Source organism: Rhineura floridana, chromosome 6 (genome assembly GCF_030035675.1).
Source record: "Rhineura floridana isolate rRhiFlo1 chromosome 6, rRhiFlo1.hap2, whole genome shotgun sequence".
NCBI classification, from domain to species: Eukaryota; Metazoa; Chordata; class Lepidosauria; order Squamata; family Rhineuridae; genus Rhineura; species Rhineura floridana.
This window is the reverse complement of record NC_084485.1, coordinates 97,951,473-98,523,630: the sequence shown is the minus strand read 5'-3', so window position 1 is coordinate 98,523,630 and position 572,158 is coordinate 97,951,473. Positions and strand designations below refer to the sequence as shown.

At 41.7% G+C, this 572,158-nt stretch overlaps 8 protein-coding genes, 1 long non-coding RNA gene and 1 pseudogene across 30 annotated transcripts; 6 read left to right on the top strand and 4 right to left on the bottom strand.

Annotated features, from left to right (window-relative positions):
- The first annotated feature begins 14,670 nt into the window (after positions 1 to 14,670).
- Positions 14,671 to 44,053, top strand: LOC133387763 (cytochrome P450 2J2-like). 2 transcript variants are annotated; one of them, XR_009763553.1, is made up of 10 exons: positions 14,671 to 14,934; positions 22,067 to 22,229; positions 28,326 to 28,475; positions 32,168 to 32,328; positions 33,536 to 33,712; positions 35,317 to 35,452; positions 37,940 to 38,127; positions 39,055 to 39,193; positions 40,837 to 42,226; positions 42,940 to 44,053. XR_009763553.1 is itself a non-coding variant. In XM_061633223.1 (9 exons), the coding sequence occupies exons 1-9, from the start codon at positions 14,734 to 14,736 to the stop codon at positions 41,010 to 41,012; spliced, it is 1,491 nt and encodes a 496-aa protein (XP_061489207.1). In that variant the 5' UTR covers positions 14,671 to 14,733; the 3' UTR covers positions 41,013 to 42,501. The 2 variants fall into 2 exon arrangements, 1 of the variants encoding a protein (XP_061489207.1); XM_061633223.1 differs by lacking the exon at positions 42,940 to 44,053 and having other exon boundaries at positions 40,837 to 42,501.
- A 31,339-nt stretch (positions 44,054 to 75,392) lies between these two features.
- Positions 75,393 to 107,284, top strand: LOC133387760 (cytochrome P450 2J2-like). The gene is made up of 9 exons (XM_061633218.1): positions 75,393 to 75,706; positions 84,067 to 84,229; positions 91,486 to 91,635; positions 95,321 to 95,481; positions 96,695 to 96,871; positions 98,460 to 98,595; positions 100,857 to 101,044; positions 101,972 to 102,110; positions 103,754 to 107,284. Exons 1-9 carry the CDS (start codon positions 75,506 to 75,508, stop codon positions 103,927 to 103,929), a joined length of 1,491 nt encoding a protein of 496 aa, XP_061489202.1. The 5' UTR covers positions 75,393 to 75,505; the 3' UTR covers positions 103,930 to 107,284.
- A 7,094-nt stretch (positions 107,285 to 114,378) lies between these two features.
- Positions 114,379 to 145,215, bottom strand: LOC133387762 (protein Hook homolog 1-like). Its single transcript, XM_061633221.1, has 19 exons — positions 145,195 to 145,215; positions 143,234 to 143,289; positions 142,631 to 142,690; positions 142,054 to 142,137; positions 138,740 to 138,906; positions 137,639 to 137,779; positions 123,854 to 124,055; positions 122,929 to 123,039; positions 121,832 to 121,919; positions 121,693 to 121,753; positions 121,155 to 121,295; positions 120,784 to 120,877; positions 120,231 to 120,265; positions 119,189 to 119,271; positions 117,986 to 117,995; positions 116,354 to 116,444; positions 115,817 to 115,918; positions 115,463 to 115,531; positions 114,379 to 114,755 (listed from the first exon to the last, which is right to left on the bottom strand). Exons 2-19 carry the CDS (start codon positions 143,282 to 143,284, stop codon positions 114,585 to 114,587), a joined length of 1,761 nt encoding a protein of 586 aa, XP_061489205.1. The 5' UTR covers positions 143,285 to 143,289; positions 145,195 to 145,215; the 3' UTR covers positions 114,379 to 114,584.
- Positions 127,363 to 178,535, top strand: LOC133387761 (cytochrome P450 2J2-like). 2 transcript variants are annotated; one of them, XM_061633220.1, is made up of 9 exons: positions 149,652 to 149,983; positions 154,502 to 154,664; positions 159,969 to 160,118; positions 161,544 to 161,704; positions 168,447 to 168,623; positions 172,110 to 172,245; positions 174,730 to 174,917; positions 175,845 to 175,983; positions 177,627 to 178,535. In XM_061633220.1, exons 1-9 carry the CDS (start codon positions 149,783 to 149,785, stop codon positions 177,800 to 177,802), a joined length of 1,491 nt encoding a protein of 496 aa, XP_061489204.1. In that variant the 5' UTR covers positions 149,652 to 149,782; the 3' UTR covers positions 177,803 to 178,535. The 2 variants fall into 2 exon arrangements, with proteins under 2 accessions (XP_061489203.1, XP_061489204.1); XM_061633219.1 differs by lacking the exons at positions 149,652 to 149,983; positions 154,502 to 154,664 and adding an exon at positions 127,363 to 127,767.
- A 2,302-nt stretch (positions 178,536 to 180,837) lies between these two features.
- LOC133387755 (protein Hook homolog 1-like) lies at positions 180,838 to 225,554 on the bottom strand. 2 transcript variants are annotated; one of them, XM_061633200.1, is made up of 22 exons: positions 225,216 to 225,554; positions 212,433 to 212,518; positions 211,850 to 211,922; positions 210,679 to 210,729; positions 208,695 to 208,827; positions 201,209 to 201,276; positions 200,607 to 200,666; positions 200,030 to 200,113; positions 197,336 to 197,502; positions 196,235 to 196,375; positions 195,249 to 195,450; positions 194,324 to 194,434; positions 193,227 to 193,314; positions 193,088 to 193,148; positions 192,550 to 192,690; positions 192,179 to 192,272; positions 191,626 to 191,660; positions 190,584 to 190,666; positions 187,748 to 187,848; positions 187,211 to 187,312; positions 186,858 to 186,926; positions 180,838 to 186,150 (listed from the first exon to the last, which is right to left on the bottom strand). In XM_061633200.1, the coding sequence occupies exons 1-22, from the start codon at positions 225,264 to 225,266 to the stop codon at positions 185,980 to 185,982; spliced, it is 2,172 nt and encodes a 723-aa protein (XP_061489184.1). In that variant the 5' UTR covers positions 225,267 to 225,554; the 3' UTR covers positions 180,838 to 185,979. The 2 variants fall into 2 exon arrangements, with proteins under 2 accessions (XP_061489184.1, XP_061489185.1); XM_061633201.1 differs by lacking the exons at positions 212,433 to 212,518; positions 225,216 to 225,554 and having other exon boundaries at positions 208,695 to 210,285; positions 211,850 to 211,886.
- On the top strand, positions 225,053 to 270,111 carry LOC133387758 (E3 ubiquitin-protein ligase RNF170-like). 2 transcript variants are annotated; one of them, XM_061633215.1, is made up of 6 exons: positions 225,421 to 225,486; positions 256,704 to 256,776; positions 258,203 to 258,311; positions 265,247 to 265,320; positions 265,810 to 265,920; positions 266,460 to 270,111. In XM_061633215.1, exons 2-6 carry the CDS (start codon positions 256,726 to 256,728, stop codon positions 266,763 to 266,765), a joined length of 651 nt encoding a protein of 216 aa, XP_061489199.1. In that variant the 5' UTR covers positions 225,421 to 225,486; positions 256,704 to 256,725; the 3' UTR covers positions 266,766 to 270,111. The 2 variants fall into 2 exon arrangements, with proteins under 2 accessions (XP_061489200.1, XP_061489199.1); XM_061633216.1 differs by lacking the exon at positions 256,704 to 256,776 and having other exon boundaries at positions 225,053 to 225,486.
- Positions 226,906 to 267,866, bottom strand: LOC133387759 (uncharacterized). Of its 6 annotated transcripts, XR_009763551.1 has the most exons (11): positions 266,442 to 267,866; positions 256,066 to 256,221; positions 253,556 to 253,733; positions 250,223 to 250,282; positions 248,002 to 248,388; positions 241,880 to 242,037; positions 237,708 to 237,899; positions 236,410 to 236,564; positions 230,169 to 230,279; positions 228,394 to 228,796; positions 226,906 to 227,529 (listed from the first exon to the last, which is right to left on the bottom strand). It is a non-coding gene; the product is annotated as an uncharacterized LOC133387759 (long non-coding RNA). The 6 variants fall into 6 exon arrangements; XR_009763547.1 differs by having other exon boundaries at positions 226,906 to 228,796; XR_009763549.1 differs by having other exon boundaries at positions 226,906 to 228,541.
- A 1,068-nt stretch (positions 270,112 to 271,179) lies between the features above and the next one.
- On the bottom strand, positions 271,180 to 545,399 carry FGGY (FGGY carbohydrate kinase domain containing). 12 transcript variants are annotated; one of them, XM_061633206.1, is made up of 16 exons: positions 545,062 to 545,395; positions 529,690 to 529,901; positions 524,510 to 524,621; positions 523,710 to 523,861; positions 505,279 to 505,367; positions 454,965 to 455,080; positions 434,176 to 434,304; positions 421,738 to 421,841; positions 377,297 to 377,404; positions 375,873 to 375,934; positions 365,371 to 365,518; positions 354,299 to 354,373; positions 340,685 to 340,805; positions 333,786 to 333,880; positions 275,858 to 275,919; positions 271,180 to 271,401 (listed from the first exon to the last, which is right to left on the bottom strand). In XM_061633206.1, the coding sequence occupies exons 2-16, from the start codon at positions 529,888 to 529,890 to the stop codon at positions 271,320 to 271,322; spliced, it is 1,656 nt and encodes a 551-aa protein (XP_061489190.1). In that variant the 5' UTR covers positions 529,891 to 529,901; positions 545,062 to 545,395; the 3' UTR covers positions 271,180 to 271,319. The 12 variants fall into 12 exon arrangements, with proteins under 12 accessions (XP_061489190.1, XP_061489191.1, XP_061489187.1 ...); XM_061633207.1 differs by lacking the exon at positions 545,062 to 545,395 and adding an exon at positions 544,899 to 545,055; XM_061633203.1 differs by lacking the exon at positions 545,062 to 545,395 and adding an exon at positions 544,575 to 544,868.
- LOC133386738 (uncharacterized) lies at positions 359,782 to 364,093 on the top strand. Of its 2 annotated transcripts, none has more exons than XM_061630493.1 (2): positions 359,782 to 359,964; positions 361,151 to 364,093. In XM_061630493.1, the coding sequence occupies exon 2, from the start codon at positions 361,499 to 361,501 to the stop codon at positions 363,329 to 363,331; it is 1,833 nt and encodes a 610-aa protein (XP_061486477.1). In that variant the 5' UTR covers positions 359,782 to 359,964; positions 361,151 to 361,498; the 3' UTR covers positions 363,332 to 364,093. The 2 variants fall into 2 exon arrangements, with proteins under 2 accessions (XP_061486477.1, XP_061486478.1); XM_061630494.1 differs by having other exon boundaries at positions 359,782 to 360,645.
- On the top strand, positions 509,938 to 510,662 carry LOC133386737 (ceramide synthase 5-like; annotated as a pseudogene).
- Positions 545,400 to 572,158: the final 26,759 nt, after the last annotated feature.

Below are 572,158 nucleotides of genomic sequence, written 5' to 3'. Positions count from 1 at the left end.
TGCTGGCATTATCGACAATTCCTCTTCCTCCATTTTTTGCAATTCAAAGGTAGCTTTTAAGCATGCGGTTACCAAAAGGCCCGCTTTCTGCTCCCCCTTTTTCAATGCATATTATTCATTAGAAGCCTAATATGAGTTTCAGCCTGCACTGGGTGTCTTTGCCAGAAGGGCATATGTGCCTGGCCATGTGCTTGAGGCAGAGAATTACATAAACAGCATATTGGCACCAGACAGACATCTGTGCCTGGAAAAAATGCTTGTGATATGTACATGGATGACATTTTAGCTTTAATTAAATCCATATAGCACTGAAAGAAAGGCTTGACTGTTCCCTTATCACGTAAATATCAGGAAGGTGGAGTGTTTTTGGGGGGGCGGCGGCAGCAATATTTTAGTACCTGTGCCATAATATAAACAAAGGACTTGCAATATACAGCACAGTACTAATTAAATGCCTGCCATTGCGTGCCATGTGGGGACTGTAATGGCAAGTATATTATGTGGGGACAGCTGGGTGCTAACGGGGTTGGGGGTGGATCTACATTAGCAAAGGCAGGTAGACTGCCCTGTGTCAAGGGATGTAAGACAGATGGGATCAAGTCCCCTCCTGAAGCTTGTCCCTCCTGACTTCCCTTTCTCAGCCATGGGAGGTAGGTGTCATGCAGAGTTGCCACAGGAGAGAGAATGGCAGTGATTTCCCAAAAAGAGCAGCATCTCTGGAGAATCCATTAACACAACCTAGTCTCGTGCATATCTTATTCACATATTGATATTCTAGCTGCTCAGGGTGAAGGGTATCCTGAAGCATGTTGTCAGATCTTGTTAATCTGTTCTATCGTCGCTCACGTAGCCATGAACATGTATTTGTTCTACTTCTGTCACAGTGCCCGTTATTCACAGTAATCAGACTGTGGTCATTTTACCCTTAATATTGGGAAAATTTAACACAAGTGGAGGCATGAGTAACTGCTTCCTTGTCATGAGATGAGAAACAGCTAATAATATTCCAAATCAGGCCTGGGGCTAGAGGGTGGGCAGGTTGGGCCCTGACTAAGGGCCTCTGCAGCCCAGAGGTGCCCCTGAAGGGCCCCACCTTAGGGTAGGAGGGTGGTGCTCTCGTTCTGTGATCCGCAGCAGTATCGGTCCTGCAACTTGATCTTGGAGTGGGAGCTCCCAGACACCCTCCCCCATACAGGCAGCGCAGGCTTCAAAAAGTCTGCCCGTGCAACCTACCTACCTCTTCCATCAGTGTGCACGCTGTGTGTGCATGCCTGTATCAGGATGGGGTGCTGGACGACAGTGCCACAGGCTTGGGGCAGGCTGGTGCCCAAATGCATAGTCATGCCTGGTGCCTGCCCTGTTCCAAATGATAGTGAATTTCAAAAATATCTTGCACAGAGCAAAGAATGTCCTGTGAAATACTAAACTCCCTATCAGGGGACTCAGGGCTCCTCCTGACAATCTGTTTATTGGACTTTCATCCTGATTCACTTACACAAAGATTATGGGGAGGCTAGATGATATCTTAACTTTAATGATTATTCATTCTGATTTGTTTGTGAGGAGGTTATAGGAGCATTCATCCTGAACTCATCCTGATTTGCTTGTGTGATGGTTACACATCTTCCCATTAATCATTCATTCAGCCCATACTTTTCAGTGCATTTTCCATCACTTTCCTAACTGCAAAAAGTCTGTGGGTTTTTTTAAATTGTTGTGCCAGAGCAAAAAAAGCACTTTAATCCACTTTCATTGGGGAAACGTACATTTCAGGTGTGAACTTGAATTCCTCCCACAAAATACTGACAGTCTGGAGGGAAACTAAGTTTGGCTGGGAATCTCATTTGTGGCTCACTTCACAAAATGGTTGAGCTTTCTGTTGGAATCTGACTTTTATCTTCAGTTGTTATCTCTGGAGAGGAGCATCTCCAAACCTCTTTCAGTGGGTTGTTGTTCAGTGGCTTTGGTGTTTCATCATCCAGATTTCTGCATTCCTTTTTATTCTCCTTTCCCCATTCCTTAATTTTATTTTCTTGTATTGTATTGTCGCTAGGAGTTGCTGTCAGCCCGCCCATGATTAAACTGCTCCTGATGTTCCTTGGGGTAATTAAGATATAAACAGCTTACTGCGGGTCAGAGCAAGCTTGCTAGAAAGCACCTGCAGATTATCCTCAGCTCCTTTCAACAAGCACAGGCTTTCCCATATGCACTATATTTGCAAGGACATTATTCTGTTCCAACAGATGCAAATCAAGAGGAAGGTGAAGCAAGAGAGAACAGTTAGGGTGCTCAGCAGAACTGAAATTAAAAACAACTGCCATAATCACAAACTCTACTTTTAAAGAAAAAGGAAGCTTTGAAACAATGTATTTTGTATATTGCCTTCATTTTATGAATGTAAGAAGAGCTCTGCTGGATCACACCCAAGGTCTATCTAGTCTAGCATCCGTTTCCCACAGCAGCCAACCAGATGCCTGTGGGAAATCCACAAGCAGGACACCAGCACAATAGCACTCTCCCACGCGTGATCTCCTGCAGCTGGTCTTCAGTGACATGGTCCCCATTTGAACCTGGAAGTTGCATGTAGCCATCATAACCCAGTGGAGGCTCATCTACTAGGGCTACTGGGGCACAGTCCTCCCAATTAGAATATCAAAACAATTTTGAAAAACATCCCACCTCCAAATAAATGTCAAAGCTGGACACTCTTTCAGGTCCTACACACAATTTTATCATTTCTTGAACTTACACAAGCTTGTGAAGGCATTTATGTCAATCTCCTGTTCTCTGGCCAATCAGCTCTCTGCACCACTCAGCCAATCCTAATCCAAAAGTGCAGCTACGGCAAAGAGACCCCTCCTTGAATTGCCTGCTTGTCAGCTATACTAGGAAGGCTCCTATTCCACAGGTTGTTATGAAGGTTATCTAGCACAGCCAGCAGCCCTGTAGCCAGCCTTCCTTGTTAGGTGGGGCAGCTACATTTCTAGGTGGGGCATTTGAGCGGGAGAGGAGCATCGCACCAGTCACTCCCCCCCCCCACTGGTGGAGAGGGCATGAGGGCCAGGTCAGGGGAAGGGAAAGGATCTTCCCTGTCACGCCTTCTCCATCCAGCCAATTTACATGCATGATGTTTAACCTGTTGGATTTGTCTCACCCTTCTTTTAGAGATCCTCAGGAATACCAGACACAAAAACTTGACTTTGCCTATAACAACAGGCCCCTTTCACCTGTGGCTTGTCCCTGTGTTCTGATTCTCCTTGAACTGAACTACCTTGGTAAAGACAGTGAGCTCCTGAGCCTGGCTTTAATGCTGCATTAGATATCTCTGTTTTAAATTCCACCCAAAAAACAAACTTGTCCGTGTTACAAATTTAGGGAAGGGCAGAGAGAAAATAAATACTTTAGGGTATGTTTGTTAACTCCTCCTTGAGAGTCCCTTCTGTCCCTTTTACGAAAGAGAAAAGAATATGCTTTCTTCACAGAAAAACTTAAACAATGTAAAATTCAATTTAGATGGGATGTTCCAGAGGGAGTGATTTTTATATTCAGACAACAGAAGTATCGATTAAATACTGTTCAAAAAGCAAGGGATTTCTTGAGAAAAGCTTCAAAAGATATGGAAGAAGATAAACTCAAAGACATGGATACAATTCCTGGGAAACAAAGTCAACAGAAACAGGTAGAAGAAGAAAAGGATGATGATGAATCAAAGGGAGCAACAGGTACAGACTTTTCCAAAATACATGCTTAAAAATGGATTACAAATATTTGACTTGGAATATAAATGGAGCTAATTCGGCGCAGAAGAGAAAGTATTTCATTATTTGAAAAAATTAAAATTGGATATAATTTGTTTACAAGAAACTCATATTAAGAAGAAAGACTCCAAATATTTAATCTGTAAAAATTTGGGTGAAGAATTTATTTCAGCAGGATCAAAAAAAAAAATGGTGTGGTCCTTTATATTAATTCACAATTGTCTCCTAAACTGATATTATTGGATGATAGTGGTAGATTTGTGGGAGTTGAAATTACCATACAGGGTACAAAAATTTTGATAGTGGGCATTTATGCTCCCAATGAAGATAAAACAAGGTTTTATACTGGACTTACGGAAAAATTATCAGAGTTTGTATATGATCATTGGTGTGTCATGGGTGATTGGAATGGGGTAATTTCACCAAAACTGGATAGACTTTCTGAGAAAAATATTAAAGAGACACAGGGCAAATTGCCGAAGATTTGTTTTGAATTGATGGAAAATTTGGAATTGGTGGACGCTTGGAGACATATAAATAATAATGCAAAGGAATTTACCTATTTTTCAGAAAGGCATAAAACATTTTCGAGGATTGATATGATTTGGATGTCTAAAAGTTCAGTGAAAGATATTTTCAAGATGGATGTACTACCAAAAACTTTTTTGGATCACAATCCAGTGATACTGACTTTAAAAAAAAAAATCTTGGATTTAGATGGAGACTAAATGAATCTTTATTACAGAATGATAAAATAGTGCAGGAATGTAAGAAGAAATTAAAAGAGTTTTTTGAACACAATTTATATAAAGGAACAGATGAAAATATTGTTTGGGATACAAGTAAAGCATTTATGAGGGGATATTTTATTAAATGTAACTCTGAATTAAAAAAGAAGAAACAACAGAAAATGCAATTAATTTTGGAAGAAATAAAACAAAAAGAGGAAGAATTGAAAAAGAATCCAACTAAAGCTTCTACTGTAAATCAAATTAAAATGTTACAGAAACAAGTGTCAATGTTGACAGTTAGAGAAATTGAAAGGAAATTAAATTTTGCTAAACAAAGGACTTTTGAATTTGCAAATAAACCGGGGAAATTGTTAGCATATAAATTAAGAAAAGAATGACAAAAAAATCTTATTTTAAAGATACAAGAAGGAGATGAGATGTTGACAGACAATGTAAAAATCCAAAGGGTTTTCCATCAATATTATTCAACTTTGTACAAGTGTCAGGAAATTCCCTCTGAAAAAATAGAAGATTATATATCTAAACAGAATTTGCTGAAAATTACAGATTTTCAGAGACAAGCTATTAATGGTCCTATTACATCAAGAGAAATATCTGAGGCTATAAGTAAAATTAAACTAGGAAAGGCGCCAGGACCGGATGGACTATCAGCTATGTATTACAAATGCTTGGAGGATGAACTTTTATTACCTTTACAGTATACAATGAACTCTATTTTACAAGAGGGGAAGATACCGGATAGTTGGAAAAATGCCAATATAACATTAATACCTAAAGAGGAGCAGGATCTAACCAAAACAAAAAATTATCGGCCAATATCTTTATTGAATAATGATTACAAAATTTTTACAATGATTTTGGCTGAAAGAATGAAAATAATATTGCAACAATTTATTCAGGAAGATCAAGCGGGGTTTTTACCTAAAAGACAATTACGTGATAATGTCAGGAATGTTTTGAATGTGTTGGAATATCTAGAACAACGAAATGACATACAAGCTGCTTTGATTGTTTTGGACACTGAGAAAGCATTTGATAATTTGAATTGGAAATTTATGTTTAAGGTTTTAGAGCAAATGGATTTTGGAGATAATTTTATAAAATGGATCAGATCGATTTATACATCACAGAAGGCACAGATAATTGTCAATGGGGATCTAATGGATTCATGTGAAATACAAAAGGGTACAAGACAGGGATGTCCATTGTCCCCTCTTTTATTTATTTTGGTTCTAGAAGTGCTGCTTAGAGACATAAGGCAAGACAAAAGGATTTCGGGAATAAAGATAAAAAAGAGGAATATAAATTGAGAGCTTTTGCTGACGACTTGATAATTGTATTAGAAAATCCCTTGAAAGGAATCAAAGTATTGATGGATAAACTAGAAGAATTTGGATCATTAACAGGATTTAAGATCAATAATCAAAAAACGAAGATGTTGGTGAAAAATTTATCTTTAAGAGATCAAAAAGAGTTAATGGAGAAGAAATAGAAAAGGTGAAATATTTAGGTATCATTATGACAAATAAAAATTCAAAGTTGTTTCATAATAATTATGAAAAATTATGGACAGAAATTAAGAAAGGTTTGTTAAAATGGAATAAATTACAGTTGTCATTAATGGGTAGAATATCTGTAATAAAAATGAATGTATTGCCGAGAATGATGTTTCTATTTCAAACAATACCTGTAATATCCTCTGATTTACTTTTTAAACAATGGCAAAAAGATATTTCTAAATTTGTTTGGCAGGGGAAAAAACCAAGAGTTAAATTTAAATTATTACAAGACGCCAAAGAAAGAGGAGGACTGGGATTACCAAATTTGAGACTTTATTTTGCTGCTTGTTGCTTAGTCTGGATAAAGGAATGGATTGTATTGAGAAACAAAAGATTATTGGATTTGGAGGGCCACAACCTGAAGTGGGGATGGCATGGATATCTATGGTATGACAAAGTAAAAGTTAATGTGGATTTTAATAATCATTTTATAAGACGTCCTTTGTTGAAAATATGGAATAAATACAAAACAAGGCTTTTTTCGAAAATACCACTATGTGTTTCAAGTCAAGAAGCATTTTATAGAAGAGAAATGGCTGGAAAAGAGAAATGGTTAACTTACCAAGAACTATTAGAAAATGTGCATGGAGAATATATAATGAAAGAGAGAGAACAACTAATAAAGGAAGGATATAGTTCTCAATGGTTTGCCTATTTACAATTGTTAGAAAGATACAAAATGGATAAGAAAATGTATGGATTTGAAATAAATAAATCTGAATTTGAAATAGGTTTGTGTACAAATGATGAATGTATAATTGCAAAAATGTATAAACTTTTATTGAAAATGGATATGGAAGAAGAACAAGTAAAAGAGTGTATGGTTAAGTGGGCAAAAAATTTTGGTTATAATATACAAATGGATCAATGGGAAAATATGTGGAAAAAAGGCTTGAAATTTACATTATGCTATAATCTTAAAGAAAATTTTTATAAAATGATGTATCGTTGGTACATGACTCCAGAAAAGTTGTCAAAAATGTATAGTAATGTTTCTAATGTATGTTGGAAATGTAAGCAACAAGAAGGATCTTTTTATCATATGTGGTGGTCGTGTAAACAGGCAAAATTATTTTGGGCACAGATAGGTAGGATGATGCAAAAAATCTTAAAGATAAATATTCAGTCAAAGCCAGAATTCTTTTTATTGGGTTTTATGGATAAACAAAAGGAAAAGAAATATGGAAGAATAATATTATATATGATCACGGCAGCAAGATTATTATATGCTCAAAAGTGGAAAATGGAATCAATACCAACAATGGAAGAATGGCTATTGAAATTAATGGATTTAGTTGAGATGGACAAATTGACATGCCTTATCAGAGAAAAAATGACAGATACATTTCTTAAGGAATGGAAGCCTCTTTTGGACTTTTTGTTGAAAGAAAAAAATGAAATGATGACAATGGGATTTGACAATTAATTAAGATAGACTATGGGAAAAAGTGAATTTTGTATGTTTCAGGAGACAGGTTTGATATATATTATATACTTATAGCTGATCTGTAACAAATCGGAAATCAAGTTCTTCTTTTTATTTTTTATTTTTTGTATTTGTATTTTGTTTTATAAAAATTTGAATAATAAAAATTATTATAAAAAAAAAGAGAGTCCCTTCTGTCTAAGTCTTGTTCCTGGCCTTTAGATTTTCATTCCTGTTGGACAATCAAGGGAAAACAGCAGATTAGGGAGGTATCAGGCCTGCTTCAAGAACAGTCCTATATGGTAGCCTCTGCCTGATTCTGAGCATGCTCAGAGCTGTCTCCCTGAAGACCAGATCTCCTCATTGGTAGTTAGTCAACCAGCAGGGAATGTTGACTACTTTGAGGAGCTTTTTTGTTTGTTTAGTTTAATATTCTTTGTATGTGTCCTTGTGTGTGTGTGTGAGTGAGAGAGAGAGAGAGCAAGCAAGCAAGCAAACAAACAGTGAGTCTCTTTCTATAATCAATATATATTTGTTACAGTGAGTCTCTTTCTATAATCAATATATATTTGTTACTTAATCATTTTGCATTTAATTCTGTCAGTTGGGGAGTTGGGAAAAGATATTGTGGATGCCTTGTGCATGTATTATAACAAACACTGTATTAACCATTTCCCTGCATTCATTCATTAAAAGCTGGGTGGAGCAGGGCTGTTGATCTGAGCTACTTGCAATGCCAGAGTATTGTTCAGAGTATTTCCAGAAAAGTTGTGAAGATCCGGTTTCAACAAGCCCCTCCCCTAGCTTACATTCAGAATATTTGCAATGCAGAGGAATGGAGGGAAATGATGGTGCTATTATTTCTAGCTTTATGAGTTTTGTCAGTTTTGACGAAGCAAATGTTCCTCATATTTTAAAATATTACCAGCCACCACTATCATAACTGGTAGCCATTTGATAGAATTACCTGTCATGAATTTGTCTAATCCACTTTAAAAGTAATCTCAGTTAGTGGCTTTACTATTACTTTTTAAAACAAACTGGAAGCTGATCGTGGTTGTATTGGAAGGTCAGCAAATTGTTTGTTTTATAAGTTATTGTTGTCCTTATTGCCTGGGAGGGGAAACAGATAGTTGTGGGGTTTTCAGCCTCAGGTGTCAAAATACCAGCTTGGCTGGCGTTGGGGCCTATGCCCTTTGACTTGGGGAAGGGGCACAATTTGCTCCTATGCTTCAAGCAGCAAGTGCCTTGGGCTCGCCCTTAAAATTTTGGAGCATATGGGCCATTTCACACATCATGCAATGGCAAATCTGGCTTATCAATTCTGCACTCAGCAAGGAGTTGCAGTAAGCAGGGCTGTGGAGTTGGAGTCAGAGTCGGAAGCAATTTTGGGTGGCGTCGGAGTCGGTAGAAATGTACTGACTCCAACTCTGGCTTCAAAATAAAAGCAATATTTTAATAGTAATATTAATAATTTATTAATATTAATAAATTAATATACATTTGCCATTTATGAAGGAGTCAGAGTCAGACAGTAGAAAAATAGAATCGGAGTCGAAGGTTTGACGTACCGACTCCACAGCCCTGGCAGTAAGTCATGGTTCCCTGACTGGTACACTTGTACAGCAAGATTGGATACTTTTTCTCAATCTGGCCCTTACATCTGGAGGGACTGAGGGCACTCCTGCGCTTCACATCCATCTATTACTTAGCCCCATCTCTGATGTACCCATTCAAATGCAGCATATGAGTGCAAACATTCAAGCTGTGTAGGTGCACATTCTGCAGTCAACAAGATTTTTATCCTGAGCAACTGTGTGAAGCTTGCCAACACACTTTGGATTGTGTATCAGTTATGTGCTTTCAAGTTGATTATGACTTATGGCGACTATGAATCAGCAATCTCCAATAGCATTTGTTATAAACTACCCTGTTCAGATCTGGTAACTTCAAGCATATGTTTATAAAATTAGAATATTTTGCAAGACACATTATGTTTTGTAAACATCTTGCAAAGAGTTGAATATGTTAACTGCATCAGCATATCTGAATGAACATACATGCACCTTTTCTTGTATGAAACCAATTGTATGTTGGCATGTATTTTCACATTTTAATGGCAGAAAAACTAAAGAAAACTAGATTTAAACTAGAATTGCAAGCTGAAGATTTTGGCCATTTGCTAAGCCAACATTTGCTATATAAACATAACTTGCTGTTCTGTACTGTTGGCCCCAATCCTAACACAGTGTAAATGCGCTTATAAATGTTCTAATATCAATGGGCTTACGCAGACAGCTCTGAGTTGAATTGTGGCCAGTGAATTTTCCATAGGTTTTCTTATTTCCCCAAATCACTCTTATTGTGATTTAATAGACATACCGGATTACAAACTGAAAACTGAGTTAAAAATGTAAATGTACTGCCTTCAAGTTGATTCCGACTTATGGCAACCCTATGAATAGGGTTTTCATGAGGCTGAGAGGCAGTGACTGGCCCAAGGTCACCAAGTGAGCTTCATGGCTATGTGGGGATTCGAACCCCGGTCTCACAGGTCATACTCCAACACCTTAACCACTACACCACACTGGCTCTCATCAAAAATGAGTTAGCAATACCGATTTCCATGAAAATAGTTAAAAGTAATAATTTGGGAATCACTGTGCAATTGCAAACTTAAACCACAAGGCAGCAACCTTTCCACATTCTATTGCAACATCTTACATTTAAGCATAGGAATTGCTAAGGACTAACTGATCATTTGTAGCTCTGTTTCATTCCTAATGAATGAATGGTGCTTTAACGTGCCAATGTAAATCTATCAAGTTAAAAGGATACAAACAAGATGAGATGAACCATTCATTGGAACTACTGGCTTTAGAGAATAGAAAATTTCCCAATTTTCAGGGAGATTTAGATAGAAATAACTTGTAGCCTCAGCTATGAAATATCCTAACATGTAAGGATCAGGACTCTGAAATATTTTTTCTTTCTTGATCTTCCTCCTTGCTTTAGGGCAGAGCCCTTCAACTTTGCATCCTCAAATGTTGTTGGACTACAACTCCCATCATCCACAACCAGTTTAGCCAATGGCCAGGGATGATGGGAAGTGTAATCCAACAACTTCTCACATTCACTGGGAGGGCTGAAGTGAATGCATCTCAAAGAGACATCTCCCCTTTCCATCAGTACTGGTGTGTGCAGCTTTTAAAACTCTGATTTAAAAAGTTTGGGTTGCATTCAACTATGTCCTACTCAGAGCAGACTCACTGAAATTAATGATCCAAAGTTTGCCATGTCTATTAACTTCAAAGGGTCTACTCTGAGTAGGGCTTATCTGAATATTACCCATAAGCAGAAGTATTTGGGAGGCTAATCTCAGTTGTAATGTTCTTATATACTCAAAAGCAAACTTTAGTTCCTCCTTGGGACAATCTCATCAGGCCAGCAGATGCAAAATCTCCCTGACAACATGTTCCCATAACCATAACTATCAACCCTTTGGCAACAAACAATTCAAAATGTAAAAAAATCCAACAATGCATATGATGTGTAGGTGTTTTGTCTGTTTTTTGGGGAAGGGGTTTATTCTGAGCACCACCAGTTTTTTCTTCTGTGAAATGGGTATTTTGTGGTATCCACAACAGTTTCTTTGATTTCCAAATGTGCCCCCAGGTCCAAAAAGGTTGGGGACCTCTGGTTTACACAGCTGCTTCCAGTTTACACTGGATCATTACAGCCATTGACCTCTCCTGATGTGCTGTTCCACTTCTCACCTGCATTGCACGTCAAAGTAACGGTGGAATGAACATGATTGATGCAACCCAGATGCAACCCAGACTCAGGCTGCAATCCAGAACATGTCTATTCAGAAGTGTTGTGAGAAAATAATGTTTGTTTCTCTCTCTGGCCAAAGAAGACACTAACAGCAGTTGAGGATAAAAACTTTGAAAAATAGTTTATTAAAAAGGAAGCACTCACACCAGCAATTCACAGTGAGTGCGGTCGACCCAGACTGTTTTGTTCCCCCGATATTTATACCCCTCAGTAGTAAACAACTTACAGGAAGCTTACAGTAGGAACTCCATATATGGTAATATTACAGTGTGTTACATTGAACTGGTTCCACCAGTGTATTCCCTGAGTCATGCTTCCGGCCATAGTACATGAACAGCTTATATTACTAAGATGGCGGATATAGACATCCGTTGTAAGATGGCGGTGCTTAATCAAAACAGTAGATAACTCTCAAGGATGGCCCTCAAGGAGGTGCTTTAGTGTGTCAGAGGAATTAACCCTTAACAAGAAGTAAGCTCCTTTGGGTTCAATGGGTCTTACTCCTAGGTAAGTGTGTATTGGACTGCAGCCAGACTTGGCTAAGACCAGTACAGATGGTGTGATGGGGTGGTGGCACTCGCTGCTGCTACCAGAAGAGGGGAGAGGGGCTGGGGAGGTTGGTGTAGTGCAAACACACCAGCAGAGCCAATCTGGTGCTTCTGGTGATGCCACCTTCCCCACTGCCCTAGCAGTGACTCAGCTATCAGGAGGTCAGGAGAGTGTCACCGCCTCACCACTCTTTCTGCTACTGGTGAGACCATCTAGTGCTAGAGAGCTCTGCCTCTGGCTTTCTTAATGATGCCAGACTCCAATTCCCCTCACTATTATTATTATTATTATTATTATTATTTATTAAGCTTATATACCGCCCGACTAGCAATAGCTCTCTGGGCGGTGAACAGCAGAAAAATACAATAAATACAACAAGATATAATAAGACAGCAATACAGTGCAATAAGAATAAAGAATCTCAAATCTAATTAAATTATATTAAGTTAAAAAGGCAACCGTTAAAATGCTTTGGGAAAGAGGAAGGTTTTAACTTGGCGCCGAAAGGATGACAATGTCGGCGCCAAGCGGACCTCCTCGGGGAGACTATTCCACAATTTGGGGGCCACCACTGAGAAGGCCCTAGATCTTGTCACAACCCTCCGGGCCTCAGTATGAGTCGGAACCTGGAGGAGGGCCTTCGTAGCAGAACATAGTGTACGGGCCGGTTCATAGCGGGAGAGGCGTTCCGACAGGTATCGTGGTCCCGCGCCGTACAGGGCTTTATAAGTCAATACCAGCACTTTGAATCTGGCCCGGAAGCATATTGGTAGCCAGTGCAAGCGGGCCAGAACAGGTGTTATATGCTCGGACCATTTGGTCCTTGTCAACAGTCTGGCCGCCGCATTTTGCACTAGCTGTAGCTTCCGGACTGTCTTCAAAGGCAGCCCAACGTAGAGCGCATTACAGTAATCCAAACGTGAGGTTACCAGAGCGTGTACAACTGATGTAAGGTCCTCCTTACTCAGATACGGGCGTAGCTGGGCTACCAACCGAAGTTGGTAGAACGCATTCCGAGCCACCGAGGCTACTTGAGCCTCAAGTGAAAGGGAAGAGTCTAGAATGACTCCCAAGCTACGAACCTGCTCCTTTAGGGGGAGTGTAACCCCATCCAGGATAGGGTATATATCCATCGTCCGATCAGAGAAACCGTTCACCAACAGCATCTCAGTCTTGTCAGGATTGAGCCTCAGTTTGTCAGCTCTCATCCAGTCCATTGTCGCGGCCAGGCAACGGTTCAGCACATCGACAGCCTCACCTGAAGAAGATGAAAAGGAGAAGTAGAGCTGCGTGTCATCAGCATACTGATGACAACGCACTCCAAAACTCCTGATGACCGCCCCCAGCGGCTTCATATAGATGTTAAAAAGCATGGGAGACAGAACCGACCCCTGCGGGACCCCACATTGGAGAGCCCATGGTGCCGAACAGTGTTCCCCAAGCACTACCTTCTGGAGACGGCCCACCAAGTAGGAGCGGAACCACTGCCAGGCAGTACCTCCAACTCCCAGCTCTGCCAGCCTCTCCAGAAGGATACCATGGTCAATGGTATCGAAAGCCGCTGAGAGGTCAAGGAGAATCAACAGAGTTACACTCCCTCTGTCTCTCTCCCGACATAGGTCATCATGCAGGGCGACCAAGGCTGTCTCGGTGCCAAAACCGGGCCTAAAGCCCAACTGAAATGGATCTAGATAATCGGTTTCATCCAATAGCGCCTGGAGTTGGCCAGCAACCACTCGTTCCAAGATCTTGCCCAGGAATGGGACATTTGCTACTGGTCTGCAGCTGCTGAAATCTTCTGGGTCCAAGGAAGGCTTCTTCAGGAGTGGTCTCACCGCCGCCTCTTTCAGACGGCTGGGGACCACTCCCTCTCGCAAAGAAGAATTTATCACCTCCTTGGCAACTGTCCCATCCCTGCTGGCTTTCACAAGCCAAGAGGGGCACGGATCCAGTACTGAAGTGGTTGCACGTACCAGTCCAAGCACCTTGTCCACGTCCTCAAGCTGAACCAACTGAAACTCATCCAATAAAACATGACAAGACATAACTATTGGCCATTCTGGCTGGGGCTGCTGGGAGTTGGAGTCCAAAAACATCTGGAGAGCCACAGGCTTGTCATCCCTGATCTGACAAGTTTGTGGCCAAGGCAGCATTTAAACCAGGTTTCCCTTTCGCTTCCCAGATTAGGGCCCTCTTTATCCATGCCCAAGCTGTTTGTTGTTGTTTTTAAAAAATAAAATGGGTTATTTCTACTCTAGAAAATAGGGTAGAATTAATTGCAGGATATCATTCTTGCACTGCTGGAAACAATCTTTCTTGAGTTGCAATCCAACCTAAGTCTCTGTTTCTAATCTGCACAGTACTGAGTAAAGCAGGGAGACTCCTTTGTCACCATAGCAAGAGGGCAGAGCTGCTGAACCTGTTCCCGCTCCAAAGGTCCCACAGGCACAGGAGTAGAAGAGTAGAAGTTAACAATTTCTTTACAGCCTGCGTATTCATTTGAAGTTGCAGAGAATCCTTATTAGAAATGTCAAGGAAGGGGGTTAACCTTTAGTCTACATTAAAAAGTGGGGGGAAAGGGAAGGAAATATTCTAATTAAGAAAGCTACTCTTCCCGTCCTTCCACTTCCTCTTAAACTTACTAACAAAATCTCCTTAGACTTAGTCATAGTCATCTCCATTATGCCTCTTAGTGGGTGTGGTATAAAACGACATGTAGCTTGCAAACTTTGTCCTTGTTTCTTACAGGAGCATTAGCCAAGAGGCTAGGCGTGGTTGTTTTAGGTGGATCAGATTTGGGTTTCCCACAATAGACAGCAGTCAGTACTTAGCAAAGGTGGAGGGGTTGAAAGATGTTGCTCCAGTCCCTCTCTGTCCTCTGGGAGACCTTGTCTCTGTGGGTGTTCCTAGTGTTCCTGGCTATATTTCTGCTCATTGCTGATTACAAGAAACGGATTCGTCCAAGGGATTTTCCACCAGGGCCCTTGCCTCTTCCTTTCCTGGGTAATATTCTTGATGTGGATCCCAAAAAGTCTCATTTTGCTATAAGAAAGGTAAGGACAGAAGAATCGGTAGGAGGAGCACACAGGTGGCATGAGTTCAGCACAACATTGCACTAGATAAGAGCCTTGCTGTAAGATCAGTCTAAGATGCCATCTAGTCTAGCAGTTAGATTTTTGAGAGTGGCCAGCCAGATGTCTCTGGGAAGCCCACAAATGGGGCATGAAGGTAAAATCCTCTCCTATTGTTTGTTCCCAACAACTGATATCTAGAGATATATTGCCTCTGAACTTGGAGGATCTATTTTACCTAACAGTCATTTGTAACAAATCTGCATCCACAACCAAGGTAGACCAGTTGTTTGCATGCTGTCTATTTTGTTAGTATTGTGCCACCACCTCTGCCTTTTCCCTCTAACTCTGCCCCAAACGTCTGAGCCAAATATCTGCTTGGGCAAGGTAGTGCCCAGCTAGATCGCTCCCATTGCCTCAGGCCTGGGGAGCAGTTCGTCTTCCTTGTATTTCCCCCAAGGCACAAGTAGATAGCATAATGCCAAGCAGTTTATCAGGTATGGGCTGGGGCTGGGAGGTGGTTCCCTTGCCCTTCTTAACAATCCAATCCAAAACTTCAGGTCTACATTAAGAAAGAGGCTTTTTAAAAGAAGAAAATAGCAATAAGAAAAATCCAATAGGTACTTTAAGGAAAATAAACAAGCATTAAGAAGCTTCCTGCCCTATATTGGGGTTCTTAGAAGAGTCCGAACGGCCAACACACCCTTAAGAAGACATGTGAGAAAGAGTAATGGTGTGGAACGGTCATTTTTGTTCAAATATAACAATACCGTAGAAGATGCGTTGAACAATAATCAAATTACGTAAGTGTGGGCAGGTGGGTATGATATTCATTATACAGCCACGAGAGTGGCTGTATACTATAGCCAGCATGGATTTTTCACCTTCCGCAATGTTAAATGGACAATACCCCCACATGCCATTCTGATGCTTCCCATAAGCTCATTTCCAAACAAAACCTTACAAAACTTACAGTTCTGAACTCAGAAACGCTTGCTTAACAACCCTGTCAATTTTCATGGTGATACACAAAACAGTCAGAGAGAATCAAGAGTTCAAAGTCTAAAAAGAGAGAGAAAAACCTCAGAGCCCTTTTGGACTTTTTTCTGCCAGAGTTCTCATAATCTGTTGAAATTCATTAAAAATCAGCCATGTTCACAGAGTACATGTAATCCTAATACTGACCTTGCCCCATACTCTGACCTTCATCTACTGCAGTTTAAAAGTTAAAAAAAAATCCTGGTTGATTTTTAATTAATTTAAGAAATTTTGGCTGGAAGCCTATTATAACGCGGGGCATGCTCAGTAAGGACTATCTTAGAACTATCAGTGTTCTAAAAGCCTCACAGCTGCTGGGCTTGGCTAATCAGAGGGCCACACCCACACCAGACTTGATTTCACTTGAGACAGTCATGGCTTCCCTCAAAGAATCCTGGGAAGTGTAGTTTGTGAAGGGTGCTGAAAGGAGACACCTATTCCCTTGAGAGAATGGTTAACAGTCAGCCACTCTGATTGAAGGTCTGTGAGAGGAACAGGGCGTCTCCTAGCAACTCTCAGCACCCTTCACTAACTACACTTCCCAGGTTTCTTTCAGAGAAGCCATGATTGGCTTTGAGCCATGGCTTTGAGAGAAGCCATGATAAATTCTTTTAAATTGTTTTTAAAAGATGTATTTTTAAATTTGTATATTTGTTTTTAATGTTTTTAGTTATTTAAAGCGCCCAGAGAGCTTCGGCTATGGGGTGGTATATAAATACACTAAATAAATAGATAAATAAATAATGATTGACCAAAGTGTAACAGAGGCCTGGTATGGATGTGGCCAGGGACAGCTTTGTTTTAAATTTGGGCGGGAGGTAGGGTTGCCAGGTTCAGGACCTGAGACTGATCCTGTATCTTTAGGAGAAGAGAAAGTCAGCCAAGTGCAGGTGTTCTTGCAACAATGTAATGGGAAAAACCACAAGGTAGAATTCTCCCTTCCCCCTGCCCAACTCTGAAAGATACAGAAGACATCTTGGTTGCCAGGCCCAGCCTGGTCAGTTTTACCTATCCTAATCATGATTGCATAGGAGTATATCCGATTCAACTCAATAATCATACAAATGATCAGACCTACCTTTTCCCTCCTTCCCCTTTCCTCTCCCTTTCTCCTCCCCTGCCCTCTTCCTTCTTCTGCCTCCCCTGCCCACTCCATCCCTCCATCCCCCCCCAGTCAGTTTTACCTATCCTAAGCATGATTGCACGGGAGTAAATCCCACTGAACTCAATAAACATGCAAATGACCACATCTGTCCTTCTTCTCCCCTCCCCCTCCTGCCTGCCCCCATCCCAGTCCTCCCCTCTGCCTTTCCACCCCTCCCTCCTCCCCCTCCTCCCTTCCCCATCCCCTGTGGTCAGTTTCACCTATCCTAAGCATGATTGCCGTGTGTGTGTGTGTAAATCCCACTTAACTCAATAAGCATGCAAATGATCAATCCATTCTCAGCAAACTTGCGCAGGATCCCATTTCTTACCTCCCGGATTAAAAGGAAGGAAATTCACTAATACGCAAAAAACCTTGCGGTTTAAGAATGTACTTATAGCCCACAGATATTTCTACCAAACTTTAAAAAGCAGGGAAATTGGGCAGCTATAGTGAATGCACCAGGGGAGCAGGAGACCTGACCTCCTCTCTGAGATATTGTACTGCCCTACAAAGTTGTCAAAATGCAAACACAATTTGGGTTGGTCTTTCACAGTCCAATCCACTTGCTGTGTAGCTTAGAAGAATTTGGTAACGTGCCTCTGAGCATATGGTAAGTGGTGGCAACACCTGCCATCTCCAAAGATGAAGAATTATATTTTTGTATGTTGGTTGGTGTTCTTCTTACTTTGCTTCTTTCCTGTGTTACTAATGTAGGGCAGTACAATATCTCAGAGAGGAGGTCAGGTCTCCTGCTCCCCTGGTGCATTCACTATAGCTGCCCAATTTCCCTGCTTTTTAAAGTTTGGTGGAAATATCTGTGGGCTATAGGTACATTCTTAAACCGCAAGGTTTTTTGCGTATTAGTGATTTATATATGAGGGAAGCATCCCTCCACTCTCCTGGGCATGTAAACCAGCCAGATTTCATCCCTGCTAAGTGAGCCTTGGGTATGCAAACTCAATATGCTCACCTGAGCCCTGCTGTCCAGCATTCACCGAGATATGTACACCAGTCCTAAAGGACAGCCTCAAGGACACCCCCCCAAAGCCAAAGGCTGTGGAGTGCCCTTAACCCAATGACACCCTTACCTACTCACCCTGAACGCCCAACAGACCAAAGAAGTATATCATCGAGAGCAAATAAAAAAACCCTACAGTGAGGAGCAGGCAAAAAAGACAAGCCCCAATGGCCAGTCAGGTTCCCCAAAAAATTCCTACTTAGCCCCTGGAAAAGATGACTGGCAAAACCCACACTGTAGAGGGAGGGAGAGCACTGCAAAAGAGAAGAAAGTGGAGTAGTCAAAGCAGCCTTAAATAGCAGCCGGATTGCAGCTTTCCAATTGGGCATTCCAGCCCATGAGATTCCCAAGATCCTTTCCCCCTGGGAGAGACCAACTGGTGCCTTCTCTCAAAACGGTGTGCGTGTGTGTGGATATGGCAAATTCACCTCTGCTAAAGGGCAGAAGTGGCATTCTCACACAGTAGTGGTCACCCAGTGTAGAATCAGCTTCCTGTAATCCTTGGAAGGTCAAAGGTGGTGGCAAAGGAATTGGGAAAACCATATTCCATGTTTGTTCTGTTTTAGCCTGAGCGATTTTGAATGACAGACCATCAGGCTCCACAAAACAGCTGAATTTAAGAGAGCCAGGAAGGTGCTCTTAACATTGTTTGAAGCTGGGAAATGAGGGTGAAAAAGTATTAAGGGTTGCTCAGACTTTTACTGGTAGACTTGATGCAACAAGGGAGTTCCCAGTGTGTGTATTTGAACATGGCAAGAGTTGCATGCCTTGCTCTGCTTGGAAGAATGGAGGCTAGCTAAGTTTGAAGGACAGGCTCATTCTACACCATTGATATTTATATCCTATATATTTGGCTATCCAGGCCTGGCCCTGCTTAGCTTCCGAGATCAGACGAGATCGGGCATGTTCAGGGTAGTATGGCCGTAGACTATATGTTAACAACTGCTGCATTACGTTCTGAGATAATTAAGTTCGAGATTGGCAATAGGGTGGAAAATGATCACTTCCCCCTTTTATTATTCTTGCATCTCCCGCACTCTCCACCGTCTCAACCTTTAACTATTTTGGATGAGACTCAACTCAGAGAATGGAGGAAACGCTGGTCAAATGAACTGTATTCTTCTGCCTCACATCTTCTATCTAATAACATCCTTCAAAATCTCCGGTGTAGAATTATTGAAGCAAAATCTGAACCTTTGTCTGCTTTCCAACAAATCACGAACCACCTAAGACCACTGATGGTCCAAAAATTCCAACAAATGAATAATCGACAACTGGGGAAAGGATGGTTTGACCATGAGTGCAGATCAGCCAGAAAGCTGACGATGAATTATGCAAGACAGGCCATTAAGAACCCAACGATGTACTCATACGAACGCCTAAGACAAATGAGAACTGCATATAAGTCTCTCTTAAAATTAAAGAAGGAGTCATAGGCTGTGGCATACACATGTCCCTGTGGCAGCAACTAGGGTTAGCGGTAACTGAGAAAAAGGATGACCAGTTTTGGAATCTTGTTAACAAAGGTATGGGCCATGCTAGACCCAGTGTCACTAACCAAATAACGTCGTCAGCCTGGCATTCGCACTTTAGTAGCTTTTATGGGTCTCCATCAACTAATAATAAGATGATGCCCAGGATAGAATTAACAGGTTTACCGCAATGGCCGTTAATTACACCCTCAGAAATAAAATCTTTCATTATTGCTCTCAGATTGGGCAAAGCCCCAGGGGAAGATATGCTTCCCCCAGAAATCTTCAAATATTTTCCGGATTGGTGGGCGCCTATACTAGCCAAGGTATTTAACCAATTAAATAATACTGGTATTTTTCCGGAGGGTTGGAAACTTGGTATAGTTGCTCCCATATACAAAAAAGGGGATAAACAAGATCCAAACAACTACAGGCCAATTAGCCTTTTAGACATCAGCTCTAAGCTGTATGGCAGATCTCTTCTTCATAAACCCGAGGACTCGGAAGCAGCAAATTCTATTATTTACCCAGAACAAGTGGGCTTTAGAAAGGGCCAAAGCACCATCGACCACTGTTTGACTCTTTATGCTCTGGCGAAACAGAGTATAGCAGGCCCTACAAAACGTCTTTTTGTGGCCTTTGTGGATCTGGCTACTGCCTTCGATTCAGTTGATAGACATCTCTTATGGGCTAAATTGGCCGACTTGAAAATTGACAGCCGGCTGCTTTTTTTAATCAGAGAATTGTATACCAACACACTGGCACGTATAAGGGTAGGGACATCAGGAGCCCTAACAGACCTCATTAAAATAAACAAGGGGGTCAAACAGGGCTGCCTTTTGGCCCCTCTACTTTTTAACCTTTATTTAAATAACATAGTCCCGGAACTATCTGGTCCAACCTTCTTTCCCCCTTCATGTGGAAATAAGAAAATATCAATCTTGCTCTATGCGGATGATATGGTCCTCATGTCCATCACCCGCATAGGCCACAGATTTTGTATGGGGCGGCAATTTGGGGATGGGAGGATACCCAAGTGAGGACTTTGGAGGTAATCCAAAACAACTTTATTAAAAGACTCCTGTCCCTACTGCCTGGCACTCCTGCTGCCCTGCTCCGTTCAGAGGTCGGCCTCCCTTCAATTAAAGCGCGAGTCCATGTTGCCCTAGTAAGTTTTTGGAAATTACTGATAGCCGCCCCTTCTAAGACAATAGTTAAGGCATGTTTGGAACCAGCTAAAGTGGGTAATTATTGGTCCAGCAGAATAGAAAGTGTTTTCCACCTATACCACGTTTCTCCACAGAAGTCTAAGACCCTAAACTCAAGATCCAAGCTACGTGATACATTCTTCCAATATAGCACCAGTTTAGACAGGCTAGCTATTAATAATTCCAGATTTACTCCATGGTATAGGCTCTATAAAGTAGACAATCACAAAGCTTCCTATTTGACCCAGTCGCTTCCATTAAAATTTAGACAGGCCTTCGCAGCATTGTGATTCCAAACTATGCCAAATGCTGTCATGGATGGCCGCTACACCCAAACGCCATGGGGTGAGCGTGTTTGTATCTGTGGTTCCAAGGAAACTGAGGATTTACCCCATTATCTCCTACTCTGTCCTTTGTATTCTCACCCCCGGGATAAGTTTCTGAGGACCCTGTTGGCTAACCCGCTTTTAACAACTCTTGATCAAAAAATCTTTTACCTTATGTCCGATTTAGACCCTTCAATAACATACAGGGTCTCTCTTTTTACTCTGGCAGCCCGGAAAATACGTGCTAGAGTTGTCTCTGACCTGGGGACTGATTGCTGAGGGGGTGGTTCCCTATGAATATTTTATTCCTATTGTAATAGATTGTATAAGTCTGTTTCTCTTTTTCTTAAAAATGTTTTAATATTTTAGCGAATTTTAATGGTATCTGCCTAATGGTTGTAGACGTTTTGCAGATGCTTGTTGTGCAATGGCCTACGGCCACGCAATAAACTGAACTGAACCTTAGTATATTTGGCTACTCTTTTTTTAAAAAAGCCATCTAAGCATGTGCTAGTGAATTCCTTAAGTAAATTATGCATTATGTAAATAGCTTTCTTTAATGTGTTTTAATAGTGCTGCTGATGACGTTTTGCCAGGACATTGGCATTATAGCATCCTTAAGCCTTGGTGTCATGGTTTTTCTTCAGACCATTTATTTCAGGAGTAGCCACTTCGGTGCCCTTCAGATATTGTAGGCTATAACTCCCATCGTCCCTATCATTGGCCAGGCTCACCAGGTCTGATGGAAATTATCCATCAGATATGGAAGGCGAACCCTGTTGGTGAACCCTGATACATTTGATGGCAACCGAAGTTTCCTTCTTCCATACAGGCATTTTATAAGCATCAGTCAGACAAATTAATACAAAATATATCCTCTCTTTCATTCCCCCTTCTCCCTCTAGCTTGCAGAAGAATACGGCAATGTTTTCAGCATGCAGTTTGGAAACAAGTGGCTTGTGACTGTAAATGGATTGTCTCTGGTAAAGGAAGGTCTTATCCAACAGGGTGAAAACTTCATAGATCGTCCCCAATTTCCTCTTTCCCATGAAATGTTTGGGCCGTTTGGTGAGTTTCTTTTAATATGGTCAATTATTTCAATTTCTAAAGTTTGATTATTATTATTTTTTAAAAAAAGGTCTGTACTAATTGTGCAAGCCTTTAGGTTGTTTTGTAATTGGGTGGAACATGAAATCTGGAATGAACATGAAAAAAAATATGAAAATATAAATGGGTTAGGCATAGAATTAGGCATTGGGAGTGCAGGGGCATAGAATCATAGAATAGTAGAGTTGGAAGGGGCCTATAAGGCCATCAAGTCCAAGCACAGGCACAGGATAGCAATTCTGTTTTGGCCTGCAGTGCTTTGGCTTCTCTGAAGTGCCAAAGACACTTGAAGAGAGACACAGTATATAAGTGTTTATATGCTAATGCAAGCCAAGATGGGTGAACTGGAATGCTTGGTCTTAGAGGACAGCATTCACATAGTGAGCATAACGGAAACCTGGTGTAACAGAGAACCAATGGAACACAGTTATCTCTGGCTATGAACTCTTTAGGAAGGGCAGGGAAGGATGTCCTGGAGGTGGTGTCACTCTGACCATCAAAGAGGACATTTAGTTCAGTACAGGAATACCCCGCTATACGGACCTTCACTTTACGGACACTCACGAGTATGGACATATTTACAGTAGCACCATTCTCGTTTACGTACGCTCGCTTCGCAAGAACGGACACTTAACGGCATGACGCCACCACCCTTTTTCTTAAAATAAGGCCTACTGTCTTTATTTTAGTTATAAATGCGTTATTTACATCAGTTATGCCCGTATATGACGATTGCAGTGCAGTACATGCATCGACAAGTGAAAAAATGTAGTGCTTCACTTTAAGTACATTTTCGGTTTACGTACTCGCTCTGGACACATTACGTACATTAATGCGGGGTATTCCTGTATGCTAGAAGTCTCAAAAGAGGCAGATTCCTCCACAGAGGAATAAACTATATAAATTCCATATATAAACTCCATAAACTATGGAATTTGCTCCCACAAGATGCAGTAATGGCCACCAGCTTGGATGGCTTTAAAAGAAGATTAGACAAATTCATGGAGGACAGGGCTATCAATGGCTACTAGCCGTGATGGCTGTGCTCTGCCACCCTAGTCAGAGGCAGCATGCTTCTGAAACCCAGTTGCTGGAAGCCTCAGGAGGGGAGAGTGTTCTTGCACTCGGGTCCTGCTTGCGGGCTTCCCCCAGGCACCTGGTTGGCCACCGTGAGAACAGGATGCTGGACTAGATGGGCCACTGGCCTGATCCAGCATGCTCTTCTTATGTTCTTATGAGTCAGTGGTGGTGGTGATACCGGGCCCCATGAATAATTTAGTGCTGAGGACGTGCTATTGTCCCCTTGAGCAAATGCTCAGAAAGATGAAGAATGAAATTAAGGAAGCATCCAAACAAGGAAATGTTCTAGTAATGGGTGACTTCAACTACCCTGGCACGGCTACATGTGTGTTCCAGTCATGACAAAGAGGTAAACTTTCTAGATACCCTAAATGACTGTGCCTCAGAACAGTTGGTCATGGAACCAACCAGAGGGATGGTGACCCTGGACTTAATTTTAAGTGGTGCCCAGGATCTGGTGCTCCCTGGTTCAACAACACTTACATCCTGCATCAGGCTCTGGGCACCACTTAAGGTTTAGTCAGGGTAGTTGAAGTCACTCATTACTTTATAAATTAAATTTATATGTAAATGGTCAATTGCCAAGAAAATCCAGCAGTCACATTTGACTTCAAAAGAGAAAACATCCCTAAAAGGAGGGGATTGGTAAAAAGGAAGGTGAAAAGCAAGGTCAAGAGGGCCAAATCACTCCAAAACGTCCTCTCCCCCTGAATAGAACTCAGACTGCACCCTGGTATACACCACGGTTGCGGGGTCTGAGACAGGAGGTGAGACGACTAGAGCGCCGGTGGTGGAAATCTCGCTCCGATGACGATCGGACACTGGTGAGAGCAGCAATAGCTGCCTACCAAGTGGCAACAAGGGCAGCAAAGAGGGATTTCTTTGCTGCCTCTATTGCATCCGCAGAGTGTTGTCCAAGGAGGCTGTTCCAAGTGGTCTGTAGCCTGGTCGGTCCAGTTGCACAGGAACCCATGGAACATTCTAAAGCCTCCTGTGACATATTTGCTAAACACTTTGCTGATAAAATCGAGCGTCTGAAGAGCACAATTCCGCACGCCGTGGATACAGGAAGTGGGCCAGAGTCGGCCAGTTGCGTTCTGGTCTGGTGGGATCGGTTTCAGCCTCTTCCCTCTGAGGAAGTGGACAAGGTGCTCTCGACTGTGAAGCCAACCACTTGTCTCCATTATCCTTGCCCCACGTGGCTCATTATGAGCTGCAAAGAGAGACTGGGAGAAGGGATCAAGGTAGTGGTGAATGCCTCCTTGGGAGAAGGTGTAATGCCTTCAGCTCTCAAGGAGGCGATTATAAAGCCCATTCTGAAAAAGCCCACCTTGGATCCCCAAGAATTGAACAACTTTCGCCCAGTCTCTAATTTACCGTTCTTGGGCAAGGTGATTGAGAGAGTGGTGGCCAAACAATTACAGACACACTTGGATGAAGCAGATTATCTAGATCCATTCCAATCGGGCTTCAGGACTGGACATGGAACTGAAACAGCCTTGGTCGCTCTGGTGGATGATTTGAGGAGGGCGTTGGATAGGGGAGAACATGCATTCCTTGTCCTCCTGGATCTCTCAGCGGCTTTCGATACCGTCGACCACGGTATCTTGTTAGATCGCCTAGAGGGAATGGGAATACGGGGCACTGTTTTACGGTGGTTCCGTTCCAATCTCTCTGACAGGCATCAACGGGTAGCATTGGGAGATGAGGTTTCAGACCCTTGGCCTCTCAATTGTGGTGTGCTACAGGGTTCTATCCTCTCCCCCATGCTATTTAACATCTATGTAAAGCCGCTGGGTGCCATCATCAGGAGATTTGGGCTGCAGTGTCACCAATATGCGGATGACACTCAGCTCTATCTCTCGTTTAAATCCTCACCAGAGTTGGCTGTGGATACCATTTCCAAGTGCCTGGAGTCCGTAAGTGAATGGATGGGAGGTAATAGGCTGAAACTAAACCCCGACAAGACCGAGGTGCTGCTCGTGGGAGACAAGAGAAGGTTAGGAGATATAGACCTGGTGTTTAATGGGGTAAGACTGCCCCTGAAGGACCAGGTCCGCAGCCTCGGGGTCATTCTTGACTCCCAGCTGTCCATGGAGGCTTAGATTTTGGCAGTGAGTCAGGCAGCTTGGTATCAATTACATCTAATACAGAGGCTGCGACCCTACCTTACTGTCCATCTGCTCCCCCGGGTGGTACATGCCCTGGTCTCCTCTCGCTTAGACTACTGTAATGCGCTCTACGTTGGGTTACCCTTGAAAATGGTCCGGAAATTACAGCTGGTACAGAACGCAGCAGCACGTTTGATTAAGAACAGCCGTCGCCGTGATCACATCACGCCGGTGTTAGAAGATCTACACTGGCTACCAGTTGTGTACCGGGCCCAATTCAAGGTGTTGCTATTACCCTTTAAAGCCCTTTACGGTTTCGGCCCAGTTTATCTGAAGGAGTGCCTCCAACATCACCAAATATGCCACCCGATGAGATCAGCCTCACAAGACCTTCTCTCGGTCCCACCAGTTAAAACAGCTAGGCTGGTGCGGACCAAAGAGAGGGCGTTCTCGATTGTGGCCCCCACCCTCTGGAACTCTTTGTCCTATGATCTTCGACATTCCCCCTACCTGCCAAGTTTCTGCCAAGCCCTGAAAACCTGGTTATTCAGACGGGCTTACAAGATTCCTGGGGCGGACTAGTTTTTATCTTGTCGCAGTGGTGGGCGGTTTTTAGATTAATTCAGCTGATGTTTTATGTTTATATGTTGTATTTTATATTGTACTTTCTTATCTTTTATGTACGCCGCCTAGAGTGGCCGTTAATTCGGCCAGATAGGCGGCTTAGAAATAATTTTTTATTATTATTATTATAAAATGTTTGGGAGTTGTTTAAAAACACAGTATTAGAGGTCAAGTGGAATGTATGCCACACATCAGGAAAGGTACCACCAAGGCAAGAAGATGCCAGTGTGGTTAACAAGCAGAGTCCAAGACGCTATGAGAAGCAAGAAAAAAGCAAGTCTTGCCCACATCAAGAGTACGAAAAGGAATACAAACTGTGGCAAAAGAAATACAAGGAGACAATGAGGAATGTTTAAAAATGAATTTGAGGAGCACATTGCTAAAGACAAAGACCACCAACAAAAAATTCCCTACATTCGTAGCAGGAGAACATCTAGGAGGTGGTTGGACCCTTGGATGACAAGAGTGTCAAAGGTATGCTAAAGGAGGATAAGGAGATTGCAGAGAAGCTAATTGAATTCTTTGCATCTGTCTTCACAGTGGAAGATATAGGGCAATTCCCTGTACCTGCATTATTTTTTGTAGGAAGGGAGTCTGAGGAACTGATGCAATAGATGAGAGACAAAGTTCTAGGCCAAACAGACAAAATAAAAATGGACAAATCAGGGTCCAGATGGCATCAATCGGACACAGAGGTAATCCAGATGACTGCGTATTGGACTTTCAAAAAGCTCTCGACAATGTACCTCACCAAAGACTCCTCAGTCAGCTTAGCAGACATGGAATATAAGGGGCAGTCCTCTTGTGGATCAGGAACTGGTTAAGTAATAGGAAGCAGAAAGTTGTAATAAATGGACAGTTGTCTCGATGGGGGGATATAGAAAGTAGAGTCCCCAAGAATCAGCATTGGGACCTGTGATTTTTAATTTGTTCATAAACAATCTAGAGTTAGAAGTGGGCAATGAGGTGGCCACATTTGCTGCTGATACTAAACTGTTCAGGGTCATTACAGCTCCGAAAGGACCTCTCCAAACTCATTCCACAGGAGTTTATGGTAGGGACTCTGATAGAAACAGTTAGATACAGCGGCAGAAAATGGCCTTGAAGATACATCCGAGCCTTCTACAAAAGGGCAGGCTGGAGTCCCTAGATGTTGTGGGACTACAACTCCCATCATCCATGGTCATTGGCTAAGCTGGCTGGAGTTGATGGGAATTGTATTCTGACAACATCTGGGGAAACAAGGTTGAAAAACAGTGGGCTAGCCTATCAAAGTAGAGAAAGATGGAGAGAACTCCTGGTGGAGGAACCCACTTGCCCAGTGAGTTGCAGTCCTTGTGTGAGGAAAGGAGCTGCCACGAGACCTTGAAAGGGGCGGGTGCAGACAGGGAAGCAGACCTCATTCAGTGATCTCCTTTACCTCAGTGTGTGCTTACTTGAAAATGTGGGAAGTTCCTGAAAGGGAATGGCAAGAGGGTTTCCCCCTTCTTCATACCTGGCCCAGAAACAGAGTCAGAGCTGCCAGGAAAGGAATGGCTTTGCTTGGAAAGGAAAGGCACATTTAGAGTGTGCAGTAACACGAATGCCTAATGAAAGCTGTTGGGGTGAGCATTCTCTGTGTCCAATTCTATAAAGGAAGAGGAGAGCAGTGGGAATGGAAGCAGGGCCCTTTGATGTGCCCCTGCCCTTGGGTGCCCAACACCTTCTGATAGCAAAAGAGCTATGCCAACTGAATGAAAAGAGAAATCTATTAACAGTGAGCAAACAACGGATGCAAATAATTCCAGAGAAAAGGTTAGAGACAAGCCTCTATTTATTTCTACTGCCAGGTAATTGCAAGAAAGCAGTGGCCCAGCAGCCTTAAAAAGGGCTTCATTGTGGAAGGAGCAATAGTTAAAGGAGATTAACTATATGGCTTTTTTACCTGTTCCCATTTATTTATTTATTATGTTGTTATTTATTATTTATTTTTAAATCTACGTGTTGCCTTTCTGCTCTATCAGAGTTGCTTCACAGAACAAAATAAAGTTAGTATTAAAACTACAATCCAAACAGTAAAACACGCAAAAAGCAACAATAGAACATCAGTAGCAAAAGTCAGCTTCATAACAACAGAATTAAAAGCAAGCAACCAGATAAAATCCACCAGCACACCTTAATGACTTCCAAATGCTGTGCAATCTTTCTAGTGCATCATAAGTAGGTACATATCCAGTATATGATGTTACTCCTTCCTATCTAGGACTGGTCTTCTCTAATGGTCTTATCTGGAAACAACAAAGACGATTTGCCTTATCAACTCTCAGAAACTTTGGTTTGGGCAAAAGATCTTTGGAAGAACGGATACAGGAGGAGAGCAGATATCTAACTGATGCAATTGAAGCTGAGAAAGGTGAGAACCAGGGCCAACAATCAGCGGCATCGTCTATAATTTTTAGACTGCTACTTTGTATGCACAAGGTCGAAATATTGTTGTGAATCACCCCAATCTCCAAGTGGTGCAAGACTTCCAGGGGTTCCAGTGCTTACCCAGGGTTTGGTTTCCCTGGAAAGAAGGTCAGCAAAGACTGTGGTGCCTTTATGGTATATGGTTTATTTTATATATGCACAACCTGAGCTTAAGATGGCAGGGTTCAGAGCATTTACAGGCCATCAGATATTGCTCCCCAAGCCCACAGCTTTGGGGTACATACACAGAGGACAGGCCTCTATCTGTGGCTTTTCTGCTTCACCCCCAAGATGGGGCTAAAAGACACAAGCCTTCCTGACTCCAGGATGGGGGTGGGGGAGGAGGGCCTCTCCCTTGAAAAGAGTTGTAATAGCACTAGGATCTCTCTTGGCCACGGTGACATCCTTCCCTGGTTCTCCCTGTCAGTTTTCCACCTGCTTGTGGCTACTGCCTTTCACTAGGCACCACCAGGGACACCACCAGTCAGGACCGTCTTTTATATGGTTTCTCACTCCGCTCTAGCACAGATCTCACTAGATCCCACTGCTAGGCAGCACCACCAGTCACTTTCTGTAACCAATATTCCCAGAGACCTTGCCTCAGTCTCTCTATAGCTTGTTACTTTGTGACTGTGTGCCTATGCTGTTCCCAACCCCCTTGTATCTTTATATATAAAGCATACAACTCTGGGTTGCTCTGGATACTTGACTTGTTACAATCTCTCCCTTCACCGCTGCCACCATTAGATGCAGTTTCTGTTCAGCCTTGGTAATTACCTTGCCCTCCCTTCTGGTCTGTATATTCCCCCAGCCAAGGATCAGGCCTTAGGTAAACCAAATAAGTATTTATTTACTAACAACAGGAAATAACAAGATTACTTTAGGAATGTTTCACAAGCGTATGGTTTCATATGTGGTTACTCTTTAGGTTTCTGTTCATATATATCCTCTTTAAATATCAGCCACATCCAATCCAAACTTCCCTCAGAACTCTGCCAACCAATCCTCACCAAACGACCTCACTCCAACCAACTCAACAACTTCTCCCCCTTAACCGACTCCCCCTCTCATCACTCACAAACCTCCATTTATACCTTCAGCCAGCCAGCCACTCAGCCAATCATCATCCAGCATACTTCAGCTTCTCACCCATGTACTCCCCCTTTCTCTCTCAGTCAATTACCATACATCACCTAATAGACCCGCACTTACCATATTTACAGATGCTTAACCTAATAATAATAATAATAATAATAATAATAATAATAATAATAATAATTAATTTGTGTGTCGCCTATCTGGCAATTAGCCACTCTAGGCGACATACATTAAAATGAAATAAAATACAATAATATCAAATGCAGTCACATTAATAACAGTAGATAAAATAAATACTGGACAGTCATCAATACATATATAAAACAATTATTTTAGCAGCATACGATAGATGACAAAATCATGGAGATTTACCCATCCCAAGGACCTCAAAGGCCTGTTGGAATAGCCACGTCTTCAGGGCCTTGCGGAATACATCTACGGAAGGGGCATGTCGAAGATCACATGGGAGGGAGTTCCAGAGAGTGGGGGCCACCACAGAAAAGGGTCTCTCCCTAGTACCCACCAACCTAGCTGTTTTGGTTGGCGGGATTGAGAGAAAGCCTTGTGTGGCTGATCTAGTTGGGCGGCATAATTGGTGGCGGTGGAGGCGCTCTTTCAGGTAAACTGGGCCGAAACCGTACAGGGTTTTAAAGGTTAATACAAACACCTTGAATTGGGCCCGGAAAACAACCGGCAGCCAGTGAAGATCAAATAATACTGGCGTAATGTGGTCCCGGCGGCGGCTGTTGGTAAGTAAGCGTGCCGCTGCATTCTGTATAAGTTGTAATTTCCGGGTCGTTTTCAAGGGTAACCCCACGTAGACCGCATTACAGTAGTCCAATCGAGAGGTGACCAGGGCATGTACCACGAGCGGGAGCTGTTGAACAGGGAGGTAGGGTTGCAGCCTACGTATAAGGTGTAATTGATACCAAGCTGCCTGGCTCACGGCCGAAATCTGAGCCTCCATGGACAGCCTGGAATCAACAACAACCCTGAGGCTACGGACCTGGTCCTGTAGGGGCAACTTCACCCCACCAAACACCAGGTCAACATCTCCTAACCTTCCCTTGTCTCCCACAAGTAGTACCTCGGTCTTATCAGGGTTCAACTTCAACCTGTCCCTGCCCATCCATCCACTCACGGATTCCAGGCACTTGGACATGGTCTCCACAGCCCTCTCCGGTGAAGATTTAAATGAGAGATAGAGCTGAGTGTCATCCGCATATTGGTGACACTGCAGCCCAAATCTCCTGATGATCGCTCCCAGTGGCTTTACATAGATGTTAAATAGCATGGGAGAGAGGATAGAACCCTGTGGCACACCACAATTGAGAGGCGAAGGGTCTGAAACCTCATCACCCAATGCTACCTATTGGTGCCTATCAGAGAGAAAGGAATGGAACCACCATAAAACTGTGCCTCCCAATCCCAAACTCTCCAGGCAATCTAAAAGGATACCGTGCTCTACGGTATCAAAAGCCGCTGAGAGATCCAGGAGGACAAGGAAGGTGAATTCTCCCCTATCCAATGCCCTCCTCATATCACCTACAGGAACATCACAGACACATCCTTTTGGATATGCAGATTGACCACTCAAAAAACCCACTCACAGGCTGACTTGGCTAAACTATTAGATTAATGGAGGAAACTAGTCAGAGCAGCTTTCTTCTTTTGCAGACCCCAAGTTCCAGAAACATGATCACTGACTTGGAGGGGACCAAAATAAATAATCTATCTCAACCCCCAATCCCATAACAATATGTTAACCATGGTCCAAAACTATATAGCACTCCTCTGCACAAATGTAGCTCTGCTTGAGCTGAGACAAACCTATGATTAGGGGGATGTCAACAGAAAGCTCTACACATGTGCATATGCATTGTGGTGCATAGGGCTTCTGCTAGTGTGAGCCTCTGTGCACACCGAAACCCACAGGTGCAGTCCAAAGCCACTGAACTGGGATTGCACTAGGACAGAAGAGTTTGGTGGAGTGTTTGGAATTCACAAAAGGAATATGGGTTTGAAGTACAATAGCTTCAGTATATTAGTGCATCTCTATTCTGTCTCTGATAAAGATAGTCCTTGCCATTTTTGCAAGCCATACTTGTAGAAATGCCCCTTCTCAACCTCCTGCCTTGGCAAAATATTAACTGATAATCTTGCTGAGCAATATGCTAGAAAGTTATACCTACAGCTGTGCAGCTTTCATTAAAATGATAAAATTTCACCAGTGCGCCATCACATTCAAGACATCCTCCATCTGTAGAATTTCAGCTCTCCCCCCTGCTGCAAAATAATTCCTGCCCAAAGTGTAAAGAAGGCAGATGTTCACTTGTAAATATAAATGTCCTTAGTGCCATCTGCATAACTCTATTCCACAGAGTTTAGATTACGGGATATAATTTTCATACCAAATGTTTTCTTCTATGCAAAAATTCTACTCTGCCCAAATCCACCCTCTTTCCCTATCTTCTGTTTTTGTTATATGAATGCCATGGACAGTTTAATTCCTCCTCCACCACCTTTTTCTCTTTCCAGGCCAGCCGTTCAACCCTCACTTTCAGATCAATAATGCTGTTTCAAATATCATTTGCTCCATCACTTTTGGGGACCGCTTTGATTACCATGACAATCATTTCCAGAAGTTATTGCAGTTGCTCGATGAGACATTACACCTTATGGGAAGTGTTTGGGCCCAGGTAGGTCTTCTGTGAGATCTTGTGGGTGACCTGACCGCAACAGAATCACTCTAGTCCCGGACACATTCCCAAATTCTTGTTGACCATTCATTTGCTTTGAGTCCTCTTATTTGTTCCAGTTCTGTTTCCCTTTCCTTTTCCATGAGTTGTCATTCAAGCACCACATGCCATCCGTATTTTTTTACCGTCTTCTCTTGATTTAGCATTTTTATTATAATACTGAAGACTATAGGTTCGGGAGGGTGTCTTCGGTATTGTATATTAGTATTAGAGTTGAGTGCTCACAGAAGCTGAACTGTAACAAAATCCCTGTTGAAGGTGCACACTTTCCCCTGGATACAATCACATTGGCTTGAAGAAAACAATAAACTGGCATTTATTAAATGAATTACATGTTCGATAGGAAAGATCTCCAGTTCCAGCTAACTAAGCTGGTAATGCAACAAGACATGTTTGTTCCTGCATCTCAAGAGAAGGTAGATCCAAACTGTCTCCTCTCTAAAGGAGGAGTGGAAGGAGGGAAAGAGAGGAAGTACAAGAGAAGGCTAAGCTAGAACCCTACTCTAGCTTTCTGCTAGCTTTTCGCAGGAAGGCAGTTAGTTTTATTTCCGATACAGGGAACATTCAAACATTATATTAGAACCATAACTAAATATTGGATATTTGACCATGTTTGTTAGCAGGACTCAACAGCCAGAGGATGTGTTGCATTGAAGACAATGAAGTGTTCACAAATGACACACACAGGTTAATTCTACACACACATACCTGAGAAATGATACCCCATACAGATGGGCATCATCAAACAGAAAAACTACATGACCACCATATTCCTGACATCAGCAGGCAAGATGTGTGGCCCTTCTTAAAGGGGTCATGCTGGTCCTGCAGACCTTTACACAAGGTGCATGAATTTTTGAAACAATGGTAGCCATCTTCATGGAAAGTCATTCTGAGCATTACAAGTTGTATGCAGAACTCCCCACAGAGATGCTATTTGATTTGCAGTTCGTACATTAAGACCAAGGAGAGTTTCCCATGGGGATACCATCATATACAGCATCCCAGTGATGAGTGCAATATGTGCTCTGGTCCTAAGAGGATATGCACTGTTAGAGCCAGTGGCGCAATCCTTCACTACTTTTTTCTGTAAACCCGCTGAACTGCCTTTTCTGCACATGCGTAATGTTAGCGTTTGTTTCCTCAGGTGTACAATTCCTTTCCAACTCTCATGAAGCACTTGCCAGGGCCTCATCAAACTCTTTTGAAAAACTGGAGACAGATGCAATCCTTTGTGAGAGAAATCATTGGAAAACACAAAAAAGACTGGAACCCATCTGAACCAAAAGACTTCATTGATGCTTACCTAAATGAAATGGCCAAGGTAAGAGACAAAATAAAAATGACTAGAAAAAGACAGACGCACACTTTAAAAGACCAGAACTTATGAAAGGAAATGGGGAATTCCTTGTTCAGTTATCCCATTGGAGAAGCTGTGACTATCGCGATGAGATAAGGAGAGAGCATCGGCTATTTATGAAATGCTCATTGACCACCATTATCAGGATAAAGGTGATTTGAAACATATCTGGGAACTGGATATAAAAGGTGAGATATCAGAGGTAGATTGGAGAAAAATGTGGCAAACTCCTTCCTTTAAGTCAGTCTCCGCAAGAATGTGAGAGCAAGGCCTTAAGGTTATCCATCAGTGGTATCTAACACCTATCAGGTTACATCACATTTGTAACACCGTATTGCTTCTCTTTTGGAGAGACTGCTCCCAACGTGGCACTTACCTACATCTCTGGATGGATCAGTATGTATATAATTTTTGGAATGATGTCTTTAGGGTTATTTCAGCTATATTGCAATCTGATGTTGTGATGGACCCGGGTTTAGCCTTGATATCTTTTGTTTTGGGGAACAAACAAGAGAATTTTGTACAAACCGCTAAGAGCACATTTTCTTACTGCAGCCAAATGGAGTTAGCATTTTTAAGGAAGAGCGATCGTTTACCCACCATTTCAAGGTGATTTGACAGAATATGGAATGTGGCTCTTGCAGAAAAACTCACCCAGCAATGTAAAGTGGCTAGAAGGGAAAGTAAAAAAGACAATATTTAAACAATCTCTATATCTTTCATATATTTACTCCAGATCCAGTGATCCCAGACCTCCCTCCCCCCATAGGTCATTTTGGAGAGGTGTGCTTTTAGGACTTTGATTACATCAGCCTTTTTTGATATATTGGGTTCTTTTATTCCCCCTTGTCATCTCATGCTGATTGTACTCTTTTCTCTGGATGATGTTTTGTGATCTAGATTACATATGTATATTTTTGCTTCATTGAGTTTCTAATTCTGTTTATTGGGCAGATATATTGTTGTAAGTGTCCTTTTATTGTAGATGTCTGCTTAAATAAAATTAAAGTAATAAAAAAGACCAGAAGTAGCCAACTGATTTGTCGAAATGACTTTTAGCAACGTACCACATTCTTTCCATTGACTCTGTATGAATTCAGACAAACAGATGAGGTATGTGTGAGCAGTGCACACAAGTACATATATATGAATATGAAATCATGTATTTCAGGTGGTGGCACTTCACCACTTCACCACTTGTCCACTATCTACATTTTACTGCTTCTCTGTGATGTGTCAGAGCAAACATCTGATGTAATAAAAAACATCACTGGAGAAGCATCACATGATCTGCCATTATCTCAGCTGTCTGTCTGAATATAGCTTCACCAGGGCTGTGGAGTCCAAACCAGGAATGATTGGAAGTCTTTCCTTGACAAGCCCAAGCCCATACTTTATCCTAGCTTCAGTGAATCACAAGGCTGTTGATTTGATCCTGCTAGGTCCTCGACATTCTTCAGGAATAGAGATCTTTAATTCTATTGTGATCACTCGACAAGTAGGACTAATACAGGGACAATGTTTTTAATGACGGGTTAATACACCGGGGCATTTTCTTTGTTTTTAAGGAGTCTGTGGCTTCCAGTTTCCATGAGGAAAACCTCCTGTATTCAACACTGGATCTGTTTTTTGCTGGAACAGAAACCACTTCTACAACCCTGCGCTGGGCTTTGCTGTACATGGCCATTAATCCAGAAGTTCAAGGTGGAACTGTAATTTGTTCTTTAATTACTTAATTTTTTGATGAGTTCCCAATGCCATACTGCTATGTTGCTTTGTTAACATAACTCTTTGCCTCTAACTTTAGGTCCAATAATATCGGCGAGAAGGTAATTCCACAGTAGAGTATAGAAATGTGTTCTAGGGACGCAAGAGTAGAACTGGGAGCTCAAGATATTTTCATATTGTGTGTGTGTGTGTGTTGAGTGGAAGTGCACTTAGTTTCCTGTAGAGGAATCTGGCCTTGGGGTCAAGTGTGGATTATCAGGTCACATATGCAGATGACAGTAATAAATTGGATCTTCTCCCTCACTGTAGAGCTCAGGTAGCTCCCTGGTATACATGGTGGTAGTGGAACAGGCAGGGAGACAACTAAAATGCAGATGGCACAAGTCTTGCATTGAATATGGCTGCACATGTAAGTATTTTAGGAAGGTTCTTAATGTTCTTCCATATAATCTTTATTCAGGGTCTCTGAAGGGACTCACAACAAAGGCAGTGACAGAGATAAATAAAATATAATTTCTTGACCATAAAACATTAACAATGTTTTATCTAAATCACCTATACAAGGATTTCTCATACATATCTATAAATTTATTTATCAGTAACACAAAAAATAGAAATAAAACAGTAAATACAAAATTATACTTTTCCCCAAAGTTCTTAGCTTGTTCCGCTGCACATTCTTTCACTCTCAAGCTGGGACTTGCTGATCTAACTGACAGCCACAAGGGAGAATTACTTCCTCTCTTCCAGCTCAGCTTCTTCAGATGGATACCGGCAAAACAATTACATACATTAAAAAAAATAGACAGAAACTTAAAATGTTGAGGAACTTCACAAATCGGTTTAAATATAGATACATATTTAAATTATTCACTGCCTCTGCATTTTGGTCTACTTATTATTTATTTATTTATTTTATTACATTTTTAGACCGCCCTATAGCAATAAGCTCCCAGGGCGGTGTACAGCATAATAAAACAGGTTAAAATACAGGTGGATGTAAATACAATACACAATAAAACATAATTAAAAAATTACAAATTTAAATTCAAGTTTTAAAATTTTTTAAATGCCTGGGCAAAGAGGTAGGTCTTTACCTGGCGCCGAAAAGATAACAGAGAAGGCGCCCTGGTGGATAAACTTAAGCAGTAAAGTTTGCCATCTTCTTAATTTCTCTGGTGAAATAACAGTTGGTATAGTTCTGAAAAATACAAGAAATTTCAGCCAGATCATCATTTTGATTATCGCTACTTGTCCTAACCATGTTGAGGGCAGCTAAGTTTCCATTCAGTTCTATTGTAGCCTTGAATAACAGTCTGGCAGAGCTTTTCTAGGTGGTGAAGAGGCTATTACATCAAGACCTTGGAGTGGTAGTGGAACTCCTAAGATGTATGCTGTGATACATTTGCCTGACATTTTGAGCATAATGTTGCTTATATCTGCTCTGACCCTGATGCAAGTATTAGTAAAGTTCTGGTGGAGGTAGCAAGTACAACCTGTAGTCTGAGTTTGTGGGATCAGTTTCAGTTGGTATGGCCTGAGGATGTGAACAAGGTGCTTGGAGAGGTTTGGCCAACCACCTGAATTCTTTGCCCTTGCACATTTTGGCTAATTACATGTAGCCAGAGTGGGTTGGTGGGGTGGATAAGAGGGAGTGGTACTGGCTGCCTTGTAAGATATGATTGTACATCCATTCCTGAAGAAACCCTCTCAGTCTAGAAGATGGTAGCTGGGCAATAATTGTAACAAATTGCCTTCTTGGGCAAGGTGCTCAAGAAGTTGGTGGTTCAAGAAGGTTATCTAGACCCATTTCAATGTTTGAGGGTTTGGTACTGCAACAGCCTCGGTCACCCTGATGGATGGTCTCTATCAGAATAGAAACAAGGAGAGTGTGACTCTTTTGATTCTGCTTGATCCCTCAGTAGTCTTTGATAGCACTGACCATGGGATCCTACTGGACAAGATATATGGGCAGGGGGAGAGGTTCATAGTGGTATGGTGGTTCTGTTGCTGCCTTCGGTGTCAGATTTATGGAGTAGCCCTAAGGACTGTTGATGTTGTTTTCTTTGATTGGGCCATCCATCTGCGTGTCTGAATAGCCACCGAGTTCTTTACTCTCCATGATTGGGGGGAGGGGTTATTCTAAACGAGGGTTTTAATGAGGTCTGAATCATCCTCCAATATGGGGATTCTAAAGGCATTCTAACTGCCTGAGAAAGGGTAGATGCCAGCAGCTGTTAAGAACTTTGGGCATGGTCACTGTCCCCCCTTCTTTGAACTGATCTTTCACAAAGTTGTTAACACTTATCCCGGCAGCACGTTCTTCTCAAGCAATGAAAATAGTGTGTGTTGCCAACTGCACATTCATCATTCTTGACATTGCCCCATATTTCTCACAGAAACCCTGCCTGTCAGGTTTTTTCTTAGATTGATAGCAAAAATTCTTTTTTCTTTTTTTTGTAGCGAGAGTCCAAGCTGAAATAGACTCTGTGATTGGTCAGTCTCGTCTGCCAGCGATGGATGACAGGGACAGAATGCCCTATACCAATGCAGTTGTTCATGAAGTTCAAAGAATAAGCAACATTTTGCCTCTGAATGTTCCCCGGATGACAACTACTGGTACAACACTGGCTGGGTTTCATTTGCCCAAAGTAAATGTTAAGAAAATATACCTTTCTTGTATTTCTTTATTCTTCCTTAAAGTTTTGGCATCTTAAAGTCAAGATTCTAAATTGGGGATATCCAATATGGTGTCCTCCAGGTGTTGTTGGACTCAACTCCCATCAGCACCAGCCAGCAGGGCCAACAGTCAAGGATGATGGGAGTTGTAGCCCAAAACATCTGGAGGGCACCTTGTTGGCTATCTGTGGTCTAAACACTGAGCTGCACCATACCATTAAGTTGTCATCAGTTGGTCTGGCCCCTCCTGCCATGGTGTTTTGATATGCCCATTATTTTCCTCTTCTGCTTCTATGGAATTCTAGACGTGATGGGTATAGGTGCCTACACAAGGACATCGGAGACCAAGAAGGCTAGCATATGCCAACCATATGCAAACACGTTCTGAGAATTATGAAAAAAATCTAAGTTCCTTTGGCTAGTACTCCTGGGAGAATTTTTTGCCAAACTTCCTTGCATGAGTTATCAGGACTTACTGCTTTGTAAGCAGCTTTGGGGGTATTCTGGGGTGGGGGGGCACACCATAATCTGGAGAGGATGGAGTGATTAGGTTTCCAACTCCTCTGCAAAACTGGACTCCAACCACTGTCTCAGTTTGAACAGATAATAAGTGGGTTGGAAATCTGCCAGTACCTGGTGTTTCTAAACCTACTTCTAAAGAGTCTGGCATGCCAAGTATGTATTTTAAAAGCCATGCAGAAACCTGTGCTTTTGTGGAATGTGGTTTAATGAATTTCTTAATAATGAATAACGAATTTCTTGGTCAGAACATATCCTTTCTCTATATGTTGGCAGATAAGAGTTGCTCTTGGATCTAAGAGGCTAAGTACTGTTGTAGGTGCATCGCTTAATATACTCTAAGAGCTCTCTGTCATTTTCATCTGCTTTTTCTTTGTCAGGGAACCGTTTTGGTCTTCAACTTGACATCAGTGCTGTTTGACAAGGATGAGTGGGAAACACCCGATGTGTTTAATCCTGGCCATTTCCTGGAGAATGGTCAGTTCAGGAAAAGGGAAGCATTCCTGCCATTCTCTGCAGGTAACAAAAGTGGATGGACTTCTCATAAGTGTTGCAACGGTGTCTATTTGGTGGAGGTTTGGATGCTGGAAGCCTGGTGTATTATTAACAGTTTTGTGTATTGCAGGGGATTTTGAGAAAGCGCTATGGTGCCAGCCACAAAATGGCTGCCATAGGGTGTGTGTCCATACTCTCCCCCCTCTCACGTAGCATGGATTTTTGAGGGGATGTCTGCTGAGACCTTTCACAGGTGCCGGAGGTGGCAGTGGTGGCCCACAGGTGCTGGGTTGGCAATCTCTGGTGTATTGTTACAAACCTGGTTCCACCTGGAACATCTCCTTGCCATGCTCTGAGCCAAGCTATTTGTAAATGCACAGGAAGAGAGGGTAAAAATACAAGCTCTAAATTTGGCTGCAAGTTTCCTCTTGAGGTTATCCTCTGTGTTCCAAATCAGAAGAGCTAAGCACAAAGAAAGGTGTTCTAAGGGATTTCACAACGGAGACAGAAATGATTCCCTTTCTACATGGCCAGATGGCAACATTCGCAGTCTGCCCTCTCCATGGCCACATAGTCGTTTTCTGTGCTGCACAGTGGGAAAGGGAGCCCCCTCTTCAACACACAGCTCAGAAAGTCAGCATTTGCCTTCCCTCTCCCACCCATTCACCTTGTGATTTCTTCCTCCTTCCAGCTACCTTTGAGTGCCTCCCACACCTCTTAACCTTGCTCTCCATCTCCCCTCCCAGCTGCTATTATTGTTGTTATTGTTATTATTGTTTACTATAATTTTTCTGTTTCAAAGCAACTTAAGAGTCATGCTCTCTCTGTATGTTTGTGTATGAGATTATGTCTACCCACTGCTGGAAAGTGGCCCCCAACAGCTTTCCACTGGATTAATGTGGCCCTTGGCCTGAAAAGAAATCCCCCACCACTGCCACACATCATCATGGGATTTCCTCTCCCTAGAAACATCTATATTTTCCTAAAGCTTTTTTCCCCTATTGCCCGGGGTGGGGGTTGGCTGGATCTGTTTTGTGTTTGTGAAATCTGTTGTTAACCTCTCCAAGTCTTTCAGATGGGAGTGGGAATCTAGAAGATAGAACTTCATGTAATGGAAACATTTGGGGTAGTATTCAATGCTAGTGCTACTCGAGGTAGACCCACTGTAGTTAACAGATATGACTAACTAACTAATTTCAAAGGGTCTACTCTGGCGGCCAATGGCTCCATGTCAGTGGGGCAGTGGAATCCATTCTGGATTTTAGTCCAAACTTTCAAGGAAGTGTCCAAGACGCTGAACTCCTTGAAAGTTTGGACTGAAACCAAGAGTGGATTCCACTGTCCCACTGACATGGAACTACCAGCTGCCAGTGCTTCGAATAGGACTTAACTGAGTGCAACCCATATGTTCCAAAGTTCTAGAAACCCTGATCAAAGCAGTTCAGTGCACTGCTTCCATTTGCCTGAATATGAAATGGATCAGGCAGACCTGCAAATTTATTGTGTAATGACTGTGACTTTTAAAGGCATTTGGTTTCCTGGTCAGTCAGTGTTCTGTTGAGCTACATTCCTGCTTCTGTTGTTGTAGCAATGACTTGTTACAAAAACACAGTTCACTTTCATAGACGGTCTCCACTAAGATGGGTCTTGTTCTCCTTCTCTTCTAGGAAAACGAGTTTGTCTTGGAGAGCAGTTGGCTAGGGTGGAGCTTTTTCTTTTCTTCACTGCCCTACTTCAGAAGTTCACTTTCCAGGCTCCAAAGGATGTGACGTTAAACCTTGACTTTAGGATGGGTCTTACAGTGAGCCCCCAGCCATACCGAATATGTGCATTCTGTCGCTAAGGGAACCCATTTTATGGCATTGCTATTAAAAAAAAAAAGATAAGCAGCTAGCATCGCCTCTGTTTCTGTTCTTCTTGTCGCTTGGTTCCACAGTTAACAATGTCCTGTTGTTATGTCTTGCCCCCTTAATGCCAGTAGTTGTTCAAAGTGACCTTGGTTAGTACATGGGATGGAAACGGACCTACAGTGTAATCCCAACCAGGTTTACCCAGACGTAAGTCCTAATGAATTCAATAGGACTTGTCTCAGGTAACTAGAGTTAGGATTGCAGCCTTAGTTCAGTAAGACTTTTATACCTCTTGTTCCCAGTCTTTTACTTTCACCCCCCTCTCTTTCCTTACCCATACAGGCTTGAAAAGGTCACGTCTAGCCTGTCTAAGACATATATTAATGACTTGTAATGTATTTAAAGTACAAAGCAGAAATAATGTCCCCTATTTTACTGAGAGGATAGTTATAGGACAGTTCTACAGATGGTCAAATTGTTAGCAAGACTCCTCTGTAGACGTGTGTTTCACATTCACGTCTTGTGAATTAGGATCTTAGACATCTTGTCAATTAGGATCTTTAGACATTGGCAATAGTGCGTCTTGGCAGATTTACCCAGTAACTTACACTCATACAGATCTTAAACATGGGGATATTTTTTGAGCATACACACACAGAATCAATATACACATTTAACACTCCAATGGGGAATAGCTCAGTAACAGTGTAGATCTACTGACATCACTGGGGATAGCTCAGTAAAAACATGTGTGAGGGAATAAGCTGAATAAATCTAATTATAACTAAACTCTCACACACACACATATGAAGGAGCAAGCACAAAAGGCATAAGAGGAGATGGGAAGGGTTCAGCACAGCTGAGGAAGGCACACTAGCTTGCCCTTTTCTCTCCCTCTCTCTAGGCTGACTTTGCAGACCGGGCGTCAGTCAATCACAGCTGGGCAGAGAGGACCAGAATATGGCTTCTGAAACACAGTCATACCCACAAGCAAAGATAGGCAAAGGGAGCACATGCGGAGGCTACAATTTGTAGGGAACGGACCTCCAGAAGACAGGCTAGAAGGCGACATACCTTTCCCAACCCTGCTGGGCAATCTGGAAGTAGAACTGGAGCACAATGAACCTCCTGGGTCAGGCAGCAAAACAGCAAATGCAGCAGGCAGGCTCTGAAATGGCTTCTTGGATCTCTGCTTTGGCTAGCGAAGGTCAGAGGAAAGCAGGAAAAGTAGTGGAGCCCTGAAAAGGGCTTTTGAAGCAGTTTTGGCAAGCAGGGACTTCTGTTTCAGCAGGTGGATGTCCACAGATAGTGAAAGAAAGGCAGGGGAGTCAGATCCCCGGGTTCTGGATGGTTACCAAACACTGCCTCCACAGGTGCATCACTTTCAGCTAGCTTACAGCCCTCCACACATTTGAGGGTTGAAGGGAGATTTTTTTACTACTTGTGGATGCTCCCTACATGGTTTAGAATTCAGATTGTGCAGGATTCTAGAAAAGATCTAATATATCCTATTGTGCAGTCTTTCCCAGGCTGCCCTTCTGAGTTTCTTCTGACTGTTTTACGTGAGGGTTCTGATAAGGCAACCACTGTGCAAGTGGCCAAAGTTTTGAACTTGGCCATTTTGACCAGACCCTGTAAGATTGTGAATGGCAATTAATTCCACTGAACTGCTTTGCTGTCTGCCATAGCTTCTGATACCAAGTAGTCTTATTTTTAATACTGTGGTTGGTTGACTGAAAATAAAGATTGACTTGACGTGCAGGATTCTAAATTGCATGGGGAGTACACAAGCAGAGGAGGGCCCATGCTTCATACCTTTGTCTCCAAACTGGGGGAAGGCTGTAAACTGGGTGAAAGTAATGTGGCTGAGGGGTGGAGCTTGGCAATTTATGCCTCTCTCCCTTGTGTGTTTGCTTGTAGATCCGTAAAATGCATGCCTGAATAAGGCTAAGTTTCAAAGATGTGGTTACAGACTCTAGGGAAGACCTGCACCATGTGGCTGGATACGGCTCTCCAGGTATCTCTATGCAGTCCTTGGTTTTTGCCTACACTGCTCACTGGCCCTGCTCTCTAGACTTGAAGTGCTTTTCCCTAACTGTAATGTGTCTTTCGACTATGATAATTCCTCTTTCTTGCCTGAAGAATGAAGGAAATGTTTGTGTGCAGAAACCCGACAATTTGGCATAGCTGGAATGCAGTCTACAGTGCAAAGGTAACAGTGGCAGTTACACCTATTCCTCCATTCATTTGCAAGCTTCCACATGCCTCCTATAGCACTGACTGGGAAGTGGCAAGTTCTGCCCTGCCCAACAGAACTGCATCTTTAGTAACAGTAGCTTTCTCATTGCAGTGAGTTGCTCCCCAATGGTTTTAGTGCAACGTATTCAAGGCAGTGCCAAGCTAGTCAGGTTCAAGAGCAAAAGTTTTACTGCAATCAGATTCTGAGTCATGGTGACTTAATGAAGAGGATCAGTAGCTACAAGTTGCTGGCTATTTACAAGCTTCCCTTTCACCAGTTGAACTATATTTAACCTTTTTAGATTGTTGTTTAACCAGCCATCCACATTTCAGATTGGGGAGGAAGGGTTCATTGGCTACGTCAAACTTGTAGAGGCCTAGGTCACATAGCATTGATGAAGGTGCATGTACACACTCAAGCCATAGGTCCAATGACCTCATGCATGCATCATCCAGTGGCAGAGTTCCCATAAATCCATCTTGTTTGATTCAGGAACAAGAAAACATCCCTTCTTTATTATCTGCTTAGTTAATCTGTAAAAGCTTCTGAAGAAACTGAATCCATGAATCAAACAAAAAGGAAGCAGGTTTTACAGTTAATGATACATTGCTGGTCTATGAGGCTCTAACTAGTATTTATTTTCCTTAGTTCTCACTAATTAGTCTGTTGTGTACTTTTGGGGGTGTGGTAAACATGAGGCTGTAACTCTTAGGTGTACACACTGGGTTTGACAAGGCTACAGCTCAAACCACTAGTTCAATATATAAAATAATGAGACCCCACAAAATTAATGTCAAAAGTTTTTTATGTGAATATAAAAGAATATTTCTTGAAGAAAGAGTAAAACCATTTTTACAAATTAGTGCAATTTCCCCCCTCTTTCTAGACAGCATTTGCTTTGCACAGGTACATTTACACATTAAATAGATTAGACCCTGACAAGTCTAACTGAAAAACCAAAGTCAGACCTACGTATCCTCAGTAAAGCAAAACATTACTATTGCTTACAAGTATGTGATTCCAAGCAAATGGTTACTGAAGAAAACAGAATACTTTTACTTTATATTAGTGTTAAAATGAAACATTTCATTAATTCTACAAAATGTTTTAGTCTGATCACTGAGAAATATTAAAACATTTATAAATATATTCATGATTTTTTTAAATAAGTGAAATCACATATTCCACAATTCTGGTGATATTGTCTCTTAAGTATTTTAATCTTTTATACTGTATGTTTTTTCATATGTGGTCTGTGACAGTAATAAAATGATTCATATTCATATTCCACAATAAATCATGGTGTCAATTCATAAGTTGTTATACAAGCTTAAGTGCTTTTGAATCGAATGAAAATAGCCATGCAATCGATACAGAGCACAAGCTGTTTAAGAACCACTTGCGATTTTACACAATCTCCACTGAAATGAATGGAAGTTGTGTAGAAGGAGGGGTAGATTTTGCCGATGATTACCAAACACTGTACAACTTACCAAGTGATATTCCAGTCAAAATCTAATTAAACTATGAATATAAGGTTTTCAAGGAGCAACACTTGGTGGACTAGGTACTATTTCTGTGTTACATTTTTCATTAATGAAACAGTTCTTTAAACTCACAGATGAAGGACAATTGCATTTTTCATCTCTTTAACCTTTAATTGGAAGGACATATTTAACATAAGTCGGTTTCTGACAATGAATCAATAAGCATCAGTTTGAGAAAAAAGAACTTTCCAATAATGTTCACCCCATCTAAATACAATTTTATAGACTTTGCAGAGATAATTAATTCCTCTGCATTATATTCAAATCAATTAAATATTCCATACCAAGGCTACAATCCTATACACACTTACACGAGAGTAAGTACAACTGAACTCAATTCAACTTACTTTTGAGTAGACATGTATAGGATTGCATTGTAAGTGAAATGCAAGAGAGACACACTCAGTTCATAATTAAAATCAAGAGGGGCAAAATTCTGAATTCAACTGCTGGTGAGCAAATATTTGAATTCTGTTACTCAAAGGAGGTAGTTTAAGTTTAGAAACTAATGCTAAACACAAAGTAGTCCACCACAAATTCAGCTGCAAACAACTACGACATAAAATCGCTACAGCTTACAATTTTACATGTGCACTGAACGAGATGCCATGCCTCTAGCGACACTTTGCAATCCAGCAGCAGGAGAATATGCACACACATTTTTCCAGGCCAAACAGCCAAGTCTATGATCTGGGGCTATGTATAGCCTGTGCATAGTATGGTTGCACATGTGGTAATAGATACAGCCTAGCAAGTATTCTACTATTATAGCTGAAAACCTCACTCTCTGCTTTTAGATTAATCCTTGTGAAGTTCAGTATTCTAAAGACAGAGCTGGACAGCCATCGGTCGGGAATGCTTTGATTTGGATTCCTGCACTGAGCAGGGGGTTGGACTCGATGGCCTTGTAGGCCCCTTCCAACTCTACTATTCTATGATTCTATGAAATGGTAATTTTTTATTAAACCAAGCTGGGACTAAAAAGAACAATTCCAAAAAAGAAAAGAAAAAGCATCTAATCTGTTCCTTCTATAGATGTCGAATTGAATTGATCTTCTATTATTGCATTCTGAGTTTTCTCAGTTGAGTAGGATAAGTAAAGTCCTACAATGTATTACAGGAAAAGAGAAGGCACTAAATTATGTTCAGTGATAGTGTGTTTACTGACACATCTGGTTTTTCCCTTACTTTTGTTAAAGACCTCAAACTTTCCCTAAAATTGCAAAGGATGTGCCCCTCTGCTGATGGCTCTTTGATCCAGAGGAGCCTTTTGTGAGCTGAAAGTGGGGAAAAGTGATTCCCACAGATCCCCCCTTCACTCTGCAGCCTCCTCCACCCCTCCACAGGGTTGGGGGATCCTTGAACCAGCACTTGAAGGCAGCATGGGGTGCTGTAGAGAGAAAGGACAATCAGTGAAAATAACCTCCCACCCCCTTCTACTCACAGAAGCTTTTGCAGGATCAAATACCTTTTCATCAGTGGAGAGACATGACTTGATACAACCCACGGAATTTTTAATTAAAAATAATTTTATGTCCATCATTCTCTTGGATCAAATAGAGCAATGCCAAACTTCCATGGAAGAGTAATTTAAGATAGATAAAGCAAGTCCATATTTTTCTGGCCCTTTGCTATGGAGGTAGACAATACTGAGATATTTATGCAGCTGAGTTGCATCAGCCACCATCCAAAACGGCCAGCTCAAGTTAATTGAGATCAAGTCCTGATGAAACTAGTCAATCAAGACTATTTTTAAAATTCCATTGTTTACAATAGGACTTAAAGCACAATCCTAGCTATGTCTACTCAGAATGGGGCTTACTCCCAGGTAAGTGGGAATAGGATTGCAGGTAAATTGAGCTAGATTGGGGTCTTGATATTGACTTTCCCATACTAGTAGGAGATGTTATACAGAATGTATTATAAATTAAGGCTACTGAAATAGCCTACTGTGCTTGTGAATCTTTTATTTGTGGAGACTACTCATTGCAACTGCAGCCATATTTGATTATAATAATATACTAAAGTATGAAAACATTAAGCATCATGCTACAGACATTGTATTAGCCATTTCTCCCCACAAATTCAAACCAGGGAAAAAACTACTAAAAACACAAGATAGCAAGTTGAGCAGAACAGTAAGAACTTAAAACCCAAGAGGTAGTCAACTCACACGAAATCTTGAAAATCAGAGCTTGAAAGACTGTGAAGGCTTAGACAGTAGTACACTACAACTTTACTGCTGGCATGAAGTAAAACACATCATTAGATTTAAAATCATCATCATCAAAGTAATAGCTAGACACACTTGTAGTATTAATATCTACACAAAAGCATGTAATACTGAAATACCATCATCATATATTTTAGGCCAGGATTAATACAGTGCAAAAATTAGTAAAGTCTACATTGTCGTTCCAGATTGTGTTAGGGTTCTGTTATCACCCCCCCAAAAAACAACAACTACAGCTCAGATTACAGACCTCATTTTATTCATAATATTGTTCAAGGCTGCTTTACATTTCATTTAACATAAACCTGGCCCATTCTATTTAGTTTAGTTTGGATGTGTAACTCTCTTTTTAAACAAAAAGTCCACCTTGAAAAATTAACATGCATTCCAGCCTGTAACCATGCACTCACACATGCTTTTTGTGTCTGAAATTGGTGTAATCAACCTGAATAACGTTGTGCCTTGATTTTAAAAAGTGCAGTGGAATCACAGAAACAGAATGGTTTATTGCAGCACAAGTTTGTCTGTGCAACAGCCTACTTCATCAGGGTGTACAAGGTAGATAGCATGCACAAACAACTGTGAGGATCTCTTCTACTGCTTTTGTTCTCTGACATGATAATAATTATAGAAAAATCTTAATAATATTTTATATTAAGAAGCATTTTAGAAGGCTTTAAAAGCAACCCTAGGGGCTTCTTACTAGGTTACTTATTCCAGATACTCTATTGTAAGAAGATGTTAATCTGAACAAGATACAAAAACAAAACGGTAACTACCTAATATAAAGATTTTCATGCCCTCAAGTTACTTCCCTGGAGCTCATCCAAGTACCTGGCCATAGCACAATAACATCCCTGGGGATAGATACACAAGTGCCTGGGACGTTTGCATCCAGTCCTCAGGAGAAGCATATGTCCAGAGGCTTCACTGTACCACAGCTGAACACACTGCAACCCTGAATGACAAAGACACACACACACTGCCCACACACAGACAGGAATCCAGTAGCCTGGGCTCAAAACCTATAAGGAGCCTTAAAATTAATATTGCAACTTTTGAAAATGCTGTGATTTTACATAAGATTTTTTAATTAAGACATAGCTAATTGAGTGCAAATACATAAACATTTTGGCTTTGCTGAATCTTCTTCATTTACATAAAATGGTGATTAAGGCTGCAATCAAAAACCTGGCCAGGGAACGTCAGGGCCGCTGCCACGTCTGCCGAACTGTTGCTCATGCCAGCGGGGACAGAAGGAGGGGGGTCGGCTTGGAGCTGCTGCAGTGACTGAGCCCAAATTAGGCCCAATGCTGCCACATGAAGGCAATGTGGCCAGCTTGGGATCCAGTTAATTCTGGGCCAGCTCAGCCCCTCCCTGCAACTCCCTGTTTCAGGGCCTTCTGTGTGCCAGGGATCCCATTGATGACACTTCTGTCCACCTGCATGTTCAGCCGGTGGAATAGGGAATTCCACACCAGCACTTCCCAGTGGAACCAGTGGAACCCAGTTCAGCCGGTGGAAATGAGAGTTCCACACTCAATCGAGGGATACCTCCATTCAATACATCCCCCCCAGCCCAGCTCAATGGGGGTTTGCATTGCAGCCAAATAGTTATTACAGAATTGACTACTCTTCCTGCTGAATGGGAGCTCAACACAGCTTGGACTTCAATGGGACTGCAGCCTTAGGTGGAAAGTTTTGTTCAGTGAATCATTTTAGTTAAATCTGCTTACAGTTAAAAATCCCTCATGCCATGAACTCTGAGCAATAATTATGGATTTCTAGTTTTCATACAGTAGCAGAAGGTATCTGGGGGGGAAAATTACTTTTGTTAATAGAGAAGACTTTCACAACAATTTACTCCCATTAAAATCACTAATCATGGGACTTCCAGGAAGGATTGCTTAGCTTGTGCCTGCCTCTGAGACGAGCTCTCGTCTCAGAGGAAGCTTTTTCAGTTTTAAAACCAGTCAAAAGGTTTTTTTTACTGGTAAAAACTTTCTCCCAGGTAAGGGAGAAACGAAGAGATTATCCACAAGCTTCGTTGTGTTTGTTGGGGGACTTGAATTCATTAGGAACGAAGGACCTGCCAGCAACGTCGGACGGAGCCAGGGAATTTCAAGCAAGCTCAAACTGATTAAGCAAGACTTTTTTTTCTTTAAAGAAAAACGTATTCTAACAGGCAAGCATTCTTCTATCTACTCTTATCATTTTGTTATCGTTACAGTAAAAGAGATTTGTTAAAGGATCAGCAACAAAGAATCCCTGGGTGAGTTATAACTTTCTCTCATATACACGGAATTAAGGAGGAAGAAAATCAAAATAGCCTATCTTTGTTTTTTATTGCAAAAAGCTGGCATGGAATTGAGCATTTTAAAGATATAAACGGATGAGGGGCAACTAATCTAAAGAGGAAATCTGATTTTATGACATTTGAGACTATTTTTTCTGGTCTACTTTTTTTTTTTTTTTGACGAATCTGCTTACTTTTTATGCCACTAATTTTTTGGATGCTGTGAAATAAATTTGTTTTGCACTTTTGGACACATAAGAGATAAGGCGGTTTGTGCTGTCTAGAGGGTGATGTCAGCAGGCTTGGAGGATTAACTCCTTTGTGACTGGAAAAAGAAATAAACTGTTCTTTGCTTGGGAATAGTTAAGAATGACAATCAAGAAGGTGGCTGAGACCCTGGATGTACAGGAAGGGGTTCTCTATCTAGATATGTTTCAGAAAATAATGAATGAGATTAAGCTGGTGAGACAGGAGCTGAGACAGAGCAGACAAGAGATGAAAAGTGAATTTGGCAAAATGAGACAGGAGCTGAAGGAAATTCAGGATTCTGTGAGAGGGGAGGTGGATGAGACCAAAGATATGGCTGGACAAATAAAAGAAGATGAAAGAAAAATTAGAGGAAAGGTTCAAGCCCTGGAGATTGGAATAGATATATCAAATATGGACTTGGAAAAAGATTTGGATTTTATGGCTGTGATGGATCCTGGAGACAAATATCACTGTTTGGAATTCAGCGCTGTCCTTGAAGGAATTGGTGAAGACATTAGAGATAAAGATATCAACGGTTCAAAAAAATTCCTGGATTGGAAGGATTTGATGGAACTTGAAATGGAGAAAGTTTACAGAATTAATTCCAGATGTGTGACAATGGAAAAACTCTCGGGAGATGTGATGGTGCATTCTGTGGAAAGGAGGAGCAGAGATGCAGCTTTACAACAACATTTCAGTGGTACATTCGGAATTGATGGCAAGGAAATATTTGTGATGAAAGAAATTCCTATCAGACTTTTATTATATGACTATGACTATGACAGCAAGATTATTATGGGTGCAAGGATGGAGATGGAAGATGGAATTAACACTGAGAATGGCTATTGAAACTACTGGACGTAGCAGACTTGATGAGATGGATTAATTGACATGTTTATTTGGAGAAAAATCGATGGATATATTTCTCAAGGAGTGGAAGCCTCTCTTTGACTTTTTGCGGAAAGAATAAAGTAATGTTAATGAGATTTGATGATTAATTAAGATAACTACTGGAGGAAAGTGATTTTGTAATATATTAAGAGACAGGTTTGTTATATATTATAGATCTATAACTGATCTGCGACAAATCGGAAGTCAACATTTTATTTTATTGTATTAGTTATTAATTTGTTTTGTTTTGTTTTGTTTTGTTCTGTTTTGTTTTTTGAAACTTTGAATAAAAATTAATGATAAAAAAATCACTAATCATGCTAGACTAAAACATTAAATAGAATTTTAAATATGATGCCAATTTTGGTATTTATATGTACATTATATAAATTATGAAGACAAATATAAACCCTTTAGAGTTGTGCTTATTTTTTCCTTTTTCTTACATATCTGCAGCTGTTCTGTGGCATTAAAAAAAATTGGCAAATTGTAACAATTGAATTTAGCCAGCCTTCTGATAAGGTCGTGGGTTATATCCAAAGTTGCATGCATACCCACCAGGATTTATCCTTCCTCTCCTTTCGGCATGAAGCCCCAAAATCTCCGGAGGGTCCCTCAACCCTTTGAAGCAGATTTTGATGGTATGTGTGTTACAATTTGCCAATTTTTTTTTAATGCCACAGAACAGCTGCAGATATGTAAGAAAAAGGAAAAAATAAGTTTTCATATAGTATCTAGCACACTACTGGTGCTAAATACATGTTAAATAGTGGTTACAGTACCACTAGTGATGTGGACCATCTTCAGTCCTCTAAACTTATAAAACAATCTATCATTTGAAGGAGTGAACATTTCTTCAATTTCAAATTTCAGTAATTCGTTTCTGACTAGTTTGGCTCCTGAAAACTGTTAATAGTCACTCTCTCTCACGTGCTCTCTCTCACTCACACAGGCACACTTTAACTCACCTTGTTGTACCATGCAGACACAATTAACTTCTCTTCATGGTCATGTAGCTTGGCCAATTTACACTCTTCCTAAAAAGAATTTACAAATGTAAGATTACAAGGAAAGGCAATTATATTGGCCCTAACGTTCAAACCTAACCACCTAAGTGATCAAAGTTTACATTATTTTGTAAAATGTTCCAAACTTCTCATTGAATACTGGAGTTATGTGTTGAATTCCCTATTTCTTCTCACTGTACTTCTCTATGGTTATAAACACTTGCATTTCTTGACTGTCCTCCTGGCTATCCTGTGTTCCTATGATCAAACTGGACAAAACTTCGAGAAGTAGAAGAGGTTACTAATGCTTTTTACCTCAAGTGCTTCAATTCTTTTATCTTTCTCTGTCAGCTGTTTTCTCAGCAACATGATTTTAGCAGATGCAGGATTTAATTTGGGGTCCAAAGTTTTTATCACCTGCACAAAGATGAACATACAATGTCTTTGGCAAACCTACCTCTTAACCCAGTTAGAAAATAATTCAGTATTAAGATATGTAACACTGCATCAAAACAAACAGCACAATGGGTTGTATCCAACTAAGATATTCAGAGGAGACCCACTGAAACTAATGGGCCTAAGTTAGTCATGTTTATTCATTTCAGTGGGCCTACTCAAACATTTGTCACAACCCAACATCTGCCGGTTTGGCTAAAAATGGCAAGCACATAAAAGCATGTGTAAGCATTTTGTGTAGTACTGCTGGATGAAAACTGAAATGAGGAAACCAGGGAAGCTGAGCACAAAATATAGAATTAATCCTCCCTTAAACATGCTGGGAGTTGACATGAGATAGGGCCTTCCAGTTCCAGATTTATAAAATAAATCACTGACAGTATAGAAAATACTCACACTTCTTGCTTTTTCCAAGTACATCTTATACCTCTCCTCCATTGACTTCATATCTTCATCTTTCTTATGTAAAGCTGCTTCCAATTCTTCAATTTTTGTGCTATTTAATAGAAAACCAAATGTAATGATTAATGGAGACCAATATGTCTTATCTAAGCCTGAAACAATTAATGAGCTTGAGTTGGGATACAGTGGGCTCTGGAGGAGTTCAAGACTGTATTAAGTGATATCCATAAAAGGTACATGTTGGACTTCTTGGCTACAACTATCAAACAACAGCCAAGGAAATCTAGTTTGTGGGGGTTTTCTACTTACCCTCATCTGGAGTTCCACTGCGGTACTCAGGAAACACAACACTACACCATCTCCTGTACAACAACTACATCATTATACAGCCACGAGAGTCGCTGTATACTATAGCCAGTATGGATTTTTCACATTCTGCAATGTTAATCTGGAAATTCTGATGCTTCCCATAAGCTCATTTCAAAACAAAACCTTACAAAACTTACAGTCCTGAACTCAGAAACGCTTGCTTAACAACCCTCTCAATTTCCATGGCGATACACAAAACAGTCAGAGAGAATAGAGAGTTCAAAGTGTGAAAAGAGAGAGAAAATCTGACCCCTTGTGGACTTTTTTATCATAATTTGTTGAAATTCATTAAAAATCAGCCATGTTCACAGAGTGCCTGTAGTCCTATTACTGACTTTGCCCCATACTCAGACCTTCACCTTCTGCAGTTTAAAAGTTAAAAAAAATGCCTGGCTGATTTTTAATTAATTTAAAAAATTTAGCATTGAACTCAATGATAAGGGTGGGCATGCTGAGTAAGAACCAACTGTCAGTGTTCTAAAAGCCAGACTCATAGCAGCTTGGTTGCCTAATCACGGGGCCACACCCACACCAGACTTTGATTTCATGTGAGACAGTCATGGCTTCCCCCAGAGAATCCTGGGAAGTGTAGTTTGTGAAGGGTGCTGAGAGGAGACTCCTATTCCCCTGACAAAGCTTCAGTGGCCAGAGTGGTTTAACTCACTAACTGAAGGTCTGTGAGGGGAACAGGGCATCTCCTAGCAACTCTCAGCACCTGTCACCAACTACACTTCCCAGGATTCTTTGGGAGAAGCCATGACTACCTAAAGTGAAATAAAGTTCTGGTGTGGATGTGGCCAGGGACAGCTTTGGTTTAAATTTGGGTGGGAGACAGCATGTGTCTGCTGTAGAATAAAATGGTGGGGGAAATCCTGAAAAAGAATGATACTGTTCCCAATGTTTTCCTTTTGGAAAGGAAAGGGGCTTCCCCTCTGCTCAGCACCCACCCATCCAATCTCCTCCCCTCCCCCTTCCCCTCCTCTTCCCCTCCCTGCCCTTCCCCCAGGTCAGTTTCATCTATCCTAAGCATGACTGCACAGGAGTAAATCCCACTGAACTCAAAAAGCATGCAAATGATGAAACCTGCCCTCCCCTCCCTCCTATCCCCTCCCTCTTGCCCCTTCCCTCCCCCTTCCTTCACCCCTCCTTTCTCCTCCCCTCCCCTCTGCCCTGCTTCCCCCTCCTCCCCCTCCTCCCCCTCCCCTCCGCCCTGCAATCATCCCAAATAACAGAAACAAGACATGTGCTGTGCTGATCTTGTTTTAGCAGGGAGGAAGCAATAATATTAAGCGGTTGATATACTTCAGATAGTCACTATAAATATGTTGATTTACTTTGCAATTTTAGTGAAGTTTCCTATAGGAAATCATTTTCTTTTGCTTCTGTTTCTGTGAAGTACAGCAACACTTTCCAACACTAAAAACCCCCTCCAAAAACAATTGTGGAATAATGGCACTGACTATTCTGCAGAATAGTTTCCAATGGACATAAGGAGTGCCTCAGTTTGCACCAGATAAAACAGTGGGAGGTGTCATGGCCCTGTCAGAGGACTCATCAGACGAGGATGACTCGGGAGTAACAGCAGCAGACCCAGAAGGAGAAATGGAGGAAACTCCTGAGAATCCAGCTCCTTCTCCCCCTCAGCTGCAGAGCACCCCAGACACAGCTGAAGCCCTTCACCCAGACGCAGACAGTGAACAGGATACTCCCCCCTCACCTGCAGAACGTAGACAACAGAAGGGCAGGCAGAAGAGGGGCAGGCCTGTCCACTTAAGGCCAAAACGCTGATGGCTCACCCCTGCTGACAAACCTGCTCCTTAAAAGTCAAACCTTGGCTTCAGCTTGTTGCTGACTACAACGTCAGGCGTGACCACTGTGTGTCTTCCTATCCCCTGAACCTTGACTTGGACTGATCTCTCGGCAAACTAGACCCAGACCTTCACTGATGTCTCTTCTGGATTTCTGGCTTGGCATGTAAGCTTTGAACGGCATCTGCTCTTATCTTGCTTCCTTCTTGCTAGCCTGGCAGATTTATAGCCAAGCTGCCGGCTGAGGACTTACGGCCTGGCAATTACCAAGGAATCTCCAGCCCTGCCTGCACCCCCACCGACACTGCTGTCTCAGTGAAGAGCTGACAGGAGGTGAAATATATTCTAGCAAAATTCTAGGTGTGCCCACCTTTCCGTAAGCTGAAAACATGCATATTGGGCAGGCCAAGTTTGTTTTTTCCAACAGCTAGAGTCATTGCTTAAGTAGCAACATATTGTAGTCTGATTTTACATCAAACTACAGTTTCAGATTCAACTATTAATGTGCCCAAAATAGAAATAGAGCTTAACCTCCAATTTGAAACACAAAGGGCTGTCTTCACCATCATATGACATTGTCCAATAAAAAGGCTATGAAATTAATAAAAAAAATTGACACAGATTTCTAGGATGAATAATGAGAGAAATATAATTTTATAGGTTAGATTCTCTGTAGAAACATTAGTAACACAGAAAAGCAAAGTAAGAAGAATACCAACAAACATACAAAAATGTAATTCTCCATCTTTGGAGGTGGCAGGTGTTGCCACCACTCACCATACGCTTAGAGGCACGTTACCAATTTCTTCCAAACTACACAGCAAGTGGATTGGACTGTGAAAGACCAACCCAAATTGTGTTTGCATTTTGACAAATTTGTAGAGCAGTACAATATCTCAGAGACGAGGTCTCCTGCTCCCCTGGTGCATTCACTATAGCTGCACAATTTCCCTGCTTTTTAAAGTTTGATAGAAATATCTGTGGGCTATAGGTACGTTCTTAAACTGCAAGGTTTTTTGCCTATTAGTGAATTTAATATTATGAGAACAAAGAGGAAAGGACACTTTCTTCCAATTGACAAGGTACCCTATTGCAGTGTTTTACAGATTTATTTATTTATTTATTTATTAAATTTATATACCGCCCCATAGCCGAAGCTCTCTGGGCAGTGTACAACAGATAAAAAACACATTTTACATACAATTAAAACATCATATTAAGCAGTTTAAAAATAAATAGTGATATCAAAATTTAAAACATAATTAAACACCAAGTAAAATGCATATTAAATATTAAATATTAAAATGCTGGAAATGCCTGGGAGAAGAGGAAGGTTTTTACCTGGCACCGAAAAGATAGTAATGTTGGCGCCAGGCGTACCTCGTCAGGAAGACTATTCCATAATTCGGGGGTCACCACTGACAAGGCCCTTTTTCTTGTTGTCACCTTCCGGGCTTCTCTCTGAGTAGGCACCCGGAGGAGGGCCTTCGATGTTGAACGCAGTGTACGGGTAGGTTCATATCGGGAGAGGCGTTCCATCAGGTATTGTGGCCCCATGCCGTGCAAGGCTTTATAGGTTAAAACCAGCACCGTGAATCGGGCCCGGAAACATATAGGCAACCAGTGCAAGCGGGCCAGAATCGGTGTTATATGTTCGGACCGCCTGGTCCCAGTTATCAATTTGGCCGCCGCATTTTGCACGAGCTGCAATTTCTGAACCGTCTTCAAGGGCAGCCCCACGTAGAGTGCATTGCAGTAATCCAATTTAGAGGTTACCAGAGCATGGACAACTGAAGCAAGGTTTTCCCTGTCCAGATAGTGGCATAGCTGGGCCACCAGCCGAAGCTGGTAGAAAGCACTCCGTGGCACCGAGGCTACCTGAGCCTCCAATGACAGGGATGGTTCTAAAAGAACTCCCAGACTACAAACCTGCTCTTTCAGGGGGAGTGCAACCCCATCCAGGACAGGTTGAACATCCACCATCCGGTCAAGGGAACCACCTACTAACAGCATCTCAGTCTTGTCTGGATTGAGCTTCAATTTATTCGCTCTCATCCAGTCCATTATCGCAGCCAGGCATCGGTTTAGCACCTTGACAGCCTCACCTGACGAAGATGAAAAGGAGAAGTAGAGCTGCGTGTCATCAGCATACTGGTGACAACGCACTCCAAAACTCCTGATGACAGCGCCCAGCGGCTTCATATAGATGTTAAAGAGCATGGGGGACAGAACTGACCCCTGTGGAACTCCATATTGGAGAGCCCAGGGTGCCGAGCAATGCTCCCCAAGCACTACCTTCTGGAGACGACCCGCCAAGTAGGAGCAGAACCACTGCCAAGCAGTACCTCCAACTCCCAAATCCGCAAGTCTCCCCAGAAGAATACCATGGTCGATGGTATCAAAAGCCGCTGAGAGATCAAGGAGAATCAACAGAGTTGCACTCCCCCGTCCCTCTCCCGACAAAGGTCATCATACAGGGCGACCAAGGCCGTCTCCATGCCAAAAACAGGCCTGAAACCCAATTGAAATGGATCCAGATAATCGGTCTCATCCAAGAGTGTCTGGAGCTGGTCCGCAACCACTCTTTCTAGAACCTTGCCCAGGAATGAGACATTCGCTACCGGCCTATAGTTATTGAGATTTTCTGGGTCCAGGGAAGATTTCTTCAAAAGTGGTCTCACTACCGCCGCCTGCAGGCAGCCAGGGACCACTCCCTCACGCAATGAGGCATTAATCACTTCCCTGGCCCAGCCGGCTGTTCCATCCCTGCTAGCTTTTATTAGCCAAGAGGGGCAAGGATCCAGAACAGAAGAGGTTGCACGCGCCTGTCCAAGCACCTTGTCAACGTCCTCAAGCTGCACCAATTGAAACTCATGCAAAAAATCATGACCAGGCTGTGCTCCGGATACCTCATTTGATTCAACTGCTATAACACTGGAGTCCAAGTCCTGACAGATGCAAGAGATTTTATCCTGGAATACATTACAACGTGCTTCGGATGGTTCTACCGTGTCCTTAGGGCCAGAATGTAATAGCCCTCTAACAACTTTAAAAAGCTCCGTCGGACGGCAGATAGAAGATTTAATAGAGGCAACAAAATATTGTTTTTTTGCTGCCCGTATTGCCTCTAAGTACAACCTGGTATAGGCACTTACAAGTGCAAAATTGCATCCATCAGGAGTTCGTCTCCATCTGCACTCAAGCCGTCTCCTATTCTGTTTCATCGCTCTCAGCTCTGGAGTATACCATGGAGCTGTATGAGCTCTACATAGGAGAGGGTGCACAGGAGCGATCATGTCAACTGCCCGGGTCATTTCAGCATTCCACAGATCGACCAGGGTTTCGACAGGATTATTGGTACAAGATACCAAACTCATAGCCTAGTCAGGAATTCACTCAACTTCTCCCTGTAAGATTCAGCTCAGAGGTCAGCTCACATTAGTATTTCATATTCTCATGAACCAAAAATAACAGAATGAAGTCACTTTATAGTAGAACTTTATTATATTTAAAAAGATGAACCGAAAGCAAGACTCACTAACAAATCAGTGGTAAGGCAAATTATTCCAAATCATATACATTTTCAGAGCAGACACTGAAGATACTCAATGTTTTTTCTAAGCAGGGAGGCTTCTGTGACAAGGTACAGAATCCTAAAGTCAGTGCAGCTACACCAAAATTGATGCAATGCCTTTGCTTTACTTCTACAAAGAACAACCTGGTTGTAGGTTCGGAACTGTTTTCAAGGGCAACACCACAGACTGCATTTTAATAGTCCATTTAAGAGTTTACTGGGATTAATGGGGCTATTAAATGATAATAATCCATACCTGAAATTTTCTTCTTGTAGTTGTTCTAGTTGCATCTGTGCATTGAAATACTTCTTTGCAACTGCAGTATTTGTAACATCAAGAGAACCATCCAACTGGTCCAATCTGTCATTCATGATCTCATTTTCAGACATCAAACTACTCTTTTCTTCTTGAAGGGCAGCCACCTATAGATGCAGAACCCACTTCAAGATTCTAGCTTTATTAAGGCACCTGCTAAAAATGTATAACTACTTAACTACTGATTTTGGAGAATTTATCCAGAGAAGTAGATGACTGACACCAGCCAAAATATGTTTCATAGACAATGCGTAGTTTGGGGGGGGATTTTTTCAGTGGTTGCTTTTGCTAAAGTTCAAGAATCCTTGTTATCTTATATTAAATGACAACATGCTTGTGTTTATGTACATAATCAAATTATTTAGAACCAGGCCACACTGATTTTATTTCTGTGGATTTGTTTTCAAGTGTGTGCTGAGGACTTCAGGCTAATGATGATCTTCAAGTCATAAGGCAGCTTTTCCTGCCTCCCTCTTAATCAGACAGTCTGTAGTAAAACCTTTCATGAGACAAAAAGCCTCATCACTCATGCAGAAACTTCCATGTGCCTACTTGTGCTTATGAGTGGCAGTTCTACTGCCTTATATGGCTTGAGTTCTTGGGTTATTGTTTGCAGATCCAAACATGGAACTGCCAAGTGGCTATTTTCTTTTCCACTTGCCACTCTTTAGATCCAGCCCAGAGACACCTTCACCTCTATTATATGCAAGTTCTATCAGCTATGCTAGCAAAATAGATCCTGTATGGAAAGGGGCACTGCACGTCTGCGTATTAAATGCTGGGATAACCATCAAGGTGAGGCTTTCACCACCACGCCCTGCTTTTAAACGTTGAACTAGATGGACTCTGATCTGATCCAATAAAACAGTTTTGTCTCATCTTGCATAAGAATGCAAGAATTGCCTTGCTGGATCAGGTCAGAGTCCATCTAGATAAAGTTTCCAGGTCACTACAGAAACAGAAATAAAACACAATGGGAAAGTCATAGGGAGAAAAATATTCCCCAGTTTGTAAACTGAAAACACAAAAGCAGCATGGTACTAATGCTCAGTAATAAACGGTTATGGCAAAAAGGAATTCCAGGAGCCATAAGCCAGGAGCATTACAAATTCTAGACTGCATAATATATAAGAACATGCATTTTGCAATTATTTCTGAAAATGTGACTAGCTAAGAAATGGGAACACAACAGTAAGTATATTAACAGTCATAAAGGAGCCACGGATTAAAAGAACAAAGCCCTTAAGCTTTTTCTAGTGAAAGCCACTGTGTTAATTTTAAAATATCAAACATCAGAGCAAGTCACATGTTAGTTCATTGGTACTTAGAATGCATTGTGCTCTTTGGGTTACTTTTCCCTGAAACAAAAAGAAACCTACCTTTCTTAAATTCTTGTAAAGTATCATGGGAGACTGAGACCTTATAAGTGAATTTATTAACAATTAGTTTAAGCAAGAAGCATCTTTTTTCTTGATTTTCAAATAAACATATATTCAGTATATCATTGTGGCATTAATGAGTTGAGTCAGGCTAGCCAAAAGATGTTTTACATTTCTTAGACTGGAGACAAGCAAGGTCAGGGTCAGGATACATTCAAGACTATTATTTAGATTTCTATTCTACACTTTCCTAAAAACCTAAGGTGGACTATTCAGGCTTGGTGGTTTTCCTTCTTTAAACACTCAGTTGATACCCTTATTTCTCCTACATCAGAGAGGAAGGAACTTGTAGCCCAATGCTATGCATGTTTGTGCAGAAGAAAGTCTTACTGAATCAGCGGGACTAATTCCCAAGTAAATGTGAATTGCAATCCCAGTCATTTGTTCCCTTTGCCAATCTAAAGAACAGGAAGCCTGTTCCTTTTGTGATGTTGGGCCAGCTAGCCTTTGTGGCCAGAATTCGGGCAGAAATAGCACCTTACAAAAGCATCTAGTGCTTATAATGCAAATTTTTAAAGTTTTAAGTCTGCCTTTCAGAGAAGCACTTCAAGCAGCTTACACTAAATTCCTAATTAAAAATGCAATCAAACAACACTATTAATCATAAAACAAGACAGAATCAAATAGCAGTATTACACGGTAAATAAGGCACATCAAACAATAGTAGTGAGGAGTACATCTGGACATGTCTGGTTATCAGACACCATCAGAAACCTAATGGAATTAATAGCTCTTCACAATTCTCCTAAAACAATGGAGAGAATCTCTAAGCAGAGCATTATATAACCCCAGAGTACTCCTACAACTGATAGTCATGTGAACCACTGTACCACCAGATCAAAACATGAGAGAATAGTCCTTCTGCTGGCATAAAGTCAGATTGTGGCCATCTACCAGACCCCAGAACTGCAGCTACATGGAATGCTGCCCCATTACATATATTATCCAAAGCTTCAAGAATTCAAGCAGAACCTGATGTACAATCTTTTTCTGTAGAAGCAAAGATATGGCATTGCATGATGAACAGCACATTTCCTCCCTCATAAAAACAGTAGAACAAAAGCATACACACAGTGTGAACACTGGGAGCAGGGTGGTGGTGGTGGACAGAAATATGATCTCGGCAACTTAAGGATTTTACAAGATTAATCAGTTTATTAAAAGCACTTGGGAGCAAAATAGGTGCTTACCTGTAGGTCTAGTTCTTGACATCTTTGCTTCAGTTCTTCTTTTTCTGCTAGCACTTCATTAAGTTCTTCTGATGCTCTTTTCAGCTTTAAAATGTTGAAGAGTTTTTGTTTTCAATTATTTAGCAACATATATTTCTTGACTATATACCCAGCAGCTCTCCTATTGTGGAAACTATAGCCAGGCCTCAAATATATATTTATATATCTATACTGGGTAAATAGAAATCAAATCTAAGGAAATGTGACTCCCTCCCTTCTAGATTTGGTTCTACACATATACAGTAATCAAATCTATCTCCTCTGAAGGTATTAGCCTGAATTTCACCTATCCTCAAAATCTGGTGTTTTCAGTTATGCTACAAATGCAGTATTAATACACAGGCCTTCAAGCTGTGAGAAATCTGAGAAAGGGCCATGCCTCCCTGATTGACCATGGTTCTGCGCAATTCCTGTTGCAGAGCTGAAAGACCATTTCCTTCAGTTACCGCTTCATTGTGCGGATCCGAGGCCAGCCAGAAATGCCTGGGTGCACACAATGATAAATTCACTTACTAGATCCACCAGGTGGCAATCATTGGAGCAACAGGGTAAGCTGTGAGCTCTGCTAACCCTGCAGCCCTTTCTTTGAAAAAAGCCTTGACAAAAACTCCAAAAATCCTATTAAAAATATCTGACAGAACCAGGAAAACCTCCTGCAGAGTTAGATCAAGAGCAACACTCCTTATTTTGACAAAATAATCTCTCGCTGGACACATTGTGAATCAACTCGACCCGAAGACCTTAAAATGGTGGCGAAAACATCAACATCATCAAAAAGTGAGTCAATACAGTCCTTAACCAGAACAAGACCCAGTTACAAATCTCCTGTCTACGCAAATTGCCTCCCTGCAAAGTTTCCTGTTTCAAAAATGGGACGATAGTTTTAAGATTTTAGATGAAAAAATCTCATCCCTAGCAACCAAAATGGCTGACGTTGCTAAAACGGCAGATGAGGCCTTAGATCTAGGCATTCAACACACGGAGGTGATCAAACACATTATCCTCAATCAAAAAGAAATATTAACCTGCGTCAATGACCAGGAAAATCGGGGCCGTTGCCAGAATTTAAGAGTGCGTGGGATCAAGGAATGGACTGAAAATAAAAATATTATTTAGGTTTTAATATCTTGATGGTCATCAACCATGCCGGAAGCAGGCATTATCGCATCAGACATAGAACGCGCACACAGAAGTCTGGGTCCTCGCCCAAAAAATAATGCTCCTCCTAGAGACATTATAACTGCATTTTATAATTTTGCAAAAAAAGAAGAACTGCTTAAAATTGCACATACAAAAAACCAAATCGAATTTGAAGGCAGCCCTGTCTTATTTCTACAAGACCTGAGCACTGCAACATTGCAAAAACATAAAGCATTTTGCCCTGCTACAGAACTACTAAGACAAGAAGGCATCAAATATCGTTGGGGCTTCCCATTTGCTCTAATAACAGAAATTGATGGTATCCAACACAAAGCATCAACTAAGAAAGACATGCTAAATCTACTGGCACTATACAACATAAACTCCCCGTGGGACGAAGAAGAAACAGAATCAGATGATCTGCTCAATATGTTATTTGACTGTGAAAACTGGAAATCCTTCCCTCAAACTACGAGACGCAGAAGACGTCCAAGAATGGATATAATCAGCAACCCAATTACTATTCAAAGAGCACTGAGGTCCACATCCACAAGAAAAAAATGAACATTAACGGATGGAATACTATATGAATCAACACACAAACAGATCTATCAAGGCCTAAATCACAAATTTCTAATACACACAAAGGCTAAGTTGGTGCAATTTATTACAGGCTGGGGTTAGCAGAAACCTAACGAGTTATCTAGTTAAACGTTTTCTCTATTTGCTACTATTCAAGCTTATACCATTCTATTCTTCTCAGAGGTAATAAACCTCAGAAATTCGACCGACTAATACAGGGCTGTCAACAACAACACCTGTAAGCAGAGTAAGTTTACTCTGTCTTTTATTAGTCAGGTACAGGGGTTACATGTGTTGACCCATAGGCATTACTGTCTGGAGTTTTTTCCATTAAGACTGTGGCAGAGCAAGGCAGAGAACGGGTTAATCTGCTTGCAGAGGCTTGCCAAGGCTGCCAAGGCCAGCACCTGTCATTAGCAAGGGCAACCATCTCGATAAAGGCTGGGAAAGCGAAACCAGCATTGTTGGGGGAAAAGTCTATGGAGAGGAAAGAGAAGCTGGATTGTATGTGTCTGAGACTTGTGTCTGAACCAAGTAAAAGACTCTTAAAACTTTCAGAAGTCTGTTCTTATCTATTTTCTCTGGTTCACTTACTGCTGGGTAACACCGGAACTGGGCACGCGCTTTTCACAGGACAACAACATGTTGGGGGGGAAGTTATGTTTTACTTGGGGCTTCCAGAGCTATACATTCAATATATGTCATTATATATGGTTAAATGTAGAAATGTTACAATGGAAATGGTACAGAACTAAAGGATATTGGTATATTCAGGTGATCGAAACAATCAATTTACTTGCTTCTAATGGCTGAACTTAAACTGTTAACACTAAATGTGAGGGGCCTGGGAGATGTCATCAAAAGACGGAGAGTTTCAGATTATATTAAAAGTCAACAACCTTCAATTATTTTCCTTCAAGAAATCTATAAACCAAAACCTAACTATCATCTTCTTCCACACAAATACTTTGGTAAACAATTTTTAGCTATGGGAGGAAATCACTCAAGGGGAGTAGGAATTATTTTAGCTAAAACATTAGATTTTCAGGTTCCAAAACAACAAATAGATTCAGAGGGCAGATATATATTCCTTTCAGGATTACTACAAAATCGTAATTTCACCCTAACTTCAATTTACTCCCCTAATACTAATCAACTAAATTTTCTATCCAAAACACTTAAAAAACTTCAGAAATTTGCTTCAGGAGAAGTTCTTATAGGTGGGGATTTAAATATGAGCAGTGACCCTATACTAGACAAAAGCACAAGACTACCAATATCGCTTACAAAAACATCATCTCCCATGCAGTCTCTATTACAAAAACACGGGTTAATAGATGCATGGCATCACATGAATACCAGCATCAAAGATTACACATATCAATCACCCAGGTTTAAAACTAGATTATATTTAAAGCTAGATTATATCCTAGTATCTTTAAAACTCCTCACTAATATTACCAAAGCGGAAATATATCCCAGAATAGTATCAGATCATGCTGCAGTAGGAGTAAATTTAAACACCCTACAATATACTCCATACAACTCAATATGGAGATTTGACTCCTTCCCTCTCACTGACCGGTCAGTCACTAACACACTACAGGAAAAGTTAAAAGAATATTTTGAGTTTAACACTACCCCTGACATTACTATGAATGTTTTATGGGACGCTATGAAAGCAACAATGGAAGATGGAACTAATAGGGATAATGGAATAATGGCTATTGAAATTATTGGACCTAACAGATTCTGATGAGATGGATTAATCGAAATGTTTATTTGGACTATGATTATGACAATAAGATTATTATAATTATTAACGAGATGGATTAATTGACATGTTTATTTGGAGAAAAATTGATAGATATATTTCTTAAAGAATTGAAACCTCTCTTTGACTTTTTGTGGAAAGAATAAAGTAATGTTTATGAGATTTGATGATTAATTAAGATAACTACTGGAGGAAAGTGATTTTATAATATGATTTAAGAGACAGGATTGTTATATATTGTAGACCTATAACTGATTTGATATGTGACAAATGGGAAGTCAACATTTTATTTTTTTTTGTTTAATTATTTTTGTTTTGTTTTGTTTTTTGTCTTTGAATGTTTTATGATTTTGTTTTCTATGTTTTATGAAAATTTGAATAAAAATTATTGTAAAAAAAGAAAAGAAAATAAAACTGTCAATATCATAATGGCATTATACGAAAAAAAAAGAAAGAAAGCAACAATGAGAGGTCACTGTATAAACGAAATGGCCAAGAAGAAATGTCACACTAACCCGATTAAAACTCAAATATTAAAAGAGGTGGATAAACTAGAATCTCAATATAAACAAAATAATTCAGATATTATATTAGAAGAACTACAACAAAAAAAGAAAGAACTAGAAGCTATAGATTCTGTGAAAATAGCTAAATCTCTCTGGTACACTTAACAAAAATACTATGAATGGGGAAATAAACACTCTAGATTATTAGCTCATACCCTAAAATCACGATATATCGCCACTACAATTACAGCAATTTCACATCAAGAGCACATAACTTCTGATAATAAAGAAATCAATAAATGTTGTATGGATTTCTACAATAAACTATATAGTACTACACCTATCAAAACAGAGGAACTTCAAAAATATCTCCTTGATTTTTCCCCATCCACTCTTTCAGATGATCAAAAAGCACTTTTAAACCAAGACATAACAACAGAAGAGGTACCTGCTGCAATCAAGAACCTCAAACACAATAAGGCACCTGGACCAGATGGCTTCAATAGTACATTTTATAAAGTCTTCAAGGACATGATAACTCCACATCTAACACAACTATTTAATTATATTTGGTCAGGTGGAATTATTCCAGAAACCTGGAAAACATCCCGTATAATAGTTATACCCAAACCAAATAAAGACAAAACAAAAGTGGAATCCTACCGCCCAATAAATCTTCTTAACCAGGATCAAAAATTATTTACTTCTATATTAGCATGTAGAATTAATTCAATGATAACTGATCTTGTTCATGCAGATCAAACAGGCTTCATTAAAGGAAGACATATATCGGATCCCATCAGAAGATTGCTTAACATCATATTTCACGCCAAAACAAACAAAAACCACTAGGTATCTTATCTTTAGATATATACAAAGCCTTTGACTGTTTAAACTGGAATTACTTAAATAAAGTACTAGATAAATATAAATTAGGAAATAGGATATTAAATATGATAAATTGATTATATGACATCACTTCTGCAGTAATTCGCACTAATAATCTGGATTCTGACCCCATAATAATACAAAGAGGCACGAAGCAAGGTTGTCCTCTCTCCCCATTGCTATTTGCTCTTGCTGTGGAACCTCTAACCATGAAATTATGCTCACATGACCAAATACAGGGATACAAAACTATAGGACTGACGACGAATATCTATTAAATTTATATGCAGATGATATGACATTAATGTTAGGAAATCCATCACAATCAGCCCCAGTACTTAAATTGATGCTTGAAACATTTACAGAAATATCTGGCCTTAAAATAAATTTCAACAAATCCTCCATAATGTTTTTTCATGTTGGTCCTCGAGACCAATTGATCACCCGCAAAATACTGGGAATTAATATATGTAACTCTGCTTTTAGATACCTAGGTTGATTCCAAAAAAGACATTGTTACAAAAGGGCCAGACCTTAAATGCTGGCCTGCCTATTATGGCCTTCAATGCCTTAGGTAGCCGATCAGGAATTGAAGACGAGACCTGTTATATTTCAAACAGTAGCCTTTATTCCTTTACAAAGGGAGAGATCACCATATAGATGGGCTCTCCCCAAAAACAGACAATCATTACATTTATAGGCAGTTATACGTCACATACACAATCATCGAAGCATCACAGTATCAAAGTGCATTGCTAATCAGAATAAATCATCCGGAACTTTCCTATCTATCTTTAGTTCCCCCAGCATCTGTTTCCCATGGCTTACTTCCCTGTTCTCTATCCCAGGTTGCTCTCACCATGACCTTGTTCCCTGATTAGCCATGTGGGAGAACATCTCAGACTGCTGAGAAAGCATAGAAGCATTTTTGACTTTTGTACTCATTAAGCATATGTTTCATTTTGCACATATTGATTTCATTTCATTGTTACAACATCAAAACTGTTTTATATTAATTATTACCCTCTAATACGAAAAATGAAATTAGAACTAAATAAATGGAAAAAACTCAATCTAACCATATTAGGTCGAATAGCGACCATTCGCATGAAAATAATCCCCAGATTTCTTTACCTATTTCAGGTACTCCCTCTTCTTATCACACATAACACTATTAGCAAATGGCAAACCATGATAAATAACTTTATTTTTCAAAATAAAAGACCGAGACTAGCAATGACATCATTTTACACACACACAAACTCTAGAGGTTGGGGACTTCCAAATTTATATTTCTATTACATAGCATTCCAACTTCACCAACTTAGCTTCATCATAATGAAATCAAAAAAATCTTGGATTGGATTAGAGGAAAATATGTTATCAAAAGGCAAGATTTGGAAACTACCTTTCTTACCAATTACTCACACCTGGATTAAATCTATTAATAATCCATATACAAAATCCACATTTTCCATCTGGAAACAATGGCAATTAAAACTATCCTCAATATACTCCCCATTAACTCCCCTACCTGCATATCCGAAAGCAGGAGACGACTTCTTGAAAAAACATATAGGAATAGGGGAGGAGAAAAACTATTTTAGATTGAGAGATTTTTTCCCACAGGGTAACCCAATCACTATTCAACAACTAAAAAATGATATCCCATCTTGGAAATTAGATTGGTTACATACACATCAATTACAAACTATTCTAAAGAACCCTCAAATCAAAACATACGCTACTAAAAACATCACACAATTTGAAAAAGTATTATTAGATAATGGTTACTCTGGTAAAGGAATAGTTTCTAACCTATATAAAATATTACTAGAAATTGATATGGGGAAACTGACAGGTCTAAAACATCAATGGGAAAAAGATCTGGGATATCAACTGGAAATATCTGAATGGTCTTCAATCTGTCAATCAAAACATAACAAAACAATATCTGTAGTACATAAAGAAACTATGCTGAAAACAATTCATAGATGGTACTATACACCAGTACAACTTTCTCACATATCTTCATCAGTATCTCCCTTGTGTTGGAGAGGATGTAATAAAAAAGGAACATATTTTCACCTATGGTGGAGTTGCCCACAGATCACCAAATTTTGGACTTCAATACAGACTGAACTCAACAACATCACGAAAGAAAAGATACACTTAACACCGGAACTATTCTTATTATCTTTATTCAAACATGAAAACAAATCATTAAAATCAAAACATTTGATATGTAAACTACTTTTGGCAGCAAGACTCACAATATTACAGCACTGGAAAAATCAAGATGGACTAAACTTGCAGACCTGGTTCAATAAAAGCTATATTGGACAAAATCACACTGCATCTTCGATTTCTAAGAGGTGTTGCAAAACCGGAAATGTTCACGTCAATATGGTGGAACTATATGGAATACACCTCACAACGAGACCTACATAACCAGCTTTCTTCATCTGCAAAAACTATCTGGTTTTCATAAATAAATAATAATATCCTTACAACTTGAAACTATTACATGTTTATATTGTACTCCATTTTTACTCACTAAAATAATCACTTGTGTATCGATACTTACCTGTACATTTTCCATAACATAGCATATATACTGAATCAAAACAAGAATTAGCTCTAAAGAGGGGGGAGGGGGAGGGAGGAGAGATTTAAAGTTAACCTGCTGTATTTTTGCATTATTACATTACCCATGTTAAATTATTGTAAAATCAATAAAAACAATTTTTAAAAAAATAAATTCACTTACTAGAAACATTATGTATCATAATTACCTGTTGTTCCAGATCACCAGGCAAGTCACTTACAAAGCCTGTTAAAATTTAGAAAAGTCAGCTTTTTTATAATGATACATCCTAAAGATCCTGAAAAAGGAAATTATACATTTCACATGGATGGAGATCTCTGCTCTGTGATTAATTTTGGATACCTTACCTCTGGCCAAATATTAACATGTTTTGTAGTATTAATTATGGAAAATACTGTGGCAGTCTAAATGTTATTACTAATATTTTCTCCAGACTCCAGTTCTTTAATTATAGCCCTATTAATCCCCTCTAAAATGCAGAGATACGAATCCCAGAACATGTAGCTGAGGGCTGCATTAAGCTATATGGCATTCAAAGTTCTTCAGTCATCAGAATTTTCTGCCATTCTATTTCAGGGTCAAATGATGAAACAGATTAACAAGTTGTGAAGTTATTTACAGCCTTGGTCCTAAACTCATTTACTTGTACGTTACTCAAACATCAAAGAACAACTACAAGCCTTTCAACAAGCCTTTTAAGTTGAGACCTATCCCAGTCTGCATCTGTCTTAGAATTGCTTTTAATATCTTTTCTTTAATAATATGTTTTAACCCTTTTTTAAAAAAAAAAACATGTTTTTAAAGCTTTTTAAAAAAATGTTTTTATCGTTTTGTTTTAGTGAATTTTAAGGTCTTTTTATGATGTTTTAAAGTGTTTTTAGTTTTTCTGTTTGCCGCCCTGGGCTCCTGCTGGGAGGAAGGGTGGGATATAAATCAAATAATAAATAAATAAATAAGTAAATGCTTTTTTGATTGCAACCCTTGAACAGCAAGAAGGTTCTTCCTGGGTCAGTAAGAAATTTGAAAACAAAGGTTAACAGCATTATATATATATATATTTAGTCTCACACTTAATTATATTATTTAAATGGTTATTTATTTATAAATAGCATCCATTCTGTTAACCAAAAGTTTTAAAACATGCTTGAGAACTCAGATGCAGAGTCTTTCCAGCTTTTAAACAATGAAAAACTTTTAAACCAAGTTTTGCTGCTGAATGTACGATATTTCATATGGGACAGAGGCAGTAAACACTTTCAGTTTCATCCTTGCAAGCTATTCTACACTTCTCTGTGCAAGCTAGCAGTCACTATGATCTATAAAACTCAGCAGAGAGTGGCTGATTCACAGGAAAGCATTTACCTTGTTTCTTTTCACAGTTGACTGCACAGCCTAAAATGAGCTGCAGTAACCTACCCAGTTCTACTGGATCAGAATGTTCAGATATCCAACTCAAATCAGGAAGGAGATCTTCTGAAATCTGCTGACCCAAAAACTGTAGAATTGAAACCAAAGGAAATCTGGCATTATAATTTCATAACGACAGGAAGGCAGACATTTGTCAGATTATTGGTAAGAAGACAGAAGTTAAAATATTCTAGCTCTTTTTAGAGTAAGAGACACTGTTTTTGGTCCTGCACACATTACATAAATTTTAGAGGATCTGCTGCAATTCATTACTAATAAAGTTCACAATAATATTAGAGTAAGTCAAATCTAGAATAAAATTACAACAAAACACACACAAAACAAGTTGGAGAGTGATCCATATTTGTTTGATGACTAAGGGTGAGCTGGGAGGTGAGAAAGCAATTGAGGCCAACCCTCAAGAGATACCAGTAACTAACATGTCCCTGAACCAATGACATCATGTCAAGCTCGATGCTGTACACTCTGTTGAAGATGCAGCAGTGCACATTTTGCTGTGGGCTAGCAACCATTATAATATTGATCAGAGACTATTTTCCCCATCAGAGTTCCACAAATGTTTCAGAAAAAGTCTCAGAATTTCAAGAATTTCACTTTGTCCAATTTTCTTTCTCTTTCAGTTTAACTGTATAGTTTTTTTTAATTCAATTCTGGAAAGTCATCCAAACTCCCAGGCATATAACATCCATAGAGATAAAAAGGCTGATGAAAATAGTTAAAAGTAATAATTTGGGAATCACTGTGCAATTGCAAACTTAAACCACAAGGGAGCAACCTTTCCACATTCTATTGCAACATCTTACATTTAAGCATAGGAATTGCTAAGGACTATGATCATTTGTAGCTCTGTTTCATTCCTAATGAATGAATGGTGCTTTAACGTGAAATTGCCAGTGTTAATCTATCAAGTTAAAAGGATACAAGCAAGGTGAGATGCACCATTTATTGGAACTACTGGCTTTAGAGAATAGAAAAATTCCCAATTTTCAGGGAGATTTGGATAGAAATAACTTGTAGCCTCAGCTATGAAATATCCTAACATGTAAGGATCAGGACTCTGAAATATTTTTTCTTTCTTGATCTTTCTCCTTGCTTTAGGGCAGAGCCCTTCAACTTTGCATTCTCAAATGTTGTTGGACTACAACTCCCATCATCCACAACCAGCTTAGCCAATGGCCAGGGATGATGGGAGTTGTAATCCAACTGTTCGCATTCACTGGGAGGGCTGAAGTGAATGCATCTCAAAGAGACATCTCCCCTTTCCATCAGTACTGTCGTGTGCAGCTTTTAAAACTGATTTTAAAAGTTTGGGTTGCATTCAACTATGTCCTACTCAGAGCAGACTCATTAAAATTAATCATCCAAAGTTTGCCATGTCTATTAACTTCAAAGGGTCTACTCTGAGTAGGGCTTATCTGAATATTACCCATAAGCAGAAGTATTTGGGAGGCTAATCTCAGTTGTAATGTTCTTATATACTCAAAAGCAAACTTTAGTTCCTCCTTGGGACAATCTCATCAGGCCAGCAGATGCAAAATCTCCCTGACAACATGTTCCCATAACCATAACTATCAACCCTTTGGCAACAAACAATTCAAAATGTAAAAAAATCCAACAATGCATATGATGTGTAGGTGTTTTGTCTGTTTTTTGGGGAAGGGGTTTATTCTGAGCACCACCAGTTTTTTCTTCTGTGAAATGGGTATTTTGTGGTATCCACAACAGTTTCTTTGATTTCCAAATGTGCCCCCAGGTCCAAAAAGGTTGGGGACCTCTGGTTTACACAGCTGCTTCCAGTTTACACTGGATCATTACAGCCATTGACCTCTCCCGATGTGCTGTTCCACTTCTCACCTGCATTGCACGTCAAAGTAACGGTGGAATGAACATGATTGATGCAACCCAGACGCAACCCAGACTCAGGCTGCAATCCAGAACATGTCTATTCAGAAGTGTTGTGAGAAAATAATGTTCGTTTCTCTCTCTGGCCAAAGAAGACACTAACAGCAGTAGAGGATAAAAACTTTGAAAAATAGTTTATTAAAAAGGAAGCACTCACACCAGCAATTCAGAGTGAGTGCGGTCGACCCAGACTGTCTCGTTCCCCCGATATTTATACCCCTCAGTAAACAACTTACAGGAACCTTATAGTAGGAACTCCATATATGGTAATATTACAGTGTGTTACATTGAACTGGTTCCACCAGTGTATTCCCTGAGTCATGCTTCCGGCCATAGTACATGAACAGCTTATATTACTAAAAAGCCCACGGGAGCTTTTTAAAGTGGTTCGTGGCCTACTCCATCAAGGCCTACAAGATACGGCAGATACATCAGTAGCTCGATGTAATAAATTTGCTGAACACTTCCAGCATAAGATCTCATGCATTCGCCGGGACTTAGACTCCTATTTAATAGCAGTTAATCCTACTGAGGTGTCCGGAGCACAGTCTTGTCATGTTTTGTTGGATGAGTTTCAGTTGGTTCAGTTCGAGGACGTGGACAAGGTGCTTGGACAGGTTCGTGCGACCACTTCGGTACTGGATCCTTGCCCCTCTTGGCTAATTAAAACTAGCAAGGAAGGAACAGTTGGCTGGGCCAAGGAAGTGATTAATGCCTCTTTACGAGAGGGAGTGGTCCCTGGCTGTCTGAAAGAGGCGGAAGTGAGACCACTCCTGAAAAAACCTTCCTTGGACCCAGAGGATTTCAGCAGCTACAGACCAGTAGCCAATGTTCTGTTCCTGGGCAAGATCCTGGAACGTGTGGTTGCTGACCAGCTCCAGGCGCTATTGGATGAAACCGATTATCTAGATCCATTTCAATCGGGGTTCAGGCCTGGTTTTGGCACTGAGACTGCCTTGGTCGCCCTGTTTGATGACCTATGTCGGGAGAGAGACAGAGGGAGTGTAACTCTGTTGATTCTCCTTGACCTCTCAGCGGCTTTTGATACCATCGACCATGGTATCCTTCTGGAGAGGCTTGCGGAGTTGGGAGTTGGAGGCACTGCTTGGCAGTGGTTCCACTCCTACTTAGCGGGTCGTCTCCAGAAGATAGTGCTTGGGGAACATTGCTCGACACCGTGGGTTCTCCAATGTGGGGTCCCACAGGGTTCGGTTCTGTCTCCCATGCTTTTTAACATTTATATGAAGCCGCTGGGGGCGGTCATCAGGAGTTTTGGAGTGCGTTGTCATCAGTATGCTGATGACACGCAGCTCTACTTCTCCTTTACATCTTCTTCAGGTGAGGCAGTCGACGTGCTGAACCGTTGCCTGGCCGCGACAATGGACTGGATGAGAACTAACAAACTGAGACTCAATCCTGACAAGACTGAGATGCTGTTGGTGGATGGTTTCTCTGATCGGATGGTGGATATATACCCTGTCCTGGATGGGGTTACACTCCCCCTAAAGGAACAGGTGTGTAGTCTGGGAGTCAACTTAGACTCTTCCCTCACACTTGAGGCTCATGTAGCCTCGGTGGCCCGGAATGCGTTCTACCAACTTCGGTTGGTAGCCCAGCTACGTCCCTATCTGAGTAAGGAGGACCTCACATCAGTGGTACATGCTATGGTAACCTCACGTCTGGACTACTGCAATGCGCTCTACGTAGGGCTACCTTTGAAGACGATTCGGAAGCTACAGCTAGTGCAAAATGCGGCGGCCAGACTGCTAACAAGAACGAAGCGGTCTGAGCATATAACACCTATGCTAGCCCGTTTGCACTGGCTTCCAATATGCTTCCAGGCCAGATTCAAAGTGTTGGTACTTACCTATAAAGCCTTATATGGCGCGGGACCACGATATCTGTCGGAACGCCTCTCCCGATATGAACCGGCCCGTACACTACGGTCTACTACGAAGGCTCTCCTCCGGGTTCCGACTCATAGGGAAGCCCGGAGAGTGGTGACAAGATCTAGGGCCTTCTCAGTGGTGGCCCCCGAACTATGGAATGGTCTCCCCGAGGAGGTGCACCTGGCGCCGACACTATCATCTTTTCGGCGCCAGGTTAAAACCTTTCTCTTCTCTGAGGCATTTTAATTCCTGTTAATTTTAAATTATTATAATTTGATTTTAGACTGTACAGTTTTTTGTACAGTTTTGTATTGTGATATTCTGTATTGTGTTATTTTTATTGTATTTTTAATGTTCACCGCCCAGAGAGCTGCTGCTAGTCGGGCGGTATATAAGCTTAATTAAATAAAATAAATAAAAAATAAAATAAACTAAGATGGCAGATATAGACATCCGTTGTAAGATGGCGGTGCTTAATCAAAACAGTAGATAACTCTCAAGGATGGCCCTCAAGGAGGTGCTTTAGTGTGACAGAGGAATTAACCCTTAACAAGAAGTAAGCTCCTTTGGGTTCAATGGGTCTTACTTCTAGGTAAGTGTGTATTGGACTGCAGCCAGACTTGGCTAAGACCAGTACAGATGGTGTGATGGGGTGGTGGCACTCGCTGCTGCTACCAGAAGAGGGGAGAGGGGCTGGGGAGGTTGGTGTAGTGCAAACACACCAGCAGAGCCAATCTGGTGCTTCTGGTGATGCCACCTTCCCCACTGCCCTAGCAGTGACTCAGCTATCAGGAGGTCAGGAGAGTGTCACCGCCTCACCACTCTTTCTGCTATTGGTGAGACCATCTAGTGCTAGAGAGCTCTGCCTCCGGCTTTCTTAATGATGCCAGACTCCAATTCCCCTCATTCCTAACTATTGGCCATGCTGGCTGGGGCTGCTGGGAGTTGGAGTCCAAAAACATCTGGAGAGCCACAGGCTCGTCATCCCTGATCTGGCAAGTTTGTGGCCAAGGCATCATTTAAACCAGGTTTCCCTTTCGCTTCCCAGATTAGGGCCCTCTTTATCCATGCCCAAGCTGTTTGTTGTTGTTTTTAAAAAATAAAATGGGTTATTTCTACTCTAGAAAATAGGGTAGAATTGCAGGATATCTTTCTTGCACTGCTGGAAACAATCTTTCTTGAGTTGCAATCCAACCTAAGTCTCTGTTTCTAATCTGCACAGTACTGAGTAAAGCAGGGAGACTCCTTTGTCACCATAGCAAGAGGGCAATGCTGCTGAACCTGTTCCCGCTCCAAAGGTCTCACAAGCACAGGAGTAGAAGAGTAGAAGTTAATAATTTCTTTACAGCCTGCGTATTCATTTGCAGTTGCAGAGGATCCTTATTAGAAATGTCAAGGAAGGGCGTTAACCTTTAGTCTACATTAAAAAGTGGGGGGGAAAGGAAGGAAATATTCTAATTAAGAAAGCTACTCTTCCCATCCTTCCACTTCCTCTTAAACTTACTAACAAAATCTCCTTAGACTTAGTCATAGTCATCTCCATTATGCCTCTTAGTGGTTGTGGTATAAAACGACATGTAGCTTGCAAACTTTGTCCTTGTTTCTTACGGGAGCATTAGCCGAGAGGCTAGGCGTGGTTGTTCTAGGTGGATCAGATTTGGGTTTCCCACAATAGACAGCAGTCAGTACTTAGCAAAGGTGGAGGGGTTCAAAGATGTTGCTCCAGTTCCTCTCTGTCCTCTGGGAGACCTTGTCTCTGTGGGTGTTCCTAGTGTTCCTGGCTATACTTCTGCTCATTGCTGATTACAAGAAATGGATTCGTCCAAGGGATTTTCCACCAGGGCCCTTGCCTCTTCCTTTCCTGGGTAATATTCTTGATGTGGATCCCAAAAAGCCTCATTTTGCTATAAGAAAGGTAAGGACAGAAGAATCAGTAGGAGAAGCACACAGGTGGCATGAGTTCAGCACAACATTGCACTAGATAAGAGCCTTGCTGTAGGATCAGTCTAAGATGCCATCTTGTCTAGCAGTTAGATTTTTGAGAGTGGCCAGCCAGATGTCTCTGGGAAGCCCACAAATGGGGCATGAAGGTAAAATCCTCTCCTATTGTTTGTTACCAACAACTGATATCTAGAGATATATTGCCTCTGAACTTGGAGGATCTATTTTACCTAACAGTCATTTGTAACAAATCTGCATCCACAACCAAGGTAGACCAGTTGTTTGCATGCTGTCTATTTTGTTAGTATTGTGCCACCACCTCTGCCTTTTCCCTCTAACTCTGCCCCAAACGTCTGAGCCAAATATCTGCTTGGGCAAGGTAGTGCCCAGCTAGATCGCTCCCATTGCCTCAGGCCTGGGGAGCAGATCGTCTTCTTTGTATTTCCCCCAAGGCACAAGTAGATAGCATAATGCCAAGCAGTTTATCAGGTATGGGCTGGGGCTGGGAGGTGGTTCCCTTGCCCTTCTTAACAATCCAATCCAAAACTTCAGGTCTACATTAAGAAAGAGGCTTTTTAAAAGAAGAAAATAGCAATAAGAAAAATCCAATAGGTACTTTAAGGAAAATAAACAAGCATTAAGAAGCTTCCTGCCCTATATTGGGGTTCTTAGAAGAGTCCGAACGGCCAACACACCCTTAAGAAGACATGTGAGAAAGAGTAATGGTGTGGAACGGTCATTTTTGTTCAAATATAACAATACCGTAGAAGATGCGTTGAACAATAATCAAATTACGTAAGTGTGGGCAGGTGGGTATGGTATTCATTATACAGCCACGAGAGTGGCTGTATACTATAGCCAGCATGGATTTTTCACATTCCGCAATGTTAAATGGAAAATACCCCCACATGCCATTCTGATGCTTCCCATAAGCTCATTTCCAAACAAAACCTTACAAAACTTACAGTTCTGAACTCAGAAACGCTTGCTTAACAACCCTGTCAATTTTCATGGCGATACACAAAACAGTCAGAGAGAATCAAGAGTTCAAAGTCTAAAAAGAGAGAGAAAAACCTCAGAGCCCTTTTGGACTTTTTTCTGCCAGAGTTCTCATAATCTGTTGAAATTCATTAAAAATCAGCCATGTTCACAGAGTACCTGTAATCCTAATACTGATGTTGCCCCATACACTGACCTTCATCTACTGCAGTTTAAAAGTTAAAAAGATGCCTGGTTGATTTTTAATTAATTTAAGAAAGTTTGGCTGGAAGCCTATTATAATGTGGGGCATGCTCAGTAAGGACCAACTGTCAGTGTTCTAAAAGCCTCACAGCTGCTGGGCTTGGCTAATCAGAGGGCCACACCCACACCAGACTTGATTTCACTTGAGACAGTCATGGCTTCCCTCAAAGAATCCTGGGAAGTGTAGTTTGTGAAGGGTGCTGACAGGAGACTCTTATTCCCTTGAGAGAATGGTTAACAGTCAGCCACTCTGATTGAAAGTCTGTGAGAGGAACAGGGCATCTCCTAGCAACTCTCAGCACCCTTCACTAACTACACTTCCCAGGATTCTTTGAGAGAAGCCATGATTGGCTTTGAGCCATGGCTTTGAGAGAAGCCATGATAAATTCTTTTAAATTGTTTTTAAAAGATGTGTTTTTAAATTTGTATATTTGTTTTTAATATTTTTAGTTATTTAAAGCGCCCAGAGAGCTTTGGCTATGGGGTGGTATATAAATACACTAAATAAATAGGTAAATAAATAATGATTGACCAAAGTGTAATAGAGGCCTGGTGTGGATGTGGCCAGGGACAGCTTTGTTTTAAATGTGGGTGGGAGGTAGGGTTGCCAGGTTCAGGATCTGAGACTGATCCTGTATCTTTAGGAGAAGAGAAAGTCAGCCAAGTGCAGGTGTTCTTGCAACAATGTAATGGGAAAAACCACAAGGTAGAATTCTCCCTTCCCCCTGCCCAACTCTGAAAGATACAGAAGACATCTTGGTTGCCAGGCCCAGCCTGGTCAGTTTTACCTATCCTAATCATGATTGCATAGGAGTATATCCGATTCAACTCAATAATCATACAAATGATCAGACCTACCTTTTCCCTCCTTCCCCTTTCCTCTCCCTTTCTCCTCCCCTGCCCTCTTCCTTCTTCTGCCTCCCCTGCCCACTCCATCCCTCCATCCCCCCCCAGTCAGTTTTACCTATCCTAAGCATGATTGCACGGGAGTAAATCCCACTGAACTCAATAAACATGCAAATGACCACATCTGTCCTTCTTCTCCCCTCCCCCTCCTGCCTGCCCCCATCCCAGTCCTCCCCTCTGCCTTTCCACCCCTCCCTCCTCCCCCTCCTCCCTTCCCCATCCCCTGTGGTCAGTTTCACCTATCCTAAGCATGATTGCCGTGTGTGTGTGTGTAAATCCCACTTAATTCAATAAGCATGCAAATGATCAATCCATTCTCAGCAAACTTGTGCAGGATCCCATTTCTTACCTCCCGGATTAAAAGGAAGGAAATTCACTAATACGCAAAAAACCTTGCGGTTTAAGAATGTACTTATAGCCCACAGATATTTCTACCAAACTTTAAAAAGCAGGGAAATTGGGCAGCTATAGTGAATGCACCAGGGGAGCAGGAGACCTGACCTCCTCTCTGAGATATTGTACTGCCCTACAAAGTTGTCAAAATGCAAACACAATTTCGGTTGGTCTTTCACAGTCCAATCCACTTGCTGTGTAGCTTGGAAGAATTTGGTAACGTGCCTCTGAGCATATGGTAAGTGGTGGCAACACCTGCCATCTCCAAAGATGGAGAATTATATTTTTGTATGTTTGTTGGTGTTCTTCTTACTTTGCTTCTTTCCTGTGTTACTAATGTAGGGCAGTACAATATCTCAGAGAGGAGGTCAGGTCTCCTGCTCCCCTGGTGCATTCACTATAGCTGCCCAATTTCCCTGCTTTTTAAAGTTTGGTAGAAATATCTGTGGGCTACAGGTACATTCTTAAACCGCAAGGTTTTTTGCGTATTAGTGATTTATATATGAGGGAAGCATCCCTCCACTCTCCTGGGCATGTAAACCAGCCAGATTTCATCCCTGCTAAGTGAGCCTTGGGTATGCAAACTCAATATGCTCACCTGAGCCCTGCTGTCCAGCATTCACCGAGATATGTACACCAGTCCTAAAGGACAGCCTCAAGGACACTCCCCCCAAAGCCAAAGGCTGTGGAGTGCCCTTAACCCAATGACACCCTTACCTACTCACCCTGAATGCCCAACAGACCAAAGAAGTACATCATCGAGAGCAAATAAAAAAACCCTACAGTGAGGAGCAGGCAAAAAAGACAAGCCCCAATGGCCAGTCAGGTTCCCCCCAAATTCCTACTCAGCCCCTGGAAAAGATGACTGGCAAAACCCACACTGTAGAGGGAGGGAGGGCACTGCAAAAGAGAAGAAAGTGGAGTAGTCAAAGCAGCCTTAAATAGCAGCCGGATTGCAGCTTTCCAACTGGGCATTCCAGCCCATGAGATTCCCAAGATCCTTTCCCCCTGGGAGAGACCAACTGGTGCCTTCTCTCAAAACGGTGTGCGTGTGTGTGGATATGGCAAATTCACCTCTGCTAAAGGGCAGAAGTGGCATTCTCACACAGTAGTGGTCACCCAATGTAGAATCAGCTTCCTGTAACCCTTGGAAGGTCAAAGGTGGTGGCAAAGGAATTGGGAAAACCATATTCCATGTTTGTTCTGTTTTAGCTTGAGCGATTTTGAATGACAGACCATCAGGCTCCACAAAACAGCTGAATTTAAGAGAGCCAGGAAGGTGCTCTTAACATTGTTTGAAGCTGGGAAATGAGGGTGAAAAAGTATTAAGGGTTGCTCAGACTTTTACTGGTAGACTTGATGCAACAAGGGAGTTCCCAGTGTGTGTATTTGAACATGGCAAGAGTTGCATGCCTTGCTCTGCTTGGAAGAATGGAGGCTAGCTAAGTTTGAAGGACAGGCTCATTCTACACCATTGATATTTATATCCTATATATTTGGCTATCCAGGCCTGGCCCTGCTTAGCTTCCGAGATCAGACGAGATCGGGCATGTTCAGGGTAGTATGGCCGTAGACTATATGTTAACAACTGCTGCATTACGTTCTGAGATAATTAAGTTCGAGATTGGCAATAGGGTGGAAAATGATCACTTCCCCCTTTTATTATTCTTGCATCTCCCGCACTCTCCACCGTCTCAACCTTTAACTATTTTGGATGAGACTCAACTCAGAGAATGGAGGAAACGCTGGTCAAATGAACTGTATTCTTCTGCCTCACATCTTCTATCTAATAACATCCTTCAAAATCTCCGGTGTAGAATTATTGAAGCAAAATCTGAACCTTTGTCTGCTTTCCAACAAATCACGAACCACCTAAGACCACTGATGGTCCAAAAATTCCAACAAATGAATAATCGACAACTGGGGAAAGGATGGTTTGACCATGAGTGCAGATCAGCCAGAAAGCTGACGATGAATTATGCAAGACAGGCCATTAAGAACCCAACGATGTACTCATACGAACGCCTAAGACAAATGAGAACTGCATATAAGTCTCTCTTAAAATTAAGAAGGAGTCATACGCTAAGTCCCTGTGGCAGCAACTAGGGTTAGCGGTAACTGAGGAAAAGGATGACCAGTTTTGGAATCTTGTTAACAAAGGTATGGGCCATGTGTTACGACATGTGCTCTTGGGAACCTGAGTGTGTGCATTTGCCACCCTCATGTCCCATGAAACACACCTCCTTGAGAGGAGGGGATCTTTTGCTAGGGATAAAAACAAGCGCTTTGCCCTGAAATGTGCTTAAATGGTGTATATATTTAACCCAAGAAATGCAGGTTCAAACCAAAATAAAGCAAAGCTTGATTTTATTGAGAGAAAGAGTAGGAAAGCATTACAGAATTACTTGGGTGCATGGCAGCATTAATCATTAATATCCTAACCCATTCATAACTTTAAACTAAAGAAATCAAAGGACCCTATTACTATAAGAGGTGAAAGGTAGGAGAGATTACCTATCCTATGCCCGGAATGGGCGGTTGAATACAGCTGAAGCTATGTGGAAGAGCTCTGATCCAAAACCAGGAAGGAATCTTTTGGTCTCAAGGTTTTGCACCGAGACCCAGAGTCTCCCCGGTTCTGTCCCTGCAGTCCTTGATGCGTTCCTTGAGAGCGTAGTACATGTGTGTCGGAGCTCTGGTGTTCCTCAGCCCCCCTTCCTCTTTCTTCCTCTCCTCTCTTTTTTTTACCTTCAAGCCTTGGTTTTAAAAATACTTTTTTTCTCTCTCTCCCCCTCCTGCCAAGGAGGGTATGAAAGTCTGGTGATGTTGTGTATGTGTGTGTGTATCTCTAACTGACCCTGAAAACTAAGGCTCCTAACAAACAATGGGATTCACTGTGGGTGAGGGAAATTTGCCAAAGAACAAGATAACAATTATGCAGAACATTTATGCCGTAGCTTTAGTTTTGTATCTTAATTTCTGCCCTTGTTACTCTTCGCACAAAACCTCGTGGGAAAGCATAACCAGCCATACCATTAGGTGGGGGTGTGGGGTGGGAATTGTAGTTTAGCAGGCTCCATGGCCCTGCCTCGTAACACATGCTAGACTCAGTGTCACTGACCAAATAACGTCGTCAGCCTGGCATTCGCACTTTAGTAGCTTTTACGGGTCCCCATCAACTAATAATAAGATCATGCCCAGAATAGAATTAACAGGTTTACCGCAATGGCCGTTAATTACACCCTCAGAAATAAAATATCTCATTATTGCTCTCAGATTGGGCAAAGCCCCAGGGGAAGATATGCTTCCCCCAGAAATCTTCAAATATTTTCCGGATTGGTGGGCGCCTATACTAGCCAAGGTATTTAACCAAATAAATAATACTGGTATTTTTCCGGAGGGTTGGAAACTTGGTATAGTTGCTCCCATATACAAAAAAGGGGATAAACAAGATCCAAACAACTACAGGCCAATTAGCCTTTTAGACATCAGCTCTAAACTGTATGGCAGATCTCTTCTTCATAAACCCGAGGACTGGGAAGCAGCAAATTCTATTATTTACCCAGAACAAGTGGGCTTTAGAAAGGGCCAAAGCACCATTGACCACTGTTTGACTCTTTATGCTCTGGCAAAACAGAGTATAGCAGGCCCTACAAAACGTCTTTTTGTGGCCTTTGTGGATCTGGCTACTGCCTTCGATTCAGTTGATAGACATCTCTTATGGGCTAAATTGGCCGACTTGAAAATTGACAGCCGGTTGCTTTTTTTAATCAGAGAATTGTATACCAACACACTGGCACGTATAAGGGTAGGGACATCAGGAGCCCTAACAGACCTCATTAAAATAAACAAGGGGGTCAAACAGGGCTGCCTTTTGGCCCCTCTACTTTTTAACCTTTATTTAAATAACATAGTCCCGGAACTATCTGGTCCAACCTTCTTTCCCCCTTCATGTGGAAATAAGAAAATATCAATCTTGCTCTATGCGGATGATATGGTCCTCATGTCCATCACCCGCATAGGCCTGAAGAGACTTCTTTCAAGGCTGGCTGACTTTTGTTTAAAAGAAATGTTGCAAATTAATTATATTAAAACAAAAGTGATGGTGTTCGCCAAAAAGCACACCAACTATAAATGGTCAATTGGCGGACACAATATCGAACAATGTCGAGAGTTTAAGTACCTGGGAGTCTATTTCTCAGAAAATCTTTCCTGGAAACAACACAACTATATGACCAAAATAATTGCCCTAAGGTCCAGTGGAGCCATTCTTAAATTTTGCCGCACAACAGGCGGCAATCTGATTGATCCAGCATTAAAAATCTTCCAAAGCAAAATTCTCCCACAGATTTTGTATGGGGCGGCAGTTTGGGGATGGGAGGATACCCAAGTGAGGACTTTGGAGGTAATCCAAAACAACTTTATTAAAAGACTCCTGTCCCTACCGCCTGGCACTCCTGCCGCCCTGCTCCGTTCAGAGGTCAGCCTCCCTTCAATTAAAGCGCGAGTCCATGTTGCCCTAGTATGTTTTTGGAAATTACTGATAGCTGCCCCTTCTAAGACAATAGTTAAGGCATGTTTGGAACCAGCTAAAGCGGGTAATTATTGGTCCGGCAGAATAGAAAGTGTTTTCCACCTATACCACGTTTCTCCACAGAAGTCTAAGACCCTAAACTCAAGATCCAAGCTACGTGATACATTCTTCCAATATAGCGCCAGTTTAGACAGGCTAGCTATTAATAATTCCAGACTTACTCCATGGTATAGGCTCTATAAAGTAGACAATCACAAAGCTTCCTATTTGACCCAGTCGCTTCCATTAAAATTTAGACAGGCCTTCGCAGCATTGTGATTCCAAACTATGCCAAATGCTGTCATGGATGGCCGCTACACCCAAACGCCATGGGGTGAGCATGTTTGTATCTGTGGTTCCAAGGAAACTGAGGATTTACCCCATTATCTCCTACTCTGTCCTTTGTATTCTCACCCCCGGGATAAGTTTCTGAGGACCCTGTTGGCTAACCCGCTTTTAACAACTCTTGATCAAAAAATCTTTTACCTTATGTCCGATTTAGACCCTTCAATAACATACAGGGTCTCTCTTTTCACTCTGGCAGCCCAGAAAATACATGCTAGAGTTGTCTCTGACCTGGGGACTGATTGCTGAGGGGGTGGTTCCCTATGAATATTTTATTCCTATTGTAATAGATTGTATAAGTCTGTTTCTCTTTTTCTTAAAAATGTTTTAATATTTTAGCGAATTTTAATTGTATCTGCCTAATGGTTGTAGACGTTTTGCAGATGCTTGTTGTGCAATGGCCTACGGCCACGCAATAAACTGAACTGAACCTTAATATATTTGGCTACTCTTTTTTTAAAAAAGCCATCTAAGCATGTGCTAGTGAATTCCTTAAGTAAATTATGCATTATGTAAATAGCTTTCTTTAATGTGTTTTAATAGTGCTGCTGATGACGTTTTGCCAGGACATTGGCATTATAGCATCCTTAAGCCTTGGTGTCATGGTTTTTCTTCAGACCATTTATTTCAGGAGTAGCCACTTCGGTGCCCTTCAGATATTGTAGGCTATAACTCCCATCGTCCCTATCATTGGCCAGGCTCACCAGGTCTGATGGAAATTATCCATCAGATATGGAAGGCGAACCCTGTTGGTGAACCTTGATACATTTGATGGCAACCAAAGTTTCCTTCTTCCATACAGGCATTTTATAAGCATCAGTCAGACAAATTAATACAAAATATATCCTCTCTTTCATTCCCCCTTCTCCCTCTAGCTTGCACAAAAATACGGCAATGTTTTCAGCATTCAGTTTGGAAACAAGTGGCATGTGATTGTAAATGGATTGTCTCTGGTAAAGGAAGGTCTTATCCAACAGGGTGAAAACTTCGTAGATCGTCCCAAATTTCCTCTTACCTATGAAATTTTTGGGCCGTTTGGTGAGTTTCTTTAAATATATTCAATTATTTCAATTTCTAAAGTTTGATTATTATTATTATTATTTTAAAAAAGGTCTGTTCTAATTGTGGAAGCCTTTAGGTTGTTTTGTAATTGGGTGGAACATGAAATCTGGAATGAAGATGAAAAAAATTATGAAAATATAAATGGGTTAGGCATAGAATTAGACATTGGGAGTGCAGGGGCATAGAATCATAGAATAGTAGATTTGGAAGGGGCCTATAAGGCCATCAAGTCCAACCACAGGCATAGGATAGCAATTCTGTTTTGGCCTGCAGTGCTTTGGCTTCTCTGAAGTGCCAAAGACACTTGAAGAGAGACACAGTATATAAGTGTTTATATGCTAATGCAAGCCAAGATGGGTGAACTGGAATGCTTGGTCTTAGAGGACAGCATTCACATAGTGAGCATAACGGAAACCTGGTGTAACAGAGAACCAATGGAACACAGTTATCTCTGGCTATGAACTCTTTAGGAAGGGCAGGGAAGGATGTCCTGGAGGTGGTGTCACTCTGACTATCAAAGAGGACATTTAGTTCAGTACAGGAATACCCCGCTATACGGACCTTCACTTTACGGACACTCACGAGTACGGACATATTTACAGTAGCACCATTCCCGTTTACGTACGCTCGCTTTGCAAAAACAGACACTTAATGGCATGATGCCACCGCCCTTTTTCTTAAAATAAGGCCTACTGTGTTTATTTTAGTTATAAATGCGTTATTTACATCAGTTATGCCCGCATATGACGATTGCAGTGCAGTACATGCATCGATAAGTGAAAAAATGTAGTGCTTCACTTTAAGTACATTTTCGGTTTACGTACTTGCTCTGGACCCATTACGTACATTAATGTGGGGTATTCCTGTATGCTAGAAGTCTCAAAAGAGGCAGATTCCTCCACAGAGGAATAAACTATGGAATAAACTATATAAATTCCATATATAAATTCCATAAACTATGGAATTTGCTCCCACAAGATGCAGTAATGGCCACCAGCTTGGATGGCTTTAAAAGAAGATTAGACAAATTCATGGAGGACAGGGCTATCAATGGCTACTAGCCGTGATGGCTGTGCTCTGCCACCCTAGTCAGAGGCAGCATGCTTCTGAAACCCAGTTGCCGGAAGCCTCAGGAGGGGAGAGTGTTCTTGCACTCGGGTCCTGCTTTCGGGCTTCCCCCAGGCACCTGGTTGGCCACCGTGAGAACAGGATGCTGGACTAGATGGGCCACTGGCCTGATCCAGCAGGCTCTTCTTATGTTCTTATGAGTCAGTGGTGGTGGTGATACCGGGCCCCATGAATAATTTAGTGCTGAGGACATGCTATTGTCCCCTTGAGCAAATGCTCAGAAAGATGAAGAATGAAATTAAGGAAGCATCCAAACAAGGAAATGTTCTAGTAATGGGTGACTTCAACTACCCTGGCACGGCTACATGTGTGTTCCAGTCATGACAAAGAGGTAAACTTTCTAGATACCCTAAATGACTGTGCCTCAGAACAGTTGGTCATGGAACCAACCAGAGGGATGGTGACCCTGGACTTAATTTTAAGTGGTGCCCAGGATCTGGTGCTCCCTGGTTCAACAACACTTACATCCTGCATCAGGCTCTGGGCACCACTTAAGGTTTAGTCAGGGTAGTTGAAGTCACTCATTACTTTATAAATTAAATTTATATGTAAATGGTTATTTGCCAAGAAAATCCAGCAGTCACATTTGACTTCAAAAGAGAAAACATCCCTAAAAGGAGGGGATTGGTAAAAAGGAAGGTGAAAAGCAAGGTCAAGAGGGCCAAATCACTCCAAAATGTTTGGGAGTTGTTTAAAAACACAGTATTAGAGCTCAAGTGGAATGTATGCCACACATCAGGAAAGGTGCCACCAAGGCAAGAAGATGCCAGTGTGGTTAACAAGCAGAGTCCAAGACGCTATGAGAAGCAAGAAAAAAGCAAGTCTTGCCCACATCAAGAGTACAAAAAGGAATACAAACTGTGGAAAAAGAAATACAAGGAGACAATGAGGAATGTTTAAAAATGAATTTGAGAAGCACATTGCTAAAGACAAAGACCACCAACAAAAAATTCCCTACATTCGTAGCAGGAGAACATCTAGGAGGTGGTTGGACCCTTGGATGACAAGAGTGTCAAAGGTATGCTAAAGGAGGATAAGGAGATTGCAGAGAAGCTGATTGAATTCTTTGCATCCGTCTTCACAGTGGAAGATATAGGGCAATTCCCTGTACCTGCATTATTTTTTGTAGGAAGGGAGTCTGAGGAACTGATGCAATAAATGAGAGACAAAGTTCTAGGCCAAACAGACAAAATAAAAATGGACAAATCAGGGTCCAGATGGCATCAATCCGACACAGAGGTAATCCAGATGACAGCGTATTGGACTTTCAAAAAGCTCTCGACAAAGTACCTCACCAAAGACTCCTCAGTCAGCTTAGCAGACATGGAATATAAGGGGCGGTCCTCTTGTGGATCAGGAACTGGTTAAGTAATAGGAAGCAGAAAGTTGTAATAAATGGACAGTTGTCTCGATGGGGGGATATAGAAAGTAGAGTCCCCAAGAATCAGCATTGGGACCTGTGATTTTTAATTTGTTCATAAACAATCTAGAGTTAGAAGTGGGCAATGAGGTGGCCACATTTGCTGCTGATATTAAACTGTTCAGGGTCATTACAGCTCCAAAAGGACCTCTCCAAACTGAGCAAATGGGTGGTAAAATGGCAAATGTAATTCAGTGTAAACAAGAGTAAACTGATGCATGTTGGGTCAAAAAACCCCATAATTTCACATATATGCTTATTGTGTCTGAAGTGGCAATAACTGACCAGGATGAAGATGGTAACCTAGTGTACGCAGCTGTGAAAAATGCAAATTCCATGCTAGGGTTTGTTAAGAAAAGAATTGAAAATAAAACAGCTGATGTCATAATGCTGTTGTACAAATCTGTGGTGCAGCTGCATTTGGAATTCTTTGTACAGTTCTGATCACCTCACCACAAAAAGGTAGAGTTGGATAAGGTTCAGAAAAGGGCAACTAAAATGATCCAGGGGATGGAATAACTCCCCTATGAGGAAAGGTTGCAGCATTTGGGGCTTTTTAGTTTAGAGAAAAGGCAAGTAAGAGATGACATGGTAGAGGTGTATAAATGTATGCATGGCATGGAGAAAGTGGATAAAGAATTTTTTTCTCCCTCTGTCATAACACTAGACATCCAATGAAGCTGAATGTTGGAAGATTCAGGACAGACCAAAGAAAATACTGCTTCACACAGCACATAGTTAAACTATGGAATTCACTCCCGCAAGAGGCAGTGATGACCACAAACTTGGATGGCTTTAAAAAAAGGATTAGACAAATTCATGGAGGATAAAGCTCTCACTGGCTACTAGCCATAATGGCTAAGCTATGATGTCTGACCCCTTGGATGGAGGCAGGATGCTCTGAATACCAGTGGCTGCTAATCACAAGTGGGAATAGGCTGCTGTGCTCAGGTCCTGCATGTGGGCTTCCCATAGGCATCTGGCCACTGTGAGTACAGGATGCTGGACTAGATGGGCCATTGGCCAGATCCAGCAGGCTCTTCTTATGTAAGATGGCATTTTCATGTTTCTGTTTGTATCTGCATTTCCTGCACCTTTAAACCAAATGAAAACCTTAGTGTTAATGTGTATCATAGAAGTATACCTACCAAAGCTCTTGGATTGACTGTGGCTCACAGCTCAGTCATTTTATGGCAATCCCAGATTTTTGTTGTGTAATGTGTCAAATAGCTCATAATGATTGGCCTGTAGCGATTAGGGATGGATGCATCTCTCAGTTTCAGTTTCTCTCCATTTCTCCTTTTTTCCCAATCTTCAGTTTGCCACATGTCCACATCAGTTCATAATTTTTAAAAAAGTCCTTGCAAAAATTCCTCAGCATGAATGTGTATTTTTCCTAATACACTCACTTTTGCAAGCAATTGTCTCTACTATAATGCATTCTTGTATGGTGTTTTTATTAATATATGCATTCTAATGCACACTTCCCCTAATGTATGTATGTTTGTACACGCTCTTTAGTTGGAGAACTGCCCTGCAAAATTCCAAGGCTAGTTGCATTTTGGATCATGTATTGTTCCGGGAAGGGAGAATTAGGTGGTAGGTTTGCATTAAAATGCAAACTGAACCTGATTGCTCCCCCATCACTAGTAGTGATGGAATAATATGTCTATAATAGTGGTGGAGCATTGCACTAAAGCAGCAGGTAATATCTTCTTCCTAACCATTTATCTGCTAATGCAGTAAGTCCTGGAAATAGGGCATTTGACTACAGTTCACAAGCCAACCCAATAAGGAATATTGCAGTTGAGGGGTGAAATAAAACACAGAGATGTCAGCTTGTGTTGAACAAGGGCCACTTTATTTAAATTATAGTAAACAAAACCCAATTTAAAGTGACCTGCAGAGGGAAACCTAGGTGCGGGAACTGTCTATAAGCAAGTAGCTTGCCACACAGCTCTCGGGCGACCAGCCCCTGCTGGGGCAAGGGCAAGCCCATCTGCTTACCCTTTACCCCAGCCACACCTTGCAGGTGAGTTGGGGGGCCTTCCCACATCATCCCCACCCAGGGCTGTATAACCCCTGGGTAGATGAGGATAAGTTGGCCCCAGAAGCAGCCCATAACCTGCCCTCGAGCAGTAAAGCCCTGAGAGACAGGCCTCCGGAACCGCCAATCACCTCCAAAGGTGCCTAAGGGGGCCACCTAGCTGTTCTTACCTATTTACCTTCCCGTACAAGTGCTAAATACATTGTCCTGTGAGGCATGACCTTTTGAATACTTCAATTAGCCAAATAAGCCAAATCTGCCTATTGAAAACAGCACCACCTAACACGATTCCCTCCCAGTCCTATAGTGTGGAGCAGGCAAAAAACCTGCCCTCCAACGAGGGTGGGCAGGATAAAAATTCCTACTCGGCCCCAAAGCGACCCCATAGGCACACCATAAAAGAGGGAGGGTGGGGTGGTCATCGTGCAGCAGAAGAGGAAGGTAGGAGGGGCGGCTGGACTTAAATAGTCCTATAGTCTCCACCCCTTATGCTGCGCGTCACGCTCACATCACAGGTGCGACACGCGACGTTGCCCCATTTAAAGAAGGAGGCAGCGTCTTCACCCCCACCTGCAATCCTGTTCTGCTCGTCAGCTGCGCGGCGAGCGGAGCGTCATATCTCCTTGAAGTCTATACCAGCAGCCTTGGAAATAGATCCAGATAAACATTTTTGCTGTTCTATGTGTCTACACATACCTATATTTGTGACACATTGATGCCCTGAAAGAAGCAGAAAACCAGATCACTTCCAGTTTACAAAAACTTTCTTACCTGAATGTTTGATTTTTACTCAGCCACAGGCGATCGGGCTACTTGCTGCATACAGACCTGATCCATGTAGCTTTCTGGATTAAGAACCAATTCAGATGACCATTAGGTACATGACAGACTGTTTTTTTGTGTGTTTAACAGCTGTGATTTAGATGAATTTGTGACAAAGGCATCACAAAGTCCAGTTCAGCAGTTTACCACTGTACCAGCTTTGGGAGTGTTTTTAAACTCTCTTCACGCATAATATCCCACCAGCAATGGAGAGGGGACACCCACACACCCCATCTCCTCTGTTCTATCAACATGCCTGCTCCACCTGCCCTCCATGCTTTGGAGGACAAGCATCTGCAGCAGAAAGCCTGCTGTACTCGTGTAGGTTCTCTGTGCAGTTTAGAACACCACACGATCTAAATTGACAGGGAGCCTTTAGAAGTACACCAGGATCCCTGCAGCAGATGCTTGCCCTCCAACACATAGTGGTCGCTAGTTTCTTAATTGCGCCAACATCAGTTTCTTTTCCCATTGGATTGGGGGAGGCTTTAACTACTGGTTTTCCTCCCGTTATTAATTTTCTTGTACATTCTGTGAAGGAACACTAGGGAACACCCTGCTGCACCTTATGTTTCCTGCCTACTTGGATACAGAATCAGGGCATCATTCCACAGGAGTTTATGGTAGGGACTCTGATAGAAACAGTTAGATACAGCGGCAGAAAATGGCCTTGAAGATACATCCGAGCCTTCTACAAAGGGGCAGGCTGGAGTCCCTAGATGTTGTGGGACTACAACTCCCATCATCCATGGTCATTGGCTAAGCTGGCTGGAGTTGATGGGAATTGTATTCTGACAACATCTGGGGAAACAAGGTTGAAAAACAGTGGGCTAGCCTATCAAGGTAGAGAAAGATGGAGAAAACTCCTGGTGGAGGAACCCACTTGCCCAGTGAGTTGCAGTCCTTGTGTGAGGAAAGGAGCTGCCCCAAGACCTTGAAGGGGGCGGGTGCAGACAGGGAAGCAGACCTCATTCAGTGATCTCCTTTACCTCAGTGTGTGCTTACTTGAAAATGTGGGAAGTTCCTGAAAGGGAATGGCAAGAGGGTTTCCCCCTTCTTCATACCTGCCCCAGAAACAGGCTGAGTCAGAGCTGCCAGGAAAGGAATGGCTTTGCTTGGAAAGGAAAGGCACATTTAGAGTGTGCAGTAACACGAATGCCTAATGAAAGCTGTTGGGGTGAGCATTCTCTGTGTCCAATTCTATAAAGGAAGAGGAGAGCAGTGGGAATGGAAGCAGGGCCCTTTGATGTGCCCCTGCCCTTGGGTGCCCAACACCTTCTGATAGCAAAAGAGCTATGCCAACTGAATGAAAAGAGAAATCTATTAACAGTGAGCAAACAACAGATGCAAATAATTCCAGAGAAAAGGTTAGAGACAAGCCTCTATTTATTTCTACTGCCAGGTAATTGCAAGAAAGCAGTGGCCCAGCAGCCTTAAAAAGGGCTTCATTGTGGAAGGAGCAATAGTTAAAGGAGATTAACTATATGGCTTTTTTACCTGTTCCCATTTATTTATTTATTATGTTGTTATTTATTATTTATTTTTAAATCTACGTGTTGCCTTTCTGCTCTATCAGAGTTGCTTCACAGAACAAAATTAAGTTAGTATTAAAACTACAATCCAAACAGTAAAACACGCAAAAAGCAACAATAAAACATCAGTGGCAAAAGTCAGCTTCATAACAACAGAATTAAAAGCAAGCAACCAGGTAAAATCCACCAGCACACCTTAATGACTTCCAAATGCCGTGCAATCTTTCTAGTGCATCATAAGTAGGTACATATCCAGTATATGATGTTACTCCTTCCTATCTAGGACTGGTCTCCTCTAATGGTCTTATCTGGAAACAACAAAGACGATTTGCCTTATCAACTCTCAGAAACTTTGGTTTGGGCAAAAGATCTTTGGAAGAACGGATACAGGAGGAGAGCAGATATCTAACTGATGCAATTGAAGCTGAGAAAGGTGAGAACCAGGGCCAACAATCAGTGGCATCATCTATAATTTTTAGACTGCTACTTTGTATGCACAAGGTCAAAATATTGTTGTGCATCACCCCAATCTCCAAGTGGTGCAAGACTTCCAGGGGTTCCAGTGCTTACCCAGGGTTTGGTTTCCTTGGAAAGAAGGTCAGCAAAGACTGTGGTGCCTTTATGGTATATGGTTTATTTTTATATATGCACAACCTGAGCTTAAGATGGCAGGGTTCAGAGCATTAACAGGCCATCAGATCTTGCTCCCCAAGCCCACAGCTTTGGGGTACATACACAGAGGACAGGCCTCTATCTGTGGCTTTTCTGCTTCACCCCCAAGACAGGACTAAAAGACACAAGCCTTCCTGACTCCAGGATGGGGGTGGGGGAGCAGGGCCTCTCCCTTGAAAAGAGTTGTAATAGCACTAGGATCTCTCTTGGCCACTGTAACGTCCTTCCCTGGTTCTCCCTGTCAGGTTCCCACCTGCTTGTGGCTACTGCCTTTCACTAGGCACCACCAGGGACACCACCAGTCAGGACCGTCCTTTATATGGTTTCTCACTCTGCTCTAGCACAGATCTCACTAGATCCCACTGCTAGGCAGCACCACCAGTCACTTTCTGTAACCAATATTCCCAGAGACCTTGCCTCAGTCTCTCTATAGCTTGTTACTTTGTGACTGTGTGCCTATGCTGTTCCCAACCCCCTTGTATCTTTATATATAAAGCATACTACTCTGGGTTGCTCTGGATACTTGACTTGTTACAATCTCTCCCTTCACCGCTACCACCATTAGATGCAGTTTCTGTTCAGCCTTGGTAATTACCTTGCCCTCCCTTCTGGTCTGTATATTCCCCCAGCCAAGGATCAGGCCTTAGGTAAACCAAATAAGTATTTATTCACTAACAACAGGAAATAACAAGATTACTTTAGGAATGTTTCACAAGCGTATGGTTTCATATGTGGTTACTCTTTAGGTTTCTGTTCATATATATCCTCTTTAAATATCAGCCACATCCAATCCAAACTTCCCTCAGAACTCTGCCAACCAATCCTCACCAAACGACCTCACTCCAACCAACTCAACAACTTCTCCCCCTTAACCAACTCCCCCTCTCATCACTCACAAACCTCCATTTATACCTTCAGCCAGCCAGCCACTCAGCCAATCATCATCCAGCATACTTCAGCTTCTCACCCATGTACTCCCCCTTTCTCTCTCAGTCAATTACCATACATCACCTAATAGACCCGCACTTACCATATTTACAGATGCTTAACCTAATAATAATAATAATAATAATAATAATAATAATTAATTAATTTGTGTGTCGCCTATCTGGCAATTAGCCACTCTAGGCGACATACATTAAAATGAAATAAAATACAATAATATCAAATGCAGTCACATTAATAACAGTAGATAAAATAAATACTGGACAGTCATCAATACATATATAAAACAATTATTTTAGCAGCATACGATAGATGACAAAATCATGGAGATTTACCCATCCCAAGGACCTCAAAGGCCTGTTGGAATAGCCACGTCTTCAGGGCCTTGCGGAATACATCTAGGGAAGGGGCATGTCGAAGATCACATGGGAGGGAGTTCCAGAGAGTGGGGGCCACCACAGAAAAGGGTCTCTCCCTAGTACCCACCAACCTAGCTGTTTTGGTTGGCGGGATTGAGAGAAAGCCTTGTGTGGCTGATCTAGTTGGGCGGCATAATTGGTGGCGGTGGAGGCGCTCTTTCAGGTAAACTGGGCCGAAACCGTACAGGGTTTTAAAGGTTAATACCAACACCTTGAATTGGGCCCGGAAAACAACCGGCAGCCAGTGAAGATCAAATAATACTGGCGTAATGTGGTCCCGGCGGCGGCTGTTGGTAAGTAAGCGTGCCGCTGCATTCTGTATAAGTTGTAATTTCCGGGTCGTTTTCAAGGGAAACCCCACGTAGACCGCATTACAGTAGTCCAATCGAGAGGTGACCAGGGCATGTACCACGAGCGGGAGCTGTTGAACAGGGAGGTAGGGTTGCAGCCTACGTATAAGGTGTAATTGATACCAAGCTGCCTGGCTCACGGCCGAAATCTGAGCCTCCATGGACAGCCTGGAATCAAGAACAACCCCGAGGCTGTGGACCTGGTCCTGTAGGGGCAACTTCACCCCACCAAACACCAGGTCAACATCTCCTAACCTTCCCTTGTCTCCCACAAGTAGTACCTCAGTCTTATCAGGGTTCAACTTCAACCTGTTCCTGCCCATCCATCCACTCACGGATTCCAGGCACTTGGACATGGTCTCCACAGCCCTCTCCGGTGAAGATTTAAATGAGAGATAGAGCTGAGTGTCATCCGCATATTGGTGACACTGCAGCCCAAATCTCCTGATGATCGCTCCCAGTGGCTTTACATAGATGTTAAATAGCATGGGAGAGAGGATAGAACCCTGTGGCACACCACAATTGAGAGGCGAAGGGTCTGAAACCTCATCACCCAATGCTACCTATTGGTGCCTATCAGAGAGAAAGGAATGGAACCACCATAAAACCGTGCCTCCCAATCCCAAACTCTCCAGGCAATCTAAAAGGATACCGTGCTCTACGGTATCAAAAGCCGCTGAGAGATCCAGGAGGACAAGGAAGGTGAATTCTCCCCTATCCAATGCCCTCCTCATATCACCTACAGGAACATCACAGACACATCCTTTTGGATATGCAGATTGACCACTCAAAAAACCCACTCACAGGCTGACTTGGCTAAACTATTAGATTAATGGAGGAAACTAGTCAGAGCAGCTTTCTTCCTTTGCAGACCCCAAGTTCCAGAAACATGATCACTGACTTGGAGGGGACCAAAATAAATAATCTATCTCAACCCCCAGTCCCATAACAATATGTTAACCATGGTCCAAAACTATATAGCACTCCTCTGCACAAATGTAGCTCTGCTTGAGCTGAGACAAACCTATGATTAGGGGGATGTCAACAGAAAGCTCTACACATGTGCATATGCATTGTGGTGCATAGGGCTTCTGCTAGTGTGAGCCTCTGTGCACACCGAAACCCACAGGTGCAGTCCAAAGCCACTGAACTGGGATTGCACTAGGACAGAAGAGTTTGGTGGAGTGTTTGGAATTCACAAAAGGAATATGGGTTTGAAGTACAATAGCTTCAGTATATTAGTGCATCTCTATTCTGTCTCTGATAAAGATAGTCCTTGCCATTTTTGCAAGCCATACTTGTAGAAATGCCCCTTCTCAACCTCCTGCCTTGGCAAAATATTAACTGATAATCTTGCTGAGCAATATGCTAGAAAGTTATACCTACAGCTGTGCAGCTTTCATTAAAATGATAAAATTTCACCAGTGCGCCATCACATTCAAGACATCCTCCATCTGTAGAATTTCAGCTCTCCCCCCTGCTGCAAAATAATTCCTGCCCAAAGTGTAAAGAAGGCAGATGTTCACTTGTAAATATAAATGTCCTTAGTGCCATCTGCATAACTCTATTCCACAGAGTTTAGATTACGGGATATAATTTTCATACCAAATGTTTTCTTCTATGCAAAAATTCTACTCTGCCCAAATCCACCCTCTTTCCCTATCTTCTGTTTTTGTTATATGAATGCCATGGACAGTTTAATTCCTCCTCCACCACCTTTTTCTCTTTCCAGGCCAGCCGTTCAACCCTCACTTTCAGATCAATAATGCTGTTTCAAATATCATTTGCTCCATCACTTTTGGGGACCGCTTTGATTACCACGACAATCATTTCCAGAAGTTATTGCAGTTGCTTGATGAGACATTACACCTTATGGGAAGTGTTTGGGGCCAGGTAGGTCTTCTGTGAGATCTTGTGGGTGACCTGACCGCAACAGAATCACTCTAGTCCCGGACACATTCCCAAATTCTTGTTGACCATTCATTTGCTTTGAGTCCTCTTATTTGTTCCAGTTCTGTTTCCCTTTCCTTTTCCATGAGTTGTCATTCAAGCACCACATGCCATCCGTATTTTTTTACCGTCTTCTCTTGATTTAGCATTTTTATTATAATACTGAAGACTATAGGTTCGGGAGGGTGTCTTCGGTATTGTATATTAGTATTAGAGTTGAGTGCTCACAGAAGCTGAACTGTAACAAAATCCCTGTTGAAGGAGCACACTTTCCCCTGGATACAATCACATTGGCTTGAAGAAAACAATAAACTGGCATTTATTAAATGAATTACATGTTCGATAGGAAAGATCTCCAGTTCCAGCTAACTAAGCTGGTGATGCAACAAGACATGTTTGTTCCTGCATCTCAAGAGAAGGTAGATCCAAACTGTCTCCTCTCTAAAGGAGGAGTGGAAGGAGGGAAAGAGAGGAAGTACAAGAGAAGGCTAAGCTAGAACCCTACTCTAGCTTTCTGCTAGCTTTTCGCAGGAAGGCAGTTAGTTTTATTTCCGATACAGGGAACATTCAAACATTATATTAGAACCATAACTAAATATTGGATATTTGACCATGTTTGTTAGCAGGACTCAACAGCCAGAGGATATGTTGCATTGAAGACAATGAAGTGATCACAAATGACACACACAGGTTAATTCTACACACACATACCTGAGAAATGATACCCCATACAGATGGGCATCATCAAACAGAAAAACTACATGACCACCATATTCCTGACATCAGCAGGCAAGATGTGTGGCCCTTCTTAAAGGGGTCATGCTGGTGAGCCCCTGCAGACCTTTACACAAGGTGCATGAATTTTTGAAACAATGGTAGCCATCTTCATGGAAAGTCATTCTGAGCATTACAAGTTGTATGCAGAACTCCCCACAGAGATGCTATTTGATTTGCAGTTCGTACATTAAGACCAAGGAGAGTTTCCCATGGGGATACCATCATATACAGCATCCCAGTGATGAGTGCAATATGTGCTCTGGTTCTAAGAGGATATGCACTGTTAGAGCCAGTGCGCACAAGCCTTCACTACTTTTTTCTGTAAACCCGCTGAACTGCCTTTTCTGCACATATGTAATGTTAGCATTTGTTTCCTCAGGTGTACAATTCCTTTCCAACTCTCATGAAGCACTTGCCAGGGCCTCATCAAACTCTTTTGAAAAACTGGAGACAGTTGCAATCCTTTGTGAGAGAAATCATTGGAAAACACAAAAAAGACTGGAACCCATCTGAACCAAAAGACTTCATTGATGCTTACCTAAATGAAATGGCCAAGGTAAGAGACAAAATAAAAATGACTAGAAAAAGACAGACGCACACTTTAAAAGACCAGAACTTATGAAAGGAAATGGGGAATTCCTTGTTCAGTTATCCCATTGGAGAAGCTGTGTCTATCGCGATAAGGAGAGAGCATCGGCTATTTATGAAATGCTCATTGACCACCATTATCAGGATAAAGGTGATCTGAAACATATCTGGGAACTGGATATAAAAGGTGAGATATCAGAGGTGGATTGGAGAAACTCCTTCCTTTAAGTCAGTCTCCGCAAGAATGTGAGAGCAAGGCCTTAAGGTTATCCATCAGTGGTATCTAACACCTATCAGGTTACATCACATTTGTAACACCGTATTGCTTCTCTTTTGGAGAGACTGCTCCCAACGTGGCACTTACCTACATCTCTGGATGGATCAGTATGTATATAATTTTTGGAATGATGTCTTTAGGGTTATTTCAGCTATATTGCAATCTGATGTTGTGATGGACCCGGGTTTAGCCTTGATATCTTTTGTTTTGGGGAACAAACAAGAGAATTTTGTACAAACCGCTAAGAGCACATTTTCTTACTGCAGCCAAATGGAGTTAGCATTTTTAAGGAAGAGCGATCGTTTACCCACCATTTCAAGGTGATTTGACAGAATATGGAATGTGGCTCTTGCAGAAAAACTCACCCAGCAATGTAAAGTGGCTAGAAGGGAAAGTAAAAAAGACAATATTTAAACAATCTCTATATCTTTCATATATTTACTCCAGATCCAGTGATCCCAGACCTCCCTCCCCCCATAGGTCATTTTGGAGAGGTGTGCTTTTAGGACTTTGATTACATCAGCCTTTTTTGATATATTGGGTTCTTTTATTCCCCCTTGTCATCTCATGCTGATTGTACTCTTTTCTCTGGATGATGTTTTGTGATCTAGATTACATATGTATATTTTTGCTTCATTGAGTTTCTAATTCTGTTTATTGGGCAGATATATTGTTGTAAGTGTCCTTTTATTGTAGATGTCTGCTTAAATAAAATTAAAGTAATAAAAAAGACCAGAAGTAGCCAACTGATTTGTCGAAATGACTTTTAGCAACGTACCACATTCTTTCCATTGACTCTGTATGAATTCAGACAAACAGATGAGGTATGTGTGAGCAGTGCACACAAGTACATATATATGAATATGAAATCATGTATTTCAGGTGGTGGCACTTCACCACTTCACCACTTGTCCACTATCTACATTTTACTGCTTCTCTGTGATGTGTCAGAGCAAACATCTGATGTAATAAAAAACATCACTGGAGAAGCATCACATGATCTGCCATTATCTCAGCTGTCTGTCTGAATATAGCTTCGCCAGGGCTGTGGAGTCCAAACCAGGAATGATTGGAAGTCTTTCCTTGACAAGCCCAAGCCCATACTTTATCCTAGCTTCAGTGAATCACAAGGCTGTTGTTTTGATCCTGCTAGGTCCTCGACATTCTTCAGGAATAGAGATCTTTAATTCTATTGTGATCACTCGACAAGTAGGACTAATACAGGGACAATGTTTTTAATGACGAGTTAATACACCGGGGCATTTCCTTTGTTTTTAAGGAGTCTGTGGCTTCCAGTTTCCATGAAGAAAACCTCCTGTATTCAACACTGGATCTGTTTTTTGCTGGAACAGAAACCACTTCTACAACCCTGCGCTGGGCTTTGCTGTACATGGCCATTTATCCAGAAGTTCAAGGTGGAACTGTAATTTGTTCTTTAATTACTTAATTTTTTGATGAGTTCCCAAAGCCATACTGCTATGTTGCTTTGTTAACGTAACTCTTTGCCTCTAACTTTAGGTCCAATAATATCGGCGAGAAGGTAATTCCACAGTAGAGTATAGAAATGTGTTCTAGGGACGCAAGAGTAGAACTGGGAGCTCAAGATATTTTCATATTGTGTGTGTGTGTGTTGAGTGGAAGTGCACTTAGTTTCCTGTAGAGGAATCTGGCCTTGGGGTCAAGTGTGGATTATCAGGTCACATATGCAGATGACAGTAATAAATTGGATCTTCTCCCTCACTGTAGAGCTCAGGTAGCTCCCTGGTATACATGGTGGTAGTGGAACAGGCAGGGAGACAACTAAAATGCAGATGGCACAAGTCTTGCATTGAATATGGCTGCACATGTAAGTATTTTAGGAAGGTTCTTAATGTTCTTCCATATAATCTTTATTCAGGGTCTCTGAAGGGACTCACAACAAAGGCAGTGACAGAGACAAATAAAATATAATTTCTTGACCATAAAACATTAACAATGTTTTTTCTAAATCACCTATACAAGGATTTCTCATACATATCTATAAATTTATTTTTTAGTAACACAAAAAATAGAAATAAAACAGTAAATACAAAATTATACTTTTCCCCAAAGTTCTTAGCTTGTTCCGCTGCACATTCTTTCACTCTCAAGCTGGGACTTGCTGATCTAACTGACAGCCACAAGGGAGAATTACTTCCTCTCTTCCAGCTCAGCTTCTTCAGATGGATACCGGCAAAACAATTACATACATTAAAAAAAATAGACAGAAACTAAAATGTTGAGGAACTTCACAAATCGGTTTAAATATAGATACATATTTAAATTATTCACTGCCTCTGCATTTTGGTCTACGTCTTTTACTCTGGTGGATAAATTTAAGCAGTAAAGTTTGCCATCTTCTTAATTTCTCTGGTGAAATAACAGTTGGTATAGTTCTGAAAAATACAAGAAATTTCAGCCAGATCATCATTTTGATTATCGCTACTTGTCCTAACCATGTTGAGGGCAGCTTAGTTTCCATTCAGTTCTATTGTAGCCTTGAATAGCAGTCTGGCAGAGCTTTTCTAGGTGGTGAAGAGGCTATTACATCAAGACCTTGGAGTGGTAGTGGAACTCCTAAGATGTATGCTGTGATACATTTGCCTGACATTTTGAGCATAAGGTTGCTTATATCTGCTCTGACCCTGATGCCAGTATTAGTAAAGTTCTGGTGGAGGTAGCAAGTACAACCTGTAGTCTGAGTTTGTGGGATCAGTTTCAGTTGGTATGGCCTGAGGAGGTGAACAAGGTGCTTGGAGAGGTTTGGCCAGCCACCTGAATTCTTTGCCCTTGCACATTTTGGCTAACTACATGTAGCCAGAGTGGGTTGGTGGGGTGGATAAGAGGGAGTGGTACTGGCTGCCTTGTAAGATATGATTGTACATCCATTCCTGAAGAAACCCTCTCAGTCTAGAAGATGGTAGCTGGGCAATAATTGTAACAAATTGCCTTCTTGGGCAAGGTGCTCAAGAAGTTGGTGGTTCAAGAAGGTTATCTAGACCCATTTCAATGTTTGAGGGTTTGGTACTGCAACAGCCTCGGTCACCCTGATGGATGGTCTCTATCACAATAGAAACAAGGAGAGTGTGACTCTTTTGATTCTGCTTGATCCCTCAGTAGTTTTTGATAGCATTGACCATGGGATCCTACTGGACAAGATATATGGGCAGGGGGAGAGGTTCATAGTAGTATGGTGGTTCTGTTGCTGCCTTCAGTGTCAGATTTAAGGAGTAGCCCTAAGGACTGTTGATGCTGTTTTCTTTGATTGGGCCATCCATCTGCGTGTCTGAATAGCCACCGAGTTCTTTACTCTCCATGATTGGGGGGAGGGGTTATTCTAAACGAGGGTTTTAATGAGGTCTGAATCATCCTTCAATATGGGGATTCTAAAGGCATTCTAACTGCCTGAGAAAGGGTAGATGCCAGCAGCTGTTAAGAACTTTGGGCATGGTCACTGTCCCCCCTTCTTTGAACTGATCTTTCACAAAGTTGTTAACACTTATCCTGGCAGCACGTTCTTCTCAAGCAATGAAAATAGTGTGTGTTGCCAACTGCACATTCATCATTCTTGACATTGCCCCATATTTCTCACAGAAACCCTGCCTGTCAGGTTTTTTCTTAGATTGATAGCAAAAATTCTTTTTTCTTTTTTTTGTAGCGAGAGTCCAAGCTGAAATAGACTCTGTGATTGGTCAGTCTCGTCTGCCAGCGATGGAAGACAGGGACAGAATGCCCTATACCAATGCAGTTGTTCATGAAATTCAAAGAATAAGCAACATTTTCCCTGTGAATGCTCCCCGGATGGCAACTACTGGTACAACACTGGCTGGGTTTCATTTGCCCAAAGTAAATGTTAAGAAAATATACCTTTCTTGTATTTCTTTATTCTTCCTTAAAGTTTTGGCATCTTAAAGTCAAGATTCTAAATTGGGGATATCCAATATGGTGTCCTCCAGGTGTTGTTGGACTCAACTCCCATCAGCACCAGCCAGCAGGGCCAACAGTCAAGGATGATGGGAGTTGTAGCCCAAAACATCTGGAGGGCACCTTGTTGGCTATCTGTGGTCTAAACACTGAGCTGCACCATACCATTAAGTTGTCATCAGTTGGTCTGGCCCCTCCTGCCATGGTGTTTTGATATGCCCATTATTTTCCTCTTCTGCTTCTATGGAATTCTAGACGTGATGGTTATAGGTGCCTACACAAGGACATCAGAGACCAAGAAGGCTAGCATATGCCAACCATATGCAAACACGTTCTGAGAATTATGAAAAAAATCTAAGTTCCTTTGGCTAGTACTCCTGGGAGAATTTTTTGCCAAACTTCCTTGCATGAGTTATCAGGACTTACTGCTTTGTAAGCAGCTTTGGGGGTATTCTGGGGTGGGGGGGCACACCATAATCTGGAGAGGATGGAGTGATTAGGTTTCCAACTCCTCTGCAAAACTGGACTCCAACCACTGTCTCAGTTTGAACAGATAATAAGTGGGTTGGAAATCTGCCAGTACCTGGTGTTTCTAAACCTACTTCTAAAGAGTCTGGCATGCCAAGTATGTATTTTAAAAGCCATGCAGAAACCTGTGCTTTTGTGGAATGTGGTTTAATGAATTTCTTAATAATGAATAACGAATTTCTTGGTCAGAACATATCCTTTCTCTATATGTTGGCAGATAAGAGTTGCTCTTGGATCTAAGAGGCTAAGTACTGTTGTAGGTGCATCGCTTAATATACTCTAAGAGCTCTCTGTCATTTTCATCTGCTTTTTCTTTGTCAGGGAACCGTTTTGGTCTTCAACTTGACATCAGTGCTGTTTGACAAGGATGAGTGGGAAACACCCGATGTGTTTAATCCTGGCCATTTCCTGGAGAATGGTCAGTTCAGGAAAAGGGAAGCATTCCTGCCATTCTCTGCAGGTAACAAAAGTGGATGGACTTCTCATAAGTGTTGCAACGGTGTCTATTTGGTGGAGGTTTGGATGCTGGAAGCCTGGTGTATTATTAACAGTTTTGTGTATTGCAGGGGATTTTGAGAAAGCGCTATGGTGCCAGCCACAAAATGGCTGCCATAGGGTGTGTGTCCATACTCTCCCCCCTCTCACGTAGCATGGATTTTTGAGGGGATGTCTGCTGAGACCTTTCACAGGTGCCGGAGGTGGCAGTGGTGGCCCACAGGTGCTGGGTTGGCAATCTCTGGTGTATTGTTACAAACCTGGTTCCACCTGGAACATCTCCTTGCCATGCTCTGAGCCAAGCTATTTGTAAATGCACAGGAAGAGAGGGTAAAAATACAAGCTCTAAATTTGGCTGCAAGTTTCCTCTTGAGGTTATCCTCTGTGTTCCAAATCAGAAGAGCTAAGCACAAAGAAAGGTGTTCTAAGGGATTTCACAACGGAGACAGAAATGATTCCCTTTCTACATGGCCAGATGGCAACATTCGCAGTCTGCCCTCTCCATGGCCACATAGTCGTTTTCTGTGCTGCACAGTGGGAAAGGGAGCCCCCTCTTCAACACACAGCTCAGAAAGTCAGCATTTGCCTTCCCTCTCCCACCCTTTCACCTTGTGATTTCTTCCTCCTTCCAGCTACCTTTGGGTGCCTCCCACACCTCTTAACCTTGCTCTCCATCTCCCCTCCCAGCTGCTATTATTGTTGTTATTGTTATTATTGTTTACTATAATTTTTCTGTTTCAAAGCAACTTAAGAGTCATGCTCTCTCTGTATGTTTGTGTATGAGATTATGTCTACCCACTGCTGGAAAGTGGCCCCCAACAGCTTTCCACTGGATTAATGTGGCCCTTGGCCTGAAAAGAAATCCCCCACCACTGCCACACATCATCATGGGATTTCCTCTCCCTAGAAACATCTATATTTTCCTAAAGCTTTTTTCCCCTATTGCCCGGGGTGGGGGTTGGCTGGATCTTTTTTGTGTTTGTGAAATCTGTTGTTAACCTCTCCAAGTCTTTCAGATGGGAGTGGGAATCTAGAAGATAGAACTTCATGTAATGGAAACATTTGGGGTAGTATTCAATGCTAGTGCTACTCGAGGTAGACCCACTGTAGTTAACAGATATGACTAACTAACTAATTTCAAAGGGTCTACTCTGGCGGCCAATGGCTCCATGTCAGTGGGGCAGTGGAATCCATTCTGGATTTTAGTCCAAACTTTCAAGGAAGTGTCCAAGACGCTGAGCTCCTTGAAAGTTTGGACTGAAACCAAGAGTGGATTCCACTGTCCCACTGACATGGAACTACCAGCTGCCAGTGCTTCGAATAGGACTTAACTGAGTGCAACCCATATGTTCCAAAGTTCTAGAAACCCTGATCAAAGCAGTTCAGTGCACTGCTTCCATTTGCCTGAATATGAAATGGATCAGGCAGACCTGCAAATTTATTGTGTAATGACTGTGACTTTTAAAGGCATTTGGTTTCCTGGTCAGTCAGTGTTCTGTTGAGCTACATTCCTGCTTCTGTTGTTGTAGCAATGACTTGTTACAAAATCACAGTTCACTTTCATAGACGGTCTCCACTAAGATGGGTCTTGTTCTCCTTCTCTTCTAGGAAAACGAGTTTGTCTTGGAGAGCAGTTGGCTAGGGTGGAGCTTTTTCTTTTCTTCACTGCCCTACTTCAGAAGTTCACTTTCCAGGCTCCAAAGGATGTGACGTTAAACCTTGACTTTAGGATGGGTCTTACAGTGAGCCCCCAGCCATACCGAATATGTGCATTCTGTCGCTAAGGGAACCCATTTTATGGCATTGCTATTAAAAAAAAAGATAAGCAGCTAGCATCGCCTCTCAGTTTCTGTTCTTCTTGTTGCTTGGTTCCACAGTTAACAATGTCCTGTTGTTATGTCTTGCCCCCTTAATGCCAGTAGTTGTTCAAAGTGACCTTGGTTAGTACATGGGATGGAAACGGACCTACAGTGTAATCCCAACCAGGTTTACCCAGAAGTAAGTCCTAATGAATTCAATAGGACTTGTCTCAGGTAACTAGAGTTAGGATTGCAGCCTTAGTTCAGTAAGACTTTTATACCTCTTGTTCCCAGTCTTTTACTTTCACCCCCCTCTCTTTCCTTACCCATACAGGCTTGAAAAGGTCACGTCTAGCCTGTCTAAGACATATATTAATGACTTGTAATGTATTTAAAGTACAAAGCAGAAATAATGTCCCCTATTTTACTGAGAGGATAGTTATAGGACAGTTCTACAGACGGTCAAATTGTTAGCAAGACTCCTCTGTAGACGTGTGTTTCACATTCACGTCTTGTGAATTAGGATCTTAGACATCTTGTCAATTAGGATCTTTAGACATTGGCAATAGTGCGTCTTGGCAGATTTACCCAGTAACTTACACTCATACAGATCTTAAACATGGGGATATTTTTTGAGCATACACACACAGAATCAATATACACATTTAACACTCCAATGGGGAATAGCTCAGTAACAGTGTAGATCTACTGACATCACTGGGGATAGCTCAGTAAAAACATGTGTGAGGGAATAAGCTGAATAAATCTAATTATAACTAAACTCTCTCTCACACACACACATATGAAGGAGCAAGCACAAAAGGCATAAGAGGAGATGGGAAGGGTTCAGCACAGCTGAGGAAGGCACACTAGCTTGCCCTTTTCTCTCCCTCTCTCTAGGCTGACTTTGCAGACCGGGCGTCAGTCAATCACAGCTGGGCAGAGAGGACCAGAATATGGCTTCTGAAACACAGTCATACCCACAAGCAAAGATAGGCAAAGGGAGCACATGCGGAGGCTACAATTTGTAGGGAACGGACCTCCAGAAGACAGGCTAGAAGGCGACATACCTTTCCCAACCCTGCTGGGCAATCTGGAAGTAGAACTGGAGCACAATGAACCTCCTGGGTCAGGCAGCAAAACAGCAAATGCAGCAGGCAGGCTCTGAAATGGCTTCTTGGATCTCTGCTTTGGCTAGCGAAGGTCAGAGGAAAGCAGGAAAAGTAGTGGAGCCCTGAAAAGGGCTTTTGAAGCAGTTTTGGCAAGCAGGGACTTCTGTTTCAGCAGGTGGATGTCCACAGATAGTGAAAGAAAGGCAGGGGAGTCAGATCCCCGGGTTCTGGATGGTTACCAAACACTGCCTCCACAGGTGCATCACTTTCAGCTAGCTTACAGCCCTCCACACATTTGAGGGTTGAAGGGAGATTTTTTTACTACTTGTGGATGCTCCCTACATGGTTTAGAATTCAGATTGTGCAGGATTGTAGAAAAGATCTAATATATCCTATTGTGCAGTCTTTCCCAGGCTGCCCTTCTGAGTTTCTTCTGACTGTTTTACGTGAGGGTTCTGATAAGGCAACCACTGTGCAAGTGGCCAAAGTTTTGAACTTGGCCATTTTGACCAGACCCTGTAAGATTGTGAATGGCAATTAATTCCACTGAACTGCTTTGCTGTCTGCCATAGCTTCTGATACCAAGTAGTCTTATTTTTAATACTGTGGTTGGTTGACTGAAAATAAAGATTGACTTGACATGCAGGATTCTAAATTGCATGGGGAGTACACAAGCAGAGGAGGGCCCATGCTTCATACCTTTGTCTCCAAACTGGGGGAAGGCTGTAAACTGGGTGAAAGTAATGTGGCTGAGGGGTGGAGCTTGGCAATTTATGCCTCTCTCCCTTGTGTGTTTGCTTGTAGATCCGTAAAATGCATGCCTGAATAAGGCTAAGTTTCAAAGATGTGGTTACAGACTCTAGGGAAGACCTGCACCATGTGGCTGGATACGGCTCTCCAGGTATCTCTATGCAGTCCTTGGTTTTTGCCTACACTGCTCACTGGCCCTGCTCTCTAGACTTGAAGTGCTTTTCCCTAACTGTAATGTGTCTTTCGACTATGATAATTCCTCTTTCTTGCCTGAAGAATGAAGGAAATGTTTGTGTGCAGAAACCCGACAATTTGGCATAGCTGGAATGCAGTCTACAGTGCAAAGGTAACAGTGGCAGTTACACCTATTCCTCCATTCATTTGCAAGCTTCCACATGCCTCCTATAGCACTGACTGGGAAGTGGCAAGTTCTGCCCTGCCCAACAGAACTGCATCTTTAGTAACAGTAGCTTTCTCATTGCAGTGAGTTGCTCCCCAATGGTTTTAGTGCAACGTATTCAAGGCAGTGCCAAGCTAGTCAGGTTCAAGAGCAAAAGTTTTACTGCAATCAGATTCTGAGTCATGGTGACTTAATGAAGAGGATCAGTAGCTACAAGTTGCTGGCTATTTACAAGCTTCCCTTTCACCAGTTGAACTATATTTAACCTTTTTAGATTGTTGTTTAACCAGCCATCCACATTTCAGATTGGGGAGGAAGGGTTCATTGGCTACGTCAAACTTGTAGAGGCCTAGGTCACATAGCATTGATGAAGGTGCATGTACACACTCAAGCCATAGGTCCAATAACCTCATGCATGCATCATCCAGTGGCAGAGTTCCCATAAATCCATCTTGTTTGATTCAGGAACAAGAAAACATCCCTTCTTTATTATCTGCTTAGTTAATCTGTAAAAGCTTCTGAAGAAACTGAATCCATGAATCAAACACAAAGGAAGCAGGTTTTACAGTTAATGATACATTGCTGGTCTATGAGGCTCTAACTAGTATTTATTTTCCTTAGTTCTCACTAATTAGTCTGTTGTGTACTTTTGGGGGTGTGGTAAACATGAGGCTGTAACTCTTAGGTGTACACACTGGGTTTGACAAGGCTACAGCTCAAACCACTAGTTCAATATATAAAATAATGAGACCCCACAAAATTGATGTCAAAAGTTTTTTATGTGAATATAAAAGAATATTTCTTGAAGAAAGAGTAAAACCATTTTTACAAATTAGTGCAATTTCCCCTCTCTTTCTAGACAGCATTTGCTTTGCACAGGTACATTTACACATTAAATAGATTAGACCCTGACAAGTCTAACTGAAAAACCAAAGTCAGACCTACGTATCCTCAGTAAAGCAAAACATTACTATTGCTTACAAGTATGTGATTCCAAGCAAATGGTTACTGAAGAAAACAGAATACTTTTACTTTATATTAGTGTTAAAATGAAACATTTCATTAATTCTACAAAATGTTTTAGTCTGATCACTGAGAAATATTAAAACATTTATAAATATATTCATGATTTTTTTAAATAAGTGAAATCACATATTCCACAATTCTGGTGATATTGTCTCTTAAGTATTTAATCTTTTATACTGTATGTTTTTTTCATATGTGGTCTGTGACAGTAATAAAATGATTCATATTCATATTCCACAATAAATCATGGTGCCAATTCATAAGTTGTTATACAAGCTTAAGTGCTTTTGAATCTAATGAAAATAGCCATGCAATCGATACAGAGCACAAGCTGTTTAAGAACCACTTGCGATTTTACACAATCTCCACTGAAATGAATGGAAGTTGTGTAGAAGGAGGGGTAGATTTTGCCAATGATTACCAAACACTGTACAACTTACCAAGTGATATTCCAGTCAAAATCTAATTAAACTATGAATATAAGGTTTTGCAGGAGCAACACTTGGTGAACCAGGTACTATTTCTGTGTTACATTTTTCATTAATGAAACAGTTCTTTAAACTCACAGATGAAGGACAATTGCATTTTTCATCTCTTTAACCTTTAATTGGAAGGACATATTTAACATAAGTCGGTTTCTGACAATGAATCAATAAGCATCAGTTTGAGAAAAAAGAACTTTCCAATAATGTTCATCCCATCTAAATACAATTTTATAGACTTTGCAGAGATAATTAATTCCTCTGCATTATATTCAAATCAATTAAATATTCCATACCAAGGCTACAATCCTATACACACTTACACGAGAGTAAGTACAACTGAACTCAATTCAACTTACTTTTGAGTAGACATGTATAGGATTGCATTGTAAGTGAAATGCAAGAGAGACACACTCTGTTCATAATTAAAATCAAGAGGGGCAAAATTCTGAATTCAACTGCTGGTGAGCAAATATTTGAATTCTGTTACTCAAAGGAGGTAGTTTAAGTTTAGAAACTAATGCTAAACACAAAGTAGTCCACCACAAATTCAGCTGCAAACAACTACGACATAAAATCGCTACAGCTTACAATTTTACATGTGCACTGAACGAGATGCTATGCCTCTAGCGACACTTTGCAATCCAGGAGCAGGAGAATATGCACACACATTTTTCCAGGCCAAACAGCCAAGTCTATGATCTGGGGCTATGTATAGCCTGTGCATAGTATGGTTGCACATGTGGTAATAGATACAGCCTAGCAAGTATTCTACTATTATAGCTGAAAACCTCACTCTCTGCTTTTAGATTAATCCTTGTGAAGCTCAGTATTCTAAAGACAGAGCTGGACAGCCATCGGTCGGGAATGCTTTGATTTGGATTCCTGCACTGAGCAGGGGGTTGGACTCGATGGCCTTCCAACTCTACTATTCTATGATTCTATGAAATGGTATTTTTTTATTAAACCAAGCTGGGACTAAAAAGAACACGTCAATAAATATGCTGCAATTCCAAAAAAGAAAAGAAAAAGCATCTAATCTGTTCCCCTTCTATAGACGTCGAATTGAATTGATCTTCTATTATTGCATTCTGAGTTTTCTCAGTTGAGTAGGATAAGTAAAGTCCTACAATGTATTACAGGAAAAGAGAAGGCACTAAATTATGTTCAGTGATAGTGTGTTTACTGACACATCTGGTTTTTCCCTTACTTTTGTTAAAGACCTCAAACTTTCCCTAAAATTGCAAAGGATGTGCCCCTCTGCTGATGGCTCTTTGATCCAGAGGAGCCTTTTGTGAGCTGAAAGTGGGGAAAAGTGATTCCCACAGATCCCCCCTTCACTCTGCAGCCTCCTCCACCCCTCCACAGGGTTGGGAGATCCTTGAACCAGCACTTGAAGGCAGCATGGGGTGCTGTAGAGAGAAAGGACAATCAGTGAAAATAACCTCCCACCCCCTTCTACTCACAGAAGCTTTTGCAGGATCAAATACCTTTTCATCAGTGGAGAGACATGACTTGATACAACCCACGGAATTTTTAATTAAAAATAATTTTATGTCCATCATTCTCTTGGATCAAATAGAGCAATGCCAAACTTCCATGGAAGAGTAATTTAAGATAGATAAAGCAAGTCCATATTTTTCTGGCCCTTTGCTATGGAGGTAGACAATACTGAGATATTTATGCAGCAGAGTTGCATCAGCCACCATCCAAAACGGCCAGCTCAAGTTAATTGAGATCAAGTCCTGATGAAACTAGTCAATCAAGACTATTTTTAAAATTCCATTGTTTACAATAGGACTTAAAGCACAATCCTAGCTATGTCTACTCAGAATGGGGCTTACTCCCAGGTAAGTGGGAATAGGATTGCAGGTAAATTGAGCTAGATTGGGGTCTTGATATTGACTTTCCCATACTAGTAGGAGATGTTATACAGAATGTATTATAAATTAAGGCTACTGAAATAGCCTACTGTGCTTGTGAATCTTTTATTTGTGGAGACTACTCATTGCAACTGCAGCCATATTTGATTATAATAATATACTAAAGTATGAAAACATTAAGCATCATGCTACAGACATTGTATTAGCCATTTCTCCCCACAAATTCAAACCAGGGAAAAAACTACTAAAAACACAAGATAGCAAGTTGAGCAGAACAGTAAGAACTTAAAACCCAAGAGGTAGTCAACTCACACGAAATCTTGAAAATCAGAGCTTGAAAGACTGTGAAGGCTTAGACAGTAGTACACTACAACTTTACTGCTGGCATGAAGTAAAACACATCATTAGATTTAAAATCATCATCATCAAAGTAATAGCTAGACACACTTGTAGTATTAATATCTACACAAAAGCATGTAATACTGAAATACCATCATCATATATTTTAGGCCAGGATTAATACAGTGCAAAAATTAGTAAAGTCTACATTGTCGTTCCAGATTGTGTTAGGGTTCTATTATCACCCCCCCAAAAAAACAACAACTATAGCTCAGATTACAGACCTCATTTTATTCATAATATTGTTCAAGGCTGCTTTACATTTCATTTAACATAAACCTGGCCCATTCTATTTAGTTTAGTTTGGATGTGTAACTCTCTTTTTAAACAAAAAGTCCACCTTGAAAAATTAACATGCATTCCAGCCTGTAACCATGCACTCACACATGCTTTTTGTGTCTGAAATTGGTGTAATCAACCTGAATAACGTTGTGCCTTGATTTTAAAAAGTGCAGTGGAATCACAGAAACAGAATGGTTTATTGCAGCACAAGTTTGTCTGTGCAACAGCCTACTTCATCAGGGTGTACAAAGTAGATAGCATGCACCAACAACTGTGAGGATCTCTTCTACTGCTTTTGTTCTCTGACATGATAATAATTATAGAAAAATCTTAATAATATTTTATATTAAGAAGCATTTTAGAAGGCTTTAAAAGCAACCCTAGGGGCTTCTTACTAGGTTACTTATTCCAGATACTCTATTGTAAGAAGATGTTAATCTGAACAAGATACAAAAAACAAAACGGTAACTACCTAATATAAAGATTTCCATGCCCTCAAGTTACTTCCCTGGAGCTCATCCAAGTACCTGGCCATAGCACAATAACATCCCTGGGGATAGATACACAAGTGCCTGGGACGTTTGCATCCAGTCCTCAGGAGGAGCATATGTCCAGAGGCTTCACTGTACCACAGCTGAACACACTGCAACCCTGAATGACAAAGACACACACACACTGCCCACACACAGACAGGAATCCAGTAGCCTGGGCTCAAAACCTATAAGGAGCCTTAAAATTAATATTGCAACTTTTGAAAATGCTGTGATTTTACATAAGATTTTTTAATTAAGACATAGCTAATTGAGTGCAAATACATAAACATTTTGGCTTTGCTGAATCTTCTTCATTTACATAAAATGGTGATTAAGGCTGCAATCAAAAACCTGGCCAGGGAACATCAGGGCCGCTGCCACGTCTGCCGAACTGTTGCTCATGCCAGCCGGGACAGAAGGAGGGGGGTCGGCTTGGAGCTGCTGCAGTGACTGAGCCCAGATTAGGCCCAATGCTGCCACATGAAGGCAATGTGGCCAGTTCGGGATCCAGTTAATTCTGGGCCAGCTCAGCCCCTCCCTGCAACTCCCTGTTTCAGGGCCTTCTGTGTGCCAGGGATCCCACTGATGACACTTCTGTCCACCTGCATGTTCAGCCGGTGGAATAGGGAATTCCACACTCAATCAAGGGATACCTCCATTCAATACATCCCCCCCAGCCCAGCTCAATGGGGGTTTGCATTGCAGCCAAATAGTTATTACAGAATTGACTACTCTTCCTGCTGAATGGGAGCTCAACACAGCTTGGACTTCAATGGGACTGCAGCCTTAGGTGGAAAGTTTTGTTCAGTGAATCATTTTAGTTAAATCTGCTTACAGTTAAAAATCCCTCATGCCATGAACTCTGAGCAATAATTATGGTTTTCTAGTTTTCATACAGTAGCAGAAGGTATCCGGGGGGGGTGGAATTACTTTTGTTAATAGAGAAGACTTTCACAACAATTTACTCCCATTAAAATCAGTAATCATGCTAGACTATGTTAGGTGCTGTGAAGTGAAAATGTTCCAAACAGACATGGACAGGGTTAAAAGCACACTTTAGAGCCCAAGGCCACGAACCAAGGCTGCAGCTGGCAGGACTGCTGCCAACTCTATAAAGATTCTTGGGAAACTTCTCTGAGTGTGGGGGGTGCATTTTGAAAGTGAAGGCATAGAGAACTTGTGTAGCTGTTTGTTTGATCTCTTGAATCAGTAAAGGATTCATCTTACAAGACTCCAAGTGTGTTGTCTCTATTCTATTCTGTCCTGGACTTATACTGAGGCACACTGGCGCACGCATAGCCTTAACAGGCAATTCGCAATTCCAACAAAGGGTTATGGGCCCAGATTGCCCAGTTACAACCAGTAAAATCCAGTGACAGGACGTCCAGTGGAAGTGGACCGGTGTGCGGAGTGACAGCGAGCGGCTGCGGCACAGCTGAAGGAGTTTTTCGGTGAGACACAGTGTAGCAGCACCTGTGAAAAATGGCAGTTTCACTTTTTCAAGGAATACCAACTCAGGTTAACAGATGATGTCACGATGTCTGAACATTTGTTATGCATTTCAAGGCTTTTTGCTAAGTTGCAGGAAAGAGATGTGATATATACGGAAATACAGAAAATATATATAATCTTATCAACTCTGAATTCTTCATGGGACAATCTAATCAGCTTCCTGGAAGCACTGCCTGATACGGATCTATCACTCCCTTACGTGTCTGGAAAATTAATGCAGCAGTGGGAGAGACGTCAGGAGTCCATCGAACAGGAGAAAAAGGAAAAGCCAGAAAGGAGAACTGACAGGACTGAGTTAAATGTCAGGTCGTTTGGAACAAAGGCATGTTATCGATGTGGGTCATTAACCCATCTTCAAAGAGACTGTGAGTTGCGGCAGAACAGGCAAAGGAGAAAACCATTGCAAGTGCAGCTGGTGAATGCTGACGGAGGCGACAGTAAAGAAAGAGACTGTGAAAAATCACACAACAGTACTTGGATAATTGATTCAGGAGCTTCACACATAAATAAAATAAAATAAATAATCAACCAGAAGGGAAGCTGAAAAAGTTCATAAATAAAGTGGAGGTGCAACATGGTATGCGCATACAACAAATCAGATCAGACCAAGGGGGTGAGTTTACCAGTAAGTCCTTGGCACAATATTTAGAAAGAAATGGAATTAAACATGCTTTAACTGCTCCATTGTCCCCATTTCAAAATGGGCTGGCAGAGAGAAAAAACAGGTCTTTACAAGACGCCATAACAGCCATGATAAAAGATGCTAATCTAACAAATGCTTTTTGGAGGAAATGCATATTGTATGCTACACACATTCAAAACAGATTGATACACAGTGCTATTAACATGACGCCATATGAGAAACTATATGGAAAGAAACCTAAGCTCCAACACATTCTCAAGTTTGGTGCGAAATGCTGGGTTCATGTCCCTAAAGGAAAGCATAGGGGGAAGTTAGCACCCAGGGCACAAAAGGGAATCATCATGGGATTCCAGAACGCCTATTATCGCATCTGGCTTCCACAAGAGAGAAGGGTGATATTTAGCAGAAGTGTGAAAGCCCAAGAGCAGGACTGGGATGAATCTGTGTCAGTCGAGCTGGAACACACACATAATAACACTGAACAAGAGGAGCAAACTATTAAACAAGAAGAAGAGGAACATGCTCATGTTAGTCCAGAAACACACAGCAGCCCCAAACCAGAAGTTGTTTTAAGAAGGTCTGAGAGATCTACTCTGGGGAAACCGCCAGACCGGTTTCAAGTCAGTTTCCTAAAAACACAAAACATGCAAGGGTATACAGGGTATACAGAAATACCAGAAAACAGGACAGATGGGGAAACATTATATCTAACATGTTTCAAACCAAAAAGGAAATGATAGCTGATGTGTTAACAAAACCATTGAATGAAGACAAACATAACAGATTGATAAACGAAATGTGTATGGCAAATTCATAAAAATTGTGTAAATGTATCAATAAAATGAGAATGAAGAAAAATGAACTGTAAACTGTAAAATGAAAAGATGTAACATGTGAAATGTAAATGTGAAACAAAACATATGTATGGATGTAGTCATGTCTATTTGGAAGGTGGGGGATTGTTAGGTGCTGTGAAGTGAAAATGTTCCAAACAGACATGGACAGGGTTAAAAGCACACTTTAGAGCCCAAGGCCACAAACCAAGGCTGCAGCTGGCAGGACTGCTGCCAACTCCATAAAGATTCTTGGGAAACTTCTCTGAGTGTGGGGGGTGCATTTTGAAAGTGAAGGCGTAGAGAACTGGTGTAGCTGTTTGTTTGATCTCTTGAATCAGTAAAGGATTCATCTTACAAGACTCCAAGTGTGTTGTCTCTATTCTATTCTATTCTGTCCTGGACTTATACTGAGGCACACTGGCGCACGCATAGCCTTAACAGGCAATTCGCAATTCCAACAGACTAAAACATTAAATAGAATTTTAAATATGATGCCAATTTTGGTATTTATATGTACATTATATAAATTATGAAGACAAATATAAACCCTTTAGAGTTGTGCTTATCAACACATACCTTAAGTCTTATTTAGAATCAAGAAAAGTAATTAGATACACATTGCTTCTTATAATCAGCTGGCCAAATTGAATTTACCAGCATAGGAGTCCCATACGTAAAATAGCTGATGCACAGCATCACAATCTCATTCTTTGTCAGGTAGTTTAAAACAAAAGTTACAAAATAAGTTCAGGACACTTTAGTGCACGAATATCCTCTGTGGTTTAATCTGATGTTGCAGGAGGTACTTTAACAGAGACATTCCTTCGGGTATTGGTCACATGCCGTTGCTGTGCAAGGAAAGAGCGACCAGGTAGGCAGGAACCAGCGTCTTTGTAGGCAGTGCTCCCACTTAGGAGTCTGGATTCCATGCCCAGTTTATGAAACGCTAAACTCTGGAACGAAGCAAGATAAAGTACTTAAATGCACGATTCCCTGCATTCCTTCTTGAAAACTTTTAGAGATTGTGGCAGCTATTATATCTACTATTACTCAAAATCAGTATTAATTTATATACCATTTTCTGAAAGAAATCATACAGAGTAAATTTTGTAATGTGCTACAAAATTAATAGAAAATATTATTCACTTGCACAATGGAATGTTCCTCTCCTCTCACTAGTAGACCCACACATACCATCAAAATCTGTTTCAAAGGGTTGAGGGACCCTCCGGAGATTTTGGGGCTTCATGGCGAAAGGAGAGGAAGGATAAATCCTGGTGTGTACGCATGCAACTTTGGATATAACCCATGACCTTATCAGAAGGCTGGCTAAATTCAATTGTTACAACTTGCCAATTTTTTTTTAATGCCACAGAACAGCTGCAGATATGTAAGAAAAAGGAAAAAATAAGTTTTCACATAGTATCTAGCACACTACTGGTGCTAAATACATGTTAAATACTGGTTACAGTATCACTAGTGATGTGGACCATCTTCAGTCCTCTAAACTTATAAAACAATCTATCATTTGAAGGAGTGGACATTTCTTCAATTTCAAATTTCAGTAATTCGTTTCTGACTAATTTGGCTCCTGAAAACTGTTAATAGTCACTCTCTCTCACACGCTCTCTCTCACTCACACAGGCACACTTTAACTCACCTTGTTGTACCATGCAGACACAATTAACTTCTCTTCATGGTCATGTAGCTTGGCCAATTTACACTCTCCCTAAAAAGAATTTACAAATGTAAGATTACAAGGAAAGGCAATTATATTGGCCCTAACGTTCAAACCTAACCACCTAAGTGATCAAAGTTTACATCATTTTGAAAAATGTTCCAAAATTCTCATTGAATACTGGAGTTATGTGTTGAATTCCCTATTTCTTCTCACTGTACGTCTCTATGGTTATAAACACTTGCATTTCTTGACTGTCCTCCTGGCTATCCTGTGTTCCTATGATCAAACTGGACAAAACTTCGAGAAGTAGAAGAGGTTACTAATGCTTTTTACCTCAAGTGCTTCAATTCTTTTATCCTTCTCTGTCAGCTGTTTTCTCAGCAACATGATTTCAGCAGATGCAGGATTTAATTTGGGGTCCAAAGTTTTTATCACCTGCACAAAGATGAACATACAATGTCTTTGGCAAACCTACCTCTTAACCCAGTTAGAAAATAATTCAGTATTAAGATATGTAACACTGCATCAAAACAAACAGCACAATGGGTTGTATCCAACTAAGATATTCAGAGGAGACCCACTGAAACTAATGGGCCTAAGTTAGTCATGTTTATTCATTTCAGTGGGCCTACTCAAACATTTGTCACAACCCAACATTTGCCAATTTGGCTAAAAATGGCAAGCACATAAAAGCATGTGTAAGCATTTTGTGTAGTACTACTGGATGAAAACTGAAATGAGGAAACTAGGGAAGCTGAGCACAAAATATAGAATTAATCCTCCCTTAAACATGCTGGGAGTTGACATGAGATAGGGGCTTCCAGTTCCAGATTTATAAAATAAATCACTGACAGTATAGAAAATATTCACACTTCTTGCTTTTTCCAAGTACATCTTATACCTCTCCTCCATTGACTTCATATCTTCATCTTTCTTATGTAAAGCTGCTTCCAATTCTTCACTTTTTGTGCTATTTAATAGAAAACCAAATGTAATGATTAATGGAGACCAATTTATCTAAGCCTGAAACAATTAATGAGCTTGAGTTGGGATACAGTGGGCTCTGGAGGAGTTCCAGACTATATTAAGTGATATCCATAAAGGGTACATGTTGGACTTTCTGGCTACAACTATCAAACAACAGCCAAGGAAATCTAGTTTGTGGGGGTTTTCTACTTACTCTCATCTGGAGTTCCACTGCGGTACTCAGGAAACACAACACTACACCATCTCCTGTACAACAACTACATCATTATACAGCCATAAGAGTCGCTGTATACTATAGTCAGCATGGATTTTTCACATTCTGCAGTGTTAAGCTGGAAATTCTGATGCTTCCCATAAGCTCATTTCAAAACAAAACCTTACAAAACTTACAGTCCTGAACTCAGAAACGGTTGCTTAACAACCCTCTCAATTTTCATGGTGATACACAAAACAGTCAGAGAGAATAGAGAGTTCAAAGTGTGAAAAGAGAGAGAAAAATCTGACCCCTTGTGGACTTTTTTCTCATAATTTGTTGAAATTCATTAAAAATCAGCCATGTTCACAGAGTACCTGTAATCCTATTACTGACCTTGCCCCATACTCTGACCTTCATCTTCTGCAGTTTAAAAGTTAAAAATAATGCCTGGCCATTTTTTAATTAATTTAAAAAATGTAGCATTGAATTCAATGATAAGGCTGGGCATGCTGAGTAAGAACCAACTGTCAGTGTTCTAAAAGCCAGACTCATAGCAGCTTGGTTGCCTAATCAGGGGGCCACACCCACACCAGACTTTGATTTCACTTGAGACAGTCATGGCTTCCCCCAAAGAATCCTGGGAAGTGTAGTTTATGAAGGGTGCTGAGAGGAGACTCCTATTCCCCTGACGGAGCTCTAGTGGCCAGACTGGTTTAACTCTCTAATTGAAGGTCTGTGAGGAGAACAGGGCATCTCCTAGCAACTCTCAGCACCCGTCACTAACTACACTACCCAGGATTCTCTGGGAGAAGCCATGACTATCTAAAGTGAAATAAAGTTCTGGTGTGGATGTGGCCAGGGACAGCTTTGGTTTAAATTTGGGTGGGAGACAACATGTACCTGCTGTAGAATAAAATGGTGGGGAAAATCCTGAAAAAGAATGATACTGTTCCCAATGTTCTCCTTTTGGAAAGGAAAGGGGCTTCCCCTCTGCCCAGCACCCACCCATCCAATCTCCTCCCCTTCCCCTTCCCCTCCTCCCTTCCTCCTCCCCTCCCTGCCCTTCCCCCAGGTCAGTTTCATCTATCCTAAGCATGACTGCACAGGAGTAAATCCCACTGAACTCAAAAAGCATGCAAATGATGAAACCTGCCCTCCCCTCCTCCTCCCTCCTATCCCCTCCCTCTTGCCCCTTCCCTCCCCCTTCCTTCACTCCTCCTTTCTCCTCCCCTCCCCTCCCCTCTCCCCTTCCAATGCCCTGCTTCCCCCTCCCCCCCTCCCCTCCGCCCTGCAATCAGCCCAAATAACAGAAACAAGACATGTGCTGTGCTGATCATGTTTTAGCAGGGAGGAAGCAATAATATTAAGCGGTTGATATACTTCAGATAGTCACTATAAATATGTTGCTTTACTTTGCAATTTTAGTGAAGTTTCCTATAGGAAATCATTTTCTTTTGCTTCTGTTTCTGTGAAGTACAGCAACACTTTCCAACACTAAAAACCCCCTCCAAAAACAATTGTGGAATAATGGCACTGACTATTCTGCAGAATAGTTTCCAACGGGCATGAGGAGTGTCTCAGGTTGCACCAGATAAAACAGTGGGAGGTGAAATATATTCTAGCAAAATTCTAGGTGTGCTCTATGTTTTTAATTGACCATGCCCACCTTTCCGTAAGCTGAAAACATGCATATTGGGCAGGCCAAGTTTGTTTTTTCCAACAGCTAGAGTCATTGCTTAAGTAGCAACATATGGTAATCAGTCTGATTTTACATCAAACTGCAGTTTCAGATTCAATTGTTAATGTGCCCAAAATAGAAATAGAGCTTAACCTCCGTTTTGAAACACAAAAGGCTGTCTTCACTATCATATGACATTGACCAATGAAAAGGCTTTGAAATTAATTAAAAAAACTGACACAGATTTCTAGGATGAATAATGAGAGAAATATAATTTTATAGGTTAGATTCTCTGTAGAAACATTGGTAACACAGAAAAGCAAAGTAAGAAGAATACCAACAAACATACAAAAATGTAATTCTCCATCTTTGGAGGTGGCAGGTGTTGCCACCACTCACCATATGCTCAGAGGCACATTACCAAATTCTTCCAAGCTACACAACAAGTGGATTGTACTGTGAAAGACGAACCCAAATTGTGTTTGCATTTTGACAAATTTGTAGGGCAATACAGTATCTCAAAGAGGAGGTCAGGTCTCCTGCTCCCCTGGTGCATTCACTATAGCTGCACAATTTCTCTGCTTTTTAAAGTTTGATAGAAATATCTGTGGGCTATAGGTACATTCTTAAACTGCAAGGTTTTTTTGCCTATTAGTTAATTTAATATTATGAGAGCAAAGAGGAAAGGACACTTTCTTCCAATTTACAAGGGTACCCTATTGCAGTGTTTTACAGATTATTGGTGCAAGATACCAAACTCATAGCCTAGTCAGGAATTAATGGGGACCAACTATAATGAAACAATATCTGTGATCAAAAGTAACAGTTACATCGAATCACTTACCATTTTGATTTAGATCTGGCTGGAGGTCTGCAAGAAGAGCCTCCTTCTTCTGCAACTCATCATGGACTTCACTCAACTTCTCCCTGTAAGATTCAGGTCAGAGGTCAGCTCACATTAGTATTTCATATTCTCATGAACCAAAAATAACAGAATGAAGTCACTTTATAGTAGAACTTTATTATATTTAAAAAGATGAACCGAAAGCAAGACTCACTAACAAATCAGTGGTAAGGCAAATTATCCCAAATCATATACATTTTCAGAGCAGACACTGAAGATACTCAATGTTTTTTCTAAGCAGGGAGGCTTCTATGACAAATATTTTAGGCCTTGTCCACACAGAAAACTGCAAAACGTTAATGAAAGAGGTGAGGATGAAAAAATAATGTTGCTGGTATATCCAAAGTTGATTTGGGACAACTACTACACTTCTGGGTGACTACAGAATATTTCAGATATGATGCTGGGTTATGGGCAGATGCAGGGAAACACATGTAACTGAATGAAATCATCAATGGGGCAGAAGTGGCCTGCTATATGCAGGCAACCTCCTGGCAGTAGCATTGTTGTGCTTAATGGGCTAGTGTGGAGGTGGGGCAGGGCAGCAGCGAGGTCTGGACAGTGTGGTCACACTGGCAAAGCTCATCTGGAACTCGTGTCCATCCTGACCTCACTCTTGCCCTGCCCCCCTCCCTGTCATGGTAAGCAGGAGTGACACAGCAGCTGGCATGCCAGCTCTGTGGTACCACCCTGCTGGCTACTCCTGCAATGGGAATTGAGTTGTCTGCTTGCATCAAGAATGTAGAGAAATGCAAGGAGAGTTGATTGGGGTTGGAAGAACCTCTCTACTGTTGATGACACCATTATTTCCTCTCCTTTCACATTAGAATGGCAAGGCACAGAAGACATGAGGCAATTTGTTTTCCAAAATACATATAGACATAAGAATCTCCCTCTTTTTTTGTTCTCTCTCTCTCTCTCACACACACACACACACAGACACACACAGTATGCTAAAATAGACATTAATATTGTAACTTACATCTGAGCTGCTATCTTCTGCTTCCATTTGCTGGACTATAAAAATAAGTAAAACTGGTAAGAAGCTAATATCAGTCACATATACGTTGGTATTTAATTTCCAACGGTTCTAGATGCTGAAGATGAAGCATATGAAATATTACTGAATACTAGTTTAGTACTTAATGTTCACTTCCAATAGTGTAAGGTTGAGAGACCTCTCTGCACATATGACTTAGGCAAGAGAAGCTGTACACAAAATGTTTTATATTTTCTCTCACATTTATTCTCTTCATTACTCTGGAGAAATAAGCATTGACTTGAATTTGAGCTTCACATGCAAATCAATCTTGTATCAAGTTCACCACCCCAACTCCCTTTTTCAAAACATTTTTCTAATAATTCCAAAATGAATGCTTTTTTGTTGATAGCCAAGTGTCATGTTTTTGCTTCTACATTTTCCAGGGCAAAAGGCACATTTTAAATGAAAACCAAGTCTTTGGTAACAAAATCATATCTCTAAGAAAAGAAACAGTAAGTAGTTCCACTCTGAAAAATATCACTCTAATACCTACCCCTTCCCCTTCTGTCCTGGATTCTTGCTCCTGCAAGGTCTTCTGGAGGTCCTCAATCTGCTGCTGCAGCTCTCCATTACGCTCCTTGCTCAGCCTATTGGGAAGCATTTTTTTTAAAAAAAAATTACACGTTCATCTAACATTTAATCCAAGTGATAGTCAGCCGGATTCAAGTATAAGAAAGTCAACTGTTCTTGCAGATTGACAGTTGCTTTCTTGATCTTCTTTATTTTGTGTTTTTTTGCACTGTTTCTCAGTATTTATCATCTACTGCTTGTACTCTACATGCTTTAGAACCCATTGTATTGTAGGTTTCCAAAGATATTGGTCAATAAATTTTATGTTAAGTGGGGTGGGTGGGTAGAGATCACCTGTTTTCAGTCTCTAATTCATTTATTGTCCGATGCTTTTGTTCTAGTTTCTCCTGAAGCTCTACAATCCGTTCATTTTCTGATCCCTCTTGCTGCAAGTGGAGCATCTTGTTTTCATGCTGTAGCCGAATGAACATTTCTCTGAGGTTCAAACACAAATTTTGTAAACAAAAATGCTTTGCAAAACGTGTGACATATATCAGTAATATTTTCCCACAAAAGATATGGAACGCGACATTTAATGTTACAATGTACAATTATCAAGTATCCTTGTAGAAATGGACAGATAATATTATTTCAGTTTCACTCCAACACAAAGGCCTTGAACCAGAAAACCAAAGTTGCAATCCTATACATTTACTTAGGAGTAAGTCCCACTGAGGTCAATGAAAAATCCAGAAAATGAATACTAAGATACATAATTTTAAAATTATCTTTAGAACATTTGCTTTTTCCATTTATGGGACGTCTTTTTTAATTATTCGATCACAGCATATTCATACCCACATCCTCCAAATATTCTAGGTTCATTTCTTACCTGTATTCCACTGGCAGAATTTCGGCAGCAAGATTTTCATGACTTTTCACTGCAGATGCATCTGAAAATGTGAAAAGAAGAATAAAGCTATGTACAGTTTAGGCAATAAAATTATTTTACAGAAATAAAACAAATGTACCTGTTTGGTTCAGGTGATCCTGCTGCATTTGTGAACACCTAAGCTCTTCATTTGTCTCTTTCAGTGCATCACGCTGAACTATCAATCGCTGAAAATAAAATCATGTTTAAAGATAGTAAATGTAAGCCATTTCTTCTTTGTGAATGTGAGCTTTGCTTCCCTCCAGCAAATGTCACTCCAGCGTAACTCTAGGTCATGGATGGTAACCTGTAGTCCTTGGCTTAATTTCCTATGGTGTTTGGTCTAATTTCATACCCCATGGAATGATATGGAGGTAACTACCAACAACTGCCAGCCTGAGATACAAAACACCTTACATGCACACAGTTTTCTTCATTTCTTTTTGCTGAAGCTCCTTGCACTGTAATGAGAACCACTCCATAGAAACCCTCCAACCTTCAGGGTAGGTTTTCAGATGTTTGAGGGGTCATAGTGGACAAGAAGGCCTAAAAACCTTGAGGGTTGCTGCTGGATCCCAGCCAATGCGGATTAAGACAATGTTATAAGCATTTTGTTCTATAAATTGGAGCCTACAGCCAGTGTGGTGTAGTGGTTAAGGTGTTGGACTATGACTAGGGTTCAAATCCCCACATAGCCATGAAGGTCACTGGGTGACCTTGGGCCAGTCACTGCCTCTCAGCCTCATGAATACCCTATTCATAGGGTCGCCATAAGTCGGAATCGACTTGAAGGCAGTACATTTTTTACATAGCAGGTAAAAAGGCGGCAACATTTAGGACCACTTTTAGTAGATTGGCCTAAATATAAACATTGACTTTTTCTGGCTAAACTGCTGTTAAAACAACAGACTGATGTTTAAGAGCTCATAAATCAATATACAATCTGCTTCAAGCAAAGTAAGTATTTGCTGGATTTAGCAACCTTCATTTTAATGCTATTAAAGAACTACTTAAAATTACAGCAGTGCAACCTCCTGCTTTGCAATCTCTTCAGTTAATTCCCTTCAGACTCAGAGGCTTACATTCCTTAGCAATTGTGGAAAATGGTCCATTAACATGGCATCCTCCTATCTTGCATCCCAAGTATTTTGAGAAAAAAATACTAATAGATTTCTATTACACTCTTAGAAGCTGTACCTCTTTCTCTTTGATTAATGCTTCATGCTTCTCTTCAAGTCTCTTCTGTTCAAACGCCAGTGTGTCAGCTCTTTTGGATTCTTCAGAGAGTTTGTTATGAAGTTCTTGGACCTTGTTTGAAAAGGCAAACACGTGGCCTTGTTAAAGGGCTTCAAAACATGTGTATTTAAAACTAGTTCTTGCGGTAGGAGCGGGGAAGAGAATATCACCACCAGAATTCCATTGTCTTTTAACAAGAATGTCTTCATGAGTTTTAAATAGCAGCTTTGTACTCACCTTCAGCAACCTTTTGAATGCTATGTTTTTAATCTAATAATTAGTTTATGGCCAATACTTAACTATTCTTTAAAAAATTTCAGATGACCCTTCAACATCAGGTCACCAGATTCAGCTGGTATAGTTTGAATAGTGTAGTGGAACACTCTACAAAACAACAACAACAATACATTAATTTCCATGGAATTAACCCTGATCCAGCTGCTGGCCGTAGATATGAAAACTTCAGTGTGCACAATGAGCTCGCTCACATATAGGGGTTGCCTCATTCACTTTAACATAACACTCGACAGCGCCTATCTGCGGTGGAGTATACTTCTAGGATACAAAAGAAAAGAGGCCCAGCAACAATGTATTTGGATGTGAATTTACCTCATGGAAACTACTTCCCTGTGTTGCCCCTTTAAGGATATGAGATTAAATTTTGGACCTACTGTGCACTAACAAGTATGCCATTTGGCAGAAATAACATGTCATACAAATGTGTGGCAGGAATGGAAGCAGCCTCAAATTCAGGGTTGGGCATGAGGGAGGCTAAAGTGTGTACGTTTGAATCAACTCTGATCCAAAACACCCCAATTTTTGAGAACCAAAATAATAAGGAAAAACACAAGTACAAACAATATGCGAAGCAGAGCTTATTTCTTACCTGCCTTTTGTAAGTTTCTAGCTGTGCACGGGCTGCGTTGGCTTTCTTTAGCTCTTCTTCCAGGCTAACGGTATTATGCATATACATCATGTTTGTTTCCTGAAGAGATTTCACCTGTCTGCGAAAGTCATTCAGATCTTCCAGTTTTTTACGATAAACCTCAACAGTCGATTCCAGCTTGTTTGTCTTGTCAGCAACTGTCCTGTAGTGGCACAGCATGGATTGGTTGGGGGCCTATTACTCAGAAACCAAATGAACATCAGACAAAGGAAGTTCTCTGTCCAGAATCATGGCTCTAACTGCTTTCAGCTTGGAGAGGAAGAGACTTTGAGTCCCCCTTTCCAAAACAGTCACTGAGAGAGGGATTTCCTCTGCATCTCCGTCTCTCTCTCGTGCACACACACATACTTTATGGGGTCCCCACATACTTTTACTGCATCAGGATATAAGAAGCCTTGACAGCTAAGGCCTTAATGCAATATGGAAATGGAATTAGTAGGCATATCTAACCTACTAAAGGCTGGAAAAAATGGCCGTGAGACAGTAAGGACGCTGTAATTGGCACTCTGTTGCTATTAATAGAAGCCCTAATAACTTTTTTCAGAAGACAAGTAAGTCCAACAGCTTTCTCATTCTGCTATCTTTGATGAAAATACAGTAGAACATTACCAGAGCTGGAATGTAAATCCCACGAACTTGTTGAAAATTGAGAGCGGATTGTTTGTTATACAGCTGCCCGGAAATCAGCCTAGAATGTAAACTAAGAGATGATATGCAGCTTATTCTCTTGTAGCTTGTAACATACAGATAAACTTAAAAATTAAGCTATTAAGCTGCTTTAGATTTCTGTGTATCAAAAGGAAAAGGAAACGGCTATTAATATGGTTCTAACAAGACAAAGCTACAAAGACTTAGGTATCCCGCTGAAAATGGAAGAACTGCCGCTTACCAAAAGAGGGAAGCAAGCTAAAATAACACAGTATTACCATCCAAATGAGTTTGGCAATGAGTCTAACAACAAATCAGAGATAAAAGGTAGCCAGCAATGTGATAAACTAACTAACAATGGGACGCGAAATAACTATCCCTCCTGGTTGCTAATCAATGAAGAATTTGATTCATTAAGTTTAGCCCAAGAAGCCGAAGAGGCTACGGAGGGAAGAGATCTACTACAATCTATGCTAGAGTTTAATATCTCAGCAATAAGCACAGCCAGTTCTATGCCACCACTTGAATCTTTTGACTCATCTGAGGCAACCCGATATAGTTCACCGTTATCCCTCTTGCACCAAAATGTGGCAAAAGCCGCTGTGTCATCTAATACACGAACAGCAATGATGAACGAAAGCTGGTGTCAGGAAATGTCCAATTCATTAATTCAAATTTCTTCATTTGTGGCTGAATCGAATATGCTGCTCACAACACTGACTAAACTCATTGCAACCAAAGAATTTCATCCTGTTGCTGAGTCTCTGACAACAGAGACAACCTCAAAGGCTTGCCAAACCTCACTGCTGATAATTCGCCCTTCAACGATTAATAATAAGAAGCCTAGTAAATCATCAGCTCAATGCATTAAAAAGAGCAAAAACATCAAAGTGAGTGGATCCCACCGTAGATGCCATATGAACTTTAAAAAGTTATTCAAGTTATTAGATAATCCTAAGACGTCTATTAAGAAAAAGACTAAGAAGAAAAAGAAAAAGAAAAAGAAGACAAAGTGTAAACTTCTTATTGGACAAGAACTTAACCATCCAAATTCAGCTGAGACCATTCAAGATCCAATAATTCCATTAACTCCAGAAGCTCAAATTGAAGAGCTAAAATCTCCGTCGTGTGACGTGGCTGTATTACAACTGGAAAAATCTACCAAGAATATAAACAATATAAACTCTTCACCTCCCATGCTAAATGTCAGAAATTGGAAACTAGTATTAAACACCAAACAGTTGGCTCTAATAAACTACCCCAAAATGAAAGGATATTTAACACAGGAAGAAAGGACACATCATCTTATAAAGATCGTCAACGAAATATCCCCCGGTGTTATATGTAAGAAAGATGTTGTAAATATTGAATATCTTTTTTATAATTATTCTAATGCCAGAGCCATGATAACTTTCCATGGGGTAGATAAGGCTAAACGTTTCTATGATAAGAAAGATTCATTTTTAAAAAATAATCTAGGCATTTCTCGGGTTTATGATAATTTGGTTAAACCTCAGAGCATTATTGCATTTAACCATAGTAATTCAAATGTGTCGCTTGTAATGCAAAACTTATCTGTAATGGAAAATCTATGTACTGTTAATAATGAAAAGGAAGGATCCCCAGTAGTGCTACAGCCAAATACACCTGAGGAAGATATATTAACACATCCCCCTGTTACACTGTATATGGAGCCAAACCAGACGTTGGAAACATATGGTCCTTCTACATCACCATCTAGACAATCTGTCTTGGTCTTGAGCGGTGCCCAGATACAGAGGGACGCAAATGATCCGCCAATTGTATATGAAAATTTTACCTCAGAAGAATTAATACTTCTGGAATCCTATTCTACCTTACCACTAGAGGCTAAACTTGATATTATGAATAGCCTTGAAAATCTTATGCTGGCACTAAAAAGATTAAGTCCCACCGAGTGCCATGTTTCTCCAAATAATGCTCAATTAACTACTGTTAACAACGGAGAAAAGGACCCCGCTCCTAGAATGTTAAATTGACTAAGTGAAGGGAAGTCCACCCACAATTTAAAAATTATATCTTGGAATATTGCTGGGTGGATTAATAAAGTCCAACTCCCGACGTTCTTAAGTACTATTTCACAACATGATGTTATTTTAGTCCAAGAAACATGGATGGCTGATCTCTTGCACCTCGATGGTTACTCAACAGCCATATTGGATGCTGCCCCAAGTAAAAAAGGGGGGAGACATAAAGGGCGTATTTGTGTATTTGTTACAACCAAAATCAAGGCCAAGTTTATTCATTTAAAACCCCTGCCTGATTTAGCATTGGCCGTAATATTAAAGTTTCCACATATTTCTTTGCTTCTTATTAATGCCTATATTCCACCTAGTCAAGATAAAAGCTTTGTCGATAAAAAACTCAAAAAATTAGAAGCCTATTTAAATGATTTAATAAAATCCCATCCTCAAGCCATGCTAATTTTAGCTGGCGATTTTAATGCTAGGATGGGTATATCCGACCATGCATTGTTTGCTAAATTTAAATCGGAGGTTCCAATATTTGATGGCCCTATGTCTATTCCTTCCAGACAATCTATAGATAAGGGTATAAATTATGCTGGACTTTGTTTAATGCAATTAACATCAAAACAGAACTTAGTGCTTCTAAATGGACGTGCGCGAGGCGACTCGGTAGGTGAAACGACCTATCTATCAACTAGAGGAGCATCTCTAATAGATTCCCGTTCCGTGCCCGGTACCTGCCGGGCAAAAGGGGCGTGTTTGCGGCTGCTGCCGAAGCCAGGCCGCCATCAAGGGTGTGTGCGTGCGCACGTGGCGCGCCAGCGCGCCGTCGTGACGCACAGTAAGGAGGCGGGGCAGCTGAAGGCCATTTAAGGCCACTCCACCAGCCTCCCGCCCTCCTTTGAATTTTGGCGGCGGAGGCCTTGTGGCGGCGGCTGCTGCGCGCCGCGGGGAGCCTTCCGGCCGCGGCGGGCCCTTTGGTGCGCCGGCCTAGCGGGGGCAGCGGCGGCAGCGGGACGCGAGGGGCCTTGGGGCCGCGGCGAGGCTCGGGAGGCCTTCCGGCCACGGCGAGGCCTTTGATGGGCCGGCCTCGCGGCTGCGACGAGGCACATGGGGACTTCCAGCGGCGGCGAGGCACGGGAGGACTTTCAGCTGCGGTGAGGCCTCTGATGGGCCGGCCTTGCGGCTGCGACGAGACGCGTAAGGACTTTCAGCCGCAGCGGGGCACGGGTGGCTTTCCAGTTACGGTTTCAGTTTCAGTTACCCCTGAGGAAGAATCTTTAATTCAGAACATGTCAGGCCTAAACAAACTGCACTGCTATGGGGGCACCTTTGATGCTCTTCTGCTCTCTCCTGTTTCTTTCCTTCAAACTATCACCTTCTGATTCCATCATTTATCATAGAAATAATGTTTGGGATTAAGGGAAACACAACAACCTACTTCTAGTTAAATAGTACCCTAGACTTTCTATCATAAACCTGGAATATGTGGAGTAGGGGGAGAGACAATGTTTAAAATTTAATTCTATGCTGATAGTAAAAGAGAGATTGAAAAGGCCAAATATGTCTTGCAACCCAGGGCATGTGTGTCTGTGTTTTAAGTATGCAGAGAGAAATGTTTACTTTAGCTGAAGGTGAATTACAGTCAGCATTTTTATGGATTAAATATAATTTGAAAAGAACAGTAGGGGAAAAGGTTATGTTAAGGATTTTCTATTTAAACTAAACAAAATATTTATGCAGGCAGGCTTCTGTGCAGAACATAGAGGCAAGTATTCATGGAGAGCTCCTGTCTGTTTCTCTAAGCATAGTAATGCAGCAGGTAAAGGGATGATGCATAGACGAAGAGCTGTCTCTCTCCTCTCCTATGTATTTAGGTCCAGTTCCACACTTTATGTGGCAATTGACATTGCCACTTGCTCACTACATGTCTCTCACAATGCTGTAATGGGTGGCAAACCTCCAGTTAGGGCCAGGAGATACTTCTATTGGGGTCCCCTGCCCATTACAGAAAGCAAAATAGGAATAGACTCCTTTTCTTGATACTGAAGTGTATTTTTAGTTTAAACTAAATGTTACTTTTCAGTTACCAATTACCTAGAGAGGTAGTGGGCTATCTGACACTGGGGGCATTCCAGGGGCAGCTGGAGAGGGGATGCTTTTATTAAGGGATGTACTGAGAAGGCCATCCCACTTCCTCACTGTTTTGCAAACCAGGAAAGTTCAGAGAAGGGGTTAGTCAATTAGGGAGAACTTGAGATGAGAGCCCCCCCCCCCAAAAAAAAAATTGCCTGCACTCCCACACCCTCCTGCTGCCTGTGGCCGCCACTTCTTTTGCAGAATAACCTAGAAAGATGCTCTGTCATAACGTAGCGGCCATTTGAATTGGAGCAATGCAATGTAATTACAAAGAGCAGAGGCTTTCTGATGAGGGTGGGGGGCAGCTGGAGACAGAAAGGAGGCTGCAGGAGCCAGTAGGGACCCCCAGTTAGTGCTGCAACCTCACCTCCAAAACTACTTCAACTCCAAATGCAAAGGGAACTCATCCCCCCTTTTTTCACTGTCAAGCTTCTCCCCCCCCCAAATATGTTCTTCAAAACCCAGGTAAAAATATATGAACCTTTCCATCAGTTAAGTCCCATAAACCTCTGTCCTAAGACCCATTTAATCTGTGGTATTCTGAGTAAACACACATAGGATTCTGCTGTATGTGTGCAATCACATGCACCCTTCCGGGGGAAGAAGTAACGATACACTCGGGGATTTTCTCATAAGTAAGTATGCATAGAATTGGTCCAATTCATATTTCTCTGAGTAAATTATTTAAACATAATGGAATTAATCACGTGCAGGCTGCACATTTGCTTGCATCTTCTCTTTAGCTAGTTTACAAACTGGTCTGTAGATAAGGTGCCCACCTTTTTTACAGGCCTCTAGTCCTGTGCTTTTAAGAGTCATCTGATCTGCAGACATTAGAAGATGACATTGCTTAACTCCATGCCATCTAATAACTGCTGAATACGAACCTGCTATTAAAGGCACAACAACAAGCCAGAAGGATATGTGGGGCCAGGGCCCCCCAAAGGAGTGGGAAGCAGCCCCCAGCAGAGGCTGCTTGAGAAAAGTGTCCCTTCCCAGCTACGCTCGAGGGCTATGGACCTTGCTTACAGACTGCCCAGTTATGGGGAGACTCATTTTATGATGTGGTTTTTCTTTATTATGCGGTTTTCCGGATCCTATGGACGCACTGGTCCAGGGGACAATTGATGAAGACACACAGTTGGGCAGGGTTATTGGCCCCTTCCCATCATCCCCTACCTCTGCTCTCTCAGTGCCCCCCCTGTATAGTGCCCAAAGTGGCAGTGGGCAAAGTCTACCTGATTCACCATCCGTCATACAAGTGGGGTCAGTCAGTGATGGCTTCATACCAGATAGTCTATGCACAGTGCACTACACTTCATTCAATATAGTGCGCACCTGTGGCAGAGATGCCTTATGGGCAAGTGTGGCAGCTAATCTGCCTGCGTTGCCAGCTGTTACACATGGTGGATTTTGAGCTGCTGAGTTTTGCCTTTTAGGTCAACTATGCAGCAGAGCATTACCTATGGGCTGCTGTATTCTTGCATGGAGCACTTCAGCCCCTTCTGGGAAGGGACAGCCAGGAGACGAGAGGCCCCAGAAGCGGTGGGGCACTATTTTCATGATGTCCAGTTCTCGGGTAGGGCAGACTTTGGGTGCATGTTAGCGCTTGATGGCACAGTTTATAGCGTAGCTATGAACTGGGGAGTTCTTTTGGCAGCTGGGAAAGTGGAGGATCCTGCCCCAGTGTTCACCTTCCAGGGTATTAAAATCGACTTTTGGACCCAGGGCTGCAGGCTGCCTGGGAAAAGCTTGAATTGTTGCAGATCAAGATCCTGAAGTTTTCAGGGGCTGGGAAAGTGTTTGCTTTCTGCCCTTCAGGTATTGGGGGCCTTCTGCGGTGGGGTTTATAGTGCCATAACAGGGATTTCACAGCCTCACCACAGGTTCAGGGTTTTGGCTGCCTTATGCGCCAACCTGCGGTGTGGCCCCCTCCGTTCCTGCAGTGCGTCAATGGTGTTCCAGTTAGAGGAAGGACCGACTCTGCTAGTCCCATACCGCATACTGGGAGATGGGGGAGGGGAGTCAGAGATGGTCAGGGCAGGAGGGGACTCCTGGGAGTTGGGGGATGGCAGGGGCTATGCAAAGCGTGGCCTATTCCTAGGAATCTCGTCCTGGAATTCATCACAGATGGTAGGAGTAAAGCTTGTCTGCCAGTGTGTCGCAAGGTAGGCTTGCAGGGGGCCTTTAGGACCATTCACATGTCTTGGGATATGTCATGTGCTGGCCAGCTGGCCCATGCACATCCCCATACCCCTTATCCTCACCCTCCATGTTCACCTGACCCGCCAGGGATTGTTGATCAGGGAGGTGCCCTGTGACCATCATGCTTCAAAGCTCAGCGGTTACATGTAGCACCCCTCACACTTAATTTTGGAGCCTTCCGGATGGGGGGTGGGGGTGTTTGGGGCCAGGTCAGACTTCCCTTCGAGCCATCCTGGGGTCCAAGGTTTGTTTCCAGGCAGACCAGGGGTACAAGAGTCATTCCACATTATTTTACCCTCCCCTGGACTGGACACTTCCCCATGACGGCGACATAGTGTTTTTGGCCGGAAGCTATAGGCCTGGCTGCCTGATATTCAGGGGGAGGGATCTTCCCTCATAAAGTTTCGGTCTAGTGTCGCGATGCCTGGGAGCGGACCCATGGGGGTTTGAGGGCCATGCCCCTCCGGAATTGGGGTTGCCTACCCGGCAGTGGAATTGCCTACCTGGGACGGTCTATTTGGTTTTTGTATATGCAGGTGCAGGCCGCTAGGAGGTGGAAGTAGGGGGCGCATGGAATACATTCACCCCAGGGGCGAGTCTGAAGGTCTGGGACCCAACTGTTCACGATTGTTTCTGTTTTTGGCAGGTTGCTGGACGGGGATGGAGCAGATGCGCAGTCTACTCTGCAGCCATGGCATGAGCTCATAGGCTGGCCTTGGGGCCGCAAACGCACATTGGTTCACAGCTGGGCCTCTGATGGTGGGCCATGGTTTGGTGACTGGGTCGACAGAGTATGCGCTGGAATGGTCTCCTACCCATGTCGTTCCAGCAGGGTTCAGGGCAGAAGGTTACTGAAGGGCAAGACATGTGAGAACATGCAGTTGAGGCCACAATAGCCTCTGGTCGTCTGCTATGGTCAGACAGGAAGGGCAAGGCCCTCAGGGGCAGGCATGTGAGGACATGCAGCTGAGGCCTTGGTAGCCTCGGGTCGTCTGCTGTGGTCAGACATGGAGGGCAAGGCCCTCAGTGGCAGGCATGTGAGGACATGCAGTTGAGGCCACGGTAGCCTTGGGTCGTCTGCTGTGGTCAGACATGGAGGGCAAGGCCCTCAGTGGCAGGCATGTGAGGACATGCAGTCGAGGCCTCGGTAGCCTTGGGTTGTCTGCTGTGGTCGGACATGGAGGGCAAGGCCCTCAGTGGCAGACATGCTTGGACATGCAGTTCGGGAGGCAACGATGCCATCCTCCTGATGGACCTGCAGAGGGGTCTGCATGAGATTCTTATCGGGTGTGGGGTAAAGGGAGACTAAGCAGAGGCTTGTCCCCCTTTTGTGGCAAAGAAGTGCGGGAAAAGGTTTAAAGGGAAAGGGCAGCTAGGTGACACCTTTAGGCACCTTTGGGGGCGATTGGCGGTCCGGGGGCCTGCAGCTCAGGGCTATACGGCCCGGGGGGCAGAACACGGGCCGCCTTTGGGGCCAACGTGCCTCATCCGCTCGGAGTTTCACGGCTCCGGGGGGCGGTGATGCGGGTTGGACCCCCTACACATCTTCAGGGTGTGGCTTGAGCTGGGGTCTGGCATAGGGCAGCCCCGGGCTCAGGCAAGGTTTAGTCGCCCTATGGCTGCAAGCAGGCTTTGCCTGGATCATCAGAATGCTCCCGCACTTGATTTCCCCTCTGCAGGTTCATTATTCTAATTGATTCCGTTTAATAAAGTGGCCCATGATTTAACCCAATGAATGGTGTTTGTGTTTTATTTCGGCAATAGGCCGCAATCCCGTTCCGTGCCCGGTACCTGCCGGGCAAAAGGGGCGTGTTTGCGGCTGCTGCCGAAGCCAGGCCGCCATCAAGGGTGTGTGCGTGCGCACGTGGCGCGCCAGCGCGCCGTCGTGACGCACAGTAAGGAGGCGGGGCAGCTGAAGGCCATTTAAGGCCACTCCACCAGCCTCCCGCCCTCCTTTGAATTTTGGCGGCGCCCGCCCGACCCTCCCTCTACTGCAGTGTGATTCATTTGGTCGCTACGGGGCCGACTAGGAATTTTTGGCCTGCCTGCCTCGCTTTGCTGGCAGGTTTCTTTTGCCTACTCCACACTGTGGTTGGGGGGACGGGTCAAGGGTTAGCACGGGTGCCTTTGGGGTTAATAGGCTGATTGGTGTGTTTTTAGCTTCAATATGTCAACGGTCACTTGTGGCAAAGAAGTGCGGGAAAAGGTTTAAAGGGAAAGGGCAGCTAGGTGACACCTTTAGGCACCTTTGGGGGCGATTGGCGGTCCGGGGGCCTGCAGCTCAGGGCTATACGGCCCGGGGGGCAGAACACGGGCCGCCTTTGGGGCCAACGTGCCTCATCCGCTCGGAGTTTCATGGCTCCGGGGGGCGGTGATGCGGGTTGGACCCCCTACACATCTTCAGGGTGTGGCTTGAGCTGGGGTCTGGCATAGGGCAGCCCCGGGCTCAGGCAAGGTTTAGTCGCCCTATGGCTGCAAGCAGGCTTTGCCTGGATCATCAGAATGCTCCCGCACTTGATTTCCCCTCTGCAGGTTCATTATTCTAATTGATTCCGTTTAATAAAGTGGCCCATGATTTAACCCAATGAATGGTGTTTGTGTTTTATTTCGGCAATAGGCCGCAATCCCGTTCCGTGCCCGGTACCTGCCGGGCAAAAGGGGCGTGTTTGCGGCTGCTGCCGAAGCCAGGCCGCCATCAAGGGTGTGTGCGTGCGCACGTGGCGCGCCAGCGCGCCGTCGTGACGCACAGTAAGGAGGCGGGGCAGCTGAAGGCCATTTAAGGCCACTCCACCAGCCTCCCGCCCTCCTTTGAATTTTGGCGGCGCCCGCCCGACCCTCCCTCTACTGCAGTGTGATTCATTTGGTCGCTACGGGGCCGACTAGGAATTTTTGGCCTGCCTGCCTCGCTTTGCTGGCAGGTTTCTTTTGCCTACTCCACACTGTGGTTGGGGGGACGGGTCAAGGGTTAGCACGGGTGCCTTTGGGGTTAATAGGCTGATTGGTGTGTTTTTAGCTTCAATATGTCAACGGTCACTTGTGGCAAAGAAGTGCGGGAAAAGGTTTAAAGGGAAAGGGCAGCTAGGTGACACCTTTAGGCACCTTTGGGGGCGATTGGCGGTCCGGGGGCCTGCAGCTCAGGGCTATACGGCCCGGGGGGCAGAACACGGGCCGCCTTTGGGGCCAACGTGCCTCATCCGCTCGGAGTTTCATGGCTCCGGGGGGCGGTGATGCGGGTTGGACCCCCTACACATCTTCAGGGTGTGGCTTGAGCTGGGGTCTGGCATAGGGCAGCCCCGGGCTCAGGCAAGGTTTAGTCGCCCTATGGCTGCAAGCAGGCTTTGCCTGGATCATCAGAATGCTCCCGCACTTGATTTCCCCTCTGCAGGTTCATTATTCTAATTGATTCCGTTTAATAAAGTGGCCCATGATTTAACCCAATGAATGGTGTTTGTGTTTTATTTCGGCAATAGGCCGCAAATGATATTTGTCTCTCAAGAACTGTTCCCTCTGGTTGATAGTTTTAAGGTCATGCCTCGACCCGAAAGTGACCATTACCCACTTATTCTAACGCTTGCTTTGAATCAGGGGCCTTTACTCTTAGATCAACAAGCCTTTGATATAGATGATGTAATAATACACCCAGCATGGATAAAGTGGCTACCTAAGTTGGAGGAAAAGATTTTGAATAGACTAACTTCTACAGAATTACTAACCATAAAAACTCAATTAATGTCTACACCTCAAACTTTGGAGGTTTATAACTGCTTTAACCTTTTGTTGACCAAAGTTCATGAATTGCTTGTTGTTAAATCCACGTTCAAAATGAGCGGCAGATTCCCTAAGTCGAAGCCCTGGTTTGATCAAAAATGCCTGACATATAAAAGACAACTAAATGCCAAACATCTAATTTATAAGAATTCTAGAACTCAGCAAAATTTGGTCAATTTTTGTGAAACTAGAAGGCAATTTAAATCTTTAATAAAAAAGAAAAAACGCCTAGCCTTAAAACAATCCTGGCAAAGCCTCTTGCAAGCTTCCAAATTAAAAAATTTGGCTATTTTTTGGCAGCAATTAGCCCTTCAATGGCCTAAATCATCTTTCAAGTTTGAGTGTACAATTGCCCCAATTGTATGGGAAGATTACTATGGTAATCTGTTCCAAGCGACTAGTTCTGGATTCTCGCAACCATTGCAATTACCATCTGAAATTCCTCTTTGGCCGCCTGTTACAATTGTCGAAGTGATGGAACTTATAGAAGATCTGAAGCCAAATAAGGCCCCTGGTCCGGACAGTATACCTCCGGAAGTCTTTAAGGCCAATGCTGAGTGGTGGGCCCCAATCCTAGCAGTATTGTTTACCACAATAAACTCTACATTACAAATTCCTGAGGGTTGGGGAACTGCAATTATTGTACCCATTTATAAGAAAGGCTCTACTTTAGATCCGGCAAATTATAGGCCTATAAGCTTACTTAATATAATAAGTAAATTATACTCAAGTTATCTGTATAAAAAATTATCATATTGGATAAATCAAAATGAAATTTTAGCCCCAGAACAGGCTGGGTTTCGTTTAGGGCGTTCAACTCTTGATCACGCCCTCGTTTTGCAACATTTGGTAATTAAGTATGCTTGTAAAAAAAAAGGAGCCTTGTTTGCTGCTTTTATCGACCTTAAATCGGCATTTGACCTGATATCGAGAACAAGATTATGGTCCAAGCTATTAGACCTGGACATAGATAGGCGCCTATTGATATTAATACAGGGTCTTTATGATGATACGTACCTACAAATTCGTTGTAATAACAAGGGGCACCTAACAAATCCAATTCCTACCTTTAAAGGGGTAAAGCAGGGATGTATATTGGCACCCCTGCTGTTTAATATTTATATTAATGCAGTGGTGGAAAAGCTTGCTTTTATTCCCTCTCATCCTCCGAATTTAGTGGGCTCACCGAGATTCTGCCTCTTATATGCGGATGACATAGTATTGTTATCCCAATCTCTGATTGGTTTGAAAAGACTTTTGAGGGCTTTTGCTTCTTTTTGCTTGAAAGAAGAACTTATTATAAACTATGAGAAAACGAAAGTCCTAATTTTCACAAGGAGAAAAATAAATCACGTATGGAGAATTAATAACTATTGTATAAACCAAGTTAAATCCTTCAGATATTTAGGAATTGTTCTTCAATCAACAGGCTCATTGCAATTGCATCTTAAATACTCTATGCTAAATGCCAAGCGTACAACTAAGGCTCTATTATCATTCTTTTATAATAAGGGTGGACAACTTGTTCCACCCATTATAAAAATATTTGTAGCAAAAGTTGTCCCTCAATTACTTTATGGCTCACAAATAACTACAAGTGAGAACATTGTAGTTTTAGAATCTATCCAAAACTCATTTCTCAGAGCTATTCTTGGAGTAACTACATGTGTGCCTAGTTTTATACTGAGGTTGGAAGTTGGTTTACAATCCATTGAATCCCTTGTTTGGAAAATGAAACTATTGTTCTGGCTCAAATTGCTATTCAATCCGATTGGTCTGGCCCCGCAAGTCTTATTGGATTCTTTTGGTTCCCCTTGGGTTAAAACTGTCCTCGCTAAAATATCTAATTTGGGATTTTCCCTTCCCAATATTTTACAGATGGGTTTTAATTTGGCTAGCGCAATGATTAAAAAGCGTCTTAGTGATATTGATTTTCAAGAGCATTTAATGCAAATTAGGAATCAAAGACATAACCCTAAATTTTGCACTTTAATGTCTTATTTATCGGCTTTGGATTTACCCAATTATAGGAGAGCTTTTACATTAATTAGACTAAATATACTCCCCTCTGCTGTCCTTGAGGGCAGGTATAATAAAATACCTTACTTAAAAAGGCTATGTCCTTGTGGATATGACGAGATAGAAACTAGCGAGCATGTGCTTCTTCGTTGCTCCTTTTATCAAGACTTAAGACAACAACTAATTGTGCCCATTTTAAAGTCATTACCCGGTAGATCAGAAAGATTTTATGTGGATTATTTACTTGGGGATTGTTCTCCCCAAGTTACTCTTGTAGTTGCCAAATACACAGTTGCTGCAATCCGTTGGAGAAAAATATGTATCCCTGATTGTTAAATGTGTGCCTTTTAATTTTTAAATTTTTAAAAAAACTTTTATACCTCTTCGCGAATTAATCTTTTGAAATTGTTGTTAATATTTTATTGTATCTGGTTTTTGACTGTAATAAAGTGATTGATTGAAACCTACTAAAGAAAAAAATCAGTACTCCTAATGCATGGTATAACACTAAACAATGCACCTTTACTTTGAGTGGAGTTCCATATGTTTGTGTGATATTGCTTTAACAGCATATATGGTAATGGGTGTCCTATTATTTTGGGTTGTCAGTTACATGCACGAAAACATACCAATAAAAATCCATGACACTACCTCTGATTTCTTGGGACGTTTTGCATTTTTAGTAGTAGTAGGACATCAAGTATTACTTTAGAACAGTTTTGTCAGTTTCAGTGACACAAAGACTTATACCTTTCAGCTCATGTGCTTTATTACAGTATTGGTCTCTACTCATCCCTCCAGGATTTTAAACATTTACTCATTTACATAGGATTGATTATTGGGAAATAGGGTATTGTATATTTTGTAAGAAATTCCAAGCTTTAAAACTGTAGAATTGCCACAGCCTTCAGTAGGAGTAGGAACTCGGTTCGTGTCATACCTAAGAACATCAATTTCATCTTTTAGAGCCCTAGATTCTTCTGCTAGAGAGGTCAATTCATCATTTCGATGTTGAAGTTCAACCAGTTGTTTTTCAAGTTCTTCACAGTGAACACGATAATCATCTTTTGCAGTTTCAAGCCTTTACATAAACAAAATGAGATTAATGAAAATGGTTTCTTATTATTCACTCCTTTCAATGCTAGTCTTGTGTATGCTTTTACAGTTTGCCACATTTAATTTACATGTGCAGTGGTAGCACAAGAATATCCAAGACCACTTTAGCACAAAAAGGATATTTGCACAATTCCTTACATGCATGAATACAAAGGACAAGTTAAATGTAGAGACTGGCTGCTCTGTCTGAATAACTACATTTTAAAAATGTTCTCTTGCATCATGCTGGTTTCTAGTCTGTTCATAATCAATTTTTAAGATAATGGATAAAGAGAAAGTCATTAAAGAGTCTCTCAACATTATCAAACATGAGAAGCATATGGCAATGAATGTAGCAAACAAATGTAGCAAACAAATGTAGCAAACTAAGCCTCATTTTGCAAATCTAAAGAAATTATTGTTATTTAAATGTTTATATCATGTTTCCAATAGTACACAAGGCCACATGCAAACTAAAGCCATTAAGATCTAAAATAAAAGCAAGCAAGAAGAAACAATTACAATAATTAAAAGCAGCAGAATTATGGTAGAGAGAGCCACAACAGGAGGAAAAATGTTCCTTTGCCAACAGCCTGGTAGAAAATGAAGATTTTACACAACACAACTAAAGGAAAGAAAAGGAAAGAGAAAGAACAACACAGTAATCTTGCAAGCTCTTCTAGGGATTGCATATCAAGGTTTAGGTAGAAACCACTGAACCGGGTTATTATGAATCCCTAAAGTGTGAACTGCACTTAGGTACAGAATCCTAAAGTCAGTGCAGCTACACCAAAATTGATGCAATGCCTTTGCTTTACTTCTACAAAGAACCACCTGGTTGTAGGTTCGGAACTGTTTTCAAGGGCAACACCACAGACTGCATTTTAATAGTCCATTTAAGAGTTTACTGGGATTAATGGGGCTATTAAATGATAATAATCCATACCTGAAATTTTCTTCTTGTAGTTGTTCTAGTTGCATCTGTGCATTGAAATACTTCTTTGCAACTGCAGTATTTGTATCATCAAGAGAACCATCCAACTGGTCCAATCTGTCATTCATGATCTCATTTTCAGACATCAAACTGCTCTTTTCTTCTTGAAGGGCGGCCACCTATAGATGCAGAACCCACTTCAAGATTCTAGCTTTATTAAGGCACCTGCTAAAAATGTATAACTACTTAACTACTGATTTTGGAGAATTTATCCAGAGAAGTAGATGACTGACACCAGCCAAAATATGTTTCATAGACAATGAGTAGTTTAGAGGGGAAAAAGATTTTTTCAGTTGTTGCTTTTGCTAAAGTTCAAGAATCCTTGTTATCTTATATTAAATGACAACATGCTTGTGTTTATGTACGTAATCAAATTATTTAGAACCAGGCCATACTGATTTTATTTCTGTGGATTTGTTTTCAAGTGTATGCTGAGGACTTCAGGCTAATGATGATCTTCAAGTCATAAGGCAGCTTTTCCTGCCTCCCTCTTAATCAGACAGTCTGTAGTAAAACCTTTCATGAGACAAAAAGCCTCATCACTCATGCAGAAACTTCCATGTGCCTACTTGTGCTTATGAGTGGCAGTTCTACTGCCTTATATGGCTTGAGTTCTTGGGTTATTGTTTGCAAATCCAAACATGGAACTGCCAAGTGGCTATTTTCTCTTCCACTTGCCATTCTTTAGTTACAGCCCAGAGACACCTTCACCTCTATTATATGCAAGTCACATGTTAGTTCATTGGTACTTAGAATGCATTGTGCTCTTTGGGTTACTTTTCCCTGAAACAAAAAGAAACCTACCTTTCTTAAATTCTTGTAAAGTATCATGGGAGACTGAGACCTTATAAGTGAATTTATTAACAATTAGTTTAAGCAAGAAGCATCATTTTTCTTGATTTTCAAATAAACATATATTCAGTATATCATTGTGGCATTAATGAGTTGTGTCAGGCTAGCCAAAAGATGTTTTACATTTCTTAGACTGGAGACAAGCAAGGCCAGGGTCAGGATACATTCAAGACTATTATTTAGATTTCTATTCTACACTTTCCTAAAAACCTAAGGTGGACTATTCAGGCTTGGTGGTTTTCCTTCTTTAAACACTCAGTTGATACCCTTATTTCTCCTACATCAGAGAGGAAGGAACTTGTAGCCCAATGCTATGCATGTTTGTGCAGAAGAAAGTCTTACTGAATCAGCGGGACTAATTCCCAAGTAAATGTGAATTGCAATCCCAGTCATTTGTTCCCTTTGCCAATCTAAAGAACAGGAAGCCTGTTCCTTTTGTGATGTTGGGCCAGCTAGCCTTTGTGGCCAGAATTCGGGCAGAAATAGCACCTTACAAAAGCATCTAGTGCTTATAATGCAAATTTTTAATGTTTTAAAGGAGGCACTGTCTTGCAGTGGTTCCGTTCCTATCTCTCGGATAGGCAGCAATGGGTGGCATTGGGAGATGAGGTTTCAGACACTTGGCCTCTTCATTGTGGAGTGCCACAGGGTTCTATCCTCTCTCCCATGCTATTCAACATCTATGTGAAACCGCTGGGAGCAATCATCAGGAGTTTTGGATTGCAGTGCCATCAGTACGCAGATGACACTCAGCTCTATCTCTCATTTAAGTCCTCACCGGAGTTGGCTGTGAATACCATGTCCAAGTGCCTAGAATCCGTAAGTGGATGGATGGGAGAGAATAGGCTGAAGCTGAACCCGGACAAGACTGAAGTATTATTTGTGGGAGATAAAATGAAGTTAGGAATTACTGACCTGATGCTTGATGGGGTAAGTTTACCCCTGAAGGACCAGGTCCGCAGTCTTGGGGTCATACTTGACTCCCAGCTGTCCATGGAGGCTCAGATTACAGCAGTGAGCCGGGCAGCTTGGTATCAATTACATCTGATACGGAGGCTGCGTCCCTATCTTCCTGTTCACCTGCTCCCTCAGGTGATACATGCCCTGGTCTCCTCTCGCTTAGACTACTGCAATGCGCTCTACGTGGGGTTACCCTTGAAAACGGTCCAGAAATTACAGCTGGTACAGAACGCGGCAGCACGCTTGATTACGCATAGCCATCGCTGGGATCATATCACCCCAGTGTTATTAGATCTTCACTGGCTACCAGTTGTCTACCGGGCCCAATTCAAGGTATTGGTGTTGACCTTTAAAACCCTATACGGTTTCGGCCCAGTATATCTGAAGGAACACCTCCAGAATCACTGATTGTGCCGCCTGACGAGATCAGCCTCGCAAGACCTTCTCTCGGTCCCACCGGTGAGAACAGCTAGGCTGGTACGGACCAGAGAGAGGGCATTCTCTGTTGTGGCCCCCACCCTCTGGAACTCTCTCCCGTTCGATCTCAGACATGCTCCCTCCCTGTCCAGCTATCGCCGAGCCTTGAAGACCTGGCTGTTCAGGCAGGCCTACAAGATTGGGACAGATTAATTTATGTTACAACTGAATTAATGAATGGTTTTTTAGCTTATAATTTGATTATGTTGATCTATATGTATTGTTTTTATTCTTGTTGTTCGTCGCCTAGAGTGTCCCTAACCCGGACAGATAGGCGGCTGAAAAATAAAATTTATTATTATTATTATTAAGTCTGCCTGTCAGAGAAGCACTTCAAGCAGCTTACACTAAATTCGCAATTAAAAATACAATCAAACAACACTATTAATCATAAAACAAGACAGAATCAAATAGCAGTATTGCACGGTAAATAAGGCACATCAAACAATAGTAGTGAGGAGTACATCTGGACATGTCTGGTTATCAGACACCATCAGAAACCTAATGGAATTAATAGCTCTTCACAATTCTCCTAAAACAATGGAGAGAATCTCTAAGCAGAGCATTATATAACCCCAGAGTACTCCTACAACTGATAGTCATGTGAACCACTGTACCACCAGATCAAAACATGAGAGAATAGTCCTTCTGCTGGCATAAAGTCAGATTGTGGCCATCTACCAGACCCCAGAACTGCAGCTACATGGAATGCTGCCCCATTACATATATTATCCAAAGCTTCAAGAATTCAAGCAGAACCTGATGTACAATCTTTTTCTGTAGAAGCAAAGATATGGCATTGCATGATGAACAGCACATTTCCTCCCTCATAAAAACAGTAGAACAAAAGCATACACACAGTGTGAACACTGGGAGCAGGGTGGTGGTGGTGGACAGAAATATGATCTCGGCAACTTAAGGATTTTACAAGATTAATCAGTTTATTAAAAGCACTTGGGAGCAAAATAGGTGCTTACCTGTAGGTCTAGTTCTTGACATCTTTGCTTCAGTTCTTCTTTTTCTGCTAGCACTTCATTAAGTTCTTCTGATGCTCTTTTCAGCTTTAAAATGTTGAAGAGTTTTTGTTTTCAATTATTTAGCAACATATATTTCTTGACTATATACCCAGCAGCTCTCCTATTGTGGAAACTATAGCCAGGCCTCAAATATATATATATATATATATACTGGGTAAATAGAAAGCAAATCTAAGGAAATGTGACTCCCTCCCTTCTAGATTTGGTTCTACACATATACAGTAATCAAATCTATCTCCTCTGAAGGTATTAGCCTGAATTTCACCTATCCTCAAAATCTGGTGTTTTCAGTTATGCTACAAATGCAGTATTAATACACAGGCCTTCAAGCTGTGAGAAATCTGAGAAAGGGCCATGCCTCCCTGATTGACCATGGTTCTGGGCAATTCCTGTTGCAGAACTGAAAGACCATTTCCTTCAGTTACCACTTCATTGTGTGGATCCGAGGCCAGCCAGAAATGCCTGGGTGCACACAATGATAAATTCACTTACTAGAAACATTATGTATCGTAATTACCTGTTGTTCCAGATCACCAGGCAAGTCGCTTACAAAGCCCGTTATTTCTTTGCTCATTAGCTGCAACATTTAAAAAATAGAACATAATTATTTATGTTTTAAACTGTTTGTCTAAAACCTTGAATATAGCTAAGAGTGTCCAGCAAAGAAGTCTTTCTGGGTTTCTAGGCTAGAATCAGTTCCAGTTAGTGTTCTGAAAACAGTATTTTAAATCTTCTCAAATAAAAATGACCCTTTTGCTATTGATCATAGATGATAAACTATATTCTGACCTACGGCACTTGAACACAGGAAAGAAAATTAGTCATCAATAATTTCTACTTGACTTGTAGCATTCTTAAGTCTCTGAGATGCCAAACTGGCACAAGCAATCTGAATCAGTCCAGTACAAGGATCAAATTGTAATTAACACTTTGAGAGATTTTTATTAAAATCAAAACATATGGCATATACTACCATATTTAGAAATGTATTATGTTTAAAAATTGCAATACTCACAAAAACTGGATACATTTATGCATATATGTACTCCTTTTAAACCAAATCAATCAAAATAGCACCTATACACAAACCACAAAATATATGTTTTGTCTTCTTCTTTACCTCTTGAATAGCAGCCATGACAACGTGCTGGACAGACTCCTCTAGTGTCATTATGACTTGTATATGTTTTACAAGGGAAAATTTAGAAAAGTCAGCTTTTTTATAATGATACATCCTAAAGATCCTGAAAAAGGAAATTATACATTTCACATGGATGGAGATCTCTGCTCTGTGATTAATTTTGGAAACCTTACCTCTGGCCAAATATTAACATGTTTTGTAGTATTAATTATGGAAAATACTGTGGCAGTCTAAATGTTATTACTAATATTTTCTCCAGACTCCAGTTCTTTAATTATAGCCCTATTAATCCCCTCTAAAATGCAGAGATATGAATCCCAGAACATGTAGCTGAGGGCTGCATTAAGCTATATGGCATTCAAAGTTCTTCAGTCATCAGAATTTCCTGCCATTCTATTTCAGGGTCAAATGATGAAACAGATTAACAAGTTGTGAAGTTATTTACAGCCTTGGTCCTAAACTCATTTACTTGTACGTTACTCAAACATCAAAGAACAACTACAAGCCTTTCAACAAGCCTTTTAAGTTGAGACCTATCCCAGTCTGCATCTGTTAGAATTGCTTTTAGTATCTTTTCTTTAATAATATGTTTTAACCTTTTTTTAAAAAAAAACATGTTTTTAAAGCTTTTTAAAAAAATGTTTTTATCGTTTTGTTTTAATGAATTTTAAGGTCTTTTTATGATGTTTTAAAGTGTTTTTAGTTTTTCTGTTTGCCGCCCTGGGCTCCTGCTGGGAGGAAGGGTGGGATATAAATCAAATAATAAATAAATAAATAAGTAAATGCTTTTTTGATTGCAACCCTTGAACAGCAAGAAGGTTCTTCCTGGGTCAGTAAGAAATTTGAAAACAAAGGTTAACAGCATTATATATATATATATTTAGTCTCACACTTAATTATGTTATTTAAATGGTTATTTATTTAAAAATAGCATCCATTCTGTTAACCAAAAGTTTTAAAACATGCTTGAGAACTCAGATGCAGAGTCTTTCCAGCTTTTAAACAATGAAAAACTTTTAAACCAAGTTTTGCTGCTTAATGTACGATATTTCATATGGGACAGAGGCAGTAAACACTTTCAGTTTCATCCTTGCAAGCTATTCTACACTTCTCTGTGCAAGCTAGCAGTCACTATGATCTATAAAACTCAGCAGAGAGTGGCTGATTCACAGGAAAGCATTTACCTTGTTTCTTTTCACAGTTGACTGCACAGCCTAAAATGAGCTGCAGTAACCTGTCCAGTTCTACTGGATCAGAATGCAATTCATTACTAATAAAGTTCACAATAATATTAGAGTAAGTCAAATCTAGAATAAAATTACAACAAAACACACACAAAACAAGTTGGAGAGTGACCCATATTTGTTTGATGACTAAGGGTGAGCTGGGAGGTAAGAAAGCAATTGAGGCCAACCCTCAAGAGATACCAGTAACTAACATGTCCCTGAACCAATGACATCATGTCAAGCTCGATGCTGTACACTCTGTTGAAGATGCAGCAGTGCACATTTTGCTGTGGGCTAGCAACCATTATAATATTGATCAGACTATTTTCCCCATCAGAGTTCCACAAATGTTTCAGAAAAAGTCTCAGAATTTCAAGAATTTCACTTTGTCCAATTTTCTCTCTCTTCCAGTTTAACTGTATAGTTTTTTTTAATTCAATTCTGGAAAGTCATCCAAGCTCCCAGGCATATAACATCCATAGAGATAAAAAGGCTGATGAAAATAGTTAAAAGTAATAATTTGGGAATCACTGTGCAATTGCAAACTTAAACCACAAGGGAGCAACCTTTCCACATTCTATTGCAACATCTTACATTTAAGCATAGGAATTGCTAAGGACTAACTGATCATTTGTAGCTCTGTTTCATTCCTAATGAATGAATGGTGCTTTAACGTGAAATTGCCAATGTTAATCTACCAAGTTAAAAGGATACAAGCAAGGTGAGATGCACCATTTATTGGAACTACTGGCTTTAGAGAATAGAAAAAATCCCAATTTTCAGGGAGATTTGGATAGAAATAACTTGTAGCCTCAGCTATGAAATATCCTAACATGTAAGGATCAGGACTCTGAAATATTTTTTCTTTCTTGATCTTCCTCCTTGCTTTAGGGCAGAGCCCTTCAACTTTGCATCCTCAAATGTTGTTGGACTACAACTCCCATCATCCACAACCAGCTTAGCCAATGGCCAGGGATGATGGGAGTTGTAATCCAACTGCTCGCATTCACTGGGAGGGCTGAAGTGAATGCATCTCAAAGAGACATCTCCCCTTTCCATCAGTACTGTTGTGTGCAGCTTTTAAAACTGATTTAAAAAGTTTGGGTTGCATTCAACTATGTCCTACTCAGAGCAGACTCACTGAAATTAATGATCCAAAGTTTGCCATGTCTATTAACTTCAAAGGGTCTACTCTGAGTAGGGCTTATCTGAATATTACCCATAAGCAGAAGTATTTGGGAGGCTAATCTCAGTTGTAATGTTCTTATATACTCAAAAGCAAACTTTAGTTCCTCCTTGGGACAATCTCATCAGGCCAGCAGATGCAAAATCTCCCTGACAACATGTTCCCATAACCATAACTATCAACCCTTTGGCAACAAACAATTCAAAATGTAAAAACATCCAACAATGCATATGATGTGTAGGTGTTTTGTCTGTTTTTTGGGGAAGGGGTTTATTCTGAGCACCACCAGTTTTTTCTTCTGTGAAATGGGTATTTTGTGGTATCCACAACAGTTTCTTTGATTTCCAAATGTGCCCCCAGGTCCAAAAAGGTTGGGGACCTCTGGTTTACACAGCTGCTTCCAGTTTACACTGGATCATTACAGCCATTGACCTCTCCCGATGTGCTGTTCCACTTCTCACCTGCATTGCACGTCAAAGTAACGGTGGAATGAACATGATTGATGCAACCCAGATGCAACCCAGACTCAGGCTGCAATCCAGAACATGTCTATTCAGAAGTGTTGTGAGAAAATAATGTTCATTTCTCGCTCTGGCCAAACAAGATGCTAACAGCAGTTGAGGATAAAAACTTTGAAAAATAGTTTATTAAAAAGGAAGCACTCACACCAGCAATTCAGAGTGAGTGCGGTCGACCCAGACTGTCTCGTTCCCCCGATATTTATACCCCTCAGTAAACAACTTACAGGAACCTTATAGTAGGAACTCCATATATGGTAATATTACAGTGTGTTACATTGAACTGGTTCCACCAGTGTATTCCCTGAGTCATGCTTCCGGCCATAGTACATGAACAGCTTATATTACTAAAAAGCCCACGGGAGCTTTTTAAAGTGGTTCGTGGCCTACTCCATCAAGGCCTACAAGATACGGCAGATACATCAGTAGCTCGATGTAATAAATTTGCTGAACACTTCCAGCATAAGATCTCATGCATTCGCCGGGACTTAGACTCCTATTTAATAGCAGTTAATCCTACTGAGGTGTCCGGAGCACAGTCTTGTCATGTTTTGTTGGATGAGTTTCAGTTGGTTCAGTTCGAGGACGTGGACAAGGTGCTTGGACAGGTTCGTGCGACCACTTCGGTACTGGATCCTTGCCCCTCTTGGCTAATTAAAACTAGCAAGGAAGGAACAGTTGGCTGGGCCAAGGAAGTGATTAATGCCTCTTTACGAGAGGGAGTGGTCCCTGGCTGTCTGAAAGAGGCGGAAGTGAGACCACTCCTGAAAAAACCTTCCTTGGACCCAGAGGATTTCAGCAGCTACAGACCAGTAGCCAATGTTCTGTTCCTGGGCAAGATCCTGGAACGTGTGGTTGCTGACCAGCTCCAGGCGCTATTGGATGAAACCGATTATCTAGATCCATTTCAATCGGGGTTCAGGCCTGGTTTTGGCACTGAGACTGCCTTGGTCGCCCTGTTTGATGACCTATGTCGGGAAAGAGACAGAGGGAGTGTAACTCTGTTGATTCTCCTTGACCTCTCAGCGGCTTTTGATACCATCGACCATGGTATCCTTCTGGAGAGGCTTGCGGAGTTGGGAGTTGGAGGCACTGCTTGGCAGTGGTTCCACTCCTACTTAGCGGGTCGTCTCCAGAAGATAGTGCTTGGGGAACATTGCTCGACACCGTGGGTTCTCCAATGTGGGGTCCCACAGGGTTCGGTTCTGTCTCCCATGCTTTTTAACATTTATATGAAGCCGCTGGGGGCGGTCATCAGGAGTTTTGGAGTGCGTTGTCATCAGTATGCTGATGACACGCAGCTCTACTTCTCCTTTACATCTTCTTCAGGTGAGGCAGTCGACGTGCTGAACCGTTGCCTGGCCGCGACAATGGACTGGATGAGAACTAACAAACTGAGACTCAATCCTGACAAGACTGAGATGCTGTTGGTGGATGGTTTCTCTGATCGGATGGTGGATATATACCCTGTCCTGGATGGGGTTACACTCCCCCTAAAGGAACAGGTGTGTAGTCTGGGAGTCAACTTAGACTCTTCCCTCACACTTGAGGCTCATGTAGCCTCGGTGGCCCGGAATGCGTTCTACCAACTTCGGTTGGTAGCCCAGCTACGTCCCTATCTGAGTAAGGAGGACCTCACATCAGTGGTACATGCTATGGTAACCTCACGTCTGGACTACTGCAATGCGCTCTACGTAGGGCTACCTTTGAAGACGATTCGGAAGCTACAGCTAGTGCAAAATGCGGCGGCCAGACTGCTAACAAGAACGAAGCGGTCTGAGCATATAACACCTATGCTAGCCCGTTTGCACTGGCTTCCAATATGCTTCCAGGCCAGATTCAAAGTGTTGGTACTTACCTATAAAGCCTTATATGGCGCGGGACCACGATATCTGTCGGAACGCCTCTCCCGATATGAACCGGCCCGTACACTACGGTCTACTACGAAGGCCCTCCTCCGGGTTCCGACTCATAGGGAAGCCCGGAGAGTGGTGACAAGATCTAGGGCCTTCTCAGTGGTGGCCCCCGAACTATGGAATGGTCTCCCCGAGGAGGTGCACCTGGCGCCGACACTATCATCTTTTCGGCGCCAGGTTAAAACCTTTCTCTTCTCTGAGGCATTTTAATTCCTGTTAATTTTAAATTATTATAATTTGATTTTAGACTGTACAGTTTTTTGTACAGTTTTGTATTGTGATATTCTGTATTGTGTTATTTTTATTGTATTTTTAATGTTCACCGCCCAGAGAGCTGCTGCTAGTCGGGCGGTATATAAGCTTAATTAAATAAAATAAATAAAAAATAAAATAAACTAAGATGGCAGATATAGACATCCGTTGTAAGATGGCGGTGCTTAATCAAAACAGTAGATAACTCTCAAGGATGGCCCTCAAGGAGGTGCTTTAGTGTGACAGAGGAATTAACCCTTAACAAGAAGTAAGCTCCTTTGGGTTCAATGGGTCTTACTTCTAGGTAAGTGTGTATTGGACTGCAGCCAGACTTGGCTAAGACCAGTACAGATGGTGTGATGGGGTGGTGGCACTCGCTGCTGCTACCAGAAGAGGGGAGAGGGGCTGGGGAGGTTGGTGTAGTGCAAACACACCAGCAGAGCCAATCTGGTGCTTCTGGTGATGCCACCTTCCCCACTGCCCTAGCAGTGACTCAGCTATCAGGAGGTCAGGAGAGTGTCACCGCCTCACCACTCTTTCTGCTATTGGTGAGACCATCTAGTGCTAGAGAGCTCTGCCTCTGGCTTTCTTAATGATGCCAGACTCCAATTCCCCTCATTCCTAACTATTGGCCATGCTGGCTGGGGCTGCTGGGAGTTGGAGTCCAAAAACATCTGGAGAGCCACAGGCTCGTCATCCCTGATCTGGCAAGTTTGTGGCCAAGGCATCATTTAAACCAGGTTTCCCTTTCGCTTCCCAGATTAGGGCCCTCTTTATCCATGCCCAAGCTGTTTGTTGTTGTTTTTAAAAAATAAAATGGGTTATTTCTACTCTAGAAAATAGGGTAGAATTAATTGCAGGATATCATTCTTGCACTGCTGGAAACAATCTTTCTTGAGTTGCAATCCAACCTAAGTCTCTGTTTCTAATCTGCACAGTACTGAGTAAAGCAGGGAGACTCCTTTGTCACCATAGCAAGAGGGCAGAGCTGCTGAACCTGTTCCCGCTCCAAAGGTCCCACAGGCACAGGAGTAGAAGAGTAGAAGTTAACAATTTCTTTACAGCCTGCGTATTCATTTGAAGTTGCAGAGAATCCTTATTAGAAATGTCAAGGAAGGGGGTTAACCTTTAGTCTACATTAAAAAGTGGGGGGAAAGGGAAGGAAATATTCTAATTAAGAAAGCTACTCTTCCCGTCCTTCCACTTCCTCTTAAACTTACTAACAAAATCTCCTTAGACTTAGTCATTGTCATCTCCATTATGCCTCTTAGTGGTTGTGGTATAAAACGACATGTAGCTTGCAAACTTTGTCCTTGTTTCTTACGGGAGCATTAGCCGAGAGGCTAGGCGTGGTTGTTCTAGGTGGATCAGATTTGGGTTTCCCACAATAGACAGCAGTCAGTACTTAGCAAAGGTGGAGGGGTTCAAAGATGTTGCTCCAGTTCCTCTCTGTCCTCTGGGAGACCTTGTCTCTGTGGGTGTTCCTAGTGTTCCTGGCTATACTTCTGCTCATTGCTGATTACAAGAAACGGATTCGTCCAAGGGATTTTCCACCAGGGCCCTTGCCTCTTCCTTTCCTGGGTAATATTCTTGATGTGGATTCCAAAAATCCTCATTTTGCTGTAAGAAAGGTAAGGACAGAAGAATCGGTAGGAGGAGCACACAGGTGGCATGAGTTCAGCACAACATTGCACTAGATAAGAGCCTTGCTGTAGGATCAGTCTAAGATGCCATCTTGTCTAGCAGTTAGATTTTTGAGAGTGGCCAGCCAGATGTCTCTGGGAAGCCCACAAATGGGGCATGAAGGTAAAATCCTCTCCTATTGTTTGTTCCCAACAACTGATATCTAGAGATATATTGCCTCTGAACTTGGAGGATCTATTTTACCTAACAGTCATTTGTAACAAATCTGCATCCACAACTAAGGTAGACCAGTTGTTTGCATGCTGTCTATTTTGTTAGTATTGTGCCACCACCTCTGCCTTTTCCCTCTAACTCTGCCCCAAACGTCTGAGCCAAATATCTGCTTGGGCAAGGTAGTGCCCAGCTAGATCGCTCCCATTGCCTCAGGTCTGGGGAGCAGATCGTCTTCTTTGTATTTCCCCCAAGGCACAAGTAGATAGCATAATGCCAAGCAGTTTATCAGGTATGGGCTGGGGCTGGGAGGTGGTTCCCTTGCCCTTCTTAACAATCCAATCCAAAACTTCAGGTCTACATTAAGAAAGAGGCTTTTTAAAAGAAGAAAATAGCAATAAGAAAAATCCAATAGGTACTTTAAGGAAAATAAACAAGCATTAAGAAGCTTCCTGCCCTATATTGGGGTTCTTAGAAGAGTCCGAACGGCCAACACACCCTTAAGAAGACATGTGAGAAAGAGTAATGGTGTGGAACGGTCATTTTTGTTCAAATATATATTAATACCGTTGAACAATAATCAAATTACGTAAGTGTGGGCAGGTGGGTATGGTATTCATTATACAGCCACGAGAGTGGCTGTATACTATAGCCAGCATTTTTCACATTCCGCAATGTTAAATGGAAAATACCCCCACATGCCATTCTGATGCTTCCCATAAGCTCATTTCCAAACAAAACCTTACAAAACTCAGAAACGTTTGCTTAACAACCCTCTCAATTTTCATGGCGATACACAAAACAGTCAGAGAGAATCGACAGTTCAAAGTCTAAAAAGAGAGAGAAAAACCTCAGAGCCCTTTTAGACTTTTTTCTGCCAGAGTTCTCATAATCTGTTGAAATTCATTAAAAATCAGCCACGTTCACAGAGTACATGTAATCCTAATACTCACCTTGCCCCATACTCTGACCTTCATCTACTGCAGTTTAAAAGTTAAAAAAATGCCTGGTTGATTTTTAATTAATTTAAGAAATTTTGGCTGGAAGCCTATTATAACGCGGGACATGCTAGTAAGGACCAACTGTCAGTGTTCTAAAAGCCTCACAGCTGCTGGGCTTGGCTAATCAGAGGGCCACACCCACACCAGACTTGATTTCACTTGAGACAGTCATGGCTTCCCTCAAAGAATCCTGGGAAGTGTAGTTTGTGAAGGGTGCTGACAGGAGACTCCTATTCCCCTGAGAGAATGGTTAACAGTCAGCCACTCTGATTGAAGGTCTGTGAGAGAAACAGGGCATCTCCTAGCAACTCTCAGCACCCTTCACTAACTACACTTCCCAGGATTCTTTGAGAGAAGCCATGATTGGCTTTGAGCCATGGCTTTGAGAGAAGCCATGATAAATTCTTTTAAATTGTTTTTAAAAGATGTGTTTTTAAATTTGTATATTTGTTTTTAATGTTTTTAGTTATTTTAAAGCACCCAGAGAGCTTTGGCTATGGGGCGGTATATAAATACACTAAATAAATAGATAAATAAAAAATGATTGTCCAAAATGTAATAGAGGCCTGGTGTGGATGTGGCCAGGGACAGCTTTGTTTTAAATGTGGGTGGGAGGTAGGGTTGCCAGATTCAGGGCCTGAGACTGATCCTGTATCTTTAGGAGAAGAGAAAGTCAGCCAAGTGCAGGTGTTCTTGCAACAATGTAATGGGAAAAACCACAAGGTAGAATTCTCCCTTCCCCCTGCCCAACTCTGAAAGATACAGAAGACATCTTGGTTGCCAGGCCCAGGCTGGTCAGTTTTACCTATCCTAATCATGATTGCATAGGAGTATATCTGATTCAACTCAATAATCATACAAACGATCAGACCTACCTTTTCCCTCCTTCCCCTTTCCTCTCCCTTTCTCCTCCCCTGCCCTCTTCCTTCTTCTGCCTCCCCTGCCCACTCCATCCCTCCATCCCCCCCCCAGTCAGTTTTACCTATCCTAAGCATGATTGCACAGGAGTAAATCCCACTGAACTCAATAAACATGCAAATGACCACATCTGTCCTTCTTCTCCCCTCCCCCTCCTGCCTGCCCCCATCCCAGTCCTCCCCTCTGCCTTTCCACCCCTCCCTCCTCCCCCTCCTCCCTTCCCCATCCCCTGTGGTCAGTTTCACCTATCCTAAGCATGATTGCCGTGTGTGTGTGTGTGTGTGTGTGTGTGTGTGTGTGTGTGTGTGTGTGTGTGTGTGTGTGTGTGTAAATCCCACTTAACTCAATAAGCATGCAAATGATCAATCCATTCTCAGCAAACTTGTGCAGGATCCCATTTCTTACCTCCCGGATTAAAAAGCAAGGAAATTCACTAATACGCAAAAAACCTTGCGGTGTAAGAATGTACCTATAGCCCACAGATATTTCTACCAAACTTTAAAAAGCAGCGAAATTGGGCAGCTATAGTGAATGCACCAGGGGAGCAGGAGACCTGAACTCCTCTCTGAGATATTGTACTGCCCTACAAAGTTGTCAAAATGCAAACACAATTTGGGTTGGTCTTTCACAGTCCAATCCACTTGCTGTGTAGCTTAGAAGAATTTGGTAACATGTGCCTCTGAGCATATGGTAAGTGGTGGCAACACCTGCCATCTCCAAAGATGGAGAATTATATTTTTGTATGTTGGTTGGTGTTCTTCTTACTTTGCTTCTTTCCTGTGTTACTAATGTAGGGCAGTACAATATCTCAGAGAGGAGGTCAGGTCTCCTGCTCCCCTGGTGCATTCACTATAGCTGCCCAATTTCCCTGCTTTTTAAAGTTTGGTAGAAATATCTGTGGGCTATAGGTACATTCTTAAACCACAAGGTTTTTTGCGTATTAGTGAATTATATATGAGGGAAGCATCCCTCCACTCTCCTGGGCATGTAAACCAGCCAGATTTCATCCCTGCTAAGTAAGCCTTGGGTATGCAAACTCAATATGCTCATCTGAGCCCTGCTGTCCAGCATTCACCGAGATATGTACACCAGTCCTAAAGGACAGCCTCAAGGACACCCCCCCAAAGCCAAAGGCTGTGGAGTGCCCTTAACCCAATGACACCCTTACCTACTCACCCTGAACGCCCAACTGACCAAAGAACTACATCATCGAGAGCAAATAAAAAAACCCTACAGTGAGGAGCAGGCAAAAAAGACAAGCGCCAATGGCCCCCAAAATTCCTACTCAGCCCCTGGAAAAGATGACTGGCAAAACCCACACTGTAGAGGGAGGGAGAGCACTGCAAAAGAGAAGAAAGTGGAGTAGTCAAAGCAGCCTTAAATAGCAGCCGGATTGCAGCTTTCCAATTGGGCATTCCAGCCCATGAGATTCCCAAGATCCTTTCCCCCTGGGAGAGACCAACTGGTGCCTTCTCTCAAAACGGTGTGCATGTGTGTGGACATGGCAAATTCACCTCTGCTAAAGGGCAGAAGTGGCATTCTCACACAGTAGTGGTCACCCAATGTAGAATCAGCTTCCTGTAATCCTTGGAAGGTCAAAGGTGGTGGCAAAGGAATTGGGAAAACCATATTCCATGTTTGTTCTGTTTTAGCTTGAGCGATTTTGAATGACAGACCATCAGGCTCCACAAAACAGCTGAATTTAAGAGAGCCAGGAAGGTGCTCTTAACATTGTTTGAAGCTGGGAAATGAGGGTGAAAAAGTATTAAGGATTGCTCAGACTTTTACTGGTAGACTTGATACAACAAGGGAGTTCCCAGTGTGTGTATTTGAACATGGCAAGAGTTGCATGCCTTGCTCTGCTTGGAAGAATGGAGGTGCAGGCTAGCTAAGTTTGAAGGACAGGCTCATTCTACACCATTGATATTTATATCCTATATATTTGGCTTCTCTTTTTTTAAAAAAGCCATCTAAGCATGTGCTAGTGAATTCCTTAAGTAAATTATGCATTATGTAAATAGCTTTCTTTAATGTGTTTTAATAGTGCTCCTGATGACGTTTTGCCAGGACATTGGCATTATAGCATCCTTAAGCCTTGGTGTCATGGTTTTTCTTCAGACCATTTATTTCAAGAGTAGCCACTTCAGTGCCCTTCAGATATTGTGGGCTATAACTCCCATCGTCCCTATCATTGGCCAGGCTCACCAGGTCTGATGGAAATTATCCATCAGATATGGAAGGCGAACCCTGTTGGTGAACCCTGATACATTTGATGGCAACCGAAGTTTCCTTCTTCCATACAGGCATTTTATAAGCATCAGTCAGACAAATTAATACAAAATATATCCTCTCTTTCATTCCCCCCTCTCCCTCTAGCTTGCACAAAAACACGGCAATGTTTTCAGCATGCAGTTTGGAAACATGTGGCTTGTGATTGTAAATGGATTGTCTCTGGTAAAGGAAGGTCTTATCCAACAGGGTGAAAACTTTGTAGATCGTCCCAAATTTCCTCTTACCTATGAAATTTTTGGGCCGTTTGGTGAGTTTCTTTTAATATATTCAATTATTTCAATTTCTAAAGTTTGATTATTTTTATTTTTTTTAAAAAAAGTCTGTTCTAATTGTGGAAGCCTTTAGGTTGTTTTGTAATTGGGTGGAACATGAAATCTGGAATGAAGATGAAAAAGATTATGAAAATATAAATGGGTTAGGCATAGAATTAGACATTGGGAGTGCAGGGGCATAGAATCATAGAATAGTAGATTTGGAAGGGGCCTATAAGGCCATCAAGTCCAACCACAGGCATAGGATAGCAATTCTGTTTTGGCCTGCAGTGCTTTGGCTTCTCTGAAGTGCCAAAGACACTTGAAGAGAGACACAGTATATAAGTGTTTATATGCTAATGCAAGCCAAGATAGGTGGACTGGAATGCTTGGTCTTAGAGGACAGCATTCATATAGTGAGCATAACGGAAACCTGGTGTAACAGAGAACCAATGGAACACAGTTATCTCTGGCTATGAACTCTTTAGGAAGGGCAGGGAAGGATGTCCTGGAGGTGGTGTCACTCTGACTATCAAAGAGGACATTTAGTTCAGTACAGGAATACCCCGCTATACGGACCTTCACTTTACGGACACTCACGAGTACGGACATATTTACAGTAGCACCATTCCCCTGTTTACGTACGCTTGCTTTGCAAGAGCGGACACTTAACGGCATGACGCCACCGTCCTTTTTCTTAAAATAAGGCCTACTGTGTTTATTTTAGTTATAAATGCGTTATTTACATCAGTTATGCCCGTATATGACGATTGCAGTGCAGTACATGCATCGATAAGTGAAAAAATGTAGTGCTTCACTTTAAGTACATTTTCGGTTTACGTACTCGCTCTGGACCCATTGCGTACATTAATGTGGGGTATTTCTGTATGCTAGAAGTCTCAAAAGAGGCAGATTCCTCCACAGAGGAATAAACTATGGAATAAACTATATAAATTCCATATATAAATTCCATAAACTATGGAATTTGCTCCCACAAGATGCAGTAATGGCCACCAGCTTGGATGGCTTTAAAAGAAGATTAGACAAATTCATGGAGGACAGGGCTATCAATGGCTACTAGCCGTGATGGCTGTGCTCTGCCACCCTAGTCAGAGGCAGCATGCTTCTGAAACCCAGTTGCCGGAAGCCTCAGGAGGGGAGAGTGTTCTTGCACTCGGGTCCTGCTTTCGGGCTTCCCCCAGGCACCTGGTTGGCCACCGTGAGAACAGGATGCTGAACTAGATGGGCCACTGGCCTGATCCAGCAGGCTCTTCTTATGTTCTTATGAGTCAGTGGTGGTGGTGATACCGGGCCCCATGAATAATTTAGTGCTGAGGACATGCTATTGTCCCCTTGAGCAAATGCTCAGAAAGATGAAGAATGAAATTAAGGAAGCATCCAAACAAGGAAATGTTCTAGTAATGGGTGACTTCAACTACCCTGGCACGGCTACATGTGTGTTCCAGTCATGACAAAGAGGTAAACTTTCTAGATACCCTAAATGACTGTGCCTCAGAACAGTTGGTCATGGAACCAACCAGAGGGATGGTGACCCTGGACTTAATTTTAAGTGGTACCCAGGATCTGGTGCTCCCTGGTTCAACAACACTTACATCCTGCATCAGGCTATGGGCACCACTTAAGGTTTAGTCAGGGTAGTTGAAGTCACTCATTACTTTATAAATTAAATTTATATGTAAATGGTTATTTGCCAAGAAAATCCAGCAGTCACATTTGACTTCAAAAGAGAAAACATCCCTAAAAGGAGGGGATTGGTAAAAAGGAAGGTGAAAAGCAAGGTCAAGAGGGCCAAATCACTCCAAAATGTTTGGGAGTTGTTTAAAAACACAGTATTAGAGCTCAAGTGGAATGTATGCCACACATCAGGAAAGGTGCCACCAAGGCAAGAAGATGCCAGTGTGGTTAACAAGCAGAGTCCAAGACGCTATGAGAAGCAAGAAAAAAGCAAGTCTTGCCCACATCAAGAGTACAAAAAGGAATACAAACTGTGGCAAAAGAAATACAAGGAGACAATGAGGAATATTTAAAAATGAATTTGAGGAGCACATTGCTAAAGACAAAGACCACCAACAAAAAATTCCCTACATTCATAGCAGGAGAACATCTAGGAGGTGGTTGGACCCTTGGATGACAAGAGTGTCAAAGGTATGCTAAAGGAGGATAAGGAGATTGCAGAGAAGCTGATTGAATTCTTTGCATCTGTCTTCACAGTGGAAGATATAGGGCAATTCCCTGTACCTGCATTATTTTTTGTAGGAAGGGAGTCTGAGGAACTGATGCAATAGATGAGAGACAAAGTTCTAGGCCAAACAGACAAAATAAAAATGGACAAATCAGGGTCCAGATGGCATCAATCCGACACAGAGGTAATCCAGATGACAGTGTATTGAACTTTCAAAAAGCTCTCGACAAAGTACCTCACCAAAGACTCCTCAGTCAGCTTAGCAGACATGGAATATAAGGGGCGGTCCTCTTGTGGATCAGGAACTGGATAAGTAATAGGAAGCAGAAAGTTGTAATAAATGGACAGTTGTCTCGATGGGGGGATATAGAAAGTAGAGTCCCCAAGAATCAGCATTGGGACCTGTGATTTATAATTTGTTCATAAACAATCTAGAGTTAGAAATGGGCAATGAGGTGGCCACATTTGCTGCTGATATTAAACTGTTCAGGGTCATTACAGCTCCGAAAGGACCTCTCCAAACTGAGCAAATGGGTGGTAAAATGGCAAATGCAATTCAGTGTAAACAAGAGTAAACTGATGCATGTTGGGTCAAAAAAACCCATAATTTCACATATATGCTCATTGTGTCTGAAGTGGCAATAACTGACCAGGATGAAGATGGTAACCTAGTGTGCGCAGCTGTGAAAAATGCAAATTCCATGCTAGGGTTTGTTAAGAAAAGAAATGAAAATAAAACAGCTGATGTCATAATGCTGTTGTACAAATCTGTGGTGCAGCTGCATTTGGAATTCTTTGTACAGTTCTGATCACCTCACCACAAAAAGGATATTGTAGAGTTGGATAAGGTTCAGAAAAGGGCAACTAAAATGATCCAGGGGATGGAATAACTCCCCTATGAGGAAAGGTTGCAGCATTTGGGGCTTTTTAGTTTAGAGAAAAGGCAAGTAAGAGATGACATGGTAGAGGTGTATAAATGTATGCATGGCATGGAGAAAGTGGATAAAGAATTTTTTTCTCCCTCTGTCATAACACTAGACATCCAATGAAGCTGAATGTTGGAAGATTCAGGACAGACCAAAGAAAATACTGCTTCACACAGCACATAGTTAAACTATGGAATTCACTCCCGCAAGAGGCAGTGATGACCACAAACTTGGATGGCTTTAAAAAAAGGATTAGACAAATTCATGGAGGATAAAGCTCTCACTGGCTACTAGCCATAATGGCTAAGCTATGATGTCTGACCCCTTGGATGGAGGCAGGATGCCTCTGAATACCAGTGGCTGCTAATCACTAGTGGGAATAGGCTGCTGTGCTCAGGTCCTGCATGTGGGCTTCCCATAGGCATCTGGCCACTGTGAGTACAGGATGCTGGACTAGATGGGCCATTGGCCAGATCCAGCAGGCTCTTCTTATGTAAGATGGCATTTTCATGTTTCTGTTTGAATCTGCATTTCCTGTACCTTTAAACCAAATGAAAACCTTAGGTTTTTTGTGTTTAACAGCTGTGATTTAGATGAATTTGTGACAAAGGCATCACAAAGTCAAATTCAGCAGTTCACCACTGTACCCGCTTTGGGGGTGTTTTTAAACTCTCTTCACGCATAATATCCCACCAGCAATGGAGAGGGGACACCCACACACCCTATCTCCTCTGTTCTATCAACATGCCTGCTCCACCTGCCCTCCATGCTTTGGAGGACAAGCATCTGCAGCAGAAAGCCTGCTGTACTCGTGTAGGTTCTCTGTGCAGTTTAGAACACCACACGATCTAAATTGACAGGGAGCCTTTAGAAGTACACCAGGATCCCTGCAGCAGATGCTTGCCCTCCAACACATAGTGGTCACTAGTTTCTTAATTGCGCCAACATCAGTTTCTTTTCCCATTGGATTGGGGGAGGTTTTAACTACTGGTTTTCCTCCCGTTATTAATTTTCTTGTACATTCTGTGAAGGAACACTAGGGAACACCCTGCTGCACCTTATGTTTCCTGCCTACTTGGATGCAGAATCAGGGCATCATTCCACAGGTCATTGGCTAAGCTGGCTGGAGTTGATGGGAATTGTATTCTGACAACATCTGGGGAAACAAGGTTGAAAAACAGTGGGCTAGCCTATCAAGGTAGAGGAAGATGGAGAGAACTCCTGGTGGAAGAACCCACTTGCCCAGTGAGTTGCAGTCCTTGTGTGAGGAAAGGAGCTGCCCCAAGACCTTGAAGGGGGCGGGTGCAGACAGGGAAGCAGACCTCATTCAGCGATCTCCTTTACCTCAGTGTGTGCTTACTTGGAAATGTGGGAAGTTCCTGAAAGAGAATGGCAAGAGGGTTTCCCCCTTCTTCATACCTGCCCCAGAAACAGGCTGAGTCAGAGCTACCAGGAAAGGAATGGCTTTGCTTGGAAAGGAAAGGCACATTTAGAGTGTGCAGTAACACCGAATGCCTAATGAAAGCTGTTGGGGTGAGCATTCTCTGTGTCCAATTCTATAAAGGAAGAGGAGAGCAGTGGGAATGGAAGCAGGGCCCTTTGATGTGCCCCTGCCCTTGGGTGCCCAACACCTTCTGATAGCAAAAGAGCTATGCCAACTGAATGAAAAGAGAAATCTATTAACAGTGAGCAAACAACGGATGCAAATAATTCCAGAGAAAAGGTTAGAGACAAGCCTCTATTTATTTCTACTGCCAGGTAATTGCAAGAAAGCAGTGGCCCAGCAGCCTTAAAAAGGGCTTCATTGTGGAAGGAGCAATAGTTAAAGGAGATTAACTATATGGCTTTTTTACCTGTTCCCATTTATTTATTTATTATGTTGTTATTTATTATTTATTTTTAAATCTATGTGTTGCCTTTCTGCTCTATCAGAGTTGCTTCACAGAACAAAATTAAGTTAGTATTAAAACTACAATCCAAACAGTAAAACGCGCAAAAAGCAACAATAAAACATCAGTGGCAAAAGTCAGCTTCATAACAACAGAATTAAAAGCAAGCAACCAGATAAAATCCACCAGCACACCTTAACGACTGCCAAATGCCGTGCAATCTTTCTAGTGCATCATAAGTAGGTACATATCCAGTATATGATGTTACTCCTTCCTGTCTAGGACTGGTCTTCTCTAATGGTCTTATCTGGAAACAACAAAGACGATTTGCCTTATCAACTCTCAGAAACTTTGGTTTGGGCAAAAGATCTTTAGAAGAACGGATACAGGAGGAGAGCAGATATCTAACTGATGCAATTGAAGCTGAGAAAGGTGAGAACCAGGGCCAACAATCAGCGGCATCATCTATAATTTTTAGACTGCTACTTTGTATGCACAAGGTCAAAATATTGTTGTGCATCACCCCAATCTCCAAGTGGTGCAAGACTTCCAGGGGTTCCAGTGCTTACCCAGGGTTTGGTTTCCTTGGAAAGAAGGTCAGCAAAGACTGTGGTGCCTTTATGGTATATGGTTTATTTTTATATATGCACAACCTGAGCTTAAGATGGCAGGGTTCAGAGCATTAACAGGCCATCAGATCTTGCTCCCCAAGCCCACAGCTTTGGGGTACATACACAGAGGACAGGCCTCTATCTGTGGCTTTTCTGCTTCACCCCCAAGACAGGACTAAAAGACACAAGCCTTCCTGACTCCAGGATGGGGATGGGGGAGGAGGGCCTCTCCCTTGAAAAGAGTTGTAATAGCACTAGGATCTCTCTTGGCCACATCCTTTTGGATATGCAGATTGACCACTCAAAAAACCCACTCACAGGCTGACTTGGCTAAACTATTAGATTAATGGAGGAAACTAGTCAGAGCAGCTTTCTTCCTTTGCAGACCCCAAGTTCCAGAAACATGATCACTGACTTGAAGGGGACCAAAATAAATAATCTATCTCAACCCCCAATCCCATAACAATATGTTAACCATGGTCCAAAACTATATAGCACTCCTCTGCACAAATGTAGCTCTGCTTGAGCTGAGACAAACCTATGAGTAGGGGGATGTCAACAGAAAGCTCTACACATGTGCATATGCATTGTGGTGCATAGGGCTTCTGCTAGTGTGAGCCTCTGTGCACACCGAAACCCGCAGGTGCAGTCCAAAGCCACTGAACTGGGATTGCACTAGGACAGAAGAGTATGGTGGAGTGTTTGGAATTCACAAAAGGAATATGGGTTTGAAGTACAATAGCTTCAGTATATTAGTGCATCTCTATTCTGTCTCTGATAAAGATAGTCCTTGCCATTTTTGCAAGCCATACTTGTAGAAATGCCCCTTCTCAACCTCCTGCCTTGGCAAAATATTAACTGATAATCTTGCTGAGCAATATGCTAGAAAGTTATACCTACAGCTGTGCAGCTTTCATTAAAATGATAAAATTTCACCAGTGCGCCATCACATTCAAGACATCCTCCATCTGTAGAATTTCAACTCTCCCCCCTGCTGCAAAATAATTCCTGCCCAAAGTGTAAAGAAGGCAGATGTTCACTTGTAAATATAAATGTCCTTAGTGCCATCTGCATAACTCTATTCCACAGAGTTTAGATTACGGGATATAATTTTCATACCAAATGTTTTCTTCTATGAAAAAATTCTACTCTGCCCAAATCCATCCTCTTTCCCTATCTTCTGTTTTTGTTATATGAATGCCATGGACAGTTTAATTCCTCCTCCGCCACCTTTTTCTCTTTCCAGGCCAGCCGTTCAACCCTCACTTTCAGATCAATAATGCTGTTTCAAATATCATTTGCTCCATCACTTTTGGGGACCGCTTTGATTACCATGACAATCATTTCCAGAAGTTATTGCAGTTGCTCGATGAGACATTACACCTTCACGGAAATATTTGGGCCCAGGTAGGTCTTTTCTGAGATCTTGTGGGTGACCTGACCACAACAGAATCACTCTAGTCCCGGACACATTCCCAAATTCTTGTTGACCATTCATTTGCTTTGAGTCCTCTTATTTATTCCAGTTCTGTTTCCCTTTCCTTTTCCATGAGTTGTCATTCAAGCACCACATGCCATCCGTATTTTTTTACCGCCTTCTCTTGATTTAGCATTTTTATTATAATACTGAAGACTATAGGTTCGGGGGGGTGTCTTTGGTATTGTATATTAGTAGAGTTGAGTGCTCACAGAAGCTGAACTGTAACAAAATCCCTGTTGAAGGAGCACACTTTCCCCTGGATACAATCACACTGGCTTGAAGAAAACTATAAACTGGCATTTATTAAATGAATTACATGTTTGATAGGAAAGATCTCCAGTTCCAGCTAACTAAGCTGGAGATGCAACAAGACATGTTTGTTCCTGCATCTCAAGAGAAGGTAGATCCAAACGGTCTCCTCTCTAAAGGAGGAGTGGAAGGAGGGAAAGAGAGGAAGTACAAGAGAAGGCTAAGCTAGAACCCTAGTTCTAGCTTAGAACTAGATAGTTGAGCCATCAGCCTCAAGTAACACATCATTGGCTGGCAGCAGTAGCTGGGAGGAACCAGCCACACATATAAAGTCAGAGCACCCTAGCGAGGGAGCCTGCTCCACGAGCCAGAGGGAGCCCCAGCTGACGAAGCGTCAAGGCCCCAGCTGACAAAGCATCAAGGCAAGTTAAGCAGCAGAGTGAAAAGAGGGTAAGTAGTTCCCATTTATTCCATTATTTAATTGAAGTAAAACAGCTCAGAGCAATAAGTAATAAGGGCAGCGCAAGGTCACCCTGAGCTAGGAGCCAAATCCTGAAAGAACCTATATCTTAGAAGACAGATCCTAGGAGAAGGAAGCCTATAGAAAGCTAGTTTTCAACACCACCCTAGCAGGAAAGCTTCAGGGGACACTGTAAACAAGGCTAAATTCCAGTCGGAGAGAAGGGGAAAAAGGAAACTCCACCGATACATACAGGGAGAGAGTCAGCTCAGTCCTTGCTAAAAAGGGCAGCTTTAGCCTTCCTGAAACACAACCACAAGCTCTGTTTCCCTAGGTTAAAGAAAGGTCAGGCTGTTCCAGGTGGGAAAACAACAAACAAAAAAGACTTGCCTGGAAGTCGCAGCCCCTTGCTTAGATTAAAAGCAGCCAAAAGCTTAAACAGCCCCGCCCCTTGCTCAGGAAGGAAGCCTGCCTTCCTGCCTTCAAAGGAAGGAAGCCTGAGATAATCCTAAAGAGTTAAGCCCCAGCTGATAGTTGAGCCATCAGCCTCAAGTAACACATCATTGGCTGGCAGTAGTAGCTGGGAGGAACCAGCCACACATATAAAGTCAAAGCACCCTAGCAAGGGAGCCTGCTCCACGAGCTAGAGGGAGCCCCAGCTGGCGAAGCGTCAAGGCCCCAGCTGACAAAGCGTCAAGGTGAGTTAAGCAGCAGAGCGAGTTCGGCAGCAGGGCGAAGAGGCCAGGGCCCCCCACTCTGCCCGTCTGTTCCCTAACCTCAACTAAACCGCAGTCTCCAACCCACTGACGTAATAAACCTTAAACAAAACTATGCAGGTAAGAAGCCAGCAGGGGTGTGGGGGCTTTCCAGTGTTTTGCACCGCCTGCAGCATGTACGACTATCTGCCTGTTGGACAGAAGTCGTGGGTGTGCTCTCGGTGCAATGAGCTCCTGGCTCTCTGGGAACGACTTCATTTCCTTGAGGCCAAGGTAGCGGACCTGGAAAAGTGGAGAGAGGCAGAGAGGTGTGTGGAGGAGGCCTTCAGGGACGTTATAGCTGTGTCCCACTCCAACAATGATAGCTCTCCTGCTATCATAAGAACATAAGAAGAGCCTGCTGGATCAGACCAGTGGCCCATCTAGTTCAGCATCCTGTTCTCACAGTGGCCAACCAGGTGCCTGGGGGAAGCCCGCAAGCAGGACCCGAGTGCAAGAACACTCTCCCCTCCTGAGGCTTCCGGCAACTGGTTTTCAGAAGCATGCTGCCTCTGACTAGGGTGGCACAGCACAGCCATCACGGCTAGTAGCCATTGATAGTCCTGTCCTCCATGAATTTGTCTAATCTTCTTTTAAAGCCGTCCAAGCTGGTGTCCATTACTGCATCTTGTGGGAGTAAATTCCATAGTTTAACTATGCGCTGAGTAAAGAAGTACTTCCTTTTGTCTGTCCTGAATCTTCCAACATTCAGCTTCTTTGAATGTCCACGAGTTCTAGTATTATGAGAGAGGGAGAAGAACTTTTCTCTATCCACTTTCTCAATGGAGAACGATGGTCTCGGGGAAGGACAGCATCCAGCTGAGGAAGAGGGATCCTTGTAGTGGGTGATTCGATCATTAGGAACATAGATAGTGGGGTGTGTGATGGGCGTGTAGACCGCAAGGTGTTTTGCCTGCCTGGTGCGAAGGTTGTGGATATCGCCCGTCGTTTAGATAGTTTGGTAGACAATGCTGGGGAGGAGTCAGTGGTCGTGGTGCACGTTGGCATCAAGGACATGGGGAAATGCAGCCGTGAGGTCCTGGAAGCAAAATTTAGGTTGCTAGGTAGGATGCTGAAAGCCAGGACCTCCAAGGTGGCTTTCTCTGAAATGCTACCGGTTCCACGCGCAGGACCAGCCAGACAGGCCCAGTTTTGCAGTCTCAATGCGTGGATGAGTCGATGGTGTTGGGTGGAAGGGTTTGGATTTGTTAGGCACTGGGGAACATTTTGGGACAAGCCGGGCCTGTACAAAAGGGACGGGCTCCACTTGAACCAGAATGGAACCAGACTGCTGGCACTTAAAATTAAAAAGGTAGCAGAGCAGCTTTTAAACTGACTGAGGGGGAAAACCCGACAGGAGCTGAGGAAGGTCCGGTTCGGAATAAACCTCCCCCCTGGGATAAAGACCAAAGAAATGATGAAATTTTAAAAAGGGTAGGCCTAGAAGTAGGCATTGTGAGAGCAGGGGCACAGGATATAAATTCAGAAGAGCAAAATTACCACAGGCCAAACCACAAGTGCCAAAGACACTTGAAGAGAGACACTGCTTACAAGTGCCTGTACGCTAATGCTAGGAGCCTCCGAACCAAGATGGGAGAACTGGAGTGCTTGGTCTTAGAGGAGAGCATTGATATAGTGAGCATAACGGAGACCTGGTGGAATGGAGAAAACCAGTGGGATACAGTTATCCCTGGATATAAACTATATCAGAAGGACAGGGCAGGACGTATTGGTGGCAGAGTTGCTCTATACGTGAAAGAAGGCATTGAATCCAGCAAGCTCGAAACCCCAAAAGAGGCGGACTCCTCCACAGAATCGTTGTGGGTGGTGATACCATGCCCCAGGAGGGACTTAATACTGGGAACGATCTATCGTCCCCCTGATCAAAATGCTCAGGGAGACCTTGAGATGAGATATGAAATTGAGGAAGCATCCAAACTAGGAAATGTGGTAGTAATGTGTGACTTCAACTACCCGGACATAGACTGGCCGCATATGTGTTCCAGTCATGACAAAGAAGCAAAATTTCTAGATATTCTAAATGACTATTCCCTAGACCAGTTGATCATGGAACCGACCAGAGGGACGGCAACCCTGGACTTAATCCTCAGTGGGGACCAGGACCTGGTGCGAGATGTAAGTGTTGTTGAACCGATTGGGAGCAGTGACCACAGTGCTATTAAATTAAACATACATGTAACTGGCCAATTGCCAAGAAAATCCAACACGGTCACATTTGACTTCAAAAGAGGAAACTTCACAAAAATGAGGGGATTGGTAAAAAGAAAGCTGAAAAACAAAGTCCAGAGGGTCACATCACTCGAAAATGCTTGAAAGTTGTTTAAAAACACCATATTAGAAGCTCAACTGGAGTGCATACCGCAGATCAGAAAAGGTACCGCCAGGGCCAAGAAGATGCCAGCATGGTTAACAAGCAAAGTCAAGGAAGCTCTTAGAGGCAAAAAGTCTTCCTTCAGAAAATGGAAGTCTTGTCTGAATGAAGAAAATAAAAAGGAACACAAACTCTGGCAAAAGAAATGCAAGAAGACAATAAGGGGTGCTAAAAAAGAATTTGAGGAGCACATTGCTAAGAACATAAAAGCCAACAACAAAAAATTCTATAAATACATTCAAAGCAGGAGACCATCTAGGGAGGCGATTGGACCCTTGGATGATAAGGGAGTCAAAGGTGTCCTAAAGAACGATCAGGAGATTGCAGAGAAGCTAAATGAATTCTTTGCATCTGTCTTCACAGTGGAAGATATAGGGCAGATCCCTGAACCTGAACTAACATTTGCAGGAAGGGATTCTGAGGAACTGAGACAAATAGTGGTAACGAGAGAGGAAGTTCTAAGCTTAATGGACAATATAAAAACTGACAAATCGCCGGGCCCAGATGGCATCCACCCAAGAGTTCTCAAAGAACTCAGATGTGAAATTGCTGATCTGCTAACTAAAATATGTAACTTGTCCCTCGGGTCCTCCTCCGTGCCTGAGGACTGGAAAGTGGCAAATGTAACGCCAATATTCAAAAAGGGATCCAGAGGGGATCCCAGAAATTACAGGCCAGTTAGCTTAACTTCTATCCCTGGAAAACTGGTAGAAAGTATTATTAAAGCTAGATTAACTAAGCACATAGAAGAACAAGCCTTGCTGAAGCAGAGCCAGCATGGCTTCTGCAAGGGAAAGTCCTGTCTCAGTAACCTATTAGAATTCTTTGAGAGTGCCAACAAGCATATAGATAGAGGTGATCCAGTGGACATAGTGTACTTAGACTTTCAAAAAGCTTTTGACAAGGTACCTCAACAAAGACTTCTGAGGAAGCTTAGCAGTCATGGAATAAGAGGAGAGGTCCTCTTGTGGATAAGGAATTGGTTGAGAAGCAGAAAGCAGAGAGTAGGAATAAACGGACAGTTCTCCCAATGGAGGGCTGTAGAAAGTGGAGTCCCTCAAGGATCGGTATTGGGACCTGTACTTTTCTACTTGGTCATTAATGACCTAGAATTAGGAGTGAGCAGTGAAGTGGCCAAGTTTGCTGACGACACTAAATTGTTCAGGGTTGTTAAAACAAAAAGGGATTGTGAAGAGCTCCAAAAAGACCTCTCCAAACTGAGTGAATGGGTGGAAAAATGGCAAATGCAATTCAATATAAACAAGTGTAAAATTATGCATATTGGAGCAAAAAATCTGAATTTCACATATACGCTCATGGGGTCTGAACTGGCGGTGACTGACCAGGAGAGAGACCTCGGGGTTGTAGTGGACAGCACGATGAAAATGTCGACCCAGTGTGCGGCAGCTGTGAAAAAGGCAAATTCCATGCTAGCAATAATTAGGAAAGGTATTGAAAATAAAACAGCCAATATCATAATGCCGTTGTATAAATCTATGGTGTGGAATACTGTGTACAGTTCTGGTCGCCTCATCTCAAAAAGGATATTATAGAGTTGGAAAAGGTTCAGAAGAGGGCAACCAGAATGATCAAGGGGATGGAGCGACTCCCTTACGAGGAAAGGTTGCAGCATTTGGGGCTTTTTAGTTTAGAGAAAAGGTGGGTCAGAGGAGACATGATAGAAGTGTATAAAATTATGCAGGGCATTGAGAAAGTGGATAGAGAAAAGTTCTTCTCCCTCTCTCATAAAACTAGAACTCGTGGAAATTCAAAGAAGCTGAATGTTGGAAGATTCAGGACAGACAAAAGGAAGTATTTCTTTACTCAGCGCATAGTTAAACTATGGAATTTGCTCCCACAAGATGCACTAACGGCCACCAGCTTGGATGGCTTTAAAAGAAGATTAGACAAATTCATGGAGGACAGGGCTATCAATGGCTACTAGCCATGATGGCTGTTCTCTGCCACCCTAGTCAGAGGCAGCATGCTTCTGAAAACCAGTTGCCAGAAGCCTCAGGAGGGGAGAGTGTTCTTGCACTCGGGTCCTGCTTGCGGGCTTCCCCCAGGCACCTGGTTGGCCACTGTGAGAACAGGATGCTGGACTAGATGGGCCACTGGCCTGATCCAGCAGGCTCTTCTTATGTTCTTATGTTCTTATGTAACCCTACTCTAGCTTTCTGCTAGCTTTTCGCAGGAAGGCAGTTAGTTTTATTTCCGATACAGGGAACATTCAAACATTATATTAGAACCATAACTAAATATTGGATATTTGACCATGTTTGTTAGCAGGACTCAACAGCCAGAGGATGTGTTGCATTGAAGACAATGAAGTGTTCACAAATGACACACACAGGTTAATTCTACACACACATACCTGAGAAATGATACCCCATACAGATGGGCATCATCAAACAGAAAAACTACATGACCACCATATTCCTGACATCAGCAGGCAAGATGTGTGGTCCTTCTTAAAGGGGTCATGCTGGTCCTGCAGACCTTTACACAAGGTGCATGAATTTTTGAAACAATGGTAGCCATCTTCATGGAAAGTCATTCTGAGCATTACAAGTTGTATGCAGAACTCCCCACAGAGATGCTATTTGATTTGCAGTTCGTACATTAAGACCAAGGAGAGTTTCCCATGGGGATACCATCATATACAGCATCCCAGTGATGAGTGCAATATGTGCTCTGGTTCTAAGAGGATATGCACTGTTAGAGCCAGTGGCGCAATCCTTCACTACTTTTTTCTGTAAACCCGCTGAACTGCCTTTTCTGCACATGCGTAATGTTAGCGTTTGTTTCCTCAGGTGTACAATTCCTTTCCAACTCTCATGAAGCACTTGCCAGGGCCTCATCAAACTCTTTTGAAAAACTGGAGACAAATGGAATCCTTTGTGAGAGAAATCATTGGAAAACACAAAAAAGACTGGAACCCATCTGAACCAAAAGACTTCATTGATGCTTACCTAAATGAAATGGCCAAGGTAAGAGACAAAATAAAAATGACTAGAAAAAGACAGACGCACACTTTAAAAGACCAGAACTTATGAAAGGAAATGGGGAATTCCTTGTTCAGTTATCCCATTGGAGAAGCTGTGTCTATCGCGATAAGGAGAGAGCATCGGCTATTTATGAAATGCTCATTGACCACCATTATCAGGATAAAGGTGATTTGAAACGTATCTGGGAACTGGATATAAAAGGTGAGATATCAGAGGTAGATTGGAGAAAAATGTGGCAAACTCCTTCCTTTAAGTCAGTCTTCGCAAGAATGTGAGAGCAAGGCCTTAAGGTTATCCATCAGTGGTATCTAACACCTATCAGGTTACATCACATTTGTAACACCGTATTGCTTCTCTTTTGGAGAGACTGCTCCCAACGTGGCACTTACCTACATCTCTGGATGGATCAGTATGTATATAATTTTTGGAATTATGTCTTTAGGGTTATTTCAGCTATATTGCAATCTGATGTTGTGATGGACCCGGGTTTAGCCTTGATATCTTTTGTTTTGGGGAACAAAGAGAATTTTGTACAAACCGCTAAGAGCACATTTTCTTACTGCAGCCAAATGGAGTTAGCATTTAAGAACATAAGAACATAAGAAGAGCCTGCTGGATCAGGCCAGTGGCCCATCTAGTCCAGCATCCTGTTCTCACAGTGGCCAACCAGGTGCCTGGGGGAAGCCCGCAAGCAGGACCCGAGTGCAAGAACACTCTCCCCTCCTGAGGCTTCCGGCAACTGGTTTTCAGAAGCATGCTGCCTCTGACTAGGGTGGCAGAGTACAGCCATCACGGCTAGTAGCCATTGATAGCCCTGTCCTCCATGAATTTGTCTAATCTTCTTTTAAAGCCATCCAAGCTGGTGGCCATTAGTGCATCTTGTGCGAGCAAATTCCATAGTTTAACTATGCGCTGAGTAAAGAAGTACTTCCTTTTGTCTGTCCTGAATCTTCCAACATTCAGCTTCTTTGAATGTCCACGAGTTCTAGTATTATGAGAGAGGGAGAAGAACTTTTCTCTATCCACTTTCTCAATGCCCTGCATAATTTTATACACTTCTATCATGTCTCCTCTGACCCGCCTTTTCTCTAAACTAAAAAGCCCCAAATGCTGCAACCTTTCCTCGTAAGGGAGTCGCTCCATCCCCTTGATCATTCTGGTTGCCCTCTTCTGAACCTTTTCCAACTCTATAATATCCTTTTTGAGATGAGGCGACCAGAACTGTACACAGTATTCCAAATGCGGCCGCACCATAGATTTATACAACGGCATTATGATATCGGCTGTTTTATTTTCCATACCTTTCCTAATTATTGCTAGCATGGAATTTGCCTTTTTCACAGCTGCCGCACACTGGGTCGACATTTTCATCGTGCTGTCCACTACAACCCCGAGGTCTCTCTCCTGGTCGGTCGCCGCCAGTTCAGACCCCATGAGCGTATATGTGAAATTCAGATTTTTTGCTCCAATATGCATAATTTTACACTTGTTTATATTGAATTGCATTTGCCATTTTTCCACCCATTCACTCAGTTTGGAGAGGTCTTTTTGGAGCTCTTCGCAATCCCTTTTTGTTTTAACAACCCTGAACAATTTAGTGTCGTCAGCAAACTTGGCCACTTCACTGCTCACTCCTAATTCTAGGTCATTAATGACCAAGTAGAAAAGTACAGGTCCCAATACCGATCCTTGAGGGACTCCACTTTCTACAGCCCTCCATTGGGAGAACTGTCCGTTTATTCCTACTCTCTGCTTTCTGCTTCTTAACCAATTCCTTATCCACAAGAGGACCTCTCCTCTTATTCCATGACTGCTAAGCTTCCTCAGAAGCCTTTGGTGAGGTACCTTGTCAAACGCTTTTTGGAAGTCTAAGTACACTATGTCCACTGGATCACCTCTATCTATATGCTTGTTGACACTCTCAAAGAATTCTAATAGGTTACTGAGACAGGACTTTCCCTTGCAGAAGCCATGCTGGCTCTGCTTCAGCAAGGCTTGTTATTCTATGTGCTTAGTTAATCTAGCTTTAATAATACTTTCTACCAGTTTTCCAGGGACAGAAGTTAAGCTAACTGGCCTGTAATTTCTGGGATCCCCTCTGGATCCCTTTTTGAATATTGGCGTTACATTTGCCACTTTCCAGTCCTCAGGCACGGAGGAGGACCCAAGGGACAAGTTACATATTTTAGTTAGCAGATCAGCAATTTCACCTTTGAGTTCTTTGAGAACTCTCGGGTGGATGCCATCCGGGCCTGGTGATTTGTCAGTTTTTATATTGTCCATTAAGCTTAGAACTTCCTCTCTCGTTACCACTATTTGTCTCAGTTCCTCAGAATCCCTTCCTGCAAATGTTAGTTCAGGTTCAGGGATCTGCCCTATATCTTCCACTGTGAAGACAGATGCAAAGAATTCATTTAGCTTCTCTGCAATCTCCTTATCGTTCTTTAGTACACCTTTGACTCCCTTATCATCATTTAAGGAAGAGCGATCGTTTACCCACCATTTCAAGGTGATTTGACAGAATATGGAATGTGGCTCTTGCAGAAAAGCTCACCCAGCAATGTAAAGTGGCTAGAAGGGAAAGTAAAAAAGACAATATTTAAACAATCTCTATATCTTTCATATATTTACTGCAGATCCAGTGATCCCAGACCTCCCTCCCCCCATAGGTCATTTTGGAGAGGTGTGATTTTAGGACTTTGATTACATCAGCCTTTTTTGATATATTGGGTTCTTTTATTCCCCCTTGTCATCTCATGCTGATTGTACTCTTTTCTCTGGATGATGTTTTGTGATCTAGATTACATATGTATATTTTTGCTTCATTGAGTTTCTAATTCTGTTTATTGGGCAGATATATTGTTGTAAGTGTCCTTTTATTGTAGATGTCTGCTTAAATAAAATTAAAGTAATAAAAAAGACCAGAAGTAGCCAACTGATTTGTCGAAATGACTTTTAGCAACGTACCACATTCTTTCCATTGACTCTGTATGAATTCAGACAAACAGATGAGGTATGTGTGAGCAGTGCACACAAGTACATATATATGAATATGAAATCATGTATTTCAGGTGGTGGCACTTCACCACTTCACCACTTGTCCACTATCTACATTTTACTGCTTCTCTGTGATGTGTCAGAGCAAACATCTGATGTAATAAAAAACATCACTGGAGAAGCATCACATGATCTGCCATTATCTCAGCTGTCTGTCTGAATATAGCTTCACCAGGGCTGTGGAGTCCAAACCAGGAATGATTGGAAGTCTTTCCTTGACAAGCCCAAGCCCATACTTTATCCTAGCTTCAGTGAATCACAAGGCTGTTGTTTTGATCCTGCTAGGTCCTCGACATTCTTCAGGAATAGAGATCTTTAATTCTATTGTGATCACTCGACAAGTAGGACTAATACAGGGACAATGTTTTTAATGACGAGTTAATACACCGGGGCATTTTCTTTGTTTTTAAGGAGTCTGTGGCTTCCAGTTTCCATGAAGAAAACCTCCTGTATTCAACACTGGATCTGTTTTTTGCTGGAACAGAAACCACTTCTACAACCCTGCGCTGGGCTTTGCTGTACATGGCCATTTATCCAGAAGTTCAAGGTGGAACTGTAATTTGTTCTTTAATTACTTAATTTTTTGATGAGTTCCCAATGCCATACAGCTATGTTGTTTTGTTAACATAACTCTTTGCCTCTAACTTTAGGTCCAATAATATCGGCGAGAAGGTAATTCCACAGTAGAGTATAGAAATGTGTTCTAGGGACGCAAGAGTAGAACTGGGAGCTCAAGATATTTTCATATTGTGTGTGTGTGTGTTGAGTGGAAGTGCACTTAGTTTCCTGTAGAGGAATCTGGCCTTGGGGTCAAGTGTGGATTATCAGGTCACATATGCAGATGACAGTAATAAATTGGATCTTCTCCCTCACTGTAGAGCTCAGGTAGCTCCCTGGTATACATGGTGGTAGTGGAACAGGCAGGGAGACAACTAAAATGCAGATGGCACAAGTCTTGCATTGAATATGGCTGCACATGTAAGTATTTTAGGAAGGTTCTTAATGTTCTTCCATATAATCTTTATTCAGGGTCTCTGAAGGGACTCACAACAAAGGCAGTGACAGAGACAAATAAAATATAATTTCTTGACCATAAAACATTAACAATGTTTTTTCTAAATCACCTATACAAGGATTTCTCATACATATCTATAAATTTATTTTTTAGTAACACAAAAAATAGAAATAAAACAGTAAATACAAAATTATACTTTTCCCCAAAGTTCTTAGCTTGTTCCGCTGCACATTCTTTCACTCTCAAGCTGGGACTTGCTGATCTAACTGACAGCCACAAGGGAGAATTACTTCCTCTCTTCCAGCTCAGCTTCTTCAGATGGATACCGGCAAAACAATTACATACATTAAAAAAAATAGACAGAAACTAAAATGTTGAGGAACTTCACAAATCGGTTTAAATATAGATACATATTTAAATTATTCACTGCCTCTGCATTTTGGTCTACTTATTATTTATTTATTTATTTTATTACATTTTTAGACCGCCCTATAGCAATAAGCTCCCAGGGCGGTGTACAGCATAATAAAACAGGTTAAAATACAGGTGGATGTAAATACAATACACAATAAAACATAATTAAAAAATTACAAATTTAAATTCAAGTTTTAAAATTTTTTAAATGCCTGGGCAAAGAGGTAGGTCTTTACCTGGCGCCGAAAAGATAACAGAGAAGGCGCCCTGGTGGATAAACTTAAGCAGTAAAGTTTGCCATCTTCTTAATTTCTCTGGTGAAATAACAGTTGGTATAGTTCTGAAAAATACAAGAAATTTCAGCCAGATCATCATTTTGATTATCGCTACTTGTCCTAACCATGTTGAGGGCAGCTAAGTTTCCATTCAGTTCTATTGTAGCCTTGAATAACAGTCTGGCAGAGCTTTTCTAGGTGGTGAAGAGGCTATTACATCAAGACCTTGGAGTGGTAGTGGAACTCCTAAGATGTATGCTGTGATACATTTGCCTGACATTTTGAGCATAATGTTGCTTATATCTGCTCTGACCCTGATGCAAGTATTAGTAAAGTTCTGGTGGAGGTAGCAAGTACAACCTGTAGTCTGAGTTTGTGGGATCAGTTTCAGTTGGTATGGCCTGAGGATGTGAACAAGGTGCTTGGAGAGGTTTGGCCAACCACCTGAATTCTTTGCCCTTGCACATTTTGGCTAATTACATGTAGCCAGAGTGGGTTGGTGGGGTGGATAAGAGGGAGTGGTACTGGCTGCCTTGTAAGATATGATTGTACATCCATTCCTGAAGAAACCCTCTCAGTCTAGAAGATGGTAGCTGGGCAATAATTGTAACAAATTGCCTTCTTGGGCAAGGTGCTCAAGAAGTTGGTGGTTCAAGAAGGTTATCTAGACCCATTTCAATGTTTGAGGGTTTGGTACTGCAACAGCCTCGGTCACCCTGATGGATGGTCTCTATCAGAATAGAAACAAGGAGAGTGTGACTCTTTTGATTCTGCTTGATCCCTCAGTAGTCTTTGATAGCACTGACCATGGGATCCTACTGGACAAGATATATGGGCAGGGGGAGAGGTTCATAGTGGTATGGTGGTTCTGTTGCTGCCTTCGGTGTCAGATTTATGGAGTAGCCCTAAGGACTGTTGATGTTGTTTTCTTTGATTGGGCCATCCATCTGCGTGTCTGAATAGCCACCGAGTTCTTTACTCTCCATGATTGGGGGGAGGGGTTATTCTAAACGAGGGTTTTAATGAGGTCTGAATCATCCTCCAATATGGGGATTCTAAAGGCATTCTAACTGCCTGAGAAAGGGTAGATGCCAGCAGCTGTTAAGAACTTTGGGCATGGTCACTGTCCCCCCTTCTTTGAACTGATCTTTCACAAAGTTGTTAACACTTATCCCGGCAGCACGTTCTTCTCAAGCAATGAAAATAGTGTGTGTTGCCAACTGCACATTCATCATTCTTGACATTGCCCCATATTTCTCACAGAAACCCTGCCTGTCAGGTTTTTTCTTAGATTGATAGCAAAAATTCTTTTTTCTTTTTTTTGTAGCGAGAGTCCAAGCTGAAATAGACTCTGTGATTGGTCAGTCTCGTCTGCCAGCGATGGATGACAGGGACAGAATGCCCTATACCAATGCAGTTGTTCATGAAGTTCAAAGAATAAGCAACATTTTGCCTCTGAATGTTCCCCGGATGACAACTACTGGTACAACACTGGCTGGGTTTCATTTGCCCAAAGTAAATGTTAAGAAAATATACCTTTCTTGTATTTCTTTATTCTTCCTTAAAGTTTTGGCATCTTAAAGTCAAGATTCTAAATTGGGGATATCCAATATGGTGTCCTCCAGGTGTTGTTGGACTCAACTCCCATCAGCACCAGCCAGCAGGGCCAACAGTCAAGGATGATGGGAGTTGTAGCCCAAAACATCTGGAGGGCACCTTGTTGGCTATCTGTGGTCTAAACACTGAGCTGCACCATACCATTAAGTTGTCATCAGTTGGTCTGGCCCCTCCTGCCATGGTGTTTTGATATGCCCATTATTTTCCTCTTCTGCTTCTATGGAATTCTAGACGTGATGGGTATAGGTGCCTACACAAGGACATCGGAGACCAAGAAGGCTAGCATATGCCAACCATATGCAAACACGTTCTGAGAATTATGAAAAAAATCTAAGTTCCTTTGGCTAGTACTCCTGGGAGAATTTTTTGCCAAACTTCCTTGCATGAGTTATCAGGACTTACTGCTTTGTAAGCAGCTTTGGGGGTATTCTGGGGTGGGGGGGCACACCATAATCTGGAGAGGATGGAGTGATTAGGTTTCCAACTCCTCTGCAAAACTGGACTCCAACCACTGTCTCAGTTTGAACAGATAATAAGTGGGTTGGAAATCTGCCAGTACCTGGTGTTTCTAAACCTACTTCTAAAGAGTCTGGCATGCCAAGTATGTATTTTAAAAGCCATGCAGAAACCTGTGCTTTTGTGGAATGTGGTTTAATGAATTTCTTAATAATGAATAACGAATTTCTTGGTCAGAACATATCCTTTCTCTATATGTTGGCAGATAAGAGTTGCTCTTGGATCTAAGAGGCTAAGTACTGTTGTAGGTGCATCGCTTAATATACTCTAAGAGCTCTCTGTCATTTTCATCTGCTTTTTCTTTGTCAGGGAACCGTTTTGGTCTTCAACTTGACATCAGTGCTGTTTGACAAGGATGAGTGGGAAACACCCGATGTGTTTAATCCTGGCCATTTCCTGGAGAATGGTCAGTTCAGGAAAAGGGAAGCATTCCTGCCATTCTCTGCAGGTAACAAAAGTGGATGGACTTCTCATAAGTGTTGCAACGGTGTCTATTTGGTGGAGGTTTGGATGCTGGAAGCCTGGTGTATTATTAACAGTTTTGTGTATTGCAGGGGATTTTGAGAAAGCGCTATGGTGCCAGCCACAAAATGGCTGCCATAGGGTGTGTGTCCATACTCTCCCCCCTCTCACGTAGCATGGATTTTTGAGGGGATGTCTGCTGAGACCTTTCACAGGTGCCGGAGGTGGCAGTGGTGGCCCACAGGTGCTGGGTTGGCAATCTCTGGTGTATTGTTACAAACCTGGTTCCACCTGGAACATCTCCTTGCCATGCTCTGAGCCAAGCTATTTGTAAATGCACAGGAAGAGAGGGTAAAAATACAAGCTCTAAATTTGGCTGCAAGTTTCCTCTTGAGGTTATCCTCTGTGTTCCAAATCAGAAGAGCTAAGCACAAAGAAAGGTGTTCTAAGGGATTTCACAACGGAGACAGAAATGATTCCCTTTCTACATGGCCAGATGGCAACATTCGCAGTCTGCCCTCTCCATGGCCACATAGTCGTTTTCTGTGCTGCACAGTGGGAAAGGGAGCCCCCTCTTCAACACACAGCTCAGAAAGTCAGCATTTGCCTTCCCTCTCCCACCCATTCACCTTGTGATTTCTTCCTCCTTCCAGCTACCTTTGGGTGCCTCCCACACCTCTTAACCTTGCTCTCCATCTCCCCTCCCAGCTGCTATTATTGTTGTTATTGTTATTATTGTTTACTATAATTTTTCTGTTTCAAAGCAACTTAAGAGTCATGCTCTCTCTGTATGTTTGTGTATGAGATTATGTCTACCCACTGCTGGAAAGTGGCCCCCAACAGCTTTCCACTGGATTAATGTGGCCCTTGGCCTGAAAAGAAATCCCCCACCACTGCCACACATCATCATGGGATTTCCTCTCCCTAGAAACATCTATATTTTCCTAAAGCTTTTTTCCCCTATTGCCCGGGGTGGGGGTTGGCTGGATCTGTTTTGTGTTTGTGAAATCTGTTGTTAACCTCTCCAAGTCTTTCACATGGGAGTGGGAATCTAGAAGATAGAACTTCATGTAATGGAAACATTTGGGGTAGTATTCAATGCTAGTGCTACTCGAGGTAGACCCACTGTAGTTAACAGATATGACTAACTAACTAATTTCAAAGGGTCTACTCTGGCGGCCAATGGCTCCATGTCAGTGGGGCAGTGGAATCCATTCTGGATTTTAGTCCAAACTTTCAAGGAAGTGTCCAAGACGCTGAACTCCTTGAAAGTTTGGACTGAAACCAAGAGTGGATTCCACTGTCCCACTGACATGGAACTACCAGCTGCCAGTGCTTCGAATAGGACTTAACTGAGTGCAACCCATATGTTCCAAAGTTCTAGAAACCCTGATCAAAGCAGTTCAGTGCACTGCTTCCATTTGCCTGAATATGAAATGGATCAGGCAGACCTGCAAATTTATTGTGTAATGACTGTGACTTTTAAAGGCATTTGGTTTCCTGGTCAGTCAGTGTTCTGTTGAGCTACATTCCTGCTTCTGTTGTTGTAGCAATGACTTGTTACAAAATCACAGTTCACTTTCATAGACGGTCTCCACTAAGATGGGTCTTGTTCTCCTTCTCTTCTAGGAAAACGAGTTTGTCTTGGAGAGCAGTTGGCTAGGGTGGAGCTTTTTCTTTTCTTCACTGCCCTACTTCAGAAGTTCACTTTCCAGGCTCCAAAGGATGTGACGTTAAACCTTGACTTTAGGATGGGTCTTACAGTGAGCCCCCAGCCATACCGAATATGTGCATTCTGTCGCTAAGGGAACCCATTTTATGGCATTGCTATTAAAAAAAAAAAGATAAGCAGCTAGCATCGCCTCTGTTTCTGTTCTTCTTGTCGCTTGGTTCCACAGTTAACAATGTCCTGTTGTTATGTCTTGCCCCCTTAATGCCAGTAGTTGTTCAAAGTGACCTTGGTTAGTACATGGGATGGAAACGGACCTACAGTGTAATCCCAACCAGGTTTACCCAGAAGTAAGTCCTAATGAATTCAATAGGACTTGTCTCAGGTAACTAGAGTTAGGATTGCAGCCTTAGTTCAGTAAGACTTTTATACCTCTTGTTCCCAGTCTTTTACTTTCACCCCCCTCTCTTTCCTTACCCATACAGGCTTGAAAAGGTCACGTCTAGCCTGTCTAAGACATATATTAATGACTTGTAATGTATTTAAAGTACAAAGCAGAAATAATGTCCCCTATTTTACTGAGAGGATAGTTATAGGACAGTTCTACAGACGGTCAAATTGTTAGCAAGACTCCTCTGTAGACGTGTGTTTCACATTCACGTCTTGTGAATTAGGATCTTAGACATCTTGTCAATTAGGATCTTTAGACATTGGCAATAGTGCGTCTTGGCAGATTTACCCAGTAACTTACACTCATACAGATCTTAAACATGGGGATATTTTTTGAGCATACACACACAGAATCAATATACACATTTAACACTCCAATGGGGAATAGCTCAGTAACAGTGTAGATCTACTGACATCACTGGGGATAGCTCAGTAAAAACGTGTGAGGGAATAAGCTGAATAAATCTAATTATAACTAAACTCTCTCTCACACACACACATATGAAGGAGCAAGCACAAAAGGCATAAGAGGAGATGGGAAGGGTTCAGCACAGCTGAGGAAGGCACACTAGCTTGCCCTTTTCTCTCCCTCTCTCTAGGCTGACTTTGCAGACCTGGCATCAGTCAATCACAGCTGGGCAGAGAGGACCAGAATATGGCTTCTGAAACACAGTCATACCCACAAGCAAAGATAGGCAAAGGGAGCACATGCCGAGGCTACAATTTGTAGGGAACGGACCTCCAGAAGACAGGCTAGAAGGCGACATACCTTTCCCAACCCTGCTGGGCAATCTGGAAGTAGAACTGGAGCACAATGAACCTCCTGGGTCAGGCAGCAAAACAGCAAATGCAGCAGGCAGGCTCTGAAATGGCTTCTTGGATCTCTGCTTTGGCTAGCGAAGGTCAGAGGAAAGCAGGAAAAGTAGTGGAGCCCTGAAAAGGGCTTTTGAAGCAGTTTTGGCAAGCAGGGACTTCTGTTTCAGCAGGTGGATGTCCACAGATAATGAAAGAAAGGCAGGGGAGTCAGATCCCCGGGTTCTGGATGGTTACCAAACACTGCCTCCACAGGTGCATCACTTTCAGCTAGCTTACAGCCCTCCACACATTTGAGGGTTGAAGGGAGATTTTTTTACTACTTGTGGATGCTCCCTACATGGTTTAGAATTCAGATTGTGCAGGATTCTAGAAAAGATCTAATATATCCTATTGTGCAGTCTTTCCCAGGCTGCCCTTCTGAGTTTCTTCTGACTGTTTTACGTGAGGGTTCTGATAAGGCAACCACTGTGCAAGTGGCCAAAGTTTTGAACTTGGCCATTTTGACCAGACCCTGTAAGATTGTGAATGGCAATTAATTCCACTGAACTGCTTTGCTGTCTGCCATAGCTTCTGATACCAAGTAGTCTTATTTTTAATACTGTGGTTGGTTGACTGAAAATAAAGATTGACTTGACGTGCAGGATTCTAAATTGCATGGGGAGTACACAAGCAGAGGAGGGCCCATGCTTCATACCTTTGTCTCCAAACTGGGGGAAGGCTGTAAACTGGGTGAAAGTAATGTGGCTGAGGGGTGGAGCTTGGCAATTTATGCCTCTCTCCCTTGTGTGTTTGCTTGTAGATCCGTAAAATGCATGCCTGAATAAGGCTAAGTTTCAAAGATGTGGTTACAGACTCTAGGGAAGACCTGCACCATGTGGCTGGATACGGCTCTCCAGGTATCTCTATGCAGTCCTTGGTTTTTGCCTACACTGCTCACTGGCCCTGCTCTCTAGACTTGAAGTGCTTTTCCCTAACTGTAATGTGTCTTTCGACTATGATAATTCCTCTTTCTTGCCTGAAGAATGAAGGAAATGTTTGTGTGCAGAAACCCGACAATTTGGCATAGCTGGAATGCAGTCTACAGTGCAAAGGTAACAGTGGCAGTTACACCTATTCCTCCATTCATTTGCAAGCTTCCACATGCCTCCTATAGCACTGACTGGGAAGTGGCAAGTTCTGCCCTGCCCAACAGAACTGCATCTTTAGTAACAGTAGCTTTCTCATTGCAGTGAGTTGCTCCCCAATGGTTTTAGTGCAACGTATTCAAGGCAGTGCCAAGCTAGTCAGGTTCAAGAGCAAAAGTTTTACTGCAATCAGATTCTGAGTCATGGTGACTTAATGAAGAGGATCAGTAGCTACAAGTTGCTGGCTATTTACAAGCTTCCCTTTCACCAGTTGAACTATATTTAACCTTTTTAGATTGTTGTTTAACCAGCCATCCACATTTCAGATTGGGGAGGAAGGGTTCATTGGCTACGTCAAACTTGTAGAGGCCTAGGTCACATAGCATTGATGAAGGTGCATGTACACACTCAAGCCATAGGTCCAATGACCTCATGCATGCATCATCCAGTGGCAGAGTTCCCATAAATCCATCTTGTTTGATTCAGGAACAAGAAAACATCCCTTCTTTATTATCTGCTTAGTTAATCTGTAAAAGCTTCTGAAGAAACTGAATCCATGAATCAAACAAAAAGGAAGCAGGTTTTACAGTTAATGATACATTGCTGGTCTATGAGGCTCTAACTAGTATTTATTTTTCTTAGTTCTCACTAATTAGTCTGTTGTGTACTTTTGGGGGTGTGGTAAACATGAGGCTGTAACTCTTAGGTGTACACACTGGGTTTGACAAGGCTACAGCTCAAACCACTAGTTCAATATATAAAATAATGAGACCCCACAAAATTAATGTCAAAAGTTTTTTATGTGAATATAAAAGAATATTTCTTGAAGAAAGAGTAAAACCATTTTTACAAATTAGTGCAATTTCCCCCCTCTTTCTAGACAGCATTTGCTTTGCACAGGTACATTTACACATTAAATAGATTAGACCCTGACAAGTCTAACTGAAAAACCAAAGTCAGACCTACGTATCCTCAGTAAAGCAAAACATTACTATTGCTTACAAGTATGTGATTCCAAGCAAATGGTTACTGAAGAAAACAGAATACTTTTACTTTATATTAGTGTTAAAATGAAACATTTCATTAATTCTACAAAATGTTTTAGTCTGATCACTGAGAAATATTAAAACATTTATAAATATATTCATGATTTTTTTAAATAAGTGAAATCACATATTCCACAATTCTGGTGATTTTGTCTCTTAAGTATTTTAATCTTTTATACTGTATGTTTTTTTCATATGTGGTCTGTGACAGTAATAAAATGATTCATATTCATATTCCACAATAAATCATGGTGCCAATTCATAAGTTGTTATACAAGCTTAAGTGCTTTTGAATCTAATGAAAATAGCCATGCAATCGATACAGAGCACAAGCTGTTTAAGAACCACTTGCGATTTTACACAATCTCCACTGAAATGAATGGAAGTTGTGTAGAAGGAGGGGTAGATTTTGCCAATGATTACCAAACACTGTACAACTTACCAAGTGATATTCCAGTCAAAATCTAATTAAACTATGAATATAAGGTTTTGCAGGAGCAACACTTGGTGAACCAGGTACTAGTTCTGTGTTACATTTTTCATTAATGAAACAGTTCTTTAAACTCACAGATAAAGGACAACTGCATTTTTCATCTCTTTAACCTTTAATTGGAAGGACATTTAACATAAGTCGGTTTCTGACAATGAATCAATAAGCATCAGTTTGAGAAAAAAGAACTTTCCCATAATGTTCATCCCATCTAAATACAATTTTATAGACTTTGCAGAGATAATTAATTCCTCTGCATTATATTCAAATCAAATATTCCATACCAAGGCTACAATCTTATACACACTTACACGAGAGTAAGTACAACTGAACTCAATTCAACTTACTTCTGAGTAGACATGTATAGGATTGCATTGTAAGTGAAATGCAAGAGAGACACACTCAGTTCATAATTAAAATCAAGAGGGGCAAAATTCTGAATTCAACTGCTGGTGAGCAAATATTTGAATTCTGTTACTCAAAGGAGGTAGTTTAAGTTTAGAAACTAATGCTAAACACAAAGTAGTCCACCACAAATTCAGCTGCAAACAACTACGACATAAAATCGCTACAGCTTACAATTTTACATGTGCACTGAACGAGATGCCATGCCTCTAGCGACACTTTGCAATCCAGCAGCAGGAGAATATGCACACACATTTTTCCAGGCCAAACAGCCAAGTCTATGATCTGGGGCTATGTATAGCCTGTGCATAGTATGGTTGCACATGTGGTAATAGATACAGCCTAGCAAGTATTCTACTATTATAGCTGAAAACCTCACTCTCTGCTTTTAGATTAATCCTTGTGAAGTTCAGTATTCTAAAGACAGAGCTGGACAGCCATTGGTCGGGAATGCTTTGATTTGGATTCCTGCACTGAGCAGGGGGTTGGACTCGATGGCCTTGTAGGCCCCTTCCAACTCTACTATTCTATGATTCTATGAAATGGTAATTTTTTATTAAACCAAGCTGGGACTAAAAAGAACAATTCCAAAAAAGAAAAGAAAAAGCATCTAATTTGTTCCCCTTCTATAGACGTCGAATTGAATTGATCTTCTATTATTGCATTCTGAGTTTTCTCAGTTGAGTAGGATAAGTAAAGTCCTACAATGTATTACAGGAAAAGAGAAGGCACTAAATTATGTTCAGTGATAGTGTGTTTACTGACACATCTGGTTTTTCCCTTACTTTTGTTAAAGACCTCAAACTTTCCCTAAAATTGCAAAGGATGTGCCCCTCTGCTGATGGCTCTTTGATCCAGAGGAGCCTTTTGTGAGCTGAAAGTGGGGAAAAGTGATTCCCACAGATCCCCCCTTCACTCTGCAGCCTCCTCCACCCCTCCACAGGGTTGGGGGATCCTTGAACCAGCACTTGAAGGCAGCATGGGGTGCTGTAGAGAGAAAGGACAATCAGTGAAAATAACCTCCCACCCCCTTCTACTCACAGAAGCTTTTGCAGGATCAAATACCTTTTCATCAGTGGAGAGACATGACTTGATACAACCCACGGAATTTTTAATTAAAAATAATTTTATGTCCATCATTCTCTTGGATCAAATAGAGCAATGCCAAACTTCCATGGAAGAGTAATTTAAGATAGATAAAGCAAGTCCATATTTCTCTGGCCCTTTGCTATGGAGGTAGACAATACTGAGATATTTATGCAGCTGAGTTGCATCAGCCACCATCCAAAACGGCCAGCTCAAGTTAATTGAGATCAAGTCCTGATGAAACTAGTCAATCAAGACTATTTTTAAAATTCCATTGTTTACAATAGGACTTAAAGCACAATCCTAGCTATGTCTACTCAGAATGGGGCTTACTCCCAGGTAAGTGGGAATAGGATTGCAGGTAAATTGAGCTAGATTGGGGTCTTGATATTGACTTTCCCATACTAGTAGGAGATGTTATACAGAATGTATTATAAATTAAGGCTACTGAAATAGCCTACTGTGCTTGTGAATCTTTTATTTGTGGAGACTACTCATTGCAACTGCAGCCATATTTGATTATAATAATATACTAAAGTATGAAAACATTAAGCATCATGCTATAGACATTGTATTAGCCATTTCTCCCCACAAATTCAAACCAGGGAAAAAACTACTAAAAACACAAGATAGCAAGTTGAGCAGAACAGTAAGAACTTAAAACCCAAGAGGTAGTCAACTCACACGAAATCTTGAAAATCAGAGCTTGAAAGACTGTGAAGGCTTAGACAGTAGTACACTACAACTTTACTGCTGGCATGAAGTAAAACACATCATTAGATTTAAAATCATCATCATCAAAGTAATAGCTAGACACACTTGTAGTATTAATATCTACACAAAAGCATGTAATACTGAAATACCATCATCATATATTTTAGGCCAGGATTAATACAGTGCAAAAATTAGTAAAGTCTACATTGTCGTTCCAGATTGTGTTAGGGTTCTATTATCACCCCCCCAAAAAAACAACAACTACAGCTCAGATTACAGACCTCATTTTATTCATAATATTGTTCAAGGCTGCTTTACATTTCATTTAACATAAACCTGGCCCATTCTATTTAGTTTAGTTTGGATGTGTAACTCTCTTTTTAAACAAAAAGTCCACCTTGAAAAATTAACATGCATTCCAGCCTGTAACCATGCACTCACACATGCTTTTTGTGTCTGAAATTGGTGTAATCAACCTGAATAACGTTGTGCCTTGATTTTAAAAAGTGCAGTGGAATCACAGAAACAGAATGGTTTATTGCAGCACAAGTTTGTCTGTGCAACAGCCTACTTCATCAGGGTGTACAAAGTAGATAGCATGCACCAACAACTGTGAGGATCTCTTCTACTGCTTTTGTTCTCTGACATGATAATAATTATAGAAAAATCTTAATAATATTTTATATTAAGAAGCATTTTAGAAGGCTTTAAAAGCAACCCTAGGGGCTTCTTACTAGGTTACTTATTCCAGATACTCTATTGTAAGAAGATGTTAATCTGAACAAGATACAAAAACAAAACGGTAACTACCTAATATAAAGATTTCCATGCCCTCAAGTTACTTCCCTGGAGCTCATCCAAGTACCTGGCCATAGCACAATAACATCCCTGGGGATAGATACACAAGTGCCTGGGACGTTTGCATCCAGTCCTCAGGAGAAGCATATGTCCAGAGGCTTCACTGTACCACAGCTGAACACACTGCAACCCTGAATGACAAAGACACACACACACTGCCCACACACAGACAGGAATCCAGTAGCCTGGGCTCAAAACCTATAAGGAGCCTTAAAATTAATATTGCAACTTTTGAAAATGCTGTGATTTTACATAAGATTTTTTAATTAAGACATAGCTAATTGAGTGCAAATACATAAACATTTTGGCTTTGCTGAATCTTCTTCATTTACATAAAATGGTGATTAAGGCTGCAATCAAAAACCTGGCCAGGGAACATCAGGGCCGCTGCCACGTCTGCCGAACTGTTGCTCATGCCAGCGGGGACAGAAGGAGGGGGGTCGGCTTGGAGCTGCTGCAGTGACTGAGCCCAGATTAGGCCCAATGCTGCCACATGAAGGCAATGTGGCCAGCTTGGGATCCAGTTAATTCTGGGCCAGCTCAGCCCCTCCCTGCAACTCCCTGTTTCAGGGCCTTCTGTGTGCCAGGGATCCCACTGATGACACTTCTGTCCACCTGCATGTTCAGCCGGTGGAATAGGGAATTCCACACTCAATCAAGGGATACCTCCATTCAATACATCCCCCCCAGCCCAGCTCAATGGGGGTTTGCATTGCAGCCAAATAGTTATTACAGAATTGACTACTCTTCCTGCTGAATGGGAGCTCAACACAGCTTGGACTTCAATGGGACTGCAGCCTTAGGTGGAAAGTTTTGTTCAATGAATCATTTTAGTTAAATCTGCTTACAGTTAAAAATCCCTCATGCCATGAACTCTGAGCAATAATTATGGTTTTCTAGTTTTCATACAGTAGCAGAAGGTATCTGGGGGGGGAAATTACTTTTGTTAATAGAGAAGACTTTCACAACAATTTACTCCCATTAAAATCAGTAATCATGCTAGACTAAAACATTAAATAGAATTTTAAATATGATGCCAATTTTGGTATTTATATGTACATTATATAAATTATGAAGACAAATATAAACCCTTTGGAGTTGTGCTTATCAACACATACCTTAAGTCTTATTTAGAATCAAGAAAAGTAATTAGATACACATTGCTTCTTATAATCAGCTGGCCAAATTGAATTTACCAGCATTGGGGTCCCATATGTAAAATAGCTGATGCCCAGCATCACAATCTCATTCTTTGTCAGGTAGTTTAAAACAAAAGTTACAAAATAAGTTAAGGACACTTTAGTGCACGAATATCCTCTGTGGTTTAATCTGATGTTGCAGGAGGTACTTTAACAGAGACATTCCTTCGGGTATTGGTCACATGCCGTTGCTGTGCAAGGAAAGAGCGACCAGGTAGGCAGGAACCAGCGTCTTTGTAGGCAGTGCTCCCACTTAGGAGTCTGGATTCCATGCCCAGTTTATGAAACGCTAAACTCTGGAACGAAGCAAGATAAAGTACTTAAATGCACGATTCCCTGCATTCCTTCTTGAAAACTTTTAGAGATTGTGGCAGCTATTATATCTACTATTTCTCAAAATCAGTATTAATTTATATACCATTTTCTGAAAGAAATCATACAGAGTAAATTTTGTAATGTGCTACAAAATTAATAGAAAATATTATTCACTTGCACAATGGAATGTTCCTCTCCTCTCACTAGTAGACCCACACATACCATCAAAATCTGCTTCAAAGGGTTGAGGGACCCTCCGGAGATTTTGGGGCTTCATGGCGAAAGGAGAGGAAGGATAAATCCTGGTGTGTACGCATGCAACTTTGGATATAACCCATGACCTTATCAGAAGGCTGGCTAAATTCAATTGTTACAACTTGCCAATTTTTTTTTAATGCCACAGAACAGCTGCAGATATGTAAGAAAAAGGAAAAAATAAGTTTTCACATAGTATCTAGCACACTACTGGTGCTAAATACATGTTAAATACTGGTTACAGTATCACTAGTGATGTGGACCATCTTCAGTCCTCTAAACTTATAAAACAATCTATCATTTGAAGGAGTGGACATTTCTTCAATTTCAAATTTCAGTAATTCGTTTCTGACTAGTTTGGCTCCTGAAAACTGTTAATAGTCACTCTCTCTCACACGCTCTCTCTCACTTACACAGGCACACTTTAACTCACCTTGTTGTACCATGCAGACACAATTAACTTCTCTTCATGGTCATGTAGCTTGGCCAATTTACACTCTCCCTAAAAAGAATTTACAAATGTAAGATACAATGAAAGGCAATTATATTGGCCCTAACGTTCAAACCTAACCACCTAAGTGATCAAAGTTTACATTATTTTGAAAAATGTTCCAAAATTCTCATTGAATACTGGAGTTATGTGTTGAATTCCCTATTTCTTCTCACTGTACTTCTCTATGGTTATAAACACTTGCATTTCTTGACTGTCCTCCTGGCTATCCTGTGTTCCTATGATCAAACTGGACAAAACTTCGAGAAGTAGAAGAGGTTACTAATGCTTTTTACCTCAAGTGCTTCAATTCTTTTATCTTTCTCTGTCAGCTGTTTTCTCAGCAACATGATTTCAGCAGATGCAGGATTTAATTTGGGGTCCAAAGTTTTTATCACCTGCACAAAGATGAACATACAATGTCTTTGGCAAACCTACCTCTTAACCCAGTTAGAAAATAATTCAGTATTAAGATATGTAACACTGCATCAAAACAAACAGCACAATGGGTTGTATCCAACTAAGATATTCAGAGGAGACCCACTGAAACTAATGGGCCTAAGTTAGTCATGTTTATTCATTTCAGTGGGCCTGCTCAAACATTTGTCACAACCCAACATCTGCCAGTTTGGCTAAAAATGGCAAGCACATAAAAGCATGTGTAAGCATTTTGTGTAGTACTGCTGGATGAAAACTGAAATGAGGAAACCAGGGAAGCTGAGCACAAAATATAGAATTAATCCTCCCTTAAACATGCTGGGAGTTGACATGAGATAGGGCCTTCCAGTTCCAGATTTATAAAATAAATCACTGACAGTATAGAAAATACTCACACTTCTTGCTTTTTCCAAGTACATCTTATACCTCTCCTCCATTGACTTCATATCTTCATCTTTCTTATGTAAAGCTGCTTCCAATTCTTCAATTTTTTGTGCTATTTAATAGAAAACCAAATGTAATGATTAATGGAGACCAATATGTCTTATCTAAGCCTGAAACAATTAATGAGCTTGAGTTGGGATACACTGGGCTCTGGAGGAGTTCAAAACTGTATTAAGTGATATCCATAAAAGGTACATGTTGGATTTCTTGGCTACAACTATCAAACAACAGCCAAGGAAATCTAGTTTGTGGGGGTTTTCTACTTACCCTCATCTGGAGTTCCACTGCGGTACTCAGGAAACACAACACTACACCATCTCCTGTACAACAACTACATCATTATACAGCCACGAGAGTCGCTGTATACTATAGCCAGTATGGATTTTTCACATTCTGCAATGTTAAGCTGGAAATTCTGATGCTTCCCATAAGCTCATTTCAAAACAAAACCTTACAAAACTTACAGTCCTGAACTCAGAAACGCTTGCTTAACAACCCTCTCAATTTCCATGGCGATACACAAAACAGTCAGAGAGAATAGAGAGTTCAAAGTGTGAAGAGAAAAAAATCTGACCCCTTGTGGACTTTTTTCTCATAATTTGTTGAAATTCATTAAAAATCAGCCATGTTCACAGAGTACCTGTAATCCTATTACTGACCTTGCCCCATACTCTGACCTTCATCTTCTGCAGTTTAAAAGTTAAAAATAATGCCTGGCCAATTTTTAATTAATTTAAAAAAATTAGCATTGAACTCAACGATAAGGCTGGGCATGCTGAGTAAGAACCAACTGTCAGTGTTCTAAAAGCCAGACTCATAGCAGCTTGGTTGCCTAATCAGGGGGCCACACCCACACCAGACTTTGATTTCACTTGAGACAGTCATGGCTTCCCCCAAAGAATCCTGGGAAGTGTAGTTTGTGAAGGGTGCTGAGAGGAGACTCCTATTCCCCTGACGGAGCTCTAGTGGCCAGACTGGTTTAACTCTCTAATTGAAGGTCTGTGAGGAGAACAGGGCATCTCCTAGCAACTCTCAGCACCCGTCACTAACTACACTACCCAGGATTCTCTGGGAGAAGCCATGACTATCTAAAGTGAAATAAAGTTCTGGTGTGGATGTGGCCAGGGACAGCTTTGGTTTAAATTTGGGTGGGAGACAACATGTGCATGCTGTAGAATAAAATGGTGGGGAAAATCCTGAAAAAGAATGATACTGTTCCCAATGTTCTCCTTTTGGAAAGGAAAGGGGCTTCCCCTCTGCCCAGCACCCACCCATCCAATCTCCTCCCCTTCCCCTTCCCCTCCTCCCTTCCTCCTCCCCTCCCTGCCCTTCCCCCAGGTCAGTTTCATCTATCCTAAGCATGACTGCACAGGAGTAAATCCCACTGAACTCAAAAAGCATGCAAATGATGAAACCTGCCCTCCCCTCCTCCTCCCTCCTATCCCCTCCCTCTTGCCCCTTCCCTCCCCCTTCCTTCACTCCTCCTTTCTCCTCCCCTCCCCTCCCCTCTCCCCTTCCAATGCCCTGCTTCCCCCTCCCCCCTCCCCTCCGCCCTGCAATCAGCCCAAATAACAGAAACAAGACATGCGCTGTGCTGATCATGTTTTAGCAGGGAGGAAGCAATAATATTAAGCGGTTGATATACTTCAGATAGTCACTATAAATATGTTGCTTTACTTTGCAATTTTAGTGAAGTTTCCTATAGGAAATCATTTTCTTTTGCTTCTGTTTCTGTGAAGTACAGCAACACTTTCCAACACTAAAAACCCCCTCCAAAAACAATTGTGGAATAATGGCACTGACTATTCTGCAGAATAGTTTCCAACGGGCATGAGGAGTGTCTCAGGTTGCACCAGATAAAACAGTGGGAGGTGAAATATATTCTAGCAAAATTCTAGGTGTGCTCTATGTTTTTAATTGACCATGCCCACCTTTCCGTAAGCTGAAAACATGCATATTGGGCAGGCCAAGTTTGTTTTTTCCAACAGCTAGAGTCATTGCTTAAGTAGCAACATATGGTAATCAGTCTGATTTTACATCAAACTGCAGTTTCAGATTCAATTGTTACTGTGCCCAAAATAGAAATAGAGCTTAACCTCCGTTTTGAAACACAAAAGGCTGTCTTCACTATCATATGACATTGACCAATGAAAAGGCTTTGAAATTAATTAAAAAAACTGACACAGATTTCTAGGATGAATAATGAGAGAAATATAATTTTATAGGTTAGATTCTCTGTAGAAACATTGGTAACACAGAAAAGCAAAGTAAGAAGAATACCAACAAACATACAAAAATGTAATTCTCCATCTTTGGAGGTGGCAGGTGTTGCCACCACTCACCATATGCTCAGAGGCACATTACCAAATTCTTCCAAGCTACACAACAAGTGGATTGTACTGTGAAAGACGAACCCAAATTGTGTTTGCATTTTGACAAATTTGTAGGGCAATACAGTATCTCAAAGAGGAGGTCAGGTCTCCTGCTCCCCTGGTGCATTCACTATAGCTGCACAATTTCTCTGCTTTTTAAAGTTTGATAGAAATATCTGTGGGCTATAGGTACATTCTTAAACTGCAAGGTTTTTTTGCCTATTAGTTAATTTAATATTATGAGAGCAAAGAGGAAAGGACACTTTCTTCCAATTTACAAGGGTACCCTATTGCAGTGTTTTACAGATTATTGGTGCAAGATACCAAACTCATAGCCTAGTCAGGAATTAATGGGGACCAACTATAATGAAACAATATCTGTGATCAAAAGTAACAGTTACATCGAATCACTTACCATTTTGATTTAGATCTGGCTGGAGGTCTGCAAGAAGAGCCTCCTTCTTCTGCAACTCATCATGGACTTCACTCAACTTCTCCCTGTAAGATTCAGGTCAGAGGTCAGCTCACATTAGTATTTCATATTCTCATGAACCAAAAATAACAGAATGAAGTCACTTTATAGTAGAACTTTATTATATTTAAAAAGATGAACCGAAAGCAAGACTCACTAACAAATCAGTGGTAAGGCAAATTATCCCAAATCATATACATTTTCAGAGCAGACACTGAAGATACTCAATGTTTTTTCTAAGCAGGGAGGCTTCTATGACAAATATTTTAGGCCTTGTCCACACAGAAAACTGCAAAACGTTAATGAAAGAGGTGAGGATGAAAAAATAATGTTGCTGGTATATCCAAAGTTGATTTGGGACAACTACTACACTTCTGGGTGACTACAGAATATTTCAGATATGATGCTGGGTTATGGGCAGATGCAGGGAAACACATGTAACTGAATGAAATCATCAATGGGGCAGAAGTGGCCTGCTATATGCAGGCAACCTCCTGGCAGTAGCATTGTTGTGCTTAATGGGCTAGTGTGGAGGTGGGGCAGGGCAGCAGCGAGGTCTGGACAGTGTGGTCACACTGGCAAAGCTCATCTGGAACTCGTGTCCATCCTGACCTCACTCTTGCCCTGCCCCCCTCCCTGTCATGGTAAGCAGGAGTGACACAGCAGCTGGCATGCCAGCTCTGTGGTACCACCCTGCTGGCTACTCCTGCAATGGGAATTGAGTTGTCTGCTTGCATCAAGAATGTAGAGAAATGCAAGGAGAGTTGATTGGGGTTGGAAGAACCTCTCTACTGTTGATGACACCATTATTTCCTCTCCTTTCACATTAGAATGGCAAGGCACAGAAGACATGAGGCAATTTGTTTTCCAAAATACATATAGACATAAGAATCTCCCTCTTTTTTTGTTCTCTCTCTCTCTCACACACACACACACACACAGACACACACAGTATGCTAAAATAGACATTAATATTGTAACTTACATCTGAGCTGCTATCTTCTGCTTCCATTTGCTGGACTATAAAAATAAGTAAAACTGGTAAGAAGCTAATATCAGTCACATATACGTTGGTATTTAATTTCCAACGGTTCTAGATGCTGAAGATGAAGCATATGAAATATTACTGAATACTAGTTTAGTACTTAATGTTCACTTCCAATAGTGTAAGGTTGAGAGACCTCTCTGCACATATGACTTAGGCAAGAGAAGCTGTACACAAAATGTTTTATATTTTCTCTCACATTTATTCTCTTCATTACTCTGGAGAAATAAGCATTGACTTGAATTTGAGCTTCACATGCAAATCAATCTTGTATCAAGTTCACCACCCCAACTCCCTTTTTCAAAACATTTTTCTAATAATTCCAAAATGAATGCTTTTTTGTTGATAGCCAAGTGTCATGTTTTTGCTTCTACATTTTCCAGGGCAAAAGGCACATTTTAAATGAAAACCAAGTCTTTGGTAACAAAATCATATCTCTAAGAAAAGAAACAGTAAGTAGTTCCACTATGAAAAATATCACTCTAATACCTACCCCTTCCCCTTCTGTCCTGGATTCTTGCTCCTGCAAGGTCTTCTGGAGGTCCTCAATCTGCTGCTGCAGCTCTCCATTACGCTCCTTGCTCAGCCTATTGGGAAGCATTTTTTTTTAAAAAAAATTACACGTTCATCTAACATTTAATCCAAGTGATAGTCAGCCGGATTCAAGTATAAGAAAGTCAACTGTTCTTGCAGATTGACAGTTGCTTTCTTGATCTTCTTTATTTTGTGTTTTTTTGCACTGTTTCTCAGTATTTATCATCTACTGCTTGTACTCTACATGCTTTAGAACCCATTGTATTGTAGGTTTCCAAAGATATTGGTCAATAAATTTTATGTTAAGTGGGGTGGGTGGGTAGAGATCACCTGTTTTCAGTCTCTAATTCATTTATTGTCCGATGCTTTTGTTCTAGTTTCTCCTGAAGCTCTACAATCCGTTCATTTTCTGATCCCTCTTGCTGCAAGTGGAGCATCTTGTTTTCATGCTGTAGCCGAATGAACATTTCTCTGAGGTTCAAACACAAATTTTGTAAACAAAAATGCTTTGCAAAACGTGTGACATATATCAGTAATATTTTCCCACAAAAGATATGGAACGCGACATTTAATGTTACAATGTACAATTATCAAGTATCCTTGTAGAAATGGACAGATAATATTATTTCAGTTTCACTCCAACACAAAGGCCTTGAACCAGAAAACCAAAGTTGCAATCCTATACATTTACTTAGGAGTAAGTCCCACTGAGGTCAATGAAAAATCCAGAAAATGAATACTAAGATACATAATTTTAAAATTATCTTTAGAACATTTGCTTTTTCCATTTATGGGACGTCTTTTTTAATTATTCGATCACAGCATATTCATACCCACATCCTCCAAATATTCTAGGTTCATTTCTTACCTGTATTCCACTGGCAGAATTTCGGCAGCAAGATTTTCATGACTTTTCACTGCAGATGCATCTGAAAATGTGAAAAGAAGAATAAAGCTATGTACAGTTTAGGCAATAAAATTATTTTACAGAAATAAAACAAATGTACCTGTTTGGTTCAGGTGATCCTGCTGCATTTGTGAACACCTAAGCTCTTCATTTGTCTCTTTCAGTGCATCACGCTGAACTATCAATCGCTGAAAATAAAATCATGTTTAAAGATAGTAAATGTAAGCCATTTCTTCTTTGTGAATGTGAGCTTTGCTTCCCTCCAGCAAATGTCACTCCAGCGTAACTCTAGGTCATGGATGGTAACCTGTAGTCCTTGGCTTAATTTCCTATGGTGTTTGGTCTAATTTCATACCCCATGGAATGATATGGAGGTAACTACCAACAACTGCCAGCCTGAGATACAAAACACCTTACATGCACACAGTTTTCTTCATTTCTTTTTGCTGAAGCTCCTTGCACTGTAATGAGAACCACTCCATAGAAACCCTCCAACCTTCAGAGTAGGTTTTCAGATGTTTGAGGGGTCATAGTGGACAAGAAGGCCTAAAAACCTTGAGGGTTGCTGCTGGATCCCAGCCAATGCGGATTAAGACAATGTTATAAGCATTTTGTTCTATAAATTGGAGCCTACAGCCAGTGTGGTGTAGTGGTTAAGGTGTTGGACTATGACTAGGGTTCAAATCCCCACATAGCCATGAAGGTCACTGGGTGACCTTGGGCCAGTCACTGCCTCTCAGCCTCATGAATACCCTATTCATAGGGTCGCCATAAGTCGGAATCGACTTGAAGGCAGTACATTTTTTACATAGCAGGTAAAAAGGCGGCAACATTTAGGACCACTTTTAGTAGATTGGCCTAAATATAAACATTGACTTTTTCTGGCTAAACTGCTGTTAAAACAACAGACTGATGTTTAAGAGCTCATAAATCAATATACAATCTGCTTCAAGCAAAGTAAGTATTTGCTGGATTTAGCAACCTTCATTTTAATGCTATTAAAGAACTACTTAAAATTACAGCAGTGCAACCTCCTGCTTTGCAATCTCTTCAGTTAATTCCCTTCAGACTCAGAGGCTTACATTCCTTAGCAATTGTGGAAAATGGTCCATTAACATGGCATCCTCCTATCTTGCATCCCAAGTATTTTGAGAAAAAAATACTAATAGATTTCTATTACACTCTTAGAAGCTGTACCTCTTTCTCTTTGATTAATGCTTCATGCTTCTCTTCAAGTCTCTTCTGTTCAAACGCCAGTGTGTCAGCTCTTTTGGATTCTTCAGAGAGTTTGTTATGAAGTTCTTGGACCTTGTTTGAAAAGGCAAACACGTGGCCTTGTTAAAGGGCTTCAAAACATGTGTATTTAAAACTAGTTCTTGCGGTAGGAGCGGGGAAGAGAATATCACCACCAGAATTCCATTGTCTTTTAACAAGAATGTCTTCATGAGTTTTAAATAGCAGCTTTGTACTCACCTTCAGCAACCTTTTGAATGCTATGTTTTTAATCTAATAATTAGTTTATGGCCAATACTTAACTATTCTTTAAAAAATTTCAGATGACCCTTCAACATCAGGTCACCAGATTCAGCTGGTATAGTTTGAATAGTGTAGTGGAACACTCTACAAAACAACAACAACAATACATTAATTTCCATGGAATTAACCCTGATCCAGCTGCTGGCCGTAGATATGAAAACTTCAGTGTGCACAATGAGCTCGCTCACATATAGGGGTTGCCTCATTCACTTTAACATAACACTCGACAGCGCCTATCTGCGGTGGAGTATACTTCTAGGATACAAAAGAAAAGAGGCCCAGCAACAATGTATTTGGATGTGAATTTACCTCATGGAAACTACTTCCCTGTGTTGCCCCTTTAAGGATATGAGATTAAATTTTGGACCTACTGTGCACTAACAAGTATGCCATTTGGCAGAAATAACATGTCATACAAATGTGTGGCAGGAATGGAAGCAGCCTCAAATTCAGGGTTGGGCATGAGGGAGGCTAAAGTGTGTACGTTTGAATCAACTCTGATCCAAAACACCCCAATTTTTGAGAACCAAAATAATAAGGAAAAACACAAGTACAAACAATATGCGAAGCAGAGCTTATTTCTTACCTGCCTTTTGTAAGTTTCTAGCTGTGCACGGGCTGCGTTGGCTTTCTTTAGCTCTTCTTCCAGGCTAACGGTATTATGCATATACATCATGTTTGTTTCCTGAAGAGATTTCACCTGTCTGCGAAAGTCATTCAGATCTTCCAGTTTTTTACGATAAACCTCAACAGTCGATTCCAGCTTGTTTGTCTTGTCAGCAACTGTCCTGTAGTGGCACAGCATGGATTGGTTGGGGGCCTATTACTCAGAAACCAAATGAACATCAGACAAAGGAAGTTCTCTGTCCAGAATCATGGCTCTAACTGCTTTCAGCTTGGAGAGGAAGAGACTTTGAGTCCCCCTTTCCAAAACAGTCACTGAGAGAGGGATTTCCTCTGCATCTCCGTCTCTCTCTCGTGCACACACACATACTTTATGGGGTCCCCACATACTTTTACTGCATCAGGATATAAGAAGCCTTGACAGCTAAGGCCTTAATGCAATACGGAAATGGAATTAGTAGGCATATCTAACCTACTAAAGAAAAAAATCAGTACTCCTAATGCACGGTATAACACTAAACAATGCACCTTTACTTTGAGTGGAGTTCCATATGTTTGTGTGATATTGCTTTAATAGCATATATGGTAATGGGTGTCCTATTATTTTAGGTTGTCAGTTACATGCACGAAAACATACCAATAAAAATCCATGACACTACCTCTGATTTCTTGGGACATTTTGCATTTTTAGTAGTAGTAGGACATCAAGTATTACTTTAGAACAGTTTTGTCAGTTTCAGTGACACAAAGACTTATACCTTTCAGCTCATGTGCTTTATTACAGTATTGGTCTCTACTCATCCCTCCAGGATTTTAAACATTTGCTCATTTACATAGGATTGATTATTGAGAAACAGGGTATTCTATGTTTTGTAAGAAATTCCAAGCTTTAAAACTGTAGAATTGCCACAGCCTTCAGTAGGAGTAGGAACTTGGTTCGTGTCATACCTAAGAACATCAATTTCATCTTTTAGAGCCCTAGATTCTTCTGCTAGAGAGGTCAATTCATCATTTCGATGTTGAAGTTCAACCAGTTGTTTTTCAAGTTCTTCACAGTGAACACGATAATCATCTTTTGCAGTTTCAAGCCTTTACATAAACAAAATGAGATTAATGAAAATGGTTTCTTATTATTCACTCCTTTCAATGCTAGTCTTGTGTATGCTTTTACAGTTTGCCACATTTAATTTACATGTGCAGTGGTAGCACAAGAATATCCAAGACCACTTTAGCACAAAAAGGATATTTGCACAATTCCTTACATGCATGAATACAAAGGACAAGTTAAATGTAGAGACTGGCTGCTCTGTCTGAATAACTACATTTTAAAAATGTTCTCTTGCATCATGCTGGTTTCTAGTCTGTTCATAATCAATTTTTAAGATAATGGATAAAGAGAAAGTCATTAAAGAGTCTCTCAACATTATCGAACATGAGAAGCATATGGCAATGAATGTAGCAAACAAATGTAGCAAACAAATGTAGCAAACTAAGCCTCATTTTGCAAATCTAAAGAAATTATTGTTATTTAAATGTTTATATCATGTTTCCAATAGTACACAAGGCCACATGCAAACTAAAGCCATTAAGATCTAAAATAAAAGCAAGCAAGAAGAAACAATTACAATAATTAAAAGCAGCAGAATTATAGTAGAGAGAGCCACAACAGGAGGAAAAATGTTCCTTTGCCAACAGCCTGGTAGAAAATGAAGATTTTACACAACACAACTAAAGGAAAGAAAAGGAAAGAGAAAGAACAACACAGTAATCTTGCAAGCTCTTCTAGGGATTGCATATCAAGGTTTAGGTAGAAACCACTGAACCGGGTTATTATGAATCCCTAAAGTGTGAACTGCACTTAGGTACAGAATCCTAAAGTCAGTGCAGCTACACCAAAATTGATGCAATGCCTTTGCTTTACTTCTACAAAGAACCACCTGGTTGTAGGTTCGGAACTGTTTTCAAGGGCAACACCACAGACTGCATTTTAATAGTCCATTTAAGAGTTTACTGGGATTAATGGGGCTATTAAATGATAATAATCCATACCTGAAATTTTCTTCTTGTAGTTGTTCTAGTTGCACCTGTGCATTGAAATACTTCTTTGCAACTGCAGTATTTGTATCATCAAGAGAACCATCCAACTGGTCCAATCTGTCATTCATGATCTCATTTTCAGACATCAAACTACTCTTTTCTTCTTGAAGGGCGGCCACCTATAGATGCAGAACCCACTTCAAGATTCTAGCTTTATTAAGGCACCTGCTAAAAATATATAACTACTTAACTACTGATTTTGGAGAATTTATCCAGAGAAGTAGATGACTGACACCAGCCAAAATGTGTTTCATAGACAATGCGTAGTTTAGGGGGGGGGGAGATTTTTTCAGTGGTTGCTTTTGCTAAAGTTCAAGAATCCTTGTTATCTTATATTAAATGACAACATGCTTGTGTTTATGTACATAATCAAATTATTTAGAACCAGGCCACACTGATTTTATTTCTGTGGATTTGTTTTCAAGTGTGTGCTGAGGACTTCAGGCTAATGATGATCTTCAAGTCATAAGGCAGCTTTTCCTGCCTCCCTCTTAATCAGACAGTCTGTAGTAAAACCTTTCATGAGACAAAAAGCCTCATCACTCATGCAGAAACTTCCATGTGCCTACTTGTGCTTATGAGTGGCAGTTCTACTGCCTTATATGGCTTGAGTTCTTGGGTTATTGTTTGCAGATCCAAACATGGAACTGCCAAGTGGCTATTTTCTTTTCCCCTTGCCACTCTTTAGATCCAGCCCAGAGACACCTTCACCTCTATTATATGCAAGTTCTATCAGCTATGCTAGCAAAATAGATCCTGTATGGAAAGGGGCACTGCACGTCTGCGTATTAAATGCTGGGGTAACCATCAAGGTGAGGCTTTCACCACCACACCCTGCTTTTAAACGTTGAACTAGATGGACTCTGATCTGATCCAATAAAACAGTTTTGTCTCATCTTGCATAAGAATGTAAGAATTGCCTTGCTGGATCAGGTCAGAGTCCATCTAGATAAAGTTTCCAGGTCACTACAGAAACAGAAATAAAACACAATGGGAAAGTCATAGGGAGAAAAATATTCCCCAGTTTGTAAACTGAAAACACAAAAGCAGCATGGTACTAATGCTCAGTAATAAACGGTTATGGCAAAAAGGAATTCCAGGAGCCATAAGCCAGGAGCATTACAAATTCTAGACTGCATAATATATAAGAACATGCATTTTGCAATTATTTCTGAAAATGTGACTAGCTAAGAAATGGGAACACAACAGTAAGTATATTAACAGTCATAAAGGAGCCACAGATTAAAAGAACAAAGCCCTTAAGCTTTTTCTAGTGAAAGCCACTGTGTTAATTTTAAAATATCAAACATCAGAGCAAGTCACATGTTAGTTCATTGGTACTTAGAATGCATTGTGCTCTTTGGGTTACTTTTCCCTGAAACAAAAAGAAACCTACCTTTCTTAAATTCTTGTAAAGTATCATGGGAGACTGAGACCTTATAAGTGAATTTATTAACAATTAGTTTAAGCAAGAAGCATCATTTTTCTTGATTTTCAAATAAACATATATTCAGTATATCATTGTGGCATTAATGAGTTGAGTCAGGCTAGCCAAAAGATGTTTTACATTTCTTAGACTGGAGACAAGCAAGGTCAGGGTCAGGATACATTCAAGACTATTATTTAGATTTCTATTCTACACTTTCCTAAAAACCTAAGGTGGACTATTCAGGCTTGGTGGTTTTCCTTCTTTAAACACTCAGTTGATACCCTTATTTCTCCTACATCAGAGAGGAAGGAACTTGTAGCCCAATGCTATGCATGTTTGTGCAGAAGAAAGTCTTACTGAATCAGCGGGACTAATTCCCAAGTAAATGTGAATTGCAATCCCAGTCATTTGTTCCCTTTGCCAATCTAAAGAACAGGAAGCCTGTTCCTTTTGTGATGTTGGGCCAGCTAGCCTTTGTGGCCAGAATTCGGGCAGAAATAGCACCTTACAAAAGCATCTAGTGCTTATAATGCAAATTTTTAAAGTTTTAAGTCTGCCTTTCAGAGAAGCACTTCAAGCAGCTTACACTAAATTCCTAATTAAAAATGCAATCAAACAACACTATTAATCATAAAACAAGACAGAATCAAATAGCAGTATTACACGGTAAATAAGGCACATCAAACAATAGTAGTGAGGAGTACATCTGGACATGTCTGGTTATCAGACACCATCAGAAACCTAATGGAATTAATAGCTCTTCACAATTCTCCTAAAACAATGGAGAGAATCTCTAAGCAGAGCATTATATAACCCCAGAGTACTCCTACAACTGATAGTCATGTGAACCACTGTACCACCAGATCAAAACATGAGAGAATAGTCCTTCTGCTGGCATAAAGTCAGATTGTGGCCATCTACCAGACCCCAGAACTGCAGCTACATGGAATGCTGCCCCATTACATATATTATCCAAAGCTTCAAGAATTCAAGCAGAACCTGATGTACAATCTTTTTCTGTAGAAGCAAAGATATGGCATTGCATGATGAACAGCACATTTCCTCCCTCATAAAAACAGTAGAACAAAAGCATACACACAGTGTGAACACTGGGAGCAGGGTGGTGGTGGTGGACAGAAATATGATCTCGGCAATTTAAGGATTTTACAAGATTAATCAGTTTATTAAAAGCACTTGGGAGCAAAATAGGTGCTTACCTGTAGGTCTAGTTCTTGACATCTTTGCTTCAGTTCTTCTTTTTCTGCTAGCACTTCATTAAGTTCTTCTGATGCTCTTTTCAGCTTTAAAATGTTGAAGAGTTTTTGTTTTCAATTATTTAGCAACATATATTTCTTGACTATATACCCAGCAGCTCTCCTATTGTGGAAACTATAGCCAGGCCTCATATATATATATATATATCTATACTGGGTAAATAGAAAGCAAATCTAAGGAAATGTGACTCCCTCCCTTCTAGATTTGGTTCTACACATATACAGTAATCAAATCTATCTCCTCTGAAGGTATTAGCCTGAATTTCACCTATCCTCAAAATCTGGTGTTTTCAGTTATGCTACAAATGCAGTATTAATACACAGGCCTTCAAGCTGTGAGAAATCTGAGAAAGGGCCATGCCTCCCTGATTGACCATGGTTCTGGGCAATTCCTGTTGCAGAACTGAAAGACCATTTCCTTCAGTTACCGCTTCATTGTGTGGATCCGAGGCCAGCCAGAAATGCCTGGGTGCACACAATGATAAATTCACTTACTAGAAACATTATGTATCGTAATTACCTGTTGTTCCAGATCACCAGGCAAGTCGCTTACAAAGCCCGTTATTTCTTTGCTCATTAGCTGCAACATTTAAAAAATAGAACATAATTATTTATGTTTTAAACTGTTTGTCTAAAACCTTGAATATAGCTAAGAGTGTCCAGCAAAGAAGTCTTTCTGGGTTTCTAGGCTAGAATCAGTTCCAGTTAGTGTTCTGAAAACAGTATTTTAAATCTTCTCAGATAAAAATGACCCTTTTGCTATTGATCATAGATGATAAACTATATTCTGACCTACGGCACTTGAACACAGGAAAGAAAATTAGTCATCAATAATTTCTACTTGACTTGTAGCATTCTTAAGTCTCTGAGATGCCAAACTGGCACAAGCAATCTGAATCAGTCCAGTACAAGGATCAAATTGTAATTAACACTTTGAGAGATTTTTATTAAAATCAAAACATATGGCATATACTACCATATTTAGAAATGTATTATGTTTAAAAATTGCAATACTCACAAAAACTGGATACATTTATGCATATATGTACTCCTTTTAAACCATATCAATCAAAATAGCACCTATACACAACCACAAAATATATGTTTTGTCTTCTTCTTTACCTCTTGAATAGCAGCCATGACAACGTGCTGGACAGACTCCTCTAGTGTCATTATGACTTGTATATGTTCTACAAGGGAAAATTTAGAAAAGTCAGCTTTTTTATAATGATATATCCTAAAGATCCTGAAAAAGGAAATTATACATTTCACATGGATGGAGATCTCTGCTCTGTGATTAATTTTGGAAACCTTACCTCTGGCCAAATATTAACATGTTTTGTAGTATTAATTATGGAAAATACTGTGACAGTCTAAATGTTATTACTAATATTTTCTCCAGACTCCAGTTCTTTAATTATAGCCCTATTAATCCCCTCTAAAATGCAGAGATACGAATCCCAGAACATGTAGCTGAGGGCTGGGTTAAGCTATATGGCATTCAAAGTTCTTCAGTCATCAGAATTTCCTGCCATTCTATTTCAGGGTCAAATGATGAAACAGATTAACAAGTTGTGAAGTTATTTACAGCCTTGGTCCTAAACTCATTTACTTGTACGTTACTCAAACATCAAAGAACAACTCCAAGCCTTTCAACAAGCCTTTTAAGTTGAGACCTATCCCAGTCTGCATCTGTCTTAGAATTGCTTTTAATATCTTTTCTTTAATAATATGTTTTAACCCTTTTTTTAAAAAAAGATGTTTTTAAAGCTTTTTAAAAAAATGTTTTTATCATTGTTTTGTTTTAATGAATTTTAAGGTCTTTTTATGATGTTTTAAAGTGCTTTTAGCTTTTCTGTTTGCTGCCCTGGGCTCCTGCTGGGAGGAAGGGTGGGATATAAATCAAATAATAAATAAATAAGTAAATGCATTTTTGATTGCAACCCTTGAACAGCAAGAAGGTTCTTCCTGGGTCAGTAAGAAATTTGAAAACAAAGGTTAACAGCATTATATATATATTTTTAGTCTCACACTTAATTATATTATTTAAATGGTTATTTATTTAAAAATAGCATCCATTCTGTTAACCAAAAGTTTTAAAACATGCTTGAGAACTCAGATGCAGAGTCTTTTCAGCTTTTGAACAATGAAAAACTTTTAAACCAAGTTTTGCTGCTTAATGTATGATATTTCATATGGGACAGAGGCAGTAAACACTTTCAGTTTCATCCTTGCAAGCTAGTCTACACTTTTCCACAGGTAGCCTGCCATCACTTTGGGCTTTACTGCCATCTAGCGTCCGAAGGCAAGAATGCACTAGAGTTAAAACCTGGGCCTCAGGCCCTTCCCACTCCAGTCTTCATTCTTGCCTTCGTCCGAGGCAGTTGGACTTCTGGACAGAGCGTAGCTAAGTTTCTATTTCTTGTTGTATTTGGCTTTTTCCTTGTTTCCCCCTCCCCTCCTCCTTGGTGTTTGGAGTGTGTGGGATTTTTTCTGTATTCTGTTTTCTCCCATTTTTTCTTTTTCGGGACCTTTTTTCTTTCTTACATTTTTTCTTGTATTTTTTCTTCTATTTTCTCTGGTGTTTTTTCCCCCTCCTTTTTGGTGATTGGGGTTATTTGGGGGCACGCTGCTGAAGCCTTTTAAGCAGCGGCTGCTAATTCTCCGTTGTTTGGGGGACCCGCGGCAGCAGCTTCCCCCCCCCTCCGCTTGTTCTTGGCGCAGGGTAGCTTGGCTCTTTCTCCGTTTGGCTCTTTCTCCGGCCTAGTTCTCGGAGGCGGTGGCGATTTTTGCCCCCCCTTCGCTGCCTTTTTTCCTCTGTCAACATCTTTATTCGTGGAGGCCTTTTTTCGGCCCTAAAAGACAGTGGCTCCTCCCGGCTGCCCCTTAAACCCTGCAGAGGCTCTTTTTAGGCTGCCTGATCTCCTGGCCGCCATTTTTATTTTAGTTTCGCTTTTGTAGGTTTTGTTTCTGATGTTTTCCTAGTTTTGCAGCCTGTGAGGCCTGCTTAGCCTGAGCAAGCTGTGTTTAAATGATACCACACCTTCCCCATTGTGTGTGTGTATCTACTTATGTGCACCATATTCTGAGACAAGCCCCTTTTTTCTGGTGGTGATCTAGTTTCTTCAGTGCACATTGGCGGTACCGCACCTTCCCCATTGTGTGCGTATATCTAGCCCTGGCCACGCTGCGCTTTAAAAGCAGTTTTTTCCTGGCAGTGTACTGTAGCGTTCTCGCACCTTCCTCATAGTGTGCGTGTACCTAGCTGGTGGCCAATATTGCATCTTGACTTCCCTTTCTGGAGTCCTGATTGCTTAGTGTGGCATCAATACTTGCATTGTGGGTGTGTACCCATTTATTTTTGGATGCCATAGTGAACTTAGTCAATTTTCTCTTGGCATCTTGCCTCCCAGTGTGCATCCTGCTCCTTACCATCTTACAGCACAGAACTGGCACTGCACCTTCCCCATTGTGTGCGTGATCCAGACCCTGATATGGCAGATCAGAATCCAGAGGTGGTACAAACTTCAGGGGCAAGTCATCAGGGCATTGCCCCACCTCCACATAAACCATCTAAACATAAGCACACTAAAGCCTTAGCCAAGACTAAACACCTGTCTGCCCACGGTGCGCACAAGAGGGCACGATATGTCTCAGCCCCGATCCTGGAGAAGCCTGCACAAGAAGCCGTACCTGCTCTCTTCCAGGCTCCTTCTGGGTCATCAGACGATGAATTTGAAGGCTTCCCCAGCCAAACTCCTCGCCACTCCGATATCTCCCTTACTTCTCTGACTCCATCAGTGCAACCTCACCTGCCTACACAGGAGCATTCTGTACCTGCTGCTCCCCCTTCAGGGCTTCAGTTGACTCCAGAATTCCTGCTACAGCTGCGAGAGGTGCTCGGGTGCCTCTCTCAACCTCAACCTCAAGCACAGCTATCCTCTCAGCCTGGAGTCTCGCGGCAGTCCAGTTCTGCACGACAACCTGGCTGTCATGATGATGCCCCTCTACCCTTGCCTAATCCATTCAATGTTTCCAGGGGCAGATTTGGCGGGGAGCCTTCACGGATGGACGACTACTTAAACTTCTTGCAGGCCGACCCTGTCAAATGGAGCAGGGAATCTGATCTGGATGAGGACTACTCTTATCGCCTCTTTGACCCAGCTGATTACACACCTCTTTCCCACAGAGTAATGGACACTCTTAGCATTCAACCAGCACAAACGCAACCTACTGCCCCTCCTGTGAGGGGTGCCAGAGTTCTCAAGTCCCCCAGAACAGTGGATCATTTTATCCCTGTGCCAGATCCCATTAACAAGCTGGCCAGAGAAGAATGGGCCCGTCCTCTGCGCCCGCGTCGCTTCTCTCCGTTGGCCAACAAGCTGTATACCCTGGCCCCGGAATTCATGTCATTCCTGAACGTCCCTGGGGTGGACCAACCAATCTCCAATCTAGTTTCTCGGTCTCTCCTCCCGAAAGAGGGAGACTCACAGTTCAAGGATCCCTCTGAGAGGCGGCTGGACTTTGTTCTACAAAAGAACCACGAGGCATCTGCTCATTCCATCCGGGCCTCTGCTGCCGCCTCCATCTTCTCACGGGCCTCCATGATGTGGCTCGATGACCTTTTGGATGACCCTAATCCGGATCCAGCCATGTTACGAAAGGGCCTACTCAAATTACACAAGGCAGCTGCCTTTGTGGCTGACGCCACGCTGGACGTGACCCATCAAGAAGCACGGGCCCTTGCTGCTGAAATTGTAGCTCGTCATACCCTATGGCTCCGACATTGGGACGCTGACACTACCGCCAGAACTAACTTGTCTATGGCTCCATACTCAGGCTCTATGCTCTTTGGTGAGGATGCTCTTAAAGCTGTCCTGGTTGACCCCAAGGACAATCATAAGCCTACGTTAGCCACAGCCAGAAGAGACAACCGCAGACCATTTCGACTGTTTACTCCTTACTGCTCCTTCCAGCCCTTTCGGGGGGCGTGAGCTGGCGGGAAAGGACTGGACGCCAGGTCTACAGATTTCTGCTCCTCCAGAGCACCCTGGCCCAGACAACGCTTCCAGCTCAGAGCCCAATACCAAGGCAGGCAAGCCCCTTCGGCCTCTTATGGCAGAGGAACCCGTCAGCGCAGGCAGTTCTGACGCCATACCCATCGGAGGCAGACTCTCCTTCTACTCAAGCTCCTGGCTCACTCTGACACACATCTCTTGGGTCAGGGTCATCTTCACCCAGGGGTACAACATAGAATTTTGGCGGAACCCCCCGGACAGATTTTGCCTCTCCCCCATCTCCAAAACACGCAGGACGGTTATGCAGGATTCCCTATGTCATCTACTAGACATAGCCGCTATAGAGCCAGTACCTCCATCCGAAAGGCTGCAAGGCGTCTACTCTTTTCTCTTCGCGGTTCCCAAGCGAGACTCTTCATGGAGGGTGGTCTTAGACCTCAAGTTTGTCAACCGCTTTGTCAAGTACCACCGCTTCAAGATGGAGTCACTGGCGTCAATCGTGGAAGCTCTGCAACAAGGGGATTTCCTCTCATCCATCGACTTGAAGGACGCTTATTTACACATACCAATTTGCCCAGATCACAGACGATTCCTGAGATTCTCACTGGGCCAGCACCACTTCCAATACCGTGCCATGCCATTCGGCCTCTCCTCGGCTCCTCGAGTCTTTACCAAAGTGATGGCCACCATGGTGGCTTTTCTTCGTCTACAAGGGGTTCATATTTACCCCTATCTGGACGACCTGCTCCTTCGAGCGTGCTCCCAGGACTTAGCCAGCAGACAACTCCAGTTCACCCTAGAGGCCCTAAACTCTCTCGGCTGGCTGGTCAACATCGAGAAGAGTCATCTGCAGCCAACCCAGCACCTCCAGCAACTGGGGGCCATACTGGACACGTCTCTAGCAATGCTTTTTCTGTCCCCAGACCATATTGCCTCCATCACAGCCACGGCAGCCTTATTGATACATCGCTCCAGGGCAGATGTCATGTTCCTGGCGCAGCTTCTTGGGTCAATGATGTCCACAATTCACATCGTCCCGTGGGCTCGACATCACATGAGACCTCTACAATGGGCCCTCCTACCCTTTCAGGCGGACCTTGCCAAGTCCAACCATCACGTGATTCTGCTGGACCCATCGCTGAGGGACTCATTCCGCTGGTGGGCAACGACGGCACACCTCAGCAAGGGTATGCCATTTCGGGAGCCTATCGGGGACATAATCACCACAGATGCCAGTCTGGCGGGCTGGGGAGCCCACTGCAACTCCAGTTTTGTCCAGGGTGTGTGGTCCACAGCAGACCTAAGTCACAACATAAACTGGCTGGAGCTCAGGGCTGCTCACCTGGCCCTTCGACACTTCCAGCCACTGTTTTCTCTGCAACACGTGCTCATCCATACGGACAATGTCTGCGTGAAATCTCATCTCAACAGACGGGGGTACCAGGTCCAGGGCTCTTCAGGCAGAGGCGACCTGAATCTTCGACTGGGCCAAGAACCATCTACTGTCCTTACGGGCGGAACATCTCAGCGGAGTTCTGAACGTGACCGCTGATTGGCTCAGCAGGCAGCAGGTCAGCCCGGGAGAATGTAAGCTTCATCCGGCAGTGTTCCACCTTCTCCAGCTCCGGTTTGGCACCCTCTCGGTGGACCTCTTCGCCTCCAGCCACAACTGCCAGCTGCCTCGCTACTTCTCGAGGTACCTACAGCCGACGGCGGAAGCAGTGGATGCACTGATAGCACCTTGGTCAGGCGGGCTACTATATGCCTTTCCTCCGATATCCCTCCTGGGCAGGACATTGACAAAACTCCGGCACGAAGGGGCTCGGATTCTCCTGATAGCACCGTACTGGCCTTGCCGACCTTGGTTCTTGGACCTTCTCTCAATGTCAGTTGTGGATCCCTGGACCCTTCCTGTCAGGCCGGATGTCCTTGCTCAGGGACCAATTTGGCACCCAGATCCAACCTGGTTGAGTCTGACAGCCTGGCTTTTGAACAGACGCAGCTGAATACGGCCGGACTTTCTCAGGGGGTGATCGATGCTATCCTAGCATCGAGAACGACCGTCAACAACTCGTATTTACCAGAGTACTTGGCGTGCTTTTTCCAACTGGTGCACCTCCAAGGGTTTTCCAGCATCTCAAGCCACTGTACAGCATGTTCTACAGTTCCTATACAGAGGTCTGACATTGGGACTGCGACCAAACACTCTGCGTCACCATGCCTCCACCATCTCTTCAATCCTGTCCGTTTCTTCGTCGGCCGCCCCCTTAGGCACTCACCCGCTCATCAAACGCTTAAGAGGGGCCGCCCACCTCTCTCCAGCTGTGCGCCACCACTTTCCCTCCTGGAGTCTCTCCAAAGTCCTGCAAGCCTTACAGCGCCCTCCGTTTGAACCTCTTGCCTCAGTACCTCTCAGACTGTTGTCCTTCAAAGTCCTTTTCCTCGTTGCTATTACTTCTGCGAGGCGGATTTCGGAGCTACAAACCTTATCATCGGCACATCACCTCTGCATCTTTCATAAGGATTCAGTGGTTCTGAGGCCGGACCCATCCTTCTGTCCCAAGGTCCACTCAGTATTCCACTGTAGCCAGGCCACTGTGCTTCCGTCATTCTGCCCAAGGCCGGTCCATCCCCTTGAAAAGGCCTGGCATTCGCTGGATGTTAGGAGAGCCCTCAAAATTTACCTCTCTCGTACCCACGACATCAGGCAGAAGAATCCTTATTTGTCTCCTTTCACCCTAAGGTCTCCAAATCCACTTTGTCCTGTTGGCTACGGGCCTGCATCGCCCTGGCGTATCAGTCCCTTAACTTACCTGTGCCGTCTAACATCACGGCTCATTCCACCAGATCAGTGGCCGCTTCGGCGGCATTTGTAACTAATGCACCTCTTGCAGACATATGTACAGCTGTGGTATGGGCTACCCCTAACTCCTTTGTGAAGCATTGTAAGATTGATCGCTATGCTTCTGCTGACGCCTCCTTCGGGAGACGTGTCCTCCAACATGTCCTTTCTGAATCATAAGCTATTTGTAGTCCCTCCCTATTAGGGGGCTGTGTTGGTACATCCCAAAGTGATGGCAGGCTACCTGTGGAAAATGGTCCATTGGACTCACCTGAAGGGTGATTTTCACAGGTATGCCTGCCATCATGTCCCTCCCTTGTGGGGGATTTCTGGATGACTTGTTCCATTTTTTATAGTCTATCTGCTGTATATTTTGTGCTCTGCCCTGTCTTTCTTCGGTTAAAACCTGTATTATTAGGTTACAATTTCTATGGTTTTCCCTGTTTCTACACTTCTTCTACCTGTTTTCCTTGCTGCTGGGGCCTTTGGCCTTTTGTTCCTTTCAGATATGCCACTTCGAACTCGTGCAAATGAAGACTGGAGTGGGAAGGGCCTGAGGCCCAGGTTTTAACTCGAGTGCATTCTTGCCTTCGGACGCTAGATGGCAGTAAAGCCCAAAGTGATGGCAGGCGTACCTGTGAAAATCACCCTTCAGGTGAGTCCAATGGACCATTCTCTGTGCAAGCTAGCAGTCACTATGATCTATAAAACTCAGCAGAGAGTGGCTGATTCACAGGAAAGCATTTACCTTGCTTCTTTTCACAGTTGACTGCACAGCCTAAAATGAGCTGCAGTAACCTGCCCAGTTCTACTGGATCAGAATGTTCAGATATCCGGTTCAAATCAGGAAGGAGATCTTCTGAAATCTGCTGACCCAAAAACTGTAGAATTGAAACCAAAGGAAATCTGGCGTTATAATTTCATAACGACAGGAAGGCAGACATTTGTCAGATTATTGGTAAGAAGACAGAAGTTAAAATATTCTAGCTCTTTTTAGAGTAAGAGACACTGTTTTTGGTCCTGCACACATTACATAAATTTTAGAGGATCTGCTGCAATTCATTACTAATAAAGTTCACAATAATATTAGAATAATTCAAATCTAGAATAAAATTACAACAAAACACACACAAAACAAGTTGGAGAGTAACCCATATTTGTCACCAGGTGATAACTAAGGGTGAGCTGGGAGGTGAGAAAGCAATTGAGGCCAACCCTCAAGAGATACCAGCAACTAACATGTCCCTGAACCAATGACATCATGTCAAGCTTGATGCTGTACACTCTGTTGAAGATGCAGCAGTGCACGTGTTGCTGTGGGCTAGCAACCATTATAGAATATTGATCAGAGACTATTTTCCCCATCAGAGTTCCACAAGTGTTTCAGAAAAAGTGTCAGAATTTCAAGAATTTCACTTTGTCCAATTTTTTTCTCTCTTCCAGTTTAACTGTATAGTTTTTTTATTCAATTCTGGAAAGTCATCCAAGCTCCCAGGCATATAACACCAATAGAGATAAAAAGGCTGATAGTCCATTTACGGCTTTTCCTGTTGACTGCTGACTGATGCCTCTAATACTAGGATGAGGCAAGTGTGTGGGAATTTAGAGATGGACAGACTGATAACTGAAAAAAATTCCCAGGGTACTGTGTCATGTTCCCTGTCATTTGTTCTTCAGTTTTTCTTATAAACGTGTGTGTTATGATCCCTAAAGTGCCAGTCCTTGGACTTGGTCCCTCACCTTTCAATTTCTGCATGGGGCAAGTACAAGGCTTATTTTGGCTTGGGACTTGGTGAGGATTCTTCATTCTTTTCCAGTTTTGGATACTTACATTTTACAGGATGTTTAGACTTACATGACTGTATCATTACACAACAGTATGCTTTAAAGCTTGAATAATGCTAATAAATGTTTAATTGAACAGGCTTTGTGTAACAGTCTGACATATTCCATTATATTGCCTTACTTTGGGTGCTTAACTGTTTACTGGCTAGAGCCAGGAATGTATGTTACCTATGTAACTAAGAATTAATTGTGTATGAAATAAACATTATTAGTTATTCTGCTATGAAGATCATTATTTTGCTGATATATCCCTAGTCCTAAGAGAATCTTTGGTGGGATTTTCCTCTTTTGATCTGCCCCTGTAGATATCTCCAATGCTCAGAGACACTGCACACTTAGCTTAGCACAGCACTTGACAAGTGGAGCTCTGCAGGACCACAAGGTTAAAAGGGAACTCATGTGAACCCTCGATTCTGTACATTCACAAGAATGAGGTAGTCCAGACTATTCCAGTGTGAAGAGGAGTGGATGTAGGAGATCCATGAAATAAAGGGCTGCAAAAGAGAAGAGGCAAAGCAGCAGTGACTTCTGCATGTAGCTTTTAGCTTAGGGGCTTACTTATCTTTATAAAGATTTTATATATCTGCAGTAGCATCTAAACACTGTGATACCCACATTTGTGTAGTGCATATCCTGCAACATAATAAATAAGCACTAAAAAAATCCCATACTTTCCTTTTCAGATGACGGAGTTCAGGGTATCTTCAAGTTAGTCAGAGAACATGCAAGAAACTCCACCCAGACAGGTTTTGCATGGATTATTTTTACATAAACAATGAAGAATAGTCTATGAGAAGATTTTATCAAGACACTATGAAACAAATTGAGATTAAGGCTTTGACTATAGTGAAAAAATACTACTATAATAGATGCCTGCTTTTACATACCTCATGATAATAATCCATAATTCCTTGAAGAACCTTCTTCAAATTGCTAGCCTAAGAATGTTTAATATAAAATATTTTGTGAGTGAGAGTTCACTTTCTAGAGATTTTCTTATATTTCACATTTGACATTACATTTCTTGGGGACAATCTTTACTGAACAAATATGACATACAGGAACATCATCATCATCATCTTATCTTATTTTTTGCCTTTCCCCTTCACCTTGCAGTCAATGCAATGCAGTCAATGGGCCACTTGGGGGCCCATTGGGAGGGCAAGCTGGGGGAATGTGGAGGCTTAAGTTCCTGCAGATTCTTGGCCCCTTTTGGGATTTCTATGCCCTCAGAGTTTTCAGTGAGTTTTCTGGTCAATAGTGTGTCTCCTCTATTGGCACATCAGCGCCAATGCTGCTTCCAGTGGCCCCTCAGTTGACTAAATGTGGCTGCAGGACTTCTTCCCAAGTGAGAATTCTTAAATCTTTCATTTAAGAGAGTTGTTGCAAGTTACTATAAATTCAGGCACACTCTTAAGTGTACAGATCATATGACTGTAAGTTGGAACCCTACTCACATCTGAAATATGAAAACATTAATAGTAGGTTACATTACATTACAGTATTAATTACTATGAGTCAACAGTGTCAATACTCTCCTTACCCCCTCCATCTGCAGTAAGGGAGCATGGAAATGATATTGAAAGGTTAATTAGCATTTATAGGGCATTTTTAAAAAATACTAAAAGAAAATCACATTTGTCATACAATTGATTTAAGCTTAAAAGAATTTTTGGATGTCTTTGCTTCACTGCAACAACAGAAGTCTGCAATTTTTTTTCAGTTGTCCCCTACGAACTGCTGTCAGTGCTACCACACCAAAGAGAGAATGCCATGGCATAAAAAACAAACAGGAAAGCTGATCTACAGACAAAAGAAATTCAGCCTGATACTTTTGTACATCAACAGTTGTTATAAAATTATATTCTCTAAAGCAATCTGGGACATCCCCCAAGGGAATTTTATACAGAAGAACACAAAGCAGAAACTAGCTTTTGATCGAGACTTCAACTTGCTAGACTAAGTGGCCTTAAAAAGCATAACATGCATTTATTTGTTTGTAGAGTTTTAACTTTGAAAATGCTTGTGTGTGCCTATAAGATATAATATTCCAATTACCTTTATTCTCCAGTTGTCACCAATATCTTCTTTAATACGGCTTAGCCAAGCTTTGTCAAACCAGGCAACATCACTAAAATAAAATTAATCTATTTTTATTAAATATTACAAAAGATATTGAAGTTCACAACTGAGTTACAATTACAATGTATGTAGGAAAAGATGGCTGGTAAGGCAAAGTAGCATAGAGATTTACAACTATAACTGTACACAATTAAGGTTCCCAACTAAGTTTAAATCCCCCCACCCCCAGTCTTTTGTCTCACACTATGTTTAAAACATTTATTTGTAAGATCAACAGAAGTCAGGTACAATATAAACTAAAAAGGGTAGAGTGGTTATGAAGTGAAAACAGCCCAGAGAGCCAGTCCATGTCATCATCTGATATATCAACCCCAGTGGTGGGAGAAGAACCCAGGCAGGCTAATACAAGGAAAGAGTATGATTCATTATACTAGTATAATTTTACACATTGGATCTGCAACAAAATGCTGTAGTGTAAAAGGGGGGGAAAGGAAAAACAAACAGCTTATATACAAGAAAACAAAAATAATTCAAACAAAAATACTTTAAATTAACTTACATTTCATGAAGTACTTGAGCCATGGCAACACCATTAGTTAAGTCCTGAACTTCTCTGCAGGATTCAGCAGTATTAAATGTCTGTAACTGGAGGGAAGCAACAACAAATATAACTCTATCTCAGTTTGGGACAAAGAAAATGTATTTATTTCTGAGCATTTTTAGCCCACCCATCTTCCACAAATCTCAGGGAAGGTTACAAAATATTAAAATAACAATAATATATCCACATTAAATAAATATAGCAGACAAAAATGCAGAGTTAAAGTTACCAATATAAAACCTGGCAGCAAACTAATACCCCCAAAATGCCTGGGCAAGAACACAGGTCTTAGCCAGGCCCCAAAATGAACAAGTCTCGGCCCCTGGCATACTTCCAAGGTGTACATTCCTTAACTGAGTTGCCACCACAGAAAAGGCCCTAGTCCATGTCATCATCTGATATATCACCCCCAGTGGTGGGAGACCCAGGCAGGCTAATACAAGGAAAGATGTTCTTTCAGATAACTGGCCCCAAGTCATTTAGTGCTTTATATGTTAATACCAGCACCTTAAATTTAGCCTTGGAAATGAATAGGCAACCAATGAAAATATTTTAGGATCTGCATGATTTAATCCTTGCTGGCTGCCCTGGTCAACAACAGCTAACTGCATCCTGCACTAATTAAAGTTTCTGGACTGTCTTTAAGGGCAGCCCCATGTAGAGAACATTATAATAATCCAAAATAATTCCATCAGTTTGGCATATACGGTATGTGTATAAATAAGAAAGCAATCTGACTACCTACATATCACAGGAGTCTGAATGGTGGGCTTAACAAGGTGGTAGCTTGGAACCAATTTTTATTCAACCCAACCAAGAATCTCTATATTAATTCACTAATAGGCAAAAAACCTTGTGGTTTAAGAACATACCTATAGCCCACAGCTATTCTATCAAACTTTTCAAAGCAGGGAAATTGGGCAGCTATAGTGAATGCACCAGGGGAGCAGGAGACCTGAACTCCTCTCTGAGATATTGTACTGCCCTACAAATTGGTCAAAATGCAAACACCATTTGGGTTGGTCTTTCACAGGCCAATCCACTTCCTGTGTAGCTTGGAAGAATTTGGTAACATATCCCTGTGAGCATATGGGGAGTGGTGGCAACACTTGCCATCTCCAAAGATAGAGAATTATATTTTTGTATGTTTGTTGGTGTTCTTCTTACTTTGCTTCTTTCCTGTGTTATTAATGTTTCTACAGAGAATTTACACTAGAAAATTTTATTTCCCTCATTATTCATCCCAGAAATCTGTGTCAAATTTATTTTTATTAATTTCAAAGCCTTTTTATTGGTCAGTGTCATATGATGGGGAAGACAGCCTTTTGTGTTTCAAATTGGAGGTTATGTTCTATTTCTATTTTGGGTGCATTAACAGTGGAATTTGGACCTGCAGTTTGATGAAAAATCAGACTGATTCCAGTATGTTGCTACTTCAGCAATGACTCTAGCTGTTGGAAAAAAGAGGATGCATATTTTCAGCCTGCTATGTTTAAACCACTTCATTTAAGGCAAGGTGGGCACAGTCAATTAAAAACACAGAGCACACCTAGCATTTTGCTAGAATTTTTTCACCTCCCACTGTTTTATCTTGTGCAAATTGAGACACTTCTGAGGTCCACTGGAGACTATTCTGCAGAAGTCAGTGCCATTATTCCACAATTATGTTTGGAGTTTTTTTAGTATAAATTTTGCAAAGAGTTGCTGTACTTCACATATTCACAGAAATAGAAACAAAAGAAAATGATTTCCTGTAGGAAACGTCACTAAATTGCAAAGGAAATCAGACATATTCAAAGTGACCATCTGAACTATATCAACTGTCTTAATAATGTTGCTTCCTCCCTGCTAAAACAAGATAAGCACAGCACATGACTTCTTTCTATTATTTGGGCTGATTGCAGGTGTTGCGACCACTCCCCATATGCTCACAGGGACATGTTACCAAATTCTTCCAAGCTACACAGGGAGTGGATTGGACTGTGAAAGACCAGCCCAAATGGTGTTTGCATTTTGACCAATTTGTAGGGCAGTACAATATCCCAGAGACGAGGTCAGGTCTCCTGCTCCCCTGGTGCATTCAATATAGCTGTCCAATTTCCCTGCTTTGAAAAGTTTGAAAGAATAGCCGTGGGCAATAGGTATGTTCTTAAACCGCAAGGTTTTTTGCCTATTAGTGATTTCCCTGCTTTTTAATCTGGGAGGTAAGAAATGGGATCCTGTCCAAGTTTGCTGAGAATGGATGGATCATTTGCATGCTTATTAAGTTCAATGGGATTTACTCCCCTGCAATCATGCTTAGGATAGGTGAAACTGACCATAGAGGATGGGGAGGGGATGAGGAGGAGGAGGGAGGGGAGGAAATGCAGAGGGGAGGACTGGGAGGGGAGGAGGCAGGATGGAGAGGGGAGGAGAAGGACAGGTTTGATCATTTGCATGTTTATTAAATTCAGTACGATTTACTCCCCTGCAATCATGCTTAGGATAGGTAAAAATGACTGGGGGAGGGAGGGAGGGCTGGAGTGGGCAGGGGAGGAGGAGAGGAGAGGAGAGGAGAGGGAAAAAGCAGGTCTGATCATTTGCATGCTTATTTTCAATGGGATTTACTCCTATGCAATCTTGGTTAGGATAGCAAACACTGACCATGGGGGAGGAGGAGTGGGAGTGGGAAAGAGTGTATTGGAGGGGGGCAAAGGAAGGTGGGGAGAGCAGGTTTGATCATTTGCATGCTTATAGAGTTCAATGGTATTTACTTCCGTGCAATCATGTTTAAGATAGGTAAAACTGACCATGGGGAGGAGGATGGGGAGGAAGGGGAAGGGGAAAGAGGGGATTGGAAGGGGATGGGGAGTGAGGGGCAAAGGAAGGGGGAGGGAAGGGGTAAGAGGAGGGGACAGGAGGAAAGAGAAGGGAGGGTGGGTTTGATCTTTTGCATATTCTTTGAGTTCAGTGGGATTTATTTCTATGCAATCATGTTTGAAAATGAAAATGGACTGCCTTCAAGTCAATCCCCACCTATTGCAACCCTTTGAATAGGGTTTTCATGGTAAACGGTATTCAGAGGTGATTTCATCATTGCCTTCCTCTGAGGCTAAGAGGCAGTGACTGGCCCAAGGTCACCCAGTCAGCTTCATGGCTGTGTGGGGATTCGAACCCTGGTCTCCCAGGTCGTAATCCAACACTGACCCAGGGAATGGGCAGGGAGTGGGAGGGGAGGAGATTGGGTGGGTGGGCACTGGGCAGAAGGGAAGCCCCTTTCCTTTCCAAAAGGAAAACATTGTGAACAGTATCATTCTTTTTCAGGCTTTCCCCCACCTTTTTATTCTACAGCAGACACATGTAGCCTCCCACCCAAATTTAAACCAAAGCTTTCCTTGGCCACATCCACACCAGGCCTTTATTTCACTTAGGATAGTCATGGCTTCTCTCAAAGAATCCTGGGAAGTGTAGTTAGTGACGGGTGCTGAGAGTTGCTAGGAGATGCCCTGTTCCCCTCACAGACCTTCAATCAGAGTGGCTGACTGTTAACCATTCTCTCAGGGGAATAGGAGTCTCCTCTCAGCACCCTTCACAAACTACACTTCCCAGGATTCTTTGAGGGAAACCATGACTGTCTCACATGAAATCAAAGTCTGGGGTGGGTGTGGCCCCCTGATTAGGCAAGCCCAGCAGCTGTGAGGCTTTTAGAACTCTGACAGTTGGTTCTTACTGAGCATGCTCCGCGCTATCATTGGTTCCCAGTCAAAATTTATTAAATTAATTAAAAAAAATTAAACTTTTAAACTGCAGCAGATGAAGGTCAGAGTATGGGGCAACATCAGTATTAGGATTACAGGTACTCTGTGAACATGGCTGATTTTTAATGAATTTCAACAGATTATAACTCTCAGAGAAAAAAGTCCAAAAGGGCTCTGAGGTTTTTCTCTCTCTTTTTACACTTTGAACTGTCTATTCTCTCTGACTGTTTTGTGTATCGCCATGAAAATTGACAGGGTTGTTAAGCAAGCGTTTCTGAGTTCAGGACTATAAATTATGTAAGGTTTTGTTTTGAAATGAGCTTATGGGAAGCATCAGAATGGCATGGAGGGTATTTTCAATTTAACATTGCGGAATGTGAAAAATCCCCACTGGCTATAGTATACAGCCACTCTTGTGGCTGTTTAATATCCAGCTAAACTCACAGCAAATCCATCAAGTACAAATCATTATATGCAAAGAGTAAGCATAAGTGGAGAGGACAGCCTGGCTGGGAGTCCAGAGTCTGTGAGTTCAAATCCCCACTTGTGTCTCCTGGGTGTCAAGGGCCAGCTAAAGATCACCCCCACAGTGAGTGGCTCAGGGGTTACATGCCCTGCCACCTGTGCAGCCGTGGGCAAGCTACATAGTCCCAAGGAGCCCAGTTTGCCCCCCAGCTGGCAGTTGCGGACAAGGAAGGGGCTGGCTTGTGTAGCTGTGGCAAGCTGAGCAGGCCCTAGCCAGCTGGAGAGGACTAGCCTCAGAGGGAGGCAATGGTAAACCTCCTCTGAATACTGCTTACCATGAAAACTCTATTCATAGGGTTGCCATAAGTCGGGATCGACTTGAAGGCAGTCCATTTCCATTTTCAAGCATAATGAAACTGACTCACTCCCACTAAGATTTTGGCTGGCCTAAAATCAAGAGCTATAAAACCCCACTCCTTTATGTCATGCAGAGAGATTGTTAGGAAAAAATCAGGTTTCAAAACTCTTATAAGGATTAAGAAATGTAGCACTATTCATGGGACACAAAAAAAAATTGTGCAAAGTTAGCTGGTGTAAAATATGGACTGAGTAATTGCCAGAAAGTTCCTCATTCAAATCTCACATTGGCTGTTCACTTTCTCAGCCTCAAATCACTTTCCCATTTGCAATAAAGCTAAATATGGGCCTATCTTGCAGGACTGTTGTAAGGATACTTAGATAACTTAAGTGAAGCACACTGAACAATCTCAAGTGCTGTCTTGCATTATTAACAGAACAGAAAATTGTTCTTAGGCAAAGGGAATAATTTTGTACATAAAGGGTAAAATCCAACTAAGTCCTACTCATAAGATACCCACTGAAATCAATATGATTATCTTAAGTCTATTGATTTCAATGGCTCAACTCTGAATATGATTTAGTTGGCTAACATCTAGAGAGCTGTTGCTAATTTGAAAACAAGGACTTCTGTATGAGAAGTCAGTCAGGAACAAGCTGCAGAAAACAGCCTTGGGGTGCATTCCTGAACATATTTATTAAGGTTGTATAATATAAGCAAGGGTGTTTCAACATACCACAGCTATGTTTCATATTAACTGAACATGAACCTACACTTTTTTGCTTTTGAAGACGGCTCTGATAATCTTAATTTCTGTAACTTACTGCATTTTGGTGTACATGAATCTATCCTTAAAGACTGTTCTGACATTTCAACTGGTACAAAATACAGCAGCAAGGCCCCTAGAGCTGGGCAGCAAACACTGGTAACACAACTATTCTTTATGAAGTTTATTAGCTACCAATTTCACTTAGGAGAATAGCTTCCAACTGTAACCACAAATAAATCAGCAAGGAGAACATGCTCTGCTATTTTGTTATTCCAGTGATACGCTGAAAGAGTATATATATATATATACATATAAATGCTATTCTATTTTTGTGAGAAATGAGGAGCAGTTATATTTGGTCCTTGGTAGACAAGATATAAATTTATTTTTAGTTTTGTAGGGTTTTTTTGTAATGTAGCATAAATGAAAGGTGTTGATCTGGAAGACATGTACATAATGTGAAGTAGAGCCCGGAATTATACACCATGTATAAGAGCCTGGAATTATACACCATGACTCAAATGAGTACAAGGGTATTTCAAAGTACTGTATTTCAAAAGGCATCATCAGTACATTCACGTTTTCAGAATACCTAAACCTTATGTAGAAATAATATTTTATGGTTTGTTAAAAAAAGAAATGGAAAAAAACTGGCAGGAAACACTGTTTCCAGTATTTGAAAGTATCAAAGGAAGTATTTTGCCAAATGCTGATGGTTTATCCAGATTTTTAAAAAAAAACTTTTTAGGATACATACAATATTCAACAGGTTATGTTACAATAGAGTTCTTCAAATATTAAAGTATTATATTAATCAGACACCAAAAAATAAGTTGTCTAACATATATACTACTACTAAAAGCAGGATCAATAATAGTATATATGATTCCTTTCACAACTGCCTATGTAACACTCAGCATGTAATGTAATAAGAATATGTTTATTAACAAGTCACACTAAACTATAGTTTGGCATGATGTATATGAGTCACAATGAGCTTCAGGCTCACATATTCCTTCCTCCCCTCTCCTCTCCTCTCCCTATGTGGCCAGGAGGGGGCTTGGAAGCTTTTGCTTCCACTTTTGCTTACCGCAGTTTGTCATGTTGTTTGGACTAGCAAACTTTGTTCACTATCATTCGTTTCAAAGAAGCCAACTTGAAAACATTGTTACTAAAGCTGGCCTGTTTAAACTATATAAAGTTTAGATTAACTCTAGTTCTTGGTCTGAACAACACAGCAAACTATGGTTACACAAAATTAAAATGTTCCAAATTGCTCCCAGGTGTGCGGGAGGAGGAGGGGACCACATGCGCCTAGAACTCATTCCAGCTTGTGCATATTGTGCTAAACTATGAGTACTCTATACAGACGGTGGGGCTTTTTATGTGAAGAAAAAAAAAAGTTCTCTCATAACTTGAAAAACTAACAACATAAAAGATAATGGCCCAAAGAGTTAGTGAACAAATCATCCAGTTCTGATTAAGACAATATAGAATTTTAATTACTGCATTCCTTTTGACAATTGTGCAAGAGATACAGCTAAGCAAACATATATGAATGCTAGTAATTTCCCCATTAATAAATTAAATTACAGATAATATTAAGAATAGTTTTAGTTTAAGATTTTGTCTCTCTTCTCTCCAGTTTGTGCTCTATCAAAGACATTAAAATTTGGAAGGTATCTGAATTATCAGAATGTATCATCTTAACTGAGAGCCAGTGTGGTGTAGTGGTTAGAGTGTTGGACTACAGCCTGGGAGACCAGGGTTCAAATCCCCACATAGCCATGAAGCTCACTGGGTGACCCTGGCCCAGTCACTGCCTCTCAGCTTCAGAGGAAGGCAATGGTAAACCCCCTCTGAATACTGCTTACCATGAAAATCCTATTCATAGGGTCGACATAAGTCCGAATCAACTTGAAGGCAGCCCATTTCCATTTCATCATCTTAACTCAACTACAGAGCATCAGAACAGACCTCTCAAATCCAATCCTGTAGTGTGTTTACACAGAAGTCCCACTGAATTAAATTAGACTTACCCACACATAAGCGTATATAGATTTCAGCTCTAGTTACTTTTTAGGACAATTCCATGCAACTGACTCACTTGTTTCTATTTGGAACCATGTTGCATACAGCAGGGCTACTGTAGCAGGTAGACTTCACTTTTGTATGGGTCTATTTCATTTTTACTAGAAGCCCCATGGTCCACCAACACAGCTTACATTTCCAAACCAAGAGTATATATACATAGGATTTATTAACCGTTACAGCATAACTAATCTGTATTAAGTAATCTGAATATACACTCTTGCTTAAAAGGTTAAGTAGTGCCTTGCTGGTAAAGTTAAATGTCCACCTAGTCTAGCAACAACCAGGTATTCTGGATGGACTTCCAATGCATGCCAATTTACCCTCTATCTTGACTTATACCACATTGGTTTTTGGTATTCTTCTCCTTTCAGCATCCCTACTTCTTCACAGCCTTGCTTGTTCTTAGGCAACTGAAGAAGATTCAATTTGTGCTGGTCAACATCCTAGATCCTCTTCTTTATTAGAAATCACATTCACAAGCATTTTTAATTTCTAGTTTAATTAATTACAAATATGTTATACTGCTAAATATGATAAAAATATCTAAGTGGTGTACATAAAAAACAATAAAAGTACAAACAAAAGCATTCAATAAAGTTTCCAGAAAACTAAGAAAAACAGAACTAAACTATGTATCTCAGATAAAACTAAGCAATATACAACACAAAGGATTAAAAATTAATATTCAGAGTCCAAGAAAGCTTGGGGAAACATATGTTTTTAAAGACGTGTTTAAAGATTATTACTGTTTTCACCTCACAAATAATCTGAGGGAGGACATTCCAGTGAATGGGTGCTATAACCAAGAAGACCTACTTTCACACTGTCACCAAGTGACCATCTGCTGGTTGTGCTGCAACCACTAGGAACGCCGCAGAAGACCTTAAAGACTGGTTTGGTCTGTACTGGAGGAAGTCATCTGCTAGGTATCCTGGGCCCAAGTTCTCTAGGGCTTTAAGTATCAGCAACAAAAACAAAGTAGGCTCAGGAGCTAAAAGGTAGTCAGTGCAGATCTTTCAACACTGATGTAATACGTAAAAATTGGGTGTCCCATTAAGCACCCTAGCAATTTTGCACTAGCTGAAGCTTCTAACCCCATTTACAGCACATTACAGTAGTCTAATTGCTGAGGGTGGTGTTCAATGCTAGTCCTACTCAGAATAGACCTACTGAAATTATAGACATGATGACTAATTTAAGCTCATTAATTTCAACAGATCTACTGTGAGGAGGACTTAGTTGAATACAACCCTTATTTAAGAATAAAATATGGCTGAATTTGTGCACCTGGAAGGAGATGGGATGCAACCTGATCCTGAGGAGTAAAGAGGGAAGTGGAAGTTCAGACGTGCAATTTGGTTTTGCAGGGAAGCTAAGCTGAAACACGGAAATTTTCACTTAACCAAAATGACAGTTTTCAGTATAGCTGGTACAAAAAAGGCCTCAATTAGTACACAATTAATATGGGCAGGCACTTGATCTCTTTCTGTTAGTCACACAGCCTTAGGTTTCAGTTATCTAATATGAATTCCTTCAAATATAATGCTCTTCATTTCTTTCATCATCAAGTGTAAAACATTAAGGAGAATTAAAGCTTCACAGACTACAGCAACATATGGCTGTAAATAACATTAAGCTTTAGAAACAAATGCATTGGAGAAGCAAATTGTAAAAAGCCTACAGAAAGACAGTAGGTGACAATCACTCCTTTTGATATGAAAGTCAAGTGGCATTGTGGTAACCAGTACATCAGTGAAATGCGGTCATTCAGAAAGAAGGGTGGGTTCTACATAACTGGGGAACATTTTAGGCTTGTAGATTGAAGATCAAGGGCTATGTATATGCTGCCATGTAGCCTTTAGGCTGCTAGGATACAAATGACCCAGTGGGTTGTTTTCCTTTAGCCTAGAGCAGGAATGGGGCGGGGGGGGGGACCTCAGGCCTCTCTATCCAGTCTTCAGGCCTCTTCCCAGGCCACAACCCTCACCAGATCTGCTGCTCTGTGCCTGGGTGGAAGTATCCCTGAACTGTGGTAATGCCTCTTGCTTGACAAGATAGAAGACAGGGAGATGTGGTGTGTGTGTGTGTGTGTGTAAACATCTGCCTTTTGTGCAGCTGGACCGTAGTGTACTGTACAAAAGTAAGAGTAACGTCTAAAGCAGTGGTTCTCAAACTTTTTTGGTTCACGGCGCACTATAAAACATATAAAATTTTTCTGGCGCACTTCATGTACAAAATATATATTAAATGTATATTAATTGATCATGGATGTAATAAATCTCTATACAAATGGGTTTCTTCTTATTTTTAAAATATACTTTCATAATATTCGCGGCACACCTAGTCACCTCTTGCGGTGCATCAGTGTGCCGCGCTGGTCTAAAGCCTCACCCACTTTTGCCTTTCACCCTGGCCACTTTATGTTGCTAGCTGTTATGCAGATCCAGAAAGGCTGCCCATGAGACAATGTGGCCCTCAGACTGAAGCTTTTTCACCCCGGCCTAGAGCCTAAAAACAGTGCAGGGAGGGGCTAAATACCCCCTCCATACACTGTATCGGATGGTATGGGGTGGCCATCATAGCCACCCATTCCATATTATGGCAGCAAACTTGTGCATAAATAATCAGTGGTATTGCAAGTTATGGGCACACTTGTTTATTTTTGACAGTATCTTGATTCTGGTGGAAATGAAAAAGAAATATTAAATATGGCCCTTCCTGTGAGTGGTAGCCTTATGTTTTCTAATTTACCTTATATTTCCATCCATATCTCAAAAGGGCATCTATATGAAAGAAATGGAGAGCCCTAGAGCTACTTTCTTCTCTTTCACTCCACTTCTGATTCCTTGTAATATAACTAGATTGATGGACAGACAAAATTTGTCTCTTGCTCCCTGATCTTGATAAATATATGACCTTTACAGCATCTTTGTTTGCCATGGCAGCTGATAAGATTTGACACATTTTTTTTTTACAATGGATTGCTCTTCCCTACAACAGAGACCACTTAATAAAATTATTACTCTGGTTTTCAGCAAAGTTTAGTTTCTAACTCAAATATGGCTATCCACCTTTGCTTACCCAGCTGTCCTCTGCCTCCATTTACAAAGCACATGGGATTCTTGAAATGACCTTTGGTTATGAAGAAACAAACAGGGCTGGCGAGTAAACAAAACTCCCTCGTTATGTTTGAGAAAGGAATGAATAACCTCCTCTAAGCAGACACCTTAGCAACATGCATAATTCTAGTAAGTTACCCTCCACACTCAGCTGGTATAGTACAAGTGGGGAGGACAGCCTGGCTGGGAGTCCAGAGTCGGTGAGTTCAAATCCCCGCTCGTGTCTCCTGGGTGTCAAGGGCCAGCTAAAGATCACCCCCACAGTGAGTGGCTCAGGGGTTACGTGCCCTGCCACCTGTGCAGCTGTGGGCAAGCTGCATAGTCCCAAGGAGCCCAGTTGCCCCCCAGCTGGCAGTTGCGGACAAGGAAGGGGCTGGCTTGTGCAGCTGTGGCAAGCTGAGCAGGCTCTAGCCAGCTGGGGAGGACTAGCCTCAGAGGGAGGCAATGGTAAACCCCCTCTGAATACCGCTTACCATGAAATCCCTATTCATAGGGTTGCCATAAGTCGGGATCGACTTGAAGGCAGTCCATTTCCATTTCACCCTCTGCACATTCACTTGAGCTCACTGATAAATGCATCCAAAAACATTCATAGGGATCAGGTGCACGGTAAATGCCATAACACTGAGTGAAACATGCATTCGGATAAATGGATATAAACAGCACTGCACATCAGATTTGTTTAGGCTTTGCTAGAATTAAATAACCCTGCAGACTCATCAAGACAGTCTAAAAGTTGTTTGTTTCAAATTAGCATCAAATGTTAGAAACTGTGAACAGGACTTTCTTACTTTCTTTCTTAATAGTGAACATGAATTTCTTGTCCTGCATTCAACCAAGAGCATTTTAGAGAATATGGTATATAATAACCTGATGAAAGCACATTTGTCTAATTTCTGAGGTTCTCAGATTAAGTGGAGAACAGAATAACTGAACACAACCTGTGCTGTGAAGTAGTGTAAACTTATGTGGAAAACATAAGGCTACCACTGTGTTGCAAAGTGAAAGCAACCATCCATCCACTTTCAACATATTTAACTATCGAAAGTTTTATGAAAGGACATGGTATGTGTGTGTGTTTTAAAAATTCTCTAATCAGCAAGACTTTAAGGTATGAGGACAGATATTGTCTGAAAGAAGAAGAAACCCTGACCAGTATTCATCTGAGCTGGACACACTGACTGATGGTGTCACATAATGCCATGAAAAAGAGGAATGTATAACTCTCTGGAAAAGGGGAACTGAACATACACACGTACATACACAAACTTATGGGCATGCATATATACATATTATATACAACTTTTGTAATGTACATATCCTACATAATATACAGTAGGGCCTCACTCATACGGCAGGTTACGTTCCAGACCCCCGCCTAAAAATGAAACCCGCCGAAAAGCGGAACTCCTTCAATAAGATGGTGCCCGATGCCCGAAAAATGCCGTAAAAGTGGAACAAGCACCGTATCAGCGAGGCCTTACCCTAATTTTAGCCGCCATATTAGCAGAACGCTGAGAAGTGGGTTGCCAAAAAGTGGGGCCCTACTGCACATCTATTCTTTTAGTGCCTAATGAATTTGCCCATATATATAAGTGTCCGTAGGTGCTAAAAGAATAGATGTGTATTATGTAAGGTACAAACATTACAAAAATGATGACAGAAAATAAGAGAAGCATGCGAAGGATTCCAGAACAATCCCCAGATTGCTGCACCACTGCACAGTGAAGATTTCTGACTTGAACCACTGATGTGTAAAGTCGTCCGACTGCTATTCTAGGCGTGCAGGAACAACACCTCCACCACCACCAATCTAGGAGGCACAGCACATGCAGTGTTAAGATTCCAGCTCTCCATATTGGATTTACAGCTAAACCCGTGCCATGTTTACTCGGAAGCAAACCTCATTTAGTTACATGGAACTGAGTCCAGGGTAAGGGTGCTTACATTGGAATGGGTCTTCAGTCACCATCGAACTCGGGGTGGGCGGGAGAGACCGAAAGGTGGATGCCCGCCAGAGGCGGCTCTAGGCAGACAGAGAAGGACTAGGGCAGGCTACGGGCGAGGGGCTGGGATTGTGACATATAAGGTTGCTATAGGGCCACCGACCCAGCCCTCCCCTGCCCCAATTGGAGCACAGCGAGGGCGGGGGTTTCCACCCCTTTCTCTCCCCACCCAGCCTGGCCTCTTGTCACTCACCCAGAGAATGAGGCTGTCGCACAGCGGCTGGTCGTTCGGTTTCCCTTCCATGGCGACGGCGGCGATTTCCCTTTCAGCAGCAGCAACAGCAGCGCCGCCGCGCTCTTCTGCGGAACGTACAATACACCAACCTCACTTACTCCCAGAACAATGCGCAGGTTACGTGTCACCCGCCGCTTGTGTCACCTTAACATTAACACCCATCTCTACATCTGCCTCGTCCCCCGAGGGTCGTCTTTGGTGTTTGACGCAAGACCTGGCCAATCGTGAGGTAGGGAAACCAAGCCGGCGCTGCCAATTTAGACCGGGTAACAGGGCATTCTGCCCAATCAAGAAGGTGGCCCTGCAAGGTTTGTGAGGCGGAGCGGTGAGATGGGGGGGAGGAGGAGAGAAAACAGGGCGTTGCTATGGCGCCACCTGCGGGAAGTATGCAAATACTGTAGGAGCAAAGGAGCGAACTGTATTGCATCCGTGTGCCCTCCCGCCCAGTACTGTCATCGAAGGTGTCAGTTACAGTTTAGGATGTCCCCCCCTTCCAACGTCTCTTCATTCTCTGTTCTTATACCCTTTTCGTCCCTTTCCTTTTTTAAACTCATGTCCTCTTTTGTGTGTTATGTGCCTTCAAGTAGATTACGACTTATGGCAACCCTATGTCCTAACCGGTGACCTCCAATAGCATTTGTTATAAACCATCTTGTTCAGATCTTGTAAGTTCAGGTCTGTGGCTTCCTTTATGGAGTCAATCCATCTCATGTTTGGTCTTCCTCTTTTTCTACTCCCTTCTGTTTTTCCCAGCATTACTGCTTTTTCTAGTGAATCACGTCTTATCATTATATGTCCAGAGTATAATAACATTAATTATATTGTTTTATCTTCTAGTGATAGTTCTGGTTAAATTGTCTGAAAACAATTGTCTGAAAACCTTTTGTTCTGAGTACATTCACAAGCCTTTCAGCCACTGAAGAAAAGTTCACCTCAGTTAATTTCCCTATGGCGTCACAAGAACCACACAGTCTTATTCTATTCAGCTAGTGATTGCTTCAATCACACTCACTTGGGGTGGCTGATCTGGGACATGCTGGGTATGATTTTCAGTTGTGTGCTAACAACTTCAATTGATTTCAATATGACCCACGTACACAGTCTACTCTCTGAAAAGTAGGTCATACATTGCTGGAACCAGGCAACCAAAGTGCTCATAGTGATTACTGTGAAAGATGTGAATGGCAATGTATCATTGGGCCATAGGGATGTGAGGTAAGCTAGACTTGTTAACAGGAAAATTAAATACTGCTTAAGCCAACAGGATAATTCAAATGATAAAAATCTTAGGGCAAGGCAAAAAAAAAATAGCACTAAGATACTAGAAAATTAAGAAGTTGTGTAAACTATTCCAATTACCCTGAGATTTTTTGTGCAGTTACATGGAGTAACTGTCATTGGTTGAGATCCTGCTCTGGGTTATTCAACATTCTTGTCACTCTCAGAACTGTTCTTAGGGTTTTTGTTTTAACATGGACAAGTCAGGCCTCTGTGTTTTTTTAAAAAATATATTTTTTATTAATTTTCAAAATAAACCTATTCCATTGCCAATACAACTGTTGGAAATTGGAAAACATAAATAAAACTCATCTCAAACAACTAACCCTTTCCCCCCAACCTACCCCACCCACCCTTGTCCATCATTGCACTTCTAGAAAACACATTTTGCCAACATTCTGTCTCCACCTCAATTATTTGTACATATTAAAAAGTCTTTGCCAAATCTTTTACACAACATTAAAAGGAAAAGCAACCCAACTAAATAAATGGAGAGATACAGAATAGATTATAATTTCTGTATACATTCAAGAATGAATATAGGTTAGTCTGGGGAAACAATATTCTTATCTCATGTTCAAGATGGTTCTTTTTGCAGTCAAGATAGTCATGAGATTAAAGATTTTGGCAAATTACATGCTGTAGTTCCTCTATTTTGTTTAATTTATTTAAAACTATTTCAATACTGTGTTTCACATAATGAAATTAATAAAACAGAATACCTAAAACAGCAGACAACAGTAGGCCAAAACAGGCATATTAAGTTATTATGGTCAGTTGATACTGTTGACCAGCAAAACCCTGAAAGACGTTTTTAGCAGACAATGAATTGTGCATATCTTGTCACTTTTAGAAATACTAAAAAGCTGCTGGAATGATGCTGCTGAATCGCAAGTGGATGGTTGCACTGGGTTATTTAATGTTTTAAGAAACTCTGAAAAGAATACAGAAATTAGCAGGCAGCTGTGATCCACACCTCTCTCCTGCTTTCTGCCTGCAATCCAGAAGACAGGCTGTTTAGTAATCTGGACACTGCCTGACCTTCTAAGACAAGTTTAAGATTTATGATCAATGCTGGTGACAAATCATGATCAATGGAGAAGCTCAAAGTACTTTAGGAGAACATTAGATTGTGTTACTGAAGTTACAATATTTCTGCTTTTGGTGGAGGAGTGATGCAGATCAGAGATAATGCTCTTAAAATACAATAGCTAACAACATAAGGGGTGATGCTAGTTAAGTTATATGTGCTAAGCAGAGCATTTGTGCAGTCAGCCCAGTGCTGTTACACTCAGGTCCTGCTTGGATTCCCATGGGCATCTACATGGCTACTATGAGAACAGAATGCCCGATTAGATGGGCTGTGGGGAGGAGAGCCTGGCTGGGAGTCCAGAGTCTGTGAATTCAAATCCCCGCTAGTGTCTTCTGGGTATAAAGGGCCAGCTAAAGATCACCCCCGCAGTGAGTGGCTCAGGGGTTACGTGCCCTGCCACTTGTGCAGCCGTGGGCAAGCTGCATAGTCCCAAGGAGCCCAGTTGCCCCCAGCTGGCAGTTGTGGACAAGGAAGGGGCTGGCTTGTGCAGCTGTGGCAAGCTGAGCAGGCCCTAACCAGCTGGGGAGGACTAGCCTCAGAGGGAGGCAATGGTATTATTTATTTATTTATTTATTTATTTATTTATTTATTATACTTGTATACTGCCCCATAGCCAAAGCTCTCTGGGCGGTTTACAGTAACTAAAAACATATGCCATTTAAAAATACATCTTTTAAAAAACAATTTAAAACATAATTTAAAAATTTAAAACAATATAAAACACATGATAATACACATGGTAAACCCCCTCTGAATACTGCTTACCATGAAATCTCTATTCATAGGGTCGCCATAAGTCAGGATTGACTTGAAGGCAGTCCATTTCCATTTTGGCTTCATCAAGGAGGGATTCTTATGTTCCTCATTAGTCAGTTCCACTTCCCATGAGGGTTACTGAAGGCAATGTAAAACTCTAGATAAAACAGAAGCCACTCAGTGGTAATGACTGGTAATGCACTCTTGTATGAAACTTGAGATACATCACTGTGAAGGAGTCTGATTTGCATGTTGGGTGGCATTGTAATATGTTTTCTTGCATCTCTTGTAATAAGTTAACCAACAAAAGGTTCTTGGGACATTTGTGCCTCCTCCACAGCCACGCTCAATAAGTAAAGATGAGCCTGTTTCACCTGAACACAAGTGGCACTGGAAGTGAAGGGGTGCAGATCTGGTCAGGAAAGAAGACCAACACTGGTAACTAATAATCCCATCCTAAAAGATAAAAGCACTGATTTGTTGCTGTTAGAGCTGAACTATTACTATGGAGAATGCTTGAAAAAGAGGTTCACTAACTTTTGCAATAAAGTTATATTGAATCCAAAATGCCAGAGAAAAATGTTTTAAGCTTCCTTATTCCAGCCACTCACTCAGCACTGAAACCAAAACTAAACTCCACCATATTTCAAACACTCCAACCCCACCCTTTCTGTTCTGTTCCTCCCTGGTCCTTTTCATGTCTTTCACTACAAATCCCAATATGCAATTCACCTAGCGCACTATCACATGTTCCTATGGTGCTGACAATTCTAGTTAGCTAAAATCACTGCAAGCAGGATAAGTCAGTCTGGTTGGGAGGTTGTAATCTACCCTAGCAGGTAAGATCTTGCTTGTACCTCTGATTGGCTAATTACGTAGAAACTGAAAGGAGAACAGCACTCTTAACAGTTTTATTACCCTTTACTTATTGTTTATTTATTTGATGCCATTTATGAATTGCTTCCCATAAAGCATCTTGAAGCGATGTCATAGGAAAAACATCAACAATAAAAACAATTCCATATATAAAAACAATTGAAAACAATTTCAAATCCAGTACAGATTCAGACTGGCATAAAGATCTTCACTTAGAGGGCTTATTGAGAGAGGAAGATTTTCAACAGGCACTCAAAAAACAATAGAGACTGCACTAGTGTAATATGTAACCAGAGGGACTCTTAACTTATATGCATGCATACATTGGCATGTGTCTATTCTTTCCCAGTGTAACCTGTGTTTTTTAATTGATAACAAATAAGCTACCATAGAACTTGGTGCCATTAAGAAGCATGCTTAGGAATTTTGATTTTATATAACTTCCTTGTGTAAGCCAGTAGTGGACCAAAAGAATCTGTGTATATATTTGGAAGCAAGGAAATCCTCTAATCTTTCCAGGCTGTGCTGCAGAAATATGCTTCAGGAGTTCTGCACTGTAGAAATACTCCTCAGAATTGTTTCAAAATATATAGTAATAAAAATACTTCAACTTATTTTGTAATGGTTGGAAAAATCTTAAAATCATTATAATTATCATTATAATAATTATTAAATTTATATACTGCATTCCATAAAAAATCAAAGTAGTATATAACAAGAAAATATAATATATAAAACCAATATAAAAATTTAGGATAAAATGAAGCAGATTAATCAGTGGTACATATAGCTAGAGTCACATTTCAGGGAAAACTCCTGGCTGTGAACAACAACAACAAAAATCTTCAGCAACCATCCCTCCCACTTTTCTTTTTCTTTTCAGGTTGTAAACAGAATAGATTATATACCTTCCTTGCAGGCTGCATCAGTTCTGTTCCAAAAGAGTGTCAGTTTGTTGGGCCCCAAGGGGTGGCACAATCTGTTCACTCTTTCTTCAGCCTCCAGCAAGCGAGAATGTTCTGTGACAAGAGAGTTTGGTGAGCAGATGAACTGAACTGCCGTCATTGAACTCACCTCACCTCTCCACATGGTAATATCTACCAAAACAGCCTAGTCACCACAGGTAGCTGTATAATTACAGTTTGTTTACTATCAAAACTACATGGTAGACAGAAATCATACCTTCCATATTTATTTTTCTTTTGTTCAAAACTAATGTCAGATGCTTTTATGTTTCCTTCCTTAAAAACTTAAAATGAAAGAGACAATGCAGAACAGTATCACACCAAGACTGGGGGGACCTGGGTTCATAGCTACTCTCAGCCATGAAGCTCACTGGGTGACTGTGGGCCGGTTACTGTGTCACAGTTTAACTTACCTCACAGGGTTGTTGTGAGTATAAATAGGGGCAGGTGGACTAAGTGTACTGCCCTGAGCTGTGTGAAGGAATGGTGGGCTATAAATGTAATAAATAAATGCATACATTAATGAGTGGCACTTTGGTTTCCATTACATTTCATGATTTAACTATTGCTCAATTTCAATAGTTTTGGGGTTAGCTTTATTTCTTAATTATTTCACTGATTTTTTATAAAGTTATCTCCTGCTAGTTGTGGATCTATCTTTTGTCTTGAATTAACTGGAACTTGAACTAGGACCAGTTATGGGTATTTTAGTTGTAATATATTAATACCAAACAAATGCATAGTTTAAATGTTATGGAAAACACAAAAGCCCCAGCCAGTACCCCTGAATTGCATACAATTTGACTTATGAATGCACAAAACAACAGATATACAAAAGTTTGTACCTGAACTTTCTGGATCTAGTGTCAAGACAATCCTTCCTCATTTGCACATAGTATTATTATTTATTACACAGTATTTTTATTACACAGACATTTTATTTGCACAACTCTGTGTGTGTGTGTGTGTGTGTGTGTGAGTGAGTGAGTGAGTGAGTGAGTGAGTGAGTGAGTGAGTGAGAGAGAGAGAGAGAGAGAGAGAGAGAGAGAGTGGGCCAGGACCACCCAATGTGCTTCTTGGCTAAGCTGAGATCTACACCCAATATATCCCCAGCCTAAGACTGACACTGTCAAGGCCAGTCCATGCCTAAACCAGAACTAGATAAACTCTGTCTCTCAGAGGAGAACACAGTTGCTGCACTCACCATTTACTGGGACCAAGAGAGTCAATATACCATTGCTGGCAATAAACAAGAACATGCTCTCAACTTCCACCCATTATAATACATACTCTGTGTACAGAGTTTGCACCTAATTCTGGTTGGGTACAAAATTTATTGCACTGACACCAAAGTCAAGCAATGTTTCCAATGGATGCTGCTTTCTGAAGTTTGGAGAACTGAAGAGCTGAGCCACATTTCTGTAAACTTAGATTTCATAGGTATGGGATAGATCTACTCTTGTATCACTTAATACTTTACGTGAGGTGACATAATATATGGCACTCCCTGCATATAGTGTGTCGAGGAGAAAGGCTAGAATCTTGGGCTTCTACTGGGAGGAAGGGCGGGATATAAATCAAATAAATAAATAAATAACTTCTCCCTAGACATGCTACTTTTGTATGTGCAGGGATATACATTTGCTCTCCCACTTCCTGTCTGAATTGCCAAAGCCCAGTAAAAGAATTACATGCAGAAGCCAATGCAGCTTCACAAATAACCTGAAAACAAAAAAGGACACATATAAGGAAATGGAGCGAAGGACAGGCCACAAATGAAGAGTATAGACAGGTAGCACAGAATTGCAGGGATAGCATCAGGAAGGCTAGAGCTGAGAATGAGCTGAGGTTAGTGAGGGATGCTAAAAAGCAATAAAAAGGCTTTCTTCAGGTGTATGCATAGTAAAAGACAGAAAAGAAATGGTGGTTTAGCTACTCCATGAGGATGGCAAAATAACAGCATATGACCAAGAAAAGGCAGAAGTACCAGGCCTGGCACCAGCAGGTGGCCAGGGCGCTTGGCTGAGGGCCCCCTCCTTAGGGTGGGAGGGTGGCACTCCTGCTGTGCAATCCACAGCACAGAATCCTGCAGATCGCAGAACAAGAGCTCCCAGGCACCCCCCCTCCCAATACAGGCAGTATGGGCTTCAATAAGACCGCCCACCCACCAACCTGTCGTGTTAGCTCATCAGTGTCTGCGTCCTTTCCTGCCATCACCCAAGATGGCAGTGGGAGCATCCCTAAGGGGTTGATGCTTTTGCTGCCATCTTGGGTGATGGCAGGTGTGCACGCACAGCGTATACACTGACACAGCAGGTAGGTAGGGTGGATGGGCTTATTTAAACTCTGCACTGTTTGTATTGGGAGGGGGTGCTGGTTGTATGGTGCTGCAGCTCCAGAGCAGGCTGGTGCCTAAGGGCCCAGTGATCTATGACCCTCCTGGCAAAATTATTATTATTATTATTATTTATTAAATTTATATACCGCCCGACTAGCAATAGCTCTCTGGGCGGTGAACATAAAATAGCATAAAAATACAATGAATAACAAAATAATACTAAAATACAATCAACAATCCAATACAATAAACATTTTTAAAAGTAAATCAGTGTAACTTAAAATGCTTCAGAGAATAGGAAGGTTTTGACCTGGCGCCGGAAGGAGAGCAGAGTCAGCGCCAGGCATACTTCCTCGGGGAGACTGTTCCATAGTTCGGGGGCCACCACTGAGAAGGCCCTAGATCTTGTCATCACCCTCCGGGCCTCCCTGTGAGTTGGAACCCAGAGGAGGGCCTTCGTAGCAGAACGTAGTGCACGGGCCGGTTCATATCGGAAGAGGCGTTCCGCAAGGTATCGTGGTCCCGCACCGTATAAGGCTTTATAGGTTAATACCAACACTTTGAATCTAGCCCGGAAACATATTGGCAACCAGTGCAAGCTGGCCAGAACAGGTGTTATATGCTCGGACCACTTGGTCCTTGTCAGCAATCTGGCCCCCACATTTTGCACTAGTTGTAGCTTCCGAACTGTCTTCAAAGGTAGCCCTACGTAAAGCGCATTACAGTAATCCAAACGTGAGGTTACCAGAGCATGTACCACTGATGTAAGGTCCTCTTTACTCAAATAGGGACGTAGCTGGGCTACCAACCGAAGTTGGTAAAACGCATTCCTAACCACCGAGGCTACTTGAGCCTCAAGTGAGAGGGAAGCGTCTAAAAAGACTCCCAGACTACGAACCCGCTCCTTTAGGGGGAGTGTAACCCCGTCCAGGACAGGGTATATATCCACCATCCGATCAGAGAACCCGTCCACCAACAGCATCTCAGTTTTGTCTGGATTGAGCTTCAGTTTGTTAACTCTCATCCAGTCCATTGTCGCGGCCAGGCAATGGTTCAGCAAATCGACAGCCTCACCTGAAGAAGATGAAAAGGAGAAGTAGAGCTGCGTGTCAGCAGCATACTGATGACAACGCACTCCAAAACTCCTGATGACCTCTCCCAACGGCTTCATGTAGATATTAAAAAGCAGGGGGGACAAAATTGACCCCTGCGGGACCCCATATTGGAGAGCCCGCGGTGTCGAGCAATGTTCCCCAAGCACTACCTTCTGGAGACGACCCGCCAAGTAGGAGCGGAACCACTGCCAAGCAGTACCTCCAACTCCCAACTCCGCGAGCCTCTCCAGAAGGATACCATGGTCGATGGTATCAAAAGCCGCTGAGAGATCAAGGAGAATCAACAGAGTTACACTCCCTCTGTCTCTTTCCCGACATAGGTCATCGTACAGGGCGACCAAGGCTGTCTCAGTGCCAAAACCGGGCCTAAAACCCGATTGAAATGGATCTAGATAATCAGTTTCATCCAATAGCGCCTGGAGCTGGCCAGCAACCACCCGTTCCAAGACTTTGCCCAGGAATGGAACATTTGCCACTGGCCTGTAGCTGTTAAAATTGTCTGGGTCCAAGGAAGGCTTTTTCAGGAGTGGTCTCACCACTGCCTCTTTCAGACAGCCCGGGACCACTCCCTCTCGTAAAGAGGCATTTATCACTTCCATGGCCCAGCTACCTGTTCCATTCCTGCTAGTTTTTATCAGCCAGGAGGGGCAAGGATCCAGTACCGAAGTGGTTGCACGTACCTGTCCAAGCACCTTGTCCACGTCCTCGAGTTGAACCAACTGAAGCTCCTCCAACAAAACAGGACAAGACTGTGCTCTGGACATCTCACTAGGATTTACTGCTATAACTTGAGAGTCTAGGTCCCGGCGGATACATGAGATCTTATTCTGGAAGTGATCGGCAAACTGATTACAGCGGGCCTCCGATGATTCCACCGTGTCCGGACGGTTTGAATGGAGAAGCCCCCGGACAACTCAAAAGAGCTCCGCTGGGTGGCAAAGAGATGATTTAATAGTGGCAGCAAAATGATGTTTTTTAGCTGCCTTCACTGCTCCTACATAGAGCTTAGTCGAAGCACTAACCAGCGCATAATTGTATCCGTCGGGAGTTCGTCTCCATTTCCGCTCAAGCCGCCTCCTATCTTGCTTCATCGCTCTCAGCTCCGGAGTATACCATGGAGCTGTATAAGCTCTACACAGGAGAGGGCGTGCAGGAGCGATCGTGTTTACAGCCCGGGTCATCTCCGTATTCCACAGAGCGACCAGGGCTTCAGCAGGAGCGCCAGTCCTATCAGCCGGAAAATCCCCCAGAGCCCTTTGAAAACCTTCAGGATCCATTAGTCTCCGGGGGCGGACCATTTTAATAGGTCCCCCACCCTTGCAGAGGGAAGAGGTTACTGAAAGTCTAAACTTCAGCAAGCAGTGGTCTGTCCATGACAAAGGGAGTGTTGTAAAACTCCCCACATCCAGATCACTTTCCCCATGCTCAGTAGCAAAAACAAGGTCTAGAGTGTGCCCCGATACATGTGTTGGACCACTAACATATTGAGACTATGTCATGGAAGCCATGAAGTCCTGAGCCGCGCCAGACAAAGTGGTCTCGGCATGAATGTTGAAATCCCCCAGTACTATTAGTACAATATATTGTAAGTGAAATACAAGCTGAAGGGCAGGCTTGCAGCTTGAGTTTGATAGAGCAATGGTCAAGGAATACCTAATTATTTTGACCGAGTTCAAATCTACAGGGCCCAATGAACTGCATCCTAGAGTAATGAAGGAATTGGTTGAAGAACTCTCAGAACCATTGTCTATTATATTTGCGAAATCATGCAGGATGGGTGAGGTGCTGGATTACTGGAGGATGGCTAATGTTTTTTCCTATCTTCAAAAAGGGCAAAAAGGAGGAAGCTGGGAACTACAAAACAGTCAATCTGACATCAATCCCTGGGAAAATTCTGGATCAGATATAAAGCAGTTAATCTGTAAGCACCTTGAAAACAATGCAGTGATTACTAGAAGCCAACATGTATTTGTCAAGAACAAATCCTGCCAGACTAATATTATCTCATTTGTTGATCTGGTAACCTTCTTGATAGACTGTGGGAATGCTGTGCACATAGTATATCTTGACTTCAGCAAAGCTTTTGACAAAGTACCCCATGATATTCTGATTAACAAGCTACCTAAATGTGGGCTGAATGAAACAACTATCAGGTGGATCCACAGTTGGCTACAGAATAGTACTCAAAGAGAGCTTATCAATGGTTCCTTCTCAAACTGGGGGAGATAACGAGTGGGATACCACAGGGCTCGGTCCTGGGTCCAATACTCCTCAACATTTTTATTAATGACTTGGATGAGGAGGTGTAGGGAATGGTTATCAAATCTGCAGATGATACAAAATTGGGAGGAATAGCTAATACCCTGGAAGACAGAAACAAAATTCAAAGGGATCTTGATAGGCTGGAGCATTGGGCTGAAAACAACACAGGGCCTTTTGACCATAAGGCGGGGTATAAATAATAATAATAATAATAATAATAATAAATAAATAAATAACAGAATGAAATATAATAGGGATAAGTGCAAAGTTCTATACCTAGGAAAAAGAAACCAAATGCACAGTTATGAAATGGGGGATATTTGGCTCAGCAATACTACATGCGAGAAGGATCTTGAAATTGTTGTTGGTACCAAACTGAATATGAGCCAACAGTGTGATGTGGCTGCAAAAAAAGGCAAATGTTTAGGCTGCATTAACAGAAGTATAGTTTCAAAATCGTGTGACTTACTAGTTCCCCTCTACTTGGCACTTGTTAGGCCTCATCTTGAGTTCTGCATCCAGTTCTGGACACCACACTTTAAGGATGCAGACAAACTGGAACAGGTTCAAAGGATGACAACAAGGATGATCAGGAGACTGGAAACAAAGCCCTATGAGGAGAGACTGAAAGAACTGGGCATGTTTAGCTAATGGGGAATTTTATGTATCCACACATATATAATCATAGATATTTTAAAAAAGGTGTATGTTTTATAATCATAGGGACCTGAGATTCAGGCTAACAGGGACCCCTGAATTTTAACATTTAATTTAGACTTGTAAGCAAAAACCTGTTGCAATAGCAACAGGTCACAACGATCTCCTGTTTTTCCTTTTCAAATTCGGCCGGCGCCAAGACCCGGCTGATGCATGATTAATTATCCTATTGTTTGGAATCAAGGAGCATTTGACCTGTGAGAGAAGTTGTGATTGATGTAATAAGTAGGGATTGCCAATGTTTGATTCTTGGGTTCCACCTAGGGGGAAAATTTTGAAACATGTTGGAAGTTTTAATGAAGTGAAATTTTATAATGATTTTACAACTTTATAAGTGTGTTTTCATTAAGAAAAAAGTGTTTTCATTAAGAAAGAGGGGGTGGCCTGCCTCCTCTATATGTCTCTGAGGCTGAAAGATACTAGTTAGCCAGAGTCATCCAGCTTTTTCCTTTGTCTGTGTGGTTTCACAATGTAGCTTGGGGGTTTAAATAAAATCCTCTTTCATGAGCTATGTATTTTATAAGTAAGGAAATGGGATTTCTGAGAAAGTATAAGGACATAAGAACCCCTATGGCAAAGGAATAGAACTAGGGGTGCTCATACATTCCCAAACACCCTGAGTTGAGGCAAAATGTAACTCAAGGGAACTTGTCCAAATTTCTCCGGTGTACCTGAGTCAGCCTGACTCATCAGGAAACAATGGCATATGGAATGTACCAAGTATGCTTGAAAGCATATTCACAATAGTAACTGTCCCAACTAGAACCAAAATTCATTATAGTCTTGAAGAGACAGTAGGACAATGGTAACATTTATGATATGGACAGAATCTTGGAATCACCACTGGAGTTAGCTAATGCTTTCTGATTGGTTTGGAAAGATGTTATGTGGGCAAGGACTCATGAGATTGGTGAAATCATTGTCACATGCTGTAACTGTACTAAATAAAAGAGCTTGCACACAGTGCCTCAGTGCAGTCTCTCTTGGATGTTTCTGGGGGGCTGACCCTGCATGTGCATATGCATATGCTTGTAAAGAATGAAGGCCTACCTTTTTGCTTCAAGCCTGTGTCTTCAAATTTATTTAAGGATCCCCAGCAAAAGATCCCAATGGAGAAAAATTCTCCAACATAGCCTTGAGAAGAGAAGACTGAGGGGAGATATGATAGCACTCTTCAAGCACTTGAAAGGTTGTCACACAGGGAAAGGCCAGGATCTCTTCTCAATCATCCCAGAGTGCAGGCTATGGAATAACGGGTTCAAGTTACAGGACACCAGGTTTCAGCTGAACATCAGGAAAAACTTCCTGTGAGAGCAGTACAACGATGGAACCAATTATGGTGGGCACTCCAATACTGGATACATTCAAGAGGCAGCTGGACACCCATCTGTGGGGTATGCTTTAAGTTGGATTTCTGCATTGAGCAGGAGGGTTGGACTTTATGGCCTTATAGGCCCTTTCCAACTCTACTTTTCTATGATTCTATGACACGTGGCTGATTTTGTAGTTTGGCTATGTGAGACCCAGAGTATTCTAATTCTTTAGGCTGCTTCAAATATCATAAGGAATTTCTTACAAGTAAGGTACTCTCATATGGGAGTTCACAGGACATGCACATGTAGATTATAATATACAACAATCTACAAATGCTTCCCATGTAGAAATTGTGTAAAGGGTGAAATGGTCCTCATTTATTTATTATACTTATACCCTGCCTTTCAACCTATCAGAGCCTAGGGTGGCACTGAACTTTAGCTGACTGAAATCTGCAAGCTGATGAATGGCTTTACCAGGTCTTGTTGAGCCTCAGCTATCCCAGAAGAAACAGGGAGGGGGGAGGCATGAGTTTCAAGTGCCTCTGCTGCCAGAAGACGCAGAAGATTTGGAAGCTGTTGCGTCTGAGCAGGACCTTGGGGGAGGGGGCGAGTCTGATCTTCAGCCAGTTCCCACAAAAGGCGCGATCTCTGAGGAACAGAGCGCGCCGCCCCCAGCTCCTGCAGAGGACCTGTCAGGGGAAGTTCCAGAGGCAGTGCCAACTCCTCCCTTGCCCAGCCGTTCCCAGGATGTTACCAGCGTGGTGCAGCCCCCTGACCTCGAGCCCGTTGCTGAGGAGCAGGTGTCTTCCAATGAGCCATTGGAAACACGTCCCCCTTCACCTCGTTCCCGCCGCCGCGAGAAACGGACGGGGCAGAGACAGGACTTGTGAAGGAGTTAGAGATTACGATCGAAAACGTTCCCTACTTAAGCTTGCCACTTACAGTGGGGAGTTGCTGAGTCAACTTCCTTCATACGCCGCAGAGCATGTCTAGAGTGTAGTTAGGGATTCTAGTTAGTTAGCACAGGGTTTTCTATGAAGTGCAATGCCTTTGATGTTTCCATTTCTCTAATAAAACGAGATTACTTGCACCTTCGTCTCAGCCTCGTCCTTCCGGCTCTGGACAGGACAGGTCTTCACTGATAACTGACAGTATTTAAAGGATTCAGGACTCTAAATTCAAACTATGATCTACTGAAGCCTTACTCTGCTTTGATTAACAAGTGATTCCCTGGGTTTAGTACCAATCTATCCATGAATTGTAGTAGATTTTTGTAGATAATGATTTATGAAGCTTTACCTAGAAGGTAACTGCCATTATTTTAAGCATCTCTAGTTAGACATAATAATCTTATCAAACCTGATGAATGAATTGGAAGAGATAATAGTGCCTCGTGATTTCAATAAAGACATGTGAATTCTACATGTAGGCTTGACTGAATAAAACTGCTAACTCACGAGGTTTCTCGTGACTTGGCAGCCTACAAGGCTGAGCTTTATCACCGTTACTTCTGTTACACATAGAAGCAGTGCAGCAACGACACTGCAATGCTGTCTGGATTTGATCCATCAAAAACTGACTAAGAGGTGGCGGGAGAAAAAAAGAACTGGAATCACCTGGCAAAATGACAGGTTTTCTTGGCCATAGACGTTGGTAGAAACTCTCCACATGTGATGCAATGTATGTGATAGTCAATCAGTAGATTTATGTTTTTTGTGCCAATGTAGATTAGAAATACCTTGACCTGCACTGGCATTCCAGTAGGGGGAAGGGCAAGTTTGCACTTTTGGCAGTCTCTAGAGTTTAACTATCAGATGTCTGAGAGTTTTTTCCTCTCTCATTTTTACAGATTTTAAATTTAATTTCAAACAGAAAAGTATTATTTCGCTAGTCATAACCTGGGCCCTTGATACTATATGTTAGCCTGCTGACCTGCTGCCAGCAACATTTTAGGTAGCTCCAATGAGAGGCTTGCCTGTACAATGAATATAGGAAGTAAAGAATTTGCATGCTGTTCTATGTGTGCTTTTAGGATTTTTCTATGTAGGTAAGTTACCCATTAAGAACTGTCAGCTGTGCTTCTGTAAAAGATGGCTGTTTTCTACTCATTCAACCATGTTTAAGCAGTCCTTTTAATCTGCATCAATGGTTGTGCAAACAAAACCAGGCATAATGGAAATTAAGAATAATTAATCTGGAACAGACAAGTGATTTCTTTACTAATTTTATTAAACCAGCCTACCTTGCTAATCCTAAATCTAGATCTTATTGGTTATTTGTCTTACTTCAAAAGAGTTTTCATTACTGATAGTTGTTGAATCAAGTATACGTTCTTTATATTCATATGTTTGGTAATGCAAGAGTTTAGCAACAGGAAAGCCCAAAATATTGCACGTGTAACAGTTGTAAGTATGATGTTTGCAAACCATGTGACAGACTCTCAACACACACAGCCCATCTATAGGACACTTTCCAAAATGGCCCTAGAAAGTGTCTCCCAGTAGGCCACAGACCATAAGTGCTGCTCTGCAGGACAAGATACAGGACAAGATTTCACTCCTCTCCCCGTTAATAATTAGAACGCTCAATGTGGATTTTTTTTTAAAAAAATTGGGTTAACACCTAGAATTCTCAGTTCTGATTATATTTTTATAAGTTTTTTTGAAAAGCCCACCTAAATGACAACTGTAGAGCAAAATGTCCTCCTTTAAGCCCCTTCAAAATAATCTTCATATGACTCTCCTATTACCTCCCTACAGGAACAGAAATAATAAATGACCTGTTGTATTTATTTTGCTCTTTAATTGATTGATTGATTGCACTGCATTTATAACCCACCTTTTCTCCAAGGAGCTTAAACTGGTGTACAAACATGGTTCTCCCCCTCTTCATTTAATCCCCACCACAAGCCTGTGAGGTAGGGTTAGGCTGAGAGGCAGCGACTGGTTCAAAATCACCAGTGAGCTTCATGGATCAGTGGAGATTCGAACACAACATTCTTTTGATTTTAAACATTGCTTTATAACTTCTTTTTTATTCATTGTGCTGTACAAGACATTTTGAAACAATCTAATGTTCTTTTTGGAACATATATTTAAAACCTGGGTGATACGCAGTGATGCCCACCTGCAGAACAGAAACTGTTTGTGGAGCTGATTTCCTCGTCCCAGTGGAGCCCCGTGTCCCCCCAAATCTGATCCAGAGAGTTGGGGGTGCATGACTGTGGATGTCACCCCTTATTTGTGCTTAATTTGTGCCTTATAAACAGTACTGCAAATAAGCAGTACATTATTTCCCTCTGTGTTATTGCTGTATTTTTCTTCTGTATAATTATAGCAATTGTTGTTGTTATGTGTCGTCAAGTCGATTACAACTTATGACGACCCTATGAATCAGTGACCTCCAATAGCATTTGTTATAAACCACCCTGTTCAGATCTTGCAAGCGCAGGTTGTGTGCTCCTTTTGGGGAGCCTGCACACTTGCACGGTCCTGTTAAGCCATCATTTGCTTTGCGTGACATACGACCCAGGCCATTGTGTTTTTTAAAAAATACTAGAGAAATCTGGAACTGGGATAGGTATAGCTGGTATAGCATAGTGGGGAGGAGAGCCTGGCTGGGAGTCCAGAGTCTGTGAGTTCAAATTCCCACTCGTGTCTCCTGGGTGTCAAGGGCCAGCTAAAGATCACCCCCACAGTGAGTGGCTCAGGGATTACGTGCCCTGCCACCTTTGCAGCCGTGGGCAAGCTGCATAGTCCCAAGGAGCCCAGTTGCCGCCCAGCTGGCAGTTGCAGACAAGGAAGGGGCTGGCTTGTGCAGCTGTGGCAAGTTGAGCAGGCCCTAGCCAGCTGGGGAGGACTAGCCTCAGAGGGACGCAATGGTAAACCTCCTCTGAATACCGCTTACCATGAAAACCCTATTCATAGGGTAGCCATAAGTCGGGATCAACTTGAAGGCAGTCCATTTCCATTTCATATGTCTTTCACAGTCCAATCCACTTCCTGTGTAGCTTGGAAGAATTTGGTAACATGTGCCTCTGAGCATACGGTGAATGGTGGCAACACCTGCAATCAGCCCAAATAACAGAAACAAGACGTGCTGTGTTGATCTTGTTTTAGCAGGGAGGAACCAACATTATGAAGACAGTTGATATAGTTCAGATGGTCACTTTCAATATGTCTGATTTCCTTTGCAATTTTAGTGACGTTTCCTATAGGAAATCATTTTCTTTTGTTTCTATTTCTGTGAAGATGTGTACAACAACACTTTGCAAAATTTACACTAAAAAAACTCCAAACATAATAATGGCACTGACTTCTGCAGAATAGTCTCCAGTGAACCTCAGGAGTGTGTAAATTTGTACAAGATAAAATAGCGGGAGGTGAAATATATTCTAGCAAAATGTTAGGTGTGCTCTATATTTTTAATTGACCGTGCCCACCTTGCCTTAAATGAAGTGGTTTAAACATAGCAGGCTGAAAACATGCATCCTCTTTTTCCCAACAGCTAAAGTCATTGCTGAAGGAGCAACATATTGGAATCAGTCTGATTTTACGTCAAACTACAGTTTCAGATTCTACTGTTAATGCACCCAAAATAGAAATAGAACATAACCTCCAATTTGAAACACAAAAGGCTATCTTCCCCATCATATGACACTGACCAATAAAAAGGCTTTGAAATTAATAAAAATAAAATTGACACACATTTCTGGGATGAATAATGAGGAAAATAAAATTTTCTAGTTTAGATTCTCTGTAGAAACAGTAGTAACACAGAAAAGAAGCCAAGTAAGAAGAACACCAACAAACATACAAAAATATAATTCTCTATCTTTGGAGATGGCAGGTGTTGCCACCACTCACCGTATGCTCAGAGGCACATGTTACCAAATTCTTCCAAACTACACAGGAAGTGGGTTGGCCTGTGAAAGACCAACCCAAATGGTGTTTGCATTTTGACCAATTTGTAGGGCAGTACAATATCTCAGAGAGGAGTTCAGGTCTCCTGCTCCCCTGGTGCATCCACTATAGCTGCCCAACTTCCCTGCTTTTTAAAGTTTGATAGAAATAGTTGTGGGCTATAGGTACATTCCTAAACCGCAAGGTTTTTTGCCTATTAGTGAATATAAATATAATTGTAGATCTTCAATAATTTATAAAATTTTATAATTTACAATTATATTTTTTTATAAATTATAAATAACAAATTAAACCAGAACTATCACTAGAAGCTAAAATGATGAAACTGAGGTTATCATCTTTTGGACACATAATGAGAAGACGTGATTGACTAGAAAAGACAATAATGCTGGGGAAAACAGAAGGGAGTAGAAAAAGAGGAAGACCAAACAAGAGATGGATTGATTCCATAAAGGAAGCCACAGACTTGAACTTATAAGATCTGAACAGGGTAGTTTATAACAAATGCTATTGGAAGTCGCTGATTCATAGGGTCGCCCTAAGTCATAATAGACTTGAAGGCATATACCAACAAAGACCAAAAACAATAAACCAATTCGTAGTTAACTAAATCTCAATGCATACAATTCCCATTCCCTTCACTCACCTCGACCTCCTTTATTTGAATAATGGGCTGATTAAGCCCCTGTTTACCCACCAAAGGAATTGGAACAATTTTCTAGTCTAAATTCATTGCCAGGATCCAGTGGTCTTGTGTGTCTGTGAGGGCTACCCTGCCTTCAGTGGAGGGGAGTTGTATGTATGCATCCCGTAATACTGTTGCGCACCCCCAAACAGTGAGATTTCCGGGGTCCTTGCGCTCATCCAGGGTTTGGTTTCCTTTGGGAAGAAGGTCAGCGGAGACTGTGATGTCTTTATGAAATATGGTTTATTTATTTACACACATTCCAACCTGAGCTTAGGATGGAGGGGTTCAAGGCATCAGCAGTCCAATATCCAGTTTTCCCATCAGTGTTACAGGAGGCACCGCAAATGCCATGGTGCAGAGAGCCAGCCTCTCTGCCTGCCTCCAGTTCCCAGCAATTCTTCCTCACAACTCAAAAACACAAGCCTCTCCTAGCAGCCAGGAAGGGGGGGGGAGGCTCTTCTGAAGAGTTTCAATGACAAAAGGGTCTTCCTGGCCCATTCACCAGTTGCTGGCCTACCTGGCCACTCTGTTAGTTTAACAAAAGAGACTCATCTGACCAGCAGAGCGAGTTCTTCATTCCAAGGCACAGGATTCCAAATCAGAGGCTGGAAAGGGGACCCACAGGAACCATCCATTCCATCCTCCAAATTCACAACAATATATATTGGATTGCCTTTGAAATGAATTGTTAGATCCTCTTGTCCTCACAGCCAGTTGTGTTCATGGTTCTTTGAGTCAGGTACCGATGGTGTTAGTCTGTATTCAAGGTAGCACATTTTGACCTGTCAAGATCTAGCAGTAGCACAAATGATTAACTTTTAAATAAAATTATCTACATAAGTTAGGAGGGTGTAGAATGCAATAGCTTGCTCAAATATATGCTGCTCTATCTCTGTTGGAACTGTGTAACAGCATGAGGATAGTCATTTTTGTGTACATTCAATTTCAACAGGCTTTTTCTTTCTTTCTAGTTCTCCTGCTCTTGCAACAGCTGTCTATGCTTTTCTATTTTAAGATTTTTGTTTACTTATTACTTACACACATTTCTATTTTGGTACTTTGAAACCTTTTTTTAATGAAATAGACCAAGGTCAGAACAAAACGGGGTTTGGCAGATTAAATGCTATCTGTAGTTTACTTTAGCCGATGCCACTGAATTTCCATGCAACTCTTGGTATTTCAAAGCCCTCCTTTGCACTAAAATTTTGTAGTATGATAAATATCCACCTGATCACCAGATCTGCTAATGTGTTGTTTCCCCCCCTCCAGCTCAACATCAATATTCTACTGTTTTATTGAGAGTCAATGATGTGACAACTTATTGACATTGCCAGTAAGATGATACATGGCCCTCAAAAGGAAATGTCAGGGGCTCATCCACTTAGATAGTTTTGAGTAAAGTGGAATATCAGCTTTTCACCAATCTACAACTTTATTGCATCCCTAGCACATAGGTCTCCTACTGAAAGCCAATGATTGGTTTGTTTATTTATTATTTGATTTATATCCTGACCTTTCTCCTAGCAGGAGCCCAGGGTGGCAGGTTTCAGAATAGGGCACATAAAACAATCACATCAGCTCAGTGGTGGAATTACAAGAGCATATGATATTTCTGTGCCACGCCACCTCTACTTTTCGAAGACAGTAACAGTATGTCTACCCAGAAGCTAGTTTCAATACTTGCAGCACTGTTGCACAGGAAAAGCACGCATAAATTCTGGTGTGAAAAAGGCTGAGACCTACTTAAGTTGTCCAACTAAGATCTGATTTGCTTTCATATGAATTATTGTGCGAATGGGGGGAGGATATGTGGATGCATGAGGATAAACTGAGTGTCTTTTGGCAAATGTATGGATGAATGGATTTGTGTGAATGGGATGTGGATGGATGTGTGTACACATGGATGTAGTTTGGCCCCTTTCACTTCTGGCTTTGACCCTAGCCCCTCTGGCATGCAGCTCATGGAATGTCACACATAAGGGAATGTGGCCTTCAGGCTGAAAAAGAGCCTTCCCCCCATTTATAAGATGCAGTTTTGTTTTTTGTTCTGTTGCTTATAGTATAATTTAGGCATATATCTAACTTTTGCTCATACTATGAACAGGGTCTCTCAACAGCAGATGGTTTGGTATGTTTCATTCTTGCTTTTCCACTGACAGCTGGTATCCCATGGTTTGCTTGTGCATAGGAAATAGGTTAACAGCTACTATAAAAGCTAAGGCTTTTGTGCTCTTGCAAAACACTATTAGACCTACCCATGCATACAAATAGTTAGCAGTCTCCACTTACACTTCCTGAAATGGAACTAGATTGTGACAAATTTGCTCTGTTCAGGGTAGAAGTCAAAGCGTGCTGTCTATGTAGCAGGCTGTGAGCCTGGCAGTTAAGCTGCACCTTAGCTTTCCCTGAAGTAGATGCCATGTCAAAGGGGAGAGAGTCAGTGCCCCCTCCTTGTATTAGCACACAGGAAATTTAGGATTCAGGAGCAAGTGTTCAGACAGATAAGATCAGTTAAACAAGTTTCCTGTACTTATAAAACTATTTAAACATTCCATACGAAAGAATAAAAGTTAACCAGCATAGAATCAAAATAAAAGCAAGTTGTGTTGTTGTTATGTGTCGTCAAGTCGATTACGACTTATGGCGCCCCTATGAATCGGCAACCTCCAATAGCATTTGTTATAAACCACCCTGTCCAGATCTTGTAAGTTCAGGTCTGTGGCTTCTTTATAGAATCAATCCATCTCTTGTTTGGCCTTCCTCTTTTTCTACTGCCTTCTGTTTTTCCCAGCATTATTGTCTTTTCTAGTGAATCATGTCTTCTCATTATGTGTCCAAAGGATGATAACCTCAGTTTCATCATTTTAGTTTCTAGTGATAGTTCTGATTTAATTTGTTCATAAATCTTCTGTTGTCATTACTTTAGTCTTCTTGACATTCAGCTGTAGTCCGGCTTTTCTGCTTTCCTCTTTAACTCTCATCAGCATTCATTTCAAATCATTACTGGTTTCTGCTAGTAGTATGGTATTGTCTGCATATCTTAAATTATTGATATTTCTCTCCCCATCTTCACACCTCCTTCATCTTGGTCCAATCCTGCTTTCCATAGGAAATGTTCTGCGTATAAATTAAATAAATAGGGTGATAAAATACACCCCGTCTCACACCCTTTCTGAAGGGGAACAAATCGGTTTCTCCAGAAGCAAGTTTCTCCAAAAGCAAGTTAAGGCATTACATATCTTAAAATCTTGATATATAGCAGAGATATAACACATTGATGCAACCTATTTGATGCAGAGCTGAGGTACCTTGCTTAGTTACCTGGGTCTTACAAGGCTATCTGAGGATGCAAGCATTAGTGAGCCTCTCATAGGAGAAGACTGATTTGATACTAAAATGTAGGAATATTTATACTAAATGTTCCTTCGAAGATTATAAATTCATGAAACATTCCTAGCTTAATTGCTACTTATCGCAATTGTCAGGGAAAAAATAACTATTCTAAAATATAACAAGATGGTATATTCCTCAATATATCTGAATACATGCAAGAAATACAATAAATTTCAGCTACAGAATAACATCTTAAATCTCATAGACATGGGAAGATATGTGGTATGCATCTGAACATACAAAGAAATTTATCAGTTCAGGAAAGTTTTTCAATGTTTATACTAACAATTGTCCAACTAAGTGGAACCACTTCACAATTTACGATATAAGTAATTAATGGCCTATTATCAGTATGAATTAATTGCTCGATTGATGTTAGTCATTCTGAGATTTTATGTCTTTGAGATAAGCTCAAATTTATGGTTTTATGGCTGGAGATATTTTAGTGTGGCACCAGAGGTGTTCTGGCGTCTATCAGATGCCATGATGGTGGGCCCATCATGAATAGACAAAGGAATGACTCCCTGTGTATCAGATTTAATTGTGCTTCATTTGGTTGAGGGGAATTATTAATATGAATATTAGCCCGGAATCCTCCATTGTCTCTGCTTCCAGCTAGGTTAGAAGTGGGAATATTTGCCATAAAATCAGATGCATATGGGAAGCATCTTCTCAATACAAAACCGGAGTTCCTTTAAAACTTTATTATGGAAATTCTTTAATTTTACCATAATAGTCACTTCATTATAACATCAGGACCATGCCCAACTGTATGAAATAGAATGATGACATAACTGTGACAGCCACCACCCATGCAGCCTGGGGCCCAGGTCATCTGAGGAAGGGAGAATTGGACACAGCAAAGTGTACCCCTCTTTTGCACTGTTTCGTTTCCCATTGGTGCACTCACCACCACCACATAAGAAGTTAATACTTTCACAAGCTCCTTTGTGCCGCTTTGGAGCAAATTAACAAACTAAATGTGGACATCCTCTATCCCTAGTCTATGACTGCCTCTCACTCACCAGACTCTCAGGAATTTCTTGCACTTGAATAGCAGCCCTTTGATTGCCTGCCTTCCAAGCATCTTCTTATCACACTGAGAGCCACCTTGGTCTCAAGGCTTTGTTATCTCAGGAGCCCCATCTTGAACTAAAAACTCCAGACAGAGCAGCTGTAGCTGTAGATTCCCCTTGTCAATCATATGCTCCTCCCAGCATGATTCAGCCAGCAGGAAATATCAGTGCCAGGTTACAGGCCAGATGAAGTCAGGAGCTTTTAATTTTCCCACCCTCAGACGAGGGCTGTGCCATTCCTCACATTCACAATGAAGTTTTCACTGCCTTGATATTTGAGCCTCAGGATAGGTGATCAGCCAGATCAGGTCATTCGAGCAGGTTAACCCTATAACCCTTAAACAAACAGACAAGAAAGATATGCAACAGACCATACAAACAGTATCTAAATAAAGCCCAGAAAGATATGCATACCCATATAATATGCAGCAGTCCATAAAGAGCATAGTCCATATTAACAGTCCAGGACAGCAAAGTCCAATTCCTTCACATTGATCTTCCTAGAATGACTTAGAATAATATCTGTCACATAGTCACTAAATATCCTTGCTCAAGTCACTCTTGCTTATCCTTAGCACCCCAACATTTTCTTATACCACATTAAACAGAGAATATTAGATCTCATCATTTCGAAGCATACTGGAGCATAACTGTGTGCAACTGACTACAAAAGTCAGTTACAGAATAAAGGGTAGCCAATTCACAATAAATGTACCTAGTGTATCTCTGTTCTTTTACACATTAATTTACCCCACATTTTGTCAAACTATTTCTAATTCTTAGTACAGTAGGGCCCCACTTTACGGCACTTCGCTTTACAGCGCTTCGCTAATACAGCGGTCTCAATTAGATGCAATTAGACTAAAGCCCCACCCATACGGCGTTTGTTCTGCTTTTACGGCGGTTTTCGAGCATCGCGCGCCATTCTATTCAATGAGTTCTGCTTTACAGCGGTTTTTGCTTTACAGCGGGGGTCTGGAACATAACCCACTGTATGAGTGGGGCCCTACTGTAGTCAGTATTTTCGATATCAGACATTTTTTGCAGCAGTGACTATGTGAGAGATTAATTTTTTTATGTTAGAATGTAAAGCACCATTATTTATTTATTAGATTTATATCCCGGCCTTCCTCCCACTAGGAGCCCAGGGCTGAACATACATCAGAAGAAAGAATAGGCGTTCTAACTGAACGTTTTATCCCAACATCACCATTCCAATAGTAAAAGGGGAACAAGGGGGATTTTGTTTATCTATTGTGTGGAGCTATTGTGATGATTCATGAATGCTCTTTGAATAGCACTATAGAAAAAATACCTCTGATATTTCCGTAAAAAGCCAAACTATAATCAGTACAGAAAATAATTAGTACAGATTTGGAAGACTGAGTGAATGAACGATTGTATTCTCCTACAGACACCTGCCCTAACCTTGAGTTTTTCTTCAGAGGGCCTTTGCTGAATGTCCCTGCCAAGCAAGTGGCCTTTTTGCTAAGTGGCACCCCAAATGTAGAATGTCCTTTCTAGATAGGGCCAGGAAAATTATGGCACCATTAACATTATATCAGGTGAAGCCTTCTTTATTATTATTTGGGCTTTTAAAAAATGGGTAGTTTTAGTGTTCCGAACAACTGTTTTTATGTGCTGTGCATTTTGGATTTATGTGCTTTATCTTTCTCTGTGCTGAATATTGTCATGCTGCAATTACTTTTTTATGATATTTTATTTTTAATCGTATGTTATGTTGTGAGCTACTTGGAAGACTATTATTTGGCAGTCTTATAAAAATATAGAAAGTAGATAAATAAATAAATACATACATACATACATACAGGAAACAGTTTGTGATAACCTACTATGGGGAGTACCTGTAATCATAGGCCCACTCAACGTGGAGGAGAAATTTACCATACATTTGCAAAAAGCAGGGGAGGCATGAACATTTAATATTTCTTTTGTGCCACTGCAAGAGTATCCTGATATTATGAGCAATGTGCAGGAAGAACAAGAGATTGATGTCCCATCTTCAGTATCATCATGTAGGGCTTTAGTCCTTTAGGTTTATGTTGCAGCAGTTGTATTTATTTAAGGGAGAATACTTAGAAGTTAATTATGTTATTCAAGAAGCAGTGTGGTAGGACTAGAGACTAGCAAGCTTTTACCTGAGACTTACCATATTTCTCATAGACTCATGGTTGATCTTGAGAAGGTCACCATCTTCCATTCTGGGCTCCTGCTGGGAGGAAGGGCAGGATATATATCTAATAAATTCTCACTTGCCCCCTCATAAAATGGGAATATTTGTGACTAGTGCTGCACAGAATGTTTTGACCTTTAATTTTCAATGCTAAAGTTGTACAATCTATGGAACGTACAGTCTAAGGAACATAGGAACAGACAGTTTATGGAAAACCCTCACCTTCTATCTTTTTGCAGATTTTTTCATGTCTGTTTGCAGCTATCATTTCTCTCATCTGCTGCACACATAAATCTAAACTCACAAAATCTGGGGCAATCCTGCTGGGATCAGACAAGCCAATGGGCTGACTTTAGGCTGTATCTTCTAAGAAGTGAGTTCAGTGATAGTACTGCTCATTGAATTGATTAGGGTTTAAATTCTGTGCTATGCTAACACATGGATTTGTTGTCCAACCAATAGCGAGTAGTGATCAAAGTAATTCATTCTGATCATATCCAATTCTTTGTAATCTAAATTTTCCTATCTCCACTAAATCTTTCATATTAATAATGCCTGATAATGCCTGATAAATCCTTTGTATGAATAATCTTTTCCCCATCACTCCTAGCAAGCTTTTCTACATTTAAAAATGTGAATGTCAGCTTTCTTAGCTAGAAGGATGAGCTACCCCCTCATTTGTTTTATAGCTATGCAATTTTCAGGCCCATTTTACTGCTTTACTGTTGCTAATTTCTTATCTATACTAGTGATAGAATGCTTCATTATCAAATATGCAAAATATGTCCTTAAGAATCTTCATAGTTGAAAATAGTTACTTCTTGAGAACTGTAATTTTTCTAGAACCACTCACAGTATTAAGGAAAAGGCTCTTCTTTTGTAAGAGTCCTCTTTTAGCAAATGCTTTCTTCCACAAGTATTTAGAAACCACCCTGACAAAACCTTGACATTAGTCAAGCAAGTTAATTATTAACTAAAATAAATGGCCTGCTTTAATGAAGTGTGGGCTGTTACTCCACTTCACAACACTCTGCTGTCAGCCAAGTGCAGAGAGGCCATCATAAGCTTTTAAAGAAGCTGTTCTTATGTTTCAGGCGACGTGGGGATGATACATGATTCATTGTACAAATCTTCTGGGGCCAGGTAAGATACTAAGATGGGTGAATTGAGATAAAGAATCTGGGTTTTGTATGATCATAAATAAGTCAAATGAAAAATATGATGGTACATTTGACTGTGAAAACAATAATGCCTCCTCTTTTGAGACTGACTTTCCAAAGAAAGGGTAGAATTTTAATGCTTTCATTTTTCATGTTAACTTAATTTTAATTAATACACTCATTAATCACATTCTCCAGTAAAGCAGCACTTGAACCGATGCACAACAATAAACAATAAAATCAACTGAATTTTATGCAAATTACATTTCATATAGATTATATTGGGTTGTATCCAGTGGTGACTTTGTGTAAGTGAAAGTGCTTCTGCTCATACATGGTGGGACACCTAATTACAGAGCTTGGAAAAGTTACTTTTTTGAACTACAGCTCCCATCAGCCCAATCCAGTGGCCATGCTGGATGGGGCTGATGGGAGTTGTAGTTTAAAAAAAGTAACTTTTCCAAGCTCTGCCTAATTATTGCCAATCTCCCTACTGGCTGCAGCTCCTCGTGTGCCTGAAAAAGTACTCCTTGGAGTTGGGGGACCCTCTGGAAGTATGGGATATGATACAAAGGGCTACAATAGGTATGGGGAAATTAACAAAAACCACGAGCCCTGCCTTACATGAATGGAAGTGCTGTCCACTAGCACAAAATGATTGTTGGTTGCCACCCTTTGTGTATGACCTTAGTTTTAATGCAATGATTACATTATTATGTTACTTTATACCAGGCTCTTGCTTTTGTTTGACAAAATTCCCTGACCCAGATAATTTTTCTCAATTCCCTAAGATTTAAATGGATCAATTTTAATAAGTGTGCTCTAGTTAAATTCTGCATTACAGCATATACTAGTAGCACATTGATATGGCTTGCTAAGGGAACAGCAAAGACAGAATGGTAAAGGCTCAATAATATGAGTAGGAAGACAAGCTCAGGTATACATTGTATGTGTTTATCACACAGAAGGCTGTTTAAAGCAAAACCAACAAGATTTTTTTAAACAGTTCTACATATTCTGAACAATCTGGCTTTTTTTAAGTGTTCAGAAGAATGTGGTTTGTAATGAGAAGTACTGTTACTAAATAGATTCTTTTCAATCTTCAAAACTAACTTTAAAATAAAGTCTCTAAAGAACTCATGTTTAACAACATTTTATTTTAGGGATTAGAATGGAAACATAATTGCAATTGTAAGACCCAGCCAAGACCAAGGAGTCAGGGAAACAATATTTTCCCCATTTAATTTCGTAACCTGTTTCATGCTTCTCCTGGCAAACTGAAATATGATCTATGCTTAAAAGTAGCAATTAAGTACTACAGTATAGTTTCTGTGCTGTACCCCTGGAGAGTTCTGCCGAGGATCATCCACCTGTCATGTCATTAGCATTGAAGCCTTTGCCACTAAGAAATGAATGGTACTTATAACTTTGCTACCCCAGCAGTTCTGGGTTCCTGTCATGAACTGTAGGAAACCCAAAGGATCTCGATCTACCCAGATCAGAATCATTGCAGGTTTGGCTGCTCTCATTGCCTCCAGCTCTTGCCAACACACACCTTCTTCTACTGAAGAGTGGTAATCTCTCTCTGACCTTAATGATAAAAGGAATTGGTAATAAAAATATTGTACACTATTTCTATAACTTGTATGTTATGTTTGAGAACGTTGCCTTTGCAATGATATCCATTCTGTGAATGTGGGAGTTGTCTAGGGCCTCATCTCAAGCCAGAGTGTTTGTCTCACTTATCGAATTGGGCAACTTATTCGGAAAACACTATGGAATTTATGTGGTAGCTAGTTAGATGCATACCTACATTATTTGGGATTATTATACCCTTTGCTATCAAAGTCACAGCTGGCAACACCATATATACCACCTTGAGTTCCAAGACAGCAGAAAAGCAGGATTTCAGTGTATTAGATCAGCTGTAAGGAACCTTTGGCCCATCAGATGTTGCTGAACTATAGCTCTCATCATCCGTGGCCATTGGCCATGCTTGCTAGGGCTGATGCGTGTTGTAGTTCAGCAACATCTGGAGGGCCAAAGGTTCCCCACTCCTGTACTAGATGAATAAAAATCACCCCAGCAGATTTCCTGTAGGTGGAGGGACAGATGGCTTCTCAGCCGAATTAATGGAGCAGCTTCTCACCATTTCCTGCAGCCTGATGGAATAGCTGTTGCTGGGTAATCTTTAAGGGAGAGGGAAAGCCTGATGGGGAAGACTTCTCAGAGGAAAGGGTGAAGTGGCTCTGCTTCCCTTCTTTTTTCAGCTGCACTCCAATTTTCCAAAAACAAGCTGTCCAAATATCACTGACAGCTTGATGTGACTTAAAAAAAATTAATTGATTTTTATACACCTTATACATAACATCTGTCACAACCCCACCCATCATACATTGCTCCAAATACCTGTTTATCCATAACCTTATATTTTGCACTCCATAATTCATTACCATTTTCACTCATCTCATAATACATATAGAAAGTAATAATGATCTCCAGTCTCATAAACAGGGTAGGGTTCTCTGACCATTAGCCCATGATGTGAACAGAATAAATAGCTGCCAACATTTTGTGAATGTGTCTTTCTTTTTTAATCCTTTACTCATCTTCAGTTTCTGTGTTAGCACTGTTAGAAAAGTTATCTCCCATATTTTTCCACAGCATCTATCATGGTATTTAAAACTTTCCAACATCTGGCTATAACTTGATGGGCAGCTACTAACGTAAAACTAATTAACTTTTTACTTCGCAACCTAGTGTTTTAGTTTATGAATAAATTTAAAAGCGTTAGTTCTGGCATTAGCTGCACTGTCTATTCAATGATCTCCATTTCATTTTGTGCCTCAACCCACTTTTTTTTTACTTTCTCACAATCCCACCACATGTGTGTGTAGGCTCCTATCCCCCCACATTTCCACCAACACTTTGGGGATCCAGTTTTAGTTATATACCACATCTGGGGGTGTGTGCCTAATACCATGTCTGTATTATATTTAACACTGTTTTTCTGTGTGAATTGGCAATTGAAGTATAAGGGAACTTAACCCACATGTCCTGCCACCTATCCTCATCTATTATTATTCCCAGTTCTCCTTCCCAATATGCCTTGGATATTTGTTGCATCCCCATATCTACACTTTATTAATATTTATATATCCTGTATACCAGGCCTCTGTCACTGCTACCTACTAGATATAGGGGTTGGCAATATATAAAGACATGAATCTTGACACTATTGTTTTTGTCATTGCAATTTTACTCGTCATAGATAATCTCATCTTCTCCCAGTTCCTCAACTCTATTCTCACTTTTTTTCCATATAGGAAAATAGTTAAATTGGAAGGATTTCTTGAGATTCCTAGGTACTTGAACTCTTAAATATATGACTGTTGCGACTGTTAAGAAATTTTTTTTAAGAGAGGGAGTTTCCAATATGCCCCAATTGTCACAATGGAACATGTTAAAATAGTTTGTAAAGGCCTTGTTCTGGGTGCCCCTACCTTTTGAGGTGAAGTGGGTAGCACTGGCTACATGGGAACTCCCTCTGCTGAAAATAATTGCCTGCATTTACTGTAAGGTTAACGCTTTCTCCTGGATATTTTGATTGTTAAACTGTATTTAACTTGCTCTTGTTTAGTAGTATTTAATTATGGGAATATTTTGTGATATTTTTTGTAATTAAAAAAACTTATTGTCAAAAGGCAGGGGGAAATTGTTTCAAATAAACATTTGTCTGTCAATTTGATCAAGTCACAAATTCACTACTTAGGAATCTGTTTTATTAATAGAAACTATTAACTAGAATTTTGATGAGCAAGAGCATTAATTAAACACATGTGTTATGGTGATCTGCAGTTATAAACAGCTAACTAGCAATGGGGAGATAGTGGCATTAGGTTTTAATATTAGAGTTAATGTAGAGATTCAGGAAGGTTTAAATATAAAAATTCAAAAACTGTACACATGCCTAAATGAAACTTTATCTCTATGCCATGTTCATTTCTTTTTATAACTTATTTGGGATGCTGGACTTAGTTCAAAATAAACAGAGGGCAGCTCTGTTGCTTTTCTCAACCCAACAGTCACTTAAACTACAAATGGGACTCAGGTCAAAGATAAGGAAGCAGCTTCTTTTGACCTGATCTGCGTGTGCTGACTGGGGGCTCGTAATATCCACAGACGCTTGCACTTTTGAAATATGTCTAGGACTGCAGGCTATTCTGGGATTAGAGAATTACAAAGTATAAACACCTCTAATTAATCTAATTAATTAATTAAAGAGAAATTCTGACAAGGTTTTTTCCCCAGTCTGGACATTGTTCCAACCAAAATTGCAAAGATGTTTCAGATTATGACCTTCTCTTTGATCTAGATCAAAATTCTGGTTAATCATGAATTTGATAAATATTAATAAATATTAAAAGGTAGAAAGAAGCTATAGACAGATTTTCTTATTTTTAGACGCGCACACACACACATGCAAAGAGTATGTGTGTAGTTTACACAAGACTTAAAGGCTGCAATCTGGAGAAAAACATGGATAATTATTACTTTTTAAATGCTACAGCTGCCCACTCATAGGCTTAAATGTTGGTTTTCATTGAGAACTTGTATTTTCAGCATCTGAACAAGAACTTGCAAATATTATGTACTTACGGAGTTCCAGGCAACTGTGAGCTTCCCCATTCACTTCAACAGACGGGATCACTTCATGTGCACCAGAAGAATGTGCTTGTGGCGTGCTGCCTATTGCATTTGAATGAATGGGGAAATGCTTGCTGACAGAAGAACTTCATATGTGTCCTGGAGTCTCTGGATTTACAAGATCATTGGATAAGTCAGAATCAGTTTAATATGCTCCTATTCACATTAGAGAATGACTCAAATGATAAATAAAAGTTTTAAGGCAACAGTGTTTACACAGCCAGTGTAAGGCAGCAAGTGATACCTTTTTTGGCAGTTGTGGGCTTGTCTACATTATGCATTACCTGAGCTGAAGGTGATTTAATTAACAGCTGACCTGAACACCTATGCTAAAAACATCCAAGAACAGGTACAGGTATTACCTGAAGCTCACAATTCAAATCTGAAGGACAAATGATTTGGGGGGGGGGAGGGAAGGGGAGAAAATACCATACTACTAAAACTGAGGAGCAACCTTTTTTCCCCTGGCATGGATTAGTAGATTGTTGTATCAGTGTATTATGTTTCTTGTCCCATGTATCTTTACTCAATTGCTTTCTCCAGCAAACTACCCCATCCAAAATTTTATAAATGCTTCTTTTTATATATAGATTTCTTAATTTAAATCAAGAGATGAGTCTGCTGGAAAAGAGTTTTGCCCATTTGTCCACAAGAAACCACTTAGTAAGTTTACAAATCTCAACTTTTAAAAATACATTATATAAACTACAAAAAAAGTTTGATATGTCCTAGGGTCATGGATGTCATGAAAGCTTTTCAGATTTTCCTTACTCACTGAAACAGCTGAATTTCCCTGGATCCAGAATCTCTGCAACCTAATTAGAAACATATTTTGTTCCTGTTTTTGTAAGAGATGAAACTTAGAAAACAAAAAGTAGGATTACTTTTCAAAACAGAGGCTTGACACATGATACGCTGAATTTATAGACACAGAATGACTTCATTAATCAGGTTTTCCTGTCTTGTCAGCATGTTGAACTGCCATACAACTAAAGTTGAATTCAGCTTTTTTGTGTGTGTGTGTGTGCTCTCATATAGGGTGACCATGTGTCCTACTTTACAGAGGACAGTCTTGTCTTTGGAGGCTTCCTCTGTCTGAAGGGCTCCCCAGCCTAACTCCATTTTAAAGATGAGACCCATAAGAAGGGAGAGCAGGGGCCATGGAGCTGCTCACCTAGACAAAAGACTGGGCAGGCACACAGGTTATGTGGTCACAGTCTTCCCCACCATAATGAGATGTACTGCATTTCTGTTTAAATTATAGCAATTATTTCTGTTTGTATCTATGCGTATAAATTAGCATATGCAAATTTTATGCAATTTTTTTGGCCATTTTTGTCAATGTGTGGCCACTTTACTTGCGTAAGAGATTTGCAAAGGAAACCTCTGGTACTTAATCCAGGGAAGAGGAACCTGTGGCCCTCCAAATATTGCTGGACTGAGAGCCAGTGTGGTGTAGTGGTTAAGGTGCTGGACCATGACCTGGGAGACCAGGGTTCAAGTCCCCACATAGCCATGAAGCTCACTGGGTGACCTTGGGCCAGTCACTGCCTCTCAGCCTCATGAAAACCCTATTCATAGGGTCGCCATAAGTCAGAATCGACTTGAAGGCACTACATTTACATTTTTACATGACTCCCATCATCCCTGACCATTAGCCAAGCTGGCTGGAGTGATAGGTGTTGGGTGTCTAGAGAGTCGCAGGTTCCCCAGGCCTGGCCATGGCTGAGCTGCCTGTTGCAGGTCTTGAAAGGCATAAACGTTGAAAATATGGCACAAGATTATGACTATTGGTGCAGAGTAATCATAGTTTTTCCAGCGGGTTGCTTTTTTTTGTTAATTCATGATTATGAAGGCCCACTGGGCATTTTATTAATCAATTGGAATGAACACACACACACAGTGCTTTTTTTTTAATGAGGTACCTGTACTCATATCTTGATAAAAGTGCTGTGGGTGCCAGCACAAAATGGATACCATGTGCAGGGAAAAAAAAGAGAGGTGACAGTACTCTGTATTGTTACTGTCACAAAAAGCTATATATACACACACACACACTTTAAAAAGACCATCTCTCTCTTTCTCTTAGGAATCTCTTAGACAGCGGCACCAACGTTACGACAGTGAATTGAGCTGCCCAATCTGCCTCCAGACTGCTACATGCCCAGTAGAAACCAACTGTGGACATTTATTTTGTGGTAAGTAAATAGGATTATTATTGTTTCACAAATATTTTTTTTTTACAAATTAAAGCTGATTTAGTCTAGATCCAACTCTATCTTGTTTATCTATCTATCTGAATCGGACTTGGTCACCCTGACGGATGACCTTTATTGGGAGGACAGGGGGAGTGCAACCCTGTTATTCTTACTTGATCTCTCAGCAGCTTTTGATACCATTGACCATGGTATCCTTCTGGGCTGACTTGATGAGATGAGTATTGGAGGCACTGTTTTACAGTGGTTCCAATCCTATCCCCAGGGTCACTGTCAGAGAATAGCATTGGGTGACTGTCTTTCAGCCCCATGGCAGTTGTGCTGTGGGGTGCCACAGGGAACCATCTTGTCCCCCATGCTGTTTAACACCTATATGAAATCCTTGGGAGCAGTCATCAGGAGCTTTGGGGTGAGGTGTCAGCAGTATGCTGATGATACCCAGCTCTATTTCTCCGTAACATGTGAATCAGGAGAGGTTGTGCAAGCCCTGGACCACTGCCTGGACTCGGTGGTGGGCTGGATGAGGGCCAATAAACTGAGTGTGAATCCTAGCAACACGGAGGCACTGTGGGTTGGTGGTTCCTGAGTTCAGATAATTGGTCAGTTGCCTGCTTTGGATGGAGTTGTACTCCCTCTGAAAGAGCAGGTCCGTAGTCTGGGGGTGCTCCTGGAACCATCTTTGTCACTAGAGGCCCAGATGACCTCCGTGGCTAGGAGTGCCTTTTACCAGCTTCAGCTGGTAAGACAGCTGCAGCCGTTTCTGGACCGGGATAGCCTGACCACTGTTGTCCATGCACTGGTAACCTCCAGGCTGGATTATTGTAATGCGCTCTATGTGGGGCTGCCCTTGAGGTTGGTCCAGAAGCTGCAGCTGGTGCAAAATGTAGCAGTGAGACTGCTCACTGGGGCAGGGTATCGCCAACATGTCACCCTGCTGCTGAAAGAATTGCACTGGCTGCCCATTTGCTACCGGGCCAAGTTCAAGGTTCTAGTTTTGGTGTACAAAGCCCTATACAGCTCGGGACCAGGATACCTGAAAGACCGTCTTATCCCTTATATACCCAGTCGATCACTGCGCTCTGCAGGTGAGGGCCTCCTGCAGATACCATCTTATCAGGAGGTTCGTTCTGCACAATATAGGAAATGGACCTTTAGTGTGGCGGCACCTACCCTGTGGAATTCTTCCCCTTGAATATTAGGCAGGCACCATCTCTGCTATCTTTTCAGTGCCTTTTGAAAACTGTCCTTGTTCAACAAGCCTTTTATGTTGAGACCTATCCCAGTCTGCGTCTGTTAGAATTGCTTGTTAATATGTTTTTTTAATAATGTTTTTAACCCTTTTTAAAAGATGTTTTTAAAGCTTTTAAAAATGTTTTTAACATTGTTTTGTTTTAATGTATTTTAAGGTCTGCTTTTATGATGTTTTAAAGTGTTTTTGGCACTTCTGTTTGCCACCCTGAGCTCCTGCTGGGAGGAAGGGTGGGATATAAATCAAATAATAAATAAATAAATAAATTTGCCTTATTCTATATACCTTATATACAGACAAGTTTAATTTTTAAAAAATGTGATGAAAGAGAAAATAGTTGAAGAGACAGTAGGAAATTTCCTACTAAATAACATCCAAGTATTGGTAAAGAGGGAGTCTAACTTAATCCCTTGCTATTAAAATGAATAGGATTTTTAATATTTGGAGTATTGTTAGATTTTCAGTCCAGTAAAAGTACCTTTTTGATAACTAACAAGGTGACACATAGTGCCCAAGCAGGGCCCCAATCCAGACATTCTGTTCTGCATATAGAACAGCTAGTGTTTCCCTTGCAGATGAAAAATCAAACTGCACCCAGACTCTTTTCCACAGTCGCTTATGCTCAAAGCTTGGCCAATGCGGCTTACACATCCATGTATGAAATGCTACAAGTGGTATTTTTCTTACTATATGTGGTCCTCTTTATCATCGTCAAGCAAAGAGAGGGTGCTCAGAGAAACAACTATCAGGCCCCATCTTTACCTACTTAAAGATAAGCAGTAACTATTACTGGTGAATGATCCAGTTCTTGTATAGGTGTGCTTTCACTAACCTTGACATTCCATGTATTTGCACATATAACCATTTCTGTCTTTGTTATATTTAAATAAGATGCAGCAACAACATTCCTTCATCCATTACTATAGTACTACTAGTGATGCATTAAAAGGTTTGTGATATCTAGAAAGTCTTGTATACAATAAACAGGAAACAGATACATCTGAGGCCCAGAGTATCAGCTCTGTATTTAACAGTTCCAGTGGAGTCAATGGTGTGGGCAAAAGGCCAAAAGAAACAGCAGCTATAGCAAACAGAACAAAAGCAACTCACAGTCAAAACCATTACCCTAATCTAAAACAAGTTCTTAAATTCTAACACTTGAGGGCTAAGTAACTCAAAAGTGACTTGTATTAGTTGGAAAACTGATAGGTAACAACCAACAAAACAACAACAAAACAAAACTAGGCAACAAAATTAGTGCCACATAAGGACTTGTGCATAAATTTGTCCAACTACCAAAAGATGGTGAAATCAATCTCCTTATCACTAGTGCATGCCATCAAAATAACAGTGGTATTCTGGCGCCATTAATAATATCAGTGGCAAGATACCTATGGATGTATCTTGCTCCTGCTCCACAATGCTGGTAGATACTCGTTTGTTTCTTTGAGGGGAAGTATGTATTAAAGGCTGCACACAGTGTTGCCTATTACATTCTGCAATAGCAGAACAGAACTCATAGCAAAGTGGCATAGTATAAGACAGGAATGGGAAAACTGTGGTAGAAACCCTGGTATAATATTACCTCCATGGCTTTTAGTGCCAGAGCAAGGAGCAGTCTCATCTACCAGGTCCAAAAAGGTAAGCTGGAATTGATGGCTGCCACTGTCCCACTTTGTCTGTTGGGATACTTATAGTCAGCAACATTATTGTTTTGTAGCACCAGGAATGCCATTGCACCATACTACAAGCATTTTAGATTAGGGCTATCTCTGATGCCTTGCACTATATCCTAAGGGTTATCAGAAAAACCCCACTCTTCCAGGATCAGTGCAGTGTTGTACCAGTAGAGTACTGTAAGGAAACAGTGAGAAATTCAGGCCTTTTGGAATGCAAAGAGGAGCACAACTGCACATCTCTGTTCATGCATATCTCTGTTGCACTTTGGCAAGGTGGCATAAGCCACCGTTTGTTGTTTTAGCAGCTGAAGTTGGGGAGTCATAAGTCTGAGACATAGCTGGAACTGCCACGGATGTGATAGGTCACAGTCAAAAGGGCCTGTTTACGCCTATGATGTGTGAGGCTGCTGTTAAAGCCATAATCTCCAGCCCTCTTGTTTCCTCACAGCTGAATGAAGCTGTATTCATTGGAAGTAAAAACAAAACAAAACCCTTCATCTTACAGAAAATGATGAAACTGAGTTTATCATACTTTGGACACATCACGAGAAGATATGATTCACTAGAAAAGACAATAATGCTGGGAAAAACAGAAGGGAGTAGAAAAAGAGGAAGGCCAAACAAGAGATGGATTGATTCCATCAAGGAAGCCACAGACCTGAACTTACAAGATCTGAACGGGGCAGTTCGTGACAGATGCTCTTGGAGGTCGCTGATTCATGGGGTTGCCATAAGTCGTAATCGACTTGAAGGCACATAACAACAACAACAAACTGAAGCCCTACTTTCAAAAGAGAGAGAGAGAGAGAGAGAGAGAAGGGGAAAGAAAAAAGGATTGAGAAAGACTTAACAGCAGCATCACGTTATAATGAGTCTTCCTCTGGAGAGGGATCAAGAAATGCCTGGTCCTTTACAAATACAGTCAACTGTATCACAGATTTCAGAGGTCCCATGCACTGGTCTTCCTTTATATCATGTGATTCTCACAAAGCTGACTTATTAAAGATGCGCTGGAATTTCTGCCTGGGAAGAAAACTGAGCTTTAAAGCAGTTTTAGGAAAAGTCAAATCTCCACAATAAATGACAGACTTGGGATCTCTTGCAACAAATGAGCATTTAATTACATAAAAGACAATAGTTTGGAAAGGCTCAATCATATTTGCTTTCTTTCTTAAGCCACAGGACCATCCATAACCCTAACCACAGAACAAAATTAATGGTTTCCAGATTAGGCAGCTCTTTATGATGAATGAATTTGAGATACAGTATATTATTTTCATTTCCCCACATTTATACAGTGTTTGCCCTAAAAAGGCACCATGTTTAACCTGATCATATTGCAACACGTCTGGATGCAATACATTTATCTCACAAAAGGGTCCATATTTCATCTGGTCAAGGTCTCTGCTGTAAAAAAAAATCTTTCATGCATTTAATCATACTTGCAGATGAACTGCTTTCTTTTCCCTTGCACTCTTCATTCTAATATTAGTATGCCGCAAGTAAAGAGCAGAAGTAAATTAAGTGTCCAGCACCAGACTCCTGCCCCAAACAAAGACTAGTTGGTTGTAGCAAGCCAGATGGCTCTAGTAAGAGAGTCAATCCACACAATACTAAGGTCAAACAAAAATCTCAAGAGTTTTCCTTGACCTCTTTTGCAGAGTGGCCACAGTGGTCAATTCCAGGTTAGATTAGTGCAACACATCCTGCATGGGGCTACCCTTGAAGAGGGCTTAGAGACCGCAGCTGATGCAAAATGCAGCAGGCAGGATGCTCTTGTTGTGCTTTCCAGACCATAATTTGCTGGTTTCATAATTGCTCTGGCTTCAGATTCATTTGCATACTCACTTAAAGGTGTTGGTGCTTACATGTAAAGTCCTGATTCAGTTAGGACCAGGATTTCTAAAAGACCACACCTTCTATAGCTAAATTTTTCCTCCATCTCAAAACATTTTATTTGAACATTTTATATTTTATTCAATTTGACATTAAGAAGAACAAAGGTGGGCAAATGTCATATCTAACAAACATTGTTATCTGATGGCATTAAATGGTGATTGACTGTGACTTAAAGGAAAAATGAATGATCATTAGTCTGTATTATTGTCAGGAATTCCTATATTTCTTATAGCTCAAACCATATGTCCAGGAAATGGAGTAGAAAGCTGATCCTGGGCCAATATTATTTTTCTCTAATTACTAATAGCCAACAGAGTGTTTCTTGGAGGCCTCACAAAACTCTGCAGCTTGCTGGATTAAAAGTAGATTTGAGGTCAGTTCTTAAAATATGGATATGCACAAATAGCTCTGCTTGAGAGAGAAGGGGAGAGGGAGAGATCTGCCTTCCCTCCCTCCCTTCCTGCTTTGTTGTGGTGAATGAGTCAACAGAGAAAAGCGATTTGCAAAACATGATTTTAAGGCCTTGAAAAGCTGATATAATTCTGTTTTGAGATCTGTATGTGGACAGACATTTGTGCCTATAATATGGTTGCAACTTGCAAGCGGTATCTTTGATTCACATGAAACTCCTAGGATTCATTAAACTTTCAGCATATTGGACAGGGCTGTTGCTAGCTGCTTAAAAGATTCGGGGCATGACCTCCTGACTCAAACTGGCGCTGTTCTTTGCAGCATACCCAGCCACCCTAGACAAAGTGAAAAAGGGAGGAAGAGGCAGGAGATCTGCCTCCCCCCAAATCACCCCTAACTATGTTCCTGATATTGGAGTATCCCATGGTGTATCCAGATGCATTTGTTTTCTCCATCTTTTTGCCCTAATTAATTTTTACCCATCAAAACAGTTGTGAGAAAACCACATACCTCGTCAAATCATATCTGCATAATTTCAGGGGCAGCATTAGTGAGGCCTTAAAAAAATCCTGCAGGGCCAACATTTTTAATGTTGCTGCTCTTCTGCTGTCTCCCAAGCTGGTGAGGCTCATTTAACATCAACACAAAATCGTGCCTTCAGTGTCATCAGTCCAGTTCTCTAGAATGCTCTGTCAACAGAGATACAGCAGGCGCCTTTTGTTTTAACTTTTAAGCGCCTGCTGAAAACCTTTCTGTTTTGCCAGCCTTATGCAGGAAATTACTGAACCTAACAGATTCTGATGTGATGGATTAATTGAAATGTTTATTTTGACTATGGTTATGACAATAAGATTATCATAATTAGTAATGAGATGGATTAATCGATATGCTTATCTGGAAAAAAAAATTGATAGATATATTTCTTAAAGAATTGAAACCTCTCTTTGACTTTTTGTGGAAAGAATAAAGTAATGTTTATGAGATTTGATGATTAAGTAAGATAACTACTGGAGGAAAGTGATTTTATAATATGACTTAAGAGACAGGATTGTTATATATTATAGACTTATAACTGATTTGATCTTTGACAAATGGGAAGTCAATATTTTACTCTTTATTTTTTTTTTTTGTTTTTTTTTCTTTTTTTTTTTTTGTTTAACTATTTTTGATTTTGTTTTTTGTCTTTGAATGTTTTATGATTTCGTCTTGTATGTTTTATGAAAATCTGAATAAAAATTATTGAAAAAAAAAAAAAAAGAAGATGGGTTTTTTGCAGCAATCAACCTTTGTTTTTATTGTATTTTTTGAAATTCTATGGTGGTGATGGTTGTTTTTAAACATGCTGTAAACCACTTTGATGTTTTTAACGAAATAGCGGTATACAAATATTTTTATAAATAAATAAACCATACACTAGATTTCCATTCACATTTTATTGAAAGTAGGTCATACTGGGGTGACTAATAACTTTGATAGCTTCTGTTTTTGCCATTTTCCGCAGCAGTATTCCTACACTCTGGGTAGGCTGTTGACTAGGCTGTTGATTTCTGTTAACTAGTTTGGAGATGGATATTTGATAGTGTGGGAACTGGATTAGTGTGAAGAAGGGGAAACAGGTGACCAAGGTATCTTGCCGCTATGTAGGTCTTCAGTTCTTATAAGATTACTTCTTTTTCTAGGTTCCTGTCTGATTGAATACTGGAAACATGGATCCTGGCTGGAGGCAATCAGCTGCCCACTCTGCAGACAGAAAGTAAGAGTTTTCTCTGTAATCACCTGCTCTTTGACAGTTACAAAAGGAGGTGGAACTGTACCAAGAATAATCCTTCTAAATTTACAGGCTACTACAGCTATCTGCATCTCTCATGTGATGCCTGTCAAATCAGGAAACTCCCATCAAATATTAAACAATGAGCTTGGCAGCTTTTTATTATGGCTTCTTGTATAGCATTCTGCTCGCCTAAGATGAACCCCTTGTACTCTTCTGACCCTGGCCACTGGCTACATGCACAGCATGCGTTAGCAGAATGCACAAAGATCTCAGAATAAGAAAGGGGGTCTCCAGTGGAGGAAATTGACCCACTGGAGGATGAAGCAAATGAGTCAGGGGTCAAAGAGACAATAATGAAAAGTTTACTAAAACTATAAAACAGCATTGATTTGTCTTTTAAAGCAGATGTGAAACTTGCATTTGTTCTAGTTCTAATCTAAAGAGCTTCTTCTTGTTTTTTACCACCTCAAGGTCATTCTTCTGTACAATGTCTCTTGTGAAAATCAGCCTGACAAACTGAGCCAACGAACTGTATACAATATCAAAGATTACAACAAACGCTTCTCAGGACAGCCTCGGCCTGTAAGTGGCAACATTTCTAGTTTGCAAAAATTAGTTTCCTATTTGAGGGTGCTCATGATCATTATCATGCCACACAAAATGACTCAACTCCTAAAAGTGACAGTGAATATTCCCATTAACAAGAGTTTCCTCTTCTCCCAGGCATTTTAGCATGTGTTTTTAAATTGCTTTTTAAAAATGTGTTTTTAAATTTGTATATTTGTTTTTAATGTTTTTAACTGTTGTAAACTGCCCAGAGCACTTCAGCTATGGGGCGGTATACAAATGCAATAAATAAATAAACAAACAAAAAATCCACAGGCATGTATTTTAAATGGAGCAGTAAGTTATTTGAAAGGGTAAGTGTAATGGCCATCAAACCACCACTACCTGGGGTGATTAGAAAAAGGAGGGAGAAGGGTTGCCATCTGGATGTTTGTTATTGTTTCGTCAGATTTTACAATATATGGGCCCTTGCCAGTCTCCTACCTAACAAATCCAACAGCAATATTAGCAATAAAAATGAGACTTTCAAAACTTACCCAAAATTTCATGTCTAGCTTACAGATTATCTTTATGACATGCCACTTCTTTTCAACCTTGCCATACAAAGAATCTTCACACTGGGTGGCCTTGTGTGGATCTTCTTCCTCAGAGTTGTCATCTGCTGTTTTGGAACCATCATGTGCGTAACCTCTCCATTTGATGGGATGCCGGAACCTCTTTGTGGAATTCTGGGTGTGTTTGACGACCTAGTTGTTGTGTTCCTACTTTTAATTTGTATGATAAACATTTGCTCTCAAATGGATTCAGGAGGAGTAAATATGGCAAACTCTACAACACAAAACATTCTGTTAGAATCATAATGGCCTGAAGCACTGATTCTTCTCAAACGTAAAAGTGAGCAGACCATGACGTCCTTTCTTGATCTCTGGAAGCAATACAGAATGCCGTTAGCTTTGAAGAATGCTAAGGATTGACACACTGCACTGGAGTTTACAGAAGAGCAACAGAGAATATGCTGGGTGGAGGTTCTAATGTTAATTATGGGCTAACACCCAAATATGTCCACAAGTCTCTAGAAATGCACTGCTGCTCTTCTAAGAAGACAATTTCACATCTGTGGTAATTACATTAACTTCTGGGAGGCATGATAGCCAAGATCTTATTCAACTGTTTCATAGCTCAACAGCTCAGATACGGCTAGCAAACGTTAAGTACAATTAAACTTGAACTTGCAACTTTTATTATTGTAGCATCATCAAAATGACTTATACTCTTTGCATATACATGAATAAAAACCTAAAAGAAAAGATGTACATGTGTGTTTGGCACACACAGAAAAAAAGTTGTCTGCTTAGGTGGGCTGGAGGATTGAGCAGCTTACTGAACTAAGATAAGACTTTATGATGCACAGTATTATACAGTCACAAGAGTGGCTGTATACTATAGCCAGCACAGATTTTTCACATTCCGCAATGTTAAATTTAAAATACCCCCTTATGTCATACTGCTGCTTCCCATAAGCTCATTTCAAAACAAAACCTTACAAAACATATAGTCCTGAAGTCAGAAACGCTTGCTTAACAACCCTCTACAGTTTCATGGTGATACACAAAACAGAGAGAATTGAGAGTTAAAGTGTAAAAAGAGAGAAAAAAATTCAGACCCTTGTTGGACTTTTTTCTGTCAGAGTTCTCATAATTTGTTGAATTAAAAACCAGCTGTGTTCACAGAGTACCTGTAACCCTACTACTGACCTTGCCCCATACTCTGACCTTTATCTTCTGCAGTTTAGAAGTTAAAAAAAAAATGCCCGGCTGATATTAAGAAATTTAGCATTTGAGTCAACGATAGGCATGGGCATACTCAGAAAGAACCAACTGTCAGTGTTCTAAAAACCAGACTCACAGCTGTTTGGTTTAGCTAATCAGGGCCACACCCACACCAGACCTTTACTTCACTTTAGACACTCATAGCTTCCCCCAAAGAATCCTGGGAAGTGTAGTTCGCGAAGGGTGTTGAGAATTGTTAGAAGACTCCTATTCCCCTGACAGAGCGCCAACGCACAAAGTGGTTTAACAGTCAGCTGCTCTGAACGAAGCTCTGTGAGGGGAACAAGGTGTCCCCTAGCAACTCTTAGCACCTTTCACTAACTACACTTCCCAGGATACTTTGGGAGATGTCATGACTGCCTAAAGTGTAATAAAGGTCTGGTGTGGATGTGGCCAGGCACAGCTTTGGTTTAAATTTGGGTGGGAGACTACATGTGCCTGCTGTAGAATAAAAACACTCGGGGAAATGCTGAAAAACAATGATATTGTTCGCAATATTTTCCTTTTGGAAAGGAAAGGGGCTTTCCCTTTTCTCAGTACCCACCCAATCTCCTCCCCTCCCCCTTCCCCCCTCCCTGCTCCTTCCCCAGGCAGTTTCACCTTTCCCAAGCATGATTGCACAGGAGAAAATCCCACTGAACTCAAAACACATGCAAATGATCAAACCTGCCCTCCTCCTCCCTGCCCTCTTGCCCCTTCCCTTGCCCCTCCTCCCCCATCCCCTTCTTCCCCCTCCTCCCCCCTTATGGTCAGTTTTACCTATCCTAGTCATGATTGCACGGGTATAAATCCCATTGAACTCAATAAGCATGCAAATGATAAGTCCTGGCTTTCCCCTCCTTCCCCTTTCCTCTTCCTTCATCCTTCCTTCTTCCTCCCCTCCCCTCTTCCTTCTTCCTCCTGCCCTGCCCTGCCCTTATCAGCCCTCCCTCTCCCATGGCCAGTTTTACCTATCCTAAGCATGATTGCATGGGAGTAAATCCCACTGAACTCACTAAGCATGCAAATTATCAAACCTTCCCTCCTCCTCCCCTCCCCATCCTGTCTGCCCCCTCCCCTTCCTCCCCCTCCCCATCCCCCATAGTCAGTTTCACCTATCCTAAGCAATGCCATTGAACTCAATAAGTATGCAAATGATCAATCCATGCTCAGCAAACTTGCACAGGATTCCACTTCTTACCTCCCTGATTAAAAAAATGAGAAATTCACTAATAGGAAAAAATACCCTTGAGGTTTAAGAATGTAAGAATGTATCTATAGCCAACAGATATTTCTATCAAACTTTAAAAAGCAGGGACATAGTAAATGCACCAGGAGAGCAAGAGACCTGACCTCCTCTCTGTACTGCCCTACAAATTTGTAAAAATGGAAACACCATTTGGGTTGGTCTACACAGGAAGTGGATTGGACTGTGAAAGACCAACCCAAATTGTGTTTGCATTTTGACAAATTTGTAGGGCAGTATAAAATCTCAGAGAGGAGGTCAGGTCTCCTACTCCCCTGGTGCCTTCACTATAGCTGCCCAATTTCCCTGCTTTTTAAAATTTGATAGAAATATCGGTTGGCTATAGGTACGTTCTTAAACTGCAAGGTTTTTTTTTTGCTTATTAGTGAATTAGAAATGCATGTATAAGGATTGCGATTTGGGTATGTTAGCCAATAGTTGCAAGTGTCATAATACTGCCCAGAGTTACTATAATAATTTTTAAAAAATCAACACCCCAAAAATGGATACGAGGGAATTAGATAGATTAGAAAAGTAACCTTAGAACACTATTATCTGATTCTTTTGAACATAAATACGATCTTTTAAAATCAGCTCCTCATGTTGAGCCTCACGGTTGCAATTGTTTTGGTTTCATTGTTTGCAAGCTTTGTGGTACTGTATGCTGTTTCATATACATCCGTATAGTAACTTAAGACAAACCAATGGCAAACTTATGATATCTGATATAAGCACAAATATCTTAAGAAGCATGGGACTATATAAACAAGAAGGAATTACCAGAAAGATCACTTTCTCTCAGATATCCCTACCCAAACCTTAAGATCCTCTTCAGAGACTCTGCCCCCACCAAGTGAATTTAGGTGGGTGCGGTGCCTAGCAAGGCAAGGGCTGTTTTGGTACCGACACTTCAGGAATAGCCTCCCCAGAGACTCATCTGGTGCCTTCTTCTATGGTCTTTTTCCCCCAGTGCAGTTAACAGTTAAATCTGGGTGAATAAAGAGATTATTCAGCCAGAATTTTAACCTATGTTTTATGCAAGGACATTTTTTTTTGCTGTCCTTTAGTTTTATTTTTTAAATTAAGATTAAAAATATTGTGTTTTTAATATTCCGCTGTAATATTTTGCTGTAAGGTAATATTTATTGATGGTTGGCTATTTAAATCTAATAAATAAATTTTAAAAAATTAAAATTCAATATAGTTTAAATGTAACCTCTTATGTGTTTTTGTTGTGGATAGAATTCAGGTTGTTATATGCTAGCTGAGCTAAGAATGTATATAAATATAAATAATTGTTCACAGTGTTCTGAAGCTTGTGTTTCTTCTTTTAACAATGCATGTATGTAAATCCTATTTTTTAAAAAGACCCTGGTGAAATAAATGCTACAATCATGGGTTAGCAGGAACAAATGCAAGGCAAGTTCATGGAAGCAGTGCTGGCAGTAGGAGCAAACAGCCACAGACCTCTTGTTCTGGGCAGGAGCTGTTGCCCACCTACTAACAATTACTTCCTGCTTCTTGTTGCCTGAGATACTTCACAACCAAATGGAGGCAGCAGGGCAAGGACAGCTGTATGTGATCCAACTGTGCCTCATTCTGCTCCAAGGTGGTGCTACAGAGCATAAATTGTGAAAAGTTGCCTGGGACAGCAGAGTTTAAATGGCATCTAATTAATTGAGCCAGATATTTGTGCTATTTTTGGCTACCCATAAGATTAACTGGTTACTTTGCAACCTCATTATCTGAAATCCTTACCATTCCTAGTAAGTCCAGAAAAGTAGGGGCTTGGGGTAATTTACTTATGTGGTCAATGTATAACCTGCCTTTTGGTCTGATCTAGACCCACAGGGCTTTGTGTAACTGGTATATGCTTAGCTTTTAGTGATAAGTTAAAATAAATTAATAAAATATTTAAGGAGAGTTTTACGGATGATGTAGTTTGACTTTGCTGTAAATGTTGACTATAGCATTTTATAGTAGAAAGCTGATCCCATTTTTAAAGTACGACCAAGATGGTAGGAAGGGGAAAACGTCAGGTAAAACTTCATCCAACAATTATGCTACAGCAGCTTGCCTTATGGAGTTCATTAACTGCCATATTGCTACGCCTCCCTAATTCTTGGTTCTAGTAGTGTGACCTTTGCTTCCACTGGAAGCAAAAACTCCTTCTCTGATCCAGTGTTTGGCATTCGCTTGGAGAACCTGCTCAACAGGCTGTAAAGTATTCAACATTTTTTATTAGCAACAGAAGTACATTATAGATCATCACTGACTTAGATAGAATAATCAAGAAACCTAATGAAAAAAACAACCACCACCCTTCAACATCACAAGTCATGATCCTTCATGCTGTCTGTCTACACACTCTGCATGATGTTTTTATACTCCCGCTGATGTTCCACAAGTTTCAGAAACACATGATATTTCTTGTCATAAAATCTGTGGAAAAAGCATAAATCCAAACAATAAAAACTATTTGAAAGTGTCTGTAATTAAAAAAAATCACTGGGATATTTTTTGTGCAATTCTCAACTCACTGAAGGCTAGGGATGGAATCTGCTGGTTTGTGCTGGTTTGATTGTAAGTCCACCCCCCCATACAGGCACTATATATTATGTCCATTTATCTCCTCTTCCTTCTGCTCCAGTCTGATCCTTATTGATCAGACTCTTATAATTTTAGTGGATAAAATTATTGATAATACCATCAAATAAACAGTCTTTTAGCCCATCACCTCCATGTTTATTCCTTTGAAGGGGTTGGGGAGGGGAGAGGTGTCTGGATCCAGCTAGAAAATATTCCCATGTTTGAGAAATAAGACAAAACCATATATGTGTGTGGAAAGTCCACTATACAGGCATGCAGGTTGGTGCTTCTACCTTCCATCAGCAGAGGGCACAGGCTCTATTATATTGGTTCTACCTCCCTGGCTGCAGAGACACCCAACCCCTTTTTCCTAAAGGGAAGGGGGAGAGGGAAAAAACCCTGTCATTTCTAGCTCCTGCAGGATTGAACAAAGCTGCTTATTACATAGCAGGCTAAGGTTGATAAACACAAACGATCACAACATCGATATTAAGGGAAAGTGTTTTTTTTAAATCCAATTCTGAAAGGGGAAGCAGAAAGTCGCCAGTTCAAAATCCAATCCGCGGAGATAGAGAATGCCAGATAAAATGGTTAATTTGCTGTTATATTGAGATTCTGCAGAATCTTCACCCATCCCTACTGAGGGCACAGACTTGCCCTTGCTCCTTTCAGTTTGATAAAGCTTACTTAGAAAAAGTCCCAACCTGACCGTGGCCATAAATGCCACCCTACTTCGACACCAAAGATACACTTTCATTTGTTTTACTTGGGGTTAGAATAAAATACTCTCCCACATTTGTCGCCCATTTGCAGGCTGTGAAAGTGGGACAGAGGGATTAGGGCAATTTCTGAAGGAGAAACATTTGCAAACGGGGATGAAACAGTAGTCTTTATCAGTAGTGGCATTCTGAGAGATGAGTCAATATTGTCCTCCCTTTTACACCCTTAAGGGTTTCAAAATTCAAGCTGAAAGCTCTCATGTAAGAACTTTTGGCTCTGCCTTAACAATTACCGGTACCCATTTGAGAAGCTGCAGTCTCTTGCTTTCCCACATTGATTTATAACCACAGAAAAGTCATTTCAAACTGTAATCTTTGTATCTGTTTACTCAGTATAATCTGAGACAGAAACTTCAGGTGGTGCAGACATGGGCAGGACCACTGACCTTGTCTAAAGTAATTCCTTTGGCAGGTAAATATTTGGCCCACAGGATTAGAAAACTACATAAATATAACCTAACCCTAAATATATATTTTATCTGATCTGATCTGATCTTTATATGTGTGTGTACTGCCTTCAAGTCGATTATGCCTTATGGTGAATAGGGTTTTCATGAGTCTGAGAGGCAGTGACTAGCCCAAGGTCACCCAGTGAGCTTCATGCCTATGTGGGGATTTGAACCCTAGTCTCCCAGGTTGTAGTCCAACATCTTAACCACTACACCACACTGGCTCTCTATTATCTTTATAGGAGAAGGTATAATACAGCGTGTTTTGAAGCCATAGACTTGGGGAGCCATCAGAGCCCCCAATGCACACACTGATTTTTACAAATAGTACCACTTACTGCTGTGACACCTTTATGGTTGACAGCACCAGTGGGACAGTATAAGTTTTTACCATAAACTACCTACTGTTTGTAATTGATCGTGCTACATTTAGAGGCTACAAAGGCAATGCTCCTGTGCATAGTTCACTCTGAGTAAATTCCACTGAAGCCAATGGAAATAACTCATGCAAAACTTGTGGTAGAATGGCATTCCAGGATCCGAATCCTAAACATGGTTATGTTAATAGTGTTTATTTTCAGGTGTTTACTTTCAGACAAGGGTCTTGTGACTCTTATTACTTGATTCTATCCATAATTTCCCCTTGACTGGCACTCTGGACGTGAACTGAAAAACCATCAGTTGATCAGTCACATACACAGGGACACACAGTCTGTTATTAAGGAGCTAGGTCACAGAATCCTTTACTTTACAGATCAGGTGCAACCTACAATCCCTTAGAACACCTGGCTCATGATATCTTCATTGAGGCTGGTAGGTGCAATGACATGCTTTAGCTATCTGCAGTGCTGGCACTGAAGCTCAGAAAAGAGCAGATGATTAGCCTCCTCCTCTGGCAAACTACACACTGCCTCACACTGGCACCTGCATCCTCTTGCTAACTTTGTTCAATGCCCCCAAAGCCTTATAGTTTACTTAGAAGTTCCACTGCATTCAGTTGGAGACTATACTCCAGAATTATAGCCATGGCCTATGTACACAGCATACATTTAAAGCACATGGCTTCCCCCAAAGAATACTGGGAACTGTAGTTTGTTAAGAGTGCTGGGAACTGTAGCTCTGTGAGGTAAACTAGAGTCTCCATGATTCTCTGGGGGAAGTCATGTGCTTTAAATGTACTTTAAATGTACAATGTGTACACAGCCTTAATCTGTATATATTAGTGTGCGTCTGGGCTGACATGTCAATGAAGACCCTGATTTCAAAATCAGAAGGTATTGTTGCAAATAATCTAGGAACATGCCCTTCCTGCTGTTGTATTTTCTTATGGCAAATGACACTGACTCCTTTTTGTTCTCCCACTGCAAAATAAATGTATCAGGTTTTTTTGACAGAGAGCTAAAGGAGCAGCTGTGCTAAATGCATTATAGTAATATAAATCTTCACCAGGTAAGAAAACAAAAGTTGCATTGTGAACTTCTCAGACTCATCTTTAAAAACTGGATCCACTTTACTCTGAGTCTATTTTCATGTTCACATTTTCTTGTTCTTAAAACCGTAAGCAGAGAAAAGCCTTCATTGCAAAAACAAAATAAAAATGGGAGAATGAGTTAGAACATCTGTAGACTTTTCACTAAGCCTGTAGGTGGTGCTCTAGCACTTCTTGAATATCATCCCCCCCCATTGCTTTATATTTCAAAGCAATGTGCACATTTGATTGGAACACACTATGAGGTGTAGCACAGTAATGTAGCAAAGCGACATTAAGAAAAAATACAGCTTGGAAATTATACAACTTGGAAATTTTATGTTTTTTGATAAATGTGTAGCCCTGCAGATAATAGCCTGCTGAAAAATGTTTATTATCCCAAATATCCCAGATGCCATCTTATGTTCATCAAAGATTATTTCACCTTGGTTCTTTGCATTGATGGATTCTAGTTCTTGCAATAGGGCTTTCTTCGTTCTAGGATTTCCCTCCTTCTCCAACCTCCCTTACTTCCTTCTTTTAGTCTTCTTTTCTGCTCATGAACGCATCCTTCTTCCCTTATCTATCTGCTCTGTGAATCCTTTGTTAGTTTGCTGCCCTCTCATCAGGGCTGGGATCTTAGGACTGTGGAAGTACTACAATCTTAGGACTGTGGAAGCATTGGATGGTGATGGGGAAGCTCTTTCCTAGAAAACACCCCTCCCCCCAGTTGCCAACTGAGGCACCACACTGGGGAAAGGGCAGCTATTCTGAACAGCCACATCGATTTCTGCAGTATTCCTCGGACAACCCGCGTGTGTGAAGCAAATGTTTATTCCTTAGAAATTGGTTTGCCCCCCCCCCTTTTTTTGCTCCATCGTCCTCAAGTACTTTGGATGGAGCTTTGAGCATACACAAAGAATGCTGTGCTTTAAAGTATTTCTTAACCAGACACATGATGGCCAACACATGTCTGGAAACCCCAGCGATGCTTTTCCATTGTGAAGCAGCAGCGGAAGGAAGAATTACTGGTGGTGGGTGGGAGGGTTTGCTTGCTTAACCCATCTCTCACTTCCTGCTTTACCCCATGTATTGCTCTGCCCAGTAGCTTCTTCCCACCTGATGCAGCCAACATGCCTCTTGGAATGCAGCAAATCTACGCGTGTGTACGAGCGACTGAAGGAGGAGGGCTGCAATGGAAAAGCTCTGGGTAGGGGAGAGGTTAGCCAACTCCCGCTTAGCCCTCCTGCCCTGCAAATGATCCCCTCCTGACATCCAGGGTTTCCAAGCATGCGTTGGCTGCCTTACGTTTTGTTCTAGCTTAGAATATATCTTGCTCTCACTCCCTGGAACTTGCTATACTTTGGGTACTTTGAAGCATCCAGATGACAGGATCTTTGCATGCCTAACTGCTGCAGTTCATGAAGTGTGTACGAACACACCTATTTTGGCCATCTTTTAATAAGCCCTGCGTCTTTGCCACAGCGGAAAAGGTCACCCCCTCAAAAAGAAAAAGAGTCAAAGAGCAGACAGATTTACCCAATGTTCTAACTCTCGTAGACTGATAAGATGGAGAGAGAGAGAGAGAGAGAGAGAGAGAGAGAGACTGTTACCTTTTATCCTTGTGGTTTGGCAGCACAATCCTTCCAACTCTCCCCATTTTCTCCATTGCATCCTGTCAAAAAAGCAACAGAAGCTGCACTGGTCTGTTTCACTTTAACATTCTTGGGAGAGAACAAGATGTTTCAGGAATCAAACAGAACACCACTGGTGAGTTTTGTTCTGGGTCAACACATCAGAGTGCTTGAAATACGGTGTTTCTCATTATCGGACAGCAATGAAAATACAATTCCACAGACTGCTGAGTAAGCCAGACACCCTTGAAGGGAGTTCTTCAGAAATAATCAGATTATTATTGCGAAATCCAAAAGCACACACAGTAGTGACTTGTTGATTATGCTGGACAAATTCATCATTTCACCCACAACACGATGACAAAACGGGAAATTCCTTTTATATTTTATATGCATATAATATTTATTTATTTATTTATTTTATTACATTTTAGACCGCCCTATAGCAATAAGCTCCCAGGGCGGTGTACAGAATAATAAAACAGGTTAAAATACAAGTGGATGTAAATACAATACACAATAAAACATAATTAAAAATTTCCAATTTTAAATTCAAATTTTAAAATTTTTTAAATGCCTGGGTGAAGAGGTAGGTCTTTACCTGGCGCCGAAAAGATAACAAAGAAGGCGCCAGGCGTATCTCATCAGGGAGGGCATTCCATAGTTCGGGGGCCAATATTTTCTAATATTTTAGAAAGCTAGTAATGCCTGAGGCTCATTGAAAGCAATGTGATTTGAGCTAGCTTTGATGAACTACTTCTATAGTTTTCAATTGAACTTTGGTCCCATTAACTTGTATATGCCACACATAGGATAAAGGAGTGGAGAGGGGGCTTGCCTGCTGCCCACAGTCACCATGCCTCTCTGACCATACCCCCAACACCAGTGCATTACATGGGAAATCTGCAGAGAGGCACCTATGTACATAAACTGTATGTATGTGGGCACGCGTTGCAGAAATCCTGGGGGCAGGACATAGTGATATCAGGGACTGCACCTCTCTCTCTTCATGCATTTAACTTACATGTGGAATGAATGAATAAATAAATGAAAGAAAGAGGTCTTAGTTAAGGACATAAGAAGTGCCTTGGTGGATCTGGAAACACACAATGTGAGTTGAGATATTACTAGTAGTTTTTTTCATTTACATTTGTTAGAATATTATGAATACTTACATAAGAACATCCCTGCTGGATCAGACCGAAGGCCCATCTAGTCCAGCACTCTGTTCTCGCAGTGGCCAACCAGAGGCCCATGGGAAGCCCACAAGCAGGACCTGCTTTCCAGCAACTGCTTCCAGAACCAGAGGTAATGCCTACCCAGTCCTCATGGCTAGCAGCCATCGAAAACCTTATCCCCCCATGACTTTGTCTAACACTCTTTTAAAGCCACCCACGTTGGTGGTGGTCATGACTACAACCTGTGATAGCAAATTCCATAATTTAACTATGCACTGTGTGAAGAAGTGCTACCTTTTGTTAGTGCTGAATCTTCCAATATTCAGCTTCATTGGGAGGCTCCAGGTTCTTGCATAATGAGAGATGGAGAAAAACTTTTCTCCTTCTGTTTTCTCCACACCGCACATAGTATACACCACTATTATTGTTTGGTTTTTTGTTTTTAAAACCAATGAAAAATTAGGAACATTATGTAGTCCTATTTTCTAGCAGAGGTATTTAGTAACAACAGCGGATTTTGAGAATAAACCAACCCACCTTCCCCTCAGACATACTATTTAGTCAAATAACTCACAGACAAAGTTTTCTTAGGTAAAAAGAAATAAAGAGTATTTACTCACAATCTTCATATGTTTAGAAAAACATAGGTTCTAGCTTAGACCGAAATAATCTGTAGTCTCAGTCCATTTTTCAGTCTTTGATGATTATGCTCATGGAAGAGCATCTGGCATGCAGCCTTTGCTAAAGGATAATGAAGAATATGCAGGAATCTCAATTCCCTCAGAAAGGAACAGAAAGCCAGGTAACCCCAACCTTTAGGAAGTTACATCACTGTAAACAGGTACATAGAGATATTCCCCAAATATTAGTTAGAAGGAACATCTCCCTTTTTACAGGGGAAACATGAAAGTTTGCTTATTCCAACAATTATGTCCCCCCACACTCACCTTTTTTCTGAACTAGAAAGCCCAAATTTTGTAACCTTTCCTCACAGGGGACTTGTTCTAGCTCTAGGACCATTTTGGTTAGGCTTTTCTGAATAATTTCCAGCTGTATAATATCCTTTTGAGGTGTGGTGACCAGGACTACACAGTATTCCAAGTACAGCTGCACTCTAATCTGTATAATGGCATTATGATATTAGCATTTTTTTATTTTCAAACCCTTTCTAAGGAATCCAAACCTGGAATAAACCTTGGTTGCCAATCTTGGAATTCCTTGTCACAGAATCTGTGATTTTTCTAGCATGTAATTCATTTGGTCCTGATTCTTATTTAAACTTGTCTAATATCATGTTTGGGAGTATGATTGGACAGTCAGACCAATCTCTTCAGAGCAAGATATGCCAGATTAACCACTGCTAAGGAAGGAACTATGTTCTAGCTTCATAAGTCAGAAATGCTGAAAATATTAGTCAGGGCGCAATAAAGCGAATGTTAAGTTTTAACTGCAGTTCAGTGTAAGCAAGTGTAAAGTGCTGCACCTCTCTCTTTCTCTCTGTATGTGTTGGGGGAGCCTTCCTAAGGTCCCATATATGCTTATGAGGTCTGAACTGGCAATGACTGGCCAGTAAAGAGGCCTTGAGGTGCATAGCTCTATGAAAATGCTGCTCCAGTGTGTGTGTGGCAGCTGTGAAAAAAGCAAATTCTGTGAACTAAGGTAACTGACTACAGTCCAATAGAGTTAAACATGTGTAAGCCATTGATTTTATTGTGTGGATTTTGGCCATCATTATCTCTAAGATATAAGTGGGACCAACAACAACAAAATGTTGCACTGGAGAGTGTTCCTGTTTGCTGTTCCTATCGGTCAGCCATGCTATCTTCTCGCATACTCTGTTCCATTCTCCCCCTCAACAATCAGTCAGCAGCCCATCACTGTTGAGCATGCACAGTCTTTATTACACTTAGGGGTTTCCCCTGCCTAATGGTTTTCTGTATTTCTGCAAGCCTCAGGTTCCTCCAAGCCTGCTGATAGAAATAGACAGTACCATTTTGACTATATAAGCAAAGCCACTCACACTTGAACATCAAAAATAGAAGGAATAATGGCTGCAACAATTATATTCCTTTGGCATAAAACACTGTCATTTATTAGCAGGAAGATATGGCGGGGTGAAAGATGGGTGACTAAAGTAGAGAGAAGGAAAGGAGTGCAAGACTTAGAAGGCCAAAGGTATCTATTCAAAATGCCACCAAAGATTGTTCCTTAGCTTCCAAAGGGATGGGTCAGAGGAAGCCGCAAAATCCAAGCACATACCAGCTATTTATTAATTATGCACCCAAGTTTTTAGTGCCCTGTGGCAACAGGATGTTCTGAAACCTGTTTGACTTTTTTACTTTGTTTGGCAGAGTATAGAATCCTTGATTACCAAATATATCACAGGCTTGTTAAAAATCTGCCCTTATTACCTCAACTTTTAGCCATTGTGGAATAGTCTTGGAAGTGTGGGTTCATAGGTCTGAGATCAGTCTACATATAATGGAAGGCAGGTGGCAGTCTTGCTGTAGGATAGGACAACTGTGCTGTTTTGGAGAACCTTTTGATCTGCGAAAAGGAAACTTGCAAAGGAAACTATCTAGTCTCAAGGCAAAGTCTAAAGACTGGATGCCAGGTTTGATATGGAATTTCTCTGCATTTTGCCCTGATATTATTCAACTGCAGTTTCCATTTGAGTGCCCTCTTTGTAGACTGACTATTGCTATTGCCATTGTAGCATACAGTAGGTATGTGAAAGTAGATTTTATCCCTCACTATCAGTGCTGTCACAGGCATTATCCAATAGGTTCCCATGACATTCACAAAATCATATTCCAAGCAGCACAATAAATCGCAATATCCCAACAGATGGGAAAAAGAATCACATTTCCCCTGCAAAAATATTATATTGTACTTTGAGCACTGGGAAAATGTGATGTGTTCACAACAAAACACTTCTGTGTCCATGAAGCAAAGGAATAACAACTGTACATTTGTTGAACTACAAGCTGATCACATGAAAAGCCTAAAGTGTCCTAGAGAGGAAGGAATCTACTCTGAAAAGAGAAAGACAGCTGGCACCTCCCTTGAGCATTCTAGTCTTTCCTCTCAGGGTCACAGGTATTGCACAGAGAACATTCTCTGCTTGGCTAAGGCACTCGCTATTCTTTTGGAGATGATCCAGCCTTTCAGATAAATATATACTTGCACGTTTTGTTTAAAAACAGTTATTCACTTAGCCTGAAAGCCCCTCCCCCCGGGTCTTCTGGAAAGAAGAAAACAGCCACCCACACAAGCCATAAAAAAATGAAAAATGGTTTTTATCAGGTAAGGGGGGCAGACAATAGCATGCTTAGCGCCTTGTCATGATGCACTGTTTAGGTCCATTTTCAGTAGGTTATTTATTAAATCACTGTCTCTGAATTAGAGTTGGCTGATGATACATTCCCTAACAGGCAGGCAGCTCAAGGAACTTCACCCATGGTATTGATAATTATAAGAGCACATAAAAGGCAAAAATGAATTTCCCCATCACTATTATATTATTAATTTCCAATTATTCTTAATAGCTACTTGGAAAGGGAAGACCTTTGAAATGATTTGTGAAGACTATGCCTTAAAAGATGGCATATAAATAAATAAGTAAAATATCAATGAACAACAATTATATGAAATTCTGGAGTTTGGGAAAGCTTTCCATGTCAAGTGCATAGTGTGTCAAGGTCACATGGGAGTCAGCCAATAGTAGAACCAAGATTTCTGTCTTTTCAGCTCTGGCTCAACTCAAAATATGTGCTATGTTAAAAAGTAGTTGATAATTAGGGTCATAAGAAATGCCATAAATAATCAGATCAGCAGTCCACTAACTTTGGGAGCATATCTCCAAGTACAACATCATGACAAACATGCTCTTCAAGGATAAGGTCTTCACATTCAAATCAGTATTTCCACCTGCCAAACCAATAGCACACACCTATCCATGTCTGCTCAGAGGTAAGTCCCACTGAGTTCAGTGAGTGTGTATAGAATTGCAGGCTTAATTTAAAGAATGTAGGAACTTTGGTCTAGACAGCCCAATGAGAACTGGCTCACACAAAATATGGAAGTCACTCCTGTGTGTCATATGGGATGAATAAAGATATGCCCATTTAGTCTTTTCTCTTGTTTAAAGGAGCCTTCAATAAAGTCATGAAAGTCAATTAATTCTTTTTAAAAAATTGTGAAGTTACTTTTTCATCATTTCTTTTCTCTTTTCCCATAAATGCTGTGCTAAAAATAAAGACACAAATGTTCATGTTTGATCATAATTTGATCATAATTTCTAAAGGCTAGGCAAAACACAAGTGAAGGGGTTTTTCTTTGCAGACAAAAATAGAGCTACTGTAGAGCATATATAAAAGGATGCATTCATAGTTTCTAGTTTTTGTGATAGTGTCAAAGTTGAGACTGATACAAGCCAGTAAACAAACTGGTTAGCAACGAGAGTGATCAGAAGTGCAACAGTCACTTAACTGTATAGGGGAAAAGCCTTGGCTGCAGTAGAATGATATTCAAAAGAATAACAGTACAATCCTATACATATCTACTTGTAAGGAACACCCTGAAGTCAGTAGGACTTATTCCCAGGCAAATGTGTATAGGATGGCAGCATAAGACAACAGAAACACAGAATATTTTGCTAACAAGAGGTGACGGAAGTACTAATGTCTAGTTAGGGCTTATTAAAAGTGATCAGCATTATACGACACCAGTAACAATGGAATTCCTGATCCATATGCCGTATACAAGTATAGTTAATGAGTTGATATGCACACTGAAGCTTTTTTTCTCTGCTCACAGTCTGGCTCCATACCACCTATTATTCTTTCTGAATGAAGAATCCACCACATGGGTAGTGTAAAGGTACTGCAATAAGATGTAATCTCACTATCTTCTTCAGACAGAAGGGATTGTGGTTTAGTTCCCCTAAAAAGGATATATGAAGAGTAGAGCTAAGTTTCAGTCTAGCTATCAGGTTAAACTAGTGCTGGCACAGAAATTCAAAATTACAATTATGGCTGTATCATAAATCAAGCACCATTTCCCAAAGTTCTTCTCTTGCTTAAAATGTTAAATAAGAGTCTACACATGCACAGTTAGAATGCAGCAGACAAGCCGAATTCTGCCAGCTGCTTTCTAGGTGCATGTGGAGAAGTTGCTTAATGGTGACCCTCACTGAATTTCTCAATTAAACTTAGATGCACATGCAAAAGTTCTTTAAAGTTCCATGCATACTCTTGATGAAACTCTCATTGACTGTTGGGAAAGACATGACCAGATCACACCCTCACACACATCTTTTTGTTTGGCAACTATCTTCTTTGTTGGATCAATCAGTTACCTTTTTTGTTTACTGTTATTTTGATTGTTGTATTCCTTCCAGATTTAAAATCCTCTATAATTATTCCCTAATACATTTGGGGAGGGCTGGTGGTGGTTGAACTTCCAGGTGGCCCTCTACAATGGCTGGTGGCTAGGTTCAGGACAGGGAATACCACACTACATTTCCTGCGGCTAACATGATAATGTGCATTAGTGAGGCACAATCAGTGCAGGCTTGTTCCATATTTACCTAATGGAAAGCTCTCTTTCACTTACACAAACATACATGTACAAATGGGATAATATAAGGGCCCTGGGCCTTCCAAGCTCTGGAATCACTGGAAATCAGATTCAAGGTAACAAGGAGCAAGGCCTTTTTTTGCAGTGGCACCTTGATTGTGGAGCTCCTCAGGGAGGATGGTCAAACCACTTCTGTTTGCTAGGTCAGAAGGACTTTGGATGGTGAGACTTTTAACATGTTTAGCTGGCTTGTGATTTTGATGTGTCATGACAGTTTATTCATGCTTGTTTGCAACTGCATTGTTTTCCTGGTATACATTCACGCTTCTAAAACTGATAATGGTTTTAACATCATTTCAAAATCAAGTTAGCTGCCTCCCTTGTGGCTCTGTTGAGACATGCTTCTACAGGATATACTTGTATAAACTAAATAATAAATAAAAATAAGCAAAAATCTTAGGGCTGAAAGAAGTCCACAAGATGTTGGATAAACAGAGTGCATGACACTTTCCCCTGCCACTTGAACACTCAGCCTGAGAATGTTTTGTGCACATGGAAATCGTTCAACTTGTATTTTAAACACTACTATGCCCCAATAAAACATATTGTCCCATGGGCTCAGCGATTCATGATTCACAGGATCAGCACAACACTTTGGGCAGAATAAAGATGCCTTGCAACCCCCCCCCCGGTCCTCTCACGCTTTCTATCAAAAAAAGAAAAGATAAAAAAGAGCACATTGCCACAAGCCCTTTTCACTGAAAAGGACAGTGAGGAAGGAGAGGGAGTGAATTATGAGAGATCACTGCAGGACAAAGAAGCACATGAAACATTTCTCAAGTGTCAACAGCAACTCCAGGGGCAGTCCCTGTGTAAACAGAGCCTTAGTTAGACTGGACAGCTGGGTAAAATCAAAAGGAGAGGATGGTCAGGGCAACTGAAGGAGGTGGTTTCTGGTGTGCCAGTCATGATGTTAGTCACTTCTCCAGGAAGCCAAATTTAGTAGCAGAATGAGCCTTGCTGATTGTTATCCTATCACTCTCCAGTTTGAAAGCCTGCTTTGTGGTAAAATCTATTGCTAATATTAGGCAGTTGCTTATTCCACATGTTGCTTTTCTAGTGCCTCCCCCTCATTATCCTGCAACTAAATGAATAATTAAGCAATTGTATTTAATAACAGGCAGCTGGCAGTTTTGCAGAGACTAAAGCAGGTCAGGTGCCACTCTGACTGCCCAGCAGTGGGAGGCTCAGCTTACACGGGCAATGGAAAGAGCCCAAACAGCTTAACTCCGCTTTCAGCTCCCAAGTTTTGCTGGCAACAGGCACAATGATTTAATGTGCTTTGGCCTCTGACTCAGCAGTGCTGGGCTTTGCACACTGGAAAGGAACAGGTGCTCTTGAATGGGCCTGTGACTCAGGCCTGGGCTGAGGTCAACAGTCTGTAACAAGCGATCAAGCACAGATGTGGGAAGCCCCAAAATAAATGCTGCCCCTTTAACCTGTGAAACAGCAGCAGTGGAAAACACCCACGCTATGTGCTTCATCCACACTCAGCACAGTTGGGTAGGCTCTCACATTTCCATCATGTTAAAGGAGAGTGCTCAAAATGGTACTATCAAATATACCGGGGGTGGAGAACCTGTGGCCCTCCAAATGCTGCTTGACTTGAACTCCCAGCAGTCCCAGCCAGCATTGCCAACAACCAGAGATTATTGGAGTTGGAAGATAAACAATGTCTGGAGGACATTGGGTGAGGGAAGGCTGGAAAAGACCATGGGCCAAACTACATCCAGTTTTAAACTTGTAGTTGTAAAAATTTTTCAAAACTATAAATAGCACAACAGCACAGTTTACTATTTAATCAGCCCACTGGGAGTGAGGTAATGACCATGGTATACATTAGTGGTTTTTAAAAAACTCTTTCCCCTTGCTATGGTCCTGATTAAAATCCTTCCCGTGAAAATATGAAAATATTAGCTGGGGGGGGGAGGCTCCCATAGCAGCTGCAGGGGATCTTCATTGGCAGCCTGGTGCCAGTGGAAGTTTATCTGCTGGGGCTAATAGCAGCCGGGGGATTTTTGAGGGGAGATGTTGTTTGGGACTGCTACACAAGAAGAAAGGGTTAACTGAGCAGGGCACCCAGCAACTCCTAGCTACAGTTTTAAAAAAGATTAAATGCAACTACATTTAATCCTGTGGTTTGACCAAGTGAATGGGGCTGGCCTGAGTCACTATGCTGGCCTGTTCAAAATATTAAATGCTGCTCCCTGCCATTCCCTCTGCATTCCTCTTTTTCTACCCATATCTCTTTGGATTCCCTTCCAAAATACTTACCCAGGAAACACTTCCATAAAGAAATTCACACGCAGCTCACATGGCTGTACCTATGACTTTTTAAAGTTTTCTGCTTACACACTGCGAGTCCCAGCAGTTTGCTTGGGCATATAAAATCTGCACTCTATCCACACTCTTCATGAAGTTTGCATGTCCATTTGTATATGGAATTGTCAATTTAGGAGTTCTGTTCTGTTCATGCAGGAGCTCTGCATCTCAAAAACTGCTGAGTCTTCCATCAAGTCTTGTACTGATTGGACTCCTTGTCTGAATACCAAGGCCCCACTATCTACTGAAAGCATCAGAACTTCCAACTTACAGTCTTACCATTCCCAAGCAATTAAAGCGGGAGTGGGGAACCTTTGGCCCTCTAAATCAGCCTTTCCCAACCTTTGGGTCCCCAGATGTTGCTGGACTACAATTCCCATCATTCCTGACCACTGGCCATGCTGGCTAGGGCTGATGGGAGTTGCAATTCAACAAAACACCTGGACCAAATGTTTGGGAAAGGCTGCTCTGGATGTTGCTGAACTACAACTCCCATCAGCTCCCGCAAGCATGGCCAATGCCCAAGGATAAAGGGAGCTGTAGCTCAGCAGAGAGCCAAAGGTTCTGTACACCTGAATTAAAGTATATCTCCCAAGGTTACACTGAAGTGTGATAGCTGCTCCCAACAATTAATGCAAAAAGAAAAAAGGGGGGTACACTCTATGCAGTGCTGTCTTAGGGGGCAACCTAAAGCCCTGAGAATGATAATGAATCTGACCCAATTTACCTCTCTGTGTAGTAGAAGAGCCAGCATGTGCCCCTCCCCTCCACCATTCACATAAAGCTATGTGCGAGGTCGACACTCCACAAGAATATGCATAAGCCCAAATGACATAATCTTTATCCTTTTTTTGTAGAGGAAGCATTGTAGACACAGAGTGTTTGGAACCATGAATGTGCTGGAAAGAAGGGGCATGTATGCCCATGCATCCTCTATGTGAAAAGTCTTGCTAACCTGGTCAGTATATGAATATGATGGCTGCGTACCCTGAAGGAGTCCTCTATTTGAAGGGCTGCTCCGGCCCAAACCTGAGTTAAAGTTAGGGGGCCATAAGGGAGAACAGGGCCTTGAAGTTGCCCATCACCAGTAAGCAGCTAGCTAGATGGGAGATTAAGCAGGTACACAGGTCACCATTATGGTAAGAGGCATTACTTTTATAGTAATTATAATAATTCTGACTAACTCAACATATTAGCATATAAATTAGCACAGGCAAATCTTATGTAAATCTGTGTTCAGTTTTGCAGTGATGTACTTCCTCTTTTTGATGATGTGCAAGTGGTGACCCTATATGAAAGAACACTCTGATCCCAACTAACACTTACCTGGGGCTGCACACATTGGCCTCTGCCACCAGAGGCTGCACTCCCAAGGAGAACATGGGGGGGAGACAACTTTGCCCCACTCACTGGCTGGTGAAGAAGTAGCTGCTCCAATGCTTTGTTCCCTCCCCATTTTTCCTTCTGTATGCTATGAAATTGTGAGCCTGTGGGCAGGGACTATCCACACATTCTCTCATGGGCAGCCTTCTGGGGTCTGCATACCAGTAGTGGGTGGGGGCAGGTGCAAAAGTGGGGAGAGCAATGGATGTGTACAGTAGGTTACTTCCAGCCATGCAAAAGTCAGGGGCATCTCCCCTCCCCACTAAGAGACAGAAAGACAGACATACTTCCATTCTTCTTCCAGGTGAGCAAGAGTTCAAGTACACATTCCATCCAGGCAAAAGCACTCATAGAAGGTATGGCCAATGGGAGAGAGAGAGTGGCTGGGAAGACAGAGATGCCTAGAGAGGTGCATTTGGCCCCCGCGCCTGAGATTCCCCACCCGTTAAAATAAAATAAAATAAAATAAATAATACTAATAAATGAACCATGGCTCGGTTAAGGAAAAACTAATATCCACAAACTCCTACATATGTTATCTTTTCGCTTTGCGCTTTGTAAATGTTAGAAAGTTTACATTTTTTAAAAAAAAGCAAGAAAGTTCTTAAAAGACATTCAGAGATCTGTTTTTCAGCATGACTGTACAAGCAAAAAAATACTTCTCCACTAATGTTTTGCAGCCTCCTCTGTGGCCAAATGAAGCAAAAGGTCAACAGCATGCTTTTAAAAGTAGAGCAGGGAATACAGAAGATGATCATGTCTGCAAGAAATGCGGGCGAAGGGATGGATTGTGGAACAGATGCCAATAAATTCTTAAGACTTCTTACAGGCAATCCCACTATTGTGGGAAAATTCTGTATACACATGATATCCAATTGTTTTGCAGTTTGGCTGGGAACATTTTTCCCATTGTGAAGGTTGGAGGTGCAGTGGGAGGTAGATGGGGCTAGGATCAGTAGTAGGGAAAAAGTGGGGGGGAAAGATGATTGAGATGAAATAGGGCATGGATGCTCACACCTGAAAATCACTGCACTTTGAATTTTGTGGAAAGCCACTTGATTGAACGTACAGGCTGAAAGTTTATCCCAGCCATTTCTTGTCACGTTCATCACATACATTTTGCTTTCATCGCCTTCAGTTCAGGCTTTTCTTCACCATCTGGCAATCGGGTGTTTTTAAAAATCTGTATTTACTTTATGACCTACGGCTAGAGCACTGTTTACATATTAGAAGCTGGATGGGGTTTTCTCGATTCTTTCCATATGTTCATTTGCCCTCTCATAAAAATGTTTTGGATCTAGCCAGTTCACATGCGTATAAGCTGCTTTGTCAAATCCCCAAGCACAGACCACAACACAGTTCTGAGCATCCAGCTGGGATTTTATCATGAGAACCATTTCAGAGGCCACCATGCCTCATTGTTATTGCCATGAAAATACATAACCATACAATTATGTTTCCTAACTTTCTGCCTAACAGGATAGTTTAATCATGCATTTCCATCTTTCTAGCACTGGCTCAATAACAGTAAATCAACTCTTTGTGTTCTCTTCTCCAACATCTAGTGTCTTCCTTAAGCTTAGGATTTGAAATCCCTATTGCTAAATTGTTATTCCAGTTGTAGTTGTCTGAGTGATGCCAAAGAGCTTGTTGGATTGTACTAGGGCCAATCTTTGCATCATGAATGATATGCATTTGAGAACTTAAGCCAGATACTTGATCATAAAATTCTGCCAAGAATTTAGATCCTAAATCATTCAGGGCTCTATAAGCCATCGTAAAACCTTGAATTTGAACTAGAAACATATTGGTAGCCAGTGCTGATTTTTAAGAAGTGGAGTAATATGGCTCCAGCTCCACTCAAAAGCTGGGCTACCATGTTTTTTGAACTAGCTGTAGTTTCCAAGTCAGCTTCAAGGGCAGCCCTACATAGAGAGCATTAAAGTAGTCCAAAGAGGAAGTTATCAGAGTGTAAATTACTGTAGCCAGGCCATCCCTGTCCAGGAAAGGCTGTAGCTGGCAAGGACAAGCCAGAGCTAGGAAAAGCAGTCCAGGAAAAGCACTGCATCCACTTAATTGTTTAGATAATTTACATACTGTTTAACTACAATAGTCTCTAAGTGGGGTCGGAGTTGCGTTTCCAGTCTCAAAATGGACTCAAAGACTATGGACTTGCTTCTTCAAGGGGAATGCAACCCTATGAAGAAGAGTTGCTCGCCTCATATTCGAGAACTACTAAGCCACAACATATTAGGATTCAGCTTCAATTTATTAAGCCCTCATTCAGTCCATAACACCAACCAGGCATTAATTCAGAACCTGAAATTAAGAACAGTCACAGCCCAAATCATTTCAGTAAAATAGGAACAAGTGAAAGAAATACGGTTCTGGTCTACAATTACTATTTTTAGTACAGATTAAACAAAGCACCTGCAGGCTATATCGCTTCTCTTAAGGAGACACAAAAATATTTCCATGCACATAACATATACATGTTATGTGTTTCCTGTGATCTCATAGATGACACTGACAGCATCAGAAGGGGCATGCTTAGGAAAGCACACAGAAACCATTTTAATTTCATTTTATACATGACATGGCCAAAGATTAATTATGTTTAAACTGTCTGATGGTATGTGCTGCCAAATTTATAGGGTGGTAGGGGAAAGGGGTTTGGACAAGAGAATTCTGATCTTTCACAACCAAGGAAAGTGTCCAGAGACTCTAACATTCATGCTGACAAAGGCAATGAATGATTAAAGGGGAAGAGCCATAGCTCAGTGGCAGAGCATGTACTTTGCATGGTGATGGTCCTAGGTACCTGGCATTTCCAGGTACTGCTGGGAAAGGCTTCTGTCTGGAGATCCGCTGCAGATCCACTGACAGTCATTGCAGGTGAGGGATGGGGAACCTATGGCCCTCCAGGTGCTGCTGGACTACACTTTCCATAATCTTTGACCACTGGCCATGCTGGCTGGGGTTAATGGGAATTAGAGTTTAACATCAAGAGGGCCGCAGGCTAGTCACCTCTAGTCTAAACTGTACTAAGCTAGATGGACCATTGGTAGGATATGGTAGAAGGCACCTTCCTATGTTCCTTACAAGATGACATTTTCCCCTGAAAAGAGCAGCCATGCCTCATCAATACCTTTTCTGTATGTCCCACGGGGGGGGGGAGGGGGAACTGGCAGGCTGTGCCTTTGGCAAATGTTTATGAGAGAAATAAAGTCAATTGAGGGAGGAATAGAGGTTACATACTATCTATTTAAAGGGTAGGGTAAAATCTCTGCCCAAAACTCATTGTTTTCTTCAATGAGATACTAAAACTAGGATAGAACTACAAGTACAGGAGAAAGAACACCCAACATCAATTTCTGAGAATAGTATTTTTGGCAAGGAATTACCATTGTGGACTCCAACTTTTTATGAATTCAAGTATGATGAGATTGCAGAGAATCAATTGATGAAGAAAAAGGATGGTGATTGTCTGAAATTAAATTGAAGGATGTGGGTCAACTGTGGGAAAGAGATTTGAGAGACAAAGAGATTCTTGTCGGAAGGGCACTGTCCCTCCTACAACTGATAACATAACTTTCGAAAGGCGTAAAAAAAAAAGGAGGGCAAGTATGATAGTTTGTATATATTATTTATTTATTTTAAAAATTATAATGCCATGTTTCCCACTAGGGTACCTAAGGTCATTAAGAACAATAAATATACAACTTCGGTTTTAAGGTCTTCCAGGCTTCTTGCTCTTATTTTTCAAATATTTGCATAATTTCAGGCAGAAATAATCCTTCAATCTGAATTCTCTCTGGTGACAGAAGGAAGTTCTCTTGAGATTTTCATTACGTATATATGAAATGAATGCTACATTTTCTATTTATCTCTATTTCATCGACCCAATGTGTGCAATAAACAGTCTTGGTAAGCTAACTAGCTTACCATGAATGTTTATCACATACATTCCATACTAAGAAGTGCCTATATTAAGTCTATCCATAAAGACAACACAAAGCTTTCTGCAGGTGCTGCTGTGGGAACTGGAATGCATTTTAAGCATTCCAAAGATTATAGAGTTGAACTCAACCATTTGAGAAAATAAAATTCATGCAACTCCTCATGGGCAACTGTTTTTCTAAAATGTGACCTTCCCCAAATCTGTCATCCATGAGACAATAAATCATGGCCTATAGCTCTTGAACAGGATCTACTAGCAGAAAATGTACCTCTTCTGTTTTTGTAAGCTCTGTTTGTATGGGTATCTGTTTACATTTTACAGTGCCTTTCAGTATTTCAATAGTTTTAAGTTTTACACTGTAGAAGAAACTGAAGAATAAGATTGTATGATCATCTGGAGTAGAAAACAGCTAGCACTGCTAGAGAAAATGTGAGAAAATCTTGTAGCATAGCTTTATTTCTGAATCAATCTTGAAATATTTCTGACGCAGTAGCCCTAATCAGGGATTCTTAAATTCTACTGGACGAGGGGCCGCAAGGCTGTGCATATTGCCCCAGTCCTTCCAACACTGAGTGGAAAGACCTGAAGGGATGCTAATAGTGTTTGACTGAAGATGGTTACAATTGTTTCTGCAATCATGTAGAGTTCCCAGTCACAGGGTGCACTGTAGGCACACTCAGCCAAACATGCTTACAATCCTTCAGACCTTCTCACTCAACCTGACAAGGTGGTGGGTGGCAAGGCCAGCATCAGATCTGCTTGATTCTCAATTTGAGCTTTGAGAAAACTGGCCTATCAAAGATCCAGAGCATCTGAAAATTCCAATTACCTCAGCAAAAGATTCACTGGTACTCAGAAGCAACCACCTACACCTATTCAAAGAAACACAGAACAGTATGATTGGAATATGGCCTAGGGTGTTTTGTGTAGCGTGGGAGGACTTTTAGTGCTGGGAAGGCATACCCATAGTGGCTAATCTCCCACAGATTGAGTACCATGAGAGGCATCTCTGAAATTCTATCCTTCACAGTTGTGTTTAACTAGATATCAGTGGGCAGAGTGACGCAACTCGGGAAGCTGGAGGAAAGGGTGTCGGAGGAAAGGGTGCCAGTGGGAAGCTCTGCCGCATCCATTTGCTTTTTGGGAGCCACTGGGCCATCTAAATGTCAGCTTAGCCAGCAGCTGCACACACAAACTGAAAAGAAAAAGGCAGCACTCATGAATACCCCTACGGGTGAGTAAGCGCTTCCCATTGACTTCCATTACAATTATCTTCTTAGACCACCCATTTTCTCCACATAACTTTGGCCCAGATTAGGACCCACAAGAGTACTCTGAATGGGAGTTGGATGTCACGTAAGTTCTCTCCTTGACCCCTCCTCTGACATGCCCCCGGAACATACCTTTTTTTGCCCTTACGCTCATTGCTGCCAGGCTAGGCTTCCCTGGCGGACCCCCAGTTAGTCCCAGCTCCATCACAGCTGAGAGCTTTCTGCTGGCAGAGCCAGGACCCTGCCAGCTCAGTCGGGGGTCCACCATACCCAACTCCCCTCAGCCAGGTGTAAATACAAGTTGGATTGTGCCCTTAATCTCCAACATGGAGATTCACTAGCAAATTATCTATGAATGTTTCCAGGTGATTTTTTTAGCAAATGTTTTTAGCAAAATTGTGTTGGGCAGATCAGGATGTCTGTTCTTAAAATGATGCCTCTGCCATATGGATATTGTATTTTCCCAGAACTTAAATAACTGTAATTTTTTGATGCAGCAAAGATGTGATTTTCCCCCACTAAGTGCATTTACTGTGGTCCCGAGTGCTGTGTGAGATGCAGTTAAATGAATGAGTACTAACAGGCACCTCTTGGTTGACATGACAAATAGGGTTGCCAGGTCAGAAGCATCCCAAAACCTGGATAGGGAACATTTAATCTAGCCTACTTGCTTTCAGCAAGAAATGTTTAAGTGCCCTCAGGACAGGACAGTCACCAGAAGGCCATTGTAGGAAGAAAGGAGCCTACTGTTGTGGAGATGTTAGATGGGAGCACTTGAAAGTAAACATGGATACCCCTGAAGGGTGCAATTCTAAACACACTTACTAAGGGACTAAGCCCCATGGAACTCAATAGGACTTACTTCTCAGTAGTTTGGATTATGCTGTTGGTAAAGCTTGACTAGAGATCCTCTGCAAAGACATACATGTTCAAGCAGGGTTGGCAACCCCCTGCCTGGAATGCCCTGTTCCTATCTTTTAACATGGCTGCTCCAAAGTTCTTTACAGATTTGACCCTTCACTTCAGAAAGAGGTCTGAGAAATGAGTAAGAGTAAGAAGATACTCTAACCTTTCTGTTTACCCTGTGAGCTGCTATAAACTCACTTTGACAGCCAACCCAATTCCAGTGAGTAATAAATGACAGAGAGAAAACACACATAGTTTGGTCTACCTTCACAGGCAGCAGCTTGGGAACAACAATTGCAGCCACACTTCCCAGTATGTGAATGCTTTTACTATTATTGGGCAAGAAACAAACCATCATGCAACCAACAAGGTGCATTATCAGTGGGTTTAACGGGGTTCAGCTGAGTGCATGGAACCACTGTTGTTGCTTCTATGGATGTAAGGGAGTGAGGTTAAATATAAGTGAAATGCAAATAGAAAAGAAAAACAAAAGACAGTGATGTTTTCCTAAATGCAATACCATACCAACCACAACAAGATTCCCATGAGTAAGGCAGACAACTCAGCATCCCACAACCGGTCAGGATTCATAACCAAAAACGTAAACAAAAAAAAATCCTGGCAGACAGTTAGCCAAGGTCACAGAAATCCCCATATAGCACAACCTGACCCAGGCGCTGTAGTACAATTGTGACATGAGTGAGATCCTGTCAGCACATAATACCTCTGCTCTGAAATCTGCATTGGTTGCTGATTTGCTACCAGGCCAAGTTCGAGTTCCATGTTATAAGTGTACTTGTTTTGCTCTTGTAAGAAATCAGTCCTTTAATGTGGCAGCACCTATGCTTTGGAACTCCTTGCCTATTGACATTAGGCAGACGCCTCTTTTCAGCACCTGCTAAAATCATTTTTGTTTAGGCAAGCCCATCCAGGAATGTAGAAGCTATTGTGTTTTTAAATCTGTTTTTAACTCATGGTTGGTTTTATTATTTTGAATGTTTTTAAAGACCTGTCTTTACCTGTTTTTGCCAAAAATCTTATTGTTCTAATTCTTTCTATAAACCACTTTGAGATTTTTTTACAATAAAGCGGTATATAAATGTTGTAAATAAAATACATAAATAAATTTTGGAGTCACTGTGGCCCTTGATTCTCTTCCCACTTTTAGGAACAAAGGAATCTGCCTTATACTGACTCCGGCCATTTGGTACCATCTAGCCCAGTACTGATGACATGGACTAACATTGGGTCTCCAGGATTCCAGGCAATAGTCTTTTTCAGAAATTGAATTTTGGACCTTTGCATGCAAAGCATATGTCCTACCAATGAGCTACAACCCTTCCCCTGTTTATGAAAGTATCTTTTAAAATTGTTTTCAATTAATTCTTGAATGCACATCATACCTTGGGCAGATCCACACCACTCATTTAAAGCACATTCAACACATATTTGAAGCACATGAATCCCACCACAGAATCATGGGAACTGTAGTTTGTTAAGGGTGATGAGAACTATAACTGTGAGGGGCAAACTACACTTCCCAGGATTCTTTAGGGGAAGTCATGCGCTTTAAATGTGAGCTGGATGTGCTTTAAATGTATTGTTTGGATCTACTTAATAAACTTTGCCTGCATATAAATCGTTTTAATTAATTTTTCAAAATGGAAATGAGCTATAAAGTGTACTGGGTTACAATGGGCTACTCATAATCTCTCAGCCTATCTGCCCCTCAGGATGAAAACAACAGAGAACCATGACCACCCCAGTGAAGAAGGGCACACTTAAAAAGTAGAAGAAAAAATAGTCTACAACCAAAGTGCAAAATCAAATACTCATTGGGACACAGTATGAAGAAATATTTATATAAGCATGACTTTGAAATATGTTATTATTTACACAACCTATAAAGATATTTACAGTGGAATCCTATGTTTGTTTACTCAGAAGCAAGTCCCAATGTATTCAATGGGGCTTACTCAAACAGGGAAGAATGCACAGAACTGCAACCTCACGTGATAAGGAAGTTGTTCTTTCAACAAGCCTTTTAAGTTGAGACCTTATCCCAGTCTGCGTCTGTGTTGGAATTGCTTTTTAATATGTTTTTAAATCTTTTTTTGAAAAAAATATGTTTTAAAGCTTTTAAAAATGTTTTTAAAGATGTTTTGTTTTAATATATTTTAAAGTCTGTTTTTATGATGTTTTAAAGTATTTTTAGTGCTTTTGTTTGCCGCCCTGGGCTCCTACTGGGAGGAAGGGCGGGATATAAATCAAATAATAAATATATAATAAATAAACTTCATTCACCCAACCCAAAATTCAGAATCATGCCTCTTTAAGCTGTTTTGTAACTGTTTATACTTGTTTTATGGTTATTGGATTTTAAAGGGATTTATTTTTTATAGTGAGCTGCCTTGGTTTCCAATCACCAACCCTACTTCACAGGGTTGTTGGAATGGCTCCATACACACACACTGCAGATGTAAAAATACATACATCCCACATAATAGTGGTCAAACCAGTTGGTCATTGCAGAACATTTTTTAAAAAAATCAGTATTAGTTTCCTACATAATAAAAACTGTGATACCTAAGTAAGCCCTGCCTAATTGCTTTAAAAATAGGATTGGAGAGGGAGAGAAAGATTTACAACACAAACACAATTTTTTGCTATGTGCACTCAAAAGTCCCATTAATTTACAGCACAATCCTAACCATGTCTACTCAAAAGTAAGTCCTATTGAATTTAATGGGGTTTACTCCAGATATGTGGGATTAGCATTGCAACTTTACTCCCAGAAAAGCAAGTATAGAATTAAAGCTTTCATATTGGGAAGGTTTTGAAAACACTGCCCTCTTCAACAGCCCAGGGTTTGACTCTTGCACATGAGAAAAAACCTGAAAGGTATATACTTACTCAATTTATGAGATTTTCAGATAGGGGAAAAAACCACAATTTCTGGCCTTGCAATGAGGTCTAGGCACTGCCTGGAGGTCAACAAATCACAACATTGGCTTCACTTATTGGCTACAATCCTGAAAGGGCAGGATTAGAGCTACGAGCTGCTCTAACAGATCTGTTAAACAGATTTAACAGTCACAGGGAGGTGGCTAACATTTTGGTGTATATCTGGTGAACCAGACCACCTAGAAACTTTTTTTAAAATTAAAGCTGAGAGTCCGGAGATTAAGGTGACTCACCCAGAGACATGGAAAGGACCCCCAAAAGCAAGAGTATCCGGCTGAAAACCGGACACCTGGTACCCATAACAAATTATGATAAATGCAGCTTCTCTTCATCTATGCCCAAACTATTTTGTGTACTTTATATAAAAGTTAATTAAAATGGTTTACAAGTTCTCTCTTGCTGTATCACTCATGTACAGAAGTGCAAATCAAGTACCTACTCTTCAGCAAAGCTTGCCATTTTTGAAGATTCTCATCTGCTCTCTGCAATACAGCTCCTCCTTCCTTTTTTAAAAGTCAAAATTTGGAAAGATATCCTTCCACACTATTACAAGATAATATGATTGATGTGAGCTGGGGTTAGTGTAAGGCTCCCTATAGACCCTCTTTGCCTTTTTTAAAATTACCCCCTCCCCAATTTGTCCTTACAAAAATATTAAAATCAGCCACACTCTCTGTAACACTTTGGGCCCCAGAGGGTTGCCCATGTGTCATACCAGCCCTTTGTGCTAAAAGGGTTAGCACCCCTAGTGCAAGGTTGCATAAAGGTAAATAATATCTTTGTATATCCTTTGGAAAGATCCAACAACTAAACAAGACAACTAAATGATTATCAAATTCCTGATGCATGTTCTATTCCTGATGCATTCCCTACAGGGAGCAACTGATGCCATGAAGCCTATTTCTCAATCAATACATTGAGAATTTTGTGCAGGAGGATTAAGTCTCTGGGTGGAAGAAAGGCATTTAAACCATGGAGAAGGGGAGAGTCGGTGGCAGCATTTATGTATTTATTTTTAAAATTTAGTTCCCGCCTTCCATCTCTTTTGTGATCCCAGGGGAGGTGTTGACAAAAAGCTATAACAAAGGTAAAAAATATTTATCCATTTACAATAATACATAATGTAAAACAGCAAATGATAGCATTGATCAAAACCTTCCCCAACATTACGGCAGCAATTCCCAATTCACAGCTATATCAGAACAGCAGGTACATCTTCAGAATGTCTCCCATCGGTTCCCATTACCCTAACCCCAACCCTGAGAGAACGAAAACATTTTAATTGCCACTGAAAGATGGCCAAACATGTAATTCAGAAGAGACAGGATTCCATAGCGAGGGCAAAATCATGGGAAAAACCCTATCTTGGGTCACCACACAACATTCTCACTGCTTGATGGAGCCATGAGAAGGGACTTTTCTTCAGATAACACCCAGGCAGGATAATATTTGAATAGATAATCCTTCAAGTTTCTAGGACCCAAGTCATTCAGGGCTTTAAACAGTAAGGTCAAAACCTTAAATTGGAATATAGGTAGCCAGTGCAACTGCTTCAGTTATGGTGTAATATGATTTTGCCTTGTTACACCACTCAGGTCTCTGGCAGCAGTGTTTTGCAGCAGTTGCAGTTTCCTGACCATCTTCAAGGGAAGCCCCATGTTAAGAGCAATACAGTAATCTACTGTGGAGGTTACCGATGGATGAATAACCGTGGCTAGAATATCCTGATCCAGGAACGACCACAATTGGAAAAAGAAAGCCATCTAGGCTTCCAGTTGACTGTGTTGGACCTAGTATCACATCCATGCTGTAAACCTGATCTTTCAGGGAGAGTGTGCCTCCATCTAGAACCAGCAGTTTCTTCAATTCCTAGACATGAGAACTGTCCACCCATAGCATCTGCATCTTGTCAAGACGCAGAGTTGGTCTGTTGACCCTTAGCCAGCCCATTACCATCCAGACACTGGTCCAGCATCTGCACTGCCTCAGCTGATTGTGATGACAAGGAAAAATAGAGCTGAATGTTATCTGCAGCCTGATGGCACCATGCTCCAAATCCCCCCATGACCTCTCCCAGTGGCTTTGCATGGGAACACGGGAGACAAGTTTTGAGACCTTCTGGACCACACAGTACAACTGCCAGAGGACTGACTAGTAATCCCTCCGTGCTATGTTCTGGAAATGACCCTGAAGATAACTTGTGTACAACCTCACCCACTGACACCCCCCCAACATTGCCAGAAATCTGCCTTGGGTTGGCTCCATTAGTTATGTTTGATGACAAGTGTCAAAGCCACTGAAGGGAATAGTGGACGCAGCAAACCAGATGCTATAATCTTAACAACTGTCAAACATGTCGACTCAGACATGGGTTCAATAGGGCTTACTCCCAAGAAAGAGTGTATAGAAGTACTTATTCAAACACACACTGCCAGGGCACAAGGGGCCCAAAACTGTACTAATGTTTATTGTATACGCGCTTTTCTTTACAGGTGTTTCACCTCCCTCTGCAGTTCTTATCTACCATTTTTGAAAATAAGCACTTTTTGCAAGAACTAGTTAACTGAACAAAAATCACACCAGCTTCAAATCTCACATTTCTACCATTAGCAGCAATCTTGGACTATGCAAATGGCTTAATGGAACAAATCTGAAATGCAACTAATCCTTCGTTCAAAGATATTTTCTGAGAAAATAAACTAAAGCCACAGAGAGGAAAGATCATTTATCCAAGAAAAAAAAGCTTCCATTGTCTTCTCTGTACAATTTCAAGATATTTTCTTTTTATTGCACTACTTCCTTTCTTTAACTTGAGGCTATTTGTGTAAATCGGTTTTAGAGTTTACTTCTGTTCATGACAGGTGGTCCTGAAGCTATGTAGATTAGAGTTGAGCATTTTCTGGGGGGGGGGGGAAACATGAGATGTTTCTTTTTCTCTCCCCCTCCCCCACCCACAGAAAAAGGCAACTTTGCTGAATTTTATCTGTGTATTCTCCACTATCCCCTCCTCCACACTTTTGGAATGACATTAGCGGCTTGAGGAGGATGCAGAATGGTGGCCAGACTGCCAGCACAGCTGCTCCTACGGCCATTGCTAATGGTGAGCCACTCCTGCGATCAATTGTAGGAGGATTTCTCCTCCCCCTGGATTGGTGAAGTGGACCTAATTTCTTGGCCGACAAACAGAGAGGAGAATTTGGGGAAGCCATTTGTGTACAGTTCTAATGCAGGTACAGTGTGTAGATCTTTATGCTTCTATGCCCCCCCCCCAAAAAAAGAAAAAAGGAACTTTAATCGCATAATACAGTTGGAATTGTGGAAACATGTGAACCGCGCTCCACAAAAGCCAGTCATTTAATTTTACCAGAAGAGAAGGAATACACACCTTTTTTTATCTGTAGAAATCTAAGTTTTAAAACAAAAACTGCCAGGCTTTACAAAGTCATTCTATTCTTTAAACAAGTAAGTCTTGTTATCTAGAAACATGTATGTTTCCTTCATTTAGTTACTGGGCTGTAAATTAAATAATTTCTGGTTCAAATTGGAAGGGCTCAGTGTTTCTAGCTACACATCCAATAACTGAACCAAAGCCCCAGATCCACAGTTATGAATGAAAAGCAACACTGGAAAGAAATGTCCATTGACTTTAACTGGGGTATGGTGATTGTATCAATGGATCTTATGTTTTTTAGAGTTTTATTTAAAAACATAATATCTGAACATGACAAGCATGTGTTTGAAAACCTGTGTATTACATGGGCACATTACTTTGGAAACCATATTTGGCTACTGCTAATGTTGGAGTATGCGAGAAGGACTACCAGGGCTGTGCTGGCTCCTGGACCCATAAGTAGGCCCCAATCCACACCAGCAGGCAACACCCAAGTAAGACTCCTGAGGAGACCTCATTTGGACACTGTCTGGGGACTCCACCTGTGGGAGAAGAAGGGTTGTCCACTCTCCTTCAGCTGCCTGATGGTGGCAAAGCAGCTGTTGTGTCTTAGGCAGAAGGAAATAAGGGGAGTCAGGGAAGATATAAAGGCCTCAAAAAGACAGAAGATGGGGAGGGAGCCTCGTGGGGACACAGAGTGGCAGCTGGGCCTCTACTGAGGTTGGGGGAAGGTGATCTTTACTTCTGTCATCAGGCTGTTCCCTGAAGACCTACTAGGCGGGGCCAGAACAGGGATACCAGCAGCCCAGGCATACCGAGCTCCTGTGTCTGATGATGGACTGCCTTCGATTTCAACTTATGGTGACCCTACGAATAGGGTTTTCATGGTAAGTGGTATTCAGAGGGGGTTTACTATTGCCTCCATCTGAGGCTGAGAGGCAGTAACTGGCCCAAAGTCACCCAGTGAGCTTCATGGCTGTGTGGGGATTCGAAACCTGGTCTCCCAGGTTCATGCTAAATATCGCAATGATTTATACCCATATATACAACTGATTGAAGAAAGTATGTATGTCTTGCATGTGTGAACCATCCCTAAATTTTGTTCTAAATGTATGTATTTATATATCTTAAGGCTATTCTTCACTATTTGAAATTAAATATATCATTCTACTTGTACATGAAAATTATAAGGACAATCAAAATCAGAATATATCTACAGAAAATTGTAAAATGCTGTAAATTATCAGTATGTGGGACAAAATGAGTAATATATTTAGAGCTGATACAGCTTTAATACCAATATAAACAGAAAATATTGGACCCTAAAATACAAAATAAATATAGTTATTACTTTCTTAAAGAGCAATGCACACATCCCTTATGCTGGGCAGGGTGTGTGTGTGTTGGATTAGGGTGGAGGTGGTCTTTTGACCAGCCCTTTCAGGTACTGGCCTTCTGCTGGCCAAGTGTCACAAGTGTCACCCCATCAGTGTGACACTTCCATCACCAAACATGCAGGTTAGCTATCAGTGGACCACCCACTGTCAGTAGCCTGCAGAAGCCCTCAAAACAGGGCATTCTATGGGCAGAGAGGGGTCAGGGCTGAGTTGACATGGGATATGCTGGATAGGGGGCAGTCTCACTGCTGTCATGTGATGACAATGGGCCTGATCACTGAGCTGGTCTGGAGGTGACATGGCGATCAGGTCCACATTGGGCCCAGTTGCTCTGTCCCCCACCTTCTACCATAGTTTCAATGAGTGGAGGGCTGCAGATGCAGCAGTGGCCCCACAACTCCACAAAGCCCCACCAGTGGCATTGGGAGTTTGGATTGCACCCTTAATGTAACATTTCCTGGCAAAAGCATATCTTAGCTTGCAGAAACTTTTCTAGAGTTTTTAAAAGACGGATGCATCTTTAAACATTAGTGTATACCTTTGTCTGGAACAGGAATCTTATAATGTATCAGATCTCAGTACTGCATAGCAAATTCATGAAACTGAACATTAAACTTTGTTTATCATGATTTTTAAAAGGACAAAGCTGCAATGCAAGATTCACAGCAAAGATGGGGGTGGTGGTTGAAGATGACACGCTTCAGAGCAAGCACATGAAGTGCACATGTGAAACATGGGCCACGTTTAACCACCAAAAAGAGCCACAATGCATAATGAAAGAGAAGGAATTTCTCTTGGCAATTGGACCTAGGAGGCAAACCCTCTTCACAAAGTATGGGAACTTTTGTGCATACTCAGCTTTTGGGAAGAATAAAATAACTTCCTTTCTTGGCTTTAATGCAATGTTTACCTCTTTTTCTCATGCTCACCTTTTACTATGCATGAACAGAGAGCTGTGCTGGCAAAAAGCAGTCGCTTCCAATGCATGTCCAGCTGCAGTGGCTACTTTTGGCATCCACTGCTATAGGGGTTCCCATACTGTGCTGCGGATCTCCAGTGCAAGCTTCATTTAGGTGGTCCACAAAGAGTCTGTAAAAATACTATTAAAATCACATAGCACCTAGCACAGTTTATTAGAATTGTTACAACAGGCAAAAAACAATAATTAAATGGTCTGCCAAGACCTCTGACAATTTTCAAGTGGCCCATTGGGAACAACTGCATTAGGATCAAGTGTCCAGCTTATAGATGTCCATCTAGATAGATGGAAGCTAGATAGTGTCCAGCTAGATAGATGGAAGAATCCAAACATGAGTTTTCCATCTAAAAAGACTTTCCTAATGGGCAAATGAGAGGGGAGTCAGGTGAACCAAGGACCCAATGGGGAAAGAGAGGGACTGAGAGCACCGTGGAAGTGATGGGACAGAAAGGAATGTATCACCTGGTAGGATGTAAAGTTTCAGGATAGTACTTGTTCAACACAATGTATTGTATAGAAATTCTCATCCTAAATGTGCATTCAAATTTCTCTTCATTTACCAGCTCATGTCTTGGCCCAGAATTAAGGCTGGCCAGTAAAAGGTGAAAATGGTTTTGGCATTGAAATTGCCCTAAAAATGCCTTTATGTGACTCTCTAGCATGTTTTGCCAATTATTTTATACAGAGCTGAACTGCAAAATGTTTTGCTAACCCCTAGACACAAAGTGAAGAAAGTCTGAACTATCAATCACCTTCCTAGTGAAAGAAAGGACTTGTTTTTTCATAAAGGGTAGGATTCAGAAATAGGTGTGGGGAAGAACCTGTTTCTGAAGGAACTGTAAACCACGGCCACCCTACTCACTAAGGCCTAGTGTGACTACTATGTTGTGCCTGCCTGCTAGAGATCTGGTAGGAGACAGAGGGAGCACCTCCTGGAACAGATACACATGAGGTTTCAGAATAAACTTCAGGATATTACTCCTAGGATATTTAATAGACAGCAGAGAGAATTTATTACTGTATCTTCCAGCCTAAGGAAGAGTAAAGGAAAGATTTATTTATATGACTGGGGGGGTTTCCCACTGCAAATTGGCTTTTCTCCCCATTGAAACATGGATTGTATTCAACTAAGTTCTACTCAGAGTAGACCCATTGAAATTAATGGACCTGTTAGTCATATCCATTAACTTTAATGGGTCTGCTCTGAGTGGGCTTAGCACTGAATGACACTTCATATATTTATAATCCCCCAAAACGTATTGAATGAATAAAATTGCCACACATAATTTAGTTTCTCTCCCAAGATCAACCCACAGTTAATCCAGACCATGATCAGAAATTAGTATGGAATGTATGGGGGCACCACCCTGCCCAAACAATGTTACTAATCCCCTGGCCAGGGCTTTGGTGGGGCAGGGTGGCAGGAAGGGCAGGGCTGTGGGAGTGCACTGTCAGAACCAATCTGGTGCTTCTGCCATTGTGCCTGTACAGGTCAAGCCTGGCCACCACTCTGCCTGCTCCAGCAAGATGCAGCAGCGCCAATCGTGAGGAGGCTCCACTCAATTACATGGATCACAACTGCTAATCAATCCAAGTCTGGGGAGAAAATTATCTCACAACTACATTGTTTTTAAATATAATTCACTTGGGGACCTTTTAAGTAACAAGTGACTAGCATAATAAATTGCTGCTGCTGCTGCTGCTGCTGCTGCTACTACTATGGTGATCAGATGGAATGCCATTGCGAGCAAGCATATCTATCAATTAATTCCAACTAAAATTATACTGCATCTACTCAATGTAATGTTTCTGTTATGACAGCTTGTGATGCACCAGACCAGAGGAAGTGGCATGAGGTATATGGGAATCATAAAACAGAATCATAGACTTCTAAACCCATTAAGTTACAACTAAGGGTGGGATCTAATGCTGCAATAGTAACATGCCTGCCACTTCTGACTAGTTGCTTCACAAGCCATTCTGTCCAGTACTTTGTCCATCCATTCACATCCAGTGAGAATAAGTTTTGTCAGCTCTCCCCACATGCTCTAACCCAGGGTTGGGAAATCTCAGATCCAGGGGCCAGATGTGGTCCTCCAAGCCTCTCTGTCTGGCCCTTGGGAGTCTTCTGACACCACATCATCACCCTCTAGGCCAGCCTTTCCCAAACTTGGGGTCCCCAGATGTTGCTGGACTACCATTTCCATCATTCCTGACCATTGGCCATGCTGGCTGGGATTGATGCGAGTTGTAGTCCAACAACATCTGGAGACCCAAAGGTTGGGAAAGGCTGCTCTAGGCTATGTCCCTCACTTTGTATCCTCCTTGAATGTCTTTGCTTGGCTGGAATGTGAACTCTGATAAAGAGTGTTGCTTGCCTAGATGGAGAATAGAGAGGGGTGTCACTTTGCACCCTCCTTGAGTGTTTTTGCCTGGCTGGCATGTGTCCTTGAACTGTGATAATGCCTCTTGCTTGCCTGGATGAAGGACAGAGATATGTGTGTATAGAAACTATCCTACTGCACAAAGGTAAAATTTAATTTGTTGCTTCATCCTCTTTTGCATCTGGACTCACATTTCACTGGCATGTGGCCCCTGGAATTCCTAAGAAGGGGATGCGGCCCTCAGGCTGGAAAATGGTTCCCTATCTTGAGCTAACCCAACACCTTGCCAAAGTAGTGCGAGATGCCCCAGTCATGCCATTCCTATAAAGTAGGAATTTGCTGTGGAGTTAACTCTCACTTGTAGCCACCTCACAGAAGGCAGCTGTGTGCATGCTGTGATTGATGCACAGTCAGATCACAGGCCTAAGTTAAACAAACATGGTAATTGAAATTTGCCGAGTTTTGAAGTCCCTAAAGAACTCATGCTGAATAGGCAGACACAGGCATAATTTTTTGTGTCAAAAGTAATAGCAGATTCTGTATGCAGCAGTCTGTGGTTAAATGGAGACCTGAATTGTTCACTTACGACTCTCAGCAAAAATTTACTCATATGAATGCTGATCTGCCTTAATAGTTAATGTATGTCTATGTTTTTTTCAATATTGTTCTGGTGTCTTGTTTTCATAGGAGATCCAATTTGGGGTTATAACTCCATACATGTCTCTCTTATGCAAAGTACTGTTCTCATTTGACATCTACAATTTTTTGATCAAATTCAGCAACTCTAAATATACATTTATGCTAAGATTTTAGCATTGCAATTCCAATAATGGAACAAGAATCAATGCAAACTGAAAATGCCCAACCAACTTTGTCTCTGAGTGCTTCAGATACTTGTGTCCTACCCCGCAAAATAACTGAAAAGGAACAAAACAACCCTACAACCAACTACTATTTGGATGCAGATGCAACTTTAATCTGTTCTTCTGTCTAGCAATTAATAGGTTACATTCACATCCCCATTATACATCTGGGCAACCAAAAGCCTAATTAAGTCACAACTCCACTGTGAATGTTGTGATACTTGTCTTGTTTTATGCTTGCTTTGGCACAGATGCCCTGTTTTTTAAGAAATACCCACAATGTAAAAGCTAACTGGAAAACCAGCTTTTAAGATTTCCCGATGTACTTCAATTATTGTTCCACAGGTGGAGCTGCTGCAAAATTAATAGACTGCCTAACTCCCTTTTCCGGAAAATACAGAGAAAATGGTGCACCAAGTTTTAAAAATAATATTAACAGCAAGACCTTTATTATTTCCAAGTGCTTCAAGAATATGTCGCATCTTTACGGCAATTAATCATCCTGTTCCCCTAAGCTAAGTGCCATCTCCCATCACATAGCTGAACACATCTCATTTACCAGCAATGTTCAGCTCCACTCTCCTTCCTCATCACTCCCCTTGTAATCTAATCTATGAGAAGTTAAAGGATAGATAACAAGCTATGCTGTGCCAATGAATAAAAGCCACTTGGACAGGGAAAACTTAAACCTATATCATCTTCAGTAAAATACAAGCAAAGTTATTTTGAGAAGTCAGAGCGCTGTCAGAGTTATAGTACTGAAGGAATAAGTTGTAGATATAAAATGTGCTTATGTGTTCAACCCTTACTCAAATGAATGGAAATCCTAAGAAATCTATCAGGCTCAGTTTTGAGTAAACCAATCCAGGGTCAGTTCTGAAAATGGTGAGGCCCAGTTCTTAGATTCATTATTACTCTCTGTAAGGAATGGGGGAGGGAAAGTGCTGGGCACTTTTGGGGTCAATTACAGAGAGCTTAAGGGCTCAAGAGATCCTTTCTTCTTCTCAAACTATGCAAGCTCTCCAGTCACACCCACTTCCTGCCTTGCTCATGAGGCCCTTAGTCATAGCAGATCTTTGCTCTTGAGCAGGACATTCCTCAGGAGAAGGCTTCCATTAGAGTCACAGGACTAGCTAACAGGAGCCAAATGTCTGCCGTTGCTGTAGCAGGGTCACTTGCACAGTGGGCCCTCTCTTCCATTTTCTTCCTTTATGAATGCAGGAATCTCCCCCTACATATTAGAGCATTGGTAAGGACCTCCCCCCCAAAAAACCACTAAGTGCACAGAAGATAAATGTGGAACCTGTTTTTAATACTGTTTTACTGCTCTATGATTTATTTTTAGATTTTTTTTACATTTTCTTGTGATCCATGTTGTAAGCTACCTTGAACTTGATTTAATAGAAAGGCAGGATATACATGTCCAAATAATATAAATAAAGCCTGTGCTTAAAAGTCACAGATGCAAGTTCTGACCTATGAACAAAAGATGCAGAAAGGACATTGCCATCTTTCACATTTCCAATTTATACAGATATCTTGTTTCAATACACTAGGGCAAAGGGCAAATAATACAGACAGAACAAACTGAGTTTGAGAGATTATTGATAGGAACAAATATGTTCTCAAGAATGTACAAAATATTATCTGACATAAGGAATCCACATGGAAATATAAGCTATAGACCTAAATTGGGTCACAATATACAGTATAGTTTGGACCTTTTTGCTTAATAGAGGTTCTACCTTTTCAGTTTCAAGCAGCTAGAGAGAAAACTTAAAATGATTCACCAGTGGCACTGGTCTCCTTGGAAGTCTTTTAAAGCTGGAAAGAGGGTAAAGAGATAGTATGTGTTGGCATTGTTGTGTAGGTAAAGGTGACTTTTTTCACCTTTGGTGGAAATGAACTAAAGTGAAAGCGTTTGGGCAATTAGTTAATGCAATTACCTCTTTGGATACCAGATTCCACTAGACCCTCTTCTGTGCCTGCTAAACTAGAACACATCACCAAACTCTATGATAAAGTTGGCCAGAATATTATATGCAAAGTTATGGAAAAATATTTAGAAACCCAGAAAAAAAAATCTTTCCAGAAAAATAAAGAATTGGGAATTTCAGGGCAGGAAATATATATTGTAAATTTTAAGATTTTTTTCTCTTGTAATGTTTTGATACTTACGTTTGACTTTGTATTAACTATATGAAATAAACGATTACCAAAAAGAGTCTGGTTCTCTTCTCAGCCCTTTCTCCTGAAGATTTCCATAGTGGGAAGAGTAATGAAATCTAGGTGGGCTAGTTGTGGAGTGAGCAGCGCTGTTCATGCATCATCTATACCTGAGCCAATTCCACAGATACACCTGTCTCATAGACACAGTTTTGTCTCATAATTCCCTAATGGGTGATCAAGGTCAAAACTTTTAATTTATAAATTAAATAACTTCCTTAAATTTGGGGAGGGCTACTGGAGGCAATTTCACCTGCTTTGCAAGCTAGATTTAGCTTGTGAGTCACCAGCTGGGTATCCCCAAGTTAAAAGTTCGTATTACTGGCAGTGAGGGTATTTCTCACTGTATGTCTTTGAATAACCAATGTTCACTTCTTTGCAAGCATAAAAAAATAGTGAGGGTGGGAGAGAACTAGTTCTCTGAAATGTAAGAACATAAGAAGAGCCTGCTGGATCAGGCCAGTGCCCCATCTAGTCCAGCATCCTGTTCTCACAGTGGCCAATCAGGTGCCCAGGGGAAGCCCGCAAGCAGGACCTGAGTGCAAGAATACTCTCCCCTCCTGAGGCTTCCGGCAACTGGTTTTCAGAAGCATACTGCAAGGGCTTCAGAGCTACAGGGTTCCTTCAGCTCTTGCTATTTTGATAAGTAGTTGAAGAGCAGGCCCAGTGACATAGGCTATAGAAAGACAGCCAGCCAAGTCCTTCTAAGGAGGCAGGAAAAGTATTAGAAGTCATGAATGCAGAACTCTGCCCGTGCAAGGAAAATATGGAGGGGTAAAATATCACAATGGCTCTCTATTGGTCAGACACACTGAGTCAGGATCTCAAAGGATCTAGTATATGTCTAGTAAGGGTTCAATTGAGGTTCTCCAATTCTAGAGCTATAGAGTAAGGGTGGAGAAACTGCAGCCCTCTAGATGTTGTTGGAATACAACTTCCATCAGCCTCAGCCAGGATGGCTATTGGTCGGGGTGATGGGAGTTGCATAGACAGCTGCCTTTTACAAAGTCAGGCTGTTGATCCATCTGGCTCAGTATTGCCTACACTGATTAGCAGTGACTCTCCGAAGTATCAGATTGGAGTCTCTCTCAGCCCTATCTGGAGATGCCAGGGAAACTTCTGCATGCAAAGCAGATGCTTTACCACTGACCTATGGCTCTTATTTGTGGTCCAACAACATCTGGAGGGCCACAGATTCTCCACCTCTGCTGTAGAGGAACAGGACATAATTCTGGAGACAGTGATTAGTTACAGATGCCTAACTACTAGATACAGGCTCTTCATCTGGTCTACTGACTAGGTGGCAGCAGCGGAGGAGAAATCACATGTCTCTTGACTGGGATTTGAGACTTGTAGTTCATGACATTCCTACTGGGAAGCAACAGAACAAGAAAGACATCACATCAGCAGAAATAATAACCATCTGTTACTTGACTGAAAGGCACACTGAAATAACAGTTTACATTAGGCACTGAAAAACAAGCAGTGAAGAGGCTAAACAGACTTCTTTGAAGGAATGCTAAAGCCTTGGTGCGACAACTGAAAAGGCCCTGTCATGTACAAGCCTTTAGGTAAGGGGGAAGACAGAGCAGGACCTATGATGTTGATTACCTGGTTAGTCTCATCTGGGAACAGTCAACCCTTGAAATATTAACCATAGTAAAGTTTACACATGCATGGTTATGGCATCAAGTGATGACTTGCGTGTGTGAATAAGTAATCACATACCAGACATCTCAAGTAAACATTTTAAACCACCTTGTATCCAATACATATTAATGGAGGCAGTTCATGTATGAGCTACTAGTAACCCAGTAGTACATCACAGAGTGATGTGCATGCAAGTTTGAATCAGCCCATGGGCAAAACGTAGTAGAAATGTGCCAGACTACCATTCTCTGTCTATACTGGCCATAGCATAGATACAGAAAGGTCAGATGTAGAAGGCAGGCCTAACATCATACTGTTACCACCATTTATTCTTATTAATTTGAAAGCCTTTTTATTGGTCCATGTCATATGATGGTGAAGACAGCCTTTTGCATTTGAAATTGGAGGTTATGTTCTATTTCTATTTTGGGTGCATTAACAGTTGAAACTGAAACTGCAGTTTGATGTAAAATCAGACTGATTACAATAAGTTGCTACTTCAGGAATGATTCTAGATGTTGGAAGAAAGAGGATGCATGTTTTTAGCCTGTTATGTTTAAACCACTTCATTTAAGGCAAGGTGGGCACGGTCAATTAAAAACATAGAGCACACCTAGCACTTTGCTAGAATATATTTCACCTCCTGCTGTTTTATCTTGTGCAAATTGAGACACTCCTGAGGTCTACTGGAGACTATTCTGCAGAAGTCAGTGCCATTATCCCACAACTATGTTTGGAGTTTTTAGTGTAAATTTTGCAAAGTGTTGCTGTTGTTCACATATTCACAGAAATAGAAACAAAAGAAAATGATTTCCTATAGAAAACTTCACTAAAATGGCAAAGGAAATCAGACATTTAAAGTGACCATCTGAACTATATCAACTATCTTAATAATGTTGCTTCCTCCCTGCTAAAACAAGATCAGCACAGCACGTCTTCTTTATATTATTTGGGCTGATTGCAGGTGTTGCCACTACTCACCCTATGCTCAGAGGCACATGTTACCAAATTCTTCCAAGCTACACAGCAAGTGGATTGGACTGTGAAAGACCAACCTAAATTGTGTTTGCATTTTGACAAATTTGTAGGGCAGTCCAATATCTCAGAGAAGAGGTCAGGTCTCCTGCTCCCCTGGTGCATTTACTATAGCTGCCCAATTTCCCTGCTTTTTAAAGATTGATAGAAATATCTGTTGGCTACAGGCATGTTCTTAAACTGCAAGGTTTTTTGCCTGTTAGTGAATTTCCCTGCTTTTTAATCCGGCAGGTAAGAAATGGGATCCTGTGCAAGTTTGCTGAGAATGGATTGATCATTTGCATGCTTATTGAGTTCAGTGGGATTTACTCCCTTGCAATCATGCTTAGGATAGGTGAAACTGACCACAGGGGATGGGGAGGGGAGGAGAAGGGAGGGGAGGAAAGGCAGAGGGGAAGACTGGGATGGGAGCAGGCAGGAGGGGATGAGGAGGTTTGGTCATTTGCATGTTATTTATTTAGTTTATTCAGTTCAGTTCAGTGCAATTTACTCCTGTGCAATCATGCTTAGGATAGGTAAAGCTGACTGGGGGGAGGAAGGGAGGGCTGGAGTGAGCAGGGGAGGAGGAAGGAAGAGGGGGGAGGAGGAAGGGAGAGGAGACGGGAAGGAGGAGAAAGCAGGTCTGATCATTTGCATGCTTATTGAGTTCAATGGGATTTACTCCTGTGACGTCATGGTTAGGATAGGAAAAACTGACCATCGGGGAGGAGGAGGGGGAGTGGGAAGGAGCGAATTGGAGCGGGGAAAAGGAAGGGGGAGGTGAGGGCAGGTTTGATCATTAGCATGCTTATAGAGTTCAATACTATTTACTTCCGTGCAATCATGCTTAAGATAGGTAAAACTGACCATGGGGAGGAGGAAGGGAAGGGAGACGAGGGGGAAAGGGGAAGGAGGGGATTGGAAGGGGATGGGGAGGGAGGGGCAAAGGAAGGGAACGGGGAGGGAGGGGCAAGAGGGAGGGGATAGGAGGGAGAAAAGAGGGTGGGTTTGATCATTTGCATAATTTTTGAGTTCAATGGGATTTATTTCTGTGCAATCATGTTTGAAAATGGAAATGGACTGCCTTCAAGTCGACCGGACTTATTGTGACCCTTTGAATAGGGTTTTCATGGCAAATGGTATTCAGAGGTGGTTTTACCATTGCCTTCCTCTGAGGCTGAGAGGCAGTGACTGGCCCAAGGTTACCCAATCAGCTTCATGGCTGTGTGGGGATTCGAACCCTGGTCTCCCAGGTCGTAGTCCAACACTGATCCGGAGGAGGAAGGGAGGAGATTATGCAGGTGGGCACTGGGCAGAGGGGAAAACCCTTACCTTTCCAAAAGGAAAACATGAACAGTATCATTGCTTTTCAGCGTTTCCCCCACCTTTTTATTCTATAGCAGGCACATGTAACCTCCCACCCAAATTTAAACCAAAGCTGTCATCCACACCAGACCTTTATTTTACTTTGGAGAGTCATGGATTCTCTCAAAAAATCCCGGGAAGTGTAGTTAGTGAAGGGTTCTAAAAGTTGCTAGGAGATGCCTGTTCCCCTCACAGACCTTCAATCACAGTAGCTGACTGTTAAACTAGTCTGGCTACTGGAGCTCTGTCAGTGGAATAGGAGTCTCCTCTCAGCACTCTTCACAAACTATACTTCCCAGGATTCTTTGCAGGAATGACTGTCTCAAGTGAAATCAAAGTCTGGTGTGGGTGTGGTCCCCTGATTAGCCAAGCCAAGCAGCTGTGAGTATGGCTTTTAGAACACTGACAGTTGGTTCTTACTGAGCATGCCCGACACTATCATTGGGTTCAAGCCAAAATTTCTTAAATTAATTAAAAATCAGCCAGGCATTTTTTTTAACTTTTCAACTGTAGAAGATGAAGGTCAGAGTACGGGGCAAGGTCAGTAACAGGATTACAGGTACTCTGTGAACATGGCTGATTTTTAATGAATTTCAACATATTATGAAAACTCTGACAGAAAAAAGCCCAAAAGGGGTTTGGGTTTTTTTCCTCTCTTTTTATAGTTTGAACCAGAGCTTGGAAAAGTTACTTTTTTGAACTGGAACTTCCATCAGCCCAATCCAGTGGCCATGCTGGCTGGGGCTCATGGGAGTTGTAGTTTAAAAAAGTAACTTTTCCAAGCTCTGGTTTGAACTCTCAGTTCTCTCTGACTGTTTTGTGTATCGCCATGAAAATTGAGAGGGTTGCTAAGCAAGCGTTTCTGAGTTCAGGACTATAAGTTTTGTAAGTTTTTGTTTTGAAATGAGCTATTGGAAGCATCAGAATGGCATGGGGGTATTTTCAATTTAACATTGCGGAATGTGAAAAATCCACATTGACTATAGTATACAGCCACTCTTGTGGCTGTATAATAACTTACTGCAACTCTCTGAGCAGAGCTGTTTTGCTCCTCTCCACTTGCATTGGTGAGAAACAAACAACTCCTGGCTTAACATTTCATCCACACCAGGGATTGTGGTTTGTTTTGCTCCAATAAACTATGCTCAGTAAACCAACAGCACTGAAGTATTTTAGCCAGTGGGGTGAGCTGCACACAATAGCCTCCTGACAGCACTGTTGATGCCTGTTGTTGCAAAGGTACGGCTGTGCATAGACGGGAACATCAGATTTGCTCCACTTGTGTGCCCACATAGCTTAGACCTTGCCACCACCTCACCTCTACTAGTAAGCAGCAGCAACACTGCTGACAGGAGGTGATAATTAATTAATTTTATATTGCGCTCCTTCTCCTAGAAGGAGCCCAAGGTGGAAAACAAAAACACTGAAAAACATCTTGAAAACAAAACAAATTTTTTTTAAAAAAAACTTTAAAACATCTTAAAAAAAACCAACAACCCTAAAACAATTCCAACACTGATGCAGACTGGGATAAGGTCTCTACTTAAAAACCTTGTTGTAGCTCTGCCTCCTGCAAAAACAAACCTTGGCTACAGAGCATATTTTTCTAGTAAGGAAACAAACTATGTATGATCCCTGGGTTTGGACATAACTCTAAGGAACTGTGATTTGTTTCCTTCCAGCATGAACCTTGAGTAAGGCAGAGCAAAGTGGCATTATGGCTTGCCATGATGCGACAATGAGGTCTCTGATCTTAAATGTTTGTAGATTATAATTACACCCTTTTCTTCCTTTACAAAGTTCAGAACAGTTTTCATGGGGTTCCCAGTGTCCTCCTGATCTGATTCATACTTCTTAGCTTCAAGTGCTTCCAGACCATTCACATGTTTTTGTTGAAGGAGGTCTCAGTGATTTCAGCGGGACTTATTTTTTTGTGTCAGGATGCTTAGAGCTGCAGTCTGACTTCTTCAACCATCTTCCAGGATTAAGGGCAGAACTGTACGTGCGAGGTAGCAAACATCCTTATGAAAAAGGCTTGCTGAAGTATGTCCTCGTGGTTCAGATTGCTGGTGTCAAATCCCCAGACGAAGTAATCATCATGTCCTTTCAAAAAATTCATTTAAAAAAACCCCAGGCATTTCAGACAGCTAGCACAGTGACTCTACATGCCTGTGTTTCCTTACAGAACACTCTGATCTCCTGCACTGGGATAGCAAGAGTTCAAATCCCAGATGAGGAATTAATGTGGTGGATCAAGTTTCCAACTCTCTAGCATACATCTTGAAGTTTCTCTTCAACTTAGCTAGAGGGGAGGGCGGCCAGACTATTCAATTTGCCTGTAATACAGTACACATAATTAAGGAAGGTACACTCTGAAAATGAGATAGCTAACTTGGAGATGCTATATATATATAAAAAAACAGGTTATCCTGCCCTATCCTCACTTTTCTAATTGCACTATTTTCTCTGCAGTCCAAAATGGCTCTAATTGTAGCAGAATTCAGTAGGAATTATGCCTGCATACAGAATAGGTCCCAAAATTATACACTCCTGGGAAAACTTCAGTTTTGCAAACAAAATCACTGCGGTCCCACTACATTTCAAGCATGCAATGGCTTAATATGCCTTTTGTGATAAAAAAAAAATTGGAAAAATGTTATATAATTCATGTATGTTTTAATCCCATTATGGAAATCAGTTTACTCTGGGTCAATGGTCTTCACTGATTTATATACATTGTTTAAATAGTAACATCCCTCTCTCCAGTAGGAGATTTATAGCCATACCTCTATCATAAACAAGATGCTTGAACTGTTTTACCCCATCACCCCTTTCTAAATGCGCTATGTGGAATCAGTAGCTCTGCTTTTTGCTATGGGAAACACCAGTGTTGCACCAGTGTTTCCTCCTACAGCAAACCACTGACTGTGGTTGTCATACCGGTCTGCACACACATTTTTAAGCATCCCATGTCCAGTCACTGTTTTCAGATGTGTGCACGTGAGTGAGTGTTCTGCAGGGAACACTGGTATTACACTCATATTCCCTGAAGCAAACATATAATATGTACTTTTTACATATATTTGTGATTTCAAAGGGCATTGTGTTTTAGATTTCCTCAGATTTCAATGCCACACTGGTAGGATGGGTAATGAAGGAAGAAAGCATCAGAGTCAGGGAGAGGGAGAGCAAATTCAAATGCTGAACATGGCACGTGGTACATTCATTCCACATCACATTGCATTGCCTCAGATATGCATGTCAGAAATCCTTTATTTTAAATGTCTCTCCATACATGAAGCTAGCACATTAGGGAGGAGGCTTTTGGCTTAGCTTTCTCTGACATGGGAACTTTGCAACTGCAGGGGATTTTCTTGGAGCACTTTTAAACCAATGGTGGCCCGCATGCCTGTGATCCAGTCTGTCAGTATCAAGTGCCTTACCCGGCATACAATCAACAGTAAAGCTCTGCATGCTTGTGAAGATGTTTCATTGCACCTGAGCATTACTTTTACGTAAATGAGCTTATGATTAGGATGTGTGTGTGCTGCTTAGGTGTTCAGTACCTCATCACTACAACTGAGTTCAAAGTCCAAGATGGCCTTGTTTCAAAACTAGGACAGATTTTAAAACAACACCCACATCAAAAGAAATGAAGGAAAGCTAAAATAAAATAAATTAAATTTGGAATTGATGGCCCATTATTACAGCTTGTAGAATACTGAGCAAGCAGCTGGCACAGTGCTGTCAGTATTAAACAATAATAATGGGCGAGGACCTCCACCCCCTGCTTAACCCTTACCTATTAAAAATGCAGTAAATGGATCACTGTATTATTTTAAAAATAATTTCCCAACCATTTTATAGATTGCTCAGTCCATAATTACAAATATTAGATGTTACATTTGGAAAAAAAGTGGCTCTTTTACTGAAATAACAAACATATAAGTCAGGGTGAATAGCAACGACCAATATTAATATAAACATAATTGCAATGACACCTGAACAGAACATAATGTTTCATTTTTTTAAAGATGGTATGCACCCTTGATTGTTTGGTTTAACATATTCCTGAGACTCTGACATTGAAAGAAGCGATGTTTCAGGGTTACATACTATGAACTGTCTCAATTCCATTGCAAGCATCAAAATGGCAGGTTTTTTTTCTTTATGTGAATAGGCACAAACTTTTTTTATCACACAGACCCTTTTCAGCATAATGCTAAACAATGCTTTTGTTCCCTTTTCATCCTTGGGCATAGTCACGAGGATGAAATTTTATGCTACCACTTTGGCCAGGGCTGCCAATAGACAGGTAGAAAGAGTCCATTTCTACCAGGACCAGGGCCAGCAGGGGGCCCAGATGCTTAGCTTTTTTTTTTTAAGCAAGTGCTCTGAAAAAGGGTTAGACACCAAAATGTGAGCCACCCCCTTCCTGCAATTTCTGTGAAATGGGCTAGCGGGTTGTTCCAATTCCCACCCTGTCAGGTTTTTAGCCAATGAGTGAAGTCAGAGTAACCGACAAGGGATTTGTTGAACACCAGGCAATAGCTAGAAACCTTGCAAGGGCTGAAAAGGGCTGCCTTTTCCTGCTTTTATCTGCATATTGGTTAATGGTGTGTGTGTGTGCACATCATGAAAATTGAACAAGCTTATTTCAGTAGCACCACGAGTGCCTGCCTGCCCACTTTTCTCTTTCTGTGCACATCCAGAAGATCAAAGAATCACACACAGCACAGCAAGATCTTGGTAGACATGAACAATTTCAGTGATGATTATAAAAGTGTACATACAAAATTTTAAATTATTTGCAAAAATAGCATATCTATCAAATAATTTTTGAACATAAATAAAACTTGTACATGCAGTTTATGTGATACCATTACAATGATAGTTTTCTAAATATCAGGAGTCATACAAGTTTAAATTTTCCTGGGCTGTTGAACAAGACAGTTTATTTGTCTGATTCATAGACTGTTTTGAAAACTTTCCCAGGATGAGGCCTTAATCCTATACTCATTTTTGGGGAGTAAAGATGTAATCCTAATCCTACATACCTGGGAGTAAACCCCATTCAATTCAATAGGACTTACTTTTGAGTAGACATGGCTGGATTTTGCTGTAAATTAATGAGACTTTTGAGCAGACATAGCATGGGATTATATTGTTAATCCTTCTTTCCCTCCTTCTCTCTGCCTCCCCCTTAAATCCTATTTTTAAGGCAATTAGGCAAGACTTACTTAGGTGTCACTGCTGTTATTTGGCAGGAACAATACTGATTTTTAAAAAAACTTCTGCAATGACTAACTGGTTTTGATTTATGGGGTGTATGTATTTTTACATCTCCTCTCTCTCTCTCTCTCTCTCTCTGTGTGTGTGTGTGTGTGTGTGTGTACAGTCTTTCCAACAACCTTGTGAGGTAGATTAGGGTAAGAGTTAGTTCAGTCAAGCTGCACATGCTGAAAATATGTATGTGTACATGCATGTGTGTATTGTTAAGTTTTTTTGGAAAGTAATTTGTGGTAAAATATCAGGACTATGGAATGTTGCAGTTAAAGCAATGGGGGAATGCCTTTGTGTTGTTTCCATCCACCACCCCCACTGCATGGTTTGTGAATATGACATGACATATTTGCACCTCACTTTTCTTCCTAGATCCTCCCTGTCCTTCTCTTGATCTTTGCAACAACCCTGTGAAGTAGGTTAAGTTGGGAGTTGGTTCAGTAAAGCTGCACATGCTTAAGAGTATTTGTGTATATATGTGTGTGTGTTAGCAAGTTGTGTTTTTTTTAATTTGCTGTAAAATATCAGGACTGTAGAATGTTGCAATTAAATGCCTTTGTGCATGTTTTTCGCATCACTGCATGATTTACTAACATGACATGAAATATTTGCACCTCACAAATCTTCCTGGGTCCTCCTTTTATCTTTGCAACAACCCTGTGAGGTATGTTAAGCTGAGAGTTGATTCAGCCAAACTGCACGTTTGTTTAGCTGCTATTTTTTAATGTTATTTTAATGTTTAAATGTTATTTAATAATTATATGATTATGTTGTTTGAACCTTGTGAGGGTAGGAACTCTGAAAGGCAGGTTAAAAATCTGTTAAATATCTCTTAAATCAGTGGTTCCCCAACTTTCCGTCCCCCCCACAGACCACTTGAAAATTGCTAAGTCTCTTGGCAGACCACTTAATGATTTTTCAGCCCTTGTTGTAAAAGTTGTTCGTAATGTGCTGTGCTAGGTGCTGTATGATTTTAATCGTATTTTAATAGCGTATTTTATTTATCATATTCTTCCATAGAATTCAAATAGTAATACAATAAAATACGAGAAACAAAGGAAGCAATTAAAAATATTGCCACCATTAAACGCAAAATTATTATCCAGATTAACCTTCTTAATTCTAGCCTCCTGTTAATTTGCAGACAACCTGAATGACACAGACCACAGTTTGGGAGCCCGTGTCTTAAATCAAGACTGAGGATTCAAAATAACTATTCATAATCAGCCAAGTTCACAGAGTACCTGTAATCCTATTAGTGACCTTGCCCCACACTCTGACCTTCATCTTCTGCAGTTTAAAGTTAAAAACATGCCTGGCTGATTTTTAATTAAAGAAATTTTGGCTTGAACTCAATGATAATGTTGGGCATGCTCAGTAAGAACCAACTGTGTTCTAAAAGCCAGACTCCCAGCTGCTGGGCTTGCCTAATCAGGGGGCCACACACAAACCAGATTTTGATTCACGTGAGACAGTCATGGCTTCCCCCAAAGAATCCTTGGAAGTGTAGTTTGTGAAGGGTGCTGAGAAGAGACTCCTATTCCCCTGACAGAGCTCCAATGGTTTAGCTACTCAGTCAGCCGCTCAGATTGAACGTCTGTGAGGGAAACAGGGCATCTCCTAGCAACTCTCAGCACCCTTCATTAACTACAGTTCCCAGGAATTTTGGGAGAAGCCATGAGTGCCTAAAGTGAAATAACAATCTGGTGTGCATGTGGCCAGGGGCAGCTTTGGGTTAAATTTAGGTGGGAGGCTACATGTGTCTGCTGTAGAATAAAAAGGTGGGGGAAACCCTGAAGAAGAATGATACTGTTCATAACATTTTTCTTTTGGAAAGGAAAGAGGCTTCCCTTCTGCCCAGTGCCCACCCACCCAATCTCCTCCTCTTCTCTTCCTGACCTCCTCTCTGAAAGATTGTACTGCCCTACAAATTTGTCAAAATGCAAACACCATTTGGGTTGGTCTTTCACAGTCCAATCCACTTGCTGTGTAGCTTGCAAGAATTTGGTAACGTGCCTCTGAGCATATGGTGAGTGGTGGCAACACCTGCAGTCAGCCCAAATAACAGAAAGAAGACATGTGCTGTGCTGATCTTGTTTTAGCAGGGAGGAAGCAACTATATTAAAACAGTTGATATTGTTGAGATAGTCACTTTAAATATGTATGATTTACTTTGCAATTTTAGTGATATTTCCTGTAGTAAATCATTCTCTTTTGCTTCTGTTTCTGTGAATACGTGAACTACAGCAACATTTTGCAACATTAAAAAAAAGCTCCAAAAACAATTGTGGGAAAATGGCACTGAGTGTTCTGCAGAATAGTTGCCAATGGGCATGAGGAATATCTCAGTTTGCACAAGATAAAACAGGGAGAGGTGAAATATATTCTAGCAAAATTCTAGGTGTGCTCTATGTTTTTACTTGATCATGGACCATGACCATGTGGAGTAGTTTAAGCATAGCAGGCTGAAAACATGCTTCTTGGGCAGGCCAAGTGTGTTTATTCCAACAGCTAGAGTCATTGCTTTAGCATCATATTGTACTCAGTCTGATTTTACATCAAACTGCAGTTTCAGATTCAACTGTTAATGCGCCCAAAATAGAAATAAAGCATAACCTCCAGTTTGAAACAAAAAAGGCTATCGTCATCATCATATGACATTGACCAATAAAAAGGCTTTGAAATAAATAAAAATAAATCTGACACAGATTTCTAGGATGAATAATGACAGAAATATAATTTTCGAGATTAGATTCTCTGTAGAAACAGTAGTAACACAGAAAAGAAGCCAAGTAAGAAGAACACCAATAAACATACAAAAATTTATTTCTCCATCTTTGGAGATGGCAGGTGTTGCCACCACTCACCATATGCTCAGAGGCACATGTTACCAAATTCTTCTAAGCTACACAGGAAGTGGATTGGACTGTGAAAGACCATCCTAAATTGTGTTTGCATTTTGACAAATTTGTAGGGCAGTACAATATCTCAGAGAAGAGGTCAGGTCTCCTGCTCCCCGGGTGCTTTCACTAGAGCTGCCCAATTTCCCTGCTTTTTAAAGTTTGATAGAAATATCTGTTGGCTATCGGTACATTATTAAACCGCAAGGTTTTTTGCCTATTAGTGAATATAATATGTATTTACGTGTAATACCATAAATATAATGAAAATAAACTTAAAGTTAAGAAACTTAACAGAGCACATGAAGACTTCTTTCCACTGAAGTTCTGACTGATACATTACAGTGTCTAACCCCTCCCATCCCTTCCTGGCTGTGTGCTTCAGATGAAGGCATCTTGCCTGAACACCCAGGGAGTAAATGTGGCCTTTTTCTCCCCTCCTTCATGATGACATCGGATAAAAATGGGAACCAAAGAACATTAAGAAGTTGGGGAGGGGGGAAGGAGCTGCCATCATCATTCCTACCTGTGACTCAGGCAAGTCTTTCTGTCCAATTTGAAAGAGGAAACTTAATCAGGGCTCCATTATGCAGGAGGAAACACACCCCTTCCAGTTTATTACTGGAACAGTGCTTTGATGTAGCCCTATTTTAAACTGGAAATGGATACATCAGTTCTCCCTGTACCTGTACCAGAGGAGCTTGTGCACATACCACTAAATACTAGTTTAGAATTACAGCTGAACTGGGCCACAGAAAAAAGTAAAAATCTATACTGTAAATATGAATTGAGGGGGGAAACGGTATTAGGGAACAAAAAGAACTTATACTTTGCTGTCATTGCTGTCCCCAAATCTGTTCATTGAGTCTAGAAAGCCAGATTTTACAATCCTAAGCAGAAAGAAGGAAGTCCTAATGAATACAGCAGGACTTACTTATGCACAAATATCATTAGAATCATCCTGGCAAGTTTAGAATAAAGCTGCCCAAGGGCCTTAGAAACTTTATAGAGTTCATTGCTTGCCCTGACACTCTCCAGTCAAAGAATTCCACCACCTCACTGTCCTAAGGCTTCAGAGACAACTACAAACATATATGTAGCGTAATTACTATGTAGTCCCCGAGGTGCTATCCATTTCTGGTGACGAACTGTTCTCAACTGAAGCCAGTGACTGAAGCTAAAAAATATGGACATCCAAATGTCAACATCTGGGTGATTTTGAGTTAGTTTTCACCGATGCCATGGGTGAGCAAGTCCACCCTGTCCCTGACACCTGTTGAAGTAACATTGGGGGCTGCTTGCCAACAGTTGGCATGATGGTGTCAGTAGTGGGTAGGGCTAGAGCAAAAACGGTGGACAGGGTAGGGCTGGGGCCGCCCTACACTCTCTCTTATTTCCTCATTTCTCCAAGCGCATAACCCATTCATCAATTAGCCATTAATTGTACTCCCATTCTTTCTTCACTCACTCTCACACAAAACCCTATCCATCTGTTCATTCCATTTTCTCTCTTTTCCTTTTATCTCGCTCCTCTTCCTTTCCCAACTTCTATCCCTTCTAAGCAATGTAGGCTTCAGGGGGGGAAAGCTCCTATTGGCACCATGGAAACTTTAATCCAAATGTTAATTGCCATGGGGTAAGTTTTAGGTAGGGTGTCACAGCATTCAGGGATGGTAGAGTTAGCCCTTCCCTCCCCAGCTGCCCCCTCCTGAAAACTGATCCCCCTCAAAGGTAGGTTTAGGAAAAAAAGGTCCCATTCACATGAATGTGACTAATTGTTATGCACCCCTCCCCCCCAATTGGGAGGAGGGCACAGCATGCAGGAAGAGTAGGATGGACCCTTCCCTAGTTACCTCCCTAAGACAATTGTGCATAGAAAAAAGGGCCCAAGCAGTAATAAGCTGAAGTAAATGCAACTAATTCTTTTTTATACCTACTGGTTACTGTTGCACTGCACTTTATAACCTCGGGCAATTGTGACCTATTATAGTCTGTAGCTCTTGTGTAGACTGGCTTTTACCTCATAATTTCCACAGATATAAAATGGCCACAAATCACCCTATCTGACAACTAACAAAACACTACTGTACAGCACGTACCAATCAGATAATACATCAAATGCATGACAGCACATAACACAGATGACAAAGCATTTTGCTGGAGACACTTTGGTCATGTTGGCAGGATTCTTTCCATTTTATCACTCATTTATTTACTTAGGCATGATAGGATGTTGTGAAGCCTAACAAAGCCTATCTACAAGCTGCTTTTGCTGAAGATGCAGAGGCATAAAAGATCTTTTCTGGTGGTACTACTGATGCGCAGCTATAAGTAAAGCAAAGCAAATGCTCAGCAGGAGAGAAGGGTAACAGATGTCAACCAGTATCATATGTCAAGTAAACAACAATGGCACATGAGGCTAACCATCTTAACCCGCCTGTGAGAACATCACGTTGCCATAAAACCATATTGTAGTTGCTGAATCAGTAAATTGTAGGGGGCCTCCCAACACTCCTCCAGGTCAATTGCTCCAAGAAATTAATACACTGTCCACACATTACCATCCAAAGGAAAACCATAGCAGAGCTTATACCAAAAAAAATCCCATAGAGCTCCGCTAACATTGATTGATTTCAGAACTAAAAGATATGTGGATACTTTTGAAATGTTATATGAAAGCAAATGTCCACACATGCAGACGTCGCAAACAAATCATATCTGCCTGGTACATATATCACTATTACGTACAGGAAAAACACACATTTTTTCATGTGTGTAAAATGCATACCTGTGATAAAACATTATGTGTGATGCGGCCTTAATTTGGTTGGCATTAGCTGTCGAATTAGAGGAAACTGCAATGGATGCACAAGCATAAGCATCACAACCATATTGCAGAGGGATCACTTTTAGAGATAAAACCATATTATGAGTTTCTACTCCATCTGACCTCTATTTTCCTGAAGAATTTCCCCAAATAAAAGAACAGTTATGTTAAGGTTATGTTAAGGTGCTCCGTTATGTAAGAGGATTGATATTATCCCTTCCTTGCCTTCTTTAATGTTCCCTGCCACGGTAATATTTTTTTGAGGAATTTAACAACAAGAGTCTGCTGGTGGTGAATCAAAGTATGTTTGGGATCTTGACTTTTGATGAACGATTAGACACAGAAAAGCAGAAGTTCCTTTTATGTCATGCCAACATGAGAGCTACCAGGATAATGACACATTTTACAACAGGGACTAGGTATAATACAGAAAATCAAATGCTAGAAACATTTCTTATCTCAAACCATTATTAAAAAGAATTCTTCTTAGCAAATCTCTTGGAAGTCAAATCAGAAAACATAAAGAAACTTGATCAGGAAACCAACTGGTGCATCAAAATGATTGTCAGGGAAGTGTGTACTAGTTATCTTGTGTGTACTAGTTACTAGTTACAGTGTTAGCTGCATTTTGTGTTATGTTATGAAAATGGCTCCTATATTCATATTGAGGCTGTTTTTGTGGTGTGTGAAGGAGTATGTTCACTTTCCCCATTTGGTCAGTAGATAAAAAGATGGCTTCTGCTTCTATGGGGAAGTGTGTTGACCCAATTAGTAAAAAGAAAACCAGAGCATCTCTTCCTAGCATTAAAGAAAAAAAGAAAGCATTTATTTTAATGCAAGATGTTCTCAGTTAACTCTTTTCTAAATTATAGACTGACAATACAATTGCGAACTGAACGCAGTACCTTTGGCAAATAATGAAACAAGGTGATTAGAGCACCTTAACCTAGTTCTGTCTGCCTGTCTGACTTTTCAGAACCTCATCTCTCCCTTCTTTGCCCAACAACAGCCTCATGATTAAAGGAATAGAAATAAGGTGTGTCTTGACACTGCAGGAGACTTTTAGGAGAAGATGCACTAACAGCAAGCCAACAAAATGATTCATTAACTTTTCTTTTTCAATATTATGTTTACACAAGATGATTACAGCAACTACAGCAACTAAGTAGTAATTTATCCTAGTTTATATAAAACAGTTTGTTAAGGGTTTTTTTTAAAAAAAAGAGAGGAGCAATGGAGACATGAACTAATTCAACAGGCACAAGTCAATTTAGTTTTTCTAATGTGATCTACTCAGCTATTAACATTGTGCCTACGTCCTCCTCTTTAAAGATGTGCAGTTGGACAAAAAAAAACAGTAGAGATGGCTACCGATTGAGAGAACTACTTAGCACTCTGGTGGCAAACTTGGATTTTTGTATCCTGATGATCAGCATGAATTTGTGTCACTGAATTTACACAGAAAACCCCAGCACATCATGCATGAATTCATGTTGACAGCTTCATGGTCTGGACTAGCAAAATGTCAGAAGTTTCTGTACCCATCAAAAGCAGCTTGTACAAGAAAGCCACCATGACACGCAACAAGGCTTAGTGCAAATTAAGGATGTTATAGGTTGTGGCAGACCCACTAATGGATTGAATTAAGTCCCAGTATGTTTCAGAATTCAAACAAAGCTAGAACTACAAATCTAGCTTGCACAACACAACAAAAGCATATGTAGGGGTGACTAGTGCTCCCCAAACTAATGGTTTTCCTCTAAAAACAGGTTGTAAATAGGGCTGAGGGAGAAATTTAATTCAGTCTGCATTTGTTGGCAAACCTACATAATTTGCACTTTCCAAAACAATAAGCAAACTGAAACGCCGCCATCCTTAGAAATATGCACTTTTCTGAATTTTGCAGCGCAGATCTCCAGCCAAATAATGTATATAAAAATGCATATATGACAATAAAGTGTGCATAAAATGCATATATTCATGAAAATGGCATACACAATTGCATTATATAACAGAAAATTGCTTTGCAAAAATGTGAGTATTGTGTATGATTGCATACAAATTGTTTATATTTGGATAAATCAACACTAAAATGCAGCTGGATTTTTATGAGGATTTGGCTGTTTTTTTAAATTGCAAACTGATGTGGAAATGTGGAGAACAACTTAAGAGCAGAAAAATGAGAAAGAGAGAGAAACCAAAATTGACAGATTTGCCGATCCCTAATTGTAAATAACATTACTATCTTAAATAAAGGCTACTTAAATGACTATTTCTGAGGATATCCCCATAACAATAGAACTTATTCCCTTTGAGTGTGTTTAGCATTCAACATTTTAAATTAAACATGGGAAGACTTTTTGCAAAGCTTGATTGAGTAGGCATTTTTTTAGATCAGAAAAATCACCCAGCTCACCAACCCAGGAAGTCGCAGACATCTCCTGACATTGAGGACCAGTTAGTATCTGAACCCATGTCTTGAAGTGTCATGTTCCACCTCTTTCTTGACAAGGCCAGCAGAAAATTAGAACTGGACAAGACCTCCTTAGAGAAGCAATTAGGTACATAAACCTTTATGTGCAGGGAACAAAGGGAGCTAGTGTATCCCAAGAAATACTCCAAGATTGTCACTTTGGAATATTCCCCATTCAGGGAGTCTGCAGAACTGGGTAATATGACACATCCTGACTGATCACACATCCATGCTTGACACTCCACAACTATCTTTTCGACTAGGAGTATTATTTATTAAATTTATATTCCATTCTTCCTCCCAAAGGAGACCAGGGCAGCAAACACACAAAACATAAAACAAATTAAAACATTTAAAAACCAACATCTAAAAACAATTACAATACATATGCAGAATGAGAAAGATCTCGGCTTAAAGAGCTTAAAAGGCTCTACTTAAAAGTAGAAGGTGCAATGCACATCTGGCAGCACAAAGCTTCCCTTCTCTGAGCTCTTCTTGAGAAGAAGCATGAGCTGATGAGTGCTCTGGATCAGGGCCTTTGTATGCTCCAGGAAGGGATTTGTTGTTATGTGCCTTCAAGTTGATTACGACTTATGGCGACCCTATGAATCAGTGACCTCCAAGAGCATCTGTCATGAACCACCCTGTTCAGATCTTGTAAGTTCAGCTCTGTGGGACAGCACCAATCCTGTAACTGCTCAGTTGCTTTCTTACTGTTTCTGGTGTAAATACCTCTTTAGACCAGCTCCTTCACTCAACACTCTTGCTCTAGTGATTTGGTTGCTCACATGCTCTCTCAGACCTCGCCCAGCTAGAAGGCTCTCCAACCTAACCACAGAGTCTGAGTCTCACAAGTAGTAGGAACAGGACATGAACTGAACTTTTTATTTATTTATATATAAAAGTATTTGTATACTGTTATGTCATTAAAAACATCAAAGCTTTTTCCAACAAGTTTACAACCACCACCATCATGGAACGAAAAACATTAAAAATACAATAAAAACAAAGGTCAGTTGTGAAAAAAGCATGTTCTTAACTGCCTGCATAAGCCTGGTGGAACACAAAGGTTCTCAGCAGGCGCTTGAAAGTTAAAACAGAAGGCGCCTGCTGAAACTCTGTTGGCAGAGCATTCCAGATGACACTGAAGGTTCAATTTTATGTCGATTTTAAATGAGCCTTGCCAACTTGGGGGGGACAACCAAAGCCGCTTCCGCAGATGAAAGGATATAAGGGTTCAGGCGCTCCCTAAGATACCCTGGACCTAAGTTGTTCAGGGCTTTGTAAATTAATACAAGGACCTTGAACTTGGCTTGGTAGCAGATGGGTAGCCAATGCAGATGTTTTAAAAGTGGTGTCACATGTGCTCCCATCAGAAGTCTGGCAGCTGCATTTTGCACCAGCTGGAGCTTCCAAACCAGATCCAAAGGCAGCCCCACAGAGTGCATTGCAGTAATCCAGCCTCTGCATGGACCAGGAACGGCCGTAGCTTATGAACCAGACAAAGCTGGTAAAAAGCACTCTTAGCCACAGAGGATACTTGGGCCTCTAGCGACAAAGATGAATCCAGGAGTACCCCTAGGCTATGGACCTGGTCCTTCAGAGGGAGCGTGACCCCATCCAGAACAGGTAACCTGCCTATCTCCCGGACATGGGAACCACCTACCCAAAGAGCCTCTGTTTCCCCAGGATTCAAGCACAGTTTATTGGCCCTCATGCAGTCTACTACAGCATTCAGACACCAATCCAGAGCATTCACAGCCTTTCCTGATTAAGATGTTATGGAGAAATAGAGCTGTGTGTCATCAGCATATTGCTGACACTTTTCTCCAAAACTCCTAATAATTGTTCCCAATGGCTTCATATAGATGTCGAGCACTGAAGAGAGCATAGAACCCTGTGGAACCCCATAGCACAAGTGCCAGGGGGCCGAGGAACACTCATTTGGTGATGAAATTATGGACATGCAGGTCAGAAGAGAAGACTGCGTAGTGAGAGGGTTCTGACCATGCACAAAATGATACTGTTCTCAAGGGTCAGCATACTTCCGTCTTTCCCAATCTGGTTCCCTCCAGATTTTTTTGAATACAATGTCCACATCCCTGACCACTGGCCATGCTGGGCTGGGGCTGATGGGAACTGTAGTCCAAAACACCCAGACGAATCAGGTTGAGAAAGGCTGGTATAGATGATCCTGACATGGGGCGGTATCCAACAAGCTTGTTCTGTCAGTGCAAGGATTTTCACTTTTGCAGTGGAACTTCCCACCCCACATGCCCCCTAAATCTGTTCAGGGATTTCTCCCAATACTCCAGAGCAGGTTTGGAGAGGGTGATGGGCACACACAGGTACAGGAAGAGGGAGTTCCATTGAACAAGCAGAAATCCTTGCACTGACAGAACAAGTTAGCTGGATATCACTGATCTACAAATACACATTGAAAGGCATCAACAATCTACCAATTACTCATTTGGAAATCAAGTATGACCAGGTAGTTAAAACAGGATTGCATATGAACAAAACTGTGAGGTCCCATAACCAAATGAGACAGTCTTGTGCAAGCTACACAGCTTGGTATAAAGGTAAAGGTGTCCCCGCACTTGTAGTGCGAGTCGTTTCCGACTCTTAGGGTGACGTCTTGCGACGTTTACTAGGCAGACCGTATATATGGGGTGGGATTGCCAGTTCCTCCCCCGGCCTTTCTTTACCCCCCAGCATATGCCGGGTACTCATTTTACCGACCACGGATGGATGGAAGGCTAAGTGGACCTCGACCCCTTTTACCAGAGATTCGACTTCCTCCTTTCGTTGGAATCGAACTCCAGCCGTGAGCAGAGCTTCGGCTGCGTTACCGCCGCTTACTACTTTGCAATCCCAGTACTAGACACATTGCAACAAACAACAGCTCCCTTGGTGAAGCTGGAAATACCATGCAGAAAGCCATTAACACTGTTAGAGGCCCTTCCACTCATTCAGGTATCAGGGGATGTTTCACATGTACAGCCCACTGTGTGTATAGCACTGCCTGAAATTGAGAAAAAGGGGCAATCTCAGCTTGTTTGCTTAAGCATCCAAGCCTCTTTGTAGCTCTGCCAAATTGCCATTGTCACTAAACATCCTTCCAGAGGGGAAAGCTATTATTAAAACTAACTATTTTGAACTGCAATTAATGACTAAATAAATTGTTATTAAGAGGCGTGCCAAAAGTTCACAGTGAGAAAAAGGCCTATTGCTGCAGGACTGATCTACTAGGCTTCAGAAGGAATGTCACCAATTTATAATGAGTTTATTCTAAAGTAATGCTCTTTTCGACTAATTTTGTATCTCATCAAGTTCACTGGGTCTAGTAAATAACTGTCAGTGTCTTTTCCTCCCTGTCCACAGCTCTCTTGATCCTTAGTAAGCAAAGTCCAGTTCAATAAGTCAAGCTGAAAAGAAAGCTGGTCACTAGGTTGCATAAACACAACTGAACTGATTTAGTGCACAGCAGAAAATGCCCATGTGCTACCGGGCCAAGTTCAAGGTTCTAGTTTTGGTGTGCAAAGCCCTATACAGCTTGGGACCAGGATACCTGAAAGACTGTCTTACCCCTTATATACCCAGTCAATCACTGCGCTCTGCAGGTGAGGGCCTCCTGCAGATGCTATCTTATCAGGAGGTTCGTTCCGCACAACATAGGAAATGGACCTTTAGTGTGGCGGCACCTACCCTGTGGAATTCCCTCCCCTTAAATATTAGGCAGGCACCATCTGTGTTATCTTTTTGGCACCTTTTGAAGACTTTCCTCTTTCAACAAGCCTTTTAAGTTGAGACCTATCCCAGTCTGCATCTGTGTTGGAATTGCTTTTTAATATGTTTTTTTTAAAAAACGATACGTTTTTAACCTTTTTTAAAAGATGTTTTAAAACCTTTTTTAAAAAAATGTTTTTAAAGTTGTTTGGGTGTATTTTAGGGTCTGTTTTTATGATGTTTTGATGTGTGTTTAGCGCTTCTGTTTGCCGCCCTGGGCTCATGCTGGAAGGGCAGGATATAAATCAAATAATAAACAAATAAATAAATCAAATAGAAAACAAACTGCATTTTTAAAAATAAAACAATAATAATCCTAGCTCCAAACATATAAACTCTTAAAAAAAGTTATAGTGAAGAATAAAACTGGGTTATTGCCCAGTAAAAGAGTCTTGTCCCCCGTTCTCCATTTTCACTTATATACTATAATATGAGAATTGTTTGAGTAGATTGCTTTACAGAAACACGCTCGAGTTTTTGGGACCCAAACTGAGAATGGAACTACATGGTTCATCCCCATGGTGTGCCTTCAGAACACAGCCACTACTGCTCCTTGCAAAGAAGGACACTGTTTCCAGTGGATAAGCAAAGGGCGGGAAAATAACATTTGACTCTTAAGCCTCACCCACTGCTTTCCCCTTCCAACTATCATTTCCCTTGTCACCATGGGTTCACCATGGGTTCCAGATCTGTGTTCCTAACACAAACACGGGCCTGGGACCTAATCTAGGGGAAAGCAGCTTGTTGGGGGTGGTGGGGGAGGAGGAGGAAGAAGAAGGAAGAGATAGACAAGGGAAGTGTTAAGTGTAGGGAAATAGTAGATCTCCAGCCCTGCATAGCAAAGAAGCGTCAGCAGCAGCTAGCAGATGGGCCTTGACATGGTGGAGGTAGAGCATGCAATTCCATCTTTAAAAATTACACTGAAAAATATACAGTCATCCAGCTATCTGGTAAAAGAAGTATTAGGGGAATGATCACTACTTCAGGTCATATAGTGTCCATTATCAGCCATCTGTGTAGAGAAATGGATTATATTGGAAGATTTTTGCTCTTACTCCATTTCAGGCAGTGGCTAACTAGATGTTTTAGCTCATGTTCCTCACCTAAAAATATGGGCTAACCTCATCTAAACATTGGATGGAGCCAACCGTATCTAAAAACCAGGTGGAAAATATTTTTCAAAATATGAATATAGTAAGGACTGTAAGGCATTTTCTTCATCAAGTGTGATGTATATATATACCACACCTATTTAAACTGGAAATCCTGCCATCCTAAGCATATAAAGAAAACACTGTGTATAGCTTAGCTCTGAGAACCAAACGTATTTGCAACACTGAAGATAAATACCAGAGAAGGATCAGTGAACTTAAAGAACACCTTCTTCTGAGAGGATATCCTCCACATATTATCGATTGCAACATCCACTGAGCCTCCATTCTGTCGAGAGAAAACCTCCTCCATCATATTGAGGTGTCAAACAGCAGAGAGCAACAGATTCCATTTGTGGTAGATTTCCATCCAGCATCTCCTAACTGTCACCGAGCAATCAGAGAGAGCTACCCATTGCTGGCCAACTCTGAACATCTTGTTAGAGCCATCAACAGGCCTTCTGTTGTAGCATTTTGCCAGCCTCCTAATTTGCGCAGACTGTTAGTGAGAGCTGTGCTTAAGCCACCTATCACCAATCCTGGGTCTCATCCTTGTCACTCCAAATGCTGTATCACCTGTGTGTACCTCAGGGAGACAGCTACTTTTACAAGCACTAGGACAGGCAGGACTGTGATGCGTCCTTCACAAGGACCTATTACATCAAACAGAACATCACCTGCAGGTCCTGCAATATAATTTATGTCATTGAATCCAAAAGACCAGGATGTCATATCCAATACGTAGGAAAAGCCACAACTGACCCACGCACAAGCTTCAGAAACCACAAATTGGCAATCTTAACAAAAAAAGTGGAGCAACCAGTTGCAAAACATTTCAACACTGAGGGTCACAGCCTGTTGGGCTTTCTATAACAGCTATAGAGATGCCAACAGATCCAGCAGCATTGACTAAAAGGGAGAACTTTTGGATATACTCTCTGGACACATTGGCACCACATGGCCTGAACCTGGAGGACAGTACCACCAGTACTCTGAGCATTTCATCCTCAAAGCTCTATAACTGCCACCTTGGTAACAGCATTTGTATGAACAGCTGATGAAGGCGGAAGCCGAAATGTTTTGGTATTACAATAAAAACCTCTGTTTTGTTAATCACAATTACGTGCATATATTTTTAAGTGATTAATGGAATCCTTATAGGGATCCAGAGCAGGCTTGGGTGAAGTTCTGTTTGTTGCAAAATTCTCTCTCTCTCTCTCTCTCTTTATATATATATATACACACACATAGTGGAATAAAGCATTTAGAATTCAGGCTGGGTCAAGTATTTCTATTGAGCAACAGGACATTGTGCTGCACAGGTCACAATCGTTCTGTTTCACTGCATGTCTAGAAAATAAATGAGAAGATATTACCATAAAGTTTCTGAAGGCAGGGCCTAGAGAAAGGAGAATAATAATAAATAGCCGAACATATGCTCAGGTGGGATTTTCTTTTCTTCTCCTGAAACATTAAGAGATAATCCAGAGATTAAGAAAAGAGAGATTTTGGGTCCCCTTGAGGATTTTGTGTGTGTGTGTGTGTGTGTGTGTGTGTGTGGTATACACAAGTAAAGGGACAATCATTTTCATTCCCTTTTACTACAGCGTTGGTGTGGTGCAGATATGAAGGCAAGAGATGAGGAGAAGAAAGCTGTCTAAGATCTTTGAGAAAACAACCATGTGGAGACCAGATATGGTTCTTCTTCTGAAGAATTGCCTAAAGTTGAAGTTTTAAAGCAGTTAAACCCGAGCTTTATACCCACATACAGATATCTGGCAAATTAGATAGCAACATTTACTGTCATAAAATTTTAGAGAAGAGTGGCAAATTCAAGTGAGTGGGTGGGGCCTGTCTCATAATTTTTAGAGCAAATAAGGCCTATTCCATCTTAATTCACCCATTATCATTGTGATACACTGCATTGCCTCTCCTGTTCTGGATGCACCCAGTGTACACTCAACTTCTGATTGGGGGTGGGGGACATGATGATGTTATGGCAGGTGGTAACAGCTACTGATGAGACTGTTCATTTATTTTAAACATTTTATCAAGATTCCTTTTATCAAGATTTCAAGGCAGTTCACAAAAATTAACAACAAAGGGTTTTCATTTATGTCTGACCCTCAGCCTGAAGAGAAGTAAGAAGCTGGAGTGTTGCAGGGTTCTGTCTGGTGTAGGGATGGAAAAAATCTGTCAGTTTCAGTTCTCTCAGTTTCTTACTTTTGCAATCTTAAATTCAGTTCTCCAGATTTCTGCAGCAATTTGCAAACTGTTTAAAAAATCCTCATGAAAACTCTTCAGCATTTTAGTAAGAATTTCTCCCAATAAAGACATTTTTGGAGGCAATGTTGACTAATGTACACATTTTTTGCAAGCAGTCTCTCACCATATAATACATTTTTGTATGTTATTTTCACTCATAAATTCATTTTTATGCACACTTCCCCCTAACACAGGCATCTGTGTAAACATTTTTGGTTGGTGAACTGCATTGCAAAATTCAAGTAGGAGTGAATTTTAAAGGATGGCTGTTTCGGTTCACATATTGAACTGTGAATTTGATAGATTCGGCTTGAAATGTGAACGGAATTAAATTTTTCGCCTAGCCCTAGTCCTGCGGCATGTGTTGTTAAACCTATTTATGAATGCCTTGGATCACATTTGCACATGATACTCAGCCAGTTAGCAGGAGGCAAAAACAGGATTCAAGATCATCTTAACATGATGAAGAAATAAATTTCAACAAAGATAAATGTAAAGATGACCACACATGGTTAAGTGTCCCAGATATGGAGGCAGAGCAAGAGGCCATCCACTCCATACATTTATTCCACTATTATTCCACTTTAAACAGTCATGGCTTTCTCCAAAGAATCTTGGGAAGTATAGTTTGTGAAGGGTGCTGAGAGTTGTTAGAAGACCCCTATTGCCTTCAGAAAGCTACAATTCCCAGAGTTCTCTGGAAGAGGGACTGACTGTTAAACCACTTGGGGAATTGTAGCTCTGTGAGGGGGACAGGGGTCTCCTAACAACTCTCAGCACCCTTCACAAACTACACTTCCCAGGATTCTTTGGAGGAAACCATGACTGTTCAAAGTGAAATAAATGTGTGGTGTGGATGTGGCCCAGGAGTGCAGCCCTAGTCATGTATGAAGAGGGCTGTAGGTGCGTTCATTAAATATATCCAACAAGATGAAATGTGATATTTATAAAGTCCTTTTGTTCTGATTTTAATATCTCTGCTTTCCTGAGGTACTAAAAAGTGGATTAAAAAGACTTTCTAAATATCATACAGAAGGCTATGAATACCCTATTTGGAAAAATACTATCAGCTAACTATTGTTAAGATTAAGGATGCAATCACATACACTTACTTGGAAGTAATTTTATTGAAATCAGCGGGATGAACATTTGCAAATTCACCCATCAATGCACTGCACTGTGTGACTGTGGTTTTAAGTAAAGGCAATATTCTTCACACATGTGAGACAGAGCAATTTCCAGTAACATGGATATGGAAACAACATCATTGAAAATCAGCAGCTGGTTTCCTTGCAAGTGGAGGTACCATGCATACTATCCAGGACTCTCTGTCTGGTCCTTCGGACTCTTCCCAGGCCAAACTGTACACTGGCCCTGTTCTATGCCCTCCTCAAGTGCTTTTGCATGGCTGGAATGTGCTTTGAACTGGCTATTGCTTGCCTGGATTGAAGAAAGAGATGCCTCTGATATTGCAAGGCTGAAATTTAGCCTGCAGCACAAAAGGTAAGAGTCACATTCACGGCATCCACCACCCACTTTTGCATCTGGGCCCACTCACTACAGGCATGTGGCCCAAGGAGGTTGGCCATGAAGGAATGCTGCCCTCAGGCTGAGAAAGATTCCCCACCTCTGTGATAAACTGTAGCCCTCTGCATTGTTGGTGCATTGTTGATTCCAAATGTATTGCAAAGTGAATGTGTTAAGGATTTTTCGGTATAGGAGGAAGGCAGTATCTTTACTAAAGGTAGAAACTTCATTTATTGCAAACCTATTGCCTGTACAGTATTTGTCCCATATAGTGATCACTACATATCCTATATACTAACAGCAAACTTATTCTCTAAATGTCAATTCTTATGCAGCTGAAATGGCACCATCTACACACAAGACAGACCTATCACCAACTTGGGGGAGGGGTGGACTTCATGAGATTTCATAAACTAAAATGCCTGCTAATATCTAGGTGCAAAAATATAGATTCAGCTGCATATATTTTTCAAAATTTATTCAGTATTTCTTCAAAGGTGATTACAAATTCTGGTTGCCTTAATAATAACCACTGGTCCCAATTTCAGGTTGATTTTGTTTCTCTCTACATTGAATGACTAGGCCCAATTATGCCTTTATGTGTGTGAGAAGTATTTCCTTATTTAACCTAAGCAGACCAACCTAGTTAATAGACCTAGGGATCAAAGTGTTTGCTTTTGTGAGGAATGGAACCTGCAATTCTTCCTGCCCCCCAAATCTAAATTCTAATGTAGGTGATGTGTAACAGAAAACTGCAGTGTTCAAACTTCCACATTCAGACCTTCTATGATTACATACCTGTAGAGAACCAAAATCTTTAGAAGCACAAGCTCCAAGAATAGCAGCACCCAGTAGAACAGACTCCACCTCATGTGCCAGGACAACAGGCATGCCTAGACAAGACAACACATCTGTTAGAATGCTCAAAGTAGGGATGGATTAACACACACACACTCGAGGATTATTCTGTATAGCCTTTGTTGGCACAATCACCTGTGTGATTGCATTGGTATCTGTGGTAGATGCCATTTGGGGGCATTTTCTGTGATTGTAGAGACATGAATGGCCTGTCAAATTAAAGCAAAGAAAATGCCACTGTATAGAAAAATAGTAGCTGTCAATTTGCCAAAAAAGTAAAAAAAATAAAAAATCTGCACAGAAACTCTAAACACAGGCTCATTCTTACGTGTCAGCCTCTGAGCTTTCCCTAGTCGTTGGTTAAGCAGCACTGACATCACAGACATCTGGAGGACAGAGTTGCCAGAGTGCTATTTCACTCATGTGATGCTTATGGGCTTCCCATAAGCATCTTATCAGCCACTGAAAGAACAAAATGCTAGACTAGATGGGCCTTTGATGATCTGGCTTTACTATATTGAAAATGATTTTACTGAAGTTCAAAGCATGAGCAGTTGAAAGCCATCCTGAAGGGTTCCAAGGAGGAAGGGCAGAATATGCTAGAATGCTGACATTTCTGTTTTAAGGGTTTAAATATTCTTGTTTTATTGGTAATAAAACTTTTGTGTACTGTCCCTAAAGCTTATATTATAAGGAGTTGCCAGCATGGCACCATGGGCATCAGTGTGTCCACCATTACCCTCTATGGCACAGCAAAAGGTCTCAACAAATATCCCCTCAAAATCAACAATGCACAAGAGACTGTTTGCTTTTCCTGTCCAGTTCCTGTTTGCACTGGCTTACCCACATTACACTGGATGCCAGGATTGGACACCTGCCCCCTTTTCCTTCTGAACAGAGGAGAAATAAAAAAGAGCTTCTGTCTGTGGGTGAGTAAGGCAGTGGCTTCCCTTTTTTCCCCCAGTTCATTGGAGGGGGATTGCAGGAACATGCTCAAACCATTTTGTGGTCATGTCTTCTGCTCTTTTAGATGTCGCAGCCATTTTGTGTTATGCCATGTTCCCATGCCAGCTACTTTGACAGTAGTGCCCTCAATAGTTTTTCAAGATTCTAAATGTGCCCACTAGCCAAAGAAAGTTGGCAACCCTTTCTAGTATCCCCAAAGACCACATAGATGGCTAGCTGGCACCATGAACAGCAGCACTTCTGTTAGGACATGAGGATATACAGCAACATTTTGATTTAATTGCCTTTTTAGGTGTAGATTTCTGAGAGGCCATCAAAATATTACAAAGTGCTTGAGTGTAGATTTTATGAGCTATTTTATTTATTTTTGTATACAGTCATTAAATGTAGCATTCAATAGATATCTTTTATTAATAAATAAAGTATTTATATACTGGCATCTCATAAAATATGAGGACAGTGTACAGCAATATAAAAACATACAAAATCATTAAAAGCAGTACAAAACAATTGTTAAAAAGACCGGTTGTTCAAGAAAATATTAAACAACTGCATAGGTCTATCGGCACAAAAAAGTCTTCAAGTTTTGCCTGAAAGTCATAAGTGGGGATGCCTACCAAATCTCTTTTGGAAGAGTGTTCCACAGCATGGGATGGCTGTGTTTAGGGACAGAATTATAAGCCTAGAGGCAAGGATGGAGTCAGGGTACTACACAGTAAAAGGATAAAATTTGTGACCAAGAGAGAACTTAACTTTTCTGCTGCCTGGTGATTCTCCCCCAACCTCCCAGTTGAGGTTCTTTTGCCCCAGCTAGCTCTGATATTGGAAAGTAGCCTGGCCTAGGAGTTGTGTGGATAAAACCTGCAGGTTCTCAGTGGCAAAAATGTTTTGACACAGAAAGTTGTTTAAACTTATCAGAGAGCTAAATTAAGAATTGAGTTTACAGTTGGCACTTTTTAAAATGTACTTCAAAACTTGGCTGCTTGTGTTCCTACCCCACAAATGCCTTCACAATGAATGTATTCATCTTACCATCTGAACAATATGAATCTGAGGCTTTTAAGTGGTCTATGAAATTATCTATTGGTAGCCTACATAATTAGCTAATGGGAGCCTGCATTTAACAGTAATATATTCAGAATTTTCCTGGAAGAATAGGGGATTGATACAGGAATGTTAGCTATTTTATCGGATAGATTTTAATGAGGGCAAGAGAACCGACAGCATTTTAGTCAGATGAACTCTGACATCCCTGTCAGTCACAGTTCCTACAAACAGGAAAAATTCCAAGGCTGTAGAAAGGCCTCTTTGTCCTACATTGTACTTGGCTGTTAGATACAGTCAAAGGACCCCAGTTTAAAATTTAATAAGAATTATCTATTAATAGATCTTTAATTTTAGACATCAGAAAGCAGCTCTCAATTCCAAGGTGATTTGAATTAGATAAGGAAAGGTGTGGACTTGATAAAGTCTTGTTTGACAAATACAAAGCACCACTGTGGCAATAGCCTGTTGTGTATATCTAGCCTAGGTCAAGACCTTGTGTCATTTGGTTCACTTTTTCTGCTTTCATGAAATGTAATTATATAATGCTGATTTTCATCTTTCTTCCTGCATCAAGGTAGGAAGTCTGGTTTGATGTTCAAGTGATGCAAATCTCCACACTAAATAGCTAGAATCCAAGATTTAGGCTTGATCTAAACCACATTGGCCCTTCTTAATAAGAAGAAAACAAAGATCTGTATGGTTTTGTTTTTCCTCTCAAGGCTTTAGAAAGAAAGATGTGTTCCGCAGGTTAAATACATATTATAACAACTTAATGGATGTTCAAAAATACCTCTGGATAAAGGCTGGTTTTAGGTGAATTTGTGATCTGTTCTTGCAAACACTCAATTTGCTATAAAGATTTTCATCACGTGGATCCAAGAAAATGCGTTATCTAAAGTAGGGTATATTGTATGTTATTAACCAGCTCCTGCTGGTTAGAATGTGCAAACCTTGAGTCTCAGAAAGATCTGAGAAATGCCAAAAACTTGTATATCAGTTGAGAGTGTCCTAAATTAAAGGCATTCCCTTTACTCCTTTGTATAAATATTTACTCATTACAAAACTACAGCCACAGATTTGATACACTCAAACCAATTATCTTAACTGATTACTTGACTGATAAAACATATTGATTTATTTTCAACCAATTTATGAAATAAAACACTTGGAATATCTCTTACACACCTTTGTTCCTGGAGAGCACCAATTCATTTTGATACGGCTTGTACAGAAGACAATACTGGTGGATTGAACTAATATTTCTATGTTGTTGTTCTGTGCCTTTAAGTCGATTATGACTTATGGTGACTCTTATGAATCACAGACTAAATATTTTTGTATAGATTATTATAATGAGGCTCAGATGGATAATAGTATTATAATAACCAAATGTTTATAAAGTTATTAACAGGACTAAGTCACTTGGGGTATCAAACAACTAATACATCTAAATAACAACAACTATTATTATCGTTGTTCTTATAAAACCCTCAGACTAGAGATTGGTACTACACTATAATACAGTAGTAGGGAAACTCAGGTCCGAGGCCGAATGCAACTTTCCAGGCTTCATTATCTAGCTCTTGGGATTTCCCAGGCATGCTTTCCCTGCACAGACCATAACTGTCACTGGCCCACTGGTAAAAATATACATACCTTGCTCTACCCACTTTTTTCTCTCGCCCTGCCTATCACCAACATGTAGCCCTCAGAAGGCTGCCTAGAAGGGAATGTGGCCCTCAGTCTGAAAAAGGTTCTCCACTGTTGCTACACCCTTATGTTCTCTCCCTCCTCTTCTTCCCTTGCCCACGAGGACTTCTATTCTTTTTCCTGACTAACATTAACTATGGTGTAACATTACATCAGGGTAACCATGGTTGGCTTTTAACCCAGGAGTGGCAGCTTATTTGTAATCCTGATTACAGAAAGCCATGGTTTATGTTGATGGCATTTAGTACCTGTGTGCTGTAAGACTGAGCCACAGTTAATATTCACCAGGGAAGAGAGTGGGGGTTCATGTTGGCAAGAGGAAGAAGGAGGGAGTTGAAATGTGCAATCCAATGACAAATTCTCAAACTCCTAACTATGGTTAAAAAGTTGTTAGCATTACATCTTCACTGGCCAATATTCACAGATACTTTCAAAATTCATCTGGCATATGTATGTCTCATAGATATGTGCCTTTATCTTGTTGTTATTGTTACACTGTGTCTTCATCTAAGCCAAAACATGACTAACAGTCATGGTTTTCAAAGGGCTCTGGGGAGTTTTCCGGCTGATAGGGCTGGCTCTCCTGTTGAAACCCTGGTTGGACTGTGGAATACAGAAATGACCCAGGTGGTTGACATGATTGTTCCTGAGCACCCTCTCCTGTGCAGAGCTCGTATGGCTCCATGGTATACCCCAGAGCTGAGAGCGATGAAACAATATAGGAGACGGCTTGAGTGCAGATGGAGACAAACTCCTGGTGGAAGCAATTATACACTGGTAAGTGGCTATGGTAAGCTGTACTTAGGGGCAGTGAGGGCAGCAAAAAAACAATATTTTGCTGCTACTACCAAATCATCAATCTGCCACCCAGCAGAGCTCTTCAGAATTGTCCAGAGGTTGGTACACACTGGCCCCAAGGACATGGTAAAACCATCTGAGGCCCACTCTAATGAATTTGCTAGGAACTTGCAGGATAAAATCTTTAGCATCCGCCAAGACTCCAGTGTTATAGCAGGTGAATCAAGCAGGGTATCCAGAGCACAGCCTTGTCCCAATTTCTTGGATGAGTTTCAGTTGGTACAGCCTGAGGACACTGACAAAGTGCTTGGACAGGTTCGTGCAACCACTTCTGTGCTGGATCCTTGCCCTTCTTGGCTAATAAAAGCTAGCAGGGATGGAACAGCCGGCTGGGCCAGGGAAGTGATTAATGCCTCTCTGCAAGAGGGGGTGGTCCCTGGCTGCCTGAAAGAGGTGGTAGTGAGAGCACTCCTGAAGAGACCCTCCCTGGACCCAGAAAATCTTAAAAACTATGTGTGTGTGTACTGCCTTCAAGTCGATTCTGACTTATGGCGACCCTATGAATAGGGTTTTCATGAAGCTGACAGGCAGTGACTGGCCCAAGGTCACCCAGTGAGCTTCATGGCTATGTGGGGATTCGAACCCTGGTCTCCCAGGTCATCGTCCAACTCCTTAACCACTACACCACACTGGCTCTTTAATAACTATAGGCCGGTAGCAAATGTTCCATTCAAGGGGGAGTGTGACTCTGTTAATTCCCCTTGATCTCTCAGCGGCTTTCATGGTATCCTTCTGGGACTACTGGCTGAGTTGGGAGTGGGAGGGACTGCATGGCAGTGGTTCTTTTCCTACATGGCGGGTTGGCTCCAGAAGGTGGTGCTTGGGGCACATTGTTCGGCACCCTGGACTCTCCAGGATGGGATTCCACAGGAGTCAGTGCTGTCCCCCATGCTGTTCAATATCTACATGAAACCATTGGGTGCGGTCATCCGGAGCTTTGGTGTGCATTGCCATCAGTAAGCTGATGACAAGCAGCTCTATTTCTCCTTTTCATCTTCTTCAGGTGAGGCTGTCAATGTGTTGAACCGGTGCTTGGCTGCGACAATGGACTGGATGAAGACTACTAAACTGAGGCTCAATCCAGACAAGACTGAGATGCTGCTAGTGGGTGGTTCTTCTGACCAGATGGTGGATGTCCAACCTGTCCTGGATGGGGTTGCACTCCCCCTGAAGGAGCAGGTTCATAGCTTAGGGGTTCTCCTAGAACTATCTTTGTCACTTGAGGCTCAGGTAGCCTCGGTGGCATGGAGTGCCTTCTACCAACTTCGGTTGGTGGCCCAGCTACACCCCTATCCGGACAGGGATAACCTGGCTTCAGTTGTCCATGCTCTAGTAACCTCCAAGTTAGATTACTGCAATGTGCTCTACGTGGGGCTGCCTTTGAAGACGGTTCTGCAGTTTGTGCAAAATGCAGCGGCCAGATTGGTAACAGGGACCAGACAGTTCAAACATATAAAACCAGTTCTGGCCCACTTGCATTGGCTGCCTGTATGTTTCCGAGCTCGATTCAAGGTGCTGGTTTTAACCTATAAAGCCTTACATGGCTTAGGACCACAATATCTGATGCAATGCCTGTCCCGATACGAACCCACCCGTACACTACGATCAACATTCAAGGCCCTCCTCTAGGTGCCTATTCTGAGGGAAGCTGGGAGTGTGGCAACAAGGGAGAGGGCCTTCTCAGTGGTGGCCCCCAAATTATGGAATGGTGAGTGTGACGAGGTGCGCCTGGCGCCAACACTGTTATCTTTTCGGCTCCAGGTCAAGACTTTCCTCTTCTCCCAGGCATTTTAGCATGTGTTTTTAAATTGTTTTAAAAATTGTGTTTTTAAATTGTTTTTTGTGTTTTTAAATTTGTATATTTGTTTTTGATGTTTTTAATTGCTGTAAAGCGCCCAGGGATCTTCGGCTATGGGGCGGTAAATAAATTTAATAAATAAATAAATAAATAAATAAATAAATAACAGAAATTAAAACTTTTGGAAATACAAAATTCTTGACATGTTTTGACCATAAAGTAATTCCTTTTGCATTTAAGAGATATCCCTACCCCAATCAAACCTAAGGGCTGCAATCCATATGAATGTTGGTTGTACGCAAATCCCATTGAAATTAATGAAATGTAAGGTGCTACTAATCTTTGCCTCTGGTTTCAGCGGGACCTCTGCACAAATAACTTCCTCTAGATGGGGGCCAAAGTCTAAATAATAATAACAATGCGGTTGAACCTGTTCCTTCACTGTATCCTTAAAACTTACCAATGATGTCTGCATGCATCTGCACAAAGAGAGGGTTCTTGCTCAGTCCACCACACATGAACAGAGTGTTGACATTATGCCCTGCAGCATGCATCGTTTCCACTATATGCCTTGTTCCCAGCTTGAATGTGAGATAAAATAAAGACAAAACCATTAATAAAAGAGGCTGCAAGAAAATAGCTGCTTAAAGTGCGGGGGGGGGAATGGTTATTAGTGCTTTACACTGAGGAAATAGCATCAACTATGTTTTGTCACAGTAAGAATGAGCCAGGCAAGCCTTGGACTCACACACACTTTCCTCTCCTCTTCTGGCCCATGTGCAAGGGGGCAATTGGATGCTTTTGCTTCTGATTTCAATTAAGCACAGTTTAGTGTCACATCTGAACCCTAAACTGTGGTTAAATTTTAGCTATGGGTTGTTGAAACAAGCCAGTTTCATAACTCAATTTTTGTGTGTTGAATGATCAAAAATGGAAATGAAAGCTTCTGAATTCCTCCTCATTATGGCTCTCGAGGAAGGCAGAGCATACAAGCCTGAGGCTTGCTAAGGTTCATTCACATCACAGTAAATTATGATTTATCAAGTTCTGAAAACAGCCAATGGGAACCAAATCCAATGATGTTGTATTTGTGAGCTTCCAATTCTGTCAGATCAAGTAGTATATTTCCTGATCTCTCAGAGTGCAACTCACAATGGAACAGCCATAGGTTACTCCTGTGACAGGCATTAGGTTACAAACACACAAAATGTATTTCCTCATGCAGAAAGTAATTATTGATTTTTATAGCTGGCATAACTTTTTCAACAACAACAAAAAGGATTACATAAATTCAGGGAGATTTCTGCTCACTGCTCTTATCTGTGGTATCTAAATGGGACTTCCATATTCAGAGCCAAATGATAGAAACTGGACATTTATCTGACCAATCAAGGCAATTCTTACATCCATCCTTATGTTTTTGTTTTGGGTAGACACTTATCATTTCTAAATCTTTAGTCTGATCAAGAGACATGCAAGTTCCCTAATGAAGAGATGATCAACAGGACAGGGAAGAAGGCTTCTTACACTGATTGCCCCCATCCCACCAGGGGGAAATTGTAGGAAGCTCTGAAAGCACAACAGTGGGCAAACAGCGTGCTGGTGTTTCTTTTTATGAATCTTTTGATCTGAGCCAGAACCACACACAGAGCTGGGGGTTGCTGGGGAAATCTCTGCTCAGAAACTTCTTCTGTTCCTAGATCATATATGTTTTTTAAAACTATATCTTTACTGAATATCAAAAAGCAAACATATCAATAAAATATCCAATTTAATCTTTAGCAATCAGTACCATTTACTACCAACCAGTCCCATATGGGATTGACCGATAAAAGGCTAAAACAGCTTTCAACATAACATTGCATTACATTAACTCTACCTTTCATTACATATTACTCCTTTACTTCTACTGCCATCATTCTTCTTCCCGGGTAAATAATAACAACATGATTACACCATTGCACATTTATCTCTACTATCCATCATCATTCTTCTTAGGTAAGTATTAACAGCATGATTAATAAATTCATGGCTTTTGATTAACTAGGCCTTATTGATCTGTAACTTCTCCCTCTCTACTAAACCTCTTTTTTCCTTTCTAGGCCTCTGGTTCGCACAACTAAGGAGACAACAACTAATCCGGGATCAGGAAAACCACAAGTGCATACAAGCTCCAGGGGGAGAACAATCATTCCCTTCCATATTTTCAAAATAAAAAAAAAACCTCCATGTTTTCATGAAAGTATTCTTTTTTGCCCTTTGGCTATCCGCAAATGTTGTGTAAGTTTCTCCAATAATGCAATTTGTCAAACTCTTTGATATTTATCTGCTCTAATATTTCTACTTTAAATTCTTTCCAATTCCATGCTATGACTTTCCTCATTGCTTACAAAAGATATCTTAAAAGTTCTTTACAGGGCCGGTGTAACATGGTAAGCAAGGCAGGAGTGTGCAATACTTGAGGGGCGCCAGAGGCGCCACTAAGCCCAAAAACCAAATTTTAAACTCCCTCCCCCATTAAAAGTAACCAGAGAGAAGAGGGGGGGAATGAAGGGAAGAGCGAATAGCCTTTTAAAGAGATATCTCAGGCTCCATAATTCAGACCCCTAAGTCCAGCCACGGCCTGTAGAATGCGTGTCTCGAATTTCTGTTCCATTCACTATGAAAGGGTCGTGTGTGTTTGTCTCGCCGTCTTCTTCCCAAACATGTGACTGCATAAAAAAGGAAGCAGGAAAAGGACAAGGTGGGATCCGACGCAGGCACTCCTGCTGCTTGCTGGACGGAAGGCTACAGTTAGGGCAAGCAAAATAAGCTGCCTCTCGTTGACACCCCAAGCAACTCAGCTGTAGAATTCGTGTGTGTATGTGCGTGAAGTTTTTTGGATGGTGCTGGGTCATGGGCCAGTCACCCTTTCTCAGCCTATTCTTTCTTTTTTATTATTTAAAAGCATTTATTTACAGCTTACTATTTTTTTAAAAAAACATCAATGGAGTACGTCTAAAAAAGCATATTTCATTTAAAAAGAACACAACCAAAAACCAGTAAAACAGCAATATAAAAACATAAACGTGAATAAAACAAATCCAGAAGATTCAAACATGCAGCAATGACACCAGAAAAAAATGGGGGGGGGGACAGGTGGGGCAAAGTGTATTTCTCGGTGAGTGAAAAATACTAGGTGGGGGGTGAACTCATTGTCTGAGGGAGATGCTTGCCCCCCTGCAAACATTTCTCTTATGGGTCAGGGAAAGTCTGGGTAAAAACATAAGTCTTTGGAAGATATCTGAAGCAACTGATGGTTACATATCAATTCTGATGACAATCAATTATTCTGATTGTAAGATATTTTAATGGATCTTAGTCTTTTATTTTTATATTGTTGCAGTCTGACCTAGGACATTATGGTGAAGGGTGGATAAGAAATCCAAGAAATAATAATAACTATTACTTACTTAGATTTATTCCCTCCACCCTAAGGTCCCAAGGTGGATTCCCAAGCAATACAATTTAAAACCAAATAAAAACAACAAAAATCAGCCTACCTCACAGGGTCATTGTGAGGATGAATCTGGTGGGAGAATCATGTATATTGTTCCTTGGGCTCATTGGAGGAAAAGCAAGATTACAAATGTAGTAAATAAAATTATTAATAAATAGAGGGTGGTATTCAACACTTGCCCTACTCAAAGAAGACTCACTGAAGTTAATTATCATGATTAACTTAGGTTTATTCATTTCAATGGGTCTACTCTGAGTAGGACTTAGTTGACTGCAACCCAGAATCTCCAGAGGCAGGAGCAGTATACTTCTCTGAATACCATCTGGTAGGAGATAAACCTGGGGGAGGGTTATTGCCTTCATGCCCTCCTTGTGGGCTTTTCAGAAGCATACAACTGACCACTGTCGAAGCAATGAGACTGGACCTGATGGATCTTTGGTCTGATCCACAAAGGCACTTCTTAGATTCATGACTCTAAAGTGGTGCCTTTATTTGAAAGTAACCTCTATTGAACTCAGTAGGCCTTACTTCTGAGTAAGGATGCATTGGCTACGTCGGTAAAGTTAGTTACTCGGCACGGGAGTAAGATATTGACCTCAGCAAGGATAGAGGTATTCCTTACTTATTTATCTTTTTGCTAAATAAAGGCAATACAAAAAGGTTGTTTTCTTTTTACTTTATTTATTTTACTATTCACACAAAACATTTTCTTACTCCATAATGATTTTCTTATTTGTCCTTATTTGCCTTGTTACATTTTTTATAACATTTGAATTGAAAATGAACCAAAAAAAATTATAAAGGTAAGGGTGCCGATTTATAATTTGCAGGGGAGCGCTGAACACACCAGCACCTGCCCTGCTTCTTTATCTAGATCTTAAACCTTACCAGGTCCTTCAAGAAACCAAGAAGGGCTAGTTGTGAAGTAGGTCTGATCCACTGCCCAGTAATAGAGCTCACCTCTTGAAAGACCTCTTTCCAGAATGGTTGTAACTTGTCCTGGGACCTTTGGGTGAAGGGCAGGTAATAGATGATGATAGGCTTGCACTCGAGGGCAAGCCCACCATGTATGTCCATATGTGCCTATTGAGCTACATCCTTGCCAACATACCAGGGGTACCTCTGGGGTACATCTACTTGCTCTTCATAGAAACAGGAATGCAAAGATTCAGCTTGGCCCTTGCTCATCATTGTTTTTGTTACACCGAAATACATTAAAGGCCCACAAACTTCAAGATCAAACAAACATAGTTAAAAATAAGCAAGTACTCAGCAAAAGCCTTTTTTGCCTCTTCTCTACCAGGAATTTGTGGATTTAAACATAAGATGAATTAAGCCATACAAGGATGAACTGAACTAATAAAAAATGTTATGATGTCCCACATGTAGAACAGGGACATGACATTGTAAGAGACAATGGCATTGAAAGATACAGGTTGATGCAACCTAAATTTTGATTTTTTTCCACAATATCAGAATTCAGTTTTTTAAAAAATCCAACAAAATCATACTGTTTGTGCAAGGACTTCCACTTACAAAAGGGAACGTCCCTTGCCTCTCTGCACCTATCAAATTTGTTTTGGGGGTTTCCCTAACCCTCCAAAGCAGATTTAGGCTGGGGGTGGGGAGATGAGGAAGGTTCTGTTGTGCAAGCTGAAGTCCTTGTGCAAAAGGCCTGACTTATTTAGATAAAACTCTTAGTCTTTGGTAGGTTGTTCCAATAGCTGTGAAAGTGAATCAGGAATACATGAGCCCCTCAGGTCAGCTATACATGTTATTTGGCAAGCACAGTTGCTGCATGAACGCTGGTGTTACACTACTACTTCTCATAGTAATGCGCATAGCATACATCTGTACACATGCATCTTTTAAATGCCTGTGTGCATGTGTCAGGAACCTCTGGCCAAATCGGGCTTCCTAGACATTTGTACATGCATGTATGTCACCTAGTGTGCTATGGAAATGCCTGTGTAAAACTGCCACACATGCAGCGATGACGTTTGCTGCACAAAATAGTATTTGTCCTTGCTCACACTAGGGATGGGCAAAAATGCAACTAAAATATATTTATAGTTTGCACATTCAATATCTTTGCTGCAAGCTTCCAGTGGCTTTTCCTGAAACTGACTAGCTTGCACATGAAACTGACTAGCCTGCTCTTTGCTTTGCCAATGTGAAACCTTCACAGTCTGACCCTGCCTTCAATGGATGAGTAGGCCAGAGCAGGCAAGAAAAGTAAAGGTTTGGGGTTTTTTGGGGGGGGGGACTCTTTTGGGCCCTTCCTGATGCTGCAGCGGCACAGCTGGGATCTCCTCCAAAGTGTGTATGCATGTGGCCAGCAGGGCAAAGCTGGTGACAGGAACTGGGAAGAGTCACAAACAGCAGACTCCCATTGTACAGTCCTTCCTGGCCCCGGCACAGCTTGATCTCAATGTCAGGATTACCCCAAAGGAGTTACTTTCCTAAACATCACTATCCTGATCCTGGAGCCTCCTTCCACCCACCTTTCTCTCCCCCCCATATCCAAGTATATCTCCACTGTCTCCCTCCTCCCCGCAGCAACCTACCCATCATCACTCTCTCAATCCTCTGAAGTTCATAGTCCTCACCTTGACAATCCATCACTCATATGGTGTTCCCATCATCCATATCACTATTAACAACAGTACTCCATTTGACACTCTCTCTCTGTCTCTCTCTCTCTCACACACACACACACAGACAGACAGTCTCTCTCTCACTCTCTGTACCAGCCTTCCCTACACCCCAGCAGGCAGGCGAGAGACAGCCATACCACCTATGTGCCACCCCCTCATCCTCCCTACACTCAGAAAGGTGAAAAGCAGACACCTCCACCCCTGTGCCCAGTTTTTCTCTCTCTCTGCTACCCTTCCCTTCACTCTAGTAAAACATGATCCAAGTGGTTTTTCAGTGGCAAAAAATTGGAACTGGTAAAAGCAGAAGATAGCAGTAAACACACTAACGTAGAATGAAGTCACCTGTCAGTTCTGCACAATGAGAGAGAACCAGGACCACAAGCAAATTCCATCCCTAGCTCACACATCCTTGCTAACCTTGGACACTCTTTTTCTCTACAAAACTCAATTCAGAAGACATTTCAAATCACTTCAACCTTCACTTCATTCTCTGAACGTGTAAACAATTCAAACTTTTAAATGGGTTCAGGGAATTTTTGTCCCATAAATCCTGATCATGTACTCTGGCCCTTTTGTGTACCAATGGTATGTTCTGAAATCAGTGTTTGAATTTCAACCTGATGTTTAGGACAGAAGAGAGCAAAAATCTCAAAAGAAAAATTCCTGCCAAATATGCCCCTTGCCAACCCCAAATACTAAGGAATTCCCTCAACTTTTATACCGAACCCCTTTTGAAGCGTGGCCAAAGTTCACGGCAAGCTTTACAATCTACAGCAAATGTTTCTTCAGACACAGACGGGGTATTTAAGAAAAGAAAGTTAAGTTTCAGCTGTTTAGTAAGGCAGGATTGAGTTTCAAGTGTATTTTGGTTTAAGATAGGTAGTTTTGGCACACTGTAGCAAGCAGAAGGGCAGCTAATGAAATCCATAACATCCTTATTGACACTTCAGAAGGGTATTCGCAGCCAGAGGGCCACAATTTCAATTATGGAAAGAATTAGCTACTCTAAAAAATAAAATAGAATAAAACAAATATCTTATTGAGAACACAAGTATAATTGCCCTTAACACTTGCAGTATTACCACCTGATTACATCAAGGATATTCTTTTCTTTTCTCCACAAACCTCATTTATGAACCATTCAGAGTATCCCACTGAATGTCAACACATTCATAAATGACCACATATAGCCTTGGTTCATATGCCATATGAAGCCATGGGCAGGGAACCTCTGGCCTGCCAGGCTTCCTAATTTGGCTTGCAAAGACCTGATGTCAGGTGAGGGATAGGTACAGCCATGGTTACAAAGGAACAACTGAGAATGTTAGTATGCAATCCCAATTGTCCCTTTGCAAGCATGGTTTCCATGTGCCAAGCGCAAACTGCTCTGTTTTTGTCCCAAGTCAGATCCACTTGGGAGCTCCGGTTAGAACCTCCCAAATGGAGTTAATTTTTGCCAAAAGCTGTGGAGTTTGTATTCAGCGCTGAATTTAACTTTAGCACTGAATACAAACCCTGCTAGAATTGGTTTTAATTTCAAGGTCTCAATTGGAGTCCCTGGACGGAGCCAATGCCTGCCAAAAGCATTCCCACGTGGAATGAATCACACCAGTGCTTACATTTGGTGCAAATTTAAACAGCACTGAATGCAAGCCTCACTGCCAAGGAACAACTGGGAGAACACAACTTAGAATGCACTGCTGATTGTTTCTTTGCAACAGTACTTTCATTCAGCTCTGTTTAAATTCAGTGCTGGTGGTAAACCCTGCTGCTTTCTGGAGGGTTATGGATGCACCTGATACGATAAGTAGTCACATGGTTGACAGGTAGACCGACCAGCCCATCTGCCAAAAGTGTCCCATGGAGAAGTTTGACCCAACCCTGAGCTAAGCCATGGTTTGTGTAAGCCATGGCTTATTTTGCAAACCTCAAACCATGAGTTGTCCCACAGAAGGTCAAACAAACCATGTCTTGTTTCATTAAAACTTGGTTTGCTGTCCCCCTGCCAGCTCTTCATTGTTTGTTGAATATCTTGAGTATTTTTTGGGAGCCTAGTGCAGGCATCAACTCAGCATATCACCAACCCCATACTGATTGGTCACCTGCACATATGAAGCAAGGAAATCTCTTTGGAGCTCTTTGACCAATTTTGGGAGCAGCCAAGCCATACCAACTTCTCCACCTTTCCCCATTAAAGAAAAGCCCAATATTAGCTGGAATTTCTTTCTCCCCAGGACTCAAGGCTCCAATGTGTAATTCTACCCCAAGGCCCAGATCTTTGTGTGAAGTGAATTCCTGACAAAACATATGAGTTTTTGGAGGAAAAAACAAAAACAAAAAACAGCACAGGGGCAGTTTTATAAAATGCATCAAACTCCAAAAATATGCACACACCCAAAGGGGGAGGCATTGATTGGTTAAGTTGGGTTAAATTGATTATGAGGAGCAATATCTGAGGAGGGGGTGATTAATTGCTTTCCCATCCATGGCGGGGCTAAATAGGAGGGTTCTTGGGGTGAGTTGTTGCTGCTGGTATAAATACTTAAATGGGTCTGTTCAAGTCAGTCTCAATTTTTTTTAAAGGGAAAAAAAGGTGGCTGTCTGACCTGCATGATAACATTGCTGTAGTTGTTATGAGTGTAGTAAATAACCACAACAAATGATCTTAGAATACACTACTTGCTTTTTAAATAATTTAAATCTTAAATTTACCCAAGAGTGAGCATCTGAGCATCTTAAATGTCTTTTGACTCCCTTCACCTGAAATGCCATACCTGGTCTAGCATTGAATGATGAATAATAACTGGTTTACAACTCAAGAAACTTTGCATGGTTATTTGTATGGTTTACGGTTGGCATTGAGGGACAGCAGGGCTATTGTGCCCTTTATTTTCTGCCTGCCTCACACCTGTTAAACAGGGCAAGATTTTTCAAGTACGGAAATACAAGTATGGGAAAAGCTGCTGCTGACATTCTGTCTAGTTAGACAACTTACTTGTTTGTGGTCCCTGATTTACTTTTGGGCCCTCCACACCCAACAGTTGTTTTAACCCAGCAGTTGTTGTCTGTGTCTTATTTCGGCCCTAGGCTGTAAACAAGAGTTTGTGAAAATAACAGAGTTCGGAGCACCATGTGGACTGTAAATCACGTGTTTGCAAATTGCAGCCAATCAGCTTACATGTAGAATTGAAAGCTGATTGAAAACTCACTTATTTCCCCCCCTCCAAGGATTATATTTCTGTACCATATGGAGTTCGAACTTTTTAAACCTTGCCAGTTTTACTTTTATGAATGCTTGCCTTTATTATTTTTCCAACAGCTGCTATGAATCCCTATATATAGGGATTCATTTATAAAAAAATGTAAATGTACTGCCTTCAAGTCGATTCCGACTTATGGCGACCCTATGAATAGGGTTTTCATGAGGCTGAGAGGCAGTGACGGGCCAAGGACACCCAGTGAGCTTCATGGCTATGTGGGGATTCAAACCCTGGTCTCCCAGGTCATAGTCCAACTCCTTAACCACTACACCACACTGGTTCTCGGGATTCATTATATATATATATATATATATTTATTATATACATATAAAATATATAAATATATATAAATAAATATATATAAATATATATATTTAATTCACATAAAATCGCAAATTGGACAGGTTCGTGCAACCCCTTCTGTGCTGGATCCTTGCCCTTCTTGGCTAATAAAAGATAGCAGGGATGGACCAGCCAGCTGGGCCAGGGAAGTGATTAATGCCTCTCTGCGAGAGGGGGTGGTCCCTGGCTGCCTGAAAGAGGCGGTAGTGAGACCACTCCTGAAGAGACCCTCTCTCAACCCAGAAAATCTTAATAACTATAGGCTGGTAGCAAATGTTCCATTCCTGGGCAAGGTCCTTGAACAAGTGATGGCAGACCAGCTCCAGACACTCTTGGATGAGACCAATTATCTGGATCCATTTCACTCGGGTTGCAGGCCTGGTTTTGGCACGGAAACAGCCTTGGTCACCCTGTATGATGATCTCTGTCGGGAGAGAGACAGGGGGAGTGTGACTCTGTTGATTCTCCTTGATCTCTCAGCGCCTTTCGATACCATCGACCGTGGTATCCTTCTGGGAAGACTGACTGAGTTGGGAGTGAGAGGGACTGCATGGCAGTGGTTCCACTCCTACTTGGTGGGTCGGCTCCAGAAAGTGGTGCTTGGAGGACATTGCTTGGCACCCTGGACTCTCCAGGATGGGGTTCCGCAGGGGTCAGGTCTGTGCCCCATGCTGTTCAACATCTACATGAAACCATTGGGTGCGGTCATCCGGAGCTTTGGAATGCGTTGCCATCAGTATGCTGATGACAAGCAGCTCTATTTCTCCTTTTCATCTTCTTCAGGTGAGGCTGTCAATGTGCTGAACCGGTGCCTGGCTGCAACAATGGACTGGATGAAGACTACTAAACTGAGGCTCAATCCAGACAAGACTGAGATGCTGCTAGTGGGTGGTTCTTCTGGCCAGATGGTGGATGTCCAACCTGTCCTGGATGGGGTTGCACTCCCCCTGAAGGAGCATGTTCGTAGCTTGAGGGTTCTCCTAGAACCATCTCTGTCACTTGAGGCTCAGATAGCCTCGGTGGCATGGAGTACCTTCTACCAACTTTGGTTGGTGGCCCAGCTACACCCCTATCTGGACAGGGATAATCTGGCTTCAGTTGTCCATGCTCAGGTAACCTCCAAGTTAGATTACTGCAATGCACTCTACATGGGGCTGCCTTTGAAGACGGTTCTGCAGTTTGTGCAAACTGCAGCGGCCAGATTGGTAACGCGGACCAGACAGTTCGAACATATAAAACCAATTCTGGCCCACTTGCATTGGCTCCCTGTATGTTTCCGAGCTCGATTCAAGGTGCTGGTTTTAACCTATAAAACCTTACATGGCTTAGGACCACAATATCTGATGCAAAGCCTCTCCCGACACAAACCCACCCGTACACTACGCTCAACATTCAAGGCCCTCCTCTAGGTGCCTATTCTGAGGGAAGCTGGGAGTGTGGCAACAAGGGTGGCCCCCAAATTATGGAATGATGCCCTTGAAGAGGTGCGCCTGGCGCCAACACTGTTATCCTTTTGGCACCAGGTCAAGACTTTCCTCTTCTCCCAGGCATTTTAGTATGTGTTTTTAAATTGGTTTTTAAAAATGTGTTTTTCAATCTGTATATTTATTTTTAATGTTTTTAATTGTTGTAAACCGCCCAGAGAGCTTCGGCTATGGGGTGGTATATATATACAATAAATAAATAATTAAATAAACTGGAGTATCACATTACTGTGATATACTCTGTATACAAGAGCCACTTAGCCTTGGAAGCATTTTGTTTTCATGTTGCTCTTGCTGCGCAGCTCTGTAGTTTGGCATGTCTGAGACAGGGCTGGTAAGCAAACCACAGTTAATAAACGATGCCAGGTTCACATGTAATGACAAGTCACAGTTAGAACAAACCAAGATTCATAAGACAACAACAAACTATGCCTTGTGACTGTGGTTTGTTGGGGACAAACAAACCAGTGGACTGTGTTCACACAATCAAGCAAACCATGGTGAAACTTAGCATTATGGGTGATCTAGGTTATTCATACTCCCACTACCTCCAGTCACATTCTTTGTCTCTCAGACTCAGTTTTATGTTTTCCCCCCGCCGAAGCAGCATAAAAAGAAGATGCTCTAAAATTATTCTTGCATATATCTGGGACACAAATGGTTCTATTAAAGTATAAAATAAAATCATTTCAGTGTTGAACTAAGTTAAGTCAACACAGGGAAAATATGCAAACTGTGAGACATAAAATGCAAATTTCAATTTTTTTGCAAAGTCTCTCACTGAAAAGAAAACAAAAGTTAGGATTAAGTGGCTAAGATTACAGTCTAGTGTGCAACATGCAGCTTTGACAAGCACCAGTGTCAACTGTAAATTCATATAAAGTGCCTGTATTTAGCACCATACTGCGTGAACCATCTTCCAAAAAATAGAACCATGCTTTTAAAAATAAAAAGATATCAGATATCATGAAACTTTGCACATTCTGAGCATAACAGGAAATGGCAGATTCTCATCAATTGGATTTTCTCTGGCGTTAACTGCACTGGTTCTAGACAGAGACGAGAACCAGCTATGAAGAAAAACGTAAGGCATCATCTTTTATCTTATATATTATATATCTTAGTAATCACTGGAGAAGGATACAGGAAAGAGAGACCAGCAAAGGCTTACTTTCAAAGCACAATGTGTCCATGTGCAATGAAGCACTTGGAGAATAATAGATGGTTTTCCCAGGATATCCAACTGAGAAAGCTTCCACCTCATTAGCACAGAATAATGCTATGGTGCTTGTTTGGCATTGGAAAGTTGTTGTCTGCAATCTCTTTCATCAGACATTATCAGTAGTACTCGTTTTCCAAGAAAGCACTTGCCTTTCTTATTTAAATTTAAAAAGGGATGGTAAAATACCAAGTGCATTGCTATTACACTCACCAAAGAGGAGCAATAATAGGGCTAACAGTAATGTATTCCAGGTTTAGTTAGAGTAATCCTGTTTTTGTCAAGAGAACTATTAAAACAGTGCAAGTGGAATTCATAGAAACTGCCCCTCACTGTTAGACTTCATGGAATGACATGATGTTGGGATGCTGAATGCAAAACTAATCTGTACACCTTTGTATGTGCACCTCCCCCACAAGAGGATAGCAACAATTGGTATTGTCCAGGGTGACACAAAAACACGACTGACTTGGACAGTGGAAAGCTAATGAATGTCTGTTCTATCCCAAGCCTTATACCATATATGTAGTGTTCTTGGAAGACTGCAGATTTACATTTCAGTTGAACAGAATTCAGTTTTACAGTTGATGGCAAATGTAACAGCTACTAGCAGCTGACAGGCAACAGTTCACAGAGATAGACAAATGAACTCTACTTACATCATACATTTTTAAGAAGGGCAGAAAGAATGCCACTATTTGTATTCTGAAAAATATTATAGAAGTTAAAAATAACAACAAATACTACCAATCTGTCAGAAGCCAACAAAGTTCAGCTTTGACAGGAGGCCCTCCATTTTGATAAGCTTTCACTGCATTCCTTGCAGAAAAGCAAGACCAAAGTCTAATTAATTCTGAATAACTAACAGTGTCCCTTTTCTCCCTTCCTGTTTGTTTAACAGGGAAGTGTGGTGGCTACTGTCATTCTGGTCACTGGGAAATGATCATATGCAACAGTATATTGCTCCGGAGTGAATATTCAGTTTCTTTTATTTTATATTCTTGTCTTGAGGAGAAGCAATCTGCCTTCTGAAGGCTGCCTCTTAGGAATTTAACTACCATGGGTCAAACCAATGGTCCATATAGGCAAGTCTATTGTCTCAGACATAACCAAACTGATATTCTTCTCAATATCTTTCAGTAAACTGGAACTTCCCTGCTTGAACTCTTCCTGCAATAGCTTCAGAGGAGAGACAGCTTCACAAAGAACTTACTTGAGCAAATAAGGACTTTAATCAATATTGGGACAGTCTTTAATAAGAGCAAAAGAAGATTATTTCCTAAATCTGGGGGGAAATTCTGGAAAATTTACTTTTTTAGTATGTCTGCTTGGCATATGCTAGGGGGTAAAGAAAGGCCGGGAACGGAACTGGCAATCCCACCCCATATATATGATCTTCCTAGTAAACGTCACAAGACGTCACCCTAAGAGTCGGAAACGACTCGCACTACAAGTGCAGGGACACCGTTACGTTACTTGGTAAATAAATTGCAAACTTGTTGAACAGATTGATATGATCAGTCAGTGACATGGAATGAAGTAACATTGATTTAAATTCCTTTAAAAAAATTAATGAAGAAACTCATTGTAAAATGCCAGTTTCAGGGACTTACCGCAATGGCCTGAATTGTGGCCAGGTACATAACAGCAAGATCATCAAGACCTTGAGAGAATGTCAGTCCCACCACCTGCAGGCAAAAAAAGGAGAAAATTTTGCTGATGAGAGATTTCAGTATCTTCCAATTCCCTTGCTAAGCAAAGTTCTAAACTAAATCCCAGGGTTGTTGCTATGAGCTGCGCGAGACAGTAACGTGAAAACACACGTTTGTTTTGCTGGTATGGGCAACTGCAGACTACTACTACTACTACTACTACTACTACTTATTATTATTATTAATAGACCGCTTACTATCTAAAAGATCTCAAAGTGGTTTACAATAGAATACACAATGTACAATAAAAATATCCAACTAATTTACAAAGCAAAATACACAAACAATATCCATATACATAAATATATACATGTTAGGAATAAAATTATTCCCGACCCCAAAAGGTTGCCCAGGGTTGTCAGGAGTGGTTTAAAGGAACCTACATTTCTGTCAGAACCAATGTTGCAAAGATTTCTGGAACCCAGAGAAATACAACTCAAAGTTCAGTTTCTTCCCTCATGAGAAACACCCCGAAGGCGCCTCTCTGACCGTAAACATCTCTGTAAAAACGAGATAACATGTTTCCCTTCTGATGTTATTATTTCACTCTGTCTTAAAGCCACTATACTCTTCCTTCAACATTGTAAGCTAGGTCAGTACAAACAAGACATTTTCTCATAATATCTTATTACAATGTTTCCTTAAGTTTTGCGCAATATTGCTGACTATGCTAAATTCATAAGCACATTAGAAACATTTTTTATCTCTTTGGTGTCAATCTGCCCCTTTTCCTCGCCTTCTTGTAGCTCTGACCTCACAACAAGTTTCCTTTTGACTGACAAGTGTATAAATACGTTATCACAACTCTCGCCTTTTAGAATCAAAAGCAAATGTAACAATAATGAGCTAACGCGCTTACTTATCTCTGTAAAGATGTAATATTGTATTTCCTTTGGGTATGCCTTTTTTAATAACATTCTGCTTTGTTTTGCTGTAAAACCTTATATAATGGAACCTTTGCCTAATAAACGTTGTTCTCTCTCCTGACAGACTGTGGTCTGTATAGTTAGAGACCCTTTCTTGATCAAGCAAGTAATTGTCTCTGTGTCTGCTTTACTTTTGGTATCTGGCTGGAGCATTAACAGGTAAAAAGAAGCATACTAGGCTTCTAGCTCACCCTTCTGAGGGGAGGAGGAGAGGGGGTATTTTAAATTTGTTCCTAACAATTGGTGCCGTGACTCGGATTCCACTGAATTCCACTCCAGATTTTACAAAATACCAATAGGCGCCCAGAGAGCTTCCTTTTCTCTCTAGAACGGAGTTTTGTGAATCTGGATAGTGGAACAGCTGGAGTAACAGTAAAATTAAAGGAACTTCAGTATCCACCAGATATCATGGGGCAAGGGAATAGTAAAGCATGTGTTGTTTGTCCTGTCAATGCTATAACACCCTTAAGTTTAATGTGTAGGTAATGGGATGAAGGACGCCTTCCAGTCCAGGTAGGTATGAAGAAAAAAACCATGGTAAAACTGTGTACAAGAGACTGGCCGAACTTAACTGCAGTTGAGGCACCCTCAACAAGCGGGGTGTGGCCTCGGACGGGATCTTTTGAACCAGCCTGCCTAGATGGGGTAAGGAGGCTGCTAGACAAAGATAGTCCAGCGCAGCTGGCTTTCTGGCACCTCTGGAAAGAGGGGGAGCAGAACTGGCTTGCAGCTCGAATAATGGTAGGAAGAAACATGACTGACAGCCATCCTCCTCCTGGCTATTTTGTTGATGAAACTCCCAGAGGGCAGCCTATTGGCCGCACAGCAATTACGTTTACTTCGCCACATTCTAGCCCTCTGAATGATGGAACCCCTTCGGGGTTAACGTTCAACTCAAGTTTAAGAGTTGAAGGTGCGTCGTCAAAAGGGGAGCTCAAGGTAGACGGTAATTCTACCAACCCTAGCGTGGACCAAAGTCCCACGCAGGGGCCAGGATGGAATATGGACATGGAAGGTCAGTCCCAACACACACACACAAGCACATTCAGCACAAGCACACCACGGAGCTACACTTTGAAAGCACAATCACAGCACCCGATCCTACACCAGATTCTCACTCAACAGCCAAGACAACAAGACGGCACTGAATGTGTGAGCTCTACCACAGAACGTCGATTGATACCAGCATCTTTTTGTTTTACCCCACACTCAGCACCTGTATCTGTTGCATGTCCCCTAAGCCTCAACCCTTGCCCCCACTGCTCCCAATCCTCTTCCCTCTATCTTCTCCTGATACCCCACGCTTTTCTCTTTTCCAAACACCCCAAACACCTCCGCAAGTTTTTACCTGTCAAGCAGGGTCATCTCTCCAATCCTGCGCAAGCCAGGAAGCGCAACAGGCATCAACAGCGTCCCCACCACCACTAGCCGAAAGGATGCTTCCCTTGGTGGTAAACCAGCAGCCATACATCGATTCCAGTGGGGCCATGTGACACACAGCGCTTCCAGAGTACAAAGCTTGGCTCGAATGGGACCTCATGGAATAGAGCAAATTGGAAGTATCTTTCGAGGAATCCCCTACTAAGATCCAGAATTTGTTAAGGAGATTGTTCAGTAGTCATAATCCCACATATGGAGACGTTAATTATCTTTTAGACCGAATGTTGACAGGAGAGGAGCGAAGCCGCCTTTGGGCGCTTGAAACTGCCTGGGCTAATGAGGACTCGACAGCCAGGCGATCTTGGGAAAGGCGAGCAGAAGCAGCCGCTTCTTGGACGGGTAATGAATGGACCGCTGACCGACGCACACAGCTCATAGCTGACCGGGACCGGCTTCTTACCCACCTCAAACAAATGGCCCAGAAGCCACCTAATCAGACCAAGTTCCTGACCATTAGGCAGGAATCAACCGAGGCTCCATGTAAATTTTGGACTCGGTTGCTAGAAGGTGCGCGCAACTACACCAATTTGAATCCAGAGAAAAAAGAGGATCAACCCACGTTGATTGCTTCATTTGTGCATCAAGCAATTCCGACCATATGAGATTACTTTCAACACTTTCGGCCCGGATGGGGCGCTGAGACGGTCGCTGCCATTCTTGAAGTAGCAGATGTCGTGTGGGAGAATGAGAAGGAAAAATCCCGGAAGCGCGACAAGAAGGAACAGTACCAAATGCTTGCAACCGCCCTCCGTGGTTCCTTAGGAAGCAGGTATCTCCGAGGGGGGAGAGGCAGAGGTTCCAGAGGTCGGGGACGGGCACAGCCATGGGGGGCACCAGGAGCAATCAGGGTTGTTACCGATGTGGGGATCCATCTCATTTTTGGAGAGACTGCCCACTGGCAGAAGGGAACGGGGTTCCGGATGTGTATGGTAATCCTTTTACTTTTGCAGATACCAGTGCACTGCCTCCTCCCCAGATGTCTCCTAGCGCGCCACCGCCTCAACAGCAGATCCCAGCCGCCTGGAACCAGATTGGAATGCCGCCCCAGAGACAGACTCAACAATGACTCACTGGACCTACTAACCAGACAGCTCATTCCTGGAAGGAGTTAGGAATGCTAGCGCTTCTGTCCTTGGTGGGCGCATTCCTTCTCCTTCCCCCTGCAACGGCTGAGCCCGTTATTTCAACGCAAATAGAAGGATTTGAATTTGCCTTCTTGGTTGACACAGGTGCAACTTACTCTCTTTTAAATAAGGCGCCAAATGCATGGCTTACTGAAGATTCAAAACTTGCAATGGGAATGGGGAGGGGTTCCACAGGCTCTCGCTGTTACAAAACCTTTACAAGTTGAGCACAAAGGGCGAATGTTTAACCATGTTTTCTTGTTTTCCAGAGATTGTCCCATGTCTCTCATGGGGCGTGACATGCTTTGTAAGCTCGAGGCTACTTTAACCTGCACTCCTGAAGGGGTGGGATTGTTGCTCAATGTATTAGGGGTAAGGGATGATGCACACACATTAGGGAGCATTACATTACACGAAGATCTGACAGAACTGCCGGCTTCGCTATGGGGAACAGAGGATACGGTCGTAGGACTTTTGAAGTCAGTACAGCCAATCAAAATCCAGGTAAAGCAAAACCTTCCCCCTCCTCGCATTCAACAGTACCCTTTGTCCTTAGAAGCACGGGAAGGAATCCGTCCCATTATTGAGGGGTTTATCAGAAAGGGAATTATACACCCCCAACGCACCCCATGCAACTCTCCCATTTTGCCTATCAAGAAACTCCCAAAGAACCCAGGAGATCCTGTTAAGTGGAGATTTTGTCAGGATTTGCGAGCAGTGAACAGATTTGTTGTGCCCCTCCACACTGCAGTACCAGATGTGGCCACAATCGTCAGCCAAATTCCGTGGGATGCTCAATGGTTCACAGTAATAGACTTAAAAAACGCTTTTTTTAGCATCCCTTTGCACCCAGAATCTAAATATCTGTTCGGCTTCCACTGGGAACATTGCAGTATGGTTTGGGATCGAATTCCTCAGGGATATCGAAATTCACCACAAATATTTAGCCAATGTTTAAGAGAAGATCTGATAGACTTCACCTCACCTGGAGGCTCTACTATTATTCTTTATGTAGACGATGTCTTATTGACCAATGTGACTAAGAGCAGATTGCGGGAAGATGGTAAGGCACTCTTACGTTACCTCCATTCCAGAGGACACAAGGTAGACCCTAAGAAATTACAATGGGTCTCCCAGAGAGTCAAGTACTTGGGATTCATACTGACACCAGACGGCAGACAGATGGACCCAGAAAGGATGTCTGCAATACAGCAATGCCCACTGCCCCGCTCCAAGAAGCAGCTGAGGGGATTTTTAGGCATCATTGGATTCTGTAGACAATGGCTCCCTTCCTGTGGGGAACTCTGTAAACCTCTACATGCTCTCACAACTAAAGAGGCTGCAGACCCCCTTGTGTGGGGCCCCGAGTCGATATCAGCGTTCCAGCAACTAAAAGACAATGTGGCGATCTCAATGTCTCTCCGGCCGCCGAACTACGGTAAGCCTTTTCATTTGTTAGTGCACGAGAGGGAGGGGGTAGCCAGCGGAGTTCTGACCCAGAAATGGGTTCCTAGCCACTTCCCGGTAGCATTTTATTCACAACAAATAGACAATGTGGCAAAGGGCACCCCCTCCTGCACACGCGCTCTAATGGCGGCGGCGCTCTTAGTGCAAAAGAGCAAAAGCTTAACTCTGGGGCATAATACTGTTGTATGGACTTCTCATGCGTTATCAGCTCTCCTCCGCAGACGCACAGCCCAAATTTTTTCAGCTCAAAGACAACAACAACTTGAGGCAGAATTGCTGGAGGATCCTAACTTGACCTTCGAGAGATGCGGTCAGTTGAACCCAGCCACCCTGATGCCTGATCTCCCTGCACCCTTGGACAATCATGATTGCGTGGAAGTGGTTAACTCCACCCTCCAAGTAAGACAAAATTTGTCTGACGAGGCATTGTCCAACCCAGATCTGATCCTTTTCACGGACGGGAGTTCCTTCTACCTTGAGGGAACGCGGTATACAGGCTATGCTGTTGTTAACCAATGGGAACCAGTGGAAGCAGCCGCCCTCCCTGGTCGATGGGGCGCGCAAGCAGCTGAACTATATGCACTGACCAGAGCCTGCCAAATAGCAGAGGGTAAGACTGTTTCTATTTTTACAGACAGCCGATATGCTTTTGGGGTCATTCATTGCCACATCCACCTGTGGAAATATAGAGGGTTTCTAACTGCGGGGGGAAAGCCTATTCAACACCTGTCTTTAGTGCAGAGATTGCTAGAAGCAGTTCAGAAACCAGCGGAAATAGCTGTCATTCATTGCAAGGCGCACACCAAAGATCGCGATCCTATAGCAATGGGGAATGCCCTAGCAGACATTACAGCCAAGAAAGCAGCAAGACTCCCTCTTTCTTTTCCTACACTGGCATTAATTACTGATGATTTCCAACCCACCACTTTAACGTCTGTACCCCCAAAGGAAACTCGAGCTTGGGAAGCGCTGGGGGCCAGCTACAGGAATGACTTGTGGGTTATGCCAGATGGAAGAGCCTGTCTACCTCGCTCCATGTATTTCGCGGCAGTTACCTGGCACCATAATAAAGGAGGACATTATGGAACTCATGCTTTGGTAGACACAATATCCAGGTTTTGGTACGCCCCTGGCATTCAATCTGTATGTGCTGCAACTGTAAAAGCCTGTAGTCTGTGCCAGGCTAACGGACCTGCTTTACCAAATAGAGCACCACGAGGGGGGCGACCAGCAGCAGCTGCACCCTTCCAACATTTGCAGATGGACTTTGTCGATTTACCACCAGCAATGGGTAAAAAACATTTACTTGTTATTGTCTGCACCCTAACATCCTGGGTGGAAGCTTACCCCACCGCAAACGCCACCGCACTCACAGTGGCAAAGTTATTATTGAAGGAAATCATTCCGAGGTTTGGGGTTCCAGAGACTATTGATTCTGATCAGGGCACCCACTTTACCGGACAAGTTTTAAAACATGTAGAAGAAGGCTTGGGTATCTCCCACCTCTTTCACACCGCTTACTGGCCACAATCCACTGGAAAAACTGAGAGACAGAACAGGGAATTGAAATCATTTTTAGCAAAATATTGCCAGGAAACCAGATTAAAGTGGCCTCAGGCACTCCCTATTGTCCTTTTCCACATGCGTACCAGGCCCACTCGAGCTCTGGGTCTCTCTCCCTATGAGTTGCTGTACGGTCATCCGCCCTCCAAGGGTGGGGGCCTCCCAAAGCCCGATGTGTCCCTGTTGGGGGGGGAGCATGTGACTTGTTCTCAGTTTCTTTGTTTACACAACAGATTGCGAGCCTTGTGGCGCACGGCCAGGTATGCGCAAACGGTTCCGTTCGAAGAGCAAGTGCACCCTTTCCAGCCAGGTGATTTCGTGTGGGCGAAAACGTTTGTCCGTCGCAGTCCGCTCCTGCCAAGATTCAGCGGTCCTCACCAGGTTTTATTAACTACCCAGACGGCAGTTTTCTTGGAAGGAAGGAAGTCTTGGATTCATCACGCACACGTAAAGCCTGCCGTTGTAGACTTCAGCCCCACGGAAGTACCGGACGTGCCACCCCAAGACGGACAAGGACTTGTGGACTCAGAGGACAGAATTGTGCCAGCGTTACGCTTAAAAAGAGACCCCGTGACTGATCTATGGGCACCAGAGACTATCCCTTTCCGCACAGCCAAAATATCATGAACTATTTTACGCCTCAGGACTGCGGGGTTCTCTATTGTATTCTTTGTGTACTTGTGCAACTGAGCCTTGTTTTCCCTCTGTGTTGTCCTGATGGAATAAAAATATGCACGAGGGAGGACTACAAACCTCCTCTCGCTGGGATCCGAAATGGGCTGCCAAATCCGAAGGTACTGGGTGAGTGTCCAGATCCTTACCTTTACCATGTGCTTTTAATTCATAATCAACCCTTCACTGTAGAAATCACAGGATGGAAAACAAAGTGTCAGAAAGCAGCTGTAGTTTTTCAACACAGCCTCAATGGCTTCCTGGTCACTCAGTGTGTGAGGGCAGACATAGCATGGGCCATTTACTTGGCTGTAAATTGTACACCAGCCACAGGTCTAACCAGAGCCTCAGCATGCCCCACATCACTGGACCCCAGATCCGTTCTTCAAGAATATTCTGTTTTTACCTATCGCAATTTGGGAACAACAGCACCTAAGTTTTGCATTGGGTTAGGGGAATATAATTGTTATATTGCTTTGCAAAGGAGCCAGCTCAACCGGTTTGCTCCCCCGAGTCTATCCGACTTAACTTCAAAGCCCTCTTTGAAGCCTCTCACTCCCCCATCCCTCACACTTCAAGGGGAAAGCTGGAAAGCAAATATTTTTCTCTCTCTTTTGGAAGCCTCAGCCCCACAAAACGGATCCTGTTACGTATGCGCCCACACTCCCCCTCATGGAGTTGCAGGGGTGCCCCTCACAGGCGCGCCCCTATCTTTAAAAGAAGTTTTAAGTTTTAAAAACTGCCAACCAGCTAAAGAATTAGATGGTCCTTTGGATACCAGCGGGCCACTTCAGGGGGAAGTGTGTGTAAGCAGCAGCCCGCGCGCCAACATGGGACTCTCCTGTAAATTCATTCTTAACCAGAGAAAGGGGGGCTCTTGGGGGTTTTTCAACAACGCTCAGTTACTTAACACAGCAACCACAACCAATGACACATGGGTACAGGCTTGGGCTACCCTCATTCCCCAAGATGCTCAGAGCCCTGACTTATTCTCCTTTATTCTTTCATTATACACCAAGCCCACTCCCCGAGGATTATGGTGGTTGTGCGGCCATAGGGCTCAGTGGAGGCTGCCATCCCTAGTAAGATGGACTTGCACTTTGGGAAGGGTTATGCCTGGGATTAGAACCACTCTTTCTCTTCCTACAGCCAGGCACCGAAATCGAAAAGACACAGGGGAGGCAGTGTTGCGAGGATTTTTTCCACATTATGGGGCAGCCCAAACCTATCAAGACCTAATTAAATTTTCTCAAGACTTTGAGGATTTTTTAAATGATACCACAGCCTCATTGCGAGATTTGACTAACGAGCAGGGACAAATTCGGACCATAACTTTACAAAATAGGTTAGGAATTGATTATTTATTGGCCAGCTCAGGGGGCATTTGTTCTTTGATTGGGAGTGAATGTTGTACTTCAACAACGGACCGGAAAGCTGATGTTTTGCAACATTTAAATCACCTTAACACAGTTTACAACGACATAGAACGCATCAAGACCTTTTCCTCCTTCCCAAGCCTCACGGAATGGTTCAAGCAATGGCCTAGCTGGCACCAGATTTTACTTTACATTTTTCTTGGAATTTCAGGTCTGATTTCCTTATGCTGCTGTATACAATGTCTACCTAGCTTATTCTCCCTCTTTTCAACTCTTGGAGCTCAGTGCCTGAGAAGACCTCCTTTCCCTAATGACTTTTCCCTTCACAGCCACTCTTTCACGCCTCGGAGTGACTTCTACCAGTAACAATAATGGTGCAGCTGTAACTCAAACAAGTCTTCTTTGAATTTTAGCTGCATATCAGGGAATTGTTAGGAATAAAATTATTCCCAACCCCAAAAGGTTGCCCAGGGTTGTCAGGAGTGGTTTAAAGGAACCTACATTTCTGTCAGAACCAATGTTGCAAAGATTTCTGGAACCCAGAGAAATACAACTCAAAGTTCAGTTTCTTCCCTCATGAGAAACACCCCGAAGGCGCCTCTCTGACCGTAAACATCTCTGTAAAAACGAGATAACATGTTTCCCTTCTGATGTTATTATTTCACTCTGTCTTAAAGCCACTATACTCTTCCTTCAACATTGTAAGCTAGGTCAGTACAAACAAGACATTTTCTCATAATATCTTATTATAATGTTTCCTTAAGTTTTGCGCAATATTGCTGACTATGCTAAATTCATAAGCACATTAGAAACATTTTTTATCTCTTTGGTGTCAATCTGCCCCTTTTCCTCGCCTTCTTGTAGCTCTGACCTCACAACAAGTTTCCTTTTGACTGACAAGTGTATAAATACGTTATCACAACTCTCGCCTTTTAGAATCAAAAGCAAATGTAACAATAATGAGCTAACGCGCTTACTTATCTCTGTAAAGATGTAATATTGTATTTCCTTTGGGTATGCCTTTTTTAATAACATTCTGCTTTGTTTTGCTGTAAAACCTTATATAATGGAACCTTTGCCTAATAAACGTTGTTCTCTCTCCTGACAGACTGTGGTCTGTATGGTTAGAGACCCTTTCTTGATCAAGCAAGTAATTGTCTCTGTGTCTGCTTTACTTTTGGTATCTGGCTGGAGCATTAACAGGTAAAAAGAAGCATACTAGGCTTCTAGCTCACCCTTCTGAGGGGAGGAGAGGGGGTATTTTAAATTTGTTCCTAACATACATAAACACAGTATAAACTCAGATGATCATCATTTTAATGATTGTTGGGATAACAACCAATCAGGTAATATTTTCCTTGTCAATTCCATTCTTTCTCTACCCCCCCTACACACACTGTGTTTTCCACTGAAATCATTATATAGGATACTCAGGGTTCAGAGAGGACTGTTCATTTTACTAAAGATCAGCATTCATCATCCTTCAGACATTCCCATCAACTGATGTGAGTTGTAGTCCAAAACATCTGGAGAGCACCAGGTTGGTGATGGCTGCTATAGACAAGGAGCTGTGTAGCTCGGATTGCAAAGATGCAGGTGCGGTAGGCAAAGCTGGTGTGCTCAGTTTGCATTGATGGTTCCTTTTCAGTCTGGTGGGTCAAATTCTGCAAGCCTGTTTTATTTTGCTGCTTCCATTGGTCACATTGGACCAATCCTACAAAAATGTATGAAGCTATTAAGGATAGGATCCTTTAGCCAGTGCAGTTTCAAAAGCATTCAGGTGACCTAACAGGCCGGTATCAATTCAAGTTTCTTCTTTGTCCGGTATTCACTGCTTTTACCGATCCATTTTTCCTCTCCTCAGAAATATTGATGTTAATATCAATAATTTTAAAGGCAACATTGATATTCTGAAAGGAAATATCAATCAATAAAAAGAAATGATGATAAAATTATTGTTCTTAATATCAATAGTTTAGAGTGGATTTTTTAAAATAACAAATCTGTTTTCGAAAATAGCCACAGAAAATCACTACATAAATATCTGATCTCCAAAGACAGAGCATAAGCGAATTAATGGAAAATTCAGTACCAAATCTGAATTTAATGGAATTCTAGCACATCCCTAGATTCTGTCCAAATCTGTCCAAGTGTTCACAATTTTAAAATGTGTGGAAACATAAATCCTTAAATGTTAATCAAATGATATTAGACATAACCCAAACATCTGTGTTGTAAAAGAAAGTTCCAGTTTCAACAGCAACAAATGAAAGGAAAATACCCAAACGTGGTGGGATTCCTATTGAAGAGGGATGAAAATGTTTAAAATAAAAATGCTCATTTCAAGCTCTTATTTATTCCATTGTTCTGTTCTGACCCTTTTTCAAAGTCAGGCTGTTTCTTACCATGCCCTTTAGAGTAAGATCCGAGAGGGGAGATCTGTTGCCATGGAAATCTGGCCAAACATGTAAATCAACAGTGAGGAAACCCACAGGCAAAGATTTCTTAATCAGATCCAGGTGACCATTCAAGTATGTATATATACTTTGAGCACTGTAACAAAAACAAGTAGAAAAGAAAAAAGGGTGTGGGTGTGGGAGAGAGGTTATTCCCTAAACATATTGCATGATTTGTACTCCTAACAAAAGATATCCACAAATTATCAAAAGGCCTACAAAACCAAACTAAAAAGGACAGGGGGGAGAGGATATTAATATATTACATGCCAGGCATGCATTGTTGAACAGCATGAGTAAGAGCCAGAAGTGGAACTAGGATCTCATCTTAGTAGCACCCAAGAAGCAACATACATCCCAGTCCTGAACACATTTACCTGGAAATAAATCTAACAATTAAAGCCATGCTCTTGCAAAATCACTAACCGAGTCTTACTGACCTTATAGTTTAAGGACTACCCCTTCACTAACTTCACCTGTACTGGATGTTTGAGAACAGCCACCTCTCATGAAAAGGGCTGCAGTTCATGAGATCACTCGCTGCATACATGAGATTTACATGCTAAACACTTGCACACAGAATAAATCATGGACATTACTAATGATTATTATGGCATTTTGCAAGCACAGTGCAAATGCACCATGCCCAGCTATTGAAGCCTTGGGTGCAATCCAGATACTCCTTGGTGTGCTTCATTTTCATTAATATCAGTGGAACTTAAGAATGTCCTTAGTTTTCTCTGGAATGCACCCAGAGGGTGAAATCCAAAAGAAAATGAAAACAAGCCAAATCCCATTGAAATCCATGGGAATTATGATCTAGCCCTGTACTGGCTTCACTGACATCCCAGTGAAACCTGCTACTCTTTACACACTTTATAAAGTTGTAGGAACATTAGCAATACATTTTAACAACATTAAGAATAGATTGAATGGTTTTGCCTTCCATGATGTACCAAGAGGACTCTTCATTTTCAGAAAGGTTGGTCAATATGAGAGCATCTTCCTCTAATTACAATTGATTAGTCATTGTCTCGGTTCTGGAGGTCTAAATAGTGATATTCATTTAGCCTCTGCATGTATATTCAGTCATGCACTAATGAGCTCCCTGAGGGAATTTGGCATGTGTTTACTACTCTGACTTATGACCTCCTTGCAGCTGTATATTTATATTCTGCATTTAAGCATTCAGCTGCACATTGTTTCAATTAGGCCTTACCATGTGTTTGCTATCCGAGGATATCATTCAAAATGAAGTGCACTTGGAAAGCATTAAAATAACTAATTCATATCATTATTCACATACTTTAAAAGTTGTTTTATGTGATTTATGGAGGAAAACACACCGATAGCTTTGTAAGTTACTACAATTCTTTAGTAGCCTTATTTCATTTCCATTTGTCCCATGATGCACACAGTTCTTCACTGAGAAAAAAGAACAGAAGGAAGATGGGATTTTCTCCCCAGTAAGCATGCACAGAATAGAAGACTTAACTGAGAAACAGTGAGCTGCCATCAAGATGGAGGAATTTGGAGAAACCTGGTGGAAATATGTCTTAAGACAACCTACAATATAATACCACTTAAGTCACTGGATTGTTTAAGGCTGTTTAAATCATATAGGAAATGGGGAAGAGAGGACAGTTTATAGGAAGCCAAAAACCCTCTCCAAACCCAACAGTCACATATGATATATACAGCACTGTATGTTGTTAACTTTTAAAAGCTTCACATACGTATGAACATATGAAGCTGCCTTATATTGAAACTAATAATTTATCCAGCTACAGTCAGTATGGTCAATGATCAGGGATTATGCAAATTGCAGTCCAAAACATTGGCAGATCATCAGGTTGGGGAAGACTGATGTAGGCTACTACTCTCTATTGTGACTGGCAGTTGCTCTTCAGCTCCTCGGTCCACCTAATCCACACACATATAAGCTGATGATAGAGCTTGAACCTCAAGCCTGCTACATCCTGTTGTTACAGCTATGCAATATATACATACACATAATCTCCAATATGGATATCCTTATATTGCAGAATTGGGGTTGATGGTGGGACATAGTGTCTTGCCTTACTTCATGATTACAGCACGTTTTGAACTACAAACTGCTTCAGACTCTTAGCTGTCACATTAACTGTTTTATGTGCTAGGTAACACACACACACACACACAGAGAGAGAGAGAGAGAGAGGGAGAGGGAGAGGGAGAGGGAGAAAGAGGGAGGGAGGGAGTTTCCTGAACCACAATTAGCCCATGGGGAAGGAGGTAGTTTGCAGAGAGGTAGAGGTAGACAATGCTGCCACTTTCAGCAGTCAGCTGCCATGCAGCCTGGTGCTAGCAGGCTTGTCAGCGAGCCGAACCTCTTGCGATTGTTGGAGGCTCTTGGCCACTGCAACATTTCCAAGGCTTGAAATTTCATGAGAGCCAGAACCCCCAGTCTTAGAATCATAGAGTTGGAAGGGGCCTTGTAGGCCATCGAGTCCAACCCCCTGCTCACAGCAGGAAATCCACAGCTAGAGCATCTTCCGCAGATAGCTGTCCAGCCTCTGCTTGAAGACATCCAGCGAAGGGGATCCCACCACCTCCCTAGGCAGGCGGTTCCATTGCCAAACTGCCCTTACTGTCAAGAAGTTCCTTCTAATGTCCAATCTGAATCTACGCTCCTGCAACTTAAAACCATTAGACCTAGTCCTACCCTCTTGGGCAGCAGAGAACAAATCTGTACCCTCCTCTATGTGACAGCCCTTCAGGTACTTAAAGAGTGCAATCATGTCACCCCTCAGCCTTCTCTTCACCAGACTGAACATGCCAAGTTCCTTCAACCTTTCCTCATAAGACTTGTTCTCCATACCAGCTATCATCCTCGTCGCCCTCTTCTGAACCCGCTCTAACTTGTCTATATCTTTCTTAAAATGAGGCGCCCAGAACTGAACGCAGTATTCCAGATGAGGCCTGACTAATGCAGAATATAGTGGGACTATTACTTCCCTCGACCTGGAAACTATAGCTCTGTTTATGCAGCCCAAAACCGCGTTTGCCTTTTTTGCCACAGCATCACACTGCTGGGTCATGTTCAACTTGCGATCCACTACAATTCCAAGGTCCTTCTCACACGCACTACTGCTAAGCCAGGTATTTCCCATCCTGTACCCGTGCCTTTTGTTTTTGTGGCCTAAATGCAGAATCTTGCATTTGTCTTTATTGAATTTCATTTTATTAATTTTAGCCCAATTTTCTAGTCTATCCAGGTCCCTTTGGATTTTATTCCTGTCTTCCACTGTGTCTTGTGAGACTGTGTGTGTGTGTTCTGGCTCAAAGTGACCCCATGCATTAGTTGGTCACTCAGATGGAACTTTTTCATGCTGTCCAGATTGGCCAAGAATAAAATGTTCATGCATGAGCTGAACACACAGGGAGTAAAGCAGCAAGGACAGCCAGGCCAACTCCCAAAGTAGCCTCCTATGTCCCCTCTGCACCCCCCTTAACTGGTTATTATCAAACCTGTCAGTAAACAAAGGTGTGGACTATTTCAATCCCAAAACCTACTGCAAACCTATAATGCCACCTTTTCCAACATCTACCAAAACCTTACAAAACTAGAGTAAACTTCTACATTACTATCAACCTTCTGACTCAGATAAAAAACATCTGAGCTTAACTAAAATAACTCAGTAAAATATCCTCTGTGCATTCCTAACAAAGATGTCAGAATTAATCCTGAAAAACTGGTCATTTTCTGCCACAAGTGCTTTAATAAGTGGGTATAACATGATCTAAATGGAATTTTCAAATTTAACTACGTACACAGGTTCCCCCTAGCTTCTCTCCATTCAACATGGCTACTTGATGTTCAAAGCAACATCTATATACAACTATATACAAAGTATATAGAGAAAGGATGGCAATTTCATGTGACATATTTGCTATGTTTGTTGCTATAAATGCATTTCATTAAAGAATTGTCATCTTGAAAGCATTATAGAAGTACAACTGGGTACGCTCCTATGATATAGAGTACTATAAATCTATTTACCAACACACTTCTGTCCAGTTTTGCAAAGTGCAGCATCTCAAAGGCACTTGCTGGCAGAACAGGAGTTTCTTTGTCTTATTTTTGCTATGCTAAGAAATAAAGATTTCACTGAGATTCATATCTCCCATCTTGGAAATACGAGCCTTGAAAGGTTGTTATGGCTGCTTCAAAACACAAGGAAGGAATCACAATCCCCGCATTTACTTCTAGAACAGATTTTAAGAATTCCACTGCTTCACTTCTTTCCACCCAGTCAGTTCCCAAACCTACATTTCCCAGAGGCTTCTTGCCCTCATTGCAGGTCACACCCTTGATCTTGAGCAGATGGTAGGTGGTCAAAGGAGGGGGAGTAGCATTAATCCCTTTACCATGGACAGACTGATCAAGATGAGGTTTGGTTTGACTTTCGAAGTTCCCTCCATGCAAGGGTGGAGGACCAGTTAAACCATCTGACACCATCTGATGATCCCTGAATGGTCTGGGGGATATTCTGACCAGCACGCCTGGTTCTCCTGTTGAGGCCCTGGTGCCACTATGGAATGTTGAAATGGAAAACGCCTCTGAATGTAAGTTTATGGTTGATGTTCTCCTGTTTTCACCATAATATTTTTCTTTATGTTGTTGGTGGTGGTGGTGATAGTGTGTGTGTGTGTGTGTGTATTAGGGATGGCAGAGAAATTTAATTCAGTTCGCATTTCAAGCTGAATCTATCAAATTTGCACTTTCTGAAACAATGTGAGAACCGAAACACAACCATTCTTCAGAGCTCACACTTAATTGAATTTTGTAATGCAATTTATCAACCAAACAATATTTACAAAAATGCATATGTAAGGGGCAAGTGTGCGTAAAATTGAATATATGAATGAAAATGATATGAAAAATGCGTTATATGATGAGAAATGCCTTGAAAAAATGTGTACATTAGTCAAAACTGCCTACAAAATGTGTTTATTAGGAGAAATTCACACTAAAATACTGGAGAATTTTCATGAGGGTTTTTTTTAAATGTACATTACTGGAGAAATGTAGAGAACTGAATTTAAGATTGGAAAAATGAAACTCTGAGAGAACAGAAATTGACCCTTCTTTCCATCCCCAGAGTGTGTGTGTATGTGTGTCTATATATGTCAGCATGATCTCTCTCAAGGACCCTCACTAGCATGGTGCAGCCGTTTACAGGGGGGCCTTTGGGCAGTAAAATAGTCTGGATGATGGCTGGACTGCAACTGATGCAAATCTCAGAATGAAACATGGGTGGCCAAGCATGAGTGAGAACACATGATTGTGCCTACAGTATAGTGGTGAAGAAAGCTTCCTTCTCTGCCAGTAAGTCATCCTCAAGCATCTGTCTAGCAGAACTATTCTGTGTTGAAAAACAGACTTCTGAGATGAGATCCAAAATTAAATTAGAACTAGAACCCCTCAGAAGCCCACTGCATCCATACTCATCTTGAACTTGATGCTGCTGTTTATACAGATCTGAGGAAGTATCCAAGGGTCCACCTGATCAAGTTGTTTGCAATAAGTTTCAGTTTCTGCATCCTGATCATGTGAGCAAGATGCTTGAAAGAGTTCCGCCGACCATGAGTGTCCTTGACCCTTGGCCATCTTGGCTTGAAAGGTTGGGTGACTGACTGGTGGATCTATGAGGCTGTGAATACTTCCTTGTGGGAGCGGAAAGTATCACTGGCCTTAAAGGATATGGTGGTGCAACACAGCTGCAAGGGCCCCCTCTTTAGGTCTAGAGATGTGACAGTTATAGCCTGGTCACAAATATCCCCTTTTGGGGCAAGCAGCTCAAGATGGTGGTGGCCACCTAACTTCAATTGCATTAGGAAGTCGATTACCTGGACCCATTTCCGTCTGGCTTCAGGCCTGGTTTTGGCACTAGAACTGCCTTGGTCGCCCTGATTGACAGGAGAAGGGTAGGAGATGTGTAACCCTGTTGATTCTCCTTGACCTCTGTGCGGCTTTTAATACAAATGACTATAATATCCTTCTGGCGTGGTTCAACAGATTGGGAGTTGGCATAGTGAGATGGTGGTTCCACTCCTATCTTTACGTCAGTTTCCAGAAAACAGCATTGGGAGACTTCTCCTTGGTCCCACATCAATTGTTCTGTGGGGTCTCTCAAAGCTGCATCTTGTCCTCCTTGCCCTTTAACATCTATATGAAGATGCTGGTAGAGGTAATTAGGGGATTTCGAGAACAGTGCCATCAGTATGCAGATGACATCCAGTTCTGTTTCGCTTTGTCATCCCAATCAGGTGAGACCCTCCATATGGATCAATGTCTGGAGGCAGTGACATGCATGAGGCCAACTTGGCTGAAACTGAATCTTAAAAAGATCAAGAGATATGCGTGGGCGGTTCTTTTGTTAAGAAATTGGAGAAACTGTTGTTTTGCATGTGGTGCATTCCCCTTGAAGGGCCAGATATGTAGGTGCTCCTAGATATAATAATGTCCCTGGAGACCCAAACCAAACCTCCAGATAGTTTGCCAGCTATCTTGGATTGCCTGTGAAAATGGTCTGGAAACTGCAGCTGGTGCAAAATGCTTTCACCAGAACCCTGAGTGGGGTAATGAGGTGGAGTCATATTACAGCAATTTGGAAGTCATTGTACTTGCCACGTATGTGTTACTGGGCCCAATTTAAAGTGTCTACCTTAGCGTTTAACACCCTGAATGACTCCCAAATACCTGAAAGAGCACATCTTTCACTAGCAATCTGCCCGGGTGTTAAGATTTACAGAAGAGTCTGCTCTCATTGATTCTTATCGAGATGTGAAGCAAGTTGTGTTGTGACCTGTAACAGGTAAGGCCCTCAGTTATGGAACCCTCTCCCTTTCAAACTGTGATTCGCATTGTCTTTGGCCATCTTTCAATACCAGTTTAAAAATAATTTTAGTCTATCAGGCTTTTAGTGGGGGCTGGTGGGAGACATTCTGTTGGATGTACTTGCTGTTGTAATGCCATTACAAAAGGCACTTTGGTTTTGCTGTTGCATTTTGTTGGGATCATTGATAACTGTTGTTGGCTGCTGTTTTATATAATGTTTTACTGAAAAACTGTTTTAATTTTGTTATAGCTTTAAAATTGTTGTTACCTGTTCTGAGATTTGGAACTAGAGAAGCCCAGAACAATAGTCTTGGGTGATTTCAGTGTCCATGCTGAGACTGCCTGTAGTGCTCTGGCTTAGGACTTCATGGCCTCCATAATGACATAATGGCTGTCTTGTCACTGGTCTGACACGTAGGACAGGGCACACCCTTGACTTGGTTTTTGCTCCAGATGAAGGAAGGGGTGTTCTGGAGATAAGGGGGTGGATGTTACCCCAATGTCATAGTCAGACCACTTCCTGGTGAAGTTTAGACTTATGGCAAAGAAGGCACACTTCTCTGCCTCCATTGCATCCTCAAGTAGCCGTCCAGTGGAGCTCTTCCATATTGTCAGGGGTCTGTTGACATCAGTTCCAGGAAATGGAGTCTGAGACCCTTCGGAGGCCCACTGTGAATTGTTTTCAAGGTACTTCGAGGGTAAAGTTGCTTACCTTCATAGCAATCTTGATGCCCCATCCACATCTACTGTGGTCCCCAATGAGGTGTCCAGTGCAACGTCTGCTGCAACTTCCTGGGAGAAGTTTCAGTTGCTGTGGTGTGATGATGTGGACAAGATGCTTGTGACGATAAAGCCAGCAACATGTCCTCTTGACCCTTTTCCTTCTTGGCTTATTAAAGTTTGCCGAGGGGTATGACCGAGTGGATCCAGGGTGTGGTCAACACGTCATTGCAGGAGGGAGTGGTTCCAGCCGCCCTGAAAGAGGTGGTGATCCGACTGCTCCTGAAAAAGCCCACCCTGGACCCATTGGTTTGTGACAACTACCGACCGGTCACAAATACCCCCTTTTAAGGGAAAGTGATTGAGAGGGTTGTGGTGCAGCAGTTGCAAGTACTCTTGAATGAAACCTATTATCTTGACCCATTCCAATCTGGGTTGAGGCCTGGTTATAGGATTGAATCAGCCTTGGTCACCCTGATGGATGACCTTTATCGGGAGAAGGACAAGGGGAATGAGACCCTATTATTCTTACTTGATCTCTCAGCGGCTTTTGATACCATTGACTATGGTATCCCTCTGGGCTTACTTGGTGAGATGGGTATCGGAGGCACTGTTTTACAGTGGTTCCGATCCTATCTCCAGGGTTGTTTTCAGAAAACAGCATTGGGTGACTGTCTTTCAGTTCCCTGGAAGCTGTGCTGTGGGGTGCTGCAGGGTACAATCTTGCCTCCAATGGTGTTTAACATCTATATGAAGCCCTTGGGAGCAGTCATCAGGAGATTTCAGGCGAAATGTCAGCAGTACACTGATGATACCCAGCTCTATTTTTCTGTAACATCTGAATTGGGAGAGGCCATGCAAGCCCTGCGGTGCCTGGATTTGGTGGTGGGCTGGATGAGTGCCAATAAACTCAGTCTGACTCCTAGCAAGATGGAGATGTTGTGGGTTGGTAGTTCTTGAGTTTGGATGATTGGTCAGTTGCCTGCTTTAGATGGAGTCATACTCCCTTTGAAAGAGCAGTTTAATAGTCTGGGGGTGCTCCTGGATTCATCTTTGTTGCTAGAGGCCCAGGTGACCTCAGTGGCTAGGAGTGCCTTTTACCAGGTTTGGCTGGTAAGACAGCTGTGGCCATTTCTGGACTAGGATAGCCTGACCACTGTTGTGCATGCACTGGTAACCTCCAGGCTAGATTACTGTAATGTGCTCTATGTGGCGCTGCCCTTGAGATTGGTCTGGAAGCTGCAACTGGTGTAAAATGCAATGGTGTGGCTGCTCACTGGGACAGGGTATCACCAACATGTCACCCTGCTGCTGAAAGAATAGCAATGGCTGCCCATTAGCTACCAGGCCAAGCTCAAGGTTCTGGTTTTGGTGTACAAAGCCCTATCCAGATTGTATAGGAGATTGTCTTACCCCTTATATACCCAGTTGATCACTACGTTCTGTGAGGTGAGGAGAGGTGAGGGCCTTCTGCAGATACCATCTTATCAGGAGGTCTATTCTGCACAACACAGGGAGTGGACCTTTAGTGTAGTGGCAGCTACTCTTTGGAATTCCTTCCCCTTAAATATTACCAGGCACTATCTGTGTTATCTTCTTGGAGCCTACTGAAGACCTTCCTCTTTCAACAAGCCTTTTAAACAGAGACCTTATCCCAGTCTGCAGCTGTGTTAGAATTGCTTTTTAAGATGTTTGTAAAGCTTTTTTAAAAAATATGTTTTTAAAGATGTTTTGTTTTAATATATTTTTTAAAGTTTGTTTTTAATATGTTTTAGAGTGTTTTTGGTGTTTTTGTTTGCCCCTGTGGGCTCCTACTGAGAGGAAGGATGGAATATAAATTTAATAAATAAATAAACAATAATAATAATAGTAATAATAGTTGTGAAAACGATGAAGAGTGGCATATAAATCTAAGCAATAACTATAACACACATGGTAAAATGTTTAACTGGCCACTGATGAGAACCACAATATTTTGCAGCACGGAAACCACAATGTAATAGGCTGGCAGAATTATCATTGTTGCAGATAGCATTTTCTTTCTTCTCTAACACTTAAAAAACCCACAGGATGAATATAATGCCTTTGGGGGTTTTTTTGTTCAACATCTGTTCATGCCTAGAGCAAAATGCAAGTAGCAAGGTAGCAGACGTTATACCTCATCCCTAGAATTTAACACCTTCACATCTGAAATGTTGCTAGCCCAAGGTTTGGTGCATAGCCTGTCCGATCAAGAATCCTGTGGATGTTGACTCAACGAAGACTTTCATGTGCAAACCAAAACTGCCAGCCACACTATTTTGCACTAGGAGAAAAGTATTCTAGCCCAAGGATAAATGTCCCACTACCAAAGTTTCAATTATTTATTCTTGCATTACTTTTATTATTACATTTGCAAAGGCTTCCTATTACCTCAGATGCAAGGCCGATTGTAGAAGTGATTTATGCAGTGGCAAGTTGACATTTGAAGTAATTTTGCAAAAAATAGAATGAATATTCCAGTATCATCTCCAGGTAAATGGTCGCAACCCAGACTGTCCAAACATTCATAAGAGTATTTTTCAAGGACAAAATGGCTAGAAAAAGTCAATTTCTGGTAGCGATAACATCTTAGAAATACCCATGTGAATCAGTCCTCAGGTGGACATGTTCAAAGCAAAAAAGGTTGTATTCTAGGATGGGAATGAAGATCAAAGCTTGGAAAGGGAAATAATTTAATATGGTGAGAAACAGCCCAACCCACGTCCTAGTTAAGCTGGAACATTCCAGCTGAACTGGTTTCTGGATGGCAGCCAAAATGCTGCTTCTAAAACAGACTGTAAAATGATGAAGAAATAAAGATGGTGACCTGGCTGCAGATTTTGTCTGTAGTTCTGGGAAAGCAGCGTGTCCTCGGATGACATGCTCTATCTTTAAAAAAGAAAGAGATGAGTGTTCATATTAATTCTTGATAAAAGATGGGTTTCATGCTTTTTTTTTAAATCTAGTTCAACTGTGTATAATCTTGTTTTCCAGTGAACTTAGAGAAAAACTGTATTTCCAATTGCCAAGTTGTGTGTGATTACAAGGTTAAAGGGTACTTATGTGGATCACACAGATTTGTTTCATGGTTTATGTGCAACTGTGCATTCTATAGATGTGCATAAACAGAAGCACTGAGTTAAAACTTTATGCTAACAAAATATACATATAGGTACAGCAATTATCTTTCGGCTTGCTTCATTCTATGCATCAGTCCAAGGTACAGCAGCACAAACACAAGCAACAACATGTACTGCTGGTTGTGGTGAAATGTGATGCTACAGCTAAGAACATCAACAGAACAGGCTAGTTTTGCTCTGCTTTCCAGGACACTCCCTTACTATCAAACGTGAATGTGTGTGCCACTTGATACAAAAAACATGGCTCTAAAAAGGGGGAGCAGGAGATTCTGTCCCTCTTAGTTCTACCAAGCACAAGGTAAGCACCAGCTAATTAAACTAACATATCACTACCCTTTCTTGCCAAGCCCCAAAGCGACCCAACTTAATGCATACACTTTAGCCTCAGCCATTCTCCTGGCAACAGATCCTAACACACATGCATTACCAACAGAGCAAAGGAAAAGGTTAAGTTAAGATGGATGAATCTGCTGCCCAAGAGCACATTCGTACTTTTATTTAAAAGGTTTATATGTTCCACCTTTTGGTGAGTGGTAAAAAAAGAAGTTAATAAATATACAAATATTTGTCTAACTGTTGTGTCAGAAGGTTGTGAGGGGAGGCTATTTTTCCTCAATCTTTCTCCTCCAAATAGAATTCAGAGAATAAGGTCAAGGCTATACCATAACATGAATAAGGCATACCTGCTTCCCACGGCTTATGAGAAACCAACATGGCTCCAACATATATCCTTTAATTTCTATGAACGCTATTAATGGATCAGTTCTAGATGTATAGATGATTATATCTGAAATAACGTGAAGCCTTATCATATGTCTAACTAGCTCATAGCCTTATCACAATTACTGGAAGTTCCATGGCAGCTATTTATCTTCATCCTCATCCTCATCCCACCCTTCACCCTGAAATCCCACAGTTTAAAATACATTATTAAAAACAATTAAAAATCAACTTAAAATTACTGCATCACAATAGGGTGGGTCCTAAAAATATACATCTCAAGTGTTAAATTCCACTCATCATATGAGTTCATACAACATATTTGGAAATTAGCAGCTCTTATTAACTGAGAGACCATGATCCTTTACTTTGAAGAAAATCTCAAACTCACCAGTTTTCCTGTAGCACTTTGGCCTCCCTCATTTAGCCAGAAACCTGGCACCATTGCTGAGTAATAGGGCCCCCAAACACCAGGGACAAATACAGGGGACTTGCATATCTGAAGAGGAAAATAAAAATCTAGTTACTTAAAATTTCATGTGTGTATTAAACAGTATCTACCTATCAGGATGGGATCTATTGGCTGGTACCGGTTCAAAAACATTTTGTCAACCTAACAGGCTGGTTTTGATTTGAGTTTGTTCCTTGTCTGCTAGCCGCTGCTTTTACTAATCCACATTTTTCTCTCTCGCAAAATACACTGATCTTAATATTGATCTTTTGAAAGGAAATATCGGTATTTTGAAAGGAAATATTGATAAAGTTATAATTTTTAATGTTGATATTTTAGAGGCAGGGTTTTTTTTTTTAAAAATAAATCCATTGTCGAAAATAACCACGGAAAATCACTACATAAAATCCGAACCATAACAATAGAGAATAAGCAAATTAATGGAAAATTCGGTACCAAATCTGAATTGGGCGGAATTCTAGCACATCCCTACTGCCTATATAAAAAAGGCTTCTCATTATGATAGTTGTCAGAGTTGAATGATCGAGTCTTATACAGGCAGGAGAACTTGACAGCAAAATATTTGAACTAAACATTTGAAGAAATAAACTTAACGGGATGACTTCTGTGGCAGTAGCAAATGAATAACAAACTGGGCATGAGGTTAAAGAGGGAAAGATGCTATCCCTCTGCTACACTAGCACATGTTCTCCTCAAAGCCATCCTGGGAAATGAAGGTTTCTGAACAAGATTTAAACTAACAGTCTTCTTTCCAGTGCAGGAATCCCTCCACCCATGCTGAATTTGCATGCTGTTTATTGTTAAATGGAACACTTTAAACAAATGCTGGTTATTTGAGCTGTGTGACATCACACAAACCAAAGCCCTACTTCTCTCAGTTGTGGGAGAAAAGAAACATCTTTTTCTCATGAGGGCTAGTGTGGGCGTGGAGGAGCCCGGAATCATCTTCTCTTGAATCTGGTCAGCCCAAGTGTGCAGAAAGAGGTGAGAAGATGTGCTACAGGTGAGCACTTTAAAAGTTTTGGTTCCTAACAGGTTTAGCTCTCCATGTGACCTTCCTTCACAGCTTTTACCTGGAAGTAGAAAAGTATTGGGTGGTGACTGCATGAAATCAGGTTAGCTCACTGTCTTGTAAAAGTATTAAAGTCGACACTATTCTAATCAGTCACCAGGGGCTGTCTTTGAAACAATGAGTTTCCATTTATATGTTTTTGAAAACTGAACAACAATAGATCCTGCAATTATTTCAAAATATAACTACACCTTTCCTGAAACTGGATTTTTTAAAAAATGAAATCCCTCTTCCGGTTATGCTTAGGAACACTGGCAACACCGGCTGTAAAAATGAATACAAGGACATCTAAAATGTATTTTCTGAACAGTTTCAGGAAGTTCTACATATTATGTGCCCTACCCCATTATTTACCACATTCTATAAATCATTGTACTGTTCCCAAAGCTACCTTGTGCCTCTGCCAGCACGCAAAGGGAAAGTCCAATTAAAGGACTAGCCGGTACTTCTGGGAAACTATCAGGTTTTGAATATCTGCAGTCAGGCTTGGTATTTTAGAGGATACCCACAAGAATTTGCCAGGACAGGATATTTCCGTCTCTAGCTTGTCTCTAGTTACACACTTAGATGTTCATATCATCTTACAATTCAAATACCATTTGTATGCATTTCAAAAATGATCAACAAACGTGTGGAGCAATTAAGATTTGCACATCAATACATCTGTGAGCACAGACAATGGGTGTGGACGTTCTTCACAGGGATTTTTTTCCTCCTCCCAGAAACTCTACTGTGATAAAAGGGAGTTCTGGGATCTAGCTGAGAGCCATTTGCTCTTTCCAATAAATCTCTACAGTTTCAAATGCGCGCGCGCGCGCACACACACACACACACAAATGTTGGGTTGCATCCAACTAAGTTACATTCAGAGAAATGGACATGATTAACTTAGGTCTATCCATTTCAATGGGTCGACTCTGCATTGACTAAAGCTACAACCTATTGTAAATAAAACAAATGTTATGTTGACTGAATTCTATTCTCAATCAGTCTGTTTGATCACCTCTCTATGCTTGCGAATAGAATTTTTCTATAGTAAGAATTTATTTTTGTTATACCTTCAGGGTTTTCTCCCCTCCTTCATGATCCATCAGTAAGGTTCCACAAATATCTTTACAGGTTGTGTTTTTATCTTGCTACAATTTTACAATGAGACACAGAAGCAATTTGCTACTGAGCCTAGAAAACTCAGTCAGTCTTGCCTCTACCTGCCCAATATCTAGAATGTACTTTTGGGGGGGGGGGTTCTAGCTTAGCAATTTAATTCACAAATAAAATATCCAAATAAAATTAGAGTAATTCAGATTTATGCTAAATCTCTCATACAGTTAAAAGCCACAGAAACCAAGTCTAGCAACTGTTCCAAAAGAGATTTGATAACCTCTAGAAAAGGGTGTTTCTTTTTGTAGGGTGGGGACAGCTAGCAAGATTCACCATACCCACCTCAGTTGAAAAACAAGGGATAATGTGTTTAACAGGTGGTAAAGGGAAGTCTGAGTTATGGGTTCCTGATTTCTTTCCTGCCACCTTTTAAGACAAACATCAAAAATGATTCAATAAATATTCATCCCCAGCCATGTGCCAGCTGCAGTCTAGTTGTCCATTATAAAGAACCAATGTCTGTCTAATCTGGGCTTAGTGCTTTGTGCAAGCTAGTGAAATAAATGCTAAAAACAGTAAGTAACAGCCTAAGAGTTGCTTCAGTTCCATTTACAAGGGAGCATGTTTACAGACTCAAACAGAGGATGTTTATGAAACAGCGCTGTATCACTATTGGATTATTATGCTGGTTTGGATGGGTCAGCAGTAACTTATATAAAGTCTCAGGATTTAAATAATCAACACTTGACAGACCCCCATACTTTATGTTACACATGGCTTAAATTTATAATCCCAAATTCAGAAAGAAGAAAACTGGGGAGGGCATAAAAACAGAAGCTAAACCCTTTAACGTTCCTATTTTTCTTCCCCTCTCCCCCATCCAAATTCACTCATAAAAGAGTCTGACAGATCTGCACTAAGCAATTGGCATTTTACTGTTTTCCCCCACAATGCAGTGCTGTGGTAGGGAAGAGCTGGTGGTGGCAGGTCTATGGCCAATGAACTTTACACAGGGACTAAATTATTTCCAATAATAATAAACTCCGCTCCCAGGAAGGATTTTGACAGTTTATTCCCATACTAGCATAGTCCTAGTCATGACCAGGTTGCAAGAAAGAGCATGATTATTGAGAAGCCCTATGGCTGGTTCCTTGTGCTGATTTTCATCACTGTTATTCAGTGGTAGAAAGACCCATAAGAGTCTTAGAAGAAAACAAAATTCCATGTTACTTCTCATAATTAAAAATAATAATAAATGGTAACCATTGCTTTAAGAAAGTGGACAAGGGATATACATTTGGCATTATCCACTCTCTTTTATGAAGTGAAAGATTCCAGTCATGTGGAGGTATACATATGTACCAGTCATCTACTCTTTGAAGGGAACTGGGAAACCCGATTTTCCTTGGAACAAGGGTGGGATCTGGTCGGCCAGATAGTTATCTCCCCCACTCCCAGAGGCCAAGTTTAGGTGACCTGTTTTGTCACAATGATGTCAGGTGATCCATCCCCCCCCCCCCAGTTTGAAATCAAACTGTGATGGCAAATGCACAGTTTTCAAATCGCTGACTATCAGCTAATTGTCAGGGTTTGCACACACACATACACCTTTTGGCTGATCTTTACCTGTCCCACACCTGATATTGTGTATGACATCAGGTGTTGCGTGGTGGGCATCAGTTGACTGAAATAATCTCATGGCCCAAATGGGAAGGCCAAGTGAGCTAAATCTGGCCCACATGTTGAAGGCCTACCACTACTGCCTTGGAGGAACACATACATTAGAAGTTGCTGAAATACAGCCATTGTACATGTTTCAGAATGGTTTGCTTGTACATACACTTGGTTGACTTTATTATAAATTGGTATCAACTGTTTCAGCAGGAGGATTCCTAACAGTTAAAGACATTTTTGTCTTTGAGGTTGTCTGCTTTTTATATGTAAACCCTTTTCAATCACTGAAATATCCCATGGATTTCTCTCTCTTCCTTCAGAATTTTTCAACTGTTATAAAAGTTCAATGCTTTCTAGTAAGATGAAGAAATGAAAAAGAACTCAGAGTGGGAGGATTTAACCTCAGTCTGTACTCCTTGCAAGATTTATACTAATATGTAAGATATGTAAACATTATAGAGCAGTCAGAAACAAATTAAATGATGAAACCAGTTTAACAGTATTCAGCTGTGATACAAGTGCCAGAAGGCAGGGTTTGTTATGAGTAAATCATCTGGATGATGTACAGTCCTCAATTCAACCTCAGTGTGCCCTACTGAAAATCAATGTCAAACTCTTTAGGACCAGAAAATTACAGAAATACATCAGATAACTGGAAAATGCAAAATTCTAGAAAGCTATAAAATAGAATTCTAAGTAGGAACAACTATAGAATGAAAGGATCGGTTGTCTTATTTGTTTCGGCTTTATGGAATCGTAATTGTACACGTTTACAAGAGTAAGATGGTTTCACTGATCGGATGGTGGATATATACCCTGTCCTGGATGGGGTTACACTCCCCCTAAAGGAACAGGTGCGTAGTTTGGGAGTCATCTTAGACTCTTCCCTCACACTTGAGGCTCATGTAGCCTCGGTGGCCCGGAATGCGTTCTACCAACTTCGGTTGGTAGCCCAGCTACGTCCCTATCTGAGTAAGGAGGACCTCACATCAGTGGTACATGCTATGGTAACCTCGCGTCTGGACTACTGCAATGCGCTTTACGTAGGGCTACCTTTGAAGACGATTCGGAAGCTACAGCTAGTGCAAAATGCGGCGGCCAGACTGCTAACAAGAACTAAGCGGTCTGAGCATATAACACCTGTGCTAGCCCGTTTGCACTGGCTTCCAATATGCTTCTGGGCCAGATTCAAAGTGTTGGTACTTACCTATAAAGCCTTATACGGCGTGGGACCACGATATCTGTCGGAACGCCTCTCCCGATATGAACCGGCCCGCACACTACGGTCTACTATGAAGGCCCTCCTCCGGGTTCCGACTCATAGGGAAGCCCGGAGAGTGGTGACAAGATCTAGGGCCTTCTCAGTGGTGGCCCCCGAACTATGGAATGGTTTCTCCGAGGAGGTGTGCCTGGCGCCGACACTATCATCTTTTCGGCGCCAGGTTAAAACCTTTCTCTTCTCTGAGGCATTTTAATTCCTGTTAATTCTAAATTATTATATTTTGATTTTAGACTGTACAGTTTTTTGTACAGTTTTGTATTGTGATATACTGTATTGTGTTATTTTTATTGTATTTTTAATGTTCACCGCCCAGAGAGCTGTTGCTAGTCGGGCGGTATATAAGCTTAATTAAATAAATAAATAAATAAAATAAGCAAGTTCAGGAATCTTTTTATTTTATACAAATTAAACTCAGATGTGGTTTTAAACATCTTCTGGTGCAGACAACAAAATAAATCCATCATCTTCCCACCAAGATAAAAGCACTGCTCTGGTTTGTGGATTTTCAAAATAGAGAAGGTGGAAAGTTTTAACGGAGAACCCTAAGTATGCATGTATATATCTGTCTTGATTGGAGTCAGGGATCAGTGCTGGGGATCAACAGGACAACCATATTTTTCCAAGCAGCTTTTTATACTGGCACTTTAAAAGCATTCTGTGGTGTCATGCATCTCCGCCTCTCCCATTTTATTTTCATCTGCTTGACCCTCATTCCTCCTTGATTTACCTCAATCTTGGGAATGTTTGGGGGCCTTTCCAAATGATTCTTTCATTACACATAGAAAGTGTAGTAGTTATGTTATTAAAGAGATTCAAGGCCCTTTCCCCCCGGGAGCATATTTGGCTTGGGAGAACCCAAATACTCCCTCTCTAGCTGGCATTCAGTTGTGGCGGATAGTGTTTAATTAATAGGGATTTGAATTTACTGAATATCAATATTTGTCAAAATTGAGTTTTAGATTTACAACTTGATGGGAGTCCATGACTTGCTAGTAATAAAAGGTCATAGATGTGGAATATTTATAACTAATTTGATCATTGTCTTCAAGATTTCTTTTTATCTGATGAAAGTCAAGAGACCTAGACAGATGCCTTAGAATTACAGAAGGAACTATTGTTCTGAAGCTTGCAATAAAACAAATTTCAAGTGTAGTTGTTTATTCATGAATCGTACTAGTTCTCAACAGCCTGTCAGATTTTCATTCATTATTTGGCATAAACATGACCCTTGGGTTCTATATGCACAGTAGTTAACATGGATCAGAATCACCATTCAACATTTTACCGCACATTGACAAGATCACTGCACACAAAAAAGACACGTAATCTGCCATACTGAAGGTGGTTTGGATGGGGTGTAGGCTGCCTTCTGCCCAGCCCTGGCTGTGCTGACAGAGGAATCCTGCCAGTGCAGCCACCCTAATAGCAGCCAGGTGGAAGCTACCATTAGTGGAAGCCAGTATAACCCCCCAAAACAGTCTGTTTAGGTGCAGAACTGGTTTGGTACAGGATTCACTGGCAATGGGTCTCATTTGGGCCCTTCTGCCACAGCAAAGGAGCACTTTTTCTGGCTCCCCACCTTCCTTCCTGGCTTGTACGAGCTGTGAGGCTGTGGATGTGACAGTAGCTATGTCACTCCATTGAGTCCTGTCACTGACAGCCAAGGGTTTGGATTGCCCTCTAAGGTATCCTTTTCAGACTGCACATTTTCACCAATACATATTTATGAGAAAGTTCTAATAATTCTAAATTAGCATCTTTAATTCCAGATTAATTAACCTGCTGTTTTCTCACAATCACAACTGGGATGTTCTTACATACTTACCAAGAGAGATAGGTATAAATACTCTTTTAAAGCTATCTTAGGAAGAATGGATGAAGTCTTCATATGTTATTATTATTTGATCCAATCCAGCCACTGCTGCAGTGGTATGTGAGCCACTTCATGATCTGCTTCTACGACACTCTGCCAATGTCCATATGGAAAAACCACATGAACAGGGCAAGTTATGTACTTCCTTCTCCATAGTCTAGTTCCATGTAGCCCTGATAACATTTGGATGATCTGATCACATATTTCCCACACCAGCAACCACAGCATCTGATCACTGGACATTATTAGCAAGGGTAGTAATAAAAGGGCTCATGCTTCCCATGTGAACAGAATTTCCAACAGTTATCAAAGTTATATGGAACATGAGAATGTGTGTTTTTGGCAACTGCCGCATGTCATCAGTAACATCTGAATTGGACGTATACAGTATAAACAGACGGTATAATTAAATGTGATCATGTGTGACTAATTTGTGTCCAGTCATCTTGAAAGCACCTCTGTAGTGTTATAAAGCAATAGCAGTTTCTATTCAGTGGTGTGACATTGTCACAAGACTGGTGTAAATGTGAGTGGATTCTTGGCTTGGTAACATAATTATTTTAGAGGCCCTTTGCTTTGGACAGTGCAATGAAAACTGAGAAAGGTACACATACAGCTCTGCACCCTATTAATACTTAGATTTATTTTTCAGGTGATAGCCAAGTTCTCAAAATAGCACCAGGATAGGAATTTATGTAAGTCTATACCAGCAACCAGTGTGGTAGATGAAAGATACAAGCTCTATTAATTTCTCACTTCCATAAAATTATATGTGCTGTTGAGCTTTGTTTTATCTTCTCTCTACTATAAATCTAAATATGATCTACTTAATCATGCATATACATTATTGGACCCATATAATAGATGAAATAATTGTTACTGGCTAATTAATTGTTTCCATCTTACTGAAAGTTATCTACTTTAAGGTTCTCAAAAACTTTAAAATCTTAACTTAAGATTTTAAAGGATTTTAAACCTGTCTTTAATCTGGATGTGGGCAAACATTTACCAAGCACACTATGATATGAAAAATGTTCCCATATCTCCAGGTTTGTTTGTTTGAAATAATAGTTTAGTGCTTTCTAACTGAGACAAACATTTGTGCCCTGTGCTTTAGGGCCCACAGTTCTTCACTATTTTTTAAAAAATCATTTAATGAAATTGTCTGAGTACAGAATAACCTCTGCCCCTACACGATTTACTGTGTCACCTGCCATGAAATGGAAGCAGAATGCTTTGATAAATGGACACAAAGGTCGTCTGGGTACACTTCTACCGGCTGTGTTGTCTTGTGCACTGAAATGCCTTTTTGTACCCTTCTAAAGTAATACACCACTTACAACACACACTGCAGCACATACTAGAGACTCTATATACAGCAGCAACTCTATATGCCTATTAGTAGGATTTTCAGATGTCTGTTGTACTAAGGTACTCTTTCTTAAAAAAGGGGGGGGCTTCTCTTTGCAGGAGACAGGACTGGAGACCCTAATGATGATAATTACTTTTGAATATCCTAGTTCCAAATCAAATTCATAAAGCAGAAACTGCAGCTTCAATACCCAATTTCTCTTATTTTTTTCATCTGGAAGATCTAAATACAGGAATATCCCACATTAACGTATCCAATGGGTCCAGAGCGAGTACGTAAACCGAAAATGTACTTAAAGTGAAGCACTACCTTTTTTCACTTATTGATGCATATACTGCACTGCAATCGTCATATACGGGCATAACTGATGTAAGTAACGCATTTATAACTAAAATAAACACAGTAGGCCGTATTTTAAGAAACAGTTTGTAGTTGGAAACTGATCGGGCGGTGGCGTCATACCATTAAGTGTCCATTCTTGCGAAGCAACCGTATGTAAACAGGGGAATGGTGCTACTGTAAATATGTCCGTACTTCTGAGTGTCCGTAAACTGAAGGTCCGTATAGTGGGGTATTCCTGTATCATGTCTTGGGTTCATTATTTAATTACTCGTTTCACTGCAACAGATGCTATCTATCCAGATTTACATAACACTATCCAAATAGAATCCTGCAATTTCTACAGCTGAAAATACAAACATGCTAAAAGATCAAACTTCAAAACATCCAATTTGGGGAAACAAATAATATATGATTAATTAATTTATCTCTTTTTTCCAAACTGTAGCATACTGATATCTTAACTTATACTAAATATTTGATAAAATTTGCCTCCTTCAAAGCTATAAATATTTAACTCCATCTAGATGTGTATTTTTTAAAAAAATTCAGATTATTTATTTATTTATTTACATTTTTAGACCGCCCTATAGCATTGAGCTCTCAGGGCGGTGTACAATAGAATAAAATACGTTTAAAATACGAGCAAGTGTGAATTTCATTATACAGTTATAAAACATGTTAAGCACAAGATTAAAAGATTAAAATAAGAATTTCAATTACAAAGATTAACCTTAAAATGCATTTAAAATGCCTGGGCGAAGAGGTAGGTTTTTACCTGGCGCCGAAAAGATAGAAGAGAAGGCGCCAGGCGTATCTCGTCAGGGAGGGCATTACATAATTCGGGGGCCACCACTGAGAAGGCTCTAGATCTAGTTGTCGTTCTCCGGGCCTCCTTATGAGTTGGGACCCGGAGAAGAGCCTTCGAGGTCGAGCGAAGCGAACGGGTAGGCACATAGCGGGAGAGGCGTTCCACCAGGTATTGTGGTCCGATGCCGTTTAAGGCTTTATAGGTAAGAACCAACACTTTGAATCTGGCCCGGAAACAAATTGGTAGCCAGTGCAGTTGGGCCAGAATAGGTGTTATATGGTCAAATTTCTTTGTCCCAGTAAGAACTCTGGCTGCAGCATTCTGCACTAGCTGAAGTTTCCTAACCGTCTTCAAAGGTAGCCCTACGTAGAGTGCATTACAGTAGTCCAATCTAGAGGTTACCAGAGCATGGATAACTGAGGCGAGATTCTCCCTGTCCAGATAGGGTTGTAGTTGGGCTACCAGCCGAAGCTGGTAGAATGCATTCCGTGCCACCGAGGCTACCTGAGCCTCAAGTGACAGGAGCGGATCTAATAAAATCCCCAAACTACGGACCTGCTCCTTTAGGGGGAGTGTAACCCCATCTAGGGCAGGTCAGACATCAGCCATCTGGGCAGAGAGCCCCCCAACCAACAACATCTCAGTCTTGTCAGGATTGAGCTTCAGTTTATTGGCTCTCATCCAGTCCATTATCGCGGCCAGGCAGGGGTTTAATACATCAACAGCCTCACCTGAAGAAGATGAAAAGGAGAAGTAGAGTTGCGTATTGTGATGTTCCTATATTAATGTATATATGGTAAGTGTTGGTTGTTTAGAAGATATATGGTAAGCAGTGAAAGAGGAGGGGGAGTGAATGGGCAGTAGAATGCTAGATGATTGGCTGAGTGTTTAAAATGGCTGAACGTATAAAAGGAAGAGGGAGAGTGGAATCGGGGGGGAGAAGAGAACTGAGTGGGTTGCTTGGTGGGGTTTAGAGAGTTGTTTGACAGGAGAGAGTGGAGAAGGAGGGAGGTGGAGTTCGGATTAGTATTGAGTAAAACCATACGCTTATGTGCCTTAAGAAGAAATCTTGTTAATCTTGTTAGCTTTGTTATCTTTAATAGATACTTAATTTGGTTTACCAAAGGCCTGATCCTTGGCTGGGGTTTCACAGACCAGAAGGGAGGGTAAGGTAATGACCAAGGCTGAAGGGGAACTGTAACAAATGGTGGCAGCGGTGAAGAGAATAACAATACCAGTATTCAGAGTCTCTGGGAATACTAGTATTGGGACGTTACTGGTGGTTGCCTAGCAGGGGGATCTGTTGAGATCTGTGCTAGAGCGGGGAGAGAAACCATAAGAGAGACTGGTGGAGTCCCTGGTGGTGCCTAGTGACAGGCAGTAGCCACGTGCAGGTAAGAACCTGACAGGGAGAGCCAAGGAAGGACGCCTCACAGGTGGTGGCAGTAGCGGTGGGATACGAACAACAGAGAATCCAGATCCGAACAAAGGAGACTACGTCACAGGTGTTGGCTGTAGCAGTGAGATACGAATACTAGAGAATCCCTACCAATGGTGTGGCAAACAGAAATAACAAAACAAGATTACTTGTGAGAGTGACTGGCAAAGAGTGTGTGGCAAAGAGTGAGTGAACTCAAACACCATGGCTGAATATATAAAAATGAAAAGAGAGGAGCTGGTGGAGAAGTGCGTAACATTCAATTTACGACACGAGGGTAAAGGGGTAGATGAATTGAGGGTAGCACTTATAGGATTTGCAACTGCCCAGCAAAAACAACCTGTCAGAGAAGAGACCCCAGAAGGATATTTAAGCAATCCCGCTTATATAGAGTACTTGAGAGAGAAGTTGAGGATGGAAACTGAGAGAATGAGGATGGAGGCTGAGGAAAAAGACAAACAGCGGGTCTTTGAGGCTGAGGAAAAAGACAAACAGAGGGAGTTGGAAACTGAGAAGTTGAGAATGGGGTTAGAGGAGAGGGAGAAGCAACGAGCAGTGGATGCCGAATTACAAGTAGAAAAGTTAAAATTTGAAAGAGAGAAATTTCATTCTGATGAAAGAAGAAAGGACAGAGATGGAGCAAAAATAAAAATTACTCCAAAGGACTTTGCTGTCTATGAGCCTGGTCAAGATCCTCAAATTTACCTCAGCACCTTTGAAAAAGCAGCTCAGTTGTGGGGGCTACCTGAAGATAAATACATGCAGTATTTATCAAACCTGATGAAAGGGGAATTGGCTGAGGTATACCAATATTTCCCCTCAGACAGGCCCGTCACCTATGCTGAATTCAAAGAAGCAGTGTTTAAAAGATTCAGACTGGGGCCTGATTATTTTAGAAAGCTTTTCAGAAATTGCCAGATACAGACAGTCTTTTGTGGAGCTGGGGGCAAAACTGATGGACATATTTGGGAAATGGCTGACAAGTGCAAAAGCTCAGTCTGTGGAGGAGGTGAAAAACCTCATGATATTGGATCAATTATACCATCAGTTACCACCAGAAATAAGGCTCCTGGTCAAAGACCGTTCCCCTACATCGGTGCAGGAGGCCGCAGAGATGGCGGATCACTTCGCCTCCAATAGAACTGGCTGGGTGGGAAAAACATCAAGAGATTTTAAACCCAGACCATATAACGCTGGCAGAAGGGATGTGGTACCACAGAGAGTGAGTCCTCCAGTAAAATCTGAAGGGCACAGGACACCCCAGAGTGGATCTGTGTACCCTAAAACAGAGGAGAAATTATGCTACAAATGTGGTAGACTGGGGCACCTACGTTTTCAATGTGAGGTTGCCAACCCCATTAGTAATCCTGCTCAGACAAGGACAGTGAAAACAGAGCCCAAGGCTTTAGAAACAGCGAAAAAGGTTCAGTTCTGCCAGATAAACTGGACAGAAGTAACAGACCTTGATTCAAGTCTGAGAGAGGAAGTGAGTGTGCAAGGAGCAAATTATTGGGCATTGCTTGATACTGGTGCCGCTCAGACATTACTGAGGCCAGATTTAATAAAATCTGAGGTAATATTACCTCAGGAAACTGTGACTATCCAAGGAGTGAGGGGTCAACCAGAAAGTTTGCCTGTGGCCCTGGTGGAAATGACTTGGAGAGGCTGAGAGGGCCGATATAAAGTAGGCATTAATGCCCAGCAACAAGAACCAGTAATACTGGGAAGAGATGTAATGGGCGCCCAAGGAAAGATCTATGTAGTGACCAGACAGCAAATTGGCAGAGAAAAAGAAGCCATATTAAGGGGGGGCTGAAACAAACAGGGTGGAATCTGTTAACCAGCCTCAGGTCACCATAGCAACCACTAGCAGGCCTGCTGAAGGAGACAAACTGTATCAAGTGGTCTCTGATAACGATGAGGCAGATCAATTCAGGGAAGAGCTGCAAAAAGATATAAGTTTGAAGCAGATAAAGGAACAAGCTCTGACCCAACAGATTCCTTTCACTGACAAACTGAGGAATCAAGTTGTGTGTGAGAATGGGATTTTATATAGACTGTGGATGCCTGCTGAGAGAAAGGATGAATGTGAACCAGTGAAGCAATTGATAGTACCTAGCAAATACAGAACCAGATTACTAGAGGTAGCCCACCATGTCCCATGTGCAGGACATCTGGGAATAAAAAAGACCAAGAGGAGATTGGCAGCACACTATTATTGGACAAACATCTCCAAAGATGTAAAACAACATTGTCTATCTTGTGGTATATGCCAAAAGGTGGGAAAAAGTGGAGTAAAGACTAAGGCACCCTTAAAGCCCCTTCCTATAATTGGACAACCCTTTTATAGAGTGGGGATAGATTTGGTGGGCCCTTTTTCCAAACCCACAAGGCATGGCAAGAAATATCTATTGGTGGTGGATTTTGCCACCAGGTACCCAGACGCAGAAGCACTAAGATCCGTGGAAGCCCCTGTAGTGGCAGAGGCTTTATTAAAAATCTTTATGAGGCTGGGTTTCCCTCATGAAGTGCTGACGGATCAAGGCAGTGTATTCATGGGAGAAGTGATGCAATGTATGTGGAAATGTTGTGGTCTAAAACATCTAAAGACCACTACTTACCATCCCGCCACTAATGGGTTAACAGAGAGATTCAATGGCGTTTTGAAGGGCATGATAAGAAGCTATGTCCAAGATCACCCACAAGACTGGGATGAACGGTTGGGATGCTTCTTGTTTGCATACAGAGAAGTCCCTCAGGAGTCAACAGGGTTCTCACCCTTTGAACTCATGTTCACTAGAACAGTGAGGGGACCTTTGGAACTGTTAAAAAATTCATGGGAAGGAACCCTGGGAGAGTACAAAACATCTGTAGTAGATTTTGTATTGGAATTCCGCAATAAATTAACATCAATGATGGAGATGGTGAAAAAGAATTTGAGTCAAGCACAGGAGAAGCAACGTTACTGGTATGACAGAACTGCCAGGGAACGTGTGTATGATGTGGGAGATATGGTTATGGCGTTCATACCCAGGAAACATGACAAATTACAGGCTAACTGGGAAGGACCATATACCATAAGAGAAAGGCTTGACACAGTGACGTATGTAATCACCACAGACCAATTAAACAAAAGCAAAGTGGTTCATGTAAATATGTTGAAGCCTTACCATACCAGGGATGCACAGGTGTTGCAAGTTACCTTATTCCCTGAGGGAAGTGGGCCTGAACTTCCAGTTTTGGTACAGGAAAGCAAAGACAAAGGAGGGGTAGATCAAGTGGAATGGTCAGAGGAGGTGAAGGAGGAAGTAAAAGAAGAGATTCTGAGAGTTTTGAAAACCTATAGGAATCTCTTTAGCAACAAACCTGGCCGAACCAGTATAGTTATACATTCCATTGATACTGGAGATCATGCCCCAATCAGATCTGTTCCGTACCGTGTGAACGGGAAAGTTTTGAATGAGATCAAAAAGGAGGTGGAAGATATGCTGGAATTAGGAGTGATCAGGGAATCCATCAGTCCCTGGGCCTCAAGTATTGTCCTGGTTCCAAAAAAAGATGGAACGACCAGGTTTTGCATTGATTATCGGCTAATCAATAAAATTACTGTCCCACATGCGTATCCTATGCCTAGGGTAGACGCAATGTTAGAGTTATTGGGGGCAGCAACCATTATCTCTACACTAGATCTCTGTAAAGGATTTTGGCAAATGGAACTAGACGAGCAATCCAGAGCCAAAACTGCCTTCAGTACACCAGATGGGTTATATGAGTTTGTGGCCTTACCCATGGGACTAAGGAACTCACCAAGTTCATTTCAGAGGCTAATCAATACTGTGTTGTGAGGCATGTCAGATTTTGCAGTGGCCTATATCGATGACGTGGCCATTTTTAGCAAGTCGGTGCCTGAGCATGTCCAACACCTGACAACAGTATTGGAGGCCTTAAGAAAAGCAGGCCTCACAATAAAAGCTAAGAAATGCCAGTTTGGACTAAAGGAAGTAATCTATTTAGGACATAAGGTGGGGAGTGGGAAAATCACCCCCTTATGGAGCAAGGTGGAGGCAATACAAGCGTGGCCGATCCCCTTAACCAAAAAACAAGTAAGGGCATTTCTGGGTGTGGCTGGATTTTATAAGAAGTTTGCGAGAAATTTTGGGGAAACAGCAAGCCCCTTGCATGAATTAACAAAGAAGAAGTGTTCTGAGCATGTGGTATGGACGGATGAATGTCAGAAGGCTTTTGATCTACTGAAGCAAGCCTTGTGCCAAGGACCCATATTAATAGCACCAGACTATGAGAAACCATTCATCGTGGCTACAGATGCGTCGGACCTGGCGCTGGGAGTTGTCTTGCTGCAGGAGGGAGAAGGCACCAGACATCCACTGGCGTACCTGAGTCGCAAGCTGACGCCAAGGAAGAAAAACTATTCGTCGGTCCAGAAGGAGTGCCTAGCGGTCGTGTGGGGACTGAACAAGTTGCACCCATACGTGTGGGGACGAAGATTCACAGTGACTACGGATCATCGGGCCTTGTTATGGTTGCAGACTATGAAAAACCATAACACTATGCTGCAGAGGTGGTCCTGGGCCCTACCGGACTATCAACTGGACTTCCAGTTCATAAAAGGCAAGGGCAATGTACTGGCCGATGGATTTTCCAGGCAAGTGGCTGGGACTGCAGTGACGTGACCAGACGGAGGAACAAAGAAAGACATTTTCCCCATAGAGACTTTTATTTGTTAACGTGACGTATAAATCCTGGAACAGGAATAATACTCTGCCGTTGTTTTAAGGGGGGGGGGGAAATGTGATGTTCCTATATTAATGTATATATGGTAAGTGTTGGTTGTTTAGAAGATATATGGTAAGTAGTGAAAGAGGAGGGGGAGTGAATGGGCAGTAGAATGCTAGATGATTGGCTGAGTGTTTAAAATGGCTGAACGTATAAAAGGAAGAGGGAGAGTGGAATCAGGGGGGGAGAAGAGAACTGAGTGGGTTGCTTGGTGGGGTTTAGAGAGTTGTTTGACAGGAGAGAGTGGAGAAGGAGGGAGGTGGAGTTCGGATTAGTATTGAGTAAAACCATATGCTTATGTGCCTTAAGAAGAAATCTTGTTAATCTTGTTAGCTTTGTTATCTGTAATAAATACTTAATTTGGTTTACCAAAGGCCTGATCCTTGGCTGGGGTTTCACAGACCAGAAGGGAGGGTAAGGTAATGACCAAGGCTGAAGGGGAACTGTAACAAATGGTGGCAGCGGTGAAGAGAATAACAATACCAGTATTCAGAGTCTCTGGGAATACTAGTATTGGGACATTACTGGTGGTTGCCTAGCAGGGGGATCTGTTGAGATCTGTGCTAGAGCGGGGAGAGAAACCATAAGAGAGAGCGGTCCGGACTGGTGGAGTCCCTGGTGGTGCCTAGTGACAGGCAGTAGCCACGCGCAGGTAGGAACCTGACAGAGAGAGCCAGGGAAGGACGCCTCACACGTATCATCAGCATATTGCTGGAAACGCACTCCAAATCTCCTAATGACCTCGCCCAGCGGCTTCATATAGATATTAAAGAGCATGGGGGACAGAACTGAGCCCTGCGGGACCCCATACTGGAGTATCCAGGGACTCGAGCAATGCTCCCCAAGCACCACCTTCTGGAGACGACCCTCAAGATAGGAGCACAGCCACTGCCAAGCAGTGCCTCCAACTCCCAAATGCGAGAGTCGCTCCAAAAGAATACCATGGTCGATGGTATCAAAAGCCGCTGAGAGATCAAGGAGAACCAACAGAGTTACACTCCCTCTGTCTTTCTCCCGACAGAGGTCATCATACAGGGCGACCAAGGCCGTTTCTGTACCAAACCCCGGCCGAAAGCCCGATTGAAATGGATCCAGATAATCAGTTTCATCCAAGAGAGCCTGGAGTTGGCGAGCGACCACACGCTCTAGAACCTTGCCCAAGAATGGGACATTTGCTACCGGCCTATAGTTGTCAAGATTATCAGGGTCCAAGGATGGTTTTTTTAAGAGCGGTCTCACCACCGCCTGTTTCAGGCGGAGTGGGACCACTCCCTCTCGTAAAGAGGCATTGATCACCTCCTTGGCCCAACCGTCTGTCCCATTCCTGCTAGCTTTTATTAGCCATGAAGGGCAAGGATCCAGAGCAGAAGTGGTCGCCCGCACCTGTCCAAGGACCTTGTCCACATCCTCAAGCTGTACCAACTGAAACTCATCCAATAAAACAGAACAAGACTGTGTTCTGGACACCTCGTTAGGTTCAACTGTTACAATACTGGAGTCAAGGTCCCGGCGAATGTTCATGATCTTGTCCTGAAAGTGTCTCGCAAACTCATTACAACGGGCTATTGATGGTATTATTGCGTCCTGGGGACCAGAATGTAAAAGTCCCCGGACAACTTTATAAAGTTCCGCTGGGCGATTAACAGATGACTGGATAGAGGCAGCAAAGTACTGTTTCTTCGCTGCCCTCACCACCTTCATATAGAGCTTGGTAGAGACCCTCACAAGTGCATGATTACAAACGTCGGGAGTTCGCCTCCATTTGCACTCAAGCCGTCTCCGTTCTTGCTTCATCACTCTTAGCTCTGAGGTAAACCAAGGAGCCAATTGAGCTCTGCACAGGAGAGGGCGCATCGGGGCGATCGCGTCAACTGCCCGAGTCATCTCCGTGTTCCACAGATTGACCAGGGTTTCGACAGGATCGTCAGTTTTATCAGTCAGAAAACTCCCTAGAGCCCTTTGAAAACCCTCAGGATTCATTAGTCTCCGGGGGCGGACCATCTTAATTGGTCCTCCACCCTTGCAGAGGGGAGAAAACAGTGTGAGTCTAAACCTCAGTAGGCGGTGATCTGTCCATGACAAAGGAATAGATGTAAAATTCCTCACTCCCAGATCACCATACCCCATTCCCGTGGCAAAAATCAAGTCTAGAGTGTGACCCGACACATGCGTGGGGCCAGTAGCAAATTGCGACAGCCCCATGGCTGTCATGGAGGTCATGAAGTCCTGAGCTGCTCCAGACATAGCGGTCTCAGCATGAATGTTGAGATCCCCCAACACCAAAAGTTTGGGGGATCGCAACAAGTAGTCAGCTCAGTTAGGGAGGCTGTTGGGCAGCAGGGTGGACGGTACACCAACAGTATTCCCAGTCTGTCTCACTGACCCAACGTAATGTGCAGACACTCCAGACTATTAGCCACCTGGATAGGGTGCCTAACAAGAGGGATGGAACTCCTATAGACCACAGCGATTCCCCCTCCCCGACCCTCGGATCTACCCAGATGCTGAACCGAGTACCCAGGTGGGCACAGCTGGGCGAGATTAACACCCCCCAGATTGCTCACCCAGGTCTCGGTAATACATGCCAGATCGGCCACCTCATCCACAATTAAATCATGGATGAGGGAGATTTTATTATTTACCGATCTGGCATTAAAAAGCAGCAACTGGAGATCCGAGGGTTGACTGATAGAACTACCAGCAGTCCTGTGGGTGTGAGGAAGACCGGAACACGGCACAGCCACCAGTTGTCTGGGCCGAGTTCCCCTCAGTTGGCTTGTCTTCCTCACAACGCCATACCTCCCATTACCCGTCACTACGCTGACAGGGGCCCCCTCTGGTTCTCCCTCCCAATACACTAACCTCTTGCCCAGGCACATAATAAAATAAAATAAAATAAATAACAAAACATAAACTGTACACAATCACACCCTCACTCATACAAAACACGCAACCATCCACACGACACAGCAGCAACAGCGACGTCTCAGCAGGTAACGGACAGCAGTAGCGGCAACCGTGGCAACGGGGGCCAAAAAGCGATGGAACGGCAATGCCCTCACCAGCCAAGCAACAACAGCAATAGTAGCGATGGCAGCAATCATAAGAGTCACAATGTCCAGGCAGCAGGAACAACAGTCAGCAGCGGCGAGGAGCCCCAAAACAGCCCAAGACCGCCAGAACGAAGCAACGGCAAGCACCACCCAGCCCCGTAGCAGCTGCAGGAATGACAACGGCAACCAGGGCGCAAAGCCGCAGCAACAGCGGCGACAGAGCGACACCCAAGCCCGCGAAACCGCAGCAGCGACGGCGGGGTCACGCCCAGATCTTCAGCGCAAGGCCGCAGCAACAGCGTCCACGGCAGCCGCAACGACAGCGTCCCGAGACACAGGACTGCAGCAACAACGGCAGCGGAAGAATGACAGTTGAATCTCACGCTCACTTGGAGACGCGCCTCCTCCAAGAAACAAGAACAGCAACTGTAGCAACTGAGCCACCGCCTCCCGCTCAGCTCAGCGATTATGGCAAAAATACTATGTGTACAGTTCATTAGGCTTATGCATGCTTACAGTGACAGTTAATACTAGATAAAGAAGAAAAAACATAACCCTTACAAAAGGTGGCAAATAAAAAATGGATTGACATATCACTTAAATCAGGATACATTCAGGTAAGCCACTGACTTGCTATTGAAGGTGTGGTAAAAACTTATTTAGTGCATGAAATTCTTGGAATGTGAACTGCTAACACACAATGGAAGATTCAAACAACAGTTGTCACATGACAAAACATTCCTGATGGAAAAAACAAGGTGATGGAATTTTCCATACTGATGCTATAACACAGTTCTATGGACCCATAGTACATGAGGTTCTGCAACTGGCTTTAATCCTGGCTAGCAAAACCCTTGCACTAATAGCAAACTCAGCTGGTGACTACCAACAGGATTGTAGCCAAAGAGTGGCCACAAAGCAGCAAGTCACAGAATTACATGCTTGAGGGAAAAGCTATGGCTTGCAGAACATTGAAAAACTATTAAAAAATAAATTGGGAGAACCCTCCCCCACAAAAACAGCCCAATGAGGACCAAGCATATTTAACAGCCATGGAATGTAGAGTGGCAGATGGAAGGAAGAAGAGAGGAGAAATGGAAGAGTTGAAAGTTCTGCTTGGTGGAAATTGCTGGCTGGAACCCTGAACACAAGAACACTTTTTAAGAAGGGTAAACTGCAATGCATCATTTTAGTTTCAGCTGTGATCAACTGAAGGTAGTACAAGGTTGCACCAGCAGCCGATAAGCATGAATGCTTCTTGGGCAAGAACTTTTTGTGCCCTGTCCTCATTCTAACCCCTGATAGATTGGCACAGGGGCCTCTATTCAGCATTTCTATACTTGGGCAGAAACAGAATCATGCTACAACAATTCATATCCACAGGTTATGGTGCTACAGCCATGTCAAACCTAGCTCACCATACAACAGTGTTGTATATCGAAATGGTGACCACTAGTTTGACCAAACTCCCAATAAATGAATACTGAGTGAAGGAGCTCAATTATTTTCTCATAAATAATTACCTCAAAACAAACTGTGATTCAAAATTCACACACACAGAGGAAATAAGGTGCTCACAGCACATTTTGCTCAGCAAACTATAGTACTAAAAGAGGTTATCACCTTAATAGGTCTCACTCTAGCCAAAAGGTTTGTCAACTATTTTTGTACTTGGAGCTGCAAAATTAAGCTCAGGTTCAAGGACCTATATTACTTTCATTCTGCTTCTGTTCTGACCAGACTCAGAGCTGTTTAGCTTCAGCAAGGTGGTAGCCGCATGTGCCTTCAGATCATGCCCTGGGAGTTTGAGGGATGAAAGCTTCCCCAATAGGAGATGAGGTGGGTGAAGTAGTGCAGAAATCAGAACAGAGCACAGGCTCGTGAAAACGCATCTAAGCATAGCGATGTGTTGCAGAATATGCAAAACCAAATTGAAAAGAACTGAGAAAAAACAGCTTTGTTGTGTTTTAATCCTGTAATATGTACATAGCCTAAGTTCAAACGTTCCCATGATATTACGTATGAATGTTGGAATCTATGGAGTATTGTGTTTTAAATATTAACGGGCTATGCAAGTGCCTCTGTGAGGGCTGTTGGTATAAAATAGACAAACAAACATTTTAAGGAATCAGTGGGACCTGCTGTACCTCAAGTTCTCAATTGCAAAACAAAAATTAAGCACCATATAAACTTCACAGAGGAGTCACCAAGATGAATTAATTTGATGGTTTATCATTCATAGACTGCCATGTGGTGATAGAAGAGCACATGTTACCAAATTCTTCGAAGCTACACAGGAAGTGGATTGGATTGTGAAAGACCAACCCAAATTGTGTTTGCATTTTGACAAATTTGTAGGGCAGTACAATATCTCCTGCTCCCCTGGTGCATTCACTATGGTTGCCCAATTTCCCTGCTTTTTAAAGTTTGATAGAAATATCTGTTGGTATTTTTAAACAGCAAGGGGTTTTTTTTGCCTATTAGTGAATTTCCCTGCTTTTTAGTCCGGGAGGTAAGAAATGGGATCCTGTTAAGTTTGCTGAGAATGGATTGATCATTTGCATGCTTATTGAGTTCAGTGGGATTTATTCCCCTGCAATCATGCTTAGGATAGGTGAAATTGACTACAGGGGATGGGAAGGGGGGAGGGGAGCAGGCAGGAGAGGGAGGAGGAGGGTAGGTTTGATCATTTGCATGTTTATTGAGATCAGTAGGATTTACTCCTGTGCAATCATGCTTAGGATAGGTAAAACTAACCATGGGGAGGGAAGCCAGTGTCATGGCCCCGTCAGAGGACTCCTCAGATGAGGACGACTCGGGAGTAACAGCAGCAGACCCAGGAGCAGCAGGAGACACGGAGGAGCCTCCTGAGAATCCAGCTCCTTCTGCCCCTCAGCTGCAGAGCACCCCAGGGACAGCAGAGGCCCTGCAGCCAGACACAGGCAGTGAACAGGATACTCCCCCCTCACCTGCAGAACGTAGACAGCAGAAGGTCAGGCAGAAGAGAGGCAGGCCTGTCTCCTTAAGGCCCAAACGCTGAGGGCTCACACCTGCTGTCCATCCTGCTCTTTATAAGGCACACCTTGGCTGCAGCTTGTTGCTGACTGCAACGTCAGGCGTGGCTTTGTGTAGATCTAGTTTCCCTGCATCTTCTCTTTGACTGACCTCCTTGGCAATTGATCCCGGACCTCCACTGACCTCGCTTCTGGACTTCTGACTCGGCAAGTACGCTTCGGATAGGCCTGGCAGATTTACAACCCGACTGCTGGCTAAGGACTTTCCTTCCCTGCCAAAGACCCAGGAATTTCCAGCCCCCCCTGGCACTGCTGATGCAGTGCAGAGCTGACAGTTTGCAGTCAGCCCAAACAAAACAGGCAACAAAGGAGTAGGGGAAGTGTGGACAATGGAGCAACTCCAGCAGGAAAACTTGCTCCTGCGCTCACAAGTAGACCAGCTGCTGTTGGCCGTCCAAGGCTTGCAAACCCAGCTAGCAGCAGCCCCACCCCCTCTCCCTACAGGGAGAGCCAAGTGCCCTGTGACTCTCCCAGAGAAATTTACTGGGGCTTCCGACCAGCTCTCAGCCTTCTTGGCCCAGGCCCAGCTCTTCATGGAGTTACGCCCAGAGGCCTTCCCAGATGATAAGACCCGGGTGGGATTCTTGATTAACCTCTGTACCAGGGCGGCAGCTAGATGGGCCACGCCCCTGCTCCTCGAGCGGAGCCCTGTGCTCAATGACCTAGCCGCCTTCACCAGAGAACTGAAGGCTATGTTCGAGGACCCAGTCCAATCTGCCACAGCCAACCGCCGGATACGCAGGCTGCGGCAAGGCCGACGCCCCTTGGGGGAATATGTAACAGACTTTCGTCTATTGCAACAAACCCTGGGCTGGAACGAAGCCGCTCTCATGGACCAGTTTCAGGAGGGGCTGTCGGATGAGCTCCTGGATGAGCTAGCTAGGGTGGAGCGCCCTGGAACCCTGCAAGCCCTCATACGCCTGTGTCTCCAGATTGACAGGAGGCTGGAAAGCAGGCGTGCTGCCAACCGACCCCGGCCAGTCAACAGAGCATCAGCCCCAGTGGCTGGGCCCTTGGAGCCTGTCGGCAAGGACCCTACACCCCCGGCAGAACCGATGCAGCTGGGAGGGGCTCGGCCACGTCTCTCTGCGGCCGAAAAGCTGCGACGCCGGCAACAGGGCCTCTGCCTGTATTGCGGGACCCCAGGACATTTTGCAGCCCAGTGTTCCGCGAAACGACCCACAGCCCCTGCCTCGGGAAACGCCCATGCCCCGGCCTTCACAGGCCCCTGAGCCGGGGCACCCTCATGGTTCAAGGGGCCTGCCACCTCAGTTCCTCACCGCCCAAGCATCTGACCGTGTTGATCGCACTGACAGTCCCCGGAAGGGGGACCCTACAAGTACCCGCCATGCTGGACTCAGGATCCACCAGCAATTTTATGGACGTGTCCTTTGCCAAGCTCCACCGGGTTCCTAGTCAACCCATTCACCAAGATGGCCCATTTCCTCCCCTGTGCCGGCCTACCCTCTGCCCCAGAAACTGCGCAACTGTTCTTGACCCAGGTTTTCCGGTTACACGGCCTCCCCGACCGCCTGATCTCTGACCAAGGAGCCCAGTTCACCGCCCGGTTCTGGCAGGCCCTGTTTCGGGCCCTGAACGTCCAGATCCACTTGTCCTCCTCCCACCACCCTCAATCAGATGGACAAACAGAACGTACCAACGCCACCGTCAAACAATACCTGTGGTGTTACACCTGCTTCCAACAGGACAATTGGGTGGATCTGTTACCGCTGGCGGAGTTCGCGTATGACTCCGTGCATGCCTCCACGCGCCAGACCCCGTTCTTTGCCTCCTACGGCTACCACCCCCGATTCTTCCCCTCAGTACAACCCCCGTCGCCGGTCCCCGCTGCGGATGTCATGCTGCAGGAGTTGCAGGCCCTGCAGGCAGTCCTGAAGGAGCAGCTGGAGCAGGCCAAGGACGCATATAAGCGCTTTGCTGATCGCCACCGCCAACCAGGCCCGCCGCTGAAGGTAGGCGACCGGGTATGGCTCTCAACCAAATTCCTGCGTTCGCAACGGCCGTCTCACAAGCTGGAGGCTCGGAATGCAGGTCCCTTCCAGATCACCCAGCAAATTAACCCGGTGGCGTTCCGGCTCCAACTCCCTGCCTCCTTCCGCATTCACCCTGTCTTCCATAGATCACTGCTGACTCCCGCTCTCCCGCCTCACCCCTTGGGTAGTCAACCACGGCCCCCACCACCGATACAAGTCAACAGGGAAGAGGAATTCGAAGTGGCGCAGATCCTGGGCTCCCGGAGGCATCGGGGCCGTCTCCAGTACCTCATAGACTGGCAGGGGTACGGCCCTGAGGAACGCTCATGGGAAGAGGCGGCGCAGGTGCATGCCCTTCGTCTGGTCTGGCGCTTCCACCAGCGCTACCCGGATAAGCCGGGCCCCGGCGGGAGGCGGAGGGTTGGTCGTGGGGCTGGGGATAGTGTCATGGCCCCGTCAGAAGACTCCTCAGATGAGGACGACTCGGGAGTAACAGCAGCAGACCCAGGAGCAGCAGGAGACACGGAGGAGCCTCCTGAGAATCCAGCTCCTTCTGCCCCTCAGCTGCAGAGCACCCCAGGGACAGCAGAGGCCCTGTAGCCAGACACAGACAGTGAACAGGATACTCCCCCCTCACCTGCAGAACGTAGACAGCAGAAGGTCAGGCAGAAGAGAGGCAGGCCTGTCTCCTTAAGGCCCAAACGCTGAGGGCTCACACCTGCTGTCCATCCTGCTCTTTATAAGGCACACCTTGGCTGCAGCTTGTTGCTGACTGCAACGTCAGGCGTGGCTTTGTGTAGACCTAGTTTCCCTGCAGCATCTCTTTGACTGACCTCCTTGGCAACTGATCCCGGACCTCCACTGACCTCGCTTCTGGACTTCTGACTCGGCAAGTACGCTTCGGATAGGCCTGGCAGATTTACAACCCGACTGCTGGCTAAGGACTTTCCCTGCCAAAGACCCAGGAATTTCCAGCCCCCCCTGGCACTGCTGATGCAGTGTAGAGCTGACAGCCTGGAGTGGGCAGGGGAGAAGGAAGAAGGAAGAGGGGAGGGGAGAAGGAAGGGAGGAGGAAGAGAGAGGGGAGGGGAAGGAGCGGAAAGGCAGGTCTGATCATTTGCATGCTTACTGAGTTCAATGGGATTTAATCCTGTGCAATCATGGCTAGGATAGGTAAAACTGACCATGGGGGAAGAGGTGGGGGAAGAGAGAGGAGAGGGAAGGAAGAAGGGGGGGAGAGGAGCAGAAGGAGTGGGAGGGGAAAGGAGGGGATTGGAGAAGGAGGAGGATGACGGGGTAAGAGGGGATTGGAAGGGGATGGGAGAGGGGAAGGGATGGGGAGGGCAGGGGCAAGAGGGAGGGGATAGGATGGAGGAGGAGGAGAGGGCAGATTTGATCATTTGCAAGCTTTTTGAGTTCAGTGGGATTTACTCCTGTGCAATCATGCTGAGGATAGGTGAAACTGACCTGGGGGAGGGGAGGGGAGGGGGAGGAGGAGGGCAGGAAGGGGAGGGGGAGGAGATTGGATGGGTGGGCACTGGGCAGAGTGGAAGCCCCTTTCCCTTCCAAAAGGAAAATATTGTGAACAGTATCATTCTTTTTCGGCATTTCCCCCACCTTTTTATTCTGCAGCAGGCACATGTAGCCTCCCATCCAAATTTAAACCAAGTTTCCCTGGCCACATCCACACCAGATCTTTACTCCAGTTTAGACAGTCATGGCTTTCACGAAAGAATCCTGGGAAGTGTAGTTAGTGAAAGGTGCTGAGAGTTGCTAGGAGACGCCCTGTTCCCCTCACAGACCTTCAATCAGAGTGGCTGACTGTTAAACCACTCTGGCCACTGGAGCTCTGTCAGGGGAATAGGAGTCTCCCCTCAGCATCCTTCACAAAGTACACATCCCAGGATTCTTTGGGGGAAGCTATGACTGTCTAAAGTGAAATAAAGGTCTGGTGCGGGTGCGACCCCCTGATTAGGCAAGACAAGCAGCGGTGAGTCTGGCTTTTAGAACACTGACAGTTGGTTCTTACTGAGCATGCTTAACATTATCATTGTGTTCAAGCCAAAATTTCTTAAATTAATTAAAAATCAGCCAGGCATTTTTTAAACATTTAAACTGCAGAAGATGAAGGTCAGAGTATGCAGCAAGGTCAGTAATAGGATTACAAGTACTCTGTGAATATGGCTGATTTTTAATTAATTTCAACAGATTATGAGAACTCTGACAGAAAAAAAAGTCCAAAAGGGATCTGGTTTTTTCCTCTCTCTTTTTACACTTTGAACTCTCGATTTTCTCTGATTGTTTCGTGTATCGCCATGAAAATTTAGAGGGTTGTTAAACAAGCTTTTCTGGGTACAGGACTATACGTTTTGTAAGGTTTTGTTTTGAAATGAGCTTATGGCAAGGATCAGAATGGCATGGGATGGTATTTTCAATTTAATATTGCAGAATGCGAAAAATCCATTCTGACTATAGTATCCATATAATATAATAAACCAAACAATCTGGAACATGTCAGACATGATACTTCTGATACTTTCCAAAGTAACCTTTCCAAAGCAGTTGCGCTACTGGTGTTTCTTCTCCTCCTCTTTGCTCACAAGTCACAAAAATATAACTACAAAGGAAAGTAGAAATTCATCACCATCAGTTGTTAGATGTAACAATACCTTCAGTGACATCAACCTATCAAGCACGAGCTCTGTATGAGAACTCATTAGGAACTTAATCATAGAATAGTAAAGTTGGAAGGGCCTACAAGGCCATCGAGTCCAACCCCCTGCTCAATGCAGGAATCCAAATCAAAGCTGTCCAGCTCATAATAAACCTCATTTTCCTGCATGCAACTTCAAAAACAAGGGTGCTATAAAGAACGTGGTTGACCACAATACTATGACTGTATCTAGCTCATATACATCCATTTTTTAAAAAAATCCAGGCCATCATGGCTGCTTAGATTGGATTAAAATCTCTTTCATCACAACATGGAGTCATGTCTTCTTACACTGGATCTTTTAAATTGATATTGACTTGCTGGAAGACTAATGAGAAAGGTTTTGTTCACCATGTTTGGCCCTGTATTTTGGGATAATCTTTTATATGTCATATGCCAAAACAAAACAAAAAATTAAGTTGTAGAATAAGGGGCCAGATCCTTATGAAAAAAAATATAGGGGAACGATGGATTTTAAAAGACATGCATAATAAGATCCCCGCATCTCATCATCTGCTGATGGGCCTGAAACTTCAATTATGTTAAAGAATACAAACTCATTGTAAAGCCTATAATTAATGCATTCAGAGATATCTGCCAGAGGTAGTAATGGCCAAGAAAAAAGATTAAAAACATCGGGTAAAATTTCCAAGTTTCCCATTTCGATCTGCATTTCAATATTTTAAACTTTGTGGTTTTATAACTTTCTGATCAATACTTTGGGTCCCACATAAATAATGTGATTCTTGTCCACTAGTTTTGGACTGCTCATATGAAAGAGGAATGGGATTATATAAAAAAGTCAAAATTTCAGATTCTATGAACTCTAGCAGTTAAATATTTAAATGGTATTATTAAGACCAATATTAAAATCAACTTAATAATTTTAATCAGAATTTTCTTAAATACAAAATAAATGTAGTCCTTGAAATAGCAGTAGATCAGATAAAATCTTATGACCAATTGATCTCTGGATACTAATCTGCAAAGCATTTGCACTCCCATTCTGAAAATTGACTAACAAGTAATAGTAAACCAATTCAGACATCATACCAAAGCATAGTTTGCACTAACCACAGTGTAGAACCAAAACCATGTACAGATAAACCATGATTTCGAGCTGCTTGTCTACTTTCATTTTCTTAAAATTTTGATATTATGCATAGGGTTGCCAGGTAAGAAGCATCCCAACCCCTAAGATTTCAGGGACATGCCCAAATGAAGTCATGGGTGTGTGCTCTACTGATGTCATTAAGCATGATACAGTAAGCATCAACCACATTTGTTTGGACCATACCACTCAAACAAAAAAAATTATCTGACTAGAAATTAAGATAGAAATCTTAGCTAAATGAGGATGTTTCTAGGTCCAGCTGAAGTGACAGGATCATTCCTTCTCACCTTCTTAGAACACTTGGGTAAAGAACATTTAATCTAGCCTACTTGCTTCTCGCAAGAAGGGTTTAAGTGCCCTCAGGCCAGGCCAGTCACCAGAAGGCTATTGTAGAAAGAAGAGGACCTAATGTCGTAGAAATGTTAGATGGGAGCACTCAGGAGTAAAGATGGATGCCCCTGAAGGCTGCATTTCTAAGCACACTTACTAAGGGACTAAGCCCCAAAGAACTCACTAAGCCTTACTCCTGAGTAGATGTGGTTTGGATTGTGCTATTGGTAAAGCTTGACTAGGGATCCTCTGCAAAGATATCCATATCCAAGCAGGGTTGGCAACCCCCTGCCTGGAATGCCCTCCCCTACATTTTAACATGGCTGCTCTAAACTTCTTTACAGATTTGACCTTCACTTCAGAAAGAAGTCTGAGAAATGAATAAGAGTAAGATTCTCTACCCTTTTCTGTCTACCCTGTGGGCTGCTATAAACTCACTTTGACAGCCAACCCAATTCCAGTGAGTCATAACTGACAGAGAGAAAACACACATGGTTTGGTCTACCTTCACAGGCAGTAGATTGGGAACAACAGCAATTGAAGCCACATTTCCCAGTATAATTATCACTCTTTTTATGAAGGGTGATAGAACAGATTGTGGGAACTATTGAGGCATCTCTCTTCTTGCTACTGCAAGTAAAGGATCCTCGCAAATCACCTCCTACCTATCTAAGAAGATATACCACCCCGAATCTCAAAATGGTTTCTGCCCTTCCAGGGGGAAATGATCTTCACTGCATGACAGCTTCAAGAAAATGCAGGGAGCAAAACCGATCTCTATATATGGTGTTTATTATCTAACAAGGCCTTTGAGAGTGTGAATCAAACTGCTCTCTCAACCATCCTTCTGAAATTCCCCTGATAAATTTGTGAATATTTTGCACCTCCTTCATGACATGCCGGCAAAAATTTTGGATTAACAATGGCTTTCAGAGTGATTCATTCAGATTCGGATCAGCAGTAAAACAGGGATGCATCATTGCTCTGACCTTATTTGCTATTTTCATTGATATGATTCTATAGCTATTGAAAGGAAACTTACTACAGGTGTGGAAATCGTATATCAAACAAATGGAAAGCTTTTTAATCGAAGTAGGCTGAAGGTAAAAAATAAGGTAATTACCACCTCTGTTGTAGAACTTCAATATGACGATGATAATGTAGTCTCCACACATTCAGAGAAATCTTCAAACTATCCTAAATGTCTTTGCAGAAGCATATGGAAAACTTGGGCTCTTGCTTAATATAAAAAAACCCAAACTGCTTCATCAGCAGGTGCGAACTAGTCCCTCTGTAGCACCATCAATCCAGCTTAACAGTGCAATGCTGAAAAATGCTGATCACTTTTCTTATATTGGCAGCCATCTCTCCATAAAAACTGGCACTGACAATGAAATTCAACATCGTCTGAGCTCTGCGAGTGCTGCATTCTCCCAAATGAAGCGTAGATTGTTCGAGGATTGGGTATTTGCAGTGAGACCAAAATGCTTATTTACAAAGCCATTGTACTACCTACCTTACTGTACGCCTATGAAACATGGACCATTTATAAATGCCACTCCCAACTTCTTGAAAGATTTCACCAAGGCTGCCTCTGGAAAATTCTGCAAATTACTTTGAAAGATAGACAGACTAATGTTAGCATTTTGGAAGAGCAAAGACGACCAGTGTTGAAACAATGGTCCTTTAACATCAACTTCGCTGGACCGGCCATGTTGTTCGAATGCCTGATTACTGTCTTCCAAAGTAGCTACTTTACTCCCAACTTAAGGATGGAAAACAGAATATTGGTGGAGAGCAAAAGAAAGTAAAAGATGTTAAAAAATGTAAAAAATGTTTAAAAAAGGTAAAAAGTTTAAAGATGTTTTTAAGGGTGGTGGGAACTATAACTGTGAGGGGGAAACTACACTTCCCATGATTCTTTGGGGGAAGTCGTGTGCTTTAAATGTGAGTTGGATGTGCTTGAAACAACAGAGGGGGGCCATGACCACCTCAGGGAAGAAGGGCACACTTAATGTAGAGGAATTAATTTGTAAATAACCATAGTGTGAAATCAGATACATATCAAGACATAGTATGAAGAAATATTTATATAAGCATGAATGTCAAGGATGGTTATTATTTACACAACCTGTAAAGGTATTTATAGTGCAATTCTATGCATGTTTACTCAGAAGCAAGACCCAATGTATTTAATGGGGCTTACTCAAACAGGGAAGCATGCATAGAACTGCAATTCAATGACAAGGAACTTCACTCATCCAATCCAAAATTCAGAATCATACCACTTTAAACTGTTCTGCAACTGTTTTATATTTGTTTTATGGTTATTGGATTTAAATGGCTTTATTTCTTGTTGTGAGCTGCCTTGGTTTCCAACCCTACCTCACAGGGTTGTTGGAAACATTCCATATACACACACACTGGAGATGTAAAAATATCTACAACCCATGTAATTTATTGTCAAAACCAGTTGGCCATTGTACAACATTTTTTTAAAGTAAGTATTAGTTTCCTGCCAAATAAAAGCACTGACACCTAAATAAGCCCTGCTTAACTGCTTTTTAAAAAAAGCATTGGAGGGGGAGAGAAAGATTTGGGGAGAGAAAGATTAACAACACAATCCTTTTCTATGTTCACTCAAAAGTCCATTAATTTTCAGCACAATCCTAACAACGTCTACTCAAAAGTAAGCCCTACGGAATTCAATAGGGTTACCTCCCAGATATGTGGAATTAGCATGGCAGGTTTACTCCCAGAAAAACTTCATATTGGGAAGGTTTTCAAAACAGGTTATGAATAAGACAAATAAACTGCCCTCTTCAACAGTCCAGCAACATTTAAACTTGTTTGACTCCTTAATAAGAAAAGTACAACATTGTGGCATGTACGCTTTTTAAAACTTCTGTTCAAAAATTATTTGAAAGATAAAAAGTATAATATGCCACTTCTGAGAGAAAAAAAACCCTGCATGTACCCTTTTATGCCTACCAAGTTCCTGCTGTGATCTTCTGTTGTAGTGCAATCCTATGCATGTTTACTCAGAAGCAAGTCCCAATCCTGTACAGAGAAAGTACTCTTTATGCTGCTGAAAGCTTTATATTTACTGGATTCCTGATGTGAGACAGGCAGGAAAAGGAAACTGTTCTCAGAACCTGAAATGAGGTTTAGCTATTCCTATTGTCAATCACAATCCTGACTTCACTTTTTGGCTAAAAGCCTTGAAAGGGCAGGGATTACAGCAGTACTAACAGAAGTTGTGGAGGGCTGCTGACATTTTGGTTTATACCTTTTGAACCAGACCACCTAGAAACTTTTTTTTAATGAAAGCTAAGAGTCCAGAGATTAAGGTGACTCACCCAGAGACCCAGAAAGGACCCCCAAAAACCAGAGTCTCCAGATGAAAACTGGAGAGCTGGCAACCCTAATTATGCAAGGCTTTCCAAAGTAACAATCATAACTAATGTTTACCAATTCAGACATCACACCAACCCCAAATTAGCTACCACTAGGTCTGGAAAAGAAACTTTATGAACTACCTAATTTGCACTTCCTGAATATAATATGTGAACAACAATGCAGCTATCCTTTGCAATACACCGTTTGTGTACAGCAATGCATATATTAGGGTGAAGAGTTGATAAAAAATCATATATTGGTGATAATATGGGAAACTCCTTGCAAAAATTATATACTGATGAAATTAGGGGAAACTGCAAAAATGTTTACATTAAGCAAAATTGCATATAAACATGTGTATGGGAAATGCTTAGTAAAACATGGACAAATTTTCATGAGGACATAAAAAAAATACATGAACTAGTGTAGAAAACTGATAAACCCCTACATTGATAGATTCACCCATCTCTATTCATCAGTAGCAAGCCATGCTTGGCAAACCCATTTCAAATCTTAGATTCTGATTTGATTACTGACCAACTGTAAGCTAGTTTGTTAACTCAGATATCATAGCAAACAACAATTAAGATTTGAAATGAAATGAACTATTACAACTCCTTATTTCAGCTTCATACTTGAGTCTACTAATAAAAACAACAGCTAATAATAAGGGATCCTTCACTGACTGTGCTTGGAACTTGATAAAACAGTATGTTAAAAAATAAAAAATATGCAGGCTGAGCAGGCAAAAAGACAAAAAAAATTCCTGCTCTCCCAGTTCAATATAAATAGTTCCTAACAAAATGAAAACTTATAATATGTGTGCTCAGTACTTTACGTACAGTTTATAGGAACAGCTTCAGTTTATGGAGCGAGGGAACATAGTAAGTGATGACTGCAATTTAAAAATTAACAAAATCAAAACATGAGCTGAAAGCTTCTGCAACAAACTAAAACATGTAGACAATCTTAAGAGGAGGCAGCCATGGCAGCAGAATTTAAACTCTTACAATAGTTTCAGTCTGCTATATTGACCTCTATGTTGTATATGAACACTTCACTTGACAGAACTTCTAAGTGTTGATATACAAACTTCTAAGCTATGATATACCTCAGCAGCTCCCTTAGTCTTAGTGGATGAACCTGCCCTTGTATGCAAAGCCATCTGTTGAACAGAAATAGTTCCAAGGTGTTCAAATGGACCAGTTCATCTTTTGCAGCTAGTGTCTGAAAGTGATGTGCATAGGAAACATTTGGGTAGGCAGCAAGGTTAACGTAGCTTTATTCGTCATAGGGATAACTTCCTGGCTTGCACATATCTACATTGGCTTAAGTGTTACCAATATGACACAGTTGCTTCATAAAGTAATATGGTGAAACAGCACAATTAAGGGAGTGACTTTATGCCCAATTGTTCACACATTCTGCCGATCTTGAGGATTAATTTTATGTTACTTTTCCGCATAGGGAAGAAAGTGTTAAAAGGGTAAAGTGATCATATCCACTGTTATTGAAAGACAGAGAAAGTGCTTATTCTGAAAAATAGTTTTGATACCTTTTATATGTTACCAAACACATACTTATTCCTACATGGTGACTAGGAAAAAGTAAAAGTTTGAACCAGTTTTAACGTGTTTTTGTGAGAGAAACGAGCTGCTGTTTGAATTTTCTAAGTTTGTGCATTATGCATGTTCAGATGTTAGATTTTCAGGTTTTGTCCCCACAGTCTTTTACATCCTTGGAGAAGTGTTTATATGTTTTAGTTTCTACAGTGGCAATGTGCTACCAGGATGGGATCTACCAATAGGCAGAGTACCTCCGACAGCAGATACTGAGTGCCATGAAATGGCAGCAAATTGTTACTTTTTAGTTTATTATTAACTGTATTTTTTACTCCCAGGTGGATGTGCCTGTGGGAGTTTCTGCAAAATAACTTGGTCAGCCTTGGGTACTGTCCCGGCTCCCACCAAGATATACAACCCCAAGACTCTCGGCTTGGTTCTTGTCAATGGTTTCAATCCACACATAGGTCAGATTACAGTTCAAACAGAGTTAAGATCATTGCGAGACACTACTCAGCCTGGTGACACAAGCAAAGACATCGCAATACATGACATGCTGCCTGAGTCCCCATAATGAAGGATGGGGAGGGCACAACCACTGGCGTGGGACTTGTTTCCTGGCTCAGTACTAGGCAAACAAACAGGCACTCCTAACAGTAGGTTGGCTAACAGGTTGAGTCTGTTCGCACCTGCACAGCTTCCAGAGTGTCCATGGAGGCAGAGATCATCCTGCGGCTCCACCTTGGCATCCTGTCCTGTGCTGGAGGCAGGTCAGCAACAGAAGGCTCACTGGGAGGTTGAACAACTGTTGGAAGAGTGGTAAGGGGGCAGACTGACAACTCAGCCCCTTCATCTACATTGGCCAACACCTCGAAGGAGGGGCTGTCAACAAGCAGATCACTTAGCCCCTCCCCAGAATCACTCCCAAACCACTGGGCTCCTCCCCTGGATCCCAGATCTCCTCTGCTTTCTCCTCAGACTGGTCCTGCCAAGAGTTCTCCACCGGACTCATGACAGATACTATGCATGGTGACTTACAAGGGATTTGCTGTTCCACCTCTGGCAAAAGAGTGTCTTGGGTTGTCCCTGCTTGCTACCACTAATGTGTATGTGTAAAATTGTGTTTGTCTGGAATCACAGAAAAAAATCATGTCCATAGTATCAAAGTAATTAAATAACTAGGCAACAGTTTGAATTTCAAAAAGCTGTATTTGAAAATGCATTCTTTCACATGTGAACATACTACTATCAAAAACAAGGAGATGGAAGATCTGGTGGCTGAATAGTTTTTAGTTCTCATTGTTCTTTTGCAGCATTTTTACGGTGTCTTGTTTGCAGTAGTTTTGCTTTTGTTTTCATTTCCCTGCAACACCCCTCTCCACTGATCTGGAGGACAAATTGCTGCATTTGCAAAATGCTGGGTTACATCCAGCTGGCTGAGAGAGCCATTGCCCAGGGCATTAGGTTCCATCCCCTTGGAGACTGCACGTTTCATCTTTGTAACACGAACAGAGTGGAAGGGCTAGCAGTGGCTCAAGAATACAAGGTGAAAATCCAGAATGCAGCTTGTGGATGTTCTTGCTGAAATCACTTTGCTAAATGCTGCTACATAAAATACTGAACACAGCACATAAGTCCTACAGCTTGCCTTTTGCCTCTATGCAGAATTTTCCAGCACAGCTAAGGACTCCTTTGCAATAATGATTCAAGGAGTCTGATGCTTTAACTATGTGGCATGTTCTGCCCTCAAATCTCAGCCAATTTATACTGAAACCACTTGCTGGTCTGGCTCCCACTGAGATTACAGAGATCAGCCTGTAGGAACACTTTGAGCCAGCATGCCTCTGCGGTCTGCACCCCAGGATGTTCTGCAAAGGACACGTACTGAGCAAGCTCTTGGGCTGGAAACGTGCTCCAGACTCTATTTGTGTAAACAAAACTGGCAGCTTGGGTGGATATTGTAGAGCAAGAACAGTGCTGTTTTATACATGCTAGTTGCTGAGAGGAGCAGATGAACCAAGTCTGAATAAGTGTATTCGTCTGAAATTGCTCTTTAAACCAACAAAGAAACAAAAACAGGGAAAGGGCATCCCTTTGAATTCAATGGAGAACCTTTTACAATATTATAATATATAGATTCATCCAAGCAATCCCTTCATTCTTGTATCCTGTGAATCTTTAAAGGGATCACTTGAAAATCCAAAAAAGATCGAATCACACAATAGATAAATTACTGCAGGTTATTTAGGCCAAGTGTCAACAACTCCAAACTGAAAACACAAATTTAATTCGGAAGTTGGGTGGAGAGCATGCACAAATTACATGATTTAATAACTGCCCATTTCAGCTTGTTCCAGTGTGTGAATCTTGAAAGCACACATTTGGAAAAACATAATGGGGGTTTACAAGATGAAAGTATGATATCTGAGACAGGAAGAGAGCTGTTTGCAAAGTTTTAGTAAGAATAAACTGAGAACACCACGTATGCAACCCAAACTCTCTGTAGAAGGGTTGGGTACAAATGTAAGAAATAAATATTTAAAATAGTATTGTTAAAAGACAAGGAATGCTGTGTCACAAGGGATTCCTATGCTGACACTGCTCCTGCTCATGTGCACACATAATAATCTGCATAATCATGAACCATACACTTTAGGGTGTGAGAGATTTGCACAAAACAGACAGATGCAAATAGCCTGTGGATTTAACCCGGCTGTACAAACAATCCAGTAATCTGGAACTAGTGAACATATTGACTTTATTCTGCAATCGTTTTATTCTGCTATAGTTAATTCAAAAAGTAAAAAAAAATCTGTCAGTCATAATGTGTTAATAAAACCGCATAGGTGTAGGTATGGGGGTTGGTGTTCAAAGTTCAAATCCTTTAAGACTTTATTTTTACAGTAATAATCTGCTGTTGGAGGCCAACAGACTCCATCAAACTTGTAGCTAGAATTAAAAAAAAATTCAAAATTACTTGAGTTTAACATTAAAAAAATGGATTTTTATTGGCATCACATTCCAAAAACATAAAAACTCTTGGAACACATTGGAATTTAACTGATTAAAAAGCCCTGAAGGAGAAAACAGAAAAGAGAACAAAACAAAAACAAGCACAGAAAGCCTAGGCGAAACTCTGGATGCATAGTAAATAATGGAAGGGGTCTAATATACCACCATAGTCTAAATAAGGGGTTTCCCCACTCAAAAGAATATTACAAATAAGAAAGCACCCTTGTTAGAGAGTGTCAAGATAAAGCCAATTTGGTGCAGGAATTAGGGCATACTCTCCCCCTTTTTTTGCACACATCAGGAATGTACACCACTGGGATTAACCCCCCACAAAAAATCTATTCCAGTGGTCTTGAAGTGGTATAACCACAAACTGTAGAATTTATAATACAGACAAAATGGTATATTATTTTTCCTAGTCTATTTTGAGAAAATACTGGGGATTAGCTTGGCATTTCTTACTTTCATTTTCCCAATCATTTCACTGGGGTAAATAGCTTAAACTGCAATTCAACCCCCCTTTATATCGGGGGAAGGGGCTGGGCTGAGTGGAGTCATTCCACTGCTGCTGGCTCAGCTGGCCTCCTGCTGGCCACCACCACCACTTGCAAAGTGACAGTTGCATCACTCTACTTGTGTAAACATCTCCCTGCCAAATGTACAGGCAGAAGACTGGCCCGCCATACAGCCCAAAAATGGGGGGTTCCAATGGGGGGGGGCTGAGCCGCCTGGGTGCTCTGACAACCTGCACCAGGCAGCTTTAATCCTTAATCCAGTCTAGATTGCTTTAGCAGCCTGAAGGTGGTGCAGGGATCAGTCCCAATCTGCCTGTCTACCCCCCACCTTCTGCCCCTGTGAGTGACTGATCTGCAGATGCGGTGATAGCTCTACTGCTCGGGCCTGCTTTGCAAAGTCTCAGTGGTGGTAGTAATCTCAGTAAATTAAAGATTTTTTTAAAAATATTGAAAATTGGAAGATGAAACACCACAGGACAACTGGCTCCATATTTTTTGAAAATACATGAAATATGAAGTGGTTCAGGTTTGCTAATAAAATTTTACAAATACTTCAAACAGCTGTTGATGACCAAGCACCCCCACTGGCTTAGGAGGCTTAAGCATGGGTTTCACCAGGGTAATCAACCGGCAGAGACCGCACTAAAAATAAATCCACATTAAACTGCAGTCTGGGATGAATGCAAATGAAACTAACATTCCCACTAACAAACCCATTCCCACCAAGCTAATTCCCTTTAACCTCCATCCTCTTCCAACTGTCAACGGATAAAACTTCCATTGCCCCAGTTGTCATTCCATACTCAATTTAACTCCCGCATCCCATTTACCTTGACATTCCACATTGAGTGAGGTCCTCCACACTTCCAAAAAGAAATCCCTAACATGGTTCATTACTTCTGCTTCACTTGAAATACCAGAGGTATGACCAATAAAAGTCTTTAACCTCCAGAGATTTCTTCATTAGATTTTTTTAAAAGGCAGGGAGAAAGCTAACTGAGCATTTTTTGTACTTTTTGAAGTACATGCAGAAGGCCTACTCATCTGATTCATAGAATGTTTAAACCACTCATTGCACCCCCCTTTCATTCCACCCTATCTCCCACCACCACCACTTTCAAGCAAATAAAGTAACCCAGTAAATTATTTTGAATGCTTTCTTGTTAAGATCCTTTGAAAGAAACCCACTACTCAACCATTGCACTTTCACCCTGCTTTATGTTAGCTGAATTTCTCCTGACAGTTGACTTTTTCGTTTGCCAGAACCACAACAAAGGAAAGCCTTGAGTTTCCATACAGGCCATTCTCCCCACCCCCGTCTCTCTGTTTCACTCTCTACTCTGATCATCTCACAAAGATATTATTGTTGCTGGCTTGTTGGGGCTCAGTGCACCTGAAGCAGATCAAAGGTACTTTTTTATGCCAGCCTGACCACACAGGTCTCTCTCCCACAGCATTAAGTTAAACCTGATGATTCATCTCCATTGCCCCCAGGGTCCCTTGGTACAAAGAGTAGGAGAATATATATGTGGAGAGAGATATTTCTAACAAAAACATAGAGGATAATAAACTTAGATTTTATGGCTCTAATTAAAAAAAGGTACAGTTAATTTCAACCAACTGCAGCTGCATATACATCTCATTAAAAAGGCACACACAACTGCCCTATGTCGTCGGCACAATATATAAACAGGTACAGATAAAAGACTGTTTCAACCAAAGGCCTTTCATATAATCATTCCAGAGCAGCTTTGGATTTGTTAGATGTCCGCTGATGGGAAATTACACCGCCTATGGCAAAATGGAATACTTATATTTTGAAACTGGAACAGATTTTTGCAGTGCAATCATATACAAGTTTACTCGGAAGTGTATTCAATGGACTTATTCCCATGTAAGTGTGCAGAGGATTGCAGCAGCAGTTATCTATTTATAGAAAATGCCAACATTTAAATAGGGTTATAATATCAGCTAAATTTAACTTGTCACTATAATCTGTACCAAGGTCATCATTCTGCTCTTGATGCTACTGCCCTATTTCTAAGGCCCAAACTAAAAAATGCATAAATAAATGAGGCATTCAATGGAATGTGCAAAGTATATCACATGTCTTGTTATCCTTACCGTAAGCCTGTAACTCCTCCTCTTCGGATGCACACCTTAACGTGGTGAGGGGGTTTGAGTGTGCTGAAGAAGCTGAGAGCAATGCCGTCAGGAGTCTAGACCAACAGGCTAGACTCCTAGCAGGGGCACCCAAGGCGGAATGGTCAAAGCTGAAACACCAGACTAAGATGCATCCAAACTCAGAGGAAGGCAATGGTAAACCACCTCTGAATATCTCTTACCATGAAAACCCTATGAACAGAGGGTCCAAAATGCAACATGAGATAGTGCTGGAAGATGAGACTCCCAACTCACCGAGCTACTGGGGAAAACAAAGGACAAGTACGAGTAGCGCTGTGACTAATGACACAGCTGGGTCAAAGCTGAAAGGAAGCCCAGAGGCTGATGCGCACAGATGCAAAAGGAGAGTCCGGAGTTGTACAACGCACACAATAGGAACATGGAATGTGAGAAGCATGAACCAGGGAAAGTTAAAAATTGTCAAGCAGGAAATGAAACGCATCAACATTACAATACTTGGTGTAAGCGAACTAAAATGGATGGGAATGGGACATTTCCAATCAGGCAACTACAAAATATTTTATGCAGGAAATGAGAAATTAAGAAGAAATGGGGTTGCTTTAATAGTGAGAAGTGATGTAGCAAGAGCAATTAGGAGCTACAACGCAAGGTCTGAGCGAGTGGTATCAGTGAGATTAAATGGGAAACCTATCAACATAACCATCATCCAAGTCTATGCTCCAACGGCAAATGCAGAAGAAGAGGAATTGGAGAGATTTTATGCAGAAGTACAGGAAGAAATTGATCACACACCAAAACAAGATGTGCTGATAATCATGGGAGATTGGAATGCAAAAGTATGGAACAGAAAAGAATTAGGTATTGTGGGGAAATGGGGCCTAGATTCTGGATGGGGTTACACTCCCCCTGAAGGAACAGGTTCGTAGTTTGGGGGTTCTTTTCGATCCTTCCTTGTCACTTGAGGCTCAGGTAGCCTCGGTGGCTCGGAATGCGTTCTACCATCTTCGATTGGTAGCCCAACTACGCCCCTATCTGTGCGGTGACGACCTCGCCTCAGTTGTTCATGCTCTAGCGACCTCTAGACTGGATTACTGTAATGCACTCTACGTGGGGCTGCCCTTGAACACGGTTCGGAAGATGCAGCTAGTGCAAAACGCAGCAGCCAGACTGTTGACGAGGACCAATCGGTCCTCACATATTACACCTGTTCTGGCCCGCTTGCACTGGTTGCCAATTTGTTTCCAGGCCAGATTCAAGGTGCTGGTATTGACCTACAAAGCCTTACACGGTGTGGGCCCGCAATACCTGATGGAACGCCTCTCCCGCTATGAACCTACCTGTGCACTTCGTTCGACATCTAAGGCCCTCCTCCGAGTACCGACTCATCGAGAAGCTCGGAGGGTAATTACAAGATCCAGGGCCTTTTCGGTGGTGGCCCCCGAATTGTGGAACAGTCTCCCCGAGGACGTACGCCTGGCGCCTACGTTGTTATCCTTTCGGCGCCAGGCTAAAACCTTCCTATTCTCCCAGGCATTTTAATGCATTTTATATATTTTAATGTTTTAATGTTTTAGTTATCTCAATACTGTTTAGTGTTATTATGTATCTGTATTTTATATCTAGTGATTTTTGTTGATTTATTGTATTATTGTATGTTGTACACCGCCCAGGGAGCCATTGGCTATGGGCGGTTTATAAATGAAATTAAATAAATAAATAAAAACAGGAGACAGAAACAAAACAGGAGAAAGACTTATTGAATTCTGTGAAGCCAATAATTTGTTTCTTGCGAACACATTTTTTGAACAACCGAAAAGACGACTATACACGTGGACATCACCAAATGGTCAATATAGGAATCAAATTGATTATATAATTGGTAGCAGAAGGTGGAGAAGTTCCATACTTTCTGCAAAAACAAAACCGGGAGCACACTGCGGTACAGATCATGAACTGGTTGTATCGAAAATCAGAGTAAAGCTAAAGAAGACCAACAAAGCAATCATAACGCCAAAATACAATTTAAATAACATCCCAGAAGACTATAAAGATCAAATAAGGAACCGGTTTGAGGCTTTAAACTTAGTTGACAGAGAACCAGAAAAACTATGGAATGAAGTCAGAGACGTTATCAGAGAATAATGCAAAAAGACAATACCTCTAATTAAAAAGAGAGAAAGTCCCCAATGGATGACTGAAGAAACTCTTCAAATGGTTAAAGAGAGAAGGAAAGCAAAAGCAAAAGGCGATAGAAACACAGTCAGAACCCTAAATGCAACAATACAGCGACTAGTACGTAGGGACAAAGAGAACTATTACAATAGTTACTGTATAGAAATAGAAGAGGACAACAAAAAGAGAAGAACAAGAGCCCTATTCCGAAAGATTAGAGAAATGAAAGGGAAATTTAAACCACGAGTAGGGATGTTGAATAATCAACAGGGGAACACACTGACTGACCGAGATGAAATAAAAGGAAGATGGAACCAATACACTGAAGAACTCTATAAAAGAGATGCCAGGATGACAGATTCATTCATGGAGGAACCATATGATGAAGAACCAGAAATTTTAGAATGCGAGGTGAAAGCTGTTCTTAAAATACTTGGAAGAAACAAATCACCAGGAATAGATGGCATACCAATAGAGTTGCTACAAGCTACTGAGACTGAATCTGTCCATATTTTGACTAAAATCTGTCAAGAAATATGGAAATCTAAACAATGGCCCACAGACTGAAAGCGTTCCATATACATCCCAATTCCAAAGAAAGGGGATCCGAGGGAATGCAGTAATTATCAAACTATTGCCTTAATATCCCATGCAAGTAAAGTAATGCTCAAGATTCTACAACAAAGGCTCTTGCCATATATGGAGCGAGAAATGCCAGATGTCCAAGATGGATTTAGAAAGGGAAGAGGTACCAGAGATCATATCGCAAACGTATGTTGGATAATGGAACAGACCAAGGAATTTCAGAAGGAAATAACCTTGTGCTTTATAGATTACAGCAAAGCCTTTGACTGTGTAGATCATGAAAAACTATGGAATCCTTTAACAGAAATGGGGGTGCCACAGCATCTGATTGTCCTGATGCACAACCTATACTCTGCACAAGAGGCTACTGTCAGGACAGAATATGGAGAAACCGACTGGTTCCCCATCGGAAAGGGTGTGAGACAGGGGTTTATTTTATCACCCTATTTATTTAATCTATATGCAGAACATATCATACAGAAAGCAGGATTGGACCAAGAAGAAGGAGGTGTGAAAACTGGAGGGAAAAATATCAATAATTTAAGATATGCAGACGATACCACACTACTAGCAGAAACCAGTAATGATTTGAAACGAATGCTGATGAAAGTTAAAGAGGAAAGCACAAAAGCAGGACTACAGATGAACATCAAAAAGACTAAAGTAATGACAACAGAAGATTTATGCAACTTTACAGTTGACAATGAGGACACTGAACTTGTCAAGGATTATCAATACCTTGGCACAGTCATTAACCAAAATGGAGACAATAGTCAAGAAATCAGAAGAAGGCTAGGACTGGGGAGGGAAGCTGTGAGAGAACTAGAAAAGGTCCTCAAATGTAAAGATCTATCACTGAACACTAAAGTCAGAATCATTCAGACCATGGTATTTCCGATCTCTATGTATGGATGTGAAAGTTGGACACTGAAAAAAGCTGATTAGAGAAAAATCAACGCATTTGAAATGTGGTGTTGAAGAAGAGCTTTGCGGATACCATGGACTGCAAAAAAGACCAATAATTGGGTGTTAGAACAAATTAAACCAGAACTGTCACTAGAAGCTAAAATGATGAAACTGAGGTTATCATACTTTGGACACATGATATTAGAAAAGACAATAATGCTTGGAAAAACAGAAGGAAGTAGAAAAAGAGGAGGCCAAACAAGAGATGGATTGATTCGATAAAGAAAGCCACAGACCTGAACTTGCAAGATCTGAACAGGGTGGTTCATGACAGATGCTCTTGGAGGTCACTGATTCATAGGGTCGCCATAAGTCGCAGTCGACTTGGAGGCACATAACAACAACAAGAAGCCTGTAACTCTTAGCACAGATAGGGATAGAGGTGAGAGGGGCTTGCCTAAGGCCAGTCAGTGCCTATGCATCTCTCCTTTCTACTGCATCTGTTGTCTTTTTGAAACACTGGAGGATTGATTGGGGCCTTTTCCTCTTCATTTCTGTCTACTTGAACTGCATTTCAGTCTGGGCAGTTCAACATGTATGTATTAATTATGCAAGGGTGACAACTGTCCCTTATAGACTGTTACCTGGGATCTGATGACTGGGATTCTGGAGAGCAGATAACTCACTTTAGTCAGATACGGTTTGGTCGCTGTAGATTCCATCAGATGTATTGGCTCCTACTGTCCCCGGGATCTCACTCCATATGATTCTTATGATGCTTGTCCCTCCCTTCAACCCTCTACTGGTGTCTTCTGTCTGCGCACAGGAAATGCTAGCAGAAACCAAGGAACTCTCGGACTTCTTCATAACGAGCACAGATAAACTATGGAATTAGTTACCACTAGCTGTAGTAATGGCGGCCACCAACTTGGATGGTTTTAACAGGAGTTTAGAAAAATTCATGGAGGATAAGGCCATAGACAAATATAGCTATAAGGGCCATGTACTACCCTTCATTGTCAGAGGCACTGTCTACAAGTCCCCCAACCCCCAAGCCAAACCATATTCCTGTAACTCATGATCACATTCTATGCACCTGATGAAGTATCTGTAATCCACAAAGCTGGTGCCAGAATCAGTTTGTTTGCCTTTAAGATACCAAAAAACTCTCTGTTGTTTTCACAGAAGTCTGTTTTCGTTTTCCAACACAAATATCAATTCTGTACAGAAAACAACAGATACAAAAGGATGTACACGGTCATTTATAAAGACTGTACATATGATTTATTTTGCTACATCTACTTATTTTGTCAGATCCACTTAATGATTCTGCCTACTTTTAAGTCAATTAACAAGTTTTAAATGAAACAAAAATGACTAAATAAGGTAGTCATGAAAATGGAATGCTTTCAGGCTTATATGTTTTTAAAAGATATTAATCAAGTGAGTGAGAGAGAGAGAGAGAACTTTAATTGCAATCCCAGGAAAAAAGCTTTTCCACTAATCCAGTAGGAAAAATTATTGAAGCGAAACTTGCTTATCTGAGCTCTTTTAGAGCTACAATTTAACTCATTCTATAGATCATTAGAGTGCTCAGAACAAGATGGATTTATATTGATTGCGAGAGGAGGTGGGAGAGATGAAGGTCTAAGGTGCTTTTCTATAGACACTGAGTACTCAGTTATACATTAGAGACATGCTCATCACGGATTACTCAAAGCCAGAGTCTCCGGCTCCAATTTCACACTGTCCAGTTAAAATAACAGCAGAATAATTTCTGACTTTGCTTTTTACAGTTTGTGCTTTTCCCCCAGTATTGATTTCTACTACTATTAAAAATGTTTCTTGATAACAAATATATGGTGATATATAATGAATCTTTCAAGGTAATGGCAAAGTTACCTTCCTAATATACAGGAGTCACACAGGCGAATAGGCAAGGGCAAACAAATTTTCAAAGATGTTAAAAGGCCAGTTTCTCATCAGCCAGGTTTATGTGACTTTACATCAAGATTCTGAACCCAACTTACCACCATGTGGCATGAAGATGTTCCACATATCACAGCAATTCGGGATGTAATTGGTTGTTTTTCACAGGGCAAGTTGTGTCCTTCCACACTGGCTCCAATCATGCCTGGTATAACAATTCAAAAAAGAAATGAAACTCCATTTTTAAAGGCTGCCAAAGAGTGGTATCAGAGAAGCCAGTTTCTCTACTTCTACTTGGCTAATATATTCCCCCAGAAATATTATCAATCTAATGGAGGAGATAAGAACAGTCATCATCAATCAGGGTTCATGGCTAGAGTAGCAGCATCCATGTCTTCAGATGTGGCTGGAAAGGTGTGTGGGCATCCACGCATGTGTGCTGAATTACAAACAGAAAATGTCAGGGCAAAATGAGGGTGCTAAACCATTGTTTGCCTGCCACTTTCCTCCTTCCTCTCCTCCTCCCTAGCCCCAGTCCATTTTTCTTCTACCGGTACTAATTTCTAGTATCAGATCCACCTAGGAAAGAAAGTGTGGGGAATGATGGGGGTGTCCAGGGATAAAGGAAGATACCAGCACTCCAAATTCAAAACCTCAGTGACTGACAGTAACTCAAATGAGACTTTCTTCATTTACTAGTATATGTCTCACAAGCAGGGACACATAGCAGTGACTGCTAACATTCACAAGGTTCATCTAGGATTTCCAACATCCATATATGTGTCAACATTAAGCATTTTTTCACTATATTATATATACATTTCATATATATAGTTTGCATCTGTGTTATACTATGCCTGCTAAACAAAAAAAGCAACTGTTTACCATACATAAACTAACTATTAATATCCCTTCCCTAGAAGATGACTTTCTACTGCTGTATCCAGTATTAAAGGAGAACAAACATGCAGATTATCCTCTCAAATTAAGCAACATTATGAAGAATACTCTTCCCTATGTCTATCATCGTGGTTTGTAATATTCAGACTGTTTTTCAGTCATGCAAATGTTCCTACTAGGGACAAAAGGTTCTGTCAATTTTGGTTCTCTCAGATTCTCATTTTTCCATTCTTAAATTCAGTTCTTGACATTTCTGCAACAATTCATGAGCAAAGATCCTTCTGCAAATTCTTCAGCATTCTAGTGTGAATTTATCCTAGTATGAATTTATCCATTTTTGTATGAAGACTTAACTAGTGTGCACATTTTTGCAAGCAATTTCTCCTGATATAATGCATTTTGTATATTATTTTTACTATATTCTTTATTATGAACACATTCCCCTAATATATGCATTTTTGTAAACACAGGCTAGACAACTGCAATGCAAAATTTGGATACCTGTGAATTTTGAAGTTCTCATGTTGTTTCAGAAAGTGTGGATTGGATAGATTTATCTTTAAATGAAAACTGAATTGCATTTCTCCTCCATCTTTATTATATACTAAAATCAGAAATGAATTATACTAGGCCATATATGAAAAAAGGTTGTAGAACACAACAGTCTTTTGCAATGTGTGGATATACAATCCTGAACTGGAATTTCTCTGTTTCATTAGGTTCAAGCTTCAGTCTGTGTGACAACTGCAGTAGTAATTTGATTTTACCGATAAAATCATGGGTACAGATTAAAAAAGGGGCATGCCAAAATTCTAATGTTGGATGCCTAGAGCAAAAGCGGGAACATAATCCAAAACTTGAATTACCCCTTTATAATGCCGCTTTCCACATATTTTACATGACAATCTCCCACAATAAATTAAACAATTATTTACTGTGAATAAAGGGGCATTGAAAATATTTTAGCCAGTACTATTGTCCTGCTGATGTCTGTGCCTTAACAAGATCAGCCTCACAAGACCTTCTCTCAGTCCCACCGGTTAAAACAGCTAGGCTGGTGCGGACCAGAGAGAGGGCATTTTCGATTGTGGCCCCCACCCTCTGGAATTCCCTTCCTTTTGATCTCCGACATGCTCCCTCCCTGATGGGTTTTCGCCAAGCCTTAAAAACCTGGCTATTCAGGAGGGCCTATGGGATTGGGGAGGATTAATTTTATAAGGTTTTAAATAGAAATTGGTTTTAAATTGATTATGATTGTGTTTGCTTGTATTTTATTTTGTATTATGTACTGCTCTCTATTATTGTAAGTCGCCTAGAGTGTCCACTAATCTGGACAGATAGGCGACCAACAAATAAAATTTATTATTATTATTATTATTATTATTATTATTATTATTATTATTATTATTATTATGTGCCTTAACATGCATCACTCCCAGTAGATGAAAGATACCCTCTTTATAACTGGAGGATAATGCCAGGGGAGTATCATTCACATATGGGACTTACTCACTTGTGAAGGACAGAAACAATCAGAACTTCCTGCTAACAGTTCGACTTTCTTTATTCTACCCTGTGCCCAGGCAAATATTCCACATTGTGTTAAGGGTTTTGCACAGAGAAGGCCAACAGAGAATTTCCTTTACAAAGAAGAGCTATAATTAGGTGTGTACAAGGAGGTTTAAAATACTTCATGGATTTTAAAACGTATATGTCAGTTACAGCAAGGATGATCACAACTTGTATAAATTTGTATGAATCACATGGTTATTTTTTATTATTATTATTATTATTATTTATTAAATTTATTAGTCGCCCATCTAGCTGGTTGTCCAGCCACTCTGGGCGACGTACAAGATAAAACAATACATTAAAACGTTAAAATTTAAAACCATAACAGTAAAAACCTAACCCACCCCAAAAGCCTGCCTGAAGAGCCAGGTCTTCAAAGCCTGGCGGAAGCTCATCATAGAAGGGGCATGGCGGAGATCATTTGGGAGAGAGTTCCACAGGGTGGGGGAGTCACATGACAAAATTATGTAGTAATCACATGGAGAACATGCATTAAGTAGAATGTATGCTAGCTTCACAGTCTTTGAACCAAATTCACTCAAGAGGACTACATATGTTTTTATATTTTGGTTTTTGCCACAGAGCTGAGATACTCAAGCTGAATAAGTGGGCTTATGCTCTTTGTAGAAACCCAGCTCAATGGAACACATTGGGATCAGGATGTAACATATGGGTGGCATTACACGGCCCTATGTCCAACGTCATTATTTTTAGCTTAATGACCTCAAGCCAAGAAAACAGCAAATGGATACGTAGGCTTAGTCAGCAGGAGATTTTGATCAAAGATTGCACTATCCTAGAACAGCTTTACAGTGATAAAAATTAAACTTTCAGTTTCTTAGGCTTTGACCAACTTTTATATAATATAACTCTAAACCAAGACTGGGGTGATGGGTGGAGAGAAAGACTGAAGAAGGAGGATGTGTGTAAAAGTAAGCCTGGTAGGGGGAAAGAAGATAGAATCTTTTTTCCCTCTTTCCCCTAATACTAGAACCTGTTACATTTGTTAGAATATTATGAATACTTGCATAAGAACATAAGAGCAGCCCTTCTGGATCAGGGCAAAGCCCATCTAGTCTAGCATACTGTTCCCACAGTGGCCAACTAAATACCTATAGGAAGCACAGAAGCAGGACACAATTGCAATAGCATTCTCCTGCTTGTGTTGTCCAGCAAATAGTCTCAGGAGCATCACAAATGCTCTGAAGACTACTCTCACAATAGATTTTGTTTAATTCTGTATTTTAATATGTACTGAGATCATCTTCGGAGGCCTGGAAGCCCTCCATGTGCCCCTCCATGTCTAAAGCAGGATGGCTAATCTGTGGCCCTCCCGATATAGTTGGATCTCATCTCTCATTAGCCCCAGCCAATATGACCAATGGTAAGGGATGATGGCAGATGAAGTCGAACAGCAGCTGAAAGGCCACAGATTCTCTACCCTTGGTCTAACGTAAGACAGGTGATGACTGGGGAGCCTTCTTACTTGTGGTGCATTGTTTATCAAATTATCTCCTAGCACCTAATTGAATGACTTTTCAGCATCAGGCAAATACCCTTTTTATTTTTGCAGGCCTTTTAACTTAATATCTTAATGTTGCTGTATTACGACGACAACAACTTATTGTTACATTTTTATTACAGTTTTATTTTATGTGAATGGCCTTGGAAATACTTATTGAAGGGTGGTCTACAAATTCATTAAATCAATATTAAAAAAATAGTTTGAGACAGTTTAGAGACAAATGTCCAATTACCATTCTTCCATTCCCCTCTTATTTCACATACTTTTCATTGTGCTACCAAATTCCAATACCTGGATCATTATAAATTCAAAGAGACTAAGAAGTGGATGGAAACCCGACATTTATGGTGAGAAAGGGAATTTCCTCAGGTTTGGGATGAAATTTCCCAAGTCTTCCTCATGTATCAGACTGGGCAGGTGGAATGACTGTTTAGTCAGTTTTGTTTTCCACATGGAATGAAACTTTGGAATGGATTATCGAAAAGCAAAATGGCAGTAAGGAAAGTTAAACTGAATTCCTATGTGGGATTTACTTCCAAGTAAACACGTTTACAGTTGGACTCGGGACTCACTTTTAAGCAGTCTGTCTTACATCTGGGCTGTGAGAAACATGCCAATTAGACCCAGCTGCATCCTGTCTCATCTGGTTCCAGCTGCACAGCAGCTCTAAAAAGTAGGAAGAAGCTGGCAGTAGGCTGATGGAAAATGGCTGCAGCTCTATATTTCTGCCTGTTCTGTGTTTCTGTCATCTGCTTATTTTATACAGCTTGTCTGTTGACTATATTAGGGGGGTGGAAGGTTAATCCTCCCCTCATCAGGTGCTGCTGTGGTCAGAATAATCACCCACCTATGCCTATTAATTTTTTTAAAAAAAACACTGATGTGGTTACTAATTATGGGTTATATGCAACATTGCACATTTTTATTTTACATTACATTGATTTTATTTGTATAAACCATAGGTATTACTGCTACTGCAACTGGATGTTCTCCCCCTCTTCCCCCCATCCCCTGAATCTATTCTAGAAATTCCACCAACCCTCTGGAATAATTTGGGAAGGGCGCAGGGAGAGTGGGGGAAGGGGGAGAGGGGGAAAATATCCCATCGCACTAGTGGTAATCCCTGCACTAATGGGACAAGTTAGTTGAATACCACCCTACGCTTCACATGATGTCCAATTTGCCCTCATGCCTTTTCACCTGGACTTTGCAGACAGTAACATAAGAAGTATTAGTCAGTCTAGCTCAGTATTGTCTACACTGACTGGCAGTGGGTCTCCAAGGCCAACCAAGAGTTTACCAAATGTCAGAATTTACATGTGGAAAGGAAAACAGCTGAGAATATTTTTAGTAGCCTTAAATTCTGGCATGGCATCTTCCATCTCGAAAATAAACACTCTCACACACACAAACATACACACACAAATACCTTTCATACCAAAACAGGCAGAGTTTGAAAACTGAATCACATTGGATTACAAATGAAATGTACATTAAAATATTTAATGTGTCTATTATGGAGGGAGTATCAAATCTCTTGAGTCTACTATGGGCAAATATTGTCATCCCTAGGGGCTTAGTATTCAAAGCCTAAGTTCATATTTGGCATTTAAAATCAAGTGGCCTCATTTGCACCAGCCTCTCCCACTGTGGTTTCTCTGTATTCCTGAGTTTGCACTCATATAGTCTTGTAATAGTGCACGTTTGGCTGCAGTTGCCAAGAAAGTAGCATCTTATTAATCCTTCTAACTTATATATTTTGTAAGAAGAGGTTTAGTGCTTTCGGCATTTGGAAGACATATTTGGGAGAGCTATAGTAAGGTTGTTTTCTTGTGCTTCTCTCCCAGTTCGAAAAAAGGAAAATAGGTTCTTACTTGTGAAAGTCCTTTCTAACAGATATTGTAGATGGTGGTCCTGAAGAGAGGGGCAGCTGCATTCTGAGATGCTGAAGGAAAAGTCCCCATGCACTCAGCTGGGATGTTGTTGTAGTTGTTGTTATGTGCCTCCAAATCGATTACAACTTATGGCGACCCTATGAATCTGTGACCTCCAAGAGCATCTGTCATGAACCACCCTGTTCAGATCCTGTAAGTTCAGGTCTGTGGCTTCCTTTATGGAATCAATCCATCACTTGTTTGGCCTTCCTCTTTTTCTACTTCCTTCTGTTTTCCCCAGCATTATTGTCTTTTCTAGTGAATCAAGTCTTCTCATTATGTGTCCAAAGTATGATAACCTCAGTTTCATCATTTTAGCTTCTAGTTCTGGTTTAATTTGTTCTAACACTGGGCCAGCGAGACAGATTGGGAATTCTGTTGGTGTACCGCCCACCTTGCTGCCCAACAGCTTCCCTAACTGAGCTGACTGAGATAGTCTCGGAGGTGCTGTTGGGATCCCCTAGACTTTTGGTACTGGGGGATTTCAACATCCATGCCGAGGCTGTCTTATCTGGAGCAGCTCAGGACTTCATTGCCGCCATGACAACAATGGGGCTGTCTCAATTTTCTGCTGGACCAACGCATGTGTCGGGACACACTCTTGATCTGATCTTCGCCACTGGACATGGAGATAGTGATCTGCAGGTGGGGTGTTTTTCATCTACCCCATTGTCATGGACAGAACACCAGCTGCTGAGATTTAGGCTTACAGCGTCCCTTCCCCTCTGCAAAGGTGGGGGACCTATTAAGTTGGTCCGCCCCCGGAGACTAATGGATCCTTTGGGTTTTCAGAAGGCTCTGGGAGATTTTCCGGCTGATAAGACTAGTGCTCCTGTCGAGGCCCTGGTTGAACTGTGGAATACGGAAATGATCCAGGCTGTTGACACGATCGCTCCCGCGCGCCCCCTTCAATGTAGAGCTCATACAGCTCCGTGGTATACCCCGGAGCTGAGAGTGATGAAACAAGAGAGGAGGAGGCTTGAGTGTTGATGGAAGCGAACTCCTGACGGATGCAATCATGCTTTGGTAAGTGCCTCCACTAAGTTGTACATAGAAGCGGTAAGAGCAGCAAAAAAATGTTATTTTGCTCCCACTATTAGATTATCTCTATGCTGCCCAGCGGAGCTTTTTAAGATAGTATGTGGGCTTTTACATTCTGGCCCTCAGGGTGTCATAGAGTCATCCGAAGCCCGCTGCAACGAGTTTGCGGGGCACTTCCAAAATAAAATCGCATGCATCCGTAGGGACCTCGACTCTAATGTTAGGACAGTTGGATCCATTCAGGTACCTAGATCACGGTCTTGTCCGCATTTATTGGATGAGTTTCAGTTGGTGCAGCTTTAGGAAGTTGACAAGATGCTTGGAATGGTGCGTGCAACCACATTGGTACTAGACCCTTGCCCCTCCTGGCTAGTTAAAGCTAGCCGGGCTGGAACTGCCGGCTGGGCCAAGGAAGTGATCAATGCCTCCTTAAGTGAGGGAGTTGTCCCTCGCTGTCTTAAGGAGGCTGTAGTGAGACTCTTTTGAAGAGGTCGTCCTTGGACTCAGATAATTTGAACAACTATCGACCGGTAGCGAATGTTCCATTTCTGGGCAAGGTCTTGGAACGGGTGGTTGCCAGCCAGCTCCAGGCGTTCTTGGATGAAACCGATTATCTAGATCCGTTTCAATCCGGTTTTAGGCCCGGTTTTGGCACAGAAACAGCCTTGGTCGCCCTGTATGATGACCTCTGTCGGGAGAGGGACAGGGGGAGTGTAACTCTGTTGATTCTCCTTGATCTCTCAGCGGCTTTTGATACCATCGACCATGGTATCGTTCTGGAGAGACTCGCAGAGTTGGGAGTTGGGGGTACTGCTTGGCAGTGGCTTCGCTCCTACTTGGCGGATCGTCTCCAGAAGGTAGTGCTTGGGGAGCATTACTCGATACCCTGGACTCTCCATTGTGGAGTCCCACAGGGATCGTTTCTGTCCCCCATGCTTTTCAACATCTACATGAAGCCTCTGGGTACGGTCATCCGGAGTTTTGGAGTGCGCTGCCATCAGTACGCTGATGACACGCAGCTCTATTACTCCTTTTCATCTTCCTCAGGTGAGGCTGTTGATGTGCTGAACCGTTGCCTAACCGCGATAATGGACTGGATTGGAGCTAATAAACTGAAACTCAATCCAGATAAGACTGAGACGCTGTTGGTGAGGGCCTTTTCCGCACAGATGGAGGATGTTCATCCTGTTCTGGATGGGGTTACACTCCCCCTGAAGGAACAGGTTCATAGTTTGGGGGTTCTTTTCGATCCTTCCTTGTCACTCGAGGCTCAGGTAGCCTCAGTGGCTCGGAATGCGTTCTACCATCTTCGTTTGGTAGCCCAACTACGCCCCGATCTTGGCGGTGACGACCTCGCCTCAGTTGTTCATGCTCTAGTGACCTCTAGATTGGACTACTGTAATGCACTCTACGTGGGGCTGCCCTTGAAGACGGTTCGGAAGCTGCAGCTAGTGCAAAACGCAGCAGCCAAATTATTGACAAGGACCAGTCGGTCCTCACATATTACACCTGTTCTGGCCCGCTTGCACTGGTTGCCAATTTGTTTCCAGGCCAGATTCAAGGTGCTGGTATTGACCTATAAAGCCCTACACGGTGTGGGCCCGCAATACTTGATGGAACGCCTCTCCCGCTATGAACCTACCCGTGCACATCGTTCGACATCTAAGGCCCTCCTCCGAGTACCAAGTCATCGAGAAGCTCGGAGGGTAATGACAAGATCCAGGGCCTTCTCTGTGGTGGCCCCCAAATTGTGGAACAGTCTCCCCGAGGAGGTACGCCTGGCGCCTACGTTGTTATTCTTTCGGCGCCAGGCTAAAACCTTCCTATTCTCCCAGGCATATTAAATGCATTTTAAATACATTTTAAATGTATTTTGATATATTTTTATGTATTTCAATGTGGTAATTGTTCTTGTTGCTTTAATATTGTTTAGTGCATCTGTATTTTATATCGAGTGATTTTGCTGATTTATTGTATTATTGTACTATTGTATGTTGTACACCGCCCAGGGAGCCATTGGTTATGGGCGGTTTATAAATGAAACTAAATAAATAAATAAATAATAAATAAATAAACACCCAACTGTTTGTCTTTTTTGCAGTCCATGGTATCCGCAAAGCTCTCCTCCAACACCACATTTCAAATGAGTTAATTTTTCTCTTACCCACTTTTTTCAGTGTCCAACTTTCACATCCATACATAGAGATCAGGAATACCATGGTCTGAATGATCCTGACTTTGGTGTTCAGTGATACATCTTTGCATTTGAGGACCTTTTCTAGTTCTCTCATATCTGCCCTCCCCAGCCCTAGTTTCCTTCTGATTTCTTGACTATTGCCTCCATTTTGGTTTATGACTGTGCGGAGGTATTGATAATCCTTGACAAGTTCAATGTCCTCATTGTCAACTTTAAAGTTACATAAATCTTATGTTGTCATTACTTTAGTCTTCTTGACGTTCAGCTGTAGACCTGCTTTTGTGCTTTCCTCCTTAACTTTCATCAGCATTCGTTTCAAATCATTACTGGTTTCTGCCAGTAGTATGTTATCATCTGCATATCTTAAATTATTGATATTTCTCCCTCCAGTTTTCACACCTCCTTCATCTGGGTCCAATCCTGCTTTCCGAATGATATGTTCTGCATACAGATTAAACAAATAGGGTGATAAAATACACCCCTGTCTCACACCCTTTCCAATGGGGAACCAACTGGTTTCTCCATATTCTGTCCTTACCGTAGCCTCTTGTGCAGAGTATAGGTTGTGCATCAGGACAATCAGATGCTGTGGTACCCCCATTTCTTTTAAAGCATTCCATAGTTTTTCATGATCTACACAGTCAAAGGCTTTGCTGTAATCTATAAAGCACAGGATGATTTTCTTCTGAAATTCCTTGGTCTGTTCCATTATCCAACATATGTTTATGATATGATCTCTGGTGCCTCTTCCCTTTCTAAATCCATCTTGGACATCTGGCATTTCTCGCTCCATATATGGCAAGAGCCTTTGTTGTAGAATCTTGAGCATTACTTTACTTGCATGGGATATTAAGGCAATAGTTTGATAATTACTGCATTCCCTCGGATCCCCTTTCTTTGGAATTGGGATGTATATGGAACGCTTCCAGTCTGTGGGCCATTGTTTAGTCAATAAGTCTTTCTCCTGCTTCATTTCTGTCTCCTAAGCCCCATTTCCCCACAATTCCTCGTTCTTCTGTTCCATACTTTTGCATTCCAGTCCCTCATGAGCATCAGAACATCTTGTTTTGGTGTGTGATCAACTTCCTTCTGTACCTCTGCGTAAAATCTCTCCAATTCTTCTTCTTCTGCATTTGCCGTTGGAGCGTAGACTTGGATGATGGTTATGTTAATAGGTTTCCCATTTAATCTCATTGATAACACTCGCTTAGACCTTGTGTTGTAGCTCCTAATTGCTCTTGCTACATCACTTCTCACTATTAAAGCAACCCCATTTCTTCTTAATTTCTCATTTCCTGCATAAAATATTTTGTAGTTGCCTGATTGAAAATGTCCCATTCCCATCCATTTTAATTCACTCACGCCAAGTATTGTAATGTTGATACATTCCATTTCTTGCTTGACAATTTCTAACTTTCCCGGGTTCATGCTTCTCACATTCCATGTTCCTATTGTGTAAGTCGTACAACTCCGGACTCTCCTTTCACATCTGTGTGCATCAGCCTCTGGGCTTCCTTTCAGCTTTGACCCAACTGCATCATTAGTCACAGCGCTACTCATACTTGTCCTTTGTTCTTCCCCAGTAGCTCGGTGAGTGCCTTCTGACCTGGGGACTCATCTTCCAGCACTATCTCATGTTGCATTTTGGATACTCTGTTCATAGGGTTTTCATGGTAAGGGGTATTCATTGCCTTCCTCTGAGTTTGGATGCATGTTAGTCTGGTGTCTCAGCTTTGACCATTCCACCTTGGGTGCCCCTACTAGGAGTATAGCCTCTTGGTTTAGATTCCTGACAGCTTTGCTCTCAGCTTCTTCAACACTCTCAAACTCCCTCACCATGTTAAGGTGTGCATCCTAAAGGGGGCAGCTGGGATAGTGTTCTGATACTGTGATGCACAAGCCCCCTTCCCTCCATCACACAGGTATCCCCAAGTATGAATTAGACCAGAGATCACCAACATTTTGGAGCACACCTGCAATTTTGACAGACCGCCAAGGGCACCACCATCTGATTGCTTCTCTATTCCCCTCCCCTGGGACAGTCTCCCCACCCAAGACAGAGAGAAAGCACATGCAGTCGTGAACACAAACATATACACTCTCCTTTTCCATGGGGTCTCGGTAAAAGTCAGTCTGGGTAGAAATGGATTCTCTTGAATTTGCATGATTTTATGTGGGGTCCCCATCAAAGTAAAACTTACAATGGTAGACAGCACATATCCAGTGCTTGTCAGCACAACAGATCCTCATGGATCCTTCATGACGTTAAATAGTAAGACCAGTTCCATGATTTTTTGAGACAGATGTGATCTGTGGTTTGATGGTGTTTGGGGTGAAGAAGCCGTGGGGAGAAAATACAATTTCAGAAGGATCCATTTTAATGGAATCTGCGTGTGTATATGTGTGTGTATCTTATCTCTCTCACTCTGGCATTTCATTCTGCCACTCCAGCACTCTCAGTGGCTCCACTTTCTGTTCAGCTGCTCATGTGCTACTCTGAGCCTTGAGAATCACACAGAGCTGAAAGAAAAAGTGGAGGAAATGTATTTATTATTGCATTTGTATACCGCCCCATAGCTCAAGCTCTCTGGGCGGTTGACAACAATTAAAATCATTAAAAACAACCCAACTTCCTCTTTCAGCTCTATACACTATTCAAAGGGGAGAGGAAGGTAACCAACCTCACCACCTTGTAAGGCTACCATGGACACTGTGTGGGAAAAAATGGCTGCTCCCATCTTTTTCTCCGTACAATCCCCCAGGAAGAGAATGCAATCACTTCTGGGGAGCATTTTAACACAAAGTTTTATCATGCAGCAATGGAGCTTAAAATTTTAAAGTAAGAAAAAAGCTGCCATCAGACCACTTCATAAGTACACTACAGATCCATGAGCAGTTTGGTTCACTGATTATGCAGCTTAATCTGCAGGTTTATATTCTGATTTGCAATCTTGCTTCTTTAAAAATCTAAAGGCTGCCATCATATTTCAAGCAAGCAAAAGATGGAAACTGGTGGGATGCACTGAGCAAGATCACAGGATCAGAAAACTGTAGGACTGAAATTGCTCTCAAAAATTATTTAATCCAATCTCCTACACGTGGCCAGGATTCTCTGTTCTCACACATCCCTAACAAATTGCCCATGTCGTCCAGAGTAATGTACCAGAATAGTTTTACACATGCTGTCATATTCCTAATAGTTCCTTTAAAGGCTTCTCTGCTATAAGGCTTCCTTACTTTATTATATCCGTCTGGTCACTGAAACTGCAATTACATTCAGAACGATCCTCTGTTGAAGCCTTCGCAACATGTCTCTGTTTATGCGACACAAGTAGGTCAGTGTAAAAACAGTGATTCTCATAAAGAATACCTATTCCTCCAGCATGTGCATCGATGAGAGAAGTAGCTACAGCAATCCCCTTAGAAAGGCCAAGGGCTTTGGCAGCCTCTGATGTTAGCCCATTTCCAACTGGAGCTCCTGGAGTGAGAACTTCATTTCCTGAGAAAACAAAAGGAAAACAACAGACAAATAAACATATGTTAGCCATATAGTGACAACCAACAATTTGTATGATTACTAGTCATGGCAGCTGTGTACTACCTCCAGTATCGGAAGCAATATGTTTCCGAACACCAGTTGCTGAGAATCGCAAGTGAGGAGAGGGTCCTGCTTGCGGGCTTTCCATATGTATTTGGTTGGCCAGTGTGAAAACAGGATGCTGGATTAAATTGCTATACTTGTAAAGCTACACTCATGTGGTTTTCAGAGGACTAATAGTGAGGTTTCAATAGCATTCAGTGCTTGGGTGGAAAACAGTTATTACTATTTCTTCTAAGAAATCCATTTAATATTTTCTGGCCTTTAAGCTGGTCTCATACGTATCCAAATGCATTCTCATTAGTCCTCTGTGGCCAAGACTATACTTATCTGGGCTTAAATAGGACACATTTAGTACTGTGAAGTACAATTTTAGTTCATCAGTTCCTTTTTTGCCCAAAAGTGTGACATGAAAATTCTCTACCTCCATTAGGCATGTTCCTCTGGCTGATGTATAATTTATTTTATCCTGCCTTTTTTTTTTTTTAACAAGGATATCAGAGCACTGCACATAGTATATCCCTTTATCCCTGACCCTATAAGATAGCCAAGATGAGAAACAGTGGCTAGCTCAATGTCATGGCTAGAGCTAAAATCTAGATCTCTACATTATGCAACACTGGCACTCAGTAAACACTTGGTGGCCTGGCCCACACCAGAGTCCACAGAACAGCCCCCATGTGTACAGTGGCTCTGACTGGCTGCAACACCCAAGCGCTCTCACAGTTCTAAAGCCAGATGAAACACTTCATTCCAGTCTTCTCAACAGTGCAGCTATTGCTGTGGAGCTTACTCACACTTCAACAAAGCTTAGCTTCTGCAGACAGCAGAGAACAAGGAAGTTGCTGAGATGGTTGGTTGGAGTAACTGTCAGAGCCCACAACTGCTACAGAGAAAAAGGAACTTGCCTTATACCAAGTCAGATCCATTGATCCATCTAGCTCAGTATCGCTTGCAATGACTTGCAGCAGCTCTGCAGAGTTTAGGACTGGGGACATTCCCAGCCCTACTTGGAGATGCCGAAAACTGAACCAGGGGCTTTCTGCGTGCAAAATAGATGCTCTACCACTGAGCTACAGTTCTTCACTGAAATGGAAGTTTCTTACAGTGTCTAGCATTTGAGGCACTGTAACAACAACATGGATAAGAAGGTGGTACTTATTATTATTATTATGTATACACACAGGGACTTGCTCATAGGTTCCTGAATGAATCAACCCCTCAATGATGGTATCCTGTTCTCTTCATTTCAGACAACAAGAAACTAACTGAATTACACATATAGGCCAAATGCTATTTCCTTCAAGTGATCAGGAGTACAACATTGTGTTGGACTCAACGGGCACAGAAAAGACCTCTCCCACATAAAGTCAGAAGTTTCTGCTGAAGCTCTGCATAAATGACCTATTTTATTATGCAGCTTGTGGCACTATATGTATGTGTAAAGTACATACACACAAACCACCCGCTAAAAGGATACCTGAAGAAAGAAAATACATTTTAAACCAACAAAACAGTCATATTTTCCTGGGTTGCCATGAGTAAGTGCATTCTATATCTCAATGCAATACATTTCCATGAACATTTCCAAGTAAATTGACACAAGTATTTCAGTAAGTTCTGACCACACACTAAAGCCCTCCCCCACCCAGCTGCCTGATGGCCCCCAAAATCTGATCTGAGGGGTCCCCCAACCACCTGGAACAGATTTTGAGGGAGCATGGTGGGAGAGGAAAGGGAAGTCTGTTCCGCTTGTGTAATGGCAGGGTTGCATACAACCCAATATTTTTAACCACAGACTGGTGAAAACAAGAGAATGGAGATCATATGCTTTGGGGTAATAACACAATACCTACATTGAGCAATACTGGATTCATTTAACCCTTCTATATTTAGAAAAAAAGTGTAATCTAATCTGATATTGGCCTCGGAAACCAATGTAACATAAAAATAAAGAACTTCTCTAGGGAATATTGTTTGTAACAATACAGGAATGCATTACTTGGTATTTGGGTTGTATAATGACTTCATTGAAAAAAAGCAACACCGCTACCTTATTCATATTTATTTAAAACACTTTTACCCCATCTTTGCTCAAGTGTTCAAGACAACTAATACATTCAATATTTAATAAAAGCATTGCATCTAAAGAAAGAAAATACTTTCTTTTATCTCTAGCTGAAAACTTCCTTGTGTAGTGGACAACAAAAGCAATACAGAAAGGTTAAAACCTCCTTTTCTTAACTGTTGCATCAACAGAATACAACTACTTTGTTTTTCCAGTAATTTTAGGGAGGTTGGGGCAATTCAGGCACACCCACGAGAGCACTGGATTGACTCTTCCAATGTGTCCAAACCACCATAACCTTGCCCCTGCCCTCATCGGCTCAGTGTGCACTAGTGACGCTGCCTGGATATCAGGTCTACAGTGGAGCCCCTCCCCGCTGGTCATTCCTGTAGCAGATATGTCTGATACCCAAATGTATCATACAAATGTTACTCACACAAAGGCTATTATGACAAATCTGAGAAACGTAAGTGTTAAATTAGCATCAACTTTATGAAAGAAATTATTTTATTATCGAAGAATTATTAACTTCAAAGATGCAATGAAGATCTTCAAAGATAAGTATGCTGAAATAGTGAAAGAAACACTCAACTAACTGCTATAAGTTTACTTTTAACCCCCCCTCAAGATTTCACATCTTTTCAGAAATCACCTGCTGTGTGCATTCCCCCCCCCGTTAACAAGTCAAGCATGAGCCAGCCTGTCTTGCATGGTAATTTATCACTTGTGTACAGAGATTACTCAATTAAATAAGCTCTCACTCATTTCTATATGTGGTGTCTTCCAAAAACAACACACTGGATAATTTTTCATAAGTTAACATAAATTTGGTATGAAGCCAAGCCTCAAGACAAGTATCTTCACCTATCCAACAAGCGAGGGTGGGGGTGGGAGGAGAGCATCCAACAAGAGTTACAGCTTCCACTGAAGCATGGTGGTATCTAAACTGTGCTAATCACAATTTCCTGTTCAAAATTAACTAGCATATCCCGAGAAAATGTGTGCACAGCGCCCAATCATGAGTGTTTGTTTTGGTGGATCTGTATTTATTTTTATTTAAAAAAACACACCTGTCTTTTCCCTAGCCCTTTTGATCTGCCTGTGTATTGTGTAAATAAAGCTTGCCATTCTCTGGCCTACATGTAAGTAGGTATAACGTAGTCATTAAGAATTTGAGCTGCAAGCCAGAAAGTTTTTTTGTAGGGAAAAAATGTTCAAACTCACATTCCAACTGCACACTTTTTCAAATAGTAAATTGTAGCCGTACTTCAAATGTGGCAAACCCCAGAGAAGAATGAGAAGAGATTTCTCCCTAGATGATGAAGTATAGCAGCTGAGCAGAGATCTCCCAGTTCAAATCTTACCTCAAGCACAATTCCACTAGTGTCCTTGGTCAACTCATTACCTCTTTGCCTTCTCTCTCCCTTATATCTGAAATATGAAGAAAATAATACTAACCTACTTTGTTGTAAGGCACAGGTGAAAAGCCTGCTGAATGACAGTAGTTGCTGGATTACAAGTCCCCTCAGCATTGGCCATGCTGGCTGTGATTCATGGGAGTTGGAATAATATTTAGAGGGCCACTCCTGTAAGGGTTATTTAGGTTGCAACCTAAAACATACTTGCAATGAAGTAAGCTGCCCCTGAACACAGTGACCTGATTCAAATGACATGGTAAGCCAACCTATGACTTAGCAAGACGGCACAAACATGCAAGTTCGCAGAGAGGAGCTTATAGGGGCCCTGCTCTATCCTGGCCCTTTTTAACACTGGGCTACATTGAGCTACATCAAAAGTTTCGCATAGCATGGTGTTCAAACTGGAACTCATGGTTAAGCTCTCTCACTAACTATAAGCTGTAGGCAAGGTTTGTTCTGTTTTGGGGAGTTAGCTGATATGCTTTATGGAAGTGGGGAATTGGAGGGGTAGGGTGTGAGTATTCTGTTGATGTGCCAGTGCCACCTATCCTGCTGCCCAGCACTCTTCCTATGTAAGCTAGCTGGGATTGTCCTGGGTGTGGTTTTTGGATCTGCTAAACACAAGGCCATGCATTGGGGGGGGGAGAGAGGACACACCCTTGGGGACGGAACACACTTTGCATGCAGATAGCCCCATATTCATTCAGTATGTACAGTGTGTGTGTGTGTGTGTGTGTGTGTGAGTGTGTGTGTGTGTGTGTGTGTGAATGAGAGAGAGAGAGAGGCAGGAGAAGGAGGAGGAATGTATGTGTGTATGTGTGGTCTGCATGACAGAAGAATGCACATGTATGTGAAGTGTATGTGTGTATCAGTAAGTGAGAATGAGAGAGTCTGCGGCCCGTATGTATTTGGTGAATGTGTGTGAGAGAGAGTGAATGTGGTGTGGCCACCTTGTATATTTTTCCTCATCCTGGGGAATGCTCCCCATTGTTATTAGACAGCAACAGCATCATTGTTTGTATGTGTGTGAGAGAAATAATATTGTGTGATCTCCACAATCAGAACCAGCAGGACATAGCTCACTTCCCATGGTAAGTCTAAGGTTGACCGGGGAGGGGGCGCAGGGACAGAGAGAAGCAGCAATGGCTGTAAACTCTAGTTTTGTGCTATGCCACATCCTCATGGCAGCCATTTTATCCAGAGCATTTTTCAAAATTCAAAATGTGCCCTCTGGTCCAAAAAGGTTGGAGACCCCTGGTCTAGTGCAAGTGCAGACACCGTGCATCTACAACTCATTCTCAATTTCTGCTGAACTTATGGGGATCAGAGGCAGTACCAATGGATGTGTGGAGGCCATGGGGCAAGGCCAAGGAACACAGTCCTTCTCTCCCTCCATACACGCACTACACACATGAAAAGGAAGATGAGAGAACAGGACCGGTGATTGGCAACATTCCTAACTGTTTGAGATTAGAGTGGTTCCAACACAAGGCTGTCACAAGCAAAGTGCACCATGCAGGAAGTGTCTGTAGGGACACAGAAGAGTAACCTCACTATAAAAACACACCCCTGGTTTAGCGGTGCTTTCACAATAAGTATATGTAAAAAATAATCTAGATATACAACATTCTAAAAGGCAAAGAATTTTCTGCTTTATACTCAGACAGCTATTTTGGGGGGGGGGGACAGGGCTCTTCTTATTGTAGAGCCTTTATTCTATTTCACAGCAGACATATCCCATTTTTAGAAGAGGATTTCTTTACCCCTGTGAAGTGAGAAACAAGTTTACCACAGGAAAAAGATGTCTGAAACCTTCCTCACCTTTTATCCTTTCCTAAAGACCAGCTCTGGAATTTGCCATCCTCATGTTTTGTTTAAAGGAAGTTATGTGGTACCAATTACCCGCCACCTTTCCAGGTAGTTGACATGGTAACCAGCTATTTACCAGACGTAACACGAGGCGTATAACAATACATCTTTAGTCAACTTGAGTAACTTAATCTCAAGGTCCAAAGTCATACTAATATTTAATAGAAACAGACATTTTAGTATTCACTAGACTTTAAAAATAACAAAAGAAAAACCCAGCAAGGGGGTCCAGCTGACTCAACTCTGACACATTCAGCCATTCAAGAGCTGCTTTTAACCTGTCATGCAGAACCAGTTGTGTTTTATGTGAAACTGCAATTGGCCCCATTTCAAAGTTGAAGAGGAGGTAAAATACAAAAGGGGGATGAAGAGGGGAGTACTTCTGTTTCTTAACTAATGTGACATCTGGGACAGGGGGAGGCTTTAATGAAGCTGATGCATCCTAGCATAACCACCACTGAGTTTAGGCAACTCCTCTGACTGTAATGTTTAGCCACAATCAAAACTTGTAAGTTACTTGTAAGTCATTACTTTTTTGAGGAAGGAAATGTAATTCCTTTACATTTTGATTGTAATAGAAAGAGGAGTAATTTTATTACTTTTGAGGAGTAATTGTAATGTTTCCAGCATTACTTGGGGGCATTACTGGGGGGGAGGGGGAAGCAGGGGAAGTCTTCTGCTCCTCTGATTTGTGGATGAAAATCCTATGCCTCAAACTGGGCTTCTGTGCAGTGTAACTCTTCCCTCATGCTCTGTGGGTGGGTAGGAGGCGACGAGGGAGGAGGTGGAGAGTGAGATGGGGTGGAGTGGAGAAAACAATTGTTTAAAAAAACGGATAGTGGTGGTGAAGAATTGAGTGGAAGGGAAAAGGAGCCAGAGGGCAAGAACAGGGATAAAGGAGGAGGAGGCAGCAGCAGAATGGAGATAAAGAACTGTGGAGGTGAAAGACGTCAACATGTGTGTGTGTGTGTGTGTGTGTCTGTGAGAGAGAGAGAGAGAGAGAGAGAGAGAGGGAGGGAAAGAGAGACTACTGTGTTTGCACTTGGCACACCAAGTGGCCTCCACCACCCTCTCTGGCTACTGTGCTGCATTTGCAGTATTTTTTAACTTTTTTGCATCTCAGGGGAAAATGTTTGCTTGGATGAGTGTCCCTTAGTTGGTGGCAGGGCAGGGTCCGGGAGGTGGTTAAGTGAGAGAGATTACGCTTGCTGGCGGGGGGGGGGGGATTGCACTTGGTCTGACGTGCAAAGATCTGAGTAGCGGCCTCAGCCTCTCTCCCCACCTCCCTTACCAGCAGAGAGACCACCATTGCTATCTTAAGGATAAAAATAATTCTTCTACTACCTCTGTATGTGTGTGTTCATTTTTAATGTTCTTTTAGGCTACTTAGATGTGCAGCAGCAAAGGCCAGCACCCTGTAGGTGTTTTTTTAAAAAAAAATAACTGAAATGTAATTGCAGTGATTATTTTTGAGAAAAAGTAATCAGTTACTTACATAGCAATTGTAATTGTAATGGTAATTACTACTTTTTGGGCCATGTAATTGTAACTGTAATTTATTGCTTTTTAAAAGTAATCTTCCAAGCTCTGGCCACAATCATATTTTTGTGTAGGTTCCTAATTCTTACCAATCATGATGAGGCTGGGGTGATTTGTCTACCCAGTAAACCCTGTAGTCAAAGCTAAAGAAATGCTGCAGAGAATCCAGTAATGAGGAAGTTGGGGCAATACACACATTTACAGGCCAAAGATTCAATGCAAACAGCGGGTAAGAAGGTACATACAGTCCACCCTCCTTAAACATAAGCATCTACATGTGATGTAGGCAATATGTGTATGCGCTACTATATATGTGTGTGCCTGATTGACATAATCTTTTCTGTTAATTGAGCATGTGTACACATAATATCCATGTTACAAGTCTTCTTCTAAGTATGTTAAAGGAATGCATGTCCCAGCCCTGAGTACATGAACCAGCCCTCAGTGAGCTGTATTGTAATAAAGTAAATAGGAAAATACTGTTATAGGTAGGGTTGCCAGGTCTCTGGTTTTCTGCCAGAGTCTCCAGCAAAAGTGGGCCGTCTCCGGCCTCCAGCCATATTTGGTGTGAAGAGGCTGATCTCCGGCTTTTGGACCTCCCCCTCAGGCACGCATGCGTGATTGACACGCATGGCTGCTGGGTGGGAGGAGCGGCCGCGATGGGCATTTCTGGCTGCGGTTTGCATCGTGGCCGATAGAGCAGTTTGGAATCTCGTTTGGAAGCAGAAGGCTGCTGGGTGGCAGGAGCTGGAGCAGGTTGGACTGCGGCTGATTGCAGAGAGAGAGAGAGGCCTGAGAGAGAGAGAGAGAGGCCTGAGAGAGTGAGAGAGAGAGGCCTGAGAGAGAGAGAGGGGGGGGGCTGAGAGAGAGAGAGAGGCCTGAGAGAGAGAGAGAGAGGCCTGAGAGGCCAGAGAGAGAGAGAGAGAAGCCTGAGAGGCCAGACAGAGAGAGAGGCCTGAGAGAGAGAGAGAGAGAGGCCTGAGAGAGAGAGAGAGAGGCCTGAGAGAGAGAAAGAGAGGCCTGAGAGATGGGGCTCAGCAGTCTCTGGCCATCACCACACCTTGGGGGAGGAAATTCCATCACACACACAAACACACTCTCACACCCTGCCCCCCCCTCTTCCTTTTCTGATTGTGGAAAGCTGGTGGTTCCATGTCCGCCACTGCTCCTTGGATTGTTGAAAACCAAATGTTTAAATAAGCAAAATGTATAGCAGGATGAGGTTGCCATGTGATTTTTCCAGCTGGGTTTGTGTGTGTATGGAACTTCAGCAGGTGAACAGGCCCGTCCCCTCATCTCTGTGACAATGAAAGCTCTACGTCTTGAATTTCTGGCTGCCACCCAAAGAAAGCTGGCAGCCCCGGGAACAGGTGAGTGCAGAGTGGGTCTTAAAATAAAGAAAGAATCTTGCAGATGGAAGGCAGGGAAAACCAGGCCAGGTTCCCCAGGAACAATGTCTGTTTCCTAATCCCTGTCCCTGATAAATCACAGTTTCCATTTTAAGCATCACTTGTGTTGGAATTGTGGAAATGCAACTCGATTTGGGTGTTTCCATGTCTGGAGGGAGACAGAGAGGAGACCTCCAGGTTGCTAGGCTGTGCCTTTCCTTTGGTCATATGCTCATCTTCCTTCCTGAAAACTGATACCTCTTAGGAATGCTGACCACACCTTCCAACTCTCTCCTTCCTGCTTCTTCTCTGTCTCTTGAAGAGATGTCTTTGCTTTGTCTCTCTCACCTGCAGCATGAGGGCAAAGGCCTTGTCAGGTCCATGAACCTCCAATGCAGGTAGTTTACTAGAACTAGAATCCCTTTCCTATCTATTGTGTATTTCCTTCAATGAAGCAAGCTGTTCCTTATTTTACTAAGTCTGAATCCTCAGTTATTGCTGCAGCGTAAAAGTCTGCTACTTCACAGGGAAAGTCTCTCTCTCTCACTCACTCTCTCTCTCTCTCTCTCTCTCTCACACACACACACACCAGCGCTGGGTCTGCTCTTGATCCCAAACCTAACTCTCCTAACAAGTTTCTAGTCTTTTTTCAGCATTGAGTTGCCTCCACTCAAGACTCTGGAAGTTAAACCTCTCAGTGTGCATGCAAAGCCCCCCGCAGCAGAGTAGGAAGCCTCTTTTTGTCTGTCAAGAGCCATTGACCACCAGCAGCCAAATCAACCTGAGGCCCCAGCTGGCTTTGTCTGTGGGTCAGTGGCCTGAGGAGATGCCTTGGGTCAGCTGCCAGCTTGCCCAATGTGCACTTTCAAGATTCTCCTCAAGCAGAGACTGCCCAGTGCTGAACACCCTCCTGCCTGAGAAGAGCCTGTGGAGCAGGTGATATTGGGGGACCTGCAGGCCAGAGCCCGTTCCCCCCTTTTAAATCAAGGGAAGATGGCCGTAACTCAGTGGTAGAGAACATGGACAGTCGCTGCCAGTCGCTGTAGACAGTGCTGATGCTGAACCAGATGGACCAATGGCCTAACTCAGTATAAAGCAGCTCCTGTTTAAATCACCCTTCATTCAGAACCATAAGGACTAGAATCTTACTTTATTTTTAGGGAAACTGTTGCACATGCAGAAGGGCCCAGGTTCAGTCCTCAGCGGCATCTCCAGGTAGGGCTGAGAGACACCCCTGCCTGAAGCCCTGAGAGCCGCTGCCAGTGCAGACAGCACTGGGCTAGAGAGCACCCATGGGTCTGCATCCAACATTCCTGGGTAAATGAAGCGGATCCTCGCATCTGGTCCAATCCTGCCTCAGGCCAGGGCTCGGAGTCTTAGTTTGCCTTGGCCACCCTGCTTCATCCGCCCGTGCTGGGAGCTGCACAGCAGGAGTTGGGCCCATCTGTTCTCCTGGTACCTTTCAGTAGTTTTCAGGTTCCCTTAAGGACATAAGAACATCTAGTTCCTCACCCCAACCGTAATAGGAAGCCTGCAAGCAGGACCCTTCTGGGAGGAAGGGCAGGATATCAGTTTAATAGATAAATAAAATAAATAAGCGCAACTGGCCTTCAGAGGCATATTGCCTCCAAATGTTAATGCAGCTTCAAATAGCATTTGCCTTTTTTGCAGCCACATCACACTGTTGGCTCATATTCAGTTTGTGATCAACAACAATCCCAAGATCCTTCTTGCATGTAGTATTGCTGAGCCAAGTATCCCCCATCTTAATAACTGCATTTGGTTTCTTTTTCCTAGGTGTAGAACTTTACACTTATCCCTGTTAAATTTCATTCTGCTGTTTTTAGCCCAATGCTCCAGCCTATTAAGATCCCTTTGAATTTTGTTTCTGTCTTCCAGGGAATTAGGTATTCCTCCAAATTTTGCATCATCTACAAGTTTGATAAGCATTCCCTGCCCCTCCTCATCCAAGTCATTAATAAAAATGTTGAAGAGCACTGGGTCCAAGACAAAGCCCTACAGTAGCCCGCTAGTTACCCCCCCCCCAGGTTGAGAAGAAACCATTGATTAGCACTCTGAATATGATTGTGTAGCCAACTGTGGATCCACCCAATAGCTGTTCCATCCAGTCCACATTCAGCTAGCTTGCTAATCAGAATATCATGTGGCATTTTGTCAAAAGCTTTGCTAAAGTTGAAATATATTGTGTCCACAGCATTCCCACAGTCTATCAGGGAGGTTTGTTGTTGTTGTTATGTGCCTTCAAGTCGATTATAACTTATAGCGACCCTATGAATCAGTGACCTCCAAGAGCATCTGTTATAAACCACCTTGTTCACATCTTGTAAGTTCAGGTGTGTGGCTTCCTGTATGGAATCAATCCATCTCTTGTTTGGCTTGTCTTTAAATGCAAACCAAATTGAATTTTTCTCCCTCATCCCTACTGTCTGCTGAGATTTTGCAACTGGTACAGCTACAATTTTTAAAATCCACCTCCTTTTTCATCTCTCTTCATCTCCTGCTGTTGTTGTTGTTATGTGACTTCAAGTCGATTACGATTTATGGCAACCCTATGAATCAGTGACCTCCAATAGCAACTATCATGAACGACCCTGTTCAGATCCTGTAAGTTCAGGTCTGTGGCTTCCTTAATGGAATCAATCCATCTCTTGTTTGGCCTTCCTCTTTTTCTACTCCCTTCTGTTTTTCGCAGCATTATTGTCTTTTCTAGTGAATCATGTCTTCTCATGATGTGTCCAAAGTATGATAACCTCAGTTTCATCATTTCAGCTTCTAGTGATAGTTCTGGTTTAATTTGTTCTGACACCCAATTATTTGTCTGTTTTGCCTAGAATGCCCTCCCTTGTCCTTAACATGGCTGCAACCATATCTACTCAGAAGTAAGTCCTATTGAGTTCTATGGGGCTTAGTTCCTTAATAAGCATGCTTACAGTTGCTGCCTTCAGGGGCTTCTATCTGTGCTCCCATCTAACGTCTCTGCAACATTAAGCTCCTTTCTTCCAATAATGGCCTGGCCTGAGGGCACGTAAACCCTTCTTGCCAGAAGCAAGTAAGCTAGATTAAATGTTCCCTAAAGGCGTTGAACTGTGACCTGGCAGGCCAGGGTTTGAATCCCCACACAGCCATGAAGCTCCCTGGGTGACCTTGGGCCAGTCACTGCCTCTCAGACTCAGAGGAAGGCAATAGTAAACCACCTCTGTCTGAGTACTGCTTACCATGAAGACCCTATCTGGGATCAACTTGAAGGCAGTCCATTTCCATTTTGCATCACCCTAAGCTTGTGAGAAAGAATGACCTTGTCACTTCAGATGGACCTAGGAACACCCTATTTTAGGTAAGATTTCTATTTTAATCTCCAGAGAATTTTTTTTGAATGGTATGCGCCAAGCAACTGTGATTGATACAATGTATCATGTTTAATGATATCACTAGGGCCCGCCCTGTGATGTCACTAGGGCCCGCCCCCTGACATCACTAGGGCCCGCCCCCATTTTCTCAGGTTTTTGGATGGTTCCGACCTGGCAACCCTAGTTATAGGTTACTTCAGTTCATTATCCAGGAAGGATAAGTAACTTGTAGAACACCCATTTAAAAACTTTAGCAAAATCCTGCAAAGGTATTCGGGGAAGATAATATACCAAGAAGAATGCATAATGATCAGAGGTCGCATGTACATGAAACAATTCAACTTTGATAGTTAGTAAAAAATGAGAATTGGAAAGTATTTTTAAAAAGTGCTTCTGCACTTCATTCTAAACAGGAAAGTAAAAATAGGCATAATTTTAGCTGAAACACACCACTTACTGTTACAAAGCAGATCATAGCCATACTTTTAAAAAAAGAAGAAATAATAATGTGTGTGCCAAAATAACAGTTGACACACAATCTACTTGGAGTAGGGATACCATGGGATGCTTCTTAGCAAGGTGGCAATGGCCCTATTCTGCCATCATGTAATTCATGTGGGGGCAAAACTGCAGGAAGCCAAACCAACGCCAGCGTTTTTCAAGCTTTACTTGTAATGTCCATTCCACCAATGCCCAAAGAATACACAACAGAAATATATACTATGAGTCAAGCCTTTGAAAGTGATGCTCACTTGACAGCAATAGAATTTCTCATAAAGGGACATTGTTTTATTAATTTCCCCCCTAACAATTCTTTGTTTCTATTAATATGTAGCCAGGAGTGGGAGTGCATCTTGCATCACAAACAGGAAACCAAATTCCTCCTACCACTGTTCTTTCAAAGCACAGATAGTCAAGGAGGTACTGTGTTACTCATATAAACCCTTCATTTGCTACCTTCATCCTATTGGGATGGAAAGAAAAAAGGGCAGTACTCAACACTCATATTAGGATGAGGTTTTTCTCTTGACAGTAATAGGTGACCAGGCCCAGAGATTATTTAAGTGGTATTTTCTCCCCAAAAACCGTTTGTTCTGAAGACTTCTGAAGATTTGTTTTAAATTCCAAGAGAAGACTGAAAGCATGTAGTTCCATCACTAATTTAGTGGCAATATATTCATAAAGGAGTCTTTGTGCTACATTAGCTTTTAAAATATGAGGTACTGACAACCCCAAGAAATAGCTATATCATATCTACAACATTTTCTACTTGAGGAAAAATGTGCACTGCTTTGGGGGGAGGGGGGAACAGGCAATGCATAAAGCATTGCTATTCAGTGAAAAATCATTATTTGGTCCCTTAAGTAGCCCCTTAAGTACAGGAATGAGTATGAAAATTTATCAGGCCATTTAAAAAACAGTCTGCAGGCTTCAGTACCTAAGAGGTCTGGAGTTCATGAACATTTAACAGATGTTGCTTCCACACTAACCCTTTTCTCTGGAATTGGCATCTTTTGTTTGCTTACTCTTTATGGAGAATCCAGATAATAACAATGTCAAATTGTTTTCTATACTGCCCTTATATTTTTCCAAGACCTGACCTGTGGTAAATCTTTTTGCAAAACTATCACAGTATCAGCCTATCTAATGTAGACATGCAAAGTACTCTTGAGGCTTTTTGGGACTCCTGTAAATTAAATAAAAGTATGTAGGCCCTGCCCATTTTATTGTTTTCTGTTGATCACACCTGGTAGGTTAGTGATGAGTAGCTTCTTTTACTTTTCTTATTGTTAGTTTCTGTTCCTGTAGGGACAGGGTAGAGAAGACTTTACTTACTGATTTTGAGTTATATCCAGCTAAGTCATAGCATGAGCAGATCAATTTCTGCTCGTGCAACAAAACTCACCCTGCCTTTCCTCCCCCTTGCCCCCAATCTGTTCTAGAAATTCCTCCAATCCTCTGGTGCCGATTTGGGGGGTGAAGGGGGATGAAGACAGGAAGAGGGAATTCCATTTTGCGAGCGGATATTCTGCTCACAGAACGACTTCATTAGAATCAACCCTTCATTTTTTTTCCGTTTCAGTTTTAATACCACAATAATGCTACTTCACTCTTAAAAATGGGGGGAAGTACAAGTTATCAAAGATCCCTCCTTCACTAAAAGAACAGAAACTGACACTGAGACCATTAGAAAAGACTATTCAGAGGACAATTAAAAAGCTATTCATCCTCAATCCCCCAGCAGTGTTCGACAGGAAACAACAAAATGGGCAGAATCTGCAAACAGGAAACTTTTCATGAATATTGCAAGAACATTTGCCCAATGGCATCTTGGCCATAAGGAAGGGCACCAATTGATAATATAACCCTAAAGCACTACCTGGAACCTCTGTTTAATTCCACTTACAGCTAATTATGGAAAAGCAATGCTTCAGCAAAGCAAAAAAAGCTCTAGCGTGGAAGTCAGATTAGTTAATATATATGTAGGTTTTATAGCACCACTGGCTTAATTATGAGAAAACCTAAATGCTAGTGTCTGCTATTTAGTGAGACTTTTCTCCTGCATGAACCAACTTCCACTATTCAGGAACAATGACTGAATCTATAAAGTATGCAGCAATTCAAAGTTTAAATCTATACCCTTAAATATGTCATTAGTAAGTTATGACATAAAATAAAAGTTCACAAGAAACATGGATTTTTGCAATCCTGAAAGGTTAACATAACTCGGGAAACATAAAAGGTCAGGTCTGAAGTTTGGTATTTTTGTAGATGAAAACCATCACCTTGATGTGGCAAAAGGTCAGAAGAGACCCTGTGAATTGTATGAGGCGCCCTGCATCATCAAAAAGATCTCACATCAATTAAAAATGAAACCAAGTATGGGTGCTAGGTTTCACTTTAGTAAAATTATTTTTGTTGATTTAAAAAAGGACATGCTTTCAACATATGCATTGTTTCACTTTTCATGCAATATATGAAACAAAATGGTTTTATAATGCCAATTTCTCATAAAAGTTTTACACATCCTGTATTTTATGGTAGACAGCAATTTAAAAAAAGAAAAAAATGTTTTTAACCAGTCCTACTAATTAACTACATTACTAATGAGAGCAAATGTAATCTCTCAAGAGATATGTAATATGGACACATCTATATAACTGCAGGAACACTGTGGTGGCAGCCAAGGCCAGCAACCAAGTGAAGAGGGCAGGTGGCTGGGAGGTGAGATTGGGTGGAGAGCAGGAGAGCAAGCAGGGGCAAGGGAAGGAGGAGGGCGAGTGGACGTGGGGGGAGGCGATGCTTTCCTCTCCCCACATGCCCCATACATCCTAAATCTGCTCCAGAAGTTTAAGGGCACCATAGAACATATTTGGGGGTGCACCAGGAGAGGAAGTCCCGTTGCATAGCTGAAGGTGCTGGCATTAGCTGAAATGTTGAGCTGGATACCGCTCATAGTTATTGACTGAGTTAATCTACATACCTCTTTTTCATCATAAGAGAAACAAAGCCACCAACCTGTTTTTTAATTGTGAATTGTTAACACCTGGATGAATTCTATGAACTCAACTGACATTAAAATAATTATAATGTGCCAAGCAAGCCTTTCTCTCCTGATCAACGAGGTCACTGTCACTCACACAGAATGCCCCCAGACTGACAAAGTACCACATCTGATACCTTTAGAAAACTCGGGCCTGATTTACATAAGATGCTGAGTGCATTCTCAGTTCTGTGCAATCAGGTTATTGTGTTTAAGAGGGCTCCTAATCTGGGCACCTGTCCATATGCGCACAGTGTTTTTATGCCAACAGCCTTCCTTCGAGTTGTAGGCCACTAACAGGGTTGGCACGCTGGTTGTAAACCATTTATATGTGAAGTCAGTGGTTTCCACACTGGTATCCATGGGTTGCGCAAGCAGAAGCCATCACACAACTAATCTATCCCATTCCCTCCTCCCCCTTGTAGCCCTGTCTGCCCATCAAACAACCTCTCTGGAAGGACAGCATGAACTGTGCCATGTGGAGCTGCAGAGGGAAGGGAGAATCACCAATCCATCATGATCACAAAAGACACTGCACAGATGGGGCAACTCAGCAGCACCCATTTGAATCCACACTTAATCAATCTGATCTTAAGAGCAACCAAACCATCAAGTAAGTTCCTAGGTTTGGGAATACTAGCTACTCATCTTGAGTACTGCATCCAGTTCTGGACACCACACTTTAAGAAGGATGCAGACAACTGGAACAGGTTCAGAGGAGAGCAACAAGGATGATCAGAGGACTGGAAACAAAGTCCCATGAGGAGAAACTGAAAGAACTGGGCACATTTAGCATTGAGGAGAGAAGATGAGGGGAGATATGATAGCACTCTTCAAGTACTTGAAAGGTTGTCACACAGAGGAGGTCCAGGATCTCGATCATCCCAGAGTGCAGGACACAGAGTAAGTTACAGGGAGCCAGATTTTGGCTGAACATCAGGAGAAACTTCCTAACTATTACAGCAGTATGACAATGGAACCAATTGCCTGGGGAAGCATTCAAGATGCTGATGGACAACCATCTGTCGAGTATGCTTTAATTTGGATTCCTGCATTTAGCAGGGGGTTGAACTCAAAGGCCTTATAGGCCCCTTCCAACTTTACTATTCTACTAGTATTGATTCTAGTACTGATTCTACTTCTCCAGAAAAACATCACAACACATAATGCCAACTATGAGGATTATTATTATTATTATTTTAATTTATTATCCAGTCTTCACCCTGAGGTCCCAGAGTGGGTTACAATAATTTTAAAAACATCCTTAAAAAGTTAAAACAACTTACATCCACATAAATATGATGGGTCCTAAAAATATTCATCTCAGGTGTCAAAGGACAAGATAAAGAGGTGCATCTTCAGTATTTGCTGAAAACTATATTGTGAAGTTGTCAGACACATCTCTGTGGGGAGGAAGTGCCACAACGTAGAGCCTGTCACAGAGAACACCCTCTCCTGGGCCACAACCATCTGAGCTTCTGAGGGCAGTGGAACTACCAAGAAGGCCCCCTTTGCTGTTCTTAACACCCAAGAGAATCTGTTTTGATATGATAAAACCGCAGGCAAACATACTAGCTGAAATCTTGGGGATCAGGATACAAGGAAAAACTATCTTGAATCTATGGTATTTGCTTTCACAAGAGTTAGTGACGGCCACCAACATGGATGGCTTTAAAAGAAGTTTAGACAAAATCACGGAAGAGAAGACTTATCAACGGCCATTAGCCACAGTGGCCATGTTTTGTTTCCACTGCTCCCATACTGTTGGAGGCTGTATGCCTCTGAATGCCAGTTGCTCGGAATTGCAGGTGTGAAGAGTGCTGTTGTGCTCAGGTTTTGCTTGTGGGCTTCCGATGGACATTAGGCTGGCCACTGTGAGAACCAAATGCTAGACTAGATCGGCCTCTGGACTGATCCAGAAGGGTTATTATGTTTAAATTGCTAAAACCTTTATGCTGTGAGGCAAAGGAAGGTTGAAGTTGCAGATCTAAAGCTAACAAAAAGCTGAATAAAGGATATTGGATCCATGGTTCAAACATATACCTATTTGATTTTTTTGTTTACAATTTAAGCAGCTGCAAAAAAGGATTTCCCCCCCAAAGGTATAAAATTGTCACTCCAAAAGTGTTGTCCTATTATTGTTTATTTCCCATATTTCTCATCTTAATTTCAGATTTTTAAGGAACTTGCTCTCATTTGCAACATACACAGAAGTTCGTTTTAAATGGAAAGCTCCTTTCTCTTGTCCTTGAAATGCACTATATAAATATTGTATTCAATTCTTAGCTTGCTCTTCATAAATAATTTATGTTAAAAAAAAAATCTTCGTGAGGCCCATCAGCCATTAGGGGGCTCAAATTTCTGTTAAAACATTTATTTACTGCTTATACTCTTTTAGTGTATGGGGAAAATGCTAAAAGGTGCATCTGGTAATAGCTATTAGTATTGCATTTAAGCAAAAAAAAATCTCAAAAATGCCAAAGGTTTAAGAGCCTCATCTTATACTTTGCTTAAAAAAAAAAAAAAAGATTAGGTTCAGCACTCCCAAGTTTGCAAGAAGCGAATCCTTGTCCCCTCACTCCAGGTCTTGGAGTGAAGCAGAAGTAGTCATCGGTGCTGCCTGCTGCTGCAGATCTGGAGTGAGTGGGGGAAGCACAAAGCAGAGGGCTTGTTTATAGCATGAAGCAAACAGGATACCAGTGGGCATTTGTGATCCATCCTGTATGCCACAGCTTCTAACCCTGTCACTGCTTTGTGCAAAATATGATTTTCTGTCTCTTTGGGGATCAAGTGAGGTTGAGTCATCCAGGTTTGTTCCACTTGCCTTACATAGAATGCTATGGAAGCTAAAGTGGTGCACGTTTCTCTTAGGGACACGTCAGGTACAGAAGGGGAAAAGACTATGCTGTGAAAAAATTTGTGCCATGGTAGTATCAGGAATACTAAGAACCAGTTATACAGAAGAGACTTTCACCCGCAGTTGTAATTTTTGGACATCTGCATCTCTTTTGCATATCATGAAACTATAGATTTCATTACTGATACCAAATTATTTCAATTTAGTGCTGCTGCATTGAACTGTTATAGAAACCTGTTCTCAAAGTGGTCATGGGAAAATATCAGGTAATTAAGTTTGAAGAATGAGGAGTTTTGATTTTTCACATTTATGCAAGCTAATGTTCTCATTAAGACATGCCTACTTAGGACAACCATTAAAAGTCCATTAACTGAACAAGGAAACGTGAATTATGCTACCCTGGAAAATTTCTAGCAAATGAACATTATGGTCTTTTAATGGAAATCTGCTATAAGTATTGTGCAATTATCAAGTCTAAAACTCTAATTACATTAGGCTTTAGGAAAGTTCAAAGCAACTTAAAGATAATGTAACAAGCTAGTGAAAGGAGTGTGGTACAGTTCATGAGTTAAGCACATTGTTTTAAGCTTGCTGATGATGTTGATTAGCAGCACTGCAACCGAAGGGCTGTGCCATCTAAATCAAAATGCGAATATTTGTATATTCTTCTCTGCTGATCTAAAGATCTGCCTTGTATCCACAGTCACTTCAAAAGTGCTTTGGCAGAAAAGCCATATATGATGATGATGATGATGATGATATATTAGATAACTATTTTAGAAATACACCTTTGGTGACTATAAGAAATATAATGGATATTATGGGTTGTATGCAAATAAGTCCTACTCAGAGTAAACCCACTGAAATTAATAAACCTAAGTTAGTTCATTATTATCTATTAAGTTCAATGGGTCTACTCTGAGTAGGACTAGCACTGAATACCACCCAGTGAATATAATGAAGTGAACAATTATTGGGTGTATCTTGACCATTTTTCTTTAATCCAGTAAGACACCAATTCTCAAAAGTCGGAGGTTTGGGTCTCCCTAGGGAAATGTGGGAATATGTTATGGCAAGTCTCTCTCTTCCAACCTATTGCTTGCCATCCAAATGCCCCTATCCTAATCTATGAATAGCTGGAAGGAGGGTCATTCTTGCATTATGTCCTTTCTTTGAGGAGGGTGACCCCAGAACCAGTACTCTTTCACTCTTGGGCAGGTACATACAATTTCTCTTAATGGTGAGAAGAAATAAGGATGTACACTTCAAAATTCATGTTCCCTTCTCAAATTAATTCCTTCTCCAACCTTAATGTTAGGTAAAAAAATGTGAAGGGGAAGTTGGCACTTACTGTAACCACAATTAATGCTGATCAAGATTGCCTTTAATATCAGATCTGAAACACTTTAAGCTGCAATTTCAGACTCTGGTTAAATGGATACCATAGCTGCTAATCGTTTTAAATTTTATTTAATTGTTTATACTGCACATTAACAATATGTTTCTGGGCAATGTACAATTTTTAAAGAACAACCCTTAAAATATAAACATCTAAAAGGCACTCAACCATGAGTGCTTTTCCCAAAAAGGAAAAGCCTCAGGAAATGAAACGGGCTTCACTTCATGCTGAAAAAAACCCACAACATAGGTATCAGATGAGCTTCTGAGATGGCATTCCACAACCAGGGCACTACCACTAAAAAGGCCCTCTCCTTAGTGGCCTCTCACTTTGCCTAATTTGGCATTGGCCCCTGAAGAACTGCCTTTAAAGATTCTTGGTGTCTGGACTGGTATATTTGGAAGGAGAAAATCCTAGGGAGGTAGTCTTTAACTGCAGTAAAGTGAAGGAGGAAAATTGGCTCCAGAGGAGGGACGCAGCAGGAGGGAACTCACATATTCTTGAGGATGGCTCCCAATTTCTCAACCAAGATTAAGAGGAAGTTAGTATTACATCTCCACCAGCCCTTGATAGATGAAGTAGTAAAAACCAAACACATTAGCTTTCTCTGGCTCTAGGTTGATAAAGGAAAGATCTGTAGGGGTTTTTTTTCTTTATCTAGGTAGAGGTTTTTTCAGCAAATATCAGGCCAGAACTACAGAATGTGGCGTACTTTGCGGAAGCAGTAATTTTATTTATATTAAACTCCTCATCTTCCTCTTCCTACTGATAACATTCACTTACCAAAGACTGATACAGTCCAGACATAGTGGGAAATAATGCATGAAAACATTAAAGGGTGAGAGTTGGGCCCATGTGTTCCACTCTTCCCCTCCTATACATGTGAGAAGAAGAGACTTAAAGTTCTGTTTTTAACTAGTCACAGCTCCCTGTTATTTCAGAGCTCAAGGAACTGTGGTTTTTTAACCAAACTATGGCTTGATTCTGGTTTGTTTTAAATTTCAGTGTCCTCTCCTCATACACAAAGGAGGAGACAACTAGAGAGAGAACTGCACACACCTGTGGCTTACCACAGGACGTTGTGGTATATATGTCTTTAATATATGTTTACCTATTTTTGCATATTTATTTGCCACCAGATCTTCTAATCCAATCAGCTTCCAGAAACTATCATCCCAGCCTTTCTCCGAAGAGTATGTCCATTTACATACCAATGTGCACAAAGATCTGTGGATGAAATGAAATCTGCATTACATTTCAGCATCAACTCAAGGCTAAGGGTTTACATGAAATGATCAAACTACATATAATCCAAAACATCTGATATAGCACTTTTAGCATATGTTTTTTGTGAAATTTAAACATTTTTTTAAAAAAATGAGATCAGGCAAATCCGAAATGTGACATGATATACAAACAACACTGCCCCCTAAACAATACTCTTACAGGGCCTAATAACATCAGCCATTCATTTACATGTTGGATAATGGAATGGTGCTTTATAGATTACAGCAAAGCCTTTGACTGTGTAGATCATGAAAAACTACGGAATGCTTTAAAAGAAATGGGGGTGCCACAGCATCTGATTGTTCTGATGCACAACCTATACTCTGCACAAGAGGCTACTGTAAGGACAGAATATGGAGGAACCAATTGGTTCCCCATTGGAAAGGGTGTGAGACAGGGGTTTATTTTATCACCCTATTTGTTTACTCTGTACGAAGAACATATCATATGGAAAGCAGGATTGGACCCAGATGAAGGAGGTGTGAAAACTGGAGGGAGAAATATCAGTAATTTAAGATATGCAGACGATACCATACTACTAGCAAAAACCACTAATTATTTGAAACAAATGCTGATGAAAGTTAGAGGAAAGCACAAAAGCAGGACTACAGCTGAACGTCAAGAAGACTAAAGTAATGACAACATAAGATTTATGTAACTTTAAAGTTGACAATGAGGACATTGAACTTGTCAAGGATTATCAATACCTCGGCGCAGTCATTAACCAAAATGGAGACACCATTGTGGAGGCCACCACAAAAAGAAGAAGAAGAAGCAAATACAAACACAAATACAGGTACTAATTATAAAAGATAAAACAGCAAGAGCTAACACAGAATGTAAAAGCAAGCAGCTATTCCCTACAGCACTACGGTTAATGACCAGCATATTAACTTCAGGAAGATCCTGCATTACAATATGATGCATGGATAGATGTCATTTGTGTTTAATGTAGGCACCAGGAGATTGGCTGGAACAGAAACGAAGAGGGGAGAAATTTGTCCCAGCCTGGTCAGCACCACCACCATCACAAAGAACTGGATACCCAGAGCTGTAGCTCACAAACACATACATAAATGAGCAACATAAAGCTTCCCATTATCGGTTGGTATTTAACATCCTGTGTGTTGAACTCTAATTGCACTGGTCAATTATTGCCTTCAGAGATTATTGGGGGGATGATCTGGCAGGTAAGCATGCATACACATGCACACACACACATCCCTTCTACCTGCAGATGGGAGCTAGTAGAAGATGGTAAAGGCAGGCTCTGAGAAAGGATAGGAAATTCTACATTTGACCATGCTTTCCAAGTAAGGATTTGGCTTGAAAAACTATAGAAGCCTGAGGTAATTAGCAACTCAGGGCAAATCCAAGCCCAACCTGCTGCGCAGTGGGGCTTAATGGGTCTACCAACACATCCACAGCCCTGCCACACATGCTGCCCAGCATGAAAGGGGTTCCAAATGCTGTCAAGTGACAACAGTAGGGCTGGCTCAGCCACTCCCTGCCCCTGGAACCCGCCCCTCATTTGGGGGCTTTCCATTGGCTGCCACCAGTGGGGCTGCCACCAGTAGCAGTTCTGCCCATCCACATGTTCAGCTGGCACTACTCAAAAGGCAAAGGCTGTCAGGGCTGGATTCTGTCCAATCTAATCTCTTCTCAGCCCAGTGCAAAGGGGTGTTGGATTGTGCCCTTAGCCAGGAAGAAAACAGGAAGAGAGGCAAGCTGGTTAAGCAGAGGGAGAGAAGGGCAGCTGGGCCATTCTTTCAGCTCCAGTGAGACCAGCAACTTTATGTTCCTTCTCTCCTGGAACTGTTTCCATTCCAGCTGGTTGTTATAAGAACTTTGTAACTAAGAAGCAGCGCCTGAGTTTGCTTTTTTCCTTATTCCTCCCAATCCCTTTTCCTTTTGTGTCACATATTTTAGATTGTAAATCTGAAGGCAAGGGCTGCCTTATCACTGATATTTATATGCCACTCTAGGAACCTTTTTAAACTGAACAGCAGAATAAAAAATGCTGCATATGAATAAATAAATAAAAACTGGATCATGTAAATAAATAGGAAAGAGCCCATACGTAATAGAACTAAGCAGGAATAGATTTGGTTTTTATATTTTTGCCTTTTTCGTTTTACTTGACTTCTCACTTGTTATACCATGACCCCACATCTACGCACTTGTATCTCAAAGTAATTCTCAGATTTCAAGCACGCATATTTAGGGTTCAGGACGTTAGATTTTAAATAGGGATGGACCTTGTTTGGTGTTGCTCCTTCCAAGGTCTTCCTTAAAAAACCCTTGCATAATATTTGATTAAATGGATGAAGTTGGGACCATACGGCTGGGATGTGGACAATTCTTATCAGTTGACACTTGCTGCCTGTTGTGGTGACCAAGAATTGTTACTAAAAAACTTAAAGTTTAAGTTCCTAAGCCTTCAAAACTATGAGATGGGTTTAGAAATCATTATGTTTTAATTTGGATTCCTGCACTCAGTAGGAGGTTGGACTTGAAGGCCTTTATAGGCCCCTTCCAACTCTATGATTCTGTGATGTGTAAATGCAAGTGGAATTTGAAATTTTATTTTATTTGCCTTTTTGTTACAATTCCACAAATACAGAGTCTTGTGTTTTCAAATACACTGATGCAAAGTCTCGAATTTTTACCAAAAGGACAAATCTTATGACACTCAGTTCTTTAGCATATAAAATGTATAACATTTTAATATAACATTTAGTAACATTGTAAACATTAATAATGTTGTAAACCCAAAATGGTTTCTGCCCTTCCAGGGGGGCAGTGCACATGATCTTCACTGCACGACAGCTTCAAGAAAAATGCAGGGAGCAAAACCGGCCTCTGTATATGGCGTTTATTGATCTGACTAAGGCCTTTGATACTGTAAATCAAACTGCTCTCTGGACCATCCTTCTGAGAATTGGGTGCCCCGATAAATTTGTGAATATTTTGCGACTCCTCCATGACAACAAAAATGTGATCTCAAAGTGATCCATTCAAAGTAGGATCAGGCGTCAAACAGGGAGGTGTCATTGCTCCGACCTTATTTTCTACTTTCATTGCCATGATTCTACACCTTGTTGAGGGGAAACTTCCCACTGGCGTGGAAATCACATATCGAACAGATGGAAAGCTTTTCAATCTTAGTAGACAGAAAGCAAAAAGTAAGGTAATCACAACCTCTGTCATAGAACTTCAATAAGTTGATGATAATGTAGTCTCCGCACATTCAGAGGAAGATCTTCAAACTATCCTAAATGTCTTTGCAGAAGCATATGGAAAACTTGGCCTCTCGCTTAACATCAAAAAAACCCAAAGTGCTTCATCAGCAAATGCAAACCAATCCCTCTGTAGCACCATCAATCCAACTTAACGGTGCAACGCAGGAGAATATCGATCACTTTTCCTATCTTGGCAGCCATCTCTCTGTAAAAGCTGACATCCGACGCTGAAATTCAGCATCGTCTGAGCTCTGCGAGTGCCGCATTCTCCCGAATGAAGCGTAGTGTGTTTGAGGATCAGGATATTCGCAGGGAGACCAAAATGCTTATTTACAAAGCCATTGTACTACCAACCTTACTGTACGCCTGTGAAACATGGACCATCTATAAACGCCACTCCCAACTTCTGAAAGATTCCACCAACGCTGCCTCCGGAAAATTCTGCAAATTACTTGGAAAGATAGGCGGACTAATGTTAGAGTATTGGAAGAAACAAAGACCACCAGTGTTGCAACAATGATCCTCCAACATCAACTTCGCTGGACCGGCTATGTTGTTCGAATGCCTGATCACTGTCTTCCAAAGCAGCTACTTTACTCCCAACTTAAGGATGGAAAACGGAATATCGGTGGACAGCAAAAGAGGTTTAAAGATGTTCTCAAAGCTAATCTAAAAAAATGTAACATAAGCATCAGAACTGGGAAGCCTTGGCCCATGAGAGTCCCTATTGGAGGTCGGCCATTATCAAAGGTGCTATGGACTTTGAAGAAGCATGAGTACAGGGCAAAAGGGACAAACGAGCTAAGCGGAAGGCACATCAAGCAAATCCTCATCTGGAAACCTATGTCCTCACTGTGGGAGGCTGTGTGGATCCAGAATTGGCCTCCACAGTCAATTACGGACCCACTGTTAAAGACCTTACCCTGGAAGACAATCTTACTCGGCCACGAGTGATCGCCAATGATTCATGTGAATTTTTAGATATATTTTATAATTGTTATATTCTTTGTTTTGTATATGATTCACTTTGTTTTCATGTTATGTATATTGTTTAGAGATTTATTGCTTAATTAGGTTACTTAAAATGTGGATTATTGTTTTTCTTATTATTAGCAACTGTATTGAATGTAGAATTTATATTGATTTTTGTTGAAATGTAAACCACTTTGAGATTTTTTGAAATATAAAGTGGGATACAAGTTAAATAAATAAAATAAATAAATAATAACATTTAGAAATAGAAACAAATGGAACAGCATGAAAAATGTGTGCCTCTTGTTCTTAGTTTACAAAAACAAAAGATTTTTCAGATGAATTTATTTTATTTATTTATTATTAAAAGATTAATGTCACTTAATATTTTCAAAATGACTTTTGAGGCTGCACAGCTGTAACTGCTTCCTCATCTAGAATACCACTGTAGCAACCTAGAGGCTAGTCAATATTGAGTACAGCGATTTGTGTGCAAAACTATACCATTTGACTGACAGTGACCCCCAAACAAATATACTTATGTGTAGGAGTAGATTGTGTGCATATGAATGGATGTGGAGACAGCCTCTTTAACTATCAAATGATGCTATTTTCTCAAACAATATTGGTCACACGGTGAGGGAGAAAAGGTTTCAGTCCTTTTCATCTTCCTCAAAAATAGGTGATTTAGAACAGAGATGGCAGCTCTGATTATGGTGCTTTGTGATACAGATCTCAGGTAATAAATGCTGATCTTTCCTTTCCCTTTTGTTTTCAGAACCCTTTTCCAAAGAGGTATATGGGTATGGAAGGTTGTCTCCACATAGAAATCATCCTTCCTGATTCACAATCTATTATCTACACTATTCCTTTAACATAAGTTAAAATATGGCATATGATATCAATATGGCATGATTTTACTCCACCTAACTAAAATCCTCACTTAATACCACTCAAAAATATTTTTCACAAAATGCAATCAGTTGGTGCATCTGTGCTGTGTATCCTTAACAGGAAACATGGTTTCTTCTCCTAGTCAGAAACATATGCACAAGAAAGAGAAGCAAGAAAAACTGAAACAGATGCATTCCAGCTGCTGCACTCCAGGTCTACCAAGGAAGTCCATGTGTACCAAGGATGTCTTGGCTCAGGTTTAAGGCAGCCTAGAAATGATCATAATTAGCATCAACAAATCAAACAGCTCCAAATCATATAGCCAGTTCCTTAACTTTTGTATTCTTTGAATGGCTAAAGACAAACCCAGACATATTTCAAGTTTTGAAAAAGAAAGAGAAATGAATCCCTATTGGATCTTACTAAGATTTCATCTAGTCTAGTAACCCATAACTGTGGTCAGCCAGGTGCTCCTGTGATGCTCATAGGCAGGGCATGAAGACAGCAATTCTCCCCTGATGTTACCTCCATTCAGGGGCACAGCTTCCACACAAGGGAAACTCTATTCCCTTACTGTAAACCGCCCAGAGAGCTTCGGCTATGGGGCGGTATATAAATACAATAAATAAATCATGACTAACAAGTCATTAAAAGACTGAACCTTCATTAATTTCTCTAATTTTCTTTAAAAGTGATGTAATCCTGCAGCCATCACTACATTTTGGGACATTAATTTACACTGGGATAAATATTATGAAGGGCAATATATGAAGGCCTAAGTAGATAAAAATAAGCAAATAACTTAATTACACATTATGTGAAAAAATATTTCCCTCTGTCCATCCCAAATCTGCTGTCAATCAATTTCAGTGGGTTACCCTGAGTTATAGTGAGAGGGAGAAAGATACTCTCTATTTACTTTCTATAACATCTAAGGGTGTTTTTTTCAAGTCTAGCAAACCTTAAATACTTTTAGCATTTTCTTACACAGAAAGTGCTCCACCCACTTCACCATTTTGATAGCCTTTTTTGAGTGGTCCACAAAGACTCTCAGCAATTTTCAAGTTGTCTGTGGGGAGAAATTACTGATCCCGTTAGTTCTACATGACCTTGATGAACATCCTTGGCTGAATCAGGGACACAGTCTGTAAATGATGAGTGGAGGCCCATTTTCTTTTCTTCTTTCCATTCAACCCCACCAAAAATATTCCACACCTGATGCCAAAGAACACTAGACTGGAATCTCTTAACAGTTTAGGAAAACAGGGAGTCACAAAAATAATTTGTTGGTGTTCATTTTACCCTTTCAGCTCTGTAGTCATACATCTCCAAATGATTTTTTTCTAGATTCCATCACTAACTTAGAAACTAGTAACATAAAAGTAATATTTAAAACTTTTAAAACAATTTGTCTTCTTTGTTAGAGATGGAACATATTTTGATATTAACTCATTCTAATTTGTGAATGCATTCTGTATTATGTATTTTAATAAGTTTGTTTGAGGAAATGCAACAACAGCATGAGCTGTTTTCATAGGAGTCATACAGTTTTCAGCTAATCTTCTAATGAGCATAAACGAGCTAGGCAGAGCTGAAAAATCACGTTCTTTAGAAGCTGGTCAAGTTAAAAGTTTGGCAGGCATCTCATTAGACTACACCATCTCAGACTCTCATAGGAGCTCTATTACAAATTAAAGTAAAACCGGGTAAGTGCCTGCTTGTGTTTTATCCTGATAATTTTTACCTGTAGAATTGCATGAAAGGAATACTTGTTTTAAATTTTGTATTGTCAACTAAGTAGGTATTACTAACATCATTACAATTTACTTCATAACCCATTTTGTTCCAGCAAGAAGAATCCCCTTAGTCTTATTTGTTATTTAGATGTGCTAGTTAATTCTAAATTAAAGTATCAAGAAGAAATTTAACAGAAGGAAGGAGGGGGTATGTCACTGCCCCACTAACTGCATAGGCAAGATATCTAAGGAGAGAATACCTAGTAAAAAATATTCCCTGAGATCAGGAGGCTATGAAACTGTTTTAAGGTGGTGCACATTGCTTCATACACTATGAAGCATTTTATACCTTGTAGGACATTCTGCAACAGTCACTGTTGCCAACATTTAACTCAGTTAACAATTAAGATGTTGTCTGTAACTTATAAAGCCCTAAACAGCTTAGGACCCAAACGCTTGAAGGAGAGCCACTTTCCATATTTTCCAGCCTGGGCCTTGCAATGCATGTGGGAGGCTATTCTTGTAAACCTGCTGAGGGTGTGGTCCATTGTACAGTGGCAAGAGATGGGGAATCTCTGCAACAGCACCCTGAATATGGAACTCCCTTCATTTGGCGATAAGGCTATCTTCCTTACACATTTGTGACAACTGAAAACGCATTTTCTCACAGAAGCATTAGAGGGAGGATTGTAAGTTTGGGATAGCTTTTTTTTTTTATCCACCGCTGAATTATTGAATGGTTTTAATGGTTTGATATAGTGTTTTAATTTTATTATTTATTTTGTTTTGTTCTGTTCAAATGCCCCAGGATTCTTTGGGTGGTGTAAACATATAAATAATAAACAACCTGCTGGCATTGAACACAGGTTAAACTAGGTAGGGAGTGACACAGAGGGATGTAAGCATGAAAAGCCTGATTTGTGCATGTGCGTCTTTTACTTTAAAAACAAAGTGGCTGAGACCTAAATAATGAAGGAGTTTTCAACCACCTGGATGCATCACAGCCTCAACTCTCAGGCAAATATCAGGTGTTGAAACCAGAAAGTTGATGATGGCCTCTACAAAATGTAATGAACTCTGTATTCTGCCTCTTGACAGAGATTTCTGGATTGTACCCAATGGTGGATTTCTAGTAGCAGAAGGTGCAACATCGCATTTTCACTAGGGTTGCCAGGTGTCCAATATTTGCCCAGAGACTCCAGATTTTTGGGGTCCTCTCCAGGTCTCTGGGGGAGTCACCTTAATCTCCAGACTCTCAGCTTTCACTTAAAAAAAGTTTCTGGGTGGTCTGGTTCTTGAGAGACACACTGAAATGTCAGTGTCCCCCCCAACGTCTGTTCAACAAGCTCATAGCTGGCTGCTCTAACCCCACCCTTTCAGTTTTGTAGCCAATAAGTGTTGATCTCCAGGTAGTACCGAGACCACATTGCAAGACCTGAAAACTATTGTTTCATAAGTTGCATAAATATATAATTTTCAGTTTTTTTCTCTCTAGTGTCCAGAAGTCAAACAAGTTTAAATTTTCCTGGGCTGTTGAAGAGGGCAGGGTTTTGGAAACCTTCCCAATATGAAGCTTTAATCCAATACTCGCCTCTCTGGGAGTAAAGCTGTAATGCTAATCCCACATACCCCATTGAATTCAATATACTTAGTACCATGGATAGGATTGTGCTGTAAATTAATAGGACTTTTGAGTGATCATAGCAAAGAATTGTGTTTGTGTTGTAAATTTGTCTCTTCCCCTCCAATCCTATTTTTAAAGCAATTAGGCAGAGCTTACTTAGGAATCGCTGCTTTTATTATGTAGGAAACTAATACTTTTTTTTTTTTTTACAGAAATGTTCTGCAATGGCCAACTGGTTTTGACAATAAACTATTATATAGAGTGTATGAATTTTTACATTTTCTCTCTCTCTCTCTCTCTCTCTCTCTCTCTCTCTCTCTCTGTGTGTGTGTGTGTGTGTGTGTGTGTGTGTGTAGTCTTCCCAACGACGAGGTAGGGTTGGTGACTGGAAACCAATACAGCTCACAACAAGAAATAAATCCCTTTAAAATCCCATAACCATAAAAACAAGTATAAACAGTTGCAAAACAGCTTAAAGTGACATGATTCTGAATTTTGAGTTGGGTGAGTGAAGTTTCTTATACCTTGAGATTGCAGTTCTGTGCACACTTCCATGGTCCAGTAAGCCCCACTGAATACATTGGAACTTGCTTCTGAGTAAACAAACATAGGATTGCACTACAAATATCTTTACAGGTTGTGTAAATAATAAACATCTTTGACAGTCATGCTTATATAAATATTCTTTTATTTACAGCACATGACGTCCCCTAAAGAATCCTGGGAAGTGTAGTTTCCCCCTCAGTTATAATTCCCACCACCCTTAACAGAGCAGAGGTATCATGTGCTGATAGAGTCTCACTCATGTCAGCAATCATGCCACAGCATTCTGCATTAACTGCAGCCCCCGAGTCAGGTTGTGCTGCATGGGGTTTCTGTGAATTGGCTGTCAGGATTATTTTAGTTTTGGTTTTTGGTTAGGAATCCTGACTGGTTGTGGAATGCTGAGTGTTCTGCCTTACTCATAGTAATTTTGTTGTGGTTGGTATGGTATTGCATTTAGGAAATCATCACTGTCTTTTCTTTCTCTATTTGCATTTCATTTACTTTTCACCTCACTCCCTTACATCCACAGAAGCAACAACAGTGGTTCCATGCACTTAAACCCACTGATTATGCACCTTGTTGGTTGCATGACAGTTTGTATCTTGCCCAATAGCGGAAAAGGGAATTCACGAACTAGGAAATGTGGCTGCAACTGCTGTTGTTCCCAAGCTGCTGCTTATGAAGGTAGACCAAACCATGTTTGTTTTCTCCCTGTCATTTATTACTCACTGGAATTGGGTTGGCTGTCACAGTGCGTTTATAGCAGCCCACAGGGCAGGAAGGAAAGGATAAAGAATCTTCTTACTCTTACTCATTTCTCAGACCTCTTTCTGAAGTGAAGGGTCACATCTATAAATAAGTTTGGTTCAGCCATGTTAAAAGGTAGAGGCACAGCATTCCAGGCAGGAGGTTGCCAACCCTACTTTGATATGGATATCTTTGCAGAGGATCCCTAGTCAAGTTTTACCAACCACACAGTCCAAACCATATCTACTCAGAAGTAAGTCCTATTGAGTTTTATTTTATTTATTTATTTGTTAAATTTCTATACCGCCCGACTAGCATAGCTAGTTATATGGGCTTACTGAGTGTGTTTAGAATTGCAGCCTTCAGGGGCATTCATCTTTACTCTTTGAGTGCTCCCATCTAACACCTCCACGGCACTAGGCTCCTTTCTTCCTACGATGGCCTTCTGGTGACTGGGCTAGCCTGAGGGCACTTAAATCCTTCTTGCCAGAACCAAATAGGCTAGATTAAATGTTCCCTTCCCAGGCTCCACCTTTTAGCTAAGATTTCCTAATTTCCAATCAAAGAAATGTTTTTGTTTGAATTGTATCCTCCAAGTAACTGTGGTTGATGCGTAATGTATCATGCTTAATGACATCACATGGGCCCGCCCCTGTGACATCACTAGGGCCCACCCCTGAAATCTCAGGGGTTGGGATGCTTCTGACCTGGCAACTGTAATTTTCACTCATGCCCCCTACCAATTGCAGCCCTGTATGATATATGCCATACTGTTCGAGAGAGTCCTCCAACCTCCAGTAGAAGCTGGGGAGGGGAGGGGAGAGGAGGTTGCACTGGGTGGAAGGGATCAATAAAAATCAGGTACCCTGCATAGCAAAACCACTACTGAATACAATTCCTTGTGCCCCTTAGAATTTTTTCCAGGAAAACCTTGTATTTCACAAGACCATAAACATTAGAATTTGCAAATATCTGCAAATGGGGGGGGGTTCTTCATAAATGAAAGATTTCATACTCTACTTTTTAACAATACTGTACTCATATTGTTAACCACTGCTATACAAATATTCTTCAACCAGACATGCTGTTTCACAAAGTCAAGGCTTTTACTGTCAGGGGTAGCAGGATGCTCTTGCAATTTTCTACACCCTCATGTGCAATTCATCTTCTCTAATTTCAGCCACTCCCTGGCAAGACTCCATGTTATATTTAACACTGGACATAGTTTCAGAAAGGGATAACATACACAACCAGATTGTTTTCAAAGACAATGTAACAAGATAAACGGAACCCTTTGATCTTTGGGGAGTTCTCTAGCAGTCCTTTTTTCACCCAAATTTGGAAGTGACCTTCAATTAACATCTTTAAGCAAACAATATAAACAAGAGCACAATTTGGAAAAAACAGACCACCACTGCCACATTCACCTAAGTAACATTATATAAACAGTATTTCTATTTTTTTAAATGAAGCTTTCTATTTATCTGTACAATTTATCTGTTCTTTTTATCTGTACAACCACGTCTTAACATTCCAGAAATGTACGTATTTGTGAGAGCCCAAGATGACTATTATGATGGATTCAGACTGCAGGCCTCCTGAACTCTGTCCTCGCATAACCAGCCTATATATTATAACTACATATGGACAACGCTTTACATTGCAGCTGTAATGTGTGCTGAGCTGTTCACGGGCAACAGTCCATGAGTTTGATTGCTTTATGTCACCCAAAAATGTGTAAGAGGATACATTTGCTAAACAAATATGGCTTAACAAGCCAAAATGGAAGTATTATAATAATTGAGCCTAAGCTGTGAACCAGAAAGTCCCCAGTTCAGATCTTGACTCTACCATAAACTTGCTAGGCAGCAAGCAAACTCCCAGCCTGACCTCCACACAGTTAGGATATAATGCAAATCTACCTTACAGGACTGGCCTAAGCATTCCTGAGATAGAATACATAAGCACTTTGAGCAACTTAAGACAGCCAGTGTGGTATAGTGGTTAAGGTGTTGGACTATGACCTGGGAGACCAGGGTTCAAATCCCCACATAGCCATGAAGCTCACTGGGTGACCTTGGCCCAGTCACTGCCTCTCAGCCTCATGAAAACCCTATTCACAGGGTCGCCATAAGTCGGAATCAACTTGAAGGCAGTACATTTGAGCAACTTAAAGCCCTATAGGTGGATGGTGGAAGACAATTTTTTTTAAAAAAACAATGACAATTAATATGTATTAAAACGTTCCCTCCAGTTATCCCAATTCAAGTAGGGCAGTGACATTTTATGAATGTTCTCATAGGGAAAAAGTCACTCTCCAACAACTTGGAAGGAATTGTTTGGAAGTGACCAATTTAACGTTAATAAAAGCCCCAACTTAGTATTTTCTGCCTTTTGTTGTTTGTTTTTTCCTACACATTTCTTACATTAGCAAAAGCCAAAAGTGTGGAACAGACATCTTATCTAACTTTTTTACCAATAAATAAATAACTATATTTATATATTTATTTATTAAATTTGTATCCTGCCCTTCCTCCCAATGGAGGCCAAAGCCACAAACTGGAGACCCAGTGCCTGCAGGAAGAAGGAGAACATCGCCACCCAGGGAAGGAGAGCCTGCTGTTGCTGCTGCTGTTGGAACACCACCTCCACCACCCTTCCCAGTGGGACTGCTGCCTGGCAGACGTGCCTCCTGCAGGACCAGGTCCCAGGTACCCAGCCAGCTGTGACTAATTTCCATCACCTGTCCCTCTTTGGAGGGATACATAAGCCGGCTGGCTGAGGTGGCCTGGGTTGTTGTCTTTTGTTTTGTTTTTGTTTTTGTTTTCTTTTGGGTGCCATTGGTTTTAGCTATGGGTGGGTTCGGTTTCGTTTTATATTGTAGTTCTTGGGTTTTTATGTAGTTTGTATGTTGTATTTTACTTTATCTTGTACGCCGCCTAGAGTGGCCGCTTGTGCGGCCAGATAGGCGGCCTAGAAATAAAATTTATTATTATTATTATTATTATTATAAACACCAAAATAATAAAATAATACCATTTTTTTAAAAAGCATATCTAAAAACACTTCTGAAAACAGTTACAGTATATACTCACAGCTATTCATTTCAAGGCTGCCAAGGACAGTTTATTTCAGTCATCAGATGCCTGAGTAAATGGAATGTTTTTTTAAATACCTGCTGAAAGTTAATAATGAGGGAAACAGACATATCTCACCAGGAAGGACAATCCACAAATATGGACTAGCTACCGAGAAGGTCCTGTTTTATTTATTTATCATTAAATTTATATTCTGCCTTTCCTCCCAGAAGGAGTCCAGGGTGGCAAACAAGTGATAAAACACTATAAACATCTATAAAACATATTGAAAACAAGCATCTTTAAAAACATCTTTAAAAAAACCCTTTAAAATAAACTTTTTAAAAAAATATTTAAACATATCTTAAAAACAATTCCAACACAGATGCAGAATGGGAGAATATCTCTACTTAAAAAGGTTGTTAAAAGAGGAAGGTCTTCAATAGGTGCCAAAAAGGCAGCAGAGATGTAGCCTGTCTAATATTTATGAGGAGGAAATTCCAAAGTAGGGTTGCCAGGTCTCCAGTTTTTACCCAGACTCTAGTTTTGGGGGGTTCTCTCCAGGTCCACAGATGAGTAATCCCAATCTCCCAACTCTGTTTTCATTTTTTTAAAAAAATAAGTTTCTAGGTGGTCTTGTTGAAGAGATATACACCAAAATGTGAGCCTCCCCCCTCCAACTTCTGTTAGAAGTCGGCTGCTCTAATCCCAGCCGTTTCAAGTTTTTAGCCAATAAGTGAAGTCAGGGTTGTGATTGACAAGAGATTACTCATCAATCACAGCCTGCTGACACCTCACCCCAAATCTCCTAATGACCACTCCCAATGGCTTCATATAGATGTTAAACAACACTGGGAACAAGATGGTACCTTGAGGCACCCCACAGCATAACTGCAAGGGGGTTGAAACACAATCACCCGATTCTATTCTCTGAAAATGACCTTGGAGATAGGAATAGAACCACTGTAAAACAGTGCCTTTGATATCCTACTCAACAAGTTGGCTTAGAAGGATACCATGGTCAATGGTATAACACTGTTGAGAGATTAACAGGGTAGCACTCCCCCCCCGGTCCTTCTCTCAAAAAAGGTCATCCATCAGAGTGACCAAAGCCAATTCAGTCCCATAACCAGGCCTCATCTCAGCTTGGAATGGGTCAAGATAATCTGTTTTGTGCAAGAGTACTAGCAATTGCTGGGCCACAACCCTCTCAATCACCTACCCAAAAAAGGGGATATTTGCAGCCGGGGGCAGTTGTCACCACCAGGTCTAGGGCAGGCATTTTTAGGAGCGGTCAGATCACCACCTCTTTCAGGGAGACTCCCTCCTGCCAAGACATATTGACCACATCCTAGATTCACTTGGTCATACCCCTTCAGCAAGTTTTAATAAGCCATGAAGGGCAGGGGTTGAGAATACACGTTGGCCGCATTGTTGTAAGCACCTTGTCATGCCTTTTTCAGGGAGGCCGGAACCACTTCCTCTCGTGTTGACCACACCCTGGATCCACTCGGTCAACCCCCCTCGGCAAGCTTTAATAAGCCAAGGGCAAGGGTCAAGAGGACACATAGCTGGCTGCATCATCGCAAGCACCCTGTCCATGTCATCAGGCCGCATCAACTGAAACTGATCCCAAGAAGTTGCAGCAGATGTTGCACTCAACACCTCACCGGGGACTACAGTAAATGTGGAAGGGGCAACTTTAAAGGTGAACAACTTTATCCTCAAAGGGCCTGACAAACAATTCACAGTGGGCTTCCAAAGGGTCTAAAATTCCATTTCCTGCAGTAGTTGTTAACATACCCCAGACAATACAAAAAAGCTCCACTTGTGGATGCAATGGATGCAGAGAAGTGGGCCTTCTTCATCATCCTCACCATCACACAGTAGGCATGCTTATGGTTATGTTGTTTCACTTGTGCCTAGTCAAAGCACGTCTTTCGCCACTTGCACTCTAGCCATTTTGATAGTTTAATGTTATAGTGATAACTGCACAAGTAAGAGCTCTCACTGAGACTAAAATGAAATTTGGCATACATATTCTTTATTGCAACTTTATCTCCCTTTAAGCTTTCCTCCCTAAAAACATCCACCTATATGTAAATTAGATAATTTTCACCATTGGCGGACTAGATCTTTACTTTCTCCTGTCTCCATGGGCCAATGTTGGGACTATCCACCTACCAATAACCTGACACCATAGTGCTGTTTAGCCCAATGTTGGGGGGCTGATATACAGGAATTGTGTGCTCAATCCTGCTTTCTGTAGGGTTCAGGCATGCCAGCCAGTTCCCCCAGGAATGTTACATGTGGTATACAGGGGTGTAGTTGTGCAGGATCTTGGGAGGCTCTTAGACACCTTACTTTTTTGGAAGCAGGTTCCCTCTGTCTCCAGCAGCCTATGAGCCCTTCAGCATGAAAGGGGAGTATGTTAGCTGCTGAGAAGAGTATTATAACATGCTTCCTTGTCCTTTCCTGCTGATTGGAGCCAATCAGAGTGAAAGGAGATGAGTCAACCACTGCGAAAACTCTTCTCAGTAGCTAACACTCTGCTTTCATGCTGATTGGCTTCTAGAGACATCTGTTGTTGTGGGAGAAGATGTTAACAGGGTTCTCATTCTCAACACAGCAGAAAAAGGGGGGGAGGGGGAAGATGTGTGATTTTCTTCCAGCCCAGAGCCAAAGTAGGGGGGGGAAGGGGGAAAGTGAGGAAAAAATAGGTTCAAGGTGGGAGGGGGAGAAAGCATGTGTGTGAAAGAGTGAGTGTGCAAGAGATTGTGTTTCAGCTTTTAATGATGTTTATTTATTTATTTATTTATTTATATTTGATTTATATCCCACCCTTCCTCCCAGCTTGAGCTCAGGGCGGCAATATAATATTGTATATATGTGTGTCGTTTATGGTAACATGAAATGCAGATGAATATGCCTAAGAATGTGTGTGTGTTGCAATCAACACCAAACGAATTTCCATGCTTAAGTTTCTCCCTCATTCAGGAAAACAGGCTTTGTCTTAACCCACCCGCAAAAAAGACCCCAGAGAAAGAGGGTGGGAGGGCAGGGAGCCTATGCACACAGGAGTTTTTTAAAAGTTTGTGTTTTTCTTTATTGCTGTACAGCTTTCTGAGTCCATTATGCAGGTCCCAATGATTGTCAGTTCAAGCAAGCCTTCAATTGCTCTTACTTCAAAAAGCCAAGACAGTTGGGGGGAGTGAGAATTCTGTAACTGCAGAAGAAGAAACAGTATATCCTGATAACATCCCATCTACATCATCAAGCAATTTTGTAGCAGCAAGAGATATACATGTAAACACTGAATTCAGAAATTCAAGCAATATCTGTGATAGTAAGAAAGGACAATCAAATGGTAACAGTGACAGAATAGCAGAAAGCAGTATTCAAGCCTGGCCAGATTATTCTATAATTTATTTATTTAATTAATTAATTTAATTTATATACTGCCCTAAGCCCGAAGGCTCTCTGGCCGGTGTACATAAAAGGTAAAAGCAGGCACAATATATAAATACAATAAATACAATAACTCAAAAAACAAAAACACACAAACAATACGAGAACCAAACAACATCCAGAATACAACATAGTAATAAATTACTGTAAAAATACACTTTAAAATGCCTGGGAGTATAAAAAGTTTTTCACCTGGCGCCGAAAAGATAGCAGCGTCGGCGCCAGGCGCACCTCATCAGGAAGACCATTCCACAGTTCGGGAGCCACAACCGAAAAGGCCCTATTTCTAGTCACCATCCTCCGAGCTTCTTGATGGGATGGTACTCGGAGGAGGGCCTTAGATGTTGAGCGCAGTGTACGGGTAGTTTCATATTGGGAGAGGCGCTCCACCAGGTATTGTGGTCCCATGCCGTGTAAGGCTTTATAGGTCAAAACCAGCACTTTGAATTTAGCCCGGAAACAAATAGGAAGCCAGTGCAGATGGGCCAAAACAGGTGTTATATGAGCGGACCTTCTGGTCCGCGTCAACAATCTGGCCGCTGCATTCTGGACTAACTGTAGTTTCCGAACTATCTTCAAGGGCAGCCCAACGTAGAGCACATTGCAGTACTCCAATCTAGAAGTTAGCAGAGCATGAACGACTGAGGCGAGGTCGTCACTGTCCAGATAGGGACGTAGCTGGGCTACCAATCGGAGATGGTAGAAAGCATTCCGTGCCACTGAGGCTACACCTGAGCCTCAAGAGACAGGGAAGGGTCGAAAAGAACTCCCAAGCTACGAACCTGTTCTTTCAAGGGGAGTGTAACCCCATCCAGAACAGGGTGAACATCCACCATCTGGGCAGAGAAGGCACTCACTAACAGCGTCTCGGTCTTGTCTGGATTAAGTTTCAGTCTGTTAGCTCCCATCCAATCCATTATCGCGGCCAGGCAACGGTTTAGTACGTTAACAGCCTCACCTGAGGAAGATGAAAAGGAGAAATAGAGTTGCGTGTCATCAGCGTACTGGTGACAACGCACTCCAAAACTCCTGATGACCGCACCCAGCGGCTTCATATAGATGTTGAAAAGCATGGGGGACAGTACCGATCCCTGTGGGACTCCACAATGGAGAGTCCAGGGTGTCGAGCAGTGTTCCCCAAGCACTACCTTCTGTTGACGACCCACCAAGTAGGAGCGGAGCCACTGCCAAGCAATACCCCCAACTCCCAACTCCGTGAGCCTTCCCAGAAGGATACCATGGTCGATGGTATCAAAAGCAGCTGAGAGATCAAGGAGAATCAACAGGGTCACACTCCCCCTGTCCCTCTCCCGACAAAGGTCATCATACAGGGCGACCAAGGCTGTTTCGGTACCAAACCCAGGCCTAAAACCGGATTGAAACGGATCAAGATAATTAGTGTCATCCAAGAGTCCCTGGAGCTGGCCGGCCACCACCCGTTCCAGAACCTTGCCCAGGAACGGAACATTCGCCACAGGTCTATAGTTGTTCAAGTTATCTGGGTCCAAGGAGGGTTTCTTCAGGAGCGGTCTCACTACCGCCGCTTTTAAGCAGTCAGGGACCACACCCTCTCGCAAAGAGGCATTGATTACCTCCTTGGCCCAGCCGGCGGTTCCGGTCCTGCCAGCTTTCACCAGCCAAGAGGGGCAAGGATCCAGCACAGACGTGGTCGCCCGCACCAGTCCAAGGATCTTGTCAACATCCTCAAGCTGCACCAACTGAAACTCATCCAATAAATGAGGACAAGACCGTGGTCTGGATGCTTCATTGAATCCAACTGCTATAATACTGGAGTCTAAGTCCCGACGAATGCAAGCGATCTTAGTTTGGAAGTGTCCAGCGAACTCATCACAACGGGCTACAGATGAATCTATAGTATCCCGAGGGCCAAGATGTAAAAGCCCTCGTACAGTTTTAAAAAGCTCCGCTGGGCGGGAGAGTGATGCCTTAATACTGACAGCAAAATAACTCTTTTTTGCTGCCCTCACCGCTGCTGTATATTGCTTAGAGCAGGCACTTACCAAGGCATAATTGCATTCGTCAGGAGTGCGCCTCCATCTGCACTCAAGCCTCCTCCTCTCTTGCTTCATCGCTCTCAGCTCCGGGGTATACCATGGGGCTGTATGAGCTCTACATAGGAGGGGGCGCATGGGAGCGATCGTGTCAACTGCCCGGGTCATCTCCGTATTCCACAGTTCAACCAGGGCTTCAACAGGAGCGCCAGTCTTCTCAGTCGGAAAATCCCCTAGAGCCCTTTGGAAACCCTCAGGATCCATTAGTCTCTGGGGGCGGACCAATTTAATAGGTCCCCCACCCTTGCAGAGGGAAAGGGTCGCCGTAAGCCTAAACCTCAGCAAGCGGTGATCTGTCCATGACAATGGGGTAGATGAAAAATCCCCAACCTCCAGATCACCATCTCCCTGCCCAGTGGCGAAGATCAAATCAAGGGTATGTCCCGACACATGCGTCGGGCCAGTAACAAACTGAGACAGCCCCATGGTTGTCATGGACGCAATGAAGTCCTGAGCCGCCCCAGATAAAGCAGTCTCGGCATGAACGTTGAAGTCCCCCAGTACCAACAGTCTAGGGGACTGCAACAATATCTCCGAGACTACCTCTGTCAGCTCAGTTAGGGAATTTGTTGAGCAGCAGGGCGGGCGGTACACCAACAAAATTCCCAACCTGTCTCTCTGGCCCAGTGCAAGGTGGAGACACTCCAAACCAGTCGTCACCTGTACAGGGTGCTTGGAGAGTGAGAAAGAACTCCTATAGACCAAGGCAACCCCACCTCCCCGACCTTCGGCTCTACCATAATGCTGAACCATGTACCCAGGTGGGCAAAGCTGGGAAAGAGCAACTCCTCCCTGATCACCCACCCAGGTCTCGGTTATACACGTCAGGTCAGCCTCCTCCTCCACAATTAAATCATAAACAAGGGAGATCTTATGTTGTACCGACCTGGCATTTAACAACAGCATATGGAGATCCGAAGGCTGACTGATAGGACAACCAGCAGTCCTGGGGATGTGAGGAGAACCGGAACAGGTCACAGACACTACTTGTCTGGGACGAGTTCCCCTTACCTGGCATGTTCTCCTCACAACACCATACCTCCCATTACCCGTCACTACGCTAATTGGGCCCCCCGAAGGTCTCCCCGGTTGATGTATAATACACTCTCCCAGGCACATATTAAAACAGATAAAAGCACCAATACACACACACCTGATCACATTCATACCAAATAATAACAAATAATACCAAAAATTTATATCAAAATACACACACATACACACACTTAATCAATAATACAATACAATAAACATACACTCAATACACTCAAACAATATTAAACTACAACACAATTATAATCTTAGAAGGTTGTATAATCTTCGAACGGGACGTAGCTGTGACTATCATGAATATCCTCTCTATTCCTACTTTTTTGAGTTGCTGCTGCTATGAGCATCTGTCTGACCAAAAAGCTCCTGTATGACCAGGACTGTGGTGCCAAGTTCCACAGATGGACCCCAGCCCACAGTTTGGCAACCACTGATCTAGAATCTAGAACCTGGATACATGGCAAACACCTATGGTAATGGTATTCCATTGGTTGGTTGGTTAAAACACACATATTTGTGAGGGCATTCCCAAGCACTGATTTTTAGTACCAGCTCTACTGGAAATTTTGGATTTCTGCGTTACTTGCATTTTTTAGTATTTTTACTGTTTTAGTAAACCACTTTGCTGTTTTATATGAAAGGAAGTCTGTGAATGTTTTAATACATATATTTATAAATAAGTTAATATTCTTTAATTTATTGATAATTTTTGACTTCCACTGTGCTTATGAGTGTTAGTTACATATTAATACTGTGCTTCCAAAACTTGCATTATTTTCAGTGCGACACTGGAATCAATAATATGTATGTTTGAATAGAATACAGGGGGTACTTCTAGAGCATTCTTACTATTCTAAAATGTTGGGTGGTTTTTTCCAAAGACTGAAAGTATGGAATCAATGTACAGCACTGTAAACAGTGCTGGCCACTATACTTTATATTTGACAGATGTCTGATGCAGGAAGAAATAAATTATTCATAGTGAAGATGACTCTTGCTAGTTGAAAACTGTCAAAATCCATCTTTTTATTTGTGCTTTTATCACAAGTGTCAAGCTACACATACAAGAATAAAAACATGCTACCTTTAAACTAATGAGAGAAATTTCTTTTGACAGCCATAGAACTGCTAATATAAAGTGTTGCTCTACTGAAGGGAGATCAATCTTGTGCATCTCGATTCATTTTCATAATTCTGATGTCCATGTGCTGACAATCAGAAATACTCAAATTGGATGAGCATTACCTTTTTAAACAAAATATAAAAAACTGATGATAGATTTGACATGATTCCAAAAAAACTCATGAGCAAAAGTGTACAAAGATGTATATCTGCCAAAATAAGATGGGTGATGCTGTTAAGATTTGAGAGTGATCACTTATGTGTATGTAGACAGTTGATAAGGATTTGGCTAGTGGGAGCCAGAAGAAGAGGATTCAGTCAATGGCAGCCAGAGAGGCAATACCCTGTTATGGAAGACTACCACTGACCCACACTAAACAGTTATGAAGTTAAGGGATTGTACTAGATGCAGTTGGCTAGTCAGCAGATATACACTTACACTCCAATTCCACTCAAACAAATGATAGTCAGGTTGTCAGATCATCCTCAGTCCGTGGAGGCAGGCTTTCATGCATCAGAGTCACAGGCTGCCACGTCAGTTAACCCACATTGAATAAACAAGGTCTAGTCTTTCCCAAGATTTGACAATCCCGACTTCTGTTGACAGGCTGTTCCAATCAAGCAAAGTGCAATATGAGGAGGTAACATATGCAGGCAATATCCACCTGTGCATGAAGGACCCAATCCAGAATGAGACCTCAACATAAGTTAGCTCCATAAATTTAAGGCTAGGTGATATTTTATTATTATATATGACAAATTTGTAGGCAAATTGTACAACTTTCTGCCTAGCATATTTAACTATCTAGCATTAAGATAAAGGTACATTATCTTATCTGTTACAATAGGTTTTAGGAGATATTTAAAATCACTGGCATTTGTATTTAGTAGGATTTTATAACTGGTTTATTTTTAGGTGATTTTAGGAGTATTTTATATAATGTATATCACTTTTAAAGTAGAAAATCTTTTAAAGTGGAAAAGCATCTGATAAGACAAACAAATATGATCAGAATGAAGAAGTAAATGCATACACACAATTTGTTCACCAGAAATGCCTTTAATATTTCCATAGTTTATTTAAATTAAAAGATTAGGCACAAAAGTGGTTAAAAAGAAAAAGTGAGGCATGCTGCTGATATTTTCCCTTTGATGAGCAAATGCAGCATAAAAAAGAAGCGGGAGAGAGGCAAATTTAGGAAGAGAACCTCAAGAGGTGTCAGAAAAATATTCATTGAAATACATTAAAACATGTTTTTCATGTAAATCTTAGCCCTACACTTGTAAGCACAGGGTGCTGTTGTGGGACAGCACGTGACCTCAGGCAGCAACAGCAGGGGGATTCAACCTCCCACCCATGCTATAGCTATTACGGCACCACATGTCTTCCCAGACGACCCTGTAAGAGCTTTAGGAGGGGGCTGGGTCACGCCCAGGCCTTTAAGAGGCCTCATGCATACTGCCACTGGCTTTGCAGGGGAGTCTGGAACTCATTCTTTCAGAATCAGGATTGCCACCTCAGCAGCATCAGGGGGTTTGCATGTAACCCAGATCAAAGCCATTGGTTGTTCGAGATCACATGCATATCATGGTTACATCCACCCACCATCTAAACTGCATTCTGCCAGTAACCTTTGACTTTTGTTTCAGACCAAAAAAAGAGAGTGGATCGTCAGCCACAGCATCATGCATTGGGCTGAACCTCATGCGAGGTCTACACTGTGGGCTGATCAACTCAGCTTGTCATCATGTGCGCATGTTTGCTGAATCTCTAGATGTGGTATGAGGTGGGAGGAGCTGCTTCCGGGGGGGGCAGCAAATTTGGGACTGTGGCTCACCTGATTTGCTTCTTGTACATCTGGGGGAAAATGACCTCTGTGCGCATAAAGACACTGACCTGTGAGCTGGTGGTAAAAGCTGACCTAACCTTCTTGGTTTAAGAACACCTATCTATGACATTGGGATGGTCATTATGGTACCAGAGGCGGCTGTGGAGAGGCGCGAGGAAAACCCAGACAACAGAGGCGGCTCATCGGTGAGTTAACAAGGCTGTAGCATGCCTAGTCTGAGCAAATGGTGGCCTAGTGGTTTGTCACCGGCTAATCAGCCTGGCTGGGAGTCCAGAGTCTGTGAGTTCAAATCCCCGCTCGTATCTCCTGGCTATAAACGGCCAGCTAAAGATCACCCCCACAGTGAGTGGCTCAGGGGTTATGTGTAAGCTGCATAGTCCCAAGGAGCCCCATTGCCCCTGAGCTGGTAGTTGCAGACAAGGAAGGAGCTGGCTTGTGCAGCTGTAGCAAGCTGAGCAGGCCCTACCAGCTGGGGAGGACTAGCCTCAGAGGGAGGCAATGGTAAACTCCCTCTGAATACCACTTTTCATGAAAACCCTGTTGATAGGGTAGCCATAAGTTGGGATTGGCTTGAAGGCAGTCCATTTCCATTATTCAACCAAGCATGATTGGCTTGTTGGCGAGTCAACAAAGCTGTGGTGTGCCTAGTCTGAGCAAATGGTGGCCTAGTGGTTGTCACCTGCTTACCAACATGATTGCCCTGAGGTTCAGCATACACATTGCATTAATCTCTCTGAAAGAAGGCTTGGCAACATCAGTAACAGTTTATTATCTTGGATACAGTATGCAAGAGTGATTGGCGGCAGGTGAGAAAGCACTGTTCCCCTCCCTTGTGGCAAAAATGATATTGGGCAGAATTAAGCATAAGAGGAACTGCCATAAATTAATTGTTTTTATATTGTTTTAAATTTTAAAATTGTGTTTTAAATTGTTTTTAAAATATGTGTTTTAAATTGTATATTTGTTTTAATGTTTTTGACTGCTGTAAACTGCCCAGAGAGCTTCGGCTATGGGGCGGTATACAAGTGCAATAAATAAATAAATAGATAAATAAGGGGTCTAATGGGGGTACAGGTGGAGCCGGGGCTCATACAACTCGCACCCACCTGCACAAGTTGACCAATGAGATCCTAAATGCATTAGCTTGTGCCACACTGGGGGTTTAACGCTGGCCAACACCCAAGGGTGGACAAACATTATCTTAGCAAGGATTGTTGGGATTAAAGAGGATCCTTGCTCTACTGCCATGCCAATCCCCCTTACTTGCTGTAAACCAAGAAAGTTGTGGCCTGCTTTCACCCATAAATCACTGTTGCCTATTTTATTCCTGTTGCTGATGAGGGGATGCATCATATATCTCCCACACAAAACCCTCCTGGAAAACTGGGAAGGAGGAGGACTGATGTGTTGTTATCATATATGGGAGTCACTCTGGCTCTAAGACAATAAAGGGTTTTATAAATATGTAAATTGTGTAGAAAGTATGCCAAAGCAAGCCAATGGAAAAATGTTTGTATGGATATCAGTTCCTTAACTACTAGATAAGAACATACACTACAACATTGCAATGCTAACCATGACTACTCAGAAGTAAGTCCTACTGAATTCAGTGGGATTCAGTCTCAGGTATGTGGGGTTAGGATTGCAGCCTAAGTAAGTATGGGTTGCATATAGCTAAGCCCTACTTAGAGAAGATCCACTGAAATTAATGGACCTAAACTTAGTCACACCCATTAACCTTCAATGGATCTACTCTGATGAGAGCTAGCACTGAATACCACCCTATGTCTAAATAAGCAATCTGTTAGATTTGGAGTAGGGGGCTGGAGTTATTTGACTGTTTAGCTTTTTAGACTAAGAAATAAACAAAGACAGCAATAAACAAGAGCACAAGATCCATTGCAGTGCTGAGTTTGTTAAAAAAAGTATCTCTACTGTAAATCTAAGATTCAACCCTTAAAAAAACCCACTGCATTATTAACAACAAAATCTGACCTGAGGGCATGAGTATATATGCAGTCCTAAACCTCCCAGGTGAGTTAAGTAATGCCTGAACTTGTTTCACACTGAATGCTGTCAGAGACATGGGTGAACCAGCAGGGTGGAGTTCACTACTACTTCAACCTCTGGAGAATTCTGATGTGTAGCAGCTTTAATTCCGACCTTTCCATTCCCCTTAATACAAAACAATAATTGAAACCAAGTGCTGAAGGAGTGCAGCAGTGTAGACATGACAGATTTAAGGTCAATTTGATTCTCGGGAGAAAGGGAAAATATGCAAATGTATTTTGAGAGTTTCTTAAGAATTCAGCAATTATTTTGCTGAAGTTCTTATTTCTTGCTTAGAATATGAATTAAAGATCACCTCAAGACTAACATAATGGCCTCTGCGTTCAGAAAATAACTGAATTCCTCCTTCCCACCTGCAAGTCTCCAACCCCCTTCCCACTCATCTAGTGGTGAAAGGAAAGGAGCTCCCTTAGAAAGAAATATTCTCATCTCACTCTCATAATTCTTCTCAGGATTCTTTTGTAAGTGGTCAGTTAACCACACATACATTCCCATTCCATTCAAAACTGGGCTTGGCAGATGAACTATTCTCATGGAGAACAGAACAGGGTTTACAATGAGCCCAGTTTCAAGCCAAATCAGTCTGATCCCTTACCAAATGCATGTTTTCCATCTGTATTGTTACCTTGTTGCTGTTGCCACAGCAGTGTGACCTGTGTGAGCTAGGCTTTAGACCAGTTCACTAATGTACCTGTTTTCATCTATGGAGGTTGGAGATACGCTGACTGTCTCCTTGGGATCTGCCAAACAGTCAATGTATAGCCGTGTACACACATTACAAATATCCCTTGAAAGGTAAGCTAACACAGTCCATGTATAGCAGCGTCTATACATTACACACACCTCCTGCAATATTAGCATAAACAACAAGTAAAGTGCCTACCTGTGTAAGGATGACAAGTGAGTCTACCTCATTTAAATGTGTTTATTGTACACACAAGTCAGTACCCATGCCCAGTTAGCACACCAACTGTTTTTCCACCTAGGACAGGTTAATACAGGTGCAAAAACAGCAATGAGCTTCTTTTTTAAACAAAAAAAGGAAAAATAGCATTGCCTATCATGTAATACCACTGAATTTGTAAAAATATATTGGGAAAAGATACTACTAAATGAAAATAAATAGGGAGGAAAATAATATTCAATGAAGAAATAAAAGCCCTCAGAACGCATGATATATTCAGTTCTGGAATCATTAACATTCTGAAAAGCTTTCCTGAAAAGTGAATGGCAGCATAACTCACTTCTAAGCAGGAGTCAAACTGGTTAAGTCCTAGGAAAATTAGCTTGAAAAATCGAGGCATAAGGTGAATTCAGAAAATTTAAAAGGAATGCAGACTACCCCCAAAACACAGCAGTGTTGTTTGTTTTTTCTGCCACCTTTCCAAGGTTCACGTCTGGAATGAGGATAAACAGTATTCACTCTTCTTTTTTTAAGTTGAAGCATTCAGACTTTATGAAAATAAAACATCAGACTTTCATTTCACAGATTTTTTTTAAATGCATTTGATCCGACTATAAATTTACAGGTACAACAAGATGAATGTTGTTAGCTTCCAACATATTAAAGTTCTGTGAGCCAGTTAGCATATTCAAAAAGTTGGCCCAAAGCAGTTTTCTTAAGCAATATTTTTCCAAGGGGTGGCAGGGGGAGGTTCAACTATGTTTAATGACATTAAATTGTTCTACTTGTCTTTTATCATTTATAAAAAACAGAGCTTTTTCTTCCCTTTAATAACTAAGATGTTAAAGAGACTGAAGATTATGCTTGCAGTTTTGCCAGGAGTAACTGCTTTCAACATTATAGATACAGTATTCATAAATTACTTTGGGGTGATTACTTGCACCTACAGTTCTATCAAGATCATTCTGAGACAGTGTGCAACCTACATTGGAGATCAAGTACTTTGGCATTATTTTGCTTTCACTATGAAAAACTTTGGTGGGGGAGAATACCACGACGCAAAAAGTGCTTCATTCTTCAGTTTATCCATAGTTTGATCAAAGGGACAGCTTTCATGAGAAGGAATATAAAGATGGGTAGTATTCAGTGGCATTTTGACTGGATTATTATTAATAATATTTATTAAATTTGTATCTTGCCCTTCCTCCCAAAGGAGTCCAGGGCAACAAACAACAAGCAATGAAACATTTAAAACATCTTTAAAACATCTTACAAACCATTCCAATAAATCTGCAGACTGGGAAAGATCTCTACTTAAAAGGCTTATTGGATTATTGAGCATCAGGAGCAATGCAATCATTTAGATTATTGGTGGGGAGCATTTATCCCATCAACCTAATTAGGCCCACCAGGCCTTGGAGACTGGCCCACTAACCAAACGAACGAACTAGGAGGCTCAATGGCTGCATCCTCGCTTTGTTTTAGAATTTTAAAAGGCATAGTTCTGGTCTCCAGGTTAAACCTTTGAAATCTTCCCTGGACAACAAGAGTAAAAATTCAGAAATAAGTTTGATGTGCCCCTGTTCTCATGAACACTTACAGTAGACATGTATTGGATTGCAGCCTTAGCCTAACTTCATGTTCAGGAGGGGGCTAAAAATCCCTAACAAAATATACTCACTATTTATCATAACTTTTCAGAAGTATTAGTGTTTCTAGTTATAGACCGAGCTAAAATATTCTCAGAAATGGAAAAGCACATATAATATTAAGATGAACATAATTTTCCTAGCCTTCTTTTTTGCTTACTTTTGTTTTGAGCATACAGAATGAATCCAGGCTGCAATCTTATGCACATTTACTTGGCACAGTAAGCCCATGAAATTTATTTCCTAGTAAACAGGGATGGTATTGCAGTGCACGTGCAGTTTGAAAGATGTTTCCAAGCAGATCTTTTTCCAAGCACCTTCTCTGTTAATAGAACTGATATTATCCATTTGTTGCTGTAAGTTTATTATTCTTGGTTCTAAAATGAAAGCTATACTAATGCTTATACAATCAACTACAACATCTGCATAACCAGAAGGTTCTATGCTGTGACAGGAATGAAGACATTTTCTGCACTACTTTTACTGTTCCATGCTACTCTCAAGACAGACCCAAAGGGTCTTCTAATTAAAATGTAATTGCATGCAGCCTGTATTTAAAAAATAAACACTTGTGGAATGTCTTTGAATGTATATAATTTTGTTAGTTGAAATATGAGTTATAACCGTTCATATGAGGATCAGCTTAATAGAAAGGCATATTAGTAAAGGACAAAGAAATCCATCCACTCCTCTATATTCAATTTATTTAGCAAGACCAACATTTGATATCTGGGACCATCAATTTACAACTGATAGTTAAAAGGGTACAGTATCCTAATGAAAGTAGAAGCCATATTCAGATGTTTATAAAAAACCAATAACTATCCTTTACTGTGTCGTAAGGTGGCAGCTGATCTACTACATCTCAGTAATGAAAATACACACATGAGAAATGTCATTGTTTTAAAAATGTATTATTGAAAGCACTATGCCCTGGGTATACAATGATTTTATAGGCCTGTTTGACAGGTCAAACATAACAGTATGTTATTTTAAAGGTTATGGAGCTAGACAAAATTGTTATCACTGTTGTGCATAAAGAATAGTGTAAGCTGTTAGGACGCTCATCTTTTCCCAGTTAAAAGGCTGCTCTGCGGAAAAAGTGAATGCAAACATAAATGCCATTAACACATTGAGAGAGGGGGGGTATATTTTTAACTGACTGGTTGATTAGATTTGTTTTTAATTATATTTGTATATTTTTGTGCTGTATTTTGTGATACTACTATATCACCCTGGAATGCCTCCATAACAGGCGGTATATAAATATCTCCATAAATAAGTAGATAAGTATATTTATTTTACTTACTTAATTATTATTTGATCCCACCCTTCCTCCCAGAAGGAGCCCCGGGCAGCAATTAAGATAATTCAAGCTGAACTCCAAAAGAGCCAGAGAGTAAAAGTACAGTAGGGCCCCGCTTTACGGCACTTTGCTTTACAGTGCTTCGCTAATGCAGCGGTCTCCATTAGACACAATTAGACTAAAGCCCCACTCATACAGCGCTTGTTCCACTTTTACAGCGGTTTTCAGGCATCGTGCATCATTCTGTTCAATGAGTTCCGCTTTACAGCAGTTTTCGCTTTACAGCGGGGGTCTGGAACATAGCCTGCCGTATGAGTCGGGCCCTACTGTACTTAGAACACCTAGAAGAGGCAATTAGCACCAATTGCTGGACAATGTTGATTAAATTCAACATAATATTTGTAGCTATTGTCGACATTGCAATGTATTTCAGAAAATAAGTAGAATATAAAAGAAAGGGGGCAGAGAAGCTACATATACCAAAATCAGGTTAGTGCAAATTATAGGGAGGTGGAACACTGTTAATTTCCTCACAACATGAGATATCAAGTTATAAACAAGCCTTGCCTCTCTCATGAAAGAAGGAGGCAGCATCAAATGGTAATTGTTGGGGGGGGAAGGGTTTTTTGTGTTTTTTGGGGTGGTTGTTTGGTGGTTTTAAGAGTGGGTGGCCTGCCTGAGTTGTGGAAGCCAGTGTCAGGGGCATGTGTCAATCGGAGGGGAGTGATGGGGGGAGGGTGGGAGGCCAATATATAACAAGACTGGGAGGCAGATGCTGGTGGAGTGCTAGAGGCAGGCGACGTCAGGTAAGAGGAACTAAGGAGAGATGTGTAATATCTGTCCCCTGTTCCGGACCTGTCCAGAGCCGAAAGATAGCTGGAGGATGCTTGACTCCATACTCTGGCCTTCGATTACTGCTGTGCAATGCCAGGTCTGTTGCCCAAAAAACATCTCTCATCTATGATGATTGGATGATGTCGCGGACCTGGCATGTATTACGAAAACCTAGCTGGATGAGGCCGCTGCTCCTATCCTCGCGGCCATGTGTCCAGCTGGGTTCTTGTATGCACAGCAGCTGAGGGTCGGTAGTCGGGGAGGGGGAGTGGCATTTATTTACCGAAGGTCCCTGGTTCTCACCAGGCCTCCTCTCCATGAGACCAAGGTTGCTGACTGCATGTACTGGAGGCTGGGCCCAAAGGGCAGTCTGGGGATTCTGCTCTTGTACCGTCCACCCTGCTGCACTGGCCAAGGTACTGGAGGTGGTCTCGGATATGTGTGCACAGTCCCCAAACTTGTTAGTATTGGGAGACTTCAATGTACATTTGGAGGCCATCCTCACAGGGGCACCTCGGAACTTCATGGAAACCATGGCTTCCTGGGAGCTACACCTTATTCCAACGGGGCCCACCCATGTAGCTGGTCATGCACTTGACCTTGTGTTTGTCTTGGGAGAGGAGGGGAGTGATCTGAAAATTGGGGGTACATCCATCACCCCCTTGTCATGGTCAGATCACTACTTGGTGAGGGTAGACTTCTTGGTGCCACAAACCCTCCGTGGGGCTGGAGGACCCATTAGGATGGTCTGCCCCAGACATCTGATGGATCCAGATGGATTCCTGAATGCGCTTGGGGATTCTTTGAAGCATGCACACAGGAACTCAGTTGAGACCCTGGTGGAGGGGTGGAATGCTGCAATCACCGGGGCATTAGACCGGGTGGCTCCAAAACGCCCTCTCCCCCTGAATAGAGCTCAGACGGCACCGTGGTATACTCCACAGTTGCGAACTCTGAGGCAGGAGGTGAGACGGCTAGAGTGCCGGTGGCGGAAATCTCACTCTGACGACGATCGGACAAGGGTTAGAGCGACTGCGGCAGCCTACCATATGGCAATGAAGGCAGCAAAAAAGGATTTTTATGCTGCCTCTATTGCGTCTGCAGAGTGCTGTCCCAGGAGGCTGTTCCAAGTGGTCCGGAGCCTGGTCGGTCCAGTTGCCCCAGAACTAATGGAACATGCAGAGCTTGGAAAAGTTACTTTTTTGAACTACAACTCCCATCAGCCCAATCCAGTGGCCATGCTGGCTGGGGCTGATGGGAGTTGTAGTTCAAAAAAGTAACTTTTCCAAGCTCTGGGAACTTGCTAAGGCCTCCTGTGATGAGTTTGCAAAGCACTTTATGGAGAAAATCAATCGTATTAAGAGTGCTATTCCGTAAGCTGTGGACACAGTGAGCGAGCCAGAGGCGGCCAGTGGTGCTCCGGTGGTGTAGGATCAGTTCCAGCTTCTTCCTTCTGATGAAGTGGACAAGGTGCTTTCAACCTTAAAGCCAACCACTTGCTTACTCGACCCTTGCCCGTCGTGGCTCATTGTGAGCTGCAAGGACAGACTGGGCGAGGGGATCAAGATGGTGGTAAATACGTCCCTGGAAGAGGGAGTAATGCCATCAGCTCTCAAGGAAGCAGTAATAAAACCAATTCTAAAGAAGCCCTCCTTGGATCCCCAAGAACTGAACAACTTTCGCCCAGTCTCAAATCTGCCATTCCTGGGCAAGGTGGTTGAGCGGGTGGTGGTGAACAAGTTGCAAGCGCATTTGGAGGAATCGGATTATCTGGATCCATTTCAATCAGGATTCAGGCCTGGACATGGGACTGAAATGGCCTTGGTGGCCTTGGTGGATGATATGAGGAGGGCGTTGGATAGGGGCAAATGCACCTTCCTTGTCCTCCTGGATCTCTCAGTGGCTTTTGATACCATTGACCACGGTATCCTTCTGGACTGCCTGAAGAAGTTAGGCATAGGCGGCACTGTATTGCAGTGGTTCCGTTCCTTCCTCTCTGGTAGGTACCAGAGAGTGGCATTGGGGGATGAGGTTTCGGATCCTTGGCCTCTCACTTGTGGGGTGCCACAGGGCTCCATCCTCTCCCGATTCTGTTCAACATCTATATAAAGCCGCTGGGAGCTATCATCAGAAGATATGGGCTGCAGTGTCACCAGTATGCTGATGACACGCAGCTCTATCTCTCATTCAAATCTTCACCAAGGTTGGCTGTAGAAACCCTATCCAAGTGCCTGGAGTTGGTGAGTGGCTGGCTGAGAAGATATAAGCTGAAGCTGAACCCTGACAAAACCGAGGTACTGTTTGTGGGAGACAAGGGAAGGTTGGGGGATGTTGACCTGGTGCTCAATGGGGTACAATTGCCCCTGAAAGACCAGGTCCGCAGCCTGGGGGTCATTCTTGACTCCCAGCTGTCCATGGAGGCTCAGGTCTCGGCTGTGAGCCAGGCAGCGCTGTATCAACTCCATCTGATACGGAGGCTGTGCCCCTGCCTTCCCAACCATCTGCTCCCATCTGTGGTACATGCCCTGGTCTCCTCTCGCCTAGACTACTGTCATGCGCTCTATGTGGGGTTACCCTTGAAAACAGTACGGAAGCTGCAACTGGTACAGAATGCGGCGACTTGCCTGATTAAAGGCAACCGCCAGCGAGATCACATCACTCCTACGCTGAAGGAGTTGCACTGGTTACCAGTTGTTTTCCGGGCCCAATTCAAGGTGTTGGTTCTTTTCTTTTTTTTCATTAATTTTTATTCAAATTTTTAAAGACAAAAAACAAAACAAAACAAAAATTATTAAACAATAAAATAAAATGTTGACTTCCGATTTATCGCAGATCAGCTATAAGTCTACAATATATAACAATCCTGTCTCCTAAATTATGTTATAAAACCACTTTCCTCCAATAGCTATCTTAACTAATCATCAAATCTCATAAACATTACTTTATTCTTCCCACAAAAAGTCAAAGAGAGATTTCAATTCCTTGAAAGATGTATCTTTCAATTTTTCTCCAGATAAACATGTAGACCAATCCATCACATTCAAATCCACAAGGTCCAATAATTTCAATAGCCATTTTTCCATTATCAATATTAATTCCATCTTCCATCTTCAATAATCCTGTTAAGTCCAATAATTTCAGTAACCATTCTTCCATTATCGATAGCCCTATTAAGTCCAATAATTTCAATAGCCATTCTTCCATTATCAGTATCCCAAAATAATCTTGTTATCATAGCCATAGTCCAAATAAACATATAGATTAATCCATCTTGTCAAACCAGTTTGATCCAATGATTTCAATAGCCATTCTTCCAATATCAATATTGATTCCGTCTTCCATCTTCAATAGTCTTGTTCAGTCCAGTATTTTCAGTATCCATTCTTCCATTACCAGTATCCCATATTAATCTTGCTGTCATAGCCATAGTCATATAATAAAAGTCTGATGGGAATCTTCCTCATCACAAATCTTTTCTTGCCATCAATTCTGAATATGTTGCTGAGATATTGTTGTAAAGTCACATCTCTACTCTTCTTTTTTACAAAATGCACTGGCTCATCTCTTAAGAATTTTTCCATTGTCCCATATCTGTAGCCAATTCCATAGATTTTTTCTATGTCAAACTCCATCACATCATTCCAGTCCAAAAAATTCTCCAAGACATTGATAACTTTATCTCTATTATCTTCATCGATTTCTTCAGAGACAACGTTAAGTTCCAAGCAGTAAGCTTTGTTTCTTGTATCCATAGACTCCAGATGTTTTTCCAATTCTACATTTGTTCCAGTCTCCAGAGCCTCTCTCACAGAATCCACTATTTCTTTAAACTCCTGCGTCATTTTGCTAAATTAATTTTTCATCTTCTGTCTACCCTGTCTCAGGGTTTGTTTCGTTATCTCAATCTCATCCATTATTTTCTGAAACATGATTTCTTCCATGGTCTCAGCCCCTTTCCTGATTGCCATTCTTAGAGCCACAAAAACAAAAATTATGTCAGTCACAATTGGGTTAATATTCCAGGCTCGATGAAGTCACAATGTAGACAGTACAGCCTGCCTTATCTCTTATGTTCAGGAATACAAAACAAATTTAGTTCCCAGCTTCAAAAGAGTTAGTGGCGTCGTGAACAAGTAGATTCGTCAAAATGAAATAGACCAAAAAGAAAATAATCCCAAACATATAATGCTCCAAAGTTCATAAATCAAATTTATTTATTTTTTTCCCCTCTTCGAAATAGAAATCCCTCTTCTGTTTATATCTTTAAAATGCACTTCCAGGCCAGCTTTTTGCAATAAAAACTAAGATGGGCTTTTTCAATTTCTTTCCTCCTTAGTTTTGTGAATAAAGGAGAAAATTTTTAACTCACCCAGAAGATCTTTATAGCTGATTCAGTGACAAATCTCTTTTTGCAGCAACGATTTAAACCAAATGAAAAAAAAATATATAGAAAGAAGGGTGCTTGCTTGTTTAAGTCCGTTCTTCTTTAAAGAAAAGATAAACGTGTCGTTTATTCAGCTAGAGCGTGATGGACGTCCTCCGGCATTGCTGGCTGAACCTTCTCTCATAAATTAATGAGATCCAGTCCTCCCAAACAAAAACAGGTTTTTATGGTTAATCTCTATGTTTCTCCCTTCCCGAGAGAAAATCTTCATCAGTCAAAAAGAATGTTCTGACTGATTTACGCTGAAAAAACTTCTTCTGAGACGAGAGCTCATCTCGAAAAGCAGGCACAAGCGAAGTCACCCTTCCCGGAAGTCTTTGGTTCTGACCTTTAAAACCCTATACGGTTTCGGCCCAGTCTATCTGAAGGAGCGCCTCCAACATCATCAGGGACGCCGCTCAACAAGATCAGCCTCAAAAGGCCTTCTCTCTATCCCACCAGTTAAAACAGCTAGACTTTATATAGGCTTTATATAGATGAGAACTAAGGAGAGGGCTTTTTCAATTGTGGCCCCCACTTTGTGGAATTCCCTCCCAAATGATCTCCGCCATGCCCCCTCTATGATGAGCTTCCGCCGGGCCTTGAAGACTGGCTCTTCAGGCAGGCTTTTGGGGTGGGTTAGGTGTTATTATTGTTGAGATTTTTAATGTTTTAATGTATTTGTATGTTTTTATTTTGTACGTCGCCCAGAATGGCTGGACAGCCAGCCAGATGGGCGACTAATAAATGTAATAAATAAATAAATAAATAAAATAGAGCCTGATATGAAGGGGCCCAACAGAGCTTTGTTCCTTCACCCATCCACCCCACCAAACACCCCCCATAGTAAAGGGCAGAACAACTCAAGCCCTTTTCTGCTTGGTTTCCACGACACAAGGAGCTTGGGCTCTCTTCCTATTCTATCCCTTCCCCTACATGATAGGAGACTGGATGAGCAAATGGAAAAAAATATTTTGTGCCAAGAATTTTGAGGATTTTATGCATGGAGGCTGCATTCAGACATGGTGTTTATTGTGTTATTGTTCCTGATTGTAATGCTAGCACTTCTGTTTATTTGTGCCATTATGGAACTGTGTTTTTTCATCAATATACCATGATGTTGTGCTAAATTTCATTCACACCAGTGGATGTCATATAATATCAAAAGAGTGGGCAGCATCAGACATGCCACACCCTTTATGTACATACATACTTCTATATGCCAGAACACTGCCCTGCATTTTGTTACATGAGCAGTGGTTGCATGATCCCAAGAAAACCATGGGAAAAAATAAAACACCAAACCTTTGCAATTTTCTGGATTAACAGGGTTGCAAACATTTTTTTCTAGAAGCAGTTAACAGAAATGAGCACTGAATTTCCACTTGACTATACTAGAATACCACAAGTGGCAAAAATTAACAAGTGAAACATCAGGAAAACGGAATATAGTGCTGTCTAAATGCAGCCAAGGTCTTTTGCTCCCAAAGCCCATCCAAATAGGAATGCATTAACAGCAGGCATGTGCTAGACCTCTGCCCAATTTGGATTTGGTACCCAATTTTCCATTAATTTATTTATTCGCTATAGTTGCAGATCAGATTTTTATGTAGTGATTTGCAGCAGATATTTTTGGAAATACATTTTAAAAAACAATTCTATGTCTAAAATATTTATATTAATATTGATACTTTATCAACATATCCTTCAATTTATCAACATTTCCTTTAAAAACATTTATATTTCCTTTAAAATTATAGATATTAATATAAATATTTTTTCCAATGGGGGGGAAAAGAACAGATTGGTAAAAGCTGCAGCTTGCAGACAAAGAACAAACTCAAATTGATACCAGCCTGTTCAGTCGATGAAATGCTTTCAAACTGGCCCCACCCAAGGGATCCCATCCCTAACTAGCAACAACTAGAAACTGCTCATGTGAACCACAGAAAATTTTAATAACTCACCCGACTACCATTTTACTTTAGTACAGACTCCTGACACAACAGCCAAAATCTGGTACCCAACAATACTTGTGGGTGGGAGGGGTTTAAAAGGAAAAGAAAATGAAAAAAGAGTGACAGAATCCATCTCTAAAATGTAGTAATCCTCCTTTCGTTCATATAGTATATAGTGTTCCAGGTAGAAGATATGTAAAAAAAGATTAAGAAATCAAATTATTTTTAAAAAGGTGGGGGAAGGGAGAGAGAATGCCTAAATTCTGGTAAGAAATTACTTTGGCACTTCTTGCCCACTATAAAAAAAAAAAAAGCCAAGTCACACTGGGAAAGAGCAAAGAGAACCTCACAGCCAAAAACGCACACATTCAATCCCTGAGCTCATTTTCCTGAAATAGAAAGCTGCATACATTTCTCAAATTTCATATCAAGCCATTGCATAGCCCAAGAACTGCAGGGAAGAACAGAGTGCCAAAGCTGTTCTCAAGCTTGGGGGAGTAACAGAAGAAAAAAGAAAAGAAAAAAGACGATTCCCTCATATCACTACGTTTCTCATTCTCAATCTAAACTTACAAGTACTGCCCCCTTCCCACATCATTTAACAGCATTTTTAATAGGCCTGCTTATCAAGAAGTCTTTACTTTGTCAAATTAAGACACAGTGCTTTGGATTAGTGAGACTTTAAGTTCAGCATGACTTCATGGTTGGCTCAGAGTTCAACGTCTCTGTGGCAGCCAGCCAGACACCCACTACTATTCTGCCTCCCTCCCCCATTCCCTCGCCTTTTTAATAACAGACTAATTCATTTTTTTTCTTTCCTGAAGGCAAAAGAGCATCATCCAATTTTTTAAGAGTAAACACCATCACTAAAAATTAAGAGCCAAGGAACCTGTTTAAAAATAAATAAAACCACACTTAAAATATTTAAGATTTCATAGATTAAACCTTAAAGCAGCACCATGTTTCAAATCTGTCAGAAAACTAGAATGCAGTTTCACTCATTTGTACAACTGTTTAAAGTATTCTAAAGGTGACAAAAACAGGAACAAAAAAAGCAGAAGGGAATTTCGACAGCATCTCAGGATTCTGTTGCTTTATATGTAGAGGACACTGCACAAGAGTTAGAATCTCCTGCCTGCCAATGACAAATGATGATGGCTTAAAATTTTACATTTAATCTGTACAACAGTGGAAATGCATTTAATATGTGATACTGAAATTTAAAACCTTTCCAAAAAAGTCACAAGTGAGATTTCCTTTGTTACTCACTTCACAAGCTCACCACTTTCGGTAAAGTTGACTTTGTGATAGCAAACCCACTTCAGGCATTTTTGGACCAAACTGCTTCTTCATCTGTGTGAGTCAATGTTTGAACAGACATCGGATGGAAGCACTGTGTTAAGTGCCACTCCACTAACTAGAAATTTGCCTGGGGACTGCAGGCTTATTTCCAGTACTACTGGAAGACACTCCCTCATTTGGGATTCTGGCACTGCCAGTGCTTTTTTTGTGATGGTACTCACCAGTATGGAGTACTGCCATCTTTCTCTGCTGTCCATGCCAGCCATGTGCTGGCACTCATGGCACTTTTATCAAGCTCTGAGTACTGGCACCACATTTTTTTACCATAAATAAATAAATAAAAGCACTGGGCATTGTCAATACGCAGGTGACAATTCTATTTTCCCTTTTTATTTAATCCAGGAGAAGGGCAGTCCCTGAATCGAGGTTTGGTCTGAATGTTTTTACAGCCTATTAATCAAACAGGAGTTCCCAAAAAGAGCAAATGCTGGTGGTTCAACTGATCTGGAAGTGGCGTGTTTCCCTGTTCTTGATGGGGTCACCACATTCACTGAAGGAGTAAACAGTCAGCCAGGAAGTTGTCCAAGATTCAACAATGTTCTGAATGTGACAGCTGCAGCTGTGGCCAGGAGTGTCTTGTATTATTGGTGGTCAGTAAGCGAATTTGTGGCCCTTCCTTGGGCATACAGATTTCACTGCTCTTATCTATGTCCTGTTATCTATGCCTTATTGCCTGGAAAGTTTACCTTGTACAAAATTCTGCTGCCTGTCTCCTGATATGTGTTGGCTGCATGAACTTATTTAACAAGCTCTTGTGCATGGGATGCCATCATGTTACAAGGTGCTGAATATAAACAGTCTGGGCCTAGCACACCTGCAGAAATTACTCTTTCTGCATGAACCAAACTAATTTGGGGCATATCCTGAGAAAGTTTTGTGCCAGATACTTTGCCTTCAAAAGATAAGATCAAGTAGTACTCAAAAGAGGGCTCTCTCACTTGTTATTATGGAAGAGCTTACCAGCGAGACCTACCAGGCCAACTCATTGCTTGATTGCAGGCATGCTGTTTGAATGTCTTACTAAGGAGTTCTAATTTTAATCTCCATTTTCCTTTAATTCAGCCCAAGCAGTTTATAAAAAACCATTTCCCTCAATTGTTCATTTGATGCCATTTTTCTATCATTAAATTTTAGTGTCCCATTTATAATTTATTGCCTCATGTATTTCACTACTGAAAAGGCAGCTAATTAATTTCAGAAATATGCAAGTGAACAAAGCAGTTTCTATGCCTGTGTTGTTTAGTTGCAGCTCATTCCAAACTCTTAAAATCTGGTGTACGTTCCAGTTACTATTTCAATACTTAAAATAAACTATAACTAAATATCAGCCTGAAGAACAACCTTCAGTCCAAGTAACCCAATGTGGGACAGCAGCTTCTGCCAATCTGTAAAAAAAGTTTCTCAATCTGATTTCTGAAGCTCAATGAAGATTCTGCATTTTAATACATTCATCCCTAGCTGAATCAGTTATCCTTTAAACAGAGTATTATTACTACTACTAATAGCTTTAACCAGAGCACCATATAAAGTAAAATTTATTGGCGTTTATAGTTGGTGGGTGGAGAAGGGTGGTGAGTCATGCACTTGCTGAATACAAATTGCTGAACTTTGAAGAGGATTACTAACGCATTAGAGAAAAACAGCTCCTTATTTCCTTCTGCCTCCAAATTTTGCTTAACTAAAGTCTAAATCAGTATAATGATGCAAATAGACTTTTATCAAATTATATACACACACAAAGATCAGAAAGTTACAACTATTCGTCAAGTTACAAAAAGTGTATTTTTGAGAACAGCAAATTAATTGTTCATTGGTCTGACATAGCACTATCAGAAAATAGGTTTATGCGTAATTTAATATGCATAATAGCTGTTGGGGTTTCCAAATAGCTGGAGATAATCAAGGCTACTCACTACCCAAAAAAGAGAGGTCCTGCAGATATATACTGCTACAGTAGCTATGCCTGTTTAAATTGAAGATAAACATCAACTAAATGCCAGTTCCAGGAAGGAGGCAGGCAAATATGTCCTCAGAGCTCAGCTGATCCAGCTTGATTGTTCCCCAAAACCATATATCCTGTGGGAAGGATTCCCTCCCATTCTCCCCACAGGCAATCTACCATCAACTGCCCTGTGGGAAGGATCCTGATGTGTCTTTAAAATATGTTACTGAATGTTCCAAGCTGTTTTTGTAGGATTAATAGTTGCTATAAATAAATGATTAAAATAAAACCAAGTTTGAAAGGAGTAAAAGAAGGGCTAAAAAGCATAGCAGTCTGATCCTCTTTTAAGCTGGGTGATGAGGAAGGGGCCATAGTTCAGCGGCAGAGCATACACTTCACATAAAAAAGTTTCCAGGCTCAATCCCTGTCTCTAGGTACAACTGTAAAAGATTCCTGTCCAAAACCCTGGAGAGTCCCTACCAGACAGTGCAGGTCACACATCACAGTAAACCAGTTAGTCATTCATCTCCTCTTTGATAGGAAAGAAGCCACAATCCCTGGCTTAGCAGTATGCCCCATACCACAACCAAACTGTGGTTTGTTTTGCTCTAACAAATCACAATAAGTAAGCCAAGAAATAAGCCCTGGGTAGTGATCTTGGTTTGGTGGGAGTTTAACAAATCCCTGGTTCGGATGCAACTCTAAGCCAGGGATCATGGTTCTTCGTCTCCTTCTCCTCCAAACAACTAGCATATGGCAGAGGGCACTGCAAATTATGTATATGTGTGCACACACGAGCGCACAAAAACATGCATGCACCTCCCCCATTTACTGGGAAATGAGAGAAAAGATCTGGCATGTCCAAACTCACAGAATCTCACCATAGCTGAACATAAAGCACACTAGTATGGTTGGCCTCCTCCTTCATCCTGTCCAGCTTCAGGGCCCAGTAATCAAGAATGGGACATCTTACCCTTGAAGTGCTCTCTTTCCTTTAGCCTAGGCTGGTGCAGGACTTGGTAAAAATAAAATAAAAAAGATACACACCCATTCTTCCTAATCCTTGAACCAAGGGAAGGAAGTTGTACTACTCTCTCCCCAAATCCTATAAAAATACCCTTGGGAAAATCCTGCAAGTTGGAATGCCATCCTCTTTCCATTGACAATTAGAAAATGATATAAAATGTTAATTGATAGGTCAAGTTCAAAGAACTGAAAAATAGCTAAGGAGCAAGCAAGACCAATGGTATAAGGAAATAAACCTATGTATACCAGCAAAAATCCCTTAACAGTGCTAATCAGAAGAAAGCCCTGATGAGTTAAGTTGGACTTACTCGTAGGCAAGTATGTACAGCCTAAGAATCCCATCATGCTAGCAACAGCTATATCACAAAAGCACAAGAAGCCCATTCATTCACAAAAAGGATTGTGTAGACTCATAAGAAATATCCATATTATGGAAATACCTTTGTTAGGCCAACCAAAATATCATAAAATAGTGTGCAAACTAGTTGACATCATAAAAACAGAGTTCAAAATATATTAAAACACGACCACTAAAAACATATTAAAACAAAACATCTTTAAAAACATTTTTTAAAAGCTTTAAAAACATTTTAAAAATATTTAAAAGTATATTATTTTTTATCTGCACCTTGTTCCTCCCTCCCACTCTTCTCATGGAAGGGTTCCTCATTGCGCATCTGCTGTGCCCACTGACCTGTGGGTGTTGTTGTTTAATGCCAGATCGGTACATAGTAAGACCACACTCATCCATCATTTGATCATGGATGAAGGTGCTGATTTGGTGTGCATTACCAAAACCTGGGTGGGTGAGCTGGGAGGAGTTGATCTGATCCAGCTGTGCCCACCTGGATACTCGGTGCAACACCAGCACAGGCTGCAGGGACGGGGGGGGGAGTAGTTGCTGTGGTCTACAGAACTTCCATCTCTGTAACCAGGAAACCACTCTGTCTTGGAGCTGGCTGTGAGGGCCTGTCCCTGGTGTCGGGCCAAGGAGACAGGAAACTGGGGTTACTGGTGGTGTACTGTCCACCGGGCTACCCGGCAGCTTGTCTGACCGAGCTGGCAGAGGCCGTCTTGGCTGTGGTATTGAAGAAGCCCAGAACTATAGTCCTGGTTGATTTCAATGTCCATGCTGAGGTGTTGTGCCCTAGGAGCTCCAGGAGGTAGCTGAGGGAGAGAGAGAGGAGTCAGATGAGGACAAGGTCCCTGGAAGCGTTGAAGGAAAGGAGAGTGCAGTCAGTCCGCAGACTCCATCGACCCATACTGCAACACGCAAACCCAGCACACCCTTTTGTGGTGAAGACGGATGCTTCAGATGTGGCCATTGGCGCAGTGCTTTTACAGTCAGCACAGGGGGGGGTATGAAACCATGCGCTTACTTTTCATGGAAGTTGACAGCAAAATTAAACCATGTGGGAAAAGGAGTTGCTGGCTGTTCAGGATGCGTTTGAAACTTGGCGACACCTTTTGGAAGGAGCACAGCCAGGGCCGGTTCTAAAGGGCGGCCAAGTGGGGCACTGGCCCGACGGCCCCTGGAGCTACAGGAGGCCCTCAGCCACTCCTCCGCTCCCCTTCCATGATCCGTGCCCCCCCACGCCTCCCACCTACCTGTCTGCTGTCTTTTACCATTGCCCTTAACGAAGATGGCGGCCGTGGTTTCCCTAAGGTACTGAAGCCCCTGCCGCCATCTTAGTTGATGGCAGAGATGTGCACGCGTAGCACACACACGTGCCATCAACAAACATGGCGGCGGAGGTGTCATCCGCTTAGGGAAACCGCGGCCACCATCTTCGTTAAGGGCAATGGTAAAAGACAGCAGCCAGGTAGGTGGTGGGCATGGGGGGGCGCACGCACGCACGCACACACACACACACACACGCCGGGGCCCAGGGCAAGGTGATGCCCAAGGGCCCTGGCATTCCTGGAGCCGGCCCTGAGCACAGCATGAGATTGATGTGTGCACCGACCATTGGAACCTGGAAAGCCTTCACACCACCTGTAAACTGAACCAGAGACAGGTGCATTGGGTGCAGTTTTTCGCTTGCTTCCATTTCAAGATCCATTACATTCCTCAGGCATAGAATAAGCAGGCAGATGCCTGTCCAACAAACTGGAATACCTGGAGAATCCGACTCCGAGACCGCCACAACTGATCATACCCCTTGAAAAAATGGTGGCAGGGGGATGCCAGGACTCCTGGGTTGAGGATCTGCGGATGGCACAAGAACAAGATCCATTTGTCCAGGAGAAGCGCTCAGAGTTAGAGGAGCAGCCTACTGGGAATGCAGAGGGCTACAAGCTGAAGGAGGGGGTGCTGTATCATCACAGCACCATGTACGTACCCCCTGGGGATCTGAGAGCCAAGGTCCTGCATCAGTGTCACAACTCCCCCACTGCTGGGCACTTTGGAGTCTTCAAAACCTTGCAATCAGTCATCAGGGAGTTTTGGTGGCCCCGGATGAAGGGGGAGGTAGAGTGTTACGTCCAGTCCTGCCCCACCTGTGCCAGAGCTAAACATATCATGGGATGGCCAGCGGGACTCTTAGAACCACTCCATACCCCCCAGGATCCTAGGCAGATGATAACTATGGACTTCATCGTTGACCTTTGCTCCTCACAGGGGAAAACAACAGTGTTGGTGGTGGTGGATGCTTTTACTAAAATGGCTCATTTCATTCTGTGCACGGGACTCCCAAATGGACAAGACATGGCTCAACTATATGTGCAGCACGTGTACAGTTTGCACGACCTCCCAGACAGTTTAGTTTCGGACTGAGGGACAGTGTTTACATCTCGGTTTTGGTGCACCTTGTGGCAACTGCTGCAGAGTGAACTAAGACTGTTGGCGTCTCATCACCCGCAGACGGACGGTCAGACAGAGAGTGAATACCACGATAGAGCAATATCTCCGGTGTTATGTCAACTACCAGCAGGACTACTGGGTGTCCTTTTTCCCTGTAGCGGAGTTTGCTTACAACAACGCAGTTCACGCAACCACGCAACAGACTTCATTCTTTGCCAACCTGGGATATCACCCCCGAGCGTTCGCCTCCCCGTTCCAGCAGCCAAATACTTTGTGCAAGAGCTCCAGGCAATGCAGCAGCTGTTAAGGAAACAGCTAGAGAGGACAAAGGCGGACTATAAGAGAGCTACAGACCAACATCGAAAGGAGGGGTCCGTAATCCGTGTGGGAGATAGGGGCTGGCTGTCCACACTTTACCTGCCTACACGGGGGCGCTGCCATAAATTAAAAGATCAAAAGGTGGGGCCCTCTGAGGTGGAGGCTCAGATCAATCCACTGGCTTTTCATTTGAGGCTGCCTCCTTCCTTCAAGATACACCCAGTGTTTCATTGCTTCCTGCTTACTCTGGAACACACACCCCTAGATCCCCACCCAATGCCAGAGGTGCCTCCGCCCCCCCATTGTGGTGGGTGGACAAGAAGAATATGAAGTGAAGCAGATTTTGGACTCGCAGAGGGTGGCTTCAATATTTGATTCACTGGAAGGGATACAACCAGACGGAGCGTTCGTGAGAATCAGCTGATGACATTCATGTGCCAGACTTGGTGAGGGAGTTCTATGATGCTTACCCGGACAAGCCCAAGCTCAGGGGGTGGGGGGAGATGGTGCATGGAGGGGGGGATGATGCTGCACCCCAGGCGCTCCAGGAGTTAGCTCAGGGAGAGGGGGAGGAGTCAGATGAGGACAAGGGAGAGTGCAGTCAGCCCGCAGACTCCATCAGCCAGCCCCCCGTCGAGGAAGTTCCCACTCCGCCTGCAAGCCCCCCCACCTGAGCCGTTGGGAAGCAACCCCTTGCACACGCCAACCACACCCCCACAGAAATCCCCACCTGGCAGTTCAAATGCTTCCCAGCCAACCAGCTTCCCGCTTCCTAAAGTTGAGCCATCGCCTATCGAAGCCCTGCTGTCAGATGGGCCAGTGGAGGCTCGCCCCCCCTCACCCTGCACAAGACAGCACGAGAAAAGGGTCCTTGAGAGAGTGGAACTTTGGAGGAGCCGTCGGTTACGGGTGAAGACCTTCCCTACTTAAGCAGGTGCCCACCCAGGCTCCAGTGCTGATTCAACTCTCCCCACACGCTGCAGAGACCATCCAGGTAGCTTAGTTAGGGAAGGTAAGTGAGCTAGAGTAGACAGGTTTATGAAGTGCACTGCTTTGGACGTAAGCATCACTCCAATAAAAAGAGAATTAAATCAAGCCTCGTCTCCGTCTCCTGTTTCAGGCTCTGGGCAGGACATGAGGCTGCCTCTAGTGTTCCAGCTTGGGACTTCATGGCCTCCATGACAACCATGGGACTGTCTCAAATTGTCACCGGCCCGATGCATAGGGCAGGGCATACCCTCGACTTGGTTTTTGCTCCAGAAGGAGGAGGGGATGGTCTGGAGATAGGGGGAGTGGATGTCACCCCATTGTCATGGTCAGACCACTTCCTGGTGAAGTTTAGACTTGTAGTCCTGATCCTTCCCTGCAGGGGTGGTGGACAGATGGTCTGCCCCCGGAGACTAATGGAATCCACTGGATTCCTGAATGCCCTGGGGGAGTTCCAGTAGATAGAGAAGGTGACCCTGTTGAAGCCCTTGTCACGTGGTGGAACAGTGAGGCACGTTGGGCTCTTAACACGGTTGCCCCCAAGAGCCCTCTCCGGCATTGTGGAGCCTGGTTTGCACCTTGGTACACCAGTGAGCTAAGGGCAATGAAACAGGCTGGACAACAGCTAGGGTGCAAGTGGCAAAAGACATGCTGTGAAGCTGATCGGGCATGAGTAAAACATCATAACAGTACCTACTGTGTGGCGGTGAGGGCGGCAAAGAAGGCCCACTTCTCTGCCTCCATTGCATCCTCAAGTAGGCATCCAGTGGAGCTTTTCCGTGTTGTCAGGGGTCTGTTGACATCAACTCCGCTAGATAGCTACTTGAGGATGCAATGGTGGCAGAGAAGTGGGCCTTCTCACTCTGAAGGCATCTGGTGACTTTCTCCTATCATTCAGTTCACTGCACAGGCTCTCACCCTGCACAGGAACTACATATGCCCCATACACCCTCCCCACTACCAATCTCCTCCAGATTGGTGTAAAAAAAAATAGAAGGGATAGTGCCCTCGCCCTTGGGGCTGCCCAAGGGATGATTCTCTTTGGTGTCACCCCTTCAGTGGCACACTCGCCAGCAGCAGACCCGCCGCCCAAGGGCAGCCAGGCTTTTATCCCCCCTGACCCAGCCAGGAGCTGATGCAAGAGGCTGCAATATTGACTGCAGCCCCTCTCTGGAGTCAGTGTCAGGGAGGGGGTCCCAGTCCTTGCAGCACTTGCCATCAGATAGATGGTAAACAAACAAACAGAGAGTCCAGGTGGGGGTGGGGGCTGTCTGCTGTTGAATGGGGAAGGTAACCAACATTTAAATTAGATTTTAGGTTCTATGCAGGCATCAGTTTGGGAACCAGCAGCATAACAATGGCTGATCCCCCTCTCTCTGAAAACACTAGCGTAACCCGATCCCTGAGTAGCACTTAAAAGAACTTTACATAAATGTCTCCTACCTCCTCCCCCATTCCATCTGAAGATAGCGACCAGATGCAGACTTCATAATTTCAACATTACCACCACCCGCAAAAAATAAATTTAAAAACCCCTCCCCGACTGCTCTGTTTACTATCTAGCCCAGTGGTGGGGAATCTACAGGCCCAGTGTTCAAATGCAGCCCTCATCTGAGTCTCCCCACACCACACCCTCTTTCCCCGCCAAAGCCCCTCACTGGCTCCACCTGCCACCCTCCTTGAGTATTTTTGCCTGTCTGGAATGTTTCCATGAACACTGATAGGCCTCTTGCCTGCCTGGGTGGAGAATAGAGAGGATTGTGTGCACTGCTTTTTTGTTTTTTAAAAGAATAATAATGAGGTGCCGGTACTCATGTCTTGATAAAAGTAACATGGGTGCTAGCACAAAATGGCTAAAAAAGGGAGGGAGGGAGGGAGGAGAGAGAGAGAGAGAGAGAGAGAGAGAGAGAGAGAGAGAGAGAGAGAGAGAGAGATGCCTGTACTTTGTACCAGGGTACAAAAAAAAACCCTGGTTGTGTGAGTATAGAAATTAGCATACTGTACAAAAGTAAAATGTACATTTGTGATTTGTTACTTTGCCACTTTTGCCTCTGGCCTGCACCCACTGGCAAGAGGCCCCCAGAAGGTTGCCCCAGGAAAGCTGTCCAGAAGCGAATGCAGCCTTAGGCTGAAAAAGAATTCTGAAGTGGATGAAGAGTTCTGTAGAATTTGAAAATGTACATGCTATTTTGTGATATTTTAGCTGGCCTAATAAAATCACTGCTCATCTGAATTCTTCATTTAGAATCACGTTTTTATTCTTGCTCACACAGACTATTGACTGCTCAATTCTGCAAGTAATCCCAAAAGAATTAATTTAAGGAAAGATTCTGGCCTTAGACTAATGTGAATATTTTACAAAAATATTACCATTATTTTTGTTAGATTGTCAGTAATCTGTGGAACGCTTACATGTATTACATATTTTCTATTACTACAATTATTCTAAAGCCCTCACCCCCACATATATATAGAACCAATTCATTAGGAGTATGTGAAGACTCCATTATGGGATTGGTGGTCTGTTGTGATAAGATTCTGACAGACTATTTATTAAAAAAGGAGGCCCCCATGGGCAGATACAATGAACAGATAAGAAAAGTTTAGAGGCAGCTGTTGGATTACCACTTTTAGGACAATAAACCACATCTGAAAAACAGACTCAACTATTTCTGCAACATAGGATGCTACTTGAATGATTTTTGCGTGCAACTACACGTTGTTTTACTAGTCTTTAAAGCCACCTTCATCACAGCAAAAACAACACTTAAAATCCCCTTGGGTATTACAAGTGAGAAACTGTATAAACAGTGTTAAATTCTCGCAGTTTACTCTGATTGCTTATTTTCCAGCAGATTTAGAAGATTAGCCAGTCAGCAGCATCAGAGCCATGCTGTCTCTGCAAAGAGGAGTGGGAAAGAGGAGAGATGCAGCTACTGAGACCCAACCACTCTACAAAGCAGCGTATGCCTGCTGTTTCAGTACTCAGGCCAGTTTCCCCAAACACACACGGGCTACAAGAACAGCATCAAAATACAGATAATTTGTGGTTTAAGAAATCAGTCTTCACTTGCTTGAGTCTCTCTCTCTCAAAGTTGTTACCAAGTATCCTGCTGAGGACAGAATAGGATTGAATTACAGTACATACAACTAGTGTCCAGGTCTGGATGTTCCAGACAGGGAAAGTAGAAACTGTTCAAAGAGGAAAGGCGGGTGTGTGTGTGTGGGGGGGACATTTCAAACTTGGATTCTTTTGCACACAGAGACGCTGCCAGTTTTGACTGCAGAAAATCGTCCTGGAGAAATGTGAAACTCAAACCTATTGCTACTATTAGAGCTTATACTTTATGAAGATTAAAGTCAGATATTTCAATATGCTCCTCTCATGTTACCCTTTAGATTACCTCCAAGATTTGATAATAATATTTAATTCATGACTCATTGTTATCTAGCCATTATTAAAACTAACAGCCAGTGTTCATGAATGACTTTCCCTTATAATAAACTCAGTATTGGAGTTCTCTTTGTGCTGGGTTGTATTTCCCATATTTGTGGAATATGCAATATAGGAATGAGGAGGAAGAATTCTACTTGCTTGAAGTAGAAATCAACATCCACAAATCAAAGCAGAAGAAAACAGTTTCAAATATATGTGCTCAATTCTTCTCATGGCACAAATACCAGTTGCCCAAGAGAGTCCAAAAATGTTTGTGATACATTGGGCAATGCAAGAAAGTTGTTGGAGAACCTAGAACACTCAACACTAAACACACTGAATCAATTTTTTTTTAAAATCAACAACACCTACTTTTAGGTAAATGTGTTTAGGACTGCAGCATCAGTGTGCAAAAGCTCTAACAGCAGCAAAATATTTAAAAATAAAACAAAGCAATAACCACCTAATACTAAGCACAATGAACAATGATTTCCAAAACAGAGGTTTGTTATTTTGTATGTTTTTCAGTGTTGAGAGGGGCTAGGCCTGCTTCAGAGAGCTCTCTGGCTATATCTATTTATCAGTTTCCATCACGGATGGCCTTAGAACAAAAGCATTACTATTTTAATGGGATATGCATTTTCATTTTAATTCTATAATTACATGCTTTGACTGTTTAGCTTTTAAAACACAGCTGTTGTAAGTATGGGCCCTAGATAAGAAGGGAGAACAAAGCAGAACTTTTACTATGGAGGTTTAGGCTAGGTCAAAGACTTCTAAATAGTACAGCATATCTACCAGATATTTACAGTTTAACCATCAGGCCATCACTTGTTTGACATCAAGGACATACTAAAAAATTATTAAGAGAAGATATTCTCTTGTACCATCAGCAGTCACTAAGGACTGAGACTGAACAAAGGCTATGTGTGAGAGGCTTTTTCCTCAATAGGGTTCACGATAGTTGACTGTGCTTAAGAGTTCTCCCCCACCATAAACAGCAGTCAACTGAAATTAATTTATAATTCATAATTGTCATAATCTTGGTCCAACACCCACTAGTGCATGCTGAAATCTAGTTTTAAAATTGGATACTATCTTTCCATGAAAGGAGACACTGCATACTTAGTCATGTTTTCAGTGCCACAAAATGCAAGTATTCATCATGTAATTCTTCCATGATAAAAGAAAACCTACATACTTATCCATGGCCTTACAGCACACACTTTTAGAGAAAGTACAGCACCGAAAGCTAGAAACGAGAAATCTAGATTCTTGTTATACTAAGATTTAAACATTAGGGACTTTATAACTCAAGTACTTCAGTTTAAACGAAATATGAGGAAGAATATGGCTAGCACCAAGTCTCATCTTCTTCGACTCACCCAGCCAAGTAGATCTCATATAGATTCATAGGTAATTAAATACAACAAGCCATACAATATAGGGCTAAATACCATTTGGACCATAACCTTCACAGATGTCAGCAGGCATTATAACCAGTTTGTCTTCTTCACACCTTGATAGAACTATATTTGAGAAACTGGTGATCTGGATAATTCAGCAACCTAGAAGCGTTGCTGTAGCCTGCACTTTGATACATTTAAAAGGGATAGGGGAACAGTTTTCTGATACATACTGTATGGAAGGAGGCTTGATAGCTTTTATGGCACAGTGGCATTGGTTACATTATCCCACATACTACTACCTGGAAGTATTACTTTTTGCTTACATCCAGAGCTTTCTCAGAAAAGGCAAAACATTTAATATTGTACATATTCATTATAAATCATGACCAGGACATTCATATACACTGGGGTCAGTGCTGGTACCAGGTTTGAGGGGCCCTGTAACAAATTCCACCCTGGCTGGGCCCCAGCAATGAGCTTCCCAGGGAGCAAAGCGGCAGGGAGCAGCAGGGATGGGTAGCCTGAAACTCTGAAGACAAGCACAGGACGAAGCAGCTACTGCCATCATCTACATTCCCCTAGAATGCTCCTGGGCCCAATGTAGGGGCTTAAAGGCAATCTGGTGAAATGAAGATAGCAATGGCTAAAGCCACTTTGCACAGCACTTCACAGCATTACAAAAGAAAAATAAAAGAGGTCAGCATTAGTGACAGTTGGGCTTCTGGGATCTGGCATCTGCCCCACATGTGCTGACATGGGCCTACAGGGGTACTTTTACAAGATAATTCATAGACCCACACAATTATTCCTGCACAAGGGACATTTGAGTTTGCATTTCTTAAAGAGCAGCTCCTCACGCCTCATGGTAACCCTCTTTTTAAATTGAGGACTTTCAAAAGCAGGTCTTCTGCTCCTTGACATGTCTAATGCACATGCCTTTAGAGGGCTACCTCTAGTGCCTTGCATTTTTGTACCTAAATTGGAAGAGGAAGATGTTTTTGTTTCTGTTGAAATTATAAAGCCCTAGCAGTAGTTTCAAAGAACAAAATTTGCATTGCCTTGGATCGGGTTCCAGAAATGGAGTGCAAGAGCAATAGTAATGGCAACATACTATGCATTAGAAATGCTTACAAGAACCGTTTTGTTCAGGAATGTACCATAACAACAGAAAATAGGTTCAAGATGTTCCCAAGTAGCCTAAATCATATACAGATGTACATACATTACGTACCGTCAAAATGAATTAAGGCAAAAAACTAACACAAGAAAAGTTATGGTGAAAAACAAAGCATGCAGTAATATTTTATATACCTTGCAGTGGCACCTGTTGCTTTCCACGATAAGAAATCCGGAAGATCAAAGAAGTATTCTGCCTTTTCCCAGCATGACTCTCGCAAATTCTGGCATTTTTTAAAAGCACAAATATAAAAACACGTGGTTATAGTACACTGTAATTTTATAACAAAGTTAAATCATACACAATTATCCAAGACAAAAATCAGACACCCCCCACATGAAGTACTCAACATATGTTTAAGCCACTCATATACCAACAGACCTTCTGTTGCAGTATCTGGCCCTCATTCATGTCTTCTTTTCCAACATGTGGTGCTAACAAGAACAAACAACTGGTTTTCACAAACTGTATTTGCAACCACTGCAGGATAAATACAAAATATACAGGCTTAACTGCGTTTTTCCCCCCTAAAACATTATATCTCTGTATATGCTTGTGTGTTGTTGCCATCCGCTCTGTGATAGCCACCACAAATGAATGGTGGTCAGAAGGACAGTTTGTTTGTTTTTTAAGAGCCATAATCATCCAAACAATAAACAGGAAAATATATAAACTTAATACATGTCTAGAGGCCCTCAATCTTTTTTCTGTGATGTCTGGAAGAGGAAATACAGAGAATAATTAAGGTGTCATTTGGGACCTGTTGTGCAGAAAGAAAAGTCCTGGAGGACAACCAACCACTGCATTATCAAGTTAAAGCAACTTTGGGACACCTAACCATCTCCTGCAGGAGTGGGGAATCTCAGATTCAGGGGCCAGATGCAGTCCTCAAGGTTTCTCCATGTGGCCCTCAGAACTCTCCCCAGGCCACACTCCCTCTCCCCAAGTTATACACCTCACTGGCCCTGCTCCACACATGGAGTATTTTCCTTGGAAGGCATCCTTGAACTCCGATGCCACACCGCTTGCTTTTGGGGATAGATGCTAGAAAGGGGTGTCTGAGAGTATGCCAAAAGTGGCCTACTGTACAAAGGTAACATTTACATTCATTGCTCAGCCCCCTTTTGCCTCTGGACTCACTCACTGCTGTCATTTGGCCCTCAGAAGTTTGTCAAAAAGGAAATGAGACCCTCAGTCTGAAAACGGTTCCCCACCCATGATCTACTGGATAAAGAGGTTGGCTGAAGATTCCCCACATTCCTTACAAAAGCAACTGCATTTTCAATATGAGAAACTATTGTTCTTTGAATCTGGCTATTCTTTGAATTTGGACATTTGACATTTTCACTTCATATATTTTTCTTGGCTTTGTAATGTAAGCTTTTACTTTTTAAAAAAAAACGGAAGTCATTCTGCTTTATTTTGTAAAAGCATCACAGCATCCCCAGTGTGTAACAGCAGTGATAGTATATATTTCGTATATAACTATAATTCTTTCAAGAGCTGAAGTGATAGTAAGGGATTTTTGGAATCAGAGCATACAAAGAAACAAAGTCGGGCAACTTTAGGAACACAGAGCTTGGGCTGAGAGATGGGATAGACAAAAAAATCTAGGTAAGAGTTGTTGAATATCCTTTGGGCAGCTATCTCCAGTTTCCTTTGATGAAAAGCCAGGGCCAAGGAGACCAGAGCACCCAAATCAGTCGTGGTTGTGCTTAACAGAGCAAGTAGGACAGGAGAGAATAGCAATTCTTGAAAACAATATGTTTTTCTTATGATTTAGGGTCAAAAGGAACAGACTATTGGTGAATATTAATCATATAACCGTAAACAAACCCAGCTATTCAGTAGAGAGAAAAATAAGAAGTCACGAGATATTATTTTCAATACTGCACATCTCCACAAGCCACAAAAATATGACCCTTAAAGAGAATCTAAATGATTCATTGTTGTCATGAAAGTGATTTGTCACCACTGACTAGTGCAGACAAAGTACATCAGGCTCTGCAATACACTTCCATGCTAGAACAATAGCCTCCATGTATTCAGTGCTAATTATAATTCACTCTTCCATTTGTGCTACTCCCACACAGTTAACAAGTATACTGAAATCCCGTGGGAAGGACCTAAAAAAAGTATTGTATGCAGCAATTCATATCATGCCACTCACCCTTCATAGCCCCGGGGGGGGAATACTTAGCCACTCCACCCCACCACCACCAGGGGCCTCTGGGCTTCCTTCTCCCCATCTTCCCTTGCTTCGCCAGATTCCGCACATTTCACTGCTCTTACTAATGCAGTGGTGAACCTCAAAGTCACTAAACAGCTGAAAATGCTATCACAGCAGGTCACCATAATATAGTCTCTGATCAACTGTTAGCTACACTTTGAGCTGGCTTCTTAGAAGTAAGAAGCTGGCACTACAAGTCAATCTTTGATATTTTCCAAGAAGCCCCACTAAGCACCAAGAAATCCCAATAGCAGGTACTAGGATAGATGTGTTATTCTGAAGACTAGCCATCAGGAAGTTTTTCAGCTTCTACCTTGGAAGTAGGCACGTTTGCTGATCTGGAGGTGTGGATGGGAGAGAAATTTGGTTTAGTTCTCATTTAAAGCAGAACCTATTAACAGAGAACTGAAACACAGCCAGTCTTCGAAATCTGCACTTACCTGAATTTTGCAATGCAATTCTTCAACCAATGTTTATAAAAATGCATATTTGGGGGCACGTGTGCATAAAATGAATATATATGTGAAACTAACATAGAAAAATGTATTAAATTAGGAGGAATTGCTTGCAAAAAAGTGTACATTAGTCAAAACTGCATACAAAAATGTGTTTATTAAAAATCCTGAATAATTTTCATGAAGTTTTTTTTTAATTGCAAATTCCTGCAGAAACATGTAGGATTGATTTTAAGACTGGAAAAATTAGAAACTGAGAACTTTCCATCCTATCTAGAGGCCACATGACTAATTTAAATGTTGGACTGTGGATCACAAGGACAGCCATACATAAACAAGCCTGCCCTCAGAGCATTCTTATGTACATAAATGGCAGTGATGAAATGTACTCATTCCTGAAATCAGTTTAATTCTGTGTGGCCACTACCCTTCACATGCACCTGTTTCAAATATTACTATATTTTCAAATATTGCCATGGTATAACCATTGGTGGAACCATAGGTATTTGCATTAGCCACTTACATACAGACTTTCATATACACATGCAAATAGAACTCTTAGAAAAAACAATCAGTGGATGGGACTAAGACACAGGTTGCCACTAAATGTCATACATAATGTAAAAAGGTCTTAAGCAGGGATGGAGAACCTGCAGCCCTCCAGATGCTGTTGAACTACAAGCACAGCCAGCACAGCCAATGGTCAGGAATGATGGGAGTTGGTTATGAAAGAAGACTAAGAGGCTACCTAAGTGGAGACAGAACAGAAGAAAAGTCTTCACTCTTTCTCCAGGAGAGCACAGGAATTAGGGTAAGTTTTCTATCTGGATCTGGATCTGGATCTGAATAGTAATTACTTTTCTTCTTGGAAAAGCACTTAACAGCAGATCTACCAGCTTGGGACCACTCTTAGCAGTTTATGGCTGGGCTTCCATAGTCAAGGTCTTTGCACCATCATGCTTTGGGGAATGAGATTGAAAGCATGCGACACAACACACACAGAGAGACTGCAGCCAAAAGAGACCTTAGCAAAGTTTCAAGGGATCACATGGAAATGTGTAGAAATCCTGAGGTTCCATAACCACAGCAAGTAGATACAAACCCTAGCATTCTCCTTCTCCCGTTGGTTCCTGGTGAGCATGAAGAAAACTTCACAGCCAATATGATACAGTAGCTATTTCACAATTGGCAGTGTTCATTTGGACCTTGACTTGACAGTATTTTCTACTTTTAATCTAGCAGCATGGGGGCATAGATGAGTAATCCATTTACCAGATGTTAGGCATATCTGAGGGTTGTCACTAAGGGTGGATGAAAATGGTTCAGTTGTTCTATACTATGTAATGTTTATTCTCAAATATTTAGGTTTGGCTATGTTTTTTTAGCATTTATGTACTCAAAATACTATTGTTCCAAAATGTCTTCTGTACATTTTCTTAAATTGGTTTTGTCTTGGCTTAAAGTCTTGTGTTACATTAATTGATTAATTAAAGTTCTTTTTGCACTGAATTATTATTTTTTCAATTTCTGGCATTGCCTTTTTCCTATGTCTCTTACTTTCCAGATTCAGTTCTCTGCAATTAGGGAAGATTTATGGTACTTAAGTCATGCCTGCAAGATGCTTTTCTTATTTCATAAACCTGCAAGAAACAGAATAAAAACTGAGAAAATCCCCAGATTCCTATTACTCCTAAACATTTGATACCAAACATTTGATACTCTTCTAGGAATCTGAAATGTTTTTCTAGCCCCAAAAAGGAGTCTCAGTTTTCCCAATTAACATCCCAATCTTCAAGGACGTAGGCCTCTGTTTATTTCAGAGGATCTGATGTCTGGTAAGTTTGCTTAAAATAGTGATGAACTGGCCATTCTCCTGGTACCTTGCTAGTATGAAAATGCCACAAGCAAGCAAACGAATATTGCCTTTCCCAGCCTTGTTCCTAACAGTCTCTTCTGCTAAGGTAGAGGAGCAGCGGAGGGGGGGGGGTTATGGGCATCCACCTTCCAAATAGATGGGCATGGACTCTGACAGGTCCCACCCCCTTCACTTGCACCAGCGGCTGCAGCAGCTAGAGATAGTAGCAGCCCTGTAGGGTGGCGGCAAAGAGATGGAGGTAGTGGCAGCAACGGCAGCCTGGCTGTGGACCGGGCTATGGAATGAGTGCTTTTGGTTTCCAGCTAGCGTGACCTGGGCCGATTTGGAGCGGGAGGATCCCAATGGCGAGGCCGGATACCCCTGTGCCAGCCACGTTCTAGCCACTTTCCCTATGGCCGCCAGCATCTTTGTCCTAAGGCAGCTCTTCGAGAGATTTATTGCCAAACCATGTGCTGTACACCTTGACATTCAAAACACTGGTCTTTTGCAGAGCCCAACACAATGCAATTCTAGAAAAGGTGTTCATATCTATCACTAAGTATCCAGATGCAAGAAGGTTAAAGGGCTTGTCAAAACAACTAGATTGAGATGTCTGAAAAATCCAGCACTGGTTTTGTCATCGAAGGAACCAAGATAAACCAAACAGTACTGCAAAATTCTGTGACAGCATTGTCTGAGCATCTTTGCCTTCCTGCCTGCTACTTCTGTGACTGCTGCCTCTCTTCCCGAGTGACTTCTTCCCCATGCTATTTGCCTTACGTGGAGGCTTTTATTTTATTTTAGTATATACATGGACTCAGATTTCTTTGGTTGTCACCCTGGTTTTGGGATACATGACAATGCTGGTACAACTACCCTTTTCAGCCCATAACGTCCAGCCTTTGCTATTATTATATAATGGAACTAGGCTTCTAATGGTCTCTTATGTTTTCACGGTTTTTAGATAATAAACAATGATACTTCAAACAATGATGCCAATTGGATTACTGGCAGGTGGGCAGAAGAGGAGTAAGAACGGACAGGGAGGCCTCAAAAAATACAGAATTCTCTTCAAATGTCTAGATATATCAAGCTCCACATTCCCAAGAAATCTTTAATCAAGCTGCCCCTTTGCCCCTTAATCTTCCAGCAATTCTGAAGACAGGCACAACGCAGACAGTTTTGCTCAGAAGGGATCGAGTTGATTACTAGTGCAAAAGCTACTTCCAGTTTTACATTTTAAAGAGATTAAGCCGTTTTGCATTTAATGGCATCCCATGTTGGCTGAAGTGTGTATATGTGAGTGTGTAAAAAAGAGAACGGGGGCTGTTTTTTATTTTATTTTAAGATCAGCTCAAGCTTTGAGAAAAAGTATGTTGGCAGGAACTCTGGAGGTTCTGATCTCCAATATGTTCTGTCGCTTCTTAACTGCAGTTCAGGGTTTTTTTTGACACTGGCCTAGTCCAAGTTGAGATAGCTTCTGGCAGCAAAGACGAAAGTTGTGTCCTGAGGAGTCTGGGCTGTGCCACAGCTAGACATAGCAACCTGGTGATGATGGTAGTGGTAGAGACAGGTAGATTGATGGGTTTGCTTATTTGCCTTTGGGATGCCATTTGCTAATAAAGTTTTACATCTGCTTATTTGGTGTGTGGGTGAGGAGACAAGGCTGGCATTCATTGCCTTTGTTCTTTTTAGAGTGGAGTAGCATCTCCAAAGTCTTCATTGTGACTTCCTAAAATCACCTGTTTTCCCTATATATTCTGTGGATTTGGAGTTACGTAGAAATCACAGAAAGAGGTGGATAGATTTGTGTGCTAGGACAATAGATATGGATGATCTGGTTCTGTTGTTACTTTTCCATGGATGGTTGTATTTTCAGGAGAAGCAAGAGTGTTGCACCTGCTTTGAGTTTTGTGATGAGATACCACTAGGATAGAGAGGTTGTCACACAAGAACTCTGGGTCCCTTCCCCCTGCTCCCTTTTACTCCAATGGTACTTCAGGGCAGATGGAAGACAGCAAAATGCTGTCATGAGCAGGATTTTGAAAATGCCCTGAGTTATTATCATTTTATACTATTGTTTACTCTGTGATTTTTAAAAAATTGCTTGAATAATTGAATTGCGTTTCCCTTTCTTGTCCTGCCACTATCTCAGCTCTTGTTTCAACCTTTAAAGTAGAACAAGCCATCAGAACAGGCTATTGCTTCCTACATAGGAACTTATCCAAGCAATGAGGATAGCCGACCTCACTTTCTCCTCTTCATTTTTCACTACTGCCACTGTGCCAGCCCAGTGTGAAGGACCACCAGGGACTGCCCCCCTGCCCCCTTGGCTTCGGCCCTATGTGGATTCAGAATCAGGTCCCTGGTCAACTGAACTGGCTGAGGGAAAAGGCTGGGAGACAAGCCAAAGGAGGAACCGCTGGGGGAAACTCAGCTGTTGGTAGGGAGCCTTCAGAAGCCTATATAAGCTGGGGGAAGTCTTCAGCCTGAGAGGTAGCAGGTCTGCCAGAGACCTTGAGGGGCTGGAAGGCTACAGGATGAGGGGTGAGTCCTCAGCCTAGCCCCCCCCAAGGATGGGGGAAGGACCCTCACTGGGGAAGTAGAGAGTGATGTAACTGCCTGTCCCCAGTAAAGCATAAGCAGCAAGGTTGCTCAGGGAGTTGTGATTTTTTTCTCATGGTAAGAGGGAGACTCTGGCCATGGACACTAGGCCTTTTGATGTTCCCTTACCCATGGATGCCCAACACTTGCAAAACCAGCTTTGAAATGTTGTCTGGGTTCTTATATACTTAGTTGGAAGAGCATTCCATTAAAAGCAGTTGGACTTCGAAGTAAATTCATTTAGGATTGCATGTGTCTAGTTCAAACAATCTTTTTTCTATTACAAAACCAAAACACTGGATAGATCAGCATAGGAATAGCATCAGAAAAGCTGGATGGAGGAACCCTTAATCTCTACCAATCAGCATGCAAAATTTCAGCCTAGGATGGATCTGAACATCAAATTCAAATTTCTAGAAGGAAGCAAAATCAAAATATAATCAAACCAAAACTGTCTTGGCAGAGATTGTGGGTGGAGGAGGGAAGAAGGGAGAACAACTGAAAGTGGCATTGACACCAATCACTTCTGCAAGGGACAAGGGCTGCTAAATAATTCAGATTTTTGGGGGGAATATATTTAGAAAATTTATACTGCAGTTTATAGCCCGGAAAAGTTCTCAAGGCTTACAAAAGATTATCACAATAAATACTGCATTCGAATCTGGCATCAGGCACAAAAAAAACATGATGTCCCTGTGATGCCAGGATTATCCAACCTACATTTTCTACTCTCATCCTTGATGTTTCTCTTTGGCCTCTGCCTACCAGGCAGCAGAGCTCCCCAATAACCTCCAAGGCAAGAAAGTGTGCTTGAGCTGCTATACCTGGCAATTGTTTCATGTTAAGTCCACTTCTGATGCCTCAGAAGATTTTTTGGAGGGGGGGGAAGAACCACACATTCAGCTCTTCTCGCTCTCTCAACTATCTGAAGAATGTTTTTGATAGAAGGAATTCATAGAATCTATGTTTCGCGGGTCAAAGGTGACAAGAGGGAACAAAGAGGCACAAAAAAAGCTGCCTGTAAATGGAGAAGTGGGACACCATAAATATGCCAGACTCCTCAAACAAGAAAATGAGAGAAAGAGAACTCGGGTGATTACAAAGTCGCTGCCATTTGGTTATTAATTGCCAAGGTATTAGGCTCTGGCCTCTTGCCCTATGAAATAAAGCATATGTAAGGGAAGATCACAGTCCTCCCATCTAACAAATGAAGTGTGAATGAATTAGGTTAGATCAATACAGAAACACATCTAATCTAATTACTGAAACATACACCACAACCCAAGAACACCTCCCCCCAGACTGCCCCCTGCCCCCAATGCATCTCCAGCATGTTACAGCTAAACAGAGAAAGGACATTTTAGAGATAACTGGTGAGCATCATCATAATTGCAGAAAGAAAGAATAACATACACTTTCTGGCATAATACGGCTTTTCAGCTGGGACATAAAACAATAATGAGTAATGAGCAGCGAATCAGTTTTAAACAACACAGCAAGCTCTTCATAGATGATATTGCAAACAGGAAAGGAGACTGAATGAGTATCAACAACATGACTTAGGATATACCATCCAGCATTGCCTTCATGACACAGAAGTCACTGAAGTGCTGATTCATGACGGAAGAAAGTAACCATCAGAAGCTCTGGGTCAGATGAGAACAGAGAGAGAGAGAGAGAGACAGAGAGAGAGAGAGAGAGACAGAGAGAGAGAGAGAGAGACAGAGACAGAGAGAGACAGAGACAGAGACAGAGAGTGTCAATGGCACAAGAGGAACAACGTTGCCAGACTCATCCCATACAACTTTCCTCGGAGAAGCACTGTAGATCAGTGGTAGAGCATAAGCTTTGCGTGCAGGAAAGTCCCAGGTTCAATTGCTGGCATATCAAATAGAATTGGGAATGTTCCCTGTCTGAAATTCTGGAGAGCTGCTGCAAGTCAGTATAGATTCAATAATAGGCAAAAAACCTTGCAGTTTAAGAATGTACCTATAGCCAAGAGATATTTCTATCCAACTTTAAAAAGCAGGGAAATTGGGCAGCTCTAGTGAATGCACCAGGGCAGCAGGAGACCTGACCTCCTCTCTGAGATATTGGACTGCCCTACAAATTTGTCAAAATGTAAACACAATTTGGGTTGGTCTTTCACAGTCCAATCCACTTCCTGTGTAGCTTGGAAGAATTTGGTATGTGCCTCTGAGCATGTACAATGCTCAGCATCTACAATGATGCTTAGGATAGGTGAAACTGACCTGGGGGAGGTGCAGGGAGGGGAGGAGGAGGGCAGGAAGGGGGACGGGAGGATATTGGATGGGTAGGTGCGCACTGGGCAGAGGGGAAGCCCTTTTCCTTTCCAAAAGGAAAACGTTGTGAACAATATCATTCTTTTTCAGGGTCTTCCCACCTTTTTATTCTACAGCAGGCACAGGTAGCCTCCCACCCAAATTTAAACCAAGGCTATCTCTGGCCACATCCATACCAGATCTTTATTTCACTTAGACAGTCATGGCTTCTCCCAAAGAATCTTGGGAACTGTAGTTAGTGAAGGGTGCTGAGAGTTGCTAGGAGAGGCCCAGTTCCCCTCACAGAGCTTTAATGAGAGCGGCTGACTGTTAAACCACTCTGGCCACTGGAGCTCTGTCAGGGGAATAGGAGTCTCCTCTCAGCACCCTTCACAAACTACACTTCCCAGGATTCTTTGGGGAAAGCCGTGACTATCTAAAGTGAAATAAAGGTCTGGTGTGGGTGTGGCTCCCTGACTAGGCAAGCCAAGCAGCTGTGAATCTGGCTTTTAGAACACTGACAGTTGGTTCTTACTGAGCATGCCCAACATTATCATTTGGTTCAATGCAAAATTTCTTAAAATTAATTAAAAATCAGTCAGGCATTTTTTTTAACCGCAGAAGATGAAGGTAAGAGTATGGGGCAGAGCAGTAATAGGATTACAGGTACTCTGTGAACATGGCTGACATTTAATGAATTTCAACAGATTATGAGAACTCTGACAGAAAATAGTCCAAAAGGGGTCTGGTTTTTTTCTCTCCCTTTTTACACTTTGAACTCTGGATTCTCTCTGACTGTTTTGTGTATCACCATGAAAATTTAGAGGGTTGTTAAGCAAGTGTTTCTGAGTTCAGGACTATATGTTTTGTGAGGTTTGGTTTGGAAATGAGCTTATGGGAGGCATCAGAATGGCATAGAGGGTTATTTTCGATTAACATTGCAGAATGCAAAAAATCCATGCTGACTATAGTATACAGCCACTCTCGTGGTTGTATAATAATACTGAGCTAGATGGCCCAATGGTCTGACGTGGCATAAGGCAGCTTCCTATGTACCAGTCAAGGCCTTTGGACATTTTACTTGCATCGCTTCTTTGGAGCAGTGGTAGAATATAAATGTAACAGATAGTGACAATCTGTGGGAGGTGTTAGGCTGATCCAATGTTACACAGTGAACATCATGGCTGAGTGGTGATTTGAACCCAGTTTTTGTCCAGCACTCTAAGCCATGAAAGGTAAGAGATTCTAATTAGAACATATGCCCAGATCTAAGTGTATTTCACATATCTTACTATATATTTTTGTAAGCAGTCATAGGCAGCATGACGCTGACAGGCTATGAGAGCAAAGAGAGGCAAACCTTGGCTGCGATAGCAATGATAAGGAGGAGGCAGCAATGATGACAAGAGGGGCAGCAGGTGGCCCTAGTGGGTAGGGCCTAGTCAGGGCCTAGTGAGCAAGTGAGTCAGCAGGAGCAGAAGAGCAGCAGCAAGGCCATAAGATGTGGGAAGTGGAGGAGATGGAGGTTTGGAGACCCTTGGAGGGGGAGGGGGAGGTTTGGAGACCAGTTTGCACATGGGAGGGCTCTGGCGACGCAAATGTGGGGGGGTTAAGCTGGGGCTGGTGAGGGGTGGGAGGATGGCTAGGGGCACCTGGCAGACAGTGGGGGAGTGGTAGGGGCAGTTTGGCAGAGGGGATGGAAAGATGGCTAGGGGGGGCCTGGCAGGGGGGGTGGGAGGAATCCTTGGGGATGCTGTAGGATGGGTGTAGACAGGTGAGCAAAGCAAGCAAGGGCAGCAGTCCCAGACTACAGACTATAACATGGCACTGTATCAAGAATCCTAAAGGGGCGTTTCAAATGTGACTAATATCTCACACAGCAAACTATTCTAGCTAGGCTAAAGCATTTAAACTCAAAATTGCACACACATTGAGTACCGACTGTGGCTTCACAACATGCATATGCAGCAAAGAAATGGACATGTACTGTCCATATTATGTATTTTTTATAATTATCATTCATTGAATTTATATGCCTCCCTTTCTCCTGGAGTCCAAAACAGGATGGTACTGGGCTACACAGATTATAATGATTATGATTATTTATTAGACTAGTTAGTCACTTGTTACCCAAAGATCTCCAAGCAACTTATCACATATTTAAAAACATAAGCATAGATACATTATGCCATTTTTTTAAAAAAAACATACAAAATACTTTCCATTCATTAAAATATTTATGCATATAATACACACACACACACCTCAATCCCCTATAACGGTGACAGGAACCTTGGGCAGCACACAGATACAAACAACATCATCTCAGTCTATCAAAAGCCTGGATAAAAGGTTTTTACTTGGCACAAAAAGATGTCAGGAAAGACACCAGCCAGACCTCGCTTGGGAAAGCTGTCCACAGATGGGGAGCCATAACTGAAAAGGGCCCTCTTCCCTTGTCACCACCCTGCCTCAGATAAGGAATCTGGAGAAGGGACTCAGAAGAACTAGGGGTCTGGGTAGGTTCATATTAAGGTTCAGGACAAAGCTGGGTGGCAAGGCAGACATAATTTCTCAAAAATGGAGAGCAGCTTCTTTATCCAAGAATCCTAGGTGCATAACTTGTTATCTGTAGCACCTGGGAGGGACTTATTCAGCCTGCAACCTTTATTTTGGAACCAAATCTACAAGGTGACCTCATGGCTACAACATTAGCTAATTTTTATACTTTTTTTTTTAAAAAAATTCTTGTCTCCCCTGTTTGTAGAACACCTTGCTTGATGGACAATTTTGGAGAACTCAAAGGCTGCCACACTTTTGTGACATGTTGGTTGGCCCCAATAAATGTATTGCTCAACTGTGGATGATAAAAAACAGGCCTGCCCAAAAACCTGATTGCAAAATCATTTAGAAACTTCAAAGAACAGTACATTGGCGATTTAAGGAGAGTCTCTCTCTTGTTTTATTTCCATCTTTCTTTGAAGACAGGTAATGTGAAGGGCAGGAAGAATGTAGAAAAACACTACATTATACAAAATGGTGCAAATAAAAATTAAAATAAAAAATATATATTAGAGGAAGGATCTATTCTGGAATGTTAGAAAGCATGTATTTAGATTTGGAAAACAAGATAATAAACTCTAAGGAAATCCATTATTAGATAAAATGCATCATAAAAGCAAGACACATGATACTATGCATCCATCCTATTCCCTAGAGTGAAAGAAGTCATCTTAATCTTCACCATATCTGAGTCATACACAAAGAAATGGAAAAGTACAGTTAGGTCATTATATCACTTTCTCCTTAACCTGGTTCCCCACTGCCAAAAAGCATAAGACATATGTGCTAAACTGTATTCTAATACAGCTTGTTATCATCCAGTTATTTAAGAGATGGAGGTTCATTTATTTCCATCTGCACTATTGCTCTTAAATACAGAGGAGTCTGTTTCCTATAGGTATTTTATTCTACAGCCAGAATGGTCCATTCCGGGGCTTTGTACACCGAATAAAATATGGCCAACATATGTAACAAGCATATTCTTATAATTGGGTTGCATGACTGGATGCATCATAGTATTAATTATCAAACTCTAAAATGCACTCAAAACATACAGGGATGCACTTATGTTGTTTACTATGAAGTGGCTGAAATAAGCAGATTACATGTAATAGCATTTGGCATGGGGGGAGGGTAATCACTCAGGATCAAGAACTATCGTCCAGATGCCAGAGAACTTTAGCACTGTACCATCAATAATGGAAACCAAATAAATCCCTCCTATCTGAAGGTTTCTTCATATAGATTTTGGAGCACGTAAACTTTTTAAAACCAACTTACTCCTAGGCCAAGAATTGACTCAACAGGCACTACTCCCTTTTCCCTCCACAACAGTGCTGTGCAGCAACCACAAGAAAACTGATACCACCCTATATGGCTTTTCTAGTAACATAGGATGAGGTAAGCTAATTTTTCTCAGCAACTCGGGGTTATAAGATGCCGAGCTAGCCGTGACAGAGTGTTTGTGATGCCACAGCAGGCAGCCGAGGTGAGGTGGACACTCAAGCACTGCAAGTGAATTTTAATTTAATACAGAATGGTTGCAAAGAAAACCACAGTATAGCAGAAAAGGTCAATCATATAAATGTCCCCGAAATCATAAGAACTTGCTGGGATGTTGAAAAGAAATAAACATGCTAAAATGACTAAAAAAAAATATTGTGAATATCCAAGTTATACAGATGGCTATCAGACCTTTGCTGAGAAGTTGCTCCTTAGATAGAAAGACTCACCTTAAAGAGTAATAATTGCATTGTAGCACAAGTTTTCATGGACTAGATTCCACTTCAACAGATAGATGAAGTGTGAGCCTCACGTGGCAGATGTATGTTTAATATTATTGCACATATACACAGGTATGGGGATGGGAGGATCTGTAAATGATAGGGACAAAGGACCATAAAATGCAAAAAGGGTAGCAGTAGTTCCATCACACAAAAAGGACCTACTCACTGAAGGAAATAGCAGCTGAGAAGGTAATTTGAGTCTTGGGGGCAGGAGGAGATTAGAGCTTGGAGACCAACAGCTAACATGACAAGAGAAGGGGGTAAAAGAGGGAGACACACACACACTAATCGTCCAAGAAATGTAGGATTGGGTGACATTTTACCCCCATGAAAGCTGGAGGCTAAAAGCAGAAATCACAGCCAGACACCATGCAGACAAGACACTGTGTAAACCTCTTTGCACATTCCTGCCTAACACATCTTGCTTTTAATACATGGGCTGTCCAAAAATGCTCTGCTCTTATGAAGTAGTAGAAATGTACTTTAGAAGATTTATTTTTATGCCCTCAGAAAGGTGACCTGAGTATGTCATTTCCAAAATGAGATTACAAGGAAGTCACAATTCTCTCACTTATTCCCATTTGTTCAAAAAGTCTTTTTTTTTGTAGTAGACTGAAGTGTTTACTTCATTTGCTTCCTCTTACCTTCAGAACTGTCACCATTTAAAATCAACATTGTGTAATGTAATAAATAATTACACTGAGATGTTAGTCTGGTGGGGTGTTTTAAAACAAAACTACAACTAAGTTTCTTCCCATGGAAATATGATAGTAAAACAAGAATACACTATAATTTTATCCACAGGAAGACATCAAGGCATAACTGAATATACTGTTGGTATATCAGAATACTTGGAAAGACAAAAAGGAAAACAAGACTTCCCATCTGGACACTCAAAAAAATCCACAGCTACAACTGACAATATCAAATCATATGAAGTAGGTATAGAGCTACTCCATAATGTTTTTAGGAGGTAGTCTAAAGATTTTCAGAACATACCATATCCTTGAATTTCAGAATTTTTGTTGTAGAATAACTATGATCCCTTGCATCTGTATGTAGATGTTTAAAAACAAAAACATTTGCTTGTATCCAATGTAGCCCTAAGTAACTTGTTCCGTTAGGATTTATGCTTGCACAATGGAATTTCTCTCCTTCCCCTGTGCATCTCCTAAATCTGTTCTGGAGTTCCCTCAACCCTCTGGAGCAGATTAGGGGAGGATACAGGAAGCACATCAGGGGAGAAAAGGGTGGATGTTATATTGTGCAAGGGTAAATCCTTGTGCTAATGGAAAGAATGCATTGGATACCGGCCTAAGAAACAAATCTCTCCAGTCATATGGAGGGGGGGGGGCGGGAATCAATCCTTCACATTAAAAACAGAAGGGATAACTAATGCATCTTAACTGATCTGGGATATGCAGTCTAATAATCAACACTTAATCAACTTCTAACATTTCCAGGGAAAAAAATGAAACAAAAAAAAATACTACCCTTAAAGGCTCAGACACTCTGCAAACACAATGGCCTTCAGCTCTTTCTGTCTACTTCAAAATGAACACTATTCCTTGCTTCTCCCCTGGAGAACTCCATCACCTCCTAAAGGCTCTAGTTTGGAGGATCTCGAACTACCCCACAATTCTGAGAAATAAGCATCCAACATACTTTACATACTAGAAGTGAGATATAAAAGTGTTCAATAAAAATCCTTATTAGACCAAAGCTAATCCATAGAATACAGCAGTATCGTAATCAAAGAACAGCCATGCAAACAAATTTCTCAATGTGTAGCCCTATGTTAGACAGAGAGCAGAAGCTACACTAGCCCACCCATTTTACTACCTACAGGTTGTTTTGCACTGACTGGCAGAAGTGACAGATCCTATTACCCAAGCATTGGGAGGAAGACTAATGTCACAGAACTTCCCATTAACTACTCCACATCCACAACATCAATCCTGGCAAGCCACAGAGATCTTACATTTTCACACCCACTTATTTCCTTATGTGGCCACATTTGTCTGCTTGGGGCTACTAGACTAAACATTTTTGTTGGCAAAATCCATTTGTTGATATTTCTAACTCCCATTTAAAGAGCCAGTATGAAACCCAACCTTTTCCTAAAACATAAATAATTAGGAGATCACTGAAGTATGGAATAGGAGTTTAAGTGAATATTCATATCTCATGACAAGGTCCACAAGCAATGCTAATTAACCCCCATTAACATGAATCTGTCATTATCAGCTTCTGCCAGTTAACTTCCTTGACCTTCTCTAGCCTCTACTTTGTTAACTCTATGATGAGAGTCAGGAAAAGAGACTCCAGCTGTTATATGCTGACAGGGGGTAATTTACATTTGGCTTTCATTAAGAGACAGAAAGCATCATTGAGACCAAACGTACAAGACAGACTGGTGAAGGTTATAAAAAATTCAAGTGGCACACATTTTTCCCTTTCATCTGACAGTTGGTATTAAGGAGCTATATATCAACCTCAGCCACATAAAATTTATACTGAAGAGAGGGCATTAGAATGCGGCTCTATGAAGAGATTCTTTTGTCTGCTCAAGGGTTACTTCATATATATGACACAGCTAAGGTGGTGATTTTGGAGGCATGGTGAAAACCTAGAGTACTTTACATAGTCACAGAAAACACATCACTCCCCCCCCCACCCTCCCCGGGCCTTAGACTAAATAATAAAAATACTTACACACGGTCATCACTACCAAATATTTGCAATCACACACCCTCATCTTCACCGATGATGAGGATATGTAGCTTAAGAGGTTCTTCAGTCAATCTTGTCTCACGGACTGATGGAATCCATCCAAACTCCAACCAAATGTCTATCTAACCTGTTTTTCACAACACCTTTCTTCTCTTGGGAACATAACACATGTTCTGAAACAAACAACTACTGTCAACTACCATCTCACTTACCTACAGATACAGTTGCTGCATGCTAAGAATTGCCATTATGAGTCAACCAAAGGCCTATCAAATCCAGTGCTCAGTGTCACAAGCACTGGGCAGTCAGATGTCCCTGCAGTAATCACAATTTGGGCATGATATAGAGGCAGCATTCCTCTGTTGTCCCCAGCATCTCATAATCAGATATATATCACCTTTGAAATTGGAAATTCCATTCGTATAACAGCAGGAGTCACTGATAGATCTCACCTGCTCATCACAATTTATTTAAGTGTTATGAATATTTCCTCATATTTGTCCTGAACCTATTGATTAAATTTCAGTGGATGACTCCAAGTCCTAGGTCCCATCTGAACTATACATTTAAAGCAGTATCATACAATTTTAGACAGTCACGGCTTGCCCTAAAGAATCCTGGGAATAGTAAATTGTGACAGGTGCTGAGATTTGTTAGGAGACCAATATTTTCCTCACATAGATACTGTTCTCAGAGTTTTTTAACAGTCAATCCCTCTTCCCAGGGAACTCTGGTGATATTGCTTTAAAGGTATAGTGCAGAGTCACTAGTGTTTTGACAGCAAGAGAGAAGATAATCTCCCTATTCACTCTCTTCCCATGCTTCCCAGTGATCTTACTGTGCCTTTGATGGTGTCTTCCCCCACTACCCATTTATTTTAAAAAAAATAACCTGCCCTTCATTGCCAAAGCAATGCCACGGCAGTACAATATAAGTTTGCAAAACAATTTAATAAAACGAATCATGTAGGAAAAAATAAAAACATACAACTAATAACCAACACAGATACAGCAACAACAATATCAGACACAGGCACAATAACCAATAAAAACCTGACTGGACAACTTGAGTCTTCAGATAGAATTGAAAATACTATGTTAAGAAATCCTAAATTCTTATGCTTTCCTTGTCTGAAAGATGCTCTTTCTGAGATGGAGTGAAGCCTAAAATAAAGGTGCACTATCAGTTCATGCCAACCTCTAGTAATGCTTTGGTATCCTCAAGAACATATGTTGCAAGAAGACTTCATGCCAGCTGGTTTGCATTTGTTATCCAACACCAGGGTGACAACCAACAGAGTGCTATTTTATTCCTCTTCCATCTACTGTAGAGACCTTACACATTTATGCCATGCTGGGCTCCTTCTAGGAGGAAGGGCAGGACAGAAGTAATAATAATAATGATGCCACAGCAAATGAGAAAGAAGAGATAGCAGCAGCACTCAGAGGAAAAGTTATGGAAGCAGATTTCCACCAAGCACTAGATCTCTCTCTTCCTACACACCTCTCAGGTCACTACAGCACCAGTACACTCAATTACTAGAAATGCTAGTTGCAACCTCCAAGGTGGGTAAAAATACACACAGAGCTGGATGAGGAGTTGGTTACATCACTCTCAAACATACTAGGTTAGAAAAGCTGGTGAACATTAACTACACTATGCCCTACAGCTACATTTGTGTTTGGATATAAAATTTTCTTCAGTTTGCAAATTATGCAGGCTTGATCTCATTTTCCTAAAGCCAAACATACAAGATGCCAGGCTCTCCAACCTAGAAAAAAGGTTTACACAAAACCCAGTGACTACAAAAGCGATCATGTCAGGAATCTTACTGCTCAGAAATAGCTAGTGTAAGAACAGAAAACCTCATAAAACTTTTCAAAGGGCTCACCATTTTAACTTTGTTGTTGTTTTTGTCAGCAGAACTCCATCCTGTCTCTATCAAGTCCAAAGCTTTTTAGTATGTTTCATAATCACTGAACACAGATTACAGGTTAGGAAAATCAAAGCTTCTTGACATATAGCCAAAATTCTGTGGCATTTTTAGACATACTCACTTCTTTCACCCACAGCAACTTGGGCGGCTGCATCTCAACAGACATTGCACCGCCAACAAAGCGCAAGACATTGTGCTGTGTCCCATTGATGCGTGCTACTTGATCAGCTGCACGATGGTCCATCCACATGATGATATTTCGGTTGTGTTGTCCTTATAAAACAAGGCCAACTTTAGAGTTATTTTTGTTGATGTTGATGTGTAATCCACCCACCCAAAATTATTTATTGAATTTATATCCTGACTTTCTTCCATAATGGAACACAACACAGATGTAAATGGAGTTCTGAAGTGGTCTCCCATCCAGGTACTGACCAGACCCAGAACTGCTTAGTTTTCCTATTAGACAGTCCTGGGACAGTCTTCTAATCCTTCAACATGGATAGGACCCTGTGGCCCTCCTGGTGTTATTGGACTCCATCTTCCTTCAGCGTCGGTCAGCATGGTCAATGGGGGATGTACCAGCAACTGGAGGGTCACACGTTTCCCATCCCTGCCTCATAGATATTTTCTCTCCTACCCCCTATTCTTATAGCCATTTCACTTGAAACCTCCAAATTCACCTCAGATGTTTCTTTTAGGTATCTCTGGTTTAATTCTTGCTCAATGAAGGAATCAAAAGACTAGTCTTGGTCATAAGCATTTCAAATAAAGCTATGCAGAAGATATTGTGGAGAAGGTTGTGGTACAAACCTCTATCTGTAGAATTTCATCTCTGCCTGATGAATTGTTAAATATATATTTTTAACTCATATTTCATTTTAACGCTGGAAATCTTGGGGTCCTATTAGAAGGTCTTACCTTCAGAGTTTACTGCCAAGGGTTGGAAATGGTTGTCCAAAACAACAAGGGAACAGGTAGCATCAAAGCCAAGTCCTCGAATGTGGGAAATATTTATCCCTTGGATAACCTTCTGTGAAAAACAAGTCAGATATATACTCAGAATTGCTCACAGGGAAAACACCACAAAACATGAATATTGGCTTACAAAGTAGCTATCGGGTTAGCTATAAAATGGCAGAATTTTTAGCAATATTGTTAATTTAACCCTTAACTACCTGAAATGTAGATGTGAACACAAAAGCTTTTCAAAACAGTGTAAAACGTAAAAAGCTGCCTTACATCAACTCAGACCATTGGTCTATCTTTCCCAGTATTATCTGCTCTGACTGACAGCAGCTTTCTAAAGTCTGAGGAAGATAACTTTCCTAGCAAAACCAGAAATGTTATTGTAGTTCTGAAAAAAATGGGGGTGGCTCAAGGTGTCTTAAAAATCATTTGAACTGAGAATGCTGTTTGGGCCCTTCAGACCTGTGTCTAATTAAGATGGCATATTATTAAGCGACTGCAAGAATAGGGTTCTGGATAGGAAAAGCAAGTGCAACAGTGTGGGAAACCTGGAGCTGAGTTTTTAACCTCTTCACCATGCACTTTCAGTCAGTTATCAAGCAAATAAATTCTGAGATATTGCTTAACTCCCTCCAATACTGAAAAAACAATACTTTTATGGCTACTGCTGGGAGATGCCTTGTTTTATTTTCTGATAAAAAGAGCCATCTGTCTGTCAGTAACAGAGAGCACAACAGAATGGTTTAAATGTGGGTGACCATAAAGTACTTCTTGTTAGAAAATCAGAATCACTTGGCACTACAATGAAAGAAGGTATTTCAAGATCTCATTAAAGAGTATACTCTATCCCAATCTGATAAGAATTGACACATTTTAGACTACAATCCCATACACACTTACCTGGCAGCCAAGCTCAGTAGAGCTTGAACTTAATGGAGCTTCCTTCCACATAGATATACATAGGATCACATAGTCAGTTATTAAGTTTTTTAAAGTCCTTGTTCAGACCACTACAATGAATCCTGTTCACAGGCCTGAAGCCTCCAGCCATACATGTCCTTTTCAGCCTTCAGCAAGAGCGAGTAAGAACTGAGGCAGAACTGAACTTCTGAGAGAACAAGAGTGCCACTCTTTAAAAGGTAAGACATTCAGGATTTTGCTGAATGCATCTTTTTGAAAACTGTTTAGGTAAAACTACTCATCCAGTAAACTATTTGTTCATCCAGTCCAGAGTATAATCTCATCTCCATAGCAGAGGCTCTCCAGACTCTCAACCAGAAGTTTTCATTGCCCATGCTAGTGAAAGGTAATGTAAATTAAACACTCAGGTGTGGAGTAATTAGATGGAACAAAGAAAAAAATTAAAAGATGGTGCCTACATGACACCCCACAGGTCCAACAGGAATTAGGAAATTGGGCAACAATTCACTAGAAAGCAAGGATGTGTGGGGGAAGAGTGAAACAAACATACAGCTTAGGCCTTATCTCTTCTCACCACCTTGGGACAATGAAAGGTTTGGGTCACTTTTTTAAAATGGGAGCCAGCAGGTCAATCTAAGGCTTGAGTCATATGTGTGCTTATATGGGGGTAGGCCTCACCAGCCACAGAACCCACTGAACTTATTTCTCTGTAATCATGCGTAGGATATTGATATTATTACTATTATTATTATTATGTTACAATTTAATGGGGGACATTTGCAAGAATTTCTTCAAATTCTATGACTACTCAGAAGTAAGTGTTATTGTTTTTAATCAGGAACTAAACTGGGTTAGTACCATCTTCATACAACAATTTGTCCTTCAGTTATCAAACATCTCCATGATGTACTGAGCACTAGTGGATACATTTTAGGGCATGAGGGAGGTCTAAGGAAAAAAGAGTAAGGCCACTCATTTCTTCTGTTAGGAGGATGGCAATGAAAGTAATTTGGCAAACAAAGATCACTGACCCTTCTTGCTCCTACTTTTTTAGTATTTTTAAAAAGAAATCCAGTCTTCCATCAATGACCCTCAAAGCAGTTCACAACACCAAATCAATCAATAAAAATAAAGCATGTATGAGTACAGAGGCATAGCTCAGGGGTTCCCAAACTGTGATCCAAGGGCCACCAGTGGTCTACGAGTGTCATTCAGGTGGCCTGTGGAGTGTCTGTGGATCTGTGGTTGAAGAGAGGAGACAGCACATCCATTGTGGATATTGCTTTTTAATTGCATTTTATTGCTTCTTTTATTTCTTATAAAAGAGTTGTAAGGAATTCAAATTGCAATGCAATAAAATCTAATATATAAGAAATGAAAGAAGCAATTAAAATACAACTAAAAATCACACAGCATCTAGCACAGTGCATTACAATTGCTACAAAAGGCAGAGAAATCATTAAGTGATCCACCAAGACCTTCAGCAATTTTCAAGTGGTCCATGTGGGAGGGAGTTTGCCAACCACTGGCATAGCTAACTCAACTTACCTTAGTGTATAAATGTGGGACAGATGCAGGCTATGAGGTCATTGTATAGCAATATGGTAAAAATCTCCTTCTCTTCTCCCCTACTACTTTACCAATGTTTGCTTTATTCGAGTTCCTCCTCTCCTTTCTCCTCAGTGACACAGGACACCGTAATAGGAGGCAGATACTACCAGGAGGTTGTACTACAGGAAAGGGAAACCCATGTACCTCCAGATGTTGTTGGATTCCAATTCCCATCAGCTCAAGGAAACATGGCCAACCGTCAGGAACAGTGGGAACTTTAGTCCAACAACCATCTGGGCTGTCCAACATCCCCATCCAACAATATCCGTTGTCCAACATCTGTATCACTTCTTGTGTGTGTGCACGTGCATGCGCGCACTTGCGCATGTGTGCACATTCAGGGATTCAGTCAAGTACTGCTCCTGGTGGGTATGGGACTCTTGGTACACTTGGTTATTTGTTTAACACACCTACTGCTTTGTATATCCCGGAAAATGTCAATAAAAGTTAAATAGAGTAAACATATGTGATGAAGATTCTGTTTCATTATCCTCACAGCAACTGCTCTAGGCCCACCCCCATCTTCCCCCATTTCCTTTAGGACATTTACTGCAGAATATGGCCCATTAATATTTGAAAAGGCAGATCAATAGCAAGCAAACGGTGAACTGTCCAACTACAAATTACCAGGCATCTCATGCATATTTGAAGAGCCAACCCAAGAACATCAAGCAGTCTGAACCCAGGGCTTTTTGTAGAGGACTGAAGGTCTTCCCCTCCCCAAAACCACCCCTTCAATGCTCACTACCAATTGAGGTCATATTATCCACAGAGGAATGCAAAGAACAGTTCACGATTAACTAATGAAACATGGGAGATAGAATAATAGCCTGTTATTTTATATTCCCCACAATATGCTTCAAATGTTCAGTATAGAGAGAGGACTGCCTGCTGATTGAGATGTTAGTTTCATTTGTGGCTCCAGTCTGAGCATGCTCCATTTTTCTCCACCCAGCAAGCAGATAATATAAGCTAGCACCAGGTATACATCACACACATTGTACCATTATTTATGATACTACCCAGAGGGGCATGAATATTAGACAAGCTTTTCCAGCTGAATGAAAAGCTCTCTGCCTTAGGTATTCATTTTGAATTGTTTTTAAACCTCTTTAGTTGTTTTAGTACAAAAACAATAAAAATACAGTAAAAGTGTCATAATAATTATTATTGATTGATAAAAGTTTATAATTGTGCCCCAACTTACACACATATATTACGCACTTTAACAAGCTTTGTCCTACCTACACTGCAGCATGTTAATTTCCTCTCAATTCAGTACATAGCAACTTTCCTCTGTATGATTTGTGCCATGATGTAGTACCGTTTGTCTTCCAATACAGTAGGGCCCTGCTTTGCGGCACTCCGCTTTGCAGCGTTCCACCGATACAGCGGTTGTCAATTGCAGAAAGCCCCCGCTTCTACGGCGCTTGTTCCACTTTTATGGCGTTTTTTGGGCATCGGGCGCCATTTTAGACAATGTTAGTCAATGCATTCCGCTTTATGGCAGATTTTGCTTTATGGCGGCGGTCCGGAACAAAACCTGCCATATGAGTGGGGCCCAACTGAGTGAGCTAGTAGAGAAGGGACGGATCTCTCTATCCCCCCCCCACCAGTCCACTTGGTTACTGTACTAGTTGCAGAGTAAGGAAAGCATTTTCCTCCATGATCACAGACACCAGGCAAACTAGCAGAAAAGGGACAGATCAGTCTGTCCCTTCTTTAGCATGCCACTGGACAGAAGGTTCCCCCCCCCCACTAGACTGCATTCCCAGGCTGGCTGAGGAGGAGGAGGTCTTCCTTTCTTCTGCAGCCAGCATGAAAATTCAAGCTATTAGCCAAAGCTTTGTAGGCTAGTACTTATGTTGACTTATTTTCACAGCTATTTATATAAAAAAGAGTGGGAGACCAATACCTGAAGCAAAAAACAAACCTGTGTACAGCTGATGGAGCTCACTTTCTGGAGTTTGTTTTTTAAAAAACGATAATTGATATTTTCTTTCTGGCTTCTACTGTAAGCAAAAAACTTCTACCCCAAAGTTATAATTTTCTCCCACCTAAAAAGCCACACACCCTTCTTCCTCTGAGGCTGAATATTAAAATCTACAAACACTTCTGGCAGATTTTCCAAGATCCATTCATCAGTATACCACCACTCCCCACCCACCCCAAAAAAGAAAGACAAATTGCAATAGAGCAAATTCCTTAAAGTTTATCAGCAGAATATTGCCTGATATACTAGAAGGAACACAAAGAAAAACTTTGCTAGCAACAGAGGGATATGTGAAAAGACAATAGGGGGGAGACAGAGAGCGCTCTGGTTGCTATGTAAGTGTGTATGTCAGAAGGTGCTGTCAGTCTTTGAACTTAAATTATATGGACACATCTGGAATAGGAAGCCCCAATTTCCCTAAAGTTAGAGATTAGGCAGAGATTAGCTGATAAATGTTAATCGTTATATCAGCCCTCCAAGTTCCTTGTATCTCTTGCATGTCTGTATGCATGAAAATGGTTCAACATGACAAAGGCAGCTAATCTTATTTGACAAGCTGCCTCACAGCATGTAGCATACAATTGATAACAAATGTCTATGTCTGTACCTTTGTGACTGTACAACATGCAGCCCAGATGTCATCAGAGGATTGCTCATAGTGGTCTGGTTGCGGTGCCCAAATTTGAATTGGCTGGTCTGCATAAGCCACTACTGTCCCAACCTGGTCTACCAAAGCCGCACGGACACTCGCTGTGCCAACGTCAATTCCAACATAGTAATTTACTGGTTCCATGTTCTCGCTTTGCATTTTGAGCAGACCTTTGGGTGACAGGGAAACAAAAAAAAGGTCTTTTAAAAATGCTTTACCTAGATAGAACTTCACTATCTCATACCATTGCTCATCTTTGCAGTGGATTCTTACCAGCAAAGAATACAGCGCAGATTAACTAGTTTTGCTATGCCATATGCAAAACATGTTACAAACACCAAGCCAGGGGGCAATAAGGGAGGCACCTCACCTACTGAACCTTCAGTTCAAAGGAGCCAACCTTAACTACCTTGTAAGAGGCTTTAAGAGAATTCAGTGAAGGATTCCTTTCCCTTCCCTACCCTTCCTATTACAGTGAAGACTGGCAGTTTGTCAGAAATAGCCCTTCAAGGCAACTCATTGGGACTAGTCTTAAGTTTATATTTCCATAAACCTGACCTACAGCAGGCAGAGCAATCCAAAGGATGGGAAGCTGGCAGAGGGAGGGCTAGCACAGAAGGAGCCGGTGGAAAGCTCTGCGACATCCACTTGCTGCTCAGCAGCTGTCAGCCCAGCTGAGCGCCAGCTCCATTGGGAGCTGTGCACAGGAGCCAGACAGGAAGAGCCAGTTCTGACAAACAGGCCGACCAAGGAGTAAGTGGTCCCCATAGGCCACCACTGTAATTTTTTTACTGCACCAGCCTATTAGCCAGGAATTATTGTAGGGATTGGGACCCAGGCAAGTTCTCCGAGGGGGACTTGGAAGTTGTGTAAGTCCCCTCCCCACAGCTCCTCCCCCACAATTTCCCCAGAACACCCTGTTTTCGAGGGTTCCTCCGGCTCTCCACCCACCAGGCTTATATCCCTATCAGACCCCCGGCAACGCTGGCGGAGTCCTGGCAATACAGTAGGGGGGCTTCTGCTGGCAGAGCCCGGTGGCACCAGGAACCTGCCAGCTCAGCCAGGGTCCACTGCATTCAATTCCCCCCAGCCTGGCAGAAATATGAGTTGGATTGCACCCTTATTCTTTGGACTCTACAAACCACTTTCCATTATAAAAGTATCATAAAGTATACTTGGTGCAATCTCACATGATATGGTTTCCCAAATCAACATTCAGGAAGTTGGCCTCCAGGATTCACCACTACTTAATACAAATACTGAAAATACAAATACTAAAAATAAATTGTCAAGGATTTCATTTTTAAAGTTTCTATTTTGTTCTTCCCATTGCTTTTACTAACTTCCAGTCACACAGAAGAAAGACTATTTCTCAATCACATTCCAGGAAGTATAAATCCCTCACACTAACAGGATTCCTATATTTATAGCATTTCCCCACACAGTACACATAATTTGAAAGAGTGCTGTCTCCCATCCAATCCTTCTGAGACATAAAGTTGTCTTCTGACCTTTGCTTTTAGTGAGGTTGGTATTCCCTGGAAATTGGACTTTTTTTTGGTGGTGGTACCTTGATTATAGAACATTGCCCCTATGAATTCCGCAGGATCAGCCCACAGTTTCCCAAAGTAGGTCAAGGCCCTTCAATTTCAACAGACATTTTATCATGTTGCTTCTTTTGCTGTGACTTTTATAATCATAAAGAGATTCAAACTGTTTTCTTATTGTGGTGCTATATACACACTTACCCAGGAGCAAATCCCATGGGATTCAATAAGACTTGCTTCTGAAAAGACCTGCCTAGAATCGTACTGTCAAAATTATTTTATTGTATTACTACATATAGTGTGCATCACTTTGGAGGCAGTTAATAAAAACTAAGAACAAAACAATAGAAAGAACAGCATTACCAATGAGTAATAAAAAAATTATTGGCTTGGAAACAGGCCAATGAGAAGAGTTTTCTAACCATGCACATGCAGTCAGTAGTAACCTCAATCACACTGCAGAATGACAGTCTTTCATGCACAGAGTGATGTGGATTTTGTGCATAAAGTAAGTGAGCCTATATGACCTATTAGTATATAACGTGTAACTTTATGTATAAGGTTACAACTGCACTGCCATGGTATATGACCATGGATGAGCTCTTAGCAGGCTTCCCATCCTTTCTGCACAGGTGTCTTATCACTTGAGAGAAATGCAAAGCAAAAACACAAAGCAGAACTTTACACTAGATGTCTGCTATCGCTATGTATATCCTTGCCTTCTTTTGCTAATGCATGCCTCAAGGCAGAACAATATCAGTTAACAACTAGACATGTCAGAATTTGTATACTGCCCTGAAATCCAATTTTTGATGAAGGGTGGTTTAAATACATTTTAAATAAATTCTAAATTGCTAGAAATACACACACACACTATGATCAGGCATGGTAATTGGCTATAGAAGTTCAAGCATGATATTTTTGCATGTATACAATCCAACAACTGTACGGCACTGCACCAACATTGCTCTTCATCTCGCAGTCTAGCTTGCTGTTGACAAATGTCTCCAACCATTGATATAACATTTTCTCTAGAGCAATTGGGTTTAAAAATATTACACATTCATCATTCCGCATCACTTCTAAGTGATCTAAGTGCAACATTCCTGTAATTCAATCCAGTTTTCTAGCAAAACTTTGTTTGATGCTAAGTGCACTACTGAGTATAATCCATTTGAGATTTCACCTACATGACATCTGGATCAACACAAAAACAAAATCACTGAATTCCCCAATGTGCTCTGTTCTAGAGTATACAGTGACTAGATTAAATATCTTAAAATCTGAAGATATCAACATAGATCAGCTAGCGTACATGGTCAATGAGTTTTACCAGGAAAAAAAAGTACAATTTTGGAGTAGTAGAAAACGGATTATAACGATAGATTGACTGCATTGCATGCAATGCTAAATCAAAATTTAGCACTGCACTTCAGTGGTTCTGTTCCTACCTCCATGACCATTTGCAAAAAGTAGTTAATGGGGGAGGAGGAACTGTTCAACACCATGGGAGATGTTCTGTGGTGTCCCGCAGAGTTCAATCTTATCCCCCAAGCTATATAACATCTATTTGAAACCACTGTCATCTGGAGATTTGGAGAGAAGTGCCACCAATATGTGGATGTTACCCAGCTCTACGTTCCACCTGAAGCAGGAGAGGTGGCTGAGGTGCTAAACTGGTGCTTGGAGGCAGAGATAGGCTGGAAGTGGACCAACACATTGAAACTGATTCCTCAAAAGAAAAAGGTGTTATGTATTCCAAGTTCTCGAGTCCGGGAGGTGGGAAGACAGTCTGTTCTGGGTGAGATGTATATTTTCAGGGCCTACCCTATTCTTTTGACTGTAGTTTGTTTTAAACAGTGTTTAATACTGTATTTTTAAATAACTGGAACCTGCCCTGGCACCTCATGGTGAAAGGTGGACAAGAAATCAAATAAATAATAAAAATGTGAACAAGCAGGAACAAGATGCAGTGAGCACTGGGCTTGCGCACTTCCCCCCCTCCCCCCAAATCTCCCAGGCAAGCAGGGGGAAGCTTTTGTTTTAGCTTAACTGCAGTTTGTCATGCCTTTTGGACCAAAAAGCTGTGCTGTACATTAACTATGGCTAGCTTTAACAAGCTGATTTCAAACCATAGCTATTGAAGATAGCTTGTTTAAACCAACCATAGTTAAGATTAACCACAGTTTCTGGACTGGGGAACATAGTGCAGGAAGAGAAGAATGGAGGGAGGAGAAGCAATTCACACTTCTTTAGCTGCCAAATCCTAAACCAGTTCAGAACCACTCAAGAGACCCCTTCTTTCAATTTCCTGTGCCCAAATATAGAAGCGCTTAGGTTTCCAAATTTGCAAAATTTCACATTACAAGTGCAGTCAGATACAGAAGGCTTTTAATAGATGCAAGTGGTTGGACAATAAGATCCTGTGGTTAATTTTTGATGGAAATGACAAAAAAAAGTTATGAGAAGCAACATAAAACACACTCCAAAATGCAAACCTTGCGTTACTGACAGCATAACTCAGTGAAACATGTTTGAACAATGTCAGTTAGTGAAAATTTCCCTTGATCACTAAGATTGTTTTTCAGAAACAGAGGCAGCAATAGTTGTTTCCTTTACAAATCCCAGGAAAGACAGAATTGCTTTTCAAGCAGTGATCAGAAGTCCATAGTGCACATTAATATTTATACAGTCCACCCAATAACAGTCTACCCAGATATTCTTCAAACTGTATGCCCAGGAAATCACATTTCCCCACTTTTATCCTTTTTTTTTTTCAATTAATTTTTATTCCAATTTTCAAAACCAAAACAATACAAAAAGAAAACAACACAAATCAATAACTAGTACAATACAAAAAGAAATATATATATATATATATATATATATATAAAAGAAAGAATATTGACTTCCGATTTGTCATAGTTCAGCTATAAATCTATAATATATAACAGACCTATCTCTTAATAGATTATAAAATCACCTTCCTCCAGCAGTTATCTTAGTTGGTTTCAAATCTCATTAACATCATATCATTTTAATCTTCCACAAAAAGTCAAAGAGAAGTTTCCAATCCTTGAGATATATGTCAATCAATTTTTTTTTCTAAATAAACATGCCAATTAATCCAACTCATCAAATCTACTAAGTCCAGTAATTTTAAATCGCTCTTCTGTCATTATCCATATTGGGTCCATCTTCCATCTTCCATCTTTACGCACCCAAAAATCTTGCTGTCATAGCCATATAATAAAAGTCTGATAGGAATTTCCTCCATCACAGATATTTTCTTGCCATCAAATCCAAACGTATCACTGAAGTACTGTTGCAAAGCCGCATCTCTGTTCCTCTTTTCCACATGATACACTAGTACATCTCTTGAAGGTTTTTCCATTGACACAAAACAGGGATTAATTCTGTTAACTTTCTCCATTTCAAGTTCCATCAAATCCTTTCCCCACTTTTATCCTTGAACAAATGTGCCAGCCTTCTCCTAGTGAGAAAGTGGCAAAAGAACAAAATACAATTACACTCTGAAAGTCTATTTCATTAAAAAAAAAAAAATCCTGAACGTTGGATATGCTTGTCAGGGCTGGGTCATGGGCAAGAGACTGGGGTGAGTCAAAAACCAGGAGCCGTGGGACAAGTCAACAGTCAGAGCCAAAGAACCAGTCATGACCAACGGGCAAACCTGAAGGCAGGATGAAGGAGTGAGTCAGAAAACACCAAACAGCCAAGGGTACAAGAACACACCAGAGCTCAGGAAAACTTTGCTGCTCAAAAAAGGCTCAACTGAAATCGGAAGCCTGTTATATTCACTCCTACACAGGAAGATCCAGCAGCCAGACTGGGGGGAGAACCCAGTCCAGAATTGGAAAGTTCTTCATGGAGAAGCCTGCTGGCTGCAGTTCACAGATTCAACACACAGGGCAGCTGCATATAGATCTAGCAGATCTTTACAACACTGAACATGACATAGAGACAGGCAAAGAACCAATGACACCTGTCAAATCACCATTACTAGATTACTGAATGACTTTGGGAGTGCCCTGGGGGGAAAGTACTCCAAGAGGCCAGGGATTTCTCTTGCTCCATCTCTTAAGAACATAAGAACATAAGAAGAGCCTGCTGGATCAGGCCAGTGGCCCATCTAGTCCAGCATCCTGTTCTCACAGTGGCCAACCAGGTGCCTGGGGGAAGCCCGCAAGCAGGACCCGAGTGCAAGAACACTCTCCCCTCCTGAGGCTTCTGGCAACTGGTTTTCAGAAGCATGCTGCCTCTGACTAGGGTGGCAGAGCACAGCCATCACGGCTAGTAGCCATTGATAGCCCTGTCCTCCATGAATTTGTCTAATCTTCTTTTAAAGCCATCCAAGCTGGTGGCCATTACTGCATCTTGTGGGAGCAAATTCCATAGTTTAACTATGCGCTGAGTAAAGAAGTACTTCCTTTTGTCTGTCCTGAATCTTCCAACATTCAGCTTCTTTGAACGTCCCCGAGTTCTTGTATTATGAGAGAGGGAGAACAACTTTTCTCTATCCACTTCCTCAATGCCATGCATAATTTTATACACTTCTATCATGTCTCCTCTGACCCGCCTTTTCTCTAAACTAAAAAGCCCCAAATGCTGCAACCTTTCCTCGTAAGGGAGTCGCTCCATCCCCTTGATCATTCTGGTTGCCCTCCTCTGAACCTTTTCCAACTCTATAATATCCTTTTTGAGATGAGGCGACCAGAACTTGTTTGATACAAGTAATAAAGCAGGGTCAAAATGTACTATAGCAATAGATTTCAGCATTCTTTGTCTGCTGAGGTACTCCTGCAATCTGTATGTTGCAGAGGACTGAGGGGGGCAATCTACAGCAATGGTCCTCAACCCTTGTCAATTCAAGGACTTGTTTTTAGCCCAAACATGCATTTGGGGACATATTTTACACCATACATTTGTAAAGTTGTAGTACAGCTTCTGCAACCTACCCTAGATCAAGCTGTGATCCTCCAGTGGATCCCAATTGACCAGTGGGAGATGAGTATTCTAGAGCACCGATATGGCCTTGCTTTCAACAGACAGTGACCTTGGAATACACTCAAAACACACGTGTGCAGTATCAGAAGAAGAAAGTTAACTACATGTAATCTACCACTGTACAGCACAACTGCCATAATGAATTTTATCACTGCAAGTTCCAACAAACTTTCCAAAGTTCCCAGTAACAATTTTTGAAAACCACTTTGGTCAAGAATAGACAGATCCACCTCCACCCTCTTCCAAACATCTTGAAGAAAAAAGCACTGAAATGTAACAGAATACACGGGGGTATTTCATGATTGCTTGGGCTACATTTAATTTTGTTGTACCATTACATCTGTTGAAGATTACTGATGAACCAGAAAAATACTTTTGTGAAAACTATGGTATACACAGATCCTACACCCACATTTACAGCATGCTGGAATTCAGCAGAAATAAATCTAACTGCTATTAACAGAGGATCTGTACATGTGTCCTGAAACAGCAGACATTTCCTATTCTGTGAGGTTCCAAAGGTCAAGGTTTATCCAAGCCAAGAAAGCAAATAATCTTAGTGGAGATATGCTTTTTTAGGGATTGTAAGAGTGAAAATTAAGAAAGAATTACATTAGACTTCACAACCTTCAATAGGAAAGGAGCTAAATATCCAAACTGATTTCACAAACATTGCAAATTAATTAATATCTGCACCTGTCTGTGGTCATTCTCATACTGCAGAAGAGATTACACTAACAACATATGGTTAATAAACTGTGTTTCATCATAATTTCTAAATCATCTCACAGCACACACACTTTGGTTTTTGTTTTATTTACAGCAAAAAATCACCATGTTTCCAGTAACATGAGCTCTATAGGGCTGCTGATTAATAAGCAGACATAGTACACTCTACTGCAGTGGTTCCTAACCTGGGAGCTGTGACCCCCACTGGAGCCTTAATCCAGAGGGCCATGAACAGCAAAGTATTGATTGATTGATTGATTGACTGATTGATTGTAAAAAGTCTTCATTCCCTGGACACTGTTTGCTCCCCACTGCCACTGAAGACACCTCTCCCTAGCTCCAAGCAAGAGGGGAGGGCTTTTGCTGAAGTGTCAGAGCATCTTTCAGGCACGCTGAAGGCAGGCATCTGCCTATAAAACACATGGCAGATGCCAAAAGACGTTGAGGGTGGAGCTACCAGGAAGAAGAGGGGATTACTATGCCGACTCCCATCTCCTCACATTGCCACTGCTGATGATGCCCTTACTCAGAATGAGAGAAGAGAGGTTTTCATGAAGCAAAAAGAAGCAAGGCTGCAAGGAAAGGCTGCTTTTTCCTTCCTTCCTGGCAACCAACCTGCCTGCCTTTCTTGGCTCCTGATTCACTGCCATCTCCTTTTAAAAATTAATCTTATTTGTGAAGCCACCCAGATCTCGCCTTCGGCCCAGATGGAGCCAAGGAGTAGTGAGAAAGCTCAGGACTTACTTGCCCCCCCATCTCTGAGGCTAAGTGTATATGCCAGTGTCCCCCCTTTCTTCTACCTACACTCTGCCCCCCTCAACCTCTCTCTCCAAGATGCTGTGGCAGCTGAGGGCTTTCCCCCTCCCAAGTGCCCAAACACATGCACACCTGCAGATGCTTGCAGGAGGGGCAAGTGTGTTTCTGTGTGCACGTGCACTGATCTGTCTTCTGCTCCACTCTCATTTCCCAAGTGTACGCTACCAAGTCGCCAGTTCTGATGATCATCTCAAGACCTAAAAGCACTAACCCCCTTACTCAACCTGTGCACTTTGTTGTCTTCACAATCTAGCATCCCCACCATTACCACATTGCTGCTTCTTTATTGTTGTTGTTATTTTAAAAAAGCTCAGGTTGGCTGAGGCTGGGGTTCACATACTGCAGCTGAAATGTATTTATTTAATTATTACTGCATTTATACCCCACTTTTCCTCCAAGCTGCTCATGGTGGTGCACGTAGTCTTCCCCACTTTCTATTTTATCCTTACACCAACCCTGTGAGATAGGTCAGGCTGAGAGACTGTGTCTGGCCCAAGGTCACCCAATGGGCTTCATGGCTGGATGGGGATTTGAACCTGGATCTTAGACTAACACTACAACCCACTGGTGTTAGGAGACAGGACTGTACATCTTCAGACTATGTGGGGGGGAGGGGGATATCAATTTAATGGACCTTTGCATTAAGAAAACAAAGCAACACCTCTCTGTCTGCAGGGAGCTTTTTATGGAAAGGGATATTTGGAGATGTGATTTTGCCATGCACCATTTTTTCAATTAACAGAGGCTAAAATTATAACTAGCGTGGGGGGTCACAAAGTTTGTTTAGCTTATAAAGGGGGTCCCGTACTCATAAAGGTTGGGAACCACTGCTCCACTGCATACATGACATTACAGGGTCACAGTCACGGACTACATTAAGGGCAAATCGGCTGCATCACATTCCACCCTTATAACTAAAAATATGGGAAGAGCTGTAGAATCTGCAGCTACAGTTAGAAAACGGCTGCACGCGTTAATATGAAACTTAGCAGTGTAAGAGAGGTAGGTTTGAAGATGGCCCATGCTGAAACTGGGAAAGAAAGGATCAGAAGTGGCTTATTTTAAATGAGATAAATGTTTAACAAATTGTCAATGACAAGTTGATGCTGACATGTTGACAGGTATTGTGGTTCCCCACTCCCCATCTCCCAAGACTTTGCTGGGCTTAGACTTTCCAGAAAGATTTCTCCCTTTGTACTGCATCTTTTGGAAAATGGAGAGAGCCAGTGTGACGTAGTGGTTAGAGTGCTGGACTATGACCTGGGAGACCAGGGTTTGAATCCCACACAGTCATGAAGCTCACTGGGTGATCTTGGGCCAGTCACTGTCTCTCAGCCTCAGAGGAAGGCAATGGTAAACCACCTCTGAATACCGCTTACCATGAAAACCCTGTTCACAGGGTCGCCATAAGTCGAAATCGACTTGAAGGCAGTCCATTTCCATTTTTGGAAAATGGAATGTTGCAAGAGGTCAAGGAGAACATCTAGTATGTGCCATTACCTAGTAATTTAGTTTTTATTAAAAAGATTTTTTTCTGGGCAGCATTAGCTTATGGAGGCAATACAGAAATTCACTCGTATGGTCAGTAGCTTGGAAGAATTTGGTAACAAAGAATTTGGGAAGTAAAATATATTCTAGCAAAATTCTAGGTATTTTTATTTGACCGTGCCCACCTTGCCTTAAATGAAGTAGTTTAAACATAGCAGGCTGAAAACATGCATCCTCTTTTTTCCAACAGCTAGAGTCATTGCTGAAGTAGCAACATATTGTGATCAGTCTGAGTGTACATCAAACTGCAGTTTCAGATTTAACTGTTAATGCACTCAAAATAGAAATAGAACATAACCTCCAATCTGAAACACAAAAGGCTGTCTTCACCATCATATGACATTGACCAATAAAAAGGCTTTGAAATTAATAAAAATAAATTTGACACAGATTTCTAGGATGAAAAATTAGAGAAATAAAATTTTATAGATTAGGTTCTCTGTAGAAACAATAGTAACACAGGAAAGAAGAAAAGTAAGAACACCACCAACTAACATACAAAAATGTAATTCTCCATCTTTGGAGATGGCAGGTATTGCCACCACTCACCATATGCTCAGAGGCACATGTTACCAAATTCTTCCAAGCTACACAGGAAGTGGATTGGACTGTGAAAGACCAACCCAAATTGTGTTTACATTTTGACAAATTTGTAGGGCAGTCCAATATCTCAGAGAGGAGGTCAGGTCTCCTGCTGCCCTGGTGCCTTCACTAGAGCTGCCCAATTTCCCTGCTTTTTAAAGTTTGATAGAAATATCTCTGGGCTATAGGTACGTTCTTAAACTGCAAGGGGTTTTTTGCCTATTAGTGAATTATTATTATTAGCAACAACAACAGTACCCAACTCCTCAGCTAAAAAGGCTGAAGATTATGACTCCCATTTCAATGAGATCAGCAGCAGCAGATCCTTCTTCAGACTTTGTGAGGCAGGAGTTAATAGCACAATCCTATTCATGTTTCCTCAGAAGTAAGTCCTACTGAGTTAAACTTTATTCTTTACTCCCAAGATAAATGTGTATAGAAATGCAGCCTAAAGCTGCAATCCAATACATGTCTACTCAGAAGTAAGCTCCACTGGGTTCAGTGGGACTTACTCCCAGGTAAGTGGGTATTGGATTGCAGCCTAAATCAGCTGTCAAATATGAAAGAGTGTAATGGCAACAGGAGCTTGGATAGATTGGGTAATTCACCGTGGTCTTGAAATAGAACATGGCCTGCATCTCTTTTTTATTACCCCACTGCCAATGAAAGTTTGAAAGAGAAGATAACTTGGATGTTCAGAGGGCAGACTCCCTAAAGAAAACTCCCATTTCAGTCACTCAGGATTAATTTGGCCACTTATGCTCAGTTATATTAGCAAATTGTCCTACACAATGAGTTACCCTTTGTAAAGAAGTCTACAAAGTGACAAACCATCAACATTTGCATACTGGCTGCAGTCCAGTGTGCTTCCCAGCAAACCCATCTTATCAAACCAATACCTAAACCAAGTGACTGTAATTATTTGTGGCAGATACTGGAAAACCTTGGCCAACAATAAACCCAACAATTACATCAATTTTTAAACACATGCTACAAAACATGCTTTTGCAGACATGTTTAGCCCAGCAGCAACAATGTTTCAGAAGCCAGTTTCCAAAATGTAGTGCGTTCAATGGTACTTGTTCTTCCTTGAATCATAATTGTTAAGGATAGCCCTAAGTAATTTATCAACTTAAACTTAAAACATTTATTTAGATAGTTAATACATCTGCAGTTCTAACACACTGCTTCTGAAAGTTCCAGTCACTTCTATTTAGAAATAACCAGGGTCTCTCACACCAGATCAACATATTTATTTTCATCTGCACACTCCTATTCAGGTCTACCCAGATGCTCCACTGGGTTCAATGAGACTTACACCCAGGTAAATGTTTATATGATTGCAGCATAATAGAGCACATTTTGCCAGGACTGGAGGTATATCACCACTTTGTTGGGGAATAGTTGTCATATCCATGTTCAGCCCACAAAGCAGGATGGAGGAACCACACACACAATCAGAATGTACAAATACAATAGGGGAAAAGGCGCATCCACAGAAATTCTGGAAACATTACCACTGCCCACTAATTAGGGGCAGTTCCTAATTAGTTCCGCAGTTCCACTGCTAATACCCACACATGGAAGCAGCCAATGAACACATGACAGAGGAAGCATGGCCCCCACCACAGACACAAAAGTCAACACCACAGGACCCCAATCAAACAGTCCCAGTGACGCAGCCAGCAGCAATCACATTACTGCAAATCCCCAAGTGGTCCAACAGGCAAGAGTTTGAATTTCCTTATGCCCTTCAGAACCACTATTTTTGAGTACAATACACCAAGTGAGGCAAGGTGAAGACACACAACATAGTACCCACATGAGATGCCTGCAGAGAGCACACATTGCCTTCCTGGGACAAGGCCAGTGCAGTGGATGTTCTGAATCAGTGGCAGAACACAGTAATGGACTGGATAAGGGCCAATAAACTGAGATGAAATCCAGACAAGATAGGGGCACTGTTAGCAGGTTATTCATCTGCCCAGCTGAGTGATGTTCAACTTGTTCCGGATTTTCCCTAAAAGGTCAGGTTTGCAGTTCAGGGATGGTTTGGGATCTACAACTGTCACAAGAGGCATGAGCAGCTTCAGTAGCTCAGAGCACCTTTTATCTGCTTAGGCCGATATATCAGCTGCAACAATACCTGTACAGAGACAGAGCATGTATTACTATAGCAAGGCTGATTACTTAAATGCATTTCTCATGGGGCTGCCTTTGAAACCAGTCTGAAAATTTTAGTTAGCCCAAAATAGGGCAGCAAGATGGTTGATGGGGCTCAACAGTATGATCATATTATATCATTCTTGTTGTCTGCACTGGCTTTCAGTTTGTTTCCAGGCCCAATTCAAATTGCTGGAATTAATCTTTAAAGTCCTAAATGGCTTGGGCCCAATGATCTGAAGGATCACCTCCTGCCACACATACCTGAATGAGCTCAGAATCTTCTGAGGCCCTTCTCCCAGTGCCCCTGCTGATCAAGGTACAGTGGGTAACTAAGAAAAGATGCAATTTTTTACAGTGGCAGCAACACAGTTACGGAATGTCCTCCCCGAAGAGGCAAAACTGGAGCCTACAATGCCATCCTTTTAGTGATTTATAGACCTTTTGGATATTTTTGGCATTTTAAGATCTGTGAAATTCTGCTGCTGTTGTGAGCTTTGTTGTATGGATTTTATCCTCTGCTGCTGGGTTTTTTTTCCCTTTCAGCCGCATTAGTATTGGATCTCATGGTCTTATTTTGCAATTTAATTATTTTTGACTTGCATTATCCAGGGGCATTTTTTTATTATTTAATTAAAGCATCACAAGAAGTTTTTTTATAATGACCCACAAGAATAAACATAAGGAGGAAAGAAGCCGACAGTTAGCAATCTCTCACTTGAGGCAACATTGGCCCTGCTTCCCAGCTCTCTCTCTACTTCACCTTGATAGATTGGCTGCTGCCCGGTAACATACAAATGAAATAAATAAATGGTTTACATTTAACATACTGAATGGTCTCTGATGCAAATAAAGAGTACAATCCCACTAGGAAAGATAGGGAGAAGACCCCACACTCAAACACTCTTAAGCCACTCAGAAGTACTTCATGAACCAATAGCCTGGCATTTGTCTTTCCCTCCCCTTGCTTACCTATGGCTTTGTCATGGTACCCATGGTTGCTAGGCTGACGTTTGGTGGTCTACATCTAGAGATGTAAAATTTCCAGAAATGTTGAAGCCATGGGGGAAAAACCAGTTTTTTTCTGTTTTATTTTCCAGAAAAAAACCTGACATTTTCAGAAAAATTGAAAAAATGCAATATTAGCACTTTTACAGATTGAAAGTCACTTAGTTACATCAGGAACATCAAATGTTTAAGTTGGTTTGGCATAAAATTATCACATTTGGTATAATAAAAGTACATTTTATTCAAACAATTATTACAAATTGAATTTATTTTTAAATTTTTAATTTTTTTGTAACAAATGGATCTACAAGATCCTGAAGTGTAAGGAACACCTGTACTGTAAAGAACCTCTTTCGTTTTGCCAGTTTATGAGGAGCAGGCAAAAAATAATTTTAAAAAAACAGAAGAAACCATCAACATTAATAACAAAGAAAATTATTTATGTCTCTGCTAGTCCTCCACAGTGTCAAGCAGATATAAAGCATCCATTCCCATAAAAAGAACTGAGAAAAAGGGGGGGACCAAGATTCAATGAAACATTTTATTCATCATGCTAAAATAAAACATGCCATAATCCATTTTTTTTTCATTTTTTTCAATTTTTCAGAAAAATAAAAAAATGCTTTGGGAAAAAACAGAAAAAACTTTTTTTTCTGAATTTTTCCAGTTTTTTTCTGGGCCTTCACATCTCTTTCTACATCTTTATAATTGTTGCACAAGGATGTGTTTTGTTCAGTGTACACACACTAGAAAACTAATATAAATCACAGATGCCCATCACTTATAAAACACAGCAAAACACACACATGTAGTATTGCCACCAATAATCTACATGTCGACTGCAAGCTCATTCCTACACAGAAATTATTTACATGTAGGAATTCTGTAATGTTTGAACTGGCCCTGTACTTTGCACTGTGTTATAAATAATGCATTGAGAAGAAATCTCAATACAAGGCACATACTCAAAATGGGAATGCTTCCAAACTGTTGCTCTTTTCAGGTGGGATTCGACCACATACTAACAAAATCAGGTTGCACAATTATAGTTGGTTAGAAGACCTTGTGTGTAACAAAATCACTTCCTCAGAAAATTGCACTTTTTGTGATAATGAAAGCGGGAGGAAAATGAATAGGAAAGTGTAGGATCACACTTGCTCTGATACAACATCATCTAACCTTCCCAAACAGAAATAAGAATGAATGCTCATTAAATAGCCAACACTGTTTAATGTTTCTGCAAACAAATCAGGATGAATGCTCAACGAATAGGTCATCTGGAAGCACTGTAAGTGTCTCTTAGCTCATCAGTTACTCTAGATTCTAGTCTAGGACCACTTGTTTGCAGCTCTCATCAGCCTCAGATTTGGTTACCTCTTCAAAAATTTGGAAAAGAATCCCTAATTCTTGACTATTCTCACTCACCTCTCTCTTCCCAGGCCAAGTCATCATGTACACAAGGATAAGGTGTTCTTGGAATGTAGCAAGCATTGGTTGATAATCTCTTCATTATGCAGGGGGAGTGAGGTGGGAGAGAATCTCTACCTTTCCGTTATTATGCCCCACTGTATACTGGGCCCCATACAGACACAGGAGGAAAATCCAGCAAAACAAAATAAAAGCAATCCCTAACTTTAGAGCCCCTAAATCTAGAGTTAAGTATTACAATCTTACATTCTTTTTCCCCACCCTGTTATCCACAGGAAGCCAGAGTGAATCAAGGGAAGCTAGAAGTTGACCAAGGCTCACCAGAGAAGAGGGGTAGAGGGCCAACCCCCTTGAACAAGAGGTACAACAAAGCCTGTTTTTCCTCTAAGAAAAGGAAAGAAACATCTTCATGAGGATTTCCTGAAACAGAACGCTCTGGTACGGAGATAATTATTATTTGGGTTGGAGAGCAGAAGCCACTTACTTGCCCAACAGTGAAATATGACCTTAGCTAGCAATGGACAAGCAGCTAGCAGCACACATTTTGCAGAAAAACCACAGATCTCCTGACGAGGCAGTTTCCGGGCTTCTTGAACAGGAGCAGAGCCGTTGGCGGAAAAAACCCTCACTCATTTTCTTTTCTTGGCAGTAGCACGTTTGTAATGCTTTTCCTGATTGGTCGGTTGACCGTGAGCCATGACTGGCTGCAAGATCTTCCTTCATCCTCGCTCGCTGAAATGCGCCTTAAACAGTCAGCGAAAGGAAAGCTCCAAAGGACTGGGAGACGATTTTAGCAAGTAATCGTTCTCTCTCCTCCCAGTCCCGATTTCTTCCCTCCTCAGTTCTTTCTGCTTGTAAAAACCATCTGCTGAACGCTAGTACTCTAATGCTCGCCAAACCGGTGGGGGGTGGGCAGAGAAATTGTAACAAAAGCATTAAGACTTTTTTTGCCAAGGTTTCATCGGATATCCTTGCCAGTAAAGATTTCTCTCTCCCTCCCTCTGTAAAGAAATCAAGAAACAAGATAGTTGGCTCAAATGGTACAGGATTTATTCTCTGGCGTTAACAACAGTCTCCCAAACTAACTTCAGACAACCAAGGAATAGTGTGAAAACAATTTTCGTCTGCGGTCCTGTGCGTGTCTACTCAGAAGTAAGCCCCATGGAGTCCAAAGAGACTTCCTCCCACGTGTGTTAAGGATTGCACAGCCTTCTTTATTTTCGCAGGACAAGCCTAGGCTTGTCTCCTCAGAAGTAAGTGCTGCTTTTTAACTTATAAGGGACTCCAATCCTCAATGGAATGGCTGTAGCTCAGTAGTAGAGCATCTGTTTTGCCTGCAGAAGGCCCCAGTTTCAACCCCTGGCATCTCCAGGTAGGGCTGAGAACATCCCCTGTCTGAAACGCTGGAGAGCCACTGCTAGCCAGTGCAGGCAATACTGTGCTGCATGGACCAATGGCAGTCTTGTGTTCCTACAGTCCATCATAACACCTTTTCCTGCAGTACATGGTTAAACTATGGAATTCACTCCCACAGGAGGTAGTGATGGTCACCAACTTGGATGGCTTTAAAAGAGCATTAGACAAGGATAAGGCTATCAGACAAGGATAACGCTATACTCTGCCTCCATGGTTGGAGGCACTGTGCTTCCAAATATCAGTTGCTAGAAACCTCAGGAGGGGAATGTACCCTTGTTCTCAGGTCCCGCTTTTAAGTTTCCCATGGGCATTTGATTGACCACTGTGAGAACAGGATGCTGGACTAGATGGGCCGCTGGCCTGATCCAGCAGGCTGTGACCCTGTCCAGGTCACCTTCAGAGGCTCTCCCCAACAAAAGTCCGGAGGGTGGTGACCAGAGAGACAACCTTTTCAGTGGTGGCCTCCTGCTTATGGAATGCTCCCGCTTTAGTGTATCTTCAGTACCAGACAAAGACCTGCTTATTATCTGTGTCACCAGTTCCTTCCTCCCTTGAGAGAAGAGCATTATGTAACCATAATTACTAAATGTTCTGTACACTGCGGATGGAAAATTAGGGTTTTCCCCACATTAAACTCCTTAAGGTGAGGGCCCTCTCCCTGCACGATCAGCCAAACAGTTAGCCAGTGTGAAGCAGCTACCTCAAGCAGCAAATGCTGAGGGCCAAGTAGCCTCTCCTGCACTCCTTAAGAGACTGCTACCCTCAGGTGCACTGGAAGGTACTGTCGTGTCACCACTGTTGATGTAAGGTTCAACTCCCAGTCTGGTTGGCTTTTGCAAGAAGAATAGGAAGGGGTGCAAAGGCACACAAGTTCCTACAGTTTGATATGGGGAACAGCTGCAGCACTGGGGGAATGGAGAAGACCTGCCCTGGGAGTGAGTATCTGAGCATCTGGGTGCTTGCTTGCTCCTCTCGGTTGCTGTCTCTTGAAACAGCTGAAGTCCCTGGTAAGTGCTGCGAGGTCTGGGACCCCCCAGGCTGACTCTGACTCCAGAGAGAGGCTGCAGTCAATCTTGCAGCCTCTTGCATCAGCTCCTGGCTGGGTCAGGGGGCATAAAAGTCCGGCTGCCCTGGAGAGCCCCTTAGGGAGTCCCTTTTTTTTAACCCCCTTCCTTTATAGGAGATTGGTAGCGGGGAGGATGTATGGCACATATGTAGTTCCTGTGCAGGGTGAGAGCCTGTGCAGTGAACTGAATGATAGAAGAAAGTCACCAGATGCCTTCAGAGAGAGAGTCTGCAACTGGCAAAAAGCTGGCCCTCCGTGGGTGTAAGACCCGGGGGGGGGACTAGATGTGCCCTGTGTGAAAGATATTGAGTGGGTCAAACTATTCCCAATTCTCTCAGAGGCCTACTTGGATAACAGCTTCAGGTAGGTTTTGTGGGTGGGCTCTTGTTGGGTGCATATCAGGTGTTTAGGAGGAGTCTTAGTAAGAAGGAACATGGGTGATGTCACTCCAATTTCAGTGATCATGGGTAGAGGGAGGTATAGCCATAGGCAGGTGGTGAACCACCATAGAAGACGAGGGCAAGGCTATTTATCCCTTGTTCCTCGCTCCCACTCCTCTCAGGGTGGGTTCCTTGTTGCTCATTTGCTCTGCCCACTGGCCAGTGTGTGTTGTTGTTTAATGCCAGATCAGTACACAATAACACCACACTCATCCATGATTTGATCATGGATGAATGTGCCGATTTGGTGTGCATTACCAAAACCTTGGTGGGTGAGCCGGGAAGAGTTGATCTCACCCATATTTGCCCACCAGGCTGCAGGGATGGGGGGGGGAGGAGTTGTTGTGGTCTACAGAACGTCCATCTCTGTCACCAGGAAACCACTCTGTCTTGGAATTGGCTGTGAGAGCCTGCACCTGGTGTCAGGCAAAGGAGACAATAAACTAGGGTTACTGCTGGTGTACCATCCACCCTACTGCCCAGCAGCTTGTCTGTCGGAGCTGGTGGAGGCCGTCTCAGCTTTGGTGTTGGAGGAACCCAGAATGATAGTCCTGGGTGATTTCAGTGTCCATGCTGACGCTGTTCCAGCTCAGGACTTCATAGTCTCCATGATGACTGTGGGTCTGTCTCAAGTTGTCACCAGCCCAACACATAGGGCAGGGCACACCCTCGACTTGGTTTTTGTTCCAGATGGAGGAAGGAGTGGTCTGGAGATGGGGGGGTGGATGTCACCCCATTGTCATGGTCAGACCACCTCCTGGTGACGTTTAGACTTAGGGCTCCAATCCTCCCCTGCAGGGGTTGTGGACAGATTAAGATGGTCTGCTCCTAGAGACTAATGGAATCCACAGGGTTACTGAATGACCTGGGGAAGTTCCCATTAGATAGAGCAGGTGACCCTGTTCAAGCTCTTGTCACGCTGTGGAACAGCGGGGCGCATCAGGCTCTTGACACTGTTTCCCCTGAGTGCCATTTCTGGCAATATGGAGCCCGATTTGCACCCTGGTACCCCACTGAGCTATGGAAAATGAAACAGGGTGGACCACGGCTAGAGTGCAAGTAGCAAAAGATGTGCTGTGAGGCTGATTGGGCATGAGTAAAACATAACCGTGCCTATGGTGCAGCACTGAACGCAGCAAAGAAGGCCCACTTCTCTGCCGCCATCGCATCCTCAAGTAGTCATCCACCAGAATTTTTCTGTATTGTCAGGAATCTGTTGACATCAACTCCAAGAAATGGGAGTTTTAGACCCTTCAGAGGCCCACTGTGAATTGTTTGCAAGGCACTTTGTGGGTAAAGTTGCTCACCTCCATAGCAATCTTAATGCCCCATCCGCATCTACTGTAGTCCCCAGTGAGGTGTCCAGTGCAACGTCTGCTGCAACCTCTTGGGAATGGTTTCAGTTGATGTGGCCTGATGACATGGACGAGGTGCTTGTGATGATGCAGCCAGCAACGTGTCCTCTTGACCCTTGCCCTTCTTGGCTTATTAAAGCTTTCCAAGGAGGTTTGACTGAGTGATCCAAGGTGTGGTTAACATGGGAGGGAGTAGTTCCAGCTACCCTGAAAGAGGCGGTGACCCGACTGCTCCTGAAAAAGCCCACCGTGGACCCCTTGGTTTGTGACAGCTACCGCCCAGTCACAAATACCCCCTTCATAGGGAAGGTGATTGAGAGGGCTGTAGGGCAAAATTGCAAGTACTCTTGGATAAAACAGATCATTGCGACCCATTCCAGTCTGGGTTCAGGCCTGGTTATGGGACTGAATCGGCCTTGGTCACCCTGATGGATGACTTTTATCGGGAGAAGGACAGGGGACTGTGCCCCTGTTATTCTTACTTGATCTCTCAGCGGCTTTTGATACTATTGACCATGGTATCTGTGACGCCCTTCCCTGGCTCTCCCTGTCAGGTTCCTACCTGCTCGTGGCTACTGCCTTTCACTAGGCACCACCAGGGACTCCAACAGTCCGGACTGTCCTTTTTTATGGTTTCTCCACTCTAGCACAGATCTCAATAGATCCCCCTGCTAGGCAGCACCACCAGTCACGTTCTACAACCAATGTTCCCAGAGACCTTGCCTGAGTCTCTCTATCCGGTTACATTCGTGACTGCGTGCCTATGCTGTTCCCAACCCCCTTGTATCAATGCAGATAACTCATAACTCGGGGTTGCTCTGGATACTTATAATGTTATCTTCTCTTCACCGCTGCCACCATTTGTTACTGTTTCCCTTCAGCCTTGGTTATTACCTTACCCTCCCTTCTGGTCTGTGAAACCCCAGCCAAGGATCAGGCCTTCGGTAAACCAAAATAGTATTTATTAAATAACATTAATAACAAGATAACTTTGATAATGATCTACAAGCTTATGGTTTCATCTATTACTGTGATATTTGACTTATTACTAATCCGAACTCCACCTCCCTCTTTCTCCACACTCTCCTGACATACACCAACTCACACCCACCTCCAAACTCCACCAAAACAACCCACTAACATCCACCAAAACCCCTCTCAAACAACCCACTCACGTCCACCAAACACCTCTCAAACAACCCACTCACGTCCGCCCAGATTCAACTGTCATCCTTCCATTTATACTCTCAGCCATCCAAACACTCAGCCAATCATCCAGCATTCTACTGCTCATTTACTCCCCCCTCCTCTTCCATTCCACTTACCACATATCTTCTATACAAACAGCACTTACCATATATACATTAATACAGGAACATCACAGTATCCTTCTGGGCCAACTTGGTGAGATGGGTATTGGAGGCACTGTTTTAGAGTGGCTCCAATCCTATCTCCAGGGTCTTTTTCAGAGAATAGCATTGAATTATTGTCTTTCAGTCCCCTGGCAGTTGTGTTGTGCGGTGCCGCAGGGTACTATCTTGTCCTGTTTAACATCTGTATGATGCCTTTGGGGGCGGTCATCAGAGATTTGGGGCAAGGTGTCAGTAGTATGCTGATGATACCCAGCTCTGCAACAACTGAATCGGGAGAAGCCATGCAAACCCTGGACTGCTATGTGGACGTGGTGGTGGGCTGGATGAGGGTCAATAAACTGAGTCTGAATGCTAGCAAGATGGAGATGTTGTGGGTTGGTGGTTCCTGAGTTCAGAGAATTGGTCAGCTGCCTGCTTTGGATGGGGTCTGTAATGTTCCTGTATGTGAATATAATGTATATATGGTAAGTTCAGGTTTATTATAGGAAATATGGTAAGTGGAGTGAGTGAGAAAGGGGAGTACCTGGGCTGTAGAATGCTGGAGGATGATTGGCTGTGTGTTTGGAATGGCTGAAGGTATAAAAGGGAGAATGACAGTTGAGTCTGGGTGGTTGAGGTGGTGTTTTGGTGGATGTTGAGTGTGGAGGTTGGTGGTGGATGTTGAAGGTGGTGGGTGTTGGAGGTTGTTGTAGAGAGATTGGATTAGAAGTTCTGAGGCAATTATTAAGAATTAAGAACATAAGAGAATCATATATGAAACCATACGCTTGTCAACAAAATATATAAGTAATCTTGTTATTCCAAGTGTGAACAATAAACATTTTCTTGGTTTACTTAAAGCCTGATTCCTTAGCTGGAGTGTACAGACCAGGGGGAAGACAGGGTAACCAAGGCTGGAGAAGAAATTGTATCTAATGGTGGCAGCGGTGAAGGAGGAGATATTGTATCAGCATTCAGTACCACAGAACAACCCAGAGCTGTGAGCTTCATAGGCAAGAGACTTCAGGGGGTTGGGAATTACCGATACACACAGACACAAGGTATCATATAGCCAGGAAGAGACTAAGGCACAGTCCAGAGGCTATATTGAGTACACAGAGTGTTGGGTAGTGTGGCCTAGCAGAGGGATCTTTTTTTTTTACAATAATTTTTATTCAAATTTTCATAAAACATACAAAACAAAATCATAAAACATTCAAAGACAAAAAACAAAACAAAACAAAAATGATTAAACAAAAAAATAAAATGTTGACTTCCCATTTGTCGCAGATCAAATCAGTTATAGGTCTACAATATATAACAATCCTGTCTCTTAAATTATATTATAAAATCACTTTCCTCCAGTAGTTATCTTAATTAATCATCAAATCTCATAAACATTACTTTATTCTTTCCACAAAAAGTCAAAGAGAGGTTTCAATTCTTTAAGAAATATATCTATCAATTTTTCTCCAAATAAACATGTCGATTAATCCATCTCATTAATAATAATAATAATCTTATTGTCATAACCATAGTCCAAATAAACATATCGATTAATCCATCTCATCAAAATCTGTTAGGTCCAATAATTTCAATAGCCATTATTCCATTATCCATATTAATTCCATCTTCCATCTTCAATAGTTCTGTTAAGTCCAGTAATTTCAGTGTCCAATCTTCCATTATCAGTATTCCATAATAATCTTGCTGTCATAGCCATAGTCATATAATAAGAGTCTGATGGGAATTTCCTCTATCCCAAATATTTTCTTGCCATCAGTTCTGAATAAGTTGCTGAAATATTGTTGTAAAGTCATATCTGTGTTCTTCTTTTTTACAAAATGCACTGGCTCATCTCTTGAGAGTTTTTCCATTGTCACATGGCTGCAGTTAATTCCATAGATTTTCTCTATATCAAGCTCCATCACGTCATTCCAGTCCAGAAGATTATCCAAGCCATTGATAACTTTATCTCTAATATCTTCATTAATTTCTTCAGAGATAACGTTAAATTCCAAACAGTAGATTTTATTTCTAATATCCATAAACTCCAGATCTTTTTCCAGTTCCACATTTGTTCCAATCTCCAGGGCTTGTATCTTCCCTTTATTTTTTCTTTTCTCATCTCTGATCTCATTCTCCTCTCTCACAGGATCCCCTATTTCTTTAAGCTCCTGCGTCATTTTGCTCAGTTCAATTTTCAGCTCCTTACTGCCCTGTCGCAGGGTTTGTTTCGTTATTTCAATCTCATCCATTATTTTCTGAAACATAATTACTTCCAGATTCTCAGCCACTTTCTTGATTGCCATTTTTAAAACCACCAAAACAAAACAAAACAAAAATAAAGAAGAACCACTTCTTATTTCAGCAACAATTGGGTTAATATTCCAGGCTTGATGACATCACAGTATAAACAGAGCAGCCTGCCTTATCTCTCTATGTTCAAGAATACAAAACAAATTTAGTTCCCAGCATCAAAACACAGTTAGTGGCGTCGTGAAGAAGCAGATTCGTCAAAATAAAATAGACCAAAAAGAGAATAGTCCCAGACAATATAATCTTCCTCGGAATAGAAATCCCTCTTCTGTTTATATCTTTAGAATGCACTTCCAGGACAGCTTTTTGCAATAGAAACAGAGATAAGCTGTTAATTTCATGAATAACAGAGAAGAGTTATAGCTCACCCAGAAGTTCTTTAAAGCTGATTCATTTGACAAATCTCTTTTTGCTGCAACAATTTAAACCAAGTAAAAAAAAATAATAGAAAGAAGGGTGCTTGCCTGTTAGTCCGTTTTCTCTTTGAAGAAAAGATAAACGTATCGCATTAATCTGATAGAGCTTGTTCGGAAGTCCGTCCGGCATTGCTGGCTGGACCTTTTCTCATAAATTAATTAAACCCAGTCCTCCCAACAAAAACAGGCTTTTGAGGTTGATCTCTACGTTTCTCCCTGCTCGGGAGAAATTTCATCAGTCAAAAAAAAATGTTCTGACTGATTTATATCTGAATAAGCTTCTTTTGAGGCGGGAGCCCGTCTCAAAAGCAGGCACAAGCGAAGTCACCCTTCCCGGAAGTCCTCAGCAGAGGGATCTTTTGAGATCTGTGCTAGAGTGGAGAAAGGTAAAAATAAACACGACGATCTTGACTGCTGGTAGCCACGAGTGAGAGCTTCACAGGTGGTGCCAGGGGAAGGACGTCACAGGGTCATACTCCCTCTAAAAGAGCAGGTCTGTAGTCTGGGGTGCTCCTGGATCCATCTTTGTTGCTAGAGGCCCAGGTGACCTCAGTGATTAGGAGTGCCTTTTATCAGCTTTGGCTGGTAAGACAGCTGTGGTCGTTTCTGGACCGGGATAGCCCAACCACTATTATCCATGCACTGGTAACCCCAGGCTGGATTACTATAATGCACTCTATGTGGGGTTGCCCTTGAGGTTGCTCCAGAAGCTGCAGCTGGTGCAAAATGCAGTGGCATGACTGCTCATTGGGGCAGGGTATCACCAACATGTCACCCTGCTGCTGAAAGAATTGCAGTGATTGCCCATTAGCTACCAGGCCAAGTTCAAGGTTCTGGTGTTGGTGTACAAAGCCCTATACAGCCTGGGACCAGGAGACCTGAATGAGAGTCTTATCCCTTATATACCCAGTCGATCACTACACTCTGCAGGTGAGGGCCTCCTGCAGATACCATCTTATCAGAAGGTCCATTCTGCACAACATAGGAAGCGGACCTTTAGTGTTATGGCACCTACCCTTTGGAATTCCCTCCCCTTAAATATTAGCCAGGCTCCATCTCTGTTATATTTTTGGCAGCTACAAGCCTTTTAACAACAACAAGCCTTTTAAGGCAACAACAAGCCTTTTAAGTAGAGACCTTATCCCAGTCTGAGTCTGTTGGAATTGCTTTTTAATGTGTTTTTAAACCTTTTTCTTTTTTTAAAAACAAGATATTTTTAAAGCTTTTTTTTAAAAAAAATTAAAGCGTGTTTTGTTTTAATATATTTTAAAAGTCTGTTTTTTATGATGTTTTAAAGTGTTTTTAGTGCTTTTGTTGGCTGCCCTGGGCTCCTACTGGGAGGAATGGCAGGATATAAATCTAATAAATAATAATATGCAATGTTCCCAATAGGCATCTACCATGTGATTTTGCTGAACGTGTAAATTGGCTGGCTCTGAGAGCATAGAATAATGATCAATTCCATTCTGGATGCCTGTGGCAAGGCAGAATTCAATTCATCGTTCTTTAAGTTGAACAAAAGGCCATCCTAAGAAGATCTGAGCAGATTACTAGTAGAGACACACACTCTCACCCCCTTTCCAGGCCACTCATTTCTCTTTCCCTTCTGAATTGTGCCTGATGAATGAAAGTTCTTTCTTTTCCTGCTTTATAAGTGGAAAGAAAGCCAACATCAGCAGTGGTATAAATCAATATTGCTCCATTTTGGCCTGCTGCCTATGTGACCACTAATGTCAGATAATTTAATGGTTCTAAATAAGAGGTGGCATCTTTGAAATATTCTCTCTTACAGAGCTAGACCTGATGTGACACATGCTGGAGGAGAAACTATTTGCATAAATCTGTCTTAAAAGGCTCACTTAATCATATTACTTCACCACCAGCAGTAGCCTTTGAAGGCCAAAGTCCAGACATGTTGAGAAACACAGAAAAAGTCCATAAAGGAGATAGTTCCAGTAACCACTGCAGCACAAGGCTCCAGTCACATCGAAGGCTCTGGAGTGGTGTAACTGTGAATGCTTTTAAATGTTTTTAGATGGTTTTTAATTGTTTTAAATATGTTTTTATTTGATTTTAAACAATGCTGCTTTAACATTTTGATGTGGGCCACCCCAGGCTCCTTCAGGAGGAAGGATGGAATACAAACTGAATAAATTAAATAAATACATTTATTTATTATTCTTTATTTTATTTGGACAATTTATATACTGCTTATATTTCTAACAACGGGAAAAAGTGGAAGACAGCACAAGGAGCCAATGTGGCTTCACAAAAAGGTTAGAGATGACCTGAAAACAAAAAAAAAGACACATATAAGGAAGCGGAAGGAAGGCCAGGCCACAAAGGAAGAGTACAGACAGGTAGCACGGAAGTGCAGGGATGGCGTCAAGAAGGCTAAAGCTGAGAATGAGCTGAGGTTAGCAAGGGATACTAAATGTAACAAAAGCTTTCTTCGGGTACATCCATAGTAAAACACCGAGAAAGAAAATGGTACAACTACTCAGTGAGGATGGCAAAATGATAACAGATGACAAAGAAAAGCCAGAAGTGCTCAATTCCTACTTTAGCTCAGTCTTCTCTCAAAAGAAGGTATGTGACCCTCCTGGCAAACATGAACAGGCAGGATTGGAGCTTCAGATTGATGGAGAAATGTCAAGGAATACATCATTACTTTGAATGAGTTCAAATCTCCAGATTTGACAACTTTTCAAATACTCTTCGTGCTATCATATCTCCCCTCAGTCTTCTCAAGGCTACACATGCCCAGTTCTTTCAGTCTCTCCTCACAGGGCTTTGTTTCCAGTTCCTGATCATCCTTGTTGCCCTCCTCTGAAACCGTTCCAGTTTGTTTGCGTCCTTCTTAAAGTGCAATGTCCAGAACTGGATGCAGTACTCAAGATGAGTAGTTGGTATTCCCAAACCTAGGAACTTATTTTATGGTTTAGTTGCTGTTAAAGTCACTAGACAAGAAGTCCTAATATGTTTATATTTTTCAATTTGAGGAACACTGAATCATAGGATAGTAGCGTTTGGTTTCTTTTTCCTAGGTGTAGAACTTTATAATCCCTGTTAAATATCATTTTGTTGTTTTCAGCCCAGTGCTTCAGCCTATGAAGATCACTTTGAATTCTGCTCTCCAGGATATTAGCTATCCCTCCCAATTTTGTATCATCTTCAGATTTGATAAGCATTCCCTGCACCTCCTCATCCAAGTCCTTAATAAAAATGTTGAAGAGCACTGGGCCTAGACCGAGCCCTGTGGTATCCCACTCATTACTTTCCCCCATTTGAGAAGGAACCATTGTTAAGCACTTTTTGAGTATGATTCTGTAGCCAATTGTGGATCCACCTGATAGTTGTTTCATCCAGCCCACATTTAGCTAGCTTGCTAATCAGAATATCATGGGGCACTTTGTCAAAGGCTTTGCTGAAGTTGAGATATATCATGTCCACAGTGTTCCCACAGGCTACAAGGGAGGTTACCCGATCAAAAACCGAGGTAAGATTAGTTTGGCAGGATTTGTTCTTCATAAATCCATGTTGGCTTCTAGTAATCACTGTATTGTTTTCAAGGTGCTTACAGACTGACCACTTTATAATCTGTTCCACAATTTTCCCAGGGATTGATGACCGACTGACTCATCTGTGGTTCCCCGGTTCCTGGTTTTTGCCCCATTTGAAGACAGGGACGACATTAGCCCTCTTCCAGTCTTCTAGCACTTCACCCATCCTCCACGATTTCTCAAAGATATTAGACAGTGGTTCTGAAAGTTCTTCAGCCAGTTCCATCATTACTCTAGGATGAAGTTTGTTGGAACCCAGAGATCTGAACCTGTTTAAAGTGATTAGGTATTCCACTGCCATTTGTCTATGTATCTCAAGGTGCAATCCTGCCCCTTCAACTTGTACTTCACATTTGCCAGGAGGGTCATAGTCTCTCTTTTGGGAGAAGACTGAACCACAGTAGGAATTGAGCACTTCTGCATTTTCTTTGTCATCATTTTGTCATCCTCACTGAGCAGCTGTACCACCATTTCTTTTCTCTGTCTTTTACTATGGATATACATGAAGAAAGCTTTTTTGTTGCTTTTAGCATCCCTCAGCTCATTCTCAGCTTTAGCCTTCTTGATGCCATCCCTGCAATTCTGTGCTACCTAATCCATAAAACCACAGAATTATAAGTCAAGGTAAAATCAAAAACCCTGTAAAACAAGCAATAATCATCAGTTTCTTATGCAATTTACAGTTTAGTTCTGGTTGAATTCCTTTAGAGAACAGGACCAATTGGTTCCTAAGATAGAGAACGCAGCCAGAGTCAAATGCTATTATTTCTTTACACAACATATTATTTTCTGGAATTCACTGCCATGGGATGATGCCACAAAATTTAAATGGCTCCAGAGAGCAGAACTAGAGCTAATGGGCAGAATCTGCAAGAAAGTAGATTTTGGTAAATATTAAGGAGAAACATATTAATAGCAGGAGCTGTTTGATAGTGAAACAAACTGCCTTGGGAGCTGGTGGGTTGTCCTGTGCTCCTGCACACAGGCTGGATGGGCGTCTGTCAGGGATGCTATAGTTGCAGGGTTTCTGCACTGAGCAAGGACTTGAACTATCCGACCTCCCAAGTTCCTTCCAAGTTTAACATTCTATGATTCTGTGAAAAGAGGACAGGGCAAATACATGAAGGATTGGTCTATCAACAGCTCTTTGAAACGACTGCTAAATGGAACCTCTATATTAAGAGAGAGTTTACGTCTGAATTATTGTGCAGATTGCAGGAGATTCAGAGGGGCCCTGGGTAGGGGTAGGGAGGCTTGTGGATTTTGTAAATTACCCCACTACCTTTTCCCACATAGCTATAGTGCTACTCTGATATGAGGTGTTGGGGGTACAAGCAGTGGGGGAATGCCATCAACTTCTGCCCTGCTTCTGAGGTTCCCAGAAGCATCTAGTTGATTACTGTTGGAAACGGAATACTGGACTAGATGTACTAGGATCCTTGGACTTATCTGGCAAGATAGTCTAATATTATACAGCCACAAGAGTGGCTGTATAGTATAGCCAGCATGATTTTTTTGCGTTCCACAATATTAAATTGACAATACTTCCTCATGCCATTCTGATGCTTCCCATAAGCTCATTTCAAAACTAAACCTCACAAAACTCATAGTCCTGAACTCAGAAATGCTTACTTAACAACCCTGTAAGCTTTCATGGCGATACACAAACAGTCAGAGAGAATCCAGAGTTCAAAGTGTAAAAAGAGAGAAAAAACAGACCCCTGTTGGACTTTTTTCTGTCAGAGTTCTCATAATTTGTTGAAATTCATTAAAAATTAGCCATGTTCACAGAGTACCTGTAATCCTATTACTGACCTTGCCCTATACTCTGACCTTCATCTTATGCAGTTGAAAAGTTAAAAAAAATCCTAGCTGATTTTTACTTAATTTAAGAAATTTAGCATAACAGTCAATGATAATGTCGGGCATGCTCAGCAAGAACCAACTGTCAGTGTTCTAAAAGCCAGACTCACAGCTGCTTGGCTTGCCTAATCAGGGGGCCACACCAGACTTTTATTTCACTTGAGACAGGCATGGCTTCCCCCAAAGAATCCTGGGAAGTGTAGTTTGTGAAGGGTGCTGAGAAGAGACTCCTATTCCCCTGACAGAGCTCCAGTAGCCAGAGTGGTTTAACAGTCAGCTGCTATGACTGAAGCTCTATGAGGGAAACAGGGCATCTCCTAGCAGCTCTCAGCACCCTTCACTATCTACACTTCCCAGGATTCTTTGGGAGAAGTCATTACTGTCTAAAGTGAAATAAAGGGCTGGTGTGGATGTGGCCAGGGACAGCTTTGGTTTAAATTTGGGTGGGAGGCTACATGTGCCTGCTGTAGAATAAAAAGGTGGGGGGAAATGCTGAAAAACAATGATACTGTTCACAATGTTTTCCTTTTGGAAAGGAAAGGGGCTTCCCCTCCGCTCAGTGCCTGCCCACCCATCCAATCTCCTCCTAGTGGATTGGACCATGAAAGACCAACCCAAATTGTGTTTGCATTTTTACAAATTTGTAGGGCAGTACAATATCTCAGAGAGGTGGTCAGGTGTCTTGCTCCTGTGGTGCATTCACTGTAGCTACCCAATTTCCCTGCTTTTTAAAGTTTGATAGAAATATCTGTTGGCTATAGGTGTCTTCTTAAACTGCAAGGGTTTTTTTTTTCCTATTAGTGAATTACAGTGTAATGTTTGCTGTTTGCACAATATTGTTAACCTTGGCAAGGACTCATGGACATCTGCACCCTGTAGCGACATTAGTTACCATATTATTCTGCTAAATATTCAGAGCAGACTTTGATCCTTCATACTCCATTAAGGACATCCTTAAAGGAAGAGGAAAATTTTCCCTTTGTAGCATTATCTAATCTTACACAGAATAAAGAACTAGCCCCTGTTATCTTCCACTGGCAGTCAGTGGTTTCTGAGATCTTGGCATTAACTGATCTTCTAGATATAGCATGTAGTATATATCCTCCAGGCACTTTTTGAAAATAAGCCAGACGGCGCATCTCCTTTGGAACTTCTGTTCTAACGAGGCCTGGTTTATGTATATAGGTTTATGTATATATACAATATGTATATATTGTGTATATATATACACATACAGCTAGTCAGTTGCTTGCCTCTTTTTCTGATGCTTAACTTATCATGAAGCATTCATCCAGCTTTGGCACTCAAATAACTTCTAAAAAAATGTTTTTATGTTATCAGATATCACCAGTGAATAGTGCTTGACAAGATTTCAGTAATGTCTGTTTACTTTTTAAACTGAGTTCTTCCTCTTTTTTTCAACGTGATTAGATGGTTAGTTGAGAAACATTAATCAGTCACAATGAACAGTAATTTTTATTGTGCTCATCAACTGGAAAATGTACAATAAGTAGCATTGCAGATCCAGCTCTATAACTCAGATGACTGAGAAATCAGATGAAATACTCACAAGGATTCTAGAGTGCATAAAGCATGGAGGAATAAAATTCCAATCTGTATAGTTAGGGCATGATCCAGCTTATTAAGCACCTTTAGCTCTCATAGATTTCAGTGAAAGAGACGCATGTCCTAAACTCCTATTAAGATCAATGGAAGTTAACATGACAATCCTATACGTGTCCATCAAGAAGTAATCCCCACCAACTGGGGCTTACTCCCAGGTTGGGGGGGGTGTAGGATTGCACCTTCATAAACAAATTGTAGCTGCTATTGTTTTAAAGGCACACTTACAACACAGTATTATACATGCCTACTCAGAAGTAAGGCCCATTAGGTTTCATGGGGCTTACTCGCAGGTAAGTGTATATAGGTTTACAGCCTTAGGATGTAATTTCACGGAAAGCAAATGCTTGTTGACCACAAAGAGGCAGTGGGATTTCTGTGTAAATGTTAGTGATGAATTTGCAAACTGAAATTACCTTGTTTGGCTTACATTGCCATGAATGTAAATTGTTTGCAATGTTACTTATTAGATAATCCAATACATTACATTTCATTCCATTCATCCATTCCAGTCTGTTTTCCAGCCTGGTTTTAGCACCGAAGTAGCCTTGATGGCCCTGATTTATGACCTTTATCAGGAGACAGCCAGGGCAATGCAGCCTTGTTGGCTCTCCTTGTCTTCTCAGTGGCTTTTGACACCATTGACCATGGTCTTCTGGAGCAAATGAAGTGGGAGTTGGAGGTATTGTATTACAGTGGTTCTACTCTTACTTGCAGGGCCGCTACTAGAAAGTAGTAGAAAGAGATTATTGCTTGGCTCCATGGCTTCTGGGCTGTGGGATTCAACAAGGGTCCATTCTGTCTCCTATGCTATTTAACATCTATATGAAACTGTTGGGAGCTGTCATCTGGGGATATGGAGCACAGTGTCATCAGTATGCTGATGACATGGAGCTCTGTGTCTCCATTCCATCTAAATCAGTAGAGGCTGTGAAGGTGTCTGGAGGCAGTGATGGGCTGGATGGGGGCCAATAAACTGGGGGTGAATCCTGATAAGACAAAAGTGCTATGGGTGGGTGGTTCCCATGTCCAGGAATTAGCTGTATGAGCTGTTCTGGGAGGGGTTGTACTCCCCCTGAAGGAACAGGTTCATTGTCTGGGAGTACTTCTGGATTCCAACTTGTCACTAGAGTCCCAAGTGGCTTCTGTGGCTAGAAATGCTTATGTCTAGCTTAGGTTGATTTGCCAGCTATGGCTGTTTCTCAGCCAGGATAGCCTCGCCTTAGTTGACCATGCTCTGGTGAGTTCCCATCTGGATTGCTGTAATGTCCTATATGTGGATTAGTGTAATGCAGGTGCTAGGCTGGTAAATTGGGTAGACCAATGGGACCATGCATTACTGGTCCTAAAAGCACTGCACTGGCTGCTAGTGAACTACCATGCCCAATTTAGGGTATTAATACTGGCATATAAAGCTCTAAATGGCTTGAGATCCAAGTACTTAAAAGAGTGCCTTCCCCAGTATCAACCATCTTGGAACCTACAATCAGCAGGCATGGCCTTGGTGATAGTGCCGTAACCAGTGGCTTCCCTGTTGTCATTTAACCATGGCATGGCCTTTTCAGTGTTGGCTCCCTGTTTGTAGAATGTCTCTGTAGTCTTTATCACTACTGACTTTTAAGAGGAATTTGAAAGCATTCCTGTTTACCCAGGCAATTTATGGCTGAAAGAGACTGTTCTGGCAAGCCGGAGATCATTGGATGGTCTACAGTTCCCATCAGTCCTAGCATCGCCAATGAGTGGTCAGGGATTATAGCACTTGCGGACCAAAACATCTGGAGGGTACCGAGTTGGGGAAGCTGCTCCTGACTGATGATTAAGAATAACAGATGTCCTCTGGTTCTACGTTCATTAGTACCTTCAGCCCTGGTTTGGCATTCACACACCCCACATAGGGCTAGAATCGTATAGGGGGGAGAGCAAGGGTGTGCTTGTTGGTCCCACTCCCATCAGCTTTGTCACCTCATTAGAAGGGTAGCTTCTGCTGTGGGGAACATCCCCTACTCATATAGGATTCTAAATTCCTTGGGAAGTAGAAAAGATTTGCCATTGCCAAAGTTAGCACTCTCACCCACAGTGGGAAATGGAGCAGAGCAACAGGAACACGACAGGTTAAGGCCCACTCTCTCCTTCACTTTAATTGTGGGGTGGGGTGATCAGGCATTTAGATTTAGAATCCCCACTTCAAGGATGAAAATTACCTAGCCTGCTGGTCAACCAGAAAATAAGTGTTTCCGTGGGTATTTTTTTTGTGGGGGGGAAGGGAAGGCAAGGAGCTGTACAACTTTAGAAGTTGTATTACAAGCGGAAATCAACAGGTGCAGCCCTTTCCTGCATAGATATGCAGCGATGGCAAAAAAAAGAAAAAGAAAAAAACACATCAAATTCATGCCTGCCATCTAGCACGAAGACACAGGAACCCTGCAAAGAATAAAGGTGACAGCCCTATCTGAGTTTACAAAAGGTTAGGATTGCAAGAACAAGCTATACCAAGCCTCACGTTTACACAGTCTCTCTTCTCCTGTTCCCCCTCCTTTGCATGTGAAAAGGAGGAAACTGAAAGGTTCTACTTTTGAATAATCCACTAGTTTCCTGTAGAGCCTAAATTTTAGAAGCTGTTCATCCTAACAGGTCTGGTCCAAGTTTGTTTAGACAAACTAAACCAGAGTTTCCTGAGTTCAGACCTAATAGGTAACTGGTTTATTTGAAAAACAAAGAAGATTTCAATATCCTCCCCTCACACACAAAGAAGAAAGGGTAGTTCATGAGCCAGAGATTCATCAGCGTATACTCATAATGCTAAACTAAGGATGGGGGAACTCAGGTCTGGAGGCCAAATGTGGCCCTTCAGGCTTCTGTATGTGGCCCTTGGCACTCTCATCAGCAATACCCCATCTCCCCCAGCTCACTGGCCCTGCTTCACCACCAGTGTTTTTGCCTGGCGCAGATAAAATGTACAAAGGTAAAAACATTTGTTACTCTGGCCACTTTTGCGTCTGGTCACACCCATCCCTGACATATGGCCCTCAGAAGATTGACCACAAATGTATGTGGCCCTCTGGCTGAAAAAGCTTCCCAACCCATGCTAAACCATGGACTATATTCTGGGCTTTAGAATTATGTCTGAATTGGACTATTGTGTGCTAAAATGAAGTTAATGATGTATAATGTTATCCTTGATAGAGTGATTGTCTGTGGTGAATGAGCATGGGATGCAGCATTTGCGTGGTTACATGAACTGAATTTACCATTTTGGAACAAAGCTTCCCAAACTGAATTGATAGTAGCATGGTGAAAATGAGTTGTGAGATGAAGCGAGGAGTAATCATACAACCAGGGTCCCAGCGGGTCTTAGACCCCTTCCTTTTTTGGGAGCCAGGTCCCAGCAGTGTCACTATGTCTCTAGAGTCCTACACGCCAATCAACATGAAGGGGAGCATGTTAGCCATTGAGAAGAGTCCCAGTGAGTGTCAATTGCAAGCAAGCCTTTATTAGTTCCTACTTCAAAAAGCCAAGACAAATTGTGGAGAGTGCAAATTCTCTAATTGCAGAAGAAAGACAGTGAATCCTGATTATAGCATCCCTTCTACATAATTAAGCAGTTTGTTAGCAGCAGGAGATGTGTGGACACTAAATTCAGTAATTCAAGCAATATCTCTGACAGTCAAATGGTGACAATGATAGAGAAGCAGAAATCAGTATTCAAGCCTGGCCAAATTATTCTATGATCCTAGAAGGTGGTATAATTTTAGAAGGGGGCATGGCTGTGACTATCATGAAGGGGCCCTGCACTGAATTTGCCATTACCTACTGCATACAACTGTTTCACCACAAGTCATACTCATCCAATTTGGCTGTATGAATTGGCTCTACACTAGCTGACCTTGATTGTACATCCTTTGAGCCAGGTTCCTGTTTCATCTTGTGGGTTTTTACAGATTTGCACATCTAAAGGACTGCTGAGGACAATTGATGGATTCATTTTATACATAGACAGCACAGCTTCAACAAATTTTATCACAGAAGAAACTAGGCTCTGCTATACAGTTTATTTCCATATTCTGGTTTTGTAATCATTTGATTTTTGCATTGCAGGACGCAGCCATATGTTAGGCAGAGACAACCTTGCAATTTATTTCTTGAGAATAACTGCTTTTTCTCCTGGTTCTATCGGGTTAATAGTTAACCGTTTTTCTCCTTGAAATGCCCCTTTGGCTTGGCTGAGATGTATCATAGATCAGCGTAGCTTCCAGGACATTAAAACATTAGTCATCAATTAGTTTTAAACTCCTGCTATAATAATATATCATTTATCTAGCCTGCTGTGGCACTTTTGTGAACATTTATTTTTTAAAAGGGGGGAACCTTGATTTTTCTTTAAAGCTCATTGCCACATCTTTTCTTTATCTCCTACACAGACACCATCTCCTTAAGGAACAATAAAAATTAGATTTGTTTGACCTGCACTGGGGGTTCATTTAGGCAGGATGGATTTAATTGCTCTGCCTGGTCTCCCAGACAAGTTTTATGTAATATTCCAGACATTTACGCAGTGTCTTTTGCATGGCTGCAAGCAGGTGCTTTTGTCCAAGGATGGATGCCCATAAAGCAGGCCGTACAATTCATTGCACATGTCCTTGGGAGTCCTTTGGGAAATTGCTTTATTCTGAGTTAGCACTGGGGTCTCATTAAGGGCTCACATCATTGCCATGTACTGGTTCCAAATAACATTTGCTTTTTGCTTTAATGTTCACATTTATGGTACAATTAATTCTACAAGGACATCAATAAAGACGCCAATCCTCATGTGACAATGCTAGCAGGGAGTAGGGCTGAAGGGCAAATCCCCACTCCTGCTCTTAATGCATAAGGGGTGTTTGCTTATATACCCCTAATATTCTTGTTGGGAAAAGGATGAAACAATTCCAATTGCCTGTGATACCCCCCTTTGAAATGCCCTTCATGTGGCTAGCATAACATATGACAGACATCTAATGAAATCAGATACATCTGAGTCCCTTCACCTTTCCTGTTCATGCTAGTGAAAGTTAGTTAAGACAATTACTAAACCTCTTTCATATTAAATATATGAGGTGGGCGGATACATATTTAACTCACTAGAATAAAGAGGCAAGTAAAAGTGGCTTAGAATGCAGCCCCTCCCCCCCAAAAATTGTTTGACCCATGATCAAACAGGCATAGCCTTTTACTGGGATCATTTTCGTTCAACTACACATTCAAACTCCCTGGTTCCCAGCTCAGCTTCTGTGATGCACAAAGTCACATATATTCCAGCAAGGGCTGATGCCGGAGATTGTCCTGATGCACAACCTATACTCTGGACAAGAGGCTACTGTAAGGACAGAATATGGAGAAACCAATTGGTTCCCCATCGGAAAGGGTGTGAGACAGGGGTGTACTTTATCACCCTTTTTGTTTAATCTATATGCAGAACATATCATATGGAAAGTGGACCAAGATGAAGGAGGTGTGGAGGGAGAAATATCAATAATTTAAGATATGTAGATGATACCATAATACTAGCAGAAACCAGTAATGATTTGAAATGAATGCTGATGAACGTTAAAGAGGAAAGCACAAAAGCAAGACTACAGCTGAACGTCAAGAAGACTAAAGTAACGACAACAGAAGATTTATGTAACTTTAAAGTTGACAATGAGGACATTGAACTTGTCAAGGATTATCAATACCTTGGCACAGTCATTAACCGAAATGGAGACAATAAAGAAATCAGAAGAAGGCTAGGACTGGGGAGGGCAGCTATGGGAGAACTAGAAAAGATCCTCAAATGCAAAGGTGTATCACTGAACAATAAAGTCAAGCTCATTCAGACCACAGTATTCCCGATCTCTATGTATGGATGTAAAAGTTGGACAGCGAAAAAAACTGATAAGAGAAAAATCAACTCATTTGAAATGTGATGTTGGAGCAGAGCTTTGCACATACCGTGGACTGCAAAAAAGACAAATAATTGGGTGTCAGAACAAATTAAACTAGCACTAGCACTAGAAGCTAAAGTGATAAAACTGAGGTTATCATACTTTGGACACATAATGAGAAGACATGATTCACTAAAAAAGACAATAATGCTGGGAAAAACAGAAGGGAGTAGAAAAAGAGGAAGGCCAAACAAGAGATGGATTGATTCCATTAAGGAAGCCACAGACCTGAACTTACAGGATCTGAACAGGGTCGTTCATGATAGTTGCTATTGGAGGTCACTGATTCATAGGGTTGCCATAAATCGTAATCGACTTGAAGGCACATAACAACAACAACAGCAGGAGATGAAGAGAGATGAAAAAGGAGGTGGATTTTAAAAATTGTAGCTGTACCAGTTCCAAAATCTCAGCAGACAGTAGGGATGAGGGAGAAAAATTCAATTTGGTTTGCATTTAAAGACAAGCCTACCTAATTTGCACTTTCTGAAACAATACAGAAACTGAAACACAGCCATCCTTTGAAATTTCCATTTCTCCAAATTTTGCAGTGCCATTTTCCAGCCAAGTAAAGTGTGCAAAAATGCATCTACAAGAGTAAGGTTTGCATATAAATGTATATATTGGTAAAAATGACACTATAGGAGAAATTTGCACTAAAATAAATTTTCAAGAGGATTCTTTCTTAAGAATCACAACAGATATGGGAATGTGGAATACTGAACTTTATATTACTATTGAAAAATTGGAAAAATGAGAAACAGAAAAACCAAATTTGACAGATTCACCTATCCCTAGCAGATACTGAACAAATGCAAGTTCTTCTGAATCAGAGGGAGCAAAACAGCAACAAAGCCATTGGTATTTGATACTTTCACTTCGGGAAAGAGATTAAGAACTACAGCAATCCAAAGCAACCCTATTGAAATAATGCAACCTTTGTGTGTGTTATCTGTGGATCTTGACTGCCTCTCAAAGTCTCTTTCAAAGCCAAGTACTAGCTTGAAGTAAGCAAGGCATTGTTGCTGCATGAATACAGCTGTCTCACAACGTATTTGCCAATAGTCTTGGGTATGTTTTTGTTGCTTTTAAGTAATGCAAGACCTTGAGAGAAATGTAGGCCTGTGAAAAATGTATCCTTTTATTCCTAGTGGAATGGAAGTTCCCTTCTGAGCTCCACTACATTGACACCATCAAGATTTACCTTATTTTGCTTTCCATAAAATTGTACCAACAAAGAGTCTTGTGGCATCTTAAAGACCTACACTTTTTAAACTATAGCATAAGTTTTCATGGACTAGGGTCCACTTCATCAGATGCATGGTAATCTTCTATATTTATTTATTTATTTAAAATATTTCTATCCTGCCCTTCTACCCTAAAATAGGGCACCAGTGCGGCTCACCATAAAATCATTCACAATAAAAACACAAAAAATGTTAAAATAAATAAAAATACATAAAATACAGTTAAGAAATCTAGGGGAGTTATATTAAAAGGGGACTAAAGAGGTAAAACTAAAAAAAAAGGGGGGGGAAATAAAATTAGTTTCAGGCTCAGCCTTCAGTCCATCCCAAAAGCTCTCCAGTACAAGATAGTTTTCAAATGTCTCTGGAACACCATCAGGGAAGGAGCAGAGTGGGCTTCTTGGGGCAGCGTATTCCAGAGCATGGGGGCCACAGCTGAAAAGACTCTCTTCTGTGCGCCCGCCAGTCTGACATCTTTCATTCCAGGCACATAGAGGAGACCTGAGGCAGCTGATGTTAAATCATGGGCAGGTGCATATTGGCGTAAGCGATCCCTCAGGTACATTGGTTCAAGGCCGTTTAGGGCTTTAAATTGTTTTTATTCTGTTTTAAATTTTAAAAATGTGTTTTAAATTGTTTTTAAAATATGTGTTTTAAATTGTATATTTGTTTTAATGTTTTTGATTGCTGTAAACCGCCCAGAGAGCTTCTGCTATGGGGCGGTATACAAGTGCAATAAATAATAAATAAAATAAATAAATAAAGGTCATAACCAGCACTTTGAATTGGGCCTGGAAACAAACTGGGAGCCAGTGGAGTCAATAAAGCACAGGGGTGATATGATCTCCACACCATGATCTACTTAACATTCTGGCTGTCGCATTTTGAACCAATTGCAGTTTTCGAACCATTTTCAAAGGCAGTCCCACATAGAGTGTGTTACAGTAATCAAGCCACAATGTCACTTCCATCTTGTCTGGATTAAGTTTCTGTTTGTTAGTCCACATCCAGCTCTTCACAGCCTCCAAGCACTGGTTTAGGATGAGCACTCCCTTCCCAGCAATCAGATGGTAGGGAGAGATAGAGTTGTGTGTCATTGGCATATTGATGACATTGTACTCCAAATCTCCAGATGACCTCTGCCAGCAGTTTCATATAGATGTTAAAGAGCATGGGAGACAGAATGGAACGTTGGAAACCCCATACACCAGCAGAACCTGCACTTTCTGGGACATGCCTACCAGGTAGGTCTGGGTCATCATAAAACAGTGTCTCCCAATCCCATCCCTGCTAGACGGCTCAGAAGGATGCAATGGTCAATGATATCCCATCTACCAGTAATTTTTACAATCTGTCTACCAGAAAAGGGACGTCTGCTAAATACGCATACCCAAATATCATACTCATCACATCTTACTCATAAAAGAATCATTTGGTCTCCACAAACAGCTTTAAATGTGACCACATTTCTTTCCTCTGATTTGGCCTTGTCAATAAGGGGAAGAATCATGAATGCCACAAACCCCCTTTTGGCTATAAACATTTATACTTCTTGGACTTCAAATTTAAAAACATTAGTTTCCCCACCTACCATACGTAGGACAACTACTAATATGAGCCACCCAAGATGGTTTGACAAAGAATGTCAGGAGGCCAAGAAACAACTTAGACAGATATATCTCCAATACTGCCAATCAAACATAAATATACTTCCGCCTGAGTATTACAAAGCTAAAAAGAACTATAAACAAATAATAATTAACAAAAAAAGACATGAGTTACATAAGAACTGGGATTTGCTAATACATGCCTCAAGAACCAAAAATTCCAAAAAATTTTGGGAGATTGTTAATGGATCTTCTGGACCCCCAAATATTGCCCCATGTTGTATCCATTCTCAAATATGGGAACAATACTTTAACGATATTCAGATTAATTCAACCTTGCACCCCTTTTCCCAAAACATGACAAATATTCAGGATTGGCCGCCAGTATCTCAATCAGAAATAACTGACTTGATTACTAAGATGAAGACAGGGACAGCCCCTGGTTTTGATAACATTATGCCGGAAATATTGAAAGAACATTCAAACTGGTGGTCACCGATATTGGCAAATCTCTTCACATTGATGTATACCTGAATCTTGGCGCGAAGCCATAGTTGTCCCTATCTTTAAAAAAGGGAACAGAGAGGAGCCAGCAAATTATAGGCCTATAAGTCTCCTCTCTGTTATTGGCAAATTATATGCCAGTTATCTGAATAGGAGACTCTCAGAGTGGATAGAAGAAGAAGATATTCTTGGATGGGAGCAAGCTGGCTTTAGAAAGGGCAGGTCTACGACTGATCATTGCGTTATCCTAAATCACCTCGCCGAAAAATACAAAAAACGCTGCGGGAATGGCCTTTTTGCCGCTTTTGTTGATCTAAGATCAGCATTTGTTTCTGTGCCTAGGAAAATACTTTGGGCAAAACTTGACAAAACCACGATGGATAAAAGACTCCTATTCTTAATAACTCAGTTGTACCAACAGGCTTCCTTTCGAGTGAAATGTGGCAGGGGAGGGGAACTAACAAATTCAATTAAAACAAACACGGGAGTTAGGCAAGGATGCATACTATCTCCTCTCCTATTTAATCTTTTTTTAAATGATCTGTCATCTTATTGCCAATCATTGACCTTTCATGCTCCTAAATTAGCTGATAAACGATGCCCACTACTTTTATATGCAGACGACGCCGTACTCCTATCTCTATCTAAAGTAGGACTAAAATGGCTATTTCGAGCTTTTATGCAGTACTGTCAGGACAACAAATTGGCTATAAATTACACCAAAACCAAAATTTTAGTATTCGCTAATCATTTTCGGCCCTCAGTGTGGAATATAAATGGACAGAAAATTGTACAAGTAAACAAATTTAAATATCTGGGTATCCTTTTTCACACATCACTATCTTGGACATCCCATATTCAGGCGGCCATAGCAACAGCAAGAAATTCTGTCAAAGGTATTCTAAGATTTTTTTATACCAAAGGAGGTCAATTTATACCAGCTGCTCTGAAAGCTTTCAGTTCTAAAATAATTCCCCAACTGTTATATGGAATCCCACTTTGGATCGGAGCATATAACTCATCTGTAGAGGTAGTTTTATCATCCTTTATGAGACAAATTTACGGTCTACCCAAATGCGCCCCAACAGCGGCCCTTAGATTAGAATCTGGTTTAATCTCGCTACAATCCCATGCATGGTCTATTGCTTCCAATTATTGGTGTAAAGTGGTATATGAAAACACCCCTAGTTACTCTTTATTATGGAAAGATTCATATAATTCACTCTGGGCAAAAACTTTTAGCTCACATCTTACAAGCATAGGTTTATCACCAGAATATTTAACATCTCAAGAGCCAACTTCGAGAAAACATCTTATTCGAACTCGGCTTAGAGATATAGACTATCAACATGCAATTTCTGCAGCCTCCTCTACTTGTTCTCCGATTTATTTTGACCTACATTATGATCTACTGAGTTACTCCCACTATTTGGACTTCCTCACTATCCCTAAATATCGTACAGTCTACACTAAGGCTAGATTTAACTGTCTAGCCTCGGCATTACTGGAGGGGAGATTTCAGGGGATCCCTTTTGCTAACCGGATTTGCCCATGTAAAGCTGATGTGATTGAAACTCTTTTTCATGTTATCTTCAATTGTGTTCTATATAAGGAGGAACGCAAAAAAATTATTATGCCAATAACAAACAAGTTTCCTCATAAACCAGATAACAGGTTACTTACCCTTTTGCTATCTGGTTTTAACAGTGATATTACTTTGTCTGTAGCTAAATTTCTTTTCATTGCCCAACAAATTCGTAAGGGTTGTCCTTCACCTGATGTTTAGGACATTTGAAGTATTTCATGTTTTAATATAATATAGACCACAATAGTCTGATGTTTTATCCTTTTGATTTTCCTTGTATTTCTGTTCCAATTTATGTAATATTGGTTTTATGTATATGGGTCTATGACCGTAATAATAAATGATGATGGTCAATGATATCAAAAGCCACCAAGAGGTCCAGCAGCACCAACAGGGTTGCACTCCCCCTGTCTGATGCCTGGCATAGGTCATCAAGCAGGGTGACCAAGGCCGTCTCTGTTCCATGGCCAGGCCTGAAGCCAGATTGGAAAGGGTCTAGATAATCTGATTCGTCCAGGAAAACTTGGAGCTGAGCAGCCACTACCTTCTCAATTACCTTGCCCCAAAAGGGGAGATTAGAGAGTGGGCAGAAATTGTTAAGATCCACAGGATCTAACAAAGGCTTCTTTAACAAAGGTCTTATCTCAGCCTCCTTCAACAATGTTGGCATAGAACCTTCCCTTAGAGAGATATTAATTAAATATGCCAATCAGTGAGCCACTCCCACTCTGGTCAATTTAATTAACCAGGATGGGCAAGGGTCAAGAGAACAAGTAGTGGCCCTCATTTCTCCCAGACTCTTGTCCACATCCTCAGGCTTTACAAGCTGAAAAGTATCCATAGAAAAGTGACCAGAGGAAGCCTTGGGAACATCTGGCACAACTGTAGTTAATGAGAAGTCCAAGTCAGTCCGAATGTGGGTGATTTTATCAACAAAGTGCCTCACAAACATGTCACAGCAAGCAGCTGAGCCCTCAGGATCCAGTGTAAGGCCAGAGCCCAAAGATCCTGGACCACCTGGAAAAGCATCACCGGACAACACTGAGTGGACACAATGGTGCCAGAGAAATAAGTTTTTGTTTGCTGCCATCACTGCCACATGACAGCCTCAAAAATGAGCACTAGCCTGTGTTCGGTCTGAAGCAAATTGAGGTTTTTTCCATCATCACTCTAGCCATCATCCCTGGCATTTCATCAGGCCCAGGATTTCAATAAACCAGGGTGAATTACGAGCCTTCCCCAGTGGGAGAGGGTGCTTCAGAGTG

What these genes read in the sequence shown, in the direction of transcription:
- LOC133387763 (XM_061633223.1), top strand. Translation starts at nt 14,734, where the DNA reads ATGTTGCTCCAGTCCCTCTCTGTCCTCTGGGAGACCTTGTCTCTGTGG. An exon ending in CTCATTTTGCTATAAGAAAG is followed by an intron (nt 14,935 to 22,066) that starts GTAAGGACAGAA and finishes TTCTCCCTCTAG; the next exon opens with CTTGCAGAAGAATACGGCAA. An exon ending in ATTCCTGCCATTCTCTGCAG is followed by an intron (nt 39,194 to 40,836) that starts GTAACAAAAGTG and finishes CTTCTCTTCTAG; the next exon opens with GAAAACGAGTTTGTCTTGGA.
- LOC133387760 (XM_061633218.1), top strand. Translation starts at nt 75,506, where the DNA reads ATGTTGCTCCAGTTCCTCTCTGTCCTCTGGGAGACCTTGTCTCTGTGG. An exon ending in CTCATTTTGCTATAAGAAAG is followed by an intron (nt 75,707 to 84,066) that starts GTAAGGACAGAA and finishes TTCTCCCTCTAG; the next exon opens with CTTGCACAAAAATACGGCAA. An exon ending in TGAAATTTTTGGGCCGTTTG is followed by an intron (nt 84,230 to 91,485) that starts GTGAGTTTCTTT and finishes CTTCCTATCTAG; the next exon opens with GACTGGTCTCCTCTAATGGT.
- LOC133387762 (XM_061633221.1), bottom strand. Translation starts at nt 143,284, where the DNA reads ATGACACTAGAGGAGTCTGTCCAGCACGTTGTCATGGCTGCTATTCAA. An exon ending in GGATCACCTGAACCAAACAG is followed by an intron (nt 121,754 to 121,831) that starts GTACATTTGTTT and finishes TCACATTTTCAG; the next exon opens with ATGCATCTGCAGTGAAAAGT. An exon ending in TGTCTGCATGGTACAACAAG is followed by an intron (nt 114,756 to 115,462) that starts GTGAGTTAAAGT and finishes GCTTCGTTCCAG; the next exon opens with AGTTTAGCGTTTCATAAACT.
- LOC133387761 (XM_061633220.1), top strand. Translation starts at nt 149,783, where the DNA reads ATGTTGCTCCAGTTCCTCTCTGTCCTCTGGGAGACCTTGTCTCTGTGG. An exon ending in ACGGAAATATTTGGGCCCAG is followed by an intron (nt 161,705 to 168,446) that starts GTAGGTCTTTTC and finishes TTGTTTCCTCAG; the next exon opens with GTGTACAATTCCTTTCCAAC. An exon ending in ACCTAAATGAAATGGCCAAG is followed by an intron (nt 168,624 to 172,109) that starts GTAAGAGACAAA and finishes TTTGTTTTTAAG; the next exon opens with GAGTCTGTGGCTTCCAGTTT.
- LOC133387758 (XM_061633216.1), top strand. Translation starts at nt 225,223, where the DNA reads ATGAGGCTGTCGCACAGCGGCTGGTCGTTCGGTTTCCCTTCCATGGCG. An exon ending in AAGACCTGGCCAATCGTGAG is followed by an intron (nt 225,487 to 258,202) that starts GTAGGGAAACCA and finishes TCTTTCTCTTAG; the next exon opens with GAATCTCTTAGACAGCGGCA. An exon ending in GCCCACTCTGCAGACAGAAA is followed by an intron (nt 265,321 to 265,809) that starts GTAAGAGTTTTC and finishes TACCACCTCAAG; the next exon opens with GTCATTCTTCTGTACAATGT.
- LOC133387755 (XM_061633200.1), bottom strand. Translation starts at nt 225,266, where the DNA reads ATGGAAGGGAAACCGAACGACCAGCCGCTGTGCGACAGCCTCATTCTC. An exon ending in CTACAAGAAGAAAATTTCAG is followed by an intron (nt 196,376 to 197,335) that starts GTATGGATTATT and finishes GTTTATGTAAAG; the next exon opens with GCTTGAAACTGCAAAAGATG. An exon ending in GAATTAGAGACTGAAAACAG is followed by an intron (nt 192,273 to 192,549) that starts GTGATCTCTACC and finishes GCTTCCCAATAG; the next exon opens with GCTGAGCAAGGAGCGTAATG.
- LOC133386738 (XM_061630493.1), top strand. Translation starts at nt 361,499, where the DNA reads ATGGGCACCAGAGACTATCCCTTTCCGCACAGCCAAAATATCATGAAC.
- FGGY (XM_061633203.1), bottom strand. Translation starts at nt 544,659, where the DNA reads ATGAAGAGATTATCAACCAATGCTTGCTACATTCCAAGAACACCTTAT. An exon ending in CTTGGCCTGGGAAGAGAGAG is followed by an intron (nt 529,902 to 544,574) that starts GTGAGTGAGAAT and finishes TGTCACCCAAAG; the next exon opens with GTCTGCTCAAAATGCAAAGC. An exon ending in CAGACAAAATCTGCAGCCAG is followed by an intron (nt 365,519 to 375,872) that starts GTCACCATCTTT and finishes TTTTTGTTACAG; the next exon opens with TGCTCAAAGTATATATACAT.